The following is a 518,022-nucleotide window of genomic DNA, read 5'->3' on the forward strand; positions in this document are numbered from 1 at the left end:
AGCAAAAGATAAAATAGATCTCATAGAGGTCTATAGACCTCTCCTTATAGACCTCATATTTCCATAAACACTCTAAATGTAAATGGACTGAACTCACCAATAAAACAACCATATGCTCCTTTCAGGAGACACATCTCAATTCCAAAGACAAATATAGACTCAAAGTGAAAGGGTAGAAAATGATACTTGAAGCAAATGGCATTCAATGAAAAACGGGAGTAGCAGTACTAATATAATAGGAAATAGACTTCAAAATAAAAAAGGTAAAGAAAGATACCGAGGAACACTTCATAATAATAAAGGGAATCATGCACCAAGAAGATATAACACTTATTAATATCTATGCTCCTAATCAGGGAGCCCCAAAATATGTAAAGCAATTACTAAGAGAACTAAAGGGAGAAAGAGACCAAAATTCTATTGTAGATTACCTGAATACCCCACTGTTGGATATGGACAGATCATTCAAACAGAAAATAAAGAAGGAAATAATATCCTTAAATGACACGTTAGACCAACTGGACATAATTGACATTTACAGAGCCTTTCATCCCAAAACAGCTGCTTATACATTCTTCTCTAGTGCACATGGAACATTTTCAAGAATTGACCACATACTGGGACACAGAGATAGCCTCAACAAATATAAGAGGGTTGAAATCATACCAACCATATTCTCTGATCATAATGCTTTGAAACTAGAGATCAACTGTAAAAAGAAATCAGGAAGAACCACAAAGACATGGAGATTAAACAACATGCTACTGAAGAATAACTGGGTCAGAGAAGAAAAAAAAGGAGAGATCAAGAGATACATAGAAACGAATGATAATGATAGTACAACACATCAAAATTTTGGGACACACCAAAAGCAATCATAAGAAGAAAGTTCATATCATTACAGGCCTAGCTCCAAAAACAAGAATGAGCCCAAATAAACAATCTAACACTTCATCTTAAAAAACTAGAAAAGGAAGAACAAATGAAGCCTAAAGTTAGCAGAAAGAAAGAAAGAATCAAAATTAGAGCAGAAACAAATGAAATTGTAAACAAAAAAATATATATAGAAAAAGTAAATGCAACAAAGAGCTGGTTCTTTGAGAAGGTTGATAAAATTGACAAACCCCTGGCTAGACTGACTAAAGAAAAAAGAGAAAGGACACAAATAAACATAATCAGAGATAAAAGAGGAGAAATTATGACAGACACCGCAGAAATACAAAGGATCATGTAAGAATACTATGAAAAAGTAATAATCAAATTTAATAACCTAGAAGAAATGGACAATAACTTAGAACTTCCTAGACTGAATTAAGAAATGGAAAATCTAAATAGACCTATCAGCAGTATGAAAATTGAAACAATCGTCAAAAATCTACCAAAAAGCAAAAGTCCAGGACCAGATGGCTTCATCAGTGAATTCTACCAAACATTCAAAGAAGATTTAATACCTATTCTCCTCAAACTCTTCCAAAAAATCAAAGAGGAAGTGATACTGCCCAACTCATTTTATGAGGCCAGTGTCATCCTGATACCAAAACCTGGTAAAGATATCACACAAAAAAAACCACAGACCAACAATATCTCTCATGAACACAGGTGCAAAAATCCTAAATAAGATACTAGCGAACCGAATACAGCAACATATCAAAAAGATTATACAACACAATTAAGTGGGCTTCATCCCAGAAGCACAGGGGTGGTTCAACATATGCAAATTGATTAATGTGATACACCACATAAACAAATTAAAAAATAAGAATCATATGATTATATCAATAAATACAGAAGAAGCCTTCAACAAGATATAGCATCCATTTATGATCAAAACACTTAACAAAATCAGTATAGAAGGAAAGTACCTTAACACGATAAAGGCCATATATGACAAACCCTCAGCCAACATTATACTTAATGGTGAAAAACTAAAAACCTTCCTTATAAGGTCAGGAATAAGGCAAGGCTGTCCACTATCACCACTGTTATTCAATATAACATTGGAGGTCCTAGGGAGTGCAGTCAAGCAAGAGAAAGATATAAAAGGCATCCAAAGAGGAAACAAAGAAGTCAAACTGTCACTATTTGCAGATTACATGATTCTGTACATAGAAAACCCTAAAGACACCACAAGAACACTACTGAAAGCAATAAGCAAATACAGTAAAGTTTCTGGATACAAAACCAATGTTCAAAAATCCATAGTGTTCCTATACTCTAATAACTAAGTGTCAGATAAAGAAGTGAAAAAACATATGAAGGACCCATGTAACGAAAACTATAAGACCCTGTTAAAAGAAATCGAAGAAGATACAAAGAAATGAAAAGATATTGTGTTCTTGAATTGGAAGAATCAACATAGTTAAAATGACCTTATTACCTAAAGCATTATACAGATTTAATGCGATCCCCATCAAAATCTCATCGGCATTTTTTAAAGAAATGGAACAAAAATCATCAGATTTGTATGGAGCACAAAAGACCCCAAATTGCCCAAGCCATCCTGAGAAAAAAGAACGAGGCTAGAGGCATCACTCTGCCCGACTTCAAATTTTACTACAAAGTGACAGTAATCAAAACGTCATGGTATTGGCAGCAAAACAGACACACGGACCAGTGGAACAGAATCAAGAGTCCAGAAATAAACCCATATTTATATGGGCAAGTAAAAAAAGCCAAAAACATATAGTGGAAAAAGGAAAGCCTCTTCAATAAATGATGCTGGGAAAACTGAAGAGCCACCTGCAAAAGAATGAAACTTGACTATTGTCTATCACCACACACCAAAATTAACTCAAAATAAACCTGAATATATAACTTGAAACAATAAAATGCATAGAAGAAAACATAGAAACTAAACTCAAGGACCTTGGACTTAAAGTGGATCTTATGAATTTGACCTCAAAGGCAAGGGTAGTAAAAGCTAAAATAAATAAATAGGACTACATTCAACTAAAAAGCTTCTGTTCAGCAAAAGAAACTGTTGACAAGGTAAAAAGAGAACCATCTGAATGGGAAAATATATTTGCAAGCAACACCTCCAATAAGGGCCTAATATGCAAAGAACTCGTATGGCTCAATAACAACGAAAAAACAAAAAATCCAATAAAAAAATGACCGAAACAGACAGTTCTCCCTAGAGGACATACAGATAGCCAACAAGTATTTGAAAAGACGCTAGCTATTAGGGAAACGCAAATCAAAACCACAATGAGATACCATCTCACATCTCTTAGAATAGCTATAATCAACAGAGCAAGTAATAACAAATATTGGAGAGGATGCGAAGAAAAAGGAACCCTCATACACTGCTGGTGGGACTGCAAATTGGTATAGCCACTATGGAAAACAGTACGGAGGTTCCTCAAAAACTAAGAATTGATCTATGATATGATCCAGCAATCCTTCTACGGGGTATTTACCCCAAAGACTTGAAAAACCCATATCCGAAAAGATGTTTGCACACCGATGTTCATACCAGCATTATTCACAGTGGTCAGGACATGAAAGCAACCAAAGTGTCCTATGATAGATGATTGGCTAAAGAAGCTGCAGTACATATATACAATGGACTATTACTCAGCCATAAGAAGAGATGAAATACTGCCATTTGCAACAAAATGAATGGACCTTGAAATAATCATACTAAGCAAAATAAGCCAGACAGAAAAAGTTGAAAATCACATGATATCACTTATATGTGGGATATGAACCTAAAAGCAACAAATGAACAGGACAAACAAACAGAGACTCATGGACATGGACTAGTGGTTAGCAGAGGGGAGGAGGGAGGTAGACGGAGGGTGGGCAGGAATAAATAAATAAATTACTCCCTCCCTTTTCTATCTTAAGTCTTTGCTTTTTACTGGCTCTTTCCCATCAGCTTTTAAATATGCTTAAGACTTTTTCGTCATTTAAACCTGAAGACAAGCATGAAATGTGTACCTACTTTTCTCCACTTCACTGATGAGAAAATGGAGGCTCATGGAGATTAAGGAGAAGGATATTGAATAAGGTCCAAATCCAGGGTGTTAGAGCCTTTCATTATGATGCCATGGTATGTTCTATAGCCTCTGGTTCTGCCTAAATATTAAGCCATGGGCTGTGTAAATCTATTTTCGCTATCTTCACTAGAGGAACGGATTGATTTCTTGGCAAGCCAATCTTCTGATCAATGCTCCAACACTATGACTTCCCCTAAGGCCCTAAATGATAAAGAAAAATAGTTGGATAGATCTAATCTGTACTTTGGTTGCTCCATCTGTAAAGCGTAACCAATAATATATCTTCTTCCCACCTCCTTCTCCTACTCCTTGCCTCCAGTTCTCAGCAGTGTAATAGAGATAGCATATCTCTCCCTTAGGGAAGGTGTTCAGTTGCTGAGGGGGAAGGTGCTACATAAATGCTCAATATAACCATCTTTTGGGGAGAATCTAACTCCCTGCCTGTGCTAACAGAAAACTGTGATGTGGATGGAGCTGGGGACATTTTCTCTAGAGGGAAAAAAGCAGAGCAAGGAGGAGGAAAATTTGTTAAGCATCTGGAGGAAAGACTCAGAGAAGACCCAAGTAAAAATTTGGCTAAGCAAGTAAATCAACATTCACTGCTGCAGCTATTTGTGTCGGTCCTTTGTTAGACTTAAACCCAGGAGGAAACAAGACATGTAAAGTGTGGGATATTATTAAAGGAAAGAGAACTAGCAGTAGAGAGGAAGTGAGGGGAGTGTGAGTCTTACAAGGAAGATAAAAAGAACAAGATAAAAAAAGAAAGATGATCCAACAAAGCTAATCTCACCTTGTCAAAAAAAAGGATGGGACATAAAGAGACTGTGTGTCAATGTTCAGTCCTTAAATGTTGCTTTTATGGTAAAGATAGTAAAGCTTCTAAAATATGGAACCAAAAAAAAAAAACCTCTAAGGTCTAAATTGAAAAAATTATTTTGCTTTTAACAAGGGAATAATTGGAAAGCCAGAGATAAAATTAAATTTGAAACTAAGTTGATATAAAGTCTGAAGATTTAAAGTGTACACAGAAGTTGGTATTGGGTCAAATCTTGGGTTTTCAACTAAGTAGCTATGTGATGTTGGTCAAGTTGCATTTAATCTGAGTATCAGTTTCCTAGTTTGTAAAATTATGACGAGTGACTAGGTCAGCTATTCTCAAATTGTGGGGTATGTTCTTTTAAGAATCATTCATTTTCATGAGAGATGTTACTGAAGTAGAGAGACGGAGCTTGAGACAAGTGTGGAAAGAGAAAAGAAAATAATTACTGGAGTTTCTCAAAGATTTCTTTATAAGATACAGAATAAGATAGTTTCAAGAACTAGTTTGGGACCAATTTCACTTTTATAAATTTATATAATTAGTTAAAGGGCATATATGTAGAATCTGTCGTATCTTTTTTATGTGCACTTAACTGAAAATTGAACATTAAAGAAAGGATGGCAATAGCTGGTAGAAACAGAAGCTTGGTACAATCTGTAGGAAGTCAAGGTCCTTCTTATCCTGGTGTGTGTCTTCAGATAAACAGTGAAGAGGAGACGAGTAGCTTTTTAATTACTATTGTACAGGGATTAGTTGCCTAGGGTCAGGGCACTGCTAAGGGTAGTGAATAGCAGTATGTCTTCTATCACTCTCCTTATCAATGAGCCACAGATTTCAGAGATCAGCTGCAGCCCCCTAGAAGCACAGCACTGGCCAGGGAGTCAATCTAAACTGTAAATGACAAATCAGAATCTTGCTCTAATGCATGTTAGGCACACAGGGCTTTTCACCCATGATGTGGTCCTTGCCTGCCTCATCAGAGTCATTCTGGGATAACAGCTGTTAAACACTCCTAACTTACTAGCAATACTACATTCTATTAGTTGAGTGGGGTTTTTTGTTTTGTTTTATTTTACATTTTCAAGACACTTGCTCAGTATAGCTCTGTTTGGCTTTGAGACCTCCACCCTCATGCCTGGAGGCACCTGAACATTCACAAAAGAGCACATTCTTATAAGTAGATGTTTTTCTGAAGTTTAAAAATTCCAAAGTTAGGGGCGGGGGGAGCACTAAACTGAGCTATATTTGTTCCCAGAGAAATTTCTTCACACTCCTGCAATTCTGAGAGCTACCAATGCTCTTCTTTTCAGCTTAGCCTTCTTCTCCATTCAGTATGTCCCTTGTTCCCAGGGGCACTGAATACTCACCAGAGCATTTGACCCACACCCCCCAGGATTTTAATGATCTCTATGACTCTTGGAATAATTAACTTGATCTTTCACTTGGGGTAATTCACTGGTCATCTACCCACTGTCAGGACATTCTAAATAATTGGGACAGATTCCTGGCTACCCACCTACCAACCGCATTAGGAATCTGTCTCCAAAATCATCTCTATATTTGTTAGCCAGCTTTTGACTTGATGAGGCTTGGTCATTCATCATGAATAAGAAGGTACAACCAAATCTCTTTTTAAAATAAGTTGTAGATATAGCATAAAAAATCATTTAAGAAACTAGAAGAAAGAGAAAAAGCTACTAATAATACAATTCAAGGAAAAGGAACTCTTTCTCTCTGTCTAAGGCCCAAGAAAGGTAACAGAAGTTAAAACAAGGAGACAGAGAGAAAATGAGAAAGAAAAAATAGTTTGGCTAAATGTTCACATGAATACTTTTCTGCCATTAACACATGCTTTATTACAATTTCTCCATAACAACCACTTCTTGTTGTGCATTTGTCTATTATGTGATGTACCATGAAAGGTCTTCAATTTCTATTCCCCAATAAATACATGCTGGGGGGAGGAGGCAGAGAGGGCTAATTCAATCCCCTTTTCTCAGAATTCTTTTGTATTCCATGAGATTTAATGGATGTTCCAAAATAAGAGGTTCCATGATCAGAAATAATTTAAGAAAAGAAAATACTAAATTAGTCAAAGAAAAATTAAGCATGTTTCTTTGCTGCAAGACTTATCTGAAACTTTATTATTCTAATATGCTCTATGACCCAAAGAAGAGAGTTTATGTTGCGAAGTCATTTAGCCAGAAACTATTTTGTCAAAAGAACATCTGTTAACTTCTTGATGTTCAATTTAGAAAACATTGCCATAAATATTCCCATAAAGGACATCACACCTAAAATGTAGTAGGATTTCAATAACCACCTGACCTGTGAAGGAAAGCCAGAATTTCCAAAATGATCAACCCAAACCTTTTACTACAATGTTTATCAGAAAATGTAACTTGGTTCTATAAACCTATTTTTCCTCAGGTCAATAAACTTTTCTCAGGTCAACAAAATATTTGCAGGCAGTTAAAGAGACTACTTTGGTTCAGAGCTAGTTTCTAACTAGTGCCAGCTAGTCAGAAAGAGGCCAACCATTTCCTAATGTCAATTACCACAATATTCTTGACATTTCAGTTGGCTTATTGAATTCATCTTTGGGAGGAAGAGAAAATGATGTCAAACAGAAGGCATTTGAGAAGATACAAGTAAGAACCCAGCAGCATCCCACTAGAAAGTCTTGTATGTGACAAGTGAAATGTCATCCAAAATAACCCCAGACGAAAACACAACAAAAGTCTGGCCGAGGCCAATTAATCAAGGGGAAAATCACAGAGAGCATTCAAGGTCTTTGGCCCTACTTCTAGCCTCACTTTTGGGACTTTCAAACTGTTCGAAACTAAACCCTTTGAATGGCTGTTGAATCTATCCTAATTTTCTGAAGATGAGAGAGTTTTCAATGTTTTGTCAAACTCAGTCAGATAACAAAATCGATTAAGCAGCAGGCTTGATTTTTTTTTAACTTTTTGTCAACTACATTAATTGGTTGTTTTGGTTTCCTATTAATATAGCCTAAGTGACACAAATAGCCAATATTTTCCCCTCCCAGTATTTTTCCCACTGTTTTCTAATTTTGTTTCTTTATGTTTATGCTGTATTCTATCCTGGGTAGTCATAATGAAAAAACATCACCCATTTGCGACCTTCCCTGACTTTAAAGAAGGCTTTAGTTATCCTTTGTGATTTTATTCCATGTGACTGGAACCTTATGTCAACAATATAATAGCTTAGCTATATGCTATCTTGTTTTGTCTTCCAGAGGTTAATTGGTCTGATCTCCCCAGCACAACTGATTGTCCCACTATAACTTAAGGATAAAGTGCTCTATTTAAGGTACTCTTCTCTAATTTTGGGGCTTTGGTGTTATCATCCCAGTGATCCACCCAATAATAAGTCAATTTTACCCCATCCCTTGATGATTATGCCCTAGTTCTCAGGAGACTCTGCATGAAAAGATCAAGAATCAGTAGGAAGAACAAAACTGGAAGCCAAGTTGCAGCAGCTGGAACATACAGGAGTGAGGATAGCTGGGACTCTGCCTCAATATCAGAGCGCAATTGTCATCACTGGGGCAGTGGGATCACATATCTGGGACAGTGGCAAATAATAGCTGTATTTCCTCTCCCTGCTTGCTAGAATTCTTTCACCCTCATCCCACCTTCTTCCTTATATTGCTCCCTACACTCCTGCCTCCAGCCTAGGTTATCTAAATGCCACTTGCTTCACCTCAAACTGATGTAGAGATAAAAGCAATTAAGGAGTCTAGAGAGTACAAGTGAAGGAAATAAGACAGGGAATGGCTCACTAATCACCTTTCCTTACTACCGTCTGCTTCTGCAACTATTCTGTTATACCAAGCTGCTCACCTTGACTTTAACATACCACTCAAGATGAGCCTTTTGCTCTCCTTATTTTCCCTTCCTGGAATGCCAGCTCTTCTTTCTTGTCTCTGTCTGGCACATTCTGCTACCTAACATTAGAGGCCCAACTCAACTTTTCTCTGCAAAACTGTCCAGATTCTTCCAGAACAAATCAACTTCATGCAGACAAAACACTATTCTTATTCCTCTGCAGTGTTGCTATACACATTCTATCATAGTTCTTTATTTGTAGGTCTGTTGCCCTATTCTAGTTTTGAGTGTATGGACTTTGTTTTATTCTTTTTTGTGTTTTTAGAATTTAACAGAGTACTGGGCATTAGTAGAAGAGATTAGGTAACGACAATGCTAATTTTCATCAGTGTTTGGTAGAATTTGCCTGTGAAACCATCTGATTCTGGAATTTTCTTTTTTAGTTACAGGAAGGTCCCAATTTTCTTTCTTTTTATCAAGAAATTTATAGATTTCATCCATAAGTGAAATTTATCAGCACAAAGTTGTCATAATATTCTTTTATTATATTTAGATGTCTATAGAATTGATATTGAGTCTTATTGTTTCTGATATTTATAATTTGTTTTTTTAAATCAGTCTTGCTAGACTTATCTTTATTAATATTTATGAAAAACAATTTTTGACTCTTAATATTTTTATTACTTAATTGATATTTAGTCATTTCCTTCTTATTTACATCTTTTCTTTCTTTAAGCTTCGTTTGCTCTTCCGTTTCTTCCTGAGATGTTTGCTTAGATAATTGATTTTCAACATATCTTCTTTTCTAAGATAGACATTTAAGGCTGCACACTTTTTTTTCTTTTTTTACTTTAGTTACGTACATCCTTATATCTTGATATGCCCTATTTTTATTGTTATTTGGTTAAATATATTTTCTAACAAATTGTAATTTCTTCTTTGACCCATAGATGTTTAGAATTGTATTAATTAATTTCCTAAATTTGGGTGGAGATTTTTTGGCTATTTTTCTGTTTTTGAGTTCAAGCCTAATTCCACTCTTGTCAGAGTACATAGTATTAAATTTTCATTCTTTGGAAAATTGTTGACTTTATAGCTGGACACATATAAATTTTGGCAAATCTCACGTGTGCTTGAAAAGAATGCTTATTTTTTAGTTTATGGTGCACTGTTCTATTTAGGCCAATTAGTTCACATTGTTCAGATTGTCTATTTCATTACTGATTGGTTTCATTTTGTTTTGTTTTTTTGATCTGCTTGTTCTTTTTATTACTGAGACTAAAAATCTCCTACTTTAATTTCAGAATTCTCAATATCTCCTTTTATTAATTGATTTTGCTTTTTGTAGTATGTGCCTATCTTCTTATGATACAATACCTCTTTCTTTCTAGTAATGTTATTGCCTTTAAATTTACTTTTTCTTACAGTGAAATAGTTATATCTGCTTTCTCTTGGTTAGTATTACATGATATTCTTATTCTATATTCTTAACTCCGTGTTTTATATTTAAAGTTTGCACCTTGTAAAGAGCATATAGTTAGATTTTGTTTTTCTATATACACTCTAGCAATCTTTGTCTTTTAATTAGAGTATTTTAGCTCATTTACATGTATGTAATTACTGGTACATTTGGGGTTAAATCTACTATCTGATTATTTATCTTCCATTTATTTCATCTGCTTTTGTTATTTTTTATCCTTTCTTGTCTTCTTTTGAATCAATCAAGTACCTTTAAAACTATTTTCCTATTTTCTCCCTTAGCAGTGGTTTTAGTGACTGTCTTAGACATTTTAAGACACAGCTTTAATTTATGACAGTCTACCTAACATTACTTCTTTCACTGCTTCCCAGACAATATAGACTTCAACTGTTTTCTTTCATTGTAATTATCTATATAGTTTAAACCACAAAATGTTTTGTCACTGTTTTTCTTCATTATCAGTATTTATTTAGATTTCTTCTTTATCTTCCCACCCATGGTGATCTTCATTTCCTTCCTGTGTTATTTTGTTTTCCATATGAGATCATATACTTCTTTTTCTGCATAAAGTTTTCTTTTTAGAAGTTCTTTTAGTGCAGGTCTTTTGTAGACATATTCTCTTATGCTTTCGTCTAAATCTATATTTACATTGTTTTATTTTACGAGGATAGCTTCACTATATATAGAAATTTAAGTTGGCAGTTGTTTTCTTCCAGTTCTTTAAAGATATCGAGCTACTGAATTCTGGGATTCAGCATTTCTGTTGAAATGTCAACTATCAGTCTTGTCATTTTGAAGGAGGATGTCTTTTTTTACTTTAAAGATTTTTCTCTGTATATACTGTTTTTATCAGTTGGAATATTGTGTGTCTAAACGTGGTCTTCTTTATGCTAATCCTGCTTGAGTTTTAGAGCACTTCTTTACTCTGCAAGCTGAATGTTTTCCAGCTTATGGAAAATTCCTGGCCAGTATTTCTTTAAATGAATTATTTCTATTTCCTTCTATCTCTTCTTTTCTTGGAACTCCAATAACATGTGGTAGTCATTTTAACCATCTACCATATATTTCTTACACTCATTCTGTGCATTCAATCCTTTTATTCTCTGTATGTTTAGATATGGATATTTTCTATTAATCTTTATTTTAGTTTAATGATCATTCTTAGCCCATGTTTGATCTGCTGAATTCATAATATCTGGTGTTGTATTTTTAAGTTTTAGAATTTCAATTTGACTCTATTCTTTTTGTGGATACCAGTTTTCAGGCAAAACTCTCCGTCTTTTAAAAAAATTCCTGGATCATATCAATCATAGTTATTTTAAATTCCCTATATTATAACTTCAACATCTGGACCTGCTTCTATTCTTTTCTCTTTCTTTTTGATCTGGTCCTATTTTTTGGCATTCCTAGTAATTTTTTATTGAATGTTAAACATTGTACATGAACGATTTTCAGGATCTGGATGAATTACTCTTTCCCCTTGAAAGATTTAATTTTTTCTGACACGCAGGTGAGTATGTGAAGATAAACTTTATCCAGTCAAGGCTGGGCTTAAATATTTATTAGATCTAGTTTGTGACATATTAAAGATGCCCTTAAATTCTTTGATACTTCTCCCATTAGCTGAGGGGTTTAAGTCTCGTACTATAACAACTAGGTGGGCTCTGAAACTGCTTTAACCAATATAATATGGCAGAAGTGATGTGCCATTTTGGAACCCACATCTTAAAAGATATCCAGCTCTACTTCCTGTCTTTAGAAATGCCCAGTCTAGAGGAACGGCCACCATATAAGGAATCCAACTATACCTAGACTTCCATGTGTGAAGAAGCCCAAACTAGTCATGTGGCTAGGACTCCTAAAGAGATAAATGCTCAAATCACCCACTCCCCAGCTATTCAGACCTCTCAGCCAGGGCTCCAGATACTTTAATGATGAAGATTTCAAATGAGTCCAGCTTCAAATACTGTCTGGCTACACCTAAGGGACACCAAACAAGAACCACCCAACTCAAACTGTCAACATCTAGAACTGTGAGAGATAATAAGTTATTGTCTTAAGCCTCTAAGCGTTGATGTGGTTTGCAAAACAGTGATGGATAATGGAAACACCATCTATATCAGGATTGCCTTTTAATGCAATGGTTAACCCAAACCTTTAGTGCGTTTCTCTTCTGGATTCTTAGCTAAACCATGAGGATATTTTCCCAGAACTTCTCAATCTCATTAAGCCTCGAACCCCAACTTCTGTCTACACAGTGTTAGATGACTGCCAAAAATCTCTGCTCAGCTACTTAGCTTCCTGATTGCTGTTATCTACTATTTTCTTACTTTATCTCATTTGAGCACAGCTAGGAGTTGGTGGATGCCTTAGGGGAAATTTCACACAGAATTTCAGACTAATTTATCCAAGATTCCCTCCTTTTCAGGACTTTGGGTCTTTAATTCCTTGCTACCATGGCAGCCTCAAGCTCCAACATCTGTTTCCTCACTTAATGAGAAAATCAAAGTCCTAGGCTGCTTACCTGTTAGGTTTCTATTCCTCGTTCTATAAATTTCAAATGATCTAAGGGAATATGTGGAGGTAAATGTGGGCTGTCCCCAGAGTACCTCATTTCTCTGAGTTCTTGGCCCTTCAAGTCCCAGCTGACTTGGCTGCTCCTCAGTGCTTTCAAACTATTGTTTTGTCCAACTTTTATAGTTTGTTTTGGCAGGAGAGTTAGTTCAATACAAGTCTTTCCAATTCACCAGAAACAGAAGTTTAAGTGGTCAGGAAATCTTTCTGACCCAATGCTAATGACTGGCAGACTCCTAATGGTCTTAGATACTCTTCAATCCTTCCTTTAAACTCCTTACAGACTCAATTTCGGAATCTGCCTGCTTGCTTCTGTACCCTTCCCCCCACCCCAACATATTAACAACTTCCAGAAAACAGAGACTCAGGACTAGATGCTAGTTTGAATGAACTTTCAGTCATGACGTGAGTGAAAGGAGAGACTTGCTTATCACATCTCACTGTCCTTCTTATGCTGATGCATCCTATGATGCTTTCTGCCATGTGAGCCACCACACCACTAGTGTACTATTCTGAATCCAAATATCATATCTTTCATCCATTTTGTATACCAGGAAACTGTGGTCCAAGACTATTCAGAAAAGTCTTCATTATTATTATTATCATCGCCATCATCAGCATTATCAGAATCATCTGCTCACTGAAAAATGTGTGGAGACTGCAAATAGCTTTTTCTGGAAGTGACTCAGAGGGATGTCTCTGTTTGACCTCATCTAACCAGGAAAGAGCTGAGCCTTCTCTGACAATGAGAACAGGATATTGCAACATATGATTTTTCTTAATTCTGGCCTTTCAATTTTGGCAAACAGAAACATCCCAACCTTGTGACTTATAGAAAGCAAAAGCCCAAAAGGCTAGGCTTCAGACTATATATATATGTATAATAATATATATAATATATATATATAAAGAAATCAACAGTTTCCACTGTAAGGGACTTTCAGTTGATACCTGATGAATTGTTTTGCCTTTAGTTTCCAATTTAAAAAGTATTTACCCACCACAATATCTGATATTAAGTTATACTTTCTTCTTTAACTGTGTACATTTATTCAGTGGTACAAATGACCAGGTATTCAGTTATCATAATTATGTTTAAAACTCATCATGCAGAGTCTGTTACAAAAAAAAGGATGGTTTGGGGAAATGTTACAAAAGTCAATGTATTTAAAATGCTATGTCGCTCCCACCCCTGAGAGATAGGAAAGTAAGCAAAAAGAAGTAGAGCAAGCAAATGAGGGAGAAGAAGAAAATAGTCAATTATAGAGATAAAAGAAAAGTTGGCAGATGCATGTTCAAGTTTTTAAAGATATCTCAGGGCTCTCTAGATTTCTTTTATATTAACTTCTCACTACTAACCAATTATGTTGTTTTCTTTAGTTGATCAAAATGTGTTTACCTAGATTCTATAAATTACTTCTGTTTCCATGTCCATGTTTACCCCAAGGACATGTCCTTCTGGTACATTCTGCATTTGATCTTTTACTGGCTTGAGAGGCTGGAAATAAGAAAGATTTCTATTTTCCAAATTTCACATCTACAACTGGATCAGTTCTCTTTTAGCTCATCTTCTTTCTGTACCTTATCATATTCATCAGGTTGCAACTAATGGATACTTTCAACATTGTGCCTAGAAATCTTCTTAGCCAAATCCAAAAGTTGATTAGGGATACATTCCACTCTCCAAGGTACTAGTTTGCTAGTCGTTTCATTACTGTATAACATGGGTTGCTGTTTTCTAGCCACCCTTAAAACTTTCCTCACCGTGTTTTTCAGCCTTAGCTTACAGTTTGCCCATCATTTTTCTGGCCTCCACTAGGACAAACCTAATGCCACATACTTTAGGATTTTGTTATGGGCATCAATTTCTGTATGTATCAGTAATTGCTATCCAGTATATCATCCCAAAACTTACCAGCTAAAACAATAAATTTTGTTGTTTCTCTTTAGTTTCCAGGCTGACTAAGCAGTTTTGTTGATCTGGCTCAGTCTTGACAGTTCTCTTCTGGATTTCCTCATACGTCTACTGTTAATGGGTAGGTTGGCCAAGGACTCTGTTTCGAGTGTGTTGGCTCAGCTCTCCTCCACATGCTTCCTCCCCCTCTACTGGGCCATCCTAGCTTGTTCTCGTGGAAGAGGCAGGGCTCCAAGAAACCAGAGATCACAAGATCTCTCAAAGTCCAGGCTAAAACTAGGCATACCGCCATTCAAACAACTTTCTGCTGGCTAGAAAAAGTCACAATGCCAGCCCATCCCCACAAGCTGGGGAAAATAGATACCACCCTGCAAGTTTACATGACAAAGTGCATGGATACAGAGAGAGGTGAACATTTGGAGAAATTTTTTATAATCAATCTACCACAAGCTATGACAGAAGTCAATGCAGGGTGAGTAGGAAGCAATAAACTAAGAGCATTATATGCAATGAGAGCTTCAAGACAAGGTGGTATCTGAGCTCAGTCTGATTAGATGAATAGAAGTTAGTTAAATGAATAGAAGGAGAAATATTCCAATATAGAAACTAGCACATGCAAAGACATTAAGCTGAGAAAAATCAGTTTCTGAGAGCACAGGTACACCGTATTTTTTTGACTTGCAGTGTCCCCTCCCATCCTGTTCTCAGGCTTCTGTCCTCTGCTTAGAGAAATTATAAATCTTTTTCCAGGAAAGCTTTAATTAATTCTTTCCCCTTTCTGATCTATTAGTGTAATCTCATGTGGCCTTGGCACTGGAGTCAGAATGTCTAGGTTTGAATCCAATTTTTCCACCTACCATCTAAATATCCTCTCTGTAACTTAGTTTCCTCATTTGTAAAATGGTGATGACAGCTTATAGGGCTGTTGTAAGAAGTGATTTAAATAATCCATATAAAATGCTTAGAGCAATACCTGGCACCTAGTAAGCTTTTATAAACATTATTGGCTTTTAATGTTGTTATTAATATTGTTATTGTTAATGCAAAGTGCCAGTTAGCCATTCTGAATGGAACTTGTTCTGTATCTTACCTTTTCTGTGTTCTCCCTTCCTGAACAAATGAAGCCCCCTATGCTGAAGCCGGGCAGGGGTGATAAGAGCCTGAGAATGCTGTGAGCAGAGAGCAGAGCTAGGCAGTACCTGCAGAGGGTGGGCCAAAGGCAGATTCAGGAGCCTGCCCGAGGAGCTAATCAAGACTGGGATCAAAGTTCTACTATTAAGAGGCCTATTTGAGAGGCATTGAAGCAGGAACTACTGCCTCTGGGGCTGAGCAAATGGGTTTGGGAGGGAAGATCTCAGAGAAGGCCTAAAAGGATTCCATCCATAGCTGTAGGGCAGTCTCACTTACCTGACTTAAACTGCTTTCTCAATTAAAATAAAACCCCTTTGAAGGGAGGAGACACAGGCCGCAGATTGAGTTCAATCCCCAATGACCAATTATTTAACAATCATTTCTATAATGAAATGTCCATAAAAACCCCTAAATGACGAGGTTCTGAGAGCTTCCACACTGATGAAGACATTGAGGTACAGAGAGAGTAGTTCACCCCAAGTCCATGGAGACAGAAGCTCCTACACTCAGGACCTTATGTACCTCTTCACCGGGCTATTTATTTTTATCTTTCACAATCATCTATAATAGTAAGAATAGAATTTTCCTAAATTCTATGAGTCATTCCAGCAAATTATCAAATCTAAAGAAGAGGTTGTGAGAATCGCCGAATTTGTAGCCAGGTTGGACAGAAATGCAGATAGCCTGGGTGCCTCATTAAAACTGGCATCCAAAGTAGGAGGCAATCTTATGATACTGAACCCTTAAACTGTGGAGTCTGAATTGAAATGTTGGATATGAAGTTGATGTCAGAGAATTGGAGAATCAGAGACATTCATTTATTCATTCATTCATTCATTCACGACGTTCAACACTTTACTCAGACTTCCAGTTTAGGACTCTAGTTAAGTCTTCCTCCCTATTCCAAAATTAGCCTCTAACATGACCACCCAAAACCTGTAGTTGTCATAAAATCTCAAACTTTTATCTGGTAAAAAGCTGACTATATCACTTCTCTTCCCAGGGTTTCTCTATATCAAGCCCTAGCCACTGCACGCACTTCTATGTTCCTCACCATAGAACACTGCACCTTTTTCCTACCTAATCAGAGAAGATACTGAGATCAGAGTTCCTCAAAATCCAGCTCAGACTTCACATTGAATTTCCACAGATTTGTAGACTTGGAGGTATAAACCTATCCCTTCTTCCCTGCCTTCCTTCCTGCTCCTGGGCAGAAAAGACTGAACTCCTGCTTTAATCTGCTGACTTGAAACCAGGAGGCAGTTTTGGAACAAGCAAACCCAAATGTAACACAAAGATATTCTCCAGATAACTAGTTCCTAAGCCATGCAATTCTAGTCAACATTTAAATTTTCTGAAAAAAGTAAGTTAGTTACTACAAATGGGGAGATCCAAAATCTACTGCTATTTAATTTACTTGAAGAAATACGAGATATTCCACAAATATTCTATGATGGATTAAGATTGTTAGAGCATTATAGATAAACTTCACGTCCAGTTATAAAAGAATAGTTAATATTATAGTTATAATGCATAAATAAAGGTAGCATTTACTAACACTAAATTTGTTTGTGAAAACATTTTAATAGCATTGAGAAATGTTAACAATCTAAGAGTAGGTGGAAAAAAGTTAGCATACAGAGCAATGTATAAAATATGATGCCAAAAAAGATTACATGCATGCACAGAAAGCAGGCTATGGAAGCACATGCATCAAAATGTTAATAATGTTATTAATTTTCTTTTATAATTTTGTGTATTTTCCAAAAGTTTCTGTATCAACATCTGGTCACCTCCCAATGTGGGTTAATTTTTTTCTTTAGGAACCACCAAGCAAAATCCAAATGCCAATAAGTTAGCTTCAACAGTGCATAAATTTGCTTGTTAAATTGCTCTCTATCAGAATAATAGCGAGCAGTTCATTCTTTCCGTAATGAATTATTTCATTTCTCTCTAAGATGGGCACAATCTTAAATTTATCTTTATCAATTTCCTCAAATTAAGCTGCAGCAAGACCTACTTTCCTCTGGCTTGTTACAAGTGTTATCTCTAATGAGAAATACAATTTAACAAATGCAGGGGATGAGATGCCTGAGCAATGGCAAACATTTGGCAGATTCATTTGAGTGCTCAAAACTCACAATAAGATTTTATAGAATCACACACTCTCATGTCCTTCATTACCTTAGTTAGAATTCAACCAATGGGCTCATGCGTGACAATGAGCCTCACCCTTCTAGAAAAGGCACCAGAGAGCTTTCCTTCCTCCCTTCCTTCCTTCCTTCCTTCCTTCCTTCCTTCCTTCCTTCCTTCCTTCCTTCCTTCCTTCCTTCCTTCTTTCCTTTCTTTTTCTTTCTGGTTTTTAAGGTTTTGTTTGAGTAGTTTGTAGCCATCATCATGTTTGATTCTGATAGGCAAGGAAGGGAGAGAAGAATCTTGGACCCATTTTAGAGTCTGAGACATTGAGGCTGAAGTGGGCTCCTGGCAGGGTCAAGGTCACAGCTAATAGAGATGAGAACTCTGAAGCTGCATGAGGCCATGTCCTGGGCAAGCAACGGTAGTCCCCAATGACCACCCCATGCTGCCATGCACAAAGTGTGTCCCAGCCTGCGCCCTTCCTAATCCCCTGGAGGGCTCACCATACAACATCCAAGATGGTGGTTCCCCTGTGCACATGCACACGGACACACACACCCTCCATGCACACAGCTCCAAGTTAGGCAACCCAGACAACCACCTGGCTTTCTCTGGGTGCACACCCACATGTGAGCTGCACATAGGGACCAGGTTCAAGCAGAAAAGCCTCCTGAAACCTTACCCATTACGGCACAATGAGAAGGCCAGGAGGGTGGCCATAGCCAGCATGGCAGCCTCACCAGTTAGCCTTCACTGCCCCGATGTCACTTATGAGGTAATGGGCTAGGCAGATGCCAAAGATCAGGAGGAGGGTGATGCCCACAAAGACCCCAGCCACAACGGTCAACTTGTCCTGTAGCCACTGCTCAGACTGGCACACACAGCTGTTGGTGTGGATGGAGCCTTGCTGTTCCAGCTCCAGTTTGTGTCAGATATTGTAGCCACACTGGGTGTTGAGAACATCTTCTACAAGGACCCTGACACAGCAGGAGAAGGACATCCCGCAGTGCCCCAAGCTCAGGTTCAAGTCAGTGCAGTCAAAACAGTTATTGAGGTGCCAGTCATTGGGTCCTCAGGCTCAGCAGCAAGACAAGAATTCCTGAGCAAAGTAGAGGTTCTGGAGGTCAATGCCATCCCGATAGGCCTTGACTTTGCTGATGAATAGGTTTAGCTGGTCTCAAATTCAGTCCTTGAAGTCGAAGGCCAGGATCCCTGTCTCTAACTCCAGGAAAATAATGAGGTGGAGGAACATGGAGAAGAACTTGAGCAGGAAGGTGTTCTCTCGGGGGGCCCGGATGCAGCTGGCAAAACCCAGCACTGACATGACACCCCCAACCTCTACAAACAGCCACACAAGGCCTCTCAGATCTGTCATTGCTGAGATGGTGGAGAGAATGAATGCCCTTCTTACTCCAGGCCCAGAGGCTGAGTCCAGAAACAGGACTCCCAGCACCCAGAAGACAGTGTTGAAGCCAAACAGACAGTGTTTCTCACAACAGCAGACCTCAGGGGCCTGGAAGTGCTGGTGCGTGCCAGCATAGTGAGCAGCTGCCCACCAGCAGGGAACCAGAGCTGGGGGCCAGGCCCAGGCCTCCGCCAGCCGCCCTGGGCTAGAGCCACCCGGAGCCTAGCCTGGTGGCTATGGCTTCACCAGAGAGCTTTTCAACACATTCAAGTTTTCTTCTGTTATTTGAGACCATAATGCCGTTCCCAGTTGTAATTAGCAAAAGCAAAATGAAAAATGAAGGAAAAAAGAAAATGCATTTGAGGAAATACATGGAGGAAAATATTTGGGGGGTGAGTATAATGAAAACATATCCCACAATTCAAGACTAAAGAAAAGGCTAATATCTGAGGAAAAAGCAAAAGGCAAGACAATGCTATGGTGATAACCAAATTGCCTTCACATTACCCCTTGCTGGTTTTGTAGTAATTGCTACATACAGGTGAGAAGCTAAATTGTTTTTTACACCCTTCTAAACAGCCAGAATATTTTCACATTCAGTCAAGACCATAAGATGAAAAGACAGAAAAAAATACGCTTTCTTCTTTGATTCTGAATATGGCTTGGTAGTCTAAAAGAAAATGGGGTGGGAGAGAGGATAGAAACTGAAACAGCTCCTCTTCAGAGGGCTGCACATTGCGGTTTCTATCCAGTGCTTCAAGGGAGAGATGCACACAGCCACCCAGGGGTCCATTGCCACTCCTAACTGCAGAACGCAATTATATTAGGTACTTCATGCTTCAAAAAGCCAGGCATTTACCAAACGAATTGCGTTTATGGCCAGAATATTAATGACTGTTATCATATTCGATGCATAATAACTCTCCAGTGAGTCATTTCACAGAAGTTGTCATTTACAAAAAAATAAATAAATAAGTCAGTGAAAGGGAGGCTCATTTTCAAAGCTAGATTTTTCCACTTTTATTTTAGCAAGCTTTATTTTGCCTCAGAATGCCTGCGTTGGTGAAGTTCAATGTCTGTGCTAGATTTGTTACAGGACTCATATAGACATGTAAAATTCTCAGAGATGATCCTCTTATCCATGACTTTTAAGGGGGGTTTTATGGCCCCAACTGCACTACCATCACAGAAAAGTACTTATTTAAAAATAAGTACTACATTAAGAACTACATTTTTAAAAACTTCTTCCCTAGGTGATTTTCATGCCTACTAGAATCTGAATATCACAAGTCTAATAGAAGACATTTTTTAGAAACAAACTGATGAGCAAATCACAAAAATCAATATTAGAAGAATCAACTTACCACAACTTACCCATCTTCAGTAGGTTTGCCTGAAGGTCTATCTGAACGAAAAGAGGCATGTGCCAGTTGCCCCTAGAGAGATGCTCAAAGGTGTGGTAACTTCATTAATTTAAAATTACACAAGCATGCTGAGATGCATTTTCATTTATGATCTTTTATAGTAAATATCAGTGTTTTACACTGTATATTTTGCCTTTCAAGAGGTATGCCTGACTGATATCTAATGCCATGTTTAAATCTACAGGTACCAAGAAAGAATAGAATAAACAGAAGTGACAAAAGGACCAGAATTGAAATATCAGCCCAACTGCCTGTCATCTGCAAATACATACACCAGAAAGCCACCCAGACAAATTCAAAGGAATATGAATGAGTAAGTCTGGTATTTATATTTATGTTGCATAGTCAACTCTGCATGTTTGAATCACCTGGACAGCTAAAAAAAAAAAAAATTATTTGTTGGTTGTCTTATTGTTGAGTTTCGTAACTTATTTAGATATTTTAGTGTAAGACCTTTGTCAAAAATGTAATTTGAAATATTTTCTTCCAATCTTGAGCTTATCTTTTCATGCATTTAAGTGTCTTTCATAGACTGAAAGTTTTCAAATTGGATAATCTCCAACAGAAACAATTGAAGCCAGAAAAAAAATGGGGAAAAGCTCTTTAAAGTGCTAAAAGAATTAACTGCCAACTTGGAATTACATACCTAACAAAATAGCCTTCAGAAATGGAAGTAAAGTAACAACATTTTCTGACAAATACTGAGCGAAATCATTGTTAGTATGAGTATATTTAAAAAAATAAGAAAAGTGGATTTTCCTACAAAAGGAAAATGAGCAGAAATACAGGAGAAAATGGAGAATACTAAAAAGAGTAAATACGCAGGAAATATAAATTAATATTGACTATTGTAAATAACTGTAATGTTTACTTAGTTTAAAATATAATTAGAACTAAATGCATGAGAACAATAATGAAAATGGTAATGGGGTTTTAAAGGAGTGAAAATGTTCTAAAGCAGAATTGGGAAAGTGATAATTATTTGAGTTAGCTATAGTAAGTAAAAAAAGTACAATATAACTCTAAGTTAATCATTAAAATAATAACAAAATTGTGTTTTAATATATATCTAATATTTAAAAGAGAAAAACTGAAATAATAAAAAAAGTGATTGATCTGAAAGGGAAGAAAGAAGAAAACAAAGAAATAAAAAACGTGAGAAGCAGAAACAAATGAAAATATTGTAGTTATAAAATCAGTTATATTAGTAATTACATTAAATGTAAATGGATTAACATTTCAAATAAATAATAAAGATTAATTTTTGCTAAAATTCAGTCTACCTCCAATTTGCAAGCATTACTAGGATATGGTCCTCAAGGGTTCTTATTTTAGAGGCTGGTTAGTCTTCGTCTTTGTGGATCACAAGACAACATGAGTTCTGTTCTTCAGAGTTTTTCAGTTTCGCTCTTCAGCCTCCTGACATAGCTTCAAATTTCTCAGATGTTTGAAGGGAACACCAGCAGTGTGTTTAAGGCTGCTTCACTCACTAGATCTGCATGACTACCAGAATTTCTGATAGTTTCTCCCAATAGCAGCCTTTTTTCAGGGTCAAACCTGAGTTTTTAGCCTCTACCCTGTGCCCTCTTCTCCCTCCGCCCAGAGGTATCCAGGTAAAAAGAGGATATGGATCCTCACTATCAACTCACTACTCTAGGGATCTCAGCTCTTTCCTATTTTAATTTCAAGATTACCTTGGTTGATCTTTGTTTCTTAAACACGGCAAGAAATTTCACCTTACCTGCCAGGTTTTTTTTCTTAGTTCTTGATCCCTCTTGCAACTTCAGATTTTAATAAATGTCTTTTGCAGAAAACTGACCAAGTGGTTGGGGCTTCTAAAATTGCCAATTTAAAAAATATTTATTGGTTTCTGTATTCCCCAGTATCAGTCTGACGCCTGGGTTAAGCTCTATTTATAAGCCTGCATTTAAAATTGGCAAGTACCCTTGGGAAAAACTGATAGCTAATTGTCCACTTACATCTAAATTATTCTCCTTATCTCTGGAATTTTAGTCCAAGTAGCTTCTTAGATTTCCACATTTCTCTGATACTTTTTAAAATATGATTTTATTACTTGTCTGGCTTTTTTTAAAGTTGTTGTCCATAGGAGAAAAACTTACTACATCCTGTCATGGCCTACCATGAACTACTACATCCTGTTTGAAAACAGAAGACACCTTACTTATTCTTTAGCACATAAATATGATCGGCCCTTTAGAAAAGCTACAGTAAATGAAAATCTCCACAAGATTCACCTTTATGTATACATTTTCTTACCTTTCAATAAATATTTTTATTGGCAAGCTACTTAAGTATGTTTTCCCAGTGTTCAGTTAAACATGATTTTTATGTGATCATGCTAACCAATGAATATGGAAGTATTCAGTGACCGCTTGAAAACTGCAAGGGTTAGAAATGTCGATACTGATGCTGAGAGTGGAAGGTAGGCAGTGGTCACTTACGAGAACTTGTTTCTGAACTTTTTTTTTTTTCCTCAATTCTTCTATTGGGTTGTCTTCTTATTATTTAGTTATAAAAATTATGTATATATTCTGGGTAAGTTCTTTATCTGATATATATTTTGTGAATATCATCTCCAAGTATGTGGGTTGCCTTTTCATTGTACTAATGGTGTCTTTTGGAAAGCAGAAGTTTTGAATTTTGATGCAGTACAATTTACCAATTTTTTAATGTATCATATTTTGCATGTGTATGAAATTTTTGCCTAACCCAAGGTCACAAAATTTTTCTCCAGTGTTTCTGTGTTTCCTGATTAAAGTTTTATGGTTAGAGCTCTTACGTTTAGGTCTATGTTTCATTTTTAGTTAATTTTTATATGTTTGGTACAAGTTATGAGTCAAAGTTTATATATAAACACATATATATGGAATATAGATATCCATTTCTTCATGTACCACACATAGAAAAAATCTTTCCCCACTGCATTGCCTGATGCCTTTGTCAAAAGTCATATCGATTTGTTTCTGGACTCTCTATTCTTCTCTGTTGATCTATATTTCTATTCTCATGCCAATACCATTGTATTAATGCTTAATATTTTTAAAAGAAGGTTATATCTATAAGTTAACTTTAAATGTATTTCACAAACTTTGAAATCAATAGTATTGAGTTACAAAATCTTAAGACAAAAATTTAAATGATTGAAGTAACATTTTAAATATGGCTAAATTTAAATCTTTGATAACCCATAAACAAATGCTAACAAAACAGAAAAGAGACTTTTAAGATAAAAATAAAGCTCTATGATTATACATAACTTCAGACTCTGAAGAAAAAAAGAAGTTATTAAAATTGTGAAAAGGGGGCATTTACCAGATTTACCAGAGCTGGCCACATTAGTTGCACAGGAGATTACTGGGGACATTTTTTAAAGTATCGATACCTGATCCCCAACCCCAAAGAAATGGAATACTTTAAAAATAGGTCTAGATTTGAGAACCACATAACAATCCAATGGATATTCCAAATATAAATAATCAAACATGCTTAATCATTGTGAAAGGAGCATAAGGAAACAAATATTCGATACAAATGTGAGGACTGCAATGTAAGATATTTGAGAATGAGCTAAATATCAGAGAAATACGCTATTTTTTAAAATAATTATTAAGGTCTGTAGAATGGCACATATTTACACAGACATGGGTATTTGATATTAAAAGATCCAACTTCCACCTCGTAGAAGGTATTATGTATTAATAACTATCATTTTTTAAGTAGCTCAGTTAAAGTAGCTCAGTAGGTTGAGTTACCCCAGGAGAAGATACTGAGATAATGATTCAATGCAGTTATTTTATTGGAAAATGACAGTACGAGAGTAGAGAAATGATAAAGGAAAGGGAAGGCAGCTAATGCGTTTTTGAGCTAGCTCCACAGTGATTGGTTAGAGCTTGATCTTATGCTAAAATTCTGGAAAGGCTGCAAAACACAAGCCCAGAGGTATCCTGAGGGGGTAGGGAATTGGTGTACCAACACCCAAGAGTCACTTGAGAGCTTCTGGGATAGAAGTATTATTTACCAGGGAAGTCTGTCCTTCCAAAACTTCAGAAATAGCCTTCAGGCAAAGAACAGCATATATTGGCAGTTAGAAGTCCACCAGAGTATACACAATTGATCAAGTCTGGGGGGAAAAAAGAAGCACAATTAGATTTTGCTGCAATATGCTAGGAGACTTTGAGATTGCCTTTAATACATTATTTATAATCTTTATAAACACTACAAGAATGTTTTTTTTTCTATCTTCACTTTAAAGAGAAAGAAACCAAGACACATTGGATAAATGATTATTGTGTGCCTTTTATGTATTAGGCACTGTTCTAGACATTTGGAATAATGAATAAAACAGACTAGATATATGCCCACATGGAGTTAGTTTATAAGGCTACCATGTAAACCAATACAGCTTCAGACGTAGATAAAAGCCGAGAAGAAAACCAAGGCAAAATAAGGGAATTGAGAATGACAAGAAGTACCTTTTTTAGATAACTAGTGTTGGGAAGCCTATTCTTAAGAGATGAAATTGAAAAAAAAAAGAATCAAATGCAGTGAAGAAGCCAGCCACGTGAAAAATTCCAGGCAGAGGAAATAGCAGGTCCACAGCCCCAAGGTGGACCTGTGTGTGCTTGGTGTGTGTAAAGAACAAGGAAGTCTGCATGGCTGGAGTAAAATGAGGGAGAAGATAGTCAGGACTACGGTAAAAGGGTAGATCCTCAGGCCATAGTGAAGACTTCACATTTAACTTTAGATTTAATCCTAAGTGTGGTAAGGGTAGAAAAAGGAAGATAAGTTAGGAGTCCATTGCACTAATTCAGGAACAGTGATGGTATTAAATGACTCTGCCAAGAAGATAGAATCCATAAGTCAAATGCGAGTCTGTCTTCCTTTCAAGCCGATGATTTTTGCATTCTATTATACTGCCCCCCCCCTTTTACAGAGTAACATTTTCATTTCTCTAGAGCTCTTTTAAATGTGTGCATCGGTGGTGACTCTTTGCCAAAATAGAAAAAGAGAAACAAGGGAAATCCCCCCAAATTAATAAATTAAAAAGAAATTCCATTTAATAAGCTATGGCTGCCTTATTTTTTCAAACTCTGCAAAGTATGAACATTTTATGAATAGTAAATCCCTCTGCAGCAGTAGTACTTCACAGTGTCTTTGACTGCCAACCCTCAGCATCATCTTGTGAGATGCCCAGACTTGCCGAAATCTCCAATTGCGGTTTTTCTTCCTGCTGTGTGCTGCAAGTTGAAAAGAACCTGGTCATTTGTTTCCTCCACGAGCCTGAGATATTTCATGAATTCACATTTATTTCAAGGATACTTTCCTTCCTTGTGGGGAAACTTTCAAGTCTCAAAGGTCAGCAGAAATCCTTAGAATACACAACTTTTTTCATCTTGCTAACAGCAGGGAAAGAGTACAAAGACAGAACCTAACAGTAAGAAGACATAAATAATAAAAGGAATGGCAACGCATTTGCATTTGTGTTTTTCAGGCAAAGAAAGAAAACAAAAATAACCCTAGTGCAGCAATAATTACCTAGTTAGCATTCTGGAACCTTGCTGGGTTTGTCATGCTGCAGGAATATTGATGAGAATGACTATGAGGGACTTTTGTCTAAACAATGACAGGATCATGACACTTCACAAAGTGCAGACTGGCTTTTACAGACTTCCTGAGTCAGTCCTCACCAATACTAGCCTTCTGGAAGCTCCATTCAGATATTAGTATTAGGCAGGTGACTGTTTCTCCCTCTTCTTCTCTCAGAGATGCAATCATCTTCTATTGCCAAAGTCAATAGTAAATCCCTCTGCCATTATCAAAACACTTGAAGAACACTGGTGGGGTGGGTCCTGGATAACAATTCACAACGTAAGTACACAGCTTGTCCTTGAGCATCCTAGGGTAGATGAAGACAAAAGGGACAGTAGAGTAGAGCCAAACTGCCTGGGTTAGAATCCCAGCTCCTCCACTTAATAGATATGTGAGCAAATTGCTCAACCTTCAATGTCTCAGTTTCCTGATCTGAAAAATGGAGATGATGATGATAGTATTTAGGATTTTTGTGAGTTAATATAGAAAATAATTCTAGAATATTGCTTCTCATGATAATGTGTATTCACACACAACCTTATTCACCCCCATCCTCACAGCCTAGCCTGTGTCCCCAGAATTCTACTGGCCACATATCCCAGGATTGGGCTGAAGAAATAGAGCATCACCTAATTAGGAGATTCCTGGAACCTGTCCTGGAAACCTCAGCCAGGCTTTCAGGGTCCAGAATCATCATTCCCAGATGGCATCAATGCATTGTGAGAACATGGATGGATTAGGATTGTCCCAGGGAATTCCTAGCCAGCTAACAATAACCATTTAATAATGCTTCTCTGTTACATTGAATTATTTGGACCCCAATTGCTTCATTAAAGAAGGGTTTTGAAGTTATATGTAAATAAAGCACTTAGAACATAAAGTAGTACTACATATACAACCATTGGGTATTATTATTGCTGCTAGTAGTCTGAGAAAAAGAATTTAAAGGATAATGGTCACCACTTCTATATGTCCATCTTAGTAACAATAAGAGAAAAAAAATAAAACAAATTATTTTGTAATATTAAAAATAAAAAGGACATTCTTGATCTATAAAATAAAATGTCAAGAGATGACTGCATAAATGTTCACATTTTAACTGGTTTTGTCTTGTAGAGAAAGGAGAAGTAATTGCTGTTTGGAAGAGAATTTGTATAAAGCTCATCTTAATGGAAATGTACATCTTATAAAAAGTGAATTTTTAAAATGATAGTCTTTGTATCCTATTCACCTCCTCTGAGCCCAGTAAGATAATGACAAAATCTTCAAGAGTATTAGTGGAGTTGTCTTTTTTTTCTTGCTACAAATTTTTTCATCACATTCTTGTGATAGAGCTTTTTAACGCTAAGTATCTAAGAAGTTAGCAGGATGCGGGGGAGCAGAGAAGGCATATTGGAGAGGGAGTGCCCGCCAGTCTCCCAAATGTTCTCTTTCTGTTCCTCATCTCTCCAACTTGACTGTCCTCATATGTAACTGAGGGTGCTATGACCCATCCATGGAGTTCCTGTAGGTTAAGTATCCTACTGTTTGGTACTCACCTGCTCCCTTCCTCAGATTCATAAATTATACTTAGAAAATGAAGCATCCCTGGCACAAAAGACCAGAGTCCTCGTATACTTATAGTGAATAGTAATCCCATCAAGGCCAGGTAAGAGGTGGGATCCAAGCCTCCTAAACCCAAAGAAAAGTGCGATTTCCAAGAGTGTAGAAAGGAGGAGTAACGTACTCAGTAAAACCTGAATGACATTAACTGTATGGCTTCATGTAATCAAAGAAAGGGAGGTGTTTGCCCATCTGAATTCAGGTCTCTTACTTTGTTCTGATTTAGAGTCAATAAATAGTATTTTTGAGTGTTTGTTGGATGATTGGTCTTTTAAATCAAAATCGAGTTTTTCATTTTTTTTTAATCCTCATTACCATAAGCTAATATTAACTAACTTTTCATTCTGACTTTTCCTGTCATTCATGGTGGCAGCCTTTTCATTACTTATGTATCGCCAACCACACACACATTTGCTTATGCATTTAAATATTTTTAAGCATAAATTTGTTTTATATATTCACTCTCATACTCTTGGTATGCAGTCCAAATCTCAAGAAACAGTTCAGCTTAAAATTTCAGGTGCTTGTGAAAAAGAGAAAACTAGCTCATTCGTTGGCATAAGAGAAATCAGAGGAAAAATAATGGGCTTTGTTTTTTATTGAAGGCTTCAACACTTAGCCTAAACTATCTAAATATATGAAAGTTAAAATCTGTATTTCTGAAACTTTGGTATTTAACTCCAAATGCAGACTACAAATTTTATATATACATATATTTAAATGTATATATTTATTTCAGAATTAAAATTAAAGTAAAATAATTTAAAATATTTTCTGAAAAGTATTCTAAGAAGAAACTATTTTATTAATTTTATTTTAATAATAAAACAAATTTTTTAATAATTTATATAGTCTAGAGGAAGATACTATTAACAATCTTCCACAAGGGTGTTTTGGATATGTGTGCATATAAAATACCAGAATAACATAGAGCTTAAGAGCATGTGTTTTAGAGGCAGGACCTGAGTTCAAATTTTGACTCTGCCACTTAACTTATTTAACTTGGGTTATTTACCTTCTTTGTTCCTCAGTCTCCTCATTGACAAAATGGATAAAATAGTGTATCTACCATACAGTATTGTTATGAAAACTAAATTCAACAAATGTGGGAGAATACCTAGCATAAAACAAGTACCTGATAAACACCAACTATTGTTATAAGAGGCTCGACACCGAAAAGGTATCCTAATTTCAATTACCTGAATAGGCCCGAGAAGTACATTCATAGTTCTACTTATTTCAGTTCAGTAAAGTAAAACTTAGACCCTATTTGTATTTAAGTTCCTCTTTGTTTTCTAGTTAGACCGAACACAAACATACCTGAAAAGATCTTCAACCTTACTAATATTTGAGCAACCTGAAATGGGAAAATTCCCTGTTCACCACTCAGATTAGCAAAGTTAAAAAAAAAAAAAAAAAAAGAATACTAACTCTCATTGCTGGTGTGAGGTGCACTGTGAGAAAAAGGGTCCTCTTCTACTGTTGCCAGGAGTCTAAATGAGCACAGACCTTCCATAAGGCAATTTGGTAGTATACGTCCAAACCCTTAAAATGTATGTTCCTTTTGATCTAGAAATTTAATGTCCAGAAATTAACCCTAAGAAAGCCTTAGACAAATGAGCAGAGGTGAATAAACAGGATGATGGCTACAGTGTTATTTATAACAGCTTTACATTAGAAGCTACTTAAAAATGGGTACAAGTTAATGACATTGCGCCATGTCCATAAAATAGAATTCAATAGGATCATTCGTGAAGAAAGTTTTAATATGAAGAGATGATCAAGTGAAAATACCATTATTATAGTATAATTCAGTTTCTTGTAATTGCACATATGAGTGTGCATAGAAAAAGTCTGAAAGGCTATTCACCAAAATATTACCAGTTGTAATCTCTGAATGATAGAATTATAGGTGATTGATTTTATGCTTTTCAGTAAACTACTGGTGTTTTACAAAGAAAATATATTACTTTCATAATCATAGAAACACCCATGAAACTGGTTATTATATGATTAATCCATAGAAACCTCTAAATCTACAGAAAAAAAAAACATTATGGTGTTAAACTATTAAACAACAGAGAAGCAATCAAAAATATGGCTTTATATGTTCTTTAGCTTTTTTATTCCCCAAGCCAAATGGTCTTTCATATGGGCAGAATAACCTAATAGAATTCAAATCAAGGAGGCTCTTTGGACCTGTACCTGGGATAGAATTGTGACTTTTTGTTTGTCTCCCCTATACTATCTGTAGCCTCAGGACACTTTATTTAAGTTAATGCTTCTTCAATCTGGCTGATAGGTATAATTTGAAATTCATTGAATTGTTGACATGGTTGACCTGGGCCAGTGTGATTCAAGGTTAACAGGTCTAAAAGGAAAAATGAAAAGAAGGTTTCTGGTATTCATGAAAGGCAATCATAGAAGGGCTGGCTATTCCAGAACAGTGGAGTTAATGAAAAACTGTCTTCTGTCAGTAATACCAAAATTCTAAAAATTCATATATTTAACCAGACCTAAATAATGGTTAAAATTGAGAGGGCAGGAAGTTTTACAAAAGGAGATTGACAGCCAAAAATCAGTGATCCAAATTTTATGCTTGCTAAGGAAGGGTTGTCAGATGTAGGCAAGTAAATAAAATAACATTTCTGTTTTGGTAACCTAAAAAAAAATATTAAGCTTCTATTAGTTAATATATGACCCTAAAAATAAAAAAATAAAAACATTATCCGAGAGTGTCAGAATCAAAAAGCACATTAAGAATTTTCTGTGAGTAGACTATTGCTTTAAAAAAAGCCATATATAATCCCTCATATATTACTGTATATTTGAATCATAATGGTCAGGAAGGCCCTTTCCAGAAAATATTCCAATAGAAATTTATGTGAATCACAGATATTTGATAAAATCAATTTGATAAGGCAAGATGAATGTTTTAACAAAATCATTCCAGTGGCGATGCTTATATGTGAGGGGGGAAGCAAATGAGAGAGTGAGTAAAAGAGGGAAACATTTAGTAGGTAGAGGAGAGATAAAGACAGGAAAGATAAATTAACCTAGGAGTGAAGAAGTCTTGAGCTCTTCTCCAATCTCTGTGGGTAAATCTACAGATCTTGGACTCTCATTGATCATTATAAATAAAAGATGTGAACTATAGATGTCTGAAGGTCTTTATCGCTGTAGCGTTTCCTTAGTCTCTGCCTCTCTTTCTGTAGACTGCCATGTTATTTGAGGTGGCAAACTACAAAATGGCAAGTTTCAGTCAGAGGCTACACAAATAGGCCATTCATGAAAGTGTATTTCTCTTCAGGAGATCACTAACATCCCCACACTAATGTGACACAGATAGACAGAGATCAATGTAGGAGATTTAAGTAAACAAATGAAATGCAAGTGACCTGTAAAGAGCTCTGTCACCCACTCATTGAAGAAAACCCATTTCAGAGAGTAATAACTGTAAAGGTTTAGCAGTTTATAGCTTATATCACAGATACTACCAGTTTTAGACCATCAGTAATTTAAGTTGTTAAAATTACATAATATGCCAGTTTGTTCCTCCTATGATTTCTTTAAATCATATTTCATCTTTTCTAAGTTTAATCAGTACTATTACTGAACTCAAGGGGATCATTCTGCTTGCACATGTCAAAGCCAAAATAGACACGGAAAGGAGTTTTCAGCAAAGAAAGTAGAGATTTATTTAAAGTGAGCTAGTGCTCAAAGACCTGACTCCCCCGTGGTCTCTAGGGGATAGGTCATATAGGGGAAAACTCATTAGTAGCTAAAAGTGTTGGGGTCATGGGCTCTACTGATTGGTTGGGGCTACAGTCAGAGGCGGTTGATCATTGCATCAGGTCCTGATGTCAGTCATGGCCTCCTTCTGGCTGTTTTCAAGGGGATGCTGGTAGTTCATTCTGCTTTCATGGATGTGGAGCTGCAAGGCTTTATATTTAGTTTGATTGAAACTCTCTTTCTGTGGTCAACAGACCTGGGGCCTCATTCCCAAGACTGTTTAATACTGTCCTAAGGACTTAATGATTAAGAGAATGGTCCTGCAGTGTGCAGAAGGATAAGGAAAGCACAGACTTTTGAATCAAGGAGAAAGAGAAACAGTCATTTTTAAAAAGTGAAGATTTGCATGGTTACAGTATTCAAACAATAAAGGGCTACATTTTAATTTTTTTAAAGGCATGCTTGAGCACTGAAGTATACACTTCGGTATCTGTCAGTTACTTTTCATGCATGGAGTAATTTGAAAAGAGAAATCTGTTCTACCCTAAAGAGAAAGAGAATCTTCCACCAGATGTCTCTTAGCCAACTTCATGAATATTGTCTAAGCAAAGTTAAGTAGCCACTAAAGAATAAATCTTTTAAATGCAACCTTAACACATACTGAACAACATATAGCCATGAATGAGAAATATGGTGGGAGCTTGACAGATTTGTGTCAGACATGACTCCTTGACTCCTTTACTCCTTTTATTTCCTCCCTCCTTCTGCTCACTCATGCCCTCTCTATCTGTCTGTCTGTCTGTCTGTCTCTCTCTCTCTCTCTCCCACCACTCCATCCCTCCTTCGCTCTTTTTTTCCTTCCTTTACTTTTTTCCTTTAAGCAAAATCTGCTGTTGAGTTTCAGGACATTTATAAAGGAATATTTTTATTGATGAATTATACCTTCTGCAGAATATATAAGCCTGAGGAATTAAATTAATAGGGTGCATATTTTTAACATATGATAAAGAACCAATTTGGTTGATGAAATAATTTTTATAACTTCAGATAATTGTTTTAAATGTTGACCATTTTAAATTTCAATAAGCCCTTTAATGCCTTACTCCAGAAAAGTTTCATGAAAATGAACAGAAAGAAAGAATAATAACTAGATCAAAATGAGTTCATTGCAATTGCAGAGTGATGATTGTTATAAACAGGAATGTACCCAGCCAGTGAGAAAGATCTGGTGAAGCATGTCAGAGGTGGATGCTATGTGCCATTTCCTTCACATCATTACAGATGAGCTGTAAGATATAGAAGAAATAGAGAAAATACATTAATTTTATCTTTGAATGATATGGGTGGGACTAAGCATCATCTTCAAAGCCACACACATAAGGGGAAAATACAGAGAAATCCTCAAATGTACTGAATGATTTATCTTGGTGATTGTAGTTGCCTGAGAAATATTATGCAGGGACAGGGGTAAGCTTTTGAGCCAAAACGACACATGGCTACCTCCAATGCTTAAAAATTTTCAGTGACTGCTCATTTTTTATCACAGCAAATCCTCAACCACTCCTCAGTATACACTCTACCAGAGTTTCTGGTGGACTCTGTTAACTCTCTGTCCATAAGCTCACCAGGCTCAACATTGCCTCTGGGCCTTCAGTCTAGTTCTAACTGATTTCCCACACCCTACCTCTTCCTACTACCGTCCCGATTTCACCCATTCTGACCAGTGTCCTCCCTTCTCATTTACACCTAACACTTCCCACTTCCTCTTGGAAGCTTTGTAGTCATTTCATCCTGCATTGATCACCATAGTCTCTGGACTAAAAAACACTTCATATGCTCTCTTGTCCTATTCATTCATTCATTCATTCATTCATTCATTTAAGTTTTTGCTGTGAGTCTAATCTCTCCAACTATAGTCTCCAACTGTAGCTTTTCTTAAAAGGTAGAGATTTAAAATCTCCTGTTTATTTTTTTTTTATTGAATCGAGTTGACTCTACAATGATGAGTGTGTGGGTTGATTGTTGCCAGGTAATTTTAATAATAAAGTATGAGTGTTTTATCTCTTTCACGTCATCAATTGTTTGGCACTTTAATGATCAATTTTCATAATCATTTAATCAACAAACCTTTATTAAGCCCCTTCTAGGTTCCACACACTCTACTTTTAGACTGAGATACAGAATTAATATGACTTAGTCTCATAACTTAATAGATAACAATCCTGGACATTTATATGAATAGCATTATAGTTTATGAAACAATTTAACAGATTTTATTGAATTTAATACTCACAGTAATTCTTTATCACTGATATTGAATGTAAGCTAGTAATATACTAATTTCTCTCCAGAAATCACTCTCCTATCAATTCCATTCCCATCAAGGGGCACATTTCTACTCAGCATCTCATACCATCACCCATGGCTTACAGAGGAGGGATATAAGTAAGTTTTTCATCAATGCTCTTCCCCTTTCATTTATATATTCCTTGTGTCATTGATAGATGGAGGATCTTCTGGGCCCTCCCTCAAGAATATAGCAGGCTAGTGGGTTTTCCTGAATTACATGGCATAGCCACTCTAGCATGTCCAGTTAACTTAGCTTTTTGATACCATCTCTATTTGCATGGTAAGAATAGCATTTTTTACATAGTGGTGTCTTCCTCCATGCTTCTAAGACAGTTTCAAAGGCAACATCAACTTTGTTTCCTAAGGTACATTCAGGGTGCTAAACCCTGTACTACTTAAAAGTGCTCCTATCTAAACTCTCCCTTATCTGCCTTTTTATTCTTCCCTGCTTGATCCAGTATTCTCAGGATTCAGTTCATTACATGTTCTCTCAATTTCTGCTAGCACATGTTGACTAGGACCTGTAACTCCTCAGAATATAGCTATTTTTCTCACTTATCAATCCCAGCTCTTTCACAGTTGGGCTGAGTGGAGACTCAGCTCTAGCTACTGGCCCATAAGCTAAGCAGGGAACCAAAGACAAGGCAGAGACTATACATCATCTTAGAGCAAGTGGAGAAAACGACTTTAACAGAGCAAATAGGACTACTTTTTCAGGCCCAGAGGGTTAAAGAGAATCTGGGGATATAAGATTTTTGAGAGTTATCAACCCAGATTTCTCTATGTCATATCTCAGGGTTCCACTTCTCCAAATATAGCTATATTTGGCATAGAAAACTTGCCAAATTTGAGAACTCAGCCTCTTCTATAATTCTGCTACTTTTATAATTAAGTTCTGATACATGATCCTCAGCTTTCTGGAGTTGAGAGTCTCTTTATATACTGCCAAGGAGAAAACTTCTGGCTTTTACACTCACTTTTTAATTGGTGATTAAACATCCTCAGTTTTCATTATCATTTTCAATATATTGATTGCTTCTAGCTATAGTCATCTAATCCCATAGTCATTATAATTACTACTTCTCCCTTGCTCTGTTATTGCATTAAACCAACTCCCCTCCCACACACACACACCAAAAAAAAAAAAAAAAAAAAAGTACTGGTGTAAAACAACAACAATATTTGTATATTTACAGATTGGGGGGGACAGAAATTTTGACATGGCACAATAAGGAGGAATTGCTTTTCTCTTCTTCATGATGTCTGGGATATAAGCTGGGAAGACTCACACATCTTAGAGATACTTGAAGGGCTGAAAACTGAATATATCTGAAGGAATAGTTGCTAATTGGGGGTAATTTTTGTCCCCAAGGAACATAGCAATGTTTGAGACATTTTTGTTTGTCACAACTAGGGGAAAGAGAGTGCTACTGGTATCTAGCAGAGAGAAGCCAGAGATACTGTAAAACATCCTGCAATGTTCTAAAGACAGTATGCCCCATATCAGTTCTATTCGTAAGATATTAAAACTCTCAGTGCATTTTTTTCTACCAGTATCAAATTCCAGTTCCTTGCCAAGGAGATGTTAATAGTTTCATTCCTATAGCATGTCAGGAACTACTCATCTTCCGTCTACTACCAGTGATGGAGTTCTCCTTGCTATTCAGTAGGGGGAAGGTGGTTATCTACCTCCAAAATTTCATTTTGGAGTCTACTTTTCAGGATCACTTCTTGTCCCAGCCTTCACAGATCAGTGTTCTGAGAAAACAGACCCTGAAATTATGAGATTTGCATATGATAGATTTTTTGTGGGGGAGGGGGAAATGCTTTCAGGAACAACACCTCTGAGAATATAAGGTAAGAAGGACAGGGCAGAGGAAAAGTTAACTGTAATGAAATTGCAACACCCTCAGCCTGTCCTATAGAGAGCTCAGAAGATGGCATGACCCTTTAGAGATGCCTGTAATAGACACAAGAGGTTCAGGCTTTTGTCTCCCTGCGTTGGCCAGTTATTGAATGCAGGCTGCTACCTCGGGTGAGGCATAACCTTGGGCAAAACAGTTTCATTAGGCTGAGGGCAATTTCCAAAATAAAGATATGGTTATGAGCCTTCGGCAGATAACACTCCTGCCAGCTGGAGGAACGAATGCCTAAAAAGGGACCTCATTGGTCAAATATTATATTTGACCAAAGAAAAGCTTTTATGATCCACATTTAATTTACTAGGGAGGAAAATTATCATTTGCCCTTAGTGAGTGCCCTATAATTATTGTTTGGTCTACTTTCAAGTCGAATTGTTCAAGATGTGCCCCTTAAGCTATCATGTAATGGCTCATCTTTGGAGGAATACGGCAGTTACTGCCAACAGCTTATAGTTTGGATGCAAATAATTCTAGTTGCAGACCACATGATTCAAATATTTTAAGCAATCCAGTGGCAGGGGGTAGGGGGCGTTATCCATCTTTTTTTTTTTTTTTTTTTTTCAGTGAATAGTTGACCCTTAGCCCACAAGATATTTTATTCTTCACCTCTGAAAGAGAGTTCAAGTTTGTGTAGTTCCCTGGAGCTCAGCTCACAAAATAACTACATGGGCCTTGTGTCACATTGCTTTCAATATAGGAGAAAACAAAATTGTTGGTAAAATTCCCAAACTGTCTATTATTGTTAATTAACACTTATCAAGGTAAAATAAAACCTGTGGTTGATTTTTTTTTCCAAGGAAGACTTCTAAATGCCACCTCAGTAGAAAATGAAACCCTGTGGACTTTTGGAATTCTTGGAATTCTTATGGACTTTTACATTGGAAATAGCAATGTCAGTATATGACACACCACTAAAATTTGAGCAATTGAAGGTAGTGAAAAAAAGGAAACTACCTCTCAGTAGCAAGGCCAAGACTACAGTGAGGCAAATGAAGTGCTTAGGAGCATTAGCTCTTAGGTGCCAACTCTGCTCTTGCATGACCCTGAGAATGAGTGCCTCCTAAAATTCTGCACCCAGGCCTCTCCTGACTCACCCTAACCCCAGCCCTGTTCAGTAGGACATCTGAACGGGAATCAAATATGAGGTAGGTGGAACAGGCTTCTGTCTACATGGAGTATGCATTTATAATTTGTTCTAAGTGCCTGCCATCCTTATAAGTCCTTTACTCCCAAAGTCACCCCACTTTGTACCATGAGTTCTAGCTAATCTGGTCGTACACAATTTGACCAGGCATTGACATCTGATCTAGAGACAGTTATCTATGACCTGTGCCTTTGAGGTGGTCTGCCTTGATACTTCTGCTTAGTAGGAGCATCTCATACCAGATAGTAACAGTTTGAATCAGTCTAATCATCTTTCGGAGAACTTGAATGGGATTTTCAGTGAGAGTAAGCAGAGAGCAAAGTAGCACCAAATCAGAAATCCCAGAGAGAGAGGGTGGCAGGGAGAGACAAATAGAGAAAAGAGAGTCAAGAGAAAATTAGTTGGTGGCAGCCCATGAAGAATGTGGCAGAGATTGAAGGGTTCACTCTAGAGCATTGAACACTCACTATTTGAGTCATAATTAGTAGTTTATTTCAGAAATCAGAGTCATGGTTAGATCATGACACTAGCTTCAGACTTCTGTGGTTACTTCTGTATCTGAAATTGTGAAAGTGACATCCTTACTTTCATTGAAGCCTAACTATTCAGTCCTGAAATGTTTCTCATCTCTCTTTTCTTTTTCTTCCTAACAAACCACTATTTATAGAAATAAACTTTATATTTTCTTTTATATTTTGGGGATATGATTCCAGAGTCTCTCAATAAAAGTATTTTGTACTAAAATATCTTCCCCAGCTGCTGACCTTAATTTCTTGAATTTCATAACAGGTGATTCATTTGTTTGGGTATTTCAAGCTTGGTGAATCACCTGTTAAAATGCAAATATACCTGCAAAGGGAACATTTTGAACTGCTGCCAAATAATCTGTTATTTTGTTTTAGTTGCTAGTGAAACTCTTGAGAATGAAACGAAGAAAACCTCCCTAATTGGAGGATTATCTGATGGGAGAGGGAAGAAAGACTCTCCTAGATCAGCTCCATCTTATAAATTTTGGCCATACCAAACACCATGGCTGTGTCTACCTGCAGGTCATACTTTCACCTAGTTTGCATTATTTGGCTTAAAATACACTTTTGTCTTCAACTTCTCTTACAAAATAAGGTATTAAAGTGACTGTTGACTAAACCAGAACTGAGTTGCCACTCTGGTGTTCTAACATACAAAAAGAGCATAGGATCAGAGCAAGAGAGACCTGAGTTCAAATCCCGGTTCTGCATTTTGTGTGCTGGGTAACCTTTGGATGGTCCTTTTGCTTCCTGAAGTGTTTTCCCCTTTGTAAAATAATGATAATAAGATCTTTTTTAGGGCTATTTTGAAGATTACAAGTAATATAGATAAAACACCCAGCGCTAAATTGAGTCGCAGTACCCAATTTTTAAAAAGATACCCAATCATAGCTCTTATGCATGAAGATTTTCAACACCCTAGTAAGTCATACAAAACTTTTGCTTTAAGTTGAAACCTCTTTGCCAAACACTTAAGGTTCAATCAACCTTAATTTTTCACCATTTCGCATTTACAGTCAGGCTTGTATCCACACTAGGCTCTCTTTGGCTTCTTTGCCTTCATTGAGACAATGCATGATAATGACATTATCACATTATTACACCATATTCTATGGTTTACAAAGGGTTTTTATATATTATCTCATTTAATCTTATTTGAGTCAGGAAATAAGTTTTACAGTCCCTGCTTTGCAGATGAGGAAACTAAGGGCCAGAAAGTTCAAATGACTTGCCAAGGTCACCAAATAAGTAAGTAAGAGGATTAGTCCTAAATTTCAAACATTCTGAGTTCAAAGCCCATGAGGTTTCCACAGTGGTTCTCAGCATTGGCTGCTTATCTGAGTCACCTGGGATCCAGCCCAGGCCAATTAAATTAAGATGGCTTTGGCCTGAGCCTGGGATCTTTAAAAACTTTCCAGATCATTCTTAGGCCAAATTAGTCCAGTTCCAGTGAAAGTCCTGACTTTGCAGTGGAACTTTGCTCAACAAAGTTAGGCCATATTTTCTCCCTTCTGGATCTCTTGTTGTGTTCATTAGCAACTCTACATAATTAGTATTTCATTTTAGAAATCAGAGAATGTAAACTCTGGGAGGAACTTTAAATCCTTAATTCCTCTGGTTTCAAAACTTGCGTCTAAGGACTCGCTCTTTCAGGACCGATCTGCAGAAATGAGAAAACTAAGAATATGTAACAGATACAAGCTGATTTTCTTTTGAAATCATCAGTCATTATTTTAAATTTTATTTTATTAAATGCCCTTTGTTTTCTGAAATAACGATAAGGATTGTTTTGCTAATATCCTCATTTAGAAACATTAAAAAATTTGAGGACCCTTTAATGCATACCAAATTAGTTGTGGAAATTTTACTGACCTGTAAAATCTAAAATTTCTGGAAGCTACTGATCTTTCTCAATCTCCTCATTTTACAGATGAAGAATTTGAGGCCCAGAGAGAAGTTCCACTAACCCAAGTTCTACTTAATGTAATCCCTCAATGTTTTTAAACTTATTTTTTAAAGTAAAGCTTAATTGTGCCTTTTAATCTACATGTAACTCTTATAGTAATGTAGGGAAAGAAAACGTGATTAGAGGAGCGAAAGTAGAATAGTGAAAATAACTGTAACTCGAGGAGTCTGGAATAGTGACATAAAAGATTTGGAAATAAAGCAAACCAAAATTCCAGAAAAAAGATTTATAAAATACTGTAACCCAAGTTAAGAATTCAGTGGACAATGATAACAGATTAGTCACAGCTGAAGAAATAATTAGATCTGGAGAAGGACCAGAAGAAAATAACCAAATAATGCAAGGGTAGACAAAAAAAAAGATATAAAATACAGAAAAAAAGGGTGGAAAACACAGAGCATAGAGTGAGAAGGTCTCTGAAAGAAATAAGATAATGGAACAGAGGCAAAATTTGAAGATAATTTTCAGAGTGTTTCCAGAACTATTGAAGACATCAAGCTATGGCTTCAAGAATACAAACAAATAAAGAAAGAAAAGCACATTTAAACCCATTACACTGAAAGTGTAAATTAAAGAAAGAAATTTCAAAAGCAGTTAGAAAAAAGACTATCTTTAAAGTAGCGAAAATTAGGTTAACAGTGACTTCTCAATAGCAATAATGAAAGCCAAAAGACAATGGATATATTCAATATGCAGAAAGAAAATAATAGGCAACCTAGAGTTTAGTGACCATCAAAAAAAAAAAAAAAAAAAGTCCTCCAAAAACAAAGAGAAGAGGAAAATATTTTTAAACAATCAGAAACTTCAAAAAAAGATATCAGTATTCTTAACCTTTTCTTGTGCCATGACCTCTCTGAAACTCAGGTGGTACCTGTGAATACTTTCTCAGAATAAGGTTGTTAAATACATAAAATGAAATACATAAAATCACAAAAGAATCCAGTTTTAGTCAAATATAAAGTATCTAAAAAATCTAGTTCATGATATAGTGATATATGTTTAATGCCTCTAAATAAAAAGACATATAGATCCAAATGAGATCTAAATAATAAGTATTTGCAGTAATTTCTAAATAGGAAAAATTTGTATAAGTTTCACTGCTTGAATTTAGGCAGAAAATGTTAAGTTCTCTCAGGCGGCAAGAAGGTGTAATGAAGCAATCAGCATGAAGTCTGATTATAATACGAGTGGTACCATATTATAAAGTGGATATACAGACCCTTAATAAAGAGAATAATAAAAAGCAGCCAATCAATGCTTGCTGCATAAAGAGTGTGTAGGTTACATGAGTATAATATCCCCGTTAAAAAAATAGCTTGACAAAGATGGTGTCTTTTAATATTTTCTCTTTGCAAGTATATATGCAACAAAGTCAAGCCTTAAATAAATACTCTCTGCTTCCTTCCATATAATTTATATAAAATAAAATTCTGCCTTTGATTTTGAAATGCTTTTGTTTGCTTTGAGTCTTCTCGAAGCAGTTAGCTTCAACACACATGGATTTTTCTTTTGAGCAGTTATTAATGCCATTTCTGAGAAAGCAGGTCTGTTGGTATTCTTGTTCAGATTGTACAGGGAAAGAGACATATTGTATCATGGTGGAGATACACCATTTATTTAGAATATTCCCTTAAACAGAACATCCCTAATGTACTGTGGTAATTGTCTATCTATGGGCTTTATTTAGCGATGAGGTACTTCCTCTTCTCGCCACAAACATTAACAGGAAGAATTGATGTTTGGGCAAGTACCTGAAGATGAATAATTTGAAAAGCTTTTAGAGCTTTGAAATGCTGAGTTTATTATTTTGGCAAGAATAAAAATTGAAATGCCATCTGCTTGTACTACTATCTGGAGCTTCTGCTCTTGTACCAGCAAAGGGGCCAATGTGACTATCACTTGTGGATGCATGTTTCAGATCTGGCATTCTCTCCTAGTGCTCTATAACCAGCTCGTCTTCTTCCTCCCCTGAAACTACTTCCCAGTTTCGCTGGCCCACATCTACATTATGCATCATTTCCCCCTCATGAATGCTCTGTCCAGGTGGCAGAGGATCGACTTTCGAAACAGAATCATGGTTTCTTGTTTCCTTGCTCCCTTTATTTCCTCGATCCAACCCTCAAAGCATTTTAAGATTCCTGTAAATCCAATATTGGAATGTCCAAATTATAGCTCTCAAAGTATCTTTGTACCAGGAAGAAGAATAAAAATCAAATTGGTTCTGAATGCTTCAAGACGGAGCCCCAGCTGTTCCGCCCTTACTCACTGGCTTCTGATAGCTCCATATTGGAAGCTGTGCCACGACCCTCACAGCAAGTGTGCAGGCTTCTTCCTTGGGCTTCATTAACCCAGAGAGGTCCTGGAGGCAAGGAAGAGAGAGTTAATTTCATGCCCAAGCTTCCAAAGAAAGTCTGAGTTGTTTCAGATCAACCTACCAAATCCCTAAACTGGGAGTAACATTCTCATTCCTTACATTTTACCTATGTTACTTGTGAGATTTGAATTTATTATGAAATTTTAAGCAATCAGAACCATGAGCATAGACCTATTAAATGATTTATTTTCTATTTTATTTTACCTTGGAATAATGCATAGCTAATAACTGGCAGTATGTACCCACAGAGATTTACAAGGAAATTAATGCTAAAATGCCTATGTGCTTTTCATAATTTTCTCTTCCATTTGTAAGAAGAAAGAAGATTTGTAAATATAATTTTGTTCACCCACCCACCATGTTTTCCCTATGGTGCCCTTCTATTCATAAATAGTATCGGATAGGACCAGCGTGGCAATGCTGCAGGCTATCTGCATTGAGGCTGACTAAGGCTCATGGACCATATAAGAAGTTCTGTAACACTGAGAGATTCCTGAACAGGGAGCCCCAATGTTGTCCTTGTTAATTTCGGTGAGTTTGTCTCCTGTCCTCATTTGTTTCCTGCCATACCACCTTCCCCAAGGTAGTGCTAAGTCACCTGTTGCTCCACTGCTAATCACCATGTATTTCATTTGCTTGTGTGAGTTGCCCGTAACCAAGGCAACCAGGAGTGGTGCTTTGCAGTCAGCTGAGCGTTTCCTCCATCTGGTTAGGCTACAACAAGGGTCAGCAAGAGGAACACGTTCAGCAGAATCCCTCTCTCTGTGTCACCAGTTTCTCCACAATATTCAGAGACTGTACCCTTTCTCTATATTTATCAATTAACTTATTTTATTTCTTCAAAAAAATCTTGATATATTTTGATCCTACAAAACATTACCCTTCTAGTCAATCTGGTGAGCTCAACTTATTTCAAAATTAGAAGGAAAAAATGTACAAACACAAAGACACAGAAGCAAACACCCAACTGTGTTGGGATCGCTTCTAATGAATGTGTGTGCTTTGTGGAAGAAAAAAATAACCCAGATGGGATGTTTATTCTCCAGGCATTTTTTCTTAAAGAAAGGACAGACTATGCCAGTGAGACATTTACAGTAATGGGACATAATTCATGAAAACAATTGGATAGATTAGCGGACTGTCCATGGACCACCTCTCTTTTTTATCTATACCCTTACTCTTTTGGTAATTTCATTCATTCTCTCGTCCTCAAATACTATCTGTATGTTGCAACATGGAACACTCCCCTGAATCTCAGACCTGTAAACTCACCCGCTATTTGATGCCTTTACTTAGATATCTATTAAGAATGCCGGTGGGAATATATCCAAAGAAACTAAGCTTCTGATCTCATTCTTTTCTCAAATTTGTTCTGTCCTGAGCCATTCCCATTTCAGTTAATGGCAACTCCTTTTTTTTTTTTTTCCGTTTCTCATGCCAAAATCTTGGATTTGTCCATGATAACTCTCTTTTTATTATCACCACACACATTCTATTGTCCTCTGAGCCTGTGAGCTCTACTTTCAAAATATATCCAGAATTCAAACAATTCTTTAATCTCAACTGCTACTAACCTAGTCTAACGTCACCATTATTCCTATCCCGTGTTATTTCAGTTGGCTCTCACTCTAGTGCCTTTCCGTCTTTGTTGCTCATAGTATATTCTCAATATATCTGCCCGTGTGCGCCTCTTAAAATTGAAGGCTAAACCTGTTCGGTATCCTCCAATGGCTTTGCGTCTTACTCAAGAGTAAAAGCCAAGGCCCTTACATGGCTTACAAAGATCTTGTTGATCCCTCACTTCATCTTTTCCACCTTTGCCTTGCTCAATCCAGCCCAGCCATACCATGCTCCTCTTCAGGAATTAGAACTTGCTGTTTCCTCTTTTGGAAAGTTTTCTCACCAGACGTGCTTTCATATGGCTGACTCCCTTGTCTTCTCTAGGTCTTTACTAGGTGAAGGAGAAAATAAGAGAAAACTAATGTAGGAAAGGGAAGGGGAATTACAATTAAACATTGTATATATGTTTAATACAATAAAATCGGGCAGCAATATAATTGTCTAGGAGATAAATCATGGTCTAGGTGGTAGGCAAAAAAACAGAGAAACGAAAGAGACCTGGAGAAACAAAAATGGAAGCAGAGTGAAATCTGAGTGAATAAAAATAAGATGCTGAGACTTTATCTCCAAGGCCACGAGGGGTCCTGGTGGCATAACCTAAGAAGTTCTCTTCATGTCATGATGATCACTAAATTGGAAAACTCCACCTAGATAGCATTTCCATAGTTTTAACTAGTTCAGTCTGGCTAAACTTTTTACTAGATTGGAACTGTGGATGATCAAATAGAAAACATGAGGCCAAGAGAAGCCAGAAAGTAGAAATTCAAAGGATTATGCTAAGAATTGGAATATTAAAAATATTCAGGAGGATTTAAAATATTTTTTTCCAAAGAAAAATTTAAAAGACAAGAAAAAAAGCCTTTTTCTAAATGTGAAATTAGTGGGTATAGAAATATTTATTAGTTTACAGAGTTCTCCTGGCTTATGAGAAAGTTATTCCAGAATGAAATCCAAGTGCTTATTCTCTTCCTCCTCATAGATCCTAATTCAGAACATTCTGGAAATGAAGCAAGCCAGAAGAGCACTACTTTTATCCAAATATTTATTTTAGTAGAGTATCCTTAATCAGAATCATTCAGATATGCCTTAGAATTGTTTAAAACTGAACAGCCTCTCAAGGTCTTATTTGATGTATCTATTAATTTATGTTTTGTAAGGAAGATGCCAGTAGAGGATGGAAATTTAAATGATCAAAGCTAGACACTGCTATTTTGAGTGCAAAATTTTTTATTCTGTAGTAAATCCAGAATTTTTCTTTGCGAAAGGCCTTTTGGGCAGGTGCTTTTAGTTATGCAGCTATAAGACAAGTATCCACCCATTGCTCTTGGAGAACACTGTTTCTGACCAGAAACTAGTAATAAATTAGATGTATTATTATATTTTTACAGATTAAGATGTTTTTGTTTATTTCTATCTATTTCTATCTACAAAAATTGCATTGCATTATTTTGTTTTATTTTTTGTTTTGTTTTGTTTTGTTTTTGAGAGAGAGAGAGTAAGTTATGTCTAAGGCTAACCTACAAGAAATTGAAAACTAAGACTGGTTGAAGTTTGTGGCAGGAAAGATGAGGCACCAAATCTGGCATGTCTTCACCTCATGGTGGTGGCTAGATCATAAAACAGACTGAGTGATATTTGCCAACACCCACTCTCTCCTAGTCTAAAACCTTTCAAAAGTGGCATACTTCTAACCATAATAACTCTTGTCAAATAGTTCACTCGCCTTATCCCATGATTTGGGATAAACGAGAGCAGGACATTCCCCAAAGAATATCTATGTCTCCTCTGTCAATCATCTGAGGAGAGAAAATGGCCTTAGCCCAGAGGAGGGAATCACATTCTCTTCCCTGGATCTGTGAGCTATTGAGCCTCAACATTGGCTCTGATTAAACCTCTGATCAAAGACATTGCTCTAAGAGGAGGTCAGCTTAGCTCTGGGACCTGGTGGCAGGCTGATGTCACGAAAATAACACCGTGGAAGGGCATTTCCAAGGGCCCTAGAAAGAGTGATTCTGTATTGTAGCTCTCTTCTCAGGTGACAAAAAACCAGAGCCAAATTGTAGAGTATTTAAATGTTCCTTGAAAATTCCCAGAAAAATGCTTAGAAATCGACGATCATTAGAAAAAAAAATAAAAAAAGACTTCCCAAGCTTCATCAAATGGGAACTTAGAATACTGACTTAAGAAGAGATTTCTTCTGAAGGTCGAGGAACCCAGGCAAATGTGGGCACTCTTAATTATGTGTGTGAAGGTTGCCAAGTTTAGAACCCTGAAGTCCTGCAGCCTCATGCACTAGTACAGGGGCAGTGTCCAGCAATGAGCCTTATCTCTGACACAGAGCACTACCCCAGGACAAAGTCACTGGAGAGATACAGTTTCTATCCTCAGTGATTAAATGTAAAGTCAGGAGTCACTCTGCAAGAAATTTAGGGGAGTACTATGAGTGTATAACCCAAATTCTATATGTTACAACAGTATCATTAAAAGAGAAACAAAATGACATTTCTCTCGTTCTGTCCTCTGATATTTGTGCGACACCAGCCTGTCTTGACCACCTCTGACCGCCTCTGCAATCTTCCTTAGGAATGCATCACACGTTCTCTACCCTACCTTCTAGGCTGCAAGTTAAGTTCTGTCCTCTCTGCTGCTGTTCAACTTATTGAGGTAACTCTTTTGTAAGGCAGATCTTCTTGTGCAGAGGCTGCCCCAGGTCTCAACTCCCCAGCTTCTCATCTGCAGTTGAAATGTAAGCCTGTCTGTTCCCCATTCCAAAGGCCTCCTCAAGTCAAGAAGGTTTCCTTCATCCCTACTTGCACACACCCTTACAAATAGCGTTGCCTTCTGCTTTCCTGATCTTACTAAGGTTTCATTAGAGTTTTTTTTTTGTTTCTTTAAACTTCCTCTTAACTGAAGTAAACTCCAGAAACAATTCACGACTTTGCATGGGATGATCCAGAGGACATTGAAAAGCAGACAATACATTGTACTCAAAATTACCTCTGCCCTCTGACTCCATCCTATTTTTCTTGGCTTGAACTTGTGAACCCAACTCCTTCTTCCGGATGAATGAGTCTTTCCTATTCGGCACTCTGGGGATCAGCCCTCCAGGCCCTCCAGACATGCCCAGACCATAAGCAAAGGGAAGTTCTGACAGCCCTGGGAGTGAGAGCACTTTTGGTTGGGAGCAAGCACATAAAACGGCCACCACCCTTTGACTGCATATCTCACTGTCTGACTATTAATTTTTTATTACATATTTCAGATACTTTTTTCTAAAGCTATTTTGATGATAATCTTTAAAAATCATTAAAGGATGATGATTTGGGTGAAAGTTTTTCGGTAATGCAGTCACTATCCTCCTCCCTCCTAAGTTACCTTTCTGATGCAAATTCATCTGTATTTTCAGGCAAACACAGCTTGGTGCATGCTGGAAATCCTGCTATAGGAAATAGGAAAGCTTTTCCCTGTTTAAGTTTCTGTCTCACATTAGATGGCATATGTACCCTTTTACCAGCTGATCCTAGGTTTCTGGAAGAATACATCAGTGTGGATGGGGGCAGGAGTTAGACCTTCTAGTTACATGGCAGAATCTTCACACCTTGAATCCACAGGACCATTAGATGAGCTAAAGAAAGCATAAGAGGTAGAGAGGCCTGAGGAACACTGATAAACTGTAACATTTTACTAGCCGTTAAAAAGAAATTTTTGACTGCACTATTTTGAAATTAGCCTACCCATTTTGGGTATGCCTACATTGATAGATGCACACAAATAATTTATGTTAAGTAAAATTATGTTTGTTTTATTGGCAAGGACACTCATTAGGTCCTGAGAAATCTAGAGAACAAACTTTAACAATAATTTCAGACTCTTGCTGGACCTCGGAACACAGTAATCTGTTTGTGGTAGGGAGCAGTTGTAGGATTTTGCCAATGAGAACAGAAGTTCCCAGAAGCAAAGGGCTGTATTCTTTGTGAATCTCTAGCAAAGCTACGTCTGAACCATGTTTTGGGTTCTGATTAGGAAAGTAACTTATGATCAAAGTAAAACACTTTGAAAATACATAAAAGTATAAAGAAAACAAAAATAGCTTGTAATTCTAAAATCTAGTGATAAGTATTCTTAATATTTTGGTGTATTTTATTCTAGAATATTACATATTCTTTTATTGATACACGAATTTTTCACATTTTAACTTCTCTGAAAGAGATGTAACTAATTCACAACTGATGACTTGTTAAAATAATAATTGGAAGTATTTTTCTTTTTTTTTTAAATGTAGGTACATGAAATAATAGTGCATCTTAAAATCAATCATCACATTGTTCCTTGGCCTTTTGACTAAGATCACGTGTAAAATCATTCATCACAGATTAGATGGTCATCTCTGATTACATGAAATACAGAATATAAATACAAGCATTTGCGAAGCTCTAATTATATGTAGGAGGATTTATCATGGTTCTTTCTTATTACTATTTTATATTCAAAGGAAAACACTGTAGTAATAACCAAAATGAATCAATATCTTTATTCTCTTCTCTCAAAGGACATCAATATAGAGAACCCCAATTTACTTCTTAAAATTCTCTTTCCCAATGCTGTGCTTCGAAACCTTTTTCTCAACCCCTCCTTATTTTTCCTTTCTACCCTCTAGTCTTCCTCACTTCTCCTTTCTTTGGCCTCCATCATTTTTCTTAAAATTATTACTCTTGAAAGTGGAACTGGCCATTTCTGATGCACTTCCTTTCTGTATTATAAAGACCCAGAAATTCAGCATTCAAAGAAGTTTTTATTAGTGGTCTGGTGAGAGAGTGGCAGGGGGTGAGGGGTGGTGGAGAGAGGAAGAGAATAGAGAGAGAATGAGAAAATATCAAAGTTTTTTATCAGGTGTGAAGGGGAAAGAGAAACATATTATTATTAAACCTGACCAAAAAAAAAAAATACATAGATACAGAGATGTATATATAATAATCACTTTCTTCTAGGTATAAAAATATATTTAGCTTGGTGTTGCTTCTCACTTCGAAGTGGGGGAAAAAAGAAAGAAATTAAAATTCTAGTTCATACCTACAGTTTACATTTCCTTTAATTTTTGCTTTTGCACTTGGTTTGTGAGCATGAAACATAAATTAATAAACATGTGTCCTTTTCTTAATGAGTAACTCTTTTTGTATACAGAAAGCTATATTACAGCCTTGCTTTTCTCATTTACTCATACCTGAACATAACACGTGCCACTTGAACAGACACAGGGAATTAATCAGCTTTCATCAGACTTGACTCTTATCTTTTCCTAAATGCTTTTTCAGAGTGCTGTTTTATGATATAAAATGAGACTTGAGGTTCAAAATGCCCACAAGAGCCAACACAGTGATTTTCATTCCCATTAAGGTATAAATGCCTGATATCAGTTCTCTCCAGGGGACAGGTCTTGATGAAGGAAGGAGTGCCTTGGAGAAAAAAAAAAAAAATGGGGTAGAAAGGGGAAACCAAGAGGAAGCAAAGACCAAACCTACTACTTTATCCTTTGAACTCTGGTCACTCCTAGACCAAGATTATGGAGAGTTCACTGTAAAATGTGGCTGGTGACCACAGTAGGACTTATTCTTTAAAAATGGAAATTCCTTGAATTCCAAATTGTTTACACACAAGCCTGACTTTTAGGTTCCAGGAAAAGCAGTGGGCTCTCCCCACAACATCAGTTCTTTGAATTATAGTAATTATACAGAAAACTATCCTTACATGTTCCTCCCTGTTCCGATTCTTCACCTCTAATTTCTTCAGATATTTTACTTACAAAAGAAGTAAAGAAAGAAAGAGAGAAGCTTAATGTAGATAAACATCAGACAAATTAGAGCCAGACACAGTCCAAGCAAAAAGGGCGTCAGCAGGGTGTTCCGTAATTGCTCAGTGTACAACAGCACATTCAGAAATAATCAACTTTAAACATTCTTCAGTGTCAAAAGACATTGTCCTCAGGCCTTTTTATCCTGCGGAACACCAAGAGGTTGGCCTCAGTCCCTAGGTGACACCATCTCCAAGGCTAAAAGCAAGAAGACAAAACAAAGAAGGAAGAAAATACTAAACACAAGGTTTGTGCTAGATTCATTTCGTTGGCAAAGTCAACAATATTCTTCAATTGCTTGGACTGGGAAACAGCTTTTCTTATAATAGTGTTATAAGTATCTGTAATAGCTACTGAAATTTAATAGGATTTTGTTATCCATGGGGTTGTCCATTCTAAGAACTGGTTAGTGTGAGTCTCCCTTTCCTAAATGATGTCTGGGAGAGCCAAGAAAAGCACCAAGAGCTGTGAAGAACTGACCAAAAGATTCATTAAGAAAGGTGTACAGCATAGGAAATATAGCCAGTAACATTGTAATAACATTGTATGGTGACAGATGGTTACTAGACTTAAAGTGGTGATCATTTTATAAGGTATATAAATGTCAAGGCACTATGCTGTACAGCTGAAACTGATATAATACTGTATGTCAACCATATTTTAATTTTAAAAAATTTTGCAAGAAATAAAAAATAAATTTACAAAAATAAAAGTGCATTTGTCAACTGTTGAATGATGTGGATAAAAGGAGTTAAGCAAACCTTAGGTAAGTTAAGAAAAAGTCTCCCCATTAAGCCTCCGCTAACCTACAGATTTCAGTCAGGTCCCCATGAGAGAAAAGACAAAGGCTTTATCAGAGTTAATTGCAATATGCCACAGACCCAAGCATAATGTTTATGTAAACTCTAACAAACCTGAAGAAGAAAATGAAATAATAAGACAATATTAAACAAAAAGGAGGAACTGAAACTGCCTATCATTCACACCCCACAGTTGTAAACACTGTAAATTTTTTATGAATGAATTCATCCACTTTTGCATCCATGACTTACAATGAAGTTTTGTGTCATGTTTTTATAGACTGGCCTCCTGACCCAAAGAGTCACCTCCTTCTCTGTTTGTGACTCCAAAATTGTCCCCTTTTTAGCTGTTGCTGCCAGCAAAATCATTATCCTTGTCTTCGCATTAATCTCCCTTCCTCCGCTACTTTTATTCATTGATCCCACAAATATTTATAGAGTGTATATTGCTGGTATAAGCCAGACACACTTTCCCCCAAGAGCCAGACCACTAACCCTGTTGATAATCAGAAACCCTGAAGCTGAAACACAGGAGGTCCCTATAGAATTGCTGTCTGCCCTCACCACCCAGACTCTGCCTGTCTACAGATCCTCAAACATGTGTTGCTCCCTCCTTCTAGGCTGAGCTGACCCCTAGCATCCCTCTAAGCAGACACTTCCCCAAAGGGCTCTGCCAGGGTCACCTTGTCCCTAGAATTCCCTATTTATTTTTCACAGCTGCACCTATAACAGTGTCACCGCTAGACCTACACTGGAATAACCCAATTGAATATTGTCAACTTACAAAATTCTGAAGTGGAACCTTAAACAAGAATCCCTAAGATGGAGATTTCAGAAAGAGTGCCCTATTGCACATCGTCACAGAAAAAGCCAAGGGCATTTAAAATTGTCGTAGCTTCTGAATTTGGTGGAACAGAGCTAGAATCAAAAGAGGTCAAAAAACAGAAGGCTGAGTCAGGTGTGTTTACTTTTTTTGTGGCTCTCATATCAGCAGGGGCTTTATATTCCTGGAAGATGTGTGTGTTCCATTGGCCTGGTTTTTATTTAGAAAGACCAAGAAAGGAAGGACTTGTGTTGGTGGCAAAACTGACCTTCGGAATTAGAACATGGGAGACGACATAAAATGTCATCTTGGGCAAGTGATGGAACTTTCCTGAGCCTCCAAGTTCTCAGTTTTAAAGCTATTAATAGTACTCATTTCATATGTTCAGAGTGAGCGTTAAATACAAGAGCTTAACACATAGTCGGTACTCAAACAGTATTAGGTAATACTATTAATGTTAATGAATGAAAATGACAGTTTGAAGCAAAGACTTTGTGCTTCTTAAAAGAGTAGGATTAGAAGACATTACATGCCTTTAAATTCTATGGCTCTGATTCCCTGTGATATTCTTTGCATAGGAACAACAACCAGAGTAGTGACCCAGGTGAGTTAGGCAGTCGACTAGGTTTTTACACATGTTATCTTTCATTTGAGCTAAAACCCTATGGAGAATACATTATTAGCCCCATTTTACAGATGAGAAAACTAAGGTTCAGAAAAGCAAATAAAGCCCTAGAAGCTATACTTCTATGAAGTGGCAGAGGTTGACTCTTAACCTGAGTCCTTTGAACCTCGAACTATGCTCTTTCCAATGTGCTGCTCTTCCATATGGAAACAGGCTATGCCATTCACCCTCATTAGTTTTCCAGGAAGGAGTGTCTTTCCTCTCATTGGTCTGCACTCTTCTATGGAGTTCCTTTCTCGACTAATAATAGTACAAAAATGGCATGCATCAGCAAATCGGTTGACTGGGGTGAGACTGCCAGCTACGGCCAAGGATTACATCAGGCTCAACACTCAACTAACGCACTCAGTAGTCTCAGAGAGTCCTACAACAGATATGTGGATGGTTGAGAAAAGTAAACAGCCATGTTAATACAGTGGGTCTGGCATGGACCAATAGTGTTTTTAAAATTCCTGAAAAAATGAAGGAACGAGGATCTTCAGGGGTTTTACTTTTGAATTCTGCTGGCAGAATTTCTTCTTGCTCAGGTCGTTCTTTGTGCTCTTAAGGCCTTCAACTGATTGAATGAGGCCCACCCACATTAGGGAGGGTAACCTGCTTTACCCCAGTCCACCAATTTAAATGTTAATCTCATCCCAAAAATATCTTCACAGAAAACATTCAGAATAATGTTTGACCAAATATCTAGGCACTGTAGCCCAGCCAAGTTGATACATAAAATTAACAATCACATCATCAACACTATAACAGCCATAGTTACAATTTACTGGCTACAATCTATGTTGCCAGGTACAATGCAGGTGCCTTATGTTATTTATCATTAAGTTGCCCCCTCAAAACACTGCAAGGTAGATATTATTATTCCTATTGTATAAGTGACAAAACTGAGGCTCTCAAAAATGAAGTAATTTGTCTGTGGTCAAGTGCCCCACTTTAGGGACTATAATTTTCTCTACTGTACCACTGCCTCCCAATCCACAAGCTTATTTCCCAGACATGCTATTTCGTGTGTCTATGCCATGTCACATGCTGTTCCTCCTGCCTGAAAAACTCATCCTCTTCATCTAAAATAGGTTTTACCCCTTTGTCAAGATTCAGCTCAAAAGCCACCTCTTCTAGGAAGCCTTCCTTGATTTCTTCTCTGACTGGATTTTAAAAGCTCTTTTTCTATGCTCTCATTAGCAGTGGACTTAAATATGTCTACAAAAGGAATCATCAAGCTGCAGTTGCTAGTTTGCTGACCTTTCTTCTCCATTAGGCTGCAAACTTCTTGATAGAGGGTAAAACGCCTTTATCATTGCATCTGCAAATCCTCAGCACTTGATAGGTGCCACATAAATGTTTATTAAATGAACAAATGAACAATGTTTGATGAAAAGTGAACAAATGTATAAAGGAAGGTAAGACAGGAAGGTGCCTGAGAAGGAGCATTGAGAGAGAGAAGGGCAACCAAAAGAGGACAGAATCACAACATGGGCAGAAATGGCTGCTGAATGGTGCAAAATTATGCAGATTTTGACAGGACCAAAAACTAAAAAGAGGCCATTGGATTCATTGGGGGAAATTCAATGAATACAATAGGATAGAAGTAGTTTGTGGTTTGGAAAAAGTTAATTTGTAGAAATTTTAATGATACTGACTGGGATCAGCTGAGACGGCATCACAAAGAACTAACAATCTGATCTGGGACTTATAGAAGAGTAGAATTTGAATAGGTCTGTGTTGGGTGTGCGAGGGTGCAGGGCTTGTGAGGAAATGAAGGGCAAAGAAGGATCACATCTTTAAAATTAGTAGGAAGTTGGTCGAAGACATCTGAGAGTAATTGGGTGGCCCAGGTGTGGAAGCAAAGAAAACATTTCTCCTCTCCTTCCCTTGCAGGGTTCTTTGTCTCCCTGACAGCTCACCTCCCATCAGCAAGTAGGGAAGAGTGAATCTCAACTCTCTAATATACAGATCGCTGTGATGTATAATTTATGTGTCAATTCCTTTGATAAAAAGTGTAGTAAGAATAGTAATGAGTTTAGACATATTTCAAATAATGAAAATATCAAATCTGATAACAACTCATCTATTTTGCTTTTATAATTTCCTAGCCAATTCAAATGTGACCCAGACTCTAAACAGTTTTATTCTCTGATTTCCTTGGAGCTTCAGAATAACTGCAATGGATAACAAATAATAATTTCTCATTGAGAAATGAAATTAAATGTCACACTACCGTTTGAGGCTGGCTAACCATTTCACATTCCTAAACTTCCACTATAAGTGAATCATCATTTGATATTATAATTCTAAGGAAATATGCTGCCTTAAATATATGCCCGAGCTTTTAGCTAAACTGCTGTATATCTTTAATACTCTCTAATTCAAGCTATTTGAGCCAACTGATTTTCATAAGAAGAGTAGTGAAAGAGATTGGAGACCTTTGTACCTTTTACCAGATTACAGGGCAAGCGTCAATCAATTCACACTACTAAGTGGGGTCATTTTTGCAGTACTGACAGAAATTTCAGCTTTTTTTTAGACTTGGCATTGCTATAGTAACTGCACAATAGCCCAACAATACATAGATAGATCATAGCTAATTCTAGAGTAGGTTTAATTTACTTCTCAGACAATGGAAGTAGAGAATTTTGGAGGGTAGGGGAGGCTTTATCTTCTACATATAATGCCCTCCGACACTGTAAATATTTAATGCAAAGCTTGAGATCAGTATGCAAAATAGTGTCTAAATAATCTGCTAGATGTTGTGAGTTTAACAACTAGAGCCCAGCAGACCTTTGAAAAGAGCTGGTTTCCTCTGTTTTCAAATCTCCTAAGCTCTGTTGGTCACTTGGGAAAAGAGAATATTAGACTGAGCTTTCCAGGATAAATGGGCGACACAGGCTCATGGAGGAATTCTTACTATTCACAGCTGACTTAATGAGAATTAGCACTTCTGCTGGAGTGCCTTTATTTCTAGGGTCTCTCTCCAGCCTATTATGAAATATAGCTGATGCCTGGTTTGCTAACTTTGCAGATGGATGCCTCTGGGCAAAATTGTTTTCTTCAGACTTGATGAGAAAATTTAAATGCAGTTCACATTTCACGTTCAACTATGACATGACAAAATATTTAAAGGTCTTTTCTAATAAGGCAGTGACTTACAAAAACATGACTTACAATAACCTCCTTTACCCTGTGCCCTTCTAAAACCTCAAAAAGATGGAAAATGATGCAGCTGCCTGTCATTATTTCCACTGTGTCTTCAGTCAAGGGCTTGAGAGCCCAGGGCCCCAGGCTTTGGGAGTACAGAATCGTTAGATTTTTGGCTTTGCTCTTCTCACACCTGTGCTCCCAGAACCTAACGGGTGAAATAATGTTCAAGTAGCCTCTGCAACAGGGAAAAACATGGGTAGCCCTTGCTGACATGAAATTAGCTGAGGACGTGCAAAGTTTGATTATCAGGGACCAAAAGATATAAAATACCCATTACCTGTGAACCGTTCAGCCAAATAAATCAAGTTCCAATTTAACTGCACCTTAACCTGAGTATTGTAGAGGGGGAAAGATGTGGATTTGAATTAACAGAAAGTCTTGAGTTCAAATTTTCACTCTTTTGCTCATTGAGTTTATATTGAATTTTACATTAAAAATTGAATTTTAACTGAATTTTTATTTTTTGAGACTTTTTTTGTCACATCTTTAAAATCTCTTTCCCACCAGGTATTGGAAGGATTGAATGCATCACATATTGGAGGCACCTGGAGTATGCTACCCACATCAGATGCTTGATAATCGACTAGACCCAACTGCACCTCTAACATAGGTCAGTGCCCAGACTTGCTTACTAAGGAAGAGGACGTCGCAGTTCCATGGCAATCTCTAATCAATGATTTTATAGAATCTCAGAGTTGGAAAACAGTTCAGATGCAGTCTCGTCCTTCCCCAGGGAATTTGTCTCTACCTTATCTCTGTCAATTACTTATTATTCATTGCATCTTCTCAGGTATGAACATTTTCAAATACAGAAGAATTACCACTTCATCAATCAGCCATTTAATTGTGAAAAAATGAAAAGGGGGAAAAATCACAAATCAACCGTTTTGAAGATCAACTGTGTACTCATCACTAGACACATATTATGATTATTCAAATGACTACTCTGTAAAGTAGGTATTATCCCAGTTTTACAGACCAGGAAACTGAGGCTGAGTGATATACTAACTCTAAAATATCAGAGATCGGTTAAGTTTCTTATCTCGTATACAGTTCCTACATGTCTGTGTTCTTAATGGGGATAAGTGGAGGCATATGTTTCATTTTTTCATAACTCGGTCCTGCGTGTGACACTTGTCCCCGTCCTTGTCTATGTTTAGGTCAGAACCCAAGACTTGCATTACCAGAAATTTGGAGCTGTACCTTTTATAGATTCTGAAATGAGAGCTAAATCCATGTTATTCTCAAAGAATCTGTTGCTACTTGGTAGATAACTACAAGCCAGGAAAGTAGGGGTGACATTCTTTCTCGTTTGCTCTGGCACCCCCAGCGCTTCACACAGTGCCTGAGACATAGTGGGTATTCAGTAAAGAATTGTTGATAATAACATTTGTTAAGAGGGCAAATCTTTTGTTAAGTGTTCTTATCGCAAAATAATAGAGTGCAGGAGGAAACTTTTGGAGATGATGGATAGGTGTATGGCATAGATTGTGCTTATGGTTTCATGAATGTACACTGACCTCCAACTCACCAAACTGTATACATTATTTATGCATAGATTTTTGTAAGTCAGGAAAAATTTTTCCAGTAGTGAAAAACAGGAACCACTTATTAGATATTATTTCTGATAATGAAAGATTTTTCCATTATGGTCAGGATGTAGTAAGACAAAGTATACTATGCTTAGTTTGCGGTTGATAAATTGTTCCCTTGGTTCATCCTTGGGTTACACTTCCCACCACTCCAGTTTCCCACATTTGCCCTATGTGCTCAGGAATTTTGGGAGTGGGCAGCCTGTGAGCACTTCTGTTTGTGCTGAGCCTACCTTGCCTCAACCCTCTTTTTCTCAGCTTGAAACAACAAAATGAAAGGCCCCAGGGGGAATGACAAATCTCAGATGTTCAACTTTTCTAAAATATTTTCTTTGGAGGGGTCCTAGACCAAATCTTCTCAAGGTATTTTCTTTGCCCTTTGTCCTTTCCAGACCTCCTCTTAGGCCAGGACCAATTTTCCAGACAAAGGAACTAAACTTAGTTCTCATTTGGAACCATCTGGTTCTTCCTGCTTCACAGCTCACCACTCATTCCTAATCACTCTCCCTCCTCTTTCTTCTTTCCTCTCTCTCTGATGTTTTCAATCTTGTTTCTCCCAGAGAAAACATAAGCCATGAGATCATCTGCCAAGAGGGATTTGGCCATAGTAATCAAGTTTTTAAGTGCCCTACCACATTTCCCAGGGGATGGCAAAAATTCTTGAGCTCTAAGAAATTGTATTTTTCATTGATATGTGAAGAGGTAAGGTTGTGCTTTCTGAAAATACCTGCGTACCTCAGGAAGTGAAATTAAATAAATCCTGGAGGAACAAAAAGTAGTTTTTTTCATCTCAGGAGCATTTCTTCTTTCCCTCAAGGTACAGTACACAATTACTGTTGGTTAAAGTAATAAAAATGGGATACTATTATGCCTTTTTAATTTATGCCAGAACTGTACATCTTTTCAAATTTTTAAAGTGTATGTGGCCAATTTTATCTCATAAGGAGTGTTGTGATTCAGGATCAAGAATTTTTTTCTAATCTTTTGCACTGGCCACTAGAACACATTAAGCCACTTATTCAGTAAATGTGTACTGAATGCTTTCTATGTGCTGTGACAAGGAAATATTAACTAGTGAACATACACAGCAAGCCCTCAAATTGTTTCTCTGGAACCTACTTAAATGATTGAAATGTGTAGTTCCTATCGATACTGTTTCCCACTGTAAGCCACTTCTGATTTAATCTTGAGTTCTTCTTTGTTTCCCTAAATATGCCAAAAAAAAAAAAGAAAACCTATCAGTGAAAAATAAGAAAAATTAAATAGCCACAATCCTCAGTTTTTCGTCACCACTATGATATAGATTGCTGGCCTGTGTGGTAAGTAGTTCAAAGACTTCGTTTTCACTTCCCCAAACCTCCTCCCCTTTCCACTTCAATAGGAGGAGGGATCTTTGGTCAAGATTAGAGCCCAATTTGGTCACATGTTTTAGAGGCAAAGCTTTCAAAGGGGCCAAAACAGTGGTTCTAAATTTGGCTGCAATTAGAATTTGTTTTCCCCACATTATCACAGCTTTATGTTATTAAGCTCATTGTGCACATTTGTTCTTTTCTGGTCATTACTGGCCAATATGTTATCCACCAGTTTTGTTGATACTTTTGTTGTTGATGTTCAAATACAATTGTATTTTGAAATAATTTTAAACTTACAGAGATGTTACAGAGATAATGCGGAGTTCTCATACACCCCTGACTCAGTTTCACTTTCCTGTTATCATCTTAACATTACTGCAGTGCATTTGTCAAAACTAAGAAACCAACATTGGTGTGTTGCTATTAAGTATAATCCAGACTTTATTCAGATTTCATCAGTTTTTCCATGATGTCCTTTTTCTTTTTGTGGGTACAATCCAGTGTACCGCATTGCCTCGAGATTTTGTCTTCCAATCTCCTCTAGTCTATAAGTTTCTATTTTTCCTTATTTTGCTGCACAGCCTTGAAGAGCATTAGTAGGTATTTTGTAGAATGTCCTTCAGTATGGGTATGTCTGATTTTTTTTTTTTCAGAATTAGACTGGAATGATAAATTTATGGAAAGTGTACCATAGAGGTGAAATACCTTTCTCAGCGCATCAGAAGATCCATGATAGCCATAAGACATCACAGGCGATGTCAACCTTCATCACCTGTGTCCAGATTCCTCCACTATAGAGTTACTATGTTTCACTTCCCCTACTTCGTTCTTTGGAAGCAAGTCACAAAGTCTAGCCACCCTCAGGCAGGTGAGGGAAAAACTAAGTTCCACCTGCTGGAAGGGAAATACTTGGAACTATTCTGTAAGAAAGATTTGTCTCTTTCTCTCCATTTATTAATTCAGTCAATTCAGTCAATTATATCCATATGTACTCGTGTGGGGTTTTTTTTTTTGTTTTTTTTTGTTTGTTTGTTTGTTTGTTTGTTTTTTTACTTTGGGTGATAGTCTAATACTATGTTGTTTATTTTGTTGCTCAAATATTTCCAGCATTGGCCTTTGGGAGTTCTTTTGGGTTCGTCCCTGTGTCCCTTTGATTTGAGCCCATTCTTTTATTTTTTTGCACACTGCCGTATTTTCTGATACGACAAGATGCTCCAGGCTGATATTGTATTTTCCCTGCCCTGGCCCCAGAAGCAGCTGTTTCTCCAAAGAGTGGTGACTCCTTTTATTGGGAAATGGTAAAAAGAAACCAAGATATAGAAACTAGGAATACTTGTTGCAATTGCAACGCCATTGCTTTCAGCGAACAGAACTAGGTAACACACATTTGTACATTAGCCTGTGTGTGAACACATATCTATAACTCTATTTGTGTGTGTGAATGTGTGTAAAGCTAAGTTCATTCTGATATCTCCAACTCCAGCACCACAAGTTTCATGCGAGCCATCCTTTCTTGCTCATCTGTAACTTCTTTCTCTGAGAAAACTGCCAGCTACCATGCATTGCTTATTTTTTATTTTTTTTAATTCAACACCAGAAAAAAAGGAGTTTCAGAATTGTTAACTATATCCCACCTGGGGAAATTTTAAACCACCTAATATTCAAGGCACTTGAGGTCAATTGTGTCAATTTCTGGGAATGTAATACAGGCTTAGGAGTCTTAGAGTTTCCCAGGTGATTTCAATGCCTACTTGAGCTGAAAACCATTGAGGTAAAAGGTCAACACGCAGGGGCAAGATCTTTCTTGCCTTTCTCTCTCTGCTGTTTGCTTCCATGCGACTGAAACTGGAAGGACAGGGGGCTGATGCAAAGTGCAGGAGGCACAGGCTGCTCACTACCGCTCGGTAAGCTTCCCCTCGCTGCACCAGTTTGGCGGGGGGCGGGGGGGGATTGTTCCTCTTTAGGGCTTCGTTTTGAGGCATCACATTCTTTGGTGATGGCAGGTGGGTTTGGGATTGGACCTGTCCCATCAGCATGTATGATATGACTGTGGCGTAGGTGAAAAAAACCCAAAAACAAAAAACAGCAAGCCTGCCTCACAGCATGCTTGACTAACTCCCACGTTACTTAAGGAAAAAGTTTACCAAGTGTGTCACAACTCAGATAACTAGTGTCACTGTGTTGAGTATCGGTTTGCCGAATTAGACCATAGCTATGACTAAAGCATGACTTTGCCTTCTGTTTGCCTTCCTTTACCTTCCTTTGCATACTTCATATACGTGGACTCTTGGGAAAGGGTCATTGGTCAAGAATAAGTTTTGAGTTTCCTGGAATATTCTAGCATAAATAGATGTAATTTCTTATGTAAAAATTAAACATAGGCATGTGTTAACTAATATGCATCATTTGTATATTGCAAATTATATTCTAAAGTTTAAACTAAGTTTAATTTTTAATTAAAGTCATGCCTAAATGTAGTTTGAAAAACTCAGATTATGCAGGAGTCTAAAGTTTTTCTATGTTCAAATCCATGATCCCTGATGTAGTTGCTTTAAGTAGTTCCGGTTTTTAGATTTGCTGGTATTGACTATTATAAGTTTAAATAATATGTTCATATATCTCTGACTTGAATTATCAATATGAAGAAGTTTGTTGTCTATGTCCATGCCACCCTGAACATGCCCAATCTTGTTTGATCTCAGAAGCTAAGCAGGGTCGGACCTGGTTAGTACTTGAATGTGAGACCACCTAGGAAGACTGGGTGTTGTAGGCGTTAAAAAAAAAAAAAAAAAAGTTTGTTGGCTTCCCACTGTGAAACACTGTGAACACATACATCCAACCACTTTCACTTTTCTAGACTTATTTTTTATATACATACATATATATATACATACATATATATATAATTTTCATGGTAAAGGTTATATTTATTTTTGTTTTATAATAACTTTGTCTTTCGTGCTTCTGTTAATTCTGATGCCAGTTTTTCTGTTTGCTCCTCTTGGTTATTTTTGGCTGGTAGTTTTCTTCAAATGCCAGATTTGTTTGTTTGTTTGTTTGTTTTTATGATTGAAGAGCTACACTGATTACTATAGGTGCCTGGGTTGGTTTTCTGTAAAGTTAGGGTAATTTGCTTACAAAGAACAGACATCAACTCTGGCTAATTTAAGCAGATAAGGAATAAGTAATTCACTCAGAGGATTCAGAATGATATATAGAACTGAAGAAAGAGAATTACCTCTGAAGGTACCAGGCAGCCAGTGGGCTGTGGAGAGCAAAAAGTAATGGGCAGCCTGTTTAGGGAGCTGCCTTTAAGATGGCACAGCACAAAGCATTTCCCTCCTTAAGTCACTCCAAGATACAAATTCCTGGGGAAAACATCTGTTTGGGCCACAGGCTCACCTCCCAGCAGGGCTGAAAAGAAGAACCCCATGGTTGACAATCGCACCTAGTAAGTGGTGGAGGTTTGGAGGGGAGGGAGGACCAGTAAGTTTCCCAAAGGGAAAAACAAAAGGGGGCAGATGTTCAACAAATTTTTCCCTCTTGCATTTGTCTAGGTGTGTTTCTTCAACCTACCCTTGAACATAGGAGAGCTGGCTAGCGCCGTCCCCTCTGTCTGCCCAAAATGAGCCTCCACGAAGCTTTTCTCATTCCTGGTTCCTTTCCTTGCTACAGATCTTAGTTCACATGTCACCTCAAGAAGGCCTGCTCTGACATGCTCTCTGAAGCAGCCCCGTACTTCCTTACACATTATCCTGGTTATTCTTAGTTTTCGGAGTTTGAATTTCTGGATTATATACTGGGCTGGCTTATTGTTCATCTTTTTCCACTACAGCATAATCATCAGAAGGGCAAGGACACATTCATTTCATCTCATTTCCTGCTCTATGCCTGGTAGGCAAAGATGTGTTTGTGCAATGAAAGAGTGGTTCATTGTGAGCTTAAGTAAGTGAATGGAACATATCAATAGGAATGGGGAAGACAGGCAGACCATGGATTCCAGAATTGCCAAAACAAGGAGCACTTTACTGTGTGGTAGAACAACGTAAAGTATTCAACTCTTGAAGGAATTCAAATAAACAATTTCTTACATGTAGGTCCTAAAGTACCTCAAGTTTTGCTCTAATTTGCTCTCAGGCCATTACATCTACTCTAGAGATTCTCCTCCAACTGCTTGATCAATTTTTTTTTTTTTTTTAGAGAATAATCCTTGAGCTTTAACTTTTTGTTTAATAAACTAATGAAGCCTTCTAGAGGCCTTTGCTAGGGGTAAGTGAAAGGTTTCACTGGTCTGGCCTTTCAGGTTATGGGTGCTATAAACCAAATATTTATATACTCCCAAAATTCATAAGTTAAAACCTAGTTTCTACTGTGGTGGGATATGGAGGAAGGGCCGTTGGGAAGCGATTAGTTAGGAGGGTAGAAAGAGACCTTAGGGAGCTCCCTCATTTCTTTTACCATTAACAAGTGTGCCTTCACCAGACACCAAATCTGCTGGCGCCTTGATTCTGGCCTTCCCAGCTTCCAGAATTGTGAGAAATAAATGTTCATTGTTTGAGCCACCCAGTCTATGATATTTTTGTTATAGCAGCCCCAATGGACTCTCACAGTCAGTTTTTAATTACCTAGCACTTCTCTGGTTTTGAGCATTAAGGGTGCTCCCTAGAGGAGCGTTTCTGTCTCTGTTAGGGAATGACTGTGGCATCCCATGATCTTTTTTTCTTTTTTTCTTTCATTAATATAATTCTATCTACTTTATATTTTTCAGGATTTCCTCATAATGTTCTGGTTTACTGCTATATGTCTTTTTCTAGTCCAGAACTTATTATCTCATGTATTTTCAATTAATTCATTCTCTTCTTTCAATAAAAATTTGGGAGTGTTTGAGATAGATGTATGTACTTAGGACACCATTATTGACAAGATTATATTAATATAATTAATAACACTTAATATCAGTTTCCACCTCTTAAAAGCACCCTCTTTCCATAATTTCTAACAGAAGTAACAGGTTCTTTATTAGCAAAATGACTAAAATGGAACATTTTTATTGGGTTGTTCTTATAAGACACAAGAGTATTACATTGGGATACTTTTTATTAATACTAATTAAACTAAATTGCTTTTACTTTAGTGTTATACTCTATTTTAACCAAAGACTGCCAAAGCTGAATATATCTTTTCTTTCAAAATTTTCTTAATTAGCATTTCAAGCATCTATTTTCTAATAACTCATTCATGTTGGCCTTGAGAAAAATGTCATTTAAATGAATTTGAAATCAAAGGAATACTAACCTAATACGTAGTTCAACATTTTGGGTGTGTTTTAGTGTATACTTATGTTTTGAAAAAATTCCAAATTCTAGATATATTAAGTATGAAAAATAAAACTATGAAATTATTATAAGAAAGTAGCAGAGCACAAAGAATTTTTAATAGGAAAAGTCATAACAAGTCATAAAAAGTATAAATCAGTAGATTAAAATTTTTATTCCACAAACATTTTCTAATCATATACAGCAAAAGATAAGCAAAAGGAAAAACTAAGCCACAGACTAGGAAAAGGTGTTGGTAGCATATAGTAGACATAGGGTTATATCTAGAATATATAAAGAATTCTGACTAATGAAGACAAGAAAAATAATACAATAGTAAAATGGGCAAAGAAAAACAATTCAGAAAAAGATTGAAATGACAAATGTATAAAAATATGTTCACTTTAACTGAAAATCAGATAAATACATATAATAAAACCAAAATTATTCCATTTTTCATCCATTAAACTGTCAAACTTTTCCATTTTTCCTAATAACTATTCAGATAGAGGAAGAAATTTTTTGTTTTTGTATACTGCTGATGTAGCTTACATTGATATGGTCACTGGAGAATAGTTCTAAAATGTACACCTACACTGTGATCCAGCAATTTAACTTCGAGCTGTATACTTTTCCTTGGACAATGTTTCTCAAGCTTTGGCTAACGTCGTCTAAGTTATTGTTAAACACACAAATTGTCCCAGATTTCATCTCTGCTATCCAGCTCAGAATCTCTGACTGAAGCCTCCTAGATTCCTTCTGTTCACTCCTCCAAACCCACTCTTCACCTTGCGCACCCTACTCTCTGTCCTAGAGAGTTGGACTACATGATGATATAACAGGGCTCCATTCACCTGGCTTCAGGGGCAGCTTAGTCAAATGGGGAGTCCTGGCAGGAACTCGGAGGAGTGAGGTTTGGATATTTAATTCCTTCCTGGAAGGTTTCGATAGGCTGGCTCTCTCATCATTCAGTTGCTACTGGCTCCAGATGAATGTACTATTTCTTGCTTCACTAAACCAGGGGTCAGCAAACTACAGGGATATTTTTCTAGACTCTTTACATTTAGAATATTTTTTCTAAAACATTTTTTAAAGAGTTATTTAAAAAAAGATAATGAAGAATATCCAACAAACTGCATGTGCTTCACAAAGCTTAAAATATTTACTAGTAGGCCTTTTATAGAAAAAGTTTTCTCACCCATGACCTAAACCCATACTGTTATAAATAGTCCCCCTGTAATTAAACCTATTTCAGTTATTTTGAGTTTTCCATGTTTCCTGCTTTGCCTTTGACTGTTAAGGAAGAGCCTGGGAAGCTATATTGGCAATAAGTGCCTCCACATGATTTTACCTCCAGGAAATTTTGGAAAACTCTGTCCTAGAGTAATTTGTGTAAATGTGTCCAGGGAAATATATATAGTTATATTAATTTAGTCAGTCTATATGATACTCAAAAAAAAAAAAAAAAGAAAACTATCCATCAAAAATGAATGAAAAAAAATGACATATTCAGGTGAAGGGTACCAATGAATAATATATCAGAATTAATTGGTCTCAGACACTTGAAAAATAAAAATCAAGTTATAGAACCATATAAAGAAAATACAATGTAAGTTAAAATGTATATTTTTTACAGATAAATGTGTACATTGGTTACTTTGGGGGTGGGGGGAGAGGGGAGGATAAAATGTTACAGGAAAAATAGACCAGTTGTGATGGTCAAAGGAACTGGAAGGAACATTGTTGACTGGCTGTTCCCTGTTCCACACTCATGCCATCCTTTTCTAGTTCTTCTTGCCACTGGGACTCTTCATATGCCCTAGGTTCTGCCAAGCACAGACCCTGTGTGCAGTTGCACAGGAAGGTGAGCATTATGGGACAGTGGTCTGCCTAGAGAAATGCATGATGGTGAAAGCATCTGATTCTTCTCAGGCATTGTGGCAGAGTTTTAGCTTCCAAAACCTAGCAGCATAGGTGCTGAGTAACAGGTGGCAACAATAGTGGACTTTCTGCTATAAGAACTGCATGGTATGATTGATCAGTTCTAGCTACGTTGATCCTGACTATGTAGCATTCAAGCCTTATTCTCTGCTCTCCACGAGATTCTATGTATTACCTTGTTACCCTTTTAAAAACCCCTTTCTGCTTAAACTCAATTGAGCGGACTCTGTTGTCTGCAAAAAGCAGTCACATACATAGGGATATTAGTCTCATCTATATTGTTTAATTTCTTTAAAAATGACAAAGTACATATGATGAAACAATTATTAATTATGTGTTATGAAATGTAGCTTAATTGTTCTTTGTAATTTTTAATTTTATTTTCTCTTCCTCAAAAAATTTATTTATATGGAACATAAATTAGTTCTCTATTATTTTACTGCAGATTAAACAACCATTTATGCCAGAAAGCTATTTGTCAACCCAACATAGAAAACAACTATTACATGTCCATACTTAAGTGTCCTAAATAGTATCTATTCTTGCCTGTCTTGCTGTTTTTTCCTGTACCGTTTCTAGTTTATTAATAATTTCCTCAAACCCATCCTAAGGATGTTCCTTTTTTATTGAGAGATAATTTACATATATTTGTTTCAAGTGTGCAACACAATGATTCACTACTGGTATACATTGTAAAATGATCACCGCAATAAGTCTAATTAACATTTATCACTACGCAATTGAAAATATTTTTTTCTTGAGATGAGAACTTCTGATATTTATTCTCAGCAACTTTCAAACACATAATACAGTAAATATAATATTAACTATAATCACTACACTGTATATATCTCCAGGACTTATTGTATAACTGGAAGTGTGTTCATTTTGACCACCTCCACCCATTTTTCCCATCCCCACCTGCCACTTCTGCCAAGCAACAATTCGTTCTCTGTGTTTGAGTTTAGTTTGTGGTTGTTTCTATTTTTAACCTAACAAGGCCTTCGAGATTCATTCATGTCGCCAATTACAAGTTTTTATTTTTATTAATTTAATATTAATATTAAAGTAATTTCATTAATTTAATATTAATATTTTGATTAAAATATTAATAAAATTAATAATTAAAATTTTATTACTAGGAATATTTATTTTAATATTCATTGTGTATATAAACCACATTTTCTTTATCCATTTATTCATCGACAGACACTTGAGTTGCTTCTATGTCTTGACTATTGTAAACAATGCTGCTCTCCACAAGATTCTATGTACTACCTTATTACCCTTTTAAAAACCCCTTTCTGCTTAAATTCAATAGAGTGGACTCATCTGCAAAAAGCAGTCACATACAGGAATATTAGTCTCATCTATATTGTTTAATTTCTTTTAAAATGAATCTTTTTATCTTTTCAGTGTCCTGTTTTCATTTTCTTTGGATAAGTACCTGGAAGTGGAAATACTAGGTCATATGGTAGTTCTATTTTTAATTTTTTAGGAAACTCCATACTATTTTTATAGTGGTTGAACAAATTTACACTACCACCAAGAGTGCACAAGGGCTCCCTGTTCTCCACATCCTCGCCAACACTTTTTATTTTTTTATTTTTGATAATAGCCATTCTAGCAGGTATGGCATCTCACTGTGGTTTTGATTCACATTTCTCATAATTACACGTTGAGCACCTTTTCATGTATCTGTTGTTTGTGTGCCATCTTTGTAAAAATGTCTTCAGATCATCTGCCAATTTTTAATTCTTTGTGTCTTTTTGCTACTAAGTTGAATGAGTTCTTTATATATTTTAAACATTAACCTTTTATCAGATATATGATTTGCAAATATTTTTCCCCATTCCATAATTTGCCTTTTCGTTTTGTTGGTTTCCTTTGCTGTCCAGAGCTTTTTATTTTGAGATAGTCCCACTTGTTTATTTTTACTTTTAGTGCTTTTGCTTTTGGTGTCAGATTCAAAAAATCATCGCCTATGTCAGGGAGCTTACTGCCTGTTTTCTTCTAGAAGTTTCATGGTTTTAGGTCTTATGTTCAAGTTTTTAATCCATTTTGACTTAATATTTTGCATGATGCAAGATAGTGATTCAGTTTCATTTTTATGCATGTGGCTGTCCACTTTTTCCAACACCATTTATTGAAGAGATTATTCTTTTCCTATTGTATGATCCTGGTTCCTTTGTCATGAATAAATTGACCATAAATGCATAGATTTATTTCTGGGCTCTTTTCTGTTCCACTGATCTATGTGTATGTTTTTATGCCAATACCATCCTGTTTTGATGACTATTCCTTTGTAATATATTTGGAAGTGAGGGAGCATGATGCCTCAAGAGTGCTTTAGGTATTTGGGGTCTTTTATGTTTCTATACAAATTTTAGAATTATTTTTCCTACTGTCAAAAATGCCATTGAAATTTTGATAGAGATTGCATTGCGACTGTAGATTTCTTTGGGCAGTATGACATTTTAACATTAATTCTTCCAAACCATGAGCAAGGACTATCTTTCCATTTATTTGTAACTCCTTCAATTTATTTTATTAATGTCTTATAGTATTCAGTGTGCAGATCTTTCAATTCCTTGGTTAAATTTATTCCTATGTATTTTATGCATTTCAATGTAATTATAAGTGGTATTGTTTTATTTTTATTTCAATGACAGTTGACATACAATATTATATGGGTTTCAAGTGTACAGCATAGTGATTAGACATTTATATCACTTACAGAATGATCACCCTCAATAAGTCCAACACCATACAGAGTTATTAATAATGTCATTGACTGTATTTCCTATGCTATACTTTATATCTCCATGACTATTTTGTAACTGCCAATTTGTACTTCTTAATCCCTTTATCTTTTTCACCCATTCCCCTAACCTCACTTCCCATCTGGCAACCATCAATTTGTTCTCTGAGTTTGTTTCTGTTTTATTCTTTTATTTTATTTTTTAGATTCCACATATAAGTGAAATCATATGGTATTTGTCTTTCTCTGTCTGACTTATTTCACTTAGCATAATATCCTCTGGTTCATCTATGTTGTCACAAATGGCAAGATTTTATTGATTTTTTTTATGGCTGAGTACTATTCCATTGTTTATATGTACCATATCTTCTTAATACATTTGCTTCCATATCTCAACTATTTTAAATAATGCTTTGATAAACATAGGGGTGCATATATATTTCAAATTAGTGTTTCGGATTTCTTCGGATAAATACCCAGAAGTGAAATTGCTGAGTCATAAGGTAGTTCTATTTTTAATTTTTTGAGGAACCTCCATGCTATTTTCCACAATAGAAGTACCAGTTTATAATATCACCAACAATGCATGAGGGTTCCTTTTTCTCCACATCCTTGCCAATACTTGTTTGTTGATTTTTTGATGACAGCCCCTTCCAACAAGTGTGAGGTGATATCTTATTGTGGTTTTTAATTTGTATTCCCTTAATAATTAGTGATGTTAAGCATTTTCTCATATATCTATTAGCCGTTTTATGTCCTCTTGGGAGAAATGTCTGTTCCGGTCCTCTGCCCATTTTTTAATCAGATTGTTTTTGGTGTTAAGTCATATGAGTTCTTTCTATATTTTATATATAAACACCTTATCATTGGCAAATATCTTCTCTCATTCAGCAGGTTTTTTCATTTTGTTGATGGTTTCCTTCACTGTGCAAAAACTCTTGAATTTGATGTAGTTAGTCCCTTTTGTTTATTTTTCCTTTTGTTTCACTTGCTTGAGGAGACATATCAAAAAAAAATTATTAAGAGCAATGCCTAAGAGTTTACTGCCTATGTTTTCTTTTGGAGTTGTATGGTTTTGGGTCTTAAATTTACGTCTTTAATCTATTTTGAGTTTATTTGCTTCTATGAGGTAATTCACTTATCACTTACAAGAAAATGATTCAGATTCATTCTTTTGTACATCTATTTTTTCCAACATTTACTGAAGAGACTGTCTTCACCCCATTGTATATTCTTGCCTCCTTTGTCATAGATTAATTGACCATGAGATTTTTGTAAAATTTCTTTCTGATAGTACTAGTGTATTGAAATACAATAGATTTTTGTATATTAATTCTGTATCCCGCAACTAAATTTGTTATGCTAACCATTTTTTGATGGCGTCTTTAGGGTTCTCTATATCATGTTATCTGCAAATAGTGATAGTTTTACTTCTTTCTTTCCCATTTGGATGCCTTTTATTTCTTATTCTTGCCTAATTTCTCTGGCTAGGATTTTCAATACTACGTTGAGTAAAAGTGGGGGTAGTGGGCATCCTAAGGATGTTTCTTTGAAAGTGTATGTGTGTATGTCTTTTAAGTACCTTCACTGATTTAAATATTATCATTTCCACCAGATTCCCTCATGGAAATCAGAATTTCAATATTTCTCATCGTTATACCAATAATTGTACTGCTATAGAGTGATGATCAGTTCTCAATGAGGTTCTATTATATACACTCATATAACCAATGATAACAAATGTTAAGCTTTATTTTCTTCATTAAATTCCTAGGTCATGCAACTTTGTCACACTACTTGATTTTGCCAGTTATTATCTTCATCTGTAAAATTGGGGCCTGCATTGGTGGCTGAAATCAAATATTGTGTTTTCAATTTTTGACATGTTGAGTTTGAGCCTTTACTGAATGGAGACATTTACTAAGTAGGTGGGGGGGGGGATGTGAGAGAGTGTGGGGGTGGGTGTGGTTGTGTGTGTCTCATATAGGATGTCATAGGAAGAAATAGAATTGAAATTCATCGATACATTAATATATTTGAGACTGCGGGCATAAATTAGATTCCTTAAGGAGATGGTATAGAATAATAGGAGAAAAGGACCCACGGTCAGATTTCTAGGAACTTCAATGTTAAGTGGCCCAATGCATGAGCCTGCATTCCGCATTGAAGGCTAAGAGAGGAAGAGAAAGGGGAAAACCAGTATCATAAGCTCAGAGAAAAGAAATGTTGTAAGTGGAAGTAGTGAACATTCTTAGAGGTTAAGTAAGTTAAAAACTGAAATTGTCCAATAATTTTAATGGAGTGGAGGTCAATTGGCAGAAGCCATGTATTTTCTATAGAAAGGGAAGGTAGGCCTTTCTTCTAAGATGTGAGTTAATTAATAATGTTTAAACGTGAATAGAAAGAGTCCCGCTCCTTTGTTTCTACTGTTCTCTCTACCTAAAATATGTCACCTCCATCTCTACCTATGTAAATTTATACCTCCTTAAATGGGCCTTTTTTTTTTTTTTGGATGATATATTAGTCAAGCTTTAATTGCAGTGACCTAAATCTACTTTTGCTAGTTTAAGCATAAAGGGGTATATACGGGATATTTCATGGATTCCAGTGGCATTGCTAAAGAAACAGATTAAAATCTAAGCTTCCTGGAATAATTTCCAAAAGCACCACAGAGCTGCATTTGGAAGAATGCTGCTGCTTTGGCCACAATCAGATATCTGTGTATTGACTAACTTAGGAAATAAAACAGTAAATATATGCTATTCCCAAAAGGTAACTGATCAGCATGTTTAATTGGATGCTCATCATTGTAATAGTTTTTATACACATTCTCCATGTGTACATATTCAAAATTAATATATATTATTGACTTGCATCTTTCTAAATCGTATTTATCTTGTATGATAAATCTGTAATCATAAAATATATTCTACAACTTTTGCACTTTTGCTAAGTGGAAATATTAAGGAAGCAGTTGTATATTTGTCTCTGGGCCTCAATATTAGGTATGTAAATTTTTTCATTAACATTTATGCTGTATTGTATACCACTATAGGGTTATCCAAAAATTTATTCTTCTGACATGGGCAGTTGGTTCTTTTTACAATTTTGTCTGTTAAAAATGATGCAATATCATTTATACATACTTCTATCCAAGATGGAATACTGTTTTAACCCTCACTCTGTAACAACTAAAACGCTAGGTAAAATGTAGGAAACACTATTTGACATTGGACATCAGCCGACAAAGAACCGCAATCCCTAAGAGACAAGAAAAAAAATGAAATGATCCCTCTGATGCCCTTGTTTCCTGCCTTTAGAGAATTTTCATGCTATGGTACAGGTAACTTGGGAAAAGCTTAGTGTGCTCTCAAAGCTGAGGAAACAACTGAGGGTCCAAGAAGATTCTAAGTAACTAGAATTCATAGGACAGAATGCCAGAGGGTAGATATATAAACAAAGAACTCCTGAGATTTTCAAAGGGATGCAGCAGAGTACTGATCATGACATGTTTGTGATGAACATACCCAAGGCTGGGGAATGAATCATGCAAAAAGATTAGAAAAAATATACTCAGAGTTCACACAGAACTAGAAATATTGCCTGTTATTAAGCTTTTATATTTATTAATTTTTTTAACAGGAATCACGAAGTTCCTGGATCAAAGACAAATTTTTAATTACTCAAAATATATTTTGTCAGTCCTTCATGCTCCAGCACCCCAAAAGACAATGCTGTGGGCCAGAAATCACTTGTGTGTTAATGGGGTTTGTACAAGAAAGCTGACACATTTGCCCCCCTCCTCCAGAGAGAGGGAAAGAGATTTTTGCTTTATAATATAAACAAATGCTGATTGGGGGTAAAGGGTAAAGGTCCCTAAGTCAACTATGTAAATAGTTCCAGAAGCCTTTATATTTATATTTAATTCCTAAGGCTTGTTATTCAAACGTCCTTTAATCCAAGTACCAGCAATCTTTGTTCAGAAAGCCCAGATCATGCAGCATTATTTTACGTAACTTGTTTCCTAACTCCTAATCCCACCCCCAGACTAGAACACCTAATAATTCAGAGGAATGTGGATAGAGTAGTCAGTAGGCTCTAACCTCAGCAGCAGGTTAATTACTCATAGGACAAATGTTATGATCACACCTAAAAATTTAAAAGCAGCACCTAAAATGATCAAATCATTTCACAGAGATACAAAAGTATACAGCACCTAACAAAGTATAATTTGCAAGGTCTGTCATCCAATTAAATAATTGCTAAACAATAAAGAGAAACAACATAAAACCCTCAATAAGAAAAAAATTAACAATTGAAACTAATCCGTACATAAAGGTTTCAATTAGCATATAAGCACTTTCAAAAGCTTTTATAATTGTTTCATATGTTCAAAAAAGCGAGAGGAAAATAAAAGCATGGAAGACAAAAAATATCATTGAAATTTTAAAGGTGAAACCTATAATGCAGGAGGTAAAATATACACTTGATGGAATTAATATCAGACTTGACATTGTGTACAAAATGATTAGTGAACTTGACATAAAACTAGGAACCATCCAAAATGAATGGAAAGAAAAGTTTCATCTAAAAACAAAAATAAACAGACCATCAATGAGCTATGCAACAATTTCAAGCTGCCTACTATGTTTGTAATTGGAGTCTCTGGATAAGAGAAGAGAGTACAGAAAAAATATTTGCAGAAATAACAACTGAATATGTCCAAATTTCATGACAGTTATAAATTCAGATACAAGACACTCAACAAACACCAAGCACAAGAAACATAAAATAAATTATACCAAGGCACATAATAAATATCTTTAAAGTATCCAAAATAAAAACATAGTTGGCAGAAAAACATAACAGCAGATTTCTCTTGGAAACAATGCAAACAACAAGACATTGGAGCAACATTGTTAAAATACAGAAAGAAAAACACCACTTAGAATTCTATACCTAATATATATTTCAAAAACAAAAGTGAAACACTGAATTGTTGGGTCATACAAAAGCTGAAAAGTTTTTTACGCACCCATGCTACCAGAAGTGTGGCTCATTTCTTTACTCAGAGATCTGAAGAACACCAAAATGGCAATACGTATGTAAATAAATAATATCTTTTTCTTTTTCTTTACATCTATAAAAGAGTTGAATTTTTGAACAACAACAATATAGTGTGTGGTTATAACATATGAGAAAGTAAAATGTATGACAATAGCCCAAAGGTCAAGAGGAGAAAAGGACAAAACTGTATGCTATATCTTACTGATTTTTAGTTCTTTACACATTGTCGATGCTAATTCTCTGTTAAGTATATGTTTTGCAAATATCTCCGCAAAGTTTATGGTTGGTTTTACTTTGCCTCTAGTATCTTTTCATGCACAGATTTTTAATTTAATGTAGCCAGATTTATGTCTTCTTTCATTATTCGTACTTTTTTTGTCATATAAGAAACTTTCTCACCCTTTCCAAGATCATAAAAATATTTATATTTTCTTCTGAAAATATTCCCAATACCATCATAATAATCATTTTCTTTAAGTGATGGTTCAATTGATACAAAATTCCTTGTAGGCAGGTGCTGTGATAGCTTATCTTTTATTGAAGAATACTCCTATGTTCGAGAAAGTCACCTCAGAATTCTAGGAGGATTTCTCATGTGAGGAGTGAGGAAGAGGATGTGCCACCCAGATCAATCACATCAGCTCTGACAATCAGAGGCCTGACAGGCACCACAGCTATATCATCCTCAAGTCATTGTAATTACCAAAGGTCACAAGCCAAGAAGGAAAGTAGTTTATGCCCATGAGAAAGTTCTGGATACATGAGAAGGAAAGATAATATCCAGTGAGATTTTAGCTTTCCCAGATCTATCATTCTGTGTTTGGGAAACTGTTTCACTGATGAGGGCCTGTTGTTTTCAATGTCTGAGCAGGAGCTGCTTATATTTCCTCAATGTATTTCTGTCATGATTCAAGGTGCTTTCCATTTTGTATTTCCTGACTTGTCTTTTGGAGGTCACACTCTAATGTTCATCTAGCCTCCTGGCTCCTCTTTAAATAATAAATAGAAAAGAGAATGAAATCTTTAGTCTCAAGGACACATTCTTACAGAAGAGAAAATAGAGCAGAACAAGTTCCAGAGATGCCGATCTGCCAGCTATAACTATTCCTTTAGCCTGATAAATGATTCTGTTTTCAGAATATCCTTTGAGAAGTCCTTATGGAAATATGCTGCCTATTCTTTAATTGTCTCATTTATATTTTCTTTTTGTATAATCATACCCCTTAAGTTTATAGCACTTGAAATTTATTATCCCAAGTGATTTCAGTATTATCAACATTATTGTGTAATGTTCTTTCGATGGGATTATTCTTCAAAAGGGAAATTATTTTGTCATCCACTGTTTCGTCCTTGTTTTGCTTAAAAGAATTAAAATCAGTATCAGTTACATAGTTTTGAAGTACATGCATTGGAAAAAGTAACTTTAGCTAAAAGAAAAAAATTCTTTAAATCATCTCCTAACACATATTCTGGTAATAATTATTAAATGCTTTATTTTATTTCTCAGTGTAATGGAATACATTACATTGTTTCCAATTTGAGCAGATCGTGTACCAGAACACTATTAAATAATCACAAACAGCCTGTGGTTTTTGTTTTGGACTTCCCTGAAGCATAAACTGTTAGAGATGATGCAACATTTTTCTCTAATTGGCCCTTGTATGAAATTCTAACTCTGAACTCAAAATTCCATTCCATCTCTGAATTTCGGGTAAGGTTATGTGAGGTTTTCAGACTCAGATAATGGTTGATTGTAATCACAAACAGGCAGTGAAGCCTGGGCAAAAAAAGCTGGTGTGAAAGAACTTTGGGTGAAATTGAACCCCAGAGCACAGGGGCACCTCACACTCCAGCTGCTAGGCACGTTGTATAGCATCCATCATGACCGGCAGCTCAGCAGCACTGAAACTGCGGGCCCAGTCAGGACCAGGCTGAGAAGACTGCAGAGGGCTTTTAGTTTTCCAGGAACAATTAATATTCCCAGAAAATAAGGTTCTTTCCTAGGAAAGAGATGGTAATTTGGATGGGAGTCCTTGCAATTCCACAAGTGTTGATGTTGCTAAGGCCTTCTGGAGGGAAGCTATACCTCATTTCCTGTCGGGCAGACCAACTTAGCTAGTGACATAATCAGAACCCCACAAAAATACCCCAAGGAAGGATAAGTTTATATTTGAAGCTGCCTTATTTTCCTTATAAGCTCCCTCTTCGTCTCTTCTAATCTGGTATCCCAAACACTTATACAGTTTCCTGGCTGCCCAGCCATTTCTCCCGCCACTTAGTCAGGCCTGAACTCTCCAAGCAGAAAATTCTTCTCTAAATGAAGTATGCTTCTCCTGTTCCCATGATTGTAGACTTTCTGATCAGGGCCAAAGATGAGGGAGTGAGGTAGCGCAGATATGGTATGTCTTCTAAAGCTCAGAGATCCAGGTAATCGACTCCAGCTGTAACTCCTGTATCATGAAGGGCTGGCGGGGAACAAACCAAAAGTAAAATTGCAGGTCTTGCCTGAACATAGGGTGGAGCGAAACTACCGTATATGATGTCGCTGTTTTATTGCACTATGAGAAACTGCGGAATCTGTGTTGCTTTACGTGAAAGTTAGAGTTCCTAATGCATAGAACAAGGATAAAGTACAGGCTGCAGGGACAAAATCGGAAGGGACAGAAGACTGAGGAAGATGTGGTCTGCCTCCCACCTGTCTTCGTCTAGCTTACCTACTGCTCCAAAGTCAGCTTAGTGTGACTGTGTTCCCAAAGCCGCTCCTGTTTTATCTCCCCTGCCTCCAACTAGGACTCAACATGCTCCTCTCAGCATGCATCTGTCAGAGATTTTACTACGTGGTTCTGTCATCACTGATAAATTTCTCTTACCAGAATGCAAGTATCATGTGAATATACTGTAGATAGGTTTTATTTGGCATGCTGTCTCACGGGGCTTGGCACAGGCATGGCCTACTGTAGGTGGCTAATAAATGTTCAAATAGTGGGGTCAAGAGGCCTGATTTCATAGCCATGAAACAAACACGTTGTTTATTTAGCTTCACATTCGTATCAGACAACCAGAAGTGTGAACTGTTTAAGGTAATGAAAAGATGCAAACAATACTACCTAGACATGAGCTGCTCTATTAAAAACTCAGGGATGTGGCTTAGAACAATTGTCTAGAATCTGTGATCTGTGTTTCTGGATTTCTGATAAAAATGGAAGCTAGTGAAAAGAATAAAAGTATGCACATAAGGTAAAGATATTTATCCTATTGGCCTTTCCTGAGTGGTGATTGGTATGGAGCTCATTTATGCTTCAGGGGTGCCCCAGCTTTGGCCTTTCCTTGGAACCATGAGAGAGGTATAAATCTCACTTGTGGATCAGGAAGGGTCTCATTGCCTGGCCACTCAAGGAGTGAGTGATCAAGCCTCAAAGCTAGGTAATCCTAAGAAATAGGAGCAAGTGGAGCAAACAGACAATGTGACACTACGTGAAAGCTGGGCTTCCTCTTCATTCCAGTGCATTCTGTCCATGCAGGCTGTGCCGTTCGTGGCTACATGGACATCCAGTGATGCAAATGTGTTCTGACTGTGAGCGTTGTATCTTGACTCCCAGTTCAGCTATTACTGCTATAACCTCAGCACCCATTTCTTTGGAATAGCTGCTTTATTCACAGACCTGTTCTGCTTCAATCTAACGAAGTTATTTTAACTAGTTGTTGCCTCCTAGCCAGAGGGAAGGTAGTTTCCTGGCTTGTTTAGATTGTAATCTCATCCCCCCAGGCTGCTGAATTTTTGATTTGGTCCCCAGATAAGCTACTATTGGTATATTTTTCTATTTAACAAATTCTCCATTACAAAGTAGTACCTGAAACCAGCCACAATGAAAAGTTTTCACTGTTTTACATCAAGTTTTTCAATCCTTTATATAACTAATTTCTTAGCAGAATATGTCTTGTGGGCAGGGCCACCGAAGTTCCCTGGGAAACCGGAAGATAAGGTACCTTAATGCATAAGTATTTTAAGTGTAGTCAGTTCATTTAAAAATCCCCGTTATAAACAAAGCTGAGCATGTGGTGAGAGGCACAGCTCCTGTCTTTACAAGATGCTGCAATCTAATTAGGGAACTGTGCATATGAATACACACACACACACACAATCACAATCACAATCCTGCAAGCCCCAGGGATTACAGATGTCAGGAACTGTTAGTACAAAAACTCATTTCTGATCCACAGGGAAGGAGGGGAACCAGGTGTGAGTTCAAGCACCAAAGTCTCTGCCAATTGCAGCTGTTCCCTTCCATACTGGCCTCTTGACCTTATGTATTCTACACTTGAGAAGGCATCTGGATGCCCTGGGGTTGTCTCATATAGAGAAATGCTTTATCAGCCTTCAGATATGTTACAATCCCCACCTTCTCCTCTACCCTGTTCATAGCCACCCATGTAGTTCAGCCTCAGGGACTTTGCTGCTCTTCTCTCAGGCAGAGGTGCCTGCTGGAGCCCTGTGATCTCTGGTTATATCAAAAGAATCCAGTGCTAAACAGATGGCCACTTCACTCACCGTGGACTTTGGACTTCATATCTGGCCAGAATGGGGCATTATCTATCTAATGAGAAATCTAGCAAATGAAGTTGAACATGCAACCATCGTTCGTCATTTAAACATCCCAGCTGTTAGCTCACAGGCTATGGGCCATCAGGCAGGCTGAGTTGGACCTTAGTATAAGGTAAATGACATGGAAAGAGCCTCACAGGGACCAACCAGGGCACCAGATGGAGTTAGATTGCATTATATACATTTAGATTGTGAAGGCTCACGACCTCTTTCTAACAAAGGGCAGGCTAGCCAACTCTCACCAGGGAGATGTCATTATAGAGGGAATGTCTAGGGAACAACAATTCCTATGCTTTGAGAGCAATTTTTGTTTGTTTTTATTGTCTACAGCAGTCATTCTGAAACTTTGGCTTTCAGAGTATCACCTGGAGGGATTTCAAAACACAAAGTAGGTCTGGTGGGACCAGAGAATTTGCACATCTACCAAGTTCCTAGGGACAATAGGTTCAGGGATCCCATTTTGAGAGGCATGGGTCTATAGGAAATAATTCGTTATAACAATGTATTATGAACACACACACACACACACAAACGTACTTTCTGTAGATCCTCCCACATAGAATTGTCGTGAAATGCCATATACCGACATACTCTGATATTCGTTGGAAAAAAAGAGGGATGGAGACTCAAAACCAACATTCATTCAACTAACTAGAAACTATTTATTGAGCACCACCATGTGAAAACTAGGTCCTAAACTCTAAAAAATTGGATAGTCTAAATTGGAAAAATATTTCTGGAAGCCAATAGTCTGTGTATATAAATTAAACACACACACACACACACACACACACACACACACACACACACCTTAAAGCCATCACTCTGAATAAGGCATTCCTTGTCTAGGAATTTATCCCAAGAAAATAAAGACATTGACAAACTAAGGAAATGTTCACAGAGGCTTTTTTAAAGTGAAAAGATAGAAATCTAAATGATCAACAGATATCAATGTAAATGGCAGATACATTACCTTCTTAAACATTCTCTCCCCCTCCCCCCTCACCATGTTTCTCTAGGCCAGCAGTTCTCAAAATATCTAGAGATGTTTAAAGCTGTCACAGCTCAGGAGAATGCACATGACTGGCATCTCACGGGTTGAGGCTGCTAAACATCCCACAACGCACAGAACAACTCTCACAGCAAAGAATCGCCTGGACAAAAGAATCAGGAGACTTGCCAGGGGCTGACAGTAGAGCCACATTAACTATAACGACTGTCATTTTATGGAATGAGGCACCCGGCTGCAGAGTGAAGGACTTTATTCTCATCGGTCTCCTGCTGTCATTTCTGTCTCAAGTGGATTCATGTGTGGTTCATGTAGGCTTTTTGCCTTGGCTCCTGCCCATGTTGCGGCAACTAGGAGAGAAGTCCCATGGGAAGTGAGACTAACCTACATAGCTGCTCATGCCCTCCTGGACAACCTGATGGAGCCCAGTACACTGCCAACTGTTGCCCCAGAGCTGCTAACACTGTCCTCGCAGAGTCAGCATTGCCACAGCTCTGTGGAGTCGCTACCTGGAAACCAAAGCAGTGCTCTTGGTCAGTCTTACAGAAGCCCCTTTGAGGAAAGTTCCTTTAGCTTCTGCCTGTAGCCACTCTCCATAAGACTCCAGCAGAAGTTGCAGGGCCTGGCAAGGAGACCAAGAGCTGGGAAAAGACTGTGCTGTCCTCTCATATCTTGGGCACCTAAGCCAATCACCTTTCTCCTAATAGTTATAAAAATCTACAAGCAAATATTTGCAAAGCCATATATAAACACTAAGAGTAAACACTATGAGTTCAGAGAATGATATAATTATTCCAGCTGACATTCTCCACAGCAGCCTGAAGAGTCCCCTCCCCACCAGCCACATGGGCCAGGCTAATTCCCATTTCTTTGCCTTTGCTCATCCTCCAGTAAAAAGTCTTCCCACCTCATTTATGCGTACTAAATCTTACTATCTTTCATGACCTAGCTCTCATTTTCTCCAGGAAGCTTTCAAGATTATCGAGAATGCTTGTGGCTTTAAGTAGTGAAGTTTTTAAACAATTAGTCGTCTTATTATTTCATGTAAAAAGAAGTCTGAAGGTAGAGTTCCAGAGTTGAACAATTAAATAGCTCAGTGGAAACTCTCCAACTCTCTTGGTTTTTGTCTAGTGGTCACAATATGGCTGCCATAGCATCTCATCATGAAAATACCCAAAAGCAAGAAGTAAAGGAAAGATTCGCTGCTCTCTCATAAGATGGAATTTGATTAGAATCTTTTTTTTGTCAGATTTTTTTTTCCCACAAGTCCCCTACATATAGTTATTGTATTTCATTTGCCAAAAATAGGCTAATCACTGGGATTACTGTGATTGGCTTTAGACATCTCGTGTCATTCCTTGGGCCTGGAGGAGAGATCCTTTCCTTAGCATATTGCTGCTTCATAAAAAAAAAAAAAAAGGCACAAGTGCTTTGGGGGAAACACAAAAGGACACTGGGACTGATCCTCTAGAATGTAAAGCAGGACCATACCCTTGGATGCTATTCAAATTTAACCTCAGAAGTAACTTGAACTTGTTGATGGCAAGAAGTAATCAAGAGATCAGATTTAAGGCCACCAAACTCTCCTTGCTCCTTTTCCATTAATCACCATACAACAAGCACAGTGAAAGGTGCCATAATAAAGAAAGCATTGCAATTAGTTATCAAACTTTGGTTTGAATTCCAATCCTGGCACTAATGAATGACCTTGGGTAAATCATTTACTCATTCTGAATCTCAATTTCTGTCACTCCTAGCACTATATTATTCTCAAATACAGAAACCATACATTGGGCTAGCTGGAAGCCGAAAAGCACCTTGGGAAAACAAGAGCTGCCCCTGCTCACTTCTTTGCCCACCCCCAGCCTTCCCCAGTATGGGAACCTATCACGAACCATGGTCATGTCTACTCAGGGTTCCTGAGTCCCAACAGAAGCTGTAGACTCAACACTGAAGCACTGAATCTTGGAACTCATGAAAGTTGAACAGAACAGCTGTAAGGACTAGCCAAAAGGAGAACATTTTGGAATTTCTAAGCCACCAAACCCAAGGAAAAGGTTCTATTCAGGACATTGGAATTTTTTTAAAATAGACTTTATGGGGTTTTTTTTAGAGTACTTTTAGGTTTACAACAAAATTAAGAGGAAGGTAGAGAGATTTTCCAAGTACTCTCTATCCCCACACATGAATAGCCTCCCCATTATCAATATCACTTACCAGAGGGGCACATTTGTTCCCAAGGATGAACCAACATTGACACATCATGTCATCATCCAGAGTCCATAGTATACCTTAGGGTCTTGGTGTTGTGCATTCTGTGGGTTTAGACAAATGTGTAGTTAAATATTTTCATCATTATAATATACAAAGTATTTTAATTGCCCTAAAAGTTCTCCGTTCCACCGTTTATTTCTTTCTCCTCTTTCCCACCCTGGCAACCATTGATCTTTTTATTTTATTTAGTTTCCCCTTTTCCAGAAAGTCATGTATTTGGAATCATTCAGTATACAGACTTTTCAAATTGGCTTCTCTCACTTAGTAATATTCATTTAAGGTTCCTTGTGTCTTTTTATGGCTTGATAGCTCTTATTAATGAGAACACTTAGGGTCTACTCTAACAACTTTCACATATATCATATGGCAGTGGGAACTATAGTTACTATGTTGTGCATTACATCCCTAGCATTTATCTTATACTGGGAAGTTTGTACCTGTTGAAGATCTTTCCTCCAATTCTCCCTCGCCCCACTAAACCCCTCCCCACAGGTTTGACAACCACAAACCTGATCTTTTTTTCTGTAAGTCTGGTGGGGTTTTTTAGGTTAGATTCCACACTGAGATCATACAGTATTTGTCTTTCTCTGACTCATTTTACTTAACATAATACCCTCAGGATCCATCCATATTGTCTCAAATGTCAGGATTTCTTTATTTCTCACAGGCGAATATTATTCCATTGTGTATATGTATACCGCAACTTCTTTATACATTCATCCATTGATGAACACAGGCTATTTCCATGTCTTGGCTATTGTGAATAATGCTTCTTTGAACATGAGGATGCAGACATCTTTTTGAGTTAGTGGTTTTATTTCCTTTGGATATATTCCCAGAAATGAAATTCCTACATCATATGGTAGTTATATTTTTAATTTTTGAGCCTCCTCTGTACCAGTTTACCACCCCACCAACAGTGCACAAGGGTTCCCTTTTCACATCCTCACCAACACTTTTCATTTCTTGTCATTTCGATAATGATCACTCTAACTGGTGTGAAGCAATATCACTGTGGTTTTAACTTGCATTTCCCTGATAATTAGTGACATTAAACATCTTTTCATGTACCTGCTGGGCACTCATATATCTTCTTTGAAAAAATGTCTGTTCATGTCTTTTGCCAATTTTTTAATTGGACTACATTTTTTGCTACTGAGTTATGAGCTCTTTACATTTTGGATATTAATACCTTATCAGATACAGTTTGCAAATATTTTTCCTATTCTGTAGTATATTTTTCACTTTATTGATAGTTTCTTTTCCTGTACAGAAGCTTTTTAGTTTGCTATATTTCCACTTGTTTATTTTTTATTTTGTTGCTCATACTTTAGGTGTCATAAAAAATTAATCATTGCCAAGATCATGTCAAAAAGTTTTTTCTTATGTTTTCTTGTAGGAGTTTCATGGTTTCTGGTCTTACAATTAAGTCTTTAATCCATTTCAAATCAGTTTTTCTCAATGGTATGAAATAGGAGTCTAGTTTCATTCTTTCACATGTTAATATCCAATTTTCCCAGCACCATTTATTGAAGGGACTGTCTTCAATAAATATTCTTGGCTTCCTTGTCAAATATTATCTGACCATATATGCTTGGGTTTATTTCTGGGCTAATGATTCTGTTCTGTTGGTATATATTTCTCTTTTTATGCCAGTAACATACTCTTTTGATTTCTATAGATTTATAGTATAGATTGAAATCATGAAGAGTGATACCTCCCTATATATTCTTCTTTCTCAGGATTGCCTTGACTATTTGGGGTTTGTGTGTGTGTGTGTGTGTGTGTGTGTGTGTGTGTGTGTGTGTGGTTCCCTGTAGTACTGAGGATTGATTTTTCTACTTTTGTAAAAAATGCCATCGAATTCTTCATTGAGTTGCATTGAATTTATAGATGGCTTTTGTTAGTATGACATTTTAACAATATTGTTCCAATCCATGAACACCTCCCTATTTGTGTTTCATTGTAGCCCTATTCATATCCAACCAATTTGGGGACCTTTGAACATCATAGATCTGGATGTGCATTCCTTTATCCAGGTTTGGGAAGTTTTAAGTCATTATTGTTTTAAATATGCTTTTAGTCTCTTTCTCCTTCTTCTGGAATTTCCATAATGCAAGTATTGACTGTTTTCATTGTATTCATCAGGTCCCATAGGCTTTCTTCACTGTTCATTCTTTTTTTTCTCTTTGCTCCTTTGGATAATTTTAAATGCTTTATATTCCGGGTCACTGATTTTGTCTTTTGCACAGTCTAGTCTGCTTTTGATGGTCTCTATTAAATTTTTCAATTCAGTCATTGTATTTTTTAATGCTAGGACTTGTTCATTTTGATGGTTTCTATTTCTTGGTTAAACTTCAATTTGTTTGTGCATTGTTTTCCTAATTTTGTTGTCAGTCTGTGTGTTCTTGTAGTTCACTCAGCTTCTTTAATTATTCTGAATTCTTTTTCTAACAGGTTATAGATCTCCATTTTTCTAGGGTGAATTATTGGAGCTTTCTTAGTTTCCTTTGATAGCATGATATTTACCTGATGTGTGTGTGCGTGCGTGTGTGTGTGTGTGTGTGTGTGTGTTATTTGATTTCTTACATTGCATCGACATATTTCAGTAAGTGGGCTCTTCTCCCAGACTTTGCAGGCTCCCTTTCTCAGGGACAGTTCTTCACCATCAGCTTAGACCGGGTTTCTGAACATGTCTATGGATAATGTTCTTGAGCAGACGGGGCCTCCTATGAGTATCTATTTTGGGGCAAGGCAACTAACTGTGAACTCTGAGCTTGGGGGTGGGGGTGACTGAGTATAGTTGGGTAGACCACCCATGCAAGGCTGTAGAAAGGCTCTGCAGTTACCCATCTTCTCTAGTCAGGCTTACTACATGGTTGTGATTAGGTACTGTACACAGGAGTAGTTAGGGCTATGAATTAGCTTCCCTGTCCTACCAGGGTAGCAGGACAAGAATAAGGGCCTGCATCTTATTGTCTCAGGACTGGAATCAGGCAAGATTGGGAACTAAACTCCCTGGTCAGGCGAGACCACTGGTTTTTCCCTGAAAATGGGAAAAGCCATGGCCTATGCTCTCTGTTCAGGTGCCTCTGTAAGCAGGGCCATTGAATGGGCTATGCAGCTTCCCATGTACTCTAGTTAGGTTCCCTGGTTGAATGTTCTGAAGGCTGTATTCAATAATATGTGTGGCTACAAATTAGCTTCCCTGCCTGGGCACAGTAGGAGAAGCAGCTAAAGCCAGTAAGGTTCTTCATGGCCTTAACTCAAGCCAACTCATGCCCCATGTTCTCTAGATGAGCAGGGCCACTGGCTTTGCTCTGCAAACTCTCAGCTCTACCTGCCCATGTCCAGGCTTGAGAATTGCTGGGTTACATGGCTTCCAGGTATTCTTGCTAGCATGTCTGGTCAGATGGAGTTGGGAGCCAGGCTCCTTAGCAGGTAGGGTTATAATTCAGCTCCCTTCCTGAGTGAAATGTGGAGGAGTCACTCCAACTTTTAATTTTTCTGGACAAGCTTCCCAGTCAAGAGGGGCTGGGAGCTACCTTCTACCTCAGGTGAGGCTATGGATTAAGTCCTCTACACCTGGTATTGGCTTTGCTTTTGGGGTGATCGGCTTTACCAACCCTCTTCTCAGCTTAAGCATTACTAGGTTATGCAGTTTACAGGTGTTCTCACCAGCCCTTCTGGTCAGATGGGCCCAACAGTCAAGCTCTGTAGTAGGGTAAACTAGGCTCTAGGGCCAACAAAGCTCTATGTTTGAGGACCTGAATTAGGTATACCTGTACTGCACAGTTCTCTGGCCAGTGTGTACCATCAATTTGGTTCTGCAAATGAGCAAGTTGCCAGTCGGCACTACTAATTGAGCTCTGCAGGTATGAACTCAGTCCACCAAGATCCAAGTGCTGATTGTTTCAAGCCACCCTTCTTTTCCATCACAATCAGATTCCCAGAGGTTGAGCCCTGCTGACTTCCCTGCAATCTCCATGGGGCAAGATCAGAGTAGGAGCTCCCACAGAGCTACCAACAGCACTCGGATGAACAGGGCTAGATTTTTTCCCGGGGCTCTTTTTGCCACTGGAAAAACCGTAGGTGCAGCAGAAACCTCTGTCTGTGGTGCTGTGCCAGCCTGGGGGAGGGGCAACGCAGGCAGCATGCAGCCGCTTCTCTTACCCTTCTGATGCAGTCTTTCTTGGTCTGTGTGGTGCAGGGGGGCACTTCAGCCTCACCTCCACATTCTATGATTCTCTAAGTGGTGTCTTGTATATGAATAGTTGTCAGTTCTTTTCATGATGGGAGTGAAGTCAGGAATGACCAGTGTTGCCATCTTGGTGATATTGCTCTTCAGCTCATGTTTTTTTTTTTTTTTTTCAGCACTGAATAATATTCCATTGTCTGAACACACCAAAGCTTATCTGTATTTTTTAAAGCTGCCATGATTCAAGTTGATTCAAGTTGGTCTATATGCCCCCCACCCTCCAACTTGCAGCTTCTCTCTCACTCTGATGTAGTCAAATCATTATCATCCTCTCTGTCATTATTACTCACACTTGTTAGTGGCTTCCTGTGTGCCAGACCTTCTGCTGAGAGCTTTGCACTTTTATTCCATATGATCCTCACAACAATTTTTGAATTGAATTCTATTGTCATCTCATTTTTACAGATGATGAAAGAAGTATAGAGATGGAAAGCAGGGTTCTCAAGGTTACACACCTAAAGCAGACTTAGCTAGAACCACATCAAATGCTACTTGCCTCAAAAGGTGCCTGTCTTGTTTATTTTTCCATTCCTGGAACATGTTAACACATTTCAGAGCCTGTCACACAGTAGCTACTTATGAAATAATTTTACAATGGATAGACACAAATGTATTGTCCCAGATGAGCTGCTGTTGTAATAGAATTAAAGGCTAGTGGTTCTCAGAACATGAACTGGAAGAGGAGTGTCTGGGCGATAGATACTTTGTAGTATCTCAGAAGCATTTCACAGATAGAAAAATTGAGGCCAGTTAAGGCTGCTTGTTAGAGATTAGAGTTATGCAAAGAGCTTAGACTTCCCAGTTTCTCATGCCAATCTTTTCTCAGGCCAGCAAAATTCCTCATTACTAAGCATGTCAGTTAGCAGCTTTGACTCCCAGTATACTACAGAATGATCTTCAACTGCCAGCTAGTTCCCCAATTGCTCCCACTTATGTTTCATTTTTGTCCTAAGTGCCATTTCTTCCTTTCAGTTTGAGCTATTCTTACTAATTCTTATCAGTTTTATTATTTGGTTTTTGACACACAGATCAGACCAAATATCAGAATAAATGTGCTCAGAGCAATTATAGCAGATGGGTCATGCTGTGAAATGACACTGAGCTGCAGCAGAGCACACTTTTTGCTCATTTTAAGAAAATAAATTCTGCTTTTGGAAAAAAAATATAATTGGATCTCATATGTCTTCCATCATTCCACTTCCTGCCTTAGTTCAGTCACTGCCAGGACCTCCTCTACTATGACTGTGTATGAAGTGACATTTATTAAGCAGTTACAGAAGAGAAATACTCATCACTTCCACTTGCCTATCTTTATTTTCCATCCTCTCTTTGTTTTCTATCAAGTACCCTTGAACTCAATTCATGCTGGAAAATATTTGCTGAACTCTTACTATTCCACAGTTATTATCTTAGATAGCACCCTAGGCACCAATGAGGCAATAGAGAGAAGAATGAAAGCTAGTCTACATCTTCCGCCTATATTATAGGGCAGCATTTGATCAATCATGTGGAAGAGGTACGCAGAGCTACAGGAATTCAAAGGAGGAATAAGATACATCTAGTCGGGTAATCAAGAAAACTGCATAGTTGAGCTGCCATTTGAATTGGGTCCACAAAAATGGATATGATTTCTACAACCAGAGAGTGTTAGGGAAGGCATTCCAGGCTGAGGAAACATAAAAATTCACGGACATGGAATATGTGCTCAAGGAAGGTCCAACAGTTTAATTAGGTTAGACAGAGGATGTGTGTCATGAGTCTTGGAAGATGAGGCCAGAAATGCAGTGGCAATGGTCTTGATCAAGGGACTTAGACCTTGATCTGAGGAACTGGGGAGTATCAAGATGGAGACAACTTTTCTGTGTCACTTTATATTTCTAGGTAAGCTTACATCTAGGGGGAGAAGTGTTAATTGATGTTCTTTCCCATATATCCATCCTCCCTATGGCTCTTCTCAGCAAAAGGAAAAGCTACAAATCTAATTAACAGAGACTAAAGCAATTAGCTGATCTGTTTTTCCCAGGAGGCTGGCGCTGAGCTTTCTAGACAGAATCCAGGCTTCACCCTGCCTCCTGTCATTTCTGGTCCCTGACCATTGGGCCCTCTTTCTACTTCCTCTTTCCACTTCAAGTGTTCGTGTGATAAGTACCCAGGGCCCAGTCCCTGATATTGAACTTAAACTGAGCTCCATCAACCCAGCCATTCAGTGTCAAGGGAGAGGGAATAGATAGATGCCTCACTCTACTTCTTGGGGTGGCCTTGTTCCCAAACTCAGTTTCATCTTTGGGAAGAGGAACTGGATATTAGACATGAATCTAGCTATTAATAAAAAAGAAACACTTAATTTTCCATTTAGATACTTTCCCCCAAGGCCTTCCTATTATGCTCTCACTTTCCCTTCTTGGGTGAGCCAAACCATCCTCCTGAGTGATAAACAAGGCAGGGAAAATCTATACCCAGCTGCTATAATTTTCATTTCCCTTTCACCACACTCCGGGAAAAGAGTCCATCATTTCCTTGTTCCAAGATTCTTTGAGACAACAATGCCGTTAAATAGAACTGGAAAGAAACATGGATATGCTACTGCATGATGTTTTTAATGCCTACCCTGATTTCCATGAAACTGGTAAAAAAAAAAAAAAAGCTAATCCAGGAACCCTATCACATAGGCATAACATGTGTGATTTCTGTTTGCAGAACTCATATTCTTTAACCTCATTCTTCATGTCTGGATAAATAGCTCTAAAATATATCAGTAAAATTTTCACCTGTGGTGATACTTCTCAGAGGTATATACCTCATTTTCATGCTCTCCTGTGTACCATCTACTTGGGGGTCGGTGGTATACAACCTCTGAGATATGAGACCCCAAACAATTCTCTCGACACCTACACATCTGCAACCGAGAAGCATGTGGGACTTGGTGCTCAGGGGAGCATACATCTGACCAGCAACATAAAGGACAAAGCTGAGCTCTTCTCTCTTTCTCTGCCCACTCTCTCCAAAGAATGAATGGTTCAGAGAGGCAAGAGAACCCATATGGCTTCTCAGAAGGTTTTGTATAAGATCTTATAGTCATCTTGCTACAAAGCTGTGATCAGCTTCGGAATACACTTAGTTTTCCAGCCCACTTTCTCTGACTCACTACCCTTTTATCTTCACTCCTTGCCTGTGAATACACTCCCAGTGAAGTGTTAACACAAAAAGTTTTCCTCTATTTTCCAGGGAACCCAAGCTAAGAAAGGAGCCACAACCACCACTGGAAATTTAGCCTCTCTTCTACTTGTAATTTTATGTCATTCTTACTGTAGTCTTATTGTAAATGCCTTCAAGCCACATTCTTAATAATCCTTCTTCCAGGACTACTCCAATTTGTCCTCAGGTAGGAGCTTAAATGAGGAGCATAATTATGTGGAAAGAAACTGTTCTGTGTCATTAGGTCTAACCCAGAAGGCTTCCATAGTACAGTTTGCAGCTCAGCGCATCCTGTCCTTCTGGATTGACCTGTGAGCCTTTTTCAGGGTTACCACTCCAGCTCCCAGGAGAGCTGTAAGAGGGACTTCACTGCCCCTCAAGTGATCCAATAACAACCTCACATCCCTCATAACTATTCAGAATTGGACCAAATGACTGGGCCCAAATCCCCACAGCTCTCTGTAAAAGTGTCTGGTTTCAGACATCTTCGGTGTGTGTGTGTGAGTTCGGAAGCTCTGTCAACTTCTGTCCAGGATGGCGTTCCCACAATATTTTTGTTCAGATTTCCAAAATGTAAGTTACCAGGGTCATACACTAATAAAAAAACAATTTGGGTCACAAGGTGGCTTATTCAAAGCACGGAAAGGCCCAAACATACACTCAGTTTTCCTGTGGGGAAAGTATACCCGATACCCTAGAGCGAAGGAGAGACAGATCCCACTCCCAGACACCAGACCCAACCTGAATCTCTTCCTTTACAAGATCATGTCCTCAACCTGCAGGTGCAATCGCTCGAGACTACCCTGCCCATGTCAGTAACAAAGTATATGAAAAGCAATTTAATAGAGCATAATGATTATGACTCCCTTTCATTAAGTGCTAACTATGAGACAGAAGCTGTGATAAGTACTTTGTTTATGCCTGTTGAAGTTAATAATGATCATCAATTCTCCACTTCTTATGGGGACAGAGCAGGTGCCTGGTTCTCTGGTACTATACGAAGGTTTATGAAAATTAGATTGAAAAAGATTGGTCCTTCATTTTTTTGGATTAAGTCAATATTCCTGGACAAGATACCTACAGCCACTTTGAGAATTAGTTCATTTCTTGTTATTCACACCTACACGGAATTTCCCTCCTTGTCTTCCCCAAGTGCCTAGTTGATGTGAAAGCAAAACTAATTTTTTAAATAATTTTTTTCAATTATAATTATTAGCTTTAGTATCATGGTGATTAAACATTTATATAACTTATGAAGTGAGTGATCACCCCGATAAATCTAGTGCCCATCCAACACCATATATAGTTATTACAATATTATTGACTATATTCCTTATGCTGTACTTGACATTCTCATGACTATTTTGTAACTACCAATTTATACTTCTTGCCCTTATTCACCCACCCCAATCCCCTCCCATCTGGCAACCATCGACATGTTCTTTGTATCTGAGTTTGTTTCTGTTTTGTTTATTTTGTTCTTTAGATTCCACATATAAGTGAAATCATATAATATTTATCTTTTTCTGACTTATTTCACTTAGCATAATACACTTTGGTCCATCCATGTTGTCACAAATGGCAAGATTTTATTCATTTTTATGGCTGAGTGCTATTTCATTATATATACATACCACTTCTGTATCTGTTCATCTATTGATAGACACTTAGAGTGCCTCCATATCTTGACTATTATAAATAATTCTGCAATAAACATGAATTCACATGTCCCTTTGAAGTAGTATTTTGGGTTTCTTTGGATAAATATCCAGAAGTGATATTACTGGGTCCTTATCTCTTTTTATAGCCTTTATTTTAAAGTCTATTTTGTTTGGTATTAGTATTTCTGCCCTAGTTTTTTGTTTCCATTTTTATCAAATATCTCTTTCCATCTCTTTCAGATTGTATCTTTCAATCTGAAGTGTCTTTTGTTGGCAGCATATGAAAGGGTCATATTTTCTTATCCATTTAGCCAGCTATGTCTTTTGGTGCATTTAATCCATTTACACTTAAAGTAATTGTTGATAGATATGTAGTTATTGCCATTTTAGTACTCACATTTTTTATTCTCTTGCTGCCCCTCCCCCTCCTCCTTGCCCCTCTTGCATTTCTTGTATTACTGGTTTGGTATTGATGAACTCCTTTAGCATTGTCTTATCTGGGAAGCCTTTTATTTGTCCTTTGATTCTGAATGATAGCTTTGTTGATACTCTTGGTTGTAAGTCCTTGCTTTTCATCACTGAATATTTCCTGCCAATCCCTTCTGGCTCGCACAGTTTCCGTTGAGAAATCAGCAGCTCCCTTTTAGGTAACTAATTGTTTTTCCTCTTGCTGTTTTTAAGATTCACTCTTTGTCTTTAACTTTTGACATTTTAATTTTGATGTGTCTTGGTTTGGGCCTCCTTGGATTCATCTCATTTGAGACTCTGCTCTTCCTGGGCTCGTATGTGTATTTTCTTTACCAGGTTAGGGAAGTTTTCTGTCATCATTTCTTCAAATAGGTTTTCAATTCCTTGTTCTCTTCTCCTTCTGGAACCCCTATGATGCAAATGTTGGTATGCTTGATGTTGACCCAAAGGCCCCTTAAACTATTCTCGTTTTTTTGATTCCTTTTTCATTTTGCTGTTCTGATTGGATGTTTTCTGCTACGTTATCTTCTAAATCACTTATTCCATCCTCTTCATCTAATCTACTGTTGATTCCCTCTCATGTGTTCTTCATTTTAGTTATTGTAGTCTTTATTTCTGACTTTTTTGTTATGTTTTATATCTCCATTTTCATGTTTTCTATCTCTTTGTTAAAGTTCTCAGTGAGTTCATCTACTCTTCCCCTAAGTTCATTGAGCATCCTTATAACCAGTGTTTTGAACTCTGCATCTGGTAGATTGCTCGCCTTCAGTTTGTTTAGTTCTTTTTCTAGAGCTTTGTTCTGTTCTTTCATGTGGGACATGTTTCTTTTGTCTCCCCATTTAGGCTTACCCCTGTATTTTTTTTTTTTTTTTTTTTTTTTTTTTTTTTTTTTTGCATTAGGTGGGGCTCCCTATGTCTCTTGATCTTAGTAGAGTGGCCTTATGTATTAAGTGTCCTGTGGGGCCCAGTGGCGCAGTCTTCCCTAGTCACTTAAGCCAGTTGCTCCAGGAGTGTCCCTTATATGAGTTGTGTGTGCTCTCCTGTTGTAGTTGAGCCTTGGATGCTGTTTGCCTGTCGGTGGGAGGGATTGACCCTCAGCTGATTGGTTGTAAGGACTGGCTGGCAAGGGGCGGGCTCTATGGAGCAGGATTTACTTTAGCAGGACTCTAGTGCCTGCCAATCTGCCCTTTGGCTATGTAGTTTTTGGATGCAGCCCTGGGTGGTGCTCCAGCTCAGTCTGAAGCTGGCCACTGGGCATGCTAGTCCCAAGGGAGCCCACAGGCCAAGTTCAGCCATAACCTGTGCCCTGCCCAAGGCCACCTGGCAAGAGTCACCAAGCAGTCAGCAGATGGCTGCCATCTCAGCTGGGCTTAGAGATTCCTTGAGAGGCCAAGCCAAAGCAAAACTAATTTATTGGATAGGGAACACAGATTGGGGAGCCTATGAAAGTAGATCTTGGAGGGAAAATTGGAGGCTCCTAGAAGACTAAGGGAAATCTGAGCGCAGAGCCTACCAGAGATTATTTATTTATTCTGCACGTTTTCCCACAGATAACTTTGTTTTTCTCCAATGACTAAGCATACAAAGAGACGAATTAACTGTATTGTGAGAGACTTAAGTAGGATATAAGGGAAACTCCCTCCTAGTAGTTGCTACTAGATGGGCTACTAGAGAGAAGGTAAGCTTTCTGTTCACCAGTATTTGACCCCCTAGAAGCAAACATCCTGAGTCTTTATGAGCTTTGAGTTTATCTTTCCCATTTCCATATGCATTTTCCATTTTCTTTTGAGGCTTTGTCTGCATTTTTTGTTCTAGAGAAATAAAACAAACAACATATTGCTGATGATCTTAGATGATAGCTTTAGGAGGAATCTCAATTTTAATTCTCTTAGAGGATACACTGCCAAGAGAAATCTCAAGCAAATGCCACTGTATTTATTAACTGACCATATAGGCAGGTTGTTTATCCTCTTTTCACTGTCTCTGACCCCAATGTCAAAATAGTGGTGAGCATTGCATCAACCAACTCAATCCATCTTCTGTTGCTGTGTTGAGCAACACCTGAAATTGTAATGCTCTCTGGGATGTGAACATCCCATGTGTTCAGGTGTTGGCAACACAGCAAAGTGCTGTGAGGGGGCCTGTTACTTGACATGCCCTCAAGGTTCACTGTCTCCCTAGCCAACAACTAACCAAGAGAGTGACCTGTCTTTTGCTTTGATATACTCAGGCATTGGGGTGTAAATTATTCAACATGGGTGCTACAGAGAAGGGACACTGCCCACAGGGGGCCTGGCAACATCTGGGCCATACACACACACACACACACACACACACAGACACACGCACATACACACACACCTGCGCGCGCAGCCATGCACACACTCTGTGCTCATAGTAGGTACTCTCAAGATTTTTGAATAAATAAATTCAGAGAATTTGGGATCAATGATGAAATGTAAAGGCTTAAAGAGGAGCAGAATAACTTTAAGAAAACCCTGAATTATGAGCACTCTGTGGTTGAGTTTCCTTCTGTCCTTCTCTGGCCTCTCTCTCCAAAGCTATACCAGGACTAATTCTGAAGGGTTATTGCCAAAGTTCAGTGAATTCAGGAAATGCCTCAAAATCTCTTCCCTCTTGGACATACTGTATTAGTGATCCAAAGGGCAAGCAGGTGAAGCGCATGGGCTGGTGCAGGGGAGGAAAGTTGCTGAAAAGGACCCTTACAGCTGCCTTCGAATAAACTGTCTTGCCTCCCTTGGTGTAGTTTAGGAGCCTGACTCAGAAACCACATTGCCTAGGATTGAATCCCAGCTCTGTCACCCAGGATCTGTGTGACTTCGAGCAAGTTATTTTACTCATTCTCAGTTTCCTCATCTGTGTAATAAAAATATGAACCTCTTAGGGGTATTGAAAGAAGTAAATGTGTTAATATCTGTGAAACTCTCAGAAAGAGAAAGGCAGCCCTGAATATCCGGGAGCTGGCCTGGCACTCATAGCTGGACCTCGGTGTTCTCCTGTTGAACATAAAGTTTTGCATATCAACTCAGACAAGGTCACTCTGTGACTGTAATGAATCAAGACAAAAGACCATTCCATAATCACGTCTGAACATAGACAAAACCTGAACATTGTCCAAACCTCAAAATTCCAAATAGTCCTCTCTCCTAGTTAATATAAGTGGCTGCTTATTCTTTATACATTACAGCTTTATCCTACATCCTTCTAGATAAGAAATATTAAGAAACCCAATCAAAATTACTCCCAGTTCCTGAAAGCATCCAACCCAGAGCAAAATCTCTCTTCCTTTAAACCTATTCTCCAAATCACCTAACACCAGCCCAGATCCTCGAAGGCCAAACACCCACTTCCTGAGGCACCCTCACAGTTCCGCACGGTATGTGTTCTCCCTCCCTGCTACAGGGAATAAGCCCAAGTTGTCAGCTACAGCAGTGTTGCCGGGAGCTCTGGCTGGAGGCCGTCAACACCTTATGTGGAACGCTGATTTCTGAAGAGGCAAGGAACCCTGTATGTCAGATTAGGAAACGTGTCATTTCTATGCAAATAACTTTAGTAATTGTTTTTTTCCCCAGCAGTTTTTGAAGTGTTGCCCTAGAGAGATCATTGTACTAGGGCAAGAGGGAAGACTAAATGAATACTTATTGAGTACATGTTAATTGAAAGACATTGAATGAGATTTATAACCCAAATTGTCTTACTTAATCCTTGAAATAACCTTGGGCACTAGATAGTTGTTAACTACATTTTACAGATGGTGAGTCTGAGTGTCAGAGAGGCCAAATAACTTGCCCAAAGTAGTGAATTGCTGATAAGTGGGCTAAATTCAGTAGTCAATATTTGGTTAGTAGCAAAGCCAAATTCTCTCAGACTTCTAGGAGGAGCACAGCAGAATATTTGTGATCACCTTCCTAGCAATGCCACTGGAGGGATTCGAAAATACGAGGCATGTTGCCACACCCTGAAGGAGGGGTGGGAACGGTAGGCGGCTTGCAAGTGGAATAGGTGAGACCTGACTCCCTCCTGCCTCTCCCTCCTTCCTGTGACAATTACAAGTTTTTCCTGATTGGTTGAACACAGTACCTGTAGAGTCACAGCCCTCACATTGTTTTCCATGCCAAATCTTTAGATTCTATGACAGAGAAATCAGAGCACACAATTCCCCCAAAAGGGATGAGGTGCCAGGAGACCACATTTGCACATTTACTCCCCACGTGACTCTCCCAGGTCAAGGGTTTTTTTCAACACAGCCATAGGAGATGCTGCCACTTCAAAGCTGTGCACACTCAACTGTGACCCTCGCCTGCACAAGGCGCTCCCATCAACACCTCTCAGCATCGCCTGGAGTAGGTAGACTGCACAGAATTCCATCCTCCTGTCTATCCTAGAGACAGAAGGACATCTTATTTCCAAGTAATTTTCAAATCGTCTGACTGTAGTTCTTCTCTAAAAACAGGCGACTTATGACCACCCAAATTAGCCCACATTGCTCCAGATCTTTTGTGGCTTAGCATAGTCAGGGTCAACGTGGCTCCACTTCTAGAGTCAGAGTTTGTGTCTAAACCCCAGCTTGATCTCCCACTATCTGACCTTTGGCAAATTAGGTAATAAGACTCAGCATCAGCTTTTCCATCCGTAAGAGGTAATGACGATAGTGCTCCTATAATGGAAGTTTTTTTTTTTTCCCTTGCTATTTTATTTCACCTTCTTCCATTAACAGCCCCTATTTTTTCTTTGGGGAGCTACACTCGACTGCTAGTCCATGTGGCTCTTTAGTCTGCACACATGACTAGGTTCATGGGTGGCCACGTTACCTAAGACTGGCTAAGTGGAGTCAAAGCCTGGGGCATGGATCATCATATGATCCAATGTAAACTAATGGGTCTGGTTCAGGACTCCTGCTGGAATATTGTGAAAGACATCTTCCTTCCATAAGCTATAAACTTGGAGCTACTAGTGCCCATCCTGGGGAGAGCCGATGAATAAAGCCAACAGAAAGAAAGGCAATGCTGCGAGCTGGAGAAAAACAGATTTCTGAGAACACTGAGTCCAGGAATCCAGCAGTGCCTGAAGCCTCCCTTGTCTTATATGAGCTGATGTGTTCCCCTTTTGGCTTAACACATTAGAGATGAGTTTTTTTCACTTGCAACCTCAGAAGTGCTGAGTAGTACATTCTCTCTTACAGTCATTGTGAGGAGTAATTGAGATCTACATAAAGTACTTAGCGCAGTGCACACATAGTACATGGCAGGAACTCAATAACTCGTCAGCTCATTTTCAGGTCCTGGCGAGTACAAAGCAGCACTGGAAGGAACTAGTTCCCCTCTGTAGGCCATCACTTCGTAAATACCAAGATATCTACGTTATCCTTTACTCCTTTGAGATGCTTCTGATCTCACTCTCAGAATTTAGGTACTATTTCTCCCATTGCCCCAACTCCTTGTCATGCCGACTATTTTATCTAATCTTTCTCCTCTCTGACATATGTCATGGCAAATCCAGGATATCTTAGAACATAAACTGTGATCTAGTTAGAGGGTTCATGAAGCAACTGTAGGTGAGGGTTTTAACCTTCATCTGATTAGTAGAACACCATCACCTTCCCACCTGATGCCCTAGGCAAAAGGAAACAATTTTCCTTCTCCTCTGACTTCTGTGTTTAAGTCTAACACCACCCCCCACCCCATACTCTCACCTCTAATTTTATTCCTAAGGTCCCATTTGAAGGAAGTATGAGGCTAGTTAGAGGGAAAGAAGTGAGTGTTAGATTAAAGATCACAAAAGAGTCAGATGATCCAGGAAGGAAGAAGAGTAAAGCTGAAGGCTCCTTGGCAGAAGCAGGCACAGTGAGCTTGGGAGTTGAATGGCAGTCACTAGCCAGACCGCATAACCCCCAAGTCCATCATTTACTTCACATACGCATAAGCAGGAGGCAAGGGAGAAAGGATTCTATTATGATTCTGGCCTCTCTAAAATTTTCCAAAAAACAATAATGATAAAGTTATATGCCAAATAGGCTGTTTATTGAATGGAGCCCAGTCTGTGGGCCAAATGTGGCTCAGAGGGAGCTCTAAATGTCTTGCCAAGAAGGGGCAATGGGCCAAAGGCAACATTCTCTCCATCGTTCTACCAGTGAGAAGACCTATGTCTAATCCCCTAAATCAGTCATCTTGCTGCACATTTCAATGTGATACCTACAAACATGGAAAGGCAGTTGGATTGGCCAAATGTTTCTGAACCTTCTTAGGGAGCTGGATCAACCTTAGAGACAGGAACAGCTGTATAATTTGTGGGCTCAGCACAAAATAAAATGTGGGGTCTTTTGTTCAAAATTAAGAATTTCTAGATGGCGACAGCAGAACATTAAACCAAGTACAGGGTCACTGCAAGGGACTCTGCATGGCTGCACTGATCACAAGTCCATGAAGCGGGCCCCGCCCAGAATGAAGGGCTCCAGCATATTAGGAAGGATAGGAAGAAGCACAATGGTGTGGAGTCCCATCTCCACATCCTGTTTTCGTCTATTAGGGAACATACTTGTCTAAGCCCAAAGAGACAGTATCGTGACAGTCCAGAAAGAGAAATGTTTTAGGTCCTAGCAGAGAGTGGACTCTCAGATCTGTAATTTGGTTTGTTCAGCTCTCAGAATCCAATTTCCTCTGAAGGCCACTACTAACATCTCCTCTTTGTCAGGAAGAAATTTGTTGGCATAATATGGCAAATAATTACTTCTAGGATGAATTTAAGGACATGGAGGTTTAGATTTTAGCAAACAAAAGGAACTTTAGTAGCATGGACTTCAATTTTTAAGTGGGGCAGGGGCTTCACCATTAGGGGGAGAGGAGGCCAGTCTGAAGGGCAGGATTCTAATAATGTAACTTTATTCTTCCAAATAAAATGTCCAACCTAATCTATTCTTCATACCCTGCCTTATACAAATTCATAGGGGATCTGTCACTAGTTTTGTAGTCTCTTGTAACTGATGTATAAGTAGTAGGTGTTTTTAAAGCTCGAGAAGCTTAAAGTGTGTTTTCCTTGGATTGTCTCATTTAGAGCTCTTATTTGCACCCTTTTATTTACATTTTAAAGAATGGGTTTGCCAAACCAACTTTCTATTCATCCCCTACCTAGAGTCATAAATGATCTAAAGGATGGGGTTAGATTTGAATTCAGAGCCGTAGAAAAGTGTTAACTGGACATAAACATTTAACTGTGGTCTGGTCCATGGTTCCAGTCCTGATGTGACAGCGCCATCCAGGAAGCTCTGAGGAAACACGGATTACTGAACCCCTCCCCCAGAAATTTTTCAGTCATGAAGGTAGAACTGGAGAATCTATTTCTATAATACTTATGGGTCTTGATTTAATAAACATTAAAAATATATGAATGGGGAAAAGCCTCAAAAGTCAAAAAACCAAGCACAACATGGAGGTTAACCTTTGAAACTCACAGGCAGACCTGGGACTGAGAGGCGTGAAGAGTATCATCATATGAGACCTTCCAAGCTGGCACGGGCACTCTGTGCTCACAGGCCCACACAGCCAGGCAGGACTGCAAAGTGTGGCCATGGGATGTGTCTTTCTCTGGCGATGGCTCCTCTTCACACATCCGTGGTGTCTCTCCCATTCTTCCCATCATGGGGACAGTGGTACTCTTATTTGTCCCTTCTCTCTCCCCCAGTTAACTAGGAGAAATCCTGGAAGGCCTGAGCAGCCCTTGGAAAGGAAGCCACTTCACAGAGCCTGGTCACTTCAGGAGTCTTTTTTTGGGCTGAAGTCTTTTTTTGTATCTGAAAGCAGAACACATCCAAAGTCCACAGACACAAACTCAGGGATTTCATTATTTTGTGTTGTGGCCTGTAGGCTTTGTGTAGCATGTTTCCTCAATTTCCTTCTTTCCTTTTTTAGTATTTTATTTGGTTCCTTTCCCTGCTGCATGAACAGTTGGTCCTCATAATCCCCAAGCAACTTGTCCTTGATTAGCTACCATCGCTCTGCACGGTCTCTCCATTCGGCTCCAGCAGGCACATTGGTCTGGACACCTTCTTCATGTAGTTGTCATCTTGTCTCCCTACGCTGCAGGCCAGAGCGGCCACTGTTTGGACTTTGATTTTCCTTTTAGCTGCTGAAAGTGTATCTTTATCGTACTGCCTGTCGTCAATATTGGGATGATGCCTCAGCTCTAGCAGAATGTTAAAATCAGTTTCCAAAAACATACTAAAGAGGTAAAATTCTAACATCTGCTAATAAAGACTGGCTCTGGACAAAGTAGCCCGGATTAGCCTTGCAAGGGTGAAAATGACAAATGGCCTGCCTCCAAAATGCTGTAATATTACACGTGTACCCTGCTGGCCTCTGCCTTGGAACCCTACAAACCACCATCTTGAGAACATCAAAGGAAATATTTTCCACCTCTAGAGCAGGCCAGATACTAGAGGTACTGCCACACAAAATAAACTCTCCTCCAAGTGACTGAAAACGTTATTTCCCCTCAATTGTGGGAAAGCATAAATAAATGGGAAAGCATGAGATGGAGAAACCAGCAGAGGGAGAATTTGATACATTAAACCCATAGGAAGTTACAATAGTAGCCACAGGGCTGACAAAAGAACAGAAATCAAAGGAAAAGCACATTTCCATTGAGCACACACGGGAGGCACGTTTTGATATTTCTTTAGGAGATTTATACAACTTACTGTATCTTGAAGACACTTGAAAGCACATTCAAGTTCTTTCTAGGCTACTGCATTTAATAAAACATGCGGATGACACTCAGTCATTCCATACATATGTTTTAATATTGTATTATGAAATATTTATAATTGAGTACTCTAAGAGTCATCTGTGGACAGGTGTGATTTTGAGAACAGTCTGCAATATGTACAGAAAATGAGAGTAAGCATTTAGAAACTTTTACAGCAATTTATACTGCCACAACATTTTTACTATATTTTACAGATGTATTAGGATGAAATAAATTGAAAAAAAATACTATGGATTTTCATCACATATGTTTTGCGAAGCACTGGCATGACATCTGTATTTATGCATCACCTATGTTTAATTGATTTTAACAAACTGGCAGAAATACAGAATTTCACAGAGCAATACTTAATGAAGAGGACATAAAATTAGACACCTAAAATTTTGCTTTTAGATTATCTCACTCTTTAACTGACTTCTCTGTTAATTTATCATTGCCTTGAAAGTAGTGTGACCAGAAAGTAATGAAACCATTTTCCATATTTACACTTCCTAATATATGGATAGTCCAAAAAGTTTGTATTTATACTAGGCTTATAAAGGTACATGGGAGATAAATATTATCCTTATCATTCCTGATACTCTTCTAACTCAATCCTATGTTGTCTGATAATTTTTTAACAAGTCAATTCTTTAAAGACATCTTCATTATATTGGAATGCCTGATTGAAACTATATTATATGACAGGTAAAGTAACTTTTCTTAAAGCTACCTCACATTTTTCTGATGGAAATATCTAAGTTAGTTTTATCTGTTCTTTAAAAAGCTTTTTAATTATAAAGAGTAATAGAATGGAATTTCCCCTCCTTTAGAATTTAACTCAGATTTGTAAAACAGAAGGTAACATACTTTTCATTGTGGAGACTTTTTCAACCCACAGGAAGAATTTATATAGAGCAACTTCATTTGGCTGTTATTAATGTCAGTTTAAGATTCTGGCAAAGAGCTGGGAAAAATAGAAGTGTCACCCACCCACAACACCAAACTTAAAAGGCTAGAAAACCTTATCCATAGTGACTCTTTATCCAATTGCATCAGCAGTTTAGACAGTCAATTGTGCTTCAGTGAAAATTTTGTTTGAACTTAAATTGTTTTCTAGATGTTTTGCTAAACTCCTCTATTGTCTAATTCCCACAGCCTCTCTATTAAGGATTAAAAAGTACTGAACACAGTGCGTTCAGAGTCATTTGTTTTCTCTGGCCTTGGAAAAAAAAAAAAAAAAGGCCACACACACCACATTATTGAGCTACTCTTTTTTTCCTCATGTAATGCATCCAAACATTCTATTCTGAAGTTGAAACATTTCAATTACTGTAATTTTTTCCTAAAGGTTCTGGTTCCCACACTGAAATTCTGCCTCCAAAGTCAGATTCAGAATCCAATTCTCCAAATCTATTCCAAAACATTCATGGCCTAACCCCTGAGAAAGAAAACTTAGAGACTCAGTCAAGGTATTTTAAAAAGCAACAAAAATGTGAAAACCCTTGATGAAGTGTTTTTGAAGTGTCCTGGCCACATCTGTAAGAATGGTCAAATATTATCTAACTCAGTTAACTTTTTAAAGTGGAAAACAACTAAACTCAGCATAATATAGACAAATGGCTCCTTCCAAGAGAAAATAAGAGCTCGTTGTACACACCCACAGTTAGCTGGTATTAAATGCCAAGGTGGTGGATCCAAAAGAATGAAAGTGAGAGGTATTAGGCAAAACCAGGCGGTAGGATTAAGGTGACCTTAGGGGGAAATAATGCCATCTGGGAATAATGAGAACTCTCTGGGAACAATTAGGCACAAACTATGTGACTGTTAGAATCTGTCAGCCTCTGCACTCATATGGAGAACCTGGTTATTGATACTCTGGTGAGTCCGAGATTTTTAAAAATCACAATAAAAAGCAATCAAAGACAGTATAGTTTGCTGTTCAAAGTTCAAGGCCCTTGACCATCACCTTCAAGAAAGTGTTCTGATGTTGACCTTACCAGTTCTCCCATGACTAACATTCTGGCATAGGACATAGACTCTCCTTTTGTTGCAGAAGACATGTGAATACAGTAAAGGTCCCTGATGGGCAAAGGTATGTAATGCAGTGAGAGGAACATCCAGTTAGTAACATTAGTTGCTGCTACTGATTCACTGCTCACTCTATGAAACAAACTACACATGGCTTTTCATTACCCTTTCAATTATTCTAGTAGGTGTATATTATTCCCATTTTACAGATGAGGACTCTAGGCACAGAGAATTCTTCTGAGGCCTAAAGACAAGATCTAAATGCAGGTCTGTCAAACTACAAAGTCTAACCTCTTCACTTTTTGGCCAGATGACCTGAAAGTTATCTGAAAGGCTATTCAAGATGAGGAAAGAAAGCTGATTTACCATGAGTAGGCTTGTAGGAGAAAACAGAATCATGGCCTCTGGCATTGACTAGAATTACATAATATTGAATACATATCAGTTTATTATCAAAATTAGGTTAAATGCACTTTAACATATTTAAATGCATGTAATTAAGAACTATTCAAGACAGGACAAATTCTGAGCTAATTTAATAATGTTTACCAGGATTTAATCAGAGAAGAAAGTGAAGTTCCCTGCGAAACAATCATCTAAGGAGACTCCATTTATTCTAATGTTGAATGTCTCTGGGAGGTCTGCTTTTGGAATTAATTTCCATGACTTTCTGCATTCTTTTTACCCCAGTTTTATTGAGATATAATTAACATACAGCACAGTATAAAAGTAAGGGGTATAGCATAATTATTTAATGTATATATATTGTAAAATGATTACCACAATAAGTTAGCATTCATCATCTCACAGACTGAATTTTAAAAAGCCAAAAAAAAATGTGTGATGAGAACTCAAGATTTACTCTGTTAACAACCTTGTATGTATACACACGCACACACACACACGTATATATACACACACACAAACATTTACATACGCGTATCAAACAGCAGGGTAACTATAGTCATCATGCTGCGTATCACATCACTAGTGCTTATTTGTCTCATAAATGGAAGTTTGTACCTTTTAACCACGTTCCTCCAATTTACCCTCCTGCCAGATGCCTCCTCCACCTCTGATAACTACAATCTGATCTCTCTATGAGTTTGGTTTTATTTTTTTCTTAAATTCCACATATGAGATCATACAGTATTTAACTTTCTGATATTTTACTTAGTATAGTACTCTCAAGGTCCACCCATGCTGTCACTAATGATGAGTTCCTCATTTTTAATGGACAAATAATATTCCATTGTATGTATACACCACAACATTTTTTTAATTAAAAAATTTTAATTAGAATTGACATTATATTAGTTTTAGGTGTGGAACATAGTGATTAGACATTTATATCACTTAAAAAGTGATCACCCCAATAAGTCTGATACCCATCTGACACCATTCATAGTTATTAAACTACTATTGGCTATAATCCTTATGCTGTACTTTATATCTCTGTGACTTTTTATAACTTCCGATTTCCCTTCCTCTTTTCCCCCGTTGCCCTAACCCCCCTTTACCATCTGGCAACCATCAATTTGTTCTCTTTATCTATGAGTTTGTTTCTGTGTTGTTCTTTTATTTTGTCTTTTAGATTCCACATATAAGCGAAATCATATGGTATTTGTCTTTCTCTGACTTCATGTAGTATCCTCTAGTCCATTCATATTGTCACAAATTACAAGATTCCATTAATTTTTATGGCCGAGTAACATTCCATTGTATATATATACCACATCTTCTTTGTACATTTGTCTATGGATGGACACTTAGGTTGCTTCCATATCTTGGCAATTATAAATAATGCTGCAATGAACATAGGGGTGCATATCTTTTGAACTAGTGTTTTTGATTTGTTCAGATAAATATCCAAAAGTGGAGTTGCTGGATTACATGGTAGTTCTATTTTTAATTTTTTGAGGAACCTCCATACTATTTTCTCTAATGCCTACATCAATGTACAATCTCACTAACAGTGTGGTAGAGTTCCCTTTGTCCACATTCTGGTGAACACTTGCTTGCTGATGTAATGATAGCCATTCTGACAAGTATAAAGTGATATGTTATTGTGGCTTTAATTTGCATTTCCCTGATGATTAGTGATGTTGAGCATATGTCTATCGACCATCTGTATGTCCTCTTGGGAAAAATGTCTATTCAGGTTCTCTGCCCATTTTTTAATTGCATCGTTTTGGGTTTTGTTTTGTTTTGTTTTTATGTTAAATTGTATGAGTTCCTTATATAGTTTATATATTAACCCATTATTGGATGTATCATTGGTGAATATCTTCTCCTATTCAATAGGTTGTCTTTTCATTTTGTTGATAGTTTCCTTTGCTGTGCAAAAACTATTTTGATGTAGTCCTATTTTTTTTTTCTTCTTTTGTTTCCCTTACCTGAGTAAACATATCCAAAAAAAATATTACTAAGAGCATTATCAGAGAGTTTACTGCATTATGTTTTTTCTTCTAGAAGTTTTATGGTTCAAGGTCTTACATTTAAGTCTTTAATCCATTTTGAGTTTGTTCTTGTATATGGAGTAAGAAAGTGATCCAGTTTTATTCTTTTACATACATCTGTCCATTTTCCTCAACATCATTTATGGAAGGGATTGTTTTACCCTATCATCTATTCTTGCCTCTTTTGTCATACATTAAATGACTATATAGGCATGGATTTATTTCTGGGCTCTCTATTCTGTTCCATTGATCTATGTGTCTGTTTTTGTGCCAGTACTATGCTGTCTTGATTGCTTTAAGTCTTGTTTGCTATCACATAGTGTGATATCTCCAACTTTGTTCTTTTTCAAGATTGCTTTGGCTATTTGGGATCTTTTGTGGTTCCATATGAATTTTAGGATTATTTGTCCCAGTTCTGTGAAAAATGCTGCTGGTATTTAGATAGGGATTGTATTGAATCTATAGATTGCTTTGGGTAGCATTTAGACATTTTAACATTGTTAATTTTTCCTATACGTGAGCACAGTATATTCTTCCATTTATTTGTATCTTCTTCAGTTTCTTTTTTCAGTGTCTTACAGTTTTCTGAGTACAGGTTTTTTACCTCCTTAATTTACTTTATTCCTCGGTGTTGTATTCTTATTGGTGCAATTGTAAATGGGATTATTTTCTTAATTTCTCTTTCTGATAGTTCATTATTGGTGTGTAAGAATACAATCAACTTCTGGATATTAATTTTATATCCTACTATTTTACTGAATTCATGTGTTGTAATAATTTTTGGTGGATCCTTTTGGAATCTCTATATACAGTCTCATGTTCTTTGCAAATAACAGTTTTGTTTCTTCCTTTCCAGTTTGGATGTCTTTCATTACTTTTTCTTGACTGGTCATTGTGGCTAGGACCTCCAATGCTATGTCAAATAAAAGTGTTGAAAGAGGACTTTCTTGCCTTGCTCCTGATCTTAAAAGAAAAAGCTTATAGCTTTTCACTGTTTAGTATGATGTTAGCTGTGGGTTTCTCATATATGGCCTTTATTATGTTGAGGTTTATTCCCTCAAGGCCCATATTGCCAAGAGCTTTTATCATTGATGGATGTTGGATTTTTCCCAGTGCTTTTCTGCACCTATTGATCTGATCTTATGACTTTTACCCTTCATTTTGTTTATCTGGTATACCATGTTAATTTATTTGTGGACATGAACCAGATTTGTATCCCAGGAATAAATTTCAATCATGGTGTATGATCTATTTAATATAATGGTGAATTCAGTTTGCTAATATTTTGAAGATTTTTGCATCTATGTTCATCAGGGATATTGGCCTATAATTTTTTTTTTTTTTTGTAGTGTCTTTGATTTTGGTATCAGTGTGATGTTGGCATTGTAAAATGAGTTTGGGAGATTTCTCTCCACTTGAATTTTTTGAAATAGTTTGAGACTGAGAGATGCTAATTCTACTTTGACTGTTTGGTAAAATTCCCCTATGAAGCTGTCTAGTCCAGGGCTTTTGTTTGTTGGGAAGTTTTTGATTACTGATTCAATTTCGTTAGCAATTATTGGTCAGTTCAGATTTTGTTTCTTCCTAATTCAGCCTTAGAAGATTGTATGTTTCGAGGAATTTATCTGTTTCTTCCATGTTGTCCAGTTGTTGGTATATAATTGTTCATAGTGTTTCCTGATAATCTTGTGTATTTCTGTGGTGTCAGTTGTCACTTTTCCTCTTTGATTCTGATTTTATTTATTTGGGCGCTCTTTTTTTTTCTTGATGAGTTTGGCTAAAGATTTATTAATTTTTTTTTATCTTTTCAAAGAACCAGCTCACAGCTTTATTGATTTTTTTTTCTTTTTTCTTTTTTTTTTTTACTCTATTAATTTCCACTCTGATCTTTGTTATTTCCTTCTATTTACTTTGGGCTTTGTTCTTTTTCTAGTTCTTTAGGTGTAAAGTTCGATTGTTTATCTGAGATTTTTATTATTTCTTGAGGTAGGCCTGTATTGCTATGAATTTCTCTCTTAGAATACTTTGGCCATGTTCCATAGACTTTGGATGGTTATGCTTCACTTTCATTTGTGTCAAGGTATCTTTGATTTCTTTCTTCATCTTGTTAACCCGTTCATTGTTTAGTAGTATGTTACTTAGCCTCAATATATTTGTGTGTCTTTCAGTTTTCTTGTGTGTAATATCTAGTATTATACCATTGCAATTAGAGAAGATGCTTGATATGATTTCAGTCATCTTAAATTTATTAAGACTTGTATTGTGGCCTAACTTGTGGTCTATCCTGGAAAATGTTCCATGTGCACTTGAAGAGAATGTATATTCTACTTCGGGGTGAAATATCCTAGAAATATCAATTAAGTCCATCTGGTCTAATGTGTCATTTAAGGCCACTGTTTCCTTGTTGATTTTGTGTAGATAATCTATCCATTGGTGTTAGTGGGGTATTAAAGTCCCCTACCTATGACTCTATTACTGTTGCTTTCTTCTTTCACATCTGTCACTATTTGCTTCATACAATTAGGTGATTCTACATTAGGTGTGTAGATATTTACAAGATATACAATCTTGTTGTATTGATCCCTTTATCATTATACCCCTCTTTTCTCTTGTTATAGCCCTTGTATTAAAGTCTATTTTGTCTGATAGAAGTATTGCTACCCTAGCCTTTTTTTTTTAATTTCCATTTGTGTGGCATGTCTTTTTCCATCCCTTTACTTTCAGTCTGTGTATGTCTTTTGTTCTGAAGTGGGTCTCTTGTAAGCAGCATGTATTAAGATCTTATTTTTTTATCTAGCTACCTTGCATCTTTTGATTAGAGCATTTAGTCCATTTACATTTAAAGTAATTATTGATAGGTATAGTTATTGCCATTTTATTTTCTGATAATTTCTGTAGTTTTTATTCTCTCTTTTCTCTTGTGCGTTGATGATTTTCTATGGTGTTCCGTTTTGATTCCATTCTTGTTATTTCTTAGATATCTTTTGTAGATTTTTGGTTTGTGGTTTTCATGTGCTTCATATATACCAAGCTATGTTTATTACAGTCTATTTTAAGTTGATGGTCACTTAAGTTTTTTTGTTTTTGTCATTATTTTTTTTTCAATCCATAAAGTGTTTATTAAATTCCTATAAGAGAATGTGAGAAGTACAGAAGTAGAGTAGCTAGTGATGAAAAGCATGGGCTTCAGAGTTAGAAAGACAGATTTCAACCCCATCACTAACTAGATATGGGGTCCTGTATAAATTTTTTATTCTCAATTTATAGGCAACCTCCTAAAAAAAGGAGATAATAATAGTCCTTGATTTGTAGCATAATGAAGAACAAATGAAATAATCATTATTCATTACTTAACATAGTCTCTACATATTGTTTTTAATAAAAATTTAAATGATTTTTATATTTTAATTACCATATCAATATTTCATTATTCTTTGAGATACCTCTCTACATATGTAAATACATGAAGACATGAAAACAATTTTTTATGTAAATGGGATCAAATTATACATTCTATTCTATTATCTGATTTATTCACTCAACTATATGTTGTAAGATGTTTTCCAAGTCAAAAAAAAAAAATCTACAGCATTATTTTAAATGGCTATAGTAAATTTTTATTTAATGTGACTCATAATTTATATAACCATCTCTTCTCATGTGGACTCTTAATTTGTGCCCATATTTTTAACTAAAAAAAATCTGGAAGGAATATCCTTATGGTATTTTTTTGGTACATATGCATTTTTGGTACTATCACAGGATTTTTAAACACTCTTATTTTAACTAAGGTGTGGTGCTCTGATGTCTGAAGATGGCCACCACGTGTTTTGGTTCTGGAGCCTCTTGGGAGGAGCTCTGGTGCAGGCCAAGGTCTGCTACTGTTTGTGCCCAGCTTGGGGCTACCTGGTGGGGACTACAAAGTGATCTGCAGTTGATTGCCACCTGTGCCAGACTTAGAGGTGCTTGGAAAAGATTATCCTGTGAATTTAGGATGGCTGCCACCAGTGGCAGATCTGGGACCCTTTGGTGGGCACCACAGTGTAAGCTGCGGACAGCTACCTCTTGTGTCAGGTTTGTGGCTACTTAATTGATGCTACATTCCAAGCCAACACTGGTCACAGCTTATACCAGGCTTGGGGCCATCTGATGGGAGTTATTACACAAGTTGTGATGGGCTGTTGCTTGTGCCGGGCTTGGGGGACCCTTAGCATGAGGTACAGGGCATGCTGAGGCCAGCTGTGGCTTGTTTGCTGTTTTTGGACCTTTGAGAGGTTTTAGGGAAGTCTGCACCATGAGCCAAGACAGGCTTCTTGTGTGGAAAAGCCCCTGAAAGTGTCTCCAGCTGAGCCTGCATGTTGGGGATGGCAGATTTCAGGGAATCGGCAGGGTTAACAATGTTATCCAAGTTAATGGGAAGCTCAGATTTGGCAACTTCCTGTGTATGCCCCCTGGGTGAGGGGAGGGCTCAACAAAGGAGCAATGGTGCCTGCCAGCACTTCTGTCCCTGGACAAAGCTGCCCTGACCCCCTGCCCCTTCAGTCCTTGCCCTGAAGCTAGTCAGTTCAGTTCCTCCCCTTACGTACCTGGTGCTTTTCAACCTGCTTCTTCTGCACTGAGGTCCAGAGTGAATGAGTTTATCAGCAAGGGGGTCCATGTGCTCTTTCTCAAGAGGAATGCCTGGGATTTCAGCAGCTGTTCATCAGACTCACATGCAGTGCCTCTGGTATTCACAATCAGTTGTTATGAGGACTTCTTTTCCCTGCAGTGGTGCCACTAGCTGAGGTGTGGGTATGGGGCTGGGACCCCTCATTCCTTAGATGGGAACTCCACAGCAGCAATATCTCTTCCCTATTCCTAATTGCCATAATGTGGGTATGGGATCTGGCTGTTTTGCATCTCCACCCCTCCTATCAGTCTTCGTAGGTTCTTCTTTGCATCCTTAGTTATAGGTCTGTTCAGCTACTCTTCAGGTGGTTCTCAATGATGGCTGCTCTATAATTTAGTTGTAATTTTGATGTGACCATGACAGGAGGCAAGCACAGCATTTACCTACTCTGCCATCTTGATCAACTTCTTACTCATCCATTGTTGGCCACTTAGGTTGTTTCCATGGCTTAGCTTTTGTAAATAATGAAGCTACAAATATGGGGTGCAGATATCTTTTTGTTTCCATTTCCTTTGGATATATTCACAAATGCGGAATTGCTATATCACATAAGTTTTATTTTTAATTTTTGAGGTCCCTCCAACTATTTTCCATGGGACTGTACCAGTTTACAATTCCACCAATAGTGCATAAGGGTTCCCTTTTCTCCACATCCTCATCGCATTTGTTATCTCTTGTCATTTTGATGAAGGTCAGTATAACAGGTGAGAGGTAACAGGTGAGATTGTGGTTTTAATATGCATTTCCCTTAGACTAGTTGAGCATCTTTTCATGTACTTGTTGACTACTAATATATCTTCTTTGGAAAAAAAAACTCAGGTCTTTTGCCCCATTTTAATAGGATTTTTAAAAATATTGTTATATTAATTATATATTTTGGATGTTTTTTCTCCATTCCATGGATTTTTCCCCTTCGTTTTTTCTTTTGCTGCACAGCTTTTTAGTTTAATGTAGTCCTACTGGTTTTTTATTTTGTTGCGTGTGCTTTTGGTATCATACGCAAGAAATCATTGCCAAGAAATCATGTCAAGGAGTTTTTTTCCTGTTTTCTTCTAGGAATTTTATGGTTTCAGGTCTTACATTTAAATGTTTAATCCATTTTGAGCTAATTTTTCAGGGATCTAGTTTCATTCTTTTATACGTAAATATTCAATTTTTCTAGCACCATTTATTGAAGAGACTTTTTCTCCATTGAGTAGTCTTGGCTCCCTTGTCAAATATTAGTTGACTATATGTGCTTGGGTTGATTCTGGGCTCACAGTTCTGTTGGACTAATCTTTTTGTCTCTCTTTATGCCAGTATCATACTATTTTAATTACAATAGTTTTATAACATAGCTCAGAATCATGAAGTGTGATGCCTCCCACTTTGTTCTTCTCTCTCAGGATTGCTTTGGTTACTGGGGTCTTTTGTGGTTCCACATAAATACGATGATTGTAGTTTCTACTAAAAAAAAACAAATACGATGGAAATGTTAAGGATCACATTGAATCTATAGATGGCTTTCGTAGTATTAACATTTTAACAATATTAATTCTTCTAATCTTTGAACATGAGATACGTTTTATTTGTATCTTTGACTTCTTTCATCAGGGTTGGTTTTGTTTGGTTTGGTTTGGTAGTTTTCAGAGTAAAGGTGTTTCACCTCCTTGGTTAACTTTATTCCTAAATGTTTTATGGTTTTTGATACTGTTGTAAATAGGATTTTCTATTTCAGATAATTTGTTATTAGTGTATAGAAATGTTACTGATAGTTACGTGTTAATTTTGTTTCCTGCAACTTTACTGAATTAATTGCTTAAACCTAATAGTTTTTTTTGGTAGAGTCTTTAGAATTTTTTATATTATAAAATGTGATATGCAAATAGAGACAGTTTTAATTCTTCCTTTCCAACTCTCATGCCCTTTATGTCTTGCTAGGTTGTTCTGGCAAAAGCTTCCACTACTATGATGAATAGGCATTATGAGAATGGGTGCCCTTGTCTTGTTCCTCATCATAGAGAAAAAGCTTTCAATCTTTCACAGTCGAGTATGATGTTACTTTAGGATTCTTATATATAGCCTTTATTCTGTTGAGGTATGTTCCTTATATACCTAATTTTTTAAGTTTTTTCATCATGAACAGGTTGAATTAGGTCAAATGCTTTTTCTGCTTTAAGTGAGATGATCGTATGACTTTTTTCTTTCTATTAATGTAATGTATCACACTGACTTGTTTATGCTGACCATCCTGCATCTCAGGTATAAATCCCAGTTGATTATGGTGAATGGTCCTTTTAATTTGGTGCTGAATTTGATTTACTGTATCTTGTTAAGAATTTTTGCATCTATATTCAAAGATATTGGTCTGTAGTTCTCTTTTCTGATAGAGTCTTTTTCTGGCTTTGGTATCAGGGTAATGCGGGCCTCATAAAATGAGTTTGAGAGTGTTCCCTACTCTTCAATTTTCTGAAAGATTTAAGAAGAATTGGTATTAATTTTCCTTTACATGTTCAGTAGAATTCACAATTAAAGGTATCTGATCCTGAACTTTTCTTCATTGGGAGATTACAGATTTATCCTTAGTAGTAACTGGGCCAGTCAGACTTTTTATTTTTGTTTCAGTCTTGGTAATTTGTATATTTCTAAGAATTTTTATATTTCTTCAAGGTTGTCCAGTTTGTTAGCATACAGTAGTTCATAGTGGTCTCTTATGATGCTTTGTATTTCTGTGATTTCAGTTGTAATGACTCCTTTTTCATTTAAAAATGTGATGATTTGGATTCTATTTTCTTGGTTCATCTAGCTAAAGGTTTGTCAATGTTTTTCATCTTTGTAAAGAACTAACTCTTAGTTTGGTAATATTTTCTGTTGTTTCCTTTTTCATTTATTTATGCTATAATCTTTATTGTAAAGAACTAACTCTTAGTTTGGTAATATTTTTTGTTGTTCTCTTTTTCATTTATTTATGCTCTAATCTTTATTATTTCCTTTCTCCTGAAAACACTGGGCTCAGTTTGTTCTTTCTTTTCTAGAGCATAAACTTAGGTTATTAAAGATCTTTCTTCTTAACATAGGCATTTATTGATATGAACATCTCTCTTAGAACTGCTGTTGCTCCATTCCATAAATTTTGGAATCCATTTTTGTTTCAAGACAGTTTTAAATTTCTCTTTTAATTTCTTCTTTGATCCATTGTTTGTTCGGGAGAATGTTGTTTAATTTTCATGTTTGTGAATTTTCTAGTTTCCACCATCATATTAATTTTTAGTTTCATACAATTGTGGTCAGAGAAGACACCTGATATGATTTTAATCTTCTTGAATTTGTTATATCTTGTTTTATTGCCTAACATATGGTGTATCCTGGAAAATGTTCCATGTGCACTTGAGAAGAATGTATATTCTGCTGCTATTAGGTAGAATATTATGTATATCTTTCATTATTTTCATTGTTCCCAACTATTATTGAATTGCTATTTCTTCTGTTTTTTTTTTTTTTTTCTTTTATATTGTGGTGCTCTCACTTGGACATATAAGTATTTACAATTGTTTTATCTTCTTGATGCACAGAACTCTTTATCATTATATAAACCTTTGTCTCTTTTTACCATTTTTAAAGTCTATCATATAAGTATCACGATCCCAGCATTTTGGGGGGTTAACATTTGCTGAAATATCTTTTTCTATCCCTTTACTCTCAGTCTGTGTACTTTTAAGGATAAAGTTAGTTTCTTGTAGTCAGTATATCATTGGACCATTTATATTTAAAGTAATTATTGGTCCTTACAGGCAGAGACATGAGAGAGATGATCTCTCTCTCTCTCGGATGGGTAGAGACACAGTGAGAAGGCAGCTGCCTACAAGCCAGGGAGAGGATTCTCACCAGAACCTGACCATGCTGGCACCCTAGTCTTGGGTGTCCAGTCTCCAGAACTGTGAAAAACAAATGTTTGTTGTTTATGCCAAAAAAAAAAATTATTATTATTGATAAGTAATGACTTACTGTTATCATTTTCTAAAATTTGTTTTCTGGTTGTTCTATAGATCTATTGTTCCTTGTTTCTTATCCTGCTCTGTGTGTGTGTGTGTGTGTATGTATTTCCATGGGCTGTGTATCAGTATGCTTTGACTTTATTATGTTCTTTTATGTAATTGCTACAGGTTTTTCTCTAGTAGTTATCATAAGGTAATACATAAAATATCTTAAAATCATGACACCCTATTTTAAACTAATAACTTCAATAGAATTCCTAAGCTTTATACTTTTACTTTCCCCCTCACATTTTAAGTTACTGATGTTACAATTTACATATTTTTATATCGTATAACTAATAACAGATTATTGTAGTTATGGTCACAACATTTGTTTTTTAACTTTGATTAGGAAGTGAATTAAAGACCACTATTACAAACTCTGAGTACATATTTACCATTATCAGTGCACTTTACCATATGTTTTTATGATGTTAATTACCATCCTTTTATTTCCACTCAATGAACTCCCTTTAGCATTTCTTGCAAGGCAGTTCTAGTAATGAATTCTTTTAGCTTTTGTTTGATCAGGAAAATATCCTTCCTTCATTTCTTAAGAACAGCTTCACCAGGTATAGTGTTCTTTGTTGACAGATTTCTTCTAGTATTTAGAATACATCACCTCATTCTCTTCTAGCTCGAAGGCTTTCTGCTGAGAAATACACCAATAGTCTTATGAGGGTTCCCTTGAATTCAAATTCTCTCTTCTCTTGCTGCTTTTACAATGATTTCATTATCTTTGACTTTTGATGATTTAATTATAATGTGTCTTGGTTTAACACTATTTGAGTTTAACCTCTTAGGGATTTTTTTGGTCCTCTTGGATTTGGATGTCTATTTCTTTCCCTAGGTTTAGGAAATCTTCAGCCATTATTGCTTTAAATGCACTTCCTGTACCTTTTTTCTTTTTCTTCTCTATAATACAAATGTTGTTTCTTTTCATTATATCCCATTAATCCTATCTTCCTGGTCACTGACTCTCCTGGGTGGTTGAGTCTGCTTCTACACTTCTCTATTGAATTCCTGAGTTCAGTTATTTTTCAGTTCTAGGATTTCAGTATTTTTTTTTTCTGGTGGTTTCTATTCCTTTACTGAACTCATTTTGTTTATGCACTGTTTTCCTACTTTGTTTAGCGTCAGTCTGTGTGTTCTTGTAGTTCGCTCAAATTCTTTACAAGGATTATTAGGAATTGACAGTTCATAGATCTCCATTTCATTAGTCAGTTATTAGTTTCCTTTGGGTGTCATATTTATCTGGTTTCATGATCTGATTTCTTATACAGCATCTGCACATTTGAGTAAGCCATGTCCTCTTCCAGAGTTTGCAGGTTCACTTTGGCAGAGACAGTCCTTCGCTACTCAGCTCAGTTTGTTTCTAGATGTGTCCACTGACAATGTCCCTGGGCAGGTGGGGTCTCCTATTAGTCTATTTTTAGACAGCTGTTCCAGCTCTGATGTCAGGGTGTGTGTGTGTATGTGGGGTGGGAGGGGGGGCTTGCCACTAGCTAAGAACAGTTGGATAGGACAGCTGGCTTGGCTTCCTGCCCATGCGAGGATGCAGGAATGGTTCTGAAGTGGCCTGGGTTCTCTGGTCAGGCTTACTAGATGATCAGGACTGGGTATGAGCCTCAGTAGTTGGGGCTTTGAATCAGCTTTCCTACCTTGGCAGGGCAGTAGGATGGAACTCAGGCCCTGCGAGACTTATTGTTTGGGGATCCAAATCTGGTAAGAGTGTATCCTGGTCAGGTGAGGCCACTGCTTTGGCTATGCAGGTAAGGAAAGCCACAGGCCATGTACTCTCTTCAAGACCACTGTAAGCATGGCCGTTGGAGGGTCTATGCAGCTTCTTATGTGCTCTGGTAAGGTACCCCAGCTGAACTGGCTGAAGGCCATATTCAGCAATGAACGGGACCACGAATCAGTTTCCCTGTCCAGTGCATCAGGAGAAGCAGCTCCACCACCACTAAGGTTCTTTGTTTGGTACTTGACTCAAGTCTACCCATGCTCCAAGTTCCTTGGCTGAACAAGGTCACTAGCTTTGCTCCAGGGACAGTCATCTCTGCCTTCCCATATCTTGGCTTGAGCATTACTGAGTTACGAAGCAGCTCCCGGGTTCCAGCAAACCCTTCCTGTTGGATAGGGCCTAGGGGTACGCTTCTACTTGGGCAGGACTGGGAAAGCCTACTTCAGCTAACTCCCAAATTTTCCCCAACATATTTTTTGGTCAGGAGGGGAAGGAAGCTATATTCTGCAAAGGGTAAGGCTATGACCCAGCCCTTCTGCCTGGACATTGGCATACCAGGCTCCAGGGCCTGCAAAACTCACTGGAGGACCCACATCAGGCAAATGTGCATGCCGCTGGGCTCCCTGGGGAAGCTGCACCATTCACCGACTTGGTCTGCAGGTGAGCAAAGCCACTGGTTAGGGCTACGACTTGGCTTAGGGCTACGACTTGTGGAAAGGTGATCTGTCTGCTAAGATCCAAGTGCTGACTGTTGGAAGCCCCTCCCTCTTTTCCACCAGTCAGATTCCCCTTCAATCCCAGGGGTAAAACCAAAGTAGGGGCTCCCACACATTGCTGAGGGAGCTGGATGTCTGCCCTGGACTCTTTTCCCGCTAGAGGGACTGTAGGTTCAGGGAACACCTCTCTGTGTGGTGCTGTGCCAGCTTGGGGGAGGGGCAGTGCTGTCAGGATGTAGCCATTCCTCTTACCCTACTACTGCAGTCTGTCTTGGTCTCTGAGATGCAGGGGTTTACTTCAGCCTCATTCCCATGTTCTACGATTCTTTGGTGTTTTGTCCGTGGTAGCTGTTTTTGCAAGGTGGAATGAAGACAGGAATAACCTACATCACTCTATTACTGCATTCTTGGAATATCCTCAGTGGTAGAAAACTCATGTTTTTTCAAGGTAAATCTGATTTATAAATACTGCAGAGTCACTTGGAGTCATATCTAAGAAGTCATGTGTCATGTAGTTATAGTATAACTTTATATAAAGCTGTGGGTCATAACCCTTTTGGCCCCACATTCCTTTTGAGATTGTGATTAAACCTATAAAACCTAGAAAAAGGAGGGCTGGCAGATGAGGATTTTGCATTTGAAAACACAGACCTGTTGCTGTGAGATGGGTACTTTCAAGTTTTGTCCAAACCTGGGGTTTCTAGATTGCACTCGAGTTTCCTCGGAATCTATAAACACATGGAGGTTGTGGCAAAAGGTGGGAATAATCCATCCTCCCATCCCTCTCAACAGCAGCGTCTTTCTCCATTTTGAATGTATGCTTAGCGAGGGCAAGAGTGTGTTTCATTTGTTGCGGTGCCTAGACCAGGTCCCGGTACTTACTGAGCCCTCATTAACTATTTATATAATGAATGAATGAGTGAATGGATGATAATTTAATATTGGGTTCCCAGGTTAGATTTCACTTACCAAAAAAACTTGTGCTAGAAACAGTTTTTAAGAACCACTGCCACAGGTAATTCTAGTAGAGATATTGCTGGGTGCAGAAATGGGTGGAAAGGTAGGTTTTCTTTGAGATTTAGGGAAATCTCAGCATTAGTAATACAGTATCTATTCTGTTTGAGAATGAGTTCAGATAGAATCTCAGAGCTAGGCACAGTGAGCATTCAAAGCATTCAGCAGTCTCTGAAATGGGACCCTGAGTCCTTCAGTAAGGAACTCTGCAGGTGGATGAGGTTGTCAAAGTGCTCATACATTTGAACAATAAAACATATTCCATAATATTATTCTTTTTGTATGTACCTGTACGTCACCATGGAAACAATGATTGATGAGTAGTCCTGGATTCACTGGCTAAAATAAAGTGCCTTAGCTTCTGGTGGAAATGAGGACTGTCAGTGCAGAACAACAGGACAGAGTACATATTCAATAGCCACAAAAAAAAAAAAAAAAGTTTTTTTAAAAAAACAAAGACAGGCATAGAATTTATGTGTAAAGATTTTTTAAAAAGGCATTTCATTCAGCAAGGGCAATACAAAGGGGTTATATAAATTTATTTTTCATATAATTGATTAGAAAAAATTCCCATTTTCAATGTTTAATACCATCTTTTTTAAAAAAAATCACTGAAAGGACAAAAATCCACACAAAAATACAATCTGTATCTATTCTATATTTACAGATAATCGGTCACTATTAAGGCACAGACTGATCAAAAACTACCATTTATTCAAATAATCCAAATATTTTGTGCATCATATAACACTGACAACACCATGTACTGTAGTGTCATATTCCCTTCATTGCATCAAGAGAAAGTGAGAAAAATTATTTCCAGTGTTTTTATTTTTAGCCATCCTATTTAATCTAGTTCAATTGGAACAGTTTTCTCTTTGGCATAAAGCACTGTTCATAAAATCTCCAACGGAATACTACAAATTCATTCCATCTTCCTCCTGTTCCAAATGCATGGTAGAGAGTTGGGGAAGGAGCTCCAAATGATTTTTTTTTTTTTGAGGAAGTCTTATTAAAGAAATCAAATTTAGAGAATTAAGCTGTTGGACAGGAAACAAATCTGGAATTTTTACCCTGTGCTGAAGGTGGAGCATGTGTTCACACAGCCACCGAAGGTGGGGAGCTCCACCTGATGTGATGTGCGCAGGATGCTTCTGTCGTACTTGCAAAGGGAACAATTCTACATCCTTGAGCATATTTAGTTTAGAAATGGGCATCCCCTTAGGGCATCCCCTTAGTGCTATTATAACTGATAATTTTATATCAGGTCCATTATCTATGCCTTCAAAGTAACCAATACAATTTTTTAAAGTGAAAATCTTTGTGTGTGCAAAATTTCTCTTTGATTTTTGTTCTTTAATAGTATGACTTAGCCACAGAAAAATGTCAGGCAAGTATTTCTGATTCTGCATTTTAAAAAAATCCCCGAATGTTATGTATGCTTATCCAATGCCTTCTGCTGTGAGCACGCAACAGTGGTTTATGTCCATGTAGAAAATCTTGAATAATGAACATAAATAAGTCATTACAGTACAGATAATTCACAACATTTCCTATGGGAAAGTTTTCAAACAAATTAATACACTTGGAAATAATATTGCTTTGAAGAAAGAGAGGCACTTAGTGATTTTCTTCATGAATTGAAAACCCTTCAAACCCACAATACAATGTCTGAAAAGACCTAGGAAACAATGTTGCCTGACTTCTTGGACTTTCACAGTATAGGATTGTAAAAATGAATCTAGCCACTTAAAAAATAGTCATCCCCCCCACCCCTTCAACTGTCTATAAACTGTCACCCTGGAGACTAAAAGCCTTCCGTTCTCAACAAATGTAAGTCTACTTCAAGCAGACAAACATGGTTTCAGGAAAGTCCTTTCACCATATGGAGCACAGCTAATGTGTACGTGATAAGGACAGTAATCTATTTCTCCTCCTAATGGCAACAGTGCTGTCTTGTCAGATGATGATTTGTCTTTTTTAAATAAAGTGACAATCTAGGGCTCCAGTTATTGAATGCCGTCCATTCTCTACCATAAATCTCTAGTAGATATCAATTTAATCAGTTATGTGCTGTATGCTTATAATATCTAAAAATAAAAGTTTGATATAAATAAGTGTCCTTTAGTGGCAGTATACTAAAAATAGCCCTTTGCTTTCAGACAACCATTAAAATCATTTTAGCAATATAGGCAGCAGCTAAATATGATAACTGCAAAGGGTTAATATTGCGAAGTCCATTTGATCTTTCTTTGCACCTGTTACAGTGAACTATGTTCATTGTTTCTAGGATGCTGACATAAAGGAAGAGAACTGGTCCAGAACCAAGTGGCGTCACTTACATTTCCCAAAGTTACAGAATATTCTGCACAAAAACTAATAATCCAGTACCGTTTCAAACAAAAATTTAACACAGTCAGAAAAATGTGCCTAAATCTGATTTGTACCACTAAACCAGGTGACATGAGAAAAAGAGAATTTCCACAGGACAAGAAATTAGAAAGTGTAAAGTGCTGAAAGACCTCAATAATTATTTTAAAGCAGTACCAGGAAATTTCACTTTGATTTTTTTTTAAAACCCCAAATACCAAAACAAGTGAACGATGACCTGTTTTCTGGCATCCCAGATGTTAATTCATCCTTCATTTTAAGTAAAAAAAAAAATCAGTGCATATGTTATATAGGTAAATAAAAATGAGAAATAAAGCCCTACCCTCATACTGCAAATTCTGTCCAATTACCATTTTTTTAAAGAGTAACATGTGGTGTTCTGCATGATGGCATTAAGAACATCTCTCTTCTTCCTTTTTGGCACAAAATTCAGGTGTGAATAGATGCTTTGGTCCTGATAACCAGACACCCAGAGTGCCTAGGACGGTGTGCAGTGAAGGCCATCCACAGATCTCCTGTGTCCAACCTGACAGAGTTGGCAGGTATGTACCTGGAAAGTACTGCTACCAGCGGCCACTGACACTAGCAATGTCCGAGTGATACTGACGGGGCAACCGCCCACTGGCTCCGCCTTCCAGGAAAGAGGTGCGTGCATTTGGTGGTTCAAAAAGTTTTCTTCGGTTTTTATTTAGTTCTAGAGAGAGAGAGAGAGAGAAAGAGAATTGTTAGAAGCTGAATGGAAAAGTTCTATAGTCTACAGGACATGGCAGCAGAGTTCAGAAAATGGTGACATGGCAAACTTTTTTGGCAGGGGGAAGTCTGGTAGCAAAAGGAAAACCTTTAATTGATGGTTAAACATTCTGAAATGCTAGGAAGTCCAATAATAAAGGTAGCCTGTTGGTAGCCAAGAGAACCAAGGACAGCCAATAGGTTTTACTGCAGTTTGTAAACTATCTGGGGGGATAGGTCATTCTCACAACCGTCTAAACTCTGGGCATACAAATTAAACAGTTTGACCTATCCCAAATGTTATTTCAGAGGCAAAGGGAAAGGGCCATATTACCAATGACACAGAAAATCATTACAGCTATTGAACTCATCTATGTCAAACACAGCAATCATAAATTATTAAAGTCAGAAATGAAAAAGCAGACCCCACACCTAAATACAAGAATATTAGAGGAGCACACGGAAGTGTTCAGCCACAGCCCTAAGGCTCCACGAGTCATGATGCCTGTGCTCCCCAAGGAGAAAGAGCTCTATGAAAAAGCAGATTAGCAGGAGGTTTCTTTGAATAAAAAAAAAATCAATTTAGTAAAAATAGCAACACTTTAGGAAATAAATACAATTGAAAACAACTAATACTTGAATCCAAATTTCCAGGCAAAGTCTAAGATGCTCAATTTTAAAGAAACCAGAGTACTTAAAAAACAGTTTAGTTTGTTTTTTGTCAACTAAAAATTATTAACAAGAAAGGTAAAAAATTAATTGAAGCAGCCTATCTGTTTATGACTCTTCAACTCCTCTATTCCCAGCCCCCTGCCCTAAACACATATCTAAACTCTTGCTAGTGAATCCATACAAGTAGAACAGTCAGACTCCAAAATGCAAATATCTTCAGACATCCACTTTCAAAGAGAGGGATCTATAGTTGGTTTAGGAGGCAGTGATTCAGCACCTATATTTGTATAGTACTCAGTACTTTTTCAGCCACACACACATACAGCCAATCCCCTTTCGAATCCTGAAGTTGCACTGCGAGCTGTGGCCTGAGAACACAGACTCAGGTTGCAGGGTCACAGGTAGTCAGAGGGCCATGTGGCTAGAAGTGCTCCTGTCTCCTAAGTGCTGGAAGATGGACCGAACACCCGAAACGTTCCATCCCACCACCTTCCAAAATGTGAGTGTCTGGCCCCCTGGGGCAATGCAAGGGTGGAGACATCTCTCTTGCATTTAGGTCTTAGAGAAGAAAAACAATTGTGATTTAAGTCCACTATTCTTCATCTTATAGATAAGAAGAGACAAAGTTACCCAAACCGTTGTTAAGTGACCAGTCGTAACCCTGCCTGATGCAAGGTCCATGCCCTGGGCTTCAGTGATCCAGCCGCTGTGCAGAGAAGCCCACTCAAGGTATCGGGAACACGAATTTGAAAAACTGGTAGTTTCACGTATGCCAGATAGCAGTGCTTTACTTCATAGTTTACTATACCGAATTTTTTTAAAAGAAAAATTAAGCTTAAAAACTTTAAAGAAGCAAGGAAGATACATGCAGGCATGCTTATAATAGCTATTGTTTCAAGTTCCGCAGAAACCTAATAGACATTCCTATTAAAAGCTGAACACATGTATCGTCTTTTTTTAAAAAGCAAATAGAGAAATCAAAACAGAACTTAATATATTTAAAGGCAATTGCAGAAGAGTTAAAAAATGAATCTTCTTAAGTACACAGCCTGGAGAAGTTTTATCACCTTCACATTAAAAGATTTTCTTTGGCCTCCATTTTCTCATGGAGGAATAACCCACAAATCAGAAGGACATTCCCATACTATAAAGAAGGAAAAAAAATGAATGAGGTCAAATACTATTCTCCCCTATCACACATAACAATTGGGCCATTGAAGACAATTTTTTAAATAGCCATTGAAAACTTTACTCTGAAAAGTCATACCAACTGGATTTTTGGGAGAATAAAATGATCATGAAGGAATCTGGCCATTCCTTAAAGATGTAATTTCTAAGATATATATTTTCAAATGTGAAGCAGGGAGATAAATCTACAGAGATTATCAAGGATTACATACTGAAGAGATTTTAGTTTTTGTTTTTTAAATTAAAGAGCAAACTCCCTCTTCTGCTTTTTATAGTAAGCCTAAGGGATAGTTTGGGAAAATACCAACCTTTTTCTTTGAAATTCCAAGGTTCACACAATCCTGGCAGCTCTCAGGATCTTGTTGCGGATCTGAACAGAGTCACAAACTAAAAGAATAGGTCGGGAAATGTTAGATCTACCTGAGGCCGTGGCAGAAGCCTGTCAACAGGATGCTAAACTTCCTCTCACTTAGTCCCTGTATGTTTAGTTAACTAATTCTTAAAATACTGAGAAATTTTTAAAAATTCAAAAAAATATGGATTTAAAAAAAATCAATTTTTCTCTGATCTATCTCTACTAGGGATAAATCTCATCTCCTCCTACAACACTAAAATAAACGTCTTCTGGCCCAAGATTAAAAACAGCAAAACCTTATCCTGAAAGAACTCTGATTACAAGTTGAAAATCTACAAAATTTTAAAAAGGCATTTTGAGCAAACTTTGTACCTAACCAAACTAACCACAAGACAAATGTAAGTCAAGGCTGCCTGGCTCTCCTGCACCTATCAGGAAATGGAATGTTCTAAGACTACAAATGGATGTATCTGTTATCAGATGAATTGAATTGGAAAAAGAGGCTTTTGGATGAAGGATTTCTCAATAAAAACTCATTACTTGCAGAGAAAAAAACAATTTACCGGGTTCAAAGAAATGCACTCAACAAAGTAAGGTAAAATCATCCTTAAAATAATCAAATACTTCCCACTGTGCACAGCATTCATAAGGCGTCTTATTCAAAGTCCCTAATTCCCTTTGAAAGCAAGAAGGACCTGTGAACCCCACACAGAGAGGTAGTCTACAGAAGTAGTATATAACCTGAATAGAACATACTGAAGATGATGACTGGAAAAAGTACTTTTTAAAAATGGGATTTAAAATCCCTGCCGTTTCCCACTGTACTCCCAAAACCCACCTGGACTATATCACAAATGTGTCCCAAGTAAAGATCTTAATGATCCATTAAAACCGATTAAAGTATTTTGAGATATCCGCTTATTGTTGGAAGACTAACAGAGTTTGGAATTTGGAATTGGACTGGTGCACAAAGAACTTAATTTTCATTTTACTATCACTGACCTTCCATAAATCTCTAGTGAAAGATTACGGAGTTCTAAAACATACACTTCTCTGGCATAAATGCGCTGAACCACAAACATTTTAACAGTACAGATGTGGTGATTATGTGAGGCAATCAAATTTCAAGTCCTATAAATTCCATTTTCAAACGAAAGTATGAAAATGCATAGTTATATCAGGTCTAAAAACAGCCTGCTGAGGCTGAGCTTTAGGGTAAACAAGTTGAAAAATTATCCTGTTAAAGAATATATATATATTCTTTAACAGGATATATATATATATATATATACACACACACATATATATATAACAGGATGTGTATATATATATATACATATATATACACATATATATATATATGTGTGTATATATATATATATATATATATATGAGGAAGAGGACCCTGCTACTAACATACTATTAAAACTGTAGGTTATTTTCATTATGCCTGATGATATACCACATGGATGAACACAGATCTTAGAAACAGGAGGTAACCGCACACGATCATCTATTCCAATCTACCATCATGGTAAAGAAACCAAAACCAAAAGAGGTTTGGAAACTCACCCAAGGACTCACAACCTGGCAGAAGCAAAGCCTAGATCTCCTTATTTAAATAGTGTTCTCTGCACTATACCAAGCTGATCTTCTAAGAAGAGCGAGCATTTGCTCTGTGGAGCTCCATTATTAAGCAGCAGCTTGGGCACCCGGGAGAAGACAAATTCTCCACTGATGTGCACAGAACTGTATCCACAGAGAAGCCTAATAGGCTGCTCAATGGCTGGATTTCCACCCCTATTTCAGAGCTGCTCTGCTTATATCTGCTTCATATATTAAGTCTATAGATAAGATTTCCTGTGGGGAGATGGGTGGGGGATGTAATCTGCTGCTAAAACAAAATGGAAAGCAACTGAGGTTTTAAAATTTTTAATTTTAATTGCTGATCTGATCACTAAATGCTGTTTGGAAGGGCCTTTCATGAGTTGGATGCCACTGCTGGCCTTATAAAGACATAGCCTGCAAATTCAGTGTTCTGAAAAAGCAAAGTCATTTTCTCAGCACACCTGACACTTGGCATCTGCCCTTGTCACTATTTTTTTTGAGAGACTGGTATGCATAACAAATTGACATTCATGAACTTTATCAGGAAGTCTTCAAAAAGTAACCCCATTTTTTGCCCCCTCTAATTTCCTCCTCATATTTCTCTTAACATCTTTTTGAAGTACATCTTTATTCATTTGCCAACTCCAGATTTATCATCTGGCTCAATTCCTTTCAAATGGGGTGTAAATATGTATAGAGCATTTGATAATGCACAGAATACACAACTGAGGCACAAAGGTAGTCTGAGAGACAAACAACATTGTTTTCCTGTGACAACTCTCAGGATCCTACACCCTTCTGTGACTCACAGATTCTATTAAAATTTTGGGAAAAAATTAAAAAGAACATTAAGACAAGTAATACTGCCAGGCTCTAGCTATACCAAGGAGCACCTTTTTTCCTCTGGTGCAGCGATTTCAGTTGGTATGCAAGGACACATGCATTTGCAACATGACAGCCAATCTAGAATAATTACTAATTCAATGATTGATTATTGCCTAACACAACAACAAAAAGGAAAATTCAACTGTTCCCCCAGTCTCATGTTATGCAAGGGCAATTTTGGTTATTTCTTTCTGAAGAGATCTGTTTTAAGCAATGACACTGTCACAGAAGGTTCCAGGCAATGCCTTGATGAAGGAGTAAGGATGTTCTCAGCATTTGTCACACTGTTAGTGGGAAAACACTGAAACCACAGCCACAAAGGTACCATGGCAGTAAGTAGGTGATTAATGGGTAGAACCAGCCCCAATGGCAGAAGTTATTCAGATTTTAAAATATGAATATGAGTATTTATATTCACCTGAGATTGCAAGCAGCATTTTCCTCCTGGCACCAAAAGTAGTAATTCCCAGCTCCTTCAGATCCTGATCTGTGAGAGTGAGGAATGTCTGAAGATCAATCTGTGGGTGAAAAAGTAATATGCAACCAATATAATAAGTATTTACTTTTTTCCTTATTGTAGGTTCAACTCATTATTACACTTATTTTATCAATTATTCTCTGCCTACTTCCAAAAGAGAATGGTAATGTCACAATGTATGGGACAAGAGTTAATTAAGGTGATGAACGAAAGTGATTATCCTAGCAGAAGACTTAGCCTAAGCCAGTGATTTACTGCAATTGAGATAAAAACTTAGGTCTGAGCATCCAGGCAGCCATGGCAAAAAGGGAAACACAAATTGCACATTTTTGTAAACTGATAAAAGAATACATGTCTAAGAGAAAATATTTCTTAGCTTTGGATTCTGACTTGGTTAACTCTGTAAGAAGAAACTGAATAATACCGCAGATGGTATTTTTCACTGTGTTCTACTTAAGAATGATAGAAGAATTCCCAGGATACATCAGATCCATGACTCACTTGACTGAGCCTAGCAGACTATCTTTGAAAGTGGCACACAAGAGTATTTCTAAGAACAGTGTAATTGTTCTCTTTGGTATCAGCAACAAACTGTGGAGAGAAGTAGCCCAAGGATCCTACCCTTCCTTTGAAAACTGTAAAAGAACAGAAAGGCAATGGGCTCTGAAGCCAGATCTGGACTCTGCCATTACTAATTGTGTGCACTCAGGGTTGACAATATGTACCTTGTAGGGCTGTTGTGGGTGTTATATATGATTGTGGATATAAAGCAATGGGTTCACCAAAGAGATAAAATAACTAGCAGCTATGGTAATAATGTGTATAGACATAACTTGTAAGGTTGCTAAATAAATCTTCAACTTGTTTAAAATAAATCTCACGAGGTTATTTAATGGAGGATTGTTGTTAAATCATATGAGTATTAGAAAATATCCTTTAGATTCCATATATTAGTGAGATCATATTGTATTTATCTTTCTCTATAACTTATTTCACTTAGCATAATACCCTCTAGTTCCATCCATGTTGTCACAAATGCTTAGATTTCATTAAAAAAAAACTTTTATGTGGACTCTAAAGAACAAAATAAACGGACGAACAAAATAGAAATAGAACTGTTTACTAGACTGGGGGGGTGAGGGAGTGAAAAGGGGAAAGGATTAAGAAGTACAAATTGGTTGCAAAATAGTCACAGGAATATGCAGTACAGCACAGGGAATGTTGTCAATGATATCGCAATAACTATGTATAGTGCCAGGTGGGTATTAAACTAATCGGGGGGAGAGGGGAGATTACTTTGTAAATTATATATATAAATGACCAGCCACTAAGCTGTACACCTGAAACTAGTATAAAATAACATTTAATGTCAACTCTAATTGAAAAAAAAGAAGAGTTCCTCTAATACTGTGGTAATGTCTTCAAGTTTCTATACAGAAGTCAGAAATGACCAAATTGTACAACTTAAACATGTCATTTTTTGTATGCCGATTAAGCTGTTTTTAAAAATAATTTCCCCAAGTAAAAAATTGAGAATAGGAAAAATATTTTGAGGATAAGATCTGGAAAGATCACTCTGCAGAATATTTAGTACTTAAGGGTCTTTTACAAGAAGTATGCCAGGATTCATCTGTGTGCTGAGACTGTGCTTTAGGAAATTTTAATTAAATAATGACTTAGCTTTCTCTTCCTCTTTCTAGTACATATCAATATATTATGTAACTATCTTGATGTTGACATCTATATTCTAATAAATATCCCATTCTTCTTTCAAAAGAAAATATCCTAAATGAAAAAAGCAGTACTAAATTTCAACATATCTGTAAAGAGTAAAATATACTTTTCATTCAAATTAGAGAGATATGAAATGTTCTGTTCTGATTTAGAAGTTACATCCAGATCTTGTAAAACTTTTTTGTTTATAATTTAGCACACGTCTAGAGATATGTTTTTGGAAATTCTATTTAATGGAGACTATTTCGGGTATCTGAAAGGGCCAGAAAGGAAATATTTTAGGCTTTGTAAGCCATGTTGTCTCTGTTGCAACTACCTGACTCTTGTTTTAGCTCCAAAGCAACCAGACAATATGTACGTGAACACGTGTAGTTGGGAACCAATAAAACTTCATTTACAAAATCAGGGAGCAGGTCCACCTTCTGCTGACCAATGCTCTAAATTGTAGATAAAGCCACCCTGACTTTTTTTCCTTTTTCATATTTTCTTCCTTTTTGAAATAACTGGCTAAGAAGTACCTATAATAAATTTATTTCTATGCTTCTTTAAACAGGAACTGTAGACTAAAAACAAACTCAGAATATTATTGAATAACATCTAATCTCTTACTTGGAGACCTATTTCTAGACAAGTTAAAATACCTCTGCCCTTGAAATTCTCAATCGGCAACCCTTACCTAACCAGCAAGAGTATACGAAAGACTAAATAAATGCAATTCTTTAACATATATATGATGAAATTGTATTCAACTTACAAAATCCTTGGTTAAATGAACACTAATTTAGATGTAGGGGGAAGAAAACAAAACCAATACCCTGAAACCTAATATACACATAACAACCTTTTTTTGTTGTTAAGCAAAAAAAGTTCAGCAATTAAACTTAAGTTATTGAACTATGGGCAATATCTTAAGTTTATAATGCAAAATGCCTAATAAAAATTCTAGATTCTTCATTTACTGATACATACCTGGGAATTACTGACTTAATCAGATATTCTCTAAGATGAAATAGAGCAGACTAACATCAAACACAGACCAAAGAGATACATTTAAAGAACTATTCTGACTTTCTGTTGCACTAGGTTAGCCATGCCCTGATAACATGACAGCAGCAGTAGAAAGAATCTTCCTCTTTTCTTTACGGCAGTGCGTAACAACCACAGCTCATCAGCTTGACCAAAATCCATCTTAGCTCTGCTTCAATTTAGGCAAAACCCAAACAGTGTGTTAATGAATAAATCGACATGTATAAAAAGTACATTATATTCTGTGAGAAGAGACTTCAGTAACATGATGAGAATGGGGTCAAAAACAACCACAGATACTTAATTCAGGTGCTGTTCTTTTAAGTGCCACAAATAAAGATAACATTAAAGAATGAAATCATTAAATACAGACTTGTTGCTGAGCATAAGGGAGCTATGAATCAAGCATTCCTATGAATCAATACACTGATTAGATCTTTTAGTTAAAACTGTTGAAGGTGTATGTTTGTGAACATCATTTCCTATATTGCTGCTATCCTGTGTTTACCAGCTGCACTAACTAGGAAATGAGATGACATTTTTCTTAGCAGTGAAAACAAGCTACGAGACTTGAATAAATGCTCAGTGAAGTCACAGTCATAGGTCAATGAGTGACTTCCTTCTAGAAGTCGTCACAGACACCACCCAAACTGAGATGCACGGGAAAAATAAATAATGACCGACCTCTTGTTGCTGGAAGACGTCTGTGTATTTGCCCAGGCCCAGTTTGCTGAAGAGCTCAGGGAGGTCAGAGCCTTTGAAAGAGCTGTTCAGGTTACAGCCATTGCTTCCTGTCAGCGAGGAAATGCAGTCCATGTAATTGCTACTGCTGAGATAGTGTTCCGCTGAAAGGCAAGCGGGAGACAGGCTTGAAGTGTAAACGCCCAGAGAGACCGAGGTTTAATTAAAAGTTTTAATCACTCAAATATTTCAAATTCATTGTCGGGCTGAATAGAACAGTAGCTGCAGAAATACAGCAGTCCTTTACTGAAACATTAGCTTTTCATTAAGGAAATGCTGGTTATTGCTTTTAGAGAGGCTCTTGCCATTTAAAAGGTTACACTCGGGAGACAGCAATTCAGCAACAGTGCCTCTGTAGTTAATAATCATTAATCATATTCTCCCAGAGCACTTGGAAACATTTGTTCTTTATAACTGATTGGATGTGAATTAAATGAGGAATGGGAAGGGAGACCCCTAGGACACGATAAAGGTAAGGTAAGTTACTTTAAGTTCAGGCTCCTTTCGGATGGCAGGATGGGTCTCTGTATCCACACTTGCGCTTACCTGCGGTTAAAGGAATTCTGTGATATCGCACCATATAAATCTCTTTAAAAATATATTTGGTCAGTGAGTTCAAAAAATAGAGTGCTTCCAAAATTCAGAGTAACATTTGAAGTGATAAGAATGATGGTGAAGTTCCTGGATCTAATTTATGAGAGAAACAAATCTTTCTAAGACAGCGATGCTGAGCTCTTCCTCGCCTTTGTGGCCAATTTAGTGGGCAAAGATTTCTCTACATCATCTGTGTTTCTCAGGCCTGGTGGCATGCATCCCTGGATAATGGGCTAGTGAGCCATGCCAAGTACTTGGCCAAATAATTTAAACACTCTTCAAGAGTTGCTTTGGAGATTCCAGCAAAACTGAGCAACCATTCTTACCTTCCTAACAACTGGCTCTCGTACAGTGGGAATTCTATCCTCTTATACCAAAGATGCAGCTTCACAAGGGATTCCCAGGGAGAGGAAGGAGGACACTCAGCCAGTCAGATCCATCTAATCTCTGTGATCAATGCATTTGCTAAATCTAAGAATCTTGTTCTGCATTGTTTTGGGGTATCACTAATCACTTTTTCAAGTTGTTTTCATCTCAGTCTGAAGTCCTTTATGTATCTCAAGTCAAAAGAATTTCTTGATAAGGGTTTTCCTTCTCTTAAAAATAGATATATTATCTCTTGTGGAGAGAATGTGTAGAGGAAGGGATGGAGGACCAATCCCTGAAGGCCCTCAGCCCTGAGCACTCCAATGGTCTGTAGATAAGGCCCCAGAGTCATCAAAAAAGAATGAGGAGGAGTGACCAGTGAGGTACTGAGTCAAGATTAATGCAAAACAGAGTATGATGTCACACTGGAGTGACAACTGGACTTAACTGCCAGGTTGACCATGTAATTTATATCCAAATGATAAATTTCCTTTTTTTGAGAATAAAAGAGTTACTGAGAATTAATACTGGAACAGCTGGTGTAAACAGGGATGCCTAGGGAAAACCTAGATACTGGTAACCTTGACAAGGGTGGGTTAACTAAAACTGTGCTGTTCAATACAGCAGCCATTGGCTACATGTGGCTATTGGGAATTAAAAAGGTTCTATAAGTAAAATACATACCAGATTTAAAGACTTAGTACAAAAAAAGAATTTGAAATATATCAAAAATTTTGTACATTGATTACATAGTTAAATGGTAATATTTTACATATATTAGGTTAAGCAAACACACTAATAAAATTTGAGAAAACAACCGTGCTAAAATAAAATATTCTTAGTGATATTTATTATGGTAAATAACTTTCTTACATTTCTTTTAACTATAGTTTCCATATTCCCTTTTAAACTCCCTATGCTCGTAAAACATTTGACGAAAGCCAAATAACTGCTTCTTTAATCATTCCTTGTTATTAATGAATCCCTTGTCTTAACCCTAATCCTGGCCTTCAATATGGCCAAGTTGTACAGTCAGTTTTAATTATCCAGCATTAAGTAAAGGGACAGGAAATAAAGATAGAAAAAGAGAGGCTCAAAACTAATTTAAATAGGACTACAGAAGGGAGATCATTTCCACCCTTAGACCTGTACCTGGAACCAGCCTGCCTCTCAGCTCCATCCTCCTGTCAGTGACGGAGGAGCCAGCCCATAACTGATAGGGAGTGTCTAGTCTACAACTGACAGTACATTTGGGAATGAAAGAATTAACTGTGTTTTCTAATTTACACTTGACCAACACCACACTGCTCTTTTCAAATCGGAGACTCTTGACAGCATGGCCAACTTGACTGATGGTAACAACCATCAGTGTCTACTATGGTCCTTCAGATTGCCTTTCTTTAAGTAATCTTCAAATACTCCATGCTACGTGTTTCAGAATTCCACATTTGTCAAATATTCTCAAAAAAGCATCAGGGGCATTTTTTGTAATTACTTTTGTCAGTTCTTGTCTGTTTACCTTTTCATACAGCCCACTGGAGTCATGCTGATTCTTAACCTTATTTGTTCAAAGCCAGACCCTTACGCTTCAAAGTTTTTTTCTAATTGTGTCAATTCAGCTACATCTTGTCAATTTAGAAAATTAAATTCTGCTTTTCACTTGTAGCAGCTACCCACTGGGCACACTTTCTTCTATTGTCCAAGATGCTAATTTGATCACAATCTACTTAACTCTTTTATATCCCTATCTTTTCCTGATGAGGAAAGACATTTTCTGGATGTTTGTGTGTTTAATTCATTCCTACATTCCTTCAGCAAACATTTAGTGAGCCCCTACCAGGTGTCAGACACTGTTAGACATTTAGGAGGAAATGACAAGGCACAGCCTAACAGAATGCCTGTCACGTGGGCACTTAATAAGTGTTTATTGAATGAATAAATAATACTCCTGGCTTGAGGAGCTCAAATTCTACAGGAAGAGACAGGTATGTAAATATGTAATTATGCTTTGGCATGACAAGTGCTAGAGTGAAATCACATACAAAATGCGGTGAAAGCCGAGAACTACCTGGTCTGCTTCACCGAGAAAAATAAGGAAGGCTTCACAGAGGTGGTGGCACGTGAGTAACAGCAAACACTTGAAGGCGTGGAGGCCAGAGCTTATTCTTGAACATCATCACCCTCAACCAAAGAAACGAATTCCAAGCTAATTTAATCTAAAGGTATGATTAAAAGTCATAGCTCACTTGATTTGTTTTGTTTACGCTTGGGGCTGCCAATAGAAGCTGCAAATTCACTGTGACTCGTGGGTCCTATTCCATTTCGGTCTCTCCAGTTATCAGATTCGCTTCCATTTCCCAAGTGCTCACGACTATTGGACCTCGAGAGCGACACTGATGAGCCCTGTAAACAAGCAAAGCCAGATAAGGAAATGTTTAATAAGTGGGTCTACCGGGGTGGGGGCAGAAAGGAATCCCTTAGATCACTGCCATTTACTTCTACTGCCAGCCATTGCAGTTACCCATAAATGCTGATTCTCGAGAAGTGGCGTGGCATCTCTATATAGTCTTTGTCCTCCAGCCACCAAGGACACTTCGTACGTAATACACACAGTGAAGTCCCTTTCTGTCGTTATGAGGGTGCCAGCAGAGTTCTGACAGCCCCGGGTATGATGACCCACTCTGAGATTTAGAGCAGTGGGTGCTAAGATTCCTCCCCATTTGGGGGAACCACAAAACACATCTTCCATCCGGTATAGCAGGGATTCCCTTCAGTGTATCACACAAGAAACGTGGAAGAGTTGCAGCTGACCCCACACTTTGACAGGAATCAAGCTCCCAGGCTAAATGAGTCAGAGGGTGGAGAGAGATCTGGCATTTCTCCTGTGCTGGCCTCATCCAAATAGGATCTCTCCAACGAATTACAAATACCTGGAAAAGTCCACCTTTTTTAATGGCCCCCAATCAAAATTTTAAAAATAATGTATAACATCTCAAAGTTTAGGCTAACTTGCATTTATTCATTCCCTTATTCATTTATTTAATCCCCCTATTACAGGTACTCTACTTTGCACTGTATCTAGAGAACTAAAGTCAAGATTCTCTGATTTCCAAAGTTTCACATTCACCGGGGAATTCTAAAAGGATCCTGCACTCTTCAATAATCCCACTTCAGTCGCACCGCGGCAGGGCCGCAGCTGACCACGTGCTCCTCCAAGGCCTCCCGGCGCTACACTCCCCAGGTTCTCCACCTGCCTCACTGCAGCCTTGTAGGACCTCCCTCCCCCCTCCCTACCCAAATGTCACATCTCCCTGCGGCTTGACCCTACCATTCCTTCACCGCTCTCTCTACGCTTTTATATTAAGTAACCTCAACCTCTTTCAAGGCTTGAGGACAACCATAACTCATAAATTTTTACCTCCAGGTTTGATTTCTCTGTTCAGATTTGGTATAATAGAGGTGTCAAGTTGACACCTCTATTTTACTGTCTCATAGGCATTTTAAACTTAGAGTATTTGAAATCAAATTGTTACCCACCCCCACCAGCTATCCCCAAACCTAGTCCTCTCCTGGAATTCCTACACCAATAAACGACTATCATTCACCCAGCTGCTCAAGCCAAACTTCCGACAGCCATCTCATTCCTCCCTCCCTCACCACATGCAATCCATCAGCAATTCTATCCACGTCCTCTCTAAGCATACCCCAAACCTACCTGCTTCTCTCCGTCTCCAGGACTGTCACCAATAGCCTCCTTAACCCATTTCCCATCTGCCCTGAGAACACTCACCAGCACCACTTGAGGTGCAGTGTTTACCCCAAGATAACTCATGAATTACAATCCTAACCTTCCCCTCAAAGTTTGCCACAAAATATCTTGTTTTTATTATTATTTTCGCATCGCTCTAGTATATTGGTACTCTTTGAAAACAAATGACATCATCTACTTATAGCATTCGGTTTTCCATTGACAAAACAGTAATTCTCAATCGCTGAAAATGTCAAATCCTAGATCTTCTGCTTTGTGTGATTCTGTGCTTTGAAATTTACCACATGATAAAAAAATTATTAAATACTGATCATCATACACATTTCTGTTACATTAGGATTAGAGACAAGTTCTGTTTAGAAATAACTCCAAAAAGTTTTTATATGTTATTTTCACATTGACAATCAGTCAGATTTGCTTCAGCCTCAAAGAGCATGTTTATGTAAAATTAAATCAATGCTGGCGGCGAGCTGCACTTCTGTCTTCCTAAACAGGAAATGGGTTAACAGACATTTTGATTCTACTCTTGCCTCCCACCCCAAAAATCCATTTTCCATAAAGCAACTAGGTTGATTTTTAAATGCGAATTAGGACAAATCAAGCCATTGTATAAAATCTTCTAACTCTTTTCTAGTACTTTACAGTGGGCTGAGGTGCTCCATAATTGAGCCTCTGCCTATCTCTCCACACTAATCTTCAATGCTCTACCACGATATCCCTCCCTTCCCCACAAACTCACCAGCTAGTTCTGACTTCAGGATGGTCATGCCGGCTGTTTCCGTAGCCTGCTACTCTTTCTCTAGATCTTCACTAGCCTGGCCCTTTATTGCCATCTAAGTCTTAGCTTGAATATCATCTACTCATTAAGTCCTGCTTTGACTTAATCTAAAAAGCAGCCTGTTTCATATTTATCAGGACTTTTATTGCCTAATGCCTTCTTGTGTACTTGCTTTGTATCTCTTTCTACCCACTAAAAAGCTCTATCCATGAAAGCAAGAACCTGAATTCAAAGCATCGGATCTCTAGCACCTAGAATTATATCTGGCACACGAAAGTTGCTTAATAAGTAGTTGTGGAATTACTGAATCGCAGAGATACCTTCACCTACATCTATGGGATATCCTTTGCTGACTTTTGGAAAGAGGCATGGGAAAAGAAAGACTCCTAAGACCAAAAAAATGGCTTTTCGATTAAAACCATCTTTAACATTGTACTTAAACCAGATAAATGCAATGCAGCAAGGGAAATGAGAACATGCTCAAAACTGGTAATTACCAGAGCATTAATGAGATCATTATATATAGTATTTATATATATATATATGTGTATATATACACACACACATATATTTATATATTTATATATATGAAATATTTTATATATATATATATATATTTAATTCTGCATCTAAACTCTTCTTGAAAATAAAAAAAGCCACTCATCTAAAATCTAAGCATACTTAATTCATTCAAATACTATGGCAGACCTGGCTAAACACGGTGATTTCTAAAAACATTACATAATCTCGTGATATCTTCTAGCTTATTATCTACTAATTAAAAATTAAAGTATCACAAAGAGCAGCTCACCTCTACTCTTAGATTTATAAAACTTAAAATAATCAGACAATCTTGTTACTCTTAGTTCTAGAAAATTAAGAACCATCTTTGATTCTCACTGAAGGTTTTTATTTGTTTTAGAGAATGTGACTATTACTTATGCTTTTAAGAGATGAGTGGTAAAAATAAAAGGAAAATCCCAAACCTTTTGTAGTTCTGTTGATGTGACAGATGTACTGCGGGCCAAGGCAGTCTTTTGTTTGACCTTTGGTGCCCCAGTATGTCATCAAGTGAATAGGGTCATATTTTTGAGTCTTGGAGAAAACAAAGCCTCAAGCTGCCTGCTTCTTAACCAACAGAGCTCTTCAGAACAGGCTAATTTCTTAAAGCTGCCCCCAAACTGGAAACAATTGCTCAAGCCTAGCTTCTTGGTAATCTGAATAAGGAGCTCAAAGCATCAACTTCTTGCCTCAACCAAGTTTCCTGCTCTAGGAAACTCCATGTGCCAGTGAGCAGCCTACACCCATCAGGACCTATTGGCTAAACATGCTTCTTCTCATAGATCAGTGTTCTACTTATCCATCTGGGTTTGCTTTTCTTTGGAAAAGTGTATGGAAAAAGAGTGTTTCTAGCCACCCTCTGATTTTAAAATATTAGTGCTATAAGCAGAGGTGTGGTCAAATTTAATAAAAATTTTTAACTTCTCTTTTACCCAGGTCCTTCTCCACCCCATTTTGTATATTGTTGCCATGTCCAAACCCAAAGAAGCAATCCTCACTTATTGCCAACTTTTAATCCTTTTGGGCTACACCAGAATAAAGGGGAAGGAATGCACCTGCAGACAGCAACTATTGCCGAACATCAGATCGTGCCACGCCATGTAAGGGGCCCTTCTGCCCTTTCAATGGACTTAGATGCCTGAGGGAAGTTCAAGTTCTGTCTTACACACCAGGGAGAATCTAGAACACCATCCCAAAGAAAGTGCGATTTTATATTTTCATCAGCAGTGTTGAAAGGGGCTGTAGATAAACACAGGTTCAAAGGTGAACACCCATGCACTGATCTAGCTGGTCACACCCTTCCCGCACCCCCTTTCAGTGTAAACGGGTCACTAGACCTCAGCCAGGAAGGTGTAAGGGGCTGGCCCAAGATGGCCCAAGCAAGAAAAGCCACAGAAGGGGTTTCAGCCACTGAGACAGGACCGGCAGTTTTAAAGTCTCTGCCAACAAAAGGAGATGTTTAGTTTCTCTCAGAGCTATAATGGCAGAAAGAAGAGTAATTTATACAGCCTCGAATTTCTTCATTAATGGTTTCTACATTCTAGCTGGTTACAGTAACTCCAATCTTTAAATACAGTCTGCCAGGTTGCTACTGTGGGTCTGACAATGAAAATCACAGGAGACTGTTCTTTTTTAGTATTCAATAGTTATTTTCTTTTTCACTTAGAGAGCCAAAGAAAAAAACTCACATGTTTGCTTTTACTCTTCATCAACTGTCTAATTTTTACAAAGAAAGCAGGTGGAGAAAAGAAGGTCGATCTACAAATGCCAATTAGACTAACAATTATGAAACCCTTAACCAGTATTTGTTTTTCAATCTACAGTGTTCTGGTTGAACACTGTGATTCTTGGATTAAACATTTTCACCCATGTTTGGGTTTGCACAGTCTCCCTACTGTTATGTGTGCATGCATGTGCTCTAACTCCACCCTCACTTGGCAAAAGGCTTATACCAAATCTGATACTCTCAAACTGAAAAGGCCTTGCTGCGTGAGTCACGAGTAGCCTGGCTGGGAAGTGTGGAATTCTGGATTCCTTCTCCACGTGGTATGGATGCCAGCTTCCCAGTCTCACTCCGAGCAATGTAGCCAACATCTGGGAAACATAAAATTTTGGAGCTCTTGTTTGTGGTACTTCCTGCTGCGTTCCTGGCACATCTGAACACACCGAGTTTTTCACTCATATCTGAAAACTTGTTTTTGTTGAATATTTGCCTTTTTCCCCTATGGTGGGCTTGCTAGTGATACTCTTGGATAAAGGGTTTATTTATATATTTCATGGAATATTGAATCTGTCCTATACTTAATCTCAGCCCTGCTCCTGCATTTATGACTCTCCCCCTAACAAAAACACATTTATCGAAATTTACATCTCCATAACAGCTGATCAACAACTTTGAGAGGAGGTACATAAAAGACCATAATATATTATTAGACTGCATCAATTTTATGGCAATATGTTTTCAAGAATATAAATTAAAACAAATCCCCATTAATGATTTTCCTTATGTAAATAAAGAATGAGAGGGGAAAGATGGTTGTTCTCTTTGTTGAGAGAACACACAGGAAGAATGGGTAGGGCATGACTCTACAAACCTCAAAAGTGGTTGTCATTGTGGGCTTATAGGACACATGATTGGCCCTTCTCAGCTCCTTGATAGTTTCAGCTGGCATAGATTTAGAAAACCCGAGGCCACTCCAGGTATTTGTAGGTGTCCTGACCTCCGTCACCACTGGTTTCTTTAACATAGCTTTGGAAAACAGAATATAAAAAAAAAATGCTTGATATTTTTAATGTTTCTTAAAAAATTATTGATGAGTGTTTCTTTGATATATGTAAAGAAAAAAATCACTGAATATTATTTCTTAACATAAAATGCCTTATATCTTCATAAAACATTTTATACAAAGTAATGGTAAATTTTAAAATGTGACATTATTTCTTAATTGACCTAATCCTAATATCTTCAACAAAATATATTCAACCTCAACAAAATTTGTGCAACTCACACCCTAAACATTCTGAGCTTCTTGTTATGATGGTCCAATTTCACAATTCAATATGAATACTGAAAAACCTTTTAAGCAGTCTACTGAAAAAAATCAAACTATAGATCATTAACATATCACTTACCTTTGGTTGCTAATAGCTTCTTTTGTTCATAGTCAAATGCCTGAAAACAAAATAGAGAGAAAATATTTTTATTGCCAGTCTATCCAAATGTCATGACAATACTCCATGATTATAGAAGAAAGATTTTAACTATAGCCCACGAATCTCCCTGGGACACATGGCAAGCTTTGCACCATAATGCGCCATTAATTCGGTGCAAGTCTGATAAATTTAAACATGTTTACAAAACTAATTAATTAGAAAAATAAATTACTAATTCTGACTTTGTCATGACAGTGATGTTAGAAATTTTCCCACAAAAGGAAAAAAAGTTCTTGTTTGCTATGAATATGCAACATACCAGGACAAATAGGTGCTAAAGTACAGTGAATAACCTAATAATAGTTATACTTTCAGAATAATGCATTTCTAAAATGCTTTCAGGTTATCTACTGACCTCTTTGTTTCTCACAATCCTCTCTTCATTTAAGTAAAGCATGCCCTGAAGTGGGATAATGTGGAGACAACTTAAGAAATTATTTAGCTTCACTGGAATAGTCTTTGCTTTAGAAAGGATATAAATGGCAAATGTCTAGCTTTAAGCCATAACAACATTCAACAATACAATAAAATTAAACCTAGTTACCTTTTATTGCACAGGACTAAGATGGCATTATTCATTCTTTCCATTCTCACTGAATATGTGACTTATGACACAGTTAGGTCTACACAGAAACCAAGGTAGGTCATTTTGAGGAAAATAGTCTAGATATAACTACATCTCAAATGCTAACCCATTGTTCTCAACTCCTCAATTTAGGGACTAGCTAAGACTTGATTTAAGAATGCCTTGAAGGCCTACCAGGAGGATCAAGAACAAATTGGTAAGAACTCTTTTGTCCAGGAGGACTATATCCCCACATGTAGAGAAGGCGCCCAGGTAATTTATGATCTGAAACAGGATACTTCTGAAGTGTGTACAAACAATAATTAGGTTGGGATACAAGTAAAGAGGCTAACCCTGACAAACCATGATGTGTGTTTAACACTAAGAACACGGCAGTAAACCTGAAGAGCCAATTTTTAAAAATTACACAGTTTGATGATGTTTTTGAAATCCTAGGTCTAAAATGGCATTTGAAATTAAAATCAACTTTTAATGATTAATGGCTAAGGGCAAGGTGTGGGGAGATCCTAAATTCACTTGTTCAATAAATATTTATTGAGTCCCTCTGGTTAAAGAGACTGTGCAGCACTTTGTGGAAGAATAAATTAATCAGAAATAATCTATTGACTCAAAGCATGCAGTCTTAGCAGGGATGGATAAAAGAAATAACTAAAAAAAATAATAACTACTAGGAAGTGAGATAAGTGTGAAAAGCGGAGCTGAAGATATAGCACTCCACGAACAGTCTGGGAAACAGATAGTTTTTATCAGAAGGAACAAGGGAGGTCTTCAGTCTTTTTCCCTGTCAATACTCAGTGACTATTATCATTGCTTTCTTAATGGTTTTAGGAGTCAGCTCTTTATTAATGGCATAAATACATGTTTTTAAGTAAAAACTATATCACCAAGAACACTTATCTATCCTAAAATAAAGAAATATGAAAATGTTTCACTCTAGGTATAAACTTGATGAAAAAGAGAACCATAAGATGGATTAAAACCATAAAGGGATCATAAAGCAGATGTGATACTTCTTAGATAAGAAAATTTTAATTTATATAACTGAAAATAAATCCACCAGAGAAAATGTAACAAATGTCATTTTTTTTTTAACTTTGACACTTTATAAAAAGGCCATGGCTTTTGTAAAAACATTCATCCGAAAACTCATGGAAATGTTCAAATGCAAAAAAATAAAAAAACAGACAAGCAGGATTTAACTAGTTTTTGTTGGAATTATAGGAGTATAATTTAGTTCCATGAATTAATTCCTTTGACATATCTGTGACAGCGTCTTCATTTCTAGGATTTTGTGAAAAATTTTCCCTTCCTTTTTTGGAGGTAAGGTGGATGGGGATAATAAATCTCCTACTATGAAGTAGGTAAGTCTACCCAGTAGTTTTGATATCGAAAGCAAAGGTTTATAGGACTCTAAAAGCACAAATCACAAAATCCTTATCCTTTATGTTGTGATCCATATGAAATGAGATTTCTGAATTTCATGGTCAATAGCCTATTTCAAGTAATTAGTCTAATAGTTGAAAATGGATACAGAGACAATCCCTGAAGAAATTGTTTAAAATAATTATGAAAATCTGTGAATATAATCATCAATATTTAGCATCTACTTTCAAAAACCTAGACTCATTTTTATAACTGTCTAAATGACCACTGTATCACCTCCATTTTATAGATGGAAGGATAGATATTACATCTATTTATCCAAGACTATGCCATGATACAGTAATACTTAGAAATAACAGCTCTGACATTAATCTTTAAAAACAGATGAATAATGTCATTTGCATAATGCAGAGGGACAAAGGATGATTTATGTCACTTTTCATATTATATTTTAAAGGACTCTTCCTCCTAAAGTGAAATCCTGCATTTATTTTCACATTGACAGCAAAACCAATTCCTAACTAGTGCATATATATTTAAATTTAATCTTGACTAGAGTGCAGAAAGAAAACCGGATTTCTGCTCTACTGCTGAACACTCCCTGAATTCCCCACTCCCTAACCCAAGCACCCGCATTTGGATGACATTCCCATTTGTTCATCATTACCTGCATGTTGACATATGATGGCCGCGAGGCCAGGCGGGCCCTTTCAGAGTTCTGCTGGGCAGCCGCAGCCCTCTCTGCGGCACGCTCACTCCCTGGAGCCTTCTTGTCAGCCAACGGGCTTTCTGTAGCACTTAGTTCAGGATCTGAGAGCAGCCTGTCACTGCTGCTGTGAAACAGAGTTTGGAATTTAACACTTCACTATCATATACGAATGTGCTGAATGTTTCCTGTGTGCCACGTTTTCTCTTATATGTTTACCACTGTCAACTATTTACCTGTATTATCTCATTTAATTCTCACAACATCGCTATGAGGTAAGTAGTAGTATCCCCATTTTACAGACAAATACCTTGTCAAGGTTATAGTTCTGATAGATGATAGAGATGGAATTTGAACCCGGGCATCTAAGAGCTGGAGCTAAAACTCTTTCGTGATATATATTCGTACACATTATATATAGTATATATAGTATACTGTATATGGTACATGTGGAATAGACATAGACAAGATTTCTAATTTGGATACATCAGGAAGATGGCAATGATCCATTCATACACAGTCTAAACAAGACTGAGTCAATGAGAAACCATGCAGACGATCCAATTCATGTGTGTGAAATATGACATTGCTAACAAATCTGCTATGATAAAGGTGGCAAATAAGACATATTTTCCAACACCTGTTCAGGGTGTGTGGGAAGAGCATGAAAGTACTTCTTAAAATGAGGAACAATGATCTTAATTACAAGAGTTGATAATGACCTATATGTACACTCGAGTTCAAATCCAACTGCATGTTAAGCTCACGTAAGAGAGAAATAAGAAACGGTATTCGTCAAAGACTTGATCTGTTCGTTCATTCTTCCATCATCAACTACTCAGGTGTGCCGGGGGAAATCACAGAAATTTAGAAATCAGAGGAGCAATAAACTGCGTGTAACAGAAGTTCCCAGAGGCTTCGCAGAAGACACCTGAACTGGACTTTAAAGGGCATCTAGGTTCACCAGTGCAAAGGGCCAGGAGAAAAGCAACTTGGAGGGAATGGCAAAGGAAAGGAAGCATGCAATGCAGACCATAAGTGGTTTTAAAGCTAAAGTTTGAGAAGACCAAACTGTGTGTTCAAACTAATTATTGAAATGAAATAAAGGACTGATAAGGAGAGGAGAGATTGGAGGCAGGAAGACCATTCCGGAGGGCGCAGCTTAATTCAGATAATAGACAATGATAAATTCACAGCGCAATGATAAAAGGAGTAGGTAAGTACTTCAAATGCTTCAACACAGAGAAGAAAGCAAAATCATTTCTATAATTTACACTAAATAATGTTAATTTTGAGTATTAGTACTATGTAAAGAAAAACACAAAGCAGATTCAGACAAAATGGTAACAACAGTAATTAACTGACCAAGGCGTATATAAACAGCAAATCAGATTTTGGTAAGATAAAGAGGAAATAAGAATACATATGCTGTATTCCCCTACAGACATCCTACGCTGTAAGGATATACAGTTGACCCTTGAACAACATGAGCATGAACCACATGGCTCCACTTATATGCAGATTTTTTCAGTAAGTTTTCACTGAGCCCTCCATATCTCCGTGTTTTACATCCTGGGAGTCAACCAACCAACCATAGATCAAAAACAGTATTTTTGATTCATGGCTGGGAATCCACAGATGCAAAGCACCAACTGTATGCACTGCTCTATGCCATTTTACATAAGGGACCTGAGCACCTGCGGATTTTGGTATCTGCGGTGGGTGGGGTGGGTGTGGTCTTGGAACCAATCCCCTGCGGATACCGGTGGAGGACTGGAGTCAAGTTTTTAGAAAGTAAAAGTTATTCAAACATGGATTTTTGACTGCACAAGGGTTGGTGCCACTAATCACATTATTCAAGGGTCAACAGCACAAGGAAACTAATGAGAGAGTAGAGGGAACTGGGTGGATGGAGATGGGCAGGAACGAAGCCTTTTGGTGCAGAAGCTTTTCATGTTTTTCTTTTTAAAAACATGTGAACACACTGCCTATTCGCAAAAAAATAAGATAAAGTAGAAAAAAAATAAGGATAACACATTTCTAAGCATCCTATGGTAAAGGGGTTATTTTTAATACAATATATCTATTTATACTTACTGTGATTTATAATAAATGGAATCATGATGCTGTCAAGTATTCATTAACAAAGTTAGCAATTAACAGCCTTGGAACAAGGGAGCCATCGTTTAAGTTAGAAATTCAAAGGCAAATGGAGAATTCACAGTAGGAAAATATCTAACAGCAACAATTAGAGTAAAAATTGCCTTGCCAATTACTGAAGAGCAGTGAGAATGTTAAAGTTTTAGAGCAATATAGATGGTTTAGAGGACCCACAGGAAAACTCAACCAACTGAAAATGGGAGAGACAACAGAAAACACATATGGGTTAAAATCACCAGATATTATTCCTTAATAAAATTTTTATACACATAAACATTGCTAAAACTGAAATGGAATATCACACAGCCATAAAGGAAAACCTGACATTCATAACTACATAGACAGACCTTCAGGTATTATTATACTAAGTGAGGTAAGTCGGATGGAAAATACCATAATCATTTCACTCATGTGTGGAATTAAAAAACAAAATCAAATGAACAAACAAAATCAGAACCAAAAACACACTCATAGAGGCAGACAACAGATCGACGGTTACCAGAGGGGAAGTGGGGTAGAGGAGGGCAAAACAGGTAAAGGGGTCAACTGCACGGTGACGGACGGAGACGAGGCCTTCGGTTGTAAGCACAATGTAATATATACAGATGTGGAATTACAATGTTGTACATCTGAAACTTATAAACCAACGTCATCACAATAACATTTTTTTAAAAAAGAGAAAAGTAATTTTAAAGAGAAATGAAAACAAAAACTCATGGATAAAACCAAACTCACTTGAACCAAAGAGCACTGACTGCTGAACAAATCCAGTTTTGTTCCACTAAGTTAAAACAAATCCAGCTTATTACACAATTTCTTTCAAAGGATTAAGGGCTTTTAAAGATGAAACTACATACTGTAAGTGGGAGTTTTTCGTGCCTTGCAGTAGTTCCACTGTCTGCCTCTTGGCACAGGAAACTTTGGAGGGACCTATCATCTGTTTCAAGTCACCAGCATTCCCAGAATGGGAAGGACTTCGAGGCATGCCTACTTCAACAAACGCATCGTTACAGCCTGCAGAGAAGAGAAAAAAAAAAATGAAAATCCGGGCACCACTTTATCATCAGCAATCACCTGCAATGGAAACAAACCAGAATCCAACTCTAGGGAGACACAGACATTAACAGCTTTCAGCTGCAAAGACAATACCTTATTTAACAAATGAAGGGTGCTTCAAACATTCAAGATGAAATGTGAAGACCCTTATATTTTTTAAAGATTGTCAGGAATGGAAAGGTTATAAAAAGAAATACTCTACTTATAAAATTTATATACATACATACACACACATATATACATATATATGTATGTATTTAGTAAATTGATGCTTTCCTGTTACACAATTCACTTCAGGAAGTACCAATGAAATGGGAAAGCAATTCTGTGAAAAGTGTTTTTCAGTTTATCTTTCAACACGTTCTTCAGAGTTTCATTCAAGATGTTGTCTTTCAGCTTACTTGAGGCAGGAGGAGTCATGACTGGTTAGCAAAACCAATTAGAAATCACTGCATAGAACTTCTATAACCACCTTTACCCAAGTCAGAGACCTGGGTGAAGTTCGGAAGGAAAGATACCTTCTACAGGGTTTGATTTGGGCGAGGCCTGCTCAGATCCACTCGATTGTCTGGATGGATCACTGTGATTTGCACTCAGCACTTTTTCTCCAAGTGATGAAGTGGATATTGCACCATATTTTATATTCGGAGACTGAAATAACATAAAATAATGCACAGATATGGTCACAATTCTAAAATTCCTTTCAGGATCAAGTTTAAAAGTGTTACCAGTGGCTTATTTCTTATAGACAGTAAGTATAGATCACATTATTCTATCTGAAGGACATTACCTGTGCATGTCCATTTAAAGTAGAGATTTTTTTGCCGTCTGTCTGCATACTATTGATATGGACATCAATGGGAGTCAAGCCAGGAGGGGGAGATGGAGCTGTGTGCCCATAGGCAGGCACTCCAGACAACAAAATATTGGTTAATGTGGCTTGGGCAGTAGATGGAATCATAAGGTGTGGTATAGCAGAAAAACCTAGAACAACATTTCATGAAGACAAAAAAAAAATCAGAATCAACAAGCATTATTTTATTATTTTAAGTAACAACAAAAAAACCATCATTTTTATTGCAGCAAATTCAGAAGAGAATTTGATTTTTATCCCCCTCTCCAAATAGGTTTAACATTACTACACAAAAGAATGTTAAAATGGAACAATACTCCAGAGAATATTTAATCCAAGCTTCTCACTGGACAGATGAGGAAACTGGCTAGATTCAGCATGTACTTAGGACTACCAAGCAAATCTGTCCAACCAGAACCTACGTTTCCTAATCACCAGGTCAGTGATCTTCATGTGCCTTTGTCACTGCTCCCTGAACATCATGCTCTTCTTCCTGATCTGCCTGTCACATCTGAAGATTATATTTTGCTTTTATGAAAAGCTCACTGCTTTGTTGTGCATCATTTTAACTAATTTACATATTGTGGAATTTCTCTTTGGCTGCAGTATGCTTTGAACTATAATTTTCTCCTAAGGAAATGGAACCATTAATAAATTTTCTTTAAAAATTGATAATACCTAAGGAGGCATGCCTTTGACTGTACTTAAACGATACTGACCTGTGGCACTTGAAGTATTAGCAAGTGGGGGTGCCCATAATGTGGGGCTGGGGGTGCCAGAACTTGGACTTTGCAAAGGACTGACTGAGCTATTAAGAGCATTCAGGAGTGAGTTCGGGGTTGTCGAAGTGTTTAGAGATAAGGTGGTGGGGCCCAAAAGACCTGTAATAAAGGAACGTAAGGTCAACATGTATAAATTCAAGATTTTAAAATAACAGCTGGCACCAACACTGCCCCCTGAAATACACATTGATATAATCTGATGTTTTCTAAATATAAAATATGAGTGACAGATTACCGTTCAAATATTCACGAGACATTGCATGATACGACTCCAACACAGGACCCAGCTTATCCACAAACAGACACTGACAGAAAATGGAAGCTAGGTGTGTGCCCAAACCAGGAAGCAGCCAGGGTCACTGAGCAATGGCGGCCACTTTGCTTTCATTTCAATAGCCAGGATGAACAAAATTCTGCTCAAGTGGAAACTCGTCTTTATTTCTCTCATAGCTCAGTTGTCATATGCTTTCAAACAAACTCTTCGAACCACTGACAATCGGCTGTGAATAAGGGAACACATTCTGGCAACAGAATGGCTCCAATCGGCCCATCTGCAGATGGGCCAAGCTACCTGGAACGGTTTTCATACCGTCAAAATACATATATGACTTCTTAGTGTTCTGTCTCAAAGCAGTTTTTTCTCAATGGAAAATTTTTTTGTTTTGTTTTTCACTTGTTTTAAGGATTTAATGTTTGATTTAATTTAAGTAATGAAATTTCCCTTTGGGCATTTAGAATATGTTCTAAAGTGTGAATTTGTCTACACGTTTCCAGGAATACTTAAAACGCGAAGTATTACAGGATAGGTATAGCCATGAAAACATTTTGCACCTCTGCTCACTTTTTTCCCTCACCAGTGCAGCAAGAACTTAGGTCCTCCTAAGTGTGTGACTGGCATTTCCAGATACATGGCTGTGATATTATGACTGTCTAGGCCTCCAGTGGAAGGGACGACTTTGAAAGATTATGGGCCAAGGAGAAAAAAATCTGCCTTTGCTGTAATGGCGTCTATGCAGGGCTCCTTGGAGTATCAATCATATTATTTAAACATGTTATATTTTTTAAAAGCAAGAATAGCTATTAGAAAAAAATTAAAGACTGCTGAGAGTATTTATTCTGTCTCAAATCAACACTGAATGTGGCAGAATGATTTGCTGGTGTTATTGCATTAACTTTTTATATATAGGCTACTGAAAAAATGTGCAAGTAGTGAACCTAGCATAATTTAACATGGTAATGAACTTCAGCCTGTAAGATGGGAATCCATAAATGAGGCAATAAACATCTCATGACTATCATGTGGCTCACTCTACTTTCCTAAATAACTAAAACACTGAGGTGATGATATTCTTTCATCTCCCTGTTCTTTGCCTTGGATATAAATCCAGGTCCATCTGCTCCCCTTGGTGGCCACAGGCTAGATTTCCTTTGTATCTTCGCGAGGCAGGCCTAACCACTGGGAGTGGGAAGTTCCGCTTGCTTTCACCTCCCCCTTTCCCCACCCTTGACACAGAACTGCAATTACTTTTTGAAACGCAAAATGGATAATCTTTATCTCTGGGGAATGATGGCAATATTGCAAACGCAAGAGAGAACAAACGCATAAATTATAGTCAGCCTGCTGACTTCACTCTCAGTGGCATTCTTAATTTAGAAGAACAAACACAGCCACTGAAAATAAAACAGTCAGACCTTGATTATTTATGCCAAAATAAGAAGCATCAGAGACACAGAAATCCACAGAATCTAACAACAAAAAAAAAACAAAATGAAATGGATTGATTCAAGTTTTGTTGCTTTTCACCTGATCTTAGGGCCTAAAGAAGGGAAAACATAACCTTTAAAATGTAGCCCCAAGTGGTAGAAAGAAAGGGAAGTGAATAAGCAATCCCCCAGTGACTGAGAAGTGCTATAATAATAAATTTTATACCTAGTCCAGTGAGTCCGAGGCCTGCTGAGGCTAAGATATCCAGGCTGGGACAAGCCAGGCCGGCAGGGCACGATGCTGGGGATGGACTGGTTGCTATGGTAACCCCACTGCTTTCAAGTCCGAGGAGACATTTCCTTGCTTCATACATATTTAAAGCATTTCGTTCAACACTTTTCACAATCACAGACTATGAAAACACATAATGGGAAAGAAAAAAGTGACATGCAGGTAGTCTACAATGAATTCAGGAGGTGGATGAGAAATGAATACAGTGATAAGAATTCCACTTAAGGAATATATTAATGCTGCTTTAAAATCAACTGTAAATTCTAACCACTTATTATGTTTCCTCCTTCTGGCAAAACCGTAAAATGTTAGTTACCATTTATTGGGTGTGTCCTGTATTCCAAGCACTGTGATGGAAGCTGCATATGTATTCCAACTCCCACCAAAACCTTATGAGGTAGAAATTATTTATATTCAGTGAGGATAAGAAACTTACTCCAGGTCACAGCACAGCTGTTAGAGGGGCAGCAAGAGGAGTGGAACAAAGGTCTGTCGCGACAGCCCATTCCCGGGTACATTCTCTTGTCTTTATATTAAAGCTTCCCCCCTTTATCTCATTTTTACAAAACAAATCAAATTTGTCTCCATACAGTATATAGACTGCATAATAATAGTCACTTACGCTTGACATTTATGGTCTACCAGTTAACTAACAGACCGAGGTACCACTATTCCTCACTGATGACATATCTGTGCCAAAGCTTATAGTAAATTTCTAAACAATAAATCTTCTTTCTCTCAGTGGACTTGCCTAGAAAATTGGAAATGTGAACCCAAGAGGGAAAGCCTCTGATGAACAATAAAGAACATTTGTGGCTGAGAAAGCAGATGAAGCAGTACTAAGCATGGGGCCACCAGGCATAATAGGTCACAGAGGCCCTAGGATGATGAAGGCTTCAGAGTTCTCCCTTGCGATCTACTTTCCCCTGACTTCTGCTCATTTCTTACTGAACTTCAGGAATTCTTCTTGTGCCTTGTCCATCTTATGTGAACGAGTCCTCAAAAGTCTATTCTGTCTTTATCTTTTCATCCTGGTATCTACAAGTGACTCTAGTCGACTCAAAGTAATCAAGCATGAAGCGTCACAATACATAAAATTAGTGTCCTATTCTCTAACTTAAAACTAATTATATTAAGTTCACCTAGAATAAATACTATCTTTTCCTTTAAAGTTATCTTTTGAAAAAGGCATGATTGTTTTTAAGGTGGACACTGAATACCATATTCTTTACATATACACAAAATTGTATATAATATATATTATACATATGCCATTATGCGTATATGATAAGATGTATAGTTTAGAAATTAAAAAACGGAAGACACAACTGTTTGGTGTTTTATCTAGTATAATAAGATATACCTAAATGTTACCATTTAGTACATAGTATCATGCAACTTGCTTTTTTTCAACACCATTTTTATCCTTTGACTTCTGGTACAAAGGTTTCTTCACAGTACATAACTGGAAGTAGAATTACTGGAGATATCAGTATTGTTAGTGTGATCAGATGGTCCCAAATTGCTCTTCAAAGTGGTTTTGCCAATTTAAACAATATTATTGTAGGGACATTCTTCTTTCCTCACATTCTCACTAACACTTAATATCATCAGAGTTGTCCCGTTAACTTTTACTGTTTATGTAACTACTGAAATTTTGAATGTCTTAGAGGAGCTGTTCCAGGAAGGCTGAACTGGGTATAATTCATTACTAAAAGAGAATAATGAATAATAATTCATTATTAAAGAGAATGGGCACCTATTTGTTAAATCTCCAGGGCTAGCACATTGGCTCAAAAATAGTAAGTACACTAAATATTTTTTGAATTGTATTGGATATGTACACATACCACATGTTTAGCCTTATCAACTCCCTGGTAGTTTACTAATACTTAAAGTTACCAGACTGCAAATTAATGAAAAAGTGTTTTCTCTTTCCTTCTTATGTATTAATAGAAAAATAACGGTCACTAAAAATGGATTCCAAACCCAACATATTAAAGAAAATGATGATTAATAATGAATGTTCTTACAAACTCCTATTTGTTAAACATAACTTAATATATAATGATATGTATTATATAGGATATGTAGTTCTATGAAGATGTAAATACACATTCATATGCAAATAAAACAGAATGTGATATGATACATGGTTTCCTGGGTCTAGACTGAACCAACCTTGCTTGGCTGTTTCGGCTTTGGTTTAATACTAATGAAGACATCAAGCTGTTCCATCAACTGAGCAATGAATTGTGGATCAACTTCAATTTCTTCCTTCATATCAAACATCAACACAAGAGGAAGACAACCCTAGGAAATGTCACAATAGAAAGTGTAGGAGGCAAAAAGTTACTCATTTAAACATCCAATAGTTTAACATGCCTACAAATAATGCAATATTTTATAGAACTGAAGAGTAAGCCACAGTATTAATGCTAAATTATATACCTAAACATAGCTCAGAGGGCTGGTGGCAGAAACCATTTTTTGGATGACAAAATTATACATGTCTTAAATGTCTTTTTTTTGGCCCTGAATTTTTACTCATTATCCACCTGGAAAAATTCCTCTATCCTGTGACTTCGGTTTTGCTACTGATGTTGAGAAACTAGATTCTCAACCATTATCAAGTGTACTCATCTAGTGCCCTTGCTCCAAGACTGACAGTGGCGGCTTTTAATTGTCTCCTGAATGAAATCTAAACATGCATCAGCATTTAAAGATCTTCACATCTTGGCCTGGCTTTGCTTGTACAATCATTGTTTTAATAGATACTCACAAGACTGGTCTAACCTGGAGGAAGGTTAGACCAGTCTTGAGTATCTTTTAAAACAGATTTTGTACATTGGCATCTTAAGTCATCAATAGGCTTCTTTACCAATCTGAGTCCTACTTCTCTTCTAATGCAGCTCAAACCTTACCTCCTTCCTTGAGTAAATTGCTACTGTTGCCCCTTCTTTTAATTATCTCACTGCAAGTACTTTTTTTTTTTTTTCTCTGATGCTTTCTTCCTGGCCCCTAACCTACTGACTATAGGAACCGTATCAGGTACATTTTCTGTGCAAAGGATACTCGGTGCTAGCCTACTGATGGATAGGTTTTGTACATAAGTATCATGAGAAGTTATTATGAAACATATTAGAATTAAAATACAATTACTATGTTCTATTTCCTTTGTGGGTAAAAGTGATTTTTGTAAAGACATGGCTTTTAAAGAAGAGGTGATGGTATTTAAAATATAGGTTAAAGCCTTTTCATTCATTCCTCCCTCTCTTCTTTTAATATTGTGCAATAATATGTCTCTTTGCACACCTATAAAGTGAACTTGGCTTAAAAAGTCATTCGGAACAAAATAAATTTCCTAAAATTAAGTACTACAATCCTTAATGATTATAACAAGTTCTCATCTGTCAGAGGAATGGAGTCAACAATATAAACTTGGATTTTCTAAAAATTTCTCAAAAATGAATTTTGTAAGTTATTAATAGTAAAGATCATACCTAAAGCTTACTGATTCAAATGTTGCTACAGGTCAAGTTCTGAACAGAATGGTATTTTTAATAAAAATATTTGTAATTCCACATTATGTCAGTCTATTTTGTAACTATGTATCAGCCCTACACATTGGGTTTTTAAATAAAATAGGAAGGACAGAGATATTGCAAATTATAAATTGGAAGCAGTACTGAATTATATAACTGCTATTTTTCTTCAATGCATGACACTCAAATTCATGGCTGAAAGAGCACTTTTAAAATTGTATCAGAGATTTATAAAATGTTCAAATGTTTTATGCTACAAAACTTATGTCGTTGAGGGTAATATTTCAAAGGCACTTTTACTTTTCTGTTTAAACAGACTTTGTCAAATGAAAACTGCAAACTAACGTACATGAAAATAATCAACTTCCACAAAACAGTCAGTTATTTCATCTGAACCTCTTCTACATTTAGTCTAAGTTCAAAAACAATACTGCAAGGAAATTACCCATCTATATAATGAAATTAGGCCTGTGAGGCACTATCTACCTTACTCTTTTATTTCCTTTGACCTAGGAATTTCCTTATTTGATCAGGTTTCCAAAGTGCTTTTCATAAATACCACATTAGTATGGTGTGTGCAATACACATGTGCAATACCAAAAACAAAAATACAAACAAACAAAAAAGTAACATTAATTTCACTACGCATACCATGAGATATTGCCTTGCAAGACAGACAGACTCAATGGTGCCCTGGAGGTAGACGGTGGATTTCTTTTGTGGATTACTGGGATCAGGAAAGTGGATCTGAGCACCCGTTCTCTGCATGATATGTTTGATGTTGCTTCCATTTCGACCCATCATAAAGAGATGATGTTGAGCTGCGATATCTAGTTGTGTGCTCACAGGAATAGCAGATGCCAAGCTCCCGGCCAGATGTTCCAACAGCATGGCAGTTCCTTCCTAGGAGAAAAGGATGGGAGACAAATAACCCTATAAAATAACCGCCCACATACAGGGGAGGATTCTGGTGCACTTCTAACAACTATGGAAAAATACAACACATTCTATAAACCAGAATGTAATATAAGGGGATATTCTGGAAAACGAACTAGTCTAAAATCCTTTAAAAAGAAAACTTGAATGATCTGTACACTTAGGATGTTCAGCATTATCTAGCACTTACCTTCACAGCACTAGTGTTATTCTGAGACCCTCGTACTATCACAGTAGCACCGTACATTCGGGAACGCTGTTTAAACGACACTGAAATGTTGTATGTTTGTGATATGTGCTGGATGGAGGGGGAATTAGGATCAGGAACCGGCTGAAGAATTCCAGCAATTGGTAGCTCAAACATCAGCACCAAAGGAAGCAGCTCCTAAAATGAAATGATGAAAACCCAAAGCAGAGAGTTAAATTATTATACATTTAGAAATATGTATATAAATCATTCATTCGTTTCTAAAGATGGAATTTCAAAACATAAATTGCTTTTATTTTAAAACATGAATCACATGGGTAAACTATATTAAATTTCTTAAGCAACAGAAGCCTTTTATGTAATCTAAGAGTTTGTAACTTTAACTGTAACGGCATTTTCCTCAGGCTTCGATTGTTTCAGAATCATCGGAGAAACTGAGGTAAAATTCAGAAAGTTTCTAAAAAACATTTTTAATACATTAAAATTACTTTTGTCACTATTTCTCTAATACTGGACATATGATTTTTGTTATAAATTGATAAATTATGATTTTAATGCCCTATAATGAAAATACTGCTGACAAAGATTTATAATATAAAAGTAAAAAATAGTTACCCGAATTCTAACTCGGGCAGATTCTACTCCTGCTGGTTGTCCTGCTATAGATACCTGTAAAAATAAGAAAATACAAAATTAGAGTTACTTTAATTGAACCTACATTTGTTTTTCCAGTTATCTATATCCTTGCTGCTCAAACTGTCCTCCAGGAAAAAAACAGCATCGGTATTAACTGAGAGCTTGTTAAAAATGAAGGATCTCAGGCACCAACTCAGACCTGCTTAATCAAAACTTGCATTTTAATGAGCTCCTCGGGTAATTTGTGTCAATTGATCTACATCACCTCCTGGGTTACCTGAAACCTCACAACCCCCATGTAGCCATCTTGCCTCCTTTATAATTTCATTTGTTCACTGCATTTTGTCCTTTGCAGACTAGATGAATATCAATATACAATGATACTGCTGCATTAGGTTCTCAAAATACTGAGCTACTTCTGAGCTAGCTGGTAAAAAATCATTGCTCTAACACCCACCTACAGTCCTCTCATGGGATCACCTGAACTCTCACAGAATCCGTCAACTAATGCAGGGGTTCCCAGGCAGAGCCTCAGACTAGGATTGGCCTGTGGCCTGTTAGGAACCAGGCCGCACAGCAGGAGGTGAGTGGCAGGCAAGCAAATGAAGCTTCATCTGTTTTTGCAGCCGCTCCGAGCACTAGCATGGTCACCTCAGCTCCACCTCAGATCATCAGGCATTAGATTCTAGCAAGAGCACTAGTCTCTGGTGCCAAAAAGGTTGAGGAACCACTGAACTAAAGTATTACTCTCGGCATCAGGGTAAGGGTGTGGGGGCTCCAGGACCCTGCTCTTAGAGTACAAGCCTATGCTATACTAGCTGTCGACTATTTTGACTACTGCCCTTGCTTTTTACCATGACTTTCTATCTAGTTCCATATGTGTGTCCCACTGTTACATAAGTCACTGTAGAGAAAAAGACTATTTGATTCATCTTTGTGGCCAACATAGTTTTTTGTACTGTGATTAGCTTAGAAGAGAGAAAACTTGTAAATAACATAAACAAAACTACTTGCTCTTCAAATACTGAAAATGCTTTTGCGAGGATAGGTGAGTTGATCTGTTTCCAAACAAAAGAACTAGGAAAATGTGCATGAACTAAAAAGAGACATAATTCAGTCAATGTGGAAAAGTTGGGCACTCATGAATTAACTCTCAGAAGCTGATGTGGTGCAGCCTGGAGGACAACTTGAGGGACACTGCAGACAGAATCCCAGCGATGGATGGGTGCTTGGACTAGGAAGCTTCCAGGTCCTTTCCTAACAACTCTCATGCTCTCTGAGTCTTCCCTAGAGACTTCAGCTTATGTGGCCATCACTTCCTCCCCTCTCTTCTACCAACCACTGAGAGATCAAGAGCCCACCTGCAACTCATCTCTTTAAAAGAGCAGAGTACCTGTGATCTTCTTGCAGGGACTAAAGTCATACAATCTGCACTACATGCCAACTCCATGCTTACGTTTTTGCTCTCATCTTCCAAAAAAAGATGTGCATACAGAAAATTAAGGCTGTAAGCTGTCCCATAGAAGTTCATGTGAAAAGACACAGCACCTGGTTGCTTTTTTCTGCTTGGTTATTCCTGTTGGAATCTGGAAAGTGGATGTGGCAGCCTGTTTCTTCCATCACTTTTTTAATATTGTTGCCACCTTTGCCGATTACATGAGAATGTTCTGTATGTGAAACATCCATCTTCAAAGTAACCCGATTGCTCTACGTGGAAATAATATATTATTTCTTGATGCATGAAAAGGGAAGGAATGATCCCTAAAACACTTTCCCTTCGGGTGAATCATATTAACAAAAAGTGAGCCAGTGGAAGATCATACACATTTCTTAATAAGTCTTAGTATATAAATGTATAATTTCTATATATTTCTCTTAGGCTATAAAAAAAAAGAAATATTTTAAGACAAATTTGTCAGAAGAAATAGAAAGATATACTCTTTCTTGAGATAATTTTTTGGAAAGTAGCCTTTAAACAAAATTAGCTACAATTACAATTAAATTACTTTTTTTCTTTTAATAGACATTTCATTCAAATAAATAAAAACAGATGAAAGCATAATTACAAGACCAGCTATATATATATATATATGTGTGTGTGTATATATATATATATATACATATATATAGCTGCATATATATATATATGCATGCTAGTAGCACTGTAGAGCTAAGATGATAGAAAACTGATAGAAATTAAAATAAATCTTAAAACTGAATAAAGAAGTATTTATAAACATTTACACAACTGCTATACTATTATATGTCAAACTTTACAAAGCAGATTTATTATTCTTGCTGGCAGGAAGAAGAGCGAGAAGGGAATCACAAAGCATAGATCTCTAAAAGTAAGATGGCTTAAGTAAACAGAGTATGAGATTAGTTACAGTAAAGCAAAATGTAAAATTCCAAGACATAATGGATAATTATGATTATACTAGAATCCAGGTATTGAATTTTGGGAAATTTAGTGTTATAAAATTGTAAAGACTAACATGAAATCTCTTCTCATTTACAAGATTGACACTGAAATTCTTCATCCTTAGAAAGTAAAATTAAAAAGACGAAAAGATAACAAGTTGTTAAAAATATAAACAGCTTTACATCTTCTGAATTCTTAATATTTTAAACATATTCATTAAATACTTTGACTTTTAAACTTGTTCTTTTAGTTTATCATTTGAATACAGGAAAAAGGTATTCTTTTGGAGAAAATTCTAAAATAGTTAATAAATATAAATAGTTCTTTAAAAAAAAAACAAGAAAAGAAAAAAGGAAGAGAGCGGGAACCATTTCAATCAAATAACAAGTGGCAAAAAAGTTGCTGAAAATCATACAGCCTGGATTTAAATCCCACCTCCCCACTGATCAGCTGTTAGATCCTGGGCAAATTCCCGAATATTGCTGTGCTGAGTTTGATAGGAGGGTTAAACAAATTAATATTTGTAAAGTGCTTAGTTAGCAAAGTGCCTGACATATAGTGAGTGATTTCAAAGCGTTTATTAAAGGAGATTTTCACAAAGGAGCATACATTTTTAAATATTTAGATTTTCTTATTATCTCTGTATACATATGTTTACAGAGAGAGAGAGAGAATGTACAAGTGAAAGTGTCAAACTTCATGCCTTCACACACACACACACAGAGCTATAAAGAAAACCGTTTTGATTTTCTGCTGGCATCATAAAGGCAAATATGCTAATTGTTATAGTCTTTGTTACTACTTACTTGCCCTATACTAATCAGGGTCAATATCTATTTCTAAAGATGGGATATAAATACATACATATGTACATATATATACATATACACACGTGTGTGTATTTACATATATACATACACACATGTGTGTATTTACATATCACTCAACTACCCAGCATGAGAGAATCTATTCAGATTTTAAACAGAGCTTTATATCCATTGTAGAATCACACGTGCTTATTTTAAAACCCACCATTACTTTCTCTTGGTTTTTCTTCTCCAAATGGTTCTTTCATAACAGCATGAAGTAGCCCTTGCAGAGACAAGGTTCTGACATCTGAGTGTCCTTAACATTCACTTACTTTTGTGTCTAAGACAGACATGATCATTTCCTTGGCTTCCTTAACATCTTCTTTCTTTCCAGAAACCTTAATGTGGGGATCTGTAAGAAATCAAAAACAAAGGCTCATGTAAAACACCCAAACTCTCTGTTTTAAAACTTAAAATATAAAAGAGTCCATAATAAATTCAATATTTAAACCCTTCTAAGTGTGTTATCATTGTAATAGATAAGAATTTTGAAAAATACCCAAATTGTGCATTATCTGTGACTTTTCTCCTGAAAACTGCTTAAACCATTTAACTTTAAATTTAATTGCAAAATAAGTATATCATATAATTATTTATTTTTTTGAATATGTAAACTTTTTAATTTTTAAAAAGTAATGCCATCGAATGTATAGTTTTATTATTTTCCCCAATTGCTTGCAAAAAGAAAACATCTCTATACCACCTGATCTAGTTTTAAACCTCAGTTCAGACCTTCATCAGCTCTCAGCCAGACTACTGCAATCACTTATTCAAATCCTGTCTTTCTCCCTGTGGGTGGCCCTCTACAGTCTGACCTTTACATTATGCTAACATGGTCTTTTTAAAAAAATTATTTTTCAATTACACTTGATATACAGTATTGTATTAGTTTTAGCTGTACAGCAATGGTAATTAGACATTACATACCTCATGGAGTGATCACCCTGATTAAGTACAGTACCCCAATAAATCTGGTACCCCAATAAGTGTAGCACCAAAAGTTCACAATTTTTTTTTGCCCAAAACTTTTAAAACAGGTGAGGAGTCTAAAACTCAATTTATTAACTGATCTCTTGCTACCTTCCAGGCCCTGTTCTAATGCTTTAAGTGCATTAACTTATCTACATGCAGCTTTCTTTGTGAGGCTGTTTTACAGAGGAAATTAAGGCACAGAGCAGTTCAGTAACTCCCCCCAGAAAACCACTCAGAAGCTTGTTCACTATAAACTAATATCTTTCAACTCTGGATCCATAATTTAAATTATGTGATTAACTTAATTTAGAAGATAACCTTAATTAAAAAAAAAAAAACCTTAATTTTCATTCAGGACTATTTCATATTTATTCAGAATTGGTATTAAGTGACTAATACATGTTACGTCTATTGTTTATTACTGTTATGGAATTTTATGTAGAAAATAATTCCTACATTCAGCAAATACTTTCTGGACCTTTACAATGTACCAGGACACTATTCTAGGGGCTGCAGGACTTAGCAAAGGAAAAAGATCTTGTCCACATGTGGCTTACTAGCTTGTGTGGAGACAAAACAATAAATCAAATAAATAAATTATCCAGTATATAAAAACATAACTGCTATGAAAGAAAAGAGAGAGAAAACAAGACAAAAGAATGAGGAGTACCAACTACGGGAAGTGGGTAAGGGCATTAGGCCTTGTTGAGAAAGTGAGATCTGAGGAGGTGAGGTAGCTGGCCAAGCTGGAGTCTTCCCGTGGAGCACAGGTGGGGAGGACGTGCCTCTGCAGCTCTCTCTTTTGTCAGGTTTTCACGTCTCCCCAGCCACCTAGGTGTTCTATTACCTTACAGGTCAGTTTGACAGACAGCAAGACCATTATGGGCTAAGCCAAAAGTTCTATACCACTTGCTTTAGTGATAAATCTGAATGACAAAGAGATAAGTTATCATCATCATCATTATCACCACAATCATTAATAATGCCAATCTTATTGTCTTCTCTGCTAAGTCCTCCATATCCTGTACTTCAGTCGGGTTGGTGACAGACTCAGCAAATGTTTGCTGAGCATCTTTCACTATTAACAAGCAGTTCTGCCTGAGTCCTTGTAAACCATCAATTCTCTAGAAGAAATCAGAGTCACCTGGTGGGGATTTTTATCAAATTACACATATTTTCTTCGTATTGATATTTACCCATTCTTATCCCACAGTCTACATGAAAATCAACGCCATGATGAATATGTCATATTCATTTGTAAGGTACAAAAGAAAAAAAGAGGAGATGGAGGGAGGGAGGGAAGAGGAAGGGAGGGAGGAGGAAGAGAAGGAGGAAGAGAAGGAGGAAGAAGGGAGGGAGGAGGGAGAAAGTACAGGAAGGAGGAAACCGTTTTCTAAAGCTACTTGCTCTTAGGACCAGGATGGAGCAATAGCTTCAGAGTTCAGGAGTGCATCTGGCTTCCTGGGGAAACATCCCAGCAGCTGTGCTTAATTTGAGTCAGTGCCATCACCTCCAGCCACCACCTGCACCCCAGACTATGTCTCCTGGTGACTGCTTTTGGCCTTAGTCACTTCTCCTTATCCTGTTCTATAATCCCTCTTCTGACACTTGCCTTGTCAATGAGACATTATAGAGATCAAAGACCTTAGCTTTGGTTGAAATTTTCTAAAATGTTTGAGCGTCAAAGCATTTTCTTCAATAATTCTAAACCCACTATAACTTCTCCAGGCAATACTTACATAAAGAGCTGTCGTACATTCAAATTTTGGTCTCAACTATCTTCAACTTTGTTTTGAGTTATTGCAGGTTGACTGCGACGTTAATCACTACTAAAAATACACACTACTGCAGGATTAGAACCTGGTGCTTCTCAAAACGTGCCTGCTCATCAGGCTGGTAGCACTTGCTAAATGTAGGTTCCTGGGTATCCAGGACCAAGCAACAAGCATTTTGTTGGTTTCCCAAGTGATTTTTACATCAAGTATGGGGCACAGCAGATCAAACCACATTGAAAAAATGTAATTGCAGTCTCCTGTGTTTGGGCCAAATACATATAACATAAAGGCTTCTTCAGGAAAAAAGGTACATTTTCTCACAAAATTAATTAAATATTGAGTGGTATGATAATTTGAAAACCTATTACAGGTTGGATAATCACATTAAAATTCCTAGGCATCTGTAGAGGGACAGGAAACCTCAGTTTAAGAAAGAATATGATTTTCCACCATTTCTGCAATAACAGAACAATAAAGAAAACAGAAAGTAAAAGCCTCAATAGAAAATACATTTCATTTCAAAGTCAAAGAGCTCCATCTAGTGACCCAAAATTTAAATTATAAATGGACACAAATAGAGACATGCACACTACATATAGTCACCAACATGAAACATCAAACTGTCTCTAGGACTCAAATTAGCACTTGTTTGAAAAATGGTTCCTCAAATCATCAAGTCTCCTAAGTACAGAGGAAAACAAGCAAGACAAAATTCTGGTTTGGATTGCTAAATTGGCTAGAACCATCATATTTTTCATTCCCTCTTTTGCCCTTCCTTACAAGATATCAACAGAACGTGAGCTTTTAGTCCAGGCTGAACTGAATGTGCTCATTTCAAATCCTGAAATACTGTTCTCTGCTTTCTGAGTGTTACAACTTGTCCATCTGATATCACAAGGGCCTGAGGTTGCATTCAGACCCATTCTGGAAATACTTGATGGAGAAAGTCAAAGTATTAACCATATGAATAAATGTAAAAATAAGGAAAATGTCAGCTATGAAGATTATTGGAAGATGGTAGAGAAATAGGATTAGTGTATAGTCTCTCCATCCCCCAAATTCATTGTTTTGAACGATGACCTCAATTTGAGAATGAAATTTTTGAGGCATTTGCTCTAAACATAATAATATTCATTGCTTTATAATCAACCTTCACACTTCATGAATACAGGGGTTGTCTTAATTAGTTTTGTAATGTTCACAGTGCCAAACAAGTAGGAGATACTCGGTAAACTGCCATTGAGTGGACCGACTGCTCCCGCTTGGGGAAAGGGCTAAGGAAGAAGTTGGAAATTTCTGGGAAGAGTCAAAACCTAATATCCAACATGATCATATGTCCTGCAGCTCCTAAAACAGTTTTGACTTCAAATATTCTGATCTTATTACTGTTATAAAAATACAGAGAACTGTCAAATATTCATCCAGATTTTCAGATTCCTGCCCCATCAATCTGCTCACATCTCTCTGGTGTCATCCTATGAAAGACAGGGAGACCAGATGGTCATCTAACCTTCAAAAGTCATGTGAAGCTGTATGAATATGGGTATGAAATGGGAATATTTATGTGTGCACTGCATAAGAGCTAAATCTTTGAGCAAAAAGGTCTTTGTGACATCCACATATTCATAAGCACTTGATAAGGCAACAATTATTTTCATAAGAACACATGTTTAAAACCATATTTACAATAAAAGTAAATACATAAAAGAGTTGAGATGTTTATATAAACTTAAGCGAAATTTATAGTTTTAAAAGGTTATCTCTGGGTACCCTGGTTTCTACTCTCCAGTTTTCCATCCTTGAAAACATCCCCATTCCTGGAGACAGTGCTGAATATTTCATTGCCTTTTCCTTCTCTCCTTAAGCTTAAACCTCCTTCCCATTTCATTCCTAGCCCATAGCAAACTCTATAGAAAATATTAATGTCAGCCATTTCATTGTAGTTAAGCTACAGAAAGTATGTGCTATTGACGCATGATGAAACAAGCCATCAGTGTTTCACCAGCAATCTATTTATAGCTACTTTCCTGTCTTCCTGATAGAGTGCTGTTGAATGAAACATTCAACCCCCCAAAATTCAAAGTAATGCTTTCAATCTCAGCATGTTCTCTTGGAGAGAGAAAACAACAGAAAATTCCTTGTTTGACTAACCCCACTCCTCCCACCCACAATACGCCCCAAATAAAAGACATCATATTAGAGTTGCACTTTTATCTGTGGGGAAAAGTTCCATATCATGACCTGAAGTCAGGAAGGCTTTGGCACATTTAACAGATATAAACAAAATGTCAAACTGGCTTTAAATCCATAAGAAGAGACCAGCAGACAGAATTTACTTTCTCCTGGCTTAGAGCTCTTTTCGCTTTTATTTCAAGTTCTTTCTAATGAGTCTTAGACTGTAAAACTGTCTAACCGAGAAGGACACAGCTGGGGCCGGAGCCGAGGCTGAGTCCATCAGCACTGTTGGAGTGGTCAGTGTCACAGGCCGAGAGGCATCTCCAATGTCGTCTGAAATTTCCTGTGACCACTGAGAATATACCCACAGTTGGCAAGTAGTTCCAAAACAGAAATGAACAAATTTTTTATTTAAGGAAAGCTGTGGCTCTAGGGTAAGGATTCTGTCAAACAGCCAATATACATCAAGTCTCAGAAAAAGGCCCAGACATCTCAAGGGCACTGGCTGACTTGGATCACACAGAGATATGCTAGGAAAAGCCTGCTGCAGACTGCATTAAGTTTTTATGGTTTTCACTCTGCAGTAGGCTATAGATTCCCTTTGTGTTGTAAGGAAAATATGTAGCTTCCACAGTCATGATAATAAGTTCTGAATCTCAATTAAGCCATAAAGAAGCCATTACTGTGGAAAAGTCACTGCATCTCTGGACTACAGTTTCTTCAAAAAAAAAAAAAAATCAATGTGTTTGGTTTATCATTGTTTTACTTTCTCATAAATCTAAATTTCTATAATGTACAGCAGCACTATTCTTAGCAGCCCTAAGACTCTTATGTAACACTAACATCATAAACACTTTATTTTCTCATTTTTTTGGTGTCTCACGATAAGTAGCTCAACAAGTATATCACAATCTAAAATGTGCCCAAGCTGCAGGCAGTAAACACAAATGTGTCTGAACAGCTTCTAAGCCGAGGAAAGTGGGCCTCTGGACCTCGGTGACGGACCCACAGCTGACTTTGGAGACGGCAGCTTCGGCTTCCCTTCGTTCTGCACACTCTAGGAATGTGCAACTTGGGATCAAAGTAGATGAAATCCAGTGTTCGCCCCCCTGGCATTTCCTGAATAATGTGCTTCCAAGACCAAAACAAATGCAGTGGCAACCCCGGATGGAGATGGGATTCTACTTCAAACCCTATTTGAGCCGAGTCACAGTTCAAAAGTGATTCCATCTGCTACTCTGATCACTTTTCCTTTAGGCTGGCAAGTCACTTTGCTGATCGGCAAAAGAGAATTCCATTCACAGTCCACTAGCCACCACCCATATTCTCCTGGGAAACAAAAGCATTCCCCTCTGACCTCTTGAGAAACAGACTGTCGTTTATAAACAAAAACATTATACAGGTCAAATAACATCCCATTTTTAAGTGAAGATATATACTTTATCAAGAGACAGGACACCTGAACTGACTCATTAAACCTGGCTGGAAATGATTTCACAAGAATAAAACAGAATGACAGGAAATCAATGCACTTTCAGCTTATTTTATAGCCAGTAATATAGAATCCAGATTCTTTCAAGGAATGCTGTTTGACAACAAGCATTCCAATAAACTGAGTTAGAATAAAAGGGCAACGAGTATACTTGGAGGGGCACTGGAAGAGCCCAGGCTATAAGTATTTAAGGCAACATATTGGTGCCCAGCCATAACATACCTGATATTACAACTGGGTCCAAGAAAAAACAAGACCGCCTATTGTAGGCATTCTCTAAACAAGCTTTGTTGCTTTAGGAGAAGGCATAAAATCATCCTATTCACCTTATAATCTCCTTACTAGTTAACTAGAAGATGAGGGAAATGGACAAGGGGAAGTGCAAAAACAAGTGTATTTTAAATTTAAAAACCTAGTTTTCATGAGAAAAAAATATTTCCATCGGTACCCACAATCGGTTTACACACCACAATGCCCCCAGATAACTTCCTATCAAAATTCCATTTGGCAGAATGAAACTTAATACTCAACAGAAATCTGACATGATAGTGGCATGCGTGATATAAGCAAATCAAAGACAGCAAGTATGGGACGTTCGTCAAGATGTTTTTCAGTTCAGCTGTTAGGCAATGATTGGAGATGAGAGGCCCTCACCACTATGGTAATAGACACAGGCAAGTTCTTGCTGAATGAAAGAAAGGAGGCATTCACATACCACCACGGAGCCTGTGGACACTTTATCAATTAGGTAGAAAAGAGCGATAAGCTTGAGAAAATTCAAAGCTCGCTAGAAGATACACGAGAGCTTTGGCTGATGGAATACCAGCATTTCCAACATAATCAGCATGAAAAAGTTCAAAATACAATGAAGCTCTTATAATTGTTCTCCACCGATGTTTCAACTTTTGAAGGAAGTAAGGCCTAAGACAGAACAGAGGTAAATCGGACACATGCCTCTTCTCTGTTCAGATTCCTTATGTGCCTTATCAAAGCTGTTTATTTAATCAGAAACAGAGTTATAGGGACTCAGCAAAAACCTAGAAATAATCTCAAAAAACAGTGAAATGCAAACAAAGTAATAAGCAAACTCAAGGCACAACATATGAAATAATCAAGAACAGATGTATTTAAGGAGTGTGAGAATTGGAAAAGGGTAAACTACCTTATCTTATAAACCACCTTATCTTATGCAGTGTAAACTAAACTTCATGCATAACTGCAGAGTTTGCTGTTCAGGTAGGTAGAAGGAGGGCAGAAAAAATCCATAGCACAAAAGAAATGTAGTTTTGGAACACTGAGGGTGGAAAAAGAAAGTTAAAAACACAAAGTCTAACTCAGTTTCTTGAAGCCTTTTGGCATCCAAGCTCCATATTCCAGAGATAAGGAAAAGGATTCTGGGAAGGGGGAGGAAAAGAAACTAAGTGCCAGAAGGAAACCTGGAATCATCTGAATGGTTTGTTTATAACGATTCTACACAAAGCCGGGGCAGTACTGGGTTACTGTGAGGGAGAATGTTCACATACGCATGAGCTACGAACAGACAACTCTTGTGACAGTGAGAACAAAGCCCACGCCACAAGGCATGACAAAAGCAACAGTGCAAGGATCCAGGATGAGGAAAGAGCATGTAAAAGAGAGATGAACTGAACACAGGCCCTCTGGATGGAACTGGAGTCCCAAACCTATACACAATGGTCCGTTTGACAAAGAAGGGAGCACTGAAGTGGGGATGGAGACATTTGCCAGGGTAAAACATCTCCAGGAAACTGTACTGAGATAGCAGCAAGTTATGCAAGAATTTCTAGGAGCCAGAAATGACTAATCTCCCTCCTCTCAAAGGAATACTGATGTTCACAGTGTACATGGCAGCTCCCAGCGGTATTGCCTGCGGTCTAAACCCAGAGTACTGTCATCTGTGGCCAGGGCAGACTGTTCCTTTTTACAACAGCTGGGACTATTTGTGAAACACTGGAACACACCAGTGCTGGTTGCCGTAACAGAAACGTATGTGTTTAAGAGTTCGCTCACAGATGAGGAAAGTACTGTAAATGCAGATTTGACCACATCATACCACATACATGATTTCTGTTTTATTTCCAGCCTATGAAGAGAAGAAATTTAAAAGACCAGGAATTCTGTCTTGTGACAATAGTTGAGGCACAATTAAGGGTGTACATAAGAAACAGCAAAACTCTTAGGAAATCAGTTCTAAAAATAACAGCAGCTTGAGACTAGCATTGAAGTTCTCCTCCACCTTTGTTGTAAGATCTAGTGAGAAAGTTTTAAAGACTTCACTGAAAAGCAGTTAGTTAAGGGTTCATGTAACTCTGTGTGTTAACAATTGTTTCAAGCTTGTTCGTGATCTCAAGAAAGCTAATTTTCACACACAAAAAATTAAGTACCTAATATTAGGTAAATGAACCTTAAAGAAAATTATTTGGAAAATGCCTGCCAATTATTTCTTCTTACTCCCAATTTCTACAGGGTATCTGAAAAGTTAATAGCTTTTTTTTTTAATAGAACCACACATACTGGAAATAACAGTCATATCTCTGTCTCCAACTACATATTATTTGTTTCGCTCATACTTTTTTTAGTAACTGTTTTAAGTAAGAACCAAAGGTCTTAATCTCTTACTCCTGAGTGTTTTATATCTTTTGGAAGAAAAATATAATTTCAATTATCAAATAACTTGAAAATGTCTTATTTTTCTCAATAAAAATATCTGAAGTTACCATAAAGCCTAAAAATTTCTAAATTAGAATTCACCAAATATTTATAAGAGGTTAACAGTTCTACTTAAATATCTTAAATACGAAACCTGAGAGTTCGGTATTTTAAAACTGGCTTTTCTTCTCAGAGCTAGGAGGCAGGGGCTTATCACACGCACAAAAAGAATAACAACACAGAAAATAAACATTATCTATGTGACCAACTAGTCCTAACCTTTCTAACAAGAAAGTTGATCCTCTAAAAGTTGTTTCTATACAAAGAGCTCCTCTAAATCAAGAAAAAAATTAATTATCCCATAAGTAAATGGGAAAAAAGATGTTGATAAATAATTCAATAGAGAAATGGTCAATAACTATATAAAGATGAATAAAGTTCAACCTTACTAATCACAATTTATAAAATTGGGAAAGATGTTTTTAAATTACATATAAGGCTAACAGATATAATTAGACAAACATACTCTTGATGGAAATAAAAAATGGTGCAAAATATCTGAAGAGCAATTTGGAAATATTGAGACACACTATCATCATTTCATTTTAAGGATAACATACAATCAGCCATATAAAAAAGAAAACCAAATTAATAGTGATCACTTCTAAGTAACAGGGTCACAGATAATTTCTGTTTTATGGTTCAAGCTCTTTTGTACTTCCTACCATAAGAAGTACGTGTTTATAATGAATAAATACTCATCCCTTAAATGATTATCTGTAAGTCAAATCTGAGATCAATTTGCACAAATTACATCCTTGTACTTTCAAACAATATGCATTTAAGTCAGAATGCCTAGTTTTCCAAGCACGATGTTTCAAGAATCTCCTTAAAAACCGACACCTTTAAAAATGTTAACGATAACGCTTTCTCAACTAGAAAAGTTCCTTCTTTCTCATCTACAATTCTGCGACAGGCTTTTTGCCTTGCAGTTTCTGAACCTTAGCTCTTTCTATTTGTTGTGCCATCACTTTTAATATTTTATTAACGTCCTTTGCCTCTGAACACAGACTTCCCAGTGAAACTGGAGCAAAAATACATAATGATGGGGGTTACCTGCGGCTGAAAGACACGGTTGGAACAGAGTCCAAGTAGTTGGTGAGGGCCATATGTTTACGGCCATCACTAACCTCTCATGAAATTCTTTCAAACATTTATGGCCACATCTCTCTTTTTCTTCAGCAGCTGTTTCCAAAATAAATGGAAACAAGGGCAAGTCTGGTAGTGGGGGTACAGTGCTGTTTCTTGAAAGAATTCTCCTGTGCTCCCCGCCCCCCCACCTCAAGCAAGGACATTTAGAAAAGCACTACTTACGTATCATTCTCAGTGAGTAAACCACCCATTAATGTAAGGAAATAATAACCTCAAAGGCCAGTGCATTCATAACAAATAGTTTTGCCAGGATGGCAGTAACTATTTCCTTATTGACCTCCTCAGCAGAGGAGTCTGAGCTGAAAACGGTGGATATCTTCTACTGGCCCCAGCCCTAGGGACAGTCTCTGTCTTTCGCTCTGCCCTGCTCGGTGCCCAGGGAGCTGAACCAGCATCTCTGGCGGCAGCTCCATGGCTGCCAACTCCACTGAGCACCCTCTTGCCACAGACCCCCTTTCACGGGGCTCCCCTTGCTCCTTCAGCCTCTGGGTGATAATGGTTTCTAGCTATTGCCAGTTTTATGCCTCATCATCTGATAATAACTATTTGTTCATCCCTTTACCATGTCTACTATATGTAGTTCCTTCGTTAGAGTTTCTTAAAAATTTGGAGTTGTGTTTCCTGTCAGACTAAGACTAGTGTTAATACCTTTTCTACCAATTTCTTTTTCCTACCTTGATGAAATGTGCATGCACAACCATAGCGGTGGTGAAGTGGAGGGCCCCATATTCAATGTCTGTGCCGTCTCTTTTCTCCACAAAACAACAACCTTCTAGGGAGTGAGCTCCATGCCTTATATAGGTTAAGGATAACATTCCTTAGGTCTTCACAGACCCTTTTTTGAAAAGATTGATTTCTTCTTCTTATTCAACACAAATCATGTTCACAACTACAGTAGAGAACGGTAATGCAATTTTCTCTTTCTCTCCTTTCTTCTCTCTTTCCCTTCCCCATTTGTTTCCCCTCCCTCCCTCCCCCCTCTCCCCCTCCCCCACACTCACACACTCACTCACACACACACACGCTATGCAGATGCATTTTTATCATATGTTTATTCTGGTACGTTACTGGAAGTATTTTGGCACTTTCAGATGTTCCCTGATAAATGTGTTGTAATGTTTTTAGGACCTTTGAGAAATATGTGTGGATTCAGCAGAATTTTTAAACCTCTTTAATATTTTCTTGGCTTGCACACAAATTTTACCTCTACTGGCATTTGTTTGTATATTCCACTCCCCACCATGCATCTGTTTTGTGCCAACTTCAAATCTACAAAGGTGAGATTTCTGTAAACCACTGCATCATTCTAAAGTCAGTTTCTTACTGGGGTGGAGGGAGGTCTATGGATCATCTTTGTGGAACCTGTGAACCTACCCATGATTGAATTCAAAGACTGTGTACATACACACTGGTACAATTTTCTGAATGGATCTACAGATTCTCAGAAAGGCTAAAAAGGTTAAGAAGTCTTCATCTAAGCAGTATGGAATTCTCAAAAGATATTAAGAGAGCATATTTTAAAATACTCCAAGGATTCAATGTCGTTTGGCATTACCTCAGGCTGATACTTATCTTCTATTCAGAAATTTGACAATTATTTTTTGAACATGACCTTAGTAATTATATTTAAACATGAATGCTAAACTAATGTATGATGCCAAATTTCTGTGCATCATTGCTTTCAGTTATGACGAGACATGGAAGTAACAGAAAGAATGGAAAGTCTGTGAAAGAAGTCACAACTGAATCCAGTTGTTTAACTTTCTTTTATATAAAAAAAAACCCTATATATTTTATTAAAGTCCTAGAACTTTTATCATTCTGCTACAGAAATGAATCTTTATTCAACATATATGAAATCTTGCTTCAGAATAACTCCTAGAATTATATTAAAGAACTTTGCACCTGGAATGAAACAGGGTTCTAGTCTTCCTGCCCTTCTTTCGTCAAGGTTCACCAATTGTCCCGTTGAGCCAGGTACATCCTATAAAGTTCAGCCACAGCGAAAATGACCGCATAATCTAAGCCATGTAAGTGACCACGGATTTAAAAAATTCCCCCTCTCAGGATGCTTTCTTCTATCGAACATTCCTCCTAAACTATCATTTAGACTGCCACATTTTTAGTGGTAGAAAAAAAAAAAAGCAAAAGTTAGCTGTTAAAATTTATCTCCCTTAAAACTATCTTTCTCCTTCTCATCATATAAACCTTCAATGATTCTCCAACCTTATAGAATTTAAAGTTCAAACTGTTTGCTGTGGTTTCCAGAGCCCTCATGATCAGAATTGTGCCCTACTGCCTATTTCCCTTGATATACCCCACACTACAGCCAAACCTAAACACTGACCATTGCACCAAAATGTCCCATGATTTCCTATCTCCATGCACCTGTGCCTAAAACCACACGACACTGCACTGATCCTAATTTCGGCTCCATCTGCCTAATGCTCACCACTTTAAGGTCAAAGCAAATATCACGTTTCATCAGGTCCATCCGGCACAAAGTAAATCCCTGCTGGCTTCTCCCATTGCTGTGCAGTCCTCTAATAGACCTATCACGTGCTACCCTATTATCCACATACACACCACTCTCCTGAAGTCTGTAGGCTCCTTGACCTGATGTGAGACACGCATCCAGTTTCTGTATCCTCCACCGAATATTCTGTTAATGGACTCTTAGAACACAGGCATTGGAAAACTATCCGGATTTCGCGAGTGACCAATAACTGCTTCTCGACCTTTTTGATGCATTTATTCCCCGCTTCCTCCACACTAAAAAGGCCGCTCCTCCTGGCACACTCATGCCAGCCCTTCAGACTTTGGCACAGCCACCAGCTTTGCTCTCAATCGTTTTGTCTTTGGACAACCAATCCTGCTTCCCTCAGTTGTTCCTTCTATGAAGTGACTTTAAGTGAAGCCACTTGAATTTTCTGCATCCTCAGTCTACGGCACAGGTTATAAAGTCAGTGTCCCACATACAAAGATAATTGTGAGGATTAAATAGTAAGCAGGATAACATAATGGGCTTAGCACAGTGTCTGTGACACAGTAAATACTCCTTAAGTGTGAATTATTACCGCTGAATCTCCATTGCCACAAGTCACCCTTCTAGCTCTTTTTTAGACATATTCTTATTTCCTCTAATTTCTGGTAGAGATGTTCTCTGATTAGCAGAGTCTGACAGGTCTATGTAACCTCCTGACCCTGTGCGAGGCTGCCTGCGACGGCATTTATAACGAACGGCGGGGCAGACACATCGTGGCTGGTGTGGTGACTCTGAATAACCAGAACCCTAGAGCTTTCTCTCTGTCACTCGTGGAAGCCCTGCATTCCCCCTCCCGGGACTGTCCTGTTCCGCCAAATGAAAACAGCGTCTCTTCTTTCTTTTTCGCAATTGTTTTAGTATAAATTACATTAAAATGTTTCAGGTTAGCTTTATCATGTTAGCACTTGTGCTTTTATTTTTATTTTATTTTATTTTATTTTATTTTTTAATGGGAAACTCCTATTGGACTGTTAGTATCAGCCTCACAGAGTGATAGGATAAATAAGAATAAACTTACTCCCAGTTTCTTAAAAAAATTTTTTTTTGTTATCTGATATTTGATATGTTTATTTTTCCTCACTTTTAAGGAGTACTAGGAATGCAAAACATATCAGCACAGTAACTCCTTAGTGAAGATAGGTTCTCCTGAAGCTTGTTAGAGGACAACATTTTAAGAGAGCAAAGCAAGAATAAAAATGGGATGTATTTGTTTTGCCATCACATCACTATTCCTCTCAAAAAGAAAAAAAAAAAGGAAACTAGCAGATTAGATCATTCCAATCAAAACAGGAATTCGAAAACCTGAAAATGAATAAAGACTAATTTAACATAAATCTATAACATCTCTACAATCCTTATTTTCCACAGCAGAGCCTGTATGATACGTATCTACACGGAAATATAGGAAAAATTCTAAGATTTCCAAAAAAAATTAAACTAGGTCATAGCTGCTAAATATTATAAAAGATTACTCAAGAATTTGTGGAATTTTCATTTTGCAGTTACAGTTAAAAACGTAAGAACTGATTTAGATAGCTTTGAACACACATATAATAAAAACATGTAAACTTGAAACACTTTGCAGTTTTGCTTTTAACTTTTCATCTGTTCATACTAACCAGTACGAAAGTCCTAAACCCACACCACTTTGAGATTTCCTACTTTACTGCTCTCTTCTAGGAGTTTGGGCCCCAAATCTTAAATATTTTGGGATCCTCTCAGTTCATAACTGATAAATATAAACATAGTATAGTTAGTGAAGTACATTGTATGATGATGGTGAAACCTCACAATGAAAAGCTATCAATATTCACAAAAATTAGAAAAAAATCAAAAAAATACTTTCCAAAGGAAAAGTAATTATTAAATCCTTCACTTCGGAACTATTTATTATATATAGTTGTGCCAAAAGCAGTTCAGAGAACACTAGTTTAAGAGACACTGACAGAAAATTTTAAATCGAAGAAAATATGAGACATGGTACTTATATTTGTAATGGAATAAAATCCTTCACCAATGAAATGTGGGCACAAAAGAGGGGAATAGTTTGAATATTATAAGTTTTTTTTGTTTTTTGGGTTTTTTTTTTTTTTTTTTTTTGCTGAAAAGGCATTTTACTAGCTCCTTTAGTATTTGAGATGATCCCAATTTTATTATGACCTAGGTCACTAAATAAATAAAAATGTATATGCTAAAGAAATAAAGCATTTTCCTGCACCCGCACCCAATTACTTTCCTCACTCCACTTCAAGAAAGACAATAAAACAAAAAAAATATATACACATCAGGTCATTCTTCTACTATATTACTCCGTCAAGTTTCAGCTTTCCTGCCAGCCAGTGCCCCTATACACCCAAGACTAGATCTGGCCTTAATCTGGTTCACAGATTGTTTCCTCTGGGAACATAATGCATGAACCACCTCTGCAACTACCAGACACTAAGCAGTAACATAATTAGAGAGCAGTACCACTGTCCTGCCAGAAGCTGTCAAGATTTTCAAACCAGCAGGAGGCAGCTTTTGGGGGGAAGCAGGGGAGAAGGGAGGTGGTAGTGTGTGTATGGGGCAGGGGGCAAAGGGGGGACTAGGAACTGGACTGAACCAAAAGGGAATATTCCTGTGCTGCATCCAATAACACGACGCATACGTGAATGTTATGGTAGACTGGAAAGATTTCACATGCCCTGCGGACCAACTTTATTATGAGCCTCGAAAAGAGAGGATAGCTGGAGTCACTGCAGCTTTCAGTGGACCCACCCTTCTCTGTAACACCTGGAAGATTTGTTGACTAAATCTTAACAGGTCATCTCTCTCTTAATAAAGTTCAGGAGGAGAAATGGAATTGGCATCGGCTTTTCTGACATGATTATTAATAAATACAGAAGCATCAGAAATATCCTTTTAGAGCAGGAGAGAAAGTCTTTTCTCCTTCTGGGTCCTTACCTTAGAACCTGAAATTTTAGTTGGAAAAAGGTTAGACTACTTCATTTGTGCTGTGGCCTATCCAGAACTGTCGCTTAGGTAAGTTTTCATATCTTAGATACTAGTGGGATTCTCCCGTCCTTCAGGGTTCATATCAGGAGTTTATTATGTGCAATCTCATGGATACAAATGTCACTAATTCACAACATGAATGTTTTGAGCAAGGCTAGGACTTACCTTTACTTTTGACATGAAGAAAGTGCTTGATAAGTAAATACATGTAAGTAAAAATGTTTGAGCAAGAAAAATGCTATTCAAATACCACCAGGTCCTTTAGAAGCCAAATTTATACATTTTAAATCACAAATTACCTATAAAATCATAATTAATCATTATACTGGTCTCCCCAGGAACAAAAGGCCATAATTTGGGTATGTAATCCAAAGGAGGAAAAAAAATTTTCTTCTAATAACAGCTTTTGGATTCAAAATTTCCCCTGACACAGATATCACCATGATTAGAACAAGGTGATAATGATGTACTGAAATGTTTGTTCTCACATTACCTATTGATTATTCCCAGGCAGCCTGACGAACTTGCCCAGGTTTATTCCATTTTCATCAACTCCATGTCCCTGAATTTCAGCCCACTGATTTTATATTTTTATCTCCATCAGGCAGGGATTAAAGAAAATTAAAAGCATAAAATTTCAAACCAACCCCTTTTCCTGTTTTAGGAGGAAGAAAGTGGGAAATACTTGACCTGAAACAAACAAACAACCAAAAAATGAAAATTACTGATCAATCTGAAGGCACTGTGTTTCGCTTCCCTGAGTCTGGAGCAGGGTTTATGCTCACTCAGGCCTTTTTGCCCTTCAGCAATATCAGCACATACACACGTGTCACCTTCTTCACTTTCTATATGCTTTTACTGCCGTAAGCAGTTATTTCTTTCACTTTCTCATCCACAATTGAATTTCAGGTCCCTTCCAATTTAACAGATCGCTCTGCCAATAAGGTGTCCGGAACAGGACACAGCATTCCAAGGACTGCAGAATTTTCTCCATGGTCATATAAACCAGATTTTTTTCCACTTCTGCTGCTCAGTCTATAGTCTCTGGGTGTGTAAGCTGAATTATTATAGATCCTTGATGAAACTGTGTTTCGGGCAATTTGCAGTCATTTCTAACTCTTTTCTTTGATCGTTCGTCTCATTAAACATTCAAAAGCCTAATGTAAGCATCAGGGTGTTATCAAAGCAAAACAGGGGAGTCCTGGTTCTGGAGCCGTGAACTCAGCTCCTCACTCATAAATGGCTCTGATAGTGTTGCCCACTCCACAGTAAGTGCTTAGCAAACAATAGTATGTCACTGTACCTATACCTTTTGAGGACCCCAAAACAGCACTGAACAGCAATCTCATGACTTTGAGTCTTCTCTTGGTATCCTTCTCAGCCTCATTTCCTGCCTTCTCTGCTCCTGCCCCCAAACCACCCCCTTTGGCATCCTTCTCTGTCATTTACCGGGATAATCTACTGACTCGTACAGCTTTAACTCCCACCAAATACTCTGACGCTTTCCAATTCCAGTTTCCCAGCTTCGGCCTCTCAATAGTTCCAGCCACCTAGTAAAAAACTTTTGTCTTTACGCTCTTTAATTTCAACGTGGCAGATCCAAAATGTATTACTCTCCTCCATGCTTTTGGGAAAAATCAGGATCTCCCCATGTCAGGAAGGGAAATGCTTGTGCAAAAAGCAATTCAAAGATCAGAGTGTGATCTTGTCCCGCTTTAAAAGAAACACTGATCTGGCTCAGAACTAAGCCCCCCACCCCGCTCCCCAGACCTACCCAACGTGAGTAATTCGACTTGAGTAGTATCTGCCACGCGGCGCTGTCCATTTTGAGGAATCACTGTGCTTATTTTTTTCTTTGAATGACTCCAAGTTTTATTGAGTTTACTTAAATTTGAAAATATTTTCTTCCTCCATGTAAACCAGATTTAACTTGTCTTAGGAAAAGCTCAGGGCTGTATTCCCATAGTTTTCAAATCACCTTTGAAGGCTGACCGACCTATGCTATCAGTTGCAGTGGCTGCTGCCTAAAAATTAAAAAAAAATAACAACATATTTTAGGCAATAATTTCTTCCAAAGTCTACAATATATTTAAAGCAACTACCATATCGTTTCAGCGCTGATGCACTATTGGAATACCCTATTATTTTTGTTCCTGGTAGAGATGGTCAAGATTGTCTAAGTTGGAGGATTTACAGAACTATATCTGGGTATTAGGAGTGAAATCATGCCACGTGAACAACTCCTCACAGAATGGCTTCCCAAGATTTCCCTCATTCACAAAGGTAAAAGATCACAGGGCCTTAAAACAAGCAGGCTCCACTTTACATTTGGAACCTATGAAATCCTCATAGACTTTCTATTCCTTTAAGTCTGACCACCCTATGGGAATCTTCTGTAGCAATGAAAACATGCCAAGTGTCCTTTGTTTAAAGAATAAATCACTTGAGTATTATGATGTACTTGTGTAGAACCAATATGAAACGAGATTAATACTTTGTTTCTTAAGGTTTCCTAGGTACATGCGCAAGTTCAGCCAATGCCTATTAACTTCCATTTCACATTAAAACTCACATAGACTGACATATAAAGAAAAATCTGAAAAGCGAACGTACAGAAGCTTAATGGCATGCATATCACCATCACAACCGCCAACACACTCACTTACCCAGATAGGCTGGACCTGACCTGCAGCAAAGCTGACTTAGACCCCAGAGTCTGTAAAGAGCAGTGTGGCCACTTTATAACCTAGTCCTCTTCCTTTTACCATACAATATAGAAACAAAAGAAAACATGAAGTCGGCCACATTTTTGGCCAGATACTACTATATAATATATCATGTAAAACCTTATGGATCTTGATTTTGGCATGTCCACTGTATGCTTAGACATTTTTTTGCTGTATTCAGCAAACCTGGCAAATACATTCTCCAATATTTCATAGACATTCCCATCAAGCTTGGCTGAAAATCGGATCTCAATGTCTGACCATATTTTCTCATGCTGGTGGCACTTCTTACATCCTCTTGCTTTCTTCTCTGCAAGTTTCCATGATTTTTGTTTTTCTATGTTTGTCCATTATTCAGCTTTCACTTACTTGGCATTCGATTTGATCAGCTCTATGAATCTCCTTGCCACAAATTTTGATTAGAGTGAGAAGGAACTGGCCCATACCAAGTTGGCCATGCAGCATGCACAGGCTCTTTTCAATATAAATCAACAACAAAGACATGTGGAGAAACCAGTGTCATGAGGGAAAGCAGTGCCAAGTTCAAATGAACACTTGAAAAGGCATTTGCTTTCAAAATGACTCACACCTCCAACCAAAGTTAACCTCTACAATATGACTTTAGGCTCCCAGTTCTTTCCTGATAGAAATGTTTCATAAGAAATTTTTTTTTCCTACAAAAATCATTAAGGAAGTGGGCTGTTTTTATTTGTGACTGGAAGCAACTTCAAACCCATCAGAAATGAAAAGGGTCACATAGGTGCTCACTCTAGACTCCGGGAAGATGACACACTCTCAAGAACCAAGGATTCCCACACCATGCTGGCTTTGCAGTCTCTCTCCAGAAGAGTAGCCAAAATCACCTCCTTGTTTTTTTATTTTCTTACACAAACTTAAGGAATTAGTAGCCTGAAGTGTCGGTCATCCATTCTCGCAATAGTCACCTACAGAAGCACAACTCTTCCTGCTATATTATAATATTGAAGCACACAAACACCTCTATATTTTTCTAAGTGATTTTATGAATATAAATAAAGGGAGTCAGATGGAATAAGACATAAGGGAAATCACAATAAAAACTCTCTCAAACTCCATATTGATGGGCATCTCTGTCAGTTCCTTTAAGTAAAGATTGATTGAGGCCCCATGGAGTTTAAAGTCTTTCATTGACTCATTTCTTAGTGTTTCTCTCATTTACATTTTAAACCTTGTCATGACCCCTCCCCTAAGGTTCGTACACCTCCTCTTTCAAATAGAAAAAAATCAACTTTCTTCAGCCCCCTCCTTCTCCTATAGGCAGCAAAGTACAAAGTTAGAGATCTCCATCTGTATCTCTGCATCATCTAGTTTCACAAATCCATCATTCTGTTCATAAATTCTTAGTCTTCTGCCTTACGAAATCTTAAATTGTACCCTTAAAAATGAGCTTCATATCTTTTATAACAGTGAATAAAGAAGTCTTTGTCTAAAAGGAATTAAAATAACCTTTGACCTTGAAAATAACCAAAGAAACACACTATGTTACTTCTCAACTAGTTCCTCTGGTACCATCAAATATTATTCATTTATATCACTCATAATCATTGTAAGGAAATAAGCAAAAAAAAAAAAAAATTTACCAAATGTCTCTAATAGAAAACTATACATCATTTAGACCATATCCTTCCAGGATCTCTGATTCTAGCCTTGTACTGACTTTGAACTATTTTATAACCCTACATTTAGCTAAGTGAGAGCAAAGCAAAACAAGTGTCATCCATAGATGTTCGAACAAATTCCGTCCTCTGGTGCTTCAACTGACTGCCCTTCCCCCGTCCATCACAAAAAGCCAGCTTTGTGTCCATTCGTAAATTCATTTGACATTTCTTTCACAGAAATTTGTGTTTCTCCTTTGAATAATTATAACATCTGCCTGATTCTCTCATTAGAAATGACATAAAATCTTTAATCTGTGCTCCTATATCTGTATGAGTCATAATTTTCCATTTTTTCCCTAAAGTTATCCTTTAACACTGAAACAATCCCCAAAGCCATTGCTAAGGACAATTTAAATCCCATTACAATAAATTCTGAAAGGCATTTTTCTTGCTCACTGATATTTCTCTGCACTGAATATTAGTTTAAATAAATGGCTTAGAAAATCTACTCTATGTTGTTTAATGGTGACATAATTATTATCCTGAGATTTTACCTAAAATGTACATGTGAGCTTCTTTGTGGAAAAGAACATACTATATAAGTCCTTATGGTTTAATAAGAAGCAAAACTATTAGGTAAAGATACACTAAGGAGCTGGAAAATAGTGGAAACTGTCAGTGGAGGAGTCACCAATTTGCTGCACGGATGTGACTTAATTTCACACTCTCCACTGAATAAGGGTTCCCTGAGAAATCCGCTCCCCTTCTCAGACCTGGCAGCAACCAGGCACTTTTAACACCTTTGTTCTTTCCACAAGGTACAAATTCAGGGTGGACTTACTATTAAACTCCAAAGCAGAGCTAAGAACACATTTGCTTAAAATGTGAATATGGAAGACAGCTAACATTATATTATGCTTCGAATGACCACGACTCTTTCAAAAGTAAACAATCTTTCTCACTCCTTTGCCCTTAATATATTTCTATTTTTTGGCTTTATAAAACTAAGGTCAATACTGAGTTTCTGTCACACCACAGAAAAAGGGTAAACAGAAAGTATTATCTTAACAATAAAAGAACGATGTAGGGGTTTTCACTCCTTCCTGACTTTGTAACTTAGTGAAAAATGTTTTACAGCACTATACAAACATACATAGTAAGTACCCAAATAAATACCCAGTGCTCTTCATATCAAATAATCCTTTCCATGTGCCAGCAAAAAGGCTTAAAATGCCCACTTCCCAGATGTTTAGCCTGATGTTCTTTTTCTACAAAAGTTTATAAAGATTTTAGGTTTTATAGATTTTTTAAATTTCTACTGAATTATGTTTACAGTTCTCTAAATATTTTAATGACTGAAGCTACTGTCCTTGGAATCTAAATTGGGCTTTCAGCAAGTGGCCAGCTTTAAAAAAAAGAAAGAAAAATCTCATTGGAACGCTCAGTTACTTTAATTTCAGTTTTCTTTCTCTGATCATGCTTTTATTCCCAAGAGCAACAGAAATTTTTAATGGCCAAGAAATAGAAGTTAATCCCATTTGTGTTATTATCTTGGACCTGCGTGCAGACGGTGAGAAGAAATAGCTGATAAAATACTTCTGAACTTAACAGCTCTGGGTAATGATCTAAACAGTCAAAATGGAATTACTAGTCTGAGAGTTTGGTTATTAGAATTAACCATGTCTTTATGGATGAGGAACAAGAAAAATAATGGGTTCGGCTTTTGTCATAGCCTCAATAGGAGAAGAGAAAAAAGCTAGATGAACTACGAGACAGTAATTGCTCTGTTACTGAATATCATACGGTAGCAATATAACTGCCACTACCAGAATCTACCATAAATATCACTTTTTATTCAGTAGAAAATAATTATTAATTTTATAAAGGGGGAGGACATCAGAAATTATGCAGCAACCTTTAGACAATGTACAATAACGTACATAATCTCACATCTAGAAATATATGTGGCGCATGCTCAAAACACATTTGGGGACCACAAACTTATGAACAGGTTATATCCTAGAAATGTTTTTGTGAACTGGTTGTGTAAAATATACAATATATTTTCCCAGCCAAATTAATAAATATTTTTTTATTAAATGATGGCTCTGGTCCTAGGTTTGGCTCCCAAGGGCCTAATAATCCACAGGATGACTAACGAACTAGATCTATAATTCTTTACTATATTAGAGAAAACACTGCAGATGCATGTCAGTCAGTACATTCTGTCTTCTACAGGATAGCTTTGGAAACCAAGCACCATTTTTAAGGTTGTTTCCTTTGTGTTGTTTCTGAGATAGGAAGCGCAGCTTCTCAGTGGTGTCAGCTTCCAAGAATTTCAAACCTTTAGCTGTGACAGCAAGAAGACAAGCCTTTGATGTGAAGGCCAGTTGCACACAGCTGATCTGAGTGGGTGGTTTTGGGTTTAAGGACAGACTGCATAGATACCTATGGCATCTCTGGTTCCAACAAAATTTACCCACCACTGAATCTAAGCATACAAATGATCATTAACAGAGATCATTATCTTGGTCCTAGTCGTGACACCGCCTTTATTCTTTAACTCTGAATATCTGGGAATGACTGATCTGGTTGGGGTTCTAGCCCTTCTCATAGGGCTAGAAGTTACACAGGTGCATGGAGGTTAGGTCTGTGGCCTCTGCCTTTCTCTATGGACAAGACCTCTTAAGTGACTGAAACTTTAGAGATCCTGAATATACATCTTTCATAACATCCATTTATTGATGATAAGCTACACTCTGGCATGAACTCTCTGATACTTGTTTTTACATCGTTAATGTATAATGTGGTGCTAGTCACACAGAGGCACCTTACTATTTGTTGTTCTTTGACTTCCCACATCTCAATTTGGAGTGCATTTTCCAAAAGAAACATAGACTTGTGATAGTTGGGCAGACGAAATGGTACCATACTCAACTGTATTATCAAATTCTCTTTCTACAGAAAATGTCGAACTTATTGAAATCTGTATTTCATAGTTGAGAAACGTCAACATCCTCATGAGCAAATATAAATCCACAGACCATAATGTACACATAGCATTAACATCCCAGGGCCACAGACCTGATTTCATTATTTTATACGCACCCCCTATATATTCTAAAGTGATGTATCTGGTTTTACATCCCTGAGTTTTGGATAGTATAAGTTCAATATGCATAGTTTGGATAGCACTATACAAAGTCTAGAAAGTTATTTTTTTGTTTGTTTGTGAGATGGATCCATTGTAAAAGGTATCTCAATGTTGCCAAATGTTAAATCAGAAATATCTGTTCAAATATAACTTTGTTTACTAAAAACTGCTTTTCCTCACAAAAGAATTAACTGTTAGCTTAATGTGTCATTACTGTTACTGTGGAGAATATTCTGGCAAAAACACTAGTAGATGCTAAAGAGTCCTGAACACCAAGAACATCTGTGAGAAGGGGTGTGATCCTATGGAAACCTTTTGCAGTAGGACCAGTGTAAGAGGGAGCAAACAAATAGTACCCTTGGGTTTCCTGCTAGAAAGAGAATAAGAGGTAAACAGTAAACTAGTCCTAAACATAGGAACAGTTTAAAATTTAAAAAATCTTAACAAAAACCTGTGAGAGGTAAAGGCCAGGCCAGTGACTCTAAACATTGCAATGTCCCCGCTTCCACCTGCACATACAAAATTTCAAAACAAGTTTAATTTCTTACAGGAATGCTTGTGGTTTCTCAATAAGGAGCAAGCCAGTCTACTTGGGAAAGCAAAAAGCAAAAAACAGCCTTTCTGATTGGTATTTAAGCGAGAAGAAGCTACTGGCTTCTAAGATTTGAAAGGGAATTAAAGAAAAAGGTCTCCATCCTGATAACGTCGTAACAGGTCCCATAACAAAGGAATGTTTTTCAAAGGAAAAGACGCAAAATTTCAAGACACAAGTGAAAATAGAGCGAGCAGAAGTGTGATGTTCGAAGGGTGAGAAGAAGCAAAGGTATAAAGAAATGTGAGGGGAACAAATCTAGAGGAAAATAGGGAAAAAAAAAAAAAGGTGGGCAAAAACAGACACAGCTCAGTCCTGAGCACTGAAGGGAAAGCGAAATTATCTCAAGGTGAAAACAGTGGAACTGAGAAGTGATGAATCACCAAGTGGTAGAACATAAACACAGGCAGCACCTCTCGTAGCCTGAGAGCAGGTGTGGCCCGTGCAGAGCTTTCACTGCTAACCACGGGACCTAACCCGGACTCAGCCGCCACTGTGAAGAGCTCCCAAAGCCCAATACAATACACATGCGCCTTCCAGAATGTTAACCAGTACTCGCAACAAAAAGGCATATATATATATATGTGTGTGTGTGTGTGTGTGTGTGTATATATATAATATATATATAATATATATATATACACACACACACACACACACACACACATATATATATGCCTTTTTGTTGCATATAATATATATATTCCAGAAAGGTAACTGAAAGACGACCTTTCAAACCTAAGGTGTTTTTTCATTTGTTCATTTTAATTGGGGGTTTTCAAGAACTTTGTGCAATTTTTCCTGAAGACCTCAGATGGAAAATCCCTAACACAGAGGAAGCTGTGCAGAGTTGCCAGAGCCCAAGAAATAATTCATCAAACACCCTGCAATGTGAAATTCGACCAGGCATAAACCCAAATCACATTGAGTCTCTGCTGTCCACCAGGGAACCAGCTTTCCTTGGTATTTAATGTGACAGCCCCATTGCCTTGCAGACCCTGGTGTGTAGAAGCCGTAAGGCTAAGTATAATTTGAGGATAAATGCTCTCATCTCCATCTTTCCCCAATATGACCAAAAGCGAAAAAAAAGTATAGCTGGAGATAGAAAGCAGGGGAGACACTTAAACATGTACCCTGGCAGTTTGTTAAAATAAAAACAGGAATCGAACAAACCAAAGTTCATAAGGCTAAAATAAGGGTGTCTATTTAGCTCCATGCATTTGTACTTAGTTTAAATAAAACAGTCACCAAGCCTGGGAAAACTCCAAGAAAACAAAAAACAAGAAAAATCTTGTGATCTGGACACAATTGCTCTTCAAAAATTTCAGAGTCAGGGTTCTACTCACTTAACAGTTTCAGTTTACCAAGGAACTTTAAAAGAAAGCAGATGTAATCTAAAACACAATGACTGCAGTACATACTGTAATTCATCTGGTATTGCAAGCAATAAACCTCAGGTCTGTGGGGGACCCACTTGCAATTTTGATCTGCTACAAGAAAAGCATTTTCACATTCAAAATCCCTTTTCAGGCTTCCTTTTTTTCTCTTAAAGTTATTTAGAAGGTAAACAAACCTCAAGCCTCCCTCCCTCCCTCCCTCCCTCCCTCTCTCTCTCTCTCTCTCTCTCTCTCTCACACACACACACACACACACACACACACACACTCACCCACCCACCCCTCAAAAGCCTGTACAGTACAGATGGCCATAGAAGAAAATTTCCCAGCCCCGCCTGAGGAGTCCCTGGGCTCCGGGTGGGCGGGTGCGGGGTGCGGGGCGGGGGTGGGGGGGTGGTGGTGGTGAGGGGACCTCCCGCTCCAGACACAGATGAGACATTCTTTCTGCTCCCTGCAGTGTGGAACATCTACTGAGTGAAGGCTGCCAACCTGTGGTCCGTGACAACGAATTTGTGCTAGACTCCAAGAAATTCGGGATTTCTCTCCAAGAGGAAACACCCACTTTCAAACAACTGCAGGTCATATGTATTTTTTGTTTGTTTGTTTTTGTTTGTTTGAACAATTTGTGGCCAAAGGTGTTTTAATCCTCTGATTTTTGCAGAGCCTCACATTTTCAGCTTCAGGATTATACAGTTTGCTAGTGGAATTTACTAGGTTTATTCAGTCTTTCAAGAACTATTCGACCAAACCAAAAAAGCCGCTTTCTACTTTGAATCAAAGAAATAAATACTTCCTTTGAAAGTATTCATTCTAAATTCCCAATATACTTGTTTTTACTCAGATAAGGGATGCGAGGAGACAAGAATAGAAAAGAGCAGCAGTGCACGGAGCTGTTTTAGAGTTTTAGGCGACCACTCTGCTCCATTTGGCAGTAAAAAAGCAAAACCAAACCAAACACTTCTGTAGTGGCCGGTATATTGTGATTTTCATATTGCTGTTTTTCACTTGCTATTGTTGAATGTAGGCTTCTTATACATCTATATCTCAAAATTGACTTTTAAATTACTGATCAATGAAAGAGAAAATTAAGCCCCATCACATAGTGAGTATGTTGAAAAACCATCTACTGTCAATTTTAAGACAGGAGAGGCAAGAAAGAGGAAAAGGGAAAAGAAAAAAATAGGATTAAATACAATTGAGAACAGAAAGAACAAGGACAGAACAAGAAAAGAAAAGGGGGCTTTTGCCTACCACATGTTCAGACATATTACAAAGTCAAAGAGAAAAAAAGAACAGAAATTCCAGAAAAATATGAGGGAAGAAGAGAGAGTGAAAGCACCAACCTGTTTAACAAGAGATGGCATCACACATCAGTAGGAAAAAAACAGATTATCTAGAAATCGGTTCTGAAAAAACTAACTCCTTTCATGAAAATAAATTTGGATTTCTATCTCCTGTCATATACAAAGCACATTCCGGATGGACCAAAAATCTACACATGAAAGGTAAAATCAAATAGAAAAAAATTAAGGCAACATTGAGCCATTCGGGCTGGAGAAAGACCACCAGAGGCGATCAAAATTTCCATCATCAGACGAAGGAGTGATAGAACAAGATGCGGCCCTTCGTCCTCTCTACTTCTTCCTGACTGCTTGAGATGCAGCTACCATCTTGTGACTTCATAAGACAAGAATAAAGAAAACCAGCACATAACAGAGAGTGTGTATGCACCTGGGTCCCTGGCCAGCCAAATCATTAGTCAATGGAACTAGCCGGGGCTGCTGACTTCCAGATCTCTTGTGATGTGAGGAAAAGTAACCTCTGCTTTGAGAAACTTGAGGTTTCTGTTCTTTGCAGCCATGAAAGTGCATGATCATGTAAATGCTATACACCCAAGGTAACAAAAGAAAGATCACTATGTTTTTGAAAATGTCTCCTAATATACAGAGTAGATATGCTCTTGAACATAGTCAAAACTAATTCTACAATCCATGGTGTCCTTAAAATATGCAACGCAGGATCTCAGCATCAGAAGAAGATTCAAGGGGAAGAGATGTGAGAAAGACAGCAGCCTAGCAGCCAAGTAGGATAATGGTGTTTGAGGAAAACTTTTCTTTCATCAGCTTTTGTCGAGGCCTGTTTCAACCGCTGTTAGCCTAAGCTCGGATGGCATTCAGGGTGGAAGCAGCCTCAGATGCAGAACAGTGAAACAGTCGAGGAAGGCCTGAATCTTGCACTTGCATGAGAGAATCAAGTCCATCTACTAAGATCTTCTGCATGCAGATATTAAAACTCTGCCCCCGGGGCACTTCTGATATCACAAAACTGCATACCAACACACTGAAATAGCCCAAATACCACATGGCAGGCTGACAAGACCTCGGGTATGCCCTTTCAGGCTTCCTTATGTCACTGAGAAATGCCTTAAATTCAGAACTACAAAGTTATAAAAACTGGGTTTTCTTTTCGGTCTTTGCCATTTTCCCTCCTTACCTGAAGAAGGAGAAAAGAAAAACGTACTCAACATTTAATTCTATGACTAAAAGTAAGCAAAATTGCAAATGTTCAATGGCTCATGCTAAATCATCACGAGTATATTGCAGATAAGTAGAACAGAAAGGGAGGCTTGTTTCCATTCTAACACCTTCTTTTCACTTAATTTTCTGGAAAAAATAAATGCACCCTATAGGCATGTCACATGTACGGTCTCAATTCCCAAATAAATTAGATCACCTAAAAACATTGAGCCTGTGGAATTTTGGTTCCAAATCTACATGTAAATGGATAAATACTTCGGGCACTTTAAAACTAAAACAACTTTAATTGCTTCTTAGAAACAAAATTTGAAGTATTCATGGTTCAATAAAGGGAAATTAGACTATGTATACTGACTAGTAATAAGCCCTAGTTATATTTTGGGCTGTATTATTTCCTGGGCCTTTAATTATTCTTCTCTAGCTGTACTAATCTGCTTACTGTAATAATAAAATATTTTGCGTCTTAACTGATAAATATTACATTCCTAACACACACACACACACGCACACACACAGCGCATGAGTGCACGAGTGCGCGTGCAAGTGCATACGAGCATGTGAGCAAGAGCAGGTGGAAGGGCAGGGGGAAGGGGAAGGAGAGAAGAGGAGAAGGAGAAATAAAGGGAGGGAGGGAGGGAGGGAGGGAGGAAGGAAGGAAGGAAGGAAGGAAGGAAGGAAGGAAGGAAGGAAGGAAGGAAGGAAAGGAGAAAGGAAAGGAGAAAGGAAAGGGAAAAGGAAAGGGAAAGGAAGAAATAGTTCCTATACATTACTTCAAAATACAAAATATAGCCCAGGTATTATTAATAAAAGACTTAGTTAATAAGGACATCTATGGTTGACATAGTTTTTTTGATATCTACATTTTTATTACAAATGCTACCCAGTAACATCTCACATGAGACCATGTGACACCAAAATCACCACAGTAGAGATGTTAAGAAAAGGCAGTGGTGTCTCCGCAACTGTATAATTTATGTTAGAATCGCTTGACTAGTATGGGGAAAAAAAGGAGATTTCAGGTAAGTTACTGGAAAGGGTGATTTAAAAAATTAACGGAGAAAAGGAAAACAATCTTAATCACTTGGAGCCAGTGGCCCCTCCTGTTTTTCCTGAATCAAGAATAGTTTCTGGAAACTTGCAGCCACACTGCAGTTCTGTTGCTATTGATTTGGGTGTGTGCATCTTCCATTTCAAACCTCTTCAATCAGCTTTGTGATTAATAGTTTATTCTCTAGGGTTATTCTTCTATTTCGTAAGGTTTTAACATTTCTTTTCAGAAAGAGAGTGAAAAAGAATTGGGAAGCAAAATACTTTTCCAAGGAAGAAGAAAAACATGAAATAGGAATCAGCTGTGTTCAGTGAGAACCCTTCATGTAAGAAAATATTTGTGGCTTCAAAAGAGTAAAGACTGATGCCAATTAAAAAGCAGGTGCCTGTCAGATTTCTAGAACTTAGGTATTCATAACTTTTCACTTAAAAGTGGTAACAGTCTGATGGTAATGGGAGTTACGATCTAGGTGTTTACTTTCAAAAATCTTCTACTCAATCCAGGTTATGGGCAGAAGCATAATACCCATTATGTAGAATTTTTCACCTACTGTATTTCATTGATTGTAAAGATGCACATTTCAACACCAATGAAGTAGAGATGTATTTTAGAATTGACAGCTATAGTAGCTCTTGGTTCTGTGGCAATCATGACATCGTCCCTGGCACACAAAGATTCATATTTTCACATTTTTCCTGTCAAAACATATCTTAAAGAGTTCTTACAAGTTTAAAATAATTCCAAATGACAAGTATGCATTGTATCACAGTTTAAGTGGTAGCACTGTTTTCTTCCTTAGTGCTATGTTTCTCAGATTCAGTGGCACTGCAGAGTCAATGAAACAGTATAAATATAATCCAGATAAGTAGTACTTGCCCACTACTGGCGATCTAGTTGCCTAACCAACTACAAAGCTTTCCCACTAGCCATCATGGCCCCACACAGCAGAATCTCTGCTACACGTAACAGGCTTATCTCTCGCGACCTACTATTCTTGCAGTTCTGGTGTTAGGAACAAACTGTTCATGATGCCCTGAACATTTGCTCCATCTGTTTGCCTTAAGTACTTTCTCATGCTCTCTCCTGCTAGGACTCACTACCCTCACCTTGTTCTAGGTTTTGAACCTTCATTCATCCTTCAAAGTCCACGTCAAATACCACTTTCTCTAAACAGCCTTTTCTAATCTCTTCATGTAGTTTTCACCCCAGCCCTATGAAACACTCCAAATACTATGCCTGCAAGATCCATATTTTAAAATTATAAACTGAACCCTAATATTAGAATTCAGCTGGTAAACCTAGGTTGTGTTGGTCCCCATGATGTTTTATTTTTGTTTGTTTCTTTTTAACTTGAGCCAACAGGAGGAGGAGGGGGAGGGGGAGTGGAAGGAGGGGTAGAGGGAGGAGGATGACGAGGAGGAGGAGGAAGAGGAGGAGGAGGAAAGGCAAAAAAAAAAAAAAAAAAACCACCACCAACAAAAACAACTCACAAAAATCCAAACTTTCAAGTATGGAGTGCCCAGCTCCTTAGACATTTGAGTTTGCAATCCCTGCCTTATCCAACTTAGGGCCTGTAAGTCTCTCAATGGTAGAAATTTTATCTTACGCATCTTTGTAAAGCCATAGTAGGTATTTTATAAACAGGGGTTAAAATGAATATTTGCTTAAAAAAAAACTCATTCTAATAACATTACAGCTTTGGGATATGCTCTATAAAAGACATATTTATAAACAAAAAATGTCTTGAATTAAATGGTTAAATGGATAAGCTATTATATGTAATGAAAAATGTGGTGAACTTTTATATATTACGCAGATGTTTTGTATTTGCTTGTTTTGCTGTACATTCGATCTCAAGGGAGGAGACAGACTGAGTATCAATGCAGGTTTGGAAGAATTTCTATAAAAATAGCAACACTAGAATCTGCAGTAACAGAATACATATTATCGGTTTAGAGTTTTAGCAACCAGTGGAATTAATGCTTCTTAATTCTGAATGAAATTTAACAGAAAACCAACAGCAACTCTGTTGAGTTGAAATAGAGCATAAATACAATGCAGGTGAAAAGTACCTGTTCATGACTGGTGCATTCCGTCCTTCTCTAAGTTTCAATCAATTAATCAGATCAGTATTGACCACCTACTGCATACTATAGGCATGAGATATGAAGAGGAAAAAAATCATAAACAATCATGGCCCCTATCCTTAGAATTTAGTGTATATTAATTAAAATATATGTGTGTGTGTGTGTGTGTGTGTGTGTGTGTGTAATCCATTAAACATGGATATCCATCCATGTGACCAAAGCAAGTGTTTAAAAATTCTCATTTCTTTGTAAGCTCTTCCTCGGTACACTGCACTGAATAGTAAGTAGTTACCTTGCCCAAACCATTATTTTATGGTATCTTCCTAATATACAAAGAGCTATGAAGAGCTTCAAAGAGCTATGAAGCTTTTTCAGGGAGTTTAAAAATAATGGAGGAAATGGAAGGACCGCCACAATGATGTAGGGCAGTGGTCTCTAAGTGTGGTTCCCAGATCAGCCACAGAGCTGACCTTCCCTGGGAATTTGTTAGAAATGAAAATCCTCAGGCCCCACCCCAGACCCACTGAATCAGAAACTCTGGGAGTGGGGGCAGCAATGTGTTTCAGGAAACTCTGCATCCTCAAGTTTGCGAAGCACTGATAGAGTACAATACCAGACATGTTGAAAAGAACCTTTACAAGGCCACCCAGATAAAAAGAGACTAAACAGGGACTAATAAATTTCATGTTGCCCAATCAAATATTCTTCTACCATTCCAGAACACATGTGTTATTTGCCACTCTATAATAACATGTAAATATAATTATGGGTTTGAGATACTTTCACTCTCCACCTCCTCCCTTTTGTAAAAAAATTTAAGGCTCACTGGAGATTAAGATATTTAAGAAAATTAATTGATTGCTAAAGACAAACAACGTCATTAGTGTGCCCTGGGCTTGAATCTCAATGATATCAAAATATAGCACATGCAAGACTTGTAGTCTCTTCCACCAGGCTATAATAAGCTTTGTGAGGTCAGAAATTTTGTCTTATTTTACTTCTAGATCCCCAAATGCTTAGAAAATTTTCTGGGACATAAGAAGCACTCAAAAATCACTCAGTTTGAGTCAATGAATAAATGACTTTAAACTTGACTTATACTGTCACTCAAGCTTTGTGATGTCTTTTCTCCAACTATAAGTTAATAGAGACTCGGCCTTAAATAATTTTTGAGCCTAGTGGTGTGATGTACATCACCTGTCTAGTAGTTGATAATTTTTTTTTTTTCCGTAAAGGGCCAGATAATAAATATCTAGGCTTTGTCGGTCTTACAGTCTCTATTTTAACTACTCAACTCTGCCTCAATAGCAAGAAAGCAACTACAGACAATATGTAAATGATGGATATGGCTGTATTTCAATGAAACTTTTCTTAGAAAAACAATAGGTGGGCCAGATTTGACCCATGGATCATAGTTTACCAATCCCTGATCAAAGTAACAGAACTAACAACCATTATTAGTTAAAATTGGAAAATCTAGTTGACAGATATAAACAAAAGGCTATAAGCAGCTTTCAAACACTTATTTTTAGAAAGAGCACACTAATATTTATGTTATTTAAATTCTATACCCCCTAAGAATATGAAAAAAATTTGAGCCTTATTTCTTACATTATTTATATACTTTTTGCTTGCTGATTTTCTTTAAATTGGTCAACACAAAGTTCATTCCTGTATCTTTTTATTTATTTTTTAATCCAGATATATAATCAAGGTTGACATTAAGGAAGAATGGCCTTCTTCATTTCACTAACCTTATACAATTCGGGGGCAATGAAGACAGCTCTAAGTAGAAATGACTCTGATTTTATTAAATGGAAGTTTACCCTGGCATCTCAGGGCTGAAGTTAATCTTCTACACGGCATCCAAAAAAAGGTTTAATAACAAACAAATATATCATTTTAAATTTATCTTAAAAAAAAAAAAAAGCCACACACACAATACTTCCTTTGCGATTTTATCCACAGGAAGACAGACCTGGCCCACCAACCACACTGTGTGGTCCCATGAACCTCGGCAGCTAACATGAACGAGGATAAATCACTTGTTTCTGTTGTCAGTGAGAAAGTCCTTTGGAAATGGAGGGAAGAGAGAGAGCCAAGGGCTGAAAGTCACCCTTCTCAAGTACTATTCCGTTGCCAGAATCATGGCTGTTGTTACTGGCATTCACTTTTCTGAGAGAGAATGAATTATTTCACTGCTGTTGACACAACAGCTGACTTAAAATTTTTTCTTTAGTGAATTTTATGAACTGAGAACAGATTTCCCCCTCACCCTCTTTTATTAAATGTAATCATTGAGAGTGTTGGTAAACATACACTGAATAGAAAACAATGGCTTAATGTATTTATGGCTTGGTTTAGGAAAGGGAAAAAATGCCTCTCTCCAAACTACCCCTGCAAACTGATTCACACCAAGGAACAATGAACCAGACTGAGATAGAATGACACAGCCACAACCAATGGGCAGCCATGACATTTGTCCCCTTAATTGCCTTAGCTGTACAAATGGGAATTCATCTATTCACTCATTCTTAATTCTTCCCACTGATCTCATCTTAGCCAAATTTTAATTAAGGAAGAAGGTATATGTTTTTCTTGTCTCTGTCTTCTTTGGCAGAAGCGATGAGCAAGAAAATCTCTACAGATGACTATGTTGTCTGAAAGATTTGAACTGCTTTATTCCCAAAATGCTGACAGGCTTCATAAAATATTTATGAAAACATTTGTAAATTATTACACACCTCACAAATATAAATACATTTGATTTCACTGTTTTGAGTCTCCTCACTCTAAATCATAATATTTGATGTAGTTAAGTCATATTTTATGGATATAAGCAACAAAAAAAATGCTTTGGGAGGAAAATAACTTCTTCAGGATAAGTGAATTAAATGTTGTCCCTGTCTTTCTAGCTGCTGCTGTTAGCCAACCCTCAGAAGCACTACTCAACGAGAAGGCCATTTGGACAGCTAAAAAAATTACAAAGGAATTATCTCTAGTCTACATGGCTGCAAAAAATAGCATCAGCACAGAATTCTTCCCACTTTGCCCTTTCTTTGGCCCCCTCCAGCTGCCTATGATAACATCTCTCCTCCAAAATGGAACAGAATTATGAGAAAATATAAATATCTATCCTATAATACTAAGATAACGTGAGGTAAAAAGGGGAAAAGGGAGAGAATGATCCCCATTCCACCCCAAAGAGTTCCACATCCTGTCTCCCTGGATCCAGTGAATATGTTAGGTTACATGGCAAAGAATATGCAAGGCTGCAGAAGGAATTAAGGTTGCTAGTCAGCTGATCTTAAAATAGGGAAAATTCTGGATCATCTAAGTGGGTTCAACGTAACTACAAGGGTCCATAAAGTAGAAGAGGAGAGTCAGAGGGAGATGTGACTACAGAAAAGAAGGCTTTGAGGATGGAGGAATGGGGACATGAGCCAAGGAATGTGGGTGGCCCTTGAAGCTGGAAAAGGCAAGAAAATGAATTCTCCCATAAAGCCTCCAGAAAGTAACATAGTCCAGCCAACACCTTGATTTTAGTCCAGTGAGACCTGTATTGGAATTCTGACCTACAGAACTGTTAAGATAATAAATTTGTGTTGTTCATTTATTACAGCCGCAATAGAAAACTAACGCATTAGACATTTCTGACATGTTAATTCATATGCAATCCTATGAGATTGGTACAATTATCATTCCCAATTCACAGATGAAAACACTGTGAGAAGTTAATAACTTTCCCAAGATCACAGACCTGCGAAGCCAGGATTCAAACTCAGGTAGTCGGGCTCCAGTGTCCATACCCTTAATCGGTACTTTATACTAAGAAAGATAGAATGCTGTAGAGACACCTTCTGGATAACCATATCATGTGGTTAAAATGTGAAGTTTTGTGATGGAAAGTCGTTCAAAGAATAGAGTCATCATGTGATCCAAGGAAAGGAAGGGGACTGTTATAATATTTAATCAAGAATATAGATGAGCAGATGGAGTCAGAGCAGGAGACAAGAGAAAACCTAACTTAAGGCCAGACTGACTCTGCAGAAATAGATCAAATAAAAATATCCTTTTAAATTCTGTCAAGATTAGTCATTTCTTCCAGACTACCAGTCCCATCCATTTGCTGTAACTAACTTCCTTTCTATGATTCAGTTCCTATAAAGTTACCTCTGTTCACCTGCAAGTACCGCCCACTCCTCAAGGTCTTTGCCGTAACTTCCTGCATTGGTCCTCTTTGAAGTGTGGTTCAGAAGTCAGTACTGTACTAAACACCAGACAGAGACATCTGGATTTGATAAAAATAGGCTTATCACAAATGGTCTCTTGCCCAAGATAAGGATGTCAAATCACAAAAAGGTCATCATGGAGTTTAAGATTTTATGCTTTTCCCTCAGCAGTCCATTAAATAAAATAGAATATTTAATAATAAACAAGTATGAGAAGAATTATCATTTTTAAAAATAATAATCCTATTAGAATTCAAGTCATATTGATTAATGAATAAACAGCATATTCTTTAAAAGGCACCTCATTCATTATATCTGGGTACCAGTTAAGTTCTTTACAAAGCTTTAAAAGGCACATATTATAATGGCTATGGAACTAAAATGCTAAAACTATTTTTTTAATTACATCTTTTAACAAATGTACGGCTTCATCAGGTGTTAGCTTGAAAATAACATTTTTCTTTGGTAGAAAAATTGAGGGAAGAGAATGTATGCCAAAACATTGAGAGAAGTTATTTTTTACAAAATAAGTATATTAAAATAGCAATCTTCTCAGTGCTTAAGATTAAAATTTTTCTATCATAAAACCATTTTTTTCCAAATGGCAATAAGAATATTTACTTGTTCTTAAGTGAATAAATCACGAATTTAAGAATACTACAGCATATCATCACTCAATTTTTAACAGTTAATTTATAATTGCAATTAAGTTATTAACAAAACATTTTTTTTTGAAATATTTGTCTATGTAGCACTTTGAGAAAGCTAAATTCTCCTGCCTTAGTATATTAGGGTAGCATTAAAGACAAAAGACATTTTTGTGGCATGATTACTTCCCAGCAAAATAATACTCAATACCTGCACTAAATTTTGTTGTCATAGAGACCATCCTGGAGAAACCACTTAAATGCCAGAATTTCAAACTCCTTAAAACATGGCCTTCAAGTCTGGCTTCACTTAGAGGAAATCAACAGCATAGTAACCATTTTTATTTCTTAAAAATGTATAACCCATCTACTTAAAAAACGTTTTGACTTCATTCATTGAGAAGTCTTGAATTTTGTTTTCATGAAAAATTCTGTCACTAGAGCATACCAACCTGGGGGATTCTGCTGCCTAGCAGGTAGCCATGGAAACAGAAGTACACACTGTGAGCCTGCTTTAAAGCTAACAAGATAAAACCGTAACTGTAAAGTCTGGCACACATTTTTACAGCTGCTATCTCCATGTTTTATTTCTGTTTGTATTTTAAAAGAAATTAGCTACCTTCATCTTTTCCTTTAAGCTTACCTGAAAATTACCATCAAAATATCAGAAAATTTGCCCAGATGGTAAAATTAAATGGTATCAAAAAAATAAAGATTCAAAGTGAGGAGAAAGGAAGAGGCTCTGACTCTTATCAGCTGGAAGCTGATGTGTGCCGTTTTATCAGCTCAAGTTTTGCTGGGCATGTAGACTAAAGCTGGCCCCTGGAAGGGTGATAGCCAGAATAGAGATTGTATTTTCTTAAGAAATCCGAAGTCACAATGTCCTCCACAGTTTGGCCCCAAGCCACCTTATTTTACACCTGTCTCCAATTACACTATTCTATGAATTCTGCATTCCAGCCAAACTGGCCTACTTGTCATTCCATAAATACGCTGAGTGCCCTTCTGACTTTCCCTCATCATACCCACCACCTGTATGCTTTTTGAGCCATCACTCTACAGGGAATAAATCATCTACATGACCATGACCAACTCCCTCCTGGCAAAAGTGCCTTCGAAACTGATATAACTATTTTATTCATATTGCTTATTTGACATTAACTTTGTGCTTCCCAAAGTACTCAGGAGTCTACAACACCACTTTATAATGTTGACCATTTAAGGAGAGGGTACAGCTCTTGATCAAATAGTTCTCCAGTAACCGGAATGACAATAATGATAATGGGAAGAATGGCAAAAAATTATAGAATATTGATTTCAATAAATAAAAGTATTAAAGTATAAGCCTTTAAGCAGATTAATCTGAAGCTGTATGAGAAACACTATTAGAATAGGAATTTTTAAAAATCATACAGATAATGATGGCAGAGGTGAACAACTCTTGAGAAAACCATTCAGAAATAACAATCCACTCACACAGGCACTTAATGGTGTCAAGAAACCTTTAAAATACTCTATAAGAGGTGGAGAATATAATTTTCTCTAAATTATCAGAGATATTTTCCCCCAAAAGTCTTCTCCAGACACCTTTCTGACAAAAATCAAACACAAAAATGAAATGTGATACTTAGGTAGGAAGGAATAATTGCATCTATAAAAAAACACAGTTTCAAATGACTACTTTGGCAATTTTGAACATCGGCTTGGAAACTTTTATTTAAAGCCATAATAAAATTGATTATCCAAGCTTTAATGCCCATTTTATAACAGAAAAAGTTAAAGTTCTGTCAAGTCCAAAAATATCTTTCATTTTTTGGTATTCCAACAGCTTACCAGACATCTCTACCAAATACCTCAACTGCAACAAGTCTAACACTTAAATGATTATCCATTCCATTCACCCATATACAAAACAACAGCAAAACTGCTCCTTTGTTCATATTTCCTATTTCAGTTTCAAATGCCAATAACTTTAATCACTCAAACCAGAAGCCTTTTAGTCAGCCTTGACTTTGTTTCCTAGTCTCAAACCCTGAATCCAACAATTTCAACAGGGCAACAGTATCATGTAAAATAAATAGCATAAATTTCAATATAAAGGGATTCTTATTAACTATAAAATCCTTGGACAAGATATTTAATCTTATTAAGTCTGTTCCCCAGTTTGTAAAATAAAAATATAAAACCTCTCTCAATATGAGTTCTATAAGAAATTTATTTAAAATAAAACAAATAGGTTTGGAGATATATTTCTATTATTCTATATTGTTCTCTTGGAATTTATAAAAAACATTATCAGATTAAAGGTTATGAGAAACTATTTCACTTTGTTTATCTACTCTTTCCCAAACTTATTTGACCAAACTATTCTTCTGTAAGGAATGTATTAACATTTCTTCTAAAAAAATCTTTGCAAAATACTAATCTATTTTATGGACTATCATGAAGATAAAGCTCATGTTATATCATATACATCCCATACATATAAATTCAAATCCTTTCTCCTACTGAAAATCAATTTTATCACCTAAGTATCCCTCTCCCAACTTATTCTGTTCCTTTTTCTGTCACCACAGTTCATCTCTCATTTGGATTATGGTCGACGCCTTCCAACAACTCATCTATTCTCTTCTCTCTTCAGCTCATCCTCCATGCAGAAATTTTTCTAGAATACAAATGTGAGCACTGCCTTCCAGGTAAACAACAAATTCCTTAGGATACACACTCTTCTCGATTTGGGCCCAACTCCTCTGTTATTTTGGCACATCGTGTGTCTTTCCATTTTCAGCCACTCTTGCAGTCCTGGGAACAACCACACTATAATTTCTTATGGTCTTAGCAGCTAATTTCTCCCTATTAATGAAATATGTGTGCTTTCAGGGCTCTGCCTTTTCATATATCATTTCTCCTTGGTCGGTAAAAGCCACCCCACACTGGTCCCTTTCTCCATCTGGCAAACAATTCATTCTTTAAAGCCAACTCGAATGTCACTTCTTCTATGAGGTCTTCTAGAATGAGTGTTAGTCACTCCTTCTGTGGACCCCCATGGCACTTTGTCGTCAACCCTGTCCTGGGGAGCTGTTAATACACAGGAACGCGAGTGAAATAATATTTTTAAAAGTGAAATAATATAGTGATTTGGAAATTATTAATTCCTAAAGAGTTTTTTCCCCCAAATTCCAGCCATTCCATACTTTCTCTTGATTACACACACACACACATACATCCAGGAAATACTGGGAACAAAAAATCTCGACATAATCGAAAAAAATTTAAAAACTATCAGACTCATCCAAATAAATCAGACCTGATCTCATTCTGAAACACCTGATGGTGACCAGACAACTTTTAAATGTTGGAGAACAGCCAAAAATTTTAAGACTCATAATTTTCCAAAATATAATTCCTAAATTTTAACAGTTTTTTCTTTATACATGTGCAAAACTTTTAGAATTCAATCGGGGAAATAAACCTTCATTTTAAAAATTAACTTTGAAACCGGGGAATAAACACATATGCTATTTTCAGGGACTGGTCATAATAATAGCTACAGTTTGATGGGGGCTTAGTGCCAGGGCTTCTCAGGGCACTCCCTGCAGATTCCTACACTTAAATCCTGCAGTTACCTGTTGAAGGAGTCTTCATTATTCCTATTTTATAGAGAAGGAAGCTGGACAAAGAGGTTAAGTGAACCCAGCTAGACACCATCCAGAGAGGACTCTCTGGCCTATGCACACATTCTATAAGCCACAATATTGGACCAAAATTTAGGTCAACTGGATGACTTCTTTACAGAGCAAATAACCAAAGACTTGCTCGGACTGTCAATTTCAAAGGGCCAGCCTTCTTTAACCAGGGGTATTTAACATGAACCATTCACCTAAGATTTATATACTCATCTCCTGGGGAGCTAAAATAAGTTATAGAAAGTATTTTTATTTCCTCATAAAGAGAGAAACTAAAATTTCCTTAGAAAGGAACATATATACACAAATGGGATATATATACAAATTTAAATATATTTGTGTGTGTGTGCATATATATGTATATACACAAAAGGGATATATATACAAATTTAAATATGTGTGTATACATATGTATACATGCTTAAATTTGACAAACCGCAATTCTATTCATGGAATATTGGCTCTAAGAACAAAACGGGTATTTTCAGCTAAAATTTATCTATAATACCTCAAAAATAAACAAGGGGGGAAATCTTGCAGTTCATATAAGAATCATTGGACATACTGAATTTAGAAATAAAGTATATAAAATACTCAACCGAGGTTTTGTAAATCCAGTCTATTATCTTCCCTTCAATCAAATTAATGATTCTCATCCTGGGTGAATATAACAAATGATTTAGACTTACATCTACCTCCAACCACTCAACTCCCTTCTCTTTATCAAGTAGTGGGAAACTGTGAACAAAGGGCGCTGTACTTTAATGAGTGTTCTGGTAACACGAGAATTTTATACCATAACAAGGACCTTGAACTTAACTGCTTTGTAAAACAAACTTATCTTCATACACAGTCTTTCTTTAACGAGAATGGAGATAACATGAAGATTTGTTTGCTTATTATACTTTCTAAAAAGGCATCACTAAATCCGAGAGATATCCAATGGAAAGATGGCATTGCAGTGTTTCTCAAACTTATGAAAATTTAGTCAGTCATAAATCTTTACTGACCAAACTGACCAAAATTTTTATCTCCGTCATGACTCGTCTGAGTTATTTGGTACTTCGTTTTTCACAATAAGAAGCTCAAGAAAAAACAGCATGCTATATTTGATGAAGTACAGAATAAAGCAGGGAAGTATCAAATGCAATCACAGGATTCTATATATTATTTAAGCTTAAATAATTTTTTTTATGAGAGAAGGGATATTTGATAAGCAAAATAAGTTTTAAAAAGTTATAATACTCTGTCCCATTTTAGTAAGTCAACATCAATTTGAGTGCCTGTTGTATACCATATACTGTCCTTTAGTGATGCAGTAGGATATGCCACCATCATAACTCATGTGGGGGACTTTCATAAGGAATAAAGACAGTAAACAAATACTTAGCAGTGTGATGGACACAACAAAAGAGGTGAAACACACGGCGCTTTGGATGTGCCTAACAAAAAGTTCAGCCCTTGGTAAGAGCGTGCCTGTAGAAGAGACCTATGAGATAGATCTAAAGAGCGAACAGGAGTTAAGTAGACAAAGGAGGAGAAACATAGCAAACAAGAAGTTTCCAGATGAAATAAATAACAGACAAAAGGCCCAAGGTCTGCAGGGAGAACTCAAACATGGTTGGAGAAGTGCTCTGAGCCAACCAGATCTCTCAGCAGGGTGGAAGGGCTCATTCTCCCAAGATGCTGAGAGTGCTGCTGGCCAACAGCCTGCAACTGTTAGCCTCCTCTGAGGTTTTCTTCTGCTGGAGGAAACTACCCTGCCTGCTCACACCTCCTTCCAGTGGCATACAGGGACCGCTCAACTACAGGGTATAAAAGCCTGGCCCCTTGATCCAATCTGAACAGCTCTGAAGAGTCTCTCAACTCCGAAGGTTCCTTTAGGGGAAGGGGAGACCTTCTTGGGACTGCACTGCAGCTCGACTTCTCTATCCAATTCTGCTTTCTTTTCCACCCTTCCTTCCCACAGACGTTTGCTGGCATTCCCCACAAATGTCTTGCACATCAAACTCCGTCTCAGAATCTGTTTTCCAACTCTGGGATCTAGTGTTGAGTTAGGATGAGAAGCTAAAAGGTGGACAGAGGACAGCATTCAGGACCCCATCTGGAATTCAGCCTAATGGTTTACAATAAACGTGTAATAAGATCACTAATTAATACATCATTGCAGATGAGTTCGAAAAAAGGAAACATCAGGGGGGAAACACCCACTTTGAAATTTTCTCCCCAAGTCCTGAGGCCTGACAATCATCAGGGTGGACCTATCTAAAGCCTTTTATGGAAAGGAAATTATTTTGAAATCCTAATATAATAGGACTATACCTCAGTTTGTGTACTAGTGGTCATCCAACCATGGCGGTCATATAGGTATTATGATGCTCAAAGGCCTTAGGTTGAAAATACTATTGGCCCAAGTAGCAGTCATTAAAAAAAGCTTACATGGAACCATAGAACATACATAAATTATATCCCATTCCATATTTCACAGCAGCTTTTTTTCAGGTGAAAATACTATAATAGAAATAAAAGGAGAAAAGAACAAAGAAACAAATCTTTTCAGCAAGTTAAGTAACACTTTACAATTTAAATATTTCATGAAATGTACAAAGTCACACCAGAGAGAATTTTCTGAAAATTTCTCTCTGTTGCCATCATTTGTTATTTTTGTATGTAACTTCTTAGGGGGCTCTATTGCTTGGTTTACAAGTTACCTAAAACATGTTACAAATATGCCATAGTTCTGCCAAAGATAATTTATTCAGTGTGACTTGCACAAATCCACCTTAAATACAGTCTTACCTCTAGATTTATCCTATCAAGAAGCAAGAATTTTTATTTACATTTCGTGAATAAAGCCATCTCCTTAAAAATCAAAACAAAACGGCTGTAGGATAGCATCCTAGAGCCATTTTGTTTTGTACATCTGTGTCATAAATTTGCTATCCTACAACAAGCATACATACCCAACAGTGTGACTATCATAGCCCAGGTGAGAGGGGAAGCAGCTAAGGTATGGATGAAGGGACTGGAGTGGGCGGTGGAGGGTGGATGGATCGGAGCAATGCTGGTGACCACTGAGCATGCTGTTGGGACCTCCCTCTAAGAAAGAACTTGTCGTACAGGTGCAGGAGGGTGATTAGCAGACTGTCTCTAGCTAAAGCACCTTCAGAAGTCACCTTAGCTTCTAAATCCATGCCACACCTTTTATGAGCAGCCAGCAGCCAATGGCTGGGCATAATGGCATATTTGGATTTTATCACTTCTGCTCATACGGGATTGCTCTGACAATTTTTGCTCCACAGCTCCTCTTGGAACAGCTGAGGCCCTGTTGGATCTGCATGACAGTCTGAGGCTCCCCTGGCCCAATCTTGCCCCCATAAGAGCAACCCCCACACTTCCTTTCACAAGTGTCAGATCCGAATCGTGGCCTGAACTAGGCCTTTACCCTGCTGCATTCATAGATGTTCCTCCAACTGGCACAGTGATGCTTAACAGGCAGAATAAATGGTACTTTGTACCTGATGAAATGTGGAGTGTAAGAAAGAAAGAAGGGTTAAAGATAACTCTTGGGATTCTGGCTTGAGCATGTAAAATGAGAATTCTGAAAAGGGAAACAAACTTAGGGAGCGAGATTAAGTTAACTTTGCGTCAGGCTAAGGATAAAGCATGATGAGAAATTCATTTTCATCCAGCAACCTAATGGTACAAAGATCATAATTTGGGGCACGGATTGGAATTTTGAACACTTCTTCCCAGCTTGACAATATCAACTGATGATCTTGAATATTTTATTTCACTGTGACACTCAGTGAGGTGGCTGATATGGAATGTGGATTTTAGACTCTGAAAGATACAAGTTTGAATAACACCAGCACCTATTAGTTGGAGAGTTTTCCAAAAGTGCCACAAGTGTTAGTTTTCCAGTCATCAGTGGGGGTGGTAATCCCTCCCCAGCAGAGCGGCTATGATTGGCACAGTGACTGAGACACAGCAGGCACTTAAAAAACACTTACTTTGTATTCTTTTTCCTATCTCAGTTAAGCATAAATAATAGTAACCCCTTCATTAGATGGCTTTAAATGCACACGGAAGGGTTCAATGAAAAACATCTAGGAGGCACTATGCCCTGTAAAATTGGCTGGCATCAAAAGGCTCTAACAGGGTGTGGCTGCCACAATTGAAGGTGCCGCCACTTACATGGCAGCTAATGCAGAAAGGGTGACTATTTCCAGTAACACAAAGCAGGAAGAAAACACCCCTCCACCCCACACCCCCGCCAAACACACACGGCTATGGTATCCAAACAGGAGACTGCACGTTCCAAGTAGTACCTTCTGCAGTCCGAAATAAAGAAAGCAACCAAGGAAAGAGCATCATCTATTGCATCAGAGATAACTCATGTTTAGAAGAAATAGTTTCACAAATATTTTTTGTAGTGCAAAAAAACAATTTATATCTGCTTAAGAGTGGATGTACTACATTGTCATATTATTTTTCATTGTCTACCTTTGTCAGAAAGGCCATTGTGATTTATTTCCTGGAGAACCAGAATTTATATGGCAACTAGCGAAGGAATGAAAATTCGTTCCATACGATCTGCTTGACTGACAGTTACAGAAACCAAATCTGCTTACAGATGTGGAAATACACATGGCTGATTGTTTTTGTGCTCATTCACTATATACCATGCAGTACCCAGCCTTCTCCAAATATTGATTTAATATTCAGACAAAGAAAACAATTCCTTGATGTGCCAAAGGTCAAGTAATGCCTGAAGCTGCTGCAGACAACTTGGCAGCAAATTCTCTTGAAAAGTTTTTCCTATGAAAAATGGACCATTTGCCTCTTCACTGAGAATTTTAAAATTTATTTTTCTCAGCTAATATAAAGTTACCACAGATTTCCTGAAAATCCAAGCACATTTTGAAACCCCCAAATTATAATGACAAATATTTCCAATTCACTTCAGCATCAAGCTAAATGAAGAAAAATGTTCAGGATTCCCCAAATCATAATCATTCCTCTTTGTCCAGTTCACATATACAGTAAGGAGAAGCAAAAACATTCATTGAGTCCATATGGATACTTGGAAATGTTACCAATTGTGTTTAAGACAAAAATAAATTCAACTAGGTCAGCATTTCAGGAATTTATAGCCAAAGACCACAGTGAAAACATGCCAAAAATCTCATTCTAACCAAAAAGTATTTTCAAACTTTTCCAGAATGAACATTTTTATCATAATAGACTCTGAAGAGTTTAATCAAACACTGGCACCTAAGTGGAAATAGTGACCTAAAGTCCTTGTCAAGCTAGCATGTAACAAAGAGGGGGTGTTCACTCCCCAGCAGTTGCAGATGACCAGAGGTAGGGTGGCCAGTGAATAAACGCAGCCCTGGCTACATGTTAAAAATCTTCCTCATTTTTGTCCAGACCCCTGTGCAGGTTTGTGAAGATTCTCAAAGGCTGTTCCCATAGACAGTGTTGCTTACACTGTCCAAGGAAAAGAATAACCCAAATCCTAAGAGGTAGATACTATTTGTGTTCCCATTTTACAGATGAGGAATCTAGAAGTTTGCAATAAGCCCACTGTTTCGTAGCTAGTGAATAGCTGAGACAGGAGTCCAATATATGAGGTTCTAGATCAAAATATAACATTCCTATTACCCTGTACTAGAGTAAAAGACCTTTACAGTAGAAAAGGACTTCCAAGAAAATCAAGGCCAGCTGGATGAAGATTCACATTGCCAGGCTAACCAACTCAGCACCAACTACAGTGGCCAATGGATCATTTGACTTATTTGACTATAGCTGTATCTAGGAAAGTGGGTAAGCAGGTCACCAAGACAATAGCACCCATAGCTCTAGCAGCAGCAAGCCAGAGAAACAAGCTAGATCCTCTGGCATCAGGGACTGAGAATGCCTAGGGTGCTGAGACTCTGCAGGTGAGTCTTGGGTCCCACCAACACCATCCCACATAACATAAATCCCTACCAAAATTTATTTGGACTTTGTGCCTGGAGTTATTATTATTGTTTTAAGCTAGCATGTTTTCTGAGTATGAATCTAAGCATACCTGGGTAAGGAGACAGGGTATGGAATAGGGGTAATTTGTTGTCGAACAGAATCATGAGAAATTGTACTGGTAGCCAAGGGTATTAAGCTCAGGTAGTCACACATCAACCCAAGCATCAATCAAACGTGTTCCTAATCATTCTGACACATATACACCAAATGTTTTGAACACCTACTATGTACCAGGCACTACCTCAAGGGCTGGTGATTATTTCACAAAGTCCTATTCTCCATAATTCATAAAAATTACAGGTGTTTACAAACATATTTTTTTTGCAACATCATGATTATCTAGCTAACCTCCCTATACATTAATGAATTATTACTTGATTAAGAAGCTGTTAGTTGATATGATTCAGGTAGGCTGCTAAATAAATATAAATTCGGTTTCTAAAGTTTATATATTAATACAAAAAATACATCAATTTTTAAAGATATTTTCAATACAAAAAGGAATCCATTTTTAACAGAATTTTGCTACAAATCTTTTTGCAGTTCTAACGTATGAAAACCCTTTTAAAACTATCTGGTCAGAGACTTTGGGACACATGCGTTGTGCTTTCTCAAAAAGAAGTAAACATGTAAAATATAGCCAAAATTAGCATTTTTAACCATGTATACATTATTTTGTTGCTCTCCCATGGAACATTCCATTTTCTCTCAGTAAAATTCAATTAGGTTTTGTAACGAAAGGAGCAACACTAAATTCTACCACCTTTTAAAGGCAAACATTAACATTGGCGAGATAGTTATAGAACTCTATAAGATCAGCATTGCTTTTTCATCAATGGCTTACATTGCTCAGTCAACTTCATATTTTCTCAGTCTCCCACACACACAAACTCTTTTCTTCCTGGACTCTAAACTCTGCCAAGTTTTAGGAGAAGAAAATTTCATTTTACATAACAGTCTGAAGAGCTGATTTTCCCTGGGGTAAACTTGCTCTTTTGTAGACAGATTAAAAGATGTTTACCATCAGTTGAGTTATTCAACCTTAAGAAGCAACTGCAGAATATTCCAAGGTAACTGATGTGTATCTAAAAGATGACAAAAAAAAAAATAGGAGGCCAATTCAAGTTGTTCCAAAAGAAAATGAAACCAGTTAATTTCTTTCCACTGTGTAATTAATATACACAGGATGGATGGGGGATGCATAGCAATCTCCTATTTGTGCACATGACATGTAATAAAAATATTATTTGCTAAAATCAGAAAGATTTAACTATTAAAGTGCTTAACAATATACATGTGCTATCCAAATATACGACATCAGGCCCAGGGTCCTATTTCAGAATCTCTAAGCATTATGAAGAGGATGGACGACTGAGCTGAATGAACTGCAGGTGCAAATCCCACTCAGGGCATCTACAAGCTGTATAACCAGTGAAGTCCTCTGAGCCTCTGTTCTTGCATTTGAGATGAGATGCTCACCTCACAGAATTGTTATCCATGAGTTAGATAAAGTATAGAATGCATATAAGCCGATGCCTGATTTGGTAGGTGTTTACTATCATCATCATCATCATCATCATCATCATCGCCATCACCACCATCATCATCATCATTGAAATGGGTTAAAAGATTAAACCAATTGTGGATAATAATATAGTCTTATCTGAGTGAAAACAGACATGCTTATCATCTGATCTTATTTTTGTTTTTAATTCTTCCTATTCAAAATTGCGAAGATTTCATTTTTAATGAGAAGGGAAGAGTTGATCTAATTACTAAATTTTCATTCTCATTAAAATTGTATTATACGAGGAAGAGATTCTAATCCCTAGTGGATGTGAGAACAAAGTAAAAAAAATAATAATAATTAAATTTTACAAGTAAAAACAGCACTAACAATCTACACTAGGGCTGGTCATGGCATCCCCCAATGACAAAGGGCATTTTTAATGTACTGAGTGTGCAACTATGCCTCATGAAGTTGTCAAGACATATCATCAATCAAAACAATAATAAAGTAAGTCTTCAAGAACTTACTTCCAACATTTAAAGAAATTTCTTACTAACTTTACCCTAAAAACATGTTTCTGGGAATCCAAGAGCCTACGGGTTGTCTCCTCAGGCCGTGCCATGTTTACAGGACTGACTAGCAATCCAGGCTGACGAGCCTGAGTTGGCTGGAATCTTGGATTAGATGAGGCTCCACAGGTCTACAGTCTGAAAGATTCATATGGATTTACAAAGGCAAGACAAGCAAACCCACAAACAAGAACATATGCTGCTTAATTGCAGAAGTAGCTATTCTGCCTTCTGACATGATTTCTTCACGGAACCCGTGGTGAAATATATTTCCACCTTGTTCCTGTCCCCTTTTAATAACTTTGGAAGTTAGGGCCTGCAGTAGATGATGCATACTTCAAAGAAGCCCAAAATGAGGAATAGACTCAAGATGAGCACAGAAAGATAATTTAATGTTTTAAAATGTTTGCTGAACTAATTTGGGTGCAGCCTGGAGTAGAGGACCACAGTAGGGTGGGGGCCGCCAGGAAGCAAAAGGTCTCAAACAGAAAGAGCAGGCTAAACAAAAACTCTTGCTGCCTAAATCTGCCACAAATGCACATCTCATACAGTTGATGTCTGCAAGAGAAAAATCCAAAAAAAAAAAAAAAAAAAAAGCTCTTTCTTGCCATTAATGAATAATAAGGGACACACAAAAGGAAATTAAGACATAGTTTAAATAAAATAGAAATGACTGGATTAAAGTCTCCCAAACCCACTCCACCAAACTGCTACAGAAGACTCTGGATTGTCACTGCAAATGGAGAGGGATCTGAGCAAACTGTATTTGTATTACAAAGGGAGGTAAGGTGCTTGAGCTTACAACTGCATCAGACAGACAGCATGAACAGGCAACAAGAGCCTCAGAGACTCATCTGCCTTGATCTCTCAAACTTCTCAGTAAGTAAGGCCAGACTCCATGATGAGGTACAAGAAGAATCAGGGACATGATGGTGCATCGTCTGACTCATCACGACAGAGGCAGCCATCACTTTAACAGATAGTATTCTGGAGACTACTAGGTCTGTAAGCCAAAACCAACACATCCTGGAACTCACCAACAGACCCTGCCTCTACAGCACCCAATGCAGGGCATGCTGAGCATAAATGGCCACTCAGGCAGAGTCAAAGGCCAAGGATAAAAGGAATGGCTGGGAGAGCAGAGAACACTCCTGTCACTCCAGGGAATCCTGTGTATAGCTCTGGGCTGGCACCGGCCACAGTTTTCGATGTAGAAATGAAAGGTGACCTAGATGTTCATTGGGGTGGTGTCAAAGGAGCAGCCAGAGAGATGGTCAGGTTAATTCCAACTAGTACTTAAGTATTTGTGTATTTGCAAAATCACACACACACACACACACACACACACACACACACACTTCTTTATCCAGTAATTCTATTGAATTTCTATAAGAAATATAACTTTCCCCCTTGTAAAGAGCTATGTAATTATATAATGACCTCAGATTATGTAACTAGGAAGTTATGAAGCTCTTAGATTATGTAACATCTAAGAACCATGGATGCATTTATTTTCTTTCGACCTATGATGTAATTCTCACTGGAAAACATGCATAAGTTATGAGGTGTTTGCACATGTAACATTTTAAAACTGGCTAGCAAAAGCACTGATCGGATGTTACATAAGTCATTCTTCCATACATGAAAGTCAGTTACTAAAGGAGCATTAGCTTGGCTACTCAGCTTTAAAATCACATAGAATTTAGTAAACTAGAATCACATAGACAGTTTCCTTCTTACTTGATTTTAACTCATTAACAAGTTTCTTTTTGCTTGATTTAAGAATCCAATTTAATTTTGCTTAAAGGTGCTCAGAATTACTAAATTGTGAAACTAATTATAAATCAATAACCCACAAACCCAACCATAAATTGGACCTCATCATATCTGAGACCATTCCACTCCCAAGACTTCCCCTAACTCGTCATTTCCTTCTGTCGCTACAACCTCCTACCAATGCAACTCTTGAACACACTCAACCCTATAAGTTCTCTAGGTTATTATGACTCCAGGTTCTCTGCCCTCTCTCTGCCTTCCCTGCTGGCTTCAATTTTCCCAGTGCCATCACACCCTAAGGTCAACCATTTCACCACTCTCTCAACTCACACCCTATAATTCTCAGTCCTCTGGCTTTCTGCCATACTCATCTCAACACCCCCCATCATAGGTAACCCTTTAAGTTTTCCACTTCTGAGTGACCAAAGAACTAGAAAAAGGCATATAACTGCCCTAAGAAATTTGACTTCAAATTCGTATGATGCAGCCTCAGGCTGGATACTAATTTGATTTGGCAAGATGTTTATTCATCTCTATTACATTTTCCATAAACAGCTGTTCTGAACTTTCCCCAGTTCGTTCAAGTCTCCAAACCATCCCCCTGAGGTCCCAGGAGTTGACTTCATCTCCAAATAGACTAAGAAAGGTAGAGGGAATTTACACTCAATTTTCTCCCTTTTAACTTTATCATAATTTTTACTCTTCTCTCCTTCTCACCAGACTCAGGAAAACGGGTTCGAACCAGTTTAATAAACATTTACCGAAGACATAATACAAGCCAAGCAATTTACTGGGCATGTGCTGGGCAGAATCAAGGACTTCCGTCATGAAATCCAGGCCCATACCTAGCAGAGTCTAATGAGGACTATAGCAACCAGAAACTGAAATAAGTTATTTCACAAAAATGAGCAGGGAAGGACTCACAAAGTGATGTAAACAGCCCAAGGCTAATAATCCTAGTCCCAATACCTGTTATCTTAGATCTAGCCCTACAAGAGGTAACTTTGTCCTAAATTGTACTTTATTTTCTCTAGTGTCAATCTCTTCTCTACACTTTCAAAGCCTAGAAGTTTACTCAAGTGACTTTTCCTCAAATAGGAAAAGAAAAAAAAATGAGACAGTAAAAGAAAAATAAACTCATTTATCTCAACCCACAGATGTGTCAAGTAACCACTCCATCTATTACCATTTTCTTTCAGAGACAGGCACCCTTAAATACTAGTGGCTGCCTTTTTCCTTATCATTGTATTTTAGATTAAGTTGTTCTCTCAAATGTCACTAATATGGTCATTAATTAATTTTACTTTTCTTGTATATGATGTTTTCTGTAATGGAGATGAATATTTTCTGTTTAAAAAATATATGTTCCTAGAAAGAATGCAAGCAAGTTTTATTATTTCCTTCCTTAATTCATATGATTGATGAAAACATAATACGATGATAAATACATACAAATGTCCCCACATTTACTAAATGGTGAACAAACAATGCATGTTTTAAACTCATTTCAATGGAATTAAGAATCTCTAATAGATTTGGGGAGGAAAAAAATCAATAAACACTATTCTTGTCCTTCTAGAATAAGATTCAACATAAAAGACAGGGCTAAGGAGAACTAGCATTTCATTTCCTAAGAGAAAGTAACAGACAGGACCACCCCTATTCGGGCAGCTTTTCAGTCAAGCATCAGTTCCAAATGCTGAAGAATGCAACAGGTATGACTGTATATGGAAAATGGATGGATTCACTGCTTCCTTTAGTTATAAGCAATTTTCTTGCCATTTGTCTATAAAACTCCATCAAGTGCTGACTTTTAAAATATTTGGATGCTAATGCGATCATAAGGAAAAACAGAAAAAGGATGAAATTCAAATGCTTATTACCGTCAAGTAAATATTTCAGGATCCCCACGGAGCACACTTAACAACTATATCGTTAGTAACGGAAATATTTTTCCTAACTTGGCTCAAGTTACTAATCATGACTTTCAGTAGAGTACAAGCAGACAGAACTGATCCCATGGCTGGGTCCTTTCCCCTGTGATCGATCATCAGAGCTCCTAACCCGGCAAGAATCACACCACAGCTGCCAATGGCTTGGGGTTCCTGAACCACCTGGATGATACTCAGGTGACGGAGTTCAGGGCTCCTGCCCTGTTCGCCCACTGATGTGCCTTTTCCTGACCTGCTAAAATCACAGGTTTCCAGACTCTTTTTCTCTTTTTGCTTCTCCCCACAGTGTATATTTTTCTTTTTGTTGACAACATTAAAATGTGCCTGGAAACTGCTTCAAGTGCCTATGTTACACTTGGGATCATTTTAATACTTTTGCAGATGGTTTGGAGCATTTTTTTTTTCTCAAAATGAGCCATGAGCTCTAAATCTTTTTGCCATATTTCTTTACTGATATATAAAATACACTTGAGATGACTGCAGCCATTTTTTTCACTAAACAACAGTCATTAATTAATGACTTGGGAAGAAAGCCAAGCCCGTTTTTCCACAGCATAATGATTATCCCAATCATCCGGGATACCCGTCTCAGTTCTGGTTCCCCCACCAAAAAAAGACACAGAGACAAGGACACAGGTTAGAGAGTGTTACTTGGGATCTTTTATTCAGGAGGTGATCCCAGAGAGCAGTTAGAGGGGAAGGAAAATATGACTGAGGAGAGAGGGGAGCCAACAAAAGGCGTAGTATAAAGCAGCCACTGCTCAGGCTCAACCCCCCCTGGAGTATTCTGAGGAGATTGGAATAATGTGCCTTATAATCATCCACAGAGAAGAGGGAAACTGAACATTTGTTCTCTGGTTCCAGTCATTCACTGGCTGAAGGCTGCCCCTGGAAGAGGTCACTCCCCGGCACCATCGTCGGCACTTCTAGGCTGCTCTGCACTGGAGGAATAAGCTCCCACGGTGTGGGATGACGTCCCCTGGGACAGCAGCTCCGCAACCCTGCACTTTGAGGTGGGAAGCTGTCGGTGGGCATGGGAAATGCCCACCACAGGTAAACTCAGAGGTAGGCCAAGAGTTTAAAAACAGCACCTGCTATAGCAACCAACTACCCAATTCCTTGCTTGTGTCAAGCCACCACGTTCTGCTCATTCACCTTTCGAGAAGTCTCCTTGATCCCGCTGTCATAAAATATAATTTATGACACCCATCTTCCAGTCTTTAATGACTCTTATTACAAAAATCATCAGTTATCTCCTATGACTAGGCCTCTGTCTATAGGATGGATGAGGTTCTCATGAGGTCACGGCCTTCACTGATCTGCCCTACCTGGCTAACCCTATCAGCCACCAACTCTTCCAACTCTCTCCCTTTCACCAGTCTCCTCTCTTCCTCCAGGACACAGTGGTCTTTTTCAGCTTCGGGACTTTCCCATACAGAATGCCCCGCTCCTACCCACCTTTTTTGGGATCCACGGTAGGAACTACCAAACCCTAAGGAATATTTACCTTGGCTGTGACTTGTACTTTTCTTCTCTTCCTCTGAACTATTCTAGTCCTGATGGCAAACAATGCCATTTTTTAAAAAATTGTTTAAAGATAGTGGGGTGAGAAACTCTGTCCAAACTCTAAGTATCCACGGGGCAGAGACTGAGATCAATGCTTCCCTAAGTTCCTCCAAGTACAGTGCCTACTAGCCAAAGACCACCAGGAGAACATCTGTCTGTGGTAAATAAAATGAGCCTGCTTTAGCTTGCTATGGCAAGAGAGACAGTACAGCAAAGGAACTGGGACATCTTAAGAGGAAACTGAAGGAAGCTTGTAGAATCTGGGTTTGTTCTGGTTGATTCCAAGGAGGGCTTAAGAAAGTTAAAACCAAATTTGGATTGAAAGCTGTCAAGAAGTGGAGGAAAATCACTGAATGAGTATCTTAGCAAATTTAATCATAAGGCCGAAGATTACAGCAGAGTTGGAGTTATCATTGGTAAAACAGTAGCAATCGCTCGTGCCAGTCATGAGAGGGATGTTTAATAACTTTCATGGTTGCAGAGTGTCCCTGTCTCAGTGTTGCTCCAGACATACCCAAGGAGTAGCCTTATCTGATTATTATATTCTGTGAAAGGTATTTATATTCTCTTAGCAACACTGTAGCCTAGCTGCCAGGGCCATTTTTCATGTTCTTCAGAGTTACCTAGAAGACACCAGAATGACTTAAATCATTGTTGAATTAAGTTCAAATCTGTCGTAAACCTAAACGATAATGTAAACTTTAACTCATAATTCATAACTCCACCTTCCTGGCAGGCACTGTCTTCACAGAAGGGAATAAAACATTGGTCTCTGACATGGGTCCATTAGCTCATGGTCCAAAAGGAAAAGCAAAGACTAGGCTTATACAACGCAAGCGTGAAAAGTGCCAAAATATAGTGTAGGTACTGAACTACCTCCATCTGCAAGGCTTTCCAGGAAGATATGTCATCTGAGATTAATGTGGAAGGATGACTAGGAGGTGAACATTTGGAAACAGAAGGCTGGAAGATGCCCTTCTGCCACCGACACAGCTTATTAAAGGTGTGAAATGGCACAATGGGTTGGGATAAGTCGGTGTTGCTAAAACAAACTTTACCCAAAACTAAAAATATTTTGCAATGACATTTAATGATTTTTAAAACCTATATAGATGTATTACATTTTGCAGATGTGGAAATAAAGTGTTATATAATTTGATTACAATGCAAAAATCTACTAGGCATTGACCTAAGGAGAAAAATCTACCCCAAGAGGATTAGATTGGACTAAACCCATTTGATGGTGAAAGTAAAGGAAATAAGTCACATTGTTTGATCTCAAATATGCATATTTTTAGTGGCTGAAAGTCTTCTTTCCTTTCCTCTTCCTTTCCTGAATCCACACATACCTCCAAGCTAAGTGAAATAAACCAGGACTTTTTGCTGCTGTGTCAGATTGAGAAAGCAGAGACCACACAAAGAAAAGCAAAGGGTCACTTCTGAAATACAGCAATGCAAAAAGTGGTTTTTGTTCTGTTAAGTAAACTGAGTGTTAAAGAGGAAATAAATTATATCAAAGACTAAATATTCTTATTTATGAATCCCGCCCTAGAAATGGAGACAGCTTAGAAATGGAATGCAAGTCTATCCAAAATAATGTATTTCAGTGTTCGTCCCTTGAATATAAAGAATTGGAGAAAATTTCAGAAACATTTTCCAGTCAAATACAAAATCAAAGCCCAATACATGGAAATAAAGCCAAATAATTTCCTGGGTCTTGGTTCTGTTACACAAAGAAAACGTAAAAATTTGATGACTCGATATTGCAAGTATTTCTCACGCCTTGCCACACACACACACACACACACACACACACACACACACATCCATACACATATGTGTTTATAAAATTTCCATGCTATTCATATTTAAGATCTAATTTTTAAATAGTTTACTTTGGAAATATAATGCCCTAAAAGTTAACGTATACTTTTCCACATTCTTCAAAAATTAATACATTTTTACTATTTAAGGTCAATTAATCTCTTCCTAGTTTAAAATAGAAATGATCCATATGGTATTGTCAATAAAGAATGATGGTGAGAAGTTAGCTGTTTGGATAATACAATTAGAAAAAAGCATAAGCAATCTTAAGCTTCTGAGTAGAAAAAAACTACATTGTTTTAAATTTAAATTTAAATCTATTTCATTAGGAAAAAAGACGAACAACTCACTAGAATAGGGAAAGAACATATATAAACAGACAAAAGACAAGGACAGATGATTCACAGAGTAATACGAATAAATGTTTCATAGAGATGAAAAGTGCTCAATTTTCCATTATTTAGGGCAGTGCATGAGATGACATATTTTTCACAATTTAGACTGGTTGAAGTAGGGAAAGCACAGTGTTGGCAAAGATGTGGAAAGAACTGTCCCCTTTCCAGAAGCCAGTCCCTGCGTGCTAGGAGTTCGACAGTCATTTGAGAGGATAAGGTAGCAATCCTGAAAAATATTACAGTTGCTCACTACCTATCACCTAAGAATTCTACTTGATAAGATTTATGTAACAGCAAAGCTTGTATAAGTAGACAAATTTGACATTCACTGTAGAAAAGACAGAACACAGCCCCATGTCCATCAAAACAGATTTCTCAAAATATATCTATATCCCATATACACACAATGGCATTTCACACCGCTATAAAAATAACAGTATTGATATTTATGTGCTTTTATGGAATATGTCTTCTCTTTTATCTAAGAGGAAAAATCCAATTGCAGAAACGTGTGTATATAGAATAAACCCATTTTTATAAAGTAATAATACATAACTATTTACATAGACCAAATAGCCAAAAACATACATATGCTAGATTCTCATTTTCTTTTTATTTTAGGCAGGACTTATTTTACTTTCAGAGTAATTTCTGCCAACAAGATGAAAGAGAATATAATTTCTTATTCCTGAAATTTAGTATCTTTTGATACAAAAACGTCTGTTAGTACCAAGGTTTGTATAAAAATATTATAATAATCCACAAATCATGCTTTAATGGCACAAAAAGGACATTTGAAGAAATGAGGATGACACTATGGTTTCAGTTATTTTCCTTAGCTAGTGAGAAATGCCACATGCTAGTCCAGTAAGGTTTGCAACGGCAAAAACACTTCAATAATTTAGCTACTGACAGTCTTGACAGTTGTCACTGAATCCTGTCCAGCAATTCCATGACAGGGCAGAGGAAAATCAGGTGAAGGCCACACATGATTTGGGAAACCATCAAAATTTGGTGCCCATCTCCAGGCCAAGACAGCATAGAGTACCATCATGGTGTTCAAATACGGTCATAAACCTTAGGAACTGTCACAGTTATCACAACTACACATTCCAGAAAAGAGGGATAGAAGACGCAGGCTTCGGGAACAGGACAGGCGGCCGGCCAGTCAAGCCCCCAGCACTGAAGCTACAGGCAAAGTTGCAGGCACAACTTAAAACGCTGGTTAAAACACTCGTGAAGAATCAACAAGCAGCTGAAGTCGTATAAACTATAATTCAAAACTGACTGCAAACTGCCTTTTAAAATATGTAGACCTGCCATCCTACCATGTTTTCTCTTTTGCTGAAAGTCGGTCAGTTCACCTACGTTGTTACATATCTATGTTCTTCCTTCAGGAGTCACTAACACAGACGAACTATCCCTTTTCTGACACTGCAAAAGGAAGCCAGTTACACAATATACCAGGCTTCATTAAATATTCTAGCAAAATCCAATGCTGTGCAGACTGCGGACTCCTAAAATTGTACTGCTCCTCCAGCTCGGCATTTCTCAGGTTCGCACTACTGACATTTTACGATGGATAATTCCTGTCGTGGGGGGCTGTCCTGTGCATTATCCCTGATCTCCATCTACTCCATGACCAGTAAGTAGCACCACTGCCTGGTTGGGACAACCAAGATCTCCAGATACTGCCAAATGCCTCCTGGGGGATAAAACTGGCCCAGGCTGAGGACCCTTGTTCCAAATAAAAGTATATAAATCCTAGTAAAATCACTAATGAGTGTCAAAAGAGGAGAGAAGGAAAAATACTGCATGAAGCACAAAGAACGATAAAAATAAATCTAGGTTGAAATTTAAAAAGAGAGATATCCAGCAAGCTTCTAAAATGTGGGTGAGGAGTTAAGACTGCCTTTCTTCTTGAAGGTGATAATTAAGAAACATTCTGAAATTTCTTAAAATAACATATTGGTGAACCTAATTCCATCACTTCAAATTCTATGACCCTGAACAAGTTATGTCATCTTTCCATATCAGTTACTAATGTGTATATAGGGATAATAATGGTCATTCATGTGGGTTATTGTGTGGACTAGGAGATAACACAGGTAACACACCTAGCCCATACCTATTATAAAGTAGGCAAATAAAAAGAATTTTTGTCTTTCTTCCTCATAGAGTTTAACAGAGGAAAAAACTGCCAAAGCAAGGGATCCTAAGATGGCACTTTCTTCACCACGGGCAGGGGACTTAAAAGCTCAGGAAACAGAAAGAGTAAAGGAGAAGGAGCTCTTCCAAGAAGAAAGACAGTGGTCACAGAGGCAGAAGGATCAAGACCTGGCCCCACTCATCTTCTGGGGAATAACACGTGATTTACTATTTAATTCAACCATCTATCTACCTACCTACCTGCCTACCTAGCTGTCTTCCTCCTTCCCTCTCTTCCTTCAACTTACAAACCTTTTCATTAATTCTTAAGAAGACATTTCATGCTGTTTTTAAACTTACACGTTAAATAGTTATTATTGATCGTGTAACATTATCTTTGCATATAATACACTAAAATTCCCTGATTAAAGTGTTGTACCCAGTATCTATGTCTATTTTTTTAATATAGACTTTATTTTTTAGATTGATTAGATTCACAGCAAAATTAACTGGAAAGTAGTTTCTTTATGCTCGTCCCCCACAGGTACCACCTCCCTTATCATCAACATCAAAAAAAAAAAAAAACTGTATGGGTTTTGACAAATGTTTAATGACATGTATCTACTATTTTAGATCAAACAATATTTTTGCTGCCCTAAATATCCTCTGTGCTATGCCTATTCATGCTTTCCTCCCCGACCAAACCCTTAGTAACCGCCACACATTAATCCTTCTACTGTCTCCAAAGTTTTGCCTTTTCCAAAATGTCATATAGTTGGAATAACACAATATATAAAATTGGCTTCTTTCGCTTAGTATTATGTATTCGAGATTTTCATGGTTTGATAGGTTATCTCTTTTTAGAGCTGATTAATATTCTATTGTGTGGATGGACCATGGTTTACCCATTCACCTACTGAAGAACAACTTGGTGGCTTCCAGGTTTGGTGACTGGAAATAAAGCTGCTATAAACATCTGTGTATAGGTTTTTGTGTGGACATAAGTTTTTAACTCATTTGGGGAAATATCAAAGAGTGTGACTGCTGGATCGTATGGTAAGAATGTGTTTAGTTTCATAAGAAACTCCCAAACGGTCATTCAAAGCAGGTGCACCATTTTGCACTTCTCATTCAGCAATGAATGAGTTCCTGTTCCTCCACATCCTCACCACTATTTGGTGGTGTCAGTATTTCAGATTTCAGCCATCCTTATAGGTATATAGTGGTATCTCATCATTTTAAGTTGCAACTCCATAAAAACATATGATGTTGAGCACCTTTTTATATGCTTATTTGCCATGTGTACATGTTCTTTGGTGAGGGTCTGTTCAGGTCTTTTACCCGTTTTTGAATTGGGTTGTTCCATTTCCTTATTGAGAGTTTTAAGAGTTATTTGCAGATTTTGGATAACAGTCCTCTATCAGTTATCTTATGCAAATATTTTCTCTCAGTCTCTGACCTATCTTGCCATTCTCTTAATGTTTTCATCTTTTTCACGTATCTTCTCGCCTCTCCATTACACTTCAAATTTGTTTCCTTACTAAGTTAATAAAAAATATCTTTTTAAAAACCATCAGATATTTTAGGTTTGACAGGACAACTGAAAAGCTAAGACCATCATCCTCTCTGGCTCTGGTACAGGAGAGAAATGATTGGAAAGAGCGGCTAGTCTGTGGTAATTATGAGATGAGTAAGTAAACCAATCTTTGGGTCCTTCAGAAGGGAAGAAAGGGGAACCAGATAAATATCAAGAAATGAACCCAAGTTCAGGTCCTTAATTGTGATAATGTGTCACACAGCATGAATCATCTCCCCTGTAAAATGCTGTGTATACGGGTGTGCGTGCATGAGTGTGCTATGCCTGAATGAGAGCATAGAAAGGATCTCAAATTTGCATATTTGGCAGTATCTACAAGTAAGGTTTTTCATGTAAAAGGAGATATACTGATAAATTGTATATTTAAAATATACATTAGTTTTCATAAGCTTCTGCTGCTTAAGTATACTGGGAACTTCAAGAACTAGAAATACCTCAGGTTTCCATCCTCCTCTGAGAAGTCCTAGGTAGATCATGCTCTCTCTAGCCAGTGTCTATGAGTATACTACACACAACTTATCCAGCTCTTTGGCTAGAGTCCTACTCTCGGCTCTCAATTAGCATTCACCAACTGATAATCAGTCACATTAATAATATATACCAAAAGGCTAAGTACAAAATCTTTCCACCCAGCTGAAATACAATGGTCTCTGGACAGGTCAAACAAACTACTTTCAAAGACTGAAAGCAAGAAAAAACCCTCCAAGCAATTTATAATATATTCTGAGCTTATCTTCCTTTCGAATACATCTTAGGAGTTGTCTAGCTTAATGACAAGTCAAAAGTCTTTACCTAAGGAAACAGGACATGAAAACATGATATATCAAGTTAAAATTCAGAAGCAGGCATTTAAAAATATATACACAGCTAGAGTGGTTTCATGCATTCATGTTTTTTTAAGTGTTAAATCTAACTCCCCTTGAAGAAGGAGGTATTTTAAGAGTAAGACATGCTAAACTTAGCCGCACCTTTAAGTCTCTGTAATTCCCAAGGACCGAGGCATTATGAACAGATTATTGTTACTGGTTATAATCAGCTATACTTGGCAATGATCACTGAAGGGATGCCACATCAGAGGACACCCTGGAATAAGGAAATACATTAAAAAGGTATTTTCTCACCCTAGGTGAGAAAATGCATTATTAGAGTACCAGTAATTAGGATTTGAGGCTCTGAAAATAGATCTGAGTTTGGGGTCTGTTACTTATTAACTATAAATCTAAGGGCAAGTTATTCTACTTTCATGTGCCTTAGCTTGTTCACCTATAAAAGGAAAATATCACCACTTATCTCATAGGGTTTCTCTGCTCACCAAATAAGATTATATATGTAAATTATTTAGCATAGTACTTGGCTCCAGTAGGTCTCAACAAATGGTGGTACCCAATATTGCTATTGCTATGTTAGTTATGTAACCAAATACTAATTAAAATAACCACAACCAAAACAACTCCGGTTTGAAAGACAACCAGGAGGCTGCATCTTGTTAAGCCTCACTTAAAGTCTACTAATAATGCCACCATTCAGGCGTCCCACGAATGACAACAATCAGGTCAGTTTCCTTAAGTTTCTTTCCAGTTTCTTTGCTGAGATTACTCCAAACACAACAAGAGTGTTAGCCACATCAGCTTCGGCCACGAATGATGTCCCACATTAGTTTACATAAGAGGTGTACTGGAAAGACATCACTAGTTGATATTTTTCATAGTAGTTAATGCCACTCCTGTGTGAAGGCTGCGATCCTAAGTATTTTTCCTACACAAAACTCCATAGCGATACATATTCCCACCTACAGTAGTGGCTCCGCTACAATCATGACTGAGCTGAGGCAAGGATCAAACAATCTGCAAATATTTACTGAGAGCCAACCACATACTGGTTACAGTGCTAAGGATACGGTGGTGGAAAAAATGCATGTGCTCTCTTCTCTCAGGGGGACGACCACCTAGAACAGTGTTCTCCGACCTTTCTCTGACCTTTCATTATCCATTTTCTATTATGACCTAGTAATCCATATGTGTGCATATACATTCATATAAACAGTTGACAAAAATGACTGAAAATTTCATAATGCAACAGTCTTACACTCTGGTGTTTTCTTTCCAATCCAATTATATATTTTAAATTGATTCTGGATACACCAATAGATGATAACCCACCATGGGAACACTGTGGTCTCGCATTCCATCCCCTTCCCTTCCCTGCCCGAAAACCTTTGAGCAACACCAAGTTAAAGACCTTAACTAGCCCGACATGAACACGTAGCAAAAATATAAGTACCTTCAAAAAAAACTTTCCCCTGGAAAAAATTAAGTGAAGTCTACAATTTTTCTTATGCCAAGATTTTCTATGAGATATTTCTTATTCTGATTAAATGCAAAAATATTAAAACCTCATGCAATTTTTATAGTTCTCTTACTTATTCTAGGAGGAAGAGAATGGCCAAACTTGGTGCCAAACTGCCTCCAAACCAAGACACATCAAGCAATCCAGTCAACGCCTTTCATTCCTGCTAGTCCTAGGGCATCCTAAATTGTCAAAGAAACATTTGCAGAGAATAGTTTCTATCACTTAGTTAAACTCTGCAAGGCAACTCCCTCCCAGAACAAAAGACAATAAAGCTTCATTAATGCTGATCTCATTTATTTGAAATTTGGCATAAAATCTTTAAATAATTTTCATCTCATTTACCTCTGCTAGTCTAAAAAGAAAAATACTGATGAGCAAATTAAGAGCAAAAAGGAGACTATCGCCTTATTTGAGAACAAACTCATACATCATCTTGGAGCACACAGCACAATCATACCAAATCGCTTTTGTCTATTTAAGGCAGGTCTGGCAGGAATTTTATTTGGACACAGTCAAACGTGTTCAAAATGCTATTTGTACTTTAATGAAGCTGTTCTTATTTTAAAATAGGCTGTGATTCACAACAGCATATTCAAAATTTTAATGAGTGCCTGAAGTTATTCTAGAGTAGTAAGGAGGTTTTCCTAATTAAACATCTTAATTCTTAAATACTAGTCTCAGGTGCAAACCTCAGATTTTTCTATGTGAAGCAGAATGTGCTAGTATTCTGACACCAGGAATTAGAGTTTTATTTACTTCCACTCAAAATAAATACATGTTATACAGAAGAAATACTAAGTATTGTTTTACTTTTCTTAATCTTAACCCCATTAAGTCAGTCCTAAAGCTGCCTATTTAAACATCCATCATATGGAATCATAAATTCTTAGTTCTTTCTGGCTCTAATGAGGAGTCGACCTTCCAATAATTTCAAATACTCAGGATGTTTTTTTAATTCTATAGCCCCTGACTTTATATCAAAAAACATGCACTTTCCCAAAATTCCCAGCTGACTAAATGAAAATTTTGCTATTACAGTTTTTCACTATATTCTATACAGTTAAAGGGAATGGAAGAGAAGTGAAAGGGAAGGAGGGGAGAAAAGAAAGGCGATAAAGATGATGAAGGAAGAAGAGTAAAAGAAGGGACAAAAACAGATTATCTGTTACCCAAAGTTATATTTCACACAGGCACAGATCGATGAGGCTGTGATCACTCTAAACTCAGCCACATTGTCTGTGAAGATGACAGAAACTTAAAACTAATGAATTTATAAAGTTAATGAATTCATCTTTGAAAACCAAGATGGACATCACCTAGAAGTGACTACTGAAGGACTATGCTTGTTTTTCAGTAGTAGTCATCATCCATTGCCTTCTGAAAACATGGTCTCTTAGCGACTAAATTGTATTTCCACATCATATGGTGAGAATTTTTGTTTCCCAAACTCAGCTTAGCCATAAGAACAATCAAGGAATTTTAATACATGGCTTTCCTATCCCACCCCAGACCTAAGGAATCAGAATCTCTAGAGAAAAATCAGAATTTTCTGATACAGATTTAGGCTGTTGGCTTTCTGCCTTCCTGCCAGGAAGCATCCAACCAGCATTTCAACCAAAGGAGCCATAACGATCGTTCAAATAACTGCTCTGATAAAGGGCTGATGGCTTAAAAACTAAGGTTTGGACAGGACTACTGGAAGTTCACTTGAAAAGCACAGGACTATGTTCCAATAAGGTAAAAAAGGTGGCAGATTGTGTTATCAGCAGCCACGAAAGATGTCTGTGTCTGCTCAAATATTCAACCAATATGCATCATGAATCTAGAAAGTGAAATACAACACAAATGCATGGCTGTAATGTCTCTCTCACACAGTCTGGGGATTATCTGTAAATTCCAAATCTTCACATCACCATAGGATGTAGAATTTAATAATCATGCAAAACGTGGCACAAGAGCCTAGATATATTTATATAACCTTTGGTCTCCTGTAATAATAATTGCGTTTGGAATGAAGTCTTCAAGACCAACAACTTTCCTGTACAACATTCAGAAATAGCTATGTCGGATGAAAGAGCAAATAATTATTTTCTAAAGTTCCTCTTGCCATTATTATTTTACTTTTACTAATTACAAATTATAGTCAAACAAACTTCATCTTTGAATTAAATAATTTTTAAAATAATATAAGAACATACATATCAGAGGTGTTAGCCAAGAGTTGAATCAGCAGCTGTATGTTTAAGTAATAAGAGCCGCTCAAGTAAATTCTGAACAGCAAATTCCTCTGAGAAACATTCTTGACTTTTCTCTCTTCCTAGAGCTCAAGCTCTCTCTTTTGGCACATTCTGCTAATCGCACAGGATTGTGTACATTCATAGCACTTCATAAATAATAAAAAATAAAATGATGTCTGTAGGCCTAAGCCTGGAGAGATCAATTCTTAGGCAAAATTCCAAAGGTTAACTTTAACCATGTGGAAATTGTGCTAAGTGCCCTCAAATGTACTGCTAAAATATTATTTTCAAAGCAAAATGTACAATCAAAATATGAAATTGGCCATTCTGGCTGGGTTGTGTGTCAATGACCAAAAACTAACCTACTCACATACATATTATTGAAAATCTCCAAACCTGTCACCACATTTGGAATAAAAATTAATCAATTCTCAGTTTCTCATGATAGTGAGAGGAAAAAACTATAGCCTGGGTAATGCAAGAGAATAAGCCATCCAAAATTATCTGGAATTGTTTTAAGATTTATGTTTCTTTGGGGATTATCTTTGGGCACTGATCAAATTATATTTTTATTAGGACAGTAATGAAGCTCATTTCATTTCTTTAAGGAAATATACCTGACAATAGGGAAAGAGGATCCAGTTTATGTTCAAGTTCTAATTTATTCAAGTATTGTAGCAGGCCAGGGATTTCTAAACAGCTGCAAAAAAAAACAACTAAGTAGATAATCTACTAAAGAGTGTCTTTTTCTGCATAATAAGTAAAAAAAATCTCAACACACTGAAGATTAATTGGAAATATATCCTATAGCACTTGGCAAATGCAAAGTTTATACACAGTTATGGAATTACACTTGGAAATTCACCATGTCTTATGAATGTTTAGCACATCAGCTTCCCATGTCTTGCCACCATGATCACAAACAGTAAAGTAACAAGGTTAGAGTTTCTGTAGGAATTCCAGTCCACTGAGATCTAGCTAACAACACTCATAAAATAAATGTAAAATAATTTACATTCCATGTGATGAGTAACTAATGAAATCAGATTAAAAGAGGGTAATGTGGTTTAAAATAAGAAAGAAAATTGAGAAACCTTGCAGTGTTTAGCATCAGTTAGCAATAAAAGTGATAGGGGGAACGAGGCAGCAAATAAGAAACTAAACAACGGAAAAGCTAGACCACAATGGATAATGCTCAGTTTATTCAATCACTGCTTTTTGAATTGTTTGATGGTGTTTTCATTACCTACTAATGACGACATGCCTCTTTTAATGAAGTATGCACAACAAAGTTTATTGAGACTAAGGTTTACTAAAGTGTACTGGTGGATCGTTTGAAAACACTGCAAAATCTTGAAAGAAAACTTAAGGTGCCTAGACTTTCATTTCTGGCCATGTGTGCATCGAGCAGTCTCCTCCAGGATGAAGGAGAATAAAGGCCAGACAAGGGAAGTCCTCAGTCTAAAAAATATATTGTGAGTTTTCCACTGTCTGACAGAAGAGAAGCAGCAGTCAAGAAAGGAAAGGTTTGTTTCACATTGGAGGGGAAAAGATCAGCTATTAAATCTGTGTAATACATAAACAAGAAGACAAAAGTATAAACATTTGAGAGTTTATAAGTCAAAAATATGTTATTACACGTGGAGAATTATCATGACTCATGGACACTGAATGAATGGGCACCCTTGAAATCATAAGTTACTATGGTCTCTTCTTTAATAACATTTCTAATATAAGAAAATACTTTAAAATATTTTCCTATTCTTGGATAAGAGGCATTATTTTTAATAATGATAAATCTACAAAAATATTGCTACTTGACAACTATTTGGGGATAAACATAATAAAATAAAGGTTGATTTTCTCCCTGGCAAACCTGTAACAATCCCACAGTCTCCATGATCAAAATCACCAATTTCTCCATCTCTTACAATTTACCTTTCTTGGATTTGGCTCCAATCTTCAGCTTTGACGGCCAAGCAATCTGTGTATTTGTTTCCTCCATGATCTGTAACAAAAATTGAGAGAAATATTGATTCAATTAAGAACTTGTATTTACAGATAAGATTTTCTCAAAAAAAATTATTTTCAAGCCCTATGTTACAACAAAACGATCTCATTTTAAAACAATGCGAAAAAAAGGGGGGGGGAGGGGAGAGATGCATTTTTATAAGCCTTTTATCTATTAGAAATATTAAGTATATTTTGTTACTCCCAGTGTTCCTCTCTATGATGCACCAGAATTTTAACTTAGAGACAATAAGACCAAAAAGTACATGAACAAGTAATTAACCCAAGTCAATGCCAGAACCATCAGAGATGCCTGTGCTGAACAAAATTCCCCAAGACAATCGCCAACGATTGCAACATACCAAACATAATCCTTGTAATACAAAACTACATGGGTTAGGCCATACTAAATGAAGATATTTGTTTTGGGGAAAAAAATAATAAATTGCTTTGAGCACATTCGTATTTCATTAAAACTGATGAAAAGCCTCTAAACATGACATCATAGCATAAGGCTGCATTCCCATTATCCTTCGCCTGGTCCAAAATGGCATTTTTGCCACAGTTCTTTCCCATTTACAGGCAGCCAACACTGGCCAGAAGGACTGGGGACCCAAGTGTGCTGAAGCACAAACACGAATGAAGGAAGCGAGACTGCAGCACAAAGGAAGCAGACGGTAAATAAGAAAAGAATGAGTCACCAAAATGTTCACTCTTTGTTCTTCTCCACTTTCATCCTGTGAATCAGACTGTCTGCTTTTGTTCCGTGAATACAGAATTCACCAAACTGATAGAGTAAACAACTATAACTAAACAGGCAAAACCAGCAACTACTAATATACTAACCATTTAAATTAGGGTAGGATATTTACTTTTTAATATGGGGTTAGAGTCAATAAACTCATGGTGAAGACAAACACATTAACAGTGCAACTAATAAAATTACCTTTCCTCAGTATGTTCTGGGCATAAGGAAAATGGTTAACATGTTAACATGTACCATGCTTCATTTAATCCTCTTTATCACACCATAAAAGGGCTTTCGGCAGCTGTTTCAGACTGGCAGACCACAGATGCACTTTGTCTATCCATCACAAGGTTTTTTTCAGAAAAACATGAGCCAACATTTTTAAATCTGGGAATTTCCCACAGAAATTCAGATTTCTGGTTCTCTGTAAAACTTGGCAGATTTAGCACTTGGAACCCACATCTCTACACGGCCACATTTGGCTTGCACTGAGGAACAGATGCCTTCTTTAGTCAGGCCCAGAAGGCTCTGAGCTGCCCGCCCCCCACCCCAGCCCCACTGGGTCTCTGACGCTGAGGTCCAGAACCACTTGCCATTATCACCATCATGTTTGTATTACCTCACTCACCATTTATCATGGTGTTTATACTACTGTAGAGAAATATTTCTCTATACCCATGTCCCAATAAAAAATAAAAAACAAAGGGAGGTCACACCATCTTACTAATTCAAGGTCTGGCCTGGCTCTAACAGTAGGTGAGTTTATTACCCCAAGCCTGTAGGACCTGGCCATGCCTCTTCTCCTCCTATCTTATGCTGTCCTTGTTAACATGTTTTGTTGTCTACACCATTATACTGTTAACTCTAAATCTATATTTTAAAATACAAGAAATATTATCCTCCTCGACTTCCTCTGCTCCAGGCGTGCTGGCCTCCCCAGAAACATGCCCAACAAGCTCCCCCTTCGTGGAGCCCACTCTCGCACCACTCCAAGATGGAAATTCTTCTTCTCATCTTCTGCATTTCCTTTCTAAGCCTTATCACAATCTGAAATTCTCCTGTTTTCTGGGTTCACTAGTTTATAGTCTGTCTCTGAAAAATAAAATCCCTCTACCCTGCACACAGCAAGGAGAGGATATATTTGGGTAAATGAATCTTTGTAACACCCTTATGAAGTAGATTTCTTTATTCATCACATGGCTAGGAAGCAGCAGAATGGAATAAAAATCCCCAGATTGCTTGGAAGCACCATACTTTTAACTACCACACTATACTGAACATAGCGCCTCAATCTTTTTAAAACATGTATATACCAATTTGGAATTTGCTTTAGGTCTGATGCTACATCCTACAAATATTCATCACAAGCCTACTTAAGTGTCACATATACCAGGATCCACAGCTATGAATAAGACACAATTCTTGGTGTCCACAAGCTTACAGTCAAGTCAGGAACACAGACAAAATAAAAAATGCAACTGCCTGACAATGTGCTGGGAGCTGGCACAGGATCAGCTCCCTAGAGCAGCTCACAGGTCCTACCTTGAAAGGTCAGGGTTGGGGAGGGGAGGGCGGTAGTTAGTAAAGGCTTCTCCAAAATATTATCTGCAAAATCACTCAAGTCCTGAAAGTCAAGTAAAAGTAAATTTATGAATGAGTTCATCAGTCCCCACAGGCAGGCAGGAAGTCCCAATTAGGAGGGACTTTTCGTTGGTCACCTTTAATCACCTATTAGTTCCAGCTACTATTCATACATGTAACTTTGACGTGACTAAAATTAGATTCAGAATTTTCCTTTAAGTTAGCTAAGACAGCTAAAGAGATAAAAAGAAAAAATAAAATCTTACTATAATACTATTGGCGGGGAAGCAGTAAGAAAATTATATACTTTTCATTTTCTGCATAAAATAATTTGACCATTTAACCCAATAATTTATGTCAGGTGCTATAATTATTATGTTATAATAGAGAAGCTTCCCTGTCAACATATGGTTAGAAGATATAACTTTCTGAAATCTTAATCATTTACAGAACTTCCCAGAAATCATCCTGCATATTCTCTTTTTATTAAACACCATTAGATGCTCTACGACATAAAATAATATGCCAGAGAGAATATCCTAATATTAGGTAATAGCTATCAAGTCTAAATGCCTACTTCACAACTTCACGCACACTCCCCAAAAGCCTCACACTGATCCAGTGTGTCTACAGTGCAGTGGAGTAGTGAGGGGAAGACAAGCTATACCAAGCTTAGGATCCCTAATTCTAAGACCAGAGCTCGATCTTCTAAACCACATGATCTCCAAAGTTCTATAAGTCACAGTGAATGTCAGACCTTAAAGAACACAAACTCCTAGTTATTGGAATTTGGCACCTGTAGCAGACCTGTCCTTTATCACTAGGAAAAAAGAAAGCTCCATTGAACACCATTTGTGGCCAGCCAACGCTAACCACATAGGTCATTCACTAGGCCGCAGTCCCTATAAGCAAAATGGAGCTCCGATTGGATGCCTTCTCAGACATCCCTTTGTTCATCATTGTGTGTAATCTAGTCACTAAGGGCAGGTGGCTCTAGAGTCAAGTATCAGCTCTGCTGCTTCCTAGCTATCATTTTGAGGAAGTAATTTTGATCAGCCTCATTTTTCCCTTCTGCACAATTAATTATAGTAGCTACTCATGGAAATGTTGTGAAGTTTTGATAAGAAAACATGTGGGAAACCCAGAGTGTGGGAAGCATAGAGTGTGGCACATAGTGAGGGCTCAGTAATATTGGCCTTTGCTGTGTTAAGTACATATCAATTACTTTGAGTCAGGCATGGTTCTAGATATGAGGAATACCAACAGCAAGCCAGGCAGTGCTTCGCTCCAGGAGCTCATGATCTAACAAGGGGAAGATAATTTAACCCACCATTATGTACTATGTGCCAAGTTTCAACACAGGGCAGGTATAGGAGAGGGTACAGAGGGGATCCTAAACCAGTCATGGGTAGTCAAGGAAGGTTAGCTCAAGGAAACGTCTATTGATGCTAAAGGAAGAGAAAACACTGGCCAGCTGAGGAAAAGATAGAGAAAGTGTCCCAGACAGGAGTACATGCAGAAAGGAGGGTGAGCAGCAGTCCGACAGGGCCTAGAGGTGATATAGCACAGCCGAGGTGCTTCAAGGCTAACCTCACCTATCCAGGACAGAGATTATGTCCTCCACCCTCCTACAGCTCTGCACACGAACACGCTCAATACAGAACTGAAGACATGACACAAACCAAAGCCATCCAGTACCTACGCTTGGCTGTTGCTTGCTACAAATAAGCCCTGAGAACCAGAGGGGTAACTACTAACAGGAAGGAGCCATACTCACTTTGCCTTCGGGAAGTGTCAAAATTCCCCCTATGAAATTATCAGTGAAGCTTTACAAACCATCATCTACAGTGACTCCAGGTTGGTTCCTACAGTGTAGACACTACACACTATTAGCTGCTCTTCGCCTCAGCCAGTTACGGGAGTGGTAGAGTGTGCAGCAATCCCATGAGCAGGAGGAGGAGGAAGCACGATTCACTGGGAGGGGAGGGGAGGGGGAGCTGGCCCAGGAACCCCAGGACTGAAGCTGGACTGCTGGAGCAGGGGGCTGAAATGAAGCTTGACTCCTGGTAGAACTGGAATAAAGGCGAGGGTCAGGGGTGCAGAGGCAGAAAACCAGGGCACTAAGCAAGTTAGAGGTTCTGCATCCAGAAAGCCATGCTTAAAAAGATGTCCTAAATGGTCACCAAGACAAATAGGGAGGTAAATCAAAGTTGATAGAGCAACTGGAAAAGAAGACGTCAGGAAGCTATGGCTGAAATCAAAGAAGCCACAAAACCTGAGGAGAAAATGCATCTTACAACTCCATCCTGCAAAAAAATACTAAAGTGAATTTTGGCTAGGTTGTTTTTTTAAATCTTATTATGGCCTCTGTTTCCAAAAACCTTAACGAAACCTGTTAAAAGAACTACTAAATTTGAATCATTTTCTATAAACATTAAATCACAACTTAAATATTTTAAAGGACTGTTCTAAAATTTTTAAAAATTTTTTCAATGATAGTTGACATTCAATATTGTATTAGTTTCAGGGGTATAGCATAGTGATTAGACATTCATATAACTTATAAAATAATCCCCCTGATTACTCTAGCACCCACCTGGCACCATACATAGTTATTACAATATTATTGACTATATTCCCTGTGCTGTACTTTTACATTCCTGTGACTGAGGACTATAACCACCAATTTGTATTTCTTAATCCCTTCACCTCTTTCACCCAGCCCCACAACCCAACTTCCATCTGGCAACCATCAGTTTGTTCTCTGTATCTATGAGTAAAGACTTGTTTAAACTCATAATTCTGGATGCTGTACATTAATAAAGCAGCCAATGAATGAATGTCAGAGATGAAGGTGTGATTTCTCCAAGAGGCAAGAAAGAGCTATAAAGCTTACAGGTAAGTTCCATATATTTTTTAAAAGATACCCAGACAAACCCCTCCCCGCCACACGCATACACACACAAGAAGTGCTTACTTTCCTTTTCAAAGAGGCAATGTCTCTGAGTTAAACAAGAGCTTTGGTATGGACACAAGTGACAAAAAGTCACTGAGCAGAAGGGGTTGTGGATGCAATAAGTTCCTATCTAAAGACTCTGCACACTGAAAAGGAGACAAACGGAAAACTGTAACAGTCCACTATCTTCACAAACTAAGTTTAATAGAAAACCCCGAAAATTAAAGTGACATATTTGGGGACACTGAAGCAAGTTAATTTCGTGGATCCTATAATGGATGAAAACACTTGACACCTTTTCAAGAAGATATCATATATTTTCCAAATAACTCCTGAAAAACCTCACAAGGAGTCACTTCCCAGAAACCCAGGATATGCCTTAATCCTTAAGCAAGTGAGGATGTCTTCCAAAATGCTCAGATTTCAATAAAGGAATAATTGGATTGAGTGGCTAACTCTGACCAATGCCTTTCAAAAAATAAGATTCTAACGCATTTCAGTTGTATGAAATATGAACTAAAAATTGGGAAACATGCCTAAAATGACAAGTGCTTCCTTGTGGCACTAAAACTATAAATACCATGTTGTCAGTTAAGCTAAGGAATGCCTAGGTATGCGAAGCCACAAAACCTCTGAGAAGAAAATGACTATCTTTTGTCTCAGAAAAAAAAAAATCCTAAACTGAGTTTCAGCCAGCTTTTGTTTTTAAATCTAATTGTTATCCTGTTTCCACTTTCACAAAATCAAAGCTCAAAGAACAAATGTTTGATTTTGAATCATTTTCAAAAAACAAAGACACCTTAAACATTTAAAAATTTTGTTCTAACTCCTTATTCTGGGTGCTGTATGTTAATGTCATTTCAAATAGGTCGCTTTCAACTTCCGGACATTTTTGTTGTTAAAAGAATCTCTTCTTAAGATTTTATGAATTTGACCTCAAAAGCAAGGGAAGTTAAAGCTAAAATAAATGAATGGGACTACATCAAACTAAAAAGCTTCTGCTCAGTAAAAGAAATCGTCAACAAGGTAAAGAGACAACCATCCGAATGAGAAAATATATTTGCAAGCAACATCTTTGATAAGGGCCTAATATCCAAAATATACAAAGAACTTATAATAACTTAATAACAACAAAAAAAGCAAATGATCCAATCAAAAACTGAACAGAGGACCTGAACAGATACTTCTACCTAGAGGACATACAAATGGCCAACAAATATATGAAAAGATGCTCAACATCGCTAGCTATTAGGGAAATGCAAATCAAAACCACAATGAGATTCCATCTCACACCTGTTAGAAGAGCTATAATCAACAGGACAAGTAATAACAAATGTTGGAGAGGATGCAGAGAAAAAGGAACCTTCATACACTGCTGGTGGAACTGTAAATTGGTACAGACACTATGGAAAACAGTATGGAGGTTCCTCAAAAAACTAAGAATTGATCTAGCATATGATCCAGCAATCCTGCTACTGGGTATTTACCCTAAAGATTTGAAAACCCATACCCAAAAAAGGTATTTGCAAATATGAAAACATATTTTCATAGCAGCATTATTCACAGTGGCCAAGATATGGAAGTGACTGAAGTGTCCTATGATAGATGATTGGCTAAAGAAGCTGTGATACATATATACAGTGGAATATTACTCAGCCATAAGAAGAGATGAAATACTGCCATTTGCTACAACATGGATGGACCTTGAGATAATCACGCTAAGAAATAAGCCAAACGGAAAAAGTTGAAACTCACATATCACTTATGTGTGGAATATAAACCTAAAAACAACAAATGCATAGGACAAACAGAGGTCATAGACATGGACTATAGACTAGTGGTTACCAGTGGGGTGGGGGAGGAGGGGAGAGAGAAATGAGGTAAAGGGGGTTAAGATGGGTTTAGGGGGAGGGTGAAGTGGGTTAAAAGGGATCAAATATATAGTAGCCAAATGAAAGTGGACTTCAGGTGGTAAACACACCATAGAATATGCAGATGTCAAATGATAATGTACACCTGAAACTTATGTAATTGTATTAACCAATAAACTTAATTTAAAAAAAAAACTCTGCTTAATTCTACCAATTTCTGCTAAGTTTTTTTAGATGCGCTCTTATAATAGGCAAGAATCTCATATGTCATGAGGAAGAGGAAATTTTATAGGAGCCCATCTAAATAGATAACTATTTGAAAAATAACCATTTTAACTTTCTATTGTAAAGACCTACTGTACTCACTACTTACAGGGGATTAATAATTGAAATGCAACTTAATTCTTATGATAATCTCAGATCAGATGAATAGCAAATATTTATAGTAACAAAAGCATTGGGTCTAAAAATATTTTTAAATATATAAAGCAATTAAACTTAAGATTGTTGATATTAGAAAGAATATATATTTTTATTGTTCATCTTTAAAGGTTACTTTTTCATCATGAAAAATCTGTTGAAGATAGCAGATATTTAACAGCTTTGGAAGGTAAACAGTCATCCTAACTTTCTAATTCATATTTGCATTTCATAAACAGAGAGTAATGTACCTTGATCAAAGAGTAATAACACTTTTTTTCATATTAAAAAGGTACCTAATAAACATGAAATCCTATGTCCTTGTTTTGGTTTTAGTTTTTGTGAGAAGTAACAGAGGGAAAGGTGAGAAGGGTGGGCAATGTTTACATAAGCTTGAATTTAGAATTTTTTTAAATTGGAAGAGAGTTCTATCAGCTATTGAAGAAAATCATCACAGATTTACATAGAATTATTTAAATAATTTTGCTTTCTTAAAATAACTTGACAAAATTAGAAAAATAAATAAAATATAATTAAATTCTATATGTAGTTCCATAATAAAAGATAATTTTCATTTCTATTCTTCAATACTCAAGTTATAATAGATGTTTTCCACCTCCAACAAATTCCAGATTAGCATGTCATGTGGAAAGAGAACATATCTACCAATATTCACTATCCTACACATTTTGCAAGTCTGAAGCAATTACGGGTAATGTCTTACAGATCAAGGAAACCTTTGCCAAGCCAACAATATTCTACTAACATGCTTATTTCGCCAAATTCTTCAATCCAGACGTAAACTTAAAAATCCATAGGTAAGCAATCGGCATCTCAGATCAACCCTAGACATGTCTATTTATGCTGACTTTACTTGAAATATTTATTCGTGAACCAGGAAAAAAACATTGAACATTTTAACTTGACATTTATACCCTAGTCTAAACTATTGAAAAATCATTTAAAATGGCTACCAGCTGGGAGCCATCTGCAGTCTGCTTCTCCAAAAGACTAACTCATTTGTGCTCTATTTTCCTTGTATCAATAGAGAAAAAGGGTCTATCTTCACGCAGGCAGCTGTTTAAAGTCACTTCATGTACTAATGGATTTGAGTCAATATCCTGCATTTCACTATAAAAGGTACTAAGTGAGAAAAGGGCCAATTGAAAAACACAGGAAAGTAGAGATGGGGAAGTAGCAAACTCCTTGCATAAGAGGGTGTCTAAAAGCTGAGGATGTTTATGTTGCTGAGACATTAGAGGACTGTTATATTTCAAGTCCAAGAAACGCATTTCAATGATTCAATTATTCATCACCTCCAAAATGATTCCCCATATTTGCTTAATATAGTTTTCATGCACATTCCCTATGAGCTCTTCATAATAATTTTGTAAATCAGATATATGAAACCTGTTTTACAGATGAGGAAATCAGGACTCAAAAAGGTTAGCACCAGATAGGTATGTGGTAAAGTCCAGCTAAGTCATATAAGTCCCTGGGGAGGGCAATTTCTGCCTCGCTTGGCTTGGAAGGCACCACAAACTTATGGGGAGGTCGCTGTGGAAGCTCAACTGCCCAGAACTCTGCCATGAACTGAGGTACATGAGCAGCAGAGTGGCTGCTCCTCAATACCCTACAAGTAATTAATGACGAAGTAACCCAGAAATGGCCCCAGAACATTTCAAGCCATCCCCTTCCCCGCACACATATGGAAAATGTAGGAAGCATTTTGGTTGTCATGGTGACACAGAAGCAGCTACACTGGCACTAAGTGCCCAGGGCTACAGATGCTGAACTTCCAACAAAGGGCAAGGCAAACCACTCGAGATGTCCACGCAGACAGTCCTGGCTCTGCAGTCCCGATAAACACAGGTTTTGGTTGCCACGGCTTAGTTACCACCCCCAATCCACCAACAACACAAGTTTACATGCCAGTTACCAAAGTACATTAACTGTACGTACCTGCATCTAATACAAATTCTGCTGCCAGCTCTTCAGTACACAAATCACTACATGTATTAAGATGCTCGTCTCGAGCTATGACCAACCACATTGCTTCTGTCAAAGCCTGTCTGTGATAACTCACATCTATTATCGGCTCACACAGACGGCAAAGCAATAAGTTGTGCTCAGCTTCCTGTCTCCCAGGAAAAAAAACAAATGACATCGTACAAAAATGGATAATTGAACATGGAAACCAGCCAACAGAGATAAAAATTCAATAAAGGAAGAAAAAAAAAATGATAGCTGTTGGATGTGAAATTTGAAACAAATGTCAATGGGTATAGAATTAATAGCTGACCGTGGGAATGTAGACGCTACACTGTTTGAGAGACTCTCGCTATGCAGTCAGCGGAAACTTAGTGAAGACAAACTTATTGACATAAATAACCAAAGCGGTTGAGACCAAAAGGATTAAGATGTCCCCAGAGGAAATGATACCGACAAAAAAACTTCACGTTAAAGAAACTCTGGGAGGTATTTCACAACTTTGAAAGTACAAAGGATGAACTGTGGAATCTGATCCATACTTATGATTACGACAATTTACCGATGCACAGAAAAGATGTTCCCTCTGTATTGTAAGTTATACAACCCAAAAAGCCAGTACTGTTCCAACTATTCTTGACAAGTCTTTAACAAAGAAATAAAATGTTAATTCTCAGTATTTCGAATACTTAAATGCAGTGCACTAAATATTAGTTTTACTATTTTTTCATCTCCCTATATATTTATGATAGATAATGAGAAACTTTCATTGTTTTGACTAAAATTTTGAAAGGTGGCAGATCATTCGATTTTCCCTTGATTACTAAAAGCACTTTCCACAGTTTCAGCTTGCACAGTCATTTTTATGTTCCCATATTGCCAAGTAAGATTAGGACTACCTTTAATGCCCTTTGAGAATCACTGATAAAGGATTTCAAAATGCTCCACACTATAGGCAGGCTCAGTTAATTTATTTCAAAAAATTTAGAGAATTGCTATTCATCAATCCAAGTTCAAATGTGCCCTCCACTGTGAAAGCTCCTCCGGCTCTCCCAAGGCAGTCAGTCACCTTTCTCTCTCCCCTCCCCATTCTCACCTGGCTGTGGGAAAATTATAGTGCTTATTTCTTTGCTTATTTTCTCAGTCCCCACCCTCACCCCCTCACCCCCAATGAGCTGGGCTCCTAGTGGCCAACGACTGTAGCTTCTTCATTTTTAAACATTAGAATCTAGAACTTAGGATCTCAATAAGCATGGTAGAAGTAACAGGGATGAAGGAGGTGACGTGACGGGGACAAGAGGGGCAACAATTATGTTAAGACTTCCCAATTACACAGTACTTGGTATATCAAAGAGTACAGCCACTCTATCTATAGAGTTTCCTTTAACATTCAAAAAAATGATATTTTTGAGGAGTCTGCTTATCAGGATAAATGAACTGGGTGAACATTAAATAAGAGTAAATTCTAAACTGACAATATTAATTCTCCCAGGATATATTTGCATTATAAAGGAGAGAGAAACTCTCCAACCAAAATGTCTAAAGTGGCAGGATAAGAACAGTAAGTGGTTAGTTGGCCTATGGAAACTGGGAACCCTAAGATCTGACATTTCCACTCCAGCCTGTCACTCACACGGGCTTGCAGGGAGGAATGGCTACCCATTACAAGAGAGGAGCCAGATTCCTGTGTTAAATCTCCTGATTTCTAAATGTTGGCACCTATTTCAATTATGTAAAAAACACTTTGTGGGCCAAAGAAAGCATAGAGCACAATTTTTGACCTGTGATTCAAACCAAGGAGAATTTTCATGGGGTAGTGGGTAGGTTATTCAGGGTGATCTATAATGGTAGTGAATAACTGTTTCTTGGTTCTCCTGGGACATAAGGATCTATGATTCTTAAAACTATGAAATTCTCCAAGTTTCACTCTATTATAATTATTATAATAATCTTCAGAGGGCTTAACTAGATCTCTTCTGATATTAAGGTTAGTTATAAAAAGATTTATTAAACTTGAATTACCAGAGGATAATGAGTATAACTTGAGTTAATGGTGTAATAGTATATAACTTGGAAAAAAACTAATATTATTGATATCTTTAACAAAATCAAGTTACTAAAACTTGATTGCAATTTTCTAGTGTCTGAATTTTTATAAGCCTAGTTACCCTACATGAATTCACATTACATGTTTTTTCAGGTAAAAATACATTTACCACCTAGCTCACTTTAATCTTCTTAAAGCAAACATTTGACTTAGTATGCCCCAGTGGCATTGATGTTGGTGAGGAATGACAGATCAGAACATCAGCAGATCTATAATAGCATCCCTGAGTAATCAAAATGAGATAAGTCTATGCTGGCCAAATGGGTAAGCAAGCAAGGAGTGACTATAAGGTTCAAGAAAAGTTTGCTCTGAAAAAATAAATAAAAGTGGTATATATTGGTCATGCTACTGCAACAACTCTAAACGTCAGTGGATGAACACAACAAAACTTATTTCTCTCTCATGTTAAACTGCCTGAATGAGTCAGCAAGGGGTTTGGCTCTACAGAGTCATTCAGGGCCCCATGCTTATAGAGGACCTTCCATTTATAGCTGTCCATCTGGAATCCATGGCCTCCTCTGTCTGGAAGAGAAAGATTCCTGCATCAACCTTCTACTGCCCTGGCCTAGAAGAAAAACACTACCTCCCTCACAACCTATTGGCCAAGGCTATACATATAGCTCAGGCAATTCAAAGGGGCTGGGACATGCAGGCGGTAACTTGCATATTTGGTGGACATGACTGTCTTTGCCAGATAGTTTGTTAAAAGCTTCAACATGAGTTAGCTGAAGAACTTATTCCAAAGTAAAACTTCCCCCTTGCTTCTTTCAGAATCCAGATTCACACATGTCACCTTTTACGCTTATTTCCACCTTGATATCCCACCAGCTCACAGACATGTTTAAACTGAACACCATCTTCCCCACACAACTGGACATTCTAAGTTGTCTATCTACCCGGGATCTAGGAATCAACCCAATTATCTAAGAGTGATGCCACTCCAAGGACAGAAAATGGTTTAAAAATAGCCATGTTAAAACTCGACACAAGAAAAACGAACAACTTAATCCAAAAATGGGCCAAAGACTTGAACTTACATTTCTCCAATGAAGATATAAACAAGACTAATTAGTACATGAAAGGATGCTCAACATCACTGAGCATCATGAAAATGCAAATCAAAAGTGTAATGAGATACCACCTCATACCCATTAAGTGGCTACTAGCAAAAAATAATAACAAGTGTTGGCAAGAATGTGGATCAACTGAAAGCCTTTGTGCTGTTTTGTAAAATGATACAGTTGCTGTGGAAAACAGTATGGTGGTTCCTTGAAAAATTAAAAGTAGAACTACCATATGATCTACCAATTCAACTTCTGGGTATATACCCAAAAGAAAGGGAATCGGGGTCTCAAGGAGATATTTGTATACCTATGGTCACAGCAGTACTACTCACAATAGCTAAAATGTGGAAGCAACCCAAGCGTCATTGGTAGATGAATGGATGAGTACAATGTGGTCTATACCTGCAGTGGAATATTATCCAGCCTTGCAATGAAGGAAATTCTAACATATGCTACAACATGGATGAACCTTGAGGACATTATGCTAAGTGAAATATGCCAGTTACAAAAGTACAAATACTGTATGATTCCAGAATCATAGGGACAGAAAGCAAAATGGTGGTTTCCAGGGGCTGTAGGAACAAACTCGTAGATACAGGGAACAAACTGGTGATTGCCAGTTGGGAACGGGCTTGGGAAGCTGGGTGAAAAAGGTAAAGAGATTAAGGAGTAAAAACTGGCAGTTACAATTCCCAGTCACAGGAATGTAAAGTACAGCATAAGGAATACTGTTAATAATCTTGTAATAACTATGTGTAGTGCCAGGTGGGTACTAGAGTAATCAAGGGAATCACTTCATAAGTTATATGTCTAATCACTATGCTGTACTACTGAAATTAATATAAAATAACATTGAATGTCAACTCTAATTGAAAAATAAAAATAAAAGAAATGGGCACAGTATTTGCTTTTAATACAAATATACATTCCACAAAAGAAAAAAAACAGACACAGCAAAATTATTCATTTCAAAGAAACACACCTTCTCTCATTTTCTTAGCATTCACTGCCCGCTTCACTCATATTTCCTCTTGATCTATGTATGTGGGCACAAAAAATTATTTTACTCCACCATAAGAAAACGAACAGTAAAACAACAACAAGGATGAATGGTAACTGAGAGGTCAGGAAAATAATAGGGAGTGGTAGAGGATGGAGCCATGGGAAGACACCTGTCCTGCCCAAGGCTGCTATCACTAGCTTCAACTAGCGTATACAGAAGGTGGCCCAAAGGGGCCAGGCCTTTCAGATTTTTTTCAATAAAAGCTACTAAACCAAATTGGTATGTAAAATCTCCTTAGTGTCAAAACACTGGCAGGAAAATAAATTTCAAAATCACTATTCAGATGACTACAGTATGGCCTAAACAAAACGTGCTTGTATGCCAAATATAGCCAACCACAATTTGTTTATTTTCGGTTTACCTGAGATTGATTAAAAGAACAATAGGAATGTGGTAATACTCAAAAGAGTACAGGTGCTTCTACCAGAATCAGAAAATCCTGTCCCCCAAGCATTTTATAACTAGCTGTGCTTTGATCTTAGGAAGCGCTAGATAGCCCAGCACCTGACTTTGGGTCTACGTTATTTGGTGGGGAGGCCCCAGACTAAAGGCTGCTGGAAAACTGAGGCCAATTAAGCCTAACACAAGGTTATATATGAATCCTTTTGTGCATGGTAGGAGTTTAAAAGCCACTAAACTTTCCTGAATTTATGTTGGAAATTATTCTTTCCAAGAGGATGCCAGAAAAAGTATTACCCCACTGAATTTGGTACGGCATGATAGAAAATATCTACCGTACTCTAAATGTACTTTTCTGCAAAAGTAATTTTAAATCTCTCTGATATAGGAAAAAAGTGTGGAGCCCATAAAAAGCTATGAGTAATATTCAAAAAATTTATACGTTTCAAAAATGAATTTGATTATGAAAATTTTCAAAGAACTTACTCTGGAGGCTTAAGTGCACTACTGATGTCACAAAGAAGAGCTAAAAAGACAAACATGCAGAGGTACTCAGATTTCGTTAATCCACAACAGTGCAGAATTGGATTTGGTAGTATTTCAGATGTCTCCATGTGATTCTTAGAATAAAAGTTTCAAAACAGGTTTTCCTTTGTGTATTTTTAGGTTCTTAACATCTAAAGGAGAATCCAATTTAAAACCACTAAAGTTTCCAAATCCTTGTTTCAAAGAATTAAGATTCTCTCAATACGTCCTCAATTCTCAACACCTATTCACATCTGATATAAGGATATATAACTATCCTGTATTATGAAATGTGAAACAGTCGGCGAGGTTTATTTCTACCACTATGGATTCATTTCCAAAAGAAGAGGAGGGGATACTATGCTCAACCAGTGGGAAACAATGATGGAAAAAAACAGCTATGGCCACTGCTCTCTGAGGCTGATAGTACTCACATAATTACAAAGCATAAGAAGTTATATGAAAGAAACTTACAAGTTCTAATGATATCGTCTAACTGAGAGATGTCACATAGTCTATTAATCAGGAAAGGCTACCTTGAAAAGGTGAGCGGCATTATGAATCAGGTTACATCAAAGGGGGTAACATGAATCATGCCAGGGAGAGGAATCAGCATTCATTCATTTACAAATATTTACTGTATGCCAAATATGTGCCAGTCATTGAGTTAAACATTAGGTATGTAAAACGTCTATACTACACCTGATCACGTCTATACTACACCTGGGAAAAAATAAACAAACAAAAATTAAATCTACTAGGGAAATGAAGAAAAGGTGGTAGGGAAGAAATAATATTTTTAAAGTGGGAAAAGGATTTATAAAGAACAGAATGCTGAGTCAGAACAATAATATACAGGGGCTGATCTGTATATTAAGTGAAATGATCTCTCTGAGGAAGGGTCATTCAAGCCAAGATCTGAAGGATACTAAGAATAGTATGGAGGACACTGCAGGCAGAGAGTATGACACAGCATGAAGGCCTGAAGCATGAGGGAACTCAGTGTTAAGGAAACTGAAATGCCAGAATGGCAGGAGAAAGTAAAAAAGGTGAGGTGGACAGGGAAGTAAGGACCAAGTCAAAGAAAGCCTGGAGAGCCATGGCAAGGACTTTGGATCTTACTCTAAGAGCCAGGAAGGCAATGATGGGTTTTAAGCATTAGAGAAACATGACCTTATTTGAGTTTTAAAGATCACATTGAAGGGAGTAGAGAGATGAGTTAGGAGGGCACTGCAATTGTCAGGCAAGGGGGAATGGGAACATGCAGAAGGGTTTGGACGGTAGAGATGAAAAAAAGTTAATCACATCAGGATACACTGCGCGTAGAACTGAAACGACAAGTGATTTGATTGGGAAAGTGTGAAGGAAAAGGAGTCATTAAGTTAACAACCCAGTTTCTGGTTTGAGTAACAGGATGGCTGGTATTGTCACTGAGACTAGAAGGAGGAGAACAAATGAGCCTAAGAAAATAAAGAGTTAAATTTTGGATAAGTTATATTTTTGAAGTCTATGAGCCACTGAAGTGGATTTTCATCCAAGTAGAAATATCAAGCTAAGGTTATAAAAATCTAGTAATCAGAGGGAAAAAATCTAATTAGAAATATGAATTTGGAATTATAGAGGTGATATTTAAGGTCATGGCAATTGAGACTCTCACTTAGGACATGAAGAAGAGACAAAGATGTTCCCAATTTAGATATAAAACTATGAGAATTCAGAGACAAGTAGAATGGTAGTTGAAAGGGGTTGGGGATAGAGGGAAATGGGTATTATTTAATGGTTATGAAGTTTCACTTTGTGAAATCAAAAAGTTCTGGACATGGATCATGCAACTATGTATATACTTAATGCCATTAAAAATGGTTAAATCATAAAGTTTATGTTCTGTATCTGTTATATTTTTTTTAAAAAACTAAATCTTGAGAAATTCCAACATTTAGACATTGGGTAGAATAGAAGACGCTGAAAAATTGAGAAGGAACAAGCTTCCAGAATGGTGGTATGCGATGATGAAGTCACAGAAGACAAATTAAAAACTCAAGGCTGATCCCCATGTAGGAGAGTTTGGGGGGGGGGGGACCTTGAAAGTTACTGAGAAATCAAATCAGATGAAGACTTTAAAGAATCTCTTGGATTTTTTGAAACATCGAGATGAGGGATAACTTTGACACAACCATTTAGGTGGAAGGGTGAACACAAGAGTTAAAGTGAGTGGAGGAGGGAAAGGAGTTTGAAGAAGTAGAATGCCATGAGCAGACAACTTTCAAGAAGTTTTGACTCTAACAAGAAGCAAAAAAACAACATAGTGGCTGGAAGGGAATATAAGGTGAAAGGAAGTGAAGGTATGACGGCTAGAAATAGCCTACTCCAAAGTCCACTTTCTTTTCAGTAGACTTCTCAATTTTTAGCTGGGCACATGGACACCTAAAGTAAGTATTCTGCCTTCCTTGAAGATAGGTGTGGCCAGGTAACTAAGTTCTGCCCAGGGGAATGTTAGATTCTAGGAAATCTTATCATCCACTGGTGAATGTCTTTTGTCCCTTCTTCCATCCTGCTCATTGCACTGTGTTGTCTAAAGTTTCACTCTGATTATGTAGATAAGGGTCATAAATTAGGAGTGGGAAACTATATAGGTTGAAGCAACATGGTTTACTGAGGCCTTTGGGAAGCACTGCCACTACCAGATCTGCACTGCTCTGCTACATAATTCTTCCATGAGAAATAATCTTCCAACTTAATTATTTTGTTTTGCTTTGATTTTGTTACTGCAGACAATTCTAATCCCAACTAACATCAGCAGTTTTAGTCTGTCCTTAATATGGAAGACACTAGAAATCAATTGTGTGGAAATGGGAATGACCTGATTAGAGACCAATCCAAAGCAGAGGGTTAGATAAGGCCTAAAGTGAGAAGCATAAGGAACATGCAAACTCAGTGTCCCTCGTGAAAACCAAGGAACATGCAGGGGTCAGATCATGCAGAGCCTTGCAAACTGGGATAAGAATTTTACTTTTATATCCCAAGACCAATGGGAAACAACTAGTAACATGATCTAATTTATATTTGTTTAAAGATCACTGGTTTGGAGAAAAGAATGGAGTGAGAACCAAGAAGCGTGGCAAGACCAGACGGGAAGCTATTTTGGCAACCCAGATGAAAGATGGTGCTGGCTTCAAACAAGACAGTGAATATGGCACTGTGGCAAAATGAGTAAATGCGAGGAAGATGGTACTGGTGGGACTTCATATCTAATTATGTGTGAGAGACCAGCGACAGGGGGCAGCCAAGGATGACACCCAACGTTATGACTTGGAAAAAGTGTGAACGAAGGTGCCAGCCACTGAAACAGGGACTTCCTGAGAAGATTCACACTTAGGTGAGCCCAATTTTGAACATCCTAATTTTAAGTCCCTGAGATAACCAAGTGGAAATACTCAGCAAGTGAAAGGCTTGTTCTCAGCAGCTTTATTCCTAATCACCCAAACCAGGCAAAAGATGAAGAGAGGTGGGTTTCATGCAATGTAATACAACTCATTAATAAAAATGAATGAACTACCGATAAATGCAACAATATGGATGAAACCCAAAAACATTATGCTGAGTCAAAGAAGCCTTATACCTTATACCAAAAAAGTACGCACTGTATGTTTCCATTTATATGATATGATGAGGTTTGGGGAGGGTAGGAAGAAACTTTCTCAAATGATGGTAATGGTCTATATCTTTAAGAGTTTGGGTTACACAGATGTATAAATTTTCAAAACACACTGAATGCTATATTCACTTTAACAACAAAACACTACGAGACAAATATTGAATGCCAGTTATTGGTATGCACAGTGAAGGGTTGAAGTTTGCTGATATTTGCATGTAAATCTGAAATGCATCAAAAAATTACTATAAATAGAAGGACCGACAGGTAGCTCCATATGTGACAAAGCAAGTATTAAAAAGTAATTATAGAATTTAAGCAGTAGGTATATGGTACTCCCTGACTAATTCTTTCATCTTTTCTGTATTTTTATAATAAAATGTTAGAAAATCCTTAAGTAACAAAACCACATTTCTTAAAAAGCATTAACTAAAACTTTACAATTATAAACACATTCTTCCCCATTCCTTTTCTTCACATCTTCACTTTTACTGTGAATTCATGAATGTTGAGTACTAAGGGATTTGTAACCAATTCAATCACAAAGAAAATTAATATTTTAAGTCATTGTCAAGAGCCCAGAACATGTACTTTGAAGAAAAATTTAAACAGAAATAGTTTAACACATTTTAGGCAATGTAATCATCATCCAGAAAAAAAAAAAAAAAGATGAGGAAAGTTCCAGCTAATACAGAAAAAATAACGGTCATTCTGAATTATGTAACATTTTTAAGGGTACTGTTTTCTTATTTTCATACACTGGTAGTTCTTTAGGACCTACTTAATAAATAACTCACTGGCAGACCAAATATCACATTATGTTACTCATTATTGTATTTTTAAATATTTCCCTAGGAATACTGTTTACATCCTTTATTTCCACTATCAGACATATTTTTTTACTTAAAGAAATCCCCCGAGCTTTTTCTTTGAAAAAAATAGAAACTATAAAAATATTGAAGGCTTAAATTTTACTAAAAATTCAAAACAAAGTTAAATTGTCTTTTTTCTCCCCTCTGTAAAGAGGTTAATTGGGCGATTCGGTCAAGGAAGTATTCTGGGTACCTGAACCCTATGGAGTCTGGCAGAACTCACAGGAGCTCTGAGGGGAGTTGATGGCCTGTAGGAGTAAGCGTGTAACTTTTGTGGGGCTGAAGGAACTGGCCAGGTCTGATCCAAAACTGCACCGGGGCTAAAAACAAGGTGATTGCCTAGGCTATGAGGCTCAGACTTGTATAAACATGACAGTCAGACTGGTTTCAAGAGGAAAGAAGCTCCAGACTGGGGTTTTCCGGTAGGTATCCGCCAAGGTGTTCCAGAGGAGATGTCCATCATGGGGCTGAACTGTACCCACAGGCCCACCAAGAGCTACTTCTGAGTTTTGTGTTCCTGTTGGCCCTTATTGACACTGGGCATCTATTTAACTCTGCCTCTCTGTAACCTGGTTCCTGCCCCACCAATTCCACAGGCTCCTACAGGCCAGGCCCTTACTTCCCTTCTGGGATGCAGTGAGGCAGCATATCCTTGGGTCAGTACAGTGTAGAAGCAGAAAATGGAACCACTGAGGCATGGGTGAGAAAGGTGGCCAGGTACAGCACGTAAGTGCAGATGGTCCTCAACAGACTGTCCAAGACAGACACAGGGCAAGGCAGACACAAATGAGGAGGGCTGCCAGTGGCCAGGAATCGGTCATTTATCACGAACATGAATATAATATAACCCAGCAGAAGTGTCATCTTGAATTGGGCATGATTCTCACTTTCTGCTGGCAGGTAAAAGCTGAGGGCATTGCTGGCAACCAAGAAACCATTGGGCACCTAAAGGTTTATCCCACAGAGGTTAAGCCTGTGCTTGACGGCTACCTGTTTAGATAAAAGAATCAACGGTGAGCGTGCTGTTTTGTTCATCAAAGAGGTAACAGAAGATCGCTAGGTTACAAAATGCAGACCGCCCTCAATGGCTAAGCCATTGACATAAGCCATGAGACTTTGTAAGTGCCGGGTCCACATTCATGAACTCCTTGATGAAGATATCTGGAAATCACAGCTTCTCAGCTGCTATGTGGAGCCTCCTGATGCCCTATATTCCTGTGGGTTCCACGTGATGAATGAATTGTACCAGGTCATATTTAGCCCCAAGAACAATGCCATCCTGTGCTTTCACTTCCAGAATGACAGACAGGATTAAGATGCTGACACAAGTTGAGATGCTGTGGTTGATGACTGAACAGAAGCCTTTCTGTCAAACACTGCCAGACAACAGGATTTACTCCATGTTGGTCAAAGCCTGAAAGACTGATAGTGAAAGTCTTCTCTTCCTTGAAGCTGCAGCTGCAGGTAGAGAATGAGGCAGAGAAGAGATCCTTCCCTGTGGAGCCAGGCTCTTCCTATCTTCCTCTCCTTGGCTCTTCTCTGGAAACTCAGCGATGAATGTTGATCTTAACAGACCATAGGCCACACCTCGAGTCTTAGCTCAAATTGTCTTTTTAATTAAAACTGATGGACTATATTCTCAAAACTGACTACAAATTAAAATATTCAGTATTAATTCTCACTTATTCAAACACTACTTACAGAGGGTTCATTATGTGACAAACACTGCTATAGATACTATATGAATCTTCATTTAGAAGTACAAGAATTTTAATTATATATTCATATACATTGCTTGGGAAATTATATTTTAATACTCATTTTCAGATGAAGTTTTCAATATAGAGCCTGGTGAATAGTCTAAGACAAGCAAGTTGCTTTCCTTACTATGCTTGCTATCAGCTTGGACTTTTACTATATAAAACTTTTATAATTCTTTTAAACTCCAAAAGAAAGGTTTATTAACCCCTCAAGTAAACATTGGACATTATCTCTTCTTAGAATCCCACTGTTACAGTAAAGGAAAAAGAAATAGCTAAGTGAGCCCAAGGTTGGTCCCAAGTCCTCAGATTCTAAACTCTTCTTCAATCTCATTAGGAAAAAATGCTGAACTAGGCATACCCACCAGTCTTAGAGAAGGAAGAGAAATCTTATTTTAGAAGTTGCTAGGTTCTAGTTGGCATGCTGTAACTGGCTCAAAGCAAAGTGCTTTCAAAAACTGAGGCAAACACCAGAAGGAGTCAATGTCATCAATAAAACTGAGCTTTCCCATATAAAAGAACGTCAAGTTATATGTGCCATCCATTTAAACTGATGCAATCTTTGGAATGTAGGTTCAGTAAAATGGCAAATGAAGTAGAGTAAAGCTCAGATGTGACTACTGGGATCAGGCTGTCGTGCCAAAATTTTGAGATTTTTTCCAACCAGGGTCAGACTTAAAGTTGAGATTCAGAATGCTATAAATTCATCTGGAAGCACACTGAGTAGAAAGTGTACATTTTAAACTTCCTTGACATTTTCCCTTTCTTTTATAAGGTCATTTGTTGAAGATCAAAAGCTCACACAAGTGGAACTCACAAAAGAAAGGACAAGAAAAAGTCTTCAAAACTGCTTTTTGAATAAGGCAACAATGCATTGACCTATATCAAAGCATCTGAAGATGATGTAAAACTTCTAATTTTTTTTCAAGTTAAATGATTCAGGGAATCTTCCAAAAGAAGTTTCATTTCCAGTCTGCATACTATACATTTTCTTAAGTGGAAAACTATAAAATACTTAATTCTGTGTCTATTGCCTATTCTTTTATTTATTATGTTCACACAAAAAAGTAATTTACAGTAAGCTATAAATGGTATACATCGGCACTTTATAAACACATACATGTGATTTCTACTTCATCTGTACAACTTTATAAAGCAGGCATGATCCCCCTTTGACACTTGAAAAAGAATTTTAGCAAGATTAAAGAAATTTCTTACTATCATGTAGCTATGGGTCAGGAGCCTCCTTTAGTCCTTGCTTTACCATTAACTAGCTCTGTGTTCTTATAAGTCACCCCTTGAACACTCCATTCCCTCACATGCAAAATAAAAAGGCTCAACTAAACATTTTAATTACATTAAAAGGTGAATTTGATATTTTAAGGACTTATTTCTTCCCCTCCACCTCTATCCTGTCTTCCCTGCCTTTATTCAATTTCAACTGTTTTTTACTCATTCCACAAGAAAACAGGAAAAGAAGTTTCCACATACACAGGCCCTAAAAAAGAATACTTAAAAGTTTTGTTTTGATACTTGATAAGACATGTGGTTTTAAAGGGGGGGAGGGGGGAACTTGAATAAACAAATTAAAACTACTTCCTACAATTAGAAGTATTATAGAATTCTACTTTATGCTATTTATAATTTTTTCATGATTACAGTGAACAACTTAAAATTGACTTCATAAAATTCCATCAAACACCTTACATCTTCATTTAAAAAAAATCATTATTGTATTCTCACAATAAAGCATCATTAAGAACTAATGAGAAAATGTAAATCTAGACTAAATTTAAATGTCATTCTTTATGAGTTAGCTTGTAAAGAGTCCTAGAGGCCTACAACAAGAAGCAAGTAGTTTCTTCTATATCCTGGTTATAATCCACAGTAATTAGTTAGAAAATAAAATTCTAGTTGGGTGGGTATTAATCTGTGCCTTTCTTGAAACTATGAAGCTGCAACGAAGTGAGAGTTTTCCATGTGGCCTAAGTGTGAACTTCTCTTATCTAGTTCTTTATTGAAATATCAGAATAAGTCATCACTTCCAATAGGTTTGCCAAAGGAATTTAAAAATTAAATAGACAAAACAGGTTAAATCGGAACAAATGGCTGAGATATTTTTAATATCTTATTTAAAATCCCTTGCAGGGGAAAACTTAAGGGAAAAACAAGCATATACTGAATAATTCTTCAGGTATTTTAAGAGGAAGAGTTTATATTAACATTTTAATGTTAATCTGTGACATGCCAGGTAAGAGGTTTTATGTAAAGTGCTTTGTTTATTTATTTACTCCTTTAAAAGACAGGCATCACTATCCCATTTAACAGATGAAGACTCAAAAACTAGATAATTTGCAAAAGGTCACACAGCTATTAAATACTTGACAATGTATTTCCAACTCAAATATACTTGAATATATACTTAAATGATAAGTTCAAGCTCTGTGTACTACCTCCTCTCACTTTTTTGGGACTTGGCCAGGGACTCAAAAACTAAAATGTCACTCTCAGCAACTCGTTAGAATTCTAGTTTTGGCTGAAGAAAAAAAAACATGATTATGATACAATATATTAACTGCTACGCCAGAGGTATGAGACGACAGGATATAGAACTCGCACTTCCAGCAACAATGTAAACTGGATATTCAGATAAAGCCATTTAGGTAGAAAACAAAATGCTGAGCAAGATATAAAAATCTATTTTGGAAAGAGAAGAAATTCCTTAGAGATCAAAAATGAAAGGAAATAAAGAACTAAGAGAAGGTTGGAGTCAGCATCTGCCATAGAAATGTCTATTATTACCTGGTAATCTATAACCTGAATTTTTAACAAACCACATTCAGAGACTAGAAAATCAAGTTCACATCAGAAATGCTCATGTAAAGTCCCAGAGGTTGAAATAAAACTTCACCTTACACAGTAGAGATGAGTGCCTGCCTTTGCCTGGATAGACCACAGGGAAAGAAAAACTCTCCCCTGAGAGTTGCTAAACACATGTCTATATTCACACACTTTTGGTGATAGGATTCACAAATAAAACCAATTAGTTTAAAGTAATCCTAGCCCAAGCTGTGCTTTCAGGCCAATAAAGACATAAATGATATCTGGAGCAAAGCAATTTAAATGTAGTTTTCAAAGAAGTCTCACAGATAAAATTCCAATAAACATGAGCTCACAAGAAAAAAAAAAATCATTAAATATATGAATATATGAATATAGGAAAAGCTATGAATAGTGAGAGTCAAAAGAAACAATACGCTACAGAAAAAGACCACCAAAAAAGTGCAGATGTTGTAATATGATATATAACATTTATGTTATAACATATAAAAAAGTTAGCAAAAGCATGTTGAGGGAACAAGTTATCAAAATCAATCATGTAAATTTCAAATAATAATAATAATAGTTATAAGCAGGGCAGGAACACTGAGAAAAGAGAAAATCCCCTTCCTCAGGCCAGGCACCCAGAGCCTGCCTAAAACTGAGGCTCGGGTAGAAGGGAGAGTACCAACCCAACCTCTACCCACCGTGAACTTTAAACCAAGTAACAAGCAGCAGCAGTCTACTGCTGGGTAAGAGGCAAGAGCACAGAGAGCACCCTGGGGCCCAAGTATGCAGCAGTGACTAAAAACTGAGAGTCAATCAGGAACACCGAGAAAACTCTCCTGTACTCCAGGCCTCATACTAAGCTCAAGATAGCAACAACAATCCACCACTGGAGGCAGTGGAGTCTCTGTTGTACTCACAGTAACTATGGCAACAAGAAAATTCAAATCCAGCTCATAATACTAATAATACTGACATAATCACCTATATTTAGGGCCTGAAGGAAAAAGAGTAGTCACCATTTATGGTATTAATATTATTTATCTCAGTCCCTATTGTTATTTAGCACTCAATACCTGACATTTAATTAAAAAACTACTAGACATAAAAGAAAAACAAAAAAGCCATTGCTAACAGATGACATAGTCAACACAACCAGACTCCAAGATGGCTCAGATATTGTAAATAGCAGACGGAACATTTGAAACAGTTCTAAATATAAGGATATAATTGAAAAATGAGCAACATATGCCTATGGGAAAGGGGGATTTACCAGTGACATGAAAACAATACAAAGAGTCAAATGAAAATACATAAAATGCAGAACAAAGCCACAGACTGGGAAAAAATATTTACAAAACATACATCCAATAAAGGACCTAAGTCTAGAACTCTTACTACTCAACAAACAGCCCAATAAAAATTAGCAAAATCTTGAACAGACTTAACAAGGAAGCCATATGAATAACCCACTAAGATATGAACTGCTTGACACTGGTTATAAGAAAAAATGTAAATAAATCCATGATGAGAAACTAATACAAATCCACTAGAAAGGTGAACATTAAAAAGATGAAAACATTAAATGCTGGAAAGAATGTGAAACAAGTGCAAGTCTCATACGTTGCTGGTGGGAATCCAAAATTGTATAGCCACTTTCAAAAACAATTTGGCAGTTTCTGATAAAGTGAAACATGCATGCACTTATCCTATGAACCAGCAATTCCACTCTAAGGAACTTATCCAAGAGAAATGGAAATATTTACCCACAAAGACAGGTGGATTTCATAGCACCTCCACATTTAATAGTCAGAAAACATAAACAACTCAAATATCCATCAACTGGTGAATGTACAACAGAAAAGGTAGTATATCTATACAACAGATTATTACTCAGAACCAAAACAATAAACTACTGATACACCCAACAACCTAGATAAATCCTGAAAGATTTATTCTAAGTAAGAGAAGACGTAAAAGACTAAATACAGTATGATTCTATTTAAATGACATTCTGTCAAAGGCAAAACTGTAGGGAGAAAAACATATCAGTGGTCATCCAGTGCTACAAGGGAAAGTAAACTGTTCTTTTAAATAAAACTTATAAACTGAATTTTCAAAACCAACTACAAGCAAAAATATCTTTGATTTCTTTATTCAGCAAATAGTTACTGAATGCCTATGATGTAGTAATCAAGCAATATTCTACACACTACAAAAAAAAGTTCCTTTTAGTCGTACAGTTTGAATTTTCAGAAAAGTAACTGATGAGAACAAATGCATAAAAACTCATTTAATACAAGTTTTCCACATGTTGACTGAAAGTTATCAATCAGACCTCAATCCTTTTTCCATCTTCTCACCAGACTGTTACAAAATCCTTTATTTTCTCATGGTAGTTTATGAAACTGCAGTATAATCAACAAAACAGTTCTTTCTTATGTTTCCACAGATGAGAACTCAAGAAAGCTGTAAAAGTAATCGGTGGTTATGTCACACCTCATTGTAATGCAAAGTAATCAATGACTGAATTTCTAATCAAAACACTTGATATTTTTGGTGAATTTTTAAAAAATTTTTCAAGAACTTTCCCAACATCCAGAATGAAATGTGTTATTCATCTTAAAAACAAAAATGATTGCTATGGAGACTTAGCTGACTTCTGGTTTCACATTTCTAATGTGAGAACTAGAGGACAACACAATTCTTCCCATTTTTAGTTAAAAGTCTTTTATTTAACTTCTTTATTAGTGGAAAACATAAAATCCTCTTTCAAGTTTTGTTCAGGCCTTTTAAAAGGGAGTATCTCTATAAAAAATAAACTTTCCAGAATCCAAAGAAAATAAAAGGAATTTACTTTTGTTGAAGAAGCTCTTTCAGATAGCATAATTCATATAGATAATGTGAGGAAAAAAATTATAAGTTTTGTGCTTTAACACTCTCCTAATATTTTTATAAGCCATTACAGGGATATTTATAACCTTCTAGTAGAATGTATCCATGAGCTGTATTGGTGGTATTTTGGCCTGACCCCACTCTCCAGTAATAGAGGAACTACTAATTAATTGCATAATCACTGAAGTTTCCTTCAGGTACACTACATGACAGGTGTCACTAAATACACATGCACAAAGATGACAAAGCTGTATGGCCACATGTGTCTCACAAAGGACCTCACTGAAAAGAAAACCCAGAGAACAGAAATTAGAACAAAAGGAAACAAAGCATTTTATCTCTCATTTTTAATTTTTGAGAATTCCAAAATATGGAAGCTCTCAAAAAGTATTCTCTATTTTGCAATTTTTTTCTCAAACTACACACTAATTTCTATACTTTTGCTTTCTTGATTTCACCTTTTAAAGCTATATAAAATCTTAAAGTTACGGAATTTGATCTTTAATCACAGGAGTATAATACTATAAAGCCTCATATTTTTAAATCCAAATTACATCAGATTTAAAATCAGTATAAATTCAATAATACTTAATCCAATTTTTTAAGTAAGTGAAATTGTACTCAAGGTACTCTATTACCCTCCCAACTGACTTCAGATATTTTCCACTATGTAAGAGATTATAGAGATTATCTAAGGTAAACTTGTGCCATATAACCCTTGCAGAATGAACCTGTGCCAACGAATGAGCAAAACCTGAACACAGCATAGGTCACTCTACACCTTGATTTTAATTCTTTCAACCTAAACATTGTTGATAATAGCAACCAACTTAACAATCTTCAGAAAATAAAAAACAGATGAAAAGTCTTAGATCATCATGAATCACACAGCAATGGAATTTAGCTAAGATTTTTCTTATAATCGGGTTTGGGGTTCAATTTGTATAGTCTAGGCCAGTGACTCTCAACTACTTCTCCTTCCAGGAGGGTGGGGGGTTAGGCTGGGGCATGCCAGACCTCCTTAAAATGCCATTTCTCAACTCCAGGGAATAGGCCCTGTGGCAAAATGTATAGTGCAGCGCATTGGACTTTTAACCAAACCTGCTGTCGTCAGTATAAGCTCCAGGGAGAAGGGACATGGGACTGTCTTGATAGCGATACTTCTGAATTTAGTGAAGAAGCAGAAAGAGGCATGAGAGACTTCAGAAACGAAAAGAAAAATGCAAACCCAGTATGTAAAACTTAAAGTCACAAATTTGAAAAGAATCCCCTACACTCTTCAAAACCTGACGACGGCAGGCTACTATCACTATTCCAGATCATGCCATTTGGAAACCATGTCCTACTGCCGCCAAGGAAATTTAAAACAGCAAAATCCAGCTATCACTACCCCAGCACGGTCTCAAAATTTATAAGAATTTGCCTCTATTCCACCTATAGGAGAAATGAACAAATTATAAAAAGAGAAGCAGATAACAAAGATATATTTTTCTTAAATAGCAACTACTTCATGAGGAAAGAGTATGTGGTTTGAAATGTTTAATAAGGCACAGTGTGTGAAACATATTCATTGCAGTGGTTTTCAACCTTGGCAGCACATTAAATCACGGGGTGAAGGGACCTTCTCTCTTACCCTTCCCTTCTCTCTCCTCTGAGCAAGTGGGGCCATAACAGGAAGGCGGTGCCATGCAGAGGCATCAGCAGCACTATGCCTGGTAGCCAAGGGAAGGGGTCACAGGGGAGCACAATGGTGTTGGAGGAAAGAGGATTCCCGACTAGTTGGAATATTGGTTACACTAAACAAAGTCAATGGGTTAATTGGGCATAAAATTAATATGCTGAGGATAATGAAAAGCAGCTTTCTCAATTTTCAAGACGAGAGAAGGCTAGAAAGAATACTGAGGTATTGAGTTAGAATTTGAACTATCAGAAAAAACTCATTTTTCTAAAGGTATCAGACGCAAGTAGATATAGAAATAGTAGTCACAGATATACGCGTGTATATGTATTTATGAACATCTACATTTTCTAGTTCTGTCTGCTGAGAGGGCCTAGAAGCAATGACACCACTGAGACCCAGACCATGGCTCTAGTTACCATCTTCCACTCAAAAAAATAAGAGTCAGGGCTGGGACAGGGAAAGAATAAGATGAGCCCAGAACATCTTGTTATGCCAGAAAGTAAGAAAATGCTCAAGGAATGATGGTAACAGGTCAAAAGAACACAAGAGTCAACTTAAAAGGGCACAGTGGGACAAATCTGGGACAATTTGAGAATCAAAATAATGAGATTACAATCCACTGAATAAAATGAGAATTCATAAATACATACTAAGTAAATGAATAAATAAACATAAATAAGAGAGAAGAAAAGATCTTTCTTATAGAAGGTTAATCAATGTAGATAGGATAATGAAAATAATCACCATTTGGCAATTATCACAGTGGTACTCTAAAAAGGGAGCAGAGTATTGGCCTAATATGGGAACATTGCCTCACAAAATACTAAATACAAAGGGGGTAATGGTGACTTCATAGTGGACAAAGTCGACATCCACCAACTTGGCCAGGTGGTCACAGTTAATGTCACCAGTGGTGGAATGGATTGACACAGTATCTTTCCCAATGTGATAGACTTTAAACAGCATGGCATTATTCTTGCCAAGAATGCATGGCCTGAGTCCGGTCATGAGCAAACACTGGATGGTCTCAGTTGAGAGACGTCCCACAAAATGAAAGGCCCATCAAGGACATGAGAAACAGAGAAGACTGAGCAATGGGTTTCATACTGAGAACTAATGCACATGACAACTAAATTCAGCACGTGTTCTTGGATACAATCCTAGAGCAGAAAGAAAAAGACAGACATTATTGAAACGCCTGGTAAAATGTGAATGGGGGTGTGTGAATTGTATAGTGGTTGTGTATAATATTTATTTCTTGATTGCTAACAGACAATCTTAACATGACTTCCTCTTCTCCATCACTTTCCTTTGTCTTATCCTCCCAGAATGGGGATGCTGACATCCAAGGATGGCGCAGGACAGGAGACAGGGCACCAGTCTAACAGCCAGGGGTCGAGGTGGAAGGCAGTAAAGGTGAAGCATGGTGGTGAAGGGGGCAGGAGGCCACAGAGTGGTAGTTATAAATATGTTTGTACGTAGCACAGTGTCCTTCGTTGGGGGAGGTATACACTGCAGTATGTAGACGTGATGGAGCATCATGTCATAAAAAGACCACATACATAGTCAGATTAATAGAAGGGGGAGAACTTCAGTAAAATATTAACAATTGGGAATATGGGTGGTAGGAATACAAGAGTTCTTTGCAACTTTTTTGGAAGTCCAAAACTATATTAAAATAAAAAGTATTAATAAAGAATCATTAAAGAGCTTGCTAAAAATTCCAGCATCAAAGCTGCCCTTTGACCAATTACATCTCTGGGGGACAGGAATCAGGGACCAGTATTTAATGCTTCTAGAAGAATCCACAGACTAAATTCTACAGTACATAGTAATTGCTCAATAAATGGTTGTTCCTGCTGCTATTATATTCAGCATAACCTATCTGTATGCAAAACAATAACTTTTTGCATTGACATTATTTTAAGAAGACAATCCTGAATAACTGTGGCCTATCTTGAGCTGTAAAGATCCACAAGTGATGAAACTGATATGTTAACAGAGACAGCGCTAAAACAATTGTAAGTAAAATATTAATAATGATGGGAAAGCAAGTCTTTAATCTCTCAAATGCTCATTAGTATCACAAAATAATTACTAAATTGATCTCAGCTAAGGATATAAATTATTAGAAAGATTATTTTCCCATAGAATCCTCAGAAATTATAAATAAAATATCAATTTAAAAAGATAAGAATAAAAGGGGTCAAATATACAGAAAGAGATTTGACTTTGGGTGGTGAATGCACAATACAATATACAGATGATGTATTATTGATTTGTCCATTTGAAACCTATATGATTTTATTAACCAGTGTCACCCCAATACATTTAATAAAAATAAGAAACAAAAAAAAGCAGATGTAACTGACAGCTCCTTATCTTGTGCTTAATTGGATTTTAAACTAACTCTTTAAAACAAATTTTGTTTACTAAAAAAAGGTATGCAAAACAAGCTAGACCTATTAAAATCCTCTGTTCAGCAAAATTCTCCTCTTTGTTATGCATCTTCTAGTTTTTCTTCCTCCTTCTCTAGTTTTGCAAATGGCTAATAATTCATTTCTTGTAACAATAAATTGTTATCAACAACTTAAAGGTTTCCCAATGAGGGATGGGTTGAATAACTTATGCTGCATCAGTATAAGCATTAACACATAATATGCAGCAGGAAAAAAAAATGAGGGTGATCCTTAAATATTCAATTAGAATTAGTTCCCAGATATATTGTTAAAGTTAATGACAAAGCAAGTTACAAAACTGGAAATGTTAATTACATGCTAGGAAAGCAAAAGAGGCAGAAGATCTTTTAACTTTTTATGTACGCTTTTGTATATTTTGAAATCTGAATCCTGTAAACATGTTAACTAAGCAAAATTTAAATTAACACATACTCAAAACAATCTTAAAGTCAAGAAATCTTCCTACACCAAAGTAACCTCAGTGATTCCAGACTACTCCCGCTCTCCTCCAAAATCACGTGTACACTATGCGGGTGTTCATTGGATACTGAGCTTCACTGTGACGTAAAAACTATCACATGGCACGTTCCTTTGAAACATAAAAAAAAAAAAATGCAAAACCAGCAATCCCTGCCTTTATCTGGATACAGCACATCCACTAGAATACAATGCGCTGCTGCACACAGACCAAACTTCAATGATGAATCTATGGTGCACAGAACACTATTTGAAGAACCACTCTTCACTCTCAGTGATCAGGGAGGACTTCACAAAAAAGATGGCATTTGAGTTAGCCTTTCAAGAATAATGCATCGATAGGCAAAAACTGGGATAGGAGAGCATTCAGATGGAGGGAACAGCATGACTAAATTGCATTTGGAGAGCAGCTAGCAGCCCGTCTGGCAACAGCGCATGGTTAGTTCAGAAGAAGCTGAGACAGAAGAGGCTGGAAAGTGGGCCAGTGTAGAAGTTGGAAAGGCGTAAATTACCAGGTTTGGGTGAGTGCCTGGCTTATAACTGATGTTCAATAAATGTTTAACATTGTAAGTCGTGGTGAAGACATTGTCAAGATTATAAAGTGTCTGTATGCCCAGATGCAGTTATCATCTGGGCTATACTGAAGCTTGGAAGTAGTCTTGGCAATGTGTGGAGAGGTCATTTAATTTTTTTAGCTGGTTGTAAAAACATGAAGAAACTGATAGAGTTGTATTCTCAGATCAAGGAACTTAAGGAATAAAATTCTGGAAGACCAAACTTAGAATCTCTATGATTTAAACAATGATGGTTTCTTACTGAGGTCAAAATCTGTACAGGCTAAACAGGTACCTGCTGGAGCAAAGCAAAGCAATGCCACCTGGTAGAGGTCCTGATTCCAAAAGACCTGGGTTGAACAGATGGCAAATGAGGGCTCGACTTCAGTGGTTTTCCATGGTGGACTATTTTGAGTACAAACTTTGAAGAAATGCTGAACTACAATTTCAAAGAAATGAAGCCACTCTTCAGAAGAGAGGTCTGATGCCTACAAAAAGGACTTTAAATTTCTGCTACTGCCCTTTGTGTGCACAGTTTTAGTGTGGGAGTGATTTATCGAGCATTTGTCCCACCAGTGGGGCTCAGTTTCAAAAAGAACTGAAAACAAACCAGATCCATGATGATGCAATATCCCTGGAATTTTGGAGACAACTCCATGAATCCCAAAACTATTCATGGCTACTTGGCCAAACTCAGGGCAGTGTTTGTGTCTGCCCATCTCAGTGAAAATGCATTCTCTTTCGTGAAATACACATTCCTCTTGACTAAATATATTCCACATTTTAGAGAATAACTAGCCTTTTAAACACAATATTTGCATTCATCCTATTAAAAATAATCAATGATTAATTGTAAGACAATAATTATGCACTATTGTGTGATAAATCTATTCATCTGTTTTCTGTCTGTCTCTTGCATTAGTAGTTAAAATCTTTATTGGCATGGCCAAAATATTCTAGTGTATGCAACAGGCTATCAAGGAAATCTGTTCAGCCTCCATGTGTATAAATTTCAAATTATGAAGCTTTCCACTAAAAGCAAACACTCATTTAAGGAAAGAAAGAAATGAACTAACATTTACTAAGCTCCAACTATGTGCTAGGCACAATGCTTGTTTTCTGCTACCACATATAAATATAAAATATGTTCAAGAGTTCTGTAATAAAAAATAAGTAAAAACAAGCTACATCTTGCCAGACAGTATCAATATTAAACATTCTCCCAAAAATTATGAAACAAAAATGTTTAACAAGACAGCAAATATGGTCCCTTCCAACTTAAAGATGTTATGTCTCTAAGACATTTAAAAAATAATTCCAAGTTTAGATAACAAGACATTACATAATTGACTATTTTAAATGGAAAATGCTATAACATTCCAAGGTAAAATCATAAACACTTATTGAATACCTACAATGGGCCTATTAAAACTCACGAACAATATGGCTATGAGTAAATAACTACTGTAATCACACAAGTCTACATATGTGTGCACACACAATTTCTTTGATTTGCTTTAATACAAATTACTATCATACAGTCTGGTTATGAGAAAAACACCTAGATATTGAGTCTGGAGCCCCAGTTATTGTGTCAGGAGATAGCAATCAGAGTCTGTTGATTATTATGTTAATTTAGCTACCATTAAAGGCACAAAACTCCCAAATTTCTATTTATACAGATAGTGATGGTAAATTCTCTTTTCCAGGTTCCATTTTAACTGCATTTGAACAATCACAGAACTTCAGAGTTGGCAGAACTGTTCATGTAGTCTAGTTCCTTCATTTTACAGGTGACATGATCAATCTAAAACAGGGAAAATGATTTCTCAAAGTAACACAGTTAATTTATAGGTGTCTTACTTCTGACTATCAACATCTTCCATTCTGCCTTTTTCTTCTGAACTGTTAAGTATGAATTTTAAATAGGCTTTATCCTGTTCCATTACTGAATTTGGAATGACCTTCTGGGTGGTTTCTTAAAATTTAATATCAGCTAACTATTAAGTATCTAACATGACCTTTCAAATCATCTTAATCTTGTTATGTCAAGAAGTATTCACTTTTACCTTAGTCATGTCCACCTCAGAACAAGATTTTTAAGAGTTTGTAAAAAAAAAAAAAAAGGGGGGGGGCTGTGATCCCGCTCTTCCACTGTAAATTTGGAGCTGTAATTTATTTTCAACCGCAACTACTATTAAGGCAGTAGATAAAAAAGGTGAAAGCTTTAAAAACACATTTCATTTACTTGGCAACAGCATGGATATATGTATTTTACCATGATGGCTGGATATGTCTTAAAAAACATGCAGGAAACAAAAGCATCAAATGAAGAATCGAAAGAATCTCAGAAGAAAAATTAGGATAAGAGAATCATAAAGCCAAGAGGAGGCCTGAAACACAATATTTCATACCCCGGGCCTTGAATGGTCACTCTCTTGGACTGCAAATTTGATCTCTGTCACCTTCAAAGAGAGAAACCACCTTTGTACAGGATTCACAATGTCCATAAACTGAAAAGTAAGCCAGCTTTTCAGGGTGGAAGCACAGAGGTTGCTATTAGTAAGATATAAGATGTGCCAGCCATCTCCCCAGTGGTTCCTCATCGAGTCCAGTCTGTGATGAGATGGATGTCCTCCACGATACTGGCGTGTGCTGGGTCCTCTCTGCTCACAGTCTCTCAGTACAGGCCGATGGCTTAACGCCAGATAAAGGAAAGACAGACAACTCATCTCACTAGGCCATGGAAGCACATGGAAGGAAGGCCAAAATCTGTCTTAAAAAAGAGTCTGGCTTCCTTCCAACTCCCAGACAAATGAGCAATTAAGGTCACAAAACGTGGAGCCTGGTCAGAATCATTTTAGCCTGGAAAGAGTTCAAGACAGGCATTCCTCATTGCCTAAAAAGTAATTTATAAGTTGGGGGTGGGGTGAAGAGGGAGCCCAGTCATTTTTTTGGTCTCCAAAAAGCATAATTCAACAAACTCTAACGCCACTCTCATTTGTATTTCCGTAAATTTTCAAGGACTAACAGCAGTTGGGTTCATCTCCTCCTGCTGAGACATCTTTTCATCTTGATGTATTTTTAACAGAAGGCACTAGAGGTTGACTCTAAAAGCTTATTAAAAGGATATAACAAGGCTGAGTTTTATTGAAATTATAAACTAAAGAGGAATGAATGAATAATAATAGTCTTTAAGTAATAAATGAGTCTGAATTAGCAGAATAAGCCATTTTAATAAAAATGTTCTGGTTACTTAATACAAAATAGCTTGAGGTCTGACATCAGATCCCCAACAGCTCCACTTCAGGAGTGAATTAAGAGTGTGGTCTATGTTCTATGGACAACATATAGGCAGGACCCCTAGAGGACAGGGTCATCCTAGCTGAATTCCAAGCTTCTCACATAGTCCAAACAGTTGGAGGCTGACATAAGTAGCTCACAAAGGAATCACTCTTCCGGGGTTAGGGAGTAGTCACATGAACCCTGTCATCACTACTCTCAGCTGTCCTCTCTGGAATTCCTCTTCCCCATCTCTTATCATGAAGGTAAGAGCCCAAAAATTGCTGGTCACTTCCAGTATAAGAAACTCAGTCCAGTGCACTGAACACTCCACTCTCACAGGCAATTCAAAGTTAACCCCGTTCTCCATGACCAGCTAGATTTACAGCTCAGGAAACTCCGGGTGGCATGGGAGAAGGGAGAGAAGATGAAGGAGGGACAGGGAGAGAAGGCGCAGCGGGAAGGGGTGCTGTTCCCTCCTCCTCTCACACCCCCTCTGAGCTCCAGACCACCTACTGAATAGGTACCTAGTACATTTTAAATAAACAGAAGAGAAAACAAAAAAAGAGCAGGTTGTAGTACATGGAAGTGTTATTTCATTAAACTTTTTTTCACCTATTAATTTTAATGTAGGTATGTACCAGGTCAGAATGTAAAATACATTTCTCACTGCCGGTTACAGTCAAAAAAACTGCAAGTCACTTCTTCGATCTCGGGTGGGGGGACAGTGCAGCAGGGCAGCAGCGGCACAGCCTCAGGATCCAAATCCCAGGCACCGAATCTCTCTGGGCCTTAGCTTCTTACATATGGAAAGTGAGAACAATAACAGAATCACGGGGTTGTTGGGAGAATCCAACGAGTTAGCACATGGAAAGTGCACAATACGCCAGTGGAGACTAGTTAGTCACGGGAAGAAGGGTTGGAAGAAAAAGCAGATTCCCCCCTTATCAGGGCGCCGCAGCAATCCTCTCCAGCGCCTCTCTGACAAACACTGAAGGTTGCTGACAGCCTCTGCAGGGAAGGTCTGCAGCTGGGGCTCTCTCACTGAAGGTCTGTGCGAGTCTGAGTGGAATCTATGAAGGTTCTCACTGCACGTTTCCTTGACATGAGAAAACCAGCATCCTCCCTGTCTCCTTGCTCCCTGACATCAGCAAAACATACCTAATGGTCCCCTAATGCTGGGCTCTGCTCACCCACAGTCAGGCCTCACAGGTAGATTACCAGAGAGAGAGCCGAAGCCCAGCTCCCTTCATCGGTATCTACTTGCCCCACACTAAACCATGGGAGAGTTTCTCCCTAGTTCTCTTCTCAGAAATCACATAGGCACTGGGGCACAGCGGCAAGTCTGTTGCTTAAGCAGTGCCCCTGGGCAATGAAACACTAGTCTCCTCTTGCAGGTGTGCCCAATCTTGATGAGCAATTTCCTTGGAGGGTTCCGATCCCCAAGAGACTATCTTCTAGCCTGTTACAGGGATCACTCCCTTTCCCACCAGCCCGATATCCCCAGCGACTCTCCGCCTCTTTCTTCCTACTTCATTCTTACTAAGGAGAGGATCTGCAAGGAATCTGGTAGTTTGTAGTGCTGGGTGTTGATATTAAAGCAGCTTCTGCCACTTCTTAGTAAGTGTGAAAGAGAAGTGTGTGGACTCGCGTGTTGGAAGTTCTTCTGAAGCTCTCTTTGGAATGCCAGACCCACATGTCCCGCCACTGAGTCCTATTTGCCAATTATGTGGTAACAAAACGTCCTACTCAGATCCTGTGTAGCTGAACTACCAAGAAAAAAAAATCAGGAAGTAAAGAGAAAAGCAAAGTCATCAGAAGACATCAGGATTAGGAGGAGGGACAATTAGTGTTATACTCAGAGAATTGAGAGGATTTCCAACAACGTAGAAGCAATCTGTATCTCAGTGCTTTAGCAGTTGAAAATATAGGATGGTGTGTGTATGTGAGAGAGAGAAGGAGGGAGAGAGGGAGGGAAGGAGGCAGGGACACTAAACATGGCATGGCATTGTTTTCGCCACACCATAGCCTAGGAAATCATATGACATCTCTATGTTAATAAGCAAAGTCATGGCAGAGTGGCTAGCATGCAAGAGTGTTGTGCATGCTGCAGAATAAAACTGTATGATACATGCCTTTGTGGCTTGTATTCAAAGGATTCTCTCACAAAAGGCAGAATTAAATTGCATTTACAATGGATGAGCACAAGAAAATGTTCAAAGACCAGTATAATGTCAGAGCACTGACTCCATGTGCACTGTGACGCAAAAAGAGCACAGCTCAGAGAGGACAGCTATAGGAATATATTTAGATACTGTGAGCATCTAAAACTGCCAAGTACCTAAGCCTCCTAAGGCAGATGACATCAGTCATGCTCTATTGTAGAAGAGGGTCTCTCGGTCGCAAGTGATGCACTCACTGCTCTTAGAGATGGCCTAACAGCTTGCTAAAAAGCAAAGTAGCTGTTTTTTTTCTTTTTTAATGCAGTTGATTGTGTCATTTTATTTCTATAAACCTTTCCAAATTAAAATAGAGCATGAAAACATTAGATCAAATTGAAGGAACTCAGCATGTCTTAAAGCTGGGGAAAAATATGATTTCTGGAAAATACACTGCTGAATGCAACACATCCTCTGAACAGTTTACAACACTTAGGGCATCCATCAATCGTGACAATGCTTGTCAATCTTCCTCCGTAATCCTAGTCAAAGCTAAACACCAAAGGAAGAGCAAACTTTAGCCTCCTGCTTGCAGAGCTGTGCTTTTCTCTCATGATTACATACACATACTTTCTTGTGGGGCGGGCGGCGGCGGGGAGGGGGGAGCTCTCCTCAAATCCCTTAAGCACACATTCTTGTAATGGTGAAGGATAGTATTTTATATCCTATCAACAAGACAGAATAGTTGTGAGTAGCCAAAGAGGGTTTTGTAACTTGGAAAAGTCTTATGTTTTCAAAGTGCTGACAAGCCAAAAGACAGAGATTATTGTGAAGATGATGGTTTTCAGGAGTGCAGAAAATCACCGTGGGGAAAAAAAAAATCACTCCTTCAGTCTTTGCTATAATAACCATTATGATTCATTACTCTGGATTCGAGATAACTAGTATTGCATGGTTTTAAAACACTTCCTAAACTCATGAATTATCTTTAAGTTCTTTCAAATTACTGAATTAAGCAAAAGGCCAAGGATTTCTGATTCTCTAAAGCAGCAAAGAGATTTTGACATTCATTCCATTTCCTGAAACGATACAATTTCAATACTTTATAAACTAAATTTCTTACAGCAGAAACTTGGCATGATCTCTTTTCAATGGTTATTATAGGTAAGTATTCAATGTTCAATACTACTTTACTAATTAAACATTTTCATGTTTTAAGTGGAAAATTATTAAGTGATTCCATGATCATCAGACAAGACATTGTAAATTTATATTTATTAAAAAGAGAAGTTGATGGCTAGGAAAAAAAATAATAAAAATTAGTTTACATAGTACATGACAATTAAAATAAAATACACATATAAGCATGCATGCATACACACACACACAAGATGATCAGAGAGATGCTTCCAAAATGTGACCAGTGTCTTTGTGGAAGAATCTGGTTATTCTTAGTTTCTGCTCTGTACTTTTTTATCCTCTTTTTTTAAATGAGCATGTACCATTTTTAGGAAGGAAAGAAGGAAAGGAGGAAGGGAAAAAGACTATCTTTTCTGTTGTATTTTTTTAAAAACTCCCTAAAACAAACAGTGGTTAGTTTTTAAAAAATTAAACTCAAGAGCAGACAAGAGAGACCATATCATGTCTCTCTCCCAAATGACAGCACTACCTGTTGCAATTTTCACAAGACAATCTCCCATAGCCCAAAATGAGGCTGTTACTCCCATTATTTCTACTGTGAGTTTCCTAAGAGGTTTTGTGCAGGACGCACACAGACACCAAATGTTTCTGACACATGAGGCTAAATAAAAGGGTTATTAGCAAAAGGAAACCCATCTTTACATTAATTACCATAGCCTCATTTCTATGTAATGATATCCAAACAGATAGTGCAGACAGCCTGCAAGATGCTGGACCTTTTTTGAAGGGTACATGGTGGTCAGACCTCACTAGGAAAAGTGATAAAGCTAATTCTATTAGGGTATTAGGAAACTTTCAGTCCAAATAATAGGTTATTCGCTCCTATTAAAGATCAGTATAAATTTCATATTTCACATTTTTGTTATTATCCCAACTTTGCATGTTTACTCCATTTGGGAAAGCTGAAAGTTATACTTATCAGTATCTTGCCTCCAACATGGCTGACATATTTAAACTTTTAGCCTTCATGATTGGTCTGTTTCCCATCTAAGAGTACATGGCACAGTACTGTCCTTGGAAACAGCTGGCCTGGAGAGGTAGTGCAAAACAAAAGATAAGTAAATAAACAGACCTATGGTTAAACAATTATTTTTAAAATCTTTGCACATCTAATCATTAGTCCAGAAAAACATGTATTTCTTCAGTTTTACAGACATCACTCCAAATTCATCTAGAAAAGTTAAGGACTGACTGTGAAAATTCTGTTCATTTGTCAGAAGACAAAGGTACAAAAAGCCAGCATATACTCAGCAGGAAAATCCAGTAACGAGAAAGGAGAGCACCCAAAAAAAAAAAAAAGGCAACTGCTCCTAGTGAGATGGAGGTGTTTTCTTTACATACTTTCTATTCACCTTTGTGAATATGAGCTGGCCCACAATCCTGGACAGCATGCCCTTACTTAAAAGTCAGTCATCTGGCCTCCTGTGGAAAAAAAAAATTTAGCTTCACGAGTGCCTCAGAATGCCAGTGGGATTGCTGGTAAAATTCTGTATTCTAAGTCTGAATAGTAATAGAGTTTACTACATTTTGAGCCAGGATCACAAAATTTAAATTGAGAAACCAGCCAGGCTGGATGCTGGGGTAATGTCTTTTGTGTTTGTTGAAATCTGCCTAGCAACTACTGGCAATTTCTGAAAGCACGTTCACCCTGGAAAAAGAAATGCCTGCCAAAATGCCAATATGGTTCTAATTGCATACCTTTTCCCTCTTTAAAACATATCATCAGCTTCCCTACCTTGACCTAGAAGGTACAACAAATTGTGTTTTGGAGGGCCTGGGGAGGAGCCCTTTCTGTCCATATTTATTTAAACACAGACTAAACCTTTTAGAAAGTGGACATAAAACTATTCCATAAACATTACCATTATTAAAAATTGACATTTATAAGCGATCTTGCTTCTGGCTTAAAATATATACAGGCCTATTAAAGATACTTTTGAACATACACTAAACTGTCAGAATGATGGAAGAGATAATTTATACATCATTTTTAACTTAAACTTTGAGATAATCTATATATTTTCAACTTAAATTTGTAATCAAGAGGACATGGTAGAAATATCAGATTTCAAATATCTTTACATAGAAGGCTTTCTTTTCTTTTTATAAGATTTCCCCTCTTGGCATTAGTCAAATAGAATTCAATTATATTTTCAAAGCTTAAGAATATTTAAAAGTCAAAGCAAGAAAATACTTGTTCTTATCTAGTTTTTCCAATCACTGTGATGTGGCCCTGGATGCATAATGCTAAGGAGTCTTAAAACAAGACAGCTGTGGAATGCCACAAAGCATGTATGCAACACACATGGGCTAAACAGAAAACAGAGGTGTCTCAGGCACTGGGGCAGCCAGGGGTCTATTTCTGTGCTGCACTAGCAAATGTGAGACGAGGTTACTCCCTAGGCTGTTTTTGAGATTTGGCTCAAAAGAGCTAAACTGTCCTCCTTGCCTGACAATTCCTTGGTCTCAGGTAGTGAAATTGGTACAAGAAACACAGATGATGGTAGGCAGACCTGGCCAAGTCAGTCAAATTCTCTGGGCCATTAAGAATAAAGATTAGCAATAGATAGATTGAGAGAGACAGACAGACAGACAGGTGCTAAATAGATGACAGATGAGAGAGGGAGAGAGGAAGAGAATGAGCATGAAGCCACAGGGTTTCTGCATGGACTAAGAGATCTATCTCTTCCACAGCACCTGTCTTAGTACAATATCTGACACATTATAGGTACATGTGTTGTGAAGGGTGCTATTGTTCGAATAAATAGTAATAAAAATAAATTAAATAATAAAGGCTAAATAATTACCTTAAGTAACTTAGCTGGGAGAAATAACATCCATGGAGGATTGGTCATCCTAGATATTCTAAATTTCTAACTTTTGCAGAATTAACTCATATCAGCACTTAAGAAGCAACGATACTTTTTTCTGCACTGAGACATACATAACAAGAACAACCATACTGCAGCCAGGGAAGTTGCTGTCGATAACATATTCTACTAGACACATACTGTCGTGCCTCCTCTAGCACTCCCAAGGTTCCTGTATCCATGAAGCCTGTGATCTTCCTGAGCCACTGACTCAGGTTTCATCGTATGGACCTTGTGATTCTTCTAACTAGCCAGGTTTCCTTTTTGGCTTTGGCCATGGCAGGGAAGCTCAGAATCTGATCTGTGTGTTACATACAGACCTTATGGGTCCTCAGGTCGAATTATTTTCCAAGTCTTATTTTCCTGTCACACCGATTTCCTCTTGCATTTGTTTTTCAGTCTGTGTTACTAAATGTAGATTATTAAGGCACTTCAACTGTTTTTGAAGCAAGAGGTAACATGATGAATCTTAAAGCCTGACCATTCTGCCATTTCGGGATTCACACTAAAAATACAAGAATTCTGTGTTTTACCTAGTCCAGCCAAGCTCTGGTTTAATGGTAACTAGATTTCTCCGCTGAACAGATAGTGATAGGCAACTAGAAAGAAAATTGTTTCCGGAAATATCTGAGAAGTCTGACAAAATTAGCCACATGGGAAGAAGATAGCAAAGAGCTGTGTAATCAAAGGACGGTGACCGAAATCACTGAATACAACAAAATGCTCTTGGACACACATAGTACACGAGAATATGACCCTTGCCTCGGAGGTTCATGTCCCAGTCTCAGAGTGGCACTATCACAAAGCCTTCAGAAGACTGACCAATAACAGGGATTTCAATTCACCAGTTTTCAAGCTGAGAAATTCAACAATGTTTTCTTTTAAGTAATGGTTAGTTGAGAAAGCCAGAACACACAAAATTTCATTCAGTGGTGTCTTAGAGAAGAGAGACCTGGCCTATTACAAGACCCATTCGTAAATATCACCTCATAGGCATCGAGGCGGAAACATAATACAGAGGAATGGCCCAAATTTTCAGAAGCATGTTTTTGCTGAGATAGCCAAAATGATGGGTTGTGCAGTCAACCACACTTCCCTACAAGACCACTGGCTGCAGGGAGAATGACAGGCTGCACCAGTGAAACAGAAATGATGACTGCATGGCCCACGTAGGAGGGGAAGGTTTTGCAAATGTTCTCAAGTCATGAGGAACTCACTCCAGAAAGAATTCCACAAAGTTCCAGGAAGAATGCCTGCCTAGAACTCATCTCTCTGACCTCCCTCCCGGTCCTAACGAAGTCACTATTCTCCACCCTGGAACTTAACGCTCACGGATTTAATAGGCGTTTCAGGGAAGGCAGGCTGAGTGCTACATGTGACAGTAGTCCCCTGTTGCCTACCAGCACCCTTCTTTCCCAACGTGGGAATAAAAAGCCACAGTGAGTGAGCAGCTGCTGTCCATTCTCACTCACTCCTAAGTGCAAAGCCTATCGCACCCCTTGCAAAGTGCAGAGGCCTCCTCATGCTTCTTGCTACGCATTCAGCACCTCCCAACTACTTAGTAATTCTAAATGCCAGCTTTGAGTGACTAGTTCCTGTTCACATAAATGTGCAAAGCCAGCCTCTGAGAGCCCCGGCTGTTCCAGTTTTACTGCAAATTTGCAGCAAAATTTACAATTGCAAATTTTGTCTTTCTAGTAAAATATTTTGTATCTGTTTCAATTTTAAAATTTTTTCCCTCTAAGCATGTGGCCATCTTAATGTCAAAATACCAATTCAAGTGGTTCGCTATTTCACAGCAAGAATCTCTTAAGTAGCACAACAATGTGAATGTATTTAATGACACTAAACTGTACACTTAAATATGGTTAAAATGGTAAATTTTACATTATGTGTTTTGCAACACACACACACACAACAAAACATACGCACACACAAGGAATCCCTTAAGTGAGGTTCTCTGTAAAAGCACATTATTAACCATGTGGCTAACTCATTCTTCACTACACAGTGTAGAAGCTATTGGTTTCCCTATAATACATATAAGTGATAAGCCTCTCTGTATTACTAAAACTTAAAATCACAAATGATTAGTCTCTTTAGGACTCATCAATACTTGATTAGCCCAGAGCATAAAGTCATCATGATAACATTTCCTCTTAGCTGTTGTCAAGCTTGAAACTATTGAGCGACTGTGTTCGGGGAAAGCTAAAAAATTAGCCTAGATGGCGCCAAATCATTCCGGAACCTCAGGAAGACAAGCATCTGCCTCTCAATTTGCAACAAGCCCTAGAAAAATTCTGACATGAAGAAAGGGCAGGATAGTAAAACCACAATGCAAGTGTTGCCCTGATTTAAACGGCAAACAAACCCCTGAGTGTGTCCAACACTGAGTAGCTAATGAAGAACAGCCATCGCATGACAGAGCTGCCCTAAACCACTTCCTGGAATAAGACTGCTTCCATCCGGTGAAATCTTTCTCTTTCTCTCCCTCCCCCTTCCCCACTTTAGTTGCTCTATAAAAAGAAATTATTTGTCAACTGTCTTGCCATCATAGGTAATGGAATAATACATCAGATGAGATACTTCATTGTTCCTGCTGAGGCTTAGCTCTAAGGAACATATTATCGTTTTGGAAGAACTGTAAAAGCATTCCATTAAAGACAACTGAAAGAAAATAAAATTATATCCTTAATGGATAAGATTTCTTAATGTGTTGGTCTCACACATAGTGGGAGAGTAAACAATTGCTTTTGAAAGCTAAAGTAAATACTTAAGCTTTTTGTCTATTCGAAATGAGTAAAATTTAGCTGTCCCCTGAAATTACTTTAAAAAATTGAAGTTCTTTTTTACTTGATGTGTTCAACCACTTTAATAAGTCTTTCCCTATTTCAGTACCTTGTATATTTGTTTCTTAGCTGTATTACTATTAATTATTTTATTTGTTTGTTTCCTTGTATTTTGTCTATATCCTTCAGCAAAATTTCTATTTGCTCCATAATGGCAGAACTTGTCTGAATTGTTCACCACTGTATTTCAGGACCAACACAGTACCTGGCACACACTCACAGGCTCAAAAAACATTTTTTAATAAGTAAATTCATCATTTCATTCATTTGATCAACAAATATGTAATGAGTAACTTTATTCCATGGTTACAACAACCATCTTAAGAACACACAAAAGGGAGAGAATGAAAGTCTGTCATTTCTTTAGAATCTAATGACTTAAAATGCCTTAAAATTTTATATGTAAAGGAGCCACAATACGGCTTTCTTCAATATGAATAAAGACTAGTTACATCTCATGATAGCCCTTACTGGTAAACATTTTGGTACAAGAGGTCTACCGTAACTCTGGTCTCTTCTTATAAAACCAACACCTTTCAGGACCCAGGCAGTAAAACCTGCAAGGAATGTTGTCGCTGAACAAAGGCAGGGCTCATGATGTAAACCTGGAACAAAAATTACACTGTGGGTTCCATTCCTTTCTAACTCAATCCTTTCTCAGACACTTATGTTGCTTAACTTACTATATATTTCCTCCACCAGAGAAGGGAGTACACAATACTGTTTTCTTATGCTTAATGAGAAATTACCATTTCTGTCCAAAATTTAGTTAACAAGAGCTGGCCATGAGGCTCAGGGCAAATCACAAATCTCTTGTTGTACGTGATCCCGCTTCTCATTGCCACATGGCTTCTGATATTAGCCTGGACTGAGCTCAATGGTGGGCTTGCTCACTGACTGCTTTATCAGCTGAAGACCTTCTTGTTTCCCCATCTTGCTGCAGAGTTTAGGAAAATAAAAGTGTTAGCAAGCATAAGAGTGTTACATAAATCTCACGTGAAAAACAAATACGCTCTGTGAGCTGCTGCCTGAACTCTGTTTTAATTTACTGGGAACACTTATGGTTTAGATATGGATCTTACTTCTGTGCACTAAAATACAGAATATTAGAGCTTCAGAGGCCAGATGGTTCTGCCCCTTCCTTCATGAAAAAGGAACCAGAGACCTAGAAGAAATATCCAGCGCTGCAACGATCTCTCTCTTCTTTCTCCAATGTCCTCTGCACAGCAACTAGCTGCCAATAAACTGGTCCCGTAGCCTTGGGCCTTCTTTCTCATCACCGCCACGCCACAAGACCACTGAGGAGGCTGATGTGACACACACACAGTTCTTTGAAAGTAACTTTCAAGTGTGTAAACTGAGTGGACACATATTGATGCATATGTGGCAGTGAGACACTGGGCTATATCTCAGAAGCACTGAGACCACAAAGAGGACAGGAAGTTGGAGGACAGGAGACTGAGATAGGAGGAGAGCGAAGAAGGCAAGAGCCAAATAAATAAGGATTCATTCTTCTAACTGTAGCTTGAGTTATCTCGAATTCAGATCTGCATTTTAAAAATAATACATGTATGCCCACATTTCCTTTGAAATATTTTCTAGCCATTTTTTCAAAAGATCTTTAAAAAAAAAAAAAAACCTCCATACTTACCATAAAATAACCATTATTTTCCATTATTTTCTGTAATGTTAAAAGGATGAATAAGGAAACTCCCAGCTTTTAGGAAGTTTTACATGAAGCGCTTCACTATTTCTAGAATGCAAGCGATTTCTAGTAAGTCACTGTTTCTAGCCCTGATCTTTCACCTGAGTGCACTACTAAACATCTCCATCTTGACTTCAAAGTCAACATTTTTCTCCAAAATAGCTCTCCTCCTAGATATTACTATGTCCATCCTTTTCATATTAGAAACTTTGATATCATCCCATTTCCTTATACACATCCCTTTATCTTCCTGTCTCACACCTCCCCACAGTTCCCAGATTTTCTTCATCTTATAGGTCCTATTTAAGTGGCTTCCTCAGCCACCAAAGCACCAAGTCACCCGACCCACCTCTGGTCCATCATGCTTATACCAACTTCATTGTCAGTTGTACTATCTGTTCTTATACGGATCACCAATAAAGTACTTCCACTCCCAGTTAGCAATTAACCAAACCTACTGTCTTACCATGTCCCACAGGGGTCTAATGGTGCCCTAAATTCAGTATTAAACGAAAGCTTTCACAATGATAATGATGTGTGTGGGTCCCACTATTTATACCAGCGGGCCCATGGGCTGTTTAAGGAAGAGGTCATAAGTCCCCTTGGAAGGACTTTCGCCACCTCGGAGCAAAGGGCCACAAAACCACAAGCTGAAAGCAGTGTATGTATGAGGAGGGAAGGAAGTGCACATCACAACTAAAACAGCAGATTCTTGTGGCTGAGACGTGAAACGGTTCCTGAACCATGGAGAGAACTGGCAGCTCTCGAATCAAGAAGTTACTTGGATTCTCCTTTTATCCTCTCTGACAAGCAGAATAAACATTTTTCCATCAGAAATGACAATTTAGTTTGCCCTGATACTTCTTTATTGGTAGCAAACTTCATTCAGCCATAATCGTTCTCTGACAATTTTCCATTTTGAATAGTGAAAAACTCTTACTGCACAAGCACTTAACACCACTGACACCATAACAAGAAAAAAATATATCCACTAGAGAAGAAAACATATTACTCTAAAATGCAAATATATATGAATATATATAAACAAAAGCAAACCAACAAATAGAATCTTTTCCCAATATAAGAACCTAGAAAGTAGCATCCCTAATTAAAAGTTACAATCACTCAACTCTAAACTGAGAAGAGTTGCCAACAGTATTGTGTGTGGTTTTTCCAAGAAAGACAAGGACCCTCACCCCAAAACAGTAATAGCCCTGTAGCCTTCCCTCAACTGCAAAGACTAAGCACTAGCAAGGAAGGGGCTCTCTGAAGAAACAAATAATCTCTCACATCTGTTCAATGCTCCTCAATCTCAACTGATTTGAATCTGTTCTATTTTAACTGATTTTAACACCAATTCTATGGGGAATTGTGCCCATTTTATAAGAGAAAGAAAATTGAGTTTCGGCTGCCAAATGACTTGTCCAAGATTTCACAGCTGCTGACTGCACTGAGACTCAAACCCAAATCTCAGAGCCGCTAGTTTAGTGTTCTTTATAATACTGACATCTCTTATTAGTTTAATTCACTGATTGATTCAAAATGATGGCACAGCATAAATCAGGGGTGGGAAGAAGGAAGAAAAGGAGATAGTGATGTGTGAAGGAATGCAAACTATAATCATCTCAGGAACATCTAAGTATTAAAAACCCAGTTTCCAGACTTCATATAAATCTCCAACACATCTTTTTGTGTGTGTGTTGGGAGGGTGGAAAACAAGACAGCACTAACTCTTACTACTTTGATCTATTTTAAGTGACAATATTTAAATTATGGTGTTTTTCCATTACAAAAAAAAAAAAAAAAAGGGTGACATGAGAATGTTATTTTTCCTGAAAGAGCATCTGGATTTTAAAAATACATAAATTGTTAGTATAGTGAAGAGAACAGTGAATTGAGTTTCCTCCCCAGCTTCAACAATTAGTAACATGACTTGGACAAATCACTGAACTTTGCTAGGTCTTGTTTTCCTTGTTTGTATCCTAAACTAGGAAATCTCTAAGGTCCTTTTTGATCCAACAATATCACAATTCTAAGGAGTTACTTAGCCCCAACCATGCGCACAGAGCAATGTGTTTGGCCCCAAAACAACTGAGTCTCTCATTTCAAGTTCAGAAACTAGCTGAACTATTAGTATATCAACTCAAAAGAACAGAACATTGCAAAAAAATTAACTTTTTAATAAAATCCAAACAAAGTGATTTGAATATGTCACTAAAACATATAAAGAAATGGAAACTGTCAACATAGTCTGGGCCAGTCCAGAATATCCCACAAAAGGGTGGATTTTTAATGACACAACTGGAAAGGAATAGAGACCAAGACGAGAGACTTTCTAGGTAGAGAAGTATTTTTATCTACAGCCATTAGAATCAGGAATAGTTATGGCCTGGGACATCACTGATTGATGCCAAGGGGAGTGGTTTGAGGAGCAATGGGAGACGAAATTAAAGCAGCAGGAAGGAAGGAACCAGACTGTAATAAACACTCAATGCCAAAGGCGGACATTGGACTTCATCTGGGAGGCAATGGGGAAATGTTAAAAGAAATTCTGAGCATGGATATAACATGGTAACAGCTGAATTTTAGGATTGAATCATGTACTCTAAAGTGATATACACTCTCATCCCTATCACGAGACTCACCAAGGAGAGGAAATACACTTTTGTATTAACTACATCATGTCCGACCCTAATACAGATCTTGGTCAGTGAAAAAAGGAATTTCCAAATGATTCACTGTTTAATTCTGTAGACTAGATTTTTACCAAAGGAAAAAACCAGATTTGACCAAGTTATATTGTAAAGTGCTACATATTACATATTCCTCTAACAAATTCACAAAATGCAAATAATTAGCACATTAAAGTCTGTAAGCAGTTTTGTAGGAAAGAACCCTTTTTAACTGTATATGACAGCAATCCTCAAACATATCTTATCATGGAACTTTTTAAAACTAGATGTTTATTAACATAATGCAGAACTAGTGTTTCACAGTATACCCTCTTATAAATCATACCATGAAACAGTCTTAAGAGAATGAAACTCAATGGAAAGTGAAATCCACTAGTAATTGACAGACACATATATATTCAATTCCTTCTTTTTAACCAGCATCAGAGAACAACATAAAGTGACAACTTCTCCTTGCACTTAACTCATACTCCACATCAGTGGTTCCCAACCTTAGCTGCATATTAAAATCACCTGGGCAGCTTTAAAAACAAACAAACAAACAAACAAACAAACAAAAACACACTAATTAATGCCCAAGCTTTACTTCCAGAACAACTAAATCAATCTCTAGTTTGGGCATCAGTAGTTTTTTTCCTACAAGGAGAAGGATACACTGCTGTAGATTGAGAGTTTATTATCACTAAAATTGTTAATGGTAGAATTGGGGAAATGGGAAAGCCAGAATGAATTCCAGTTAATAATTAAGCTAGAAAATCTGCCCCTGAACAACTGAGATTTGGCTATATTTATTCTGCGTGTGATACCAGATCTCAAATATTCTTGGCCTTCCCTTCTCCGTACTTATTCATCATTACACTGGTGGTTTGATGCTAATATTAGAGTATGATAAATTGATAGTCAACAACTTCTTTAAGAGTATCTTTAATTTTATACAAATGAAATTAAATATTCTACTATTTGCCAAATTTGAACCACTGGTACCTATTTCTCAGAAGTTTTAAGTCTGATTTCCATAAAACAGAGCCAGAAGTAAAGTGCAAAACCAAAACTTTCAACTGTCTTCCTGGAAAAGACATGTTCTAAAACTGTATATTATAGAAAGTTCAGGACTTAGTTAAATGATGCTAACTTGTTCTTTTATAACCATCATTCCGAGCTTGGAAATTTTATTATCCAAAATGCAATGAAGGTATTACAATAGTTGAAACACATGTTTCAAAGCAGTTAAAAGTTAATCTTCCTGGGATGCATTTATCATACAGGAAAGCAGAAGGGAAAAAAAAGTAATAATACATCCCTAAACCCAGCACTCAAAGAATTCAGAAGCTGCAAAACAAACTGCATTGCAAATTGTTTAGTAATGCTGGCTATCATTTTTAATTTTCATCATTTTTGAGTAGACAATGAATATAAACAATATGATATCCTAAATTTAAACTAGATTTCAAATCCTTTTATACTTACCCTCTCAACCTTTCACATGAATCTGTGATTAGCTCAGATGAAATTATATAATGGTATATATCACTTTTAATTCAGTTGTTTCCAGAGCCATAAGACAGAAACAGTCTCCCCTGTCCCTTATGTTGCCTTTGCAAAGGCACACAGTTGGTCGTTTCTGCCAGAAATGCCTTTCCATCTTGCCTCGGTTGATTCTTTTAGGTCATGAAATCACAGGTCTGGAAGACAGCTTAACCTAACCTAAACTCTGCTGTCTCCTCAGAAACTCTATTACAAAGTGTTGCCTAACCTTACCCAACATTCTAGTTATACTCTTTCTACCTGTTAAATCTCTACTCAAACATCTTCTCAAGGCTACCTTCCTGATTCCTCCTTGTAGAACAAATCGCTCCTTCTGTTTCCTCTACTGCGTGTTCTTGCCCTACTGGGTGGCACTTATGTGCCACTTCTCTGAAGTATGACCCGTTTGAAAACTAACCAGATGACCATCTTTTCTCCTCTATGGTCCTGCATCTGGCACAATGTCAAGCTAACAGAGAGAGCAACAAATGTCTCATAAGTGGTATATTTAGCATCTTTGTAAAGTCTGTACATAATCATTCACTCTAGCCCCTTTCGATAAGCACCTTCCCCATTCAGCTCCTTGAAAGTAAAAATTATGTCCTCTTTAGTTTTCCCATGGAACCTACAAGAGTTTTCTAGATTCACAGATCATGAGATAGCTTCCCGTATTTTTAATTATGAGAGATACTAAAGTGACACTCAAATGGGAAGGAACACATCCATGTTTCAATTAAGTACTGAAAAATACCATTTGCTCAATTTTGTTAATATCTCCTTCTCAATGTTCTAGCTGAAGCCAAGAAAAATAGGTGCTCCAAACCTACCAATCTAGGGAATACACCATGGAGCTTCTCAAACAGCACCTCCCATTGACTTACACATGAATCTGGCCCATTGTGTTAGAAAATCCCATAGAAAAACATAACAGGAAGAAGCTCTATTTAAGAAAACAACTCCAAACTAACTCAGTTTAAAGTTTTCTTATTCACAGAAGATTAAGGTTTCCTGGTAACTCCCGAGTAAACAGGCACATGGAAACTGAAGCTGGGTTTTCTCCCTCAGAAAAAAGCAATTGATGGTGCACTTAAGAAAAACAGAGGAACAAACAGAAGCCTCTATATTTTTGCCTCCAGTTGGTGTCATCTCTGGCTAAATTCCTTCATTCCCCACCTATCATCACTTTAGCCAGCAAGCAGCAGAAAATTTGAACAACTGAATGATAATATATGGTGACTAAGAGTGGTTTTGCTAAGGAAGGAAAGACTTAAATACTTCTAGACCATTTAATTTCACCAAGAAAAAAATAAAGGGAATGAAATCTATTTTTTTCACCACTTAAAGTGCCAAAAGAAATTTACTTCCAAAGAAACTCCAAAAGAACTACTTTGGGACAAGCCACAACTACTAAACATACAAAATGAGAGAGTAACTTTCAGGATATTTAATAATTCAAGAATCACATTAAAGAGCCATAGAGTAACAAAGTGTTCTCCTTAACTATTAAGAAAAACAGAAAATCTTTTAAACAGTACTAACTCTTCTGCATGTTGGCCGACTACAAGCTTCCCACAAAAAAGTATAATATTGACTAAAACAATATTAATGTCAATGGCCATGGAGAAGGAGGAAATTGTAATGTGTACTATAAAAGTCCACGACAAAATCTCTTCAGAAAATAAGGGCAGTACGTGTTTTCCACCTGAGATACTAATAGCAATGACCTTATTATTTTTTGAATAATGTTGGCAAATGACTAGCAAAAAGAAACATACCCTGAATAAGAATACTATTTTATACAGTATAATATACAAAGAACATGTATATAACATATATACTGCATAAAATATTGTGCACATACACGGGAACGGTGTGTTTTCCTGTTTTAAAACACACTGTGGTATTGCTGCTATATACATATTTTAATGACAGGTTTTGGGAAAATGTCTTATGTCTTATCTAAAGACCATTGCTCCTTTAAAGATATGAATTAATTTTAGCCACTCATTGAGGAGTTAAACTACTCGACGCAGACCTACCAAATTTTGTTAAAGTGTGAATGCACAAACCTTTGAAAAAAGAATGATTATGCATTTAATCAAGTAATTGAAGGCCTTTTAGGTGTTTTAGTCAGATTCTTGATTACAAGGCCTCACAGTGTTTCACAACCACATCAGGAGGAAAGAAGAAGACTGCAAGGACACCTATAGATCAAAATGTGAGAAGCACCCCAAACTGTGCCAGCTCCAGCTAGGAGTATCTCTCACTTCCTGCACATCTGCTCTCTTTGTGTTTTGTTCCATGTTGCCTTCCGCAGATGGATTTCCTCTGCTTATTCTCAGCTTCTTCTCCCTAATAACTCCAGCGTTCCCATGGCCAACACTATCACTCTTGGCTTCTCTCTTACCCCATCCTACATGATGACCTTTCCCATTCCATTCCCACTACCACACTGGGTCTTCATTTCCCAATTTCTTAAATAAGAGACAAATTTCATTCGGTGAGTTCTGAGAACCAGTCACTATGGAACGTTCATCACTGAGTCTGGTGCCTACATCTAGGCCCATTGGCTGTGTCCAGAAGGGCTGGGAAGCAGAGCTGGGTAGTGTGAAACATGGCTAGCTCCCTCATTTTTCATGGTAGGGTGTTTGGGAAGGCAAGTATATAACCACCTAAACTACAAAGTACACAAATTTAAAAGTACTATTCAGAGACAAAAGCAAGGTAAGAGTTGAATGAGCCAAAGGGCAAATTCTAAAGCAATCTATTTTGTCTAAATAAAGTGAAACATATTAAAAACATCAAGCAAAAGGCTGTTCTTCAAAAACCAGAAACAGTCTCAAAACTGAAGAAAAAACTGATTCATGGGATAACAAATCATAATTTCAAGCCTTGTAGGTAGGATAAAATAAGAAAATATCAAGTACAAACTTTAGAAGTATCAACCTTAATGTGATCTTGAAATCCTGACTACTTACAATATAAAAGACTACAAAATTCATGCCATTTTCGGCTGTATTAATTTGTCTCCGGCCTTTTGGTTGTCCCTCTAATGCACCACAATGACCCTGATTCAGAACCTTTCTTAACAAAACTTGCAGCTTTAGACAAAATTTGTCTCATAGAAAAGCCTAGCCCACTCAAGAGGGCAGAATAATTACTGATGTAAAGAAAATAATTTATGTTTTATTAATAACAAAGTCAGAAAAACACTCTTCAAAGTCCTAGCTGCCACCAACTAGCTTGAAAAAAAGAAATCATTTTAAGACTATTCTAGAAGTAAAAGACATCACCACCACATTTAGCTTTAAAATGTACTGATTCTCTGTGAACCCATTTTAAATCAGTAAAGCTTAAATCTCTTTATTAAATTTCATATCATTCACTTGAGTTACACTAAAAGGCACCGCACAGACCCCATCATATTCTGGACTATCATTGTGCGGCTGAGTCCTGATCCCTAGGTGATCTTATAGAGTCCACAATGAAGAAAGAAATCATACAGGAGTTTTGACAACTAAGTCACAGAACCAGGTGAAATCCTTGAGAAGGGTACTTTCCACAGCATCTTATTCTGGGAAGCATACTGTCACATAGACTACAAGCCAAATATTAGGTCAAGAGCTTAGAGTGAAAAAAAACATGTGAGCTATATCTAAGTGGGCCTTGACCTGCCTGTCAGAAATCAAGTATCCTTATTTTATGTGTACCTAGCAATTACAGTGGAGTCAATCTTTCCTCTTCAGTTGAAGAATGGCAAGAAATGTCAGTTCTTTGCCTAGGACCAATTCACAGTGCCTGAAAATCTCATAATCTTTGGCTACTTCTGAATTGTATCTATATTGTGGATTTTACGGCCTCAGTATAATAGCATTGGTCAGGCTATATCCAAAACATGATACCCAGGTATATGTCACATTTAAAATGGGGCATTGATCTTGCTTCTGAAAATGAACAGAATAATGAGGGATCTGAAAATTAACTCATATGATAAATAAGAAACTAAGTATCTTTAGTCTGAAGAGATAAAGGCATAGAAATATAAAAACCATCTTCAAATTTTTCTATAACTCTAATGGCTAAACGAGGGCAAATGAATGAAAGAAAAGGGAAAACTTTCTAAAAATTAGCACTGATTAAAAATGATTTACCTTATATATATGAGAACTGTTTTGTCTTTATTCCTGCTGTAGGTGACAGAGAAGGAAATTTAGTACTTGATGGGAAGTAGAATTAGATGATCTCTTAAAACTTCTTTCAACAAAATATTTTGTTCTATAAATTGGCAACAATTTATGAATCTACAAGCAACCACAGCCTATTTTAGCCTTTATGATCTGCTCTTCTCCGTGAGGTGGTTTTAAAAGTAATAGAGGTTCATTATAGGAAAATATAGAGAAAAAAATAAAAATCGACCATAATCTCATCACTGAGACAGTCACTTAATATTTTGGTGTAATTCCTACCCCAGTCATTTTTCTAGGCATAAATACATATAACATAATTTGAATCAAGCTGTTCATATGCCTTTTGCCCTCATTTTTTACATTTACATGATAATTAATTTCCCAAATCATTAAATATTTATAAAAGAGCATGATTTGATTTTCAATCCTTACATAGTAATCCAAATTTTGGATATATCATATTCCAAACATTAGAGCAAGCACTTAAGTTATTTTTATTTAATTTAAATTATTACAAATATTACCGCAAAGACTGTCCTTATACATTGATCTTCAGACACTTCTCTGATAATGTTCTATGTATATAAAAGACTGAATTTGTCTTATGCGTCCTTAGATGTAAAAACAATTTGAATCACATGACGATCAAATGCCATAATTAAATATAAACACATACACATTGAATCACACAAGAATCAAATGCCATAATTAAATATATACACATACACAGACTACCAAAGCAAATGCAAAACTTCTGTGAGACCTAATCATCAGACTTTATCCTTTCTCAAAAATAGTTCCTCTATCTTAAAAATGTTTCTAATCCACACAGAAATGTTTAAATTTTCATATTATCAGTTTATTAGTGTAATTTTGGTTTATCTGTATAATGTGAAAACTGTTCTGAAATCTTAGTATCAATCATAAGGAAGTTTTTATCTCAATATTGTTCAATTAAGACAAATTCTGACAAATATAGGAATTAAGTAATTTAATCCATTCAGGAAGAGTATGTTACAAAATATTACAATTTCACTGGACCTTTCCATGATTATCTATCCCAGGTACACCCCACATTAATATTTAATTCAAAATCCTGCTTTGTGACCTTTCTTAAAAGACCTCTCTTTCCACATGATCCAATGCCTTGAGTTTGGTTTCAAGAATAATATTTTAACCATTAACAACTAAATTTTCACTAGATATTGATTTAACATTATTCACTTTAAAAAATTATAGTAGCGATTAGGGTATTCACTACCATCAAACACACTCTTTAAAGGAATATCAATGGTATCTCCTACTTCCACGGTTGCAGAAAGAGAAATAAAACAGCAAATGTGGTGTTCACAAAGCAGTGTGTGAAATGACTGCCAAAGCAAGAGCCAAGTATATAACTTTATGATGAAACTCTATGGGTGACTCTTAGACATACTTGAGAATATGGTCTGACACCCAGGCTTCTCATATTTAAATGAACACAAAGACAGAACTTAGAAGACTAAAAAACAGATAGATGATGACTAGTCACTTAGTCATCTTCTTAATCTTTTCTACTAACCCTTATTTGCAAGATTCTTGATAAATGACAAAGAATAAATTATAAGATCTAAAATCTTGATAAATGGCAAAGAACAAATTATAAGATCTAAAAGTAGGATTGATTCTTACCTTTAACAACCTTCCGGAAGACAGCCAGACAACCTGTTTTTTGGTTATTCCTTTCTTCTAAGTGTTATACATGTTCGGTTATCCCAATTTTGTCAGTAGTATAAGAGAACCATAATCACAGATTCTCTTGCTGAAACTTATTCTCAGAGACATAAGGGAATAAGAACTCAGTCCCTGGATTTTAGTTTTAAGGCCCAACTGCCCATTCGTCATAACATCCATTGGTGATAACATCTGCTTAAGTTTGAAACCAACACTATAATTCTGCACAGCCTTCTCAACGCATCTTCAGAACATGACACCAAATGCTCTTCACTATATATATGCCCATTTATAAGTTGAATTGTGAACCATGTAATGCATTATCTATTGAAACAACTACTAAGATTAAAACTTTAAAATATCCTAATTTCATTTAAATTGAACTTAACATGTTTACTCATTAAGATTCAATGTTAGAGAAAGCATATCACAAGATATAGTTAAACTGAATTAATTTTTAATTAACTAAATCAAAACGTATATGATCTATTCAACATATACAAAATAATGGCTACTGAAGAAGGCAAAAGCAATTGTGTTTAAAGATTTCTGCCTCCCCACCTCCACCAATATAAAGATTCGAGTAGTCCCATCTATGATCACCCAATGCACTCATTTTGAGGTAGAGGGAGCCAACTATTCCCCCCAGCCATTTTCCCCAGAAGACAGCACTTGCCACTTTTCAGTCTCAAAACAAAAAAAGTAATCTGTTTGCCGAAGAAGGGAGTTTGAGAGTAATAAAACTGTACCACATACTTCGCCAAACTATCTTCTTTATATCAGTCTTACTGTTAGCCCTTGTGAAAGCCATAGTTTATGGGTCAGTTTTCCAAAATGACATATTTTAAAAGTATAAAATATCCTTACATTCAAAATATGTGCTGTGTACTTTGCAGAGAAAACATGTTTATAACCCAATGCAAGAAAACTTGACTTGCATCAATTATGATGCTGACTGGATTTTGTCTTCTTCAGCCATTGGGATTCAAGACTCCTAAAGTATTTTTGCTTTGATGAGTCACATCTGTAATGCAATCACTATACCCATCCCCACCTCATACACTGCAACACATTTTTCCCTCCAAGATCAGGCCATAGTCATTTCACAAGAGAAAGAAAAAAAAGAAAACTGATTAAAAGGAAACAGGACAGACAGTGAGTAAGCCATGAACAACTGCCCAAAAAACTGTAAAAATCTAAGCAGATTATTTCCATGTGTTTCAATTAAAGTTGCCATGAGGAGTGGACAAAGAACTAGAGAGAATATTGATAAAGTTGTATCTATTCCCTCCTTTTATCACTGTACTTAGAGCAAAAGAACAAAAAATACAATTATTGGGGAACTTGCAAAATTTTAACACAGAAAAACATCTGAGATATAGCCAATATAAACAGTCTAATTTGCAATCCCATTAGCCAATAAGAGAATATACAAAAACATTTTACATGCATTTTTAATGAGCATAGAAAAAAGAAATAAAGGTGTATAAACAGTAGTTGCCTTTTAGAGGTAGGATAACAAATTAGACTTTTTCACTTTCCTGCATGTCAATTATATATTTGTTCTAGACAATTTAGAAATGATTTGTAATAAGAAAAAAAAAGATCTGGTATAAATGATTAGGCAATTAAAATCTACAAATCAAATTAAGTATCAAAACGTAATACATAGCATTTAGTGTTAGCAAATTTTTCTGGTCATAGTAAATTTTTCTACAGAATCATTTCCTCCATTAAAAGCTATTACAGGTTGAACTGTGTCCCCCTAAAAACCATATTTTGAAGTCCTAACCCCAGTGAATGTGACCTTATTTGGAAGCGGGGTCATTGCAGACAGGATGCCGCCACCCACCAAGTGGGAATACTCTCCTTAGAATGTTGCTCAAATGTAAGATAAATAACTCTATTCTTCAAGCCATTATATTGTTGGGTTTCTCTGTTATTACAGGTTAGCCTTTGCCCCTAATACAGTGTCGGGGGAAATAAAATGTTTTGAACACATGCAGCAAAGCAGCACACAGAAAACCAGGTAGCTTGCTGAAAGCAGCAGTGACTGTGCCTCTGTGGGAGATGTTTACATGCACCTGTAGTAAACTGAGCATCGATGATCACAGCTTCAAATCTGAGACAATATATGTGATGATCTTAGTAGTGGTTACACCACAATCTAAACTCTTTGTGGAAATCTACCAATTCTTATTCTCAAAGATATTTTTTTAATTTAATTTCCTTTCATTTTTTCAATTTCAAAAATTTTCAATGAGAATAACTGCTTTAATTAAGTTTTTCACATTGCTATGATTTTACATATATTTTAACAGTACAAAAAAAAAAGTAACACATAAAAGTCTCATACGCCTCTAATCCTCTTCTCAGGGAGGGCCGGTAAGGAGATAGGAAGATATCCTTCCAGACATGTTTTTTTTGTTTTGTTTTGTTTTATTAAATAAGGGTAGTCAAATTTTAAACTCAAGAATAGTTTTAATTTTGTGATACAAACCTAGTGTCAAAACCAAAACACATTCTAATAAGCATACAGAGCCTTTCTATATTTGCATTGCTCTCGGAGAAGAAATGTTAGTCGAAGGTGCTAATGACCAGCAATATGGACTATTTCTTCTTAAATGTTTCCCAAATGTCATTATATGAAATTGGAATACATGTGACTAGAGAGGAAAGTTCCTGGAGGACAATTCAATACTTCTCCATTACTTCATTCTACTGTAGATGAACCATAATGTCTATGTTTGTCTGGTCAAAACACTGAAAATTACTCTTCTAGAATTTGGGATGTGTGCCTTTTATTAAGTTACAGGTTTTTTCCAGGGTAAGTGTCCAAATCCTATATAGGCACTTGTCTATCAGGAAGACACTGTCTAAGGAACTAAAAAAGAAAATAAGGAGATAAAAACTACTTTCATTTAGTTATGCAGGGTCCTCATTAACCTGTAACCAAGAACAGAATCTACAATTCCAACTCCTATTTTGTGGGGCACACACATGTTCCTGGATTCAAACATGTGTTTCCATTTAAACTGCTGGAATGTATATATGGCTCCACAAAGGGTGATAAATATTAGCAAATCTTATAAGAATGAAGGTCCTTTATGACTACATACACTGTTTTGATTCAACTTTTAAAATGTCTGAGTCATACAAAGCTGAACGGTCTGTTTTTTACATCTATCTGCAAGTTAAGGAACAACGAAAAAAAAAAAATCCTTCCACAGCTAGCATCTACTTGTCCCATCACAGCCAACCCGAGGCAAATCTGAGATTTCTGCTCTTCGTTTTCTCTTTTCTTCTTCCCCTTGCGGCAAGCCTGCCCCAGCAAAAGGCAGGGCATTCCGAAATGCCCAGGTATTAAAGACAGGTTGGATATTAACCAACGTCAGATAATGCCAAGCCAAGGCCTTCAGGCATAGTACATAAACTTCAACAGCATGAGCCTAAAGCAGGAATGGAAAACTTTGGTCTGGCACACTGGGCTTGGCCAGTAGAGAATTTTTAAATTTTTTAAATTTAAATCCTTTAGGAATGTGTCCCCCATTCAAAGAAGATACTTCATCATATAGAATCCTGTATCTCATCTTGCACTATGAACCCCTCACGTTATGCGCCAGCCAAACGTTGGAAGTGTGAATGTCACATAAATTCTTCCACCTCTGAGCCTTCTTATATTGTGTCTTTGCCTAGAATGCCTTCCAACCCACCCAAGCCTACCTCTTCACATGGCTAACTTCCACTCTTCTGAAGACCTCGAGAAGTCCCTTCTAATCTCCTAAAGCCCCAGTCAAGTGCTTAATCCTCTATGGCCCCAGACTCTCCTGCTATTTCTGTGACTACATCACCAGACACCAGACTAATTCCTGCAGGGCAGGGATGATGCCTTAATCATTTTGGTCTCTCCAGTGTGCAGAACACAACAGGTGGTAAATAAATATTTTCAGAATGAAGAAATGGCAATGTAAGTATCAGTTCTAAAAATATTTGCTTTTAATAAGCTTGGCAGAGAATGCAGATAAATGATGAAGCTGACCAAAAAAAAAAAAAAAAAAAAAAAAAAGTAGATCATACACAAGGCAAAAGAATAAAGAAGCTTGCAAAGGCCACATCTGGCTACACAGAGGTGTTTTCCAAAGGCTTGATGATCCTCTATAGCCATATTTAACCTCATTCATAGTTGCTACTATATTTTCATTCTTATCACTCCCCTAAGACATCTGTATATTTGTTCCCATGCATATACTTTCTAGATCCTGACAAAGACGCAAATACAATAAATCCAAATAAACCAAAGAAAGAACATGAACTTAAATCCACTTCTTTGAAAGGTTGGCATCTGCCCCTACATGAAATATTTTTTAAAATAGAGCTGACTAGAATAAACTGACTGTTGTTCATAGTTTCTCATATTCATTCTTCAGACAGCTCCACTCCTGTTTCCCTTTGCTATGTACGACTGGCCAGACCGGCTTCACTGAAGGTCAGAACTTTCAGAGGAAAGCCAGGAACAGAATGGACACAGCTGCCAACTTCTGGCAAGAAAGTCTAAAGGTACATCCATTGTCAATTATATTATCCCACCCACGGTCAGACTTACGAGAAATGAGAAAAGTTGTGAGGGACTCCTCTCTACTTCCCAGGTCAGGTATGTGTTTGGGGAAGAAGGAAATGGTGGGCAGTAGTAAAAGATAATAAAGACAGCATATCGTGCGGCCTTCCTTGCTTCCACACCTCCAAGCAAAAACTTCACTAGATTTGCCCAGAAGAAATCTCCTTAGAATGGTTACGTGCCAAACAGTATACCACCCTTTCCTTGTCCCGAGCATCTCCGGCTATCACATCAAAAATCTATTCCCTTTCACATGGAAGAGTAGCTTTCTACCGAGACATGTGTATTTCTCCTTAATTATCACCAAGGCAGGAATACAAAGCAGCTTACCTTTTGAAAAAAGTCTTCCCCACTTTTGCCTTTTCCTTCAGCAGCAGCTGTAAATAAAAATGTATATGTTTAAAATAGTTTCTTTGCTCAACCTATGTATTCAAAAGCTCTTGCATAGCAGGTATGAGAATAGACAGATAAACAAGATGCCATTCTTGTTCTCCCATAACTCAGTGCCTGTTAACAGGCCTCATCTATGATGCAAATGTGATAAAAAAAAAAAAATGAAACACTACTAATCCATTCAATTACACTTCTTTAATTTCACACATTTTTCTGTCTGAAAGTCTCACAATCTCTATTTCACACATGAACAAAAGTAATCTTGTCCTTTCATAGTTAAAAAAATGTATGAACAAATATAACTACCAATATAATCAGCTGTAGTGCTCTAACACTTCCTATCTGTAATCAATCCCAGGCATGACATTGCCTTTTCAATTGGGGGCTCATGGAACATGGCCTGCTGAGTTTTTTGTTCGAGGTTTCGCAATGACTATATAATCTACTTGGATTTCTGTTGGCTTCTTACACTACTTTAATTCATTCCTTTATTGGTTTACACAAAAAGAGAGAAAAAACAACACGAGAATTAAATAGTAATGACAAAGTGACAGACAACAATAAAACTTCATATGAGCTTACTCAAAAGGTCATTGTATTTGAACAATCATTTTTATATCTAAATAGTAGCCTATAAAAACAGAACAAACCCAGTTCTCAATGTTCAAAAGTTTTATGACTATGTGAACATTTTCTTTTTATCTGTGGAGGGAGGCGGGAAATTGGACTAAAGGAAGAGAGGGGACAAAGAGCCGATAAAATCCTGCTTACAGTCGCCTCAAATGGTACCTTTCAGAGGGCAACCACCAAACAGGTCTTGGATTCGAATGCAGAGTGGAACAGTGGTTAAGCAGAGAAACCACACCCTCACTAAGACAAAAATTGGGCCTGGAGCAAGAACTCATTGTTAAAATGATTAAAGACCCAAGAAGTATGGTGGATCATTCTGTTAGGTGGAAGAGTCAAAACTCAAAGTTCTCTCTGCCCTCAAAAAAATAACAAGTATTACAAATTATCTTTTCACCAACTTTAATTTCACAGTTAGATATATGACAAGACACTTTCTGCAATTTTGTAAAAATACAAAATTTTTATCAACATATTTTCATCCAGAAAAGAGAACACAGAGTACATGTTTCTGTGATTACCAAGGACAGTTTGAGGAAATGTATGAACACAAAAAATAAAAGAAATTTAAAGAAAATAAACTATAATGTATGAGGCAGGCTAAATAACAGCCCCCCAAAGTTGTCCATGTCCTAATCCCTGGAACCCATTAACACATCACCTTACATGGCGAAAAGGACTTTGCAGATGTGTTTGAATTAAGGATCTTGAGAAGAGATTATCCTCAATTACCCAAGTGGACCCCATGCAGTCACTAGAGGTCTTTATAAAAAGGAAGCAGGAAGGTCAGAGTCCAAGAAAGTGATGTGACAATAAAAACAGAGAGAGATGGGCATGTGACAACAACCTGAGAGGTTCAGAGAGGAGCAAGATACAGAAAAGCTACACTGCCAACTTTGAAGATGCAGGAAGGGGCCATAAGCCAAGGTATGTAGGTGGCCGCTAGAAGCTGGGAAAAGCAAGAAAATGGGTTCTTTTCTAGAGCCTCTGGAGGAAGTATGGCCTGGCCAACACCTTAACAGTCCAAAGAAACCAATTTCAGACCTCCGGCCTTCAGAACTGTAACACAATAAATGAATGTTGTTAAGCCACTATACTTTCAGTAACTTGTTGCAGCAGCAAAAGAAAACTAACACATCATGCCAATATCATTTACCTTTACTTTTTTGCACGAATACCGCACCATCAACAGCATGAACTGAGTACACTGAAGTGAGCATCCAAAGCACACATTTCCACAAAAAGATTCTTTGCAGTTAACTCTACAAATTGTGATTTTCACTCTTGAACTTAGAAATATATCAATATTAAAGCTTTTTAAAAAGCATAAAGAATAAATCTGAACAAAAGAAACAAACTCATTATTTTAAATAAACTGGCAAATGTGGTTGATCCTAGCCAGAGGGGCGACCCAGGTGAGATAAAATGTCAGTGCCCAAACCTAATGACAAAAACCTAAGAACAAGTGCCTCGGACTTCAACTCGGCCACCGCATGAGCTGTCTTTATCTCGAAAGCTGAAAATACTTTAATGGGGCCCTAATCTATAACACAATCACTTGGAAATGAATCCTGTATATAAGGACACAAAGATTTTTAAAAATTCTAGTGACATCGAGGAAACTTCTTTTAAAAATTTTAGAATCAAAGATATTTTCAAAGGCCTATCGAGCAAGGCGGATAAACACCCCTTTCACGCACAAAGAACTCCTACACAACTGAGAATTCATCAGTTTGAATTTCATGACACAACTACATTTTATTACAGACACTTCCTTTAGGACACTTATTTTGTTCATGACAAACTCATTATGTCACAAGCTTGAAATGCCCCTTCATTCCAAGTCTAAACAGACTTCATAGAATGGCCTTTCAATGCCGAGATGAATAGAAAGGAGAAAAATTTCCTTAGTTAGACCCAAACTATAATTAACTACGTTCCGGAAAAACATCTAAAATTTAACCAGAAATGTACACCTTTTAGCAACCTTATGGCTTGAAGGGGAACAAGAGGCAGGGAACCAGAAATGGCATACTCACTGGCACCAAAAATCTTTGTTCTTTTTCATTTTAAGTGTTTATTGTATGAGAAACTCCAAATCCAAGCCTAATTTCCCCCTAAGTCCTGAGAAGTATCCACTTCCCAAGCCCACAAACACCCTGGTAAAAGACTCTGGTTGCATTCTTGGTCAGATCACTGTCTCGGGCACAAACCCTGGTTGGTCCCAGTCACTGGCACTTTGCAGGGAGTGTCCTTATCTAATTTCCAGGCTGCTGGGTCTCTTGTGGGACTTTTCCTGGCCGTGCCCTAAGACAGCAAGGCCCTTAAAGCCAATCGAGGGAGAGCCACGTTTTACCACAAATATTCTCTCCCCTAAGAGAGGGATCCTTCTGTGCTCAAATTTGAGATTTCAAGTCTCAAACTTACTCTAAAATTCTCAGGATCAATATATAAACTTCTCTGAAGAAGTGAGAGATGGGGAGAGGCCATTTGCAGGATATTTCTTTCTCAATGTAAACTTAGGCATTTAAGAACAAAAAGAAATTTTCATTCCACAGATATTTACGTCCTATAATGGAGAGTCAAAATAGGCAAGGCCCTGCCCTCATTTAAGAACGACTTTTGCCCATATATTCAAAGCCACCCAACTAGTGAGATAAAGCCAAAACAAAAATTCCGTTCTATTGACAACTTTCCCAAAGATCTTTTCACAGTCACAATTCTATCCAAATTAAACACAGAAATTTAATTTAGCTATTCTCATTCTGGACGGTGAACGAAACAGTTAGTCATTTTACTCTTAACCCAACACTAGAGCTGGGCTGCTACTGTTAGGCCTGACGAATCAAGGTTACTTCTAGGGAGACCATCTGAGACCTAGATTGCAAGAAAAAAATGTATGAGATATAATACCTTGACTCAATGGCTTCTTTTTCAATATATTTGGAAGAGGAAATACTGCCTGCAAAATCAGCCAACCGCCTATTTGATATCATGGTATTTCTTGACCCTTGAAGTGTGATTATATTCTGTAGTATGACAGTTCTATTGAGTCTTCACATTCTTATACACTTACACTCTCGTTTTCTTTATTCTGCAGTAACATGAATACACATAATGACTTAGCAGCCTTTTTTCTGACTGTCTTTACATTATAAGCTTTGCTTGATGTTCCAAAATTTAATTGTTTGATTGTAAAAACTCTGGATTATCCCTGCCAATGAAAGCATTGTCTTTATTTTCATGACACAGAATAAATTACTTCAATACTACTGAAATATGGCTTCATGGGTTGTGCAGGTAAAGCATCTCATATTTTAAGCTGAACAATTCATTTTTTATGTTTATTATCATTTCTCCAGTGCTTTGCCATATTTTATTTCATATTTTTGCTTCACAAGAAATATGGGATGGCAAAAGCCACAGCCAGTAAAAACAGCAAAAGTTGAAACAGGTGTAAACCATTACAGTCCCCCAAACTACAGGGCAAGTCTAGTTAATTACTGAATTAAAGTGTGTTGCGGGGGGGGGGGGGAGGAGCTCAATTTTAAATTCTTCACAGGGCATATGGAAACTTGTTTAAATATCCTTTTCATTCTGAAATGCTTTTCCATTATAACATCTTATGCTTTATGGTGCCAAATCTAAGAACACAGGGCTATGTATTTCATCTTAAAACATAGTACGGAACCTTTAAACATTCCCTTGATAAGCCATGGGTCTTTTCACCTCTATGGAATTTGGGCAAGGAAAAAAATAAGTTCAAATTATAAAAAATAACAGATAAATCTTCAACTCTTCAGGGCATTTCTCCCTATATTTTAAACACAACTGTAGCATATTTAACTAAGGCTGATGTATTTTAAGGTCACCAGAAAGATAATGTGTAATCATTACGTAGCCTGATTCTCCTGTCAAATTTTTACTATTTACTATTTTACTATTTAAAATATTCACTTATTGTATCAATTTAATCTATATGCTAAAAAGCTATGCTATTTTATTTTGCATATTTGTTTTCAGAAAAGTTCCCTGACAATTTAACCAATTCTGCTAAAAGAGAAATCAGAAGCTGCAGTTTACATATACTCTATTTTTATGTTCATGAGTCATATCTAACTCTCTGGATTGGCATGCAAAGCTCTCAGAATCAAAGAAATAGTAGACGTTGAGTGTATTTTTTAAGTTTCTTCAATTCCCAATTAAAATCATTCAAATATTATAGCCAATTGAAGCATTCTTCTGAGCTTAAACTTCAGTATTGAAAAGTGTCATCTGAATGTTATATAGCACAGCAGGTATGAGGATTCTCAGACTTCATCTTTACTAAAACTCCCTATCTGCTTCCCTGAGTCCACTGTGAACATATCAAATTCACCTGCTCTGAAAAAAAAAAAAAAATTCATGTAAGCCTGTTGAGAAAAATCAAAAAGAAACAAAAATAAATGTAATTTTTATATTAATAGTAGCTGGATATTTAAGAATGGTTTTCTCTTTCAGTTTAATTTTTTTCTAAAATATTGTTTTATTTTTTGCAGTTAAAAATGTTCCCATATTCGAAAGTACAATAAACTGCTTTTTAAGGAGACTATAAAACAGGATATACAGAATGATCTCGGTGTTATAAGTACATATTATGCATATACATATAATGTCTGTGCTAGGAAAAATTATAAACACCAAAATATTAACAATTATTGAGTGGTAAAATTAATGATAATTTATAACTTCCTCCTTTGTACTTTTCCAGAATGCCTTTACATAGCTTGAATTTCTTTTAATGTGGAAAAAAATCAAGTAAAAATCATTTGAAATCTTTCCTCCTGTTTGAGAGTGAACCAAATTTTACCCATTTCTGGTTTGCAACAGCATGATTTTCAGTCCAGTGTATAAGGTAATATGGCAAAAGTCTGAAGGTCAAATGTAGATATGAGCTACCTAAAGAGACAGGATAATTAATGTACTATTGGAGATGAACAATGGACATTCGATAAAATCAAACCAAGTATAAAATATCACAGGCCTTAACCTAGCACTTTCTAGATGGAAATAATAATTTTGTGCAACTCTCAATGGGTAAGTTTTAACTTAGGCCTTTAATAAGAAACTTCACAGGTGAAAACACTAACTAATCAATATTTGGAAAACCTCTATGATTCACATCGAACTTTAATAGCTAGCTAAAAGACAAGAGACACTCTCTAAAATGCATAAACCAAAAAGAGAAAAAGATTATGTATACATTTATAATTATAGACTATTTAAAAGAAGGCCACTTTTACCGAAAGGTTACATCAAATGAAACATAATATAAAACAGATAACACCTTATTTACCACATTCTAAAGGCTCAATGGCTAAGAGTATGAAAGAAAAGAGATGGATTATCTATGATAATTTGGGCCATAAGCATGGGCCATCAATTGAACTACATCAATAAGACATCCTATGAAACTATTTTTTAAAATTTCATTTCCCACCAAATTTTTCAACATAACTAATGGGAATGACAAAGATTATATGAGGGTGGAGCAAGCAGTCCTGATTTGTTCCAACAATGGGGACCACTGCTTTCTCTTTAAGGTTTATACATACTGACCCCAACAACTGTAGCCCTCTGCAGACTACACTTCTCAAACCGAGGATTACAGGGGTTTTTCCCTCACATGCTAAATCTCTCAGGGTGGTAAAGCTCTGCCAATATTTCAGTGATGGGGACAATCTAAGATGGTGGTGGCTCTGCAGCAGCCCTGAGGAAAGCGTTCTCTAGTCTACTAGGCTTTCAGTTTCACAAATCATCTGTTGTTGTCAAATGTAGGAGAACAAATATTCACTAAAACCTAAGAACATATAAATTACATTATTCATTGCTTCAAGAGATTTTTAACTTAAATTCTTCAAGCAACCCTGGCTTAGAGTTTATTCAGACTTCAAATGTATCGGCCTGACAATGAAGACTTCCCTGTGGACTGATGACCCTAATATGTCAGTGGAATCTCAACCTGACTACAGGAAACTTTGGTCACGTCAAATGTCTTGCTTTTAGACCCTATTCCTTCTTACAGAAGCAATCCTTGAAGAACCATTTAGTCTGGCCTAGGGTCATAAACACTATTTGACAACTTCAAGTACTTACATAGTATTATTTATTTTTTATTAAATCAACATTCTTCTAGCTTTATCATCAAAAGGTAGAGAATGTTCACAACCTTCATGTGGTGTAAAGGAATCATGGATATCTAGTACATCACTGTAAGCTCCTGTTGGTCTTCCCACAGAGTTGCACTGTCCAAAAGAAAAACCACTGGCCACTTGTGGCCATTGAAATGTGGCTAGTCTAAATCCAGATGTGTTCTAAGGGTGAAAAACACACTGGATTTCAAAGACAGTACAGAAAAAGTAAAAATCTCATCGATAATTTTTTTAATGTTGAAATGATACCATTTTATATACTGGATTTAAAAAACTATATTAAAATTAATCTCACCTGTTTTGTTACTTTTACATGCGGTTATAAAATTTTAAATTACATTTGTGGTACGCATTATATTTTCATTGCATAGTGTCATTATAGGAGATAACTCACTTAGCTGTGACCAAAGAGGGTTGAAAAGTTTCAAGTAGAAAGCAGGGTGACAGGCTACAAAGAACTGCAAAGGAATATTTCTAAATAGTGAGAGTCAGCGACTAGAAATCAAAGCTGTATCTGTCTTAAACTCCTGGGAACATTTTGAGGGAGGAAGAAAAGGTTCAGTTGGTATTTTAGGAACTGGTGGAAGGGTTAAAGAATTAGTTTGAATAAAATATATAACATTAATAACCATTTCCTTAATATCCAGGTTTGGCCCAGTCTGAAACCATGAAACTATTTAAGAGTTTATATGGATGGTTATTTAACAGAATGAAGTTTATATTTCTTTTGTGTTTGTAATAACATGGCAATGGGGCAAGCCAACTTGTTTTAAATCAAAACCAAATGTGTTCCAGGCATGTTTAAAGTTCAGGTTATACTCAGAAATGTATGACGAGGTGGTCTGTTTGCTATTCTCCCCATCAAAATGAGTGAGGGAGCGCTTACTTTCAGAGCTACTCCAGTTCAACTTAACACTAAAAGACTCATTTATTGATTCATTTAAACAAAACTTATTTAGCAACTGAGGCACATAGTGAGGAGATCAAAGTTGTGGAGTCAGAGAAACCTGGGTTCACCTCTAGATTTGCCGTTTAGTAGCAGTATAACTCAGAGCTAGTGATTTAGCCTCCCTAAGGCTCTGTTTTCAACTCTAAAATATGCAAATAAGCACTCTATAAGTATTTAATATATAGAAGTCAGAAACCCTGACTTCAAAGAATTTAGAGTCTTACTCAACAGGAAGTTCTTAGAGGTCAGCAATAAAAATGACAAGATTCTAAAGGTTGAACATTACATAAGAGTCACAGATAACAGGAATCCAAAGAATGAACATTTCCAGCTGACTGCTTAAAGTAAGAAAGGACTGAGACATAGGAGAAGGGAAAAAATGAATCCTGAGCAGAGAGGATGCTGTGAATACTCATGTCTGTCTCTCTATCCAAAACTTCGGTTTCCCTTTTATATGCCTCAGGAAACTTAAAATCACACCTGCATCTATACAGAGCAGTTGGTGCAGGACAGCAGAGAGGACGGGGAGCTCTCCAGTGACTGTGGACATGAATACCCTAGGTTGGCTCACACTGATTCTTTACCAGAGGAAGCACCACTCCTCAGAGGACTGTTTGGAAATATGTGTGTGTATTGGCATGGGGGAGTCACAGATGAGTGTTGTTGTTGGTTGTCACAGATGAGTATTGGTGGTGGTGGTGGCTGTCACAGATGAGTGTTGGTGGACAGTGGTATAGATATTTAGTGTCCAGGGTCAAGGCAGTCGCAGAGTCCAGTTCAATAAAGAATTGTCCTACCTTGCATGCCAATACCCTAAGCTGAGCAATACTGGCAGGGTGCTTCTTTCAGAAATGTCCTTTCTTGAATAAATGATCTTCCAAAGTGTACATATGTATGCCACTTCTTTCTACACTGCCAGTGAACACCAAATGGACAATTCACATCTTTCCATACTCTTTTAAGTTATCAATAAATTTATATTACAAAATTAATATTTTTTCATTGGCTGCTCCATTAGCTCAAATGATATATGTCTGCTCAAGCAAACATTCCTACTGGACAAGGATTCTCTAATACGTTAGTGGAACTGCAGTTATGCCAACTTGAATATACAGTGGGGAAGAAAGGTGCTCATGGGAAAAAAAATCATATTCTCGGGCCCCATTCATAGATCCCACTGAATCTTAATCTTTGTGGGAGCCCAAGAATCTGCATTCTTATAAACATAGCAGATAATTCATACACACAGTTAAGTCTTGAACATTGCGACATCCCATGGTAAGATCGATACTTTTTATTTCTGAAATCGGAGTCAAGTTGGCTTCACATAACCCTAGCCAGTTGCCCATTGCTGTCTATTGCACATTTCACCTTATGCCCAGGAGCACTGAGAAATAAAATTTCTCTGAAACAAGTAAAGGGTTTAAATATAATAATCTAAATCATTCTAGGCATTATAGTCATGCCAGTGCTCTAGGTATTTAGCATAATTCATTACAATTATGAAATTATCAAAGCTAGAGAAGCTGTTTTTCGGGACTAACCAAAGGATGGTAGAAGCGGTTACTCACGTTTTATTATTAAAACTGTTTCTGTCCCTTTTCTAAACTTACTCTACACAAGGCCTATTGAGACAAGACTGGATCACACTGAATCTCATCAGGTCTGCAGGCTAAAATAAAAACTAGCAGGTGCCCTGTGGTCCTGGAGGACATTTTTGTCCACTCAGAGGACTACATCTGTAGTTTATGTAATGAGTGCAGACATGCAAAAGAAAGGCAGCAAAAGTGCATGCTCACAGGGTTGCGACCTACACTCCCAACTTGTCCTGCTTCCTCAGCCAGCTGTACAATCCAGCCTTCTGTGAAAGGTAGCACTGCATAATCAAGCTACCGATCAAGGCACCCTTATTAAGAAGCCCTAGGAAAACATTTAGGGGAGTTCTTATTTCTTAAACTCAGCACTTTGCTACTAATAAATCACAAGTCTACTTTTATGAAATTAAGCAGATCGCCTCCTCTCAAAACGTTTGGTTTGAAAAATGATAAACTCTTTGAGGGCTAAGCCATCAATTCTCATCTCTGAAAAGAATCATTTGTTTTTTTAAAGCTGATCGAAACCTAACATCTGATTATAATTTATTCCATTTAAAGTCCTTGGTTTGTTAACATGAATTCATTTTTCATCAGTAGGCTGAAAACCACCTTTAAATGTGGTTTTCATCTCAAACAATGCTTGAAGAGTAATTTTAAGGTAATAGTCTTTGGCTTAGGATAAAAGTTATAACAGATATTGTTACCTCGATTTCCTTTCATAAAATATGTGCGTATATTTATGATGCAAACACGGTGGTCATATTCTAAGCCATAGCTTTATTCTTATTCCCAGCATTGTAACTTTGGTTAAGGAGTCACACTCTATCTCAATTAAAATGAATCTACTACAATAGCATAATAGGCCTGTAAGTATTCATTTTCTTAAACAGATCTATCTTCTCAGCTGCTTTTTGCACTCTGTTTACTTTGGAAGTTTAAACTCATTTTTCTTAAGTTCAAGGAACTTAAATGTCTTAGGCCCGGATCTTTCACCAGTCTCAACACAGCCAAGCCTTTCTAAAAAGGTAATGAAAATTTCTTTTCCTGTTTGGGGTTGAGGGTTGGCAATGTTGTCAAGTTCTGAATGCTTGTGTTTGAGGCATCTATCCTGAAATATACAGTGTAAAATTTCTCTAAAATGTCTTTGATTTTGCTACATCTGTTTGAGTTAATTTCAGAAAGGTTTAAAAATAAATTCTTGATCTTTAATGGTTCAGATATAATACCTGAATCCATCTTTTTAAAAATGGTATATTTTCCAGGAGAACTTTGATTTTTATCTCAGGTGAAGGCTTTTATAATTTACTTAATTATAATAACCCTGAAACTCAGTAATACTATAAACACCAATAAGAATGCGGTGCTTGCACAGTGGTAAAGTGTAAATTAATGCAATCATTTTTGGAAAATAATTTGGTTTACATAAATAAGTATATCCATGTAGTTGACCCAATAATTCTATTTCTAGGAAACTAAGTCCTAAGAATATAATCGAAAACATGAAAAAAAAGGAAAACTGTTGGCAAAAACATGTTCATTTTAGTAATATTTTTAATAATCAAAAACAGAGGATAAACAATATGTGAATTAAGAAAATTTAGACGTAGGTACTTATTCAAACATTTTAAGGTCATGTGAAAAGATGTCTTTCATTTCATGATTTGCAAAAGGTTTGAAGTAGTAAGAAAAAATGATTATAATAAACTATCCAGTAAAAAAAAGGGGAAAATAAGGTTTGCTTTTAAGTGGGTCATAAAACTATATGTGCAATATGATTGTAACTGTTATTCTTTAAATATACACATGAAAACTAGGTACTTTCAACAAAAGGACAAAATGTGTATGCTAAGAGTTTGATTACATTAGATATTATATTTTCTTCATTTCCTAGATTTCTTGGGATATAGCTTTAGTACTCTGAAAATGACCCAAAAAAATCTAGACACATATACATAAAAGTAAAAACCACTTAAGAGTTTTTATCATAAGTCTAATCATTTTTTTAAGTATCTATTTGTGAGAAAATAAGGACTATGAATTTGTACTTACTCTAAACCCAGTAAAGTCTGATTTCCAAAGGATATTTTAAGATTAACAAGGTCAAAATGAATGTACAAGACATGACATCTTGCCCAAATTCTTCACATATCTACCCAAGCTAGAATGCTTGCCTTCTAGTAGGACCTGACAGGCTTCTCCCACCCACCACACTTCCCGGTTCTGAACCCATGTGCATGCTCCTCCCTGCATACAATGAAGTTAGCTTAATTGCACCTACTCAGTGGTTACAAACAGAACACTACAGCTATGGGGCTTCCAAATAAGCACTTTTTACAAACACAATCACAAGCCAACAAACAATGATCTTGAAAAATGGGGTGCCATGTTATAACAGCAAAACCTGAGAGTCAACTTCTCAAAATAGTGGTGCTGTGTGAACAATGAGAAACCCCCCTCACACTCATGCAGAGACAAGGAGGGCAAAGGGAGGGGCAGAAAGTTCACCATCAATAATTAGGAAAGAGTCACTTGCGATCCAGTGGATATATCTTGAAACAATTCTTGAGCAGTCTTTATCCAAAGAACTTCCAAAAATGTTAATGAATCAAAAATTGCAGAGAAATTCAGGTGTTCACTCCCACCTCTCTCCTACTAGATTTTGTGAAAGCTCATCAAAATTGTATTGGTTACAGTAAGAGTGTTGCTTGGAAGACAACCAGCCACAGTTTATGAAGAAATATTCTCATAAAAAAATATTCTCTTACCCATCACCCTTCTGCCCATGAAACAGAAAAACTTGTCTTGGAATTTTTAAGTGGAGATGCTCCTTCATCAATCAGCACTGATCTGGTACTGTGTCCTACCCTTTTCCAGGTAGGAATGAGGGGACAGGGAGAGGAAGAAGACAGGTAAGTAAAAGAAACTTCAGAGGAATATTTTTAAATTATTTGACAGACTTTAGAAAAAAAAAAATCAACATCATTGCAGACTATTCTCTAAAGATATTAACTCAAAATCTGCCCTCAACTTTCTCCACCACTCTCCTCCCCTGCAAAAAAAAAAAAAAGGGAGAAAACGGGCAATGACAAAGAGAAGGCAAAGAACACTTTCCTGATTTTAATGAAAACTAATATTCAGCCACACATGAAATACTACATGTATTTTTCATCACAAAACCTAAAGAAAGGGTTGTGTCCAGGTAAAGGCAATTAATACAATCAATGAGGTATTTATTAGAGCGCATTTTTCCACTAACAAAGTTTTCTGTGGAATTTTTCAACCTAGAAAGAAGTTCAGGACATTACAAAATCACGTATAGAATTATAAAAGGTGTGGATAGAATACAAAGGTTTGTCGTGTTCTATGAACTCTGTGCTTCATATTCTAGAAAAATACCACCACCTCATCTTGACAAATGTTACAAAGCACTATGTTATATCTGGTTATAAACTGATGAAGCTTGATGGCAGAGGCTAGAAACAGAAATGGGGACACGAAGAATTCAGCGCAGTGCATTCATGCCACAGTCCACAGAGACAGGGCATGTGTTAGGAAAAAGCTGGGTGTCTACAGAAAATCCACCTCAACTACTGAAGACACATCAGTTTTTATAAAACCATTCTTGGTGCCTAACATTCAGAGCACTTGGCAATATAGTTTTCTCACTGCATTTTATAAGCTCCCAACTAGTTAAGCTTAACTTCCCATACTTTTCACCACGTAACATGTAAAATGAATGTGCTTTTCAGTCATGACTAAGGAAAGAGGCTCCAAGCCACATCCACAATGGACTGAATCCTTCCTAGCATTTCTTTCTATGACTCCATGGCACTCGGGGTGTGCGTGTGTGTGTTTGTGTGTGACCTTCAGAGTACAGGATGCAAAGCAGACGTGGAGCTGAAAAATGCAAAGTCAGGTATGGTTAATGAGGGGACAGTCTCGCCGGCTGGGCGGTGTCTGTTTAGACTGCTGAGGGAAGGAACAAGCAGACTAGGAGAGTGGATCAGTAGAAAAGGCAAGACCGTTTTCAATCACGGTGAGCAGATCTGGTCATGGTTCAGTTTCTCTAAAGCAAATTCTTTTATGACTTTTTTAAAGTAAAATATTTCCCACTGATACCTAAACATGGGCATATGGTTATATTCTACACTTTTACACAGTCTCATTTTACTTCTGTGGATCATTTGCCAAGCAATTGCCCTTTTTTCTTTAAATAACCTTAGAACCTATAAACTATAAGGGACTGAAAAGGGGGAAAAAAATCTTAAATGCTCAGATAAGTGGAGTCGCTTTAATTTTTTATTAGAGAAATTTGGAGCACTTTTGATTGGGCTGTGGGTTTACCGTGATTTTTATTTTTTTAACATCTGGTATGATACCCAAGTCTCTTGCTTTCAAATAAGAGGGAAATATACTCACTCACACCCCAAAGTATCCATCTTTATAAGAAATTCAAGTACTGTAACTATCACATACTTTCTAAATGCATGCTACTTTTCTTAGCAATAACTAACTGAAAGCACCAAAATTCTTTAATTAAAGAAAAATTTTAAGAGATGCTCTCAAACAAGGATTCCTTTTGAATAGACTTCCTTATAATGAGTCGTTTCATAGATAGAGAGCTCTAGGATGAGAGCCAGGAACCAGCAGACACAACTCCTTAGCACAAGCAGGCAATTTACATCCAATCCAATCAAAGATGTCACAAGTCCTGCTTGCAGCCAAGGGAGAGGGGTCAGCACTGCACCCTGAGTCAGCAACTATGCTGGTTTTGGAAACTCTGTGTTTAAAAGATGGATTTCTCCTTAGTAAAAATAGCCCTACACTCCTCTAACAGTTTTCTGCTCCACATTCAATCCTGACAATAAATTTAGCAGGGACAGAATAATAACATACCATGAGTAATCCCACTGGACTGATGGGTTGCTTGTTGATTCCCTATGAATAAGTAAAACTTTAGATGATCTGGAAATAATTACAAGTGAGTGAAGATGAGAACAAAAGCTGTATATAACGTAGTTAGTACTAAGAATTCATTATTAGCTCTACCACGTGCCAGCTGTACAACATCGAGCAAAATGACAACGTCCCTGCACCTCAGTTTCCTCTTATGTGAACTGGGGTTAAAAATAGCTTCTATTCATTTGGGATTTGGGGGGGGGCGGTTATTATTATTTATTTATTTTATTTATTATTACTTATTTTTATTATTTTTTTATTTTTTATTTATTCATTCATTCATTTATTTGGATTTTCCCAGAAGCAAGTGAAAAGTATCTGAGTGAAAGTAATTTAAGCAGAAGCAGATCCCAGAGGTCTTAAGTAGGGAGGTGGGAAAGTAAACAGGGAAGACAGTAAAGAGGTGTGTGAGCAGGTTCCCTTTGCAAGCCTCGGGGCAAGTTCCTAGGGGGATCTCTGAGAGACTGAAGAGAGATGCCTCAGAGCTGTCCCCTCCAGAAGCTCGAAGGCTGGTAAACACATCCACTAATTCTAGCCTGTCTCTGGTTGAGGGGTGCCTCTGCTGTGAGCAAGTTCCTTTGGCTGTTCTGCCCTAAGGCAAGACTCAGAGGACAAAGGGACCACCTCAACCGTCCCAGCATTCAAAATCCAAAAATAACCCTCAGTCCCGAGCAAAGCAGAACAGCCAGTGACTCTACCGGGTGCTTGAGTGGTGAGAGATAGGGCAAAATTCTGCCAGTATCTGCTGTGGTCCCAATCTCCTGAGGATCGGAGACTCTCCCCCAACGCATAATGCTTAGCCTGGGGCATGGCAGTCAATGCGGGATGGTAGCGATTTTGGTAAACTGAAAGCAACATAAGAATCATGGATCAGCCTTTACCGCACAGGACACACAAGGTGCCGACGCCACGCTGAGCCTGACAGGTACGCGCCCTCTGGAGGTGAGTCTGCTGAAGAACTCCGTTCAGGCCCTGTGCGCCTAAATGACTCCAGGATGCCATAAATGAGAGCCTCCCCACACAAGAAATGCCTTTCTTACCTGCTTTGTCACTGATAGGGAACAGAGAATCTCTGCTTCAAGTTAGACATAAAAAAAGAACTGAAGGTGTCAAAAAGAGTAGAAGCAGCTCTCCGAAACAACCTCCACAACACCAATGAGCAGAATTGAATTTTCTCAAACAATATACCAAGTGTACATTACAGCTATCCTGTTTTAAAGTTCCGTGAGTGTGCTCCCCAGAAGATTCAGGGAAATGAAAAATTCCCTGAAAGGTTGTTTAGGAGAGATGCTTTCCTCCTCTAAAATGAAGTGGCCAATGCACAAGAGGCCCCTAAACACTGGAGGCTGACAAAACACATTCATGCACCCCCGGGCACTTCTACTTCCACCAGGGGTGTTGTCTGTTTACCCAGAGACAGCTGCATCTGTTCACAAATGTGTCAAATAAATAATCCCCCAAAATATGAATGTTTCTTATCAGTCCCCCATATTCAGAAAAGGCCTTGGCCCTATAATAAAAAAGTATTTCTTTTTCAAGGGTATAATATTCATAGTTTGCGTATTGTTTTATAATTCCCCAATTTATCTAAGTTTATTTGGTTTCAAATCTATTGTACACAATCCCTTCTCGTACCACTTCACTTGGTACGTATGGGGTGGCTAATTGTGTCTGTTCAGATACCTTCGCAAACAATCTACGTGAGACCCTCTTTGAAGGCAGCAGAGAAGATGCTGACCCTAGGTCCCTTCCTGACCAGGTCCTAATGGCGTGGAATGAACTACTTCACTCAATACACAAATGGTACAAATGATCCTGTCAAATTACCGCCAACCTTAAACATACTCCCAGATGACTCAAAGCCAGGAGTTTAATAAGGACCTGGCTCTTGGTCAAAATGATAGAACTTCTTAGCCACCTAAAGCCTATTTACCTTAGTCTGACACTTCATCCTACAACATAACACTTCCTTATACTATAACTTTGAATCATAACTATATCAAAAGTGTTTACAACACAGGAGTAAAACTGGCAAGTTAAAGTTCAAAATGGCATCCTTTCACAAACTTCACGGTATGAACTTTAAGTAAAACCAAAAATATTAATTGCTCAAGAATGTCTTTTTCCTAAGAATTTCAATTCATTTTTGAGCTTTTTTATACTCAAGTTTTTATGAAAATTCCTACATTGAAAAATGAAAAATATTTTTCTTTTCCCTGAAGTTTCTGGGCAGTACACTCATGAAACTTGAGAACAGGATAGCTATGATATATACTTGGTATACTGTTTGAGAAAATTCAATTCTGCTCAATAGGGCAGGAAATTCTGGCCAATAACAGGATAATAAAAGGATCAATTAAACTCATAAGATGTGCTAAGGACAGATAAATAATAAGACATGTTCGATAAAGTAAGCTGAACATATGTATATGAACATGGAAAGAGATGGAAGACCAAGAGGCACTTAAAGTTCATGAGGCGCTAAATATACAAGAAGTACCTAATATTCATAATCACTACATATGCATGAGGCACTAAATATTCATGATACATAAATTATACGAGTTATGTGGCGCTCAATATTCATGAGGTCTTAATTAGCCCACTCAGAATAACATCACTCTCTTCCCCTGCACATAAATAAACCCCATAGCTGTCAGCCAGCAGGCTAACGGGCAGATACCCGTCTCTCTCCCACAGAGAACAAGTGGAAAAACTAGACCAGAAAAGACCCTGGTTACAAGTCAATGATGCTGGTTGATGTCTGATTATTGAAGCCACCCACAATTCAATGAACTAATCCATTTACACACACACACCTTTCCAAATGATACATGTCTGTATGTAATTGTATGCTTATGTACCTATGTATTAGTGTATCTATGTGTGTATATATTGTGTGTCTATATCTACTATACGTCATCTGAGGGTAGGAAATCTGAGCAGATCTCACATGCTTTGTGTTCCGGGCATCTAAAAACAGTACCTGACACAAAAAAAGTACTCAGCAAGTATTTGTAGAGTTAATTGCTTCTCAATAGGGGTTACGAAGAATTCAACTGTGGAACTTAAATTCATCCAGACAGTATAAATTCAGATTACTCACTTTATTTTTCACTCATTCATCCCCCAATCTACAACAATATGTGAAATGTAGAAGACGTATAATGCACATTAAGTGGATGGCCAAATGAATGAATAAATGAGTTAAGAAATCATTTTTTAGTTATTTGACTTACAATGGATTTAATTCTTAGAGAAAATTACATGCGACTATATTTTTACTACTAGCATATATAAATTATCATTTTCCAGTTGTAGAAAATTTAAATATCTCTTAAATGACAAAGTTTAACTGGAGAAAAACAATCAAAATAGTAATCAAACTTAATATTAAGTAATTTATATGTAAAATACATAGGTATATATTATATACATAACATGTGCATTATATATACACATTGTATAACTATATACATTATATATAACATATGTACACATTTTATCTATATAAATAACCATCCGACTTAGACTTAACCTCTGAACGTATATCATTATCTGTCACATGGGGAGAAGGATATCTACACTGTCCAGAGTTTTTATAATTAAATGAACTAGTGAGTTAATAATTTATAACTGAGAGGACTAAATCATAGTTGGTTTTTTTACTGAATTTTAAAATTACCAGAGTCGTATCATAGTCCTGGATAGGAAAAGATCACTAAGATTACCTAATCCTTACTTGCCAATGCAAAACACAAGTCAAAATCAAAGAAAAATTACAATACTGCAATGCTACCTAAATATGTTACTCCAGTCCTTTTCATTTCACAAATTATTGATGTGGTTCACATAGCCTTAAGTCAACTGAATTCCACTTTTCATACTCTACCTCTATAATTTCTCAGTACCACTTCCCAAGCGCAACTGTAAATTGGAGGTCTACGGTGAAGGAAATTAATAACTATAAGGTGAGGTTGCACAATGATTTTATTTATCCTGAATTTTTACTAACGAACTAAAACAAACATTTGCAATCATTAATATATTTATAACCTGTATTGTTAAGGTTTTGCCAAATTCTTCTATACCCGTTTATTCAAAAAAACGTTTTACATAAAATAAATAAGTCATGGAGATGTAATGTAAAGCATGGTGACTATAGTCAATAATACTGTACTGTGTATTTGAAAGTTGCTAAGAGAATAGATCACACCAGTTGTCGTCACAAAAATAAAATTTTGTATGTATGGTGATGGATTTAACTAGATTTATTGTGATCATTTTGCAATATATAAAAATACCAAATCATTACACTGTACAACTGAAAATAATATAATGTTGTATGTAAATTATACTTCAATTTAAAAAGTTCTATAATCACTTTTTCAGTCACTGTGCTAAGAAAACACTGAAACAGACTAATTCATACTCATTTACCAGGACTTTGCCAGTTTCTGCACTAAAAATTCCATGTCTTCAAAAACCCCTTACTCCTAAATAAACTGGAACACTAGTAGCTCTAGATTAAGAAATAACTGAAGAGGGAAAAAAAAGCAGACATGAGTCTCATACTCATGAGCTTTACTGGCCCATGAGGAAGGGAGAAATTAACAATAACAAAGAGAAATCAAGTAACAGCATTACAGCAATGATCCACATACACTAGAATTATGGCTAAGGCCTAGAGCTAAGTACACCACAATATATGTTCGCAGAGCAGCCTGAGAAGTGCCAAAATTGAAGAAGCCATCTTCTTCCAGAGTTTACAAGAGACACCAAGACTGGCCCTAACCCCACCACCCATCATCCCAAACACTAGTTAGTATAAAAAGAGGACTTAGAACACAGAAAATGGTCACCTGTGAGGAAAATATAATTTATGGGGGAAGAGGTGATTTCTTCCTATTCCTAATTCGAAGACAAAAAATGTAAAATGAACAAGAGTGAGTCTTAAACGTGGAAATGAGAAAGTTAAAATTTGGTTTAGATATCATTAAGGAGTGAATGCAGGCAACCTCTAGGAGCTGGAAGAGGCAAGCGATTCTCCCCTTACAACCATTAGAAGGAACACAGCCCTGCCAACACATTGATTTTAGCCTAGTGAGATCTGTTTTAGACTTCTGACATCCAGAACTGTAACAAAATAAATGTGTGTTGTTTTAAATCACTAAGTTTGTGGTAATTTCTGACAGTAGCAATAGGAAACAAATACAACTGGCATTTGAAACATCTAAGTGGATGTCAATTGAATAGGAATATATATCATCTAGACAGGGAATACAAACTAGTAAGAAAAGGGCTCAAGAAGTTTATAATCAAATCTAATAAAGATCTTAATAGTCAAAGGTATTCTTTTATGTTTAACCTCACTCAAAGGAAATGCCTATTTAAACTACACTGAAATGTCGTTTCTCATTTATCAGATTAATAAAGGTCTACAAGTTCGTCTACATGATGCTGGTGAGAACACAGAAAACCAGGCAATCTCACTTATTACCGTGAATATGAAGTAGAGCGTTCATAGAGAGCAATTTTATAATATTATTTGAAAACATTATCCGCATATCCTAAAGTCAATTAAAATGAACAGAAATGTCCACCAATAGAGCACTAGCTAAGTAATATTAGTACCTCCAGCGAGACATTAGAAAGAATGAGTACTGCTAAAGGACAATCTTCAAGATTTTAAGTGAAAATTTAAAAAGCTAGGGAAAGTGTGTAGAGAATGCTACAATGTTTATTTGAAAACAAAATAGGTTATACACACGTCCGCTTGTATATACATAGAGGACCTTTGGGGGAGGGGGACGCAAGAACCTGGTAGAATTGGTTATTTCAAAAAAAGGGGGGGGGGAGACTGAGTAATTTGATTAAAAAAATTGAGAGACATTATATTTTTATATTTTTTAGCATGTTTATTTTTTCTTTTGAAACCTGCCAGGTGCATGTATTACCCATCCAAACCAGACAGATGTGCTTTTCTCAATCTCCCCAAATGGGGGAAAGAGATCCCTGAACACTTTTTCTCCTATTTATTTCTAACACAGCACAATGAATAGCCAAAATCTATCCCTTTTTTGTTTTCATTTCTTTTTTTAAGAACCACAAAAAGAGGCACATGAAAAGCTGAATGCCTTCTTTAAAAAACTTGGAATGTTTTTTATATCCTCTCAACAACCACATCAATCAATGTCTGTGGATCAAGAAAACCGAAATATTTAAAAACAGTATTAAGCATGTATAAAATAGTTGACCACGAATAACAATATCATAATAAACTGATAAATATTCTAAATATTCTAAATATTACCATTACCACTTAATTTTCTTGTGGCTCTGTGAAATACTCAAATTTAGGGAGAGGACTTATTAAAAAATATTTCAACTAACACTTAAAAAGATGTTTCAATGTATAAAATCTTCAAGATCATTAAGCACAATTATCTGAGACTATTATTCTTACAAAAATGGGACTACAAAGAGATACTTATTATCTCTTTTAATTAATGAGTATGGACAAAAGAAAGATTTTACTGATTTCAGGACACCAAGAAATAAAGCCACTAAGTATTACTTAAAAAGGAAAAAATACAGCATGGTGACTACAGATAATAATATAATATTGCATATTTGTAAGTTGCTAAGTGAGTAGATCTTAAAAGTCCTCAACTTCAAAATCTAAACACCCCATCTCTCTTCCCTGATAAAATCTTTTGTGTGTGCTTTAAATAGGTTATTTCTTACTCCTAACATTAAGACATCCTAAGCAGACTTAAACACAAAATTCCTCTGACACTGCTTTATCTTGAAAACCCACTAGCTCTGTTATACACTGAGCTTAATTTCTCTTTTTTGTACTTCATTAGTGACTGAGGTTTTCAAATTTAATAGAAATGTTGCCCGCTATTGAGAAGGAGAAGTTGATGGCAGGGAGAACTAAAAAATAAAAATCCAAAGCATAAGATTCAGGGGAAAATACAACACAGACAATTCTCACATAGCCATGGAATTAAACTGCGGTGATTGAGAATGACAGTGCATATATACATCCTGTTAACCAACATAATGAATAATCTGAAAACCTGTTCTTTTATACACTTTGAAAACATGCAGGGCTTTCTTTGCCTTATAGATTTACTTCTCTAATCATACTTTCTTCGAACTAAATTAACCTGCATTCCCGAGAACACACCAGCGCAGCCAACTGGGCAGAGTAATCCAGAAGCAGATGAGGTGGTGAGGAGGAAGAGGCAGTACATCTGGCTGAGCAGATGGGGAGAAAAAACTCACATCAATTCAAAAGTCTGTAAGGATCAGGAATGAGCACTTTCCACCCAGCCTCCCTCCTGAAGGAAGGAAATAATCAACTGGCAGTGATAAGATGACACCCAGCAAGAGCCCTGAATTTCTCTGCCTGGAGGTAGATTATAAAATTAGAGCATTGCAGCCAGGGAAATAGTCTTCCCACTAGGCCAGGCTCTAGAATAAAATCATTATTCCATGGACCACTACCATAAGTGTCTGCTACCAATGAGCGCCTGCACACATACGACTGCTCCCTTAGAAAGAAAAGTCTCCTTTTACGGTGAGTACAAGACCACCTTAGCACAAGAAAGTCAAGGTCAAGAGGCATAACCTGAGGTAAAGTCATTCTCTTCCACATCATGCAATGGACTATTGCCCTTGTGACACCCACTGAGTTTAACTTTAACCAGTTGTAAGGGAAGTCCCAAAGAGGCACGACCAAGTCATGGCAGCCGGTGAAAACCGAGCTGGCCAGGAATGAAGCCTTAGGTCCCAGGTAGAGCACAACAGAGGTTCAGTGTGGTTGACCATTGGTAGTAAAATGTGAAGGTTTCTCATCAACCCAAACTTGCTTGAGGAATTGACTCATAAGAAATATCAGTATCATGAAAAATTATGTTTAAAAACCATTTCCTTTAAGACATTCGATGTCACTGCCAAGGTATGCCTCCCCTCTTTTGTGTACAAGAGAAGAGTGAATGCTGGCTCTCAGTGAGCAGCAAAGGGAAGTGGAGAAAATTTTGCACACTTGCAACACCTACACATACAGGTGGGAGGGACCTTGGCTCAGACAGGGGTTCCTGAGCCTCTCTGATGGAGGGGAGGGGAACACCACACCTGAGATCCCTTGCCTCTCTGGCAATGTAAGAGCTGTTGATCTTCACTCCTTTCAAATCTCCACTTACTACACATTTAAGAAGCAGTATCTGGAAAAGTTGCTCTCAAACACTACAAGGTTTGCAGCCATCAGGAGGCAATCATTTCCGCTGTGCTTACTAAGGCAAGAACGTGGGCTATTATTTTAGGAACATATCAACAGCCTGAGTCAAAAAGAAAAGTTTCTGCATCACTCTTTATTGAGAAGACAAAGAGATTAACCGGAAGAACACAATCCAAGTTTTCCATCAATTAGGGAGGTGTATTAGAATACAAAGTGGGCTCTAGACCAGGGGCTGTACAATTTTGTTGGGAAACAGAAAGGCGAACTGCCGAATGAACTGGTAGGAAGTTAAAAACAATTAGAGTATTTGACTAAAGTCTCAGGAACAAAAAAAAAAAAATAGCAACTCAAAAATACTCTCTAAATGAAGAGAAAGAAATAATCAAAAGATATTAAAGTTGGAATGTGACTAAAAATGTCACATAGGAAAAGGATAATTAGAGAATTGAGATCACAAATCAACACTTTTTATAAGAAAAAATTTTAATTGCCCTTATCCCATCCACCTCTCCACACATTTTACAGGGTAATAAGTATTATATTTTTGTCTTGTGATCAATTATAAAAGCTTTTGTTATCATTTAAGCAGAAAAGTTCAAGACAGCTACAGTGAAACCTCCTTTCAGCCTTCCAGTAAGGAATAACAATTAAAAATTTAAGTAGGAAACATTCCATGTGTATGTAGTAAAAGAGTGCTAAATATGACTTTTTTAACCAAAAGCACAGCTTAATCTAGCTAAAATTGTGGCAAGTTCAGAAATATGTTTTCCACTTGGAAAAAAATAATACTTCAAATAACCATTCAGAGTGATTTTTCTGAGCTTCCACCATTATTATTACAAGAATTTAGGGTTTTAAGAGCATATTTTGGATTAAATGACCATGGTTTCAAATTCAGGTACGTATATTTTTAAAACTCAAAGTAGCTTCAGAAAGATTGCAGAGAACTAGCAGAGATCCAGAAAGTACTGCAATGTAGCCAAAAACCTTTGGATAAATAACATCTGGCATTAGTGTTTTGCTATACTTGAGTTTCTCAACTTCCTCTCTGGAGAAATTTAAATCCCTTTTGGCCTCTCTCTGATTTCCTTAAAAATGTTTCTGGAAACAGATACTTCACCATCATCCATCTTCTTTATCTGGAGAAGGTAGAAAGTGGTAGGAAACTACACCATAGCAAGTAACAGACATGCTACAGCTCTCATGTGGGCCCACCTCAGCCTCAACTCCTCGTCTTTTAAATTTGCAGCGGATCTGGAAAAAAGCAAGAGGTTTTGGAATCGTGCTGTTATGGGTTACAATCTCAGCCTCACTGCTTTCTAGCTGCATGCCCTTGAACAAATAGTTTACCTCTTTGAACCTCAATGTCCTCTTATCCTCCTTCTTGGGCCTATTGTGAGGATTAAGTGAGGTTATATAAAAAGGAAACAGCCCCTGCCTGGCAAATGGTAGACACCCAATAAATGGTAAGTGTCCAGAGAAACCCCAGCACTGACTGTGACATCCACAGATCCAGCTGACAGTTGGACAGCTTGGAATCCAACTTCATCAGATATAAAGTGACTCTATCTACTAGAGCTTCCTCTGCCCCTAGCCAATCTGCTTTCCCTCTTTCTCAGCTGCTACCCCTTCTGACCTGCTGTAGCTCTTTTCCTCCCCTCATCCACAAGTCTTCAACAAAACGACTATGTAAGAACCCCACAGAGAAAAACTAAGCAACGACCATTTCTGTCCCTTCACTCAAGCCACCTGGGATAACCTCTTTCTAACTGGTTGTTTTGTCTCCTCAAATAAGTCAAAGCTGATAGCTTGTTAAGTAAAAAAAAAAAAAAAAAAAATCAGAACAATGTTATTTGAACTTAAGTTTGAGTGTATTTTTGTAATACTAATGATCCTTTTTAACATTATTCTTTGAACATGCATACCTTATTTCTGTAACATAGTTTTCAATGTATAATAGTATTAAATATTATTTGAGGCAGAAAAGAACAAATAAGAATTCTCTAGTTTAGACTGAGGTTGAAAATGGGAGGCAGAAAGTAAAATGGCTAAAAGTCCAGGTTGGAATGATGTGAAAAGGCACAGTGGCTGGAATGGATATCAGCGCCATTTGAAGTGGGTCCACTGCCAGTATGTGAACTGTGTATTCCCAGACAGCAAGCAGATAATACAGAATAATACACATAATGGAGAAATTAATGGTAAGTATTTAGAAACTTTTATAGTAACCTGAAAGAGTAGTCACACATGTATAGAATAAAATAATAAAAATTGGGGCTTGTCTTTGTTGTTTTAGTAATTTTTATTTGACTCATAATTCATCTTCATTGATCAAAAAGTATCAGTCCATTCTGGCTTTGGATCCCACAGAATAGAGTTGTTCCTGAAAGATTTGGAAGAGACTTGTTTTGACCTCCATAGAGGGCACCAGTTTGTGGAAAGTATAAATATAGTTAATTAGGGGCTAGGTGACACTCTGCCTAATCCACTCTCCTAAGGTATGAAATATAATCCACATAAGGAGAGAAAATAAAACTGTCCTCGAATAACCTATTTAAAGCACACACCAAAAAAAAAAAAAAAAAAAACCCCGTAATAAATAGTGTCACTTATTCTTGTCATCAATGCTCATCAAGCACTACAATACTACAGTGAAAACTGGATATGAGAATGTCTGAGTAATTACCCAAAGCTATAACTCCTTGCAAACAACTAATCCCATAATATAATGACGAATGCTTCGCTCTGCCTTCTCAATTTAAGTAGAAAGCAGACAGAAGTTAATGGCAAAGATATACATTGAAAAATAATCACATAAGCAGAACCATCCGAAGACATTCACTTAAAAACTGGCTGCTGGTAGCTGAGGAACTTTCACAATATGCCAAGGGAAGCTTGCTGGAATCTCGGGTTTTCTCAGTGTAAGGACCAAATTAAAAAATGGGTGGTAGAGCACTCTGAAACTCTGAAGCAGAGGTTCTCAAAATGTTGTCTAGGACCCTGGGGACCTTTAATATCCTTTCAGGGGGTCTGAGAGAACAAAACTATGTTCATACTACTACTCCTTCTTTGCTTTTTTCATTTTCGCTTCCTCACAAATGTATGCTAGGGTTTTCCATTGGCTACATGGAAAGTAACGGGGCAATAGATCGAATGGCAAATCCAGGTGGTCTTCTAGCTTGTGAGATACTAAAGAGATCTGTAAATATGCAAAATAATGTCATTCATCTCACTAAATTTCTTGTTCGGGAAAATATATAGACTTTTCAGGGAAAAAAAAAATTTTGTTCACATACACTGGGTTTAGAATTAACTTTAAATGTATTAAGATGTTAAATTTTCTCTATCTTAATTTCTAATAGTCAAAATAATCCACATGAATGAAATCTTTTTTGGGGTCCCTAATAATCTTTGGAATGTATAATGGTCATGAGACCCAACACTTAAAAATTGTTACTGAAGGTGAAAGGGCTATGTACACTTTAATATGCTATCCACACACGTAATCAGTTTGTATTTATTAATATATATTACTTTAGTATGCATTTATATTTTATGCAAAGAAGTGTATTAGACTCCATCCTCACTTTTATCTTACTTCCAAGTCGCCTCTGCCTAGAAAAAAGCACTGAAAGGGCCTGTTCTCTGGCAACCATGTGTCCCAGGTTTTCCAGGCCAGTCCTAACGTCAAATATGTTTCCAATTTTTCCCATCAACCACAAAAATGTTCCTTATATTTCAACATTTTTGTGTCCAAATGCATCTCCCAATCGGGTTCTCACACACTAGAATAATCACAAAACATACTCTTATTGTGTTGTCTGTATTATATTTAAAATACTTCAGCACAGCTCATGTGACAAAAGTCTGTCAGTGGGTGACCCCCACCTCAGGAATTAATGGTTACTCCATCAGTGAACACACCCCAAGGGTGCTTCATTAGCATCTGAAAGCCGCCACGCAAAGGACACAGTCAAGTCTGAATTTTTTTCTTTCGGAAATGCCAGAGGCTGTGTTAATTAGCAAAATGGATGTTAAATATTATTTTTGTGAGTGAAATAGTGATGTTTTTTAAATGTGGACTGGCTAGAAATACTGTAGAGTACTGCTGCCCTTAACTAAACTGAAGAACTGAGAAAGTCCAGTGGCCCAGTCCCTTTGGATGGGCACCCTAGGCTTTGGATTTCCAGTGTAAAGGATGACCAGAAGTCAATCATGCTGGTTGAACAACTTCCCTGCGGCCTGGAGTGAACAACTCATGAGGACTATGAGAAGGCAGAAAAGACAGAGAGCTAGGTCTTCAATGAAACAGTCATATTGGACCCTGCTCACTAATAAGGGTTTTCACATGAAGCAGAATTCCATGTGAAATTTGTTTTAGTAACACATTACTTGGTAGTAAAGCTGTATGTAGCGTAAGAAACTTACAGTCCTCACCTATGCCATCTATTAGGGTATGGCTACCTCCCAAAAAGAACCAAAGAATTATAAACCATTAATTAGCTTAGGTACATTAATAAAACCTCTTGCAGACCATCTGGACCTCAGAAATGCCTATTCCTTTTTTTTCCAGAACTATCATCTAACTGCTAAGAACTGCCAGAAGGGCTCCAAAGCTGTAGGTATCCTGCCTTACAATGCCAGCATCTTCCTCACTGACAAAATGACTAATTTGATTTTCCAATCGATGAAAGTCAGAATTGTTACCTTTTCTTCAAGAAAATTAAGGAAACAAACATTCATTGACTACTTTCACATGCCAATACTGAGCTACACATTTATAAAAAATGCTAAAACTGGACCCAATGCCACAGAAGGTGGCAATTCAATTCAGGGCATTATTGCCAATGAGACAGCCCTACTTAAAACTTAAGGAAGCAGGAAAAGAAAAAGTAGGGGAAAAGTGGAACAGAGCTGAGCAGAGAAAATATACAGCTCCCAAAATTTGAGCCATATCAAGATGCTATGTCATTCTGTTTGAGGCAAAACTTTAAATAATACAGAATCCCCAAATATGAAGTATCTGCACTGGCTTTCTTCCATTAATACTGATGAAGAATTATTAATAGTAAACACCAAAGCTTCTCTCATCCCCCAGATAACCAAAATAAATCAAGTATCCATATGGTGGAATACATAATAACAGAATAACATACTATCGGAGAATACCTAAGGACAATGAAAAATATTGACATTTTATCCCTCTCTCCACCCAAAAGGTAAGAATACCACCAACTCTATAGAATGGTGTTTTTTCCCTCTGGCTGTCTGTTTTTCTCATATTTCCCAATACCAGAGATCATCTTTGTTGATATTTTGTCCCTCTAGCTCTTTCTCTACATATTTAAATATAGATAGATATGCTAAATATCTATATACAAGTATAGTTATAGATTTGAGAGAGATAAATGCTTATGGGAAGACTTGTGCTTTCTAGTTTTATGCACATATTAAAAATGTTATAATTTTTAACAAAATTTGTTCAAATCAATATTTTTATATTAAATGTATAACAGAATTGCCAGAGAATATAATACTAGCCTCCAAGTAATCTCCAGATAAATCCTGTATTTTATCAAGTCCATCTATAAAAATAATGCACTTTTTGACCAACTCAATAATTCAACAAATATTTAATTTAGCATTTTTCAATTAGCTGGCACTTTGATAGGCCCAGTGAAAAGACAACGGTGCCTTCCAAGAAAATCATACACATATTTGAATTCTCATTACTTCATTCAGAACTGGTCATCTCTGACCAATCAGAGTGCCCTTTTAAAAACTTGCTTTCTATGAAGCAGAAATAATAAAACTGAGAAGTCAGGTTCACAATTTAAATTGTTTGATATACTACTTACAAACACATCTAGAATGTACTGGATATATTGTCATGACATATTAAAGAAAATGAGAAATTGGTGAAGTGGATACCTTTGCTGGGTAATAAAAATAACCGGTGTTGAGCAAACATTTCTACCTGAGAAGAACAAAATATGAACAGCAATATTTTTACAAACCCAAAACAGGCATGGCATCATAAAACACTTCACAAACAAAGGTGATTAAGATTTTATTTTATTTCACATAAAGCCAGAGCATTTGGAAGAGTCTGACAAAACTACGCTTGCCACCTATTTGTTTCTGTTTAGGCTGGAGCAATGCTCAATTAGCAGTTGGCTTAGTAATTCCAGGTTAAATGGGTTCAGGTCTGGGAAACAGACGCACAGTTCTGGTTTAAGTTAAATTTCCTATTGGCATATAACTTTCCTAACAATTAAATTTTCAAACTGTATTCGCACAGATTAGGCACAAATTCTAAGATCCACTGGCTCAAACAGAGTATGGCCAGATATTTAAGGGAAAGATAAACATACAAAGCCAAAGTAAGAAGCAGTTCTAAAGCTGAAAAGAAGCCTACAAAGATGGGATCAATTGAAATAAGTAACTCTGCATCTGTTCTGAATAGCTCCATTTCATCCTCTTTCAACACCAGAATCGCAGGGCCAGTCGTCTTGGCTGCTCCTGACATCAATTCCAGCCTATCACGCTCAGAGAGTTCATCCTGAGGATTGGCCAACTCGGAGAACTTTTAAATCTACCAGGGCCAGACTTTCAAGAGCTGCAAGCCAGGAAAAGCACAACTTGGGCATCATACTACAGCATGCATTTCAATGTTACAAGGCAAGATAGAAGATAACCTTGGCCAAAGACAATTTCTCTAACCCTGACATCAGAACTAGACACTGTATTTATTGTTTTTAAGTAAATTTTCCTATGAAGGTGCTCTGGTCTTCCCAGAACCATGAAATTCATAAACAGTCACCTTATTTCTCTCTAGCTAGGCGGGCATGTTGCTTATTTACCAATTACTGCAGCTGATTAAAAAGTCATCTTAAGTTATGGTTAGTTCTCCAAGCTACAGGTTTGAAGGATACTCATAAAAATATTTTCACCAAAAAAGATTCCTGACATTCCAATTGCAGCATAGAGCCCGCAAGATGTTATGACACAGACACACGTTCCTTGTGGTGAGGGGAACAGCAATGAGAAAGAAAATGCACACTATATAATTAAAGAGGTGTGAAACTAGAGGACCTCCAGAAACTGTATAGGCAAACACTGAGTTACACAATCTCCAATGAATGTTATCAGCTGTATGAACTGTATTCTACACATAACTTACTTGAGTGCTATTTCTCTTCTTTCAGTGTAACTTACAAAAATACACAAACAGCACTTGTACTACACTTTTACCAAAACTATCCAGGTGCATTCCCCTACCTGTGCTATGTGAAGAAGAAAAAATTTTTAAAGTTCAACTGAGAATTCTTAAGCATAACCTAAGAAGTGGAATGCCTTGGTTTCTTTGAAAAAAATCTTTCCTCAGGAACACGAAAGGTAACATTAGAGGAGGCCTGAGCAGACTCTGCATCCCACTGCACAGCAAGCGAAGAGCCTAGAGGTTTTGAGGCAAAATTTCCCTTCCTTAGATAGGTTTTGGTATTTTTATGCAGTTCTTACAAAGGATGTTCAGATGTGATCCTTCCCTTCTCTCTTCTGATAATCCACTGAGCTGAGAGAAGGATGGGAAGGTGGGGAAAGGAGATGGAGCACCAGGAGGAGGAATAAGGATGAAGAAGTCCAAGACAAACATCGAACACAAAGACCAATCCTTACCTAAAAAAAAAAAAAAAAAAACCCTGGCTGGATTTTTGGATTGTGAAACCTCCTGCCTCCTTGGAGTGGATGTGGTGTGCTGATGTGAGCGATCCGTGCACAAGTTTCTCCTCTGTTCTGTTTTTGCTGGCCAGCAATCCTTCTTTCTTTCCTTTCATCTTTGCCAGAAAGATTTCTCAGTTTAAACTTTAGGGTGAAGAGATAACCCACTGGAACATTCAAATAAGTGCTACATAATACAGAAAACTAGCTTTGGAACGTCTTGGAACAAATCTGACCTGGGTTTAGGGTGTGATGCTCTCAAGGGGACCTCCTCTTTGAAGGGAATCAAATGTTACTTATGAAAGGGCATTCCCACGCTAGATTCTTCCCATCCAAGTCCTGGGGTTCTGTTTGGTACCCACCTGAAAGCACCAGAAATGGTCGCTAGGGGTCCTGAGGAGAATGAGGAAAGGGAGGGATAACCCAGGTAGAGTACGAGAGGTTTCTGTATCTTATCTAATCCTTACAAAAGCTCTCCTAAAGACAGACACTGTTAGCACCATTAATTGTACAGATGAGAAAACCAAGGTAGAAACATGAGGTAAACTCCCCAAACCCACATGGCCAGAAAGCTGTTGGGATTAGAATGTCACTGGCTGCAAAATTCGTACTCCAGAATATTTTTTCTTTCCTTTTTTCCCCCTGCTTTCTTTCCTGCAGTATTGTGATTACATAACATCTCCAAAAGACCATGCCCTTTCCAGCAACCAAGTCTTCACACTCGACGGTGCCTCTGCCTGAATGTCCTTAAGAAGCTTACTTCAGAATCACATGACATCCTCTTCTCCCCTAGCAGCCTTGACCACGTCTCAAGGCACAGTTGGTCAAGGCACCCCTAACCACTAGGAACTTGAAAAATGCTATTATAAGTTACTTATTTCAGTATAAGTCACTTATTTAAATCTCCACTTGAAACTGCCAGTGCCTGCCTTAAGTCTGAGTTGGCTATACAACTCTGGCCATAGCAGTAAGGAGAAAAAAATAATAAAATTTTTAAATTTTTAAAAATAAAAATACTAAAGCATTAAAGTCGAATAAGCCAATAATGGGAGGGGAGAAAGAAAAATATATGTTTTTTTAAGGGACAATTTTTATTTCTTCTTCATAGCTCTCCTCAAGGGAGAAAAGAGTTCAAATCATTTTGAGAGATTATGGTAAAGGCCAATTCATGAGATCTGCACTAAAACCTCACCTTCATAGAACTTCTAGGGAATGGATCATAAAAAACTAAAGTTTATACCCTTAAGCAAAACAAGAGCAACAAAATTAAGTTAGCCATTAAGCATAGAATGTGTTCTATGAACATGTTAAATACTCTTTCTCCAGCTTTCACAAGGTGCAAGAGACATGGCCTAATCCGGGTCATCATCATGAACATAAGGGTAATGCTACATGGCCTCCAGAGGTGGGAGCAGCAGCAGTCCCAGACTCCCCTCAGTGTTTACACCTTTTATAATTCTCCCATCGGGTTTTCAACTGTTTCATGCTGATGATGTCAGAGTAGTTAGCCTAAGTATCCCTTCTCTAAACTTCTAATGTGCCGCTTCTAATTGGCTGTGAACTGAGACACCCTGCAAGCGAATTTGCTAAAACTGAATGACAGAAGAATACACACAGGTTCCAAGGAAGTGAACTTCTCATACATACATGGATAAGAAAGGGTTACGTGCCAAAAAGGCAAGCAGAAGAGACACAGGACATGACTGCCAGGAAGCATGGCCATGCCAAGATGGCACCATCACCCAGTAATCACTTCCCACAGCAGCCAGAATCTCAAAGACATGGAGGGTGACTACAGACACAGAACCTCTTGCTGAGGTAATTCAACTGACCTATGAAATAGGAGAACGTGTTAAGAGTCATTTTTCCGGCTAAAGCTATTGATAGTGATTATGCATCAGCTGGCAATGACAAAGTAAGTTCCATTCTTGATGTCCCCAGCCACTTCTTGGGAAGACTGAAGAAAATTCAGTATTAAGATAAGCTTCTCCCTTAAAAAAAAAAAGATGTGATGCAAGGTTGTTGTAAAATACATAGGCATTGTTTAATTAAATGGGGAAATTACATCTCTGAGCAGAGTTGAGTTTTAATAAATTAACAGATAACTATTACTAATTACTCTAAATTAGGGAAGGCTTTTTTTTAACCCATTATCGCAAAATTTCATTCTTGTCCATTTTGACATCCCCAAGACTGTAAGTTTTAAAAAATCAAGTGCTGAAATCAGTATTCATTTAACTTATTTGCTCGTTATTTCTTTTCTACCTTTATTTAGCATGTACTATATTCTGTAATGGATTTAAAAATGTAAGGGATACAGTCTCCCCACCAAAACCTCACTATTTGGGAAGTTTATGAGTTTCCTATTGTTGCTGTAACAAATTATCAGAAATTCAGTGCCTTAAAACAATGCAAATGTATTCTCCATCTGTTCTGGAGGTGAGAAATCCCCAATGGACCTTATGGCTAAAGTCACAGTATTGGTAGAGCTATGTTCCTTTTTAAGACTCCAGTTACTAGAGCCCATCTACCTGCCCTGGCTCATAGCCTCTTCACTCATCTTCAGAACATATCATTCCAACCTCTGCTTTGTCATTCTTCTCCTTTGCTGTTACTATCACCTTTATTCTTATAAGGACCCTGATGATTACTATAGGCCAAACTCCCCAGCTCCAGATCCTTAACTGAATCACATCTGTGAAGTCCTTTTGCCATGTAAGATAACATTCACAGATTTGGGGATTTGAACATGGACCTTTTGGGGGGCTATTATTCAGCCTCCCACAAAAATACTTATGGAAATAAAACCACAAATCTCAGCAAGAACTCTTTAATCTTTAAATCTTCTCTCTGAATCTTACTCTTAACAAAAGTCATAAAAAGCTTAGCTACCTGCTAAACCAGGTCACAGTATAAATGAACCACAAAGTAGAATACAAGACATGTTAGGGTCCTACCTTTAGAGGACAGATTAGCAATAAGGAGACAAAAATAAAATAGCAGACACCTTAAAGTACAAAATAGTGATCTTAAAACACTAAGAAAGGCTGTGTATTCAAGAAAACAGAGCAGTGTATAAAGAATTTCAGAAGCACCTAAAACAAAAACTTTAAATGTCTGACAATATGCTTAATAGAACCCTGCTTAAAGTACATAATTATATGTAAATAGTCGCAGAAAAAAAAAATAAGTCTGTAAAGCTAAAACCAAGGGTTTACACGGTGACATACTGAAAAGTATGGCTGAACAGTTAAAATAAGATACTCTTATTTCCTTCTCATCCTCTCTTAACTTTTTCTATAATAAATATGTATTATCGTTAAAACCAGAAAAAAATTATCAACTATAACGTTTGATGATTTGGCAGAAAATATAGGTTTCAGTTCTCTGAAACTATTCGATTAATTTAGAATACCCCTTTCTGCTATAAGGCCATGTTAGATTTTTAGCTGTTCAATTTTATGCTTAAATTCAAGATCTGTTCTATAATGTTATGAAGCAACATTCTGATTATTAATAGACCCTCTGAGCTTCAGGGAAATAGATGCCCTGGAATTGGTATTTTAATCACTGACCATTTATAAATAAAAAGAAATTTAATATGGTTATAATCAGACAAATGCACACATAGATACACAATATTTAATAGTTATATGTATATAAATTACAAAGTCAATTGATAGATACAGTCCAAAAAAAGAGAAAACAGGTAAACTTAGCATTAGTATATCCACTCCCCCAAAAGATAATAAAATCAATCTTCATCTTTTTAGTCATGGAAATTTCATATATGCACACTTCTCCATTTACAAATGGGGAATACATAACAGATAAGCACATTTACTCATGTGCCTACCTGCTGATATGCCCTATGTTAAGTATCAGGGCCAATAAAATCCTAGTGTAAAATGCATCTTTCTATCGATAGGCAATTATATCTCCTTGTAACTCAAGGACATAGTCAGAATATCCACGTTATACCCAGGAGATAAATTAGTGACTCTGAAAAGTGTTGGAAGATTTGGCTTATGCCTAAAGTTTCTCCAATAGCTAAGTGAGCAACAACCGTACTAGGTAAATTGGATAAGAACCAAAAAAAAAGTCAGAAGTGGCCAGCATCCAGATTCTTGAATAATTCCCTCTTTCCTATTTCCCCCTTTATGCTAATACTATTTAAAATGGCTAAGGACAAAATTATACCTAAAGGTATGTCATTTCCTAGATATTCTTTCATTATTCCTAAAAGTACATCATTTCGTAGATTTTTCTTAAATAACTAAAACCATTCAAATCCACATTTACTAAAATCACATGCAATGATTATCATAGCCCCGTTCCGTAAAGCAGCAGAACTTCCCTACAAACTAGTTCAAAACCATAGTGGTGTCAGTGCTTCCTGGATGAAGGTACGATGATCTTGAATGACAAGGCACGGGGACATCGGAACTGCCAATAGCTGCCTCTACCTATGTCCAAGGGGAAAAGATAGAAAACAGTCCAAATTGAAACAATCATCAATTTGGGTGTCACACACTCCAAAGAATCTGCCCTTTACTAGTGGAATGACTTGAAGGACAGCTTCCTGTAACCTCAATGAAAATCAGGTCCTTCACCTGTGACATGGAAGACTGCCACAAGTTCTGCCGATGCTTTTGAGTCTGTCGATAAAAAGCGCCTGAGGCCTACAAAGCCAAGGAGAGCCCCACTGCTTCAGACACTGCCATCGGCACTTCTGGCCTAAGTGAGGGAGCCAAAACCATTTTCTCGTTTATGGACTTGATTTAGAGCCATGGCAAATAAACAATAACTGAGAGCAAAGCACTTTGTGAAAGACCTTGCTTCAAAACTGTTTAATTTTAAAACTGCCCACAAAGAGAAAGGGAAAAGGAAAACTGAAAATGACCCAAAATTACTACACTGAGCCTAGATATAATGAAAATATAAAGCTATGACAAAGGGATTTTTAATTGAAATCAGCTTAAAATTTGTTGTCGGCTTTCACTCACCTCAAACTTTAATCACATAGTTATGGCAAAATAGCAGAGCTTTTATTTTTTCTACTTGAAAGCCAAAAAAAAAAGACTGTACATAATAAAATATGGCACAAGATTCTATTAGGAATTAAATATATGCCTTTAGATATTCAAATATACGACTTGTTTCTTATAGCAAACATTAGGAAAAAATTTGGCAACTTTTTTCAAGAAATTTCAATAACCTCATCACATGACTAAAAACTTTATCACTTATAAAAATGCAATCCAAAGAAAATGATTTGCTGTTACTAAGAGACATCAAAGGAAACTTTAAAACACTCCATTACTTCTAAATTTAAAATTTCATGTGTTCCAGAAAACAGACACATACAACCCATGTAATGGTGGCGTTTCAATACTAATTTTTTAAAATTTTTAATGTATTTCAACATTATGACTAAATTCTGAAGATTTCTACTGTATTTTATAGTCCTTCACATAAGCCATAATAAGCCATCCTAAATAGGGAAAGACATTATTTTTCAGACCCCAAGTAAAAATCTGGGTGTTTTGACGAAACAATATGCATTATGAAGTTAACAACAACAAAAAGGCAACCCTGAGAGTGCTGCTTAGAGATGATTAAGATCTCACAGGCAGAAGACATCCGCTTCCAGCACAGAGGAAGAAAGGGGGAAGAGATCTACACACTTTAAGCTGAAAAATGGACAAAATATTTTAAACGATAGTTTTAAAACACTGGACACTGAGCAACAAAGGACAATGATTTCTTAGAGACAGGCAACAAGCAAGGTAACTCTACTAAGCTTGTTGCCTGGAAAGTTTCTATGCACAAAGAGCATAGTGGCAGGCAGAGCAAAGAGGAGGCCAAGATGCCTAGAGTTTGCAGGGCATAGTACCAGAAAGCAGAAAGTTACAAAGAGAATTCTGGAGGTGTGCTAGAGTTCCCCAAGTCTTCAGCTGATCAACCCATGTGTGTGACAAAACTACCCAAGAAATCACCTGAAAAGACGAGAGGGATTAATCCCTAAAGCTCACATAGGCTGCAAATGTCTCCTCCTATTCCCACTAGTCAGAGTAGAAAACTTTATAATTAATAAGACATTAGGTGCAGTATTTACAAGGGTTTTACCTCAGTAGGAAGTAAAATTAGCTCTAGACTAAATGTTGCTCTGGTCCTACTAACGAAAGCTTAAAAGCAAGACATGAAAGGCTCAAACACTTTTAAATTGACTTAACTACAACCCATAACAAAGCTGAAAAATAGAAAAATATCCAGCACCCAGTAAGACAAAATTCACAATGTCTGATTTCTAATCAAAAATTACTAGGCATGTAAAGAAGCAGGAAAATACAATCCATGATATGGAGATAAATTAATTAAAACCAAACCGGAACTGTCACATGTTTGAGTTAACATACAAGAACATAAAAAAATAAAAAAGATCACTATGTGTTCAGATGTGTTCAGAAAGCTCAAGGAAAATTTGAATATTTTAAGATATTCAAAATATTCTAACTCGGAAAAAATTAAGTAAAGAGACCACGCAGATGGAATAAGAGCAGACCTTCAAAATTTACCTGATATCCCAGGAAATATTTAGCTCTGCTCCCATCAGTAATATAAGAAGTCTTCAAAAACTTGCTGAAACTGAGTGATGTCAGAAACACAGTAGAGTAAGAGACATCCCCAAATCTCTCCCCTAGAAAAAAGCAATAAGCTGAACACATAAAACTCAATAAAAAAACACCCAAACTGCATACCAGCATGTCTAAGAGTAGGATCTGAGTATAAGAGCTACCATAGGAATGAGCTGGAGCTTGGATTCAAAAAGTCAACAGAATATCCAATTATCTCAACCCAAAAAGGCCTTCATCAAGACACACTGCACTAAAATTATCAAAAATCAACAAGACAGAATTCTCAGAGCAGCCAGGGAAAAGAAGATGGTAACCTATAAAGAAATACCCATTAGATTATCATCCGACTTCTCAGCACAAACTTTACAAGCCAGAAAGGTGTACAATCAAATATTCAAACTATTAAATGATAGGAACTACCAGCCAAGAATAATGTATCCAGCTAAGCTCTCCTTTAGATATGAAGGAGAAATAAAGACCTTTCCAGACATACAAAAATTGAGGGAATTCACTAGGAGGCCTGCAATACAAAAAAATACTGAAAGAGGTCAGCTCACCTAAAACAAAATGACAAAAAAAAATACATACAATTAAGAGTTAGGTGATTAGCAAGCTGATAGAAGCAGAGGAGCACAGCCCTCACTAAGAATAGGACATTATAAGTTTAAACATAAGAAGAAATTCGCTATAGCAAGATAGTAATGAACGTTCAGCATACATAGGGACAAACTGAGACAACATTGACTGAAAGGAAAGGACTCAAAGATCCAAAATCAAAAATAGGAATGAAGATAAGGCATGCACAGAAGAAAATTGACGACTGTATATATAAATATACTTTACATATTTGTAATGGTAACCACACACCAAAGATTCATAACTGAAGTATATAACACAAAACAAGAAGGACCAGAGGGAAAACCCACAAAATCTAACCAAAAGAAAAAAAAGATACGCAAGGACAAGGAAGCAATGGAAACACCAAGATACCAAAAAGCAAAACATAAGATGGCTATAATAAGAAGACCTCACATTTTGATAATCACCCTAATGCAAATGGACTGAACTCACCAATAAAAAGGCACAGACTTACAGATTGGATCAAAAAACAAACCCAACCATATGCTGCCTACAGGAGACACATCTCAGCTCCAAAGACAAATATAGATTCAAAGTGAATGGGAGGAAAATGGTATTTCAAGCAAATGGCATTTAGAGAAAAGTAGGAGTAATAGTACTAATATCAGACAAAACAGACTTCGAAATAAAAAAGGTGAAGAAAGATACTGAGGGACACTTCATAATGATGAAGGAAATCATGTACCAAGAAGATATAACAGTTATTCATATCCATGCTCCCAGCTAGGGAGCCCCAAAATATGTACAGCAATTACTAAGAGAACTAAAGGGAGAAACAGACTAAAACATTATCATAGTAGGGGACCTAAATATTCCACTGTCAGATATGGACATGTCATACAAACAGAAAATAAGGAAATAATATCCTTAAATGATACATTAGACCAATAGGACATAATTGATTTACAGAGCCATCCATCCCAAAACAGCTGCTTATACATTCTTCTCCAGTGCACATTCTCAAGGATTGAAAACATACTGGGACACAGAGATAGCCTCGACAAATATAAGAGGGTTGAAATCACACCAACCATATTCTCGGATCATAATGCTTTGAAGCTAGAGATCAACTGCAAAAAGAAAACGGGAAGAACCACAAATATATGGATATTAAACAACATGCTACTGAAGAATGACTGGGTCACAGAAGAAATAAAAGATCAAGAGATACATAGAAACGAATGATAATGATAGTACAACACATCAAAACTTTTGGGACCTGGCGAAAGCAGTCGTAAGAGAAAAGTTCATATCATTACAGGCCTATCTCCAAAACATAGGAATGAGCCCAAACAAACAAACCTAATGCTTCATCTTAAACTAGAAAAGGAAAAACAAATGAAACCTAAAGTTAGCAGAAGGAAAGAAATCATCAAAATTAGAGAAATAAATAAAATTGAAAACAAATTAACAAAAAAAAGACAACAAAGAGCTGCTTCTTTGAAAAGGTTAATAAAATTGACAAACCCCTGGCTAGACTCACTAAAAAAAAAAAAAAAGAGAGAAAAGACACAAATAAAATCAAGGATAAAGAAGGGGAAATTAGGACAGACACTGCAAAAATACAAAGGATCATACAAGAAAACTATGAAAAAGTATGTAACACCAAATTTAATAACCTAGAAGAAATGGACCAGTACTTATAAAGATACATCCTTCCTAGACTGAATCAAGAAATGGAAAATCTAAATTACCGATTAGCAGTATGGAAATTGAAACAATCAACAAAAACCTACCAAAAAGTAAAAATCCAGGACCAGATGACTTCACCAGTGAATTCTACCAAACATTCAACAAAGATTTAATACCTATTCTTCTTAAATTCTTCCAAAAAATCAAAGAGGAAGCAATACTTCCCAACTCGCTTGATGAAGCCAATACTACTCTGATACCAAAAGCTGATCAAGATAACATACATACACAAAAAGAAAACTACAGGCCAATATCTCTCATGAACACAGATGCAAAAATCCTAAATAAGATACTAGTGAACCGAATACAGTAACATATTAAAAAGATTATACACCACGATCAAGTGGGCTTCATCCCAGAGGCACAGGAATGCTTCAACATACACACATTGATTAATGTGATACACTACATAAATAAATTAAAAAATAAGTATCATATAATTATATAAATAGATGCAGAAAAAAAGCCTTTGACAAGATACAGCCTCTATTTATGATCAAAACACTTAACAAAATCGGTACAGAAGGAAAGTACCTTAACATAATAAAAGACCATCTATGACAAGCCCTCGGCCAACAGTATACTTAATGGTGAAAAACGAAAAACCTTCCCTCTAAGATCAGGAACAAGGCAAGGCTGTCCACTATCGCCAATGTTATTTAATATAATATTGGAGGTTCTGGCGAGTGAAATCAGTCAAGAGAAAGATATAAAAGGCATCCAAAAAGGAAATGAAGTCAAACTGTCACTATTTGCAGACGACATGATTACATAGAAAACCCTAAAGACTCCACAAGAACACTACTAGAAACAAAAAGCAAATAGAGTCTCTCTGGATACAAAATCGACATTCAAAAACCCTTAGAGTTCCTATACTCTAATAATGAAGTGTCAGAAAAAGAAGTAGAAAAAAATAATTCCTTTTGCAATTACAACAAAAAGAATAAAATACCTAGGAATAAATCTCATAAAACAAGTGAAGGACCTATATAATGAAAACTACAAGACCCTATTAAAAGAAATAGAAGATACAAAGAATTGGAAAGATATTCTCTGTTCTTAGATTGGAAGAATCAACATAGTTAAATGACCTCATTACCTAAAGCATTATACAGATTTAATGCAATCTTCATCAAAATCTCATCAGAATTTTTTAAAGAAATAGAACAAATAATCATCAGATTTGTATGGAAGCACAGAAGACCCCAAGTTGCCAAAGCCATCCTGAGAGAAAAGAACCAGGCTGGAGGCATCATTCTGCCTGACTTCGAATTATACTACAAAGCAACAATAATCAAAACAGCATGATATTGGCAGAAAAACAGACACACGGACCAGTGGAACAAAATCGAGACTCCAGGAGTAAACCCATGTTTATATGGGCACATAATTTTTGACAAAAAACGCCAGAAACAGACAGTGGAGAAAGGAAAGCCTCTTCAATAAATGGTGCTGCGAAAACTGGAAAGCTGCCTGCAAAAGAATGAGATTAGACTGTTGTCTATCACCACACACAAAAATAAATTCAAATTGGATTAAGGACCTTAATATAAGACCTGAAATAATAAAATGCATAGAAAACATGGAAACTAAACTCAAAGACCTTAGACTTAAGAAGATTTTATGAATTTGACCTCAAAGGCAAGGGAAGTTAAAGCTAAAATAAATGAATGTGACTACATCAAACTAAAAAGCTTTTGCACAGCAAAAGAAACCATCCACAAGGTAAAGAGACGACCATCCGAATGGAAAAATATGTTTGCAAGCAACACCTCCAATAAGGACCTAATATCCAAAATATACAAAGAACTCAATAACGACAACAAAACAAATGATCCAATCAACAAATGGGAAGAGGACCTGATCAGACACTTCTCCCTAAAAGACATACAAATGGCCAACATAGATATTTGAAAAGATGCCCAACATCTCTAGCTATTAGGGAAATGCAAATCAAAACACAATGAGATACCATCTCACACTTGTTAGAATAGCTATAATCAACAGGACAAGAAATAACAAATGTCAGAGAGGATGTGGAGGAAAAAGGAACCCTCATATACTGCTGGTGGGACTGCAAATTGGTACAGCCACTCTGGAAAACAGTATGGTGGGTCCTCAAAAAACTAAGAATTGACCCCATATGATCCAGCAATCCTTCTACTGGATATTTACCCCAAAGCCTTGAAAACTTATATCCGAAAAGATACTTGCACATCGATGTTCATAGTAGCATTATTAATGGTGTCCAGAACATGGAAGCAACAAAAGTGTCCTATAATAGATGACTGACTAAAGAAGCTGTGGTACATATATACAATGGAATATTACTCAGCCATAAGAAGATTTGAAATACTGTCATTTGCGACAACAGGGATGGACCTCAAGATAATCATGCTAAGCGAAATAAGCCAGACAGAAAAAGTTTAAAATCACATGATATCACTTTCATGCAGAATATAAACCTAAGCACAACAAACGAACAGGACAGAGACTCATGAACATGGACAATAGACTAGTGGTTACCAGAGGGTAGGAGGAAGTAGATGGGGTAAAAGGAGTCAAATATGTGATGACAGAAAGAAATCTAACTGTGAGAGGTGAACATACAATGTAAATATATATATATATATATATACACACACACACACACATACATATATATACCTTACTGTTAATGTATAACTGAAACTTACTGGATTTCATTATCCAATGTCAACATTAAAAAAATAAATAAATAAATAAATTTTAAAAAATATTCTAACTAAACTTGATAGAAACTACAACATCTGGGTGAAAAACATACTGGATAGAATCAACAGCATATTAGATGCTCAAAAAAAAAAAAAAAAAGGTTAGTGGATTTAAAGTCATAGTAATAGAAATTATCTAAAATAAAACACACTGATTTAAAAAAAAAAAAAGGTGGAAAATAACGAACAGAATCAGTAAGCATGGAACAACTTCAAGCAATCTAATGTACATATAAATGAAGTCCCCAGTGGAGGAGGAACAGAAAAAAATATTTGAAAAAATAAGGGTTGAAAATGTTCTCAATTAGATAAGCCAAAAAAATAAATTCAAGAAGCTCAATGAACTCCAAGCATAAGAAACATAAATAAAACATTGACACATATCAAATTACTTAAAACCACTGTTCAAGAGAAAATCTTTAAAATAACTGGAGAAAAAAGCACACATTATTACACAGCAACAAAAATAATGGCCAATTTCATACTAGAAACAAATAAGCAAGAAGTGGAACATATTTAAAGTAATGAAAAAAAACTGCCAACCTAGAATTATTTATCTGATGACAACATCTTCCAAATATAAAAGCAAAATAAGAATGTTGAAGGATAAGAAATGTTAAAGAAAATTCTTCCAACAGAAGAAAAATAATTATTCCAGATAACCCCTCCATCTCAAGATCCCTAACTTAATCACATCTGTAAAGTCCGTTTTACCATGTGAGGTAACATTCACAGGGTCCAGGAATGAGAACACGGGCTTCTCATCTTTAGGGGACTATAAATCTGCCTACTACATACCCCAATATGAAAAAATTACTCAAAAAGATGCTCTACTGAAATTAAAAATAAAAATAATGCAAGAAAATACATGCTTTTTAAAAAATGGAAGCCGAGAATGAGAAGACACAGACATGAAAAAAATTAAATGAGACTCCTTTGAATTTTGATGCCTGGGACATTCTTTCACCTGCGGATTTAGTAATTTAATACTGTTTCCTTCTTAATCACTTCCAGTATACTACTTGCATCTGCAGCAAACAATATTTACATAAAGATACTGTAAAAGCTGCTTTTTAAAAAAGAACTCACAAACAATCAGAAGATTGAAGGGAGGAAAACAAGGTTCCTGCCTGCCTGCCTGCATCGAGTGTTGTGTCAATCAAATTACTCTTAATTCTAAAAACCAATTTGGCATTAGAGTGGGTAAAATTATGCTAACTTAACTCTACAGCAATATTCTGCAAGTAATATTTCTTGATAGTTTATTTTCCCCTGCTTACTCTTAACCAAGTTATAGGCTTCTATGCTAAGTAGATTTAAGACCCATTACGAATATCAGTAACTCTAAAAGCCTTTTTTTCTCACATGAAATGCTTCTGCATGACCAAAATGACCTATTATTTTAGAACAAGTAATGCAATTTCAAATTTGAGAAGCTGCAAATGAGTAAAATTAATCTTTTTTCTACTTGCATGCGTACACCCATGCCCGTAACAGTCTTCCCATTCGGCAATAAAAGGTGCATTTGGAACACAACCTGGGAGGTATGACTTTCATAATGAGTTAATAATTTACCAAACTATTACCCCCATCCCCCAACACATCTAAATAGAAGTTCCACAGTCTTACAAATAGGCTAATTCTACAATTTATACATAAATGGCAGACATTTTTAAAAACATACAATTAGATATTACTTCTCCATGCAAAAGCTGCTAGCTGGGAAGAACAGTTCTGACCCCTGGTGTAGAACTCCATGTTTAGGAAACCAGGAACATTTACAGAACTGATTCTCTTTAGTGATAACACTGGTGGTGAAATATTTCACTAGACTCTCCTCCAACTAAAGTTAGGGGCTAATCAAGGCTTTGAAGCCACTATATTCATTCACCAACTTCATCCATTTCCATTTAATGATTAAAACTCTGCTTAACAGAGGCTAAGCCCATTGGGCCATCTTTTGAGTTCCAGAAATGCCAGTCTGACATTTAGTTTCACATGAGAGACCTCACTGACCCATATTTTTCAAGCAGTCACTGAAATTTCCCTTACCATGAGTTGCTAATCATCATGAGAAGAGATGAGAATGCCGATCAACTCACTCAAAATTAACTAACTCCACTTACAGAAAACCTCATCACCTAGACTTCAGCTTCCCTTTTTTGATCTTGTTGATCAAAAGAGACATTCCGCCTATTTACATTGATGATTTTAGGACAGAATTACTGACTACCATACTCTAACCAAATAAGTGGTCAACTTTCTTCCTGACACTTACACAAAGCAATGCTGTGAAGGAAAAATTCATTTAATCAAATAGGTTCTATGTCTAAGACAAGTTGCAACTTTTAACCCTAGGGCCAATCACATGAAAAAAAGCGCAACAGCCTCCATTCTCTTCAGATGTAAATAGAATTCTGACATCCATGAGGTTGTCACAACAGGCATCAAGTTTCAGAAATTTGCACTGTCTAAAATTAATTCAAGCAAAAATATAGAAAAAAAATCTCAAGATGCACTTTCCCCCCAATTATCCTAGATCTAAACAATTTTAACTAAAATAATGATTTTACTCTCCCCACTATGTATTAGTTACTTATTATTAGTTCTTTTACTTTTGAAAAGCCTTTGAAGTATCTATCACAAAATCTGGACAAACATGCAAACTGAAAATGAATTCAGAATGTACACATTACTCATGTTCTTGATCAGACACAAAGATACACATAACAGAATTAAGCTCATGAGAAATAAAATAGTATATTAATAGTCATTATAGAAAAAGAAGTATATGTAGTATAATTTATACCAAAATTAAATATAATTCTAACAAAGCTGGGGAAGCAAAATATTCACATGTAGTTCATGCAATGACTTTAAAAATCAAATAGTTATACCAGAATTAAGTTTTTAAATTAGGTGTTTCATTTTGCCATACTAAATCTTCATGTTTTAAGGGTCCAAAATACAAAGCAGTTCTCTCATATATGCTCTCCTAACAAACAAACCAGCATTTTGCCTGGTTCTTGCCCTTTCTTTATACACCAAAACTACTATTTAGGGTTGCACTATAAGGGAGAAAAAAAAAAAAAAACTAGAAAATTCAGAAACTGGACACAAAGAATGCCTATTTATCTAAGATGTTTATAACAGCTGCTAGATTTTTTAAAAGAATGTATATATACTGCAAGCTCTTTATAAAAAGTACATATCTACAGAATTGACTGAAGCAATGAAGTTCAACTTCAAGAGCCTAAAATTTTGCAATTTTTACCTTATCTTTGGTTGCAGCAAGACAGGAAAAGACTGGATTTAAAGCCCAGAGACTTAAATTCTGCTCAGGATTCTACAACAAACCAGATAAACTATCATGAGCTAATCCCTTAAACTACCATATCTGAACCTGTTTTCCTCAACTGTGGAATTAGTATGACCTCTACAAGTTTTCATAGCTTCTTGTGATTCTATTAAAGGATGAGCAACTCTGAATTAAACCAATTCCTGCCTTTCACTTGTCACACAATAAGAACTCTATCTCAACATTTTTTAAATGTTGAGAAAATGTAATTCATTTTAATAGTAACTTGAGTACACATACTAAAAATTTTTTAAATAAAACCCTTATTCTAAATTATCCAACATGGTTCAAATTCAAATATAAATTATTCAATGTTTTTAATTCTACAGGTCACCGTACCCTTCAAATACTATAGTTATCTAAGGAGGTAAAATTGTTAACACATGAGTAGTGAACACCCTCTCATCTAGACCCAGTAGACTGACAAATTCAAATTTCTTAAAATTTTTGTACTCTATTGGCAAACTTTTTAAAAGGTAACCTTGAAAATGACACAAGAAGTTTTAGCATACAAAATGAGCATTAAAATTCTTGATGTTCATTTAAAAACATTAAAAATAGGGTCTCCGCTACCCCAAAAAATATTTGTCTTGATATATTTTAAAATTGTTTTCAGAACACTAATTTCTAGAATTAATTTACATATCCAGCGCTCTTTGTACTAAACATCTGTAGCTGCATTAGTTTCCTACTGCTGCTATTAACAAATTATTAAAACCATAATGGCTTAAAACCACACAAATTTATTCTTACAGTTTTCAAGGTCAGAAGTCCAAAGTGTATTTGACTGGGCTAAAATCAAGGTGTTGGCACGGCTGCATTCCTTCTGGAAGCTCTGGTGGAGAATGTTATTTTGCCTTTTCCAGCTTCGAGAGAGGCTACCCACATTCCTTAGCTCAGGGCCCCATGTTTAAAGCTAACTACAGTCGGTGGAGCTTTTCTCACATTGTATCCCTGACTGTCTTTCCTGCCTCTCTCTTTCACTTATAACCTTTGTGATTACACTGGGATCACCTGTGTATTCCAGAGTAATCCCCGTGTCATCTGATTAGCAAACTTAATTTCACCTGCAACCTTAATTCCCACTTGCCATGGTAACATGTCCACAGGTTCTAAGAATTAGGACACTGACAAGTTTAGGAGATGTTCTGCCTACCACAATATTTATTATGTATTTATTGAGAACGTCTACTGAAAGAGTACAAAGACGGACAAGCCCTACAGGAGTCAATGTAAGGGGGATGGCAAAAAAAATCAGTGAAAAAAAATAAAGAAACACTCAGCAACAAAAGGCAGATGTATAGGGGAAGGAAAATTTGAAAAGAATAACATTACACTGGAGAAACCCGACAAACACTATCAGCCAGGTGATGGAGATTAATGTGAAGTGTACATCTTTGATATGATGTGATGAAAAGGGTACTTCGCCTCTCTGGTCTTCCTCCCCAAAGCACATAACTCCCGTTGAATTAAGAGAAAAACATGAAAGAAATCCGAGGAACAATCTAAAAGATAGCTAATCAGTACTCCTCGAAACTGTCAAAATCATCATAAACAAGAGAAGTCCGAAGAACTGTCAGCCAAGAGGAGCCTAAAGAGACATGACTAACATGGGATCCAAGTAAAAACTAAGGAAATTTGAATAATAGGGTCATAATAATGTATCTTTACTGGTTCACTAAAGGTGCGAATGTACCAGACTAGCGTAAGGTGTTAATAATAAGGGGAAAGTGGGTGTGGGCTATATGGGACCTCTCTGTATTACACTTGCAACTAACGACTCCGTAAATCTAAAACTGCCCTAAATTAAAAAGTTTATTTAAAAAAAAATTTTTTTAAGGGCTATTAGAGAGAATTACAAATTCTTACCAGTGAAGAAATAAGAATCCTCTATTATTTCTCTAGGTACCAATTTAGCACATCTAAATGTCTGATTCATTCCTTAAGTATTAAAAATAAAATAAAAGCTGATAAATTTACTAGGCAGGAAGCCAATATGTTATCATTTTTTAAAGTCTCTATCATTTAAAAAAAATACAAACATTCTCTGTATTGCAAAACTGACACTTTAATACTGATTTTTTTTCTTAAGCATCAGAAACTACTGATAACAGGATAACAAAATAAATTATGAAAATAAGGGAACAGTTCATTTTAGGTAAAACTGGGGTCAGTTGGGGTGTCATTTCAATGTGGGTTTTTCCTGCAACCACAAGAGGCACACAGTACAGAGAATCTCAGAGCTGACTCCTACAAGACTGGTCACCACAGTGCCTCAGTGGAGATGTTCTGCTAAAAGCATCACCTGCTACGTGAAGGAGCAACATGTTGACTTCATATGCTCTACACTGGAAGCTGAAAACAGGTGGTATTTTATTTGGCCCATATATTTTGTTAATCTGAATTCGTTGCCGATAATAAAAATTGGGATACTGCATGTAAAAATTCAAATTTCTACCTTTTTGTTTAAATAATAAGATGATCTAGTCACACCTGGCCTGCATTCCCATAGCAACAACCTGATGTAGCAGAGCAGAGGCAGCCCCTTCAGACCAGGCACAGCCCCTCCAATCTGCATTAATCCCCACCACTCCCTATTTTTACTATCCCTGCCTATTTCACTTATTACTTACATCTCTATAACCTTCCACTCTATTATTCCTAGAATGTAAAAAACAAACGTGCAGACAATATCTGTAAACTAATACAAATAACATTATTTTTGTTTCATGACCCAGAAGTATTCTGAATTTATAGGCAAAAATGGGCAACCCTACTAAAAATGCCAAAACACAATTAATTGCTTAATTCTGGGTCAAGAAAAAATATGTAGATTAGGATGAATACGTAATAGATAAAACAAGATACAAATACTCTGCTAACTCCCATCTACTTTTAAGAATCTAGAGGAAAGGGACTCCAGGCACATGTGTAGACTTCTCTTGAAACTGAAACAAGAGACAGCACAACTCAGTTGCTGCCTAGAGTGCTACTCCTTCAGAGGTTCTACCACCACTAATGCACTAATACATCACCAAACGCAATAAAAAGAAGAGAAGAGAAGAGAAGAGAAGAGAAGAGAAGAGAAGAGAAGAGAAGAGAAGAGAAGAGAAGAGAAGAGAAGAGAAGAGAAGAGAAGAGAAGAGAAGAGAAGAGAAGAGAAGAGAGAAGAAAATGGTATTTACCAGAACCTGACTCAGAGAAGATGCTGTATATTTTGGAGAGAATAATTTGATAAGCTTCTTTAGATAGACAGTGAATTCCAGAAAGACATGTAAAAGAATCTTCTAGGAAAAGCAGGACTAATTAAATGGGTGGGTGGGTTTGTTTTGTGAGCTGAAATATTCGAGTTTGGGCGGCAGCAAAATCTCTTGAAACAAGAAACAAGGCCTGGAGCTGCCACCAGAGGGCTAACTTCTCCACCCTTCCCCCTATGCAGTGAATGCCTCGTCTCTCCAGGCAATGTTTGCCCAACAATTATCTAAAGAATATGAGCCAAATCGTTATCCTAAATGGAACACCCACTTATCTTGACATTTTCTATTTCCATTATATAACTCCAATAAATTTAAAGAAAACATCTGAAGTCAACCTAGTTCAAGCAAGTCACAACTATCCAAATCCAAGAGAGATCACAAGCAAACTACACATACAGAAAAATACTACAAGTTAGTTAAATTTTCATATTTCATAAAGGAGTCACAAATATTGAAAGAATTCACAGCCATGATGATATACATTCTAAGGATAAATCAACGTTGAAATTTTCTATTTTAAATTTCAAGAATTATTCTTAAAAACATATCCATTTAAATGAATAAATTTTAAATCAACCTGCAAGAATAGACTTATAAAAGTGTAACATAAGTATTTAATTAAAAACAATAATACAATATCATACTTATACATCTTAAACTAAAAGGCAAAGCTAAAGTAAGCAGCATAATAGCCATACTCTGGTCATATCATACATTTACAGTAAAATAAGTGCATTTTAAAAAGTATACAATACCTAAGGAGACTGAATAATTCGGTTACATTTTCAAAGTAAATTGTTTCTGAACTTTTAATTTGGCACTGAATAATCTGAATCAATCAACTTGTTCTTCCAATTACTTATTCATTTGCTTAGGCTTCATAAAGGTGGCATATTTGCAGGTTAGGAAAACCAGTACTACACACACTCTACAGCCATTATCATTTTCAATGGATGTTATATATATGCACATACCCAACGGCCATTGGTAATTTACAACCTAGAACAAAATGAGCTTTCTGCAATAATTTACAAATAGTGAATGACTAATTGTATTAGATTGTGAAGGCTTCATCACATAAAAGAGCTGTATGCCATATCAAGACAATGGGTCCCACTAAAAGAAACCAAATATATAAAATTCTAAATCTATAAAACACAAAAATTAGGCATGAGTTTCCATTCCAAAAGTAGGCTTCGCTTTAGAAAAATAATTCACTGTATGACTTCTTTAAATAATGACATCAATTAATACATTCAAATTATAGTTTAATTTGAATATTTGAGGAACAAGAGTTATTAAATGTGTTCCAATGCATGGCATTACACTTTTTGAAATTTATTTATTTTTAATTGTGATAAAATACACATAACATACAATTTACCACTTTTAAAGAGTATGGTTCATTGGCATTAAATACACTCACATTGTTGTGCAAACATCACCACCATCACTTCTAGGATTTTTTCACCTTCCCAATTTAAAACTCTACCCATTAAACACTAACACAAGCTTCCCTTTCCCACCAGCCCCTGGCAACCACCATCCTACTTGTCTCTATGAATTCAACGACTCTACTTACCTCATATAGGTAGAATTATGTAATATTTGCCCTATTGTAACTGGCTTAGTTTACTTAGCATAATAGCATCAAGGTTCACCCATGTTGTAACAAGTATCAGACTCCAGAGTTCCAAAATAGTTGTATTGGACAGATTCTGCTGCTGCAACTGTTGTCTAGGCTGTAACACAGATTCCTGGTCTTTCTACCCTGCCATCTTCTTTCTAACTCCTCCAGTCCAATCTATTACCTTTTGTAAGTTCTATGAGAAGACAGTACATGCCTGTCTACATAGGCACACTATATCGAATCAACTGAAAGGGCAGATATTTTGATATTTAAGAAGCTATTACGAAAAAATATGCTGCTTTACTTGTCATAATTATATATCTAGACTATCTTAAAATTCGAGTATAACCAAAGTATTTTTCTTTCTAAAAACATCAAGAAATATTGCAAAATGGAAACCAAAAATATAAGTACAGATCATTTTATGAGAAATTTCTTGAAAGCCAAGGAATAATTTGCAAACCCACAAATGAAATTCCAAACAAATTCCCTTAAAAGTTAGTCCCTGTAAAAATTGATCTCGTAACGTTTTCCTCCATGTCTTTAAAAACAAATTTAGAAAAACGTAATCACTTGATGAAAAAATTCTGAGAAATTCTACCTTCAGTAATGATAAATAATTATGGACCTTCCCATTGTGGTTAACTAGGAAAGATGGAAATAATATTTAAAAAAAAGAAAAAGAAAAATTTGCTTAGAGGCATTAGAAAATTATAAGAGATTGAAGAATGGCTAAGCGAGGACACAGTGGGGAACAAAACACCAAGAAAATGAAGACAGCATCTGAGGCCTTTTCCATGGGAACATAGCTGATTCGAAGCGGCATCTGAGAATCCAAGTCATGCTCTTGACAACCTCTCAGCTAGAAGCTGGACAGTCAGGCATTGGCGTCATGTAAAATTACATTATATTGAATAGAAGTGTCACAAAAGTGACCATCTAAATAGCCAGCAAACATTTGAAAAGATGCTCAACCTCATCAGTCATCAAGGACATGCATATTAAAACCACAGTGAAATGCTGCTACATATTTAAAACCACAATGAAATTCTCACCAGAAAGGCTAAAAAGAAAAAGATTGACAATACCTATTATTGACAACGCTATAAAGCAACTGAAAAGCCCTGAGATTACAAACAGAGTACAAGTTGGTATGACACTTTTGAAAACTAACTGGCAATATCTTCTAAAACTAAATATATTCTTACTATCTATCATTTCATCCCTAGGTACACACACAAAAGAAATAAGTCCACCAAAGGACACGTACAACATTGTTCATAACAGCTTTATTCATAACAGCCAAAATATAAAATAACAGAAATATGTGTCAGAATAAATTGTGGCATTTACATTCAATGGAATACTCCAAGGTGAAAAAAGAACAAATGTGTAGTAATAAACATGTTCAGATAAAACTAAAAAAACTTGCCTCCAGCAGAAATTGGTACTGCAAGTAATGTTAAAGGAATTTTTTTCAGGATGAAGATAATGAGAAAGTTAGACGTCCAGGAAAGAATTAAGAGCTCAAGAAACAGTAAATACGTAAATAGATTCACAAATACATTTTTCTTCTTTATTTCACTAAATACATATGGCTGTTCAAAACAAAATTATAACACCATACTATGGGATTTATAATGTAGGTAGATGTAACACTTATGACAACTGTATCATAAAGGATGAAGGATGGTGGCAAATGGATTTAAATGGTTGCAAGGCCTTTCCTTTTACATGAAGTGGCACAATAATAACTCTAGACTGCGACAACTTGAGGATGTGGAGTGTCATCTCACAACATTTAAAATTAAGGAAAAGAGCTATTGCTTAAAAGCTACTAGGTAAGTTAAATAAAAATTGTATAAGTAATCAATTAACCCAAAAGGCGGCTGAACAGGAAAATCAAAGAACATGCCATTATATATTTATCCAAACTCATAAAATGTACAACACCAAGAGTGAATCTTAATGTACTTTGGGTGAATATAATGCATCACCCAGTGGGTTCAGCAACTGGAACCATGTACCATGCTGGTGGGAGATGCTGGTAATGCTCATGCATATGTGGGAACAGAAAATATATGGGAAACCTCTGTACATTCCATTCAACTTCGTTGTGAACCTAAAACTGCTCTAAAAAAATAAGTTTATTGAAAATTGAAATAAAATAGAAACAGATGAAACCAACAAAAACACATAGTTAAATTTCAGCTCTATATCAATAACTACGTTAAATATTTGTGAAACAAAACACTCCCATTAAATGGCAAGAATTGTTCAAGAGTGGAAAGGATTGACAATGGTATGTTTGTACCATATAAAACATTCAACAATTAAAATCAATAAACTATAGCCATTTACAATATGGATGAATATAAAATTTTGAGGGAGAAAAGCCAGACCCAACAGATTATATATTGCAAAATTACATAAAATTTAAAATAAGGCAAAACCCAACACGTTCGATAGGGATTCATATACATATAGGTAGTAAAACTATATAGCAAACTAAAACTGATACTGCCACACAAATGAGGAGAGCTATGACCTTCAAAGGTGAGGGGTGAGCATGAAAGGCATGCTTTTGGAATACTGACAATATTTTTTTCTTTCCTGACCCGAGTGGTATAAATAATTATTCACTTCTGCTACATTTATGGTATCTTATGTTTGACTTCACAATTTAAAATGTTAAAAACAAAAGTAAAAAACTACTCTTAAACAATTGACTAGACTATTTTAAAACTAAAAACTGTGGGTTTGAAAATGTTAGGATAGAAATAGTCATAACAAAGGCACAAAAAAAACATATTTAGAAATGATACTCATGGTGATAACACACAGAATAATTCTATTCCAAAAAATTATGTGCCACAAAATTTTCAAATTCATAAGCATAATAAATCATATAATGTCTTTCAATGAGCTATGTTCTAAATCTGGAATTCACATTTTAGAATACATAACAAAAGTTTACCAAAGGCTAAGTTGATTTCTCTAAAAGGTTTAGGTTCTTCATGACTCCAAAAATTTTATAGTTTTATATTAAACACTAGTGTAAGACTTTTTAAATGACATACATTGGTATATTTTGAGTTACTATAACACTAGACAACGTCAACAGCCAATAAAATGACTAAAAAAATGCCAGCTTATATACCATAGTTTCTCTTAAAAATCACTATGAAAAATCATTGGTCAAGCCAGTTTAACAGCTTTCACTACCTTACTCCACAAAATTCAAGTAGGTAGAGAATTTTTTCACCCAGAGATTAATATCTCCCAACCTCCACAGTAACAACAAAAAAACTAACATTTTTAAATAGCTTTCTTCTCTATCACTAACTCCAATTTTCCACAGTCAGGGTCTCTGGGTAGGCAAGGTGTGTTTTCATTTCAGCTGGCAGTAGTACAGTATGATATGAGTTTACTCAGGTATGGGAAACCCTCAGGGGCCACGGAATGCAGAGGGAACAGCTGAAGGAACGCTTCATCTTCCATTTTCCAAGCCCTAAACTCAAGTGTTCCTTCTACTGTTAACAAAATGAGCACAATAAAAAGGCACTTACATCTCGGGGCAGTGGAAAAACTGGTCATTTGAAGACATCTGTTTCTAATCTCCAGATAATTTAATTCCGATACATGTAATTTTGAGATCTTTATTTTGGTGCTGGATGAGAGTAGGTTTGTTTGTTTCTGATTCCACCTTTTCAATCTATTAGGTTTCCAGCAGACTCTGGTGCTGCTACAAATTGTACAAACTCATAAACTCCTGAATAAGAAAAGGTCTTTGTATTTATGCAGAGTAGGGTCCTGGATCCACTTGGAAAATCTAACTGCTTCATCACCACGGTCAATCTTAATTTCTCCACTTGTAAAACTGAAAAACTAATTCCTTAAGATTGCTTACATGGTCCTAAGAAATGTTAAACTGTTCATTTTAAATGGGTATATCCTGATATATAGCATAACAGAGAAATATGTTGTATTGGTTTGTTAGTGATGCCATAACTGAGTACCACAAACTGAATGGCTTAACAGAAATTTACTGTCTCACAGTCCTGGAAGGTAGAAGTCCACATTCAAGGTGCTGCAAAGGTTGGTTTCTTTTGAGGACTGTTAAGGGATGGCCAGGTTCTCACCATGTCTCTTCACATTTTACAATAACATAGCATCTGCCCCCTATGTTTTTGTCACTGTGTCCAAATTTCCCCCTTTATATAAGGAGGCCAGTCATATTGGATCAGGGCATATGCTAATAACTTCACATTAATTCGATTACCTATGTAAAGACCCTGTCTCCAAACAAGGTCACTTTCTGAGATATTGGAAGTTAGAACTTAAACATATAAATTTGGGGTGGATACAATTCAATCAATAACACATACTGACATGTTTATGTGTCTACTATGTGTCTGTATATTACATATATGAATGTATATAACTAGACCATTATCAATTGAGAATTTAATTATGCTGAATGTTTTCCATACTACTTTTGAAGTGCCTCATACCTCTCAATGTGTGTTTATAACACACTGTGACACATTTCTATTTCTCTCTAGATACATAACACAGATCGCACATATACATCCATGCTTCATTGCTAAACAGAGGTATTTCAAGCCAAGTAGCCCGAAATAAACATTCAAAATATTTTCCAATGGAGGTAAAGATTATTGTGTAACCAACAAGAATGTGCAAGCCAGAAATAATTTAATTTCATAGCTGAGCCAAACCATGATAGTCTACTTTAAAAATATGGAAACTTGAGAAAGTGATACTGTTACAATTGTTAACTATGGAATGCAAGAACACTTCTTTTAAACTTCAAGTCACACAAATGCACTTTGTATATTTATTTTTTAAAAGAAAAGTCTATTCAGCACATTTGGGATTTGAGAGCTTGAAAATAACTGAATCCTTTTTCCTGTTATATGCTTGGTAACACCAAATGTAAATGCTATTATGAGGTTCCAGTTACCGCAAGATTCTGCCTTCACGCAGACTTATTTTTATGCATCTGTCAGAAGGAAATACTCATGGTTTAGGTTTCAATGGATGAATGCTTTCCTCTTATGAAATATAGAAAGTACTCGCCTTTTAACCTATTAACAAAAGATAAAGAACCAGTTTGACTTTTCAAGTGCCTTGCCTTCTCATTTTTAAAACTTCTAAAGTTTTAAAAGATTATGGCTGTTCATTAAGACAAATATGCCCCCACCAGATTAAAAAAAAAAAATCAGATAACAGCACAGAGGATTTTTTTATTGTGGTCAAAAACACATAAAATTTATCATCTCTATCATTTTTAAGTGTGCAGTAGTGTTAATTATACACATACTATTGTGCAACGGATCTCTAGAAATTTTTCATCTTAAAAAACTGAAACTCTATGTTCACTGAACAACTTCTCTTTTCCCCCAGCTCTCAGCCCCTGGCAACCATTATTCTACTAAGAGTTTGACTATTTTAGATACCTCATATAAGTGGAATCACGCAGTATGTCTTTTTGTGATGGCTCATTTCACTTTTTGCTTAGCATAATGTCCTCAAGGTTTATCTGTGTTGTAGTACCTGACAAGATTTCCTTCTTTTTAAGGCTAAATAACAATCCATTGTATATACCACGTTTTATTTCTCTATTTATCTACTGATGTATGTTTCATGTATTGTGAATAATGGTGCAATGAACATGGGTGTGCAGATAGCTCTTTGAGATGCTATTTTCAATTCTTTTAAGTATATATCCAAAACTAGGATTTCTGGATCATATGATAATTCCATTTTTAAATTTTCAAGGAACAGTTATACTGTTTTCCATAGCAGATGAACCATTTTATATTCCCGGCGACAATACATAAGGGTTTCAATTTCTTTACCTCCTCACCAATACTTATTTTCTGGTTTTTGATAATGGCTATTCTAACACATGTAAGATATCTCATTGTGGTTTTGAATTGCATTTCTCTAATAATTATTTGATATTTAGCATCTATTCATATATATGCTGACCATTTGTATATCTTCTTTGGAGAAATATCTATTCAAGTTCTTTGCCCATTTTTTATTATATTATTTTTTATTATTGCACTGTAGTTCTTTATATATTATGGATATCAACCGCTTATCAGATATATCATTTGCAAACATTTGATTACTATAGCTTTGTAATATATTTTGAAGTCTGAAGTGTGAGGCCTTAATGTTTTGAAGTTTAATGTTGCTCTATTTGCCTATTTTTGTTTTTGGTGCTTATGCTCTTGGTATTATATCCAAGAAATAATGGCCAAATCCAATCTCATGAAGTTTTTGCCTTATGTTTTCTTCTAGAAGTTTTACAGTTTCAGTCCTTACATTTAAGTCTTTAGTCTATTTTGAGTTATACTTTGTACAGGGAGCAAGGGTCCAACAGAATTCTTTAGCATGTAGATATCCAGTTTTCCTAACACCATTTGTTGAAGAGACCATTCTTTCTCCACTGTGTAGCCTTGATACTTTTGTCAGAAATTATTTGGCCATATATGGGAATGTTTGGAGTTTACTATTGTGTTCCATTTGGTCTATCTGATTTTTATGCCAATACCACACTGTTTTGATTACTATAGCTTTGTAATATATTTTGAAGTCTGAAGTGTGAGGCCTTAAGCTTTGTTCTTTCTCAACATTGTTTTTACTGTTTGGGGTCCTTGGACTCTCCATAAGAATTTTACAATAGTTTTTTTTTTTACCTATTTTTGTAAAAGATTACATTGAGGTTTTAATAGCATTTGCATTGAATATGTAGAACACTTTGGGTAGTATGAATATTTTAACAATATTAAGTCCTCCAATCCATGAAAACGTGATGTCTATTTGTCTTCTTTCATTTCTTTCAGCAATGTTCTATAGTTCTCAATGGTGTAAGTCTTTCACCGTAAAGTTTATTCCTAAGTATTTTATTCTTTTTGATTCTACTGTAAATGAAATTGTTTTTTAATTTGTATCCTGTAACTTAGCTGAATTCATTTATTAGTTTTAACAGTTTTTATATGGAATCTTTCTGTATACAAGATCATGTCATCTGCAGAGATGATTTTACTTAATCCTTTATTTGGATGTCTTTTTTTTTTTTTTTTTTTTGTGGCCTCTGTTCTGGCTAGGACTTCCAGAACTATGTTGACTAGAAATGGTAAAGTGGGAAACCTTGCCTACCTCCAGGATTAGAGGAAAAGTTTTTATTTTTTAACTACTGAATGATATTGACTGTGGGCTTCTGATGTATAGCCTTTATTACACTAAGGTAATGTCCTTTTCTTCCCAACCTGTTGAATGTTTTTATTATGAAAGAAAGTTGATTATTGTCAAATGCACTTTCTGCATCAAGATAATCATGTGAATTTTGTCCTTCATTCTGTTAATGTGGTGTATTAATTTATTTTCTTATGTTGAACCAATTCTGCATTTTAGGTATAAATCTCACTTAGCCATGATGTATCAACCTCTTAATGTGTTGCTAACTTTGGTTTCTTAATATTTTGTTGAGGATTTCTATATCAATATTCATCAGGGATATTGATCTGTAGTTTGCCTTTCTTATAGTGTCTTTGATTTTTATCAGAATAATCAGGTCTTCCTAGAATGAGTTTGGCAATGTTGCCTCCTCAATTTTTTGAAAGAGTTTGAAAATAATTGGTTCAATTATTCTTTAAATGTTTAGTATCATTTTCCGGTGAACCCATATAGTTCTGGGCTTTCTTGGGAGGTTTTTGAGTTTTGATTCAATCTCCTTATTAGTTATAGCTCTGTTCAATTTTTTACTTCTTCATGATTTGGTCTTGGTAGATTGTAGAAATTTATTCATTTCTTCTAGGTTATCCAATTTTTTGGCATACAATTGTTCACGGTAGTTTTTTATAATCTTTTTTTATTTCTGTGGCATTACTTGTAATATCTCTTCCTTCATTTCTGATTTTTACTTAGTGTTCTTTTTTCTTAGTGTAGCTATGAATCTGTCAATTTTATTTATCTTTCCAAAGAACAAACTCTTATTTCATTGATTTTTCTATTTCATTGATTTCTGCTCTTTGTTATTTCCTTCCTTCCCTAACTCTGGGTTTAGTTTGCTCTTTGTTTTTCTAACTCTTTGAGTTGTAAAGTTAGACTGGTGATTCAAAAATCTTCTTTTTTTAATGTAGGCATTTACCACTTAAAACTTCCCAGTTCATACTGCTTCTCATGTTCTATAGCTTTGATATGCTGTATTTTTGTTTTCCACATCTTAAGATATTTCTAGTTTCCCCTATGTTTTCTTGTTTGATCCACTAATTGTTCAGGAGTGTATTCATTTCCACATATTTGTGAATTTTCCAGTTTTCCTTTTGAATTGAATTTTAGTTTCATTTTACTGTGGTCAGTAAAGATGCTTGGTATGACTTCAGTCTTCTTAAAATTTTTAAGACTAGTTTTGTGGCCTAACATTTGATCTATCCTGAAGAATGGTGAATATGCACTAGAGAAGAATATGTATTATGTTGTTGGGTGGTGTGTTCTGTATATGTCTGTTAAGTCCAATTGGTATATAGTGTGTTCAAGAAGTCCTTCCTTGTTAACCTTGTCTGGTTGATTTATCCCTTATTGAAAATGGAGTGTTGAAATCTCCTACTAGTATTGTATTACTATTTCTTCAATAACTAATTCTGTCAATGTTTGCTTCATATAATTGTGTGTTCTGCTGTTAGGTGCATATAACTGTTACATCTTCCTGGTGAATAGTCTTTTATCACCATATAGTGACTTTCTTTGTCTCTTGAGACAGTATTTGACTTAAAGTTTATTTGGTCTGATATAAGTATGGCCAGCTGCTCTCTTTTGGTTACCATTTGCATGTAATAACTTACTTTTTCCATCTTTTCATTTTTAGCATGTATATGTCCTTATATCTAAAGTAAGTCTCTTGTAAACAACATATAGTCAGATCATGTTTTTTATTTTTAATCCATTCGGCCATCCTATGTCTCTTGGAGAATTTAATCTGTTTACATTTAAAGTAATGACTGATAGGAAAGGACTTCCTATTGCCATTTTGTTAACTGTTTTCTGCATATCATATAGGTATTTTGTCCTTTTCTTCTCTTGCTGCTTTCCCCTGTATTTTGATTTTTTTACAGTGACATGTTGTGATTCCTTTCTCATTTTCTTTCATGCATCTTCTATAGGTATTTTCTTTACCAGAGGACTTTATCTTTTTGTATGCTTTTGTGTTGCTGTAAAGTGTTCTTTTGTTTCAACTTGAAGGACTGCCTTTAACAATTCTTGTAAGGTACATCTAGTGGTGATGAACTCCCATAGCTCTTATTTATCCGAGAAGATCTTTATTTCTTCTTCCTTTCTGAAGGACAGTTTTGCCAGATAAAATACAGTGGTTTTTTTTTTCTTTCAGAATTCTGAATATATTATTCCACTCCCTTCTGGTTTGTAATGTTTCTGCTAAGAAATCTGCTCATTCTCTTATGGGCACTCCCTTGTACATAACAAGTCATTTTTCACTTACTGTTTTCAAAATCCTTTGTCTTTAAATTTTAACAGTCTGATTATAACATCTCAGTGTGGACTTCTTTGGGTTCATCCTAGTTATCTTTTAAAATTCCTAAATTTAGATATCCATTTCTTTCCTTAGATTTGGGGAATTTACCAATATATCTTCAAATAATCTCTCTGCTTATCTCTCTCTCCTTTTTTGGGATTCTCATATTGGAGATATTGCTCCATTGATAGTGTCCCATAAGTCCCTTAGGCTTTTTTCATTTTTTCCCTTTCATTCCTTTGATTTCATAATTTCAAATAATCTGTCTTCGAGGTTACTGATTCTTTCTTCTGCTTGATCAAGTGTGGTACCAAGCCCCTCTAGTGAATTTTTCAATTTAGTTGCTATATTTTTCAACTCCAGAACTTGTTTGGCTCTCTTTTATAGTTTCTTTCTCTGTGGATATTCTCATTTTCATCATCCTTTGCTTTATTTTATTTGCTTGTATATCTGTGTTCTCTAAGCACATTGAGCTTCTTTAAGATGATTGTTTTGAATTCTCTGTTGAATAATTTACAGATCTCCATTTCTTTAGGGTCAGTTTCTGAGGACTTATTTTGTTCCTTTCACTAGGTCATGTTTCCTTTATTTTTTGTGTGCCTTATTTCTCTTATTTTTTGTTTTGACTTTTGCATTTAAATAAACAGCCACTTCTTCTAGTCTTTACAGACTGGCTTTATACACAGGAAGTCTTTCACCAATCAGCCTGCCTAGATATTCTGCGGGCCTCTCAAACCTTTTGCAAAGAGGCATCTTTTCTGGGTTTGTGTGCATAATTTTCCAACTAGAAAGGGCTGCAAGTTTCTTTTCCATGAAGCTTTAGTCTCTGGGTATTGCTCATGTCTATTAGCAGTACTTCAGGTTCTCCGGCACAACCACAAACTGTTAAGCTTTTTTTCGTTCTTGGTGGTCCCCAGGCATCCAAAGTATGCCAGTTCCCCATCAGTGCTACAAGTCTGGTGAAACAGCAATCAATCCCTAGGGTAGACCCCACACACACAAAAAGCAGGAATGCTGAACATTCAATCCACTGCTCTTTCTTTTCGAGGGAGAAGCAGCACTTTGGGCTTTTCCTCCCAAGTGCTAGCTTTACTGGCTTGGGGGAGAAATTGATATTGATAAAATTAAACTACTTTTCTCCATTTCAATGCAGGTATTCTTGGCTTTGAGTTTGTCTGGTTGTTCTCATGATAGCTTTTTGGACTGTATATTGTTATTAAGTTGGTTGGTGTTTTTGTGAGGAAGCAAGATCTGGCGCCTTCTATTCCACTATCTTGCTGACCACAGGTTTATTTCTATAATCTCATATTATAGCAAACTCAACAGAAACATACACAACAGCAGTCATCAGGATTTTACAGTAAAGACTTTGATTCAGCACGAAGCACATGAAATATTTTAAACATCTACTTCTATATCTCTCTTTCTGAATTTTTTTTTTAATTTAAAGCATATAAAGATATTGCACAGTACACACCATTTTATATACCGTCTCATCTCCACTTCATCTGAATTCCAACCAGGCTACAATAAAATATGCAGGCATCAACCCACTCTGTGCAGACAGTGCCTCATCTCAAGCTTATACCAGACACATGTCTTACTTTTGGCCCTGTGAGCTGGATGGATGTCTACAGAGTCTGGTGGGTGTCCCATTTATGTAACCCAGAACTGCAGGGGAGGCAATACCCACGGGGCAACCCTCAATCCTCTTCAGAGAGGGAAAGAAGTTGATAAACAAATGCTTCTCCTTTTAGTCCCTTGATGGATGACTTAGGGATGTAGTCTCTAGAACTCACCAGAAATAGCAGCCACCCTCATTGGTTACCAATTCAATAATGTATCACTGTATTGGCTTTATCTTCTTCTTCCCTGTGTGACTCTCCTTATTCCCCAACTTCCTCTCCTTGAGAGCACTTTCCAAATAAACTAGCTGCCACAAGTCCTTGTCTCTGGGATAGAGGTAAGTGACTCCAGGCTAAGACACACATTAAGTAAGTACTTACTCTACGGGCTCACCTTTCCTTTTCTGTTAATGAGTACAGGTAGGTTTCCTCTCTTCCACTAGATTGTATTCCTCTTAAAGGTAAAAGGCCTCATTCACTTGTGTAGTCCCATAATATGACCGTGATTTTTTTAAAACACATACAACAATTTCTAATTGGGTTTTTCAGATGGCCTCACTATTTAAAAATGATTTATGGGGCAATTTCTTAAGTTTGAAAGCTAATCGCTTCTGTCAAATTTCCATCAAATTCAAATTGATGGAAATTCACTGACTGCCGGCAATGTTTTACTAAATTACAGGTCTCTGTAAAAAAAATTAAAAGTCTATAGATCTATGCTAATCTTGGGCTGCCTTTTCCCATATAAAAATATTACGTTAAGAAAAACACACCCTCTGGATTAAAATAAACATTTCTTTATATGATTCCTCCTGCGGCACATAAACTAAACATATTTTTCTGGCTTTTTAAATCATCATAATGGATAATAAAACCTTGCCAAAATATTGATTTTGCTTTGAATGGCGCTTCAAAAGCTCAGAGTATGATAAAGGGACCAACTCAAAATATAGTTGATACAAGCTTTAGTGATTGTCTGTACAAGATAAGAGAAATTTTGTGTTAGTTTTTGATAATCAACAAGCAATTTAAAAAATTCTGAAAATAATTAAGATTTGAACATAGAGATATCTTTTTAATTGAGATTTTAATCCAATGAACATTACTACATTTCCCTGCTATGTTTCTCTAGTGGTTTAGATGCCAAATATAAATCCTGGCACATGAAGCTTGATAACTGGACATGTTGGCAGAAGGGAAGGAAAATGTGACAAAAAGATGCTACTCAGGGAAGCACACTATCTCCTTCCTTCATCTAACACAGTATGTCAACACCAACAGGTCTCGACTATGATTTATACTGTCATTCCTGCTCGGTTACTGTACAAAACCTTAAATTAGCTAATATCTAACCCACAGAGTACAGGGCACTACAAACCTGACTGTCAAAATGTCAGAAAGCAGACCTTGTGATTAGCTCTCTTGTGAGCACTTGCTCCTCCTAAGCCAAGGCACTCCAACTGTCTTCATTCCACTACCTTCACCATTTGCTTTGAATATGAGTAGTACAAAATAATACAAATTCCTTCCAAAGTTACTCATGTATGAAGAGCTGTGTCAGCCTCCAACACTACAAGCTAAGTAATATTGGGCTTATAATATATACTGTGCAAAAGACTTAGTGTATCAGAGCTGGAAGGGATTTTAGGGGCAACTAATCCAAAACCCTGAGAGATCAAATGACTTGTCCAAAGAGGCAATGTCAGTGGCCAGACGGTCATGAATTCAAGTCACCTGACTTCTGGTCACCCACTCTGCTGCAAGAAGTGGTTTATATCCCTCTAACTCAAAATACCTCAGTGAGTATCCTGGTGCAATGAGCAAAACAGCATTAAAAAAAAGAAAAAAGAAAAAAGAAAAAACACTTATTTTAAGAATCTATCATCTCTTATCTGAGATGTTTTAAAATCAAATATAAACATGTATCTGAATATGTACTATTCTAAGAATATAGTAATCCAGTGTCTGCAAGAAAATAAATTTAAAAATTATATTAGCCTTGACAAATTTCAATTTAGAAAACTAATCCATATTAGACAGATATAAATTATTCAACACTAACTTCACTTGAATTAAGTTTTGCATATCCTCATTCAAAACTACCACCAAGAATACAAAAGTCTACATAGCCCCTAGCATGAGGGTGAAGACAGACCAACTTGCATGTAGAAAATTACTCTGCCTTCCTTATGTATGGCAGAACTGTTTGGTGTTTCTTAAGGCCAAACACATGCCCTGGCTTTAAAGTTTCACTCCGTGAGGTCAATGACAGGACCACCAACCCAAAATGGGATAGTCTTTAATCCAGATCCATCATGGATCATTTATTCTGTATATAGTGTTGCTATTTTCATAGCACTGAGCTAAATGCTAGAGAGGAATATGAATTTGATATACAGATCATGTATGGGGCACTAATTATGAGTCAATTTTATACACATTAGCATATAATCTTCATGATAACCCTGGGAGAGAGTATTATTATTCATTTCACAATAGAGGAAACTGAGAAAATCTAAATAAAGCTAGCAGCAGAAGACAGAGCTTTGGAATGTCTATATTCTCACTGAGAATTCTAACCCATCCCAGTGCCTACCGCCACATCCCTGAGGAAGCATGGTATTCTATTCTGGAGTACAGTTTATCATCCTAGACTCAGTGAGAACATGTCTCTGTACTACATAAGAATTTCGACTCAATAACAAGTAAAACTAGTGTCCATATCCACCCATAATTCTAAAAAAAAAAAAACCCAAGCCTCATGTTTAAAGGTTCTGCTGCTGCCTATGGCCATGCCACCCTGAACAAGCCCAATCTCGTCTGATCTCAGAAGCTAAGCAGGGTCAGACCTGGTTAGTACTTGGATGGGAGACCACCTAGGAAGACCAGGTGCTGTAGGAGTAAAAAATAAAAAATAAGAGATTGTAAACTGACAAGGTCCTTGCAATATGTGAGGTCAATCAGGGGTTGCCTCGCCAGATAGATAGATAGATAGATAGATAGATAGATAGATAGATAGATAGTCTGCTGCTTTTTTGTCTGTAAAACACAGATCCCAACAGCATCTGTACCTCATGAGTTGTTGCACAAGAGGCTGAGAATATGGAATGGGCATAAAGTACCAGAACGGTCTCACACACATTATGTGCTCAATTAAAGTCAGCTGCTGCTTTCAAAATCACCACCATTCTTCAGTAACCACATTACTCCAAATTTCTTCCTGAAAATATAGTTCCAAAGGAGAAAAAAGCTACAGAATTCATTTTCACTAAAAGGTGGTCTACAACTGTAAAAACATTTTTTGGCCAAATGTACTGTTACTCAACCATAAAATTTTGATTCTGAAAACTACTTAGAATACTAAAACATTCAACACATTAGATTAAAATGTTGAATACAAAGCAGTAGTTATTGCTACAACAGCAGCTACATAAACTATGTAAATGATATTTGGACTGTATTTCAAGTACCGCATTTCAAAGCAGAAAAATAAAAATAGCTGTTGGGATGGTCAAATTAAGATTGTTTTTAAAATTTCCCTTCATATCACATTTTAAATTTCTATAATAAAAAATGTGTGCTTTTATTTCATAATATTCTAAATAGGTGTCCATTATACTTAACTTAATGGGAGCCCATAGGAAAATTAAATCAGTTTGAGCCTACTGTGCAATTATAAAGCAATATAACCCCTCCATGAGATATGTATAGGTCTGTGCTCTTCCCCCAAGTCCCTTACAACAAGCCACTCTAAACAACATCATGCCAGTTGTAACTTATGCTCCTAGACTAAACTGCTTCAAGACGGTTTAATAACATGGACAAAGTACTAGCTTCAAGTATAAAGGAATTCAAGAAAGAAAACAATTTGAATTTTTTTTTATTTTAATCATCATCTAACTATCTAGCAATATATTCCGAAGTGTGGTCCTGGAACCACCTACAGTAGACTCATACAAGATTCTTTTCAAAATGCAGATTCCTACCACCCACTACAACCCTCAAACCTACAGAGCTGGAATCCCAGAGAGGCCCAGAGTTTACCATTTTGCACAATCTCAGATGATTTTCATGCACATAAATACTAAGAACTGATCCACAGACATTCTAATCAGGTAAGATAAACATCACTCAAAGTTTTCGGTGAAAGAAACCAATAGAATTCTAACTCTAGACTGGTAATTCAGTTACTTCCTAATTTCTGACAACCACTAGATCAAATAAACCAGATTGTGGGATCACAGGTACAAGGAATAGATATCCTGAGAATTTGTTGTCTCTTCTGCTTAAGCTATGGATCTTCTCAGAAAATATTTTTGCAAACTCTCATCAATAGCCTTAAAATGCTCATGCTCTTTGCTCCCAAAATTTCACTGGTACAACTTTTCCTATGAGAATAATCAAGAATGCAAAAAAGATTGTTAGGCTAAAGTATTTGGGGAAATAGTATTAATATTCTTTATGTGCCATTCCTAAGCATGTCCATGGCATCTGGCACTGGTGGGTGCTTGACATACAGTATTTCTAACCTCACAACCTAGAAGATACTTTTATCCCCCATTTTCAAGATGAGAAGACTGAGACTCAGAAGTTATTAACTTGAACCCAGGCCACACAATCAATAAATTGACAGCCAGAATCTGAATCTCAGGGAGTTGGAGTAAAAACATCAGGCTTTTCCCACTGCCTGGGCACCTAAAAATAGTATAAAATGTCATAATGTTTAAGTAAAGTAAGATATGTCAAAGGAATATCAAATGGCCACTTAAAAACATGTTCTTCAAGAAGCTTTAATGAAATGGAAAATAGTCATGATACAATATGAAGTGAAAAAGAAGGGAAGTTTGATCCCAGTTTGGCATTTAATCCTGGTTTTGTCTGCATCCCCAAAGTCTAACAATGTACCTTACATAAGGTAGCAATACTATATCTGACATAAGGTAGGAACTCAATAACTATTACAAAAAAAAAAAAAATTATGTGTGGGCATGTTTTTTAAGGACCAGGAAAAAAATCTCAAAATATTATTAGTGGTTATTGCTAGATTCTGGACTTAAGAGATGACTTCTGGATTTTCTTTTTTACATCTGTTTGTACTTTCAAGTATTCTACAATAAGTTTGTATTACTTTCATAACCAGAAATAAAAGCAATGGCTAATACTCAAATCCTACATTTAAGCACCTTCAAATACATGAGATGTAGTTAAGTTCCATTATCAACTCGATCTGCAGACTAATATGTGATTTATCTTATTCACTGTAACAAAGAAACTGCTTTATAGCTATAAAGTGAGCACTATCTTTTTATATGCCAATATCATAAGTGGGAATAGGATTTAATACTTGTTATGAACATAAATGCTTTCATCACCTATAGTTATTAGTTGTTTAGTAGGTAGGAAATGGATTTATAAATGTATAACATCCACAAAATGTTTCTCTCAATGGTTTGTGCATTTTGGATACTGCTCTAAACACTAGTACCCTCAGGATTAAAAATCAAATGCAGTGGCTTTTATAACATAATGAGAAGGGTCTCTTGCCATGATCACCCACACACACTGCAAAAGCCATTATAAATTAGCATTAAAATTGTGCCTCATCTCTAGTAGTTTACTAATATCATTTTATATAAAGGTGTGTATATATATATATATATATATATATATATAGTCACTACTGTCTCATGCATTTTTTAAGAACTATATTTTAGAATAAACCAAGGATGAGCCAACTGGTATATTTAACTAGCTCATTATTCTGACAAATTCAAATAGTAAAACATAGCACAAATATGATAATTCCACTATCAAACTGCCTCCAAAATGACTTCACCTTCTGAACAAACTCTGTATTTGTTGGCCAGATTATACCTCAGTGACCAAACCACAAAAAGCCAAAGGGCAAAAGCCTAAACTACACTGAACATGTCTATTCAAAAACCAATTTGAGGTAGAAGGTGGGCAGGAAGAAAGAGGGAGGGGAGAAAGGGTATCTTAGAGTAATAAGAGTTAAAGTGGAAATCTGTATGGTGCAATTTGCAATTGAAAGAAAAAAAAATTGACATGGAGAAAACAGTGGTCAGAAAAAATAAATAATTACGTTACTTAGTGACCCTAGGTCCTAGCTATAAAAGTAGTAACAAATGAGAACAGCTTTACATAATCAATGGTTTTTCTTCTTTGGGAATTAGATTTATTCCTGGATTATGCCAAGAAAGAAATTCAACCTACATATAACATTACCAAATAATCTAAATTTCTAGGGATTATCAATACAGGCCAAAGTCTCCGATACAGGTAAGCTTTTGCTTCAGTCACAACTTGGAATTTTTGTGACAAGGCCCTCTGTTTTGCCCTGTGGGGAAACTGTGAGTTGGATCACTCAGCGTGCATTCCAACACCCTTCCTTCTTGTCTCCTTCTACTGGAGAAGCTGGAGTAGAAGTTACGTTCACAGAATTTCTTATAGCGAAGAGTGGCCAAAGAAATACAGACCAAAGTTCCTGGAGAGAGAGACCCTTTATCACATAAATAGGCAAAATCTGGAATAGTAAGCAACTTTTGTTCCCTCCCTTTCCCTGCACCCGCCACAGATGCACCTCCAGCCCAAGCACATCCAGACTACAAACATGAGGTCAAAAGCCAGTGGCTGAGGACATATTTTTTGTTAGGTGAGGAAAATAACCCCCTAGCTTGTTTAAGCCACTCTGTGTTGGGTTTTCTGTTAGTAGCAGCCAAATACATTCCTACCTGTTAAAATCATTGATATAACAAACCTTTCTATGATTTAATTTATCAATGATCAACTTAACCAAAACCTCCTAAGTCCACACAGAGTTACTGAGTGTGGACATTTACTGAGAGTGCTTAATCCATACCCATGAGTAGAGCTGTAATGCCCATCTCATTTCATTCTCACGGGACACTACAGGCAAAGGTAGAGGCAAAGGTAGGAACCCAAGCCAGGCCAGTCCAATAGCAGTCCCCAAGCTCTTTACTGCCAAACTACACAACCTCTGATGGATTTTTCATTTAGTCATAAAGCAACTTTAACCTTCACCGCTGCTCTCTGACTCAACTATAATTGTTCCTAACAAACTTTAAGATTGGAAGACTTTTACTAAAAAATTGCCCTTCCCCTAAAGAAAAACGGTTCATATGCAATTTAAAAAAAAAAAACAAAAAAAAAAAACAAAAAAAAAACAAAACCTAGCATTTGCTTTGTAGTATTTTGAAATCTTTATCTGTCACATGGCACGGTGCTGCTGCCGCACTAACATTTACTAAGCACCATGCGCCTGGCACTGGCCTAAGCATTTCCCAAGCGTCGTCTCTCATTCAGTGCTCACATCTCCAAAGATGACACTATTATTGTCCCCACCTTACAGTGAGCAAACAGAACATGTTAGTCCAGGGACAGCGTTTTCTTTGAAAAACTCTTTCTAGACACCACTGAATGACAAGTTCAGAGCCACATAAAATTAGAAGGGGGATTAACTGATTTTGCTGCTAGTCTTTAGTAAAAAATATCAAAAGTGACGGGCTCAGGACCTTTCAAAGAATAAAAACATTCAAGGCAAGAACAATTACAACTAAAGAGGGTATAAAGCCCTCCTAAATCAAGAATTCCACACTTGTGTTTCATATACTTTTACTCAGTATGTACTCAAGCACCTTTACAAGGGATAAACACACTCGTCACAGAGTGAGCGACCAGAAAGGCCAATAATAATATTTAGAGAGCTGTGAATGTTCATTTATCATAAAAACATGTAATTCATTTTCCAATATATGTGATTTCCATTTTCAAAATAAGAATGTACATTTTATGAACTATGGGTTATAATGAATATGGTTTTTATTAATGTATTCACCACTTCTTCTATGGCCAGCACTGTGATGTTAAACATACATCTTTTTTTCTTAATTGTCACAACCACCTAAGGATATAGCACAACTGTCAACACCCCCTTTTAGAAATGAGTCTGCAGGTGATGAATCTTCCCAAGTTCCCTATTAAAAGGTAACACTGAGTTTCAAATCCAAATCTGGCCCGAAGCCCTGTGCTTTTAACCACTAACCTTCTCAGTTATTTGATTTTTGTTTTTGTTTATTAGACTTATTCAAGCATTGTCTTGAAAACTATATCAAGCTTAGTTCTTATTTATCTTCACTTCCGGTACTCCCCCATTTTCAATTATTTTTGTTTCATATTTCTTCCTACTCCCACAAAAACATTTTAACAATTATCTGTTCACCCAATTATAAGACATTCTTCACTAACATTTGCCAAATTAAAGAGATAGCAAAATTGCTGCTCTTACTTTTGATCAATGGTGTGTGATAACCTGTTTTAGTGGCCAGTTCTGCTGCTCAAGCAACAGCAGCAAATGATCCCCGTTGAGCCTATCACTGTAAATACACAACATGGCTTTTATTCTTTAACAGCAGTATCCTAAAAGCCCACCAGATGTCAACCTCAATTCATAAAAATAGGCCATTTTCCCCCTTTCAACACTTCCTTCTTTCTACAACAAAACACAAGGGATTCTGAACTTTGAAAATACCTATGCTTCTAAATTTTATGGAGGAATAGCACACATATGTTTTTTTCAATGTAAAAAGAAAAGTATAACAGTAAGATGCAAAACAACCAAAAAAAAGAAAAAGGAAAAAGTAAAAATATACAAATTCCATGTTTGTCTCTCAAGACTCTGGCAAACAAACACAAAGACTGTATTTCTGACTCTTCTGACTCATTTATTTCCTACCTTCTCCCAGATTTTCCTCTATACCACTCCCCTCCCTCTTTACAAACCATAACTCACATTTAATTGACTTACATAAATCAACATCATTATTTCACATGAAGAATAAAATCTAAATTTTGAAGATCAGTATAAAATAAATTAAAAACAATTTTATTTATCATTAAATAATGCTGTTCATGGTATACATTCCAAGTCTGGTCATACCCATCAAAAACCTAAACTAAACTTGAAAAATGAAGTCCCATTTACAAAACTGTTGACTAATGAAATCAATAATCTTCATTTAGATTTGAACAAAAATGTCAGATACTCTGCAGGGCTGTTCTATAGCGGTTATTAGACAGGAAGGAAGGAAGGAAGGAAGGAAGGAAGGAAGGAAGGAAGGAAGGAAGGAAGGAAGGAAGGAAGGAAGGAAGGAAGGAAGGAAATGAAGGGAGAGAACGAGGGGAGGGAAGGAGGGAAGGAAAGAAGGAAAGAAAAACTAGAGATTTCCCCCTACATTTCCAGCCTGGTGGTTTTATGTGTGTCAATTCTTTGGGTATTCAATGATCACCCAAGAATGGTATTTCATTTCTTTGACCACTACCCTACTGCCCATAATTTAACCTTACTAAATTTTTGGTCCATTGCGTAGAAGAATTTCTCTACTAATAAAAATACAATCCATTAAAGATTAACTTGCCCCCAGGACACTCTCTCTGGAAATAAATTCCAAGCATTATAATCACCAATTTGCACTATGTAGACTTAAAGGCAGATAATCTTATTTATCCTGACTTAAATTGGAAACCTGCAGATAAAGTGACTGTGAAAAGAAAAATGGTAAATCCAAATTCACGATCATTAAAAAACCAACCAGGCAAATATACTTTACCTGGCACTTTTCAGATGAAAAGTTTTGTACCCAAGAATATCTAACAACATGAGAATATTTGTTGACATGCCAAACTTCCTACCTTGGTCTCTATTTTATTTCTGCAATTATGAAAGTGCAAAATTCTTGTATTCCCATTATTCGAGAAAATACTACATGTCAGAAATTGTGATAGGCACTAGAAATCTTTGGAATCCATTTTGTAATATTTATTATTAATAATAATAAAAGAGACTGATATATTTTGAGTTCTCATCATTTACCAAGTTTTAACTTATTGGGCATTATCTCTTAATCCATAACAGCCCAAAGGAAAGCTACTAATACTAGTCCCATTTTATGGATGGGCAAACTGAGAAAGGGAAATAAGCCCAGGGATTAATTCAGATGCCTACTTGCTATTACCATGATGTATAAAGCAATGAGGTATATAATTATGTTTGGTTCAGAAAACAAGGCTTATTCCTTCAAACATGGTGGTTCTACATAACTTGTCACTAGAAAGCACGCATCACAAAACGCCTTAGTACACTGTGCACTGGGTTCTACTGTCAAACATATTCAAAACTTACTTTCTTAGAAGGCGTAATTCACTTTTGGTAATGTTGGAAAGTTAATCAAAAGATGTTCAATCACTAAAGAATTCTTTGGGTTTGAAAAGTGAATATTTCACTATATATTAGTTGCTGAAGATATGTTAACTCTGTTAAGACCTTCTGTAAATAAAACCTTATCACTGCAAAGCAATAGTAAACTATCTCCTATCAGAATACCATACCTATAAAGGGGATAGCCTTCAAATTTAAAAATGTCTCACCCATATTTCATTTTATTCTAAATGAAAATTAATTCACTCAAAAAAGAAATATACTTCTACAGCTCAGGTTACACATGAAGGCTTCCTGGAAACTACTATCGCCTTTGTTATTTGTATGCGCACCAGTAAAACAGCTAAGGAAGACATAGTATTATAAGAGTTGCCTTTTCCATCACTCCCAATTCATGTGAAAACCAAATTGGAAACTTGTTGGAAAAGGTAATACGTGCTCTATTGTTTAAATCCAAACAATTTCGCAATATTTTTCTGAATAAATTCAATAATTTGTTTTATAAACAAAATAGGCAAAAAGAACCATAAAACAAATTAAATAACTAAAATGGGTTATGAAATGCAATTGGGCTTTAATTTCCAAATTCACTTTGCAAAATTCTTATTTGAACAGTTTATCACAGAAGTAACTCTCCTAGAAAATTATATAATTTAAGGGAGGGGGAGAAAGGGAAAGAGACACAACCAGGTCTAGGATGTTTATCAATAAAAATAAGCGGCAAGGGAGACAAATTTGTAGCTCATCCAACAAAGCCTGCCAAACACTCCTGCTATTTGTTTCCACCAAGTTATTGTTTTGGAAAACATGTTGTTCTCTCTTAAAATAACCTGCTTAAATGTTCTTAAAAGCCACTGCATTTCCACTGAGGGCTAAATAGCTCCCATACTGCGATATATTGACTGATAAAGTCAAAGTAAGTTATGCGTAAAGCCACACACAAAAAAAAAGTTGGAACGCTCCAATCCTCCCTTGTTATAACACTAGCTACTGAATGAATCCACTACTTGCCCTTATTGAAACTAATGCTGGTCCTCTGCAGTATTTTAAGAATGACAGACATTCAAACTACCCTATTTCTCTGGATGAGGGAAATAAGCCACATCTGTAGCTACAGGTAGGCTAGTAATTTAACATTTTTAAGGAAGGTCAAAATCACCTTGAACATTTTAGCATTCACTCTGAGAACTCTAATCCTGCCATTAAAACACAGAGTTTGTTCCAGTCCGATGTGGTTAAAGCTGTTGTTGCCTGGGAAAGTCCCAGAGAAACTTGGGAGTTTAAAAAAAAAGAAGAAAAGAAAAGAAAACCTCAAGTTGTGAAAGACAGTCAAACATCCATAGTACAGGAAGAGTTTTATGAACTTAGTGTAACTCAAGATGTGTTTTATAAGCCTGTCAGGAGATGAATACACAATGTCCTCCAACCCAGCAGCATTGCCCTGACACAATCCCCAAGCTTTGGCTGCTCACCCCCATCCTGGCCCCTTTCACTCTGGGGTAGAGGATGGGGAGGGGGGCAGAACTCCTGTCTTAAGCCTTGACATCTGCAGAGCGTTTCCAATAGTGAGACAAGGCCCCTCAGCTGGAGGAAGTGGATACTGACAAGAGGGAGAGAGAAACAGACAGATCTAGAATTCAAGCCCGCCAGGGAGTGGAGGGAGAATCACGGACACTCCGTGCGGTCCAAGTGGGTCTGGTGACACATCCCAGGTGTCTGCACTAAGGCTGGTATCTCCAAAGTCCAGAACGCAACTTGGGTGCGCCGATACAAACTTGGCCTTCAGCTTTTCTGAAGCCGGTCAAGTTAGCACAGGGTTCCCGGTGCCTAGAGACCTGAGAGGCGTGGAAGGGTAGAGAGTCCCGCTAGGTCTCCACACCCTGGGTGTCCCCCGGCTCCGCGGGGGAGGGGACCAGGGAATAAGTCGACTGTGGGCCGGAGTGCGGGCCCCGGACTGGGAGGTCCGGGAAGGAGTGGGGGGCTCAATCGGGAAGTCCGAGAACGCAAGGGAGGATGCCTACCTTGTAACATGGCCTCAAGTTTCTTCCTGTCCACGCGGAAGCGCTCCTCGCTCCACTCCGGGCTGTGCAGGGGTGCCCCGGCGACCAGGTCGTCCTCGGAGCCCGGCATGGGCGAGTCCGTGCTGCGCTCGCTGTTGGAGCCCGGGTCCGAATGCGCCGCCAGGTAGCCGGGCTCGCCCTGGGCGGCCATGGTGGGCGCGCGGCGCTGGGGCTCCGGCTGCGGCCGCCGCTGTGCCCGCGCCGCCGCCTGCGATCGCGGGCCGGGTTCGACTGGCTCCCCGCGCCGCGGCGCTAGCTCGTCCGCCCGCAGCCGCCGCCAACGCCGCGGAGCCCCCGACGCATCCCAGCCTCGGGCGCCGCCCGCCGCCCCAGGTCCCGGCTCGGGTCCCGGGCCAGTGGCTGCACCGCCCCCAGCCAGCAACGCCCGCGCGGAATGAGCGCGCCGCGCCGCCAGCGCCTCCATCCGCAGGGCCCCGGCGCCCCTTCCCCGCCCGCCGCCCCTGCAGCTGCGCGCTCATTGGCCCGGCCGGCCCACGGGGAGCCCCGGCGGGCGGGCGGGCGCGCGGGCGGGCGGCCCCTGGCGCTTGCACACACTCGCGCACACACACTCACCACGTACACACAACCACTTTTCTGCACTTACACGTATAGATCTTGTCCCACACACATACTTTCATAGTTCTTCAAACACAGGCACTCGCCACGTTTCATAGTTCTTCAAACACGGCACCCTCCTGAACGCTCACGAAGTGCACACTATTTCCCTTCTACTTACATACACAGGACACACTACACCCTAAACTTCGCAGCCCCAGTCGGTCCCACAAGTTTGAAACAGGGAGGAAAAGAGAAAGTTTGCGGAAGAAACAGTGTTCATCTCTCACAGACATCACTGTGTTCATTGTTTGCATTCTGTTCATTCCCCCACTAACGGTTCAAACACAGATCGCTCCTCTCCTCCCAGCTAAGTGGCCAGTTGCACAAGAGGTGGACAAGAGGCTTACTCTTTTTGTTCTGTGGGAAAGGATTTTTTTTTCTTGGATGGGGTGAACAGGGAGTCGTTTTCTATATATTTCTCAAGGAATGGATTCAGCTGATTTATAAAATAGAGGAGCAGGAGAAAAGCAGCCTCTGAGACTTCAGTGGTGGCTAGCTAGATGCAGCTGGCATCTGGGCAGGGCTGTCTTGTCAAGGTTAAGAGCGTTTCTCTATTCTCAAGATCAGTGTCTCGCAGATGATAACCAGCAAACGAACCTCTGATCCTACCTGCCCAGCCCACCCACTCAAACTTAAGACCTGAAGCACTAGGGAAGAAGAAATGTGCTTGCACTGGGAATGCCCTTGGAACTGTTTTCTCCCAGTTCACACTGATTCATACCCTCTTTTGCTTTGTGACCAAAAGCAGGTTTTTTTTCCTTTTTTTTTTTTTTTTTTTTCCTAAAGAGGGATGAGATAACATTTTGTTACTGTGCCAAAGAGGGATGCTACTGGCCTACACAAGGGGCAAGCCATATCATTGGTATGGAGGCTGGTAGATTATCATGTACTATGCTTTAGGTTAATCGAAATTAGTATAGGTCAGTGGCCTAGTTAACAAGAATTAACTCTGCTGGGTACTGAGGTGTAACTGACATGAGGAAACTGGGAATGTGGGAAGTCAAGTGACATGACTAAGGTCAGACAGCAGAGGATAAGGAAGCCAAGAATCAAACCCAGGTGTGTTTATTTGATTCACACTCTTAACAAGACCCTGCCTTGTTGAGCAGAGAGTCTCTCTACTTGGTTTCCTGCTGAAGAAGCAAGAGCAGATGCGCAACTTAACTGCTTGATTTTCACCACCATATTTTCCTTCTCTAAACTTATTAATTACTGTGCAAAGCACTAATTTAAGCACCAAAAGAAATTATCAAGGCGTCTTGCATCAGAGATATTTACTGTCTTTTTCTGGCAACAAACATTGTATGGGAACCTACTCTGTGCCAGGCACTGTATTAGACCCAAAGAATAGCGACCAAAAGCAAACACGATTCTTGGAGCTGACATTCTACTGAGAAAAATAGAATGTTGACCTATATCAACCATTACAAATAAGATATTCAAGATATGAGAAACCATATGATGGAGTAATTGGATTTAGCCAGACAGGTAAATGCAAGTGTCTCAGAGACAGGAACTCTAGAGCTGAAAATAGAAGTTTGAGAAGAAATTAACTGGGTGAAAAAGGGGAGGGAAGAGCCTTCCCTGAAAAAGATCATGAGATCATAATAACATCCCTGAAGATAGCTATTACAATTATCCTTGTTTTCCAGTTGGAGAAACTGAGGCACAATAGGTAAAATAACTTACCCAAGGCTGGACAAATAAGTTGTAGAATCAGGATTCGAAGCCAGACAGTCTCCCCTGAAAATTAGACTTCAGGTGCTCTGTACTTAGTCACTATACTATATTGGTTCTCAATAGGATCAGCAGAAGCAAAGATCGGATGGTGAAAGAGGCAGCATGCATTCCTCCACTGGAGGAACTAAAAGAAGACCATCATAGTTGGTACAAGAAAATAAGGCATAAGAGATAGTGCTAGCTAAGGCAGGAGAGTTAAGTAAGGAGTAGAGCACGTAAACCCTATAGACCAAGTTAAGGAGTTTTCATCTTTATCCTTAAAACAGAAGGAAGTCATGTAGAGGCTTTAAGTAAAGGATAATGTACTTAGATTTGCATTTTTAAAAGGTGACTATGGCTCTAGTATGGAGAACAGATTGGGGGACAAGGATAAAAGTAGTTAGACCAATTAAGAGACTATCCAGGAAGTTTAGGTAATAGATGCTTACACTTGGGCTGGTGAAGATGGAGAGACATTAATGGATTTGAAAAATATTTTGATGATAAATACCACCAACTAGATTGGTGATGGATTTGGGTATGAGGTGATGAAGAAGGAAATGTCAAGAATAACTCTAGGGTCTTGGCTAACATAATTGGAGAGAGATAGGTACCATTAATTGAAATAGGAACACTGGAAGAGGAGTGACTACACTGGAGGAAAGATGAACTTGTTTAGGCATGTTGAGTTTGAAGTGCCATTGAGACCCCTAAGAAGATATGCCAAGTAAACAATTGGACATAGGGGTCTGAAGTTCAAAAAAGTGATCTTGACTAGAGATAAAAATGTGTTATTTCTTTGTTTATAGGTGGTAATTCTTACGATTCATGTGGGTAAGACTGTCTAGGGAAAGAGAAGAGAATTGGAAGAAAAGAGAACCAAGGAAAGAGCCTTTCACAAATTCTAACAGTAGATGACAGTATAATGGGAAAGGAGATAGGAAGTGTTAGTAAGAGAAGGAAAAAAACAAAATGTTGTCATGTAATTCCAGGAAAAAAGACTATTTCAAAAGGAAAGTATGATCATTTTGGCACAATAAGGGAGGTAAAAAAATTTTGATGTAAGTCACTGGGACTTTAGCAAGAAAGCCAAAATAAAGTGATGGAGAAGTGAATATAGCTTATGAAATGAGGAGTAAAGACAACAATTTGGAAGGAGTTTGCCTGTGAAGGGGTGGGGAGAGCAATAGCTGAAGGATAATATGAGTAAGAGCTCTTTGTTTTTTATTGGGTTGGTTGGCTGGTAGGTTGGATGATTAATTTAATGGGTAAGGTTTGAGCAGTGGGAAAAAAAAAACACTGGAAATGATCCAGTTGACAGAAATTATATATATACATATATATACACATATACATATGTGTATATATAATTATATAGAGAGACATATATATAATTATATATATGTATATATAAAGAAAAAAGAGGAGAAATCAATATTATAGAGCTTTGAAAGCATGGACAGAATAGACTCTAAGGCACAAGTAGAGGAGAAACAGCTCATCAAAAGATAAACAGGTGGGTATAAATGTATGTAGTTTGCAGGTTTCATTTCTAGAACACAAAGAAATGCCATCTGATGGCTTTTATTTTTCCCAAAGAGTAAAAGTCAAAGTTATCTGTCGAAAGTACAGGAGAAGAAGAGCCACCAGAATTTTGAGGAAAGTAGAGAGGGTTTGTTTGTTTGTTTGTTTGTTCATTTATAGAGGTTTTTAAATAGCCTTTGCATCTGTAAAAGAACGAATTAGTACTATTGAAAGTCCAGCTGAGGTTGGTAGTCATAAATTTATAATGGGATCAGCCTGCTTGTTCTGACTTTCTCTACCAGTGCTAAGCTTCTTGGATTCATAGGAAAACATAGGAGTCCTTCCAAATGCATGAAACTTCAGGAGCTAGAAGGAAATGAAGCAGTGCCTGATGGAAAATAATTCCCAACACCAAAGTATATACCTAGTACAACTGTCAATCAAACATGAGGACAAATTCATTCTTAAGTTATGGCAAATCTTAAAAAAGATTACTTATATTCTATAGGAGCAAGCTACTGAAGATGGTGTGCCACCAAAACAAGGTAGTAAATAAAAATGCAGAGAAAAACACGGAATATGGAAAACAAGAAATCTAGCACATGACAGAGGTGAATGGGTTCCTCAGGATAATGGTAAAAGGAGAATAAAATCTGGAATAGGTCGGAAATCTTGGCATTGAGATTTCATCTAGATTAAGTAGAATTCCTGAAGAGTATGAACATATGTAGAGAAGATTAAGACAGTCGGTGGAGACTTTGGGGTTATATTCACGATAGGTTCATAGAAAATTATGTTACAAAAAATAAAGACAAAAACTTTATGTATACTAAAATATTATGCAGCAAAGTCAAAGTAGAGTATGCTATATGGCTGAGCCATAACTAGTATTTACATAGTTGTAATAATGTCACCGTGCTTATTCCCATTAAAGCAATTATCTTTGCATATATTATCTTTATTATCATCATAATCATCACCACTATTATACATCTGATGTCTGAGTTCCTAAAGACAGAAAATGTATCTTTTTACTGTTGTGTCTCCAGTACCCAGCAATTGCCTGGTATAGGTTTTAACCATGAACCTAGAAATGTGTGTTTAGAAATTATTTTGTGATACAGTTTGCATAATTATAGAATAATCAGAGAGTAAATATGTTGAGGAGAAGCTTAAGAGAAAAGTTAAACTCTAATGCTAGAATTAAAAGCAGCCAATAGATCTTGTTGTTTTTTTTTTTTTTTTTCATACAACTTGGAAGTTTTGACTATGGTAGTTGTGAGTCCTAGGTGTCTTTTTTATTATTGTTATTTGAATATGCCCAATCACAAACACACACATCACTAGCGAGAATAAGTATCCACAAAATGCAAAAGGAACATAAAAGCAATGATAGGTAGGGACATTCTCTTATCACTTTGCAGGTGAGGAAACAGGCCTGGAGAAATGAGACAAATTGGTTAGAGTGCCACATTACATGAAAATACACTTAGAATCATCAATGTTGAATCCAAAAAATGATCTAATCTAGTACTTTTACTTAAAAATCCAAGAAACCGAGATCTAAAGACTCAAAGAAGAATAAAGTTGTACAAACATGTGCTTAAAATTAACAAAAAAAAAAAAAAAAACTGATTTTCAGCGAAGCATCATCAAAAAAAAAAAAAAAAACATTTATTTCCCCTTAGTTTTTTTTCCCTTTTTCTTTTTTTCATTTTAACGTTTCACTTAAAATTTTTGCCCAAAAATCTGCATAGTTTATTTTGGAGATCAGTTTGCTCTTAAACAAATATTCTAAAATTGTATAAATTTGCCTTGCAATGTCAAGTTAAAAGAGCAGCAAAATTTTCGATATTCTATTTTAATGCCTTTAGAGTTAGTTCTAGGAGAAGGCATATTTGAAACAAACATAAATGAAGTAGTAAAGGAAGATGGGCACTCCATGTATAATATTAGTGTTTATTCAGACTAATAACAATGCCTAACACTTATTAAGTATTTATAATTTGATGAACACTATGAATTATCTCATTTGGTTCTCACCTCAATCCTATGAAATCGGTACAACTATCATCTTCATTTTAAAGAGAATAACTGAGGCCTTGAGAGGACAACATGCCTGGAGACCCAAGGTATAGTGTGATTGTGACTCAAATAGAAACATTCGACAGCGGTGATGTTCTTAACCATTACACAGGCCTCGCTCACCTATCTGGATCTATCTGATTATACGCAGGTAATGTAAAATATTAGAGGTGAAAGGAACCTGAGGTTCATTGATGCTGGTAGTTTTCACATTTGAAAAATAGAAACCGCCTTTCGAATAAACTCTAAAGCAGAAAGCCCTTACAGAAAACTGGTAATGGAGTTGTTCTGGTCGAAGAAGAACAGGGGACTCTCACTAGCTTAACTTTTTCTTTTCATAATTTCAGGGTTGTAAAAGCTCGGGAAACTATTGATCTCATTCATATTCATTTATTTTCTCTCTCTCTCTCTCTCTCTCTCTCTCTCTCTCTCTCTCTCTCTCTCTCTCTCTCTCTCTCATGTAGTTGAGCCAAAGTGACTTGCCATAATTCCACAGCTCAAATCATCAAGTCATGTTCAAGTTTTTATTGTTTTGCCATCAGAAAAAGAGGGTTTTTGTGTTTTTCATAGGTTGAAGGCAGAGGATATCTAGTTGCCAGAGGGCATCCTAGGATTCTTTTTCTATTTTGGTAAAATACGATTCTTATAAAAAATATTCTGAAAAGTAAAATTTTCATTGGGGTGTCGACACCCCAATGCTGAATAGTAATAGAGGAACATGGGTCACTAAAAAGAGAATAAAATTGATCAAAATGGAAGAAGTTAAGCAGCAGATGGAAGAATAAAAATAAATTAACTTTCCCAATCATTTACCTATATTCTAACATTGCCCAACACTCTGACGAAATGGGAAGGGTTGGGGGTGAGGTTGCTAGTAGTACTATGTTGAAAGTACCACCCATGGAGCTATTTAAGTCCCAGCCTCACAGCTCCTGCAGTCCCAAATTTTAAGGCACATGTTAATTGTGTTTTTGTCGACAGTACCAATATTTTACCCTGTCATCCAGGATACCTGGACTAACACTCACACACAAAGTTATTCTCGTGACCTCCTGGGATGGAACGTTTTGCAAAAGACAAAAGAATAAGCATATTCAAAATTGTACCTTCCTGAACTTTTTTGATGGACTGACAGTCTACTGGCAATTTGACTTTTAGGTCTAGCCAGAAAAAGAAGGCTACAAAGCCATAAAAGCATCCAACTTCAGGGATGTGAGAACTGGCGCTGCTTCTAACACTACACTCAATTACAAGGTAAATTCCACCAATGCCACTTGTGTGCTAAACCTCACATCAAATGAAAATAAAAAGATTCCAGAAATCAATGCCAAAGGAGCATTGAAAGTGAGCCTTCCTGGGAAGCTTGTATGGCAAGAATGGTTCATTATAGGAAAAGATTGGGTCATCAAAGGAAAGACCAGGCCCCAAATCTTCAGAAATGCCAGTGGGCAAATAAACAGCACATGCTCCACCACATCCTCAACCTCCTCTCATGGCTGACATTACTAGTTGGTCACAGTCCCCTTCCACTCCAACTCAGGAAATGCTTCTCAGTGAATAGTCCAAAGGGCCAAGACAAATCATTTGGAGTTGGCTCTCAATATGGTACTTCATTGCCATGCTGGATCCAGTGCTGTGGTTAAGAGATTGGAAGATGGATAGTCATTCACTTGGACACAGGCTGCCGACCCTTCCTTCAGGGGAGGTGAGTCCACGAGCAAAGAAAATGAATATACTGCTACTACACATTATCTATCAGCTGTTCCCTTTAGGATCTCTATGTTTGTGTACAGTGAAAATAAATGGGAATCAAAGTGAACCCACTCCAGTTTCAAAAAATGGTAGTAAGCCATGGCCATGAAGAACTATCAAGATATACCTGCTCATAGTCCTAAACTAAATATTGGGAAACCTGGCTTTAATCCCCCATTCTTTCACTAATTCTATACCTTTAGGCGAATCTCTTCATTTTGCTGGGCCTAATTTTCTTGTCTGTAAAAACTGGGAGCAGGTTGATTTGGCTGTATGAATTTTCAGGTTCCTTCTAACTAAATTTCCATGACATAAAGAAAGTGCTCACTTTTACTGTATTCAACCGCAGGCAGTTTCTAGTTAGAAAATGTTCTTTCAGAGAAGAATAAATAAAATCAAAGGACCAGACAATGTCAAATTTAATGTGGTGGAAAAGTGGCTCATAAAAGTATAGGCTAATCAAAATCAGTGTCACACAGATGTTGGCCCTGGGTTCCAGACTAACTGAGATACTACTTTTACAACTTGTGTATTAGTTATCTCTTGCTGTATAACAAATTACCCCAACATTAACAGTTTAAAACAACAAACATTATCTGTGGATTTCTGTGGGTCAGAAATCCAAGTTAACTGGGTACCTCTGGCTCAAAATCTCTCACAAGACTGTAAATAATCAAGGTTTCAACTAGAGTTGTAATTTCATTAAGAGGCTCAACTGAGGGACAATTCACTTCCAAGTCATTTATGTGGATGTTAGCAGGATCCAGTTCCTCACCAGCTGTTTGGCTGAGAGTCTCCATTTCTTACTGGCTGTTGGCTGGAAACCTCTTTCAGTTTCTTCTACATGGGCCTCTCCTAGGACAATATACAACATGGCAGCTGGCTTCCATCTGAATGAGCAAGAAAAAAGGAAGATAGAGCGAGTGAGCTCATCTCAGAAGTGACATACTATCGCATTTTCCATACTCTGTGCATTAGAAGCAAGTCACTTGGTCCAGCCCACACTTGAAGGGAAGGGATTACACAAAGACATAAATACCAGGAGGCAAGGATCATTAGTGCCATCTTAGAAGCTGCCTACTCCCACCTGGGACCGAACATTTTACCTCTTCACACTTCAGTTACCCCTTATTTAAAACTGGCATTAAGTAGCTACATCCAAAGGTTGTTGTAAAGATCAATGAATATGTTGTAATGCATTTAATTTATTTAATACCTAGACTGTAGTAAGTACTCAATAATAATCCATATTATTTTTAATAATTGTTTTGTATGTAACTAGAGAAATTGAGAAATCTACTTAAAGAGAGAAGATATAATCACATACTTGAAAAAGATAAAGAAAGATTGAGGTGGGATTAGCACTGTATTTTCTGCAACTCCCTGAAACCTGCCCCACCCTCTGCAAAAAAATTTAGATGAAACCATCAGTTTGTACAAACAAAACCCACCAAGAATATGGACAAGAAAACTAGATGACTATGTAACTGCACAAACTTCAGAATAGAGGCTGATGGTACAGCATTGTCAAAACCCTAAAACTGTCATCATCTACTCATTAGAAAGCACAAAAAGCTAATCTGAAATTCAGCTGAAACTGAGCGGGAGTCCTGCAGAATCCATTCTGTAGGTGAGTGCAATGGGATGGCAACAAGGTCTGACTGTTGGTACTGAAGCAGTCTGGATCCCAGGAATTCTCAAAACTAAAAACCCAAAGTTCTCTCCCAAGTCAAATCCCTGTATTGAGGAGAAGCTTCTGGAAATAGGATTGAATTAAGTAGGGCAGAGAAATAGGGGAAAGGAAAAGAGAAGGCCAAGATACAAGTAGAAGAAAGAGAAAAAAGGCAAGTTCTATAAGTATGGGGCCATATATTTTTATGGCTTTGCTAAAGAAATCTACTTTCATTTAACATTGTACAACAGAAATTAACTGAAGTTGAATTATGAGCCAGAAACAGGACTAAGAAATTGAATAACGTAGGAGATATTCCTAGCAATAATGAAAACCTGACAGAAAGACATGTCCTCCAAAGAGTTGAAAACTGTGACTTAAAATTTCAAAATAAGCAAACTGTTTTAAATAATAGAAGCTATAAAAGAAGAAATAAATTAGAATTGAAAAAATCTAATATGAATGGGGAAAATGGAGATTTGAAAGAGAGATAAAGAACTCAGGAAAGAATTAAAATAAGTTTAAATTAAGAAGTTAACACTAAATTAGAAGAAATTAAAGAGCAAAAATACAATGGGCAATATATAAGGAAAAATAAAAATTGGAAGTAAAAAAAAAGAATTGTCAAAAAGAAATAAAGAAAAATATTTTTTAAGGATTTGAGATAAAGAAATAGAGTTAGATATTGGGAGATGGACTTCTACATAATAGGAATCTCTAAAGAAGAGAACCAAAGTAATGCATCATAATGAACACTAAAAACTGTAATTTAAGAAAAATTTTATAAAATAAAATACAAAATAAATCTATATATTTAAACAAAATTTCCTGAATCTAGGAAAATCCACCTAGAATAGCCAACCCTAGGACATATTCTAGTAAAGGTATTAGATTTAAATAAAAAGAAAAGTTATTTGGACTACCAGGCAGACAGACCCAGTCATTGTAAGGAAAAATAAGATTTTCATTAGACTTCTCATCAGCAACACTTTATGCCACAAGACAAAGGCATAATATAAAGTTTTCAAAAAGAAAAAAATTAAGATATTTAAGAAAAAAAGAGAAAAACTTTCATATGAAGAATTTTATATCCAGCTAAACTTGTTTACTAGTATAAAAAGGCTACAGATAAATTGTTATGAATATACTTAGGAAATATTGCTCCCATGAACCTTTCTTACAGAATCTTCCAAGGAATGTACTTTAAGCTCTCAGCATGCAAAATTATTAGGAGCTATCCAACATAAGACTAAATATTAAATATGTATAGTCCCTGCAGAACTGAGACTAAATGAGTTATAAAGGAGAGAGTATAGTATGTCATGCCTCTATATGCTGACAATGTAGATACAGTACAACTGAATCAGGAGAGTATATGGAAAATAGAACAATATAAAAAGAGAAAAGGAGGGGAACAAGATAAGACCACACACAACCATCACTCTCATGGTTATTGGCATTAATTAAATTAGGAAAGTCAACTTCCTTTAGCAGAAGTTAATGACAAGAATGTCTTTAGGAGTTGTTACAAGCCTTTCACCTTTTAATAACTCTAATATTCTGCATCATGAAGAAGAAATTTCAAATATGAAAATTTTCAAAATTTCTATGGTCCCTTTTTTAAAGTGTAGTTAAAGGCCACCTATATTAGAATCACTTGGAGTACTAATTAAAAATGCAAATTCATGGGGCTCTTTTCAAACCAATTGAATCGGAATCTCACAGCAGGAGATGGAGAGAGAATGCTTGAGAATCTACATATTAACATGTTTCCCAGAAGTCCCAGAAGTCATTTGAAAATCACAACTCTAAATTCTTATTTCACTGAAATATAATCTCTAGGTCCACGTGTAATCCTTTTCTCTAAAACCAGGTCTTGCTGGCTGGAGTTCAAATGGCAATGGAATATAGTCAGTACCTGCAATATGTCTTTCAGTGAAGTAATAAGATATCCAATTACATATTCCTTTTTTTAATAATAAAATCGACAATTAAAAAAACTTGCTCTTCCTGGCAAATACTTTTTATATTTCTGAACTGTTTCTTCCTCTTCTGGCCCTGATACCACTATGGTTTTGTTCTTACACTTCCACTAGTACAAGTTTCTCTGACATTGTCACAATACAATACCTGATCCACAAAGAAAAAACGGGGGTGTGGTGGAAAGAAGAGGAATTGATGGAGGCTATTTACCAATGGTCACTGTCTACTTGATTGATATATTCTCATTTAAGACTCAAAAGTCACTTCCTCAGTGGAGATTTTCCTAACCATCCCCATCCCAAAGGCACAATTTGTCTTCATGGCATTGTCTACCTGATTTTATCATATTATCTTTGACATATCCATCTTCATCTATTAGAGCAGAAATCCCTTAAGAGCAGGACCTACCTCTTATCTGTATATCCCCAGAAGTTAACAAATCAGAGGCATTAAATTAAGTTAATAAATTACTGTCCTGCTTTCCAATAAAACTGACTAAAAAGTGAAAAAGATATTATTTCCTGCTCAAGCACAAAATAACTTATAAGATTTCTTTCTTGCTTTTTTTTTTCAAGTGCACAGCTGTTTTGACAGATAGACATGGTTTTCACATGACCGTTTCCATGTAGGGTTCTGCAAATGGAAGCAATAGAGGGAGACAAGAAGGCTTAAGGAGGATGAAAGGATTTGATCCTTCTTTTGTGCCCCCTGTTCCTGTCATCGCTACCCCAGCAATGTCTTTTTACGCCAGCAGCAAAATTTAGTTGCAGTTTTGAGCTGTTTCCTTTTCTGCTGGAACCAGCTTCATACTCAGAGGTACAACAGCAGATGGTGGCACCCCCTCTGTGGAGGTCTTATCCCCAGCTTCTTAGAGCTCCTCCGAGCTTGCAGTTTTTGCTAATCTAACTCTTCCTTTTGTTCTCCCAGCCATGGGGGTCAGAGTTGCTCCCCACAAGTATTTATCTGCATTACCTTAATGTTCCTTTTGTTGCCTAAGTACAATACTGTTTCATTGATTTCCTTTATTAAATTCTCTGTTAAAAATAACTAGTGTGTTTTTTGTTTTCTTGACTGGTCTCTGATGCTTTGTTTGATTGTGGCTATGAATGTATAATTCAAACATGAGGAAATAAGACTATCTGGTCCCCCTTCAGCAGACTGCGACAGCAAATGGGAGTCACATTTATATTTAACCAAACACTTCTTCACCCGCTAAAGCTGGAGTTCAGTCTCACCTCAAATCATCCCTCAAAGAGGACATTATACATTGTCACATATCAATCTATTACCACAATCCATTATGAGACACCTATAATGTAGTGTTCCAGCTCCCAGCTATCCATGTCTAGGGCTCATAAAACTGTTCTTAAGACATCTCAGGGCTAATGTCTATACAAAATATACAGTAATTGATGCCCTGAAAGCCATCAGTTCTCCTAGACTTGCTGGGTGGGTATTATACATAACCAGGAAATGCCAAAACTTCCAAAGACTGACATGGAAAAATGTCTACTACATAGGTTAGATTGCAAAACCAGCTTTCAGAACAATATTTATTTATGATATTATGTTATAAATAGATGTTATTTTTTAAAGTCTTGATTGTAAAATGGCAGAGGGATAAGAGGTTGAATATGTATGTATTAAAGTTAACAGTTAACAATGATTATCTCTGGGTAAATAAGATTATAGATTAAAATTTTTTGCTTATTGAATTTTCTAATTTATCCCCTAAGAAAATATAAATTATCTTCAATTTAGAACTTTAAACATATATATTGAATACCAGATAATCAGATATTTTTAAAAAATCATAATTATTATTTATCTTCCTACAAAAGGAAATTATATTTTTCTTCTGAGACGTAAAAGAAGAAAACCTTCAAAATATCAATGTCAAGATTTTTAAAGTATAACCCAACCAGTTCCCTCCCCTGTTTTAAAACTCGTACAAAGGTTAGCTTTAAGTTGCTTGGTGTTTAAAGTCCTGAAAATAGTTTCCCAAAGTATAGTCCATTTATTCTGTTAAACACGTGACTACACTGTTTCAAGGTTTATAAATATGTGATGCTGACTCTTGTACCTCAAATTTTTTTAATAAAGAGTTTGGATCTATCCATAAGAGTCCTAAAACTGAAAGTAAATGAAACCGCTTTTTAAAAATCAACTAAATTCATTTGTCTGGGAAGCTGTTTACTCAATATGTGATTTCTGGTCTGGTTCACCCATTTTTCTGTTTTTGGCATCAAGGGAACCTTTTATTCTATACCACATAATTATAACCATTTCTAGCCAGCCAACACATATTATTTGTGCCAAGGGAAAATAGGTACCTTGGTTTTTGTGTCATAAATGTAACGAGGTTTTTTGTTACATTTAAGAGATTTTACCCAAAATTTTCATCTTTTATTTTCTTAGGATAGTATTGTTAATCACTAATTTAAGGGTTATAAAATTTGAGACATTATCTACCTTTGAAATTTATTTTCTATAAATTTCTTTATAGAAATTTAAAGGCATATCCTTATGCCTTTTGATGATGGCATAAGCATATTTGTAAGTATGCCCTACTTTAAGACAAGCTGTCACTTGGCAATTAAAATCTGTGAGATGTAAGTTGGGGGTAAGGAGCTAATTATTCTTATTCAAAAGAAATACCTGCATATCATGAGCTTCTTGACAGAGATGAGGAAGAGGGTGTTGATAGCTTGCAAACAAAAAGAGGGAAGAAATACTTAAACCTTAAGTGTTAAATGTCTGTAAAAAAAGTAAAAATGAATCTGAAATTATAAACCTATGAAAAGGTAATATGATCCATATTTCATTCATAAAGAATTAGTGTACAACACAATTTTTAGGAAAATATATATAATATGGAAATCAACATTCATCCATAGTGGAAACTGTCCTTCATTCATTCACATACTGAATGCATTGAGTGTCTGCCTTGTTTCAAGGCACTTTGCAAAATAGTCACTGATGATAAGTGGTGGAGCTATGGCCTAACCAGCATTAACATGAAAAGTGGGAATCTATTAGCATCACACAAAAGAAATATATTAAGCCATTTAAAGTTGCTGGTGGCATCTGTGATACCTGAGTTTTACAGTTTTTAGGCAAAGCTAATACTTGGGTTGGTAGGGTGTGGATGGGCCTAGAGAGGTCTACTGGGAGCAGTCATGACTCACGAGTCATCTTTGGTTTTTCAAGAGACTTATCAAATGTCAGAATATCATCTCTAAATGTTCAGTCTAGTGAGTAGCAGGAAATTTTTACTATGCATATTGAATGTTCTTATTCAGAAACTATTCCATTTCCCAATGGTCCACTGTATCTGCAATTTAGCAGGGAGAACTTGTACCAACTGCAAAGAAAACTTGAAATCACTGAGATTCATTTTTTAAAAAATAAATTTATTTATTTAAATTAGTTTAAAATATACAGTACATTGGTTAAACATCTATAATGTTCATAAAATGATCCCCTCAATTATTCCCTCCTTCCCTTGGCCCTCCACCTAGCCAGTATATTAATGCTAGCTGCATTCCCTCTTCCATGCTCCCCATGCCTATCAACTACTAATTTGTACTTCTTTAACCCTTCACCCATTCTCCCAGACTCCAAACTCGCCTCCCCTCTGTCTGTCACCAAATTGTCCACTATCTTTGTGAGTCTGTTTTTGATTAGTTCGTTTTTTTTGTTCCTCAGATACCGCATATAATTGAGATTTATTTTTTAAATTGCCATTAATTTGAAAATAATGAACTTAAAAACCAAGTGATCACTAAAATAACCATATTTATTTCTTAATTAAATCATATTTATATCTATCTTAAGGTGGTTTTAATGTAATTAATAGGACAGCTTACAATATGCCACTCGCTGTTCTGAGTACTTTATGTTTATTACCTGATTTACTGCTCACAACAACCTTTTGAAATAGTTTCTTTGATCATGGCTCCCTTATATAGAAGAAACCTGAAACACAGAAAGTGAAAGCAATTTAACTAACCACACACAGCTAATAAGCATCAAAGCTGACCCACTATTCAACGTAGCCTCAATATTTAGTTTGAGTGCTCTGTTTTTCCAATCCATGGATGTTTTAAAGGTTAACTATTTTTTTAAAACTCGATTCAAGTTTTTTTTTTTTTTCTGGGTCATTAACAGATTCCATCTGCCAGTTTTCCAACTGATGAGTTTCTATATATAGGCCTTACCTTATTGTACCTCTTACATAGTTTGAAAAGTTTACTCTTCTAAGCAAGAACAAAAGTGATTATTTTCAGGACTGATTTGGGAAGAATTTTTTTTTCCATAAGCTACTTTTTTAGTAGATCATGGGTACTCTCCAAATAGAATAAAAATAGTGAAGTTCAAACCCATTTGGGTAATATAAGCTAGAAGTATGCATAATAGAAGATGGTTTAACTTTTCCTCTTTGTACACCTCAAAAACATCTGAAAAGATTTAACCTTTTCAAAAAAAATGCTCACCTTTGGGCTGAAACCAAGAAGAAAGAAGTTTAGTTCCAAAGGAAGCATTTCTTAAAATTCTGAGTGAATTAGACGAGGCAATTGCCTGGAATTTGGTTGCATACAAAGCTACACTTAGCGCCCACATGTGCTCTAGTGTCGACTTCCTGTTCAGTCCACAGGACCAGAATAACTGATAGTTATTATTCTATAAAATAAATGTTTGCTTCTCAGGGCTATAAATCCTGAGACCACCTCAGAATCTTTAATGGACTTCTTCATTTCTTAGAACAGAGGTATACGGCCTCTTATTTCTTTTGGTACAGGATTAATGGGTGGTGATAAAAGAAAGATATGGGAATAGATACCTTTCCAACCAAGCCCCATCTCTAGGGGTAACTATATTACATTCTCCACGGAAAGTAATTGATGCCCTGTTGATAACAGATGCTGTGTTTCCTCGGTTTTAAAATCTTGCCAGTTTAACAATAGTTTGGGACTGTGAGAAGGAAAAAGAAGAAATATTACAACATAAATCATTAAATGAACACACTGATTATTAGGCATCACTGGATATCAGTTACATTAAATTATGAAAAAGTATGTCTTCGAATGAAAGAGACTTGAGTATTTGTTGAATTGAATTAAATTGAAATAAAAGCTCTCTAAAGAATTGGAACTAGAAGATATGAAGCCCTATTTCTTTTTCTCTTAATTTATATTAAATGGCAGCCATTGCTGCCGCAGGTTTTTCTGAGAGAATCGACTCCCATCCTTGGCTCCTACTGCATCCCTAATCACAACTGACTGGATGATGAATGGACACCTGACCCTGAGCCAATCAGATTTTTCTATCCTGGAAATTTGACAACGCTGAACATGACTATCTCAATTAGTTGGGGAAGCCAAGTTTCAAAGACATTAAAATCTAGATCAATGTCAAGCTCCTGGCCAAAATCAAACATATAAGTCAAAGTTATGGGAGAGCAGAGATAGCCAGCGTGCAGAGAGAAGCACGAAGATGCAGACGATGCTGCCTTTGAAAGGTAGTGGGAGAGACTCGGTTTCCAGAATATCACTTTCATTAGCTGTTCAACTCAACTGTTCTTAATTTTTTGCCAGGTTTAGCCCTAAAATCAACTCTTTTATCTAAAATAACATGATTAGACTTTTTCTTTTACCAAAACAGTCCCATTTCCCAAGCTATTATTTGTTGCCTTCCTGGCAGTCCCAATGCAATATTCATGAGTACCAGTGATATCTGCTACAAAATTACATAGCAAGATCCAAACAACCAAGCAAAGTTCAATGACTTGCCCAAAGTTTTATCATCTAAGCCAGAGCTGGTTCCTAAGCCAGGTTTTCCTGACGCCTAATGAAATGATATTCAGTCTTTTTTAGCATGCTTCTGACTGAAAGCTACATTCACTTGGAAATAAATATTAGCTGTTCCAAAATTATCTTCCCAAAGTTTGTCAGTACACATTTTCTTACAGAAATAATATTTTAATGGTGGCTGAATTTCAAGATTAGGCCTGTTTTAACTATCATGAATCTGAAATCCACTTTGTTTATTAAGAAAATAGTGCAATACAATACTGTAGTAATGATAGTTATTAAACAAAATAGTAAATTGAATAAGAACTCTTTTTATGTATTTTAAATATTTGGTTTGAGGAAGAACAGATTTTATTGGAGGTTTTATGCTGATTCCTAAGAGGTCTGGGTATTTTCAAAGGATTTTTAGAATTTCAGAAAACCAGCTCTTTCCCATTATGCCTAACTATACCTCAAAAGTTAACAACATCAGAAAAAATTGAACCAATAAGCCCCAAACTGTTATCAGCAGTTGCCTCTTGTGGGTGTGGTTATATGAGACTCTCTTTCATACATTTTTATAGTTTAAATTTTTTAATCTGAAAAACAGTAAAAATACAAAAACTTTACAGTTTTCTTTTCCTGTTGTCTCATGACAGTCTCCTGTACTTATTATTTATAAATAGTCGCTTTTTGATTCACAAGTAGAAGAAAGAGTGTACTTAATCATAGAGAGGTGGAAAGAAAAAGGGTGATAAAGAGGATTTGAGCTATGTGAGAGATTTGTCTGAGACAGAAATATCTGAGTTGTAGATTGGGTGAGTTATCATCATCAGGAGAAAGGAAAGAGGTGGCAGTAAAAAAAAAAAAAAAAAAAAAGTTTCTCAGCCTTCAAAGACCTAGAAAGGTTTTCTGGAACACACAAGTTAAATGGGAGTGGCTTCAGAAGGACAAGAGGTGGAATCGGTATATGCAAGACTAAGATTATCATAAAGTGGGCATTCAGAAACAGGGAGAAACATGTATGTAGGTAATAGGACCAGCCTTAAATCCAGATGGAGGTAGTAGACACTCTCCCTATCTCCCCACCAATGTACTCCACAAAATGACTTCACTGAACTTCTTTCAGTGTTAGAAGGATTATTACTCTCTGTAAAAATAAATCGAAGTGAAGAATGCAAACATTCTTGGTAGAATAGAGTAACAACCTGAAATCATACAATTAGCAGTAATTAATATTAAAACCTATAAACTTACAGAGAATAAATCTGTTATAAGGGTGAAAGAATTGTAATATAGTAGTTGATGAAGAAGAAAAGAGACCACTGCAGGAAAATAATAAAAAATAGCCAATATTTATTGAATATCTGTTAAGTGTCTGGCATCATTAAGTGAAAAGATTATGTGCATTATTATAGTTAATATTCTCAATATTCCTACGCGTGATGAGCAAACTGTGGTTCATGATTCTCAAGGTCACATGGCTAAAACGGCAGCACCAAGACTCAAAGAAGAAATTTAGTGGAAAGAAGATCCTGAGGCCAGTATTCAACTATGTCCCAATTTGAACTGAGGATGGTCAGGATATTATTTAATCGGGAAAGAGACTCTTGTGGAGAAGGAAGGTTATAATATCAATGGTAGTTAGAAGGCTAAAAATGAGGTGGAAAAAGTTTAGGGCCTTCAGGAGGGAAAAGTGTAACCATCCTGTCTCACCCAGGCCCACTTGAATGCATGTCTACCCTGAAAAAACAAGTGCAACTCTGACTCATTCCCCCAAGTGTAGGGAGGGAACACAGGACAGTGGGTGTCTCTTCTGTAGCTGAGAAGGCAAGGGCACTCACCTCATTCAAAGGGCTAACTAAATTCACTATCTTATGCCTCACAGCCACTTAAAGTGAAAGGGTAAAAAAGGAAAAAGGAAAGAAGGAAGGAAGGAAGGAAGGAAGGAAGGGAGGGAGGGAGGGAGGGAGGGAGGGAGGGAGGGAGGGAGAAAGGGAGGGAAAGATGTTCAGTCCACAAACTGAACCACTCTTTATACTTTTGACCACAGCAGGCATGATCAGCATCTCCATCCTGCCTCCCATCCTGTGGCTCAGAGTTACCAAGGGGCACTTTTTCACAGGGCACAGCCCTCATCACTCTTCATTCCTTCTAGCTCTAAACAAATCCTATTGCTAGGGGGTCCCAACTCAGTGTAATTTGTAAGTCATTTTTGGAAAGTGATGAACATATTGATATGCTCTAAATGCTCACTCAGACCCACTGCTCCCCTAAACAGATGTGATAGGAATAGTCACCTAACACCACAGGCCCATTTCCTCATCAGTAGAAAGAAGATGTTGGGTTCAGTGATCACTAAGATCTTAAATAAGTCAATAAGAAGATAGCAACTATTAAGGTAAATGGAATAAGTGGTCAATATATAATCTTTCAGACATGTCCTGTAATAAGAGAATATTTTCCTTCCCTCTCCATCTTTCTCACATGTATGCACACATGCACACACATGCACAAGTTGAAGAATTTAATATGCGCTATTTCTTTATGTATTACTAAAGAAAAAAAAAATGGTGCCTTCTAAACCATGACACATCATTGATCATAAGATCCACCCCAATTTCAGAGATGTTAAACTACAAAACAACATGGATCCTAGAATCAATAAAATGGTGCTGGGACACACTCACTTCTTAGCTAAACCCTGACACGTTATTGGCATTTGCTACAATATACCTGTACTACTCTATCACGCAGTGCAAAGTTCATTCTTACCTCTCCCTATTTACATCTCACTCACTCCAGGCTTCCCAAAGCCTCAAGCTCCTACCTCTTTCACGAATGTCTCTAAAACTTCCTGGGAGTATTTCTTACTCTAACCATGATAATTTTGACTTTTCTAGCTCCCCTATACCTCTGAAAATAATTCATTCCTATCCTGAATCTTTTAGATTTTGCTAAATGTCTGGAATAAAATTTATGATGTGACTATAGCTAGATTTTCATAGAGGCAGCAAAATTTTCAGATGTCAGGTTTTCATCTAAATGTAGGCTTCCTTATAAAAGATACCAATGTGCATTTATTGAGGAATAAAGAGAGTGGTAAATGGAGAGGAAGAGTTTTGTTCCCTTCAAATCATGCTGCTTCAATCACTATTTACTGCCTCAAATATGTAAGTCTGGGTGGCCCCGCTGCCTTCTTACCACAGTAGCTACTAAAAGTCTGGGGAGAAACCTCACTTTCCATTATCTCCTGCAGAAAAGCAGAGGCAAAATCTCAGAAACAAAGTAAATCCAAGCAGCTACTATCACTACCACAGATGCACTGTGAGATTCTCCTCCTCTTTCTCTACCTGTCTATCATCACCATCACCATCATCATTATCATTATCATCATCATCTTCTTGCTTCCCTCTTTGATTTGGCTCCTAAAAAATCCTCAAAATGAAAGTTTTCCTTTTCTCCAGAATCTGTATAGGAACCCAGTGCTTACATTTTGAATACTAATCTCCTTTTGGGTTGTACCATAATTTTGAACTCTTAATTATTTATATTTCTATATTAATTTGTATTAGTAGACATAATTTAGAGAGGCATTTTACCTTTTCTTTAAATAAGAATGGCATACATTAGTGAGCTCTTTATATCTTTTTAGCACGTCTCCATTTAGAAAGCCCTTTCATTGGTACCCGAACACATTGCAGAAGGGAACGAATATTAATAAGAGTTCTCTGGTGGGCAATGTGTCAATATGCATTGAAAACTTTAATATTATGCAGGAGCTTTAAACCTAGAAATTTCACATCTAAGAACTTATTTTTTTAAAAAAATTTTGAGATAGGTACAAAAAGTAATGTTTAAGGATATTCACCACAGTGCATCTTATAATGTCTAAAAATATGTATTTGTTTAGATAAATGCTAGTGAATTTATACAATGAACTGTTAAGCAGTCATTATGTCATATTGTTCAAGAATACAATTGATGTGGAAATGTTCATAATAAATTGCTAATCTAAAACAAAGGCTACACAAGAAAATGCCCACTATTATACTGTTTGCATATGACATAAAGGTTAAAGTGTTTGGAGTCAGACATCTCGGTTCAAACCTTGATTCCAACACCCATTTCTGTCACGTGCTCCTTATACAAATGTGGGTAGATTATTCAGCCTTACAGAGCCTTAGTTCCTTATCTGTCATTTGAAGATAATAATATCCACCTCTTAGGGTTTTTTGTGAGGATTAATTTAAATAATGTATGCAGTAAGTTTAAATAATGTATGTGTAGAGCCTAAGTACATGGCCCCACACGTAATAACTGCTCCCTAAATGGTTCTCCACATAGAACATGTGTACCACTCGAAGTTTTTGATTACAGGTGACAGAAATGCACTTTGGCCAACTTAAACAAAGAGGAATGTATTGAAAACAATGTAGAAAAGTTGGAGACCCAGGCTAAGGAATAGGCAGAAAGCAATTGAGTTTTAGGGGCTAGAAAGCAGGAATCAGTCTGGTTGGGATGTTGCTGCCAGGACAGAAGAATGCCAACCCCTTCACTCACCTAATTTCACACTTGCAGCAGAGCTTTCATGGCTTGAGCTGAAGCCGCTGCCCACCTTCTGGCAACAGAGGGCAGTAAAAAAATAATCTGGGTCTTTGGGGCACAAGCAGCTGGATTTCCAATCCCAGCAAGATTATACACAGTGGTGGTCAGTTCACACTGGTTGGCCATTAAATGGTAGATGTTCTTATATGACAGAAGCATGAGGTAATTTTGAAATGAAAAATATATGAATCAAATGTTTATCTTAAAAAGAACAAAAAGAAAGCTCTTCCATATACATATGACTATCGTAAAAGCTTTACGAGAAAAGCAAGAAAGAAATTATTTTTTATTTTACAAACAAAGAGAAACTGAGGCTCAGGCAAGACAAAGGACTAGCCCAAGGGCTCTTCACTCATCTGGGGCAGAGCTGAAACAGGGTTCCAACCCATAGTCTAAGGCTCTTCCCAAGGAACCCAATGGACACTGCCAAACACCTCCGAGCCTTATCTGTTCCCCAGCCCTAAACCTCAAAGGACACAGATTACCGTAGGTTGGTGGTGCTTCCCTTTGCTATGATGGCTGGTCCCCTTGCTGCTTAGAGTCCAGGCCCTGGGCCGGAGGCCCCACTGGAAGCCGTACAGTTGGCGACGCTGGGGGTGGCGTAGAGACAGCGGCAGCCCACCTCCCTCACATCTGGGGGAGTGCGAGGGTGGAGAACCAAAGGCTGAGAAACCACTGGAAAAAGAAGGCAGACTGGAGAAAGATTAGAAGGCAGGGGCCAACCTGGAGAGGAAGTGGTGTGGAGAGTGGGCAGCAGGGAGACAGAAAGAATGATTTTTTAAAAAGAAGCAGCAGCAGCAGCCAGAGAATTAGGAAAATTGTTAAATCAGCCAGGAAGGAACCCCGTGATTACCGAGATCTCCTGCATCTGGCTGCAGAGGAAGACGTTAAAGCCTCACAAAACTACCATCGCCCTCCCTGGAATAAATGACCTCCCAGGATTTGACATGACATTTGGCATCTCAGTTACTGAAGTTTGTTTTCTGCTTTTTACCTCTTCTTTCAGCTTGTATAAGAGCCCACCAGAAAGACCAAACCAATTGCAAATTCCCAGACTCTATAAGTTATAATGACAGATTAATAACTCTAGAAACATTCTATTAGAAGTCATCTTACCTAATATATGCACCTTTCAGTTACAGAAACTGAGGCACAGAATTACAAATATGACCACAACTATTTATTTATTTAAAAACACTTAAAATATGACTACCTTGATCAAGAATTGGCAAACATTCTCTAATAAGGGCCGTATAGTAAATATTTGGGGGGCAGTGACGGCCATATGATCTCTGTCACACCTACTCAACTCTGCCACTATAGAGCAAAAGCAGCCATAAACAATATACAAACAAATGGATATGGCTATATTCCAATAAAAATTTATTTTTAAAAAACCAAGTGAAGGCTGTAGTTGGTCAGTATGCTATAGTTTGTCAACACCTGATCTAGTTGTAGTTATTTATTAAATATCATGTGACTATCCTAGAAAACACATGAGCAAATGGTAGGCATAAATTAAATTCCCATAGGAAAGATAATAATAATGGCTGCAATTTATAAAGCATTTTCTATATGGCTTTCCTCATTGAATTGTTCCACCTGCTCTATGAGATGAATACTATTATGCTCTCCATTTTTCAGATAAGAAAATAAAAACACATGCAGGTCAAATAACTTATCAATGGTCCAATGGTCATACAGCTCTAAGGTGGTAGTGTCAGTACTTGAACCCAGATTTATCTCACTTTAAGACTCAAATGCTTAACAACAACACCAGGTAAAAGAATAAGAATACTCAGAAGGAAAAATAGAAAGCTAAGTTCTGTTTCTCACAAAGCATTGAATGTTTTTATGTTACTCTGAAGAAAACTTCCAGTAGTTTAAACATTTAATAATACATCCACATCAGCAACTTGATGAAGCACTAGTCAGCATCTCCTCTCCCTTTCTCTCTCTCTCTTCTCTCTCTCTCTCTCTCTCTTCTCTCTCTCTCTCTCTCGCTCTCTCTCGCTCTCTCTCGCTCGCTCTCGCTCTCGCTCTCGCTCTCGCTCTCTCTCTCTCGCTCTCTCACTCTCTCACTCTCACTCTCGCTCTCTTGCTCTCTCTCTCACACACACACTGGCTCTCTCCTTGAAACATTAACTTTTTTACCTATTTCTCATAATCTGTGGAGCTCTCTCTAGAACACATACTAAGATTTAAGTAAGGATATTAGCTGGAGCCCACACACCTCAGACACTGAGAAGCAAGAGGTCTCTAACTCTGAGAGGAATTCAAGCCTGAAGGGGAGAGGAGGACAGCTCTTGATGATTATCCTAAATTTTTGAAGCCAAACCAGGGAAGACTTGAGGAAATGACTCACTGAACCCAGGAGAAAGAAAAACAGATGAATGATGGCAGGAGAAAATGAGGATAATATAGCCTTACTGTTAAAGTGAGGGTTAGAAATCCACAGAGACCCAGAAAGGAAACACTGAAATGGCTGAGTTACATTCCTGAAACTAACATGCAATATTGTTCTATCAGGCTTATGGCTGTTTGTGCCAAGAATGAGACAGAAACAGATTTCTTCTTAACAGAGAGATCATCTCATGTTCTTTACTGTCCCCAGATTGTCTCCCCTGCTAGAGCCCTAAGGGGGAATGCTTCGATTCTTGAATCACAAAACTGACTGTTCCTGACTCAGATGCTGAGATGGTGTGACAAATAGATGTACTACACTGCAGCCATTAAAAATCTCCTAATATCGATAATAAGCCCATGAAAGGACTTTGAGCCATCAACTTTCTAGCCAAAAAGAAGCCTGATAGAAAAAGTTGAGGAATGTTTTCAAGCATGAATACAGTTGAAATTCACTTGGTAGATTGTTAGAAACAAAAACGAAACTATGAGGTAAGTAAACTTTGTCCTTGGCCTTTTCCTATCCATCTATCAAATTGTCACTGAATTAACCTTCTTAACCCAGACCTATGATCATGTCACTCCTGGGTGCATAAGCCTCCAAAGTTAACACACAGTATTGTTTACGGTGCTGATGGAAGTGTAAACTGGTGTAGTCTCCAAGGAGAGCATTTTGGCAATGTCTACCAAAGTTACAAATACACATATCTTTGATCTAAGACTTCATTCTACAGCTGTACTTGAATTTGTATGAAATAAAGCATGTATAAGATTATGTGTTATAATATTATTAAATAACAGATTATACTTCTGCTCCTGGATTCAATGTAGGAGGTCACCGCAAGTCAAAGCTCTCATGGTAACAACTAAAAACAAATGGATACATTGAAAGAACATGTTAAAGACATCAAAGAGCTTTGGAGAAATAAATGAACTAAAAGTCCATGGGGAAAAGCCCTTCTTAGGCCTGAGACAAGGGCAAAGCAGAGGTGCACGGACTCCTGCTAAAGTTCTAAATCCGGCCCTCAACTCAGCCTATGATTGAATTGAGATAGTTAGCCCCTGACCCTATCTGCCTAATGAAGAAAAATAGGATCCCTTTCTGGTGGAAGATATCATCAGAAAATCAATGCCAGCATACATTCAAAAAGTATTATATATCCAAAGAACCAGCAATGGTGATCAATAACCAAAAAAATAAAATAAACACAAACCCACAGAGAATTGAGATAATAAAGTTATAATAAAAGCACAATACCATAAGTATGCCTAATATGTTAAAGAAAACAAAAGAAACGATAAAGGATTTAAACAGAGAACTGGAATCTGTAAAATAAATGGATATTTTAAAACTGAAAAATATAATTTCTAGATTTAAGAATCATTGGGTTGGTTTAAGAGCAAACTGGACATGGAAGACAGAATTGGTGAATTCAAAAGCAGATCAAAGTAACTGTTTTTAACTGAACCACAGAAAAAAACTAAACTGTAAAGAAAGAGTATGTCCAAATATGAGATATACTCAAATAGTATAATATACATACAATGGAGTCCCAAAAGTAGTCAGGAGAGAGACTGGAGCAGAAGCATAATAAAAACATATGACTGAGAAATTTCCAGTAATGATAGAAGACATAAACCCATCAACTCAAGAAGCTCAGCAATCCCCAAACATGATTTAAAAAAAAAAAAAAAAAAAAAACAATTTAAAAAACCATACCCGGACACATTTCAGAAACTGTTTAGAAAACAAAGACAATAAGAAATTCTTAAAAGCAGCCAGAGGAAAAAATGTCCATTGTCTTAAGGAGAGCTACAATAAGACTGACAGCTAAATTTTCAAAGAAATTGTATGTGGCAGCCAGCAAAGTACAGCCCTCAGATCTTTTGTCAAGAGATCTTACTGCAGCGATTGACAGCTGCCGCACTTTTGGATCCACTGAAACCTTCGTGCCAAATCATACTTCCTTGGATGCTTCTAGTCAATGAAGAAGCACAATGGACATACTAGATGCAGGCCATTTAGGTAGATGCAGGATTTCTCTAACAAGTAACTTCAGCCCAGGAGATCTCCATTGGCCTGGCCAAATATTTTTCAGAACTGTTCTACAGTCTGAGGCTCTTTTAACTTGATCCTTTCTTTCTCTCTTTTTGTAACAAGTACGAGACCTTCCTGGTTTTCTGAAGGTTCTCCCTACCTATACCTTTTCTTCTACCTTTAGCTTTCACAGGCATTCTCAACAAACACATTCCCAATAAATCTCTTTTAGTCCCATCTTAGTGATTTCTTTTTGTAAATCTCAAACTGACACTATGGAAGTCAGATAACACCATAGTGACATATTTAAAAGGGCGAAATTTCACTTTGGGTGGTGAACACACAATGCAATGTACAGATGATGTATTATGAACTATATACTTGAAGCCTATGTAATTTTATTAACCAATGTCAACCTGATCAATTTAATTAAAAACCTGCCAACTTTGAATTATACACCAGTAAAAATATTTCCATTAAACAAAAACAAAGAGAATTTGCTATCACTAGCATGGAAGTATGTATTAAAGGAAATCCTTTACGCAGAAGGGAAATTTTCCCAAGTAGAAACACACACACACACACACACACACGGGAGAAAATGAAAAGCACTGAAAAGAGAATACACATGTGGGTAAATATAAAATACTATTTGAAACAGGAATGACAATATATTTTGGAGTTTACAACACATAACTTAGTATAATTAGTATATAGTATACGCTATAGTATAATATAGTATAGGATAAAATAAATCTAGTATAATATAGTATAAAATAAATGACGATGATAACACAAAAGGTAGGACATAGATAAGTGAAGTCAGTCAAATTGTAAGACTGTTACATTCTTCAGGAAGTGTACTGGTCAGGTAGACTGTAACATTTAAGAATACATATTGAAATCTCTAGGGCAATGGTTAAATGGGAGCAATCGAGAGATATTTAGCAAATAAATAAGTAAATAAGTGTCACAGAGTTTGAGAGAGTGAGGGAAATTTGACAATATTTGGAGACATTCTTGGTTTTCACAGCTATGAAGGAGGTGTCAAAATCATCATCAGTTGAGACATACCAACTAAAAGACTGAGATTGTCAGAATGGATTAAAAAAACATGACCCAGCTGTATGCTGTCTCTAGGAAACTTACTTCAAATGTAATAATATAGGTAGGTTAGAATTAAAAGAATAGAAAAAGAGTTTCTATGCAAACCTTAATCAAAAGAAAGCTGGAATGACTGTTATTAATATCAGACAATGTAGACCGCAGAGCGAAATAATTTGCTAGGGATGAAGAATGGCATTGCATAATGATAAAAAGATCATTTTACCAAAAAAAAAAAAAAAACACACATAACAACCCTAAATATGTTTGTACTTTTAATAGAGCTTCAAAATGCATGAAGCAAAACTGATGGAACTAAAAATAGGAATAGACAAATCCACAATTATAGGTTAGGGACTTCAATTTATCTCTCAGTAATCGATAGAATAGAAAATCAGTAAGGATATAAATGAACTAAATAATACCATCAACCAACTGAATCTCACTGAAATTTTTAGAACATTTTACCAATGGCAGAATACACATTATTTTCAAGTGCATGTGGCACACTCACGAAAATAGACCATATCTTCAGTCATAAAGCACATTTAAAAGAGCTGAAATCATACAAAGTATGCTCTCTGACTGTAGCAAAATTAAAATAGAAATAATAAGACAAAGATAACATGAGGTCTCAAAACTCATGGATATTACACAATACCCTTCTAAATAAATTTATGCATCAAAGATGTCTCAAGGAAAATTTAAAAATATTTTAAACTGAACAAAAATGAAAATATATCAAAAGGTATGATAACTTAAAGTAGTGCTTAAAGGACATTTACAGCATTAAATACTTTAAAAAGTACTTTTAAAAAACTAGAAAAAGAAGAGGAAAATAGACCCAAAGTAAGCAGAAGGAAGGAAATCATGAAGATAAAAGCAGAAGTTAATAAAATTGAAAATAGGAAAATAGAGAAAGTTAAAACAACCAAAATCTTGTTCTGTAAAAATATCAATAAAATACAAAATTAACATATAGCAAAATTGATGAAAAAGAAAAAAGGAAAATTACTGATACCAAAAATAGAAGAGAAAATGTCACTATAGGCCTTACAGACAGTAAAAGATAAAGGGATACTGTGATCAAGTCTACACCCCAAATATTGACAACTTAGATGAAATGGAGCAATTCTTCAAAAACCACAAACACCAAAACTCATCAGACAATGTGAATAGTCCAAAACCATTAAAGAGATTGAATTCATAGTTTAAGATCTTCCAAAAAAAAAAAAAAAAAGAAAGAAAGAAAAGAAAATCCAGCATTTCTTTTGATTTGTAGTGGAAAGATTTCAAGTTATCTTAGCTCACTGTATAGTCAGCCTTGAAACTCTAAGTTTCTTTTTCAAGCCACTTTGAGTTGAGTTTTCTGTGACGTAAGGACAGACTGCTAACACTTCATAGCTTTCTGAGGTTCAGAATAATATCATAGTTGTTGAGTGTCCAAATACAATATTTAGATGACCCAGAGTAGTAATCGTAGAAAGACTGGCATATAGCAGTGGTGGTGTCATGGTGGTAGTAGTAGAGAAATAGTTGAAATAGTAACTATGACTAGTAGTTACGAAGCACAGACTGCAGCACTATGAAAAAACATTCGTGTATGAAATATGAAAGCACAGTTTTGTGGATGAGGAAACGGAAGTACAGACATTAAGTAAAAGAGTGAAATCACAGTGGCATGGCACATCAGGTGGGATTTTCTGAAGAACAGTGTTCTTCTCAGCCTACTGTTGATTGTGATCCTCCTGTTCTGGGATAGAATGGGACTGAAAGACTTGCCTTTTCCCTCCTGCCAAGACAGGGGGCCAGCTTTGTGCTTCTTCAGCCAGGACCTGCCTTTCTTGCCAATTAAACCACAGATCCATCATCTGTACCTGCTGAAGGCCCCCAGTGCCCTCTGAAAGACACACATGGGTGTGCGCGTGCACACACACCCACAAGCAATGAATGGATATAGAAGTCGCAAGAAAGCTCCCAGCTTACCAGGAGGAACACGTCAATGAAATGGCAAGTCTTTGGGCTGAAAAAACAATGATTTTCAAAAAGAATATATAGATTCACCTTGTTCGCTTATTGAAATAAGACCCTGAAAGAGCTGCTATGCGGTGGTTAGCAGTATGCCCATAAACTCTTGCTAATTTCAAGTAACTACTTTCCATTAATCTCCTGAAAATTGGAAGAAAAAGTATTACATGCAAGTGAACTGAAAAAACAAACAGATGAACACCACTTATTTCTACACTTTGTCAATTCTATATGAGGCAGTGGTCCAAGAAACCACATTCCTTCACTTGTAAATCAGCTGCCAGCATGAATGTGATTCTTCAGCTATGAGAAAATGTCTTTTGAAGGGTACAGGTTGGTTAATATTGGAAATTCTTATGTACTTTGGGAGATAACAATATTTTCTCTGATAAGAACCAGTACTTTTTCCTTCCTTTTTATCTGGACTTGTCAAGAATCAGTCATGTCATCTGCATTTTTCCTTTTTCTTCCTCTTGCCCATGCCCTCTTTGGAACTCATACCAATAACAAGTTTTTCTGAAATGGTGGTGGATTTAATCCAGTATTGATGTCCCCTATGTTAAATAAAATCTTGAGACTTAGGAAAAATTCTCATTTAGGAATAATAAATAAAAGTTACAATGCTGCAAAGCAGCTACAAAACAAGAATACACTAACTGTGCCAATCCAAGTGTTCAGCTTTAGGACTTGGAAATCTTTTACTGTAAGTCAATTTACTGATGTTAAGGTTTGGACTTTAAATGGAAAGAGGACAGATGGATAGAACGAAAGAAGAGAAGGAAGAAGAGAGGAATGAAAGAAATGAGGGAGGCAGAAATGGAGGAGAAGAGGGAAGGAAAAAAAAAGAAATTCAAGTTGGAAGTCAGGTACTTGAATTGCAAAAAGAAAATATAGCTAACTTTGGAGTTTCCAGCTACCTATTGAGAAAATCACTGACAAATGAAAATTTACTGTCAGCAAAAAGGTCCTATTCTGTGAATTCAGTGAGCTTTAAGCCTGGGACATAGGTGGTTCTCAGTAAATACCTGGTAATATATGAACAGGTAAATGTATAAATTTATTTTTGTATGTTAGTAAAACTAAAGCCTGCATATGTTTAGTGAGTTGTCAAAAATCATACAGAAAGTCTTAGATGCCTCAAGTATATCAGAAGGAAAATATAAGATGGATCACCAGTTGGGACCTGAGAGATCTGGATTCCAGTTTGGGGTTGGTTTTCAAATTTTACCTTTTGTATTTCTAGATTGCAGAAGGCAGGGACTCATCTATATTGTTTTCTGCTATACTTTCAATGCCTAGCTCAGAATCCAGTACATACAAGATACTCAATATATATTTAAATACCATTTCCTCATCTGTAAAATTTACTTTCTGTATATAAAAAACAAGGGAGTTGGCAAGGCTTTCTGAGTGCTCCTTCCTATTCTGTGTCACTGTGTGAGAGGATATCTCCTCCCAGTCCTCATTTCATCCCCCACTTTCCAACTTTCACTGTTCAAGTTGTATGGGAAGGCAGACACAGGTGGGTGAGGTCACAAACTCTTTTCTCCAATGGTATACCATCATCATCCTTCTGAGCAATTATTACCACAAGAAAAACCACAGAAATGCAGTCTTAATTGAAAACAGTGAATCAATCAATTACTTCATTGTCTATTTTGTAAAATGAGTTCCAGAATCACTACAGACCTCCCAATTACCCAACCTCAGCAGCCAAAGATTCCCAAACTTTCACGTTAGGTGGTTCCATCCACTCTTCCCTAAAGGGAAAGTCGAGTGACATTCTTTCTTCATGTCTTCTGGGGGTGCTCAGTAGCGATAAACAGCCTGGAGAAAAACAGCAGCAACAATGCTCCATGTAGTATAGGATGGCGTCCTTGAAAGAGACTAATTCTCCCACACTCCCAGTGTGAACTCTTGCCCCTCCTTTCATGGTACCCCCACAAGTGAGAAAAACAGTAGCAAACACTGAAGCACAGGCAAGAGAATGCCATAGAATTGGTGGCATAGCTACCCGTTTGTCCAGAGTGAGAGGAAAACCACTTACCCGGAAGACCCATGTTTCTCCTCTTTTGAGGACTCCTTTCATGAAGGGGGACAGCTTCGGCAGTGGCTCACTCTGGGTGATTACAAGATAATGTATAGAATCCTCAGGAGGGCTCCAGTTAGGGAGCCAAGAACTCCAATTTGATCTCTGACATACTGAGTGACTTTGGAAAAGTCACCTTCCTCTCTGAGGTTCAGATTCCTCAATTTTTAAATTTAAAACTTATTTGCCCTTTTAAGTTGCTAAGAGATTCCTTTTTTAAAAAAATACTTTTCTTGTTCTAAAAATAATACCTAATATTGTAGAAACACTTAAAAATATAGTAAATTAAAAGAAAAAGTAGCAATCATTCATAATCTTATCACCCAATGATAATCATTTTTAACATTTTTGTGGGGGGTTTTTTGGTGAAATTTCTTGAGGATTTAACATCACTGAATGTTTATCTCCCAGTGAGGGTTGTCCCTTTAATGACTTTCTGAGATTTGTATTCATGCCAATATGCTGTCCATATGCAACAAAGTTGGGGGATCTTCTCTAGTAAATAAACTCCCTGTAAACTGTAAGAAAGCTTTTTGAATGCCGTTGGTGATAAGTCATCTGAGGCTGGTTATGAATATTATAAAAGTCATTTGAAGATAAGTCGCATGATTAGAAGAATGATCAAGCTGGGTACCTCCATTTGGTGTGTGTTTATCATCATCATCATCATCATTACTATAAACTTTAAAGACTATTTTTAATCTTTCTTTGGACTTTCCCAAGTTTTGATAATTAAATATACAGAAGGAGAGGGATAAATTTCATTATTTTAGAGCATCATTTCCAAAACCGTGTTCTACGGCACTGAAGATTCTAGGATGTTTCTCTGGGAGAGACGAAGGTACTTCTTCAGTCACAGGAGTTTGGGAAAAGCTACACACTTGATCTAGTCCCTTAAAAACTCTCAGTGCACATTTAATACATTAAAGGCTCTGCAATTGCTCCGTAAAGAAAGACTTTTAATTTTAATTAACTGAGTTTAAGATACTTACTTGAGAAGGCCACATCAGTTTGCCCATCAGTCAGTCATGACAGAAAGTTTGGTGGACAGACATGCAGACTTCTATGAGCACACAGCTTAACCTTGCTAAACTGCTGGTTCCTTTTCTGCAAGATAACGATTATAACTACATCACAAGACTACTCTAAAAATTAAATGAAATAAAACACATAAAGAGCTTAGACCAGTGACTAGCTGTCAGCAAGTATTCAAATAAATGGGAGCACTTATTATTTATTAGTTGGAATAGATGAGATGATGAGGAGAGGATGGATAAATTTTGTGGAGGAGAGAAAGGTGAATAAGGGCAGTGATTCCTCTTAACCAAGATAGCAAGTCTTCGCCTAAACACAGGACATCCATTTTTGACATTAAGGCAATCTAGATTCCAGAGAAGGCCTCCCAGTACAGAAAATCTAAAAATGATTCTAAAATATAAAATTCATATTTTTAAATACATGACTGAACTAGTGGGAAAAAGAGGAAATCAACAAAGCAGAAATCCAAAGAAGAAAGCAAGCACTGACTCCACCCTTCACTGGGGTCATTTACTAGTTGCTAGGACCTAACAATTTGAGTTTAATGGCCTGTGATCAAGTGGCAAAAGACAAATCCTGAGACCACTGCCACGTGGGAAGTTGTATTACTTTCCACTGTGTAAATTCAGCAGCCCCTAAAAGATAATGAGGTCAGTAGATGAAGTAGAAAAAGAAAACCCATAAAGGAATGGGTAGGAGAAACAACTGACAGTCGCAGCCCTACTCTAGATGTAGCAGAATAAAAAATACAATTCCCTGATAATTCCTAACTTACCTCAAACCCACCCTCACACAGGCTTGGAGCTAGAACTCATACCATCTACACAGCCTCAGGATGATGGCACCATAAAACACCTGACAAAAGCCAATCTTTTCTTGGTGAACATGTTTAAAGGCAGGCCTCAAAGAAGGAATTTGAGTGCAGAATTTAAAAAGCCTCTAATATATTTAGAAACAAATCATCATTGTCGTGTAATATATAAACTGCAGAATCAGCCCCAGACATACAACAGAGGCTAGAATGAACAAATATCAAATATGAAATAAATGTAAAGAACTATACAAGTCCTTAAAGTAGCAACATTGATAAGCCAAAGTGGGAAAAGCCCAAATAAAATGTCTTAAAATATTTAGTAATTAAAATGCGAAGGTTTAAACATTGGTTTGGACACAGATAAAGGGAAAATTAGTAACCTAGAAAATAGATCTGAAAAAATTACATAGAATGAAGCACTTGATTTGAAGGAGAGACCAGCAAATCCACCACCATAGTTAGAGATTTTCATGTACCTTTCCTAATAATTGATAAATGAAACAAACGAACAAAATTGGTAAAACTATGAAAGTTTTCACCACGTAATCCACCCATTTGGATTTTTGATACCTGGGAGGGATGACATCATCAGCTGCCATTTACTCGGCATTTAGTGTGAATTATTTTACCTGGTCCTTCTCCTGTGATAGCTAGCTTAAAATTGATTCTAAGGTAAAGAGATCTTAAACCTACCTCAAGCCTCACTTCCTTCAAGAAGACATTCTACAAAACTCTCCCTCAACTGGACTTCAATAAGGCTTATGTTTATGTGCCTTCTGGTTCTTAATGTTTGCATTTTGCATAATTCCAGTTGTTATTTTTTATTTGACTTCCAATGTAATACATGCATATTCTTAAAAATCTGCAAAATAAGGGTAAGGTCCCCAACTTCCACCCCACAAAATGAAAGAAATTAAAATGACCCTTGATCCCACTATTCATAGACAAGCATCATTAGTATTTAAGTATATTCTTTTTTAGTTTTTTTAATGTGTAATTTCACTCATTCACTATTCAGTACCTACCACATACCTCACACTATTCTAGTGCTTAGGCAACAATAGCGAAGAGTAAAGTCCCTGTCTTCATGGCACTCATATTTTTCTATACTTTCATGTATATAAGTATGGATACTTTAATTGAAAAACGAATGAGGTGAAAAAGCCAAATGACATATTCAGTTAGCAATTACTCATGTTATTCGTGTATCTGTTATTTCCCCGCTGATGAACCTGTTCCTCAGTGAGAAACCAGATGGCAGCAGTCATGGGATTCTTCATTTCACCAGACAGAGTATCTGATTGCAGAAGGCACTTAACAAAGTTTTATGGATCCAAAAGTTGAGAGAGGCAAAGGGAGCAGGGAAAAAGTAAGAGGCAATTGGGATCATGGGTCCCTCTCATCTTTGTGTAGGCCCTAACATATTGACAAACATGCTCTGGCGGGCAGGGGATCCCTGATTTGTAGTGTTTGCTGATACTCATGGTGTAAATACTACCACACAGCCAATTTCAAGCTTCCAGTGCTACACCACTGAACATGGAGTTTAGAAGACATACTTGTTACTGACTCTCATGAGCTGGTACAAACCAGCTCCAGCATGCCACTGCCTGGCCCTGATAGAACCCTTCCATTCTTCTGCCTCCCCCATTCTGGTGGTGGTCTAGAGAACAAGACCTTCTCTCAGGAGAAAAAGAGGGTCACAGAGAGACCAGCCTCACCAACTCCTTCTTCTGGCATAATCTGCTTTCATTTTCAAAATCCTGTTCTAATCTCCAGGTAAACAGGGAGTTGCCTAGAACTGGAAGACATTATGCACAAGACTGTGGTGTTGCACGGGATATGGAAAACACAAAGTTGCGACCCCTCCACTCTCCACCAGCTTATCATGTAGTGAGGGAAGGGATTCAAAAGGTTAAGTGATTATTCCTTTAAAAAATAGAGAAAGTGCACTCTCTCAGATATATGGTTTCCTATGGAAGTCCAGATGTGATATAAGGGATCAAACGTCAGACAAAACGACAGAGGATCAAAACTTTTACTCTGCCAATTTCTAGTTCTATGATTTTAAGCAATTAATTAGTAACTATATCCTTACCTCATAGGTTGCTATGAAAATTAAATAAACTAATGCATGTAAAGTCATCACGTGGTGCACAGCACACAGTAAGTACTCAACAAATACTGGAGTTAATAACAGTACTGCTATCAAAAGTATATGTAATACCATATGAAAAAAAGACAAAAAAAAACAGCAAAGACAGAGGCTACTTCATGGACTAGCTGACAATATGGTTTTATTAGAATCTGGATGATTAATAGAAGATAAGATTGTATAATTATTGGGAGAGGGCACTGAGAGCCAGGCTGAGGAGTTTGCACTTAATTTTATAAATGATGAGGAACCAGTAAAAGTTTAGTAACATAATATGAGTTGCACTTCGGGAATATCGAGCTTGAGTTATTACCAAATTCACCAACAGACTTGGTAGTTTCTGCTTTATCTGAATAAAGGCAATGGTGTCTGTGGCCACAGCACCTGGGCATCAGAACTTCCCCTTCGGGAATCTCCCTGTTGCCTCAGCCCTGGGTATGATTTGCCACCAAAGCAGGCAGCGTATATTTTCCTGAAGCTACGCAAAATCTTCTTTTTCCTTTCTTACATTGCTATCTTTTGGTTCACAGAGTCGCTACACATAAACAACCTTTGAAAAGATCCCAAACCAACTCATTCCAATGAGTATAAGAATTATCTAGGAATTAACGGGATATTATATACTAAGGCTCATTGATATAAGCTTTCTTCCATGTCACAGTCTATAATATCTCTGTCCAAGTTTTTAGGGTAACCAGGTCACTAACAATAGCTTTTCACATTTCTGATTATCTTATGTAAGAGGCAATGTGTTTTTTTAAGTTTGTTGACACATGAAGCAAATAAGCTGTTGGAGAAGTCTGTTGCAAAACTGGAAACAAAATGTATCTCAAATAGTTTACAACTCAGGGTTTGGGAGGTGGCCCAAAAATTCCTGCTTCCTGCGGAAAGCACATTCAGCTCAGTGGGATAAGTTTGTCTGGTTGTGATATGTAAATGATCTCCATTGTGTATTTACATTTGAAATTTTCACTGATTACTGTTATTTCAGACCACATACGCCCACACAACTATGGTTACTTGGAATCCTTAACTGGAATCCATCAGGAGTAATTGGATTGGTATGCCATCTTTTGTTGATAATTGGAAACTTTTGGATGCAACACAAGAAGTTAACAGATTCCCTGAATTTAGCGATATTTGAGGAGTTATAGCAATAATAATTTTCTGTACATTCCTAGCTGGAACCCAAGGAGTTTGTGTCTACTGCACAGGTCTAACCCTAATGGTCTCCAGAATATTATTTCATAAACATAAACAAGATTTTTGCCTAATAAATTATTCATAGACCTAGTCAGGACCCCATATTGCACAAGATCTATTCAAAGGGCCTTTCTTTATTGAACTACAGTCAGGCTGCAGGGCAAAGATAAAGTTTTCCATTGCAAGGCAAATTAAACAACCTCTTGCAATTTATCATGTGTACTCATTTAAACTGGAGAACTCAAGGAGATGTTAAATATTTTCCACATCTGATTATAAAAGTAAGAGAAAAAACACAGATGGAGATGATTGTGCTTTGGATGAATTTAGAAAACCAAAGAGACTTTATTCTTTAATATACCACATTTTCCTCCCCTAAATACCTAGTAAAATAGATATTTCTCTAGAGAAACTATCAGATTAAAACTAGTCAGTCAAGATGAGGAAGCAAATTTGAGTCACACATATAAAAACAAAAATCTAATTCAACAGTAGGGATAAATACAATACAAGTTTATTGGGTAAGGATATACCCAATCCTGAGTATATATCAGAGAAAGCAAATTTATGTCAAGAAAACATGGTATAGGAATTGTTCAAATAGTGTGAAGTAACAACATTATCAATATCAGATGAGGTCAATAAAAGCCAAGATGGTAAAAATTTTAGTTGGGTTTTGAGTAGGGTCATAATTTAATGACAGAGAGGAATCCTGATTAGTCTAGAGAAGTTGGGACTGAGATCCCAGAGGCAAAGGTGGCAGTCTTGCTTTGCCACTGACAAGCTGTGTGATATTGGGTTACTCACTTATCCTTTCTGAACCTCAGTTTCCCTCTCAATAAAATGGGGAGGCCAGGGTATATATCTTTAATCTCCCTATCCATGCTAAAACTTAACTTCTTGCCCATTCCCTCTTTCCTCACATTTCTGTTCTTATACCAGAGGAAATAATGTTTTAAAGAAAACCAAGAGTTTGTCATTAAAAAGATTTTATATGGATGGCTATCTACAAACAATTGGCTTCGTTCAGTCGGGCATTTTATTCATTCTTTCAATCGTTCAACAAAAATTGATTTCAATGCTGAATGACTACTGTAAACCAGCTACTGTACTATCCCATAAAAGCCTTCCATATAATGTATAAGAGTGAACAGGACAAATTGTCTACCTTCAAGAAGTTTATAGTTTGGTAGTAGAGACAGACACATAAATATATAATTTTAATAAAAGGTAAAGGTAAACAAGTCAAGCTTTGGGAGGATATTTCTTCATCTGGATTGGGAAGGAGACATCTGAACTAAAGAATGAGTAGGGCTTATCTGTTCAAGGTAGAAAAGAAAGAAGGCCAAAGTGCAGAGTAGTAGAAGTAAAAAAATTAGAAACTGTTAAGAGTTGCTAGAATGTAAAGCTCGAGGTAATGACATAAGAGGTAAGAACGGACTAGATAGTGAAAAGCCTGATGTGAAGTATTCCAGTATTTCAGATGCAATATGAAGTTTGAGAATCACTTGCAATGGCTGTTTTAAATCCATTATTTTTACTAAATTTCCACTACAATCCTATGAGTTATGGGAGTTGAGGTTCAAAGCAAGATCTCATTTCCTAGGAGAACTGATGAGAACAAGATAGATAGTATGTGCTGAATAAATATTGGGATAGATAGATGAATGATTACCTCAGGAATGGAGAATAAAACTGGGATTTGGGTACCAGAAATATGTTTCAAAATGAGGATTTAATCTCCATAACAAGGCAGATTATACAGGTTACAAACTAAAGTATATAATTAAATTTAATAAATACTAGCAGTTGAAAAAACCTCCTAAAATCTGTTTCATCAATAAAAATGGAATAATAGTCTTTCAAAGGACTATGTATGATCTAAGACAGTACCCAACTGGCAAGTTAATAGGTTAATTTGCCAGATTTTGATGGAGCTAGTAGATGACACAAGATTCCTGGGTCAGAGACGAAGAACATCTTATGATAGAAGGCAGTAACGGTATCCAGAGGATCAGAATTTCTGTGCTGGCTCCCTGAGCCTTATTTCTCACAGGAAGCTGCAAAGAGGGTGGTGTTACCAAAAAGGAACCCAGAGTTTAAGGAACCTGAATCTTATAATAGTCAATACACATGCCTGACCTTTGCTCTGACAGGAGACACTATCTCTATCTTCCAAGATGGTTTGTTATACAAGCATCCTTCAAAAAGTCATCTGGAACACAGGGGAGCCAGTGCCTCATTCACAAGATGTGCAGAAATGTAGGAGACCCACAGAGAATTGTCTCTCCATAATACATACCTCACAGGCTGAGATAATGATTTAATAGAATCAAGCATATAAATTATTTTAAAAGTTTTTAAAACACATACATAGTTTGGTAAAAGTAATTTCAATTATTACTGTTGTAGTAAATGTCATTTTGGTTTTTGTTGCTGTTGTTAAACATTACTCAAATTAAAGTTGGCTTCTGGTTTACCTACTAGCCTTCAACTTATCTTGATAGTCTGAGTTCGATGCCCAGCTTTATCACTTTCCGGTTCTTAGAAGGCTGCATCTAGACAAAATGAACTCAGGCAGCCCTAAATACGAGCTATTCACTAACTAGATGACTTCTGGCTGACCATATAAACTTTCTGAGCCTCACTTTTCCTATTTGTAAAACAGGAATAATAATACATACCTTGTAGAGTTTGCTGTGAGTAGTTAATGATGTAACATGCCTAGCTCAGTGCTTGTCACATTATAGTAGCCATTTAACAAGTGTCCTAACATCCACTCCAGCTCTCAAGGATCTCATCTTCCTCTAACTTACAGCACTTGATGACCCCAACAGGGATGGAATACTCACATGTCCATGGGGCCCAGCACATAATTTAAGTCAACAAGTATAAGTAAAATAACACTTCAATTTTCTGGATACAAGGCAATTGGCAGTTAGCCTCAGCACTGGGGAGAAACTAGGGAGTGACGAGGACTGGGGAAAATTGGGGGGGGGGGGTTGTTTTATCTAATACATCCACCACTCCAGCTCACAGTAGCCCCACATGAGAACAAACTCATGTAAATAGAACTTCTGTTTTTTCAAAAGTCAGAAATATGGAGGCAAATGTCCTCAATTTTTAAATATTGGCTCACTAAAAAACAAACACACAAAAAAACAAATTTGGAACCAAAACAAAATAATTTCTGAGCTTAGTCCAGCCCACTGACCAAAGGACTCTGTTCAGTTGCATTTACTTGCTATCACTTAACACTGAGCTTCTTTTGCTCCTTAACATTTTTTATATTATTATGTAATTTTCAGTGCTCAAGTTCTGTCTCCAATTATATCCTATTTGAATAAGAGATTTGAGAGCAGGATAGGTGTCTTGCTCAGGAAATAGCTGCAGTTGGTAAACTCTCTTTGGGTTATAGCCTTTAAACTCTTGAAATGGCTTTTCCCTCCAGAAGAACTTGTTGATTGCATTCTGCCATGACATAGGAATACAACAGCTGGCTGCCTCTGTGAGGTTGAAAATAAACAGGTTCAGAAGCTCTGAGGACAGCAAATGGGCGTTATAGGTGGAGAAACAGCCCAAAATAAATACAGCTGTTGAGGCAGAAAATTCTATTTACTTTGGCTCTTTTGAGGTCTACACTGGGGGAGGGAGAGCTGCTAATCCCAAGACTTTTCATATACTGATGACAGAGACCCCACTTAGCATCTGGCTGCCAGTGCTCAGCACATTTATACAAGACATTAAGTATATATTTGATGATTAACAGATTGACTAGGTATCTCAAATGATGGAAGGTATTTTAACAAAATGAAAACGATGAGTTAAAGGTCTGCACTGGGGGACTGGTGTTAATGTCTTCTCTGGTTTGGAATATAAATCACACTGAACATTCTTTAACAATTAGCTTTTGTTTGCCATGTAGACGTAATAGAAAAGACACTAGCTTGGGAGGCAAAAAAATCTGGACTCTAATCTTACTTTGCTCACAACTATGTGACCTTGGTAAATCATTGCCATATTCTGAGCCCCAGTTTCCTCAACTATAAAGAGAGGGATTTGAAGAGAAGATCTCTAGGGAGGCAGTGAGAGACACGGAAAGGGCATGGGACACGGAACCATAAGGCCCACATTCTTTCCTAATAACTCTTTCCTATGTGAAAGTGGATAGCAAAGAATATAATTTTTGACTCTCTCTGTCTCCAACTCTGCCAGGCAGGACTAATTACAGTCTCCTTCCTAATGTTGTAACTATGAATTGGAGAGTAGAAATTATACTAAAGTGCCTTGTAAATAAATATACAAGCAAGACATTGGTATCGGACAAACTCAGCTTTGAATTCTAACTGCATCACTTCTGTGTGCTTAAGAAAAGGTGATCTAAGATCTTTAAGCATCATTTTCTTAATTTACAAAAGGAAATAATAATATCTACTTCATAGGGTTGTCATGAAGATTAAATTAAATGAATAATGTAAGGAAAATGCTAGGGCCTGGCACAAAGTGCAGTAAATAGTAATTATTATTGTTAATAAAAGACAAATAAAGTTTATATAAGAGCTCCATTGTATAATTCTATGAATCTGATTAGCAGAGTTCCAAACCAACTTCTTTTGTACACTTTGATCTGAACCAAAATTGTTTCTCTCCTTTCACAATCAATCAATCAATCAATCAATAAAAGCTCAGCAAACAATAAAACAGAAAGAGTGATCAAGTTCAAGTTGAATGTAAACCTAGCTGTTTTCTGACGCCCAGGATAGAATAGACTCAAGACATCCAAACATTCTGGCCCACATTTAGCCTGGTATGCAAGGGCCTGCTGCACTGAGGTAAAAAGCAATGGGAAAGTTTCCTTCAGAAAGAAATGGAAGCCTACGGAAACACTTGGGTCTCTAGCAGTACAGGAAGCAAAAGCAAAAATCCCAGACAGATACCATTGTAGTTTGTGTTCTCAAGGAGACATTCCAGATTTCTGTAAAATCCAGGTAATAGAAGTAAATCTATATAAATGGCTCTAAAGACCTTGCTAATATCACAAGGTACACTTGAAATAAAACTGCATCCTACATCCAAATGGCAAGAAATGGGTTAAAACTCTTCTCACAAGACAACTAAATTAATCATTCATTTATTCATTGATTGACTTATTCCAAACAAACTATTCTGAGTCTAATAATAGGCACTATGCTAGATGCTAGATGCTATAGACATAAAAGAGGCTAAGTCCTTTCTCTCGGTAATGCTCTGAAATACAAAGACTCTCACACATATCACTTTAAGGACTTTGTAATGTCAGGGTTCTAGTTAGCAAATATTAAGATAGATGAAACAATATTAAATGAATCTACTCTATCACAGATATCTTACTGCTAACGATCTATAACCCAAAAGGGAAAGACTAATTATACACATAAACATGTTCATGGAACATAATTTATAGTGTTAGTAGCTATCTAAATGTCTAACAAATTGAATAATGGTTCAAAAATTGGGGTGTGTGAAATAATGGAATATTTTGCAGACACTAAAATGGCCATATCAAAGATCTTTCACATGAGGTATGATTATATCTATAAAAAATAAATATTTGTTTCTGAATAAGGCCTGGAAGGAAATATAAAATATTTGTAGTTTTATAAGAATAGTGGAACTTCGGATTTTTTTCCCTTTTTCTAAACTTTCTATAGTGTTACTACGTGTGTAAGCAAAGTAAGAAGTTGACAAATGCTGTGATTTGAGTGATGGGAGAAAATGTTTCTTATCCTTATAAATATCTACTTCAATACCATACCACTGAATACAAGGTTTATCAGATTTTAATTCTCTTTCAAATCCGGTCTTTCAGCATTCTTATTGACATTGCTTTAGTTCACTTCCTCAGTTCCTCAGCCTCCTGCAATAGCCTACTAACTCACTCATGTCTCCATTTTCAGACTTCCCAGGTATTTTGCCATTCAACTGATACACTTCTTTTTTTCAAATATTCTGTCCTGGTTATTAAATCACCTTCCCCCAACACATAAGATATGCATATGCATATCATGTCTGTGTCTCAGGTTGCCACCATTCCTGATGTTAGAGATGCATGTACAAAGCACAAATGCACAGCTTCCCTGCCTATTTTTCACATATCCTCTCTATGGCATGACTAATTCTGAAGTCCTTCCACTTATTTATACCTGGAAGGTAGAAGAGTATGCTAAGCAAGACTTAGGTTCTGCACAAGAATAGCTAAGATACTTCTCAAGAATTAGACTAAGGTGAGGAGAATTGTTATTCAAGACATAAGACTAATTAAAAACCAAAATAAATAAAATAGTGTGGGTACTCTGCTCCAAGTAATGATTAAGTAGCACCTATCAGACTATCTCTTCACATGTAACAACTAAAATCCTGGGGGAAAAAATGTAACAAACAACTCCCAGGAAAAACTGGAAAGCAATTAAAAGCAGACAGAAGTTGGAGACGAGTCTGCACTTTGATGAAGGTAATGAAACTGGTGAGTTCTCCATTTTTAAATGCATTTTTAATTCAGGGCAAGCATAAGTTGGCTAAAAGTCAAATAGAAGTCTATAATCTTAGTGACTTGAAAAATGAAAGAACAGAGTTTGGGGCCAACGCAATAGCTGAAAAGTAAGAGGAGAAATCCAGGAAAGAAGAGAGCCAGAAAGAGAGAATCCCAACTGTTCCACACTTGCTAAGGCTAAAGGGGTTAAACAAATTTCACCTGCAAGGTAGACGAAGTCAGGAGTCTGAGGTCAGCAAAGTTCATTGCCAGCAAAGTTCATTGCCAGCAAAGTTCATTGCCTGCAAAGTCAATATTCTCAGAAATATAGGAGAATTCAGACACAATTAAAGGTCATTTACAGTGTCCAGGATATAATTCAAAATTACTAAACATGTAAAAAAAATATAATAATGTAATACATATTCAAGAATGGAATATGTGATGCATACTCAGGAGAAAAGGCAGTCAGTGAAGACTAGTCGTATGTTGGAATTAGCAAAGATTTTATTATAACTATCTTCAGGAACATAGTAGAAAACATGCTTATAATAAATTAAAAAGTAGAAAATCCTCCAGCAGAGAAACAGTAATTATGCTTTTTTTTTTAACGAAAATTTTAAAATGAAAAAATATTTGAAATTTAAAAATAAGAGATTTTTCTCAGGAATAAATGGAATGGCAAATAAAATGGAATAAAAAGCCCAGACGTTGACCCATGAAAGTGTGGAAACTTAATATACAATTGAACTGACAGTGAAGATAAAAATACACTCTTCAATAAAGTAAATGGGATAAATAGACATCCATACCCTAAAGAAATAAAGAAATAAATAATTCCCACACTCTACAGGTGAAATCAAATCTAAATGGATTAAAGACTTCAATGTAAAAGGAAAAACTTTAAAAATTTTAGGTGATGGTATAGTAGAATATTTTCATGACTTTGGACAAGCAAGGGAATCTTAAATAAGAAACAAAAATGACTAAATATAAAATTATAAATTGAGGAGAGGTATCTAAAAATGGCACAGATGATAGAGGATTTGTTCATCCTTCTTGTGACCACATCAAAGTTGGGACAGAAACATGGAGCAAACAATAAGCAAAGTCAACTGGAATCTAGATGAACAGAAGAACTACAACTAGGGAGAGAAATGATTAATCAACCTGCAAAGGTAGAAAGTAGGACGGATCTTCACCTGCCCAGTTCCAAGTGGCTGAGTGGGACAGAGGCTGCCGCAGTGGCAGCTTCAGACGCCTCTTAAAGGGGTCATGTCCATGAGTGGACTTTCCTGGCGATGGACCTGCTGGCTCTCAGCACTAGAGCCAGGTCAGCTGCTCAGGAAGCACCAGGGACTTACAGGCAGACACTGAGTTGTTGGAGCAAAGGCCAGATGTGAGGCTTTCTCCCAGACAGAAGTGTTGGTGGTATCCATTGTTCCTCTGTTGAGTCCTCCCCACTCCCAGTATGTGGACACAGTGCCCATAGCTGAGACATCATCAAATTGGATAACAGTGGTTGATCTGCCCAGAGGATTCTCTGAAACTCTACTTACCCCAACTGAGGGCCCCACCCAAGCCACATCCAATTGTGTCCTTGATGAGTCCGGTACTCCTCACTGAGCCAACCCCTAGACCCACACTGATGGTAGCGGGCCTCAGTTTCTGGCATGGTTTCTTGAGGCAACTATAATAAGCACAGCATCTGTGGATTGCTTGCTGAATCTTAACAGGTAGCCCCAGAGTGGCACAGGCTGGGGCTAAGCTTGGCCTGCAGCTGAGCCCCTCTCAGGACTGTGCCACTGGACATCTACCTCACAAAGTCACACTAATAAGACTGGTTGACTTAAGAGTTTTGCTTAGTACATAGAAACAGACATGGAAAAGCAGATAAAATGGGAAGACAAAGAAGCAGAAACCATGAAAGGACAGAACAGAGATCCAGGAATAATGGAGTCAAGCAATCTAACAGATGCAGAGTTCAAAACTCTGGTAATAAAGATGTTCCATGAACTTAGGGGCAGTATAGATGAATTTAATGAGAACTTTAACAAAGAGAGAGAAAATATAAAAATTGAAATGGAAATTACAAAAGAGAACCAGTCAGAAATGAAGAACACATCTGAGATGAAGAATTCATTAAATGGAATAAACATAATGGATAAAGAAGAGGATTGAACCACCAATATAGAGGATGGGGCAGCCAAGGACATTCAATCAGAAAGGCAAGAAAAAAGAAAGCCAGGACTATAATAATTTAAGGAGCTTATGGTACACAATTAAATGTAAAGATATTGATGTCATAGAGGTACCTGAAGGAAAACAAGAAGTTGAAGAGCTATTTGAAGAAATAATGATGCAAAACTTCCCTAATCTGGTGAAAGAAATAGACATACAACCCCAGGAAGCCCAGAGAATCTCAAGAAAGAGGAACCCAAAGAGGCTCACACCAAGACACATTATAATTAAAATGTCAAAGGTTAAACACAAAGAGAGAATCTTAAAAGCAGCAAGAGAAAAACAGTTACCTACAAGGGAGCACCCCTAACACTGGTAGCTGATTTCACAAAAGAAACTATGCAGCACAGAAGGGTTTGGCAAAGAATATTCAAAGTGATGAAAACCCAGGATTTACAACCAAGAATTCTTTTTCCAGCAAAGCTATCTTAGTGTTGAAAGACAGGTAAAGAGCTTCCCAGACAAAAATAAGCTAAAGGAATTTATCAACACCAAGCCAGTGTTACAGGAAATGTTGGAGAGACTTCTTTAAGAAGAAAAAACATATATCAAAATCATGAATAAAGAATGGTAATAACTAAATTCCTATCAACAAATACCTCAAATGGAAAAGAATTAAGTGCTCCAAACAAAAGATAGGGTGGCTGAATGGATAAGAAAATAAAACCCCTACATATGTTGTCTATAAGACCTGCTTCAGATTAAGAGACACACAAAGACTGGATGGAAGGTGATGGAAAAAGATATTGCCTTGATGGAGAGAGGGTATTGCATTGAATGAAGTTAGTCAGAGAAAGACATATGATTTCACGTACATGTGGAATCTAAAGAACAAAACAAACAACAAATAACAACAAAAATGGAAACAAACTCATAGATACAGAGAATATTGTGAGGGCTACTAAATGGGAGGGGGTTGGAGAGGACAGTGATAAGGGGGGAAGGGATTAAGAAGAACAAATGGATAGTTACAAAATAAACATGGAGATATAAAGTGTAGCAAAAGGAAAATAGTTGATAATGTAATAAATACGTAGGGGGAAAAGGAGTACTAGATTTAGTGGGATGATTGCTGTGAGTTATATAGATCTCTAATCACTATGCTGTACAACTGAAACTACTATATTATTATATGCCAACTATAATTGAAAAAAGCTCACTGAATTGTACAATTTAAATATGAGCAACTAATTGTTTATTAGATTTCAATAAAACTGGGGGGGGGGAGTTTAAAAAAAATAGACATGGGGATAAATAGAGGCAAGCTCAAAAAAAATTATAAATTGAGAAATTCAAATATGTTTTTTAAAACTTTTAAGCTAGATACAATATAGTGTGTATAGAGTACACTACAATTTTTACAAGAAGAGAAAATAAGAATCTATAGACAGTTATTGATGAAAAGAATCAAAGATAACCAGTGACAGATGAAAATGATTATCAATATGGCGTAGAGTAGTTGGAACTGAGAAGAGTGAAGAAATAAAGAACAGGACTTCTCTTGAGTGAGTGTGTGTTTATGTCTTAATAAACATGTAATATATACTCACCTGTAAACCATGTAAATATTATAAATATTTTTAAAGTTAAATCAAAATAGACTTTTAAAACCCAAACTTTAAAATTGAATAAGAACAAATAACTCTACCTATAAATCAAACTAATAGAACATTTAACCACACAGGGAAAATAATTAATTCAAGTAAATTTTGAACACAATTCTCTGACTGTTCACCTTTACTATGAGAATGTTTAAGGTTAAAAGAGAACTGCTAAGAAATTTTGAACTCTATTAAGTAGTTTTGTTTTGAATCATGGTTCTGGTGGTATTGCTCTAAAACTGTATTGTTTGCATCGTCAGAGAAAGTAAATGAGTAAATATTGTTTGTGGAGGTGTTTTGAAAGCAGGGTATTCACTATGGTATAAGAGAGATACAAAAACAGAATGGGAGAAGATAAGAAATAACCCTGTGGTATTGGATTTCAATTAGAAATATCAGTGAGAACTCAGGATTTTTTAAAGGTATATCTTAGCATTTTCCCTTGAAAAGAGCTAGAAACAATGAGGCAGCAGTATTAATGTATATACCTAAAGTCCGGATGTGTGTCCTAAATCTCATTTCCCACCAAAGAAACCAGAACACCTTGGAGAAGTGGCTGACCCCAACTCCAGAACAAGGAATATACAAAGTAAACTGAAAACATCACATGATGTCAGAAAGCAAGTATGTGTTTAAAGACTAGTGGATTCATGCTGTTATCAGCAAAATTTCCTATTTTCCAAATGGGAAATTATTTGGAACACTAATATGTAAAGCAGAACTTTAACGAGGGTGGTTGGGTCTCAGATCCTTGGTCATTTACCTTCTATCTTATCTCCTATCCCCATTCAGTGGCAGACCTTGAAACCCCCAGTTTGAGAACCATCAATTTATTGAAAAGAGCTCAGATTTAAATATCTGGAGACCTTGATTCTAGCCTAAATTTGGCCAAACACTAGCCATATGGTCTTAGGTAAATATTTAGTCTCACTGGGCCCTATTTACTTATGGGTAAGGTAGGGATAAAGCTACCAATTTCCCTATTTCACAGTTGTTGTGACGATCAAAGAAGAGAATAACTGTGGAAATGCTTTGAAAAGATAAATAGAATGGTTCTATACTAGTGTAATTTATTAACCCCCATGAGGCATTGAGACACATTCTTGTACACCATTTGGAAGCTGTCATTCTTAGCAGTTGCCAAATGGCAATGTAGCCGTAAGGGATTTTTTAATACATATCAGGAGAAGATGAGGTATCAGTCCAGCTTTCTTTCATCACAAATGTACTAGTCATGTACTGTGTCAGGCATCTGACAGCACAAAGACAAAGATGCAAGACTGCTCTCTGTCTAATAAAGGGATATTAGCATAAATAAAATATTTGCAATGTAGTATAAGCACAAACACTGGAAACATTCATATTACATTTGCAATAAGATAATACGATTAGTGGTGCCAGGATTCAGGGTAGGGAAAGGTGGCAGGAAATACTGCATAGAAGTTAGGGTGTCAACATAGTAAATCAGCTGACAAAAATTAATAAAGGTAATGATGGCAGACTGAAAACATGCACCTACTTTCACTCACCCTTGAAACTCCACTAAAGTGTCAACCTGAATCTGACAGTATAGCAAAAGTATATAATATAAATCAAGTTGGGTTTACACCAGCAATTCAAGGTTGGTTTAACACCTAAAAATAATTAATCAATGTAATTTGCCATATTAAGACATTCAAGAAAAACATCGTATGATCAATTCAATAGATACAGAAATAAACATTTGATAAAATTCAACACACTTTTGTGATTAAATAGAAAAAGCTCCACACCCTACGAATAGAAGGGATCTTCCTTTCTGAAAAAAAATAAATAAACAAAAAATTTTAAAGCCCACAAGCACACTTCTTTTAATGAGGAGACACTGACAATTGTCCACTTGATATGAGAAACTAAATAAGCAAGCCACTATCCCACTTCTTGTCATCATTGCCGTAGTGATCCTAGCCAAAACTACAAAACAAGATAAAGAAATATGAAATATAAAGGTTGACCACAAAATACAAATGTCCTTATTTGCAGGTGATATGGTTATAGTCATAGAAATACAAAAATAATATATAGATAAATTATTAATTCAGTTTAGCAAGGTTGCTGGGTACAAAATCAATTTAAAAATTTATTTCTATATGTGAGAAACAAACCTTTAGAAAAAAAGTAAAAAGACTGTTCTATTTATTACAATATCAAAAATATTAAAAACTAGGAATAGCTATAATCTAAGATTTGTAAGACTTAAATGGCAAAGACTGCAAAATTTTAATAAAATTAAAAATCTACACAAATAAAGATATTGAAAGACTCGATGTTGGAAAGATAACAATTCTCCACAAATTTATCTGGAATTTCAATGCAATTCGATCAAAATCTCAGTAGGTTTCTGGAAGAATATTGACAAGTCAATTCTAAAATACATATAAAATACAGAAAGCCTACAATACACAAGAAATGATTACAGTAGGAAGACTGACTCTACTGGAAATTAAGACATTAAACTATAGTATTTAAAAGAATGGGGTAGTGGTACAAGGATAGGTAAATAGACCAATAGAATGAACTATGTGTGTCCCAGGAACTGACATACGCGTGTATGGATACTTGATTTATGACAAAGGTAGTACTGTACAGTAGTTAGAAATAGGTGGACTTTTCAATATATAATAACAGAAAAGTTGAACATTATTTGGGGGAAGAAAATTATATTGGAACACTTACTATGCAGCAAAATCAATTCCATTTAGCTCATGGCACCAAGTAGGAAAGGGAAAACAATAAACCCTTTTAGAAGATAACATAGAAGAATATTTTTAGAACTTCACAGCACAGAAATATTCTCAAATAAGACACAAAAAGGATAAGGTTAATATTAAAAACATATTAAATTTAAATTAAATACTTCTGTTTATGAACATACACCATTAAAAGACACACTAATAATCCAGGAGTAATGAGTACCTTAGGATCTAGACAGTGAACTCTTTATAACATTTCTCCAGAAAGAGAACCAGAGCACGTTACAGAAATGGCAATTCCAAATAGATAACAGGTAATGAACAGGATGAATCTGAGACATCTTGACCAGCCCAAAAACAGCAAAGGTATCAGCAGCTACTAGAGTCATACCAAAGAACAAGGGAGCCACTTTGAAGGGGCTCGTACTGGCCAAAGATGAGACAACTCAAGCACCCCAAAAGTAATGGCTCCAGTAAATTGAAGTACTATATATATATATAAATCCATGTGTTCACAATAGTCTTAAAATAAAAATTCACTGATCTCTTTTAGAAGTTGCTAGAAATCTTTATTCTAAAAATGATAAAAAGAATCAAGTTTTTATACTGCTTTCCTCCTACACAGTACTTCGGGCTAACAAAGTAAGCAACCAAGCAAATTTCTTTATAGAATGAATGACAGCTAGTAAATGTTAGAAGAATGATAGCATTAGAAAATCACCAGTTTTCAATCTGCATTGAAAGATTTGTCTAGGCAAAGCTAGTGGTCCAAAAATATCAAGTGAAAGGCTGATGGAGAACATTTTAATGGTAGATCATTTTGATACTATCTAAACTCAATGTTATGAAGACTAAGAAGGGGAAAACCAGGCATTATGTGCTTCCTGACATGATGAAGAGGAACTATTATACATCTACATGCTAGCAACGAAATGTTGGAAATTGAAAATTATTACCATTTATAACAGCAACAAGAATATAAAGTATTTGTGGTGACCTTGAGTTAAGCAAAAAGACAATTGACACCAAAAAGACAATTCACAACAAAAGAAAATCATAAATTAGACTTAAAATTTTTAAGTTTTGTTCTTTAAAAAAGTTTTTTAATGAAAGAACAAATATTTTAAAATGAGAATAAAAATCTTTACAAAACATATATCTGACACAGGACTTGTATCCAAAATCCATAAAGAACTTTCAAAACTCAACTATAAAAGAACAAAAAACACAATTTAAAATTAGGAAAAAGATTTAATCACCAAACATTAACTACTTCACCAAAAAACATATACAGCGGGCATATTAAAATAAGTTCAGTATCATTAGTAATTAGAAAAGTGTAAATTCAAGCCACAATGAGGTATGCTACATACATATTAGAATGACTAAAATTAATAAGACTGACCTTATTGAGTATGGTCAAGGATGTAGAAAATCTGACATACATTGCTGGTGGGAATATAAAATGGTACAACCACCTTGGAAAAGATTTTGGCAGTTTCTTTCAAAGTTAAATATATGCCTATAATATTATCCAACCATATGATTCCTATGTATTTACCCAAGAGAAAAGGAAATATAAGTCCATACAAAGACTTGCACATGAATGTTTATAGCACCTTATTTTTAATAGCCAAATAGTGGAAACAACTCAAATGTCCAACAACAGGTGAAGAAACAAATTGTGATATAGCCATACTATAGGATACTGCTCAACCATAACAAGGAATAAACTAGTAGTAATATGACAATATGGATGAATCTTAAATTACACTGAATAAAAGATGCTGAGTGAAAGAGTACACACTTTCTTCAAACTCTGGGAACCTCAAACTGATCTATAGAGATGGAAAGATGAGTGGTTGCTTAGGGAGGAGCAAAACAGAGAGATTACAAAGGGTCATAAGGCTGGTCACAGACCTATTGCCTGGTGCCAAGAGCATCAGTCAAATGATAAGAGCATAAAAGTGGGGGAAGGACCAGCAGCAGTGATGAGAGATTGGTTGCAAACAAGGGATTCATCAATTAAGTAAGTCCATTAAGGATAATGGGAAGCAGTTTCCTATAACAAGGAAGGGAGTAAAAATGAACCCTGTGCTATTGAATTAAAATTAGAATTATCATTGTGAACTCATAGTTTGTAACACATAGATTGATAGAGAAATAAATATAGATATAAACATGTATTGTTATGTATGAATATTACATATCCACATTATATATGGATATATACACATATAAATATACACATACACATACCTATATTTTCTAGCTATGTCCACTAACAGGGCATGGGAGCAGTAATGCCTTCAATAGCATTGAGCACACCTACTCTCCTAATCTTGTTTTCTAAATATCTACTAAAGAATCTTGGAGGTAAATTTCTTGGAGAAATAGCTGGTTCCAAAGCAGGGCAGAGAAATTAGATGACCCCAGAAAATTCTTTCTTCTTATGTCAGATAACAAGGAATTGCTCAAAGAATGAAAATGACATGTTAAAAAGGCAAAGAACAATCTCGAAGGGCTACCACTGGTCAAATCTGCAACAATTTTAACATCAAAATAAATAACATATTAAAGCACTATACTCTATTGAACAAAATTGGAAAAACCATTACTCAAAATTAATGTAAATTTAAAAATAAATAAACTGAAAGTTTTGTGGAACATTTAAATGAGGTTCTTCAATATTATGAAAAAAATCTTCCCACAAAAAAATCTATTAATTGTAAAGGGAGAAGAGTAAATTTACAGCTGAGAAGCCTAGCAGATTTAATCACTTTAATCAAATAATCAAAACGAACATCAATAATGGAACAGTTAGAAATTATGTACCACCTGGTAGAATGCAATGCAAAGAATGTAACATCACTGCTAGTTTTCCTGCCAAAGATGCATAAAGTAAATCTAATCAAGAGGAGACTTCAGATAAGCTTGAATGGAAAGGCATTCTACAAAATAATGGATCTATATATGACCCGTAAAAGTGTCATGGACTTGGAAGTCAAGGAAAGATTGAGGAACTATTTTTAATCAAAGGAGACTAAAGTGCCTAGACAAATAAATGCAACATATGATTCTGACCTGGATCCATAAAAGACATTATTGGGACAATTTGCAGAACTTGAATGGAATCTGAGGTCTAGATAATACCATACAAGGCTAATTTCCTGCTGCTGATGGTCATATTGAGATTATGTAAGAGAATGCTTTTGTCTATAAGAAATACATACTCAAGAATTCCAGAGTGATGAGGCATTATGTTAGCAATTTGCTCTCAAATACTTCAGGAAAAAGGTTTTGTACTGCATTTTCAACTTTTCTTTAAATTTATATCAATTTTTTTAATGGAAAAAGAAATCAGGCATAACAACATATATAGTGTGTGATTTCATTTATATGAAGTGCAAAACAGACAAAAAATATTGTGTAGGGATGGATAATTAGATAGTAAAACTAAAATAAAAACCGTGAAAATTAATACATAAAAGTTAGTTTAATGGGTGCCACCAACAGTATGGATGATGACTGTGACTGGGATAGCAAATGTGAGGGGTGTCTTGGGTGCTGGCAGCCCTGTATGAGTGACAGCTCAACAGATGTTCATTTTACAACCATTCATTAAATTGCACATCTGTTTTATGCACTTTCCTATAAGTTTGTTGTATTTTACAGTATAAAAGTTTTGAAAAGAAAATTTAAGAAACAAAATAAGAGACTATGGCTTAATTGAAACCATTGAAAAATGATATATTTCAAATTATAGATTCTTTTTCCAGATTTTAGAAATGTAATATAGTGTATACAATATGTATTATTTTACTCTCTAAGTAGTTTGAAACCACTTCCTGTAATCAAACTTCTGCAGCAAAGCATCCAAATAATTGTACCAGGTAGTATAAATAAGTACTATAAGTAGCCACAGACATGTTTAAGTCATATGTTGCTATCAAATGAGTTTGCTGCCAACATAAAATTTTGTTTTATTTTGTTTAGGTTTTTTTTCAGAGCTTTTTGAATTTTGGAATTGCAGATAAGAGATCATGAACTTGTACTAACTTCAAAAAATTGTCAGACAAGGAAAAGCAATCATATTTTACACAGATCAACTGTGAAAAGCATTCATACAGTAATAATGACATAAACAATGAATATTATTCAACACAAAACAATGGTATAACCATTCTGGGAAGACTGCACTAGGAGTACACTTTAATAACTTTCATTTCCTGAAGACTGGAAGTTTGTATGTATGTAAAGAAAGCTAAATTCCTATTTTCCCTAGATGGATGCTGCCTAAAATTGAAAAACCAGTAGGTAGCAATATACCCAAGTTATTTAGCAACATGGAGGTAAATACCAAACTTATATTCTAAAAAAGGTAAAAATAGTTATCTTTTTAGGAAATGGCAGAGTGAAAAGAGGAATAGGTCTGTTACTTTTCAAAAGCAAACCTCGAGGATTTGATTTTAAATTGTGTAAAATAAATAATATAAAATTTTGTTTAAGTAGTTCTTAAGCACTTACTATGTGCAGGGAACTATACATAGTAAGATATAGAAACCATTTTCAAATCACTTATAACCGGGGCATTCTAGCTGGGGTGTCAGCCAAGTATCCATGAATAAAGTGATGAGTTATACCAGATGTATATGACAATAGTCATTGGAGGTAGCCAGCAGGAGCTCGAAAGAGGAAGAAAGTACTACTAAAGGAGTAGACACAGAAGGTTCCTGGAGGGAATAGGCTTGAGCTGAGCCTCAAAGATGGGTAGAGTGAATACTTTTGCTCATGCTGCACCAAGCCCTTGCCTACGAAAGGATTTCTGTTCTGATCTGGAATTTGAATATCTGAAATGAAGACTTAGGGAAATGCTATCGTCAATGGAGTCTTTTATTGACAAAGGAATGCCATATAATACAAGCCAAAGGGAAGTCAAAAAACTTCAACAAAAGGATATGTTCATTTTATTAATTCCAGAAATAGGTATTTCTCACTTCATTCTACTAGAGCTGCGGTCCTCAACAGGAAGCTATTTTGCTGTCCAGAGTATATTTGGCAATACGTGAGGATGTTTTTAACTGGAGAAGTGCTATTGGCATCATGTGAATAGAGACCAGGGATCTGCTAAACATCCTACCATACACAGGACAGCCCTCCAAAACAAAGAATTATCCTGTGCAAAATGTCAGTAGTACGGAGGTTGAGAAACCCTATGCTGAATCATCCAATCCTGTTCCCCATGCAGTGGTGACCTTAGGAAGAGGGAGAACTGAAAGCCACGCACATATTATATCTTAAAAAATTCCAAGAAAATATCCCAAGCATAATTGTCTCCATAGGCTGATTACTGATGCTCTAAAGTAATTTGTATATATTATGAATTGATCACCACAATAAGTCTAGTTAACATTCATCACCATATATAGCTACAAACATTTTTTTCTTGTGATGAGGACTTTTGAGATCTACTCTCCTGGCAACTTTCAAATATGCAATAGATTATAATTAACTGTAGCCTATAAACTATATTTGCCTTTAACATTTTTTGTTGGGTTCAATTACCAGGTTTACTTTTCAGCTCAGTAGGGAGTAATTTGAGAACATAAAAGTATGTTTTGATAGTAGGATTGAGGTGAATGTTGTAGACAGACTAATGACCCTATAAAGATGTCCATGTCCCAATCCCCAGAACCTGTGAATACATTATGTTACATGGCAAGGGGAGATTAAGGTTGCTAATCACCTTACCTTAAAATAGGTCCTGAATTATTCGAGTAAGAGTCAATGTGATTACAAGGGTGATAAGTGAAAGTGGAAGCAGGAAAGTAAGAGTCAGAATAAAATGTGATGATAAAAGCAAGATCAGAGATACACAACCTGAGATAGACTCAGCTAGCTATTGCTGGCTTTGAAGATGGAAGGGAGCTACACACCAGGAGGGAAACTTCTACCAGTGGTCTCCAACCTTTTTGGCATGAGGGACAGGTGTTCCTATGATAATCTAAAGCCTGATGATCTGAGGCAATGCTGAGGCAGTGAGGTTAGCGCTAGGGAGCCACTGCAAATACAGATGAAGCTTCGCTCACTCGCCAGCCACTCACCTCCTGCTGTGTGGCCCTATTCCTAATAGGCCACGGTACTAGTGCAAGGCCCTGGGGCTGGGAACCCCTACTCTAGGCTGGTAGGGTACCGTAGTGGTGAACTCAGGGCCACTAGAGGGCAGTAGGAAAGTGCTGGGTACCAGAAGATAGGAGTAACAGACCATAAAGTGAAAGAGGTCCTGAGAGAAAACAGTCTGTGATAAACTTATTTCTTTCTGTTTCTAACACAAACCCTGAACTTGGGTCTCCAGAGAAAGACAGGAGAGAGCAGATTTTCCTTCTGCAATTTGGCAGAAAGATAGGTAGAGACTTGCTGATCAGTCCAAAGGAATCAGTCACTTTATTGTTCCCAGAAGGTACTCTTGCTTTCCCAGCATGAACCCAGCCAGCATCTCACCTGAATTAACATGAGGGACAGCTTTCCCAACCAGCACATGAGCTGCAAATCTGGGACATTTTTGAGGTTTGACTCCGAGCTATTCTTGCAATCCTTGAATAATTGCCATTCCCACTCAAATCAATTCAAGTTTTATTTGTGTAAAAACGCTTAGCCAGAATCCTTTACTACTCTCGGTTACATGATTGATTACTTTAAACGGTACTAGGAGTAGCATAAGGCATCAAAAAACAGAAAAATCTGCTTACACAGTCTTTGGATCTGAAAACCAAATGGAAACATTAATATCTTAAAGCCGAAAGCAGTTACTGAATAAAAATCATAAGGAACCTTGAACAACCTATTGAACCAAAACAACATCCTGTCCCACAAATGCTTTCAATTCATGTTGTGAAATAAAACAGACATTATGTTTTTACCCTTAGAACATAAAACATAGTATTGAGCTTCCAGTGCTATGAAATAGATATACAATTTCAGAAAATAGGATGAGTAAGTCTCCAGTTCTGTTGAAAAATAATTACGGCTTCATGTTTATTTTTTTCAGGTTGAACCTATTGCCAGATAATTATTTCAAAATGAATCTCTTTCTCAATCCTCAGGAAAAGAATGCTTGGTATGTTTTGATTGGTTAGTGTGCCATCATGCATTTCATGAGCCCTTTGCTTAATCGGATGTTAATGTATTCTTCTCAGGCAAAGGAGAAAGACCATGCCCAGAGATGACAGCAGCAGCATCTGAATTGCTCGACAGATCTTCACTTGGTTTAATGTGCCCAAGAAAGGAAGACAGCTCTGTCCTCTTTTATCATATTTTTCCATAAAGTCTCCCTTGACTGACTAGCTTCAATAGTACCATACACTTCTCCATCATAACCCTCAACACACACACACAGTGTCTAAATGAGTAATAACCTATTCAGTGTCTGTCTTCCCCGTTACATTGTAAGGACCATGATGCTCGTATTCCAGGCCCTATTCCTAGTGCCTAATACTGTGCTTGGTACATAGTGAACCTATTTAATTATATTCCGAGTTAATGAATGAATAAACAAGCAACTGCTCTTTCCCTAAGGGCTGGGCAGTTTAATCCCAAGATATCTAGCTCCTTTAGAAATAAGTCTTTCTAGACAAGTATGAATGACATGAAAATTTTATAAATATACTATTTCTTGAGGAAATATTTTTTAATTTATTCTGCCACACAATGAAAACACTTTTATCTGGCAATCTTTCCATCATGTTTACATTTAGTAAACATGTATTTAACATTTTTTCTTTTTTAACATTTTGTCAAACTTATATCTTATCATACTATTTATGTTTTTACCTTGTATGCTCTTAGATGCCCTCTCTGCTTGCTCAAGTTTGTGGATGCTGCAGGTAAAGTACCTTAGCTGTCCTAGCTTCAGGGCAGCATTAAATGCTGGCATTGGCCCAGCCCAGGCCCTGGATGAGCAGAGATCAGACACTATTTGATTTTAACAGATAAACAGGATCCTCATGAAGAAACATTCAGGCATAAGATAGTAGAGAAATGACCAAACTTGACCTTGAAATTCTGTTCTCAAAAAGTAGGTAAATTTCCGAGGAGATGGTTTATTGGTTTATGATCCTGAGATTAAGAAATAGGGCTTCCGGGGGAAGTATCAGCATCGTGATGTCATCAGAGGAGGGAGCGAGGTGGGTCTAGGCAAAATTATATATCTGCTCAAAGCTGATGCTCAATTTGTACCACATTTCAACTCTTTCCCTCCAGTCTTCAAAAACGTGGATTTTGGTAACCCTGTTGGCCTTGCCTCTTATTGAAAAAAAAAAAAACAGTTTTCCCATTTAGCGACTGAAAAGCAGTCTGTTGTATGGGTAATATTTAAAAAATTATTGTCCAAGGGGGGCTAAAAGCAACACTGTATAAGAGTGCATAGCTTTGGCCTTCTGGGACTCTGTGCTGGCCTCTAGGCCTTCTACGAAGCTAATCAGGATGATGATTAGAAATATCCAAAAATTGGAAGGTAAGAGACAAACTAAGGATATATATTTTTTAATCTTAGAAAGAGAAAAAAAATTACTTTGTTGTGGGAGAACAAAAGGAGAAAGACTAGAACCCTGAGTTTATACAGGGATGAGAAAGAAGTTTGTTGAAAGAACTTTAGAGTGGGTAGGAAACGGACCAAGAGATGAAGAAATAATTTTAGAAACCTCTGCTAGATATTCTCTTGGCATTCTTTGAAAGTGCCCAGTAAATATGTGAATTACCTTGTTACTAGTCTCTGTTGTCAAACTTGTGCTTCTTTGAATGAGGCACACCATGCAGACTGGACTACCTGGGGCCGCATGTTTAAATGTGCTCCTTCCCCCAAGCTCCCTTCCTTTATCCCTATATATAGGAAAACCAATGTAAATGAAGCCCAACTAATAAGAATTTTCTTAGCTAATTTAACTTTTTTGTTCCCAGCAAACTCCTAAGAGAAACAAATAAATGAAAGAGAATTATCTCATACAAGAAATTCTGTTAGAACATACATGTACACCATTGTTATAGGATATATACATTCTAACATTTAACACTTTCTACATCTACCACTCTAATCTATAAACATCAACACCCAACTGAAGTTCAGAATGATGACTCTGAGATGCTTTTAAAATCTCACTTTTTGTAATTACAAAAAGAAAAAAAATAACCAAAAGAGATTTTGGCATAAGATTCAATCCCTTCTAGCTGTGGGTATTGTGGTTAATAGCCACCTTAAAGACACAGCATACAGTTCAAAAAGGGATCAGGAATCCATCGCTTGTGGCCACACGTATGTAAAAGGAAACCTCATCTAGATGCTTCAATCATTTTTGCTGTTTCTTTTCTTTAAAAGACAGAACTTTATGAACAGCACCTAAAAGAATCTCTCTGTACCCTGAGGAAACTCTAAAACGCTAAAGAGAAAAAAGCAACTGTACATTTCTTTTTCCCACTGGAAACTTTTTGCCTAAAATGACCCATTTCTACCAGTTTTGTTTCCACTTCCTAAACCAAAACAAAAAGGCAGGCCCTCATACCCACACAGCATTTATAGCCATTACTGTGGCCATTTGTATGTGTGTGTGAGTGTGCGTGTGCATGTATGTGTATATGTGCCTTTTTATTTCTGCTGAGAAGAAAGCCCTAAATTTCAACTTCTCTTGGTGGTTTCCTTCCCAGGCCACACAATTGGCAAAGCTCTGAATCCCAAGACCTCCCAAAAACACAGAGATGCCTAGGAATCTAAAACAGGTACCACTGATTATTTTAGCAGTAGAGGCCTTTTGCTTTCATTTGCCACTGTTACTTAAACAATTCTTCAGACATGATTTTAAACTCCCCCACTTGGTCTTTTTTTCCACTGACAGATTCACCCTGATTCTCTCCTGCTCTTCTCAGGCTTTGGCTCTTGACATCTTTGCTAGAATCGATATCAACACCATGGTTGTGTTTATGTCTCCCCCCATTTCCAGGCTCCCTGATGTGGTGAGTAGAGCTCTGGGAAGTGGAGCCGAGGGGGCTGAGTCATCAGTCATCATCTCTTGTCTCCCTGGGTCTGACCAAAATGACAGAGGCTCCTCTCACTAAAGTGTTACTGGGAGACCACAGTAGAAAGGAGGTGGAAGACTTCTCCCAGTTGACTCTAACCACTTTAAGAAAGGACACATTTTCAGAAGAGCAGTAGGGAGATGTTAGTATAGAAATCTCAGTTTGGCTCTCATTCCTGTTTGTCCTTTAGGCCACAGATTAAATGTGACCTTTTCAAAATGGATAAACCTCTTTTGAAAGCTATTAGCTGAATATATACATACTCTGTGACCCAGCATTTCCACTTTTGAATATATATGTATATGTATATATAATATATTCATATTATATATTCATATTCTATACCTGGGGTCTCCAACTCCCAGGCACGGACCAGTAAAGGTCCATGACCTGTTAGGAAACGGGCCACGCAGCAGAAGGTGAGCGGTGGGTGAGCGAGCAAAGCTTCATCTGTATTTGCAGCTGCTCCCCAGCACGAGCATTGCCACCTCAGCTCCACCTTAGATCATCAGGCATTAGATTCTCTTAGATGCACCGGTCCCTGGTGCCAAAAAGGTTGGGGACCGCTGTTCTATACCATATATTTAATACATGCATATAAATAATACATAATATAGGTAATAACAAATCCATTCATACGTTCACCAAAAAAACATGTACAGGAATGTTCACAGCAGCATACTTATAATAACTAAAAACAGAAACTACCGAAGTACCTACTAACAGAATGAGATAAATTGTGGTATATTTACATACTAGAATACCACACAGCAATGAGAATGAAGAAACTATAACTATACACAACAATACTGATGAATACCACAAACATAATATTGAGCAAAAGGAAGCAGAGAGAGAGTAAATATTGTATAGTTTCATTTATATAAAGTTAAAAACTAGGCAAAATCAATCTATGCTGTTAGAAGGTCAGGATAGAGTTTGTGATGGGAGTGATGACTGGAAAAAGGTGTGAGGAGAGTCTTTCGTGGCACTGGTAACTCAGGTTTCTTATCCAGGTGCTGCTTACCCCAATGTGTGCAGGTCATAAATGAGTTATGCACTTCCTCTCCTATTGTTATACTACAATTAAAAACTTAAAAAGTCATGTTCTTGTACATGCTATAACATGGATGAACCCTGAAGACATTACGCTAAATGAAATAAGCCAGACACAGATGCACAAATATTGCATGATTCCGCTTATATGAGGTATGTAGTCATTTTCACAAAGACAGAAAGTAGGATAGTGGTTACCAGGGGCTGAGGGGAGGGAGGAATGGAGTGTTATTGTTTAATGAGTACAGAGTTTCAGTTTGTGATGATGAAAAGTTTCTGGAGATCGATAATGGTGATGGTTGACAACAATGTGAATGTACTTAATGCTACTGAAAAGTATATATTAAAATGATTATAATGGTGACTTTTATGTTATGCAGATTTTACTACGATAAAAAAAAAATCATCTTCTCATTGCATACTTACCTGATCACCTCACAGAAATAACACTTCCAATTATTTCTATCACAAAATCACATTTATTTCCACCACAACATTCTTACTACTTGCTGCTTTCTTGTTCTTTATCTATTCTCAGTATTCTTATTCTCAATGTCTACTAGAATGTAAGCTCCCTGAGGATAGGTATCTTGTATGTGTAATTCAACTCTATCTGACAAATCAACAAATTTTCTGAGCGATCTGAAACAAGTTATGAAACCCTTCTATGAACTGTATTTCATTTATTCATTCTACAAATATTAAGCATTTGTGTTTATATTACGAGGGATTCAAAAGTGATGAGGCAGCATGTTCTTACAGAAATGAAGCTAGCTCTAGCAATGCGTTCCCAGTCTTTAGCTAGCTCTCGGGTAGAGGCTAGATCAGAACAGCACATAGCCTCAGTCTCCATTCCTAAAAGATTGCTTATCTTTTCTTGCTAGTATAAATCAGCCAATTCCTACAATGTTTTCAGAATGTAAACTTTCTTTTGAAGTGTTCACTTTTGCATAGGACCCCAGGGAAAAATGGGATCTAGTCCTAGTCCCTGGCCTGCTGACAATAGATGTAGGATAAAAGGCATCTAATGAAGGAGCTTTCGGGTAGAAAAAAATTTTTTTCTATAGACAAGGAAGGTAGAACAGCTTCCTTATGCAATAAAATTTGGGTTTTTAAGAAGGATTTGAGTACTTGGAAATCTCTGGTTCCTTTTCCAGTTCTTATGGCAACTCAGCCCCAAAATCACAAGTTAGAGATTCTTAGAGCATGCTGTTCATAGAAAATTGAGGCATTTCAGGTTGTGACTCTTTAAAAAACCAAACTCTGAGGTCGATTTTGTAGGCCGTTGGCTGACTTTGCAGTCTTCTCAAGTATCTGATGTAAAAATCTGAACATTTATTATTAAAGAGATCACTTACTCAGAGACTCTAAATTCAATATACCAGCTAGAGTAACTAGATGTCATTCTAAAAATGGTGGTACAATAGGGATTCACATAAAGGGCTCTTGGACTTCAAATACCCCAAGAGCATCTGTGAAAAGCATAAATAAGTACAATGTGTCTTGTTTAGATTCTATCATGTGAGGTCAAATGGGTTTAGATATTTCTCACATTAGTGTGTGAACAGTGTCAGGGAACACATCCCAATTATAAGTTATCTACAAAGAATATATGTAGACAAGCTGAGGAAGTTGGCAGGCATCCTTGGATCTGTAGGTTCCTTAAGCCACTGGTTTCACAGTCCATCAGCCAATTTGTATCTGTGGGACCCGAGAAGCCACACTTACTAGGTTGGTTCCTCATAAGCTTTTCTAAACTGTTTCATGTCATCTACTAAGTAAATGCTGAATGAATTATGGCTGTGAATTTATAGCTAACATGAAATCTAGATCACCACCTCACATCCATTATACTAGTGACAGTGGTGGGGTCACAGTCACTTATCTTAGAGGTGGGGCAAGGCAAGAAGGAACTTGTTACTCCCAAGGTTATAGTGGTATTATATTTCAGTGTACCTGATGGTTACAAAGACCAAAGAGATAGGAACCACGCTGCTATTTTTCGGTTTTTCGGCTGCAGCCTTTGCTTAACTTCAGTCAGTGCATCTTTCAGGGGTTTGTTAGAAAACAGAAACCACTTTTGCTATTTTAAGCAAGATGAGATTTAAGAAATGCAGAGAATTGAGTACATGTAAAAGATTGGAAGGGCTGGAGAAGCAGATTTGAGGTGGGCCCTCCGGGATAGTTCCCAGATTACAGAACTGGCCTGCCAAGGAAACAGCTACCCTGCCATAAGAAAGAAGGTACAGAATCAGGAAACTGAGCTGCTATTGTTAGCTTCAAAATCTCACAGCCTAAACAGCAATCTGGAAATCATGATGCCCCACCCCTACAGCTGTTGCCTTCAAAGTCACACTGCTCCTGCTAAACTGACATCAAACAAAATTGCATGTCCAGCATCCTCTACCTTGGCCACCATGGAACTAGTGGCTGGATACTGAGGGCTACTACAGAAAGCCCAACCACTCCACACCATGCTTGCCTGCAAGAAACAGAAGCAACAACAGTGATTCTCTATGCACATATCTATCTTCCAAATGTCCCTCAAGTACAGCTGAGGGACCAAACTTAAATCACATCCGGAAGCCTAACTATAAAGGAATCAGGAGATAGAGTTTTTAGATTTCCGGCCTATATGGTACAGACAGGTATCCTAAAAAAAAAGAAGGGATGCTGAGCACTAATCCACTATGACTCCCCCGCCGCCCCAACCAATTTGCTGTGTCCATGGAAGAAAAAGAGGACAGTGATAGCAAAGAGCCACAGTCGAAGACATTTCCTGGCTTGAAAACAGAAGTGGAACCAGGAAAGAAGAGAGAAAAGCCTAGCCCAATGGAGCATTTGGGCAAGTTTGACATGGAAAATTTTTTTGGTTTTTTGGAATCCCTAGCAAATGCTGCCCTCTGATGTTTGCAGAATAAACTACTTTTGAGAAATTGCTGAAACACAGCCTGATGAGAGAACACATCTAGCTATAGTTTTCTCGAGTGAATATCTATGGCTAATGAATGTCATAGAAATTGGGGGAAATCCATTAAGTTGGACATCAAAACTGCTTTCAAAAGATGCAGCCAATTGACATCCAGATCAAGTTTTGCCAAGATGTTACTGACTCAGACCTCTAGATATAGTTTATTCTTCCCTCCTTAATTAAAGTGGGGAGGTTTCAAGTATTTCTTGTGGGTTCATGCAATGATCAGGAAAGCAGATGATCAATTAAATTATGAATCATTTACAGAAATTATGGATCAAAGACTTCCAATAAAAGAATTTAATTTATTGCCAGTATTGTTAATTTGACTTTTCTTGGCTTGTAATCTATCTTTACGAGATGCTTAGAACATGCTTTTTCCCCAGTATTGCACCTATAGGAGGATGGTTCTCTTCTGTCTTCCTTCCAGGTTGCTAAAATGTTAAGGTCTAGGGTCTATGCTTGCAGAAAGTAAGTCATAGCCATCTCCCTCTATCCTCTTCTTTCCTCATGGCCATCTTGTGGTTAACCAGAATTGTGTTTTGGGATCTTTGGATGAGTCAAGCTGGGTTAGCATAGGCCTCCTCTTTAGACAACTTTATGTGCGTTGTCTATATTGGGGTTGGGGGTCAAAAGCACATTTATCAGTCAAGTGTTACTCCGTTTTCCTTTGTTAACCTTCCTTGACTATATGCCTTTTCTGGTTATTCCCTAGTACAATTTAAACATTCATGGGTCTCTAGTCAACATAATTTCTCATAGCATCTCAATCTCACTCTGACTTCTAATTGGATCCAGGCTAGAGAAGCAAAGAAGAGTAATGAGAAAAGTTGTAGCACTCTTTTCCGAAAACTATCACCACCTTAAGACCACCATCTCTGAGAACCTCTAGGTATTTGGGAACTCTTTGACACACAGTATAAAACCATCCAAGTCTGAAGCTAGAGCAGACTAAAAGGTGACAAGCTAGAGATGCTCAGCAGAAACCACTTCTTATATTGCTTCAAGCAACCTTCCACTTCCAGGTGCTAGAGCTATCCCCATTCCCACTTCTCTGTTCAGTCCTCTGGCATTACGGGAAAGGCGTTTGCAAACAAGTCACTGCAGAGATCAGAGAGTTCCTTCTCTGCATAGCCCGGGGGACACACATCATGCTCTTCCCACTCCACTGTTTGCTTTCCCACTGGGGAAGAGATGGACTCATCTTCAGGATGCAGGGATGAAAGGCTGCAGAAAACAACAAGCTTGAAGCTGTGTGGGGTCAGGGCTGTGTGTAATCAGTCATTAGGGGGCCCTGATCTGCTGATCTGCTTCAAAGCTTTGGAATTTGACTTAAGAGATGTCTTCCTGCTGGGTTCTCAGAAGAAATTCCCAGGGACTAGAGGTTAGGTCTAGCCACAAAAGTGAGATCATAGATGGAGAAACAATTAGAAGAGTTTGCAATGCTGTTGTTATGATAATGACAATAATAAGTCAACCACAAGGATCCTCCCAAAAATGTCAAATCTCCCATGTTGAACAGTTCAGTCATAGTACAATAAAAAAAGTGTAGCTTCGAGAGCCAAATAAATGTGGGATAGAGAATTGATTGTAATATTCACAAACAGGAGACAGATTAAACAAATTATAGTAATCTCTACAATAGAATAACATGTAGCCATTTAAAAATCATGAAATACATACATATTGCTAGCAGGTATGTAATTGGTACTACCTCTGTGGAGGGCAATTTGTCACCGCAGATTAAAATTACAAATTCATATACCTCTAATCTGATATTTCCACTTTAAAGAATTTATCTTACATGTATATTCACAGAGGTGCAAAATAACATGTACATACATGTACGAGACTATTTATGGCAACATTTTTTGTACAGCAAAAGATTTGAAACCACCATTAGGGAATCTGTTAAAAAGTTATAGTATAGTCATACAATAGAATACAGTGTAGCTTTAAAAAAGAAAAAAAGCAGCTCTCTGTATCCTAATACATTGCTAAATGTAAAACAATAATAACAAAAAAATCGAGGTGCAGAAAAGTATGTATATTATACAACCATTTGAAGTTAATAAAGTGAGGGAAAGGGCGTGGGAAGAATATTTGCTGGATGGAAGACAGCCAGAGTCCAATCCAGCTCACTGTTCATCTCAGAAGCCCTAGGCCTCAACCAGCTATGTACTGAGCTGTTCCTGAATGGCACAGCCTTAGCATTCTGTTACAGTGGATTTTAAATTTTAATGGACATAAGAATCATATGGGTTACTTGTCGAAAATGAAGATTTAAGGAATCTATCCTTAAGAGATTGTGACTCAGTAGATCTGGAGTTGGAACCTGGAACTGGTGATGTTTTTTTAATAGGCTTTACTTTTTAGAGCAGTGTTAGGCTCACAGTAAAATTGAGAGGATGGTACCGAGATTTCCTATGTATTCCCGGCCCACACACATGCAAAGCCTCCCCTATTATTGATATCCCCAAACAGAGTGGTGCATTGTCACTCAAAGTCCATAGTTTACATTTTGGTTCACTCTTGCTGTTGCACATTCTCTGGGTTCGGATAAATGAAAAATGACATGTATTCATCATCATAGTGTCATACACAGTAGTTTCACTGCCCTAAAAATCTTATGTGCTTCTCCTCTTTACTGCTTCCTTCTCCTTAACCCCTAGAAACCACTGATATTTTAATAGTTTTACCCTTTTCCAGAATGTCTTCATAGTTTTACCCTTTCCCAGAATGTCATATAGTCGGATTCAAACAGTATGTAACCATTTCAGATTGGTTTCTTTCACTTAGTAATATGCATTTAAGGTTCCTCCATGTCTTTTCATGGCTTGATAGCTAATTTCTTTTTAGCGCTGAATAATATTCCATTGTTCGAATTTATCAGAGTTTATTCATCTATTCACCTACTGAAGGTCATCTTTGATGTTTCTAGGTTTTGGCAATTATGAATATCTGTGAATAAATATCTACATGCAGGTTTTTGTGTAGTCATCAACTCCTTTGAGCAAAGAACTAAAAAGCATGATTGCTGAGTTATATGGTAAGGGTATGTTTAGTTTGGTAAAAAAAAAAAAAAAAAACTGCCAAACTGTCTTCCAGAATGGCTGTACCATTTTGCATTCCCACCAGCAACATATGAGAGTTCCTGTTGTTGCACCTCTGGCCGTGAAAACCAGTAGAGATTGTGGCTGAGACAGACGGCTATGGGAGTTACAGACATTCCTCTTAAAGGGCCCACGCACGGACTTACCGACACAGACTCACTCACTCAGCTACAGCGCTGAGGCAGCTGCTCAGAAAGGCGCAAGGGACACATGGGGAGGAGCTAAGTTGTCTGGCTTCAGGACAAGGGCTGGAGGGGCGGCTTTCCCCTGGACAGTGGCAGCCACCATATCTGAGTCTCCATCAACCTGGTTAACAGGTCGCTCTGCCCAGGTGATTCCCTGAGACCCTGCCTCTCCCAACTTGCAGGCCTACCCAAACTACCTCCAGTGGGATTTTTTTTTTTCATACAAATGGCCTGTCTTGGCTCATGCTGTGGACTTTCCTAAAATCTCTCAAAGGTTCACAAAACCCAAAGAAGCAGCATTCGGCCTCGGCAAGCAGCCCCAAGCCCCTAACTAGCTGCAGCCAGCCTCGGCTCCTGACTTAACCTCTTGAGGCACCTATAAGCCCAGCACGAGTGACAGCTATTTGCAGATCGGCTTACAGGTAGCCAGTACACAGGCTGTGACTGAACTTGGCCTGTATTTGGGCCCTTCCTAGGAGGCCCTTGGGCCAGCACACTCAGTGACCTGTTTTGACCAGTGCCAGAGCTGAGGCACCAAGGGCTCCAGCTCAGGAGAGTACACCCAAAAGTCAGACTAGGCAGGCACCAGAGCCCTGCTAAAGTGAATCCTGCTCCGTAGGTCACGCCCTCACCAGCCAGTCCTTACAAACAATCAGCCCAAGAGTCAATCTTTCCCATCAATGTGCCAACAGCAACTAAAGCTCAACTACAATAGGAGGGCACACATGACCCACACAAGGGACACACCTTGAGCACCTGCCTCAGCTGAGCAGGGAAGACTGTGACACTGGGCCCCACAGGACATCTACTACATAAAGCCATTCTACTAAGTCCGTGAGACTTAGAAGCCCTAACTAATACATAGAAACAAACACAGGGAGGCAGCCAAAATGAGGAGACAAAGAAACATGTCCCACATGAAAGAACACAGCAAAGCTCCAGGAAAGGAACTAAATAAAATGGAGAAAAACAATCTACAGTATTTAGAAGGTGCTAAGGTCTACGGAATAAAGAAAAGGAAGAGTGGGCAGAAGAGATGGGAGTATGAGGATGCAGATATAGGTTCCTATTTTAAAGGATGTTCAGGGCAGGCTTCATGTAAAAGATGACATTTCAGAAAAGACTTAAAAGAAGGAAGGAAGGGAGAGAAGCAAGGTCCAGGAATGAACATTTAGCTTGGTGAACGAGAGGTGGGTAAAATGAAGTGAGTTAGGGGTAGAATAGGGAATAAAGGGGAGGGGCAAATCTACAGCAATCCTCTTAATTGTAGTTCAAAAATGAGAGACAGACTTTTACTACTTTAAGTAGCAATTTACTCTTCTGCAGATTTCCAATAAAATTTCACTTTTTAATATTCATAAAAACTTGACACATTTTTATCAACTTTATCAATGTATAAACTGCATAATTCAATGAATTTTGATAATAATTACACCTGTGAACTCACCACCACACTAGAGTTTCAGAACACTTCCATCATCCCTGAGTTTTCCCATAACTCTTTGCAGTCTGTCCCCTCCCTCCACCGCCAGCCCCAGTCAACTGCCAGTCTGCTTTTTGTCACTGTAGGTTGGTTTGCATTTTCTAGGATTTTTATATAAATGAAATCATACAGTATATACTCTTTTATGTCTGGCTTCTTTCTCTCAGATGATGCTTTTTAAATTCATCCATGCTAATGTATATATAAGTGTTTCATTTCTTTTTTATTGCTGTGCATTTCACTGTATAAAATAACATATTTAGTTTATTCTTTCACTTATTGGTGGAAATTTGGATTTTGTACCATCAAAATTATAATATATTAATGTTGCTTTTATTAATTGTGTTCTAATAGTTATTATAATAATCCCAGAACCCAGAAATTTTAAGTGTTTAACACCTGTGGACGCAGGAAATTTTAAAAGTTCAATCTAAATTTATATACATATTTTTGCTCCAGAGAATTATTATAGGGTAATAAATAAAAGACATTTAAGCATGAAAACATATTACATTTGTAGGATAAAATTTTATAGAGGAAATGGAATGGAATGGTTGGAAATTTCTCGGTGCTAGAAGTTTGTTATATGTTACGCTATGGTATTTACAGCTCTTTATATACATTTTAAAAAGCAATGTGACTTTATCTTTTTAAGTTAATATTTACAATAGAAATTTAATACTTTATAACTCTTTAAACTTTAAGTTATATGTCGATTTTAAAATGTGAATGCGAAAATTAAAAAATAAAAGTAAAAATGTTCAAATATCCCTTTGTAACTGCACACAAACTTTGTTTCATTTCTTTAATATAGTTTTTTCCTGCTTCAAGCTGGTTTTGTCCAGATAATGGCATTGTGACTTACTTGCTTTTTCCACCCTCCCTTTCTGTATGCCTGCTCCTTAAATTGTTGAGCCTTAAAACATAAGATTTATCAAGAATCAGGGCTATAGTCCTGGGGACAATAAGTTTTGGTTACAGTACATGGATAATTTCTTAGCTTTAGATGTGGGCCATCAAGGGAGAGCCATCCCTCACTGGTCACGGGACCGGGCCATGGGACCAGATGGGATAGTGCCAGGCTGATTCTAGCACTGAACACAATGATCGATGACCCCAACTGCGTTAGTTTCCATGAAGACTGATTTTCCCTATATAATCTGTACTCCCGAGACACCTGGACCAGGTTTTTGAAAGCATTAGCTTGTGTCTCCAGGACTTGCAACTTCTCGAAATAAATCCTTACTTTCTTTGCTGCAAACCTGCCTGTATTTCTTCTTTGACTGGTGCGCAGGCAAACAGACCTTTTTTGTTCAGGTAACACCTTTTCTCAGGTTCAAGGTTCTAGAGGTCGTTCTTTAATTGTTCTGAAGTGGGCAGAAACATTATGGTTTTTGAAGTTCCCCAAGTAATTCTAATGTGCAGCTAACGTTGAGAACAGCTGTTCTAAAAACAGTAGTCTCTCTTAATTGAATGACTTGAAAAGTAGAAAAAAATAAATAAAAGCAGTATTGTTTATCATTTGCCTGGGAGTGTTAGTTATCTGGCAAGTAACTATTTGCAAGGTTTATAATACTAGCAAATCAACGTTTCTTACAGCACTTAAGCACAAAAATGTTAACTGTTAACTATGAATGGCAACTATGATGCCTTCCAATGATGAAATGCTATTATTTGTAATGCTATTATTTACAAGGCACTGGGCCAATTGTTGTAAGTAAATGGAATTATCTCCATTTTAGATAGTTCCAGGCCTGGAACACTGAACCACACAGAGGTATGGTGACAAAGGAAAACCCCAGAAGGGTGTAATTATTCATTAACTGGCAATTGCCCCGGGCTCATCTATTGGCCCCCTTGGAAATACACAGCGGTATTTCTTTTTGCTTATTGTCCAAAATCTCAAGTGTGCAATTTAATTTTGTTTTCTACTTCCCTATTTTTCCTCTATTCATTCTCTTTCTGTGCCTTAGCTATTTTTTTCTCACTCTTGTTTCTTGTTATGACTTATAGTATAGTGTAGTATAATGATGTAGTATACTATAGTATAAACTAGGATTTGGGCTGAGGACAAATTTCACAGTTAATTAGCCATGTGACCTAATATAATTGTGTAAACTGGAGATCATTGTTGCCCTATGCAGTGGGCTGACTGGTAGCCTCCTGAAGGAAGTGTTCACATCCTTATCCCTAGGGCCTTTAACTATTACGTTATATGGGTAAAGATGTGATTAAGTTAAGGATCTTGAAAGGAGGACCTTATGCTGGATTATCTGAGTAGACCCTAAATGCAATCACACATATGTCTGTGAGAGAAAGGCACAGAGAGTTTTGAGACATACACACAAGAGAAAGTGACGAGAAGACTGAGCTGAGATACAGCTGCCATGCGCCAAGGAATGGTGACAGCCAAAGAAGCTGGATGGGGCAAAGCATGGACTCTGCCCTAGAGCCTGTGCAAGGATGGTAGCCTCACTGAACTCTTGACTTCAGAATTCCGGCCTCCAGTATTGTTAAAAAATAAATTTCCATTGTTTTAAGTCATCAGGTTTGTGGTAAATCTGTTACAACTACAAGAAACTAATACACTCTGGATACCTCCCAAGGCAAAGAATAAGCTAAGGAATGTACATGTACTTTGTAAATGAAAGTGCTATACAAATACAAACTGTCTTTACTGGTCAGTCTCTACAAGGACCTCCAAGACCATGCAAGTAGCATTCATCACAGATCAGTTTTCATTGATCTGATGTAAGAGTTCCTGGGGCTTTCCTTTATTGCTGTATACCCTTCTCCTTAATCCTTTTCTTCCAATAAAGGTATTTATTTATTTTGGTAGTGGTATAGATATTGTTAATGGTAGGAACTCCTAAAGAAAATGAGTTAAAACTACCTTAGCCCTATCACCTAAATCTTGCTAGCAATTACCCATCCCTTTATCCCAAGATCTTATGTTAGACCAGGATTTAGGCCAGGTCTCTCAACAGCAGCAAGACTGACACTTGAGACCAGATAATTCTTTGTTGTGGGGACTATTCTTCACATTGTATGTTTAGCAGCATCCCTGTCATCTATCCATTGCATGCTAGTCGTATTACCTCCCCATGTGACAATTCAAATATCTCTAAAGGCCAAATGTTCGGAGGAGCAAATTTACCAGCCTCCCCTGCCCCCTCAGCAGGTCAAGAAACACTTGATCTGTCAAAGATCTGGTATACCTCCACTCCTGGTAGATAACCCTAAACTTCATTTGCACATTAAGATCTGTCCTAGATCTAAGAGGGTGCATCTCTTAGTTGCCCACTGATTCATCATTAAACTGGTTTTGATAGTTTCATCAGTATTTCTCAAATTATGATCAGTATTCCATCTGTAGCAGAATCAGTTGAGCTTCTTATTGCCTAAATGAAACACTCGTTTTTTAAAATTAGTGTCAAGTATACAGTACATTGGTTAGACATCTATATAGTTTGTAAAATGATCCCAATTGCTTCCTCCCTCCCCTGACCCTCCACCTAGCCAACGTATTAATGCTAACTGCATTCCCTATGTTGTGCTCCCTATCCCTGTGACCATCCATTGGCTACTAATTGTACTTCTTTTAACCTTTCACTCCATTCTCCCAGCCCTCCAAACCCCCCTCCCCTCTGTCAGTCACCAAATTGTTCACTGTATTCGTGAGTCTGTGGGCCTCTTTGGATCCCTGATTTTTGGAATCCTTTGAGCTTCCTGGGTTTTATGTCCATTTTCTTCACCAGGTTAGGGAAGTTTCCCATCATTATTTCTTCAAACAGCTGTTCAACATCTTGATTGATTTGCTTCTATTACACTGATCAGACGAATATTTGGAGCCTTAATAGTGTCCCATATCCTCCTTAAATTATTTTTATAGTCTTGACATCTTTTTTCCTGCCATTCTGATTGTGTCCTGATTGGCTTGCTTTCACATCATCTAGATAGGGTATTTGATCTTCTTTATTCACTTTGCTTATTCCTTTGTTTATTCCATTACTTCTCACCTCAGATGCGTTCCCCATTTCAGACTGGTTCCCTTTTATAATTTCCGTTTCCATTTTTATGTTTTTTATCTTTGTTGAAGTTCTCTACACTTCCCAAAAGTTAATTGAGCATCATTATAACCAGTGTTTTGAACTCTGCATCTGTTAGATTACGTGATTCCATTATATCTGGATCTCTGTTCTGTTCTCTCATATGGTTTCTGCTTCTTTGTCTTCCCATTTTGGCTGCCTTTCCATGTCTGTTTCTATGTACTAAGCAAAGCTCCTAAGTCTCCTGGTCTTATTAATGTGGATTTGTGAAGTAGGTGTCCAGTGGCACGATCCTCAGAGAGGTTCAGCTGCAGGCCAAATTTAGCCCAAGCCTCTACTCTGGAGCCACCTGTCAAGATTCAGCAAGCAATCCCCAGATGCTGTGCTTACAGTTGCCTCAAAAGGCCACACCAGAAACCGAGGCCAGCTGCCTCCACCAGTGTGAGTCTCAGCAAGGAACACCTGACTTGCTGAGGCTACACCTGGATGTGGCTTTGGTGGGGCCACAAGTTGGGGGAGGTGGGAGACTTCAGGGAATCTTCTGGGCAGAGGAACCTCTGTTATCCAGTTGGATGACGTCTCGGCTATGATGGTGCTGTGTCCGTGCACTGGGAAGGGAGAGGGCTCAACAGGGAACAATGAATACTGCTTGCACTTCTATCCTGAGCGAGTCTCTGACAATGTCTCCCTGTAAGTCCCTGGTGCCTCCTGAGCGCAGCCTAATCAGCACTGGGGCTCAGAGTGAGCAGGTTCCTCACCATGAAAATCCGCGCGCAGACATGGCCCCTTTAAGAGGCATCTGCCGCTCCTGCTGCCTCAGCCTCAGCCTCCGTCTCACTGAGCCACTCGAGACCGGGCAGTCCCATGTCCTCGCCCCATCCTACCTTCTGCCATTGCAGGGTGATTTCTTGGATTTCTCCCTAGTTGTATGGCTTGTTCAACCCAGGTGATTTTCCCTTGCTGCTCCTCCTTGTTTCCGTCACAGCTTTGATTTGGTCACCAAAGGGATGAACAGAGCATCTATCATCTACGCCACTTTTTCCCCTCTCCCTCATGAGTTTTCATTTTACAATTTTTGCAGATGTTTCTTGTTTTGATTTGTTAAAGAGTGGTTTTGATGAACTTCAGACTCCAGATGGATGATACTTTTAATCCTACTCTCTTGGTCTGAAATCTCATCCTCCAACGAAGTCCTTCATACTTGCTGTCAGTTGAACACCTGATATTAGATACTACGGCCTAGCCTCTGCGTATCTTGACATCTCAGATCCATATACCCACTGTACTGATGCATCACCTGTCTATCCCCCGTTAGCACTGATCTCCTTGGATGCACTCTCAGGCTTCCTTGGAATCTGATTCTTAGATTTTCTTTGGATGCACATTCAGAATTCTGTGTTGAGAATTTAGCTAAACAACTCCATCATATTGCTGCCTCAGTTTCCGTTTTGTGTGGCCAAGTGGCCTGTAGGGGCCTTGAATTGTCGCTAGCGCCTCCCTCGAGTTCTTGCCCTACATAACCCCAACTGCCCTTGTGATAAGGACTCTCCCCTACCTCCAAGGGCTTTTCCCTTGTGCACCCTTTAGATAAGATCCCCAAGAAGCTTACCAACACCCAGCCCTTTTGGGTTTGAATTGACCAATCCAACCTTAGTCTAGGGACCCCAATGCACTACACCCAAGGACCCCAATAAAGTCATATGCCCCAGGTCCTCCCACTGTCTCTCTATCTGCACCCTGCCTTGACCTCCCTCCCTACATGGCCCCTCTGGGTATGTCTGGTACCTCCTCCAGCACCTATAATTAATAAACTCGTCTACTTCACTTTCTCTTTTGGTCTTTTGTTGAACCCTGGCTCACCATCAGACACCCCAGAGCTATACTTAACAAATGTTAGTTTTAAAAATTCACAACATTGTGTTCATCTCTATACAAAAGAATCTTTAGCTCTAAACAATGTAGTAATTCTATCAACCATCTCAGCTTCAACGTATTTTTGTGCACAAGCCCACATTCTAAATCCTGGCCTTGTTCCTCCCTAACTCTAAAAACTATAGCACAGAAAAGCCAGAAATCCACAGATACAGGCAGAGAAATGGGTCAAGTTGAAGGAAATCAGTTCCTTCTCCAACATTCCCCATCTTGTTGCTCAAAGAAACTTGGAATGATAATCTTTTATATCTTTCTCTGCCTTATTTCTTACACATCATCAATTAAAAAGTCCTTTGGATTTGATCTTGTAAGTATCTCTTGAATTAACCTAATTCTTGGCATCCCAAACATATAGCCTCTGAATGTGCTGTTTCCTTGACCTTTCTACAGCTACAGAAGATTAGCTGCCTAAGTGGCCACTTCACTGTCATTTTAACTTACCATAACAACCCAGCTCTCCAAAATTACAAAGAGAACAAATTTATAGATCTGACAAATGCAAATTCATGTGAAGACGTCACTGATGACATAGAATAATAAAAATTAATATCAAAAAGCACCAATTTTACTACAGATTCAATGCAATCTCTATCAGAATACCAGCTGGCTTCTTTGCAGAACCTGATAAGCTGATCCTAAAATTCATATGGAAATGCAAGAGATCCAGAATAGCCAAAACAATCTCAAAAAAGCAGAACAAAGCTGGAGAACTCATACTGTCAGTCACAAAACTTACTACAAAGCTACAGTAATAAAGACAATGTGATACCAACATAAAGATAGACATATTGATCTAACAGAACCAAGACTTTAAAAACAAACCTATATACCGATGGTCAATTGATTTTTTATAAGGGTATCAAGACAATTCAAAGGAGAAAGAATAGTCTGTCAACAAATGATGCTAGGACAACGGATATCCACATGAGAGGAAAAAGCTCGACCCTACCTCACACCATACATGAAAATTAATTCAAAATGGATCATAAACACGTAGATAAAAACAGATGGGGGAAATCTTCATGAACTTAGATTTGGCAACTGTTTCTTATATTTGACACCAAAAGCATAAACAGCAAAAGAAAAAATAAACTGGACATCATCAAAATTAAGACTTTTGAGCTATGAAATGATACCATCAATGAAGTAAAAAAGACAACTCCCAGAACGAGAGAAAAATTTGCAATTCTTATATTTTACAAGGGACTTGTTTATAACCTATAAAACGAACACTAGAAACCCTACAACAAGATAATGTGGCAAAAAATTTGAATAGACATTATAGAAAATAAACAGCCAATATGCACATGAAAAATGCTCAATATCTTAGTCATTATGTAAATGCATGTCAAAATCACACTGAGGTACTACTTCCCTCTAGGATGGCGATAATAAAAAAGACATATAATAATAAGTGTTATACAGAGAACAGATTGGTGGTTACCTTAGGTAGGGGTGGGGAATGGGTGAAATGGGTAAAGGTGGGCAAAAGATACAAAATTCCACATATAAAATAAATAAGTCCTGAAGATGTAATGTACAGCATAGCAAGCATGGTGACTAGATTTAATAATAATGAACTATATGTTTAAAAGTTGCCAATAGAGTAAATCTTAAAAAGTTCTCAACACAAGGAAAAAAGAATCACCACCTAGCTATGGATTAAGATGTTAACTAGACTTATTGTATTGATCACTCTGTAATCTATACAAATATCAAGTCATTATGTTGTACACCTGGAACTAATATGTTGTTATAATGTCAATTATATCTCAATTAAAAAAAATAAAAGAAAAATGTAAATGTGGAGAAATTAGAACCTTCATACATTGTTGGTGGAAAAATAGTGTGGCCACTTGGGATAACAGCCTGGTAGTTCTTCACATGGTTCAAGATCATTACTGTATGAGCCGGTATTTTCTAGGTATAATTTCATTTACATGAAATATCAGAATACACAAATACAGAGAGACAGAAGGCAGATTAGAGTGATGAAAACATCCTAAAATTAGATTGTGGTGATGGTTGCACAACTCTTGAATATACTAAAAAAAATTTTAATTGCACACTTTAATAGGTGGATTATACCTTAATAAAAGTGCTAAAAATATATCAATTTTAATTTTGAATTGCATTGATATCAAATATGAATTCCTCCTATATCACTCTGATGGTTGGATGATCAACTGTTTGTCAGCATCTCAGATCTCCCTACCACTAACCATGATATTCTCTAGGATATCTAGTGCACTCTGGCCACATTGTCCTCTTGTCTGTTCCCTAAATACGTCATCTTTTTTCCTGCCACCATTTTTACAGAAATCAGTCAAAGGGGTACATGACGATTTCTGAATATCATAGCTGTGGTAAAATCAAAGAAAAATATATTCATATGGTAGAATACGAAATTGTAGATTCTAGGTATATTAGAAATGTTTTAGAGTGGCAGATGCTGAGCACACTTCTCTTTTGAAATTTTGTACTTTTATTTAAACTTTTCTTAAATTTAAAATTTAAATTTAAAATTTTGTCCTTCAGATTTCAAAATGCTAGGGTAACTAAAAGTGAAGGCTTTGGAGTCAAGATATTTAGATTCAAATTGTGGTGCTGCCACTTCTTTTGAGGAAGTTACTTAGTATCTGGTAATCCCATTTTCTCATTTGCAAAAATGGAAATTATAGCACTAACCTCATCAGGTTGCAGTGAGAACTAAATAAGTAAATCACATAAAGTGCTTTACAGTATCTGCAACACAGTAAGGACTAAATAACTAAAATGGAAGACTGTGTAACATAATGGTAGAGTCAAAAAAAAAGCAGAATCTGAATCCTGGCCAACCCCTTAAGAGCTCTGGAACAATGAAATCTCTCTTGTTCATGGTGTTTTTCCTTTCCTCAAATATCTATAGATATTTTAGTTCTCCACTTAAAAATTTTAAATAATATATAGAAATGGAAACATCATTCAGAAAAAGAGTAGCATTAGAAAAGCGAGCCTCACTTCCTGCCCTCCCATACCTATTTCTATCTCCCAGGCCGCTCTACTTTTCAGGTTTAGTATGATTACATCTATAACTCTAACGTGATTGTACCCCTACATCTTTATAAATAAGCAATGTCTCCATAAAAGATGAAAATTTTAATCACAGCAACACGACTTCTCTCAATTTTGGTTTTTCTTCCATTGCTGTATAACTTTAAATAACATTTAAAGTTTTTTCTTGACCAACTAACATTAGAAAACCTCCACTTCCTCCCAAATTATCAACTATACTTAGCTTATACATTTTAGTAGTTTCTTTCCAGAAATTTGTTCATTTAATTTGTTGGCATAATATTGCTCAGTATTCCTTCCTACTTCTCCTTATTTCTGTAGTCTGTAATAAAGATCCCTCTTTAATTTCAGATTCTAGCAATTTGAAGCTTTTTTTCCTAGGTCAATCTAGCTAAGAGTCTGCCAGTTTTAAAGATCAGTTCAAATAGCCAACTTTTGCTGCCATTTTCTCTATTGTCTATTTTATTAATTTGTTCTAATTCTTATTTCATTCCATCTCCTTGCTTTGGGCTTAGTTTGCTCTTTATCCAGCCTTAAGGTGAAAGGTTAGGTTGTTAATTTGTGATCTTTTATAATGTAGGCAGAAGCAGTTACACATATTCCTCTAAGCACTGCTTTAGTTGTTATCTCATGTTTTGGTATGTTGTCATTTTCATCCATCTCAATGTATTTTCTATTTCTCTTGTGATTTATTTTTTGGTATATTGGTTATTTAGAAATGTGATGTTTAAATTCCACATTTTTGTTACCTGCTCAAATGTCATTCTTTTTTGATGATTTTGCATGATCTTAATCTTTTAAAATTTACTGAGATTTGTTTTATGACCTATGGCCTATCCTGAAGAATGTTCCATGTGCTATTAAAAAGAAAGCAAATATGTCTGGGCAAACATGGAATAAAGGGAAAACAGTCCTCAGCCAGCTTGATTCCATACTTCAAGCACCATCAAGCCTACTTGCCAGGATTTAAGTCGGGGATTCAACACCAGGAGAGGTGGTATCTCTTTCAGAGCGAACTCACATCTTACATGTGTTAAAAGTAGCCTGGGGTTAAATAGAAACAGTATTTACCAATTTTTTTCACATCATGACATACAAGAAAATGCTAATATTCACAAGGCAGGCTGGAGTGAACAGAAGAAGCTCCTTATAGAGAACTCTGGCTCTTCCAGGCAATAGCCCAACTAAACAAAAAGGTAAAAGGAAAAACTAAGCGCTGTTAACTACAGTGACCATATGTCCTAATTTGCCTGTTGTGTGTGTATATATAGTCCTCACCTTTTCAAAAACCTTCCAGCTTGTACGATGGATTACACCTACACTATCTAGAACCCACTCAATACCAGCCCCTACCACACCAGCCTGGGAAGCTGAGCTACATTACTCCCCTGAAGTGGTTCTTGACCCTGATTTCACCAACAGAACTTTTACAAAAACTCCAAAGCCCAGTTATACTCTCCAGATTCTGGCCTAGGCGTCTTCATGTTTAAAAACACTAGAGTTGATTCTATTGAGCAAGAGCTGAGAATTACGGCACCTAGTCTGAACAGAGCCTATTATGCAATTGCTCGTCAGCCGTCACTATACTTTTCTCAGTTTAAACAAAATAACAACTGGGAGACACAAACTCTTTAATCTGTCCATTTGCACTTAACCCTCTCAGGCCCCAATCTAGATTTCTCTCCAAGCATTTTAGGAGTTGACTTTTGTACTAGCCCCTACTGCTCAGAACTTGTGAGACCTCCATGTTTCTACTTCACTCACCTTATGTGGATTGCTCATATTGACACACCAATGAGCACCTGTTGATTACTATTTACCTGCCTTCCAAAAGTACCTACAAATTGCTGCTCTACTGATGGTGCTGTTTCTTGTTTTCTGATATTGCTGTGTTTGTCTACTCCACTTGTTTTGCATTTCTTTAGTCACTTTGATGAAATTTTGGAGGAGGAAAAGGGAAGAGGGCTTAGTCTCACCATTTTCAAACCTTTTTTCATCCCTTGGTCATTATTATAGGGAACAATGGTTAGTTCTAATTATTTTGCTCATGTACATTTTCTTGTTCTTATCATTCAGCAACAAACTGAATCAACAACCAATTCTCATTTTCCATAAAAAAGAGGAAACTTTCCCTTCTGAATCCAAGATAACACTGTCAATGGTATTGGCTAAGGGTTGTGACATGTATCACCATCCATTCAGTCATTCAGGCTCTTATTACAAACGACAAGTACGAGCCCTACAAAAATAACTGAGGGTGAGGAGATAGCTTTGGGGAAATAACCTGAATTGTTTAGGTCTAATTAATATTTGATACAAAGCTTATATAAATTCGGATGTTACTAGCATCAAAATTAAGACAAAATTTCTACACTTTTAACAAACCTCCACTGCCCTTATCTTAGTCTTATATAGTCAAGGTATAAATTCCAGTTTGGAAAAACTACTGGCATCTATATTTATCTACAACTGGTAAAATTCCTGTTCACTTTAGTTACACAAGTATTGAAGACCTGTTCTGGTGACTGAAGAAAAAAATCCAAAATTGAGAATGGTCATAATGCTTCAGCAATTTCTGAATGATTAATAAACAAACTTGAAGCCTTCCTCTCATCACTTAACCCTACTCACAATTCGGTGTACAGAATTTCCAGTAAAAAAAAATATAACCATAAAGATGGGCATAACCCAAACAAGTTTTTTTAATGTGAATGCTGGTAGTTGGTGGCCTATATAATAAAAAGTCAGAGTCAAAACTATGGACTCCCTTATTTCCCTATCTTATACATGATTTGTTGGAGAGGAGGAATGAAATTCGATACATTTTAACACAGGCAAAAAAGAACTCAAATATTTTCTGGCACATCACATATTAAATCAGGAATCATTAAGAATGATATAAATGTTAGGGTGATTTTTAATGTTTAGCTTATTTAAAACTCTTGTTTAGTGTCAATTCTAAGCATCTAGCTCTTTAGCCAGTAAAATTATTTATTTTTAAATGTTTAAATGTATAGTTGGTCCTCCGTATCTGCAGGTTCCAGATCTGTAGATTCAACTGCTCATTGAAAATAATGGAAAAAGTTATACTGTTGCTAATGTGTACTATGTAGTTAAGCCCACATGGTTGTCTATACTGACTATAAGCAAGTTTTTTTTTTTCCTTGTCATTATTCCCTAAACAATACAACTACTATTCAGTAGACTATTTTATGTAAGGGTCTTGAACATCCACAGATTTCGGTATATAAGGCAGGGGGATGGAGAATGGGTCCTGGAACGAATCCCCTACAGCTACTGAAATAACTATACTAGGAAATTATTTTGTGTTTCCTATATTTTCCATTAAATATAATCAGTGATTTAATCGATTACCAAAAGTATTTCATTTGTGAACAATGTGAGAAACTCATGATGCTAACTTTGTATAGTTTTACTGTTTGGAAAGTTTTACAAATTCAAAGTCATAAACATGTTCATTTTCTTATTCTTTCCAAAGGTTTGATTTTAAAAAGAATATTACTACTTTAAAATTTCAACAGTCTGTCCTTGTAACGTTTTCAAATTTGTCTATAAGAGCTTGATGCTATGAAGAGGAGAAAGAGTAGCTGTGAGGAAAGAAAGGGAGAGAATATCCTTATAGTAAATACTGATAAAAATTAAGAAAAACAATGGATACTATCACTTAATTATAAAAACTCAGTGATGATTAATTTTAGGTACAGGTCAGAAAAATCACTAAAATTTTCTAGTTATTTTAAATCAACTCTAATATTTTAATTCAGAAATTTAAATATACACATTCGGAACTATAAAATATATGCCTTGTTTTAAAATGGCATTTCCAAACAAGGAGTTAACCAAAAGCTACAGCAACGTTACATGATTACAGTAGATTAAATCTGCACACAATATCTTTAAACACCAGAAAGTAAAATAATCACACAACCTTCTTTCCTGTTATTTATCTCAAAAAACCTAATATTGGTATGCCAAGGAACGGAAGTATAAAAATCTCTTTATGACTGAACATATGCTCAGAACAGCAAAAACACTGCTTTTCATCATTTCTTCAGCATCTTTCCCCCTAGCATTCTTCTTTAGCTTCTACAGCAATTACTTTGTTGACTCAACTTAAATCTAAAAGTAAGGCTTTATTATGAGTGGCCATCGGTTATTGGTATGTTCTTATCCTTTATAATAGAAAATTTACACCTATTGTTAAACTGGATGGCATCTGGTATATGGCATACCAGTCTTTGACATGTACTGAAGTTTACTAAGGTGTAGAATGATTGCTGTAATATTTAAAGAATTAACAATGATATTCTTTAGATAACAAAATTTGATATCATAAAATGGTTCTGCTCTAGCTCTTTTCACTGTTTCACACTTTTCCCCCTATGTTAAGTTGTAAACATCTGAGAACTTACTAGACAATGAATTTTCTAATTGGTTAGAAAGGATTTAAATGTGTTCTGTATAAAATTGTGTATGTAGTTGAATGATAAAATATCTCAGAAAAAGGTAATTGTAAGGATGCTTTATACTACATTTGTCCTACAGATGTATACATACATAACTCATATCTCTACCTCACCCATCCTATGTTACAAACACTGACTCCTATGTGCTCCCTGGGCTCGTGTGAAACCCAGAACACAGTAAACATGGGTCATTTTCTCCATTCTCCTAAGTATGGTATATAATCAGTACCATTCTAGATGCCACAGAGAATTAGGGCTTAATTCTCTCCTGGAAATCCAATTTAGAAAGACTGTGACAGACACTCTTCTCCAACCGCTCCTCCCCACGGTATCTATTTAACTAATAGCCAACTTTGTCCTGTATTCCCAACCACAGGGTAAAAGTTGTTTGAAAACACCAAACTTTAAATATTTAAATCTTGAGCTTCCTCTCAAGTTATATTTTTTCTCTTCGGTCCCTAACTTTGTCAAGTTCAGTATTTAACAAGTCACTTTTTCATGATTTTTATTTACTTTCTATCTACTATTACAAAAATCTTCAAAATTTTTCTGGAGATAAGGAATCTAGAATTTCTAAGCATTCTGCGTAATATAAGGTATATATAAATTTTGAGTTATCCTATTCCTGTGAACTGATGACAAAAGACACATGATTTTTCTCAAAAAGGTAATGTGGATTTTGAAAATTCTCAACTCTCCCAAGAGGTAAACAAATGCTAAAAGTAAGGTTTTTGTGATATATGCTAACTCGAAAACTCTTAAGGTTCATTTTACCAAGCCATAGCAAATAATTTAAGAAAATCTCATTCCATACTAGATCTTGTTTATTTTACTGCAACGTAATTTGAAACAAGAGTATTTTTCTTGCTAATACTGTGGGACAAGTTTATTTAGATTGTAAGTGATTTGACCTCTTTCCTCTTAAGACTATGGTGACAAAGATTCTAAAGCAAGAACCTCTGTAATAGTTTAAAAACCTATCCCATCATATTAATATGTTGGAACACTTGTCACACTACACTATACTTAGAGACCACTGCTTGACAATCACTTTCTGTAAAGGGTCAGACAGTAAATATTTTAGCATTTGCAGGCTAGTCTTTGTAGCAACTACTCAACTCTGTCACTGTTGCACAAAAGTAGCCATAAATAATAAATAAATGACTATGGTTGGACTCCATAAGACTATCTACGGACAATGACCTTCATGTTAATTTTCACGTGTCGTGAAATATTCTTTTTTTCTTTAACCTTTTAAAATTGTAAACACCATTATTAGCTCACAGACCATGAAAAGCAGGCAGTGGGCTAGATTTGGCCCGTGGGCCAAAGTTGGCTGTCCCTTACAGAGGCTTTTATATGTTATATAAAATGTTTAAAAATTGCAGCTTCCAAGTCTAGAGACTTTGGAGACTTTTGTTTTTTAGAGCTCTCATTTTAAAACTTACCAGACAAGTTCTCTACTTTCTGGATAAATGTACTCACATGAGAGAGAAAAAATAATTTAGAATACACATCCTCACTTAAAAAAAAAAAAAAAAAAGACCAAAAGAAGCTGTAGAACAACTGCTACATCTTTAACATGTAATTAAGAAACACACAAAAAATGTATTCTATGCAATATAAAATATGCATAGATTTGGTACATAATTTCTTAGTTTTTAATTTATGAAAAAGGACAATGAGGAAAAGGTTTATAAATCTCCCTATCCTTTATACAAAAAGTTGTAACCGAAACCAGCAATCCCTTGCATTACCACCAACTCTGAATATAATGTGAACAATACCTAGGAATTGGAATTTACCTAGATGAGTTCCTGGCGCTCTTTTAAACAATGCACAATCATATCACAGAACACCATGGCTCTACAATTTCGGACACTTTTGAATAGGAAACCCCTGCCTCCATAATATAAGGAAACAAGAATACTCTTCCCATAGTCGTCAAGTATTAAAAAACTTCACAGTCTGATTCACCTTTATCAAAGGTAAAATGATCACTGATACATTTCATGGATTATTTTGACCCTTAGTAGTTCCTAAACACAAAATAAATTTCAAGAGAATTTTTTATCTGTTTGGGTTTTCCAAAGCAAGATACTAATACAAAATGTATTGAACTGGCAGAAGTCCATGGGCTTAAAGAAAAAGGAATTAAGTATAAAATGTTTACCAACTTTATCCTTTCTAATTTTACAACGGCTCCAGGTATTGAGACCTAATTGGTTTCTTGTATCTATCCATTATGAACATAACTCAATCTTCTATTTAACACTTCTCAGTGCTTTTTGCTTGGGGCTTCATTTTGCGACGGAGAAGATCATTTCGTCCAACTTCAACCATTTGTTCTTCCCAAGATTTGATTTCATTATAATAACGAATTTTATCATCTTCAGCAAGTTGGATATATACCTGAGAAAAAGTGTAACTGTTAAAATGATTTCTTTAAAAGAATGTTTGCAATTAATTTCTTGGACGTTTTCATACATACTTTAGAAATTACCTTATTATTCTACACGTATAAAAAAGGTACTGGAGAAGAAATATTTTTGTGAGATAAAAATTAAATGAGAAAAAAGTCCTTAAGAGATAATTTTGTATTAATGAAGTTGTTACAATTTCAGGGTTTGGGATGCAGGAAAGGAACAGAGGCATGGTGTGACTATCACTGGATACAGTGGACACTAAATTCTGTGTGACATTATTTCAAACACCAAATTTATTTTTAGTCAAAAACTACCAAAATAAAAAAACCAATTTGGTTCTAAGAATATGAAATTATTTAAAGACACTTTAACTGTGTTATTAGTAATATAAGGCTGCTTTCACACGAACCAAGCCTTACTCCAATGTATTCCCTCAAATATTCTAACTAGACACTTGAGACTAAAACCATACTACTTACTTGCTTTTGAGAACTAGAGAGATTTTTCCAGCTTTCATTTACAGTCTTCAGCTTTAACTGTAAAACAACATATGTTTAAGCACCAGATGTAGGGACTGCGAGAATTAAAGAAAGATCTTTTTTTTTATTATTCATTCCAACAACAAAAACTCATATCAAGAATCCCAGGCAAAATCTCATCAATTCTTAACCTTTTCTTTCTAAACTATTAAACTTGTTAAAACATTCAAAACGCCTAGAATGAAGATATTTATCTGTTTTTATGAGATATAATTGACATATAACATTGTATTAGTTTCAGGTATACGACATGATTCGATATTTTTATATATTCTGAAATAATCACAATAAGTCTAGTTAACATTTGTCATCATAAATTTTTTTTTCTTATGAGAACTTTTAAGATCTACTCTCTGACAAACTTCAAACATGCAATACAGTAGTATTAACTCTAGTCATCATGCTGTACATTTGATCTTAGGACTTACAACTGGAAGTTTGCATCTTTTGTCCACCTTCATCCATTTCACCTATCTCCTCCAATCCCTGACAGCTACCAATTCTATCTATGAGCTCAGTTATTATATTTCTTTTTTCCACATATAAGTAAGATCATACAGTATCTGTCTTTCGCTGGTCTGATTTATTTCACTTTCAAGATCCCTTCATGTTGTTGCAAATGGAAAGATTTTCTTCTTTTTATGGCTTAATAATACTCCATTTTACATATAGTATACACATTATACAATACACACACATGCTGCTTTATCCATTTATCCACTGAGGGACACTTAGATTGACTCCACATCTTGGCTGCTGTAAATCATGTTGCAATGAACATAGGGATTCAGATACCTTCTCCAGTTAGTGTTTTCTTTTTCTTTGGATAAATACCCAGAATAGACTTGCTGGACATATGGTAGCTCTATTTTTAACTTTTTCAGGAACCTCCACAATGTTTTTTCCATAGTGGACTAACTACAGCAATTTACATTTCCACCAACTGTGCACAGGGTTTTCTTTTCTCCACATCCTCACCAGCACTTGTTATTTTTTATCTTTGATAACAGCCATTCAAACAGATGAAGTGAACTGAGGTTTCAATTTGCATTTCCTTGATAATTAGTAATGCTAAGTAGCTTGTCATGTACCTGTTAGCCATCTATATGTTTTCTTGGGAAAAATAGTCTATTCAGATCCTCTGCCCAATTTTTAATCGGCCTGAATATTTCACTGCGGAGTTGTATGAATTCTTTACATATTTTGGATATTAATCCTTCTGATATACAAATATTTACTCCCATTAGGTAGGTTACCTTTTCATTTTATTGGTTTCCTTTCTTTTGAAGATATTTACCTTTTTTGATCCAGAAATATTAATAGTCAAGTATAATCTGCACTCTGTTACTGTCTAACTTCAGAGACTGAGTTGTTTTATTTCTTCCCTGTAATTTAATGTTTTATTCTAAAATGTGTGCAAAGTGTTTAGGTGTAGTTGTAGAAACAATACACCAGTCCTTAATTTTACTTAGCTGAACTTAATTATGTAACTTGGAAAAACGTCATATTATCTCCCTTAGGCTTGGTTCTTCATCTATAAAATTAAAGGTATACAGGAATCCCATGGCGGGAAAAGAGGCAGAGAGGACAGTCAGCACACCTCGTGCAACCTGTGCTTTTGCTCCCAGAGAGCAGAAAATGAAGGGCAGAGATGTTGACAGAAGGGTAGAAGAAGGGGAGTGTGAAGAAGAGAGAAATGCAGTCTGAATAGTATCTGTTTAAAGCTAGGAGGAGATCATCAGTGATTTTATGGAAAAGCACAGTGAGAATAATGAACTTTATTGTCCTAACTGGAACTTCATTGTTCTGACCAGAACTCTAAATGAATTTTATTTTCCTATCAACAAAAATAAAGGAACCAGATAGTACCTGAGATTACATAACCATTATGTTTTGAACATTTTAAACTTATCTTTATAAACATTTCAAATGTATTCAGGGACAGTTACTCACTAAATAACTGGTCTGAGTCTTAGCACTGGAAGCAATTACTTTAAAGCTCTAGGTTCTCTCATAACTAATCTTTTACTTATCCGGAAAGTTTATTCCATAAAGCTTCATATTCACCAAGTTAACAATAATTTAAGAAGTTGCATGCATAAACAATCTGATCTTTCACCTAAATAATTCATTTATGACAAAATTTTTTAAATAAAAACTTAAAGAGATGGAAAGATGTTTTGCTTCCTCCTAGAACCCCATTAAATGAGCCCTTCCACCATATGAGGACAGAGTGAGAAGGCACCAGCTATGAACCCGGAACAAGGCCTTCACCAGCAGGCAACCTTGACAGCACCTTGGTCTTGAACTTCCCAGCCTCCAGAACTGTGAGCAATAAATTTGTGTATTTTTAAATAAACAAATGAATAAACCAAAAAAAAAAAAAAAAAAAATTAAAGCATAAACCCACATAGGAGAGAGCACTACCAACACTAAATTTTGGAAGCTGTAAAGTACATGGAGAAATGGTTTCTGGCTTACCTAACCCATGAATGCTATTTCCCAAACTGGCAGTGGGGAAAGTCAAAAAAGCAAAGCATTACAACACAGAATTCCCCAAGTAGCTCAGAAATTGGCAGCACCGAATAGGTTAAAATAGAGGTAAGGTCAGGTTAAAACCAGGAAAACTGATTCCCTAGCATGTAACCTTCTCGTATTGGTAAGAAAAGTAAATCCAAGATAAGTTACTGACAGACAAAATTCCTACTAAAAACGTAAATAGGCTTGCATTTTAGTAATGTAGAACCATAAAAACTGAATTTGAAATCCCAAAGGGAGTAAACCAGTGAAAGTATTTAGCCAGGGAAGACTACATCACATATACATACTATTCTAATCATATGTTAAACAGGATTTGTGACACGAACCACAGAACCAAATAATCCAAAGAGGCAAAGTGGCAAAAACGTCTCAAACTGACCAGACTTAGGGATCTGAACATCCACTTTTCTTAACATGCCATATTATAAAAGGAAAAATACAATTTTCAATTTGAAGCTTCTAAGAAGGAAATAAAGGAACGACTAAGCCACAACAGGAATGACAAGCTTTTTTTTTAATTTGACACATTCATATGATAACATTCATTTTTATAAAACAACCCCATGAGCATAATTAAAATTTTATTAAAGGATATAACATGAAGCAACAGGTTATACTCAAAACCCAGTACAAAACATTATAGCTCTATTCTCATTCTTTCCCTGTGGTTGTAAAATAGTTAAGACTTGCTGGATAAGTCTCTAGAATTTTAACACCCCAATAAAATTAAAAATTTTATATGTTTTTTAAATTTAAAAAGTTGACTATATATATTGGCAATTGTATACTCAAATTAATTATATGTGGTAAAAGGATTTTCTATAAGATACAAGAAAGAGGGTCTTATTCATATATAATACTTGTTTACAGCAATTTCTACTTCGCTTCACCACCTGACATGTGGTACCCCTAAAACTTCCTAAATATGTTTAAAATTAAAATAAACAAAATTTTAAAAAACAAATGCAGTTCTGTTTTACCTGTGATGTACCATCCTTAGCTTCCTGGAAGCGTTCAGATATAAAAATGTTATAAGCTGAGCGAGGTCTTTTCGGTTTTCCAAGCATTGTTAACTCCTGAGTAATAAAAATGAAAGAGTAAGATATAATTTTAACCTCTATGAAACTCAACTTTACTTACAGAAACTGTATTCACCACTATGCATTATATAGAATGTTCTTAAGATGAATATTAAGATTCTCATATAAAGTATGAAATTAACCCTTCCTGGAGTCAGAATTTTTTGATAGCACTAATTTTTAAAAATTATAATAGATTTTTATGAGTTACTTTCCATACAAAACCATTTCTTTTATATATTATTTTCATGGTCTCCATGAACTGAGTAACTGAGCACATATGTATGAAACAATCACAACCTCAGTTTCATCCTTACAGGACACTACCATCTCCTTGGCCAAACTACTACGTGTCTCCAACACAACTCATGAACACTGAGTACCTGTTTAATAATCTCTCATTTCATTTCTTTCCCTGCATGTCTCTCAACCTCTAAAGCTCAAAAGATGTGCTAAATTCTTTTTACTCCACATCAAAAGAAGAGAAGATGGAAAAATGCAAGTATCCCTTGCTATCTAAATCAATTTAGTATCTAAATTCAGAGAATGAAAGAGATTGCATTATCCTAACCTAGTGTCTCAATTTGGATAAGTGAGTAGTACTGTAATTTACAAAATTTTGTGGCTTTTAATGACAATATGTTTAAATCAATAATGAACCCAACTTTAATTCATAAGTAAAAGTAGAGCTCCTCTGATTTCCCTCTTCCTGAAACTCTCAGTCATGAAACTACTGTAGACCCCAGGTACTTCACAACTTAACTATCGCCCCTTTTATTTCTAGAATCACTATTAGGTGCTTCACTTACAACTTCCTGGTTCCCACACATCTCACCTGATCTCTAACTGGTCGGTACTAGATATCCTTAATGGGAAGACAAACTCCAACAGGGAATGAAGGAATGTGGAAATCAGGGAAAAAGCTCTCAGGATTCAGATTCAACAAGAACCTGGAAATCACCACTCCCTCCTAACAAGAATAAAGCTGAAGAGAATGAAAAATCAACAACTCTTTTTGGATGCATGAAGAAGGACCAAGGGCTAACTGCTGTTGCCCCCAAAATTGGAGAGACAGACAAGTCAATACAGAAACGCTGAGGCTCACCAGAGCAGAGCAACAGAGATTCAGGAAGAAACCGCTGCATGAACCAGTCAGTGCTAGTTAAGTAACGAAATTGCTGGAGCCTGTGTGGACAACTCTCAGAGTTCCCAGTCATAGGAGAGCCCTAACAATATTATGAGATTTATAAATCTAAAAACTTGACCAGATTCCCACAATCATTATCTAAAACTATGCCCCCCTGGTTCCAGAATGGGGAGGGGAAAAGGAATGATTTTGAAATGCCTGAGCAATCTGTTATTGTTAACAAGGCCTGCCTTCAGGGGAAACTAGTTAACCAGAGCCCTAAACTGCTGGGGTATTATCAGAGCTTAACTAACTTAAGGAAGGGAAATATGCAACTCCAGGCCACTCTAGCCATCCTGACCCACCTAAGGAAGAGAGAAAAAAGTGAGAAACACTTGTGCAGGTCACAGTCTGGAAGCGAAGGATCACTGAAAGACCAGGACCTAATCAAAGGACTAAGGAACGCTTCCCTTGCACCCACACCTCACCACCACATTAAGGCCTATTTCATAGCAATTCCTTTTACCCAGTACTTCATGTCCTGCTATCAGGAAAAAATTCCAAGGCATACTAAGAGGCAAAAAACATAGCTTGAAGAGACAAAGCAAGCATCAGAACCAGACAGGGCAGGGATGTTGGAATTACCAGATGTGGAATTTTAAAACAAATGATTAATATGCTAATGGCAAGAACAGATAGCCAATGTAAGCAGAGAAATGGGAATCCTAAGAAAGAACCAAAAAGAAATTCTAGAGAGCAAAAACACTGATTTAAAATGAAAAATGCCTCTGATTATCTTATTAATAGACTGGACACAGGTTGAGGAAAGAATCTCTGAACTAGAGGACATAATATTAAAATCCTTGCAAACCCAAAAGCAAAGAGAATAAAGACTTGGGGGGAAAAGCACGGAACACAATATGCAGAGACTATGGGACAATTACAATAGGTGTAGCAAAAGCATAAGAATACCAAAAGAAAGGAAGAAAAAAATATTTGAAAGGAAAACCGCTTTAATCTGGCCAATCTCCATTTCTAGTCCTCTTCACCCTTAGCACTGGCTGGGTACATTTAAGGAGAAAGGGAGAGTAAACTTTAGAACTCACATCCCCTGAATACCATCCCTATGCAGAGACTATATTTCTCACTCTTGGTATCTTTTCTGGCTCCCTTTTACTATTTGAATCGGCAACCTTAGATTACCATCATTACCTTGAAATTGGCTGAGTCCTCAACCCTAGAGATAAGAGGACTTAAGACATTAGGGTCAGGGATAGAAACTGTGGCATCTCACATTAAAGGCTGTAATCTACTTTTGCAGAGAAATAACTTTAATTCTGTTAACCATTTTTTATAGTATATGTACTGGACCATCAAGTTGACCACCTCATACCTAGTACTGGTTCTACAGAAAAATGTACTCTAAGTTTCAAGAAATGGAATTTATGTGGATTAATACCTTAAGCTAAGCACTACAATTTTCGAGCCATGTGAAGATACAGCAGGCACTTTTCCCTGATGTGTTAATAAATTCAGTCTATTTGGCAATATTCAGAATCAAACTTACCATTACCTATAGAACAATCGAAATCAGTGATTTATTCTAGGCAAGACCCAGAAGCAAAGATTCTTACTATTCTCGATCTAGCTATTTCATAACTCTGTTCCTTCAGCTTTCATTCTAGTCCTAATTAAATATCTTTAATTCAGATATATCTGAAAGCAGTAACAAAGGTTTCCAAGATAAACTCAATGGCAAGTGGTCCTAGTGACAGAAGAGAGCTATTCCTAATCGAAGTACACTTCCTGACATACAACCATATAGCCACACATATCGAAATAAGAGAAAAACCACCTATATTGTTATATAAATTTTAGTTTTTTGCCAACTGAAAATAATATTTTAATGATACTCACTCTCTTTTTTATTATTGCTTTCTTTTTTAAACGTTTTTGCATGATTTCTTTTTCCAAAGATACCATCTGACTTGGAGTTAGCTGTTCTTGAATTCTGTTTATCTCCTCTTTATATGCCTGCCAGTCTGCCTTATAGGCATCTTCATATACCTATGAATAAAAAACCAATATGAAGTCAAACTGTTGCTGGAAAATAAAACATAGCATACCTGCCAAGGAAAGACAACTGCATGACTTCAGATAAAAACAAAATGAACCACCAAGTGGAAAATGTGCTATGGAATCACATTTATATGGATTAAAAACATGTATTTTTTTCATATACGTGCTAACCAAGATGAGAGTCTAGCAATTAGCTTTCAATTACTGTCAACCCCTCACCACCACCCCCATACATCATATTCTCATCGTTTATGTAGATTAGAATGTATGAAGTTCCTCTGTAGAAAATGGATGTTAAAAAATCTGGGCCATCTGGTCCCTTAAGGGACATGACAATTGTTCCTAACTATAGAATAACTGCAGCAATGATGAAAATCTATATGCTTACTTTTTTTTCTGACTCAGGAAGTTCCCTCCATAGCTCGGCGATTTTTTTAATTAGTTCTGAATTTTTTGCATCTATGGATTAGAATAAAATGAGAAAAGATGTCAAAATTTTATGTCTTAGGATTAATTTCTAAAGACTTCTAGGAAGCATATAACCCATTAACTCTAAAAGTTAAGTTCTATTAGACATCTCTATACAACTAAATACAATGATTTATCTTTACTTTAACCAACGAATTTAAATAATAAATAAATCAATACTTTATCCAAATTGTTAGTCTGTTATCTAATACCATAGGAGTATATCACATATCAACAAAACAGTCTCAGAAACTGATTACTAATTTAAGCAAATAATGACAAGTTTATTACTTCTTTATTTCAATCTAAACATTTTTTTCAAGTCTTTTAAGAATTAAATTCATAAAACCTGAATAAACAAGATACTCTTGATTCATATATCACCACCTTGTATTTCAATTATAGAAATACCATTTGCAAATAAACAATTATTCTAAAATCAATTCATTATTCTTCATTTCTTTCCTCATCTTAATTGGAATGACAGGTTGTAAATGCTTTAACAAACCACTTGTTAATTTCAACTCCTATACTTTAAAAGACATGAATACTTAAAATGTCTCATAAACCAATTCTTTATAATGTATTATAGCTCATTTGATTTTCACAAGTGTCCTGTGATGTACTGCACATGAAAGGGCTTTAGAAATCATAAGCAAAAATTAGCTATAATTAACTTAGCAAATATCTTAAAATTACAACCCCAAATGAAGGCCACAAAGCCTTTCTAGGGAGTCAACAAACATCCTATCTGGGAATCTTTCAATGTAAAAGCTCTTGAAATTAGCAGTTATTTTTACAGAGCTTTAGTTTACAGAATACTTCCACCTAAGGTATTTTACTGAAACTTCGTTTATTCCAAGGCAAAAGGAGGTAAGCAAGGGATAAAACGATTAATCAATGGTCCTCTAGGCCAGTGGCAACTGGGCCCCAAATTCACCTTTTTCACACTCTCTTCTCTGGTTGCTTTCCACTCTACATGCTGCTATTTTAAAAATTCCTTTCATTAGCTCTCAATTACATTTAAAGCATTCCTAATTGGTAAAAAAATATGTTATATCTCCCATTTTACAGATCATCAAATAGAATGGTTATGTTCCTGCAGTCACTGGGTGGTTTGGTAGTGAAAATCAAGTTTGCAATTTAAATGCTTAGCGGCCTCTTTATGACTCAGAGAAGAGTAAAAGCCCCAAAACTACTTACCTGGGTTCTGAGCTTTAAAAATGGGTAGCTGTTCTTTAGAAAATCGAACATATGAAGTCATAGGCTTCTTTGGATAACTACTCAAGGTGGATGAAAACCATCTCGGTATATACGCAAAACTACACATAAATAAAAAGAAAATAAGCGATATCAAGTATTTAAGTGCTAATATTCGTATGTGCATAAACAGATCCCAAATAAGATTTCACCGAGATGCTATATATGACACCTTCGAGAAGAAAGCTAATAATATTTAAAATCATGTCCTAACCAGAGGGAAGAGCCTGCAGAAATTAAGTCTCAGAGCCCTGACCTCCTAGAAAGAGCAGAGTGAAAGAAAGCACCTATAGTCTAGCTCCTGGGCCCCGCCTCCTCAGCGCCTAGCTGATGGCGGGAGACTCTTGGCGCGACTTAGCAGAGAACGCCGAACCTAATGCTCCAGGACAGTGGGGAGGGGCAGGATGGTGGGGGGGTGGCCGGAAGCAAGGTACGGGGTACTGATGGGGTAAGGCCTGGTACCAAAGCCACCGTTCCCTTGGCAAGGTCGAAGTCTGAATTAAAGGGTCAACGTGGCCTTGACCTCCTAGGAGGGACGGAAAGTTGAAGAAACTATCTACACTCCAGCCCTAGGGCGCCCTTAGCCCAGCCGCCTATTGAGACGTAAGCGAGTGGTCCTACCTGAAGGGAGAGCGCAGTCTACTCCCACAGTCTGCGCAGAGAGAAGCTCCGGACGTTCCCAGTGCACTTAGCACGCCCCACATACCCCGGAGAAGCGCCATTGCACCCGCTGACAAAGTAGTAACGGGGCCCTAAGCTTGTAGAGGCCCCTGGCACAAAAGAACCCCAACAACAACTTGAACCCGCGTGCAACCCTACCAAGTTCGCTATCATGCCCACCACTCGCGAGGCACTATGGGAAATCTATTAACTTCCTGCTGGTAGATAGGGGGCGGGGTGAGGCAGAGTTGGCGCAGGCGCCGTAGTGGCTTCCCCCTGCGGGCCGGCCTGCAAACGAGGAGGAGGAGCTCGGGGCGGAGAAGGGAAACCGCAGCCCGGCTCGCCTGCGGAGGGCCCTGGCCTCCAGCGGGGCGCTGCTGAGCCACCTCTGCTCGCAGCCCCCGTTCCTCCGCCAGGCCAGGAGCTGATGGAGGTATGGCGGAGGTCTCTCCCAGACCGCGCACTGCTTGGGTCCGCCTGTGACAGCCGGAAGGGCTAGTACGTAACAGACAGTTTTACCACCAGGACACGAGGTGGTTGTGCCGCTGCTATGAGGTCAGGTTGGCGGGCGCAGAATACCCAGCCGAGCCGCTCAGTTCAAGCCCGGGCTGGAGCCAAAAATACTGCTGAGGAAGGGTGTAGAGGATGGGGCGTATTTTAAAACCTAAAAATGCAGACTTCTGGGCCTTACTGCAGCTCCTGGTTCAGTGTTTGTGTGATGCCTATAAATCTACGTTTTTAAAAAATTCCTCGAGGTTTAACAAGTTCTAATGCCAGTAGTCATGGGACCACATTGCAAGTAATACCGATCTAGACTATCTACTGCAAATAACACTGACCCAGTCTTCAAACCTGACATCTAATCCTGTTTCATTTGTGGGGAGGAGACTGTCTAGTTATCCGGAGACGTGAGTTCTAGCCCCAGCATTAACATTAACGTCTTGATCCAGGAATGTATCAATTCCCACTCAATCCCCCTCGCCCCTGCAAATGAGGAGTTTGTGCTAAATCAAGTTTCCCAATTGAAGCCCTGAGATCTTATGACAAGTGCGCTTTGACATATTGATGTGCTGTACAACCATTTTCTGTGTAGGCAACGGTATGAAAAAGATTGGGAAGACCTGAACTGAAGATATCTAAGGACCCTTTCAGCTTTTACATTATAGTTACTTCAAAGATAGCCACTTCCTGAAACAGCCTTACCTTTATTGGATAGCTTTAATTGTTAGAAAATTCGTATCAGTGTAATACTGAGCTTTTCTGTAGCCTTGAGAGATTGGCCCTTTGGTGCCACTAAGGACTAAGCCCACTTCTTTTAAGTGGTAAGCCACTATCAGCACTTCTCATATTCTCAGGTTCGAAAGGGATCTTCCAGATCATCTGTTCAAACCTCCCATCCTGCCATGGAAGAAACATCTTTTTTTATGAATACATGCTATGTACAAGGCCCCAAACAGATAAAAGACACAGTATTTTTCCCACCCCCAAAGATACCATCTGACTTGGAGTTAGCTGTTCTTAAATTCTGTTTATCTCCTCTTTATATGCCTGCCAGTCTGCCTTATAGGCATCTTCATATACCTATGAATAAAAAACCAATATGAAGTCAAACTCTTGCTGGAAAATAAAACATAGCATAATGGCAGAGCAAAAGAAATAAACAATTACAATATAGCACCAAGGGAGAGGTCAGTATAGAATTCCTTATAATCACATTTTGTAAATAATTTGTTTTGTTTTTATAGAATGTTTTTGTTCTTTCAGATGTTTGATATAGTTAAACTTCTTTTGGATAATAAAAATATTTTTGTTTTAAAGTGTGATTTTGATGCATCTTGCTGTAAAAATTTTATAAATCTGATCTAGAACATTTGTTTTCATCAAATAACAATATTCCTTAAAATTCATTCATATTATAGTGATTTTATTCCAAGTGCAGTATTTACCCAAAAAAAATTTAATTCTACCTACTTTCTCAAATTGTCTTTAAACAAAAAGACATGGTTTCATTTATATTTACTTTCTAAAACATGAAAATTTACCATAGCCTTTCCCAGGATTATCCCTTTATCTTGTTTTAAAAGTACATCCACTCCCATGACTTTAACTATCAGGTGATAACTATCAGGTGATACGCTGAGCCACCGCTGATTCCCATGTTTTATACTGAATCCAGACCTCTCCGTTTAATCCATATCTATAAAACTACTGTCTCACAAATTACTTCAATTTTCCCTGAACAGAATTTATAATCTTTCCCCTGTGTTGAACTTCTCTTAGTAAGAGCCACCACTATCCCATTTGACTCGTTCAGGCCAAAAAGTTGATAATTTTATAATATCTCCCATTGACACTCCTCCCCATCAACCAACTGATGATAAGTATCGCTAATTTTACCTCATTTACCCCTTTAGTCAGTATTTTCTCCTCTTCCACTTTTTGTTGAGGCCAGTAGTGTGTTGGTAAATCAGCTCTCCAAAAAGAAAGACCTAATTTGTAGTGTTTGCCAACATCTGTGGTTGAAATACTCCCACCATTGCTGATTTCCAACTACCAACTTGGTGTCTCTAAACCTGAAGATGGGCAGAAATATACATAATTGGCTCTCCAAGCTAGTACCATCCAGGTCCTATATGCCACCAGTTCAGGCTCTGTCATCTTTTCACAAACAGTTACAGTGGTTTTTTTATTTTTCAGTCTTCTCTCCAAATCATATTCCACACTATCACGAGGTCACTCTTTCTAAAAGACAAATCCCATTTATTCATCTGTTCATCGAGTACGTATAGAACACCAACTCTATGCCAGGCAGGTCATATTTCTGTACTTGAAATCTTCAGTGGCTCCTGATTACCCACAGAATCAAATTTCAGTTCTCATACATGGCTCACAAGTCCATCATAAACTGACCTTTTTGCTTCCTCTATAGATTCATTCACTTCGCCTTCGCTTGAAATAATTTATTATTTAAATATCAATGTCTTCTGATTTAATAAATATATCAAACCATTTCACTGGACTTTAAATAAGTTTACCATTGCATTTTGTGCGATATAACAAAGTTATGGAAATTACTGGCTAAGAAGATAGATTTAGAAGTTAGGCAGATCTGGGTTCAAATCCTGCTCCTCTTACTACCTTATGTGACTCAGAATCTCTCTGACTCAGAGTTTTCTCCTTTGTGAAATGGGGGCAATAATGGTTGATTCTTAGGATAGTTGTGAAGATTAAATTAGAAAATATATAAAAAGTTCTTAGAGTCCCTGGCCCATAATATGTAGGGGCTATAATTATCTTTATATTATTCATCATTATTAGCTTCTAAGTAATTATATAGTATGAATTATCCACAAACAAAAAAAGTGAGATTTATATCATAGTCCCGTCATGTTTTTTTTTGTCATTTCCTCTCCCTTTAAATAACATACATACATACATACCTATATACATATTCCAGCATTTTTCCTCTTTCCTATTGAATTTTTAACATTCCTTAAATTAGTGTTTGAGCATAAACATTATGGTATGTGATGAAAAATTAAAACAACATAATCAGGTTGAAATCATACTTTAATGTTTTCAGAACATTCTTATATAATTTTATTTGATTATATGATTCACAAATTGAAGTAGAGAAAGTATTATCATGACCATGGTTCTCAATTTACAGACGAGAAAAATTAAGTTCAGAAAGCCCAAGTCATAAAGTTACAATAGTTAGCAAGTTATTGAGTTGAAACATGGTCTTCTGATTCATTGTCTTGTGCTTTTCCCTTCATATCATACTAACCCTCGGATTGAGTCAACACACTACACAACATTCTAGCCCAAAATATGAATATCTTCCTTGGATCTTCTAGTGTGTGAGCTTGTATTATTTACTAATGACATATCATATGTCACTGTTTTTGAATCCTTTTTTTTTTCAATAGATGGTAAGCTACTTGAGGACAAAACCAAGTCTTATTTTTCTTTCAATCCCCTATAGTACCTAGCATAGTGCATTGAGCATGATGGAGGAAGGGAGAGAGGTATGAAGGGAGAAAAAAATAGTATCTGCATGAATTATTTATATTCAAATCTGGCCATGCAGAAAAAAGTAACTGCCTTTTAGACGTGTTATTTGCCAAGAGAAGGGACAGTTTATATTGAGATGGGAACCATATAAAGTTTTGGAATATATATATGAAAGTAATGAGCATGGTTTATCGATACTTGCACACTGGTAAAGCTGAAGGTAGCACCAATAAATGGCAGCAGCGGTCAGAGACCAAGATAATTCCCTCCTGAATAATGCAGTTGGATACATAGATATCATTCGAAGAAAAAATATTCTTATAAGAAAGCCATCTTTCTTTTGACATTATAATGGATAAATTCAGCTACAATAGAAGCAACCACCTACTAGGCTTAGCAAGAGGAATATATTTAATTCTGAATTCATAAGTAAAATACATTTCTAGAAATGAGATTATACTAAAAACATTTAAAGACAATTGCCTCATCAGCAATTAAATAGTGCTGTAATAAGCATTGAAGTGGCACAAAAAGGTAAGATATTATTACTGTGGAAATAAAGTAAAACATGCAGAAATTATGGAAGTATAATTCATTGTAGCAATACAGGGAAAAATTATAATCCGAATATTTACTATCTTATCTTTCCTATAAATCAAGATTTTAATAAATTTACTGTAGAAAACTACACATACAATTTTTTATTTCAAACTATTTTCATTCACTTAGGGTCTATTATCATTTCACTGGAGTTTGCCTTTAAAATCAGTATACAAAAGGATGGGAAAAAAATTAGATCTATTTCGTGTTAATAGTTCCCAGATATCTAAATTGGTGTATGAATTATTTCTCAATTAGAACAAAGTCTGCATGCAGCCTTAATTATTAAGAGCATATCAGTTATTTTTAGCCATTGCCGTAACAGCATTATTCAAAATAAATATAGCTTTACTATTTTAAACTGAATCTATGAGTCAGTAGGAGGAAGGACAAGCAGAAAGGATAGCTATAATTTTATGCAAATTTAAAACCCAAATTCATTTTGCTGGATATTCCTGAAAGCTGACTTAAAGAGTGTAAGTAACCCAGAATGATTATATTGATGGAATATTGCTATTTAAAAAACAGGATAACCTACAGTGTTTGCCCTCACATTGCTAAAAACACCTGATCAATACAAATAATCATAATTTATTGCTCAACTACGTGCCAAGCATCCTTAATATATTATTTCTGATCCTTTCATTCATCATACAAGGTAGAATTATTTCTATTATACAGATATGGAAACTGATATTCCTTGTTGCATCTTATTAAAAATTTCCACCTATGAATCCAGTTTGCAGCTTTGAAATTATATTTGACTTTAAGTAAGCATAATATAGAGAAATCAGTCATGAAGTTGCAGGGGTTTTTTCCCAGCACTCACACTGTTTATTTTCTATATCCATAAAGACAATTTCTTGACTTCTTTAATCAGTAGATTGTTTAAATAACACCTGAAGTTCCTTTATTCACTCATTCATTCAGTCATTCAATAACATGGGTTCAAATTTTAAAAAATCATACAAATGTATGGATGTACATGCATAAAAAGTGTGAAAATCATACACACATAATTGGATTTAATGGTGATTATACCTAAGTGTGAAAATCATACCCACAAAATTGGATTTAATGGTGATTATACCTAAGTATCACAGGAGTGAGTAGATGGTACTCACTTTTTACTTAATATAGATCTGTATTGTTTTATATTTTTTCAAAATACAATAGTAATATTCATTTTCTGTAATAAATTTTTTTAACTCAGTTCCTAGTAGAAGCCAGTACTATGCTAGATACTGCCAAAAGTTCTAAAAATACAAGGATGACTAAGGCATGATCCATCTGTTTAAATCTGCCTGGGGATGTCTTCATAGAGTAGGTGACATTTGAACTGTTTTTTTCAAGTAGGGAAGGGTGTAGGTGCTTTCCAGAAAAAGGAAACAGTATCTGCAAGTCACATATATACATAAGAGCACAATGTACTTAAAAACAAAATATATGTGAAAAAGAGTGATATGAGACAAATCCAAAGAGGTTGAGTGGCATTTGGTTGGTAAGGGCTATATATAAGATGCCACAAATTTCATTAGCAAAAGACAGACAAATAACTTTTTAGGCAGGTTAAAATTGTGTTTAGAAAAATCTCTTTGGTAGGAGCACAAGAGTGTTGGGAGTGAGGAGACTGTAAAGAAGATTAGTTAGGAAGTTATTGCTATAATCCAAGGAAGAAAGGTTGAGATTCAAAACTAAGAGACTACCATGGTTCACACTCCAAAGGCATTTCTAAGTATAATCAGCAGGATTTCATTGACCAGTTAAGTAAATGGAAGCAAAGAATGACTGAGAATTTGTAGAACGACAGACTATTCCAATTCAAATTCTCTGCTAAATAAATATCTCTAAACAAATGCTTTTATTACATCACTTTGCTGGTCGAAAACTTACACTGAGTTCTTACAGGTTATCAAATCAAGGTATCATATCCAGTAGATTTGCCTTCCCCACCTAATCTTTTTTCTCATTAATTACACACAGATCTACTGAGGTGATTTTCATTTATTTCTATTTTATTATCTTTGTTTGACTTTTTAAAAAAATTTTAATTAATGTCTTCCTCACTTCAATATGTCACTTAAATCCTCTCTCAAGACCTAAATGCATTCATTTATTTATTCAATAAATACTTGAGTTCATATGTGCCAGATACTGTGCTACATCCCAGGAAATCAAAAATGGGAAACATCAAGGATCTCGCAGTTAATGATACTGATAATACGGCATGGAAAACGCGATTATAAAGATACACACTGTGGGTAGAGTGACATCAGCATTATGGCTGAATAAGATACCCTCGTTTGCGTTTCCCCCTCAACAACAATTTAGCATCCATCTTCAAACAAAAGTGCCTTTTTGGGAGCTGTGGGATCTAGCACCATCTGCCAAAGGACCCAGGAGGAGTCTCGCCTACCTGCGCATTGAGTAACAGGCATACAGATTTGGATTCTGACTGAGGACCCTTCAGTGGCCAATGAACCAGCTCTAACCCTCATGGCCACAGTCCAGGAACCTTGCAAAACACTGTCTTAGATAATCACTTACAAATGAAAGAGCCATTATGTAAGTCTAGGTTTCTAGCAGAGAACTTCCAAGACAATGTTGAAGCAATATGTATGTGTGTGTGTATATGTATATGTATATATATATATATATATATATATATATATATATATATATATATATATATGAGTTTGAACACACTGGAGAACGTAAGATAAACAGTTTGACTACCCATATCAGCCACCTCCCAAGATGGCACAGCTTAGGGCCAAGAGATATCTTCTGAGACTGTGATTTCTCCAGTGAGGGAAAGTGAGAACATGAGAGTGAGCACCCAACTTCCCTAGCTGTATGCAACACTGCGAAAGGAGCTCATTATTCTCTCAGGCCATCCAGAATACTGAATCATGAACTTTAGACTTGCAGAGCGGGAAGAGGATGGGAGAGCACCAAATAGAATTCTCTGAGGGCATTAAAGGGACCCTACTAACTGTGTTGTGGACTCCATCAAGATGCCAGACCTTGAGTTGCTAGGGATGCCTCACTCACAGATCCCCTCAACTGGCCCATGAGCAACCCCTACTGCTCACGCACCTCATGCACACACACCCCGCCCTATGTTCAGCTCCCTCTGGGCACTTCTGATGACAGCAGTGAAAGTGAGATTTGGCATACAGCAAGAGAGTACACACAGAAAGACAGCCAGAATCCGCACGCCAGAGAGTCTACTAACTTGAATTTAAGCAATGCTTTTGGGAAAAAAGGGCAATCTGTCAGCACCCAACCTGGACATTATAGGATTGAGAGAAGACACACAAGCCTAAGGATTCTGCCACAAAGGGAGCAAGAATCATGGAGCAGGTATATCTACAGAAAGTTCGAGAAAGTCTCAGAATTCTGAAGGCAGTTAGTAAAGACTAGAGGAGGTGCTACTTCAAATGTAAAGTCAGCAATGCAAAACCTCAAGGAACACAAAAAGTCAAGGGAACATGATTCCACCAAAGGATCACATTCTTAGAGAAACTAATCCCCAAAACACAGAGATCTGAAATTTACCTGATAAAATAGCTATTTTAAGGGAACTCAATGAAGTAGAGACTAAACGGAAAGACAATCCAACAAAAATCAGAAACACAATAAATTTTAAAAATGAGAAGTTTAAGAAATAAATACAAATCATAAAAAAAGACTAAAACAAAAATTCTGGAGCTGAAGAATTCAATGAATGAAAACAAAATGCAATAGAGAACATCAACAACGCAACGGAACAAGCATAAGAAAGAATTTGTGAGTTAAAAGGCAGGAACTTTCATATAATCCAGTCAAAGGAAAACCAAAAAAGGAATGAAAAAGAGTAAAGAAAACTGACGTGATCTATGGGATACCATAAAAAGAAACAATTTGCAAATTACTGAAGTTCCAGAAGGAGAACAAGGGGGCAGAAAACAAAGATACTATTGCTGAAAATATTCTAAATTTTGGAGAGATTTAAACATCCAAGTTCATGAAGGTCACAGATCACCAAACAAACTCAACTTGAAAAGATTGTCTCCAATACATTGTAATAAAACTGTCAAACATCAAAGATAGATAGAATCTTAAAAGCAAAAAGAGAAAAGAAACTTATAACTTACGAGGGAGTAACAATAAAGCCATATCAACGGATTTCTCAGCAGAAACCTTAAAGGTTAGGAGAAAATGAGATGATATAGTCTAAGTGCTGAGAGGAGAAAAGTGTCACCCAAAACTACTCTACCTGCAGAAATGAAGGAGAAACAGACTTTCCCAGAAAAACGTGATAGAGTTAATCAGCAATAGAACTGCCTTACAAGAAATGCTGAAATGAGGTCTTCGAGCTGAAACAATAGGGTGCGGATTAGGAACATTAAAACATATGAAAATATACAATACACTGGTAAGAGTAAATATTCAGTCAAATTCAAAATACCCTAATACTGCAATATGGTGGTATGTTAATCACTTAACTCCAGTAAAAAGGTTAAAGAACAAGAATGTTAAAAATAACTACAGCTACACTTATTTTTAAATGAATCCACAATGTAAAAAGAGGTTACTAGTAATATCAAAAACATAAAAGGCAGGAAATAAAAGGGTAGAGTTTTTGTATGCAATCAAACTTAAGTTGTTTTTAGCATAAAATAGACTGTTATATCTATAAAGTGTTTAATACGAGCCTCATGGTAGCCACAAACAAAAATTTACAATATATTCACAAAAGATAAAGAGAAGGAAATCAAAGCATACCACTAAGGAAAATTATCAGTCCACATAGGAAGGCAGAGAAAGTAAAAGAAACAAATAAGAGAACTATAAAACAGCCAAAAAAATAATGACATGGCATAATAAGTCCCTATCTACCAATAATTACTATGAATATAAACAGAATAAATTCTGGATGGATTAAAAAAAAAAACAATATCCTACTGTATGCTGCCTATAAGAGACTCACTTCAGCCTTAAGCGCACAAACAGGCTCAAAGTGAACAGATCAAAAAATATATTCCATGCAAATCGAAACTAAAAGATAACTGGGGTACCTATATTTATATCAGACAGAATAGACTTTAAGTCAAAAACTGTAACAAGAGACAAAGAGGTCATTGTATAATGATAAAGGGGTCAATTCATCAAGAAGATATAACAATCTTAAATATATATGCACCCAACATTGGAATATCTAAATATATTAAACAAACACTAACAAATCTGAATGAAGAAATAGACAACACACAATAATTGTAGGGAACTTCAATACACTGTTCTCAACATAATGGATTGATCTTCCGGACAGAAAATCCGTAAGGAAACATTGGATTCGAACTATATTTTATGACCAATGGACCTAACAGACATATACAGAACGTTTCACCCAGCAGCACAAGAATACACAGTTCTCCTAAAAGCACTCAGAACATTGTCTAGGATAGATCATATGATAGGTCACAAAACAAATCTTAGATTTCAGAAGACAAATTAATTATAACAATTATATTTTCAGACCACAGTAGTATGAAACTAGGAATCAATAACAGGAAGAAAGCTGGAAAATTCACAAATATTTATAAATAAACAACACACTCCTAAAAATTCAAGGATCAAAGAAGAAAACAAAGAGGAAATTTAAAAATATCTTGAAGTTAACAAAAATGGAAACACAATATGCTAAAACCTAGGGGATGCAGCAAAAGCAGTTATAAGAGAGAATTTTGTAGTGATAAACACCCATATTAAGAAAAGAGAAAGATCACAAATAAACAACCTACTTTTACACTTCAGGGAACTACAAAAAGAGGAACAAACTAAGTCCAAAGTTAGTAGAAGGAAGGAAATAACAAAGATCAGGGCAGAAGTAAATGAAATACAGACCAGAAACATTTTTTTTTTAAAATCAGTGAAACTAAGAGTTGATTTTTAAAAAGATAATAAAAATTGGCAAACTTTAGCTAGACTAAGAAAAAAAAAGAAGACTCAAATAAAATCAGATTTGAAAAGGAGATATAACTGAAACCACAGAGATACAAAAGATCACAAGAGACTACTATGAACAATTATATACCAACAAATTGGATAACCTAGAAGAAACAGATAAATTCTAGAAACGCCAAGCCAGAAGAAATAGAAAATTGGAACTAACCAATCATAAAGAGATTAAATCGGTAATCAAAAATCCCCCACTGAAGAAAAGCCCAGACCTCACAGTTTCCCTGCTGAATTCTACCAAACATTTAAGGAAGAATTAATAGCAATCATTCTCAAACTACTCCAAAAAATATTGAAGAGGGAACACTCCAAATCTCATTTTATGAGACCAGCATTACCCTGATACCAAAGCCAAATAAGGAAACTGAAAAAGAAAACTACAGGACAATAATCCTTGATAAATATAGATGCAAAACTCCTGAGTAAAATATTACCAAACAATTCCAACAGAACATTAAAAGGATCACATACAATGATCGAGTGGGATTTATCTCAGGGATGCAAGGATGGTTCAACACAAGCAAGCCAGTAATTGATAGAATGAAAGTTGAAAATCATATGATCATCTCAATTTGCAGGAAAAGCATTTGACAAAACACAGCATCCTTTCAACAGAGTATAGAAAGAACATTCCTTAACATAACAAGCCCTCAGCTAACATCATACTCAACAGTGAAAAGTTAAAAACTTTTCCTCTAAGATCAGAAACGAGACACTCCTATTTAACATAGTAGTCCTAATCAGATTAATTAGGCAAAACAAAGAAATAGAAGGCATCAGAATCAGAAAGGAAGAAGCATAATTTTCTTTATTTGCAGATATGGTCTTATATATACGAAATCCTAAAGACTACACCAAAAAACTAATAGACTAATCAACAAATTCAATACAGTTGCAAGATACAAAATCAGCACACAAAATCAGTTGCATTTCTATCAACTAACAAAAAAAATCTGGAAAAAAATAAAATAATCCCATTCACAATAGCATCGAAACAACAAAATACTTAGGAATAAATTTAACCAAGGTGGTGAAAGGTCTGTGAACTGAAAACTATAAGATTATAAAAAGAAACTGAAGAAGATACAAATGCGTGAAAAGATATCCTGTGTTCATGGATTGGGAGAATTAATATTGTTAAAAATGTTGATATCACCCACAGCCATCAACACACTGAAAGCAATCTTTATCAAAATTCTAAAGTCGTTTTTCACAGAAATAGAAAAAGAATAATAAAATTCTGATGGAACCACAAACGACCTTGAATAGCCAGAGCAATTCTGAAAAACAACAAAGCTGAAGGTATCATATTACCTGATTTCAAACTATATTACAAAGTTCTATTAGTCAAAACAGCATGGTACTGGCATAACAAGAGACACATAGAACAATGGAACAGAATCAAGAGCCCAAAAATGAACCCTTGCATATATGATCAACTAATATTTGACTAGGGAGTCAAGAATAGACAGTGAGGAGAAGAGTCTCTTCAATAAATGGTACTAGGAAAACTGCATAATCATATGCAGAATAATAAAATTGGACCCCTATCTTACACTGCTCACAATAATTAATTCAAAATAGATTAAAGACTTAAAGATAAGACTTGAAACTATAAAACTCTTAGAGAAACCTCCCTGATATTGTTCTTGGCAATGATTTTTTTTGGATATGACACCAAAAGCACGAGCAACAAAAACAAAAATAAGTACGTAGGACTGCATCAAACTACAAAGCTTCTGCACGGGAAAAGAAATAATCAGCAAATGAAAGGGAATATATGAAATGGGGAAATTATTTGCAAATTATACATTTGATTAAGAGTTAATATCTAAAATATATAAGGAACTCGTACAACTCAATAGCAAATGCAAATAACAATCTGATTTAAAAATGAGCAGAGAAACAGAAAAACCAAATGAGGTATCACCTCACACCTATTCGAATGACTCTTATCAAAAAACCAAAGATAACAAATGTTGAGAAAAGGGATGAGGATGTTGAGAAAAGGGAACTCTTGTGCATTGTTGATGGTGCAGCCACTATGAAAAACAGTATGGAGGTTCCTCAAAACATTAAAAATGGAACTACCATACGATCTGACAATCCCATTTTTGAGTATATATATATCCAAAGGAAATGAAAACAGGATATAGAAGAGATATCTGCACTCCAATGTTCATTGTAGCGTTATTCATAATAGCAAAGATATGGAAACAGTGTTCATCGATGGGTGAATAGATAAAGAATATGTGATATATAGATCTACAGATATATATAGAGAGATGTGCACACACACACACACACACAATGGAATATTATCCAGCTATGAGAGAGAAGAAAATCCAGCCATTGTGACATGTGTGAAACTTTAGGGCATTATGCTAAGTGAGATAAGTCAGACAGAGAAAGATAAATACTGTATGATATCACTTATATGTGTAATTTTAAAAAGCCAAACTCATAGACAGGGAGTAGGATGGTTTTTGCCAGAGAAGTGTGTGTGTGTGTGTGTGTGTTGGTGGGAAGATTGCTCAAAGGAGACAAATTTCTAGTTATAAGATAAACAAGTTCTGGGGATCTAGTTATAACATGATAATCATAGTTAATGATACTGTATTATATACTTGAAGTTGCTAAGAGAGTAGATCTTAAATGTTCTCACAACAAGGAGAAATGGTAATTATGTAAAGTAACAGTGGTGTTAACTAACCTACTGTGGTAATCATTTCACAATATGTAAGTGTATCAAATTAACACAATTGCACTACTTTATTATACAATGTTTTATGCCGCTTGCATCTCAATAAAGCTGGAGGGGAAAGATGCACACTGAGTGTCATGATAGCACCAATAAGGACTAATTATTTCCTCAACAGGTAAGGAAAAAAGAAACAGAAAATTAAATATTTAAAGAATTGGGGAAGAGGGCATGTTAGGCAGAATGAACAGTCTGATCAAAATCTGAGAATGAGAAGCATCACTCAATAGAAGTGGGAAAGATTGGGAGCCAATGGCAACTACAGGAAGTTTGGTGAGAGGCAGGTAGCAGGAAATGAATTCCAGGTCAGATCACTAAGAGTAGTAAATAATTAGTACTTTATCCTGCTGATTGACAATTTAAACAAAGAGAACAAACTTGAAAACCCACAGGACCCTGATATACAAATTAGATTAAAAAAAAAAAAAGCTTCACTGTTTAAAGTAGCAATACAGGATCCAAGGATAAGCCATTAGCATTTCCCTTCCTTTTTTCCTAGGCCTCTCTGCAAAACTTCTGCTCTGAGGCTGTGAAGAGCTATTTTAAAAATTTAAAGCTGATAACTCACAAGATCAGATTTAGGGTAGATGGAATGCTCTGACATTTCTATGGATGATGAATTTGAGGGTAGGGACAAATATAGGAAGTTGTAGAAGTGGTACATTAAAATATGAAGAGATAGGAATTTCTATTTCCAGATAGGTGGTCCTACTGAGAATCAGAACTGGATAAAATATAAAAACTATAATTGTAAGGTATGAAATTACTTCTGTAGCCATGAGACTCTCAGAGTTCTTGAGTACTTGCAATCATTTTTCTCCAGGAGTAAAGGCTAGAGACTGACAATTTGGGCTTAGCACAGGCCATTGCTGGGGGACAGAGAAACTAGTAGAGCTCTCTGTGATTATACAGTACTAGAGTGGCAAAACTGGAGACCTATGGGACCTGAACATGCGACTATTTTCTCCTCAACATATGTGCCAGTCTTAAGCTATGTTAGTCAGGAAGCTAGAAAACACAGTGTAATTTCCTGCAGTCTCGGTGTTGAGAAGATGAAGGCCTGCCAGAGGAAAGGGGGCCCAAAGAACACCCTAGGAGTTAAAAGACTGAAGTGGGGAGCTGACACTGATGAGCGGCAGTCCTTCTTTTCCATGGGGCACTTGTTGATTTTGATGTGGTGAAAGGCTAAGAACTCAGGCTTGATCTCTGATAAAGGGTGACTGTTCATAATAGAAAAACCAGTAGTACTGTTGGTAGCTGCACAGATCAAAAATGGACAAAATGGCTGATCTGAAAGGCTTCAAACATATGGTTAGTTCTCTCTCAAGATGTTTGCCAAATTCTGCAGCTCCAAAAAGTGAGAGGCTAAAACTGTGAATCAAAAATATTGAAAAGCACAGTCTCTCTGTATTGAGGAAACAGAGACAGTCCTAGAGGACTGTGCTATGAACAGAGGAAATCAGACTTAGAATCTGATAAAAGTGCAAGCCAGCCTCAACTAAGTGCAGACTCTGATTGCCTTAAAGTGATAATCTTCACACGCTATTTATCTAGCAGAGGCGAGGGTTAGCCCTCTCTGGTGGAAATTTACATCATCTAATGTCACTACAGTTTTAGAAACAATGTCTGGTTTTCAATAAAAGCACACCCACAAGTGATTTGTTAACTGAAGTTAGCAAAGACTAGAATAACTGTGAGTAAGGGCTTCAGAAAATATAGGAAAAAACATGGAGAAAGTAATCTAGGAACTCAATAGAAAACTAGAATATGTTTAAAAATCAAATGGTAATTGTAGAACTGAAAAATACATCTGAAATTAATTACAATATCTGAAATTGAGTGGATGGGTTTAACATGCAGAAGATAGGATTGGTGAACTAGAAAAAAGGTCAATACAAATTTCCAAATTGAAGCCCAAAGGTAAAAAGAAAAAAAAAATTAGGTAAGGAAACATGTGAGATACAGTCAAAAGGTCTAATAATGTTATAACAGATTCCTAAAGGTGAGAAATTAGAATGGGACAAAAGCAATTCTTGATGGAATTATGGTGTGATTTTTTCCAACACTAATGAAAATATATTGACCCACACATTCAGCAAGCTCTGTGAATCTCAAGCAGAATGGAGACAAAGAAAACTACAGCTTATAACATCATAGTAAAACTGCTTAAAATAAAAAATAAAAGGTTACTTTTAAAAGCAGAGAAAATAGAATTATTTTTAAAGCATCAACAATATAACTAACAGCTGATTTCTCAACAGAACTGTGGAATCCAAAGACAGTGGAATATCTTTAGAGTGCTGGGGAAAAAAATAGTAAATTATTCCCAGTGAAACTATCCTATAAAAATAAGAGCAAAATCAAAACATTTTTTTTGGGGGGGGGGGGGGTGGAGAGTACGTATTTATTACTAGGACATTGTCACTAAAAGAAATACTAAAAGGAGCTCTTCAGTCAGAAGGCAAATGATCTGATGGGAACATGAAATGCAAGAAGCAATGAAGAACAGTAGAAAAAGTAAATATGGAGGTAGATATATACTGGTGATGATATACAAAGTAAGAATAGTAATATCTTGTGGAATTATACAGACTTAAATACATGACAATGATAATGTAAAATGTGGGAACAGGGTAAAAGAGTTCAAATACTGTAAGGTTCTTACGTTTCTGGGGAAATGGTAAAAGAATAATTTATGTTTAACTGTAATAAGATAAAGATGAATCTTTTAAATCAAGGTAATCACACACACATAAAAGAATAAAAGAATGTCTAACAAGTTATCAGAAGGAAAAAATAGGACCATTATAAAAATTGATTAATTCAAAAGAAAGCAAGAAAGGAAAACAAAAAACTGGCTTCGAAAAATCCCAGGAACATAGTAAATGCAAAGAACTAAATATTCCAATTATAAGGCTAAAATTGTCATACTGGAAAAAAAAACAAATTATATAAAATCCAACTATATAACAAACACAGGAGATACACCTTTTTAAAAACACACAGAAAAGTCCAAAGTTATAAAGAACAGAAAAAATATACACTTGAGCAAATACTATCCAAAAAAGAAGCTATATTAATATTAGATAAAGTTGATTACAAGGCAAAAGTATTATTAAAGAGAAACAGTTCTTAATGGGAAAGGGGTCACTCTGCCAATAAGACATCACGATTTTACGTGAATGTATTGTGTGTGTGTGTGTGTTTGTGTGTATGTATTTAATCATCTGACCTCAAAACCTTAAAACAAAAATATATTAATAGACAACTTCACAATCGTAAAGGGGAAACTTAAAAATATCACCATTTAATGGCTGTGAAAACAAGAAAATATCGTGAACACAACAAACTTGATCTAATTGGCACATATCTAAATACTACACTTAATAACAGATTCAAATTCTTTTTAAATGAAAATGGAACATTTATCAAAATTTACCATATAATGGGTCATAAAGCAAATTTTAACAATTTTCAAAGAATTTAAATAATTAAGATGTTTTCTGGCCATGGAGAAATTAAACTAAAAATCAATAGCAAAAATATAACTAAAAAATCCAATTGCCTATAAATTAAACAATATATTTCTATAACTGAAAGGTAAATGGAAAAATCAAAACAGGACTTAGAAAATATTTTTAATTGAATTATAATGAAGATGTGATATTTCAAAACTTGTAGGATACAGATGAAGTGATGCTTAGAGGGTAATATATAGTCAAATGCATATTATAGAAAAGAAGAAGGCTAAAATTGATTTGGAAAACAAATGTACAAGAGAAAAATCTAAAAATTAAACATTGATTCTTTGAGAGATTAACTGATTATCCTGTAACAATAATCATGAAGAAAAAAAACAAAATGTGAGACATGACTATAAAAGAGGATATCATTAACAACTCTACACCAACTAGACTGACAATTTAGACAAAATGAATGAACTCCTTGAAAAACACAACAAAACTGAAAATGACAAGTAGAAAGTGTCTGGTCCTATATATAATTAAAGAGAGAGAATTTGTCATTAAAATCTTCCCACAAAGAAAACTCTAGGCACAGATGGCTTCAGAATATTCTTCAAAATATTGGGGGGAAAATATCTTACACAAATTATTCCAGAACATAAAGAAGGAATACTGCCCAACTCTTTTTATGAGGTCAGCATACTTAAAGGTATCAGTGACAAAGATATTCAAGAAAAGAAATTACTGACCAACTTCTCTCATGAACACAAATATAAATATCCTCAAAGAATTAGCAAATAGAATCCAGAGATTAAAGAGGATAATACATCTCAATTGAGTTTTAGTCCAGAAATATAAATATAATTTAACATTTGAACATTAGTTAATGTAATTCATACATTAACAGAGAAAAAGTATAAAAATCACAATAATCTTGATAGATGTAGAAAAAGCATTCAATAAAACATGTAACTCAACAGTTATAAAACTGCTCAATAAACTAAAAATAGAAGGGAACTTAGTAATATGAAACAAACACCATACTTAATATTGAAATAATAAAGCTTCCCCTCAGAAATCAACGATGCTTGCTATCATTGTTTTTATTCAACGTGATACTGGAGAGAAAAATAAGAGGAATATATATTGGAAATCTCTATGGTTAGTTGATTTTCAACAGAGGTACCAAGACCATTCAGGAGAAAGAACAGTCTTTTGAAGAAATGGTGCAGATCTGATCTTAGAAAGGCTTGCCCATGTTGGCCTTCAGCTGGCATCTAGGAAGCTGGCTTTTGCAACATTCCCTGTGATAAAATTGTGTCTGCTTTGCTCACCAGACTAGACTTTTTAAATAAACAATGTGATTTATGATGAACACCTGCTTTTCTTCTGGGAGACGAGCATTTTGAAGGGCAAAGAGTGCCTACATGAATTATGCCCCAATAAAACCCTTGGACTTCATGTTTCAAACACAGTTTCCTGGGCAGAAACACGGTACCCACGTTACTGCATTTCACTGCTGGAGGGAGAGTGCAGGCTGTGTGGTCCATTCAGAAAGAACACAGGAAGCCTGCACGTGGATTCCTCCAGACTCTGCCCAATCTGTCTTTTTCCCTTACTGATCTATCCAGCTGTGAATCTTTGCTGTGTTGTTAAAATAAATCTTAGCTATGACTATGACCACATGCTTAGTCTTATGAATTCTTCTATTGACACACCAACTGTGCAGGTGGTCATGGGACTGCTAAGACAAGTACATCACAAGTGATAATGTTAAGTGGTGTCACAACTTTTCCCCACAATATGTATATTGAATTAGCAATAAAATATTTCATATACAGTTCACAATGATCTTTTGCATTAGAGCTCTTAACACAATCAAGTAAATTATGAAGGAAGCATTGTTCAGACCTTGTGCCAACATAATAAAGGCAACTTCCTCCTGAGGTAAGAAAGGCATTTCCCTCCCTCTACAACAGAACCTAAGAGAGTCTCAGAATGTTTAAAGAAATGTATCTAAATATATCTTATACAAAAATACCCTCAAATGTTCATACTTTTAGGTGAATATTCCCTCTTCCTATTATATAGTTCAGTTCATTTATAATTTAAAACTACATTCTTATGCATAACAATCAGAGCAGAAATTTCAATGTGACACAAGACAAAAAGGTAATATAACACTATTAGGTTGTCACTAAGACGCTGCATTACGAATTATTTCTACAACCAAAAACATGAGCTATCCACAAATTTTGTTCTCACCACTACTGAAAAAACTCCTAGTGAAAGTGTATCCATTACAGTTTAAGAGGAGTTTGCAGATATCACTCAGTACAGAAAAAAAAAAAGAGTAGCTAGCAATGACTATGTATAGGAATTTTTACAAGTGAAATTAGATGTCTCTACTCGATGCCTTACTTGTATAATACAACTGTTAGAACAGTAAAAAAAAAAAAAAAATGAGAACTTTCACAAATAACTTGCATTACATTTTAGGGCTATTAAATTGCAATGAGAACTTTTGATTTACAGAAAAAATTTTGAAACTCCTAGTTTACAGTTGATAGAGTGATAGAATTAAAGTTTTAAAATTCAGATTTTACATTGTTTTATTATAATCACTTAAACATTTTAAAAAATCAGTACTCTTCTATATCTTAACAGACCAAATTCAACAATTTGAATACACTGAAGCTCTATTTATGTGGCCATGGCTAAAGCATTAATCACATTTTCCATGGCTGATCCTAATAAGAATTAGTAACAGGACTAATGATTCTACTGCAGAACTCAAATTTTAAATCATTCACTGGACTGTACTTTTGAGTCCATTTCAAATTGACTACCAATAAATAGACATGATATATACAGCTCCATGATGAAGAATCTCTTTTAATCCAAGAGAAAAATGAATTTCCCTAATCGTTCCATTTAAAAATATAGAACTGTGAGAGAGCAGGACTCTGAAAAACATCAATGGCTGAATCATGTACAAAGATAAACATCACTGTAATAAGAGAAATGAAAATTTATATGTAGTATTAAATTTTTAAAAATGTCACCCTTTTGAGTATTAACTCTTAGGGTTGCCCTTGGGTTCTATGTTTGTGTTTGTTATCTAATACCATTTGATCCTTTGAAATTTATAAGAGGTTGATTTACAAGGTAAATTTTTACATTTTCCCTAACAGAGTTCATAGTGGAGGAAATAAAGCAAAGATCAATAATATATGATTTACATAGGCATGTGTAAAGCCTATTTCTCAGGAATCATAGGCTTTTGAGACAGTTAGGGGATAAAGGTGAAGTTGCCCTTACAACCCAAATTACTGATTTTATTGTATAGGGCAGTTACAAGTGTCCAGAATCCGATGTTAATATGGTTTTCAACTATATCTCAAAGCATCCAGGAGTTCAAGAGGCAGGATCCTATATCTCCAAAAGAATAGAATATCCACTTCCCTCACTCAAAGGAAGTCCTTAAATTAATGGTTAATCTACTGAAGAAGGCTCCTGGTTTGGGATTACAATTACAAAAGGCAACCGATGTAATCATGGTTAGAATTAAGCAAAAATAACATACCCAAATGGTGATCTGACTGATTGTTATGCCACCGATGAACTCCGAAGATTTTAGTTAAGAACTTGTGCTCCTTAGGAGTCTGGCTGTACAATTCAGATATAAGCAAAGGCAAACAAGATTTAGGCAAGTTTCAAAAACTTTAATAAAGAAAAAAAAAGACATTTCAAAAAATAAATGTCACACAAATGAAAGTTTATAAAAAAGTGAAAACTATTCAAGAAACAAAACCCTTCACTATCAAAATATACTAAAATCTAATGATGTTAAGTGTTCAAATTCTGGGCAAATATAGCTTATAATAATAATATAGGTAGTAAAGAATTGTTTTTCATGATATGGCTGTTTCAAGACATCACTTAATATAATTACTTTTTAAACCTATATTTTCTTAAACATCCATTTCACAATTCATTTATTTTACATTCATTTATGAAATCACATTTTCTAACAACGGGTTATTTTGTGCTTTAATAATAATGAACCATGGTAAAATATTTAAGTGATTTAAACGATTTGCTAATGACTATCCCCATCACAGATTCCTGCACACTTACACAGCTACTGCAATAATCAAAAGAGCTATAACCCTTCTTAAAAATGACACTCAAGTTTGGTAAGCATGCTAATAATTAGAGATGTAATTCAGAACTTTCTAGCTTTCATTAATATCTGCAAAGAAAACCTGCTTATTTAAATTACTTTTCACTGACAATTTATAAAAACAGAGGAAAGCATCATTTTAGAATTTTCTCTGTAATTTCTATAGTAAAAAATGGATGTCTTCTTTCAAACTGTGATGGTACTAAAATTCTAGTTTAGAAATTCTAGACTTTAAATGTGAAGAAATACAATTTCAGTTACTTCTAGAGTGTCATTTTAATGAATTAACCTAATTATTCTTCAGGTTATAAAGACTCTTCTTCAGTGTTGGCAACACTACCTTATACACATCTCAGTACTTTAGTAAATGATCCATTTTTAAATGTGATCCAAGACAAAACCTAACTTCTAAATTCTCTTCTATAACAAAGAACCAATGTATATCATCCTTCAGGCTGATTTAGTAAACAGATAAAAACCTAAAGCAATAAAATTTATGTAATTAGTGGTGATTAATTAGCCAAATCAACAGACCTCAACTCAGAATTTGGAATTAATTTTCATGCAAAATTTAGTTTTGATCCTTATAAAGTAATTTTTTTAAGTCTTTAAGTAATCAAGGCAAATAGTAGAAAAAGCATTTTATTTATATGGAAAAAGCTACATTAAGATCTGTAAAAGGTGTCATTATAATATTGCCTATACAGAAAAAAATTCAAATGTGAATAGCAACAAATAAAAGTTATACATCTCCTACTTAGCAGTGCAATTAATTCACATTGCAATAAAGTTAAGTCAAGTATAACAAAATCAAAACAAGTGTTTCTCCATAATCAGTATACTGAGAATTACAGTGTAAAGATCATTTAGGTTTAAGAAATCTGCAATCGATCTACAGAATACCCTAAGGGAGACAGACAGTTAATTCATTTAATTATCAGCTGTTGGGGTTTTCAATACTGTTCACAGGAAAAAGGTAATGACTTGACATACATGTAAATAGAATATATTTAGTCTATACAGTAAAAAAATACAAATTATAAAGTGAGCTAACAAAGAATGAAATCTGAATACAGATTTATAAAACTGACAACACAGACAACACATACAGTATTTCTCATGTAAAAACATCTAGTTCAGCAAAAAATAATTTGGTTGCTTTTCAGATGCACTGTAGATCTTGTAGCTGAAGATGCAGATGTCCAAGGATCTTAAAAACCATAATAAATGTCTCTCTCAATGCATACAAAATGATTAATGCTCTCATCACAGTCTTAAGGGTATTTTTGGAGTTTGTTTTGTCTTGCTTCAGAAATACATTTAAAATGGGTAAAAATCAAAGAATTTCATGGTACAATGAAACAGTAAACAGTGCTCAATTTACTGCTAATATTGAAAAAACCTAGATTTTACAGTACTCTGGTATATATGAAAATTTTTTAGATTTTACATTGCATATTTCTGAGTCCATTCTCTTGCGTGTCTGTTGTATCTGTAGGCATACAAAAGGGATACAGTAAAAATATACAAATTGAATCTTTTAGAAGATCTAGCTGTATAAAATTGTATACTCTACCTTCTTATACTTCATTGCAAATAATCATACATATACCATTTATTGGGTCAATGTGACTTAGGCTTCTGCATTAATAAAACAGAGTGGATAGTTGATTTTTTTTTAACTGATGGATTTCTCTACAATCTACATGAAAACACACCTAAATTATAAACAATAAAATGAAAAAAGCAATTTCTAACAAAAATCTGTAAAAGATAATGGGCATTATTTGTAAACTGCAAATGAACTGCGGGTACCAGAAAGATGAAGCTGCCTAAAAACTAGGTCAGTTTGAGGGTTTAGGGATAACTTCTTTTCCTGGGAGAAGATAAGGTATATAATATTTAATACTTTCCAATTATCAAATTCTTTCATTTTAAATTTACTACCTAGACTCATACATAGTTATTTCCTACCACAAACATGATATACTATCCAAATGCAGAACATATATTGTTAAATCATAAAGGATTAAACGGTATATGGGAAAAAATAAGATTTTTTTTTAAAGATTAATAGAGTTTATAAAGAAGGTTTACTCTACTAGAAAGATAAATAAACTTAATATAAGTATAATAAGCATAACTAAATATACTTAAATATATTGATACTATTTATATTTTGGCAGAATACACAGAAATACATCCAAATAGAAACTAATATAAGTTAATACTTACTTTTCTTTGTCTGATTTATAAATTTGTGCAATATCTGGTACTAAGGGGTCATCTGGATTAGGATCACAAAGTAGAGAACATATGGACAATAAAACTAGATTTAAAAGAGAACATCATATTAATGATCTTTCTATACATTACACAATTACATATGTGAAAATGGTTTCACTGAATATAGACAATGAACTTATAAAGAAAACAAAATGAACACATTAAATTACATTTTAGACTAACTATAGCTTGCCACAAGTATTTTTAATTCTTAGAATTATAAAATTACTATATAATGTATATAATATAAAATTATTATAACTTTTAAAGTTTTAAATTCTATTTGAATTTCTATTCATTTAAAAAATGTTAACCTCCAAAGTAGCTAACCTTTAAACTCAAGAGTTCTAAATGAAAATATGTTCACGTAACACACACATAACCCAAATGGTACAAAATAAAAAAATTTTTAGAATGGCATCCTAACTTCAGATATTTCTTAGAGAAATTTTTGTATTTGAATAAGAAAACTGTTCATTTTTTTTATTCCATTTTAATGTAGAAAATCTGTGTTGTAATCAATTCAAGGTAAAGTAATCAAATTACAGTCAACAGTCCAAATGATTTGGACATTGTGCTCATGTACTTTTTACTTTGGCTTAGTGCTATAGACCATCTACGAAAAAGGAAGATCTGTAAGATTTTTTTTCAATGAATCTTTTATTCCATATACATTATTTATATTGCATGCATTTAAAAACAAAGTGAATAATAATTACATAACTTGTATATTTTAAAATATAGATGAAAATTGAAAAAGCTGTTTCTTGCCACGTTATATTGAAATACTAATGCAAACAGCTACACATACATAGACACACACATCTAAATATCTGATAAAGGAGGCAACAAGGACTCTGGTTCCTTGTTGGCTTCTATTGCATGCCACCACTTCTGAGGGGGTCCGTGGAATCACTGGAACAACCTTCCATCTTCGGTCTCCTCTACTATGTTCTTTTATCTTTTCCTACTCTTACAAATCCACAGGTGAATTTATAAAGCAGAACTGATTATTAAATAACACGGAAAGGGGCACTAACAATTAATGAAAAAACTAATATTTTAATTCATCTTCCTTATTGTCTGTCTGCCCAATAAAATTTCAAGCATTATATATTAAATCACAATTATCTGAACTTACGTCTCTAGAAAGTTTTTATACTAAACACGATAAAAAGCAAAATTAGACATTTAAAATACAAAAAAGTAGAAACTGTACAAATGAGCAGGTATAAGCTACCTTATAAAATAAACAAAAGGGAAGTTCCTCATCTCTCCACTCTTGCTGCCAAGAGCCATGAGCCCTGATTTCACTAGTAGGCACAGATATCAAATATTTTAAGATAAGGAAAAAGGAATAGTTAACAATCATTTGAGTCCTTGCCATGTGCCAGGTGCATAGTGACCCTATATGTAATACTGTAATTCCCATTTTACATATGAGGAAATTGAGGTTGTTTGAAACTATTCTTAAGGACATTTAACAAAAGAAAACAAAACTAATTATTCTTCATAAAAAGCTATCAACATTAGATGGTAAGTACTCAACATCTGGCAGTCTGTCATTTCTTTTATATGTGTGAGAACTTAACTATTTATGCCAAATGAATTACATTTAGTGATACCATTCCAGGAAAAAGTATATTAATTTGAATAACACTTTGACACAGACTCTTTCCTACATGTAGTGTATAACAATTACACTACATAAAAAACTTTTTAAAAGACACTAGAATCTACATAAACATTTTATACAAATATTTTAGGTCAGAAAAACTGCCATTCATAAATAACCTGAAGGGCTATTACTCATCTAAGATTTGAAATAATTATGGCTGTGGACCCTGCATCCTATAAATCTCATCACTGTTAAAAACAAATTACATATTTAGGTAGCATTTTCTTTTTTTAATTTTAATGACCCTCGATTCTACACTGGGATCCTTTAAGAGAAACGATTTTCTTAAATTTTATAAAAAGGAAAACTACCAAGTTACTTAAGGGACAGATGCTGAAAACAGTATTTTGCAACTCTCAGGTTCTCTTCTGTTAGATAAACAAGACGTGAATTAAGAAGGCTGGCACAGCAAAACAGTACTGGATAATAAAACAAAAATGGCTTCAGATGGCCTATGTACACATCTGATAATTTAGTAAAGAAGAATGCTATACATCTGTGAAAGTTGAGAATTCACATGGATTATCTATCAGTCATTATAACAATGCTATTGACTATTCAAAGTGTGACTAATATATGTATAGCATTATTCTAAAGCGTGAAGTCTTTCATTTAAAATCATTTGTCAGCCTAATCTGATATTTCTTCTTAGATGAAATAAAACAGATGTAAAGCTTTAATCATTATGTTAATAATTAATTCCATTTAATGATTGTGACAACTGGCGCTAAAATCTGACATAGTCCTCCCTCCTTCCTTCCCTCACTCCCTCTGTGTGTGTATGTGTGTGTGTGAAGCCAAAACTAAAGGGTAAAATGTCAAGAGGCTTATCCCCCAATTTCTAGCTCTAACATTTTAAATTTCTTTTATTTCAACATTTAGCCCTCAAGTTAATTCCTAAAAGCAAGAGAGTAATATAAGAGCTATGAAAGCAAAGCAAAATCAAAGCAGGAAGGAAAACAGTAGATTGGTTTTTTAAACTTTGGTCCTTAGATACTTATGCTGTATTTTTTCTGTCTCAAGGTTATCAACCATTATAAATCTGATAAATGAAATTACCTTTTGATACAGTCAGAGCTGGTGACCATTGTGACCTCAGGATATCAAGACAAATACTTCCATTACTGTTTATGTTTGGATGATAAATTTTTGTTGTAAAAGCAATCTAAACATAAAACAAAACAAAATAAAAATGTGACAATCCACGAATCATGAACAAAACAGAACCAATTTGCTCTAAGATAAAATGTGACCCTAGTAGAGAAATGTACTCAACACAAACTGAATGAGCATCTACTTCGTGCACACGTAGTTTTAGCTACTGAAAATGTGAAAGCAAATAAAGTCAGTTTCCTGCTCCCCGTCAATAAGAAATTGAGAAGTATTTTGGAGAGTGCAATAAATGAAGTCTGTAATAGCTGGTATGACTGGTTGAGTGGTACCTGAAGTAATTAAACATGGCTTTCATCATCCCTCAAAAAAATACTTTTTTATTATTATTATCAGTGGTATGCAGAAGTGATACTAGGATCTAAAAATAGGGTGCTGACCCTGTTCTAAGGGAAAGTTGAGAGGCCTCAGGTGGTTACCTGTCCTAAGAAATCTACCAGAATCTTAATCTTCCATAAGAGTTGCTGTTATATCATTTTAAAATCATTTTATATATGTGCGTATATGTGTTAATCAGGTGTTTTTAAAAATCTAAAATAATTATTTCCTGAGTGACAGGATTGGTTAATGACATTCTCTCTCCTTGATAGCTCCATCATTTGTTTGTTTCCTCTTTATATCTAATCTAAATTTAATAAGAACATGTTTCTCTCTCCTACCACTCTAAATAAAGAGATTGTGTCATATTTACTTTTGTATTCCTAATGTAATAGAACATGGTAGGTGTTCAATAAATGTTTTTAAACTGAACAAAAAAAAAACAAAAAAGAAAATAAAAAATTAACTTTGGAAAGATAATCTCCTGAATAGAAATGTCTGATTCTTGACCATAAAAACTTCCCAAACTACATATATCTAATTAAAGAGAAAAAGAAAGTAAGGAATTTATTTTATGCCATAATAAACACTGCCTTTTGTTTTACAGATATAATACAATATTTGAGTAAGAAAGCATATTTTAGGTTCAGGACTTTACAGAACAGTTGGAACATGCTAACTGGTCTTGGACATCATAAAAATACCTTTGGATATATTTCTGACATAAAAGTCACAACAATCATAAAAATAAAAATACCTTTGGTGGTTTAAAAGGATAGTCTGTCGGAAAATGTACAGTGAGAAAGAAGACTCCACCTTGATATGCGCTATCAGGCTGAAATTACAAAATATCTGCATCAGTGTTTGATTAATATATTTATTTGGTAACCTAAAATGATTCCCCCCTCCAAAAAAAAAAAAAAAAAAAAAAGAAAGAAAGAAAGAAAATGTCTGTTTGAAAACCATGCCATATTTTCATAAGTTGAAATTATTTACCTTGAAAACAGGTTTTCCTTTGCAGGTATGAAGAAGGGTTTTCCAACAATCATGACATCATAGAGTTTAAAACATATTACAAATAGGACACATGCAGTGGTGTGACTCACCCAAACAAATATGTTTATAAACACAAATTTTTTAAACATCAGTATACACACAAGACTGCTGTGAGAAAAGAATAATTTTCTGCAGCAGTAATCAGTATTTTCAAAAGAACTGGGGCTAGTGTTTACCTTCTTACTTATAAAACTCAAGTTCTAATGGTCCGTTTCAGGCAAGTATGGAGATGAACTGAACTAGTTATGAAAAGGACTTCAAATCTTCACTTAATAGCAGTTTACAAAATAATGTGGGAAATGCAAAAAAAGCCCAAAACTAATAAATTCAATATTCACGGAATTATCAAATTAGGAATCAACTTAACAAGAGGAATTTAAATTTGGTCATGTGTTTTTATGGCGATTAGAAAATATAGTGTTACAAGCAAAAGGAAAAAAGTTAAAAATTTTAAAAAGATAGCAAAAATACCTAAAATTTTATTTTAATTTCTTTGTATTTAATTAAATTTATCATGTTTATTAACATCTTGGTAGTAATAGAAAGATTATCATTACTTTCTTCTTAAGTTTCTGCATACATATTAGAGGCAGCACTGTATAATTATTCTTACTATATATATAGTTTAACTCTAGTTCACCGAAAAATTATAAGTAATGTAGAAAATATAGGTTAATTACAACTGACAGACATGGTCTGCTTAGATATTCAAATGATACTAAAGAGCAGCATGTTTATATTACTAAAATAAAGGGAGTATGAGTAACATAATTGTAACCATTTACTACATATAATTCACATAAGAAATATTTTTGAAGGGTTATAATTCAAATGGTACAGATGGGCCTATAAATGATGGTATTTTGATTCTTAGTAAGCAACAAAAACAAACAGAAATAACTAGATTCTTAGTTGTTGTTTAAATAAATACATTGTATTTTTACCCTTTAAAAAGCTAACTTAAAATTTAGTGGTATGAGACACTAGCCTAGGACTCCTCTGAAATTCAATAATTGTTTTGTTTTTTAAATTAAACACAAGGCAACATTAGAAACTCTATGGCTTATTAGATGAAGCTCTTTTGAGGAAGGGAGGAGAGAATGACGTTCACAGCAACATGTTACCAATGTGCTCCCACCCAGAAAGCAGATTGGAGCTGTCAGTGTCCATTCTTATACAATCAGATTTTTGCTCATAGAAAGAAAGGAAAGTTTGTTTCAAGTCATAACTGCCTTTCAGGTGTAGAAAGAAATAATCTTAACAAAGGTAATAAATGATAAGAGAAGCCAGTCATAAAATAGTAGGTAATTTTGACTTTAGGATAATGCAACAAAAGTAAAACCAGCCAACTCACGAGATGGCAAAAGACCCATTGCAATATTTTATTGGTTCTCTCAAGACCAGGAATAGTAATGAAACTTGTTGCAAACTGGTACTTGTTACTTGTAGAAATTCTATCATTGGATTAATTAGACTTATTTCTGACCTACTAAAACTGTTGATGTGAGAATAATTATGCTTAGTAGTGGACAAAAATAAAGGTAAAAAGGAAACACACAGCCTGGTTGTAAACTGTGGGTAACCCATTACCATGTAATAATCAAAAATTCGACAAAAGAAAACACATCACAGTAAACCTAGCAAGTATTTGCCATCAGTGCTCTAAAAATTATCATGAACACTTTAATCACATTTTGTTTCCTGAGTGATTCAAATACAAGAAAATTCAACCTTAGCCACAAACATCTGATCAAAGGTGAAATGGCAAGAATGAATTATGGCTGTGGGGATTAACTTCATATATATGAATCATACTTACAGGCCCCATAATAGTTGCTTGCCAGTGGAACACTGAAACAAACAAAGGAGGTTTGGAGTCATTAACAAATGTTCAAACCTATATTATTAATGGTAGCAAAAGGCAATAAAGCAAAGCTTACAGTCATCTCCCACAGGTCCAGCTGAACAGTGAGCAGGTGGGTCACGTTGTAGATCGCTTAATTCCTGAGACAAAGAGAAAATGCTTAGGTTAATTCATTTTCCCATGAAATAAGCATAATAGTCCATGAAGACACAAACTATCAACTTCACTTTAAAACCATTTTAGGAAGTTCTATTCAAAATATGAAAACATAAAATACACTCGTCACCGACTGGTAAAAGAGCAAGGAATAAGGTATTAAATTCCTTCATAAAATATCTTCAAACCTTGAAAATATTAAAATGGGTTAAATATTATTTATATTTATTTAAATATTATTTATATTTAATGAATATCAACTAAGGGCAAGTTAATATATATAAGTACTGGTATATGAGAAACAGGTCTTATTCAACAGGTTTATAATCTAATTTGGCAGAGTGAAGACTCACAGGGCTATGGATATTTAAGGAACAACCTGAAGGTTAAATGAAGAGAAAGGAGAGCAATCAGGCCATATTTTGACGCACGCGGATTCATATGCTCTTTCTTGCTCTCAAGAAAGCAAAGATTAGTGGCGGCTAGCATTTACTCAATGTTTTGTCACCCTCACAATCCTCGGAGATAAGTGTTATTATGCTCCCCATGTTCCAGATGAATAGCAAAGGTGACACACTTCACTGTGTGCTCACGTAACTAGCATGTACGGGGTGGAGCTGAGATTCAAACCTTCACAGTCGAACTTCTGGCTTTTTAGTTTCACAAATGTACAAATGTAGGTGACATTTACTGAGATCAGGGAACACTAAAAGACAAGTTGATTTTGGAAGTAGACATTTAGAATCTGTGACCCCTGTGACAGCAAGAGAAAATTTAGTTCAACATACAGGGCTGAACCTTAAAAAAGGACTAGACTAGAAATTGGAAAATTACCGTATATACCTGGTATTTAAAACCGTGAGAGCGATGTAAATATTTTCATGGAACACAAGTAAACAAATAATGCATTTCATCAAATCTAAGATGTCGTTTACTGAAAATCACATCCTTATTTTATATACCAATAATTAAGGAGGAAAGCTGCAATTACTTTTAAGATGCCACCAATTATAACATGCATCCAGATTTTAGAAATGTTAAAATGAAAAAGATGTACACATTAGAATCATTGCAATATGGTCATTACAGCAATGAGTTCAGTATTCTAAGAGGCAAACAAAGCATGGTAGGGAAAGGCTTTCATAAGAAAGTGATATATGAGGTAAGTAACTAAGCCAAGTGCACACTCTAATCTTCCAAATCTTCCAATCTTTTCCAATATACCTTGGTACTTTCATTTTTGGTTTTGTTGTGTGGTTATTTTTTTTTTCCCCCACAGTTGGTACTTGCTTCTCTTCCTGATAAGAATTAACTGAGTTAGTAGCTCCTTCGGTCCAGATATAGTTAAGCAATAAAGAGAAAGATTTCAGTCTTCAATTTAGCAATAGTGGTTAAAAAGCAAGGCTTTGAAATTCAAGTCCAGGTGCCATCACTCACTTGTCACATGACCTTGAGCAAAACATTTTTTTTTCTCCTAATCTTAGTTTTCTTTAATGTAAAGTGGCATTACTACTTTAATCCGTAGTTTCTATAACAAACAAGTGAAATGATACATGTGAGGTGTATAGCAGTCTCTGGCGCACAGCAAGCATTCAAATAAATGCAAATATAATATGAAATTGATAATCATCCAAGTCTCTAGTAACAGAACATTTAACTAGTTTAAATGACTGGGGGAGGAGCAGCTAGTTAAGTCATAGTTCCATTTTAGAATGACTGTGCTTTATTTAAGTGTTCTAATGTGGACTTACAGGAGATTGCTTCTGAAGGTATTCGACGTGGAATTTTTTACATTAGTATAAATGGAACTTTGTCCTTATTTTTACTAGAAAACTACAAAATGAGTCTCTGTTGTAGTTAGAAAAAACTTAATGATTTGCATGTATATATTTTACATAGATAATATGACTAAATCATACACACACACACAAATTTATTTTGTTTACTATCAGAAAAACCTGAAACCATATTTCACTTGGAATAGCCTTGAATCGCGTTCAAATTTCAAATGTCAGTCTGTTCTTGAAATCCCTTTAAAACATTACACAAAATTAAAGGTATCTTGTTCTTACATTTTTGTGCCCTGATTCTACCTTCTCTGTAAGGAGAAGTTAGAGCTAAGGAAGAGAAAGAGAAAATCTAACAACAGAACTGCTGTGAGGCCAGGTTCTTAAGTTGTTTACTGAAAGCTCATTTATTATAGGAAGGAGGCAAATGACAATATATCAAACATTCTTAATAATCACATTGACCATTGCTACGAATAATGGCATTAATGCTTTGGGGAGGAGTCTTCCATATCCTAGACTTTTTATGAAGGTCTAAATTTCTAATGTTCTATCCCTTGTCAAACCATGTGTCTAGAAACCTGCTCTGTTATATTATTTGGAAAGATGCAACTAAAACATTGGTGCACTTGTACAGAATGACCAAAAGAAAAAAAGGTACAATATATAATTACTCTCACCCACAAAAAGACGGATCTTAAATTTGAAAAAAGAAAAATGAAGAATTCTGAGATGTGCTAAGGTGAAAATATAAAACAAACAAAACCTAACAACCAAAAAACCAAAATGCCACCCTTTTTTGCTCTTTGTCTACTCTGTAGCCAATGTACTTTTAGATAAGACACTAGTCTACTCTCTCTGGAAGAATTAACACTGAATTATACAAATTACTCAAGTCCATAGGATCCTCATAGAGGCCAAGGCTCAACTCTGCCATTTCTCATTGCTAATGGAAGCCTCTTAAATTACAGCTTATGATATTGACACTTCTTGAACACCTCTTCCTATTCCACTCCTACCCTGAAATCCAGGATGCACCCTATAGGTAGCCTCCCATTAATTGTTTCACTAGCCCCTTAGGCCTCTTACCTAGGCCTTCATGGCCATGATGATGAAAAGTGAAAGGTTTCACAGACAAAGCATTTAAAATCATTCATTTTTAATTAAATATTGCATTGGGTGTGTGTGTATGTTTGTGTGTTATGAAAGCATAGCAAAGCAAAACAGTGATCTGTACGGAAAACATAAAGAGCAATGTACAGTCAAACACCCACAAGACCATTACCCAAACCAAGTAATTGTCAACCTATCAGGATACTTCCATCCATAGCTTCAGTGGGAAAAAGCATGCCAGTCGCTGATGGAGGGAGTGTAAGTTGAGATACAACCTTTTGGAGGACTGGTAATAACTGTGAATGTGGAAAACGCATACAGTCTCTAACCCAGTAATTTAACCTCATAGTAATAACTGGCCAAATTAGCCAATGATACATACATATATAACAATGTTCAGTGAGGCATTTTTTATACCTATGAAAAACTGAGAATAACCTAATGGCCCATCAATAAGGGAATGGCTTCATGATATAGCCATATTATGTAACACTGTACAGCCATTAAAAGAATGAGATAGATCTCTGTATGTTGACATTAAAGAATGCCATGTGAATATAATGTAGTTTTTGATTGAAAAATACAAGTTGCAGAAGAATGTCCATTAGATTCCATAATATATACACATATTATACATGCATGGAAAATAAAAGAATACACACCAAACTACTAACGGTAGTTATCTCTGGGAGTGAGTTGTCACTTTTTATTTATGTCGTCCACACTGTTTCAATGTTTTTACAGTACTTCTATAAGTTTTTAAAGAAAAAATAATGACTTTTTTCAGGTTCTTATGTGCATTTTAAAAAACATAAAATGATACTGCTTTTTTTCACCACATATACTATAAGGATCTTCTCCTTTCATTAATTTTTTTTTTTTATAAAGACTCAGGAACTGTCACATATTAGAGGGTACATATAGGAAAGAGACAACAGCTAACCCAACATGTGATCCTGAACTGTATTTTCAAATAGGAAAAGGACTGTGAAAAAACTGGTGAAATCTGAATTAGATGTGTAACTTACAGTATTATACTAATGTTCCTTTCCTTATTTTGATAACTGTACTATGGTTATGTAAGTTGTAAATATCAGGGAAAATCAGGTGAAAGGTAATATGTGAACTTTGTATGTTATTTTTACAACTTTTCTGTAAAAACAAAATTCTTTCGAAGTAAAAAATAATGTAAAAAGTTTTATGTATATTCCAAAACTTAGTTTACTATTTTCTTTACCAAGTTTGTTTCTTTTCTTATATTCCCTGTATTTATACTAATGGAATATTAGTCTCCTAGTCACCAGGCTCAAAATATCAGCACTGTTTTGACTCTCTCATCCTTCAAATAGAGTCAGATAGAGTACTATAATATAATCTACCTCAATATCCATTACATTGCTTACCATGGTTACCTCAAATTACATGGTTACCTGAAATTACAGTTCAACTGTAATTACTTTCCAATACTCTACGTATTACCTGCATAACAATCTTTTAAAAGCACAACTCTGTTTCTTTAATTCTTCCACTTGGAAAATTTCAATGGCTCCCTATTTGCTTACTAAAGACCAAAGTCAAATAACAAAGGTCTTTTCATTACCTAGTCCCAACCCTACACTTTCAATTGGGGTTCCCTTCACAAACGTGACCAGTAAATCTCCAAAGACCCCTCTTGGGATTTCTAAAACACTTTCAGGAGGTCTATAAGGTCAAAATTAATTTCATAATAAAACTAAGATGTTATTTGCCTGTTTCACTCTCAATATCTCATCAGTATACAGGGGCACTTTCCAGTTTAATGACATGTAATATAACAGATTGAATGTATTAGCAGATGTGAGAACTCAACTGTCATCTAAAAGCATGACTATAATGAGATCTGAACATGTATGTATAAAATATCGCTCTACGTTTTGTTTTGAAAAATAGTTATTTTTAATAAAAGTGATTTATGTTACTATGTAATGAGTTTATTATTTTTAAATTACTAAATATGTTAAAATTTGTTTTAATTTTTCATATGGTAAATATTAATAGATACAACCCATACAAACAAAAGCTCTTTGGGGCCCTCAATACTTTTAATGTAATGGTGTCCATAGACCAAAATGGAAATGTACAAGTAAACATTACAAAAAATTAAAGGTACCTAGTTAAGTCTAGCCTACTTGGACATCCTCTGTACATGTCTAAATTTTCTGGCCTTCATAATTTTCTTTCTCCTAAAATAACCTCCCTTCTATTTCCCTACGCTCAAATTTCACCCATCTTCCTTAATGGTGGCTGCCTTCTCAACAGCCACTTGGAAAACATGAGTTTTGGAGTTAGACCTGGACGAACTCTGGCCTTGGTACTGACTCTTACTAGTTGTATGACCTTAAGCAACTTACTTAACCTCTCTGAGTCTCAAGTGCTTCATTTGGGAATATTACTGGTATCCTTGAAGGACTATATTGAGAATTAAATAAAAACACTTAAGTAAAGTACCTTGCTTAATACCAGGCATGTGAAATAGATGCTTAATAAATACTAATTTTCTACATCTGTTCTACTAGAATGTCTCTTTGTAAAATGGGGCTTTTATGCATTTTACTCATGGTTCTTTTATAATAATTAGCACAATGTCTTTCTTATAAGTATTTAAGTTAAGCAATAAAATTTAAGGAATAATGTGATCTGTACAGCATAGATACCTCAAATTCCTATCTTTTAGAGATAAAAATGATTAGATCTGGCAATAAAATGGGAATCAATTACTTCCTATGCAGACATGTAACTTGCATACAATAAAATGAATATCATAATAGGTGTTAAGAAAATAGTGCAGGTCATTTAAAAACAATGGGGTGGTCTTTTAAATAAAATGACACCTAAAAATTAATCTCAAAAGAATATTAATTATTAAGGCATTAAAAACACATGCCACTGCCCAACTATTTTCAATTTATGGAAGGTATAATATTCCAGCAAAGTGTCCAAAGCCACACAACATTCCTGTTAGAAATTTTGTTTGGGTTTTTCTGGTTTAGAAGACCTCAAAACTCTAAATACTCCATCCCTATTGTTTATTTAGGATGCTTGCTGACCTACTTTCAGGGCACAGCTTTGGGTTGCTTTTCCTAGAGAAGTTAGGGGTTTGTGCTGAGCTGACCCAGTCTCAAAGTAAGTCATCTTCCAACCACCAGCAATCCTGGGTGACAGAGCTGCCCAAAGACAGAGCTGCAGTTTGTGGGACAGAGTTTTTGTTGTTGTTGTTCTACACTCAGTTTAACCAGGTGGACTAATTATAGCAGAAGTTTATTAAGCACTCCCACATCTTTCCTAATAGAAATTATGATTCTGATTTAACACTCTCATCTCAACTCTATATATTCCCAATGTTTTAAAGGTTTAATTTAATCCTATCAGATTATGATGCTAATAAAAATCCTCGCCAGTCACTGGTCATACATATTTGTTGATGATTAAACTAGAACATGATATTTAAGGAGAATTGATTTGTGGGGAAAAAAATAATAAGATTTAGTTTAAAAGGTATAGGAAAGAGGTCCTCTAGATTGCTAATTTAAAAGTAGATGTGTCTCCAAAAAAATACATGTAAAAGTAGCTATGGACCTCAAGGGTCATCTCTTGAATGTGTTCATTAAAGTTTAGAACATTCTAGGGAATCCAGGAAAGTTTCTCCTAGGATAGAAACATGATATCGTAAGAAACTGGTATAAAACATCTTCACTGACACAAACTACCTTCTAAATAAAAAATAAACACAAATGTGAAATATTAAAAAGTAAAGTTATAAGATCAGGTAAATTCTAAAAAGCCATATGAGTTGCCTCAGAATTTATTTCCTGCTCTACCCCATTAAACTTGTGCCACACTACAAGACTATACTTAAATAAAAACCTTTATTTGTTAAAAGGCAGATTGCGGGAACACAGAAAAACTTAATGACATTTTTTTTTTGTATTCACCAATTATTACCAACAGCATTCAGGGTTGCTGCATTTTGCCACACAGACTGTGTGCATCAACTCCAATGCACGCCATTCATACAAATTTCAATGTGAGTGGGGTCCCCTGGGGCTCTACAAAGCTTCACTACAGAAAGATGCACATACAAGAAATGGACAACATACCCTTTAAACTCAATTTAGGATATTATCATGATTTTGGATAAACAAATAGCACTTCTGATGTAGAGGTAAAAGTGATAGTGTTTGACACCTGAAAGGGACCATAAGCACTTATTTTAACTTTATTCTATCAATGTTTTGAGAATAAAAAGAAAACAATGACAAACTTGGAATTCAAAAATTAAAGTGAAGACAGCAACATTCTGGGGGAGAAAATGAAAAATTTTTCAATACCTGGTGCTATGAGGTCAACTGGGTATCTATATGGAAAAAAAACCTTCCCCGCCTCAAACCATACACAAAAATCAATTGTAAGTAGACCGTAGGTTTAAATATAAAAGGTAAAATAACAACATTTTTTAAAGAAAACATGTCTTTATGATCTTGGAGAAAGCAGAGATTTCTTAAACAGGGCATACAGAGCACTAACCATGAGAGAAAAAAATGGAAATCTGGACTTGATTAAAATCCAGAACATCTGTCCATCAAAAGACACATTAGAAGTGTGAAAAGGCAAGCCACTAAATAAGATATATGTGACAAAAGACTTACATCCAGAATGTGTAAAAATATTCCTACATATCAATTTTTAAAAGGTAGACTTGAATAGACATTTTACAAAAGAGGCTATCCAAATAGCCAATACACATATTGGAAGGGGCTCAGCTTAATTAGTCATCAAGAAAATGCAAATTAAAACAAAAATGCTATGCCACCACGAATCCAACAGAATTGTTAAAATCAAAAAGAAAGAAGTACAAATGATAGCAGAAATGTGAAGCAACTGGAACTCTCACACACTGCTGCTGGAAGAGGAAGAGTTTGATAATAAACACTAAAAGCGTACATAGGAATACTCGATGAGCGAGCCAGCAATGCTACTGCCAGGTATACACCTAAAAGAAATATATAAAATGACATAATGTAAAAGGTGACGACTATCAAATAATGACACATTATAAATCCATATATGAAAAGAACTCATTATACACACTCTGTGTATACATATATTTTGTGTTTATCTGTTTCACTTCCAGTGACTTTTTAAATCCAAAACTAAAATACGTAGTTTGATCCAATTTCCTTCTCCTTTGAGACAAAGGAAGCTTAAAACAAACCAACCTTACACCTAAACATAGATCAAACAATCATCATCAAAGTGGTGAAAGTGTATCCTAGACAAAAGTAGTCTGTGTCAATGAATCAATTTTCTTTGTGAGTCATAAAATTCCAATATGATTAATACTCAAAAACAAAACAAAACAAAACAAAACAAAAACTAGGGTATCTAAATTTCAAAATAAAAATGTAAGATAGAGTAATGAAAGGTACATTACAAGATATTGTCTCTATATCAGGACTGGAACTATAAAAGCACTGTGTCCACAAAAATGTGTGTTTAATAGGTTTATATAGCCTTATATGGTGAAGCGCTTCTATTCTAGTTCAGATTTCTATAACCAACTAAACACAAAGAAAAGTACTGAGAGGTCTGAAACTGAATTTTAAATGGGCACAGATGGCATGTTTATAACACCCCCACAATATGCTGAGTGTTCTCCATAAAACCAACCTAGACACAGTCCCTGCCTCTAGGGGACTTAAAATCTAAAAGTAGATGAGGCAGTCTAATTCAAAGAAAGTACACAAATAAAAGGAAACAAAGAAGGGAATTTAAGAGAAGAGAGGCCTGCATTAATCTCAGCTCCCAAAAGGGTAACAGTCCAATCTGAACAGTGGAGAGTGAAAGCCAACAAGTCAGAGCTGCCTCATTTACCATCAGACTTAGTATGACACTATCCAGTAAATATTCTCTAAAAAATTATGCTGACCAGAGTGAAAATGCTTTGTTGTTTTCTAGCATCAACATTCAGAAGACCTAAATCTCTGTAACAGAAAGAATATATACCCCATTGTGCAAAGGACATTAAACAGCATATGCGTAGGGACTGATTTACAGTCCAAAAATCTAAATTACTGAATCCAAAGCATATGAAAGCATTATTCCAAAAATTCTGGCTCAACAGGCAATTATTAATGTAACACAACTATCTTTATCTCAAAACTCCTAAAACAAAAGAGTAGTTCTTAATGGATTGCATTTTTGATGTTGTCTCTAAAGGGATATACAAGCTATATTTGGTTTGTCTGTAAATAAACATTTCATAGGCTTACAGTTCAGACTCTGATCTCCTCATCCAGTTGACTATTTCAACAGAGAGATGTCAAAAAACTGTCTGAAATGTCTCCAAATACAGACCCTCTTTAAGCCCTTGAATTAAAGTACATCTTTATTTTAAACCATGTAGATTTTCCTGGAAGACTTCAAAATGCTGATGGCATCCAATTAATTAAGTTATAGGAACCAAACTCACTTCAGCAGACTTGTCCTGGCTGCTTCACATTCTCTTTGGATCAGGTGTCTCTGCAAAGGCTGTTTATTTAAAATGATGATGACGATGATGATGATGATGATGATGATGATGATGATGATAATGATGATGATGACAACGATGATGATGATGATGATACAGCCAAATTCCACACAAATGGAAGAAGATGAAGAAAGGAATGATACTATTGACTTTGCCACATGAAGTTAATATTTTTTAAATCTGAACCATAAAGATCACAACTTAACTAAACATATGCAGTCACATTAGGGACATTATCTTCCCAATGCCTCAGACCTGCAACCACTTTGCCCCAGTGCTCTCTACAACAGCCATAATGACTTTCAACTTCCCAAAAAGCCATCTTGCCTATAGTTTAAAATATAGATTCCTTTTAAAGAGAAGACTCTCAATCACCTCCCTTTATACATAATATTTCCATCATGGGAATTACATGAATAAAAATATACTCTACATAAATTCAGGATATTTCACTAAAAACTGTATTTGAATCTCCTTTATTAAGTATTATAGTAAAAATGCATGAATTCCAGAGACCCAAACTCTAAACCTTAGAATCACCATCTGATTCCTTCCTCCCTTCAGGTCCCACCCACCCTCCTGCCCCCTCACATTAATCAGTACCAAACTGTTCCGATTCTCCTTCAGTTCTGATCCCTCCCACTGAAAGGGTCCCAGGAATAAGCCCATCACATAGAAAAACTGAGCTCCAAAGGGCAGGACAATCTGAGAAAAACCAGAGGAGACACATTTTAGAGTAGAAAAAGGTTCAAACCAGGGAGACACTATTAAAGTGTCTGGAACAGACTGAGTAGTAGGAGCTGCAGTCTGAAGAGACTGCCTAGACCACTGAGCCTTGGAGACTTGACCTGAAGTCAAGGATGGGTGGGTTAAGCCAACTCAAAAACACTAAGTGGCACAAACACCCTACAATTTTTCTCGCACACCCCTCTTTCAAATGTCCTAGTTCATAGTTCACATCTTCCTTAAATCTCACTTTAACAAGTACAATGTCTTCACTGACCCATTGCCCTTCTATTTCTCTACCAACACACTGCAGTCAAAATCATCTTCTTAAAGTACCATGTCAAATTCTTTCAATGTTTTTCATTAGCTTTAATATAAGATTTAGAAATCCTTAAAATGGCTTACCAGACCTTCCACCATCTGATTCCTTCTCTCTACCCTGTCTATACCACTTTTCCCCAATGTTCTCTGTACCAGCCATAATGACTTTCAATTCCCCCAAATGCTATCTTGCCTGTAGTTTCAAACATCACTTCCTTTTAGACAGAAGACTCCGAATCACTCCTCTCGCTCTCGCATGCTTGCTCTCGTGCGCTCGCTCTCTCTCGCTCTCTCGCGCTCTCTCTCTCTCTCTCTCTCTCTCTCTCTCTCTCTCTTGCTTTCTATTTCACTCTCTCACTTAATCATTTTACTTATTTGACTTTTACCTTCAGGTCTCATCTTAAACATCATTTTCTCAAGGAGGCTTTCTTTGACTCTTTCAAAGGGTCCTTGCTATATTCCCAGAGAACTCTGTACTTCCTTTTTCATGACATCTATCAAATTTATAATTACAAGTGAAAAAGAATCTCATGTTCTATGAGGGCACTATGATTAAGAATGCTACTGCTTTATTCAAAACCTTCAATGGCTTCCCAAGACTTCTGCATTAAGTGTACATTTCTCAGCATGGATCTTCAAGGTCCTCCACAGTATGAACTCTTATGGTCTTCTATTCCTTGAATGCTTCCCAAAAGCAGGATTAACTGTTTCTTCCCATAAAGGCACAGACTTTCTAGTGCCTTCATTTCTGTAGCTTTCTCCATGAACCTGGCTTCTCTGTCTTTAAAAATGCTACCCTTTCTCCCAAACTTATATCCAATTTCATTTTCCCCACATAATTTTTTCCTTAATTTCCCCAAATAAATTTAGCCTCTCCCACCTTTGACTTCCTTCCTGCTAAATATGTTGTACTTCTTTTTTATGGTATTCTCCTATATCTACACAGTTGTTATGGTACCTTTATAACCCTTATTGGTTTTAAATTTCTTAGGTAATGCTAGTTACACCTTACTTTTCTATGTACCTCCTTAGTCCATTTTGTATATGCCTTATATGCAGTAGGTGCTCCATAAATGCATTAACTTGTATTTGTGTAATCCAGTTGTGTAAGGCAGTTGTCAGAAGATATGGATAAAACGATCTTTAAAGTATAAAAGACACCTATGAAACGGATGGAAGCTAAATGAAATTAGAAAAGCATATTGTTACCAGTACAAAAACAGAAATGTACCTTATTTGCATTATATATAATTGCTCTTTAATCAGAGTAACACATCCTTAGAAACTCATTAATCTCATACATTAAGATGCCAACATTTAATTCAATTCTGACATATGAAAGCAAATAGAATTTTAACTCAAGTTTCATATAGCAGCAGAGTACAAGTGTCGCTGCTCAATATTTATTTTTGTGTCCATTTTTGCTATTGGGTGAACAAAAACAAAGAGCAAATAACATTATTTAGGTGTACCTAAAATTATAAATCAGATAAGACCATACAAATTATCTAGTTCAATCCATCAAATTTCTAGATAAAGAAAATAAAGGCGTTGAGTTTCCTGGACAATGTCACAGTGCTAGAGCTAGGACAAAGGCTCAGGACCATCTGATTTCCACTCCAGCACTCTTCCCACCCCAAAACAATACTCACCTCAAGGCTGCACATTATTCTCAATCAACATTGGCACCAACATTACTCAAGTACCGAATTGAAGCCATTTGCACTTTTCCAGCCATGCTCAAGAGAAACAAAAGTGTGAAGCGTGAAGGAAGGAGAAGGAATTCTTTTTATCTTTTCCTAGGAGCCTAATATCTCATAAAAGGTTATAAACCAACACTACTTCATAAGGAGAGTGTTTGAGTCCAAAGATGTTTGAGAGGCCAGAAATACATGATAGAAAATTATATATAACTTTTCAAAATATGTAATAGAATTTTTACACAATGGAATACTCAACAGAGAGCATTTCGAATGCTACATTATCAAAAGTTACTATTTACTTCATAGTAACCAAGAAAAATGATACTTCAGGGAAAAAGGGAAAAAATCAAAGAAAAAAAGCTGGCAGGCTATTTCTTAAAACCTACTTAAAACACAAACATACCTACCAATATTTATCAAAGATTTGTTATTAGGTATCATTTCTTACAGCTCCATCCCTAATAAGTGACATATAATAGTCATTTAATAAGTATATGCATAATAATCTCTTAATATCGCCCAGTACTATTCTTGAATACTGTGGTTGTATATCAGTAACTATAAAAAGCTGCTACTTGTAGTAGAAAACAATGAACATTGACAGTTTGTGTCAAATAAAAATGTTTCCAAGGTTAGAACATTTTACATTATATGTATGTGTATCTATATAACTGCATGTTTTTATGTATATATATGTTCATTTGCTCTCTCTATATGTGTGTACATACACATATGTAAATTTATAAAATATGGGATGTATTTTTGACAATGTTAACTTTCCCTAAAGATCTTATGCTATGAAACAGTGATTTTCAAACTTTTTTTACAGTAATTCATGATTAAAAAAAGATATCACCCTACTATACATACCACAGGGACATACATAACTAAAAACGAGTTTCATGAAATAATACCACCCTTACTATAGCCAAAGCTCTAATATTCTCTGTTCCATTTTTTAAAATGTTGGTTGTGATCCACTACACTGATTTTGTTACCCTGTTCTGGAAGCTCGTAAAAGTGGAAGAAGACACTGGGAAGGTGTAAACCTTAGTTTGGCATTCATTCCTTAGGAGTAAACTAGACTCTACGGACACCACCCAGAAACTGGCAAAATGCAGCCTAGAAATTATTAAACATGGTTCACTCAAAAGCTATGTTGAACACCTGAAGTGCATTATTATGGAGTAATAAAGTAAACAATACAGACCATATTCTGGGCCATAAAACAAGTCTCAAAAAAGTTTAAAGAAGTCAAATGATAATACATCTTCTCTGATTACAGTGGAATTAAATTATAAATCAGAACAGAAAACAATCCATAAAATCCCATATATTTGGAAAATAAATAATATACTTCTAAATAACTCAAGAACCAAAAAAGAAATCAAAAGGGAAATAGAAAGTATTTTTAACTAAATAAAAGTGAAAATACAATATATAAAAATTTAGAGGAAGCAAAACACAGGCCAGAAGTTTTTACTGGTCTAAAAATGAAGAATGAGCTCAGGCCATGAGGTCTGCTTGGTTCCCTCTAAAGCAAATCAATCCTAAAGCGGGTGGCCACTTAGAGTCAGAACCATCAGATTATCTTTACTACTACAGAAGTTTAAGGTGAAAGAACTAACTCCCCACCTCATTCCTATTGGAAAGGCTTTCCTAAATCTGAAAGACGAGGAATCTAATAAGCAACGCGGTGTCACTAAAGGAGAAGAGCCACACAAACAAGATAATACGAACAGAGAGCAGTGGGGGAAACATCGGGAAAGAGGCAAGACAGGAAGCTACAGAGCATGGTGTTGATCTGATGGGCAGCACTGACCTGCAGGCTTCAGTCAGGATGGTAGCCTCCTCCCCATACTAAGGACAACTCCTGGAACATAGGAGCCTCTTTAATACTGCCTAATGTGTGTAACCGAAACCTTCATAGATTCGTCCCAGAACCAAATTAAATGCAGAAAAACCACAGCTTCTCAGAGGCCATCTAAACCAATATAAGACAGAAATAGAACCTGTTTTGCCTTCAGACAGATGTTCTGAGGTGGCCTGAGGACTGCCCCCACCCCAATCCCCAAACCCCGCAAATCTGGGCTATATTACATATCCTAGTACCTTTTATTCCAGCATCACAGAGTTAAGAGAGAGGACAGTATCTCAATACAATTCAATGTAATATCAGTTCATCCAATGTTTAAAAAAAGGTGGGGTAACAGGAGCTAATACATTGTAGGTAACAATTAACTCAGTTTGATGGAAAGTATTAGGCTTATAATTTTGATTAGTGGCACTCATTAAATATATGTTTTCTGTGTATTTCAGGGAACTAAAGTGAATAAGAATGCTACTCTGCTTTACTGGAGGCAATCCCACATTCTGCAAGGTTTGGTTTTTATAATATGTGCCTGGCTTCCTAAAATAGGCATAAACAGCCTTATTTAGATCTATGCTATTTATCTCTACAGAGAAGGAACCGCAGAACTTTTTAACTATTAATAGGTTATCTTGTCTTTTTATACCTTTGTTGTGATGAAGAAAAAAAATGCATGGTACTGGGGGCAAAAGGAAGACTGAGTTTAAATAGGAAGTCTGAGTTTTAATCACTTTCTTCCTTTCATCTCAAGGCAAACCATTTACCTACCAAAAAGTATAAATACTGTGTTACTCCTTTTTAGATTTTTATTAAAAGTTATATCCTTCTTTAAGAACCTGGAGTATTAGATTTAATCTTGTAATGTGAAAGTCCTCCTAACACATACATGCAATCTGAACAGCTGACTACTATTCAAAGCCACCATAAGAACTAAATAAATGGCTGTATCAATTCATAAAGTTTTCTCAAATGAAAATTCCAGCGAAATGATACTTTGGACAGAACATTCATGAATTTTAACCAATTTTTCTAAATCCTTTTGGAGAAAAATTTAAGTGATGGAACAAAGTAAACAAAGTTATATTATTTCTTTATTCACCATGTTAAAAGGTCTAGTGTATACTACCACAGGCAGAGATTTACAATGCATAATCAATAACGAGTGATGTGTCAGTGAAAATGATCAAATACGCCAAGGACTTAATAATAATACCACTTTACATTTTTACAGAAGATTTCAGTTTGCAAAGCACTTACATCATAAACTCATTTGACTCTATATGACCTTCAATTTAAGTACAATAGATATAAGATACGGGTCCTTCTTGGATAAGAGAAGCTTTGCAGTGAAATGGTTAATAGCATGTAATCTAGAGTCAACAACGAGAGCTTGGAATCCTAGCACTGCCACTTAGTAGATATGCGACTCTGAGAACATTACTCGACATTTCTGTGCCTCAGTTTCATTATCTGTAAAATGGGAATAATAATCATTTATACCTCCAGGACCCACTAAGAATTAAATCAATTAATATATGTCAAGCACTTAAAACAGTGTCTAGCACAGAGTAATCATTATATATTATCGCACTGGTTGTACTTATCAGAAACATCATTGTATGGACAGAGAAACAAGCTAGTAAGTCAGAGCCAGGAACAGAAACCAGAACACCTTCTCCTATTTGATACTCCATCCACGAAGGGCAGGGTGGTGGTGGTGGTGGTTGTTTTAAGTATTCTAAGGTTTTCCAGACTGACAAACAGTTTAATGTGGAATTACACAAATCAAAAAATTCAGCAGCTTAAAGCATTTAAAAAGTTGTATTGTTATCTATGTTAATAAATATCTTAATTATTTAAAAAAAAAACAAATATTCCATTTCAGGGACAGAATTATACAGTAAGGAATAGTTATCTGTGTTGCTATATTTGCAACTCTTGTTTTACTTTTCAAAAGACAGACTAAAAAGGCAACAAGCCTATCATATGACACTGTATTAGTATGATGACCATTACTTCAATGTATCAAGTAAAAATAACCTAGAAGGAAATACAGTTAACTTTTGAACAACTCAGGATTAGGGGCACCAAGAATTACACAGTAGAAAATCAAAACAGTGTTTAACTTTTGACTCATCCAAAACTTAAGTTATCCCTCAGTATCCACGAGGAATTGGTTCCAGGAGCCCTCCCCTGCCACCCACAGATACCAAAATCCATGAATGCTCAGGTTCCCTATGTAAAATAGGGTAGATCAATGCATACAGTGGCTCTTTCCATACACAGACTCCCAACTGTAGACTGAAGACAGGAATTTATTGGGAAAAAATCCACACATAAGTGGACCCGCACAGTTCAAACCCAGGTAACTCAAGGGTCAACAAATACTAAGATGATCATAATGTCTGTATTATAATTTCTTTTTTCTTCTGGTTTTCAAAACATTCAGTATGTGATATAACATTCATAATTTAAAAAATGATTTCCAAAAAGTTTATCAAAGATTGAAAATAGTATTGATAGAACACTTAGAAATTAACTCTAGAAAATAAAAGATGCCCGGCTGAAAATTGCCCTCTTTTTTTCAGACATGTTTTAGGTATCTTTCCTCAGACTTTGTTTAAACTTTTTCCCTTTAGTGACTTAGGTGACTGTGATAACATCTTCCACTGTATCTAAAAATAGGGCATGGGTGTGTAAATTTATGAGCTGACATGCAAAATTGGCACTGGAAGACTAAATTAGAATATTAAATCATTCAGCATACTCAAGTATAAAAATATATTTTAAGCGCTGATACTTGAATGCTTTTTATATACTGTATATACAATTTTAATTCAACCACATTTAATATTTTCATATGAAGTGAAGAAATATGAAGTCATGAACTTTATAACATTCTCAAATATGTCAAATCACTTAAGAGATTAACCTGGACAAGCACTCCTCTGCTCTAGGCCTCAGGTTCCTTCTTTGAATAATGTAGGTAGACTAGAACAATCTTCTTTCTACCCCGGCCCATCTAAGGGATTCAACATCTCTCCTACATTTACAGCAGTGAGGACAGGCTGAAATTGTCCCACAGGTGATTCTGATACATGACCTTAGAAGCTATGCCCTTGACCCTACCCTCCACTCCACCGGATCACTGCAGTTCTCTGAGGTCCTGCACAACTCTGAAGTCTGTCAACTGGGGTACAGGAAAATCACAACCCAATGACCTGGAAGATATCTGACAATGTTAGTACTTTAATATGCTTAAAAAAGAAGTGCCCACAGTTAATAGGCATCTTCTTTTGTCGGAACACGCAAAATTCAAATAAGAATCTGTATACTGATATCAAGAGGGCTTCCTAACTGTTCATATACCAAACAGCACACCTTATCTGGAATCGGCTTCTAATCAAAAAGGTGAGTAAAGAAGGAGGAAAAGTGGGGAGTCAAACAAAATAATACCCCCTAAAGTTTGATGGAATGGTTTAAACATGCGACTAATGGAAAGGCAATTTGTGCAAGTCAGCTTTTCTGATAACAGAAAAGGAAAGCCAAGGGTTGACAGGTAGAGATGCGATGTTATGAGATCTCCAATTTCTTCTTCCAAATATCAATTTTTATAGGTCTGATATCAATTCTACATAAATGATTTTTTTTTTACCAGACAACTCTATTATATGTAATAAGTAATAACTACTAAAAATATGGTTGGGCATATGCTATTTTATAAATATAAGCAAAATAAATTGGTTCAGCATGGTGATCAACAATTGACCAGTATACGGTATTTACAGTGTCCATTTTCTTTGAATGTCTATTTACTGTAGACGAATCCTACACTATTTAAAAGCTATTGTATGTGCAAAGTCTCTGAAAAATTCTCACGACTAGGAAAGAAGGAAATGGAATTTTACAGCTTTCTTGGAAAATGTGTGCTGTTTAAGCGTCAGGTAATATTATACCATCATTAATAAGTATATAAGGCATGGCAAAGATTCTGACGGGGGCTTCAAAATTAGGATTATCTATATGAAAAAAAATGGGTAAGTGCATTATCTCCAAACCAGAAAACATATTAATAAATGTTGATTATTAGCTATATGTTCTAAAGCAAGAGGACCCTTAAATGGCACAAAAAATACCAGTGATCCAAAAAAAGAAATTGGCTAGCAAACTGCTGTCCTCTGCACCAGAAGATGCCACCAGTGGGGACTAAGAATATAATGCATACATCTCTATCACTACTCTATTGATTCACGCCTGAAAAAGTTGATAAAAATTTTCAGTAGGCATGTATTTCTTCTTACAAAACATGCTGTCCATTGTTGGTTTAACTTGCTGAAAGCACTCTCAATTTAAAAAACAAATTCTCAATGTTCTCCACATGAACTATACCTGTAAAACCTAAAACTTGTGTTAGTGAACAGACCAATAAATAACCCAACAAGAAATGAAAGTGAACAGAAAGAAAATGTCCCAACCCCAGTTTTCTAAGATACTCACATTTGAAATGGCAGTAATAAAATTATGCAAGAGAAGGCAATCCCTTACACAGATTTGGGACAGATAAATATTTGTTGAATGAGTATATACATTTCTTCCTCATTCTATACCCATGTGTCAAAGCATCAAACAGTTTAATTTGTGGCAGTTTCTATTGTGTTTCTAACTTTATACATAAGTTTATCATGAGGGGGGGAAAAAAACCTGTTTGGCTTGACTCACCATGAATCACAGCCAGGAGGTCATCTTGTTGTGTATCAGCAACTATGTTTTCACTACAGCTATGTGACCTGAAGTGGCAGCAGGAGAAGCACCAAAATAGAAGAGGCAAGAGGCTTCTCCTGGCTTCTCGGCCCCAAATGGGCTTTTCCAGCCCATTCGGGCATCTGAGCAAGAGCCAACCGCAGAGGAGAGAAAGAACAAATCCAACAGCTCCGAGAAAAGCTGCAGGCCCACCACACCTTCGTTGCCCTCCCCGGGAGTCGGGGGAAAGCAAGAACATAAAAGAGACCGGGCGTAAGAAACAGTGTGGAGAAAACAGCATGACAGGGGCCAAAACTAGCCCGATGTAGGGCAAAAATCCCGCGGTGACCGTGAAGCACAGATTTCAGGAAGGTTTGGAGACCGAGGAGGATCCATCTCCCTACGGGGGCTCCGGGCGCAGGTCCGGCGCGAGCGCGCATCGGGCCCCCTGCCTCCGAGCACCTCCAGCTACCTGGGACCTGCCCCGTCTCCTTCCTCACCTGTCCAGTGCCCGCTGGCCCGGCTGGCGTCTCCGGGCGCGGGTACCCGCCCGGACCCACCTTCCCATCCTGTGCCCTCCCAGTGCGTCTCTCGGGACCACCGCCCCGGGTCAGTGCGGGCAGGAGGCGAAGCCCGCCCCGCCGCCCCAGGCCTGTCCCCACCACTCACTTTCTGAATCCGCTTCAGCGCCATGGGTCAGGGAGGACGCGGGGACACCGGCCGGCGGGGGGCGGCTGCGGGGCTGGGGCGCGTGGGGTGGTCGCGGGCTCGGCTCGCCGGCTGCTTGGCTGGCTCAGCGCGGTGGGTCCCGGCTCGCCGCTCGCTGGCTCGCTCCCGGCGCCGGTGCCTGTTCCGTGTGCGCCCGAGCGCGAGTGTGCGCGAGTGTGCGGGCGGGGACGCCGGCGAGACTCTTTTGTTTCCGCTTTTGCTTCTGGGAAGGAGCCTGCGCCCTCCCCGTCCGCGCCCCACCCCGCCTGGCACACTGGGAAGTGTAGTTCCAGCCCCTCTTCTCGACCGCCTGCCCCGGGAGGGGTCCGGGGACTTGCTGACCTCAACCCCGCAGCCTGGGCTTGCAATGGTCAGGGCCTGAAGTTGGTCTCTGCAGTTTGATTTTGATCAGGTTACTGAACCTGGAGTTCCCAATCTGTAAAATGGGGATAACGAATAACTTGTAAAGAGCTTACAGGCATATCTAATATGTGCTATAACAGATCTCGTCATTTTCACCTTTACAGATTCCACCCTCTCTTCTCAAATTTATGACTGTCTTACCCTTGACACATGCACAGACTCCTACTTACTATGAGTCCTTATTAACTTCCTTGGTTACTATTTCAAAAGGCACCTCCTCTATCCAATGTAAACCCCTCTCGTCTACTCCTCCTTGGAACTCTGAATTCCAAGTTTCAACCCTCCCCTTCCCTCCCGTCGACAATACTTGCTCTATATAGTCTTACACTCCTCAAAATCTCAGTTCTTATGAACTGCTCATTAAAGCTTGGCTTCTGCTCTCAACACAAGCAGAATCCGTTTTCACCAATGTCACTCTTGAGTTTCTAATTATCAAATACAATTCACTCGTTGATCCTCCGTGATGTTTTTGAACCATTCGATTGCAGGCCACCATCATGTTTTTCATACTGCTCACAGCCTCTGCCTTCCACAGCAGCATGGCAGTTAGGTCTTCTATTTCTCTGACTTTCCCTTTTTTGTCGCTAGCTCCTCTTCTCAAGATTTGGAATGCCCCAATATTCCAAGCTTTGGACTCTCACCATCAATATATTTCTAGAAGACAGACTTCACGCACTCCTACAAACTGGGAGGCTAGCATGGTTGGAGGAACATGGGGTTTGTAGACTGGCCCTATCCTGGAACGGATCCCAGCTCTGACCCCCACTCACTCTGGCTAAGCCACTTAAATTCGTGGAAGCCCAATGTCTCGGCTTACAGAGAAACATGTAGCACAATTTATCCCTAAACACCTCTGTTCCATCTTTAGCTTATACACTATAGGTAATTAATGTCATGTGCCTTTGCATAATGCATTCTCTCCACAAAGAATGACCTCCCACCATTCACCTAACAAACTACTATACATCCTTCAAGACCCAACTCAAATGATACATGCATTATGAGATCCTCTTCTACCTATTCACTGAGTTAGATTTATTAATATTTATATTATTCTTTTAAGTCCAGAAGTAAGATATTCATATTAAGGATATCACTTATATTATTTATGACTGGTTATCTCATTAGAACATGAATTCTAAAAAAAATATAGAAAGTGTCTTTTTTTAGGGAGTTAAAATTTGCATACAGTGAAATGCATGCATAAGTGTACAATTCAATGAGTTTTGAAAAATGTGTAACAGTGCCACAATCAAGACACGGAACACTTCTATCACCACAGAAAATTCCCTTGTGACCTCTTCTAGTCACTCTTTACCCCAAAAGGGAACCACTGTTTTGATTTCTACCACCACTGACTAGTTTAGTCTATTGAACATCATGTAAATAGAAAAATATAATACATATTCTTTTGTGTCAGACTTTTTTTTAACTTAACATAATGTTTTTGAGATTCCTCTAATTCATTATGTATATCAATAGTTCATCCTTTAAAGTGATGAGTAGCATTACATAATATAAATACACTATAATTTTTTTCTCAGATTGATTAACATTTGGGTTGTTTCCAGTTTGAGTTTATTATAAATAAAGCTGCTATAAATATTCTTGTACATCTCTTTTTGTAGATATGCTGTCATTTCTCTAGGATAAGACCTTAGAATTGGAATTACTGGGTCATAGGATACTGTATGTGTAATATCATAAGACACCACCAAAGAGTTTTCCAAGTGGCTGTATAATTTTAAAGCCTCAGTAGCGTGGTATGACTTTTGTTCTACATTCTTATCAACGTTTGCATTATGAATTATTCCTCTGTAAGAGGCCAAAATATTTTTGCTGCATGAACCATGATGGTGGTAGGGTTGGTTAAAAAAAAAAATGGACCATTGCCAAAAATGGGAGATTAGGTAAAATTACAACAATTGGCTGTTAATTTGTGATTTGAACTTGAACTTTATTCATTAATGCACCAAGAAATACCTTTCCATTCTCAGCTCAGCCCCTGCTCCACAGAAAGAAGCATCTAAAAGTTATGTCTCAATTTTAAATTGATTCAACAACCATAGAATTTAGGCTATCTAATTAATTGATATACTCAAATTAACATAAGCCTTCGCATTTTTTTTTTATTAGAGAAGTTTTTCCCAGGTGGGGAAACAAACTGAGTCTGTGCAAAGGGAGGAGTGTGTGGTAGACAGGATCATGCAAGACAAGGTGCTTGAAAACTAATAAACTTTAAAGAAAGTCCAAATGTCTGTTACCCCAGTCAGTGCTGGAAATCTGAATCTTTAAAAAAATTCCCTAGGTGAAGTGATTTCTTCCTTCCCTCCCTTCTCGCTCTCTGTTCTTATGTATGTGTATGAGTGTAGGTGGGTGTGGAGTAAGATTCTTAGGCAGCATTCCAGCACAGGTCAGGATTCTGAAGAGCTGGTGTTAAGGAACCACAAAAAATGTGGAAAGAGGATGTCTCTAGCATGCAAGATACTTAAGTCCTTCTAGGAATACAGGCGTCACCTTAGGCCAGCATTCTCAAACCACAGTGTACAACTCTGAATGCATAGTAGAATCAACGAAGGAACTTAAAAAATATAGCAACGTCCAGGCCTCAACCAAGGGTAATTAAATCAGAATTTCTGGTAGGCTCTGGCAAGGGCTGTTCAATAAATGTTCTTGAATTAGTGGTTCACAGTTTTAATGTGTTCTCAATTTTTAAAATGTATCAGAGTGCCTGATTCAATAGATCTGGAGTGGGGCCCAAAAAGTTATGTTTCCAAAAAGTTCTCAGGTGATACTAATGCTGCTGGTTCTGGGACCACACCTTGGGAACTGACGCTCTGGATCTTTGCTATTCAAATGTGACTCCTGTACAAGAAACATCAGTGTAAGCTCAGGACTTCTTAGAAAGAAGAATTTCAGGCCCCATCTCAGGCAAGCTGCATCAGAATTTGCAGCTTAATAAGATCCTTAGGTGATTCAGAAAAACGTTAGAGTCTAAGAAGCACTATGCTGGAAGCCACTGATGTACAAGAAACCTCTAAAGGTGGAGATTCCTTTGAAGAGTCTAATTTAGTAAGTCTTGGATGCTGACCCAGAGGGATATGAGGACGAAGCTTTGAGAGAATCTTTAACATAGGCAAATACTTAAGTCTGTCTAAGCCCCAATTTCCTCATCTATAACTAAGTTAATAAATATTGTATTTGTTTAAAGTGAATGGACCTGAAACTCTTGATACCCTTCCAGCTCACAAGTCTATGATTTGTACCAAAAAACATTGATTTTTTTTTAAATAAAAAAGATAACTTACAAAATTATTTGTATCTTTTTCAGGGCAAATTTACTTCTCAGTAGAAAAGGAATCACACTTTTAAAAATCTACGTTAGCATCTAATAATAATAGTTTATACTTTGAGATTGCTTTAAGCTTTTCAAAACATTTCGCATGCAGTTTTGCAAAATACAAATACGTATGCAACATATGCTAGTTCAAAATTTTTATTTAATCTCTTGTTCTTTCTCCCAGGCCGTAGTTTCAAAACATTGTAGTCAAACACATAATCATTTCAAAAATATTATTTGATACCTACTATATGTCAGACACCGAAGGCATATGATGAAGAAAATAGATAAGATCTCTATCTTCCAACAGTACATCAAAATCCTGTGGGGTGGGGAGAGGGATGCAAGACTTATTCAAAATGCAGATTTCTGGCCATCAGCCCACACTATCAATAGACAATCTTTGCCCCCAGGATTACTTTTATTAGGGACATTACACTGTGCCAAATGATAAGAATTACACAAAAGAAAGATTAGACTTGTTCCTGCCTTCTGTAAACTTAAAATATACAATGGGAGGAAGATATTTAAAAATAAACAAGATAAATAAATAGCAAAGCAAGATAATTTTCATTCATTCATTCAACAAATTTTCTTGAAACCCAAATAAATGGTGCAGGGGATAAAGGTTAAAGGTGTTCAAAAAGGGCATTACTGTCAACTGGAGAGCAAAGAAAACCTCAGTAGAGATTATAGAACTTAAATGGAGAGAAGTATTTGGATTAGAACAGGAATAGGTTAAGAACTATCTAAAATAAGGAAATGAACATGGAAATAAGCATGAAATGTTCCACACAGAGGCCAAGTTTCCTGTTGAGAACTAGCAAGGAAATATAAGTAGTGATATTCAATGATTAAGATCAGATGGTAAAGGGCATTAACTGCTAGGTCTAAAAAATGAAGTTGAGTCAAAATACAAGAAGAGGTTTTGATCATGAGAGTGATGGTGTGAGTGTGATATATTCACAGATTTGTATAGTAGAGGGGCGTAGGATGGACTAGACAAAGAGAAAACATAGGAAGGGAAATAAGTTCAGTTACTATTTCAGTTTTTAGGGCCAAGATAATAAGAGCTATACAAGGATGATGGCACTAGAAACACAGAGAAAAAGAAGCCATGGAACTCGATTACAACTAGGTAAAGAAATTGGAAAAAAAGAAGAGTAAATGTGAACTCCAAATTTATCAGTGAGTGACTAGGATAAAGTTGCTGATATTGGTGATCTTTTGGAGAGGGGATGGTAAATTTAGTTTAGGACATATACAATTTGAGGTTATCAAACATATGTGGTATCCAAATGAAATTGCCTTGTTGGTAGAGACATGGAGCTGAAAATAAAAATTTGGAAGCAATCTTATGAGAAGACAAATTTGAAACTATAAAATATAAATTACTCCCCAAAGGATTAGGGGGAAATTGGGAAAAGAAAGTAAGACGCTAGAAATTGAACTTTGGGAAATAGTTACTGTGAAGGAGTAAGAATAAGAAGAAAGGCCAGCTGTGGAATAGTAGGTAGAAAATCAAGAAAGTTCTATGTAGTGGGAGCCAAGAGAAGCAGGAGGAAAAAAAAAATCCAGCCAACTCAGAGAGGATCAGGAACGGAAGCTCTAGTTCCTCAGGAGGAGAGGATAAGGAGTTGAGAAGAGTGGGGTGGAAGTTGTATGAAAATCTGTATGAAAAAGAAGTTAGGCCCTTACCTTATACCATATACAAAACTCATAGATTAAAGACCTAAACATAAGACCTGAAACTACAAAACTTCTAGAAGAAAATACAGGGAGAAACTTCATGACACCGGATTTGCCAATGATTTCTTGAATATGGCGCCAAAAGTGAAGGCAACAAAAGCAAAAAGAGACCCTCTTGGAAGGCCGTGACAAGTTTCCTATTTCTTCTTTCTTCTTTTCTGTAAATTCTAGACACCCTTCCCTTGAGACTTGTCAGAAAACATTTTAATACTAGTAACAACAGGAAAACTGATGAAGGTAACAATCAACAACAGCGATCTGGCAAACAATAATTCATCAAAAAAGTAAGACATCTATTAAAGGCCAGTTCTCATTAACAAAGTGAAAAGATAACCCACAAATTTGAAGGAAATATTTGCAAATATTTATAATATAGTTCTAATAAGCGACTTGTATCCAGAATATGTAAAGAACCTTTATAGCTCAATAATATAAAGATAGCCTAACTTAAAAATAGGCAAAGAATAGGCATGGACATTTCTCCAAAGAAGTATACAGATGAGTAATAAGCACATGAGAAGATGCTCAACACCATTAGTCATCAAAGAAATAAAATACAGTTGAATAATACTTCACACCCACTGGCTATAATCATATGACCCAGCAATTTCATTCCTAGATATCTACTCAAGGGAAATGAAAACATACATCCACAGAAAAATTTGTACAAGAATGTTCATTATTCATGAGAATCGAAAAATAGAAACAACCCAAATGTCCATCAACTGGTGAATGGAAAGACAAAACGTGATATAACCATACTATGGAATATTATTCAGCCATAGAAAGTAATGAAATAATGATAAATGCTATAACATGAATGATCCTCAAAAACATGATGCTAAGTGAAAGAAGCCAATCACAAGAGATTACACATTATGTGATCGCATTTACAGGAAATGTCCAGAAAAGGCAGATCCATAGAGATGAAAAGCATATTAGTGGTTGCCAAAGGCTAGGGGGCAGGAAAGCCTGAGGGAGGGGGAAGGGATGAAGAGTGACTTCTAAGGGGAATGGAATTTCTTTTAGGGTTGATGAAATTGTTCTAAAATCAGATCATGGTGATAGTTGCAAATTCTGTAATTATACTTCATACTATTGAATAGCACACTTTAAGCTTTAGGTTATGTAATTATGTCTTAAAACTGTTTCTAAAAAGGGAAAGTCGGTTCTGTTCACACTGGGATTTGAATCCTTAGGACTCGTTACTATCGCTCCCTTTCCCCTGGATTTTTCCCCCGGTCAGCTCTATTCCAGCTTCCACCTCCAAATTGCAGTTACTGTATTTCTACCCCTCCAAATAAGAAAGGAAAAGTCTCAGAATCCTCCAGCCTTAACATCTGTAAAGTAAAAGTTCTCCACCCTGGCTGTGCATCAGAATAGCTAGAATTACTCTTTAGAAACCCCGTCTGAGGCAATGAGGCACAGGGAGGCACAGAGAGTGGCAGCCCTCGCACCGGTTGGCCTTACCCCAAGCCGCATTTTCAGCGGCCTTTGCGAGCTCCGCCCGGGCTTCCCTGCCCCTTTCAGCGTGGGGCCTGTGGGCCCGACCTACCCTCCGTGGACTGCCCGGTGCTCCAGGAGGAGAGGGAGGAAGGCAGTCCAGACCCTCTGGGCTGGGGTGAAGGAGATGGCAGGAGCCGAACTCCACTTCTCCAAGTGACCGTCACCCACAACAATGAGAAGCTGGACGTTCATGTCACCCAGCAGCAAGGCTGCATGGAACCAGTTCTCCATTTCTCGGAGGTTCAGCTTGTTGAAGAGGCCACAGTGATAGCACTTTCTTTCAGAAACTCCTATTTAAGGAGAAATTTCTGCAGTCTGCGGAGCAGCTATTGTGAGTACTTGGAATACAGAGTGGTGTCGGGACCATGTTAATTGGGAAAAAAGAATGGTCCAGGGGAATTGGCATATTTGGGGAATCTCTGGAGAAGTTCGCTGACCAAGTGGAAGAAGTGAAAGAAGAGCTCCTTGGGACCGGGAAGGTAGGATGTGCTGGCCAAGGCACACTTGATAGAGTCAAAGCGACAGTAGGGCAGTTTATAAGATCTTGGAGATACTGACACACTGATTGGTCAGAAAATTTCAAAGAGAGTAGCGTGAAAGGGAAAGGTTTGGTGAAAAGATTCAGGCATTTTTGACTGAGTATGCCATGGTGGAGCAGGGCATCTGCCTGGACCCCAGTGTTTGTAGTCCATGAAATTTGGTCCTGGCCAAGTGAGGCCAGCAGAGAGTGGCTGCCCTGCTGGAAGCACCGTCACCACCTCTGCTCACTCTGGAACTGAAGTTATCTGATTTCTTGGGTACTGCTGGGAACAGTCTGCTCATTATCCATTTTGTTTCTCTTCCACCTGTTCTCTATGAAGGCATATGTGTCTTTGCAGATATAAGAAGAGCTCCTCTTTATACTGTGGCTGTGCTGTCAACGGTCTTTGTCTGCAGAGGGCCTCCCCACCCAAGAACTCTCAGCACTTTTGAGCTGTGGGTGCTTTTTTGGGGTGCTGTTGAGAGCTCTTGTTGTCCTGGGACAGTTCTGAATGTGTAGGCCACCATGGTCTTCCGATAAAACACCCGCTTGTAATCCTATCGTCCCCACAACTATAAAACCAAAATCATCAGGAGGTGGAGCCCAATCAGGAAAACTGGGCTGCACAGAACAGGTGTTGGGAACACATATAGTTCAAGCATTCTTCATTACAAGGTATTTCCAGAATAGCTGTTTGGGTTGTCGGCTTGCAGATTCTGTCCTTACCCCCACCCCCCACTAACTCTATCTACCTACAGGCTGTAAGATTTCAGGGGGGCCATTCCCAGGCTGAGGTCTGTGGTTGATGCATGAACTTTCTTGTCCCCAAGTAAATCTTCATCGGGGTAGAACCCAGTGTTGAGCTTCTGCTTGATACTAGAATAGAACCACGATTTGAGAAAGACAGAGCGGACAGCCTCAGTGGTGGTGAAGCCAACCATTAACTTTTCAGGAACAACAGACAGGGGCTTCCTTCGAGGCTTTTTCTGTTATGTGTACCCTTCTATGACCTACATTTCCTCAAGACTGTTTCTGTTCATTTCATAGCTTATTTCTTTTTATTGTTGATAAAAACCAATTTAGAGCACTGAACAGCAAGCAGAAGAATGCTTAAACATTTTTTGTTTGTTTGATAAGGTATAAGAAGAAAAAGTCTTCTGTGGTTCTGCTAATAATCTATTTTAATAAAGTTCTGAGCACCCCTGGAGTATTAGTCAGGGTTCTCCAGAGAAACAGAACCAACAAAATATACATAGTTATATAAGAGATTTATTATGGGAATTGGCTCAAGTGATTTTGAAGGCTAAGATATGCCATCTGCAAGCTGAAGAACCAGGAAAGCCGGTGGTATAATTTGGTTCAAGTCTGAAGGCCTAAGAACCAGTGGAGCCTGTGGTGTAACTTCCAGTCTGAGGCCAAAAGCCTGAGAAAAAGGCCCCAAAACCAGGAGCTCTGCTGTCTAAGGACAGGAGAAAATGAATATCCAAGCTTAGAAAGAGAGAGAGAAAGAATTTTCCCTTCCTCAAACAATTTGTTTTATTTGGGCCCTCTCCATTAGTGAGGGTGGATTTTCTTTACTTGACTTAGTAATCACTTTCACAGAAATAATGTTTTACCAGCTATCTGGGTATCTGTTAGCTCAATCTAGTTGACACATGACTACATCTGAGTAGTTAAAACTCTTCATAAAACAGCAACTGAATCCTCTCATTCTGCAACACAGTGCCCAGTAGACAGGCTCTTGACGGTCCACTCTGAGGCAGAATGGTATTTCACTGAAGTCCCAGAGTTAGGACTAGGATTGTGGGAGCTAGGACAAGGTTGTGGGGAGGGCACACAGGCAGATGAGGCTCTAGACCTGCCCCTTCTCACCCTCAAATGTAATTGGAACAGGTCAGTTTTTATCTGCTTTTCCAAACTATGTGAGTGGACTTGGATAAGTTTCCTCACATAAAAATTGGTTTAATAGCACCTACATTGTATAATGAAGTGAGGCAATGAGTATAATTCGCTTAGCACAGTGAAGGGAGCATGGAGCTTCTGAAGAATGTTAGCTGCTATTGTTTTTAGATTCTACTTTTTAGAGTTTGTTAAAAGAATGGTTCTTGGTCCTTAAAAAAAAGGATTTGGAAATCACTGATTTGGTCAATATTCCTCATTTAAAAATATTTTTGAAAAATTATATAACTACTACATGAATTCATGGGTATAAAAAATTTTTTTTTCAAAGAAGCAACAATGGCAATACAGCAGTTCCTCCCCTCCCATAATTTCTTCTATAAAATGAAAACTGTTTCTATGGGAAAATGTTCCTAATCAACTCAGTTCAAACTTTTAATGCAAAGAAAATTAAGGCAGTGATAGTCTACATGTAGCAGAAAGCTACATGTAGAGAGAATCTCATTCCCTAATTAGGTGTATTCTACTTTTTTTGCAGAGTTCTTCCTTCTCAGACCTCTCCCTCCCTCCTCCCCCCCTCCCACAATTCCATTTAACATTTTTTTCCTATGATGGGGAATCTCTTGCCTCTCCAAAGTATTTTCAGAAATTTCATCCCTTCATCCTTTGATATGGATCGTCGTATTAGGCTATGATATAAATACTCTGGATGGCATTTGAACTTCACTCCCACACTTCAGTGGTCTGAGAATTTTTGTTCTATTTTACAACAGTTGCACATTTTGCATCTGATATTGCCATGTAATAATAAAGACTATTCTTAAGAGGCAATAAATGAATACCCCACTCTGTTTATTCTCCAAGTAACGCAGGACAATGTATGACAATTTACTGAGAAAGAAGGATGTTTGTAATTTTACTCCTAGTTTAAACAATATTAAGCATATTAATGCTATAAAAGTTATTAAGCAAGTCTACACGATGTAGCTCTTTATCAAAAAACTTATTTATATGTGCCCTGATTCATGGTTGGATGTGCTTTTCTGCCAAGCCTAACAGGAACTAATTACAGGCAGTAAATGCAGAGTCAAATGTATAATCAAGAGTGACAAGAACTCCAAAAGCCAGTCCACCAGGAGGACCTTTATATATATATACATATATAAAGGTCTGACAGCCGAAGTGCAAATAAAATAAAATATGCATTCCTAATTATTTGCTGTACTTCTCTACAGAAACTTCTTCCCCAATATCCTCCTTCTCCTATTTTCTTTCCTCTTTCCTTTTCTTTTTCTTTCCCTCCCGGTATCTAGAACTTGAAAGAGTACTTTGCTTAACTCTATGGATGATAGATGCAGCATTGCTTAGCTTTTAAAAACCCATGCCTTCAACCTAAAAAAAGAAGGAAATTCAGACGCATGCTACAAGATAAATGAATCTTGAGGACATTATGCTAAGTGAAATAAGCCTGTCAAAAAAAGACAAATACAATATGGTGCCACTTAAACGAAGTATATAGAGTAGTCAGATTCATAAGAAGAGAAAGTAGATTGGTTGTTTCTATGGGTTAGGGGGAGGGAAGAGTACAGAGTTGTTTAATGCATATAGTTTCAGTTCTGCAAGATGAAATGTTCTGGAGATTGTTTGTACAACATGAATGTACTTAACACTACTGAACTATACACTTAGAAATGGTTAGGATGGTAACTTATGTGGGGTTTTTTACTGTAATTTCAAAAAATACATGTCTTATTACAAAGAGAAACAATTTATTGGAGAGAGTGTGGACAAACTGAAAGTCTTATACACTGTTGATGAGAATGTGAAATGGTATAACCACTTTGGAAAAATATTTTGGCAGTTTCTTTACAAAAACATAAACCTTACCATATGACCCAACAATTTTGCACTTATAAATCTACCCAGGAGAAACAAAACATATGTCCACAAAAAGATATATACATATATGTTCATAGCATTATTCATAAAGTGTCCAAATTAGACACAATCTAAATGTCCATCAACTAGTGAATAGATAAACTGAATGTGGTATATCCCTACAATAAAATATTAAAGCAATAAAAAAGAACAAACTACTGACACATGCTACAACATGGTTGAACATCAAAAACATTATGCTAAGTGAAAAAAGCCATCTGTAAAAGACCTATATATTGTATGATTTCATTTATATGAAATGTCCAACGAAGGTAAATTTATAAAGACCAAAATAAAGCAGATCAGCTGTTGCTTAGGCTTGGGAATGCAAGTAGGGATTAACTGTAGACAAGCACAAAGGAACTTTTGGGGGTGATAGAAATGTTCTAAAACTGGATGTTGGTGATAGCTTTACTTACTTGATAAATTCACTAAAAATCATTGAAATGTACATTTTAAATTTGCAAATTTTATAGTGTGTAAGTAATACTCAATGAAGTAAAAATTAAAATTAAAAGCAATGCCGTGCCCCACATATGGAAGCCAACTTGGAAGTAGATCCCCCAGCCCTATGCACGCCGCCAGTGCAAGTGCTTCCTGGAACAGAGTAGAGCTGTCTCAGCAGACCTCTGCCCAACACAAAGATTTGTGAGTAAAATAAATCCACACACACGTACAAACCCACATCTCCCCCCCCCCAATTAAATCGCATGTTCTCACAGATTCTAACATGCCTCTTCTACCTTCTCGAAGAGAGAATATCATGAAAGATTTCCCGACAGCAACATGCACTTTACACAACCTTTCAGCTTCGTAATGACCCTAGGAGGTACGCACTAGTATACATGTGACATAAAACAGCGCAGATTGTCAGGTATCCCAAATTCATAAACATTAAAATATAAAAATTCTGCCTTTCAATTAAGGAAATATAGTCAACCCTTGAACAACACAGATTGTTTTTTTTTTCAATAAATACAAACAGTGTTATAAATGTATCTTCTCTTCCTTATGATTTTCTTAAGAACGTTTTCTCTAGCTTACTTTATTATAAGAATACAGTATATAGTACATATAACATAAAATATGTGTCAATCGATGGTTTATGTTATCGGCAGGGCCTCTGGTCAACAATAGGCTATTAGTAGTTAGATTTTTGGGGAGTCAAAAGTAATACAGGTTAGGGTCAACTGTCAAAGGGTCAACTCTACTTATAAGCCCCATTTAACATATATAAAATCTGGGATTTAAAGAGAAAAATAATTTCATGAGGTCACATAGCCTGTAAGTGACCAAGTAAGAGCCCGCTGTTAGTCATGGTATTCTACTGCCTGCTGCCACACTATAGTGTGCTTATTCTAAATATATATGTTCCCCACAAAAAAAAAAAAAAAAAAAAAAACCCATCCCTTGAGAATAGTCAGTTTCTCAGACAAAGGATTTTGTGTTTACTCTGCCAACCCTGGTGGGTCCTGGATGGTCAGGCCAAGAACTACTGCTTAGCCCTTCTATATAGAGAGCAGATAGGCGATTCTCAACTCTGAGCCAGTCGTTTTTGCACACCTGTCTCTGGTTTTTATTTGTCAAAGAATTCCATCCACTGCTGTCCTGGGGAAAGGGGACACACTCTATCATTAGATGATCGGGAAATAGCAGAAATGAGAAAAGATTAAAAATGAAGGTGTCAATCCACTTTGTACAACTTGAAAGTAAACAGAGTACAGAAACAATGAAGAGAAAGCGTATTTGACCAAGGGGGAAAAAAAAAAGCATTGAGTCTTAGGGGAAAGGCCCTTTGTTTGCTGGGGGATAACTGTGCTGTTTTGAAACTTGCCTGTTGGGAAATGCGGAGAGGGCAATTGAATAGAAAAGAGAAAGAAAGACAATTTCTGGGTTTTGACAAAAACATCCCATAAAGGGTGCACTTACATAAGTGAGTGCTATGTTGTTAATTTCTTAAGTCTTTCCAGCCCACCACCCTGAGGGGGATAGAAACAACTGAATCACATCTTAATATTAACATCCCACCCACCTCAAAACAAAGCTCATATTTGGTGTCTAGATTGAAGTTTCTGTTGCCTTTGCAGGAAAAAGAGATGGAATTAGTTTGAATGTAGGTGTTATAGCTACACAGCTGCTGTGGACTTCATACCTTAAAAAAGAAAAATCACTTCATTCTGCTGAAAGTGTTGAAAAGTATCAGGCAACTGACAGGTTTAAGAACATTAAGCCTCTTGGAATAATTTTCAGCTATTCCTAACATGGAATGCTAGGGAGAGGAAAGAGAGAAAGAGCGAAGGAGAAAGACGCAGAGGAATAGCAAGACAGAAAACTCAGTATCAGAGGCAGAGAAACTGCAAAGCCATCCTTGAATATGTCATTTAATGCTGAATTCAACAATCCCATGGATTACTGTGGTTTCGCTATAGCTGCTCTGAGTTCAGGACTTAAAGGAATAAAATTTAATAATAGTTACATTACATAGAATTATGGGCACATGAATTGGTTCAGTGGTGTGCTAAGGGTGCTGTTCACCCTGGTACAAACTGTATGGGGCTCATGGTGAGAAGTGAGGATAATATCAAACTGCTAGTGAGTTGAAACAAGGTCAGTGATAAGATACTTCTACTCCCACATCTTTCACTGACTTAAGTTCTAAACTATCTGGTGTAGTTCCTCTTGAGTTTTTTTTTCTTCACATCTTTATTGTGATAATTTAACCTGCCGTAAAATTCACTTATTTAAAGTATACAATTCATTGATTTTTTTTTTTTAGTATTCTCACAGAGTTTCACAGCCATCGCCACAATTTTAGAACTTCCATCACCTGTTGGGTTTTAGTAATATATATGTAAGCTTCTAATTAGCATGGTTTCATCCTTTAATAGCTTTGCATACTACATGGCAGTTAATTTGGAGAATTTCCAATTATATTGTTGGTCTTTGACAATATAAGCTACATGCATTTGTTTTGAAAGTAAGTTCACAATGATCTGGAATTGTTTTAGGTCTTTGGGCAGTTTTTGCCTCCAATCCTTATAATTTTCACATTCCTACCTTTAAATGATAGATTTAAAATAAGCGATGATATATGTAAGCAAAAAAAGTTTTATCTGCTATGAAATTTTTAGATGAGGTTAGATACAAAAATATTTTCAAATAGCTTTTGCTTAAACTTGAATAATATATGGTGAAACATCAAGCTTTAAAATTGTTCAATTTCTTTGAAGATCTGTGCATAGAAATTGAGAACAGCGCTATGCAACAACAAAATGTAAGGAAATGGGACATTTACATTTAAAAAAAAAAACAGTAAAAGTTCAAAGAAGAATACCAAGATAAATGATGAAGAATGTTGGCCTCAACTTGCTAGAATAAATCAAGTCAATGTTTGAATTTCAAGCACTGGACACCCACTTTAAAGCAATGGATCAGAAAATGCCTGTATTTGCTAGTATTCAGTCATGTCTCAAATATTTTTATAATATGAAAAACTTTGGAATTTTTTATTATATTATGTGAAAAGTAATTTCTGGCAAAGATAACATCTTTATGGAATTTTTTTTCTTTTTTGATTACGAAGACCTTTGAAAGCCCCTAGAATCAATCCTGAAGACACACATGACGACTATTGTGATTTCTGGAATTTCTTGTTAAATCCGATTTTTATGACTCTGCTAAATTTATCCTCCTGATAAGACCATCCCTAATTCTTTATATATTTGTTGCTTTGTGTGAAAGAAACTTTTCCAAGTAAAAATTGTTAAAATTATGTTGTTCACAACGAAGTTAGGGCGACAAATCTGGCCTTACAATCTGTTGAACGTAAAGTTACAAAGAAGGTCAAATTTGGTGAAGTCATTGACAAATTTTTTAGGTTAACACTCAAAAACAGAAAATGTAATGTTATTCACTTCCGTCACAGACCAATATATAGGTATTTACACCTTCTTTTAAAAAAAATACATATATGTAACTAAAAATCATTAGTTCTCTTTCTTGCCCCTTGTTTTACTGAAATATTAAAATTTTTATTTTTACCAGCATGCTTACACATACAAAGTTAAATAAAAGAAAAATTTCTGGTTATTTATATTATTCATTTCTTCTTATGATATTATCGAAGCTCATTTTGTCATATAAAATGAGGATCGTTTAAAAATAAAAACAAAATAATCTGCTCTGGATGTCGGATATGCAAGATATTTGATCACTACATTGATCATCTTTGAAAATTACTTTAACATATTTTTTTTTATTACTCTAGATTATAATAAAGATATACTGATGACTTCCTGCTAATTCCTCTGCTAGAACCTGGGGCAACATGTCTCACATCTGATACTCACACATGTCAGATTCTAGGACAGACATTTTCTCATGTGGTGCTTGATTCAATCATCACAACTCCATGTGGTAGGTTTTATCGTTTTCATTTTACAGATGAGATTTAGCAAAGTATCAGGGCTGAGGAAAATTTCCCCTTGCTCTTTAGTTCTGGTTGGTGGAATAATTCAAATGACATACAACAGATTAATGGAAAATCTAATTTTAATACATGCACATGGGGAAATCACATAAGCATGAAAATTCCAAAGACAGTGAGGTAAACAGGGGTATATATGTCATTTTGGACTAAGGAGAGAGAGGTAGGCAATTCACAGGTAGATGAGAAAAAGTGAACATTTGGTAAACGAATTCTTGCAGGGCCATCTAGAAATAATGGGACATAAAGGGAAATTTAGTAAAGAATTTTTGCTTGGATCCTGCTATCTGCCACACCTAATTCATATGCGCTAGAGTAAACATGCTAAGGTTCCCTTCCTGAAGCAGGTTTTTCTATCTGAATCTCTTTATGCAGTAAAGAGGGAGGTAAAAAAAATCTTCCTGAGTTTGTTGGGCTTTGTTTTCAGCTAGAAATCTGCATGCCAGGGTGGCACATTCTGGGGAGACTCTCCTGACCCCTACAGTTCTCTCCTCTCAAAGATTTTCTACAATTTCTGGACTAGCACATTTATAAACAAAGGAGCACGAGTTTGTAATTTGACTGGTATTTAGGATGAAGTGTTTGGTGACAGAAAAATCCAGATATACGAGTCCACATTGTTCTAACCATTAAGGTGGGAACCCTTTATATACTTTGCCACCACGGAAGATGAAAAGACTTGTGTGGATTACAGACAAGGCTAAAGTAGAATCTGTAATTCTCAGGTTCTAGAGTATTTCTTGGCCTATGCCATTGGCACTGTTAGCATTCATTTATCTCCATTTTCCATGCGCGCCTGTCAATTTGTGAGAGCAGAACAGATTGAGAAATAGGTGGTATAGAAGGCTAACCTATGATTTTTTCTCTCTTCGTAGTTTTTTTTGGCAATTATAAAATCACCTTGGTTCTGTCACCTAACCAAATAAGTCTAGGTTTTTGGTCCATACAGTCTTTGGTATTTGGCAACTTAATTAGGGGGCAGCTGCCATGTCCCAAGTTGAACGAGGGTAGCTTGTGAGTCATCCAGAACATTTGGTGATTTGGCAGATTTCTGTGCCAAAAAAAGTGGTGCTAGAGTCACTTACAATTCCCTTGAATATGCATAAATGCCTTCTGCGGCTTCAAACCACAGTTTGATTGCAATATTGTCCTGGTAGGCGATCTGGGAAAAGTCCAATGTCGTGTCTGTTTTCAATACGAAAGAAATATTTTTTCCTATTATCTTTACCTGGGCCAGGAACAGTCCTTGAGCTTCTATAGAGGTTTTCTGGGGGCCCAAATGATTCACCAGTTGAAGAAGAAGCAGACTGCTGTTTGTCTTGTTACAGATACTGTCCCCTGTCACTCATCCATCTTCTATACTCAGTCTGCCAGGTGTACACATTAAGTGGAGCAAAGACTATTTTAGGCTCTTTTACGCTACCTAGATATTGACACAACCAGCAGTCAGATTGATTAGTTAACATAGCCAGGGTTTGGTAAACTGGCATAAAGGAATGATTGGTATGTGGCTGACCTGTTGAAAAAGAGTTAATAAAAGCAAGATACAGGTAGAAAGGGAAGCTATAGTGGAAGCTTAGAGATAGAGAGAGTAAGTAGGGATAACCACTCTCCAGTCAGCTTTCTAAGAAAAATTGATTAATTGTGGGAGGAAAATGTTCATTAATAAGAGGAGGTGTGTGGGTTTTTAAAAATGTTGTTATATAGGGAGTCTTAAAAGCTGGATTATTAATTATAAGGATGGGGTGGGGAGGGAAGGTTTTTTGATTCGTGATCTTGGGAAAAGCTGTCTACTTCACAGTGCTATCTGCTTCTGGGGCCTGAGAATTAGCCTTGGAAATTCTTAGTTTAAGGTGACCTGTATGGACTGTCTCCCAGTTGTCTTGAGAGTAATGGTCTGGGTCTATTTTAACATAGCTTGCATGGATCTAGGAAGACTATTTTTTTTTTTTTTTTGATGGCGGTGTATGTGGTTAGCAGTATCTCATAAGGTCTTTCCTACTGAAGCAACGGCATATGTTTTCTCCTAAAGACCTTGACGTACACCATGGCTCCTAGTCAAAAAGAATGGCGAGGCTTGTCAGTGGTGGAGGCCATGCCTTTTTACCTGTTGGCAATATACTTCAAGCATACTAGTTAGTTCCTGTATATAGCTAGTCATAGCATCAAATTGTTTATTCGATTTCCATAAAGTTTTCTTAATCCAGCAATGGAAGGTTTAGAAATGCCAGTAGACATTGGATGTCCAAATACTATTTCAAAAGGAGTTCATCCATGTCTCCTAATTGGAATATTCTGTATCTTTACAAGGGCCTAAGTTAAAACTTCTGGCTGTTTAAGTCTGATTTTTTGACAGATCTTTCCTAAAGTTCTTATGCCCAGATTTTTACAGTCTACTTGTCCTGGTAATTGAATGGGGTATGGGATATGAAAATTTTAAGAAGTAGTCCAGAGTTTTTGCAAGCAGGTGGTCTCTCTCTACTATAAAATGAGTTCCTTGATCTTATTCAATCCATAAAGGAATGTCAAAACAGGGAATCATCTCAGTTATTGGTTTCTTTACCACAGTTGTGACATCATCGTGTCTAGATGGATAGCATTCAGTCCACCCACTAAACATGCAGACAATAACCAGTGAGAATAGCCTAAAGCTGGGCACAAGTCTATAAAATCCATCTGGAGTGCTACAAAGGGCAGTGTGGGCCTACAAGGACTTCCTGAGTTACACTGATTTCTTCCAGAAATTCCACACCCCTTCCCCTATGTTCATAATTAGCCCAATTCTTGAATCTCTGTAGAATTCTATTTTTAATTTTAATATTTTTAGTATGAGATTTTTAAAAATAAAATTTTTATTAATACAGAAAAGTTGACAAGTAACACCATATATGTCTGAGATACTTGCAAATATAGCTGCACTCCCCACTTTCTGGTTTATCTTTTGATGTTACTTATTGGGTGTTTGTCATGTAAAAGTTTTTTGATTTTTTAGAAATGATGTCAAAAATTATGGCTTCTGTGTTTTGTGTTATACCTATATAAGTCTTTTCCACTTCAAAAGTTAAAAAATATTGTCCTGTCTTTCCTTCCAGAAGTTTACAACCTCTCTCTGTCTTTACACTTTGAGGGAGGATTATCAATTGTAAGATATTGTAAGATATCAGGTAGAGATAGGTATTCAACACTATTCTTTCTTCTCAGTTAGTTATACAGTTGTTTTAGCACAATACTTTGAATTATTTATCCTTTTTTAGATGATTAGAAACACCACTTTTATTTCAAATTCTTACTTGAATTAAGGTTCTTTCTAAGCTTCTATTCTGTTTCATAT

General features: G+C 36.7%; 3 protein-coding genes, 2 long non-coding RNA genes and 3 pseudogenes across 18 annotated transcripts; 3 read left to right on the forward strand and 5 right to left on the reverse strand.

The window, feature by feature from the left end:
• The first annotated feature begins 14,670 nt into the window (after window positions 1-14,670).
• LOC107501463 lies at window positions 14,671-55,545 on the forward strand. Its single transcript, XR_001594773.2, has 3 exons — window positions 14,671-14,765; window positions 20,925-21,053; window positions 55,448-55,545. It is a non-coding gene; the product is annotated as an uncharacterized LOC107501463 (long non-coding RNA).
• Window positions 18,648-28,313, reverse strand: LOC107501462 (annotated as a pseudogene).
• Window positions 55,546-60,538: 4,993 nt separating the features above from the next.
• Window positions 60,539-60,657, forward strand: LOC118604275 (annotated as a pseudogene).
• Window positions 60,658-116,312: 55,655 nt separating this feature from the next.
• BICC1 (BicC family RNA binding protein 1) lies at window positions 116,313-355,846 on the reverse strand. 6 transcript variants are annotated; one of them, XM_036222621.1, is made up of 22 exons: window positions 355,414-355,846; window positions 281,630-281,676; window positions 220,532-220,601; window positions 155,341-155,420; window positions 153,326-153,484; window positions 151,757-151,810; window positions 151,124-151,318; window positions 150,649-150,900; window positions 148,634-148,765; window positions 146,387-146,573; window positions 144,394-144,555; window positions 143,612-143,805; window positions 143,340-143,472; window positions 142,623-142,779; window positions 139,567-139,729; window positions 137,286-137,330; window positions 136,850-136,889; window positions 136,312-136,466; window positions 130,856-131,012; window positions 127,593-127,753; window positions 124,089-124,188; window positions 116,313-118,927 (listed from the first exon to the last, which is right to left on the reverse strand). In XM_036222621.1, the coding sequence occupies exons 1-22, from the start codon at window positions 355,601-355,603 to the stop codon at window positions 118,797-118,799; spliced, it is 2,964 nt and encodes a 987-aa protein (XP_036078514.1). In that variant the 5' UTR covers window positions 355,604-355,846; the 3' UTR covers window positions 116,313-118,796. The 6 variants fall into 6 exon arrangements, with proteins under 6 accessions (XP_036078514.1, XP_036078513.1, XP_015983100.2 ...); XM_036222620.1 differs by having other exon boundaries at window positions 139,567-139,732; XM_016127614.2 differs by lacking the exon at window positions 137,286-137,330 and adding an exon at window positions 121,131-121,209 and having other exon boundaries at window positions 139,567-139,732; window positions 355,414-355,845.
• LOC118604696 lies at window positions 345,920-346,038 on the forward strand (annotated as a pseudogene).
• Window positions 355,847-361,017: 5,171 nt separating the features above from the next.
• Window positions 361,018-379,208, reverse strand: LOC107501478. 2 transcript variants are annotated; one of them, XR_001594776.2, is made up of 4 exons: window positions 377,691-379,208; window positions 371,649-371,779; window positions 370,715-370,783; window positions 361,018-364,040 (listed from the first exon to the last, which is right to left on the reverse strand). It is a non-coding gene; the product is annotated as an uncharacterized LOC107501478 (long non-coding RNA). The 2 variants fall into 2 exon arrangements; XR_001594774.2 differs by lacking the exon at window positions 377,691-379,208 and having other exon boundaries at window positions 371,649-374,505.
• Window positions 379,209-436,485: 57,277 nt separating this feature from the next.
• TFAM (transcription factor A, mitochondrial) lies at window positions 436,486-449,939 on the reverse strand. The gene is made up of 7 exons (XM_016127657.2): window positions 449,694-449,939; window positions 449,016-449,134; window positions 447,733-447,803; window positions 447,183-447,332; window positions 444,041-444,136; window positions 440,460-440,516; window positions 436,486-439,966 (listed from the first exon to the last, which is right to left on the reverse strand). The coding sequence occupies exons 1-7, from the start codon at window positions 449,792-449,794 to the stop codon at window positions 439,823-439,825; spliced, it is 738 nt and encodes a 245-aa protein (XP_015983143.1). The 5' UTR covers window positions 449,795-449,939; the 3' UTR covers window positions 436,486-439,822.
• Window positions 449,940-471,392: 21,453 nt separating this feature from the next.
• On the reverse strand, window positions 471,393-499,026 carry UBE2D1 (ubiquitin conjugating enzyme E2 D1). Of its 8 annotated transcripts, none has more exons than XM_036222826.1 (7): window positions 498,792-499,021; window positions 488,703-488,761; window positions 479,215-479,278; window positions 476,976-477,053; window positions 475,790-475,895; window positions 473,002-473,095; window positions 471,393-472,280 (listed from the first exon to the last, which is right to left on the reverse strand). In XM_036222826.1, the coding sequence occupies exons 3-7, from the start codon at window positions 479,218-479,220 to the stop codon at window positions 472,169-472,171; spliced, it is 396 nt and encodes a 131-aa protein (XP_036078719.1). In that variant the 5' UTR covers window positions 479,221-479,278; window positions 488,703-488,761; window positions 498,792-499,021; the 3' UTR covers window positions 471,393-472,168. The 8 variants fall into 8 exon arrangements, with proteins under 8 accessions (XP_036078719.1, XP_015983137.1, XP_015983138.1 ...); XM_016127651.2 differs by lacking the exon at window positions 488,703-488,761 and adding an exon at window positions 479,094-479,125 and having other exon boundaries at window positions 498,792-499,020; XM_016127652.2 differs by lacking the exon at window positions 488,703-488,761 and adding an exon at window positions 479,094-479,125 and having other exon boundaries at window positions 471,393-472,269; window positions 498,792-499,019.
• Window positions 499,027-518,022: the final 18,996 nt, after the last annotated feature.

The sequence above is a fragment of the Rousettus aegyptiacus genome, unplaced genomic scaffold (genome assembly GCF_014176215.1).
Source record: "Rousettus aegyptiacus isolate mRouAeg1 unplaced genomic scaffold, mRouAeg1.p scaffold_m13_p_6, whole genome shotgun sequence".
NCBI lineage: Eukaryota > Metazoa > Chordata > Mammalia > Chiroptera > Pteropodidae > Rousettus > Rousettus aegyptiacus.

Excerpts from the sequence above, each read along its gene's own strand:
- TFAM (XM_016127657.2), bottom strand. The coding sequence starts at position 449,794 with ATGGCGCTTCTCCGGGGTATGTGGGGCGTGCTAAGTGCACTGGGAACG. Across the intron at positions 447,333-447,732 it reads TTCCTGAGTCAGAAAAAAAA|GTATATGAAGATGCCTATAA; the intron begins GTAAGCATATAG and ends TTTTATTCATAG. Across the intron at positions 444,137-447,182 it reads AAGCAATAATAAAAAAGAGA|GAGTTAACAATGCTTGGAAA; the intron begins GTGAGTATCATT and ends TTTATTACTCAG.
- UBE2D1 (XM_016127651.2), bottom strand. The coding sequence starts at position 498,815 with ATGGCGCTGAAGCGGATTCAGAAA. Across the intron at positions 479,126-479,214 it reads TGGACCTGTGGGAGATGACT|TGTTCCACTGGCAAGCAACT; the intron begins GTAAGCTTTGCT and ends TGTTTGTTTCAG. Across the intron at positions 472,281-473,001 it reads TATAAATCAGACAAAGAAAA|TATCCCTTTTGTATGCCTAC; the intron begins GTAAGTATTAAC and ends ATATTTTTACTG.
- BICC1 (XM_036222620.1), bottom strand. The coding sequence starts at position 355,603 with ATGGCCGCCCAGGGCGAGCCCGGCTACCTGGCGGCGCATTCGGACCCG. Across the intron at positions 124,189-127,592 it reads ACGTCTTCCAGCAACAAGAG|ATTGATCTTCAGACATTCCT; the intron begins GTCGGTCATTAT and ends TTTCACCCACAG. Across the intron at positions 118,928-124,088 it reads AATGCTGCTTGCAATCTCAG|AACTAAATAAAAACCGAAGA; the intron begins GTGAATATAAAT and ends CTCTCTCTCTAG.